The following is a 512,935-nucleotide window of genomic DNA, read 5'->3' on the forward strand; positions in this document are numbered from 1 at the left end:
AATACTGCTACAGCTGCCAAGATTAAACACCCTTCACATGACTTTTTTTTTTTTAGACTACCAGATCCAAAGATACTGATCCCATTACCACCTGCAGAAGCAAGCCCAGGCTGAGATAACCATGTTGGTCCTAAAATAGATTCACAATTCTGTAAGAGTGGGATGAACTTGGTGACTTGCTAACAAATATAATATGGGTAAGTGTGATGGGGTGTGACTTCTAAGATTAGACCAGGGGTGGGCAAACTTTTTGACTCGAGGGCCACAATGGGTTCTTAAACTGGACCGGAGGGCCAGAACAAAAGCATGGATGGAGTGTTTGTGTGAACTAATATAAATTCAAAGTAAACATCATTACATAAAAGGGTACCGTCTTTTTTTTTTTTTTTTTTTTTTTTTTAGTTTTATTCATTTCAAACGGGCCGGATCCGGCCCGCGGGCCGTAGTTTGCCCATGGCTGGATTAGACCATAAAAGGCATTGTGGCTTCTTTCCACTCTCTCCTTGAATTACTTTCTGAGAGAAGCCAGTTGCCATGTTGTGAGGACACTCACACAGCCCTATCTGTATAAAGCCCCACATGGCAAGGAACTACCCCCTACCAGTGAGGAACTGAGGCTTCCGGCCAACAGCCAGGTGAGTGAGCCATGTTAGACATGGATCCTCCAACCCAAGTCAAGTCCTCAGATGATTGCAACCTGAGACCTCAAGCTCAAGTCACCCACTAAGTTGCTCCTGAATTCCTGACACCCAAGCACTACGAGATAATGTTTGATGGTTAATGCTGGTGTTTTGGGATAATACACAAGGGTATAACTCACCTGTTCGAGGCCACCAGTGTGTCCCACCTGATTTAGATGGTTCCTCAGTAGCTGTCCAGGGTCACTGGATGTGTCCCGAGCAAACAGAAGCACAGAGAAAAATGGTACGTCCTCTCCCTTCTCTTTATCATCATATAGTTCAATGGCTCTGTGTAACATTAAAAATTTTACAGCTTCATAAAGGCTATATTCTTCCTCTTCATTTGTGAACAGTTCATCACAAGCTTTCTGCCTTGCTTCAGCAGTTCTCAGTTCAGCCAAGCCTGCCCACTGCAATAAAAAAGTTACATAATAATTACATTTTTGCTCTAAAAGTCCCTGGTATACTTCCATACTTTGAGCACAAAATCATTTTCAAAAGTAGGCAACCGTGGGTCACAACATTCAAGTTTCCAGCTCAAACAATGGCACTACTCTTTAGGCCACACAAAATCCTTATTCAGTTTCTGCCCCATTAATTTGAAACAAAAGTACAACGCACTAAGGAGAAGCACTGGGACTGTAGAATGGCAATTTGGAACCCTAACTTCAGGCAATGAGACTCAATCAATCAAATATTTATGGAAGACCTAACGTGCATGTGTGAGTCCTGGGTGTGAAGCTGTGAAGAAGAGCTAAAATTACTCCTCTCTATAAGGGGGCTTACAGTTATCCAGAAACCTTCAAAAATGAAGATGGGCAAGGACGATTAGGGGATCTCCTAAATATTAGTTTACTAAATTTAACCTTCTAACCTCTTAGAAGTATACGTGAGTTTCAAATGAATAAATCCATTCAGGAAATTCTAATTGACTCCTGATTAAGAATAGAGCAGTGTCAGGTATTCAGCTAAAATAGACACATTCTTTATGTGAACAAGAAAACCCCATAAATACATGTACTTTTAAGTTAAAGTAAATTAGAATAAAAGATGCCAATATAAAACTAGTCCTTAGGAATCACCAGAAACTACCGCCCCCTGAAAACCCAGTAAAATTTTAAATACAAGAGTAAATTTTAATGGTAATGACTGCACCACAGGACTCTCTAACAAGTGGGCTGAAAGCTGGAACACCTCATTTTCCAGAAGTAGACAAGTTGCCAGTCAAGAGCATAGCTCTAGAGTCCGGATGGAATGAAGGCCTCACCCAAGCAGCTGATGGCTTTTACAGGGCATTCACCAATTGCGGGGCCTTAGTTTTCTCAGCTGTTAATATGGGGTGACCATAGCAACACCACCTTGGTAGTTGCAAGAATTAAATACAACCTTTAGTGTACGGCCTGGCCCATAGAAAGTGCTGGGAATGCAGCTCAGATTATTAATAATTTTCACATTACTGTAAATTGGAATCACTTAAACATTCCCCAAAACGAGGATCCAGTCACTCTAGACCAGTGATGGCGAACCTATGACACGCGTGTCAGAGGTGACACATGAACTCATTTTTTTGGTTGATTTTTCTTTGTTAAATGGCATTTAAATATATAAAATAAATATCAAAAATATAAGTGTTTTACTATGGTTGCAAATATAAAAAAATTTCTATATGTGACACGGCACCAGAGTTAGGGTTTTTCAAAATGCTGACACACCGAGCTCAAAAGGTTCGCCATCACTGCTCTAGACAAACCTAAAAAAAGCAAAAACTGCAATTTCACAAGAACTTAAAAGAGATAAAAATGAAATCACAAGTGACTGAACTGAAGAGCCTTCTCACTCCCACAGGGCCAGAGTCCTGCCCTCAACCCTCCACTGACCCGGGAACTGGGCAGCACAGGTCTCCAACCCCCACAAATCCTGTGCTCTGCTTAACAGGCAAGAACAACAGAATCCCTCTGTCTTTCTTGTCCTCCCATTTCATCACTGGTGTTCCTGTGACAGTGTGTTTTGCAGTAAATACTTCTATGATTGGAAACCCAAACTAGGTTCCAGGAAGTCAGGTCCTCAGTCCATCCATCAACAAGGTATTTACCGAATGCCTATTATGTGTCAGGCTCAGGTCTAGGCACTGGGTATAAAGAAATGACATCTTTCATGAAGTCGAAAGTCTAATGGGACATGAATTCGTATCACTGATATTACGATAAGAAATTTGGACTGTCCCTAGCCAGTGTGGCTCAGCTGGTTGAGCGTCATCTTGTGCACCACTGAAAGGTCACCAGTTCGGTTCCCAGTCAGGGCACATGCCCAGGTTGTGGACTTGATCCCTGGTTGGGTGCATGTAGAAGGCAGCCAAACCATGTTTCTCTCATACTGATGTTTCTCTGTCTTTTTCTTCCTTTCCCTTCCTCTCTCTCAATTCAATAAAAACATTAAAAAAAGAAAAATATGGACTAAATGTATCACTGAAACTTGTCAGTATGACTTAGCACAAAGACTATATTTGTTATGGTTTCCTTTTAAGATAGTTAAACAATTCATTAAACATATCATCTCCTCCAAAAATACTTGATGTTGATATTTCTCAATTTTACCAAAGACCTCACAGGAAGGGTTTGTGTTCATACAAAATTATTTTGCCTAAAAACCAGCCAAGAACATCTGGTAATCCACTAAGTGAGAACTAAGAAGTGGTCTGCTGAGGGGGATAAATGGTGATGGAAGGAGACTTGACTTGAGTGGTGAACACATAATACAATATATAGATGATGTATTATAGAATTGTATACCTGAATCCTATATAATTTTATTAACCAATGTCACCCCAATAAATTCAAGAGAAAAAAATGGTCTGCTGGGGCAATTAGGAGCAGGAGCTTTTGCACTTCACAGAAAAAGAAAATTACATGTTCCAAACCTTCTTTCTTAGTAAAGTGAGGGACTCCTTAATTTTATCAACCAGGTCCTCGCTCTTCCCCTCAAATTTCAATCCAAGCTTCCACTGCTTGATCCAGCTGTATTTGCTTATGAGTTTTTCTGGTAACTGGAGTATGAAGAAACAGAGAGACAAAGAACATTAACCCTCCAAAAAGCCCATCACATGAACCAAGCTGTAAGAAACCACAAAGCCCTTTGTCCTTCTCTTTCTCCCATTTCATTATCACTAGAGTTCCTACCTTCGTTTCCAGAATTAATCCCTGCAAACCTGTCGTGTGGGTTTAGGCTGGATCACCTAAACCTGGAAGTCAGGAACTCAGAAAGTACTGCCCTAAGGAGGACTGCTAGAGTGAAATGAAGGTTTGGGTTGAGATACAGGAGCTCAATATAGCCTGCACAACCACCCCAGCCAGGAACCCTGCACAGCACTTTGTGAGTGCACGTGAAGGAGCCTCTTCACAAAAGCCTCCAGTAGCTGCTGGGCCTTTGGCAGCCTCCCTGGCGCTCCATGCTGCCTGACTCTGGAAGGGGCTCCAGGACTTGTGAGATGGTCCAGGATAAAGTAAAAAACCTGCTCCCTTCCTGATTGGGAAAACAAAACCTAATTTTGATATTAACACATATACTCAAAGTTTTAATATTCAATGAAGCAATATTGTATCTAATTCCATTGCTTAGTATAGTAAAATAAAAAACAGCACTGAGAATAAGAAGTAGGGGTTAAGGGAGCTGTGATGGCCTAGCTCAGTGGTCGGCAAACTGCGGCCCCTTGAGTGCGGCTCTTTCACAAAATACCACGTGCGGGCGAGCATGTACAGTGTGATTGAAACTTCGTGGCCACACTGAAGGGGCCAAAGAGCCGCATGTGGCTCGTGAGCTGCGGTTTGCGGACCACAGGCCTAACTCATTAAAGAAGTGACAGCTGAACTCATACTTTGCCTGCTTCTCTTTTGTTATTTCCCCCCAATCATCAGTGGAATCTGGAGTCTGAAAGGCAAGATGGGACACAACTTGATGGATGACAGCATGGGAACTCACTCTCCCAACAGTCTCTGGCGTGCCAGGAGAAAAATCCATATTATTAGGTTGGGCACAGGCATGTCGTGTCACTGCTATAAAATTTAGAGAGGAAAAAAAAAGTTCACCTCCATGTCAAAAGATCATTAAAGAATAATTATTTCCTACAACATCCTATGTGGACCCTGAGCTTATTTAACAGTTACAAATAGGTTTTTTAAAATATATATTTTTATTGATTTCAGAGAAGGGAGAGGGAGAGAGAGATAGAAACATCAATGATGAGAATGAATCATTGATTGGCTGCCTCCTGCATACCCCCTACTGGGGATCGAGCCTACAACCCGGGCATGTGCCCTTGACAGGAATTGAACTCGGGACCTTTTAGTCCAAAGTCTGACGCTCTATCCACTGAGCCAAACCGGCTAGGGCATAAATAGTTTTAAATGAGACCATATGTTCAGTTCTTCCGGAATTTAAGACCCTGCCTACCCTTTCATAATGGTAATTCCAGTTTTACCTTCTCAGTCTATACCAGCCGTGGGCAAACTACGGCCCGCGGGCCGGATCCGGCCCGTTTGAAATGAATAAAACTAAAAAAAAAAAAAAAAAGACTGTACCCTTTTATGTAATGATGTTTACTTTGAATTTATATTAGTTCACACAAACACTCCATCCATGCTTTTGTTCCGGCCCTCCGGTCCAGTTTAAGAACCCATTGTGGCCCTCGAGTCAAAAAGTTTGCCCACCCCTGGTCTATACCAATCATGTAAAACAAAGGTGGTTTCATCGCTACAAAAAACTAAACCACCACTGGGATATAAATTCCTCTTGCAGTTCCCACAGTGATACTCATCCACACTCACTCATAAGGGGGAAGGGGCTTATCATAATGACAAATGACCACCCACCCAACTTCATGTCCCCACAGTCCTGCTTTTGGCAGCATGTGGGCAGCTCTGCTGCAAACCTTCAATTAGGTTCTGTTTCATCCAGAACCTAAAATGCCCTCAAGTGGCAACAAGCTGAAATCACAACTGGGCACAGAGAAGTGCAAGTGAGCAGAAAATCTTGGCTACACAGATGTGAGCTGGGAACCGAGTAAAGCCCATAAGCCCATCTGAGCATCACAGGACACTGTGCAGGTATCTAAAAAGCAGGCACAACACTCAACTGAATTACCCGGGAGACCCCAAAGACCTAACTACGTGGACAGAAACCAAATAAAAGTCCGTCTCCTCGATCCTTCCATGTATTGCTCAGTGTTGCTAGAGCAATCCTCCAACACAGGGTGTATAGTTCTGGGAGACAGTGGAGCAAGTCCAAAAAATAAGGTGTGAAAAAGAAAATACAAAGAAAAAAAATAACTGAGTTGGAATTATTTATTCAGAAGAAAAAAGTGAATATAATTTAAGTGCTCTCAGGGCTCATAATACATAGAACACATAAATAGCCATTCTTTTCTTCTGCACCTTAAGAGACTGGACTTCTGTTATAAATTTGAGCAAGAAACAAGACTTAAGAAATAATGCTGGGAAATATTTAAGAATAAAATGGTAATCAGCTTAAGTATAATTCAATTTGTGACTAAATTATAAAAACACCCTGTTTTCTCTAACAAGTCTATAATTCTTGAAACTAACACCATGATTAAAGGGGTAGCAAATAAAAATGTGTCATCCCTAAAACTAACTCATAAAATAAGTTTTGATATACCGTAGAGTCTAACCCACTCTAAGCAAACACTGCCACAGGTCCCACCCACTCAGAGACATTCTAAAGCTAGGAAAACTTGGAAAGCAAAGGACTACCCTAAGGACACCACCTCTCAGGGACCCAGGCCCTGTTCCAAGTTTAAGAACAGCCACACCAAGCACCTCCAAGGTTGTTAGGTAATCTGACTGCAGTCAAATACCAAAACTGGGATCCGACAGATGCAGAAACAACACATAGGGAGCTCAGGCAAGGACAGGAGGCGAGGGACAGCTGAACTGTCCAAGGGGCAGTGAGGACAAAGCTCAACCTTTCAGGCGGGGAAGGACAGAGGCCAGAGGAGCTGAGCACAGGCAGAAAGGCAAGTCCAGGCGCTCTCCATTGAGATCAGACTAAGGGGAGGGGCTCTCAGCCTAGCTCTCCCGGATCCCTTCCATGTCCTGTTCTAGGAGAGAGGGAAGAGGGCAAAATGCAACAGGGAACACTTTCAATACAACTAGCGAAAGGGTACGTGTTCCTTGGTAACAAAAGACAGCTTCCCTGGGCTCACACAGTCTTGATGGAATGTACACTAAGGTCAAGGGATGTTTGGCACAGCACAGCCGTGGGCTGAGGCTGGTTCTGGGTTCACACAAAAACTTAGGTGTCCCAGGACCTGTCTGACCCCAAAAGCTGAAGAAGTGGGTTACTTAAGCCAGTGCAGTTCAGGAGACTCTGATAACGCTGTCTGACCCCAAAAGCTGAAAGGTGAGTTACTTAAGCCAGTGCAGTGCAGGAGACCCTAATAACGCTGACACCAGATTCCCTCTAACCTGCCTGCCGGGGCAGCCTTTCTGTGTCCCCACAAGTGGCCAGGACTTTTAAAAGGCCAATGGACACACAATAACCAGAGGTGTTGTGCCATGAACTGGCCAGCCCATAGGACTGTCACTGGACACAGGGTAGTGGTCAAAAGAGGCCCTTGGTATTTCAGAAAGACCAAGGATCAGGGTAAACTGAGAGAGATCCATTGTCAGAGACTTATTGTGGGCGTGGTCCAAGTAATTAATATACCAAGCCGACCCAATTTTAACACAAATAATTTATACCAAGTTCTAACAACAAGCAGAGTATTACTTAATGTGACACAATACAAGTTATTCTGCTCTATCAGGAAGATGGGGAGGAAATGGTCACACTCACTTTCATACCAAAACCTCTGTAAGATTTTGTTTTGTAGCCAGAGAATTATTTAAGTTTCACTTGATCTGCTTGTCTTAAGCATCTGTGTTAACAAATAAATATTAAGATGTTTACTTATTACAGAGTTACACAAGTAGTGCCTAGAGATGGAGAGACCCCATTTCTGGAGCAAGGTGATCCAGGTACCCCAACACCCTAGAGTGCACTGCCAGCCCCCTAGAGTGCACTGCCAGCCGCAGAAGGCCTCACCACCCCTCCGTCTATGCACTTAGTTCCACCCCAACATCTTCTGGTCACGCTGCGCCACCCACTCCCTCACTCAACCTGGCCCTTGTCGGTGAGAACAGGAGTGCAATGGCATCCTCGGAGAGCACGAGGGGCAACTGGGAGGTGCTTAGAAAATAGCTTGGTCAAGTGCAACAACCAAGTCTGGTACCCGTTCCTGCTCTGGCACCTCAAATATGAAGCATGTGGTGCATCTGTCACCTGCTCAAGCAATCAGCAAAACTGACCCTGTAAAAAAAGTGCTCAAACCAAGGAAAGTTGCTGGGGGTTGGGAAGCCAGAAGGAGAACAAGTCTTCTAGTTAGAGGAGAACAAGAAAAGAATAGTCATTTCTTTAGCTGGCATTAACAGAACGAAAGTTTAATAAACTGAAATACTAAAGTCACAGGCAGGCATGAGGCGCTTCTTCTGTGGCACAGGCCTCTTGGCATTCAGTAAAGGTTACATGACAAAAATAATGCCAATAATACCACTGTGACCAACTAATCAGATTATGCTCCAAGAAAGAAATTGTATTTGCTGGCTGATGTTCACAGAAAAGGAAAGAAATTGGGAAGAGCACTTGAGAATTTAAAAACTATTTCCACATGACTCAAATGCAATCAGGAAAACCATCTTAAAGCCACATTGCTCATTCACGCAACATATTCTAATGGTGATCAGAAAGCAAGCACAATCCACCTTGACTGCTTTTACTACCTATAGGCTTCCTGTCAATAAAGTAAAAGGGACACTATGCTTTACTTTCACGGGGCATATTCTATATGTTTAATTATACAGCACACTATTGTACCAGAGCTTCTTGGGAAATATAAAAATTCAAATTCATTATGTCAATTAAATCCATACATTTAAACAGCCCCTAAAAGAAAAAGGCTCAGCCTAAAACAAGGAGGATTTTATATCACAATCTATTAAATTATGACAATCAAACACTGAAGTTAAAGCAAAAAAGAGTGAAATCACTCACATTTGCTTCCCTAAGTGTCTTATAGCCAGCCGCAGGCATGCTTTGCCAAGTAATCAGCAATTCTGAAATTTTTCACTACCTATAAATGTCATGATTTGCAAAGGACAAAATAGCCTTGTGGATCAACTGCTTTTGTTTCTATATTTTTAAAAAAATCAATAAGCTAGTACTGAGTAACCTGCTTAAGATAACATATCTTTGCTTAGAAAAAAAATAGCTTTCACAGTTTACACAGGTGTGCTGATATATATCGGTTTATAAAACAGATAATCACAGGATGGACAGGTAGTATTCTCCACCCACTGGTCCTGGTTTTGCCCACTGAGGGCATGTGATCGTTCATTCGCCTAACAGACCTCTAATTAGCTCAGCTGGCAGCTAAAAATCCTCTTTCTTCTAGGCCCCTTCAACTTCAAGTACCCCAGCTCCTTCACTGTTCCCAAAACGAGATGAATCGTCGTGGTCACACTCCCATCTGCTCTGAGGAACGGCACAGAGCTGCACTTGCTCCTTGAGATGGGAGCTGACCAGCGCAGTCCAAGACGGGCTGTCGCTGTTGGAAGCGCACCCTTAAAGCAGGGCTCCCCTACCACCGCCGGCCATCACGTCACTCAGGCTTCTGTGGGGCTTGCAATCAATTAAGATCCTCATGTCCTTTTCCCCCTCGTAAGTTGCCAGCAAAGTGGATGTCCCACAGCTAGCACTTTGGGTTTTGTTTTCGCTTTTTAAAAAATATAAGCAACAAGACTTCCAATTTTCTTCTAATTATGCCCTATTGTCAGCTTTGCTCAATCATTCCCACCCACCAAACTCTTTTGGGGTATTCTATTACCCAACCTATGATGGGACCTCATCTGATGTGTGTGGACACACGACACAATGAGACATGATTTCCTGGGTGTCACTACCACATCTCAGGTTTAAACCACTGGCAAAGGCCTAGCATGGGACACAGCCCGACCTTCACCTCCCCAGGAAGCCCCTCCCAGGGTAACATCAATCACCCGCTTCTAGTGCTGCTGCTCAACCACCTACGAAGCCAATCCTCCTAACACTGCACAGAGGGTGCTAGTTTCTTGAACTGGAGCTGAAATTACAGGAATGTGCACCCTAAAACCCCAGCAGGTTCTCAGAAAGACCAATACATACTCCATTTAATTCAGCAAAAGCACAGAAGCCAAACTGCTCCTTTACAAACTCTTAACGCCTGCTCACTAATTCAGCTCAACTGTTCAAATAAACTTTATCATTTTTCTCTTCTGGGAAATACTATTTTTGTTCGCTTTTACTATGCAAAACCATCCCAACCACACAAAACCCAATGAACCCACATGCTGACGTCATATTGCATACAGGGCTAGCACAGAGCACGGGCAAAAAAGGGAAGTCTTTCTCACAGAAATGATTGGAAACATTACGGACGCAAACCTGCAGCAGCAGCGTACCAGCGTGAGCTCCGGGTCCTGCAGCCAGGAGGGCAGCCCCGCTGGCTGGCTCATGGCCTGGAACAGTGTGGCCCTCAGCGCACAGTAGTTATCTCCACGGACTCGCCTTATGGAGGTGAATTTCTGAGATACCTCTTCGTAGCCCTGGGTGAAAGCATCAAAGAATTCAAAATGGTTGTTAGTAACTTCAGGGAGAGTTTTATTCCTATGGAAAAATGTGCCCCTGAAAGACTGTAAACAAGACTGGTTGAGTCCTTCATGTAAAACATTCTAATTCCTTATTAATCAAAAGATATTAACAAATGTTAGTACTGTACAAAATATTAGCATGGTAACAGATGCAATACACTATAACATAAATAATACACCAAGTATTATTAAAACACTAACCACTCCCAAAGCTGGAGTTATATATGTCCCTTCCTAAGCAATTGTTGTATTGATAACCGAATGTATGGATAATTGTAATTATGTATTGACTAGAGCAGCAGTTCTCAACCTGTGGGTCGCACGACCCTTTCACAGGGGTCGCCTAAGACCATCGGAAAACACATATATAATTACATATTGTTTTTGTGATTAATCACTATGCTTTATGTTCAATCTGTAACAATGAAAATACATCCTGCATATCAGATATTTACATTACAATTCATAATAGTAGAAAAATTACAATTATGAAATAGCAACGAAAATAATTTTATGGTTGGGGGTCACCACAACATGAGGAACTGTATTAAAGGGTCACGGCATTAGGAAGGTTGAAAACCACTGGACTAGAGGCACAGTGCACGAAATTCATGCATGGTGTGTGTGTGTGGGGGGGGGGGTCTCTTAGCCCAGCCTACACCCTCTCACAATTCAGGACCCCTCGAGCGGGTTCTGGCCCGATCCCGCAATCTGGAAGTGAAAGGAGGAAATGAAAATGTTCAGTGACATGCTCTCAAAAACAGCATTCAAATGGAACATTTTGAAGCATACTCTAAAAAGGACATCATAAAATCCTAGTGACCAGTCCACAGGCCTTTGATGATCTGATCTCCCTGGCTGGGCACTTGCATCAACCTCAGTGCTCCCCCAACTCGCTCACTTCCAATCTGTCCGTCCTTTCACTTGGCCTGCTCTTCCTCGACAGTCTCTGGAGACCACTTCCTACCCTGCACTCACTCAAAGAAAGGAGTCTCGCTCTCACCACAAAGACAGCTATCCTGTGTCCAAGTGCTGCACCCTCATCACGAGCTGTTTTCAAGGTCCAAGTCACAGGACAGTGTTCTTAGTGGGTATGAAAGTTCTTCTTTAAAACAAAATGTTGAGAGTCCCATTTTTATGTAGTGGTCCAATCACTGTGACAGACTCACATCCACTAATGTGCATCTCTTCCCTATGGTGGGCCCTCAATTACCTTGAATATTCACAATGGCTTGTTCAACAGCAACTGCACCTCTCCAAATGCGTACATTACTTGTGCTATTTCAGAGGTGAGTCAAACTTTTAAAATTAAATTTGGATTTATACACATCTCCAAAAGAATACCCAAACAGACAAACAAGGACTAAAGAAAGAACCGAGACCCAAGCTGCTCTCAGGCCTGAGGTGCTCTAATTACTGTCACGAGTCCTGATGTGATGACATTTTTCTAACTAAGGTGCCTTTGATTAAATTTTGGTCCCTGAATAGCCCAACTACAGGGTCAAATCTTTTTCTTGAAATAAAATGACAGAGATGATTTCAGCATGAGTTCCAAAATATGGAATATTTGGATAACTTAGGGGTCATCTTCAATTATGGACTTTCAGGTGCCAGTTGTTAGAAAAATCCTTTAAAGAGAATGAGATCACATAATTTCAAGTCAGTGAAGATATTTCTGGGGAAGATGAAAAAATATGGGCATACCTAGGAGATATTATGGGTTCAGTTCCAGACCACCGCAATAAAGTGAATATCTCAATAAAGCAAGTCACCTGAGTTTTTTGGTTTCCCAATGCATATACAAGTTATGTTTACACTCCACTGTAGTCTATTAAGTGTGCAATAATATTATGCCTAAAAAAGCAATGTATATATCTTAATTAAAAAAAACACAATTGGTAGTTATAAAATAGTCATAGGGATATAAAGTACAGCATAGGGAATATAGTCAATAATTTTGTAATAACTATGTATGTGCCAGCTGGATACTCGATATATCAGGGGAACACTTGTAAAGCATATGATTGTGAAACAACTATGCTGTACACCTGACACCAATACAAAATAATACTGAATGTAAACTGAAAAAATAAAATTAAAAAAAAACCCACTTTATTGCTAAAAAAATGCTAACAATCACCTGAGCCTGCTGGAAAAATGGCATCAATACACCTGCTCAACACAGGGTTGCAACAAACCTTCAATTTGTAAAAAAAGGCAACAAAGCAAAGCACAATAAAATGAGCTGTGCCTGTGTAGTTTAGATACTGGTCTACTGGTTATCTAGTCTGATACCAGGTGAAGGTTGTTAGAAAATCTATGAGTGGCTGATATGCACATTCAGCAGATGGCCTCACAAATCTAGATGTTCTTCACCGCTGGCAGGAACTGAGAGTCCCTGGTATTTCCTGATTGAGTTCTCTCACAAGGGACTGAGCCTACAGTCCACACCTGCAGGGGGCAGAACTGACATTTGCTCTCAGAGCTTGAAAAGTGACAGCTACACTCTGAGTTAAGATCAGCTGATTTCCGGACAGGCCTGGGCAGCTGATGTACCTGCTGAAAGATGTGCAATACTGTCTACAAAAACAAGCTCTGAGAAAAAGACCAAATGTATTCAAATATTTAAACATTTTAAATCCTAAATAGTTACAAATAAAAAAATATACTAGGAAAATATCTACCAAGTATAATAGATCAATATCTCTAGTATACAAGTGAATTCAAATTCATAACGTAAATAAACCCAAGAGAAAATGAGCAAGAGACATGACCCAGATGTTACAAGAAGTGGTTGAAGAGTTAGACTGAAACATTTTTGCAGCTCACAATGGTCAAATAGTAGCAATTTTGCATGGTTCACACTAGTAAGGAATGTTGGATTCAGGACACGTTCAAGGGAAAGTAATGGTGTCTGTTCAGCTGGCTGTCCAGTAGGAGTGAGTCAGGGGATCTGACCTGAGCAACGAGCCAGCCCAGTCACAACAGGACCATGCATGGGACTCCCTGATGTCCCACAGCCTTGGAGACTACCTTAGGGTCACCAATCTGTGCAATGGTGTTGGGAGGGGACAACTCCTGGGACGCCCTAAATGAGGGGAGGAGTTCCAGATCCCTGTGCATAAGGAGTGCAGGAGGGCCCAGCCCCTAAGACTGGAGGGCATGAAACCAAACCCAGGTGGGGACAGTAGGGGATAGGACATCTTTTACCTCACCAGGCCAGAAGGGCATTCCCAAATGACTCCAAGAGGACAAGCAATGGCTGGCCCAACTCTAAACAGCAGAGTCATTTCTGTGTTTTTCAAGGAAATCATGTTACTAAAAAACTGATGCTTCTATTTTAATACTGGGACTCGGAAAAAAGTCCCTTATCTTTGGCGTCTGTTCCTTATCTCTAAAATCAGAACACTAGTATTTACATAGTGTAATAGCAGTTGTCATAATTAATGTCTAACAATATAAAAGAACACACTAAATAATTACTATGACAGACTATTTGAAAGACTTGAAATATGTGCATGTAGGTGTCATACCTTTTTCATGCATGTAGCTTTTTGCGTATTTCCTCTCCATTCCTTTTTGCAGTAGTCCATGATATCCATTTCAGGAGCTACACTTAATTTAGGTTCTGTTAAAGAGTCAAACAGAAGCAGAGAGGGGGAAATAATGAAAAAAAAAAAAAAAAGCATAATCAGAACAACGTACTACTTTATGCAGGGACTACTTCTTCTCATTTCATTCCAAAAAATCTGGGATCTCACCATTGCCTACCACCTGATCCAAACCACTATCCCCTCGCTCCTACATAATGACCGAGGTCTCCCAATAGGTTTTCTTTATCACACACCCCACTAGCCATTCTCCCAATGGCAGCCAGAATGATGCACTTGAACGATATCCATCACTCCTGGGTCCTGAGAGCTCCTAGGACCTCCCATCTCAGTTGGAGTGGAATTGATGTCCTTACTGCCTACAAGGGCCCCTGCCCTGGCCTAACTGCCTTTCTGGACTCGGCTCTCACCACTCCCGTCACTGACAACTCCTGCTCCACCTGCAGCTGCCCCTGTATTCCTCCAACACACTGGCTCTTCCCCAGGCACCTGCTCCCACATTCCATGCAGGCCTCTGCTCACCTCTGAGATCCCTATATCATAATGTCGCACACCTTCACTTACAGTCTTCTTACACTTTGGTTTTTCTTCTTGGCAATGATCAACACCCAACATATTTCTTTTTCTGTATCCGCCTCCCACCCCGCCCCACTCCACACCCACACACAAATACAGTAAAACACAGCTCCTTGAGGGCAGGGGCTTATTTTATTTCCTGGCTATGTCCCCAGAACCTGCAGCTGCTCAGACACAGGAGTCTGCAAATACTGTCCCAATCAATTAAACATGCAACAGTCTGAGCTATGAGAAAATACATCTAATTACTTGTAATAAGTTTTTCTCATCCATTATACAAAGAGATAACACTTCAGTAATAAAACACGTATTCGTTTTTATTAATTTATATCCTGCCCTGATCCCCAAAGACTACAATAATTGATAATAAGTCAGAAACTAAAAGGGCTCTCAATGTTAGCTGAACCACAGACCTCATTTTACTCTAATAAAACAAAATTAAAAATACAACTTATGATCAAATGATATAGTAAGAAAATGGCCTTTAGTTTTCCTTATTGTTTGGGGTTTGATTTTGTGGTCTACACATACACACTCACATGCGTATATCTATGTGTATGTTTTAGGGAAAAGGGAAGTACATTCTCAGGCATATCTTGACTTCCTTTTAAAATTATTGAAGAAGTAAATGTTAGCAAAGAAATTAGGATATAAACACAGAAGAACCTTACAATGTATCCACTCCAGAGGAAGTTGACATAAAAAAAAATACTATATTCAGCTCAATTCAACAAATATTTACTGAGTGTCTAATACACATCAAGCATTGAGCTAGGAATATGAAGGTTTACAACCCAGATTTTGTCCTGAATGGGTTTAAAGACTACTGAAGACGACAAGACAACAGGCATTCACAAGTAAGGCTGCGATGGATGCTGAGATGACTAACGAGCACAAAAAGGAGCCTCTAAGCCAGCGGTTCTCAACCTGTGGGTCGCGACCCCTTTGGTGGTCAAATGATCCTTTCACAGGGGTCGCCTAAGACCATCCTGCATATCAGATATTTACATGATTCATAACAGTAGCAACATTACAGTTATGAAATAGCAACGAAAATAATTTGATGGTTGGGTCACAACATGAGGAACTGTATTTAAAGGGCCAAAAGGTTGAGAACCACTGAGTCTAAGCCCTTCCTGCAGTTCAGGTAAATCAATTTTTTAATATAAAACATTAAGAACTGTCTATTTTTTTAAATCTCATGGTGAATCCACTTATAAAGAAAATAAGCCTTGTATGAAAAGGGGAATAGCACATAGAGAGACAACATAGATACATAGCTGTGGCATAAGTCAGGATTGGCTTAAAGGTGAAACAGGCCCCTAATCATTATACAGAGACCACAAATACCAATGCTGCACAGCCAATCTTCAAATAAAGACCTATCACTTGAAATTCAAGAAACATTTTTTGAGTATCTATTTAGTAGAGGAAAGAGTTGCCTTGTATCTGCCTTTCCACTCACCTCCCCACAAACCACGAGGCACTGCTAATGTCTAGAGTCAAGGACATTTACTGGGCCGTGTCCTCCCACCAGGCAGAGCACGCTTCCTGCTCAGGAGAGGCCTCCGGAAAGAAAGTCCAGCCTTCCTCCTCTCCTCGCTTGCAGTCCTCATTCCTGCACATGCCAAAATGACACCTGCCTCCTGGGCAGGGCACAGCAGGCAGACCTACCCCTCAGGCCTGACGGGAAGAAGTAGGGCGCCTCACCTGGCCAAGAAGCCAGGCCCAGGCCACAATCCTGTGCTGAGTCAGATGTGCATATGAGGCAGTGAGGGTCAGGACACAGGGTACCTGCACAGCTACTAGATCAACATGGTACTTTAATTCCCATCCTGCTGCTGTTTTTTGAGAGGCAGGCTCTACATGAATGCCAACCTCTAGGCCAGGGGCTGGAGGTGCAGGACAGGCAGTGCCTGACCCCAAGCAGCTTAGAGTGTACAACAGCTCCTTTCTTTCATTGCAAACCACATAGACTCTGACTATGAGGAAGAACATTTCTAATGGGAAAAGGGGGAGAGGGCTGAAAAACAGAAGGTAACTAGGAGATGAAACAAACAAAAGGTCTGGTTCTTAACAACCATGTGGTGACAAAGTCAAAGGTCAGACCCTTGGGAGATGGGAAATTACAGATGAACCCCTCCAGAAAGCTGAGACTCAACAACAAGCTATCAAAAAAGACCCGGCAAATTTGGGGGGGAGAGGGCAAGAATCACACATCCTATCTAATAAAAGAGAAACATGGTAATTAGCATACGACTGCTACCCTTCCCATTGGCTAATCAGGGCAATATGCAAATTAACTGCCAGCCAAGATGGCGGCTGGCAGCCAGGCAGCTTGAAACTAACATGAGGCTTGCTTGCTTCAGTGACGGAGGACTCCAACGTTCCCTGCCTGCCGCTGCTGGCCTCTGAGCTGCAACTCTAAGCAACTATGTAACAAATATAGAAGCTAAACAAAACCCCAGAAACCTGCTTTAGTCCACCGGGCTTCAGCCAGCAGGATCGCAACATTATAAGCAAAGGCCAGAAACCTACTTTCAGCAGCGGAGGCCTAAGAGCTGGAGCCAAGCCTCAAAGCTAAAGCTGGCCCAGAATAAAAAAGAAAAAAAGGAGCGGTTGGAGCTTCAGTCACCCCCAGCCTGAAAACAGTCCTCAGCCCCTCACCCAGACTGGCCAGGCAACCCAGTGGGGAACCCCACCCTGAAGGGTGTGTGACCAGCTGCAAACAGTCATTATCCCCCACCCAGGCTGGCCAGGCACCCCAGTGGGGACCCCCACCCTGAAGGGTGTGTGACCAGCTGCAAACAGCCATCATCCCCTCACCCAGGCTGGCCAGGCACCCCAGTGGGGACCCCCACCCTGATCCAGGACACCCTTCAGGGCAAACCAGCTGGCACCCACCCGTGCACCAGGCCTCTACCCTATATAGTAAAAGGGTAATATGCCTCCCAGCACCAGGATCAGCGGAGCCGCAAGGCCTCCCGGCACCGGGATCAGCATGACAGGGGGCAGCGCCCAAACCCCCTGATCACCCTGCGGCTCTGTGTGTGACAGGGGGCGGGGCCACAACCTCTCTATCCACCCTGCTCTGTTCGTGACAGGGGAAGGCGCCCCAACCCCCTGATCAGCCCTGCTCTGTGCCTGATAGGGGGGAGCTCCCCAACCCCCTGGTCGCCCTGCGGCTCTGTGTGTGACAGGGTGCGGCGCCCCAACCCTCTGATTGGCCCTGCTCTGTGCGTGACGGGGTGGCGCCGCAACCTCCCTATCGACCCTGCCTTGAGTGTGACAGGGGACGGTGCCCCAATCGGCCCTACCCTGAGCGTGACTGAGGGTGGCATCACAACCTCCCGATCGCCCTGCTCTGTGCATGACATGGGGCGGCGCCCCAACTCCCCATTCAGCCCTGCTCTGAGCCCAACCAGGGGCTGCACCTAGGGATTGGGCCTGCCCTCTGCCACCTGGGAGCAGGCCTAAGCCAGCAGGTCGTTATCTCCCAAGAGGTCCTAGACTGCGAGAGGGCACAGGCCGGGCTGAGGGACCCCCCTCCCCCCCGAGTGCACAAATTTTTGTGCACCGGGCCTCTAGTCTTTTCTATAATGAACCAGACAGTAAATAACATGGGCTCTGGGAGCCATAAAGTTCTGTCACAAATACTCCACTTTACCATGCATGAAAGCCACCACTGACAATATGTAACTGAGAAGTTCTAATGACATTTTATCTACAAAACCAGGTAGCACATCAAGTTTGGCTAGGGAGCCATAGTATGCTGATCCCTGGAGAAGGTGCAAGAAACCTTTTCACAAACAAAGAGAGAACGGAAGAAAACCTTGTTGACCTGAGCTCTGACTTGAGGATTCATAACCACAGGCCAGCTCTCATACAGGGACAGGGTGTAAACTCAGATTAGCCACGAGACCCTGGAAAGACAAGTCTAGAAATTCATATAAAGTGGCCCAAGGGAGGTGACACCCTGGGTGCCTGGCAGAAACAAGACCAAATTTTCTCACACTCAAGCCAAGTTGCATGAACTCTACACAGATACACAAGAGCTGAGCTTATAATTCAAACTTTAAAGAAAGAAGAAATAAGCAAAATAGCAAATGGCATAATTATATCTATCAGGATTTTTAAAAAATGAAATTATCAGACCCAGAAGAGTATGTTTAAAATGCTTTAAAAAAAAAAAAAGAAATTAAAAACATGAGCAAAGAACAATAAACTATCAAAAACAACCAGGCAAATGGGGGTGGGGAGCAAGAAACAGAACTTTTCCAAAAAAGAAAATAGATCTGAATAAACCATCTAGAGTGCAACAGAGGCTACAAGATTAAAAACATATATGAAAGCATGTGTAATTGGGAGCCTCGGATGACTGAATGGGCTAGCAAATATCTAATTAAGAGTTCCGGAAGGAATACAGAGAACTGGAAAAGGCAATATTCCTAAAGATAATAGCTGAGAATTCTCCCTAATTGATGGAAATTAGGCACCCAGGAATGCAAACAAAAAAAAATATCAAGCAACACATTAAAAAAAAAAAAATCCACACTTCAGACTTATCAAGGAGAAACACCTAAGACAAAAAGAAAAAGGCAGATTATCTACCAAGGATTAGTCTGACCGCAGTGTTTTAACTAACAACAGACCAGAAAACAACGCAATAAAATCTTCAAAAAGATTATAGGCAACAACTATTCATCGGGAGTTACTCAAGAAAAAAAGTGAATTAAAATTTTCAAACATACAGAGCTTCCCACCAACAGACCCTTACAGAGGCCCTTCCAAAGATTGTTATTTCAGGAGAGCAATGAATAAACCCAGAAGGCTGAGATGAAAGAAAGAATATAAAGGGGTCCATTTTAATCTCAGACTAACGCTGGAAGTGGCAAGGCCCACTGCAAAGCTAAACTGCCTGCATTAGGGCTGTACTGGCAGGCAAAAAAGAGCCTTGAGAGTGAAGGAGAAAGTGAGGTCTCTGCAAATGTAGCAGGAATGCACAATAGCCAAAGAATGACTTCCTCCTCAAGAATCCTATATAATAAAAGGCTAATATGCAAATTCACCGAACTGCGGAACCAGTCGCTATGACATGCACTGACCACCAGGGGGCAGATGCTCAACGCAGGAGCTGCCCCCTGGTGGTCAGTGCACTCCCATAGGGGGAGCGCCACTCAGCCAGAAGCCGGGCTCACGGGGAGTGGGCCTAAGCTGTCAGATGGACATCCCTTGAGGGCTCCTGAACTGCAAGAGGGTGCAGGCCGGGCTGAGGAATTTCATGCACTGGGCCTCTCATATGACGAATAAGAAATCTGCATCAGAAGTGAATTCTGTGCAACTACAGCAATAGAAAGCAAGCGTCCTCAGCAATTTCATGGAGGACCAGAACAGTGTGGCCCAAGAATACATCAGACTAGGTCCCTACAAAGAACATCTCCTATGGCCACCAGTGAGGAGTTCCATCAATTCCTTGTTGAGGAAGACTCAAAAACCATCAACAAAACCCCACTTTGTATCATTTCTTCCTAATTACACATATGGTAATACTTTTGTTAACCATAAAATAAACAGAAGCTAGTTCTCAAAACAAACCACTAGAACACACACATTACACTGGGAATAAGAGAGAAAATGCCACTTGTGCCTCATCTATGACAAATCCCCAATTGGAGTATTCCCCCTCGGCTCCTGCACAAGTAAGGAGGTACTTCACATACAGCCCTTCTGGCTGTGCCCACGGTGGAGGAGGCCAGGATGTAATGCCTCACTCTAGCAGCAATGATGGGTCAAAGGGCCCTGGTTGGAGTGAGAAGAGCAGGCATGACTGAGCAGAAACATGGACACAAAATCATGAAACGAGAGAATTAGTGCTACCAATCCCATGATCATTCTTTCTTACAAGTCAGTGAATCCACATGGCCATCTGATGCAAAGACACAGTTCTCTATTAGTCTTCCCATGTGAAATGAAAACTGCATTGCAAATCCAAACTCCCCCTCCAAGAATGTAAGGAAATCAAGAACTAAGAGAGGGTGGTGTCAAGAGATTCAATAAATCCTGACGGGTGCAAAAATGGCATGAAAAGAATACTTTCAATAAAATGTTAAAACCTCAGGAAACAATACTCACCAGACTTTAGCGAAATGAATAATTGCACGCATCTAAGACCATATGCATATCTCCTGGGAAGTACATCTTAATATTTTATGAACATGGATATACGGATTTAACAGCATTTTCTACTATAAACAGTAGAACAATTAAAACAATAAATAAAACAATCCCAAACATACCTGATAACCCTCTTTCATGTATAAGTAACTCTTTCTCCTTTTCTATTTCATCCGCAGCACGATACATGTCCTCCTCGCTGAAATCACACCAAATGAAACATTTCAAAGTTGTTGCACTGACAGTTTCCCTCTTATCACAAATGCAGGTGCTTAAAAAATTGATAAGACATTTAAAGTTTAATTTTTTTCATATTAATGACAATCTGATAAAATATGGGTCTTTCATCTTAGATACTCGTGTTTCTATCATTCCACTTCAGAGTTTCTTACTTCAAATGAGACATTTTACATCACTCCATTTGCCACCTAGCTCTGAGGCCATTTTAATTACAAGTCTATTAATGCCTCATCTACACATGTAAGCATCTTAGCATGTGTCTTATCAATGAAGCACTGTCATAGTCTATCAAGTTTCAATAATAAATATAGTGCTATTAAAAGTGTTCATATAGGAATGCAGACCGACGGCCCACCTTAATGTCACAGGCAAACTTTACAATAGTTACTCTAATAACAATAGACGAGCATCAATTATTACAAGTCACCAGAGCTAAAAAAGAAAAAAGAAAAAACCCTCCCAAGGCTTCCCCTGCTCTCTGACCCTCATATTCATGTTCCGCTGAGCATACCCTACTGTCCCACATACTCTTATGCTGCCACTGCTACTGACTTGGTACTTATATAATAGCTTCCTAAAGAGTCTCTAGTCTCACTTACTGAACTAACAAGAACCTACTAAGTACTAGAAAGGGAGACAAGGGTGCTAGACAAGGATGAAGTATGGGACTTCTGGTTTTAGGATGCCTTCTCTCCCCTTTAACTCACACCACAACATAACAATGATGGGAAACAGAAACACTACCTTTGCTGAAACCACAAGACATGTGAAAGTCCAAAAGTGGACGAAGGAGTACATGACAAAGGACAGGGAGCCTCGCTGCCTGTGGAAGGGCATCTGCCGAAGAGAAGACCAGTAAACCCTGCAGAACCCCAGAAAGGCCAAGTACTTCCGAAGGTACAGGAGACACCGAGAGCTGAGAACAAGGAAACTGGCTGATGTTCACACAAGGAGTGATCAGACCCTCAATTCCTTATACTCCTTCCTGATGACAGCACACCCCCATCCTCACACAAGACAGGAGGCTCCAGGCACAATGGCACACAGGAAGGAGGAGTTAATAGGTCAATAAACAGTAAGGAATTAAGTGAACGACTGAAATACTCCCATCTCCAATTCCCTTAGTTCCCCCTGCTCCTTCTCCATGGCCTAGTACCGCTGGAAGAAAGAGGAAGGGGTGAGGGGAGAAGAGACAGGTGAAGATGTGCTGAGAGAGGTGGGGAATCTAATCTATCTGCCTCCCCACCTGAAGCTCTTCAATGGCTCCCAAATAAGCAGAAAAGTCTAAAATGTGGACCTAACCTACCAGTCTAGCCAGTATTCCGTGATTCCCTACACACACCCACACCAGTCCAAGGTTTCCCAGCCAAGCATTTTCACCACCTGTGATTGGCTCTGCCCATTCCCTCTGCCTGATGGGCACTGGGCCTACCCAGCAGGACATGTACTATGTGGGGACCCTGCTGTAGAGTGGTATGGCTGGAGTGGGAACCCAGAGTTAGAAGGTCCTCACTGCAGCCCTTATCAGCCGTATGTATGACTGTGGAACTAAAGTAACTACACCTCTCAGCACCTAAATGTAACCAGGACAGTAAGAGTACCACCTCAAAGGATTGTTATGGGAAGACACAATGTAAAATATTCAGCATTCAAAAAAGTTAGCTATTCCAATTAATCCTCATACTATATCCATTGGTGCAAAGTATTAATAAACAATAATCATTTCTCATTCCCTTTTTCTCTCTAAAATAAAGGTGATGGGATATGTGTGGGCCGATTTTTTTAATGTTCTGGGGTTGAGGGGTCATATTAGGGAAAAGGTACTTTCCACATACTCTGGCTCCAGTCAGATTTCAAGTAAAAGGTGTGATGTCACCCATGGAGCCTGTGCCAGAGTTTAAAAACAGAAACCAGATTCCCAGAGCCTATAGATCAAACACCTAAAATAAAAAGTGACTAAATGTGTTAGTTCTTCTTTCGCTAATTTAATGTCTTTCGGGCCACGTTCCGAGCTTTATCAAATGTGAAAAATTCTGATCCTGCCCTAACCGGTTTGGCTCAGTGGATAGAGCGTCGGCCTGAAGGGTCCCAGTTTCAATTCCGGTCAAGGGCATGTACCTTGGTTGCGGGCACATCCCCAGTGGGAGGTGTGCAGGAGGCAGCTGATAGATGTTTCTCTCTCATCGATGTTTCTAGCTCTCTACCCCTCTCCCTTCCTCTCTGTAAAAATCAATAAAATATATAATTTAAAAAAAAAAATTCTGATCCTATAACACAAGCACTCAAGTTAATCACTTTCAAAATATTATCAGAAGCATGTCTTTGGGCAAGCACTTCCCTAATCTTGTCCTCAGTTCTCTCATCTTCATAATGAGAAGACTGGCTAACATCTAAATGACCTACATCATCTCATGGTACTCATAAACGAATTAGTAAAATTCTGTAGCACACCAAAAAATGTACTTTTGGCCAATCTGACAAAAAAATACATAATTATAATTGTGATTGTTTCACACTGGGCAGCTACTCTTGTGTTGGCTGTTGTCAGTTTTTTAATTGATAATCTAAGGGAGAAGAGGTCAGTGCCCTTGACAAAATAGGTATCACATGTTTTAAAATTCCTGCAGCATGCAGGTTGAAAATCGCTGATCTACACGGTTCCTCTTCCAGTTCTTACTTTTAACAGACCAGGAATCAATTAGTCATTAAACATTCTACCTCCAGGTATATTCTGTAGCTGTGCTACATGCACCTTTGGCTATACTTTGTCCTCTTCCTTTTCAATCTACAAAGTAACCAAAGTGCAATCGCAACACCAGTGCCCAGATGGATTTCTCTGAACAAACATTTCTCAATACAGTCAAATACAAATTCCCACAAAGGCCAACAGGACAGGGACGGGAAGAAATCAAAGGGAAGACAGAAACAGAAAGTGAGATTATCTATATAATAAAAGTCCAGCGACCGTTACAGCAGAACGACCAGAACAACCGGTCACTATGACATGCACTGACCACCAGGGGCCATGAGCTGCCCCCTGGTGGTCAGTGCACTCCCACAGCTGGAGCACCACTCAGCCAAAAGCCAGGCTCACGGCTGACAAGCACAGAGGCAGTGTCAGGAGCCTCTCCCGCCTCTGCAGCAGCGCTAAAGAGCAGCAAGTCAAGCAATAAGGAGCAATGAGCAGGCGGGCGGTAAGGAGCAAGGGGTCCCAGACTGCGAGAGGGCGCAGGCTGGGCTGAGGGGACCCCCCCCACACACATGAATTTCGTGCACCAGGCCTCTAGTTGGAAAAAAAAATTTTTTAAAAGGCAGTGTTTCGGGATATACAAAAGAAACAAAGCAGAAATTGATGAACAGGGCCCAGAGTATATTCAAATTACTTTAGCCACAAGTAGATTTCATTCAGATCTTGTGCACAAATGTTTGCTAACTTGCATGGCCACCAAGGACACTTGCTAGTTTTCTAAGGTCACCAAAAAAATTGTATTATGGTCTTTAAAGGCTACCTTAAAAATTATCCTGAAGCTGTATTTCCTTGTAGAGAAGGTAATTTTTAAGTTTAAGCAATAAAGTTCAATCAATATGGTTAAAAAAAAAAAGAAGAAGACATTTAATAGCCAAAGTGAGATCTTTATTCAACATAAGGACTACCAACTAGAAAGAGAGAGATGTGTGAGAGCAAGAAAAACTAATTTTATTTAAGAAAATACTTCACTCAATAAACTTTTGCTTTAAATTTTTTAAGTATCAAAATATTAAAGCTGAAAATAACAAAATGAAATTTTATTTAAAGCTGTGAATCTAAAATAGCTAGAGGTTTAAATTTTTGTTATGGGAAAGGAAAACAGTGAAACAATAATAGGAAAAGGATATTAAATGATAAATAAAATGTTACCATTTCAGAAACGGGCCAATCTTTTGTAAGTGCTGAATTGGGGGGGGGGGGGGAGGGGGGTCTACCATTTGGCACAAGAGAGACCACTGAAGCCCACAGACTTAAATGATTACCACAGCAAAGTTCCCTCTGGAAAACATACAGATACCCAGAAAAGTAGTAAAGAAAAGTAAGACAAAGTCATAAATGCGACTTGATTTCCTGGGGACCATGGCATGCAAATCACCCTGAACTATACAGTTGAATTAAATTTTAAAACCAAACTGTTAGCAACTCCTCCTCAGAAAATGTTTAGTTTAGCTCTGTAATGTTAAAGTGTGTATATTCAAGTTCCCATTTTCTCTTATGCTAGAGGTAACATATACTATCTAATAAAAGTGTAATATGCAAATTAACCATCACTCCATCACAAAGATGTCGGTGCCCAGTCCTCTCAGCCCGCTGGAGTCCGGGACTGGGGGGGGGGGGGGGGACGGCTGCTGAGAGTGGGCAGCGTGAGTGGCCTGGTGGAATGCTTGCTTCATCACTGTGGCGACGAGGCAAGCATTCCACCCCGGCCGCGGAGGGCCTCTGGGCAGCGGGCACAGAGCGGCCAGGGGGGTACGGAGGAGGGGGGGAATGCTTGCCTCGTCGCCCCGGCGACGAGGCAAGTGTTCTATGCCCAGCCGCAGAGGGCCTCTGGCCAGGCTGGGTGTGGAACGCTTGCATCATTGCAGACCAGGCTGAGGGATCTCCGCCCCCCCCCCGCCCCGCCCCATGCACGAATTTCGTGCACTGGGCCTCTAGTTTTATTAATATTAAGGCAACATACACCATTGAGAAAGTTACATGACGTTGCATTCTAAATATAAACTTCCTCTTGCTGTTCAAAGACGTACATAACAATACATTTTTGAAAACTTAATTTAAAAATGCTTACTACACAGAAACAAAATTACACTATTGCTAAGAACATAAGCTATAAGCTAAAAACACAGAGCTCAGTAAAGCAGAGCACATTTCTGTGAAGCCAATTTTTCAATTTCTGATGCAAGTAAAGATCTAAAATGAAAAAAGTCAATGCTGACATATGCAAAGCTAAAAGAGCATTTTAATCCCTCACCATTATGAACACTTGCACCAACTTCCCCTTGTCTGAAAAAGCTAAGCTGAAGATGATTTTGTTCAGCTCTCTGAACTTGAACACTGCAGTTCACGCTTAACTTGGCCTGTCCTGGGAGACTAGTGGCCCAGGCAGTGTTGGGGAGACAGTGTCAACCACTGTAACACCAATGCATCTTCCCACACAGAAAAAGCAAAGACCATTCAACCGAGCCTTTCTCCACTGCTTACCGGTTATAGAGATGGGTGAACAACACCTCAAATGCAGGAAAGTACCAGCACCCAGGCCAAAATTCCACTCCCTTCTGCAACTGGACTTTCCATGACTGGCTCATGATACTCCACGTGACTTCCAGAGGTATATGGGGACAACCCTGAACCCTCAACAGTGAGGCTTCATTCTCAGAGATATCTAAGCTCTAAACTCTGAAGCTGGCTCTACATCCAGGCAAGGGAGGGGCAGGAGGGCATAGCTGATATCCCATCAAATATAGCCCCTAGAAGCTCTGGAGGTGCGAGCTGGGTGGGAAACACACTGGCACAGTAGTATATTTAGCAACACCCACGAACAATGTTTTAACAGTTTGTTTTTATTCACAGATCTTTTGAGAAGCCACAACTTTCATCAGAATCTCAGCCCAGAAACACATAAAGTGTTGCCTTCAATTTCAGAGGAGTTCACAGACATGCTCCCACTACCCACCCACAGCCAGCCTGTGGACCGCAGATTCAAACCCTGTCCCACCATCAGGGAGATGGGCAGAGAAGAGCCACGGAGCAGTCTTGCTTCTCACTTCCCTAAGCAAAGACATGGACATGGCATAAGTTTCAAATATAGGAGTGGGGTGAGCAGGAGATGAAGCATAAGAGACCTGCTGATACAAGCAATGAAGAAGCGTCCAAAAAAAAAGCAGCCAACTGAATCTGATCTGACCTATGAGGTATTTAAATGGGGCTCATCTCAGGAGCCATCCTCAGGGCTTAAGGAGGGTAGGGGAGGATGCCAGTCAACCACAGCTCTCAAAAGAGCTAGAAGGAAAGAAAAGAAGGAAGAGAAGGATGGAGGGGAAAAAGATTTAGAAAGTAGCTTATCCATATGGTTTTTATGTCATTCTTTGTACTTCTCTCCCTTATGAAATGCAGTGAACTTAGTCTAAAGCAGCGATTTTCAACTAATGGCACACAAAACTAATTACAGTGGGGCCTTGATTTACGAGTATCCCGACTAACGAGTTTTTCAAGATACGAGCCATCTCTCGGTTGATTTTTTGCTTTGAGTTGCGAGCTAAAATTCAGGTTACGAGCCAGCTTCAGATACCCCACCGCTAGTTGGCGCAGCGAACGTCACAGTGAACGCCACATCATCAGCCCAGCATCACGTGTCTCACTCGTTCACTTCTTGATTTGACATACGAGTAATTTGAGTTACGAGCTCCATCACGGAACGAATTAAACTCGTAAATCAAGGCCCCACTGTACTAAAATTCTTCAGTACACAAAAAATATATTTTGCCGATCTGACAAAAAAAATAGGTATAATTTTTCTTCATCACATTGGATGCTATTGTTGTATTGGCTGCTATTTTTTTTTCTTTAATCCTCACCTGAGGATATGCTTATTGATTTTAGAGAGAGGAAAAGGGAGAAAGGGAGGGAGAGGGGAGAGGGGGTAGAGAGAAAGAGAGAGAGCAAGAAAGAGAGAAACATCGATGTGAGAGAGAATATTGATTGGTTGCCTCTGTACCCGAAACCTAGGTATACAGGATGATGTTTCAACCAATTGAGGCACACCCGCCAGGGTGGCTGTTGTCATTTTTTCATTTGATAATCTAAGGGAAAAGAGGTCAGTGCTCTTGACTCAATAGTCAGATACTGCATGTTTTAAAAATTCTTCCAGCCCACCCGTTGAAAATCGCTGGTCTAAAGGAATCAGTATCTTATAGCACTGCCTAGGTCAGCGGTTCGCAACCTGTGGGTCGCGACCCCTTTGGCGGTCGAATGACCCTTTCACAGGGGTCGCCTAAGACCATCCTGCATATCAGATATTTACATGACGATTCATAACAGTAGCAACATTACAGTTATGAAGTAGCAACGAAAATAATTTTATGGTTGGGTCACCACATGAGGAACTGTATTTAAAGGGCCAGAAGGTTGAGAACCACTGGCCTAGGTAATGATCCATCCCTCCCCATATGTATCACTGCACCCTTCAAAGAGACACATCTGAAATGATTGATGGCTATAAAGTTGGGCTATGGTTTGTACTCATAATTACTGTCTATTGAATGCATTAAAAATGACTGCAGGGTATCTCAAAATATCTGCTGTTTTATGCTATCTAAATATTCAAGTGTAAATATTTCATTCAAATTCCTGTGCAGGGCAAACCCAATTCTTTGGGTGAGAAGAACAGACTTGGCTCCAATGACAGAAAAACAGAATTTAAAAGTATTTTAGGTTGTAATTCAGGCATTACACTATTTATTTAAATCTATACCCAACTATTAGGTTGCATATTTCATCATATAAGAACTGATGTGCACACATTATATTGCAAACTATAAAAGAAGCAGTTTATAGGATGCAGTTTCTCTAGCCCTTAAGAAAATATCACAGAGCAAACATAATAGCCTCACTGCCTCTATAACAGGCAAGAAAGCGCAACAATGTAAGATGTGATGTTCGACAGCTGGAGACATCATAAGTCATCTTCACCTCCTTTCCCTTGCTCCCTCTTGTTCTCTTATGAGTTAGAGTATCATCAATGACAACAAAAGCAGGAAGAAGAAAAAATTAAGCTCTAAATAAACTGCAAAATGAAACATCTAGTCCAGGAAAACAAGTCTGAAGTTTGCTGTCATAATTCATGTCCCTCTGCCTGCTTTGCTGAGGAAGCCAGAAAGAGCCCGGAGGAGGTTCCCACCCAGGCATCAGGGAACGTGGCCTTGAAACCTACTCCCTGTGTCTCCCTGGGCAAGTTGTACCTTTCGATCGGCAACTCAGTTTCCTAATGTGTACAATGACAAACCCAGGCTGAGCTTTTTAGATTCCTTTCAGCTCTACATCTATAATTCTACTGGCAGAAGACAGAAGAGGCCACAAAACCTTTTCATCAGGAAGGGGTGCTGCTTCCACAACAGGACCCATTTCCCCGGGTACTCAGACTCTGGAAACCACACGCAGCAGGAAAAGCTGCCAAATAACTCTGTATCCTTTCGGGAACATAATGCTCACTGCATCATCTCTGCATCACCCAAGGGGCACGAAACTGCTCGGCAGAGGCTGAGGAGCAGCATGAGTGCCAAGGCCATTAGATGGGGGCAGAAGTGAGGTGGTAGCTGTTAGGCACCGGCATGGGCTGGGGGGTCCGAGGGGTGGGTGCACAGAGGCAGAAGACGCTATTTTACAGGCTGCAGAGTCTGAGGTAGGTCTCCAACTCAAGAAGCAAAACTGAAGCCACAGGGCACATCAGCAGCTTACACATGGGCGTTACTGGTTTCAATTAATATATATATATGTGTGTGTGTGTGTGTGTGTGTGTGTGTGTGTGTGTGTGTGTGTGTATTAGAGGCCTGGTGCATGAAATTCATGCACGGGGGTGGGGGGGTGTGTCCCTCAGCCCAGCCTGCCCCCTCTCACAGTCCAGGAGCCCTCAGGAGATGTCCAATTGATGGCTTAAGGTTCCCGCCACCTCCACTGCGCTCACCAGCCCAGCTTCTGGCTGAGCGGTGCTCCCCCTGTGGGAGTGCACTGACCACCAGGGGGAAGCTCCTGCATTAAGCATCTGCCCCCTGGTGGTCAGTGCACATCATAGCGACAGGTCATTCTGCTGTTTGATTTGCATATTAGCCTTTTATTATAAAGGCTATACACACACACACACACACACACACACACACACACACACACACATAATGCTACTATTTTAAAGTCAGGACATTTCATACAAAAGTCCGAATATCTGTTTGTTTTTTAATATAGAAAAGCCAACTACTATAGGCTGAAACTTAGACTACCCCCAGCAGAGAACACCTACCTGGCCAGCTTTACCAAGGTTACCCCCTCACTCCTGGGGGCCAGAGTTTGAAACCTCCTACTCTAAATACTTGCCAGTGGCCCCTCATTAAGTGTGGATAATTACAGCGCAAAGGGTTTGGGTGCTCAATAAATGAGAATGTCATCGCCCACGGTAAAGAACCCGCAAAGGAGAGTATTACAATACACTAGCTGCATAACAATCCTGCAAAGGACCCCTCTTTAGGAAATGCAAAACTTTATTTAAAAAAAAAAAAAGCATTTAAACACACCTTCCAAATTCAGCTTTCCTGCCAATGGAGTTATCTGTCAAACCGGTTATCTGAATGCTTTCCTCAATTTGGGAATTCAAAGGCATTTCTATGTGCCGAGAGCTTGGAAAGTGGAGAAAAGTCTCAGCCTTCAACTGTGGATTCTGCTCCCACCCCCATCCCCGGGCAGAACCTATAAACGCTTCTGGTTGCTGCCGCTGTGTCACAGCCCCGCGAGGCACGGGTCGACCCCGCACTCCCTTCCGTTAACAAGCAGCCCGACTGGATCGGACTCCGCGCCGAAACCAGCAACAGGTGGGACGCTCATCAGGCGGCGACTCGCCTTCCAGAACACACCTGCCGCGTGGCTCCATTTTCCTCCCAGGTCGGAGGGAAAACCCGCTGGTGTTAGCGATAATGCAACGCGCTTCCCGGGTTTGTTTCCCAAGTTTCTGGCGCCTTCTTAAACTTCAGAGTTACGCAGACAGACAATGGGGGAGGGGGGGAGGCACCAGGGGGCCGTACCTGGGAGAGGGTCCCTCCGGAAAACCCTGGTACTCGGACACTGGTTCCAAGTGTCTCCGAACGCCTCTGCCCCGACCCCCTGACTTAGAACCGAGGGTCCGCGGGGCCCTCCGCCCGCCCAGCCTCCCGGAGGGGACCGAGCCCGGCACCCCCTCCCACCTCGCCGCGCCCTGCGACTTACTGCTCGGCCGGGCACCGCACCACGGCCCGCGGCTGCCCGCCGGCCGCCGCCTTCCCGCTCTCCCGCGCGGCGGCTCTGCCGGGGCCCGGAGACACGGCCCCCGCCTCCCGCGCCAGCTTCTCGGCGCAGCTCGCGCCCAACCAGGCTCCCGGCTGGGGCATGGTCCCCCGACTCATGGGGCCGCCGAGGACGGCGGCGGGGCCGCAGGGGGTCAGCGCCTCCGAGCGATCCGGGGCCCCTCCCGTCGGGGCGCCCGGCCGTGGCCGCCGCCGCTCTGCTGCCCGCCGGCTTCCGTGGCTGCCCGCGGCGCTTCCGCGCGCGTCACCGCCGCCCGCCCCGCGGCCTCTGACCCTCGCCGAGGGGGCGCGGCCCGTGAGGGCGGAGAGTCCAGGGGGCGGGGCCTGCGCCTGCGCCTGCGCGGCGGAGCGCGACGTGGAGGCGTCCGAACCCCCATCGCCACTGCGCATGCTCCGCCCCCACAGCTTGTGGGGCGCCTATCTTTTCTTGAGGGTCGTGGGCAGCCCTAGGCTAAAGAAGAGGGGGAGGACTGGGAGCCCAGCGGGACGCGCGCTCGGTGAGGAGGAGGAGGGAACCGGCCCGAGGTGTGGAGGGCGCTGACGTGTTTGCTCCGGCACCTCGCAGTGTCACTCCGGACTTCCGAGTGTCGCCCTGCGCCCACCCGGTTTCCTCCACGGTAAAGACGGGCATGTGGGCAGACCTGCTGGCGCTCCCTGAGTGCTGCCGGCACGACCCGCCCCCAGGCCGCAGGACCTGGGCCGTCCGTCGGCGTCGGCTCGCGGTCCCCAGGCTTGGCGTTCCGGTCCCTCCCCTGCCTGAGGGCGCGAAGGGCGAACCCGGTCCACTGGGCAGTGGGGTGAGCGCGGCCCGGGTGTTCTTGGATTGTATTCTTTCAAGTAGAAAATTTGAGTTTAGAGGAACAAGAGCAAAAGGAAAATATTAACAGGACTTCAGAGGTCAACTAGAGAAATGCCTGCAGTTTTAAGATCGCCCATGCTAGCAAAGCAGAAGTTGAATCTGACTTTTTTCCCTTGGTTTTGTCACCCTCTTGCTGTTCAGCATATTTTAACATCTGATGGGCCTTTTTTCCTTTAGGCTTGAGGATCCTTTTGAATGCACTGGATGATCTATTTTTTTAAAATTCTTAAGTTAACTATGTTATTTGTATATGTTGACTACAATCCAAAAGAGTAAACAACTATTTTTTACCCAGTTCTTTTTTAAAGTCAGCTTCATTCTTGTTTAAACACCAAGAAGTTCACTCATTTTAAATGTGCGCTGCAACGAGTTTTAATAAACATGCAGAGATGTACAACCATCACCACCACCTAATTTTAGACTCTTTCCATCACTCCAAAAACATCTCTCATGACTATTTGTGACCAGTCTTCATTCTCGCCACATAACCTCAGACAACAACCACTACTACTTTCCTTTCTGTCTCAATAGATTAGAGATAGCCTCTAAACATGAGTAGCAGTCATGGCTGCAAGCGGCATTATCAAGCAAACGGTGCAGAACCAGGATGCAGAAGGAGGAAATGGCATGGCAATTGAGAAACCTGCAAGTATTCTGGGGCAAAACAGGTAGGTAGCAGGGGATTTTACTGAGACTAGGGGCCCAGTGCACAAATTTGTGCACCTTGAAAGGAATTGTGGGCCGGGAGGCTGCGGTGGGCACAGGGACGGGTCTCAGCTCATCCTCCATGCCCCCACCTAGTCCCTCCTGCTGTGGCCCCTGGTCCCGTCTGCCAGCAGCCCTGCTCCCGCCGCTGCTGCTCCCGGAGCGATGGGGGCCTGCGCTGTCAGCGGGTGCAAGCGGTGGCTGCCAGCCCTGATGGCCCCTCGGGAGCAGGGGGAGGTGGAGAAGCCCTCAGGGGCGATCAGGGCCAGCAGCCACTGTTCGCACCCACCCACAGCAATTGGGACAGGTACCGGCAGCAGGTGCGAGTGCCAAGAAGGGCTGCGGCGCACGGGAGCAAAGAATTTTCAGTAACCACCAGAGGCTCGCCCTGATGACAGCGACTGGAGCCCTGCCTTGGCCTGGTGCCCCTGCTCACCTGCTCCACCATTCTGCCGCAGCTGACACCCACCATGTTCTACACATGTCCCCTGGTGGTCAGCGCATATCATAGCGACCGGTTGTTCAGTTGTTCCACCGTTTGATCTATTTGCATGTTAGGGCTTTATATATATGGATGAAACTGGAAGAAGGATGCTGGAAACCAGATCATGAAAAGCCACCTTAGGCTAACCAGAGAGCCTGTGCTTGATCCTTGTTGAAAGACAGGAAGGATTATTTTGGAAGATCACTTTGTTTGCAGTTAGAGAAAAGATTGGAAACAGGCAAGACTGGGAGACCAGCATAGAGAGACTACATGGTAGTGTGCACCAAAGGGAAAAACTGGATGGAAAGAATATTTGCATTTTAAGGCAAAGAATTGTGGGGTTTTTTCCCCCTTTTAATTTTATTTTAAATAGTAACAAATACATATGCTCAAAAATCACAGCAAGTAAAAAGAATATATGAATTATATATTTTATGGGAAGTAAAAGTATAGGATTATATAGGGTTGAATATTGTCGCCCAAAATTCATGTCCATCTGGAACCTCAATGTCACTTTATTTGGAAATAGGGTCCTGCAGATTTAACCCATTAAGATGATGTGATGCTGGATCACTAGGCCCTAAATCTACTGACTGCTGTCCTTATATGATGAGAGGATGAAGAGATACATAGACAGAGGAAGAAGGACATGTGAAGATGGAAGCAGAGATTGCAGTGAAGTAGCCATAAGCCAAGAACCGGTGGGAGCCAGTAGGAGCTAGGGAAAGGCAAGGAAAGTTTATTCCAAAGAGCCTTTAAGAAGCATAGCCCTGCTGGCAACTTGATTTCACATATCTAGCCTCGAGAACTGGGAGAGAATAAATTTCTGTTGTTTTAAGCCACTCAGTTTGTGGTACTTTGCTGTAGCATCTCTAGGAATACAACAAAGGGATCAAGATCAAAAATTATAAAGTGCTACCAGATTGAATTTATTGGTATGGGCCCACTAAGATATTCTACTTTTTTAAATTAACTTTTAAAAAAATATATTTTTTATTGACTTTAGAGAGGAAGGAAGAGGGAGATATAGAAACATCAATGATGAGAGCAAATCATTGATCGGCTGCTTTCTGCCTGCCCCTCACTGGGGATCGAGCCCGTAATCTGGGCATAACCAGGAATCAAACCGTGACCTCCTGCTTCATAAGTCAGTGCTAACTACTGAGCCAGGCTGGCTGGACTAATATATTCTAGATACAACATTTTTAGAAAAGCTTAACTGTTTGATTGGTTGTTTTTTCCTATCATGAATGATATGAAACTGGGAAGTTAACACAAGATGGCTTTGGGGACCCACTGTGATGTCCTGGTTGCGATCCTGGAACCAAAAAAGACATAAGGTTAAAGGAAATCTGAATAAACCATTGACTTTAGTTAATAATAATGACTCAATATTGGCTATTAAGTATAAAAATTGTACCATATTAATATAAGACATTAATAATGGGGGAAACTAAGTGCAAGGTATATAGGGACTCTGTACTATCTCCTCCATTTTTTCTGTAAGTCTAAAACTATTAAAGAAAAATAAAGCCTAGTAGGAAAAAAAAATCAAACTCAAATGGCTATGTTACAGTGTTAAACCAAGACTTTCCACAATAATGAATATCTGGTTGTACTGTTCTTATTTTGAACTTCAGTGGAAAATTTTAAATTTAAATGTTAATTATTCCATCTTTAATCTTTTAAAAATGTCCATTGTGTATATGTTTTATAGCATACATAATACATTAACACACAGGTACATGTGTGTGTTTTAATATGTATGTATATTGGGATATGCTAAAATTTTTTATTAACATTATGGAAATAAATTATTAGCAAGTATATTGAACTAAATAAGTCAAAAACTAAATTAGAGTTTCTTAGAAGAAATTGTGAGAAGCCCATTGCTGGGGCTGACCGGCAGACCCTGAACGATGGATGAATGATTACTCCGATGCACGTTTCTATGAAAGAGAGGACTAAGGGACTACTTGGCTATCGCCATCAAATAGCCCTGTTCACCTGCCTCCTTTGGCTTTTATTGTAACAACAGCTTGAACTAAAATTGACTATCAGATACTATCAGCAGGGTAAGCATCCTTGAGAAAACACATGCGTCCTTTAAGCAAGGATGTTTTGAAATCTAAACATTAAGATTCTAGTAAAATACCCAGGGGGTCAGACTTGTTTGGAAAAGTCAAGGTAGGGGCTGCCGCCTTCGGCAAGGTCCCCCGAGAGGCCCCCGACCTTTCAAAGAATCCTCCGTACAGACTTTGCAACCAAGTCCCATGCTTTTCCACAGCCCATGAACTGTAATATAATTACAACAATTAGCCTATTATGTCAGGATGAATAAGTAATAACAAAATATCTATAAGCTTAAGTAAACGCCTATATAATAGCATTACTAGAGATAATTCCATTTCGTTTCTAGTTTCCCCTTAGAATCAAACATTCCTAATTTAGATAACTAAAAGTTATATGATGATATTATAATTTGTAAGTCCTTAGACTTGGTAGCTTACATTTTGAATCATCTCAAGTTACTAGCTACTTCAGTGGCCTTGCCTAGAATAGATAGAGCATGAAAGACTGAGTTCCTCTTCTTTGAACTCCACCCTTACAATAACTTCATGAAGAACACTGTTGAACCATTAGAGTGTTTAGTTTGTTTGATTGATTTTTAATTCTGTATAAGGATCTTAGTACAAGTTGGATGCATGTCTCCATTTTCAGTACCATAAATATCACATTTTACAACAAAGTCAAAACACTCTAAAATTTTATGGAATTTCCCACTCTCACAGCAATAAAAAATAGATTTCAAGTGTACACCAATTTTAAGATATTTACAGGAAAGGTACTTTTTTAGTTTATTCTAGTTTCACAGGTTCATTCATGTACTGCACTCAAGCTTGGAAGGAAGTATTGCTAGTTTCACATAGAAATTAATCTAGAAATACCCAGATATTTATTTAAAAGACCCTCTTTTCCTCTTGACTGTGGAATGCTCATTATTTTTAAACAGGATGGGTGGGAAGACCTACTCTGTCCTTGCAGTTCTGCGACAAGAAGAAATAATTTTGTAGAGAAAAAAATAGGAGAAATAGTTAATTTGAAAAAGTATCTTGCAGTAATATTAGTTTACCTGGAAACCCCCAAAACTGTCCCCATGAGCTTTTCTTGGGAGAAGTATGGGTCATAATGAAATTTATTTTATCATGAAAATGAAACTGTTTCATACATTAGGAGATGTCAGAGAATGATGTTATACAAATCCTTGGAATTCTGGAAAATACTAAACTAGTCATTGGCTTCAGCTAAGTGGAATTTCATCCTAAGGAAATCATCCAAGCAGATGATAACCTTAATTTATTTAGAGAGCATCTGAAATGGAATTCCGTACTCTTAAGTACTTTAATATTTGCTCTGAACTGAATTGTATCCCCCCCCCCAAATTCATTATGTTAAAGCCCTAACCCCTAATTCAATTATATTCAGTGTGTGGAATGAATGTGTCCTCTCCCCCAATTTATATGTTGAAATCCTACTCCCTAGTGGAATGGTATTAGGAGGTAAGGCCTTTGGGGAGTAATTAGTATTAAACTAGTAGCCCAGTGCACAGATTCATGCACATTGAAAGTAAATTATATTTAGAAATATTTTATATTTAGAAATATTTTAATATTGCTATTCGCCCTTTCTCTATAATGGAAGTTTCAGAGATGAAAGAAAATTAGTAAAATGTATATGACAATAATATATAAATTGATTAATAAATAATAACATGCAATAACAACAAAGACATGATATAAAAACATATAAAACAACAAAAACAAAAACAACATTGATAAAAACAATGACTGATAAATTGATCAAACTTATTCTAATACTAGGGGCCCGATGCACGAAATTCGTGCACTGGGTGTGTGTGTGGGGGGGTGTCCCTCAGCCCAGCCTGCCCCCTCTCACATACTGGGAGCCCTCAGGCATTGACCCCCATCACCCTCCAATCGCAGGATTGGCCCCTTGCCCAGGCCTGACACCTCTGGCCTAGGCGTCTGGCCCAGGCAGCGGGGACCCGCAGCTGCAGCGGCCCCACGATCGTGGGCTTCGCTTTAGGCCCAGGCAAGGGACCCCTAGCTCCTGGGACTGCCAGCTTCGACCGTGCCCAGCTCCCATCGCTGGCTCCACCCCTACTTCCTGCTATCACTGGCCAGGGCGGAAAAGGCACCTGATTCTCCGATCATGGCTGGGGGGCAGGGCAAAGGCGGCCCTGGGGCCGCCTTTGCCCTGCCCCCCAGCTCTTAGCTCCCCCCTGGGTTTCCGATCACTGTCAGTGGCAGGGGGCTTCTTCCTGCTTTCCCTTTCGCCTCCCTGCATTGTGCCTACATATGCAAATTAACCACCATCTTGTTGGCAGTTAACTGCCAATCTTAGTTGGCAGTTAATTTGCATATAGCCCTGATTAGCCAATGAAAAGGGAAGCTCGTACGCCAATTACCATTTTTCTCTTTTATTAGTGTTGATCTCCCTGTATACCACATTAAGAGTAAAAACACTTTCAGAGTGCTTGACTAATTCCCTTGTGATGAAGTATTTCCAACTTTAACTTTAACGTCACACGCTCTTCGAATTTGAGAGAAAGCAACATATAACTGACCATGTCCAAAAACGGGTTCAGGTAGGAATATTCCTACTCTGTTTAGATTGGTGCCAGCAAGAGCTTTATATGTATCAAGCATGCGTGAGTCAATGTTTATTTTTAAATTGCCAGTGCGAATCATATGTACCAGATGGTTGGAACGACATACGGTTGGTCACTTAGCCTTTTATATATATAGATTGGTGAAGAGGGTGGAGCCCCATGAATGAGATTAGTGCCCTTATAAGAGTCAGGAGAAAGCTTGCTTCCCCTCTCCACTTTGCACCAGGTGAAGATACAAGAAATCGGGAGTCTGCAAACCAGAAGAGAACCTTACCAGAACTTGACCATATTGGCACCCTAACCTAAGACTTCCAGCCTCCAGAACTGGAAAACAATAAATTTTTGTTGTTTGAGCCACCCAGTCTGTGGTACTTTGTTCTAGTAGCCTGAACTAAGACATCTGGAGATAGGACCTGTGAGGAGGTGATAAAGATTAAATGAGGTAGTAAGGGTGGGGCCCTAATCTGATAGGACTGGTGTCCTTATGTGGTTCTCAACCTTCCTAATGCAGCAACCCTTTAATACAGTTCCTCATGTTGTGGTGACCCCCAACCATAAAATGATTTTCATTGCTACTTCATAACTATAATTTTTCTACTGTTATGAATTGTAATGTAAATATCTGATATGCAGGATGCATTTTCATTGTTTGCGACCCACAGGTTGAGAACCGCTGAAAGGCACCAGATACTCACTTTCCACCATCCTGAGGGTATAAAAGGCAACCAATTGTAAGCCAGGAAGAAAGCTCTCACCAGAAACCCAAGTCAGCTGGACTTCCCAGCCCCAGAAATGTGAGAAATAAATTTATGTTGTTTTAAGCATCCAGTTTATAGAATTTTTTCAGGGATGCCCAGGCGGACTACGACAGTATCAAAAAGTACTTTTAAAAAACTTGCCTTTTAGGACAAGTATCTGGGTTCTTTTGGAAAGGAATCCCACTACTCATACTGCACCCTGAAACTTAGAGATAGAGGGACAAATTATAGACGTTTCCTAAGAAAATAAAAGTAAAACAGAGATTCTTTGTCAAGTCTATACCATAATATAGGAAAACTTCACCTCCCTAAGTCATCTGATGTTAGGTTGATAATTTTTATGTAATCCCATGTTGTCTCCCATCAGAGTCAGAGGGGAAAGCATCACCTTTCTATTACTGAAAGCTCTCTCCTTGTGATAAGGTTGTCAATCTTCTCTTCAAAAATCATATCAATATATTGCTAACAGAGTAACAAGGGCTTTCTGGGTCTTCTGCTAATCTTTTGTGTCATGAATTTTTCTTTTCACTTGGTCCAGAATTTTACAAGGATAATTGACTAGGTCTTCTTCAGAAGACAAGAATGTATAATTTCATTGTTATTGCATCATTGCCAAAGATCTTGGCAGCCAGAATCCACCTTAAAATTAAAAATGGTCTTCACGCTGAGGTGGCTCTGTCTCTCAGGGTACATTAGGGCCACTGTATACAGCTGTGCAGTGAGGCCCTGGGGTAAAAGATGCATTTTACAGCTGTATGAGGGCATGGATAGCAGGCCTGTTCTCCTTTCCGACCACTGCCTTCATCTTCATCATATTCTTATTTCACAAAAGCAAAAGTCTTATCTGGCATCCATTCTAAATGTCATTATACAGTGTGTGCGTCAAGGGTGGTGGTATCCAATATTGAGCACCTGAAATGTAGCTGGTCAGAATTTAGATTAGCTGTTTGTGTAAAATACTACAGGATTTCAAGGACTTAGTACCAAAAAATAAAAAGAATATTAAATATCTCATTTAAAAATTTTTTGATATTGATTGAATATTGAAATGATAACATTTAGAAATATCACATATATAATATTAATTTTACCTATTTCTGTTAGCTTTTTAAAATATAATACTAGAAAATGTGATATTACCTATGTGGCTTACCTTATATTTCTATTGGATGGTGCTGTTCTAGAGCCTCAAAACAAAGGAACAATTTGAATCTTGCTTTCAGAGAAGCCTCCAACATAAGGGACCAAAAACTGGCACCCCGACCGGAGATCTAAACTGCAACCCCAGCACATGGGGACAACTAACTGAGCTACCCAGCCAGGGCTTTTTTCCTTCTCTTACGAGAGGAAATTTTTGTATTTAAATTTTGTGGCCAATGTGTAAATTCAGATATATTCAGAGTTGGGTTATATGAGTGATAATTTCACTCAAAGAAAGCACCATCCCACTGAGTCAAGATTTGAATGCCTTAGATACTTCTGGTGCCAAGCCCAGCATTAGTCTCACTATTCAAAGTGATCCAAGACCTTGCAGAAAGTGTTCATTTTAAGATGACCATGGGTGCCACTAGGTCATAATTTCTGTTTTGTGAAATGAAGTAATTGACTGGATTGGTCTAACCCTCAAGGCAATCAAGAGGCCAGGTTAAGAAATCTACCTGGTAGGGAAAGAAAACCATTAGGTGCTTTAATAGCTATTCTCTTGCAAAATTAAGCAGTTACTCGCAATTCCCTTAAATTACTTTTCAGAATATTTATAGCCAAAGCTTTGTGGGTAAGTCCAGTCATGGACACTAGGTGGCATCATAAGAACCTCTCCTGGACCAGTTCCTGACAGCCATCAGCTCTTCCTCACCATGTGCAGCCTGAAGATTTTCAGCACAGTCTGAGACAAAGAAAACTTAGAGAAATGCTCTTCCTTTTCTGTGTAGAGTCTGTAAGTTTTCTTTCTAAGAGGTTGATCTTCTGTGAGTAGTACACAGAAGAGCAAGGCCCTCGCAGCAAATGCAGCAAGGAAACTTGACCCGAGTCCTAATGCTGGCGACAAACAATGGTTTTCTTGGCGAAAATCGATTTCCCTTCCTGGTTGCATCTCACCGGATTCCTGGGAGGACCATACGGAGTCATGTATGAGAACTGCCATGTGCTACCTAAAAACCAAGGTTCTTCCCCCTCTACAGCCCTCCTCTCCCTCAGAGGCTCCAACCTTGCACCAGCTCAGGGCCTCTGCTAACCCAGCCCCTGCCCACTCTTTGCCAACTCCAAGACCACTCTCAATATTTATAAAGGATTCTGACACCAGATCTGTTCATTTCAACATTCACTCAAACTACTGAAACTCACAGTCTGTGTCCTCCACTCCAAAGGTGTTCACCTCCTCTTCAACTTAGTCCAATGACTACACCCCCGGCCTTGTCGTCATCGGGAATTAAACCCCCTGGAAACCATCAGCTTTATGTCCCACTCTGTGTCAGAAGTCAGCTCTTCTGCCCCTCTCCCTCTTGCTCCTCAAGTCCATTGGGACCCCCAGCTCCTTCACTTCTCCTTCTCTCCTGCTCATCAGCCCCCACTTCTCTCTACACAGAGCCCCTGTTCTTGCCTGTGCTGTTAACAGTAAGCAGCTACTCTCTCATCAACACCCACAACTCCCTCCTGGCCTAGTCCTCCGGGGAGACCAACCCCCTGACCCCCCAGAGACCAGTGCAGCCCTCTGAGGCAATGCTGAGGGGGAGGAGCACAGGCACAGAACTGAATGAGACCCTCTGAGCACCAGGCTTAGGTAGTTAGGTTGCTGCAAACATCTACTCATAGGAGAATTAAGAGGTAATGGGTGAAATGAGACTTTTTAAAATATATGTTTATCTTTCACATCTTCCACATCTATGACCTTTCCCTGTGACCCAGAGGTATCTGACTAAAGGACAAGCAGATGAATGGGTAGACTACAATTATTAGAGTAAAAATGTAAATAGAAGTATGCAGTTTACTTCTAAAATAGGTAACTGAGACTCAAAGCTATAGGCCTGAGAAAAGTAGGACTTAGAGATTATGCCAAAATATAGTCTGGAAAGATAATAGGAGAGAGCCAGGTATACCTGCCCCTTATTTACCCTCCACCACCAGCGAGGATCAGGAGGGCCACAGGAGAGGGTGCTGAGCAGGGCATGCCCTCAAAGGAAATGAGGAGGAGTGCAGAGAAGCTGGGCTTGTCCCTTTTCAAATTCAACACCTACCAAAGCATGAAACCACAAAACCAAGGTGGGGCCCTCAACCCCCAGCAGAGGGGGTGTGGAAAGAAAATGCGTAGCATATATTCGTCACTTAATATATTCCTCAAATAACTCCACAAAACCTTTATTACCCACATTAAAACAACACCACAAACTATAATCGGTCCCATTTTACTGAATAGGAAAGTATAGTAAGTGACAGAGTCAGGAATCTAACTCAGGCCAGCTGGCTCAAAAGGCCCTTCTCTTAACCATCCTACACACAGTCTTTCAATAAACATCCTACCCTCCCCCCAACCCTTCCTCTGTTAAATGCCAGGTTAAGAAGCATATTTAGAAAAGTTAGGCTGCCGTGTGTTTTGTGCTTACTATTTAAGGTTTAAATCGGGCCTTCGGTTCTGCTCCATCACCTGTTGGTTGTCGGTCCACTCCCTTCCCCAATTCCTGCAAAGGACCTCCGAAACCTTCATCAGTCCCCACCTAACTCACTTTTAGCAACAAACTTGCCTGTGATTCATATAGAGAGAATCAGTGTCACCAAGGATGGACTTTCTCAGCTCCTCTCCTTCTCCCAGGTAACTTATCTTCATGGGCACCCTCTCATCTTCCTTTCCAACCAGTTTCAGAGGAAGAGATGTCTGTCTGTACATCCCCCTGTTTCAGACCATTCCCTCCCTTGCCCTTTCACCGCCTCCAGGATATCCGTTGAGTGCCTCTTTCCAATATCTTCAACCCCACCGTCACCACCACTCTGCTGGGTTCTTTCAGCATATAGGCAAAGTAAGATCTTACCTTCCCTTCACATCGTTTCCATCCATAGTTGTCCTAGACATCAGAAATTTCCAAGCGCCAGTCCTAGACTCTTCCTAAGAAGTGACAAAATTTCTACTTCTTTAAAATATGAGAAAAATAAGGATAACATGGGGAGTTTCTCATTCAACGAATTAAATTTAAACAATTTTCTTTTCTTCTATTACAATACAGCCTTTAAGAAATGTTCAGATATCCTCTGTATGCTGCCTTTCAGAAGCATGAAGACTTTGCATGAACAAGAAAAAGACCTTATTGAACTGTTAAGTTATTGAGATTTGGAGCTGCTTTGTTATTTACATAACCTAGCCCAGAAGTTCTCAAGCTTTTTGGTCTCTGAAAAACCTCTACACTCTTTACACTCTTAAAAACTATTAAGGACCTGTACTAACTATATTTTCTCACGTTCTGTATTCTCAGTGAATACCCCTTCAAGAGCCAGCTAATTCCTGGAGATAACTATTTCCCGGAGATAACTATTTCCCTGTGAGCGCACCTTCGTATGCATACTAACCTCTCTTCTAGAGATCACAGTTGCATCAAAAATAGAATACAGGTCTTATGATTCCCACTACATAGGAATTATTTGTATAAAATATAAAAAGTACTTTAGATGACCCTAACTCTTATGACTTTAAGATACAAGGATGAAACACATTGAAAGCTATATAAATTAGGTGGGAATTTCAGCTATTGGTAAATGAAACTATTATATCTCTCTCATTTCTGTCCAACAAAATAAGCATTAAAAATAAATATTAATAATGTCATCTACCATTAATAAATAAAGTGTTTGAATGGTTTTCCAGTTATATTGATAGCCATTAGTGATTTTAGCAGGAGAAAGAGCATTCCCATAACTTAATTAAGCACATAGTGGAAAACTGCAAATATAGGGGAGATGTATTTTTAGCCCAAGACCCTGAGAGTTAGAAGATATTTTTTCAATTCACTTCAGGTGTTATAAAAATCTGTATTTGGAACTTTTTTTAAAAAAGAGAATAAAACTGATCTCAGTTAACTCGCTAGATTCTTTTCTTTACTGTGCTTGTCACCAAGGGGAAAAAACACTCTTGCAGAAGGTAATACTTTCCAATTAAAAAATAGTTCAATCTCTTTCTGATTGTATAAAAGGGATTATTTTCTTGCCAAGGAACAGAATTTAAAAACAGGAGCTTAGGGGGTATTAGGATAAAAAGTAGTTCTGTGCTTCCATTTACTTTTTTGTGGCTATCATTTTCAAGCAGTATAATGAGAAAAGTACAGCCACGGAGGCATACTTTTTCTGCAGGGGGACAGATGTCACATATTCTGCATCATTCAGTTTCACAAACAAGTCTATTACCAGAGAACCACTAAAATTTTTCTTTCACATGATATTTTCCAATGATTATATTATAAATGAGTCCCCTACTTCATAATCAGCTACTCAGAGATAGATATTGGAATTCTTATTACATTCTATTAACAAAACCTTGGAAAGTTGCTGAGGGAAGGATTGGAAAGAATCACAGAAAGATCACTGTTTTGAAAATAGTCCTTTACATCATCAAGAAAGTGAAAAGACAACCCAGAGAGTGACAGAAAATATTTGTAAATGATATATTTGATGAGGGATTTGCATCTGGAACGCAAAAAGAATACTTTTACCATAACAATAAAGAGAAAAATCACCCAACTTTTAAAAAATGGGCAAAAGATTTAAGTAGACCTTTTTCCAAAAAAGACAACAAATGGCCAATAAGTACATGAAAGGATGCTCAGCATCATTAGGCATTACGGAAATGCTAGTGCAGATCAAACCACAAGATACAATTTCACACACACTATGGTGACTAAAATCCAGAAGACAAGACAATAAAAAATGTTGACAAGGATGTGGAGAAATTTGAATCCTCATACATTGCTGGTGGAAATGCAAAATAGTGTACCTGCTTTGGGAAAATATTTAGCACATCCTCAAATATTAAAAAAGATTATTTAACCCAGCAATTCTACTCCTAGGCATATGCCAAAGGGAATTGAAAGCAAATGTCCACAAGAAAAAAACTGCATATGGATGTTCCTAGCAGCATAGTCCAAAAGTAGAAAGAATATAAATGTTCATCGACTGATGAATTAAAGAACGAAATGTGGTATATCCATAAAATGGAGTATTGTTTGCCAATGAAAAGTAATAAAGTGCTGATACATATTACAACATGGGTAATTCTCAAAACATTGTGCTACATGAAAGAAGCCATTCCCCAAAGGCCACATATTGTATGGTTCCATTTATATGCAAGTCCAGAGTTGGAAAGTCTGGTTGCCAGAGGTTGAGGGGATGGGTTTCACTTTTCAGTAATAAAAACGTTCTAGAACTAAATAGTGGTAATAATTCCACAATTTTATGACTATACTAAAATCTGCTGAATTGTATACTTTTAAAAGGTAAATACAATGGTATGTCAATAATAATAGCTATAATTTAAAATATAGCTCTTAAAATGTTTGCAAAGGATTTTTTTATAAATATAGCTTTTATTAATAATATTGTCATTGGCAATAGAAGTCTAGAAGAAAATATGTGCAAAAATTGAAAGCCATCTGCTGACCTTTTCACATGGCAGGTTCAGCACCAGGGACAGCTCCCCCGGCACATGCCCTCTTTTCAAAAGCAAACACACCAAGACTACCCAGGCCCTACAACAATGACCTTTCTAGTATACACTTTATTTTCAACACTGCCATATACAATGGCAGTCATGATTGTATATTTTTGAGAAATTGACCAGGAGACAAAAGATCTGCTACATTAATCTATTTAGCAAATTATATGGATTGATTGTTAGGTGTCAAGCATGAGATCTTACATAAATCACTTCTTTTAGCTTTATTTCCTTATCCCAAATGTGTGCATAATTTGCATGCATGATAAACTAAGATAATAATTGTGAAATGACTCATGACTTGCATTCATGAAAGGTATTATTGAATTCTTAATAATACTAAGAATTGGTAATAGAAGCCTAGACGAAAATATGTGCAAAAATTGGTGAAGGCAATCCTCTGAACTATTCGCAGCCAAGTTCAGTACCAGAACAGCTGAAGTTACCCATTACATTATCAAGCAACTTATTTTTTTACAGGACACATGATACCTTTTGAAACCTAGATTGGATATACTTAGGTTTAATATTAATTCTGTTAAGAATCTTCAAGGAAAGAATCATCTTCTTAAGCATGCTTCTGATAAACTTCTAAGATACAACTCTGGATCTGGCCTGATAATGGGCCCATTTCTAAGGATGAGGAAAGTACTACAAATTATTTATCAAGCCCTGGCTGGGTGTCTTAGTTGGTTGGAGTGTAATTCCATAAATCAAAAGGTGGCAGGTTCGATTCCCAGTCAGGACACATACGTGGGTTGTGGGTTCGATCTCCTTTCAGGGCACAAAGGGGAGACAACTGATTGATGTTTTTCTCTCACAGCGATGTTTCCTTCTCTCCCTTCTTCTCTCTCTAAAAGTCAATAAAAATATATCCTCAGATGAATATTTTTTTAAAAGAAAAAATGATCCAATCCTTTATCTACATTTAGTAAATAAAAAATTCAAGATGAACTTCAGTTGATGCATGACCCTACAGATATTTCTATATGATGAGTCCTGTCATAACAGAATTTACCTGTAAGGTAGATGTTGATTCCAACCTCATTTACACTTTTATAAAGGAATTCTATAATATTTAACACTTTAAAAATAAGAAATTATATAGAAAAGTCCCACAAATGTTTGAACAAAATTGTGTCATATCATGTAACCTCATGAGTTTATCTGTATGACATGATGGGGAGGTAGACCAGATGATTGAACTAAATATAATGGTTTAGTTTCACTGTTTTTCATTACTCTCATAACTACTCAAGTGGTTCAACTTTAATTGTCACCAATCTTATATTTAAATATCAAAATAACTAGTATAGGATGCTCTGAACTCTGCCAAATTCCACAAAGCCAGATGCCATTTCCTTAAGAAGAAAAAGAACCATAAAAAATAATTATTGATTTTTAAAGGGAGCCAAGTAGAAGGCAGCCCTTTGATCTCTAGATGTTCATTATTTCCTTTGCTCTAGCTTAAGTAAAAATGTTGTGTAAGAGTTCAGAGTACATTTCCGTAGGAACCCTGGGGTTCATTAACACAAAGTCGTAAATAGTGCTTCTCTTCCTGAGGAAAGTGCATCATTTTGAGCGGGCACAAACAGGACTCTCTAACATTCTGAGAAGTTGGGAGAAGGATCTAGAGTCCAAATATTTCAATAAGCAAAAGCTTCCCATTTTCATTCCATAATGATGCTTTTCAAAAAATATATTTTTATTGATTTTAGAGAGGAAGGGAGAGGAAGAGAGAGAAACATTAATTATGAGAGAGAAATATTGATTGGCTGCCTCCTGCCCACAACCTGGACCAGGAATTGAACCATGACCTCCTAGTTCATAGGTCAATGCTTAACCACTGAGCCATGCTGGCTGGTCTCATAATGAGGTTTTCATTTAATCTTTACCGTTTCCTTCAGTGAATAATTGCTTTCTGCAGTGATAAGCGCATCTGAAAGATAGCTATTCTCCTTTTTGGTGCACAGAATCTCAGTAGTCTGCTTCTTTGCCTTAATGACCACCCCCCCATCCCATATCATTTCATATCACTCAGCAACACTTATTATGCTTAGAATATCTTATTTCCCAAAGTCATTAATGGATTTTCTTTCTGATCAGTTTTAGAGCTCCACCCCATAATAATTAATACACACTTATGGGAACACTTGAGGTAAGAAAACTGAAAATAAAGTTTGTATTGAAAAAACTTCCACCATGAAATTCCCTATCAATAAGCCATCAACACAAACTATATCGATTTCCTTCAGGCTGGAAGCAAGCCATATCATATCTATCATGTTGGGTTTAGAACCATAAATTCAATTTCCACATATTTATAGCACAAAAGCATTAGCACACCTTGCCCTCCTCAGTGTGGACCCCACACTCAGGAATGCAGCTGGATGATGTGTTACAGGTGGATCTGTATTCTGGGGGGTACACTGCCCTGTGCACACTTCTCGCTGTGGTTCCTCTTCCATTTCCAGCACCAAGAAATGTGTGTTTGGCTTCCTGATGTCCATCAATCCTTCCTAAGAACACCCTGAATTTTTGGGAAGTAGCCCTTCCTCTTTATGTGCATGCCACCTGGGTGGAACCGTGATAACAGGAAGCAGCCCTCCTGCTACTGAGATGCTCGGGGGTCCTGAGCACCTCCCAGTGGGTCCTGGTGTATCCAGAGAGGGGTGTAATGAGTCAGGTGCTCTCTTCAAGGACTTAGACACTTGAACAGTGACGTAGGTTTGAAGTAAGATTGGGATTCATTGATTCCAGTGCACACCTAACCAGACTCTCTGGCTATGGACCATCCCTGGAGTTGTGCTTCCTCCCTGCTGGAGCTGCCTCGATTCCAGGACTAATTTTCTGGACTTCCCAATAATGCTCTTCCCTTTAAGTCAGCCAAAGTCAGTTGCTGCTACTTGCAACCAAAGAACCTTGGCCCTCTTATTTTTAACTTCCAGTTGGGTTTCTTGTCATGCTTTCTTAGAACAATAGTCAGTGTTGTGTGCTATTACCAAATAAGATGCTAAAGTATTTCCACGCTGAACTGTCTTCAGAGAAATATTGCACAAAATGTCTTTGCTTTCCCTCCACAAAACAAGAGATTCATAGAACACTATAATACACTATATAAAAGGAAAATATCAAAATTGTCATAGATTCTATTTAACACTTCTGTTAACATTTTCTCATGCACATATTTCCATTTTGCCAGTCTCCTGTTCCCTGTTTTTCGTCGCCCCTCCCTCCTACTACCCATAAATAAACAAATGTTAACACATTGCGGACGGATCACGAGACTTCTCGTTTTTCTGTTCTAAGGCTTGTGGCCAATCATGAGAATTTTTTAAAAAGATATTAGCTTGTAATAAATGTAATAAATAACTTCAAAATGCAATGGGAATTTAATTTTAAAGCGTGGCTTTAACATTTATGTAAAACATTTCTTGTACCCTTTCAATAGAAACTTATCTAGCCACTTGGTAAAGCTAGCAATAAAACTACTGGTCCACAACAGCCCAATATTTATTCTTCCACACTTTCTCCATCCTCATGCTATCATGTATGTATGTATATATCAAGAAATAGACGGAGAGAGGTTTTAGTTGCTGCTTCCTATCCACTGAATCAAATTGAATCATACTCTATTACAACTTTGCATGTTGCAGTTTCAACTTCACAATACACCATGAAATTCCACTCATCAACAGGATCTGATTCACTCTTTTAAATTGGAGGGTTTATAACCATTTACATTTAATAGTTGGGATTAAGTCTACCATATTGCTGTTTGTTCTCTATTCATCCCATCTGTTCTCTGCTTATTTTCCCCCTTATTTCCTGTAATTGGTTTGTTAGCCATACCTCTACATTTTAGTTTTTAGTGGTTGTTAATGTTTATTATATCCTGAACTCACTAGGTCTACTTTGAATAATAATATTGAAAGTTTATAATAACCTTCTAACAGTACTACTTCCATTTTCTCCTTCCATCCTTGTTACTAACGTTGTCATATACTTTATTTCTGCATAAGTTATGAGCCCAAAACATGTTTGTTATTTTTGCTTTATATAGGTAATTGTTTTAGAAGAAATTTTAAAATACTTTCATATTTACCTACATATTTACCATTTCTGGTGTTCTTCATTACTTTGTGTAGATCCAAGTTTCCACCTGTGATAAAAAGGCAAATTCTCTTGGCTTTTGTTTGTATTTAAAAGCCTTTATTTTACCTTAATTTTTAAAGCAGATTTTTGCTGGGTGTAGAATTCTCTGTTGACAGTACATGTTGTGATTTTTGTTGTTGTTGTTATTTTTATTCTGCAACTAAAGATTCCATACCATCATTTCTGAAAATAAACCTGCCTCTCTATGTTACAAATTGAAGTTTGTATTTGCTGCATCTTCAAACTAACTGATCCTTTTTCTTTCCAAGTCTGAGCTGCAGTTAATTCCATCCAATGTATTTTTTCATGTCAGATATTTTCATTTTCATTTCTAGAAATTCTATTTGGTTCTTTTTTATATCTTCACTATCGCTCCTGATTTTATTCATATTATTTAAAGACCTGTAAAGATATTATGCATGTTTATAGTAGCTATTTCAAAGACTTGTATACTAATCATATCATCTCTGTCATTGGTGGTCCTTTCTCTATTACTTTTCTTTTCCCTCTGTGTTATGGGTCACCTTTTCCTGATTCTTGGCATGCCTAGTAATTTTTTATTGGATGATGAACATCTAGTTAGGTTACTGAGCATCCAAACTTTGCTATCTTCCTTTAAAGAGCACTGGCTTTGTTCTAGAAGGCATTATGTTACTGGAAGATCCAATTGGTTTGATTCTTTCATAGCTTCTTTTTAAATTGCTTAAGGTTTGGTCTGAGTAGCCTCTATTCTGGGCTAGTTTTGCCCTAATACTAAGGTGTGACCCCCTGGGTCTCTTGCATAGTCACTTTGGAAACTGGTTCTCTTAAAGGCATAATGTGGAAGATGCCTGACTTGACCTTGGCAAGAGATTCGTAAAATCCTCTCTCCATGATGAAGTTTGAGACCCAAGTTGTGGTGAGGGTGCATGGAATGTGAGGTTGGCTGCAGCTGTGCAGAAGGAGCAACTATATGGCTGATGCCGAGAAACAGAATGCTCCTGTAAAGAAAAGCAGCTGTCAGACAGTCCTGTCAGTCATCACAAGGCCCGTAACTCCTGTGATACTTGATTCTCTGTATATATCAGGACTTGACAGCTTTCCAGCCTGCCACGTAAGTGATGCTGAACTTCCTGGCTCTGTTGGGATGCAATGGCTCTCAGGAGTGCATTAATCTGACTGCATCTCCTTGGGAGCCATCAGCCCACAAATAGGAACTCTGACGTACTGTTATACTTCTAAGGAGGGTTTCCCTTGTCAAGTGTCTTTGCATACCTTCCTTTACTTTGTAAACCTCTTTAAATAGTTTTATGGAGAAACATTCCTTTCTAGTTATTTTAAAATAAACTATTTTTCCCCACCTATTTGAAAATATCTTTGGTTACAATCTTTCATCACTGCTCCTTGTTCAACACGATAACTGACTTTAAAATCTCATCTGGAGGTTCAGGTGTAAAGTGAGGGAGATGGCTTTGGAACCATTTGAAATTACATCACTCTATTTGTTTACTTTTTTCCTGAGTTGGAGTAAGTAACTATGGGTACAGCACCAACGATACTTATTTTACAAGACACTTGCTTTCCCCCCACATGGATATTTAACGGAGGTTAGAGTGGTGAAGCTGTAAGTCTGATTGACTTGTTATTGTGGTTTTTATAGCATTGTTTGATACATTTACCCACTTACTAGGTCTTTCTGATCATTAGCTTGTTCGAAATATTTTCTCTTCTCTGTATTTATAAGCCAAAACAGCCCTTGGCTTAGCTTAATTGCATTGATAACCTTTGAAATCTAGGAGTTTAATGTCTCCAACACTGGTTGGTCCAGAGATAGAGTGTATTATTAATCTACTAGAGGCCCAGTGCACGAATTCGTGCACCGATGGGGTCCAGCCAGCCCGCCCTGATCAGGGCCAATTGGGGCTGGACTGGCCGGGGGGAGGGGATGGGGGAGTTTGGCCGGCCAGCCCCGCCCCTGACTGGGGTGTTGTGGGCCGATTGGGGGCAGGGCCAGGCGGGGGTGTGGGGCTGAGGGAGGTTGGCTGGCCGGCCCTGCCCCTGATTGGGCCAGTTGGCTGGCCGCAGTGAGCATCATAGTGACCGGTCGTTCAGGTCACTTGGCTTTTATACATATAGATAATATCAAACTATCTTTTCTAATATCCATGAGGTCTTCCAAATATTTCCCATTGTTTTATTTCCTCAATGTCTAGAAAACTGCAAATGCAATCTGGCCAGTGATAACAACCACCAGGTTTAACCTTCTAAGGGTGTGAGTACTCTACTCTGTTCCCTGGCCCACTGTATTTTAACAAATATCCAGTAGAAATCATAATAGGCATAGAGAAAACAATATCTCATTACAGTAAATATAAAACTAACCTGTAATGAAGCTGTGGGGAATTCTGGGCAGGAGGTTCCAGACAATCAGATTTGACCTTTGTGCTTATTATGCTTCAGAATGGAGGAGCCAATTTCCACCGCTGGTCAGAATTTACTACCCATGGCACAAAGGGAACAACAAATTAAGGAAGTTGTCATGGAACCTGGAGGAAGCAGACAACACCAAACCCACCTTTGCCACAGGAAGTTCAAGTACTGGAGCCAGAATGCTTTTCAGAGCTGACGAGCTGCAGGCCAGAAATGTGGCTGAAAATGCACATAAGAAGGGTAAGAGGAGAAAGAACTGTAATTCACTTTCTATCAAAACGCTGCAGGAGCCCGGCCAGCAGGACTCAGTGGTTGAGCGTTGACCTGTGAAAAAGGAGGTCTAGGCACATGCCCTTGGTTGTGGGCTCAATCCCCAGTGGGGGGCATGCAGGAGGCAGCCAATGATTCTCTCTCATCATTGATGTTTCTCTCTCTCTCTCCTCTCCCTTCCTCTCTGAAATAAATAAAAATATATTTTAAAAAACACACAAATGTGCAGGAAAGCTCATAGAACTCTGGTCTGCATTGTAAAAACAGCATAGGTGTTTTGGCTATTCAGTCGATCAACAGCCACAAACCTGCACACAAAGGGAATTAATCTGGACACCTGTAACTTCTTTTTCTTTCTATCTTCCACCCCGACCACTGAGAAAAGCACTTCATGTGGGCAACCTGGTGTGACTGCACCCTAAGTGCCACCTCACATATGCCTTTGTTCTTCTCCAATAAACTCATAAACATTCCTATCAGTGAGGATGATAATTGGATGATTACCAACCTTACTTGTAAACTAGATTCTTCATCCATCGCTGAAGGTCACTTGTGTGTGCACTTTAGCTGTAAAAATCTCCACGTGTATTATATGTGTTTTGAAGCACACCTTGCTCATGCCTGCTCCCCAGAAACTTTAAATCTGTGCTGCAGGCCCCCAGGCCTGACCACAGATGATTGGATAGAGTTTAGTACGTAGTTCAAGGGCCATAGGCAGGCTGAGCCAATCAGTCTACTGTCAGGAATCTGAGCTGGTGCACTCAGATGCAGTTTCCCCTCAATGGTAGGAGCTACCGTGTGTGCCAGGAGGATGAGTAGGGACTAGAGGTGGAGAGAGACAAAGAGAGGAAAGGAGAGGGAGAACATGTACAGAGTGAGGCAGGGAACTGAGCGATGAGACCATCCCCCACATGAACCATCTGAGACACAGCTGAAAACCCTAATTCTTGGCTCTCTAGATCCCAGGCAACTTCCAGCACTGGCTGTCCTTTCCACCCTGTCACTCTGTGGGAGTCTCCCTAGCAAACTCACTTAAGTGGTTTTCTCTCCTCACAACTTAAAACTGCTTGAACAGACCCCAAAGTATGTTAGGAACTCTTATTTCTTGCATTTCTGGCAAGACTGACTTAAACTCAGGCAATATTTCATACTAATCATAAAACAGCAACTTAAGCTTGTAAACATTTGTCATTCACAATAAAACCCACACAGAACTGGGATTCATGGATTTGCTCCAAGGTCTTCCTGGCTGTAGACATTTAACCTGTGCCCCGTCTTCAGCCCTGCATCTGTGAGGCTTGAAAAGGCCACACACAACATTTGTCTCAAAGGCGTGAAGACCGACAGGAACCACGGCGTGACGGATGTGCCTGGGTTAATGGTCTGGTGGAGAAGAGGCCATCACAGGCCTCCTGTTGTTTAAGAACTCCCTCCTGTCCTACTTGCTGCCAAAAGGTATTTTCCTTTGTGTTGGTGATAAGCTTATCTGGGATTTCACTCTTCCTGATTTCAGCTGTGCACCTTGGGTGTGTCCTTCTGTTTCTGACTTTGATAAATATCTGAGGTGGACTCCTGTGTTTTTGCCATGGCTTTTCCGATTCAAGGTGCCATGCCCTTGCTTCCTGTTTGCCACACCAGCCTAACCCCACATTGCTGTCTCCAACCTGGGACCTGCAAGGAGGCTGTGTGGCATCCAGACCAGGGTCAGGCCTTTTCCATGGGCTGTGGACATGGCACGTGTGTTCCCTAATCATCTTAAGGTTCATTCTTAAAAATCCACGACTCCATAAACAGCATTTTTTTTTCATGAGCCTTGTTTGTTTAAGAACCTGTTTCTGGGTGAACTCAATGTCCTTAGTTAATCTTAACCTCACCAGAGATACAATGTTAGCAAAACTTGGTTTGACCTCTAACATTTGGTGTGGACATTCCAGAGGTCACACTGACTTGATGAATGTCAGGGTATTACGAATTTCAGGAAGCTCCTCTCCTAGGGGGTACATCTAAAAACTTGCTCTCTTCAAGTCCTAGATCAATAAAAATAATTTTCAGGAGAAAATAATCACATTATTAGGTTCTCTGTTTCTTTAAGAAGTAATAGCTGAACTTGGCTCTTATTATAAACTTAACAGTTCAGAACTCAATTGATATGTGTATGAACACTGTTATCACCAAAATGATATAAGCCTTACGACAGGAGCTTGAAATCCAGTAAAGAAATAACCTGATTATTTTTGTTAAACACAAAGAACTAACATAAAAATGAGACTCTTGCTGATTTTTGCTAAGGGAATGTAGAAATCTAGGAAAGCCTTCTCAAATAAGTACCATCCTACTGTAAGCTGACCCAAGGACCTCTGCCAAGCAGGCCTTGTATGCAAGTGTTGATCTTCAACAAATAAACAGCCAGATATTTCTCCAGTAAAATGAATTCATTGGGAAACAACAAAGAAATACAATTCAGGACATCTGATGGTGAACCATGTGCAAGTCCAGACAGACAAAGGAGAGGAACACTCTTTTTTTGACTTGGGAGGGGCTGATGTAATTGAAGGCCTACTGAAGGGCACTGTAGGCTGGAGTCATAGTGACTTTTCATTGGCTGAGTTATGGAGGTCTCCCAGTGGCTGAGCTGTTACTGGGTCAGGAGGAATCTCTTCTTCCTCCTGCAGAGGTAGTAATGTAGTGTCACTTCCTGTTTGAGATGCAAGGTACCTCCCTCACTTCCTGTTGGGGTCTGGTGGTACGCATTGAGTGATGTGTACGTGAGAGTTCTCTCTTCTGGCCTCCTGACTCCATTTTAAATGAGGTTTCTGTTTATTAATTTTCATGCAAGTTAGGAAAAAGGTGCCCCTAGTGGTACAGGACTTGGTCAGTGAAGTGATCCTTGTTGGTAGAAAAAGACACTGTCCTCTGAGGCAATGGCATCCCTTTCCTCAAGGGCCATTGCTTGAAGGGCAGATTCCAGAACCACTCACTTCCTCAGTCAGGTGCCCTAAGCAAAGCACACACTGCACAGCTCCATGCAGAGAAAGGGAGGAAGAGAGGGAGGGAGGGAAGGAAAGGAGCCCACAACCTTGGTGTATAGGAATGACACTCTAACCAACTGAATACCCAGCCAGGGCTATCCAGCATGTTTAATTATAGCAGTGGTTCTCAACCTTCCTAATGCTGCAACTCTTTAATACAGTTCCTCATGTTGTGGTGACCCCCAATTTCATTGTTACAAATTGAACATAATTAAAGCATAGTGATTAATCACAAAAATAATATCCTATCTAATAATAGACAAACATGGTAATTAACCGTACCTCTGACATGCTTCCCATTTGCTAATCAGGGCGATATGCAAATTAACTGCCAACCAAGATGGCGGCCAGCAGCCAGGCAGCTGAAGCGAACAGGAGGCTTGCTTGCTCCAGTGATGGAGGAAGCCAAGGTTCCCCGACTGCTGCTGCCGTCCTCTGAGCTGCACTCTAAGAAACAATGTTGCAATTATAGAAGCTAAAGAAACCCCAGAAACCTGCTTTCAGCCAGCGGGGCCTCAGAGCTGGAGTTGCAACAGTGTTACAATTATAGAACCCAAACAAACCCAGATACCTGCTTTCAGCAGCCGAGGTCTCAGAGCTGGAGCCGAGCCTCAGAGCTAAAGCCGGCTCTCAGCTCCAGTGACAGCCATAGAAGGTAAATAAATCCCAGAATAAAAAAAGAAAAAGAAAAAAAGGAGAGGTTGGGAGCTTCAGTCACCCGCCAGCCTGAAAATGGCCCTCAGCCCCTCACCCAGACTGGCCAGGCACCCCAGAGGGGACCCCCAGCCTGAAGGGGGTGTGACCAGCTGCAAACAGCCATCATCCCCTCATCCAGGCTGGCCAGGCACCCAAGCGGGACCCCCACCCTGATCTGGGACACCCTTCAGGGCAAACCAGCTGGCCCCCACCTGTGCACCAGGCCTCTATCCTATATAGTAAAAGGGTAATATGCAAACTGACCCTAACAGCAGAACCACTGGGAATGACTGGTCACTATGACACACACTGACCACCAAGGGGCAGACGCTCAATGCAGGAGCTGCCCTCTGGTGGTCAGGGCGCTCTCACATGGGAGGAGCTCTGCTCAGCCACAAGCCAGGGTGATGGCTGCCAGTACAGCGGTGGTGGTGGGAGCCTCTCCTGCCTCCTAAAAGTGCTAAGGATGTCCAACTGCAGTTTAGACCTGCTCCCTGCTGGCAAGTGGACATCCCCCGAGGGCTGCCAGAGGGATGTCTGATTGCCATTTTAGGCCCAATCCCCCCAGGGAGCGGGCCTAAGCCAGCAGGTGCTCATCTCCTGAGGGGTCCCAGACTGCAAGAGGGCACAGGCCTGGCTGAGGGACCCCTCCTCCCCTGAGTGCACAAATTTTTGTGCACCAGGCCTCTACTGTAATTATATATGTGTTTTCCGATGGTCTTAGGCGACCCCTGTGAAAGGGTCGTTTGACCCCCAAAGGGGTCACGACCCACAGGTTGAGAACCGCTGAATTATAGCTAAAGGTAGCTTCTGATAAGAGAGATATAAGTGTTTATCTTTCCTCTTTATCTACAATGATGTGAATATTTTATAACAAACATCAATTTCAACGTGCATCCTTTTTTAAGGGAGTCATAAATGTGTCTACTTAGAATCACATAGTATAAGTTCCAGAACATTCAAGCAGCCTTTCAGGTCTCCACCCCAGTTGATACTCTGCACCAGCTGCTTCTCTTCACCCATCTTGGGCCCTTCCTATGAAGTTCAGTCCCACAGATAAGCCGGACCCGAGGAAGTCTGTATACAGTGGACAAAAGCCGAGACTTGACGGGTACTGGACATAGTTCCCAAGTTGCTTCTCTGATTTTGTCTTTGGGGATGGCAGTGATAACAAGAAACAGGGCCAGAAAAGTCTCAGACTTCTGTGCTTGTCCTTATAAATGTGTTGCCGTATAATAAGCGCAATGCAGGAAAGTTATACACTGTCCATGAAACATTCTGATGTTACTGAGTTGACCCTCACGCTGCCTTTTCAAACTTGAGGGTGAGCAAAACAAAACTGTAAATTGCTCTGCAGAAAGTTTCAATTACTGTCCTTTATCTGGTTCCATCTAGATATTCTGCCTGAGGTTTTATAAGTTAGGAGCAAGTAAATATTCTTTGTTTACAAATAGGCTATTCCATTGGGAAAATATTTCTGTACTTCAGGAATGCTTCTTACAACACAGTCCTGATTTAAATACACTACTTGTTCAACCTATATAGACTGAAAATACTCAAAGCAAGCTTTTTTTAAATTTTATGTTAGAAAGTTCTCTTGACTAAACTTTCCAAGAATTATTACAAATAAGTGACACTGGTGGCATGAAAATGACTTAAACAGCAATCTAAGACCTGATGACATTGACTATAAAGACCAACAGAGCAATTATATACAGAGAATTGTTTTTTTTAAACAGAGGATGGTATTTTTCCAGAGACACCAGCTAGGAATGTAACTTGAACCTCCCACATGTAGCCCGTCGTCCACATGGCTGGGGCCGCACTCATCAGAGCTCTCACTTCCTCACTCGTACTCTGTGATCTTCACATGAAGACACATGGCGTAACTTCTGGCTGTGCTCCTGAGCACTTTGGTCTAGGGGTTGCTGAATATGTGAGTGAGTGGTTTTTCCATTATTTATAAACCATGTTGACATTAATATCAATCCACACAAGCTTTCATTTTCTTGGACTACAGGAGTTTGTCAGGAATGAAGCCGACATGAACTTAAGGACGACCCAACTATTTGAACAAATAACATAGAAGTGACTGTACAATTTGGACCCACTTATTCTGTGTCTGACTATAATAACATTTAAAGAAAACTATATGGCTATAGATAAAATATACTTAAAAATAGTCAATAATATGATACTGCAACAGTATTCAACTTGTGACAAGCAACCCAATAGACTGTTAAACTTTTAGATCCACAAAAAGATTTTATTTTAAAATTTTACACAGCAACAAGTCTTTTTTTCCCCCCAACGAATCTTAAGCAGTGTGAAACTCATTCTTGTAAAAAGAATGACACAGCTTTAGGAACTTGCTATTTAAAAGAAAACTAAGAAGAATGAATTAGCCAGAACCGGTTTGGCTCAGTGGATAGAGCGTCGGCCTGCGGACTCAAGGGTCCCGGGTTCGATTCCGGTCAAGGGCATGTACCTTGGTTGCGGGCACATCTCCAGTGAGGGGCGTGCAGGAGGCAGCTGATCGATGTTTCTCTCTCATCGATGTTTCTGGCTCTCTATCCCTCTCCCTTCCTCTCTGTAAAAAATCAATAAAATATATTTTAAAAAAAAAAGAATGAATTAATCATCTCTTTACTCAAATTTGTATAGGTTTTCACATATCAGGTTAGTTATCAATCTAAAAATAGTTACCTTCTTTAATATAGAATTCACAACATTTTCAGAGTACTCAGAAGTTAGTTTCTTCCCCAAGACCAACCAACTTAGACAAAATTAAATTGGTCTTTCTCTGATCTCACTACAATATGAGAAAATCATCTGATATATAACAAATATTTCCATCCAAAATTCATTTGCAGGAAGGTCCTTGGAAACAATGCATGAATGCCCCCTAGTCCGAGCTGTTCCTGCACTAGCCTGGTCTTGGGTTCTCCACGCACTAGAGAAGGTCCTGGGCTTTTCCCTGGCTCTCCCATGGGTGGACATGACTTTCAGTCAAGCTGTGAAGATCCACATCCAAGAAATTCCAGATACTGGGATGGCCCTGAGCTAACACAGTTTCTTGGGAAAAGCTTTCAAATGATAGTATTTCTAGGATGAAACCAGAAGCCACCTGTGATTATTTCTTTACTTTGGAGATAAAGTAAAACATGATTAGCCTCATCTATTTGATCACCTGAAAGAAATACTCAGAATTAGAAGGGGGGGTTATAAAGATAATGTGAAGAGTTAAAAAAGAAAAAGTTCAGCTCCGCCCTGGCCACACTGTTGCTCTCAGGCACCAAGGCTCACGGGTTCAATTCACAGGTTGGGATGCATAAGGGAGGCAACCAATCAATGTGTCTCTCTCACATCGATGTTTCTTTCTTTCTCTCTCTCTGTCTCTCTCTCTCTCTCTGTCTCTCTTTCTCTCTCTCTTCCCTCCCTCCCCCTCCCCTTCCTCTCTAAAATAAAATTTTTTAAAGAAAAAACAACAACAAAACAACAGGTACCAGGTAGGAGAATTAAACTTGCCTCCTATCAAAAAAGTCAGTCTTGAAGATGACAAAAGTTCTGAGGATGGGTGATGATGATGGTTGCATGACAACGAGGAGGTACTTAATGCCACTAAACTGTATATTTAAAAATGGTTAAAATGGTGAATTGTATGTACTAATGGTAAATTGTACTAATATTCATACAACCCCTCAGTATGGACACACATGCCCAACACTTAAGAGAAACACCTAAAATCAGAAAAGACAATGGCATATGTTTTCATTTTTGCTATAATTCATCATTTAAAACAAATAATGTTAGAAAGACACTAAATGTTGGCATCACACAGGCAATTCACCTCCAATTAATTGCTGGCATTTAACAGTGGTGCTAATTTATATGCAGTTCCTTCTAGTTAGTTTGTTACATTCAATATACAACTGAATTAAAAATAAAACCATAAAATACCTCCTCCCTTAAAATCCTCTGTGTTGATGCCTTCCCCCAAATAACAACTATTTAAAGGTCTCCTTTACTTTTTCCTTTCATTGTACCGAAATGTCCTGTTTTCACAATTTGGTCTTGCCCCTCTCTTTAAAGAATTCTTGCCCCACTCTGCCCTGTGCCCCAGCGCACAGTGAAGGATAGACATAGTGGGCCGCCATGTCACAGAGCCACAGGCTGCCAATCCCCGTGAAAGGGTTTTCTCTTTCAGTCCTGGATGGATGAGGAAATAATGACACTGGATAAGGGGTTGCAAGGAGAGTGGCAATATACAGATGCGAGGTGGGTGCCACTGGAGCCAGAAGTCAGAAGCAGCAATCCTAGGAGTGCTAGTCACAGCCCACGCAGGCTCTAGTCCGCTCTGCTTGTCAACACAAAGGGAAGAGTTCATTTTTCCAGGTCCCTGTAATGCATCAGGGGGTAACCTCCCACAGTGTCAATTACATGACAGGGCTTGTGCAAAAGCACAGACACTTCCAGGCGGGAAAGGACTGTAGAGGTCAACCAAGAGGGCCCGTTTTGTTTGCGTGGCTCTCAAAGTAATGCAAAGTGGTCTGAGCTATTTACTCTCCAACCAGAAAACAAAATGACAGCAGGCAGAACACAACGTACGATTAGGCATCTGGCTTATGTAGGACACACCGGTGATTATTCAAGAGTCAATGTTATTTTCATACACCACAGCATTTACCATACCTCTTTTTTTATTTATAGTAGAAACAATATGAAAATGCGAGAAAACGTCAGCCTCAAACACATCAAGGAGGCCAGTATATGGTTAGCCAAGATTTGAAGTATTTTGTATTTATTGAAATTCACGACAGACTAGCATAGTACCACCAAAATAAAAATTACCAAAATAAACTAGAAAAGTATTTCCAAAATTAGTTAGCCCAAGAACTGTCTATTGTTGCTATAACACATTTCTGGAAATAGCTACTGAAACAGCACAAATGTATTATCTTACAGTTCTGGAGGTCAGAGGTCCGGCCCAGGTGTCACTGGGCTAAACTCATGGCTCTGGCAGGGCCGTGTTCCCTCCTGGATGCTCCAGGGTAGGCCACTCCCTTGCCTTTTCCAGCTCCCGGAGGCTGCACGCATCCCTTGGCTTGTGGCTCCTCCCCCATCTTCTACACCAGCATGTCGCATCTCTCCCTACTGTCCTTCGGATTTCTCACTTCCCTCTGACTCTGACACTCCTCCAATCCCCTCTTCCACTTGTCAGGACTCTTGTGATTATATTGGATTCCCCTGGAGAACCCAGACTAATCTCCCTCTAACCAGGTCAGCAGACTAGTACCTTCATTCCACCTGCAACTTTACTCTCCTCTGCGTTTAACCCAACGTATTCACAGGTTCTGGGATTAGGATTTAACATCTTTCTGGGAAAGCAGAGAAAGGGGGCATGATTCTATCTACCACGCATTCAATACACATGTCAATACACCACAGTTTAATATTTTCCTGACAGCTTAATAACTGTCATTCAGTTCCTTAATCTACAGAATTTATCATTTTTTTCTATATAAAACATATTAAACTGGCCAGATGTAACAATAAAAAATGCAAAAAGATATAAAACAAATTGTACAACATTACAAAGTAGTGGTCATTTGTGTGTATATGTATAGATATAAAACTATACATGTATACATATGGGTATGTGTGTGTGTATACCCATAATTTTACAGTTAATCAAGTGGTTCTAGAAAATCAATATACCATAGATTCCTGGGAAGCTAATGCTTATAAAATAAGGCCATGTTTATGAGGATCCAAAATCAACCAAAGACAAGATTCTTAATGAAGTACGTAAAAGTCAGAAACAAATTCATTCTTTCTAGGTTAGTAGGAAAACCTACTCATTTTCTTTGCTCCCGTTGTTGGTCTTGTCCAAAAGAAACGTTCTCGTGCTTGTCTAGGCCCACCATGTGTGAAGTGACCACAGCCCTCACGAATGAGGTCAAACCACGACCCACAATGAATTAGTGCAGCTGCTTTGGAGGAAATCACTGGAAAACAGAGAAAAGCCACCTGTGCACTGCTGCGTCCCATGTACCTGTAACTCCAGGGAAGGGCCTCATTCCTTCGGTGGCTACAACACTAGTTTCTGTTTTCCAGGAACACTTTACTGGCAGGTGTGACCACTGTCATCTGCAGGCGCCCGGTCCCCGCCAGACTTAAAAGACAGGTACGTGGTAGTGACGGTCATTCTCGGTCAGCAGGGAGATCTGCGGCCACTCCCTGAGTGGCTCCTCTGGGTAGCAGACTTCAAAGTCCCTGGAGTTAAACTTGAACAGTCTGAACACTTTTATCTTGACCTCAAGGGCATATCCAAGTATAAACATATCAATCTGGGGAAGAGACGAAAGAGAGGTCACAGATACACATTTCCAGAATCCTGCCCTCCCACCAGCGGGGGAGCACGCTCTTCAGCAGCTTGTGACATGGCGTGCTTATTGACAGACCCACGCACGAACCACTGCGTGGGCACGGGGTTAGGGGCAAATGCAGGGGACAAGCGGAGGAGCATCTCTCTAGACTAGCATGAAGAAATCACAGGGAGAGCTGTTTGGGGAAAATCTAATAAAAAATAAGGGAATGCTCGTAATAAAAATTACACTGTTTTCCCACCAGTGTTACATCATTTTAAATCAATTTGTGTAAAAAGTGCAGATGATTTTGTGCACCTTCTGGGAAAGCAAAGCAAAACAATACAAAACAAAAAATCCTTTTCTATGGGGACATAAAAGCATTCTTTGGATTTAGAAAAAAATTCAATAATTTCTATTTATCTGCAGTAAGTAACCGAATGCTTTCCCAAACCTTATCTCATTTTCCGACTGGAATTTCTCCTGGTTCACCTCCGTTGTGGGAGAACCTGTTATCAACTGAGAGGCAGCACGCAAGCTCAGAAAGGCTCCCCGGCACCCTGCTGGAAGGGCACACGGCAACCAGCTCAGAGCAGTGAGGCTCGTTACTCTTCTTTTCCGCCCTTCAGGGGCAATAATGCCAACCGACCACTCTGCGCAGCTGGTCTTATCACTGCTGAAAGCAAACACCAAACCTATGTGTTCAAGTATTGCCACTATCCTCCTTGATCAAACACACACAGTTCTGCCCCACGTACCTGCTCTAGTCCACAGGTGTCGCCGACAGAATTTAGGTGATTCATCATGAAGCTCAAAGGATCGGATGACGTTTCCCGGGAAAACAGGAGTCTGAAAAGACTGGGAATGACCTTTTTCATCTTCATTTGTTCATAAACTTCAGTGACCTGATACAGCATGATGAACTTTAAAGCTTCATACAGTTTATATTCCAGAATGGCATCAGAGAAAAGGATGTTGCACATGCTTCCTCTCTTGTGATAATCTCTAATTCCACTGAATTCAGTCCACTAAAAACAGCCGCAAAAGTGAAACTTAGAAGGGTAAGGCTGAATGTACACAACACTGCATAACCTTTTTTTTTTATTATCCTCACCCTAGGATATTTTTTCCATTGATTTTTTTTTAGAGAGAGTGGGGCGGGCGGGGAGAGAAACATCAATGTAAGAGAGACACATGCACTGGTTGGATCGAGCCTGCAACCGAGGTACATGCCCTTGACTGAGAATTGAACCTGAGACCCTTCAGTCCTTCAGCTGACACCCTAACCACCAAATAAACCATCCAGGCAAAACACCGCATAACTTGTAAAGTACTTATAAAATAAAACTAATAGAGGGGAGTGGAACTTTAAATTTTCATTTTATATCTTTTGATATGGATTTTTTTTAAACCATAAGCATTTATTAGTTTTACAATAACAAACTAGTTTCAATGAAATAGTTTTTCACAAAAGCACCACCCAGTAGGTAAAATACTAAGCAAGTCAGTTTCCTAAAACTGCTTACGATGGCTGGGTTAGGCAAAGGCTATTCCAGCGGCCAACAGTGATACACCAACAGTGCTTTAAACCCACCTCTGCCAGGCACAGCTGAAGTCACTCTACGTGTGTTGTCTCATTGAATCCTCACCAGAACCGTACACGGTAGATACTATTTACAATTCACTTTTACAGATAAGAACACTGTGACCCAGAAAGGTTATGGTGTTTCCCAAGGAGGACTCATTCCAACAACCCCAAATCTGTTTTTATTAACCAGTTAACTGCCATGATATTTTGAATTTAATTAAAAAAGGTCTGCCACTTGCATCTATAGACACTTATGGCGTACAAATGGTTAAAAGGCAGGAAAAACTCCGACTCAAATGATAACATCTTTGTCCTCGCCCAGTAATGAATAGGGCGCATTCCAGAAGGGCCTTTCTGAGCGTCCTGTCTGGAGCTTCACCTTATATTTCTGGGGACACAAAGGCCCATGACCGTTCAGGTTTCTGGCCAGCCCACAAAGGGCTCCGTAGCCCGTAACGGGCCTAACTATCATGTAGAACAGCAACACTGCTCTCTCTCGTTTGTCACTTGAAAGAGAATGAAGATCAAGAAGAAACCATCAGTTACCTGAAGCAGCTTGCTGCCTGCATCTCCCACTTAGCTGACAGAAAATGATATGCCTGACATCAGAGAAAAGTGGCCCCATTTGGGGCAGATGCTTTCATCCCTAGCCTTTTACCCCAGCCGCCACTCACTCACCTGTGTTTTCAATAATTCCACACATTTACGCAATTTCCCAAACACATTCGAACCCGTATAGTTCTCAGGACCAAAGCTGTATTGCTGGATCCAATTACAACCTTGTGAAAAGAGCAGTTTTTCAGGAAGCTTAAAAAAAAAAAATGCCAAAAATGATTAGTATCTCCATGTTTATTATACACAGTTTGGAATATGTCATAGCACATAATCTTATTTAGCAATCTTCATCTAGAAAGGCTATGACTACAGTTAAGGAGAACTATATAGTCATTTTCTTTTAGATTTGTGGATTCTGTGATATGGATCATATTCTTAATTCACAATTTCACAACTGATGAAAATTTAAATATAAGATTATGCCTAAAATAAATAAATAAATAAATAAATAAATAAATACATAGAAATGTATCTATGACCATACTAGTTAAAACAAAACAAAAAAAACAAACAAAAAAATTAAATCTACAGAAACGAACTTTTTGAATAAAACATTTCCAAAACTACCTAGATATAACCCTTTAGAACTTATATTTAACCAATGTTAGAGCAACATAGTATATCTGGGAAGATGTGGATTTTAGAATGATGCACGTTGGTGTTCAAACCCAGCCCTGCAACTCGCCAGCTGGGAGGTGACTCAACCAGCAGATTATTTAACTGCTCAGCCTCATCCTCCACTGTAAATCAAGGACAATTTTACAGGATTCTTGTTGGGATGAAGTAAGATTATGGGACATGTAGGAATCTGATCCATCGTAGGCATCCCATGCATCTCCCACCCGCTCAGCTTGTGCAGCAGGCTAGCACACCGCATACACCTGTCAAGTATTTGCTAGATAAAATGAAACTAATAAAAACAATTCAAAATTAAAAACGTTAAGGAACTAGAACGTGTGTAGCTATATATATATATATATATATATATATATATATATATATATATATATATATATTATATTTCTTTGCTCCTCCGACTTAAATGTATATCCTAGATTAAGCATACTGCATTCAAAATAAAAATTCAGGTTATCACCAAGAAGGCACTATCTTCTGCTGTTAAGAAAATGAAAAAATAAGGCACAGTCTGGGAGAAAATATCTACAAATCACATATATGATAAAGCACTTGCATTCCAAATATATAAAGGATTCTCAAAACTCAATCAATTAAAAGATGATTTTAATAAATGGGCAAAAGATTTGAACAGACATTTTTCCAAGAAGATAATATGGATGGCAAATGAGCACAGGAAAAGACGCTCAACCTCATAACTCATCAGGGAAAGGCAAACTAAAAGTAGAATGACACTAGCACATACCGATTATAAGCTAGTGTCAGTGAAACTAGCTGAAACACAAATGAAATAAACAAAAACCCTGACACTACCAAGTGCTGGTGAGAACGTGGAGCAACTGGCACCCTGACACATTCGTGATGGGAGTGCATCATGGCGGCACCACTCGGAAAAGGTGGGTGGGCAGGTTCTTATAAAGTAAGCACACCCCTAACATAAGACCCAACAATGCCTGCCGGAAGCCGGTCCATCCTTGCTGCTTGACAGCAAGGGGAAGAAACATATGTTTCAAGGGACCTGGCATATATGGCATACTGTTCTTAATATGTTTGTTCCCTTTCTTGGCACTATGTGTTTTATTCAAGGTCACCTCTCCGAGAAAGGTTGTTTCCCCAGGTAGGGATTTTCCCCTGAAGTTAGGGAGGGAATAAAACCTCTTAACTAAGTGCCAGGCGGGTAATTAATCACTTTAACTACGAACAATCATGCTTAAGCTACATAATCTTTACTCCCTGGAACGGAGATAAGAAACACCCTAACCTTTGGAATGGAAATTGACAGGATTAAAATCAACTGGTATAAATACAGATGTAACAAGACAATAAAACACAGAACCTGGCTGGAGATCCTGGAGGGAGAACCTCGCTATGCTGATCAACTGAACACTGCTTCCGTGTCATTCCTTCTTCGCCGACTCTGTCCCCACCTATGGGAACCCCTGGACCTGCTGGGGATGGGCCCCAGCAAATGCCCCCCAAAAGGAATGAAAACTTATGTTCATAAAGATTTTGTGGGAATATTTATACCAGCTTTATTCACAGTATTAAACACTGGAAACAATCCAGATGTCTTTCAGCTGGTGAATGGATAAACTGTCACATTCTTGTCAAGGAACATCACTCAACAATAAAAAGGAACCAACAGCACATTCGTGGAACCATCTGGGTGAATTGCACATGCATTATGCTAAGTAAAAGACCTTGATGCAAAAGGCCACCTACTGGATGATTCCATTTATATGACATTCTAGAAAAGGTAAAACCACAGGGACAGAAGACAAATCAGTGGTTGCCAGGGGTTGGGAGTGAGAGGCCTGGCTATGAAGGGAAACGAGGGAACGTCTGGGGTAGTAGTTACACACTGTATGTATTTGTCAAAAGTTAACTATAGTAAAAGAGTAAATTTTAGTAGCCCATGTTACTTATAAAGGACAGCTGCCTCTCTCGATGGCAGTTAAAAACAAAACTGAGTATAATTACCTTTCTGAGATGGTCTATTACAGTGGTCAGCAAACTCATTAGTCAACAGAGCCAAATATCAACAGTACAACGATTGAAATTTCATTTGAGAGCCAAATTTTTTAAACTGAAACTATATAGGTAGGTACATTGTTATTAACTTAATTGGGGTACTTCTAAGGCTTAGGAAGAGCCACACTCAAGGGGCCAAAAAGCCGCATGTGGCTTGCAAGCCGCAGTTTGCCGGCCACTGGTCTATTAGCAAACGGACATGAGAGACAGGGGACCTGGTCAAAGGATCTCCCAGAGTTCCTTCGATCTCAGGCCACCCTGCACACCTGGCCGCCGCCCACAGGAGGCCCGGAGTGGCTGTGGTACAGTCACCGTCAAGGTGAGTCTCACGTGTTTCCCATGTGAGGACATACCTTAACGATGTCTTTTTCTTTCATCCAGGATGGAAAAGAAAGGCCCTGGCTGAATATCTGAAATAACACCGATCTCAGTGCGTCGTAGTTATCTCTCTTTACTTGTCGAACACATTTAATGTGATGCCGCCAAAACAGCTCCTCGTACGCCTAGTGGCACAAAAAGAGGAAGTTCTTTTATAAAGTCCACGGGATAAGAAGTTCAGGAAAGTGAGTGCAATACATTTTCAGTGAACCGTACTCCTAAATAAAGCAGACAATACAAATAAAAACAATTACAAGTGATGCACTGGACCACATGTCATTTCAAAGTGACCTGTGTGTAGAGAGACGGTGCCATGCTCGATAGCACGTTCCTGGAAGCCCCGGGCCAGGGAACATCACTGTGGGGAAGTCATGGACAGCCTGATCACAGTGGAAAACGCTGCACACTTTAAAACCATGCTAAGAGCTATTTTAAATGCACCACCTTTTTTTTCTTCTTCTTCTTCTCCTTTTTCTTTTTTTGCTAGTGACAAGGCTAGGCAGCACTGCTGGGGATGTTTACCAAAACTGATCCAATGGAAAATTCTAAAAATCCTCTAAATACTTTTGCTAAGCGGACTGATCCCTACAACAACAGAAATCTCCCCTCCTGTGCAGAGGTTTCACAGGCCTGGCCAGGAGAGCCGAAAAGAGCCGATTTTGAGATTTCTGAAATCACAGACTGAGTTCACCCCCGTTCTCGAAGGCATTGGCTGTAGGTAAAAGGCCCAAAGCCAATGGCCTAGCAACTGTTTAGCTTTTAAATTAGAGCCATCGTTGTCCCTTGTGCCACTTTTGGTATCACTGGATCCATAAAGCAGAATGGAATGTTTGTTCTCTGACTTTTTCACACACACATTCTCCATCTTCCATGACCTTGACAAACAGACACACCTTCCTCATCAGCTTGGCTCGGGGCGTGTCCCCTTTCCATTCTCTTGCACAATAGCTGAGTAAATCAACTTCCGCCTCCACGCTGAGGTTCCCTGAACCAAAGGAAAAATAAAAGGCAGTTAATTTTCCCTTTCCTCTTCCTTCTTGAAACCTCTCTGCGCCTTAAAAATAAGGAAAGATACGCATGAAAACACTTACTTTTGAATTTTCTTTGCAGATATCCACTCCACCTAAAAGACAAAGAAAATAATAATTCCAAAATTGGGACAAGAATATTTTAGAAATCTAAAGATGCTACAACCACCTACCATTTCAGCCGGTGCCCTAAATGGAAGTGCAGCCTTCGGAAGTAGCAGAGGGTGGCCACCAGCAAGGAAACCGCCAACATCACGGACCCCTTTGCTATTCCCCATGCGGTGTCTAAGGCGTGGCTTGTGACTAGTGCCCAGGAGTGAACTTGGCCATTTCCTACAAAAATTTAATTGGAAAAAAAAAAAAAAATCACATCACAATTCCATAAGTTCGCTTTGTTCAAGGGGGAAAAAAGACACATTGGATAATTTTACCTGCAGTGTCTATGATTGATTTATATAAACACTGCTTACAACATTCAAAAATTCAATCTGGCCGAAACCGGTTTGGCTCAGTGGCTAGAGCGTCGGCCTGTGGACTGAAGGGTCCCAGGTTCGATTCCGGTCAAGGGCATGTACCTGGGTTGCGGGCACATCCCCCATGGAGGGCGTGTAGGAGGCAGCTGATCGATGTTTCTCTCTCATCGATGTTTCTAACTCTCTATCTCTCCCCCTTCCTCTCTGTAAAAAATCAATAAACTATATTTTAAAAAAAATTCAATCTGAAAAATTAAAGAAACGCCTTGTTCTCCTATATAATCAGTGTCATATACAAGAATATCTTTGTTCCCAAAATTCAAGAGGAAGAGTGCAAACAGGAGTGTGGGTTCCGGAATGCCTCAAACCTGAGCCCAAAGCCTGCTTCTCCTCCTAACCTCGCTGTGTGCCTGCGGGAAGCCTGGCTTGTCTTCATTGTGAAAGAGGGGTACACCACTGGCCTCCCTGGGGAAAGACGGAATGAAATGACCTGGGACCCAGCACAGGGCGCCGTGCTGGGTGCTGAACATCCAGCACATGGGGGAGGGGGACGATCACAGCAGGGGCCTCTGGTGATGCCGCCACCATCCACTTATTCTTAACCCTTTGCGGTCCAATTTTATTTTTGGAATTCAAACAGTCTGGTCCAAATTAATTGACGGGATTGAATGTTGAACTTTTTAATGTTCTTATTTTAAAGTTTAAACCAAAAATTCACTGGTTATATTATTAAGTATGTTCAATCAAAGAGTTGATTCTTTAAAACATTTCATAGTGTAGTATCTTTTGAAACATTTCCCCACACGCAACCCAGCGCCTTACTGACAATGCAGATAATCGCAGCGGTTTGCGGTGTCAACCTCAGCTCCACCTTGGACTTGCTCCTAGCGCCTGGTCTGTCGAGTCAGTCTGGACGTTGGACCGAAAAGGGTTAAACAGTACAGGCCATATCATGGCATCACCGTATGCACGGAATGGGTGACTCAAACAGCCGGCGCACAGACATCACTGCGGGCGAGCGGCCCTGAGGAGTCTTGGAGACAGATGTGCTGCTGGGTCCACACTCCCACCCTGATTTGACAAGGGGGGCGCCGGACAGGCCTGGAGAGCTCAAACGGGGCACTTGCTGTATTGCGCTAAGCGGGGAGATTCCTAATGATTCTATGTTTGCGCATGTAAAATGCTGAAGCCCAAATGAGGAAGAGGACTTCTGAACGGTGGCCAAACCTCCTGGGGTTCATTGTGAAACAGTTTCTTCCGCAGTACGAGGTTTAGGAAAATTCCAGTGATTAACGGAGTAAAAGCTTCCTCAGTCTGGAGTCTCCACTTTTAGCATTTTTGATCATCCTTGATGGGCATTTACACTCTCAATAAAGAATTTACCAGGAGATAAAGAAATGGAAAAAATTACCAGCAAATAAAAATACTATTATTTTTATATTATTACTGAACGGGTGATTATTGTTTAGAATTGATTAAATATTCATTATAGACTTACTCCTACCTAGAAATTTAGTAAAACTTTTTTTTTTTTTTAGTAAAACTTTTTATGAATTGTTTAAAAGTGTAGAGCCATACTGCTTTACATGTGTAATTTAAACTTTTGCTAATTCAGTCTGATTTCTCAACTTTGAAAATTCTGGTATGTGCAAATATTTTTAGTAAGTCCTTAAATTCACATAAGAACTAGAATATTGTCTGTGATGCATAATTTCTCCTATTGTGGTCATAAACATTTTCTAGAAAAATGAAATGTTGCACAAGATTTTAGTTTGTTTTTTCTCTTCATATCAACACCATAACAAGTTGAACAACTTTTTATGTCACTACATAGATATACATTATTCTCTTTTTTAAATTCTCACCCTGAGGATATGTTTTTCATTGATGAGAAAGAGAGAGAGAGAGAGAGAGAGAGAGAGAGAGAGAGAGAGAGAGAGAGAGAGAAACATTGATCGGTTGCCTCCTGTACACTTCCCGACTGGGGATTGAGCCCACAACCTAGGCATGTGTCCTGACCAGGAATCGAACTCTCATGGGATGACACTCCAACCAACAGATCCACACTGGCCAGGGCTACAATATTCTTTTTAAAGAATGCATAACATTGCAGTCTAAAGACAGACCATCACCTCCCTAGCCATTGCCTAATTGATAAACACTTTCTTGTTTCCATTATCTACTTACAAACATTGCTGAGACAAACATTCCCCAACAGCCCTTGTGGCTCATGACAGCTCTTAGGATAATTTCAAGAAGAGGAAACTCTGGGTCAAAGGGTGTGCACATTTTTAGTTTTGACAGATGTTGCCAAAGTGCCTTCCAAAGCAACACTGCCAATTAACACTCCCACCCCGGCCCGGGAGCGCCCGTTTCCCTGAGTCCCACACCAGCTATGAATTATCGCTGCAATCTACATTTCTCCTTTTGGGAAGAGCCTTTCACAGCACTGCCTGCCTCCCACTGGGCGGTCTCATCTGTCCATGGACTTGGAGAGCCCGCGGCCTCTCAGGTGGGGCTTGGCTGAGCCCTCGGAGCGGCTCTGCTCCCACGTGTCACAGACTCCATCTGACCTGCTGCATGCCTCAAGTCACCATCTGGCCACTAGGGTATTTGATTTGAGACCCCACACGGGGGCCTTCTGAGCATGAGGCCTGTGATGCAGCTGCCCAGGCCTCCAGCAGGACTCACTGCAAGCCATGGTTCTCCCTGTTCCTACACACACACACATACACTTCTCTGGCCTCCGGTCCTTATCCTCAAAGTGAAACCCTGCCTCCAACCCAAGAAAGGGTGATAGCATCAACTTATCAGAAAAACACATGAGGCTCAATCCCGCCTTCTCAGGCACGCCTAGAACAGAAGCCTGAACTCCCGCTGCCCTCTACCTGGTGTGCCGGCCGTTTTTTGGTCGAATGACCCAAACCAGGTTATCTTGCCTTTGAGTTACGTAGCTGAGGAATCTTCCAATCAGCTTGGCCACTGCAAATAAAGCCTTTAAAGAGAGAATTAAAAAAAAAAAATTCCTGCATGTGTCAATAACTGGATGACCACTCAAAACAGCAGACAGGGAACACCGTAAGTTAGGGGCCTTGCAAACACTATCTATCGTGAGCCCAACTTTTTTTTTTTTTTTTCGTGAGCCCAACTTTGATGATGCCCCGAGTCAAATCTCATTTCCTCAAGCAGAGCTGAGAGCGAATCAAATTCTCTGTGTCAGAGTCTTCACCGGGGTCCCCATTCTGCGGGCCTGCCACGGAGAACTCAGCAACTGTCTGCCCACCACCCCTTCCCCCTGGGCCCCCCACCCTGGGAAAGTCCTCTCCCTAACACGGAACTGGCCTCGTGGGATCTGACACTAGTGGGAAGGGAGAGAAGGTCCCACCACCAGGGATTCAGTCATCCGACATAATAAACAGAGCAGCCAGAGCAAGGGCAAGAAGCGAAGGGAGCGTGGGTGGCAGGAGGCTTTGGAGAATCGCCAGGTAGTGAGGGTGGCAAGGAGACGCAGGAAACAGAAGCATTGCCAGGAATTACAGATCTGATCCTCTTTAACGCTTGTCAAGTGACAAAAATGGACATTTCTTTTTAATACTTTTGGACTGGACCACTTGGGTGGTGGCTGAAATGAGGTGCAATATACAAGCCCCAGGTGTTTCTATCATATTAGAAAGCAGATTAACTAGTTCTCATACGTTGCCCCCGTCATCAGTACTCAAACACGCCCAGAGACCCCAACCCACACTATCAGAAGCTACACTTAGTAAAGACACCCCTGAGTAATTCCCAGAACCTCCTGAAATCAACAACGTGGCTGAGACTAAAATCTCATCTGTGATCTCAGACTATATATGGCAGATGAGACCACAGACTAAAACTGGGGGGGAAAATGCCACCGTTTCTTGTGGTAAAATTCTACTTAGAATTTTTTTCCGTTCTCTAAAATGTACCAAAGCTGAAATAATTCAAACAGGAAACCAAAAGAAAAAAAGAAAGAAAGAAAAACACCTGAAAACAAAACTAAAAGACACTGAAGAGCCGGAAACCGGGTGAGCGTGCAGAGACCCCCGGGAGCCCCAGGCTCGCTCTCACGGAAACTCCTCAATGTCTGGTTGGCCTGGAGCTTCCACGCTGCTCCAGGCCCTTTCCTACTTCCCCTTCCCTGGCCTGCCACTGTCCCTGCTTCTCCTCCCCATCTCCGCCTGCAGCACAGCGGGGCCTGGGGCCCTCTGTGCACTAAACTCCCAGCCCCGGGACTTGCACCTGAAGCAGAGATGGTGGGTCAAGGGCTACCAAGTGGGCCACGGAGGGGAAAATTAGGCCTGAGCTAAAAGGCAGCTTCAGTGCAATGTTTGAGACAGCAGCGGGGATGAAGATACATACATACATTAAAATCATCTTGCTAAAAAAATGGAGGGTAAGAAATGCTAAATTTAATTTAATAAATACACCAGATATTTCTGTCTGCTGCAATGCCATGTTATGGTTAATCACCAGGAGATGGAAGAAAGAGTGGCCAAGAGAGACGGGTGGGTTAGGAAGCAAAGGGGGTGGGGAGGCGGCACTCCCAGGCAGCTGTAACTCCCCCTGTGGCAAAGCAGTGGGGGGTGGGGGCGGAGTGCAGAAGGGAGGAGACACACACACACACACACACACACTCACACTCACACGCACATCAGAGGTGTTGGGTAAATTTTCCACACTTTTCTGAGCTGTGTCATGGAACACTAATCCCTTTGAAAAACACGACTCCTTCTGGGTGAGTCTGATCAAGGGAGGGAGGTGCCGCAGAGAGGAGTACACTGGGCCAAGTGGGCAGGGAAGGGCCTGGAAAGACCTTCTTCCCCCTGCCCCTCACCCTTTGCTTATCCATGTGGACTGGGCGCTGGGCTGGCAGGCAGTGAAGTGACATGAAAGATACACAGCCTGTTCGGCCGGGTGGCTCAGTTGGTTGGAGCATCATCAGTAAGAATATGAGGATTAAGTGTGGGGGGTGGGGGTGGGGGCGAGAAATATATACAGCCTGCCCCAGGGAGCTCATGATCTGGTGGTGTGATGTCTTCCTGTCAGGAAAGGCTCCTGGTCAGCTTGTCCAGGCCCACAGTGCCACTACCCACGCTCCCCGGGGTCAGCGCATCCTGGTGTGGGGGACTGGCCAGGACACAGAATAACACAAGCCCTGGGATGCCCAGGCGGCAGCAGACCTCCATTCCCCAGTGGGCCAGCTCTCTCAGGTCAGTGTGAGAAACTCAGAGGCTCGAGAATAAAGCATTCGTCCAAGCAAACTCAGCAATATGGGAACAGAATGATGGACATGCAGAACAAATCCTGATAGGCCATCAAGGTTTCTAATAATTGGGAGCACTGGGAGACTATGAGAGATTTTCCAAGGGTCAGCACGGCCGTGTGAAAAACTGAGTTTAAATGGTCTTGGCTCTTGTAAAACCATAGGACGGTTGTTTTTATATCAGTCAGGGGAGAAATATTCAGAAAAAAAAATCCTCTTAGTAAACCTCTGAAATGGTGAAGTCAAAAGACTTTCTATATGCTTTTGCATTTCAGGTATTAGTTCTGCTCAATTAAGAAACGACAGTTTTCCACTTAGTGAAGTGCTATGACCAACAACTACAAGATCCGTATCACTGCGCAGGAGAAGCACCCAGTGAAAGGCTTGTATCTTGAAAGTCATGGTCAGCAAGACATTCCGTGGCAGCCCTGTCGTGCAACCTACTTCAGCGTTTAGCACAACCCCCACAGGACTGGGCTTGTTTTACCAGGGCTCCGGCGAAACTAGGAGTGTCGGTAATACAACAGGAAACTGCTCCTTGCCAAACACTGAGAAGTGTGTGTGTGTGTGTGTGTGTGTGTGTGTGTGTGTGTGTGTGTGTGATACCATCAGAGCTCAGATGTGTTTATTTATTTATTTATCGGGCACATCTTTAGGAGTGTTAAATGCAACCCGTCATAGTAAAAGGTCTAAGTTTATTTGTCTAACCATGGAGGGGTTTTAAAAACCACCCAACTACTAAGTCACAAAGCTGCAGGTGGGATAAGCTTCAGGTGAAGAGCAAGGTCATCCTTCCCAGGAAATCCCAGAACTCCAGGGTCACTTCAGCCAGCCAGCAGGCTCCCTGGCTGGGTACAAGCAATGGGTTTGGCAAAACAGGCCCGGGACTCTGCCGCTTTGTAGCTGGGGGACCTCAGCTAAATTACTCCGCCTCTGTGATCCCCAAGAGTCTCCCAACGGCAGAGACCAGCAGTGACGACTGAGAACTGGAACACACTCAGCCATGAGAGTGCCCGTAACCACAGGCACTAACCACGTAGATGCAGACTCTCCAGTCCCTGATACAGTCTCCCCGCCATCTCCTCTTGGACAGTGTTATATCCCTCTCCGCATGGGCACTCACTCCCTTCCGTGGGAGTCCACTTCCTTTTCTGGAATGTTTCTCTTCCTGGTCAAAACCTATCATTACTCTATGAATATAGATTAAGCTCCTCTTGCAGGCCAAGAGTTGATGCTACAGTTGTGAACACAACAGACTATTGTAGGGGCGATTCTCAGATGGACCCTCCAGGTGTGTTTGGAGCACAACCACGGCCAGGGCCCAGAGGAAAGGAAGGTGGCTCTGTCAACAGAGGTAACATGGGAACCGACCTAGACCTGTGTCGGATGAGGGGCAGAGCTGAGACCCTGAGGATGCACCAGAGTTCCTGGGGCCAGGAAAGGGAGGGGAGGCCGGCCAGGCTCAGGTCAGCAGGGCCTTTAGATGCGGTGAGAGACACTGGCGTTTAACTGAAGAGCAAGGAAAGCGCCCTAAGGGTTTGAAGCAAAAGGCTGATGTGATCAGATCTGTAACCACAATTTAAGTCGTTATTGCTTGGGGTCATGAGACACGTCTGATTCCTGTCTGATTCCTCTTCTGTATGACAAGCTTTCAAATCTTTCACAGAATCACAGAATGCTTTGCGCTGAAGGCACTGGGATGCCACTGGCTCTCCGAGGCCTGATTCCCTCCCCCAGGTGCTCCCTCTGTGCTCCACCCACCCACACGGTAGGCAGGCCCACACTGTAGGCAGGCATATTCATGACGCGTCCCCCACTGGCCTGAAGGCACCTCTAAGGTGGAAGCTGACTCTTCATTCACTGTGCACCTGGTCACCTGAGGAGCTGTCGCACGCACCTTTGAGGTGAAGACACTGAAGCCCAGAGAAAGCAAGAAGTCTGAACTTGAACCCATGTGTTCTGACTCAAGGTCAGGGTGCCCTCTGAGCTAAACTACATACATGCTGCCTCCACTGAGTGATTCTCTCCCAAGAATTCAAACAATGAACACGCATGGACTTAGAAGGCAGCTATCACTTCCACTAGATTAAACCTTCTCTGAACCAGTTCTCACACGCCATGGTTTGCACTGTCCCCGCCACTCTTCACTGTCTCTTCCTTGTCCTAGCCACTGGTCTCTGAACCCAGGAACCATCCCCGGCAACCAGACGAGACGTCGGGATGGGCCCACCACGGATGGAAGCACACGGCAGAAGCTCCCTGTCCCTCCTCAAGTCTTTACCTCTCTCCTCTCACGAGCCCATCTACCTTTACGTGCTCCTTCAGGGCTGTGCTCCTAAAGAGAAGCCGGTGGCCTCAACACCGTCACATCACACACGAGAGCTCTGTACTCCAAGTCTATGGCGCAGGAACATCCATACCACCTGGGCACTGAGAACCACAGTCCAGGGCGCCTGCGTCTACAAGACCCCACGCCTCCCCCACACACGGAGTCTGAGGCGCCTGAGATTCTCTGAGGAGCAGAGAATCACCCGGCCTGGCTGTCCTGGGCATTTTCCCATTAACTGGGCTGGGGCCCAGGTACCCATCCTTTTTGAAGTTCCCAGGTGATTCCAATGTATTGCCGGTGCTGAGAGACAGAGTGGTGGGGTAAGGCTGCCTCCACCCTTGGCTGTTGCTGTTATCTCCAATGTATCATCACATGCCAATTCATTTCCAAAATTATGGTTAAGAGAAACCATGCAGATCAAGAAAAGTCTCACTGGTCGTGTCATCCAACTGCGTGCAAGTGCGGCCTGTGCTTTGCGCCTCTTCTGTTGGCCCATGTGAGGGACGGCGTTTACTAGTCAGCTGTTGTTTTTCTATGGCTGGGAGCCACCTTACCTACAAAGGAACTTTCCTGAAGTTAATAATAAAAGAGCCCAACTATTAATGTGACCTCCAGGGAGGTGACCAACTCATCCTGGCTGGCCTGGGACTCTCCTGGTTTTAGCACTGAAAGCTCCATGTCCCAGGACATCCCTCAGTCCCAGGCAAACTGGGACAGTGGTCACCAGTCTGGGGTCCTCGGGGTCTGACCCGGGACCCTCTTCCTAGCCACCTCCCACCCCTCATTTTCTGTCTCTCAGCTCAAGTGTCACTTCCGTGGGCAAAGCTTCTCTGCCTGTTCCCAACCCACAGGCTTGGTCAGATCCCTGCTACCTTCTCCCACAGCACACGGGGTCCCTTTCCCCCACAGCTCTGGCCCCAGTTTATACCAGTGTGTTTGTGTTTGATTGGCGTCTGTCTCCCTGTGTAGGCAAACGGCTTAAGGACTGCAACTGTGTCTGCTTTCTCTCTGCTTTCTTGGTGCTGAGCAACACTATGGGCCGTCAATAAATATTTGCTGAATAAATAAAATGGATCCAGGTAATCCAGATCTAGTCCATACGTCTCCAATACAGAAATGCCAGTGTCCTCTCTCTCTCTCTGGTATGTACCCACTCAGAATAAAGTACGTTCCATCCTCCGTAGGTGCTGGATGTAGCCGTGTGAGTGAATGCTCAGTGTTGTGTGCAATTTTCAGAAGGCTCTGTTGAGAGGGGTGTGTTTCTTGCCCTTGCTCCTCCAGACTAGCTAGAATGTAAGTGTGATGATGGGTGTTCAGCAGCCATTCTGGACCAGAGTAACTGTGGGCGTGGAAGCTATGCATGGTAGAAACAAAGTGGAAAGAGTCTGGCCTCTGACACCACGGAGCCCATTCCAGCCCCGGAGAGCCACCTGGAAGCTCTGACATGGGAGAAATTGATTCATTTGTTTGGAATTGTTCCGTTATTCCACCATACCTAATTCCACCCAGGAGCCTTGATCTTGGTGGTCCCTTCCGACTTTTACCACGTATGTCAGAAACAGGGAGCCGCCAGTGTGTTTTCTCTTCCCTTAACTACACTCACGACAATGGGAAGCAGGAAGTGAGAATGTGAAGTGGTCACCTAGTGGGATGGCTGGAAGGTAGTGGAACGAGCAGGCACCAGGCAGTCGGGAACTCAGGGTCTCATCCTGGAGAACTGGGCGGCTCTGGACCTCAGCTTCCTCCCCTCTGAGCAGACACCAGGGGGCCAAGCCATTAACCACTATTTCCTTTCATCCTCTAAAGGCCTCTTTATGTTAATGTGCTTCAGAGTTCTGTCGGAGGTAGACACATCGGGGCACCAGGCACAGGATTTTAAGTATTTGTGATGCAACTGAAGGTCAACTAAACTCAAAATACTCCTCAGAACTCGCACCACAGGAAATATGCCCTGAGCATGTACAGTAGACACTTGAGAGCTTGACAAATACTAGCAAGTACTCCAACCTTCAGAGGTTGACCTGAACCATAGTTTTGATAAAGAGCCTTCCATGGAGGTGACCGGTTTCCAAAAAATAGCAAGAAAAAAAGGAAGATAGAAAAGACTGGGACAGAGGCGAGAGGGGGTCACGTGTTGTAGCCTCCACATTTTGAATGAATCAATCAACGAGGTATAAATGGGAGAAGACACTGGAACATTAAAGCATGACAAAATGACATTCAGGCAGGTCAGCAAGCATTGGCTGTACAAGGTCTATCATGACAATCAGCTAAGTACCCAGAACTGAATATTGAGATATATCATGGAGAAAACCGATCTAATAAACTCTCTCTCAGTTCAGATGATTCTTCTCTCTGTTTCAGATGCAAAACTGAGACCCAATGTTTATACTAATAATTCCATTGGCTACGTTTGCATTTTAAAGTGAGCAGCCAAACTAATCCTTAGCTACAAACTGAACTCCGTGTTCATTTTTTAAATGCCAAGTACAGTGACAAAGATCTGATCTTGTCCATGGACATCAGTGCCATCCAGCCCCTCATGCCTAGATAGGGACTGATTACATTCAGCCCACGCAGGCACTGGCTTGCCATCTCTTCCACTTCTCCTTCCCTATCAGCCCTTCTGCTTCCTTCACGGCCTTTCGACCTGTCCTAGCAGAGCATTGAGTTCTCATGGCACTTTAGCGATCACACAGGAAAGCCGAGGCCTTCTTGCCACAGGTCAACAAATACATACACCTATGATTTGCCAGGCGTTATTCTAAGACTTAAGGAAAGATTCTCTCTTTACCAGGTAAGAAAGAATTCTGTTCACTTCTCTTAGTCTTAGGAGATTAAATGCTCCGAGGAACACTCCCTGCCCTGGCTTAGAGGAGACACAAATTGTTCCAAGCATGTGCCTTGATGAACTCCCTCCACCAGCACCCAGCCCACCTCGGTCCTGAGCCACGCAGGAGCTGGTCTGTATGCTGAGGCTGTCCCAACCTGGAGAGCAGGGAGCTCACGTCCACTGTAATGGGGACCAGAGCGGGCAGCCTTGCTTCTCTTTTTCTGACAGTCAACCCTTGACGCTGAATGAGATTCTGCTTCTCTCTGAATGGGGCCAGGTCTCCCTTAAGAAACTGACTTCCAATTACTTTATTACTCCCCCTCTTAGAAGACTAACCCTATTATTCATTAAAAAAAAACAATAACAGGGCAGCCCTCGCTGGTTTGGCTCAATGAATAGAGCATCGGACTGTGGACTGAAGGGTCCCAGGTTCAATTCTGAATGAGGGCACATGCCGGGGTTGTGGGCTCGATCCCCAGTAGGGGGCATGCAGAAGGCAGCCAATCAATGATTCTCTCTCATCACTGATGTTTCTCTCTCTCTCCTCCCTTCCTCCCTGAAGTCAATAAAAATATTTTTTTACAAAACAGTAACAGGGCAAGCAAAGAAAGACTTAATAAGTTATTTTAAATTACCGTGTATCTATCATCCAACAATTCTGCATAGACTGAAAGTGAGAGTCACCTGGTTAAATCAACAACGAAAGACTTAAATTCTCAATTCAGAGTTTAGCAAGCATAGCATTTTATGTGCTACAATTTCTGTGATTTGGGTTTATTACCTGGGAATACCAGCGACAGCACTAACAGTACTCTTGATGTCCTAGAAATGTTCCTATAACATGTTTCTATATTCTTATTTTAAACATGATACCACCTGTCTATTCTGGCTCCAATTGAATGAAAAAGTAGAAAAATGGAGCATGACTAGAACAAAAGATTACTGGCAAAATGAGTGTGTAAACAAAAACTTTTCTCTGTTGGTTTATTGTGACGTGACATCTAAATATTCTTCCATTAAAATAATTACAAATCAATAAATGTGTATGGTATACAACCTTGATTTTCAAAAATGGATTGTCCCAAGCAACTGAACCGGAGGATTCAAGTGGACAGGAGAGAAAGGCCAAATACAACTGGTCCGATAACTCCTCCGAGTTCCAGAGACTCCAATAGCCATGTGTGAGGAGCTGTGCCTGCAGGAAATTTTAGCGGCTGACGATAACTTTTCATAATCTCTCTTCTCCTGTACCTCAGACCTGAGAGATACCTGGAGCAACAACAATGGTATAAAGATGATAACCCAACTTTACTTTAGAACCGCGTAAGTGTGATGCCGTAACCTTGGAAACTAGAGTGCTCTCGGGTATAAGCCTGCAGAGTTTCAGGAGACAGAAGCAGACGGTGGTTACGAGTCTGTTGTGGGTGGAGTCACGCCACCAGGGTTTGAATCCTGGCCACTTACTAGCTGGAAACTTTGAGCAAATTCCATAATCATTCTGAGCGTCACAAAGTGGCACTTAGAAAGGTTACATAAGACTACCCGTGGGCATGGTTTCCGCATCCAGCACCAAGAAGAGAAGGAAAATGTCCAACGTTATTGTGACGGGGACAGCACTGGGTGCTACAGGTACATAGGACAGTACTCACCCGCTCCAGGGAGCCAGGTGAAGAAAGGTCACTGTCAATTTAATAATTGTGCAGTCAAGAATGTCCACTTAGCTAAAACACCTGGTACCAAAAGTTACATTTTATTTGGCACTTAATTTAACAGAAAGGTTGAGAGTAGAAGTATAAAGTGGGGCAAACAGGCTGCAAAAACAACTATGGACCACTGGCTTTAAGCATCCTGTTGTGTGTGTGTGTGTGTGTGTGTGTGTGTATGTGTGTGTTTAATTGCAGTGTTTGTTTTTTTCCTAAGCCCTCTAACCATTTTTCAAGTATATTCCAAGTATATTTCAGAGAGGAAGGCAGAGGGAGAGAGAGAGAGAAACATCAATGATGAGAGAGAATCAATGATCGGCTGCCTCCTGCATGCCCCCTATAGAGGATAGAGCCTGCAACCCAGGCATGTGCCCTTGACTGAAATCAAACCCAGGACTCTTCAGTCCGCAGGCCGATGCTCTATCCACTGAGCCAAACAATCTAGGGCTCAAACTATTTTTTAAGGAAGGAAAATATTTCTCCTTAAGGTTATGACTAGCACACCAAGTACCACAGCTACTCACCCCCTCCCCCTTGGCACACACTGCCCACTGCCAGTGCCCCTCCTGCTCCCGGTTCCACTCCTTGAGAGCGAGGCTTTGAGGGCACTGGAATAAGGTTCTAGAATAAGGGCACAATTCTAAGCACAGACTTGTATTGAGAAGGGAAAGTCTGTACCACAATCCTCATCTCGGCTTGCCGCCGACCAGCCAGTGGGTTCCAATCTGCCCTCTCTCTTTAACACAGGAGTGCTCACCAGGTAACCTCACCTGCCTGCCTAGTGTGGCACCTGTGGTCCCCATGGGAACAGGCCAGACTGCTTGCTTGTGGCAGGTCGGAAACATCTGCTTCATACATAGAGCCAGCCACCCTTGAATGGCTTTGGAATAAAAGAATCCAAGACATTAAGAAGGACACGTTCCACCCTAGTCAGTTTGGCTCAGTAGTTAGAGTGTCTGCCTGTGAACTGAAGGGTCCCGGGTTGGATTCCAGTCAAGGGCACCTACGTGGGTTGCAGGCTCAATCCTTGGTCCCGGTCAGGGCACGTTCGGGAGGCAACTAATCGATATTTCTCTCTCTCTGTCTCTCCCTGTCCCCTTCCACTCTCTCGGAAAAATCTTCAGGTGAGGATTAACAACAACAACAAAAAGAAATACACTTTTTAATTAGCAGAAAAGTCTAGGTGAGAAGGGGGGGGTCTCGTACCAGTTTGCATGTGATTCAATTTCCTAAATGGGGATTAAAATGAACAACCACCTCATGCATAAGGTAATGATAGTAATAGCAGCAGCTACTCTGTGAGTACTTACTGTAGGCCACGCACGGTTCTAAGCACTTTATAGGCAATAAATGAGCTAACACACAAGCAGCACTCAAACACATTAGCCATGACCTTTATTTCTAAACTTTTGTTTAGCATTAGACTCTTCACTCCAAACCAAATCTTATACCCAGAACAGCATATAAACCAGGATGGTGGCAGTACAGCTGCTCCATATATAGCTGGAGGGAGGGGGGGGGGAATCCGGCTGATGGTCCCCCATTCCACACTGGGCAATCCTGCTCCCCGCTCTCCCAGCCAGGCCAGCCCCAAGGGACCACCATGGAGTTCCAAGGCTCCTGAGAACACCAACTGAAAGCTCTGAGCCTCAGGTCTTCCCTCACGATTCTCCTAAACGAATGGATGAATAGTGGTGAAGAAGAGCCACCACTCACTTAAAAAGAAACAGTAAAGATGGCTACCAAATCCCCCTGCCCACTTTGTGAGTTTTCTGCTATTGCCCGTTTGCTTTCTATTGTTAAGTATCCCTTGTTATCCTTTGCTATTATCTCAGAAGCAAACCTTGGTCCCTCTCTCTTAGGGGTAGGTTAAAGAGTGGTGGCATCCTAGCTTTGACAAGTGATTTTAAACTTTGTTTTTTCCAAACAGCCCCGACAAAGAAGCGAAACTATGCTCCTACGTCCTCGGAGGTTATGTTTGGGAGAGAAAAGTTTTCCATAACCTGATCCTTGAATCGCATTCTTCCACCACCACGCACCAACTGCAGGCCCCACAGGCTGGAGCAGGGGAAAGAATTCCTGCTGGGCCCACGGTGCTGGCACACCTTGAACGTGGTGCATTGGAAGGAAACATTCCTGGCGATTACGTTAAGCCCAGAGTAGGCACCTTTCCGCCTCTCAAGGCAGCTTTTTCCAGCTGTGACCCTACCTCTATTTCCAACATTGCTTTCTCTGCCAAGATAAGGCAGGGAGAAGGGAAGAAAATAACATAATGAAAAGTTTGAACGAATACACCCACAGGAAATATTTGGCTAATTCTATAATAATCCAAGGTGCAGAAAGGTTGGAAAATGAGTTTATTCTCCAAACTTTTGAGAGTGGGAGGTAAGTCGATCACAGAACTCTGGACTGGGAGGGCCCTGGGGGGTCCAGCTGGCCCAACGCCCTTGTTTTATAGGTGAGGACAGGGAAGCCCAGAGTGGTTATGGCTTCTAGGCACAGTCCTGGGCAAAATGATGCCTAAAACTCACGTCCTGCCTCCCAGAATGGTGCTGTTTCCACTGCACCCAACAGCAAAAGCCCCAGCTGTTGGCTGTGTGAATCAAAAGCTCCTTCCTGCTGGGACCAAGAGCAGCAATCAATACGCAGACCTGGCACCTGCCAACTTCCCATAAACGCTGCAGAACCTGGAGCCCAAATGCAGGGAACAGGCAGGCTCCCCAAATTCAGCGGTGGGCTCACACCCCTGGGATGGTCACCAGAGAGCTACAGAAGGGGAAGGTGCTCAGAGTGGAGAAGCAGTCGTGCCCACCTTCTCGGAGGAGACCAGAAGGATGGCCTGGAAAAAACCCTTCACGTCTAAGGTGAGGACCCCGCTGCCAACGCAGAGGGCGGGGACCCCGAGGCCCAGGCGCGCCCCAGACCTCAGCGACCTGGGCCACACGGCGCTGCGGCTCTGGTCCCTGGTGACACTGTTGTTAAAAAGCCAGTTTTCTGTTGTTTCGCGAGTCTCGCTCGCAGAAAAGGTGTGGGCCACATCCTCTGCCAGCAACGCGCGAAACCCATCAACTTCCCTCCGACGACAATCACGATCTCAGAGGGGACGCCGAGGGGGACCCCGCCGCTCCCCGGAACCCCCACCCGCCCCGCCCCGCCCCGCAAGGCGGCTTCTCCCCCGGGCACCTGCCCTCCCCGCCGAGGCCGGTCGCTGGCTGCCTGGACCCAAACAGCTCAGCCTCCTGAGGACGCAGCTCCTAATCCGATGCAACCCGGTCCCCGACGGCGGCCCAGTCCTGCAGGGTGTGGGGGTGCACACCGTCTCCGCCCCGGTCAGGGCCCCCAGTCTGCCACCCCTCCGAGCGCGGGACTCGTACCCCAAACCCGGGACTGGCCGGCGGGCGAGAGGGCGCCCCACGCTGCCCGGGGTCCCCCCACCCGGCCCGGGACCCACCTGAGGCCAGGGCGCCAGGCCGGTCCCGCTCCCGCTCCCGCGCCCGCGGGGGACTCCTCTGCGCCGCCATGCGGGCCGCGCGCTGCGGACGGGCGCCGAGCCTCGCCGGTGGGTCAGTAGCCGCGCCGGCCGCCGCCAGGCCCGGGATCGCTTCCCAGCGGCGGGCGGGGTGGGAGGCGCGGGGCCGGGGAGGGCGGTCGGTGCTCCCCACCAGGCGCCAGGCGGCCGACGGACGCGCCGTTCCACCAATGACAGGCCGCGGCGGGCCTGTGGGCGGGGCCTCGAGGCTGGAGCGGGGCGGGGATAGGCGGGACCCCAGTTGGGGGGCGTGGGATGCTCCAGAGTGGCGCGGAGGCTGCTCCCGGGACCCAGGCGCTGCTCCAAGGGAAACAGCCCAGGATTTCCACCTGGACGGACCCGGGATCTCCCTGGCACTTTACCCCGATGCCCACGGAGTGGGTCGGGAAGGAAGACACCTGGAGGCTGGGTGGTGGGGAGAGGGACCAGTGCCCTTTTCTCTCCACCTGCACAGTGTCACGATTCCCCTTTCTTAGGTCCCGCCGCTGGTGGGTCAGAGCCTAGGAGGGCGAGCCTGGAAGCCAGATACAGCTTTTCCCCAGGGCCTGCTCCGCGACGTTGGGCATGTTTTCTGATCTTTATTCGCCTCTGGGTCAGCAGGACGGGGTTATGCTTACTTGGAACTCGCAGGTTACTTGAGGAGCGGGAATGTGTGCGTTATTGGCAGAATGAATCCTCTGATAAAATGCTTTGAAAAGGAAAAAATGTGGAGTAGCAAACGGTAAAAATAAACAGCCCAACAATGAAAAGACGCTCACAACAGGTTCTTTTGCCCCCAATTTCATAGTCAGATGGACACCCCCCGACTTTTTTTTAATTTTTTTCAGAAAACAAATAGAACTCCAGTGAACACTTCCTCTTTTTCCAATATACACAATTCCAGAGAAAGATTTTCTTGTGCATGTTTTGGCACCTTTTGAAACAAATTTCACAACTAAAACAAGGTGTGGAAAATACCCTGCTCCCTAGCCGGTTTGCTCAATGGATAGAGCGTTGGCCCTCGGACTGAAGGGCCCCGGGTTGGATTCCCGTCAAGGGCACACACCTGGCCCAGGGTGTGCAGGAGGCAACCAACTGATGTGCCTCTCTCACCTTGGTGTTTCTCTGTCTCTCCCTCTCCTTTCCACTCTTTGAAAATTAATGGGAAAATATCCTCGGGTGAGGATTAACAAAAAACAACAGACAAACAATAAAACACCTTGCTATTTTATGTGGCTCCAGGACAATGTCTACAAGTAACAGAATCACTTTTCCCCTTTTCAAGAGCAAATAATTAGCAGATCACAGGTTTTTGGCGAATCCAATAAATTTCTGAATCAGAGCAACAGCAATTAATATAATGTTGGACATTTACTGACAGCTGATAAGATATCAGGCCAGGCACTTGGGTAATCCTTTTACCTATTATTTTACACCTTATTTCACTTAATCCTCACGCTTGCTCATGAGGTAAGTACTGTTATAATCTCCAGTTTATAGATAAGAAAACCAAGGCTCAATAAATGTGAGTGGAGCGTTTGAACCTAGATTTGGTCTCTCAACCACCCTACCATTCTGCAACCATGACTCATGGAAGATAATAAAAATGTTTCCAAACTCTGCTGCCTGTTTAGAAAAAAAAAATCCCTTTTATCCTAATCAGATTTTAACATAGAGGGAAGTTTTCTATAGCCATAAACTAACTTTCATGTTAGAGCCATGTTACTCATACAAAACAAATAACTTTACATTGCTGTGTTAAACAGGGTTATGAACAGTGATGAGTACAATTGTCTATTTAAAAATTTTTTTTTATTGATTTCAGGGAGGACAGGAGAGGGAGAGAGAGATAGAAACATCAATGATGAGAGAGAATCATTGATCGGCTGCCTCCTGCACGCCCCCTACTGGGGATAGAGCCTGAAACCTGGGCATGTGCCCCTGACCAGAATTGAACCCGGCACCCCTCAGTCCACAGGCCGACATTCTATCCACTGAGCCAAAACCAGCTAGGGCTACAATTTTCTATTTTAGAAGCTGAAAATACTAGGACTACATTATTGTGGTATAATAAAATAAAATTTACCTAAGTCTTTAAACCACATAACAAATTAGCCAGTAAATTCCTCCTCCTCCCACAAGATAACATTTATGAACCCTGTTGTTTGGACTCAGTCTAAAATAATCTTTTCAATTAATTCATGCTCAGGATCTCATGGGTGCTGTTCACTGTCACTCCCAAAGCTGAGTGGGAGGCCTCTTAGTGTGGTACTTACAGACCTGGACCTTGAAGCCAGACTACCTGGCTTGGCTGCATATTAGACACCATCTTATGCAACGCTTTAACCTTTTGTGCCTCAGTTTTCTCATCTGTGAAATGGGTCTCATAAGACTTTTTCCCTCATGGGGTTGTTATAGGCATAAAGTGGTTAAATATGTGCAAAATCCTTAGAGTAATGCTTGGCACATAATAAACACCGTACAAATATTAGCCAAATAAAGAGGATGTGACTACATGTAGACTTTGTGATTGACTTTTTGAGCAACCCACGTGTGATGTTCCAAATGCCTTAATAATTACGAGGTTGTTGATTTTTAATAAAATATCTAGATTGTGAGCTTTTTGAGGGCAAGAACTCTGGCCTAGTGTCTAGATTAGAGCTAGAATATTGGTGAATAAGTTCATTGAGAGGCCAGCTAAAGGTGGCCTCACACTCCACAGTGATCTCAGCTAAAATGTTGACACAAATAACTGCACTCACCAAAATATTGACTTCAGACCAATTGAAAAAAAGTCAGTGCCCAGCATTGTGCCTGGAAGCCACTTGACTGTGATGCTGAAGAGTTCAGCATGTGTGGCCCGTGCGATGGCCACTTAAGTTAGTCACATGAAGGATCCTGATATGGCCCAAATCAGAATAAAGAAAGAAAGCGGGGAGGGGAAACAAAAAAATAAACAAACAAACAGCCTGCTCAACAGCTCTTTGCAAACATTTTCTTAGGCTTTTTGTTTTCACAAAGTTTTGGCCGTTTGAACTCTGAAATTGGAATGCCAACCTCCAGAGCCTTTGAAGACATTGCAAAATGTACTTTCCATTGCTAAGCCAAATCTCTCATTTTACTCAAGGGTCACTCATTTACATCTGGGTCAGCCTCGAGAGCTGGGATACATTGACCTGGGAAACCAACTATACTTTGGGCAGTAATTGCAATCTTCATTTCTATTGAGAATTTCCTTGGTTGACTGACCTCCACTTAAACATCCTCCTCTAGTAGGGAGGTTGCAAAGGAAGTTGCTGGTCAGTTGCTACAATTCCTGTACCAAGAATGCTGCCTGGCACGTGGAAGGTACTTACTCAACATTCATTGAATGAAAATATGAACGAATGGGTGAATGAAGGTAATGGCTAAACTTGCTACTAAGAATCAGGGAAATTTACCCACCTGCCCTCACTTCCAATTGTCATCCAAAATCATTGTCTGTGTGTATGTGTGTGTGTGTGTGTGTGTGTGTGTGTGTGTGTGTGTAGTAGTAGTAGTAGTAGTAGTAAAATATATTTAAAATTTACCATTTCTAAGTGTACAGTTTAGTGGCACTAAGTACATTCATACTATTGTCACGATCACCAGCCATCCAGCTCCAGAACTTTTTCCATCTCCCCAAATGGAAACTCTGTACCTATTAGACCCTAACTCCATTTCTCCCCTCACACTCAGCCCCTAGCAACCATCATTCTGCTTTCTTTCTTTGACTACTTTCTGAATTTGACTACTCTGGGTATCGCATGTAAGTGGAATCATACAGTATTTGTCACTTGTCATTTTGTGACTGGCTTAGTTCACTTGGCATAATAATGTTTTCAAGATTATTCCGTGTTGTGGCATGTGTCAGAATTTCCTGCCTTTGTAAGGCTGAGAGTATTCTATTGTATGTATAACACATTTGGTTTATCCATTCAGACCTCAGTGAGCACTTGGGTTGTTTCCACCTTTTGGCTACTGTAGACGCTGCTACAAACAGAGGTGTTCAAACATTTGAGTCTCTGCTTTCAGTGCTTTTGGGTATAAACCCAGGACTGCTGGATGGGTCCTCCAAGCTGTTCAAGCTGGGGCCTCATGCTACCATTCCAAATGTGTTTCTTGGTCTGGGATTTAGTCTAATAGCCATCATCTAAGTGACAACACTATCCTATTAGTCACTGGCACCTTAGGGCCAGCAGGCCTGGGCTCTTCCTAAGAGCAGATGTTCAGAAGGAGAGGCAAAAAGAACTCAAGTGCTGGCGAGAGAGATACAGGAGGTCAGCTGAGAGCCCTAAAGGGAACTGAAAGGTGCGGGGGTGGTGTGTGTGGAAAAGAACTTCACATTTTGTGTAAGTCCAGACCAGCACTTAGCATTTCCTTAATTAAAAAAAGAAAAGTAGACAGCTTCACTGTTCCCCAGATTCCTGATATCTGTCCTGCCTGCAGTTTGCATAGAGTGGTGCTCACTCACTGTCTCTGGCCTTTGACCTTGATGTTTGCACTCCCTGGGCCCTGGCGGACTCCCGTGGTTTTTCCAGACTCTGCTCAGGCCTACTCTCCTCTGGGAAGCATTTCTGGACCACCCACGACGAGTTAGGAACCGGGCCCCACCACCCTCCTAAGCATCCCCCTGTTCCCACTGCATGCGCCCAGTATGCTGGGAGCCTCTTGTCCAGTTCCTCGTCTCTCCCACACGTGACTGCGAGCTCCCGAGGCCAGCGACAAAGGTCTCTGTTTCTCCTGAGTGTCCTGCTCTATGTCTGGTGGGACTGAACGAGCGCGTGCAGGGTACAGCATGTACCCATTATGCCTCTCTTCAAGGCCTTACTGTCCGCTTTGCTCCTCATCACCAGGTTCAATGAGTCTGCAGGTGGGTCCCTTCCCTTTCTCGACAAATGGGCTCTGAGTACTTCAGATGTCCTTGTCCGCGAGTTCTCTTTCCGAAGGATGGCACTTCCTCCTTCCTGCCTGGTCAGCTTTTCAGATTGCAGGGACAGCAGGAGCCTTGCCACATGAAATATACAAGTGAAAAAACAAGTTTGCGGTCTAATCAGACAATCAAATAAAAATACGTGGGCAGCTACAATCTCTGAAACTTTGAGGCACTTCACTGGGCTTGCAGCTCTGATTAACCAGCACAGCGTTGCTTTCTGTATTTAGTCAAAGAGGAACAAACAAACGGCAGCCGTTGTGGCTTTGTCTACCCCCACCCCATCCCATTTTCAGAAGCAAATCCAAGAGTAGGAAAACCAGATTGCTCTCTTTTTTTTGACTCACTTATTTCTCAGACTCCCCAGGCAGGCACACTCAGTTAGTTGACTGCTTGCATAGCCTGAACTTTTGCTGCAGGGTTGAAAATTTAAGAGAGTACAGCTGGAAGAAGAAAGTGAATCTTGGAATCATCTCGATCTGGCTCCCCACCATCAATACTTGAATAATAATGAGAAATCACTTATCCTTTTTGGGCCTCAGTTTCCTTTACAGAAAGGAATAGAAGGTACTGGTTGATTTCAAAACCCATCTAAATCCTGTAATCATGATTCTGAGATAAAAATCTCCTCAAAAAGATCAGTTTAAGAACTTGTGGTACATCTAAATAATTCTATACCATGCAGCAAATAAAACTCATACTGTCAAAAATATTGGCTGACACTGGAAAGACTCATTTTGGGGAGTCAGGGGAGGTAGAATTTCTTTCCTCCTGTAGGGATTGCTGCTGTGTGAATGGGGACTTCGGCAGCCCTTTTGTCACTATAAGGAAAGGGACTGCCTGATGTTGGCACGTGTATGAAGGAAGTGAAAGAGCCCTAGGACATTGTGTGAGCTCCTGGATTCAGCCATACCTGAAGCAGTAATATTCCTATGTCTTTCAGTTAGATAAGCCAAAAACTGTTCCTATTTTTTTATTTAGCTTAAGCCTATTGAAGATCAATTTCCTATTAATTGAAATAATATTAATATAGTGTATGCAGCCAAATTATGTAGAAAAAATATTTATGTACAGAAAAATACTGGAAGAATAAGCCCCAAAATAGTAATGGTTGTTAGCATGGGTGATAATATTAACAGCTATTTTTATTTTCTTCTGCATACTTTTCAGTATTTTCCAAAATATATATCACTGGTATACATTTTTAATGTTATTGTAACACACAATTCCCTATGATACTGGGAGAGATTTCACATATATATATATATATATAATTGATTTTTTACAGCGAGGAAGGGAGAGGGATAGAGAGTCAGAAACATCGATGAGAGAGAAGCATCGATCAGCTGCCTCCTGCACACCCACTACTGGGGACGTGCCCGCAACCAAGGTACATGCCCTTGGCCGTAATCGAACCTGGGACCCCTCAGTCCGCAGGCCGACGCTCCATCCAGTGAGCCAAACCAGCTGGGGCAGGCCCGAAATTCTATAGGGGTGGCAAACGTCCTGTAAAGAGCCAAATAGTAAATATTTGAGGCTCTGTGGGCCATGCAACTACTCAGTGCTGCCTCTAGGGCACGAAAGTAGTCCTAGATAATTTGTAAATGAATGAGCATGGCTGTATTCCCATAAAACATTACTTAGGAATACCATAGTTCAAGTTTCATATGATATTCACATGTCACAAAATATCCTTCTTGTTTTGATTACTTTTCAAGCATTTATAAACGTAAAAACCCAACTAGCTCACAAGTTATACGAGGGCAGGTCCACATTTGGACCGAGGAATGAGGTTGGTTGACCTCTGCTCTGCTAACACTAGGATGTCTGTCATCACCTTCGCTTTGGGTGCAACTAGGATTTCTGTGACTTTCTGGTTGAGTTTCCCTCAGGAATGATCATCCCACAACGCCTGGCATGGCTTTAGCAAGCCTCTCGGGTTTGGTATTGTGGATGTTTATGTCTCCACAGGCATCTGTGTTCTTCCCTTTCACTGAGATGTCTTCTTCCTTTTCCACTTTTCACATTAGAGGCAGTGTCCCCACACCTCTGCTCAAGAGAGTGGCCACAAGGCAGTTCTAGGGGTTCTCAAGCCGTATTTTGGAATCTGAGTTGAAGCTAATTGACCTAAAAGGATTTTTTTTTCTTACATGCTGCCAGATTGGCTTTCTACTCCATAATGATCCCTTAGTGGGATAAGTTTACTGCTCTGCCAAACACCTATACAGTGGGGCCTTGACTTACAAGTTTAATTCGTTCCGAGACCGAGCTCGTTAAGGAGCTCGTTAACTCAAATTACTCTATCAACTCAATGCAAAAAATCGGCCAAGAGACAGCTGGTATCTCAAAAAACTCGTTAGTCGGGACACTCATAAGTCAAGGCCCCACTGTATATATGAAAGGCTAATATGCAAAGTGTCCCTTCGGGAGTTTGACAAGGAGACCAGGAGTTCAATTGCTTGCTATGATGTGCGCTGACCACTAGGGGGCGGTGTGGAATGAAGGAAGCTGGGGAAGGAAGCCTGGCAGCTGGCAGCCAGGAAAGGAAGGCTCTGGCCGGCAGCTTGAAGGCCCCGATCGGCCCTGATTGCCGGCCAGGCCTGGGATCCTACCTGTGCACGAATTTTGTGCACCAGGCCTCTAGTATTAAATAAGTGATCAGTCAGTGGCAATTTAAATCTTGTAAAGAATTTCAATTTGGGAACACTTTTGAAATTTCATTTTAAGAAGGAAGAGAAAAATAAAAGGGGTTGCATTGATGGCTACCTTGATGTGACAGTTAAGGCCATTTCCAGCTATGACTAACAACAAACCTAAATGATAGTGGATACAAAGAAGAACAGTCTCAGGTCACAGGAAGCCCAGAGGCAAGTATTATTGGTGTTGGTCCCGCTTCTCTAACCTGTGACTCTCTTGGTCCTTCTGATATGAAGGCTGTTGTAGCTCTAAGCACTGTTTTCAAATTCAGGGAAGGAAGAAGGAGGAGGAAAGAAGAAGGAAGCACCAGATACATGTATCCTTCCCAGAAGCCCTGGTAGATAATAGCTCATAATTAACACTGACAGAATGGCATCATGTGACTACCTCGACTGCAAGGGAAGCTGGGACGGCAAGATCTAGCTTTTTCAATCTCTGTGGTGGGGGGTGGCAAAAGAGAAGTGAGTTAGGAAGAGCTGTTGGGTTGCATAACGTTTATGTGATAGTTAATAAGTCCCCATGGCAGGCAATGCTGTTTTACCCTACACCAGTGGAATGGCCACTCGAGGAAGCATAGACTTCGTCTGTCTTGTGCAATGAGGAATCCTCCCTACCACATTGCAGTCACTCAGTAAATATTTGCAGAGTGAATGAATGCCTGAGTCAATGACGAGAACTCTTGGAAACTCGTTGTTATGATCTATCCTCTTTTGGACAAGACACCAACAAAGAATCCTTTGGTTCCCTCATGCCCCTCTGACCTTCAGACATAGTTCAAAGCTGTGCTATGTGACAGAAGGACCCCGCTCACAGCTTGGTCAGCTGTCTCTGTCCACAATTTAAGCCTGCTGAGGTCCTACCTGTTCACAGATGTCTTTCTTGACTGGTAAGGGGAAATGCAATGTTTCCACCATCTTGCCCAGTTCAGAATGAAGCTTATTTAGTGGCTGCCTGGAGCTAGAAATCATAATATATTAAGACAAAGAAGATAAAGATAAAGGGGGAAGGGGGGTAGGAATTAAATTCTCTTTGGCCTGACTTTAAAAAAAAAACACAATAAAGGCGGGGAAGTACCACAAATATTCATTTAACCCTTCCTATGTTACAGACACAATGCTGGAGATTTTACATATGATTATTGACACTTTACTGATGAGTAACAGAAAGTTCACACAATTAAGCATGAGCCTTTGTGAAACATCATGGATTAAATAAAACAAGATAAAAAAGGGAAAAATTAAAATTACCAAATGCCAAAAATTGGTAAATAGTGCTTTAACAGGGACAGCTTAGCTGAGTATTTTAACAACCGCTTCTACCTTAAAATGATCAGAGAAATTAAAAGAGAAGGATACAGAAAATCAAAGAAGAAACACCAGTGGACAAAAACGTTATCACATTTTTGGAGGAGAAGTAGGTGGAGAAGTGTGCCTGAGTCAGCAGAGAGAGAAAGCTGCCCCCTAAGATGCCCACTGTCCCTTTGAAAAGGAAATTCATATGTATAAGTATATAAAGCCAACAAGGAGAATAGCTAGTAATAATCTTTATAATATGTAATGAATGATGATTATATTCCTGGTACTTCTCAGTGCTTTACATCTGTCATCTCATTTAATCCTCACCAAGACCTCACACGCAGGTAAGATTATTACCCATTTTACAGATGAGGAAATGGAGGCACAGAGATGTAACAAGGCGCTCTGAAATTGGATCAGAGGACAAGAAAGAATTCTTGGAAATGAAAAATGTGATAATCCAAATAAAGCATTTAACAATGCCTCACCCATAGTAAAAGCTTCATCAATGTTGGTTATTGTTTTGGATCTCTTACTTTCTGGTTCCACTTTCTTTTCCATTATTGTTTAGTGATGTACACCTAGGCCTACGTCGGAGCACCCTTTATGTTACAAGCTCTTGTTGAACAGAGGGTAAGGTTTTAGAATCTTGCATTATATCACAAACTCTAGTCTAGATCCTTCCTTTGAAGGGAATGGACACTGAGGTGAAGAGACGCCATGAAAAAGGTCAGTAACCATTATGGGTGCAACCAAGCGTAGAGCCCTGGCCCCCTGGCTCCCGAGTTACTGCCCCTCCAGGGAATGCCTTTTCTTGGTTCAGCCCAGCAGTGGACATGCAGGCATGTCAGCTCAGCCCCCTTCTTTCAGGAAACACCCACCACTCCCTGGTTCCGTGATGTCTTAAAGGGGATGCCAACCACAGGTGCCATTAGAGCATCCTCATTGCTTCTGGTCAAGGGGCCAGTGACCCACAAAGAGGCAACAGGGGCCTTTCCCAGGTTTGGGATATAGACATTAAAATAAAGAAGTCACTTTTCACTCGGGCTGGTAGTACAGAAAAGGGAAAGTAATCTTTTTCCTTTACTCATCTTAGGTTCCCTAGCTGGGTCCTCTAAATCAGACAGGCCAAAGATGGATTAGCAGGAGGACAAACAAGTGTATTAACAAGTGCATTACCCATATACATGGGAGTACCCAGCAATGAGTGACCCAGGGAGGTGGCTAGAAATGGGGATTATATATTCTCTGAGGCTAAACAAAGAAAGGGGTTTGGGCCAAGGAGGCAAGCTACAGGAAGGTGACCAGGAAAAGAATAGTAAACAGAGTTGTTTCGTAAGGCTGTCATGCAGACGTAGGTCCCTGCCTTCTCCATTGATAGAGCTGTTAAGAGTCCTTCCCTTCCCGGTGCAGAGGGAGGCATCCTGACAAATGGAAATTTATAAATATGAATTTCCTTTTCAAAAGGACAACTTGTGTCTAGCGATCAATCAGTCCAGTTGGGACAGGAAGCCAGGGGATTCCGGAAGGGAGGGCTCCAGGGAGAAAAATGGAATTGGTTATGTACTAATGGGAAATAATGTGGTAGGCACCTGATAAAGCTGACGGCACACTTGGAAAAAATTTAAATATGGGTACCTAGAAAACGAAGCACGTGAACAAAAGGGAGGCAATTAACTCCAGGAAGAATGAACGGCTGTACAAGAAGGGAATTGACACCGTTTTAATAAGGTTAGAAAATGGTGCCATACCCACCATATCGGTAGGATAAAAATGAGGAGATAAATATGAGGGAAAGAACTCTGACCATTCACAACAACATGGGTGGACATGGAGAGCATTATGCTAAGCAAAATAAGCCAATCAGAGGAAGATAAATATCACATGATCTCACTCATTTGTGGAATATAATGAACAACATAAACTGATGAACAAAAATAGATACAGAGACAGAGAAGCATCGATCAGACCATCAAACTTCAGAGGGAGCTCTGGCTGGTTTGGCTCAGTGGATAGAGTGTTGGCCTGTGGACTGAAGGGACCCAGGTTCAATTCCAGCCAAGGGCACATGCCTGGGTTGCGGACTCATCTCCAGTAGAGGGCATGCAGGAGGCAGCTGATCAATGATTCTTTCTCATCATTGATGTTTCTATCTCTCTATCCCTCTCCCTTCCTCTCTGAAGTTGATAAAAATATATTTTTAAAAAAAACTTCAGAGGGAAGGCAGGGGAGGGTGGTGGTGGTGGGGGTTAAGAGGTCAATCAAAGGACTTGTATGCATGCATATAAGCATAATCAATGAACACAAACAATAGGGCGGTGAGGGAATGTGCTGGGAGGTGGGGGTGGCTGGGGAGAGATCAATGGGGGGGAAAGGAGACGTATGTAATACTATGTGTACTACTTTAAACTATAAAGAATTTTTTAAAAAGAAGAAAAATGAGGGAAAGAGTGAGAGACAAATTTTAATCTTGTAACAGGAAGTCAAAAGATAATGTCTAAAATGATAAGGAATAAAAAAGGCATATCATTTAGATATATGAAAAGAAAATAATTACCAGATGAATTAGGAAAAGAGCTGAAATTTTAGAGCAAAAAGCTTAGGGGTTCTGCTGCTGTTTAAAAGCAAAACTATGTCGCTCTTAAGACCATAAGTAGTTACTATTTTAAATATATATAGTATCTGTAAATAGTAAATATACAAAACCATATATACTATTATTTTATACTAGAGGCCTGGTGCACGAATTTGTGCATGGGTGGGAGGGACCGTGGGAAGTTGGCCCACCACAGGAGGTTGGCTGTGGGAGCACACTGACCACCAGGGGAAGCTCCTGCATTGAGCATATGCCCCCTGGAAGTCAGTGCTAGTCATAGCAACTGGTCGACTGGTCATTCAGTTTTTCAAGTCGCTTAGGCTTTTATATACAGGTATAGCAAATATGTACATATATATTCATGTTATATATTTCAAAAATGTACATATTTCATTTTATTTATTTTATTTTTTACATTTTTTTTTCAATCCTCACCTGAGGATAATTTTTATTGATTTTTAAAGAGTGAAAGAGAGAGGGAAAGACAGAGAGAAATATGGATGCGAAAGAAACACATTGATTGGTTGCCTCTTGCACATGCCCTGACCAGGGCCCAGGGCCCAGGCCGGGGAGGAGCCTGTAACCAAGGTACATGCCCTTGACCGGAATCCAACCTGGGACCCTTTGGTCCGCAGGCTGATGCTCTATCCACTGAGCCATACTGGCTAGGGCCAAAATGTACATATTTCAAAAAAAAGTATGTATTAAAATATAAGATAATCAATAGTCCCCAGAAGCCATAAATGTGGGTTGTATATCATGACCTTAAAAATAAATCAATTATCTTACTCCATTAAAATGAGGCAGTAAATATAAACACAAGAAACCAAGAACTATGTCTCCTTTAAACACCAGTCTCTGTGAACACAATGAAATTTAGTGATATAGAAAGAAGAAAAGGCAAGAAGAAAAGGAGTTTTCATTAAAAGCAACCTCTCTACTACTAAATGGCCCAGAAATACAAGGAGAGTCTTTATCTTGATGGTGGCCCTGAATCCAGCGAAGGGGGCGTAGCCTGTGAGCAGGCAGGAGCCAGGTTCCAGCCCCATGCCCTTTAGAACATCATGCTCAAGGGCAGAGCTGAGATTTCAGTACATAAAAGATCAAACCTCGTCAAAATAATAGCTATGACGGTGTGTGCATGCATCTGTGCCAGAGAAAAATGAAGAGTTTCCATTTTTCAGGAACTCGACATTCTCAAGTCTTCTTCCCTGGGCACAATTACCCTGTCCCTGTGACCCCAGCCCGCTCTGTCCTGCCAGCAAGCGTGGGACATGTGTGATGCTACCAGTTCTGCCCTGGAGGCTAAGAGAAGACCCCAGAGAGCACTGCTTGGTGACCCTCTGCCCAGCTGACCTCCAGAGTCATGAGGGGCTGATTTAGCCCGCCCCCCCCCCCCCCCCGCCACGCCTACATCCCATCCCCGGCCTAGAGTACCGCTCTAACCTCATGGCGGGCGGGGGGGGGGGGGGCCTGGGGGGGAGGGGCGAGGAGCTTTCCCACCAGGAGACCATGTGAGGGCAAAAGATCTGAATGAGAATGACGGATCCATCCTGTGGGAGTTGCCCATGCACAAATACCAGAAAATCGGGATCTAGTGGTTATAAGGGACAGAATCCCAGTCAGAACCAGCACAGGTTAAAGATGGAACTCATCCACTCTATTAACCAGGGAAGTCCAAGGGGTAGCTCTGGCTCCACGCATAACTGTTTCCCGCTGTCATTACTCTCTTGGTCTCTGCCTCAGTCTCCACCTCTCAGTCTCCAAGGCGCATGGGATCCCTACTTAGCACACAGTCCCAAAGAAGTCCTCTCTTCCCCAGCAGCCTCAGGAATCTTAGAGGATGGTGTGGTCTCCAGGAGACTCCACACACAGGCACACACACATGTACATGCATGCACACATACACACTTCTGGAACAATCACGGCATGACTCATGGCATGGACTCAGCCTGGATCATGAGCCCAGAGGCGCGGTGGTGGGCACTTGGTTTAACAGCCCCACCAGGTAGGGCACAAACAGTTCCCAAAGCAGACAGGCCTGTCTGTTACCAGAGAAGGGAGAAGGAATCACGGGCAGGCAAAAACGACAGAAATCCATATTCCTAAAAAAATATAACTTAAGCATAACTATGACATAAGCATAATCACATACTTCACGGAATGTTATTCTTTCAGTAAGTAATTATCACCACTACCAGGAAATTGGTGAATTCCAGGAATAAGCCAGGAATAAGCCGCTATCCTGGGCCTTTTCAGATTTCCTCCTTTTGTCGTTCTAACCCGGCCGTGTTTGTTAATTCCCTGTTCATTCTCATAAAATCAGATTCCCAGTCATTGTCAGAGCTCTTTCCAGGGAATACTGCAGCCGGGGGTTTCTCCTTCTCCCAGTCGGCGATTGCTTAGAGTACATAGTTGAGCCTCACGGACCGCATTTCGCGAACTCTTGCTCTGCCTACTCCTGTGGGATTTCACAAAGACACCTGCAGATGCTGGAACTCAGGGAGTCAGCTTGTCTTCAAAGGTTTGCCTGTTTGTTTTTATACTGAGGTCATTGGTTTTCTGATAAGGCAGGTAGAGCCTGCGATTTCCCATTTATGTTCTTGGACTCATGATGGCAGGTTTCCAGTGCTGGCCGCATGCTATCTCCCACCCCGGAGACATTCTACCATGCCACCTTGCCACCCTCCCATCAAGAGGTGGAGTCCTACCTCTTCTTTGAACCTGGGCGTCTCGTGACTTGGTTGGCAGCACCCAGCACCGAGGAAGTGATGCTGTGTGCCATGGGTGGGGATGCTGCCTCCCCCTCGTCCTCTGGAATACTCGCACGTGGGCCACCCAGCTGTCCTGCAGGGATTGTAAGCGGCTGGGGCTGCCATGCTGGGAGAAGTCCTGTTACATGGAGAGGCCCGTGTGCGCACTCTGGTTGGCAGGCCTTGGTCTCTGCGGCTCCCGGCCCGTGCCAGGCACCAGAATGAGAGTGAGCACACCTCAAGATGATGTCAGCTCCCAGCTGTCAGCCACACCCAGCCTTTGAGCCTTCCCAGCTGAGGCCTCATACGTCACAGGGCAGAGAAACGTCCCTGCTGTGCCTTTTCCAAATTCCTGGCTCACAGAATCCATGCAGGTAATAAACAGTGGGGGTGCCTGAAGCAGCAGAAGTAACTGTAACCACTGCCTGCACAAACCTTTCTGGGGGCAGACCGGGAACTCAGAGCACCATGAAACTGGCCCACGGTTCTGTGACCCCCAGAAGGAAGCCTGTGCAGAGTTACCGAATTCACAGACGGTGAACGCGCAGAGCACACAGCTCTGGAGTAGGTCTCACTCTACACGCAAAGACACTGAGTCTGTGACCTTTGAAGTGAAATCAAACAACAGTCCTTTCCTTCAGGGACCGGAGCAGAGCCTAGGAGCTACATGTCAGTCTGGGTTGGCTGGGATTATATGATTTAGAGGCAGATGCATCGGGCCTCTAGTAATAATATGATATGACATAATACTATGTGGTTGATATAACCATGTTCTCATATAAATCGTAAAAGTGTCACGGCTAAGAGAGGTAGGCTTTGGATCCAGAGCACCTGGGTTCAAAGGCTGATTACCACTTGGTAGCTAGGTGACCTTGGCTAATTCACTTAACCTCTTTATTGCCTCAGTTTCTAACTCTGCAAAATGGGGATAATAGCAGGACCTACTCAAAGGGTTGTTGGGAGTTAACTTACATAAAGCCTGGAGCCCATGCCTGACACATAGTAGTCACCCAATAAGTTTTTTTTCTTTTACTAAAGTATTTTTACTATAAACATATCCTTTGTTTTATATTTTGAAGCCTTTCCAGAGTCTACTAGCTAGGATGTTGCTGTTAGATCTAAAGGAACTGGCTTAAACTTAAGGCCAAAGGTTAGGGTGGTGATGGTGTGGCACTGGCTTCCATCCTCTGGGCCTGGCATCATGAGGCTTCAGAAACACTGACTAAATCTGCAAGTCTCATGCTAGGCTCCATTATGAGCATCATTGCTGACTTAAAAATCACACACCTTTTCATTCAATAGTCTAAAAAAGCCCACAGGTGCGCATAAGCAATCACAATATTTAAAATGGCTCCACATAATACAAAGCCAGGCTCACAGAAGTCCAGAACCCTGATCCTTTAGGAAGGTGAGCACCCACAATCGATCCCCTGCCTTTCCCCATCTCTTCCCATCTCCCTCTTGTTTCCTTCATCTTTATAGAGACACAACTGTAAATGTAAGGTGTTGATTTGATACACTTACCTATTGCAAAATGATTACTACTATAGGTTAGTGAACACCTCCATCACGTTGCATAATTACCATTTCTTTTGTGTGGTAAGAACACCATCTCCTCTCTTTGCTGGCATAATTGATACCCTGGCCCTACTCCCTTTCAACCTTCCACATTTCTTTCTCCCTGAGAACTAGAGAGAACATGTAAGTAAGATCATCGCTTTCCTGACCCATTTAGAGGTTGGGGTAGGTCTCACCATCTCACATTTCAGGTCAGGAGGGAAGAGTCAGTCCCAAAGAGAGAGGTGGAGAGCTGCTGGCAATGCCCTCCTGAATGACTTCTGAATGAAGGGGGTGTAGACCCCCAGGCTTCCTGTGGTTTTTACTCCCAGGTTGGCCGCTCGAACTTGCACCTCCTGGTAAGCACGCCCACGCCCATTCCGGGTTCACCCTCATCTGCTCTATTGCTCTGGCTCCCACCATCTGTCCTTTGCCCAGAGAGCCACTTGGGCAAACAGAACGGTGGGCAGGTGGGGCAGGAAAGAGCCCTAATTACCCCAACAGAAAACACAAGGCGAAGATGAAGGGCCTCGGGCTGGTTTACAACCGGGTAGGAGCAGGGGGCAGGAGCCTCACCCTGCAGGGCCCACAGGAAGCCGGGGAGAAACTGAGTTCGCCACACTAGGCATGTCATTGGCTCTGACTGGTGTGCTTTGAAGCAGTCTCATAACACATTTCAGCAGCCACTCAGAGAAGCAATAACATCAAGTGCGGAATCAGTGTAACTCTGTCCTGTGCTAGATGGCCTTATAGTGAAACGTGGAGATTTTTCTTTTTTCTTTCTTTGCCTCCTAAGAATAAAATAAAATAACAGCCCTAGCTGGTTTGGCTCAGTGGATAGAGCATCAGCCTGTGAAATAATGGGTCCTGGGTTTGATTCTGGTCAAGGGCACATGCCAGTAGGGGCCGTGCAGGAGGCAGCCAATCAATGATTCTCTCTTATCATTGATGTTTCTCTTTCTCCCTCTCCCTTCCTCTCTGAAATCAATAAAAATATATTTAAAAAAATAACAGTAGTCAATGACCACAGAAATACAGCTTTGCTTTTGTGGGTTGATTTGAGGCTTATAATGGCCAATCGGGCTCAGTCCCTCGGCTCCCTCTCCTGATCCCCGCCTCCTGCGGCTGCCCGTGGCCAGCGAGCCTCTGCATAGACAAAACCAAACCAACAACGGGCACGGGACAAAGGCACTCACTCGGATGCCTCTTCTTTTTGAAGACTTTTACCTCTGCAAGCGAAAGGCGTGGACTTTAGAGTGACGGTGCTCGTACTAACTACAAATGGCAGATTTTCTGGTGGCATTTGCTTATGTGACCTGAGAGGTCAGCGGCCAGTGGGCGGTGTCTGTGGTTTGCAGACATCTTCAGCGCAACCTGGAGAGTCTGAGAATCACCAGAATGCCGAGTGGAACTCCAACACGTCACGTTGTGTGCTTAAATGACGAGGGGACGTGATTTAATCCAGATCTTTCCCTTTCAAGCAGTGATCAAAAGTAGATTTTATGTGAAGCTTCAAAAATTGTACATAGTAAAGAACCACCACTGTGACCCTGTCCTGCTCTGGACTCCCCTTAGCCCATGAGAAGCCCTGGCTCAGACCCATGGAGCCTGAGCTGTCTCCCCAGACTCTCTAGGTTGTTCCCTACCCCCCGCCTCTGGCAAGAGTCCCACAAAAGAAAATTGAGAAGTAATTATGGAACACTGTCTGTCGAATTTCCTCTTTGAGGGGCTGCCTGTTGGTAAGCGGTTAGGAAACCAGATGGAGTTCCGGGCACCGTGGAGGGCTTTTCCAGTGTCCCACCCTAACTCCAGAGCCCCGAGAGGCTCACCTGGCTCAGATCGGCATGGCTATTATGCCATAAAACGTCTGGAAAAGAGGGCAGAATATTCTATTCCCTGCTATGAGAAAGCATCCTGGGTGAGCTATAGTTTAAATATGGTCCAATGATTCCCTTGTGATGGGCAAAATGCATTTGTCATTTTATAGAATACTAGAGACCCGGTGCATGGATTTGTGCACCACTGGGGTTCCTCAGCCTGGCCTGCACCCTCTCACAATCCAGGAACCCTGGGGGATGTCAGATTGCTGGTTTTGGCCTGAGCCCTGCAGGCCAGGCAGAGGGACCCCACTGGTGCACGTTCGGGGCTAGGGAGGGACCACGGGAAGGCTCCAGAGCATGTCCGGCCTGTCTTGTCCAGTCCCAATGGGCGGGACCCCAGCAGCAAGCTAACCTACCAGTCGGAGCATCTGCCCCCTGGTGATCAGTGCACATCATAGCAACTGGTAGAATGGTCAAACAAACGGTTGAACACTTAGCATATTAGGCTTTTACTAGCATTATATAGGATTGTAGTCCACAAAATACTAGTCATGTGGCAATGAAAGCTGACATTCTTGAGAAGATGCTTCACAGTGTGACCCAGGATGTCACACAGATCTGCCAATTTCCACACCAGTATTCAGGGGAACGAGGCCATGCAAGGCCAGGTGGAGTGGGGCATGGAAGTACGGGCTGCACTGACACAGAGCCTGTCTTCTTCTGGGCACCCCGGTTGCCAGCAGACCTCCCGTACCTGACCTGCGCACATTACCGTTTATGTTTGCATCACACATCTGGACAATTGTGAGTGACAGAGACATAACTCAGGCTGCCAGAAACAAAAAAGGGAATTCATGGTGGATGTTACTAACACGTCCGGGTTGCTTTGGGCTTTAGACATGGCTGGACCTGCTGTTTAAACCGTGTCATCATCAGCCAGCCCACCACAGGAAATGTAAGGAGACATTTAAATACCCACTGGGACAGAGGAGATTCCCAGCCCACAGCCTTTCCAGAGCTGGGTGTCTGGCAGGCGGAGCACATTTTAACAGAGGAATAAAGTTGTGAACAGCAATCAGGTCCCAGGCTGCCCACGGTGGCCTACTTAGCCCAGCGGGGGCTGAGCCGGGCGATGGGGAGTCCTTGCCATGGAGAAGAGCAGTAAAGAAACAGGAGAGCAAAAAGCCAGGGGTTCCCACCTTTGTTGCTGCCTCTAGAACACACATAAAGAACAGTGGGCTGAATGACGGGGGAGACAGGAAGTAGGTGGTGAAATAGTCTCCTTCTGTCTTTATAATTCTGAAGGGAACTCATGGCCCTGTCAAGGACTTGAGTAACCACAGCACCAATTCTGTGCAAAGTCCACTCTCACCTGAAGGCGTGGGTGTGGAGGGTGGGGCTCGCTGTGCGGATATGTATGGAGGTGCGTGAAATGCATGCAGTTAGCTGCTCCACCACACCCTGCACATAAACGGCACCTTCTTCATTTTTTAGAACACACACCTAATTGGTTGCTGCTCTAAGAGAAATGATAAGAACATCTGTCTCAGGTATGTGGGCGGGGGAAGTCCCTTCACTCCCCGTGTTATGCAGAAATTCCCTGAACGAATGCTGTCTAAGAATCAGGGGCAGAGCTTCTGGTGTTCCCTGCAAATAGCAACAGTCCTACCAACTGCCTGGCACTCTTCTGGAGACTGTGTATGTGATGACTCATTTCATTCTCACAACAGCCTCGGGGTGAGGACTGTTAACATATCCCCGGCTCACAGGACCTCTGCTAACAGGTGGCCCTTACCCCCCATGGCTGCCTCCTAGCCCCCGGCCCTCCACCTGGTGCGTGGGTAGCGTGGGACTGCCTGTGCTCCCAGGCCCTGCAGGGCCTGCAGGTCAGGAGCCGCTCCCCAGCCACAGGCCCTGCTCTGCACCGCAGGAGGCTCAGGTGTGTGTGGAGGGTGGGGTGGGACTGGCCGGGGAGGAGGGATAACTGGCCCCCGCCGTGAGCAAGGCCCACGCAGTAGAATATAGGAGAATGGTGACCTTCAGCTACAGGTGTTTTTTTACCTACATTTAGGAATTGAGGACACACAAAACTGAATTCATAAACCAACACAGAACCTGCACTAGGTGAAGGGTCAGAGGTCACCTATTATAATGAGAATAAAAAAGTTGAAACTTGCAAAGTAATAGATAAGCACCCTAAAGTAGCCTGGAGGGTCAACACTGAACTGACAGGATGAATACAAGCACCCAGGGTGTCAGGGGCCCCAGAAAAATGTGCTGTGGGTGGAGCCCTAGAAAGAAGGTCCCAAGGACTTGCCTACAGACCCCCGCTGGAGCTGCCTTGAGTTCAAGCAACTCTCCATCCGTCTCCAGGTGAGCCGTCTCCCCGGCTGCCAGGCGCCCGAGGCTGCTGGGCCACATTCCCAGACACGTGCACCCACACTCAAAGCCCCCGTGGCTGGAGGACATGCCAGTGAAACTCTGTTCTTTGCCTTGGAAAGCGTGGGGTTCGCACAATCCTACACTGCGCCTTTGCTCCGACGGGAGGGACCACGGGTCAGACCATCCCGCCAGTTTGCCCGCAGCTCATTCTGTCCTTCGTGGGAGAGTCCCAACCTGCATTTGAGACCACCACCTGCAGCGCAGGGTCTGACGTTCTGGGCTTTGTTTTGGTTTTAATGTGGGGTGAGGAGGAAGAATTACATCTAAACTATAAGGGCATTATGGAAGCCAGGGGAATGTTCCAGGGATTGCCTTAATTAAAAACAGGAAGCATTTTCAAGGATTTTTCAAGAAGCCTTTTCTGGATAAAAGCGGGGTTTTAAAAACACCACCCTGAGGAAGAGTTCCCCTCAGGGACTAGTGGACCCCAGTTTGGGAAGTGACTCCCCTGCCCTTTTCTCCTCCAGAGCGTGGGTTTGGACCCACAGTGTGGACTTACAGATTCAGACCTGAGCAGCCCTGGCAGTGTCTGCTGCTGGGTGTCCGGAACCTGCCGGAGCTGTCTGCACAGAGCCCATCAGTCCCCATTACAGGTTAGTGGGTGACCATTGTCCTGGCTTACCCTGGACTAAGGGGTTCCCCAGGGTGCCCAAACTGGCAAAGTCCCAGGCAAACCAGGATGCATGGCCACCCTAACGTGACACTGAGACAGAAATGACTCCTCCATCCGCTCCTGTCCACCCCACCCCCTGGGCCCCCCAATAGGACTCCATTAAGAACTCTGCGGTCTTAGTTCTTTGACTGTCTCAGCTCCAACGAACTTCCTGGGACTTCCTCTGCCAAATTACTGCTGGTGGGACCTCTGACCAAAGAAGAACAGAAAGCTCAAGTCCTAATTTGATCAAACATTTAATTGCAATTTTATTACCAATTCAGCAGAGAAGGGCTACAGGGAAGGGGTGGCGAGCCTTTGGCGATGTGGTGGGATGTGAATGCCCTTTTTTCTCATTCCCAAGGCCCCAGCTGTCTGTATAGTCTGGTAACATATTTCTTGAGAGTCTGGTCCCTGGCCAAAGGCCTTGATTTCCTTCCAAGTTGCTGCTGTAATTTATAGATTAACAACTCTTTCCTCTTGCGGGACATTGTTTGATGAGCTGTGTACAGTGCTCCGTGTTGTTTATCAGGCAAGACTAACAAAGCCTGGCATGTTTACCTTGCTTGAGGAACCATGGCTGTGCAGAGACAAAGGCCCGCCTGACTCATCGCTGCTCCCACGCGGACTGCTCTCCTCCTGACCCTGTCCCCAAACCCCCGCCTACTTATCTGGGGGAATAAACGCTGGGGATGCCGTGTCCTTCCCAGCTGACTTTCCACTTTCATCTTTGTCGTTTAAAAAATCTGCATGGACGAGTGAAAGCCAAGATTTCATCTCTGTGTCTGTTTTTGATGACACCGGCTTGACTCTCGGGAGTCTCAGTCAGCGAAGCCACGGGAAGGCCACCGACAGTGCCTTCCACGCCCCCGGGGCCTGCTCAGGCCTCTGGGCGTGCGCTGCCTGAGCAGCCTGTTCTCAGGCAGATTCCGGTCCAGTCGGTCTGGGATGGGGCCTGACGTGCTGCATTTTTTTTCCAGGCAGAAATATATTTATTTAATTCTGTATTCATTATAGATATGTCTGGAAAGCAGCACTAGGCATGAATGAAGTAATGAAAAGTCACGCGGTAGTGAGACTTAAGGTTAGTCTGTTTTTTAGGTGGGCCTCTTCATGATTTCTGCCTCTATAGGTTCACAGGCTTTGGTGCAGCGATGCATGGCGGGTCGTGTGCAGTGTGCAATCCTAAAGTCTTTTTCACCACGTGGATTTTTACAGTGACCACTAAGCTGTATACGTGCGTTCCACAGGTTAAAGACAGCACGAGTGATGCGCTTTGCTTTTGGCCGAAAGGACAGATCGGCTGGAGTGAACACTCCAGGTAGGCAATGGCGTGCTGCATTTCTGATCGCTCCTCGGCGACGTCGATGCTGCTGGCCCAGGGGCCACGTGTTGAGCACGGACAGAGTGGAGATGCCCAGCACTGAGGCTCACAATCAAAGTCTTCATAAGACACCCTTTCAGCGTTCTCTAGACCACGGACCCTACAACTCGAGAGCTTCTGTTTCTTCACCAGTTAATAGAGTTAATTAAATGTGGTTATGGTCATTAACTAAAAATTTAATCTTCACAACAGCCCTATTTAAGTATTGCTTAATACTTTTTAAGTTTCTCAACAACATTGTGTAGTTTTCAGTGAGGAGGTCTTACACAGCTTCTGTGAGATTTTTCCTGGCTTTTTATTTTAAAAATCATTAGCTATGAGCCAGTTTATATACATAAAGGACCTTGGCTACTCACTACCCGCCAAAGTCTTGTGTTCATGACTTTCACTTACATTTGCTTGAAAGATTATTTTTAAATTCAGCTGAGCAATGGCTTCCTGGTTTGGGGCTTATCACCTTCCCTGGAACACGAATGCCTTGGGGACATTGGGAATCATTGAAAGAAAAGATAAAATTTCACAGTAATTCTCCACTATTGACAATTAGCTGCCTGAGGAATCAAAGTGCCCAGAGGGGGAAAAAGACAGAGCTATGGAAGAGATCACATTTGTGGGAGATGAAGCTGGGGCCCCTGCCAATGGGCAGACACAATGATCGCATCACCCTGGCCCTCCCTCTCAGCTTCTCAGGTGCTTCTTAGCTACAAACATCCCTAGGTTTGCCTGCTATCCAAACCTGGGAGCACTTTAGGATGTGAGGTGCAAGCAGTTAATCAATGGTGAGGACTGGACATTCTTGTCTAAAGGTAGGACTTTAGTACCACTTTGCTCAACGTCAACTTCTGCCATGGAGCAGAGCTGAGAGTAATGGCTGCTGGGTGACCGAGCAAAGAAAGACCAGCGGCGAGACCAGGCTGAGTGGCCAGCAGATGTGATGCCCATTCTCATTTACATTTCCTATTTTGCCCACTCAAAATAAAATTAAACAAGAAAACAAACGCTGAGTTCTTCCCGCCTCTGGTGAGTGTAGCACGGGAGGCACTTTTCCTGTTTGCAAAAAAGATTGATGCTTTGCATCGCTTCTCTTTCCATGTGAGAATTTGAACATAAATATGAAAACCAGGTCATTACCGTATCTTAACAATCCAGCTGTGTGGGCAGTTCTCAAATAACCAATAGGGTGTGTCTCAAAAATCTGTTTTTATGTCACTTGTCCGGCATATTCTTTCCTGCATGAGCACATTCACAGGAGATAAACTTAGTCATGAAGAAAGGGATGGGTACGGTAACACTGAATAAAAGGGGTCTTTTCTGGACATTCCATGTTATTTTACATTAGTTTCAGGTGCACAGCATATATTAGACATTTATAGAACTTATGAAGTGATCCCGTCCGCCAACGTCCCAATATGTCTAGTACCTACCTGGCACCATCCATACAGTACAAGAGGGTTTAAACTTAAAAAAAACGAAGCAGAGATGCATGTTTTCTATAAGCAGTAACTGCAGAAGAGGCAACTAGTTTTAAAATCTTAATTTTTGCTGGATCTTCGTAAGAGACTGCCTTGCAAACCCTTGCCTCTCCTATTCCATGGGAGAAGGCAGGAAAATGCCCCTTAAATGAGGCAGTCCCAAAGGGGGGCCTCTGAGCTGGGATTTCAATAGAATGAGAGCCCCGGCCCAGGATAACCAGCCCCCTAACAGTTTTTTGAATTGTAAATAAGAAGTGGCCGATGGAAGAAAGAGATCTGAGGAAGCAAACGCTCTGTCTCCTCAGGTTACACCAGAATCCCCCTCCCCTCCCAGGGACCGACCGGGAAGAGGCCCAGCTCAGTGAGTGTCCAGTGTCCGGCCCTGGCTTAGGTCTCAGGGCCAGTGCCGTCCGTTCACGCCTCTTACCTTCAGGACTTGAGCAGCAGGTGAAAATGTGAGCCCTGTTCTTCCAGGCCCCAGGACAAGGTGGCGGCCATGCGGGGTGAAGTGGGGGTCTTGGCAGGTGCAGGGCCCTTGGTTTGCTGGGAGCACTGGTGCTTGAACCCAAGTGCTTCGTTTTCATCAGCTCATGGACAGCGTCGATTTTAGGTGCAACAGCTCTTCCCTCTGCTCTGAGTCTGCATCCACTGAGAAACGGGGAACCTCAGATGTTCTAACCAAGACAAGGCGTAGCCCACCTGAAGAGTTGACATTCTGGCTTATACATTGAGTTTGGGTTCTGAGCACCATCTGCAGGAGCCTCACCAGCTCCCAGTTCTGGCATGTTCAGCAGACTCCTAATCCAGAATACCCCCTGCTGCCCCTCCCTGACCGACGAGTGGCCAGTCCAACCCAGAATACCCCCTGCTGCCCCTCCCTGACCCACGAGTGGCCAGTCCAACCCAGAATACCCCCTGCTGCCCCTCCCTGACCCACGAATGGCCAGTCCAACCCAGTATACCCCCTGCTGCCCCTCCCTGACCCACGAATGGCCAGTCCAACCCAGAATGCCCCCCTGCTGCCCCTCCCTGACCCACGAGTGGCCAGTCCAACCCAGAATACCCCCCTGCTGCCCCTCCCTGACCCATGAGTGGCCAGTCCAACCCAGAATGCCCCCTGCTGCCCCTCCCTGACCCACGAGTGGCCAGTACAATCTAGAATACCCCCTGCTGCCCCTCCCTGACCCACGAGTGGCCAGTCCAACCCAGAATACTCCCTGCTGCCCCTCCCTGACCCACAAGTGGCCAGTCCAACCCAGAATGCCCTCCTGCTGCCCCTCCCTGACCCACAAGTGGCCAGTTCAACCCAGAATGCCCCCCTGCTGCCCCTCCCTGACCCACGAGTGGCCAGTCCAACCCAGAATACCCCCCTGCTGCCCCTCCCTGACCCATGAGTGGCCAGTCCAACCCAGAATGCCCCCTGCTGCCCCTCCCTGACCCACGAGTGGCCAGTACAATCTAGAATACCCCCTGCTGCCCCTCCCTGACCCACGAGTGGCCAGTCCAACCCAGAATACTCCCTGCTGCCCCTCCCTGACCCACAAGTGGCCAGTCCAACCCAGAATGCCCCCCTGCTGCCCCTCCCTGACCCACGAGTGGCCAGTCCAACCCAGAATACCCCCCTGCTGCCCCTCCCTGACCCACGAGTGGCCAGTACAATCTAGAATACCCCGCTGGGCCCTCCTTGACCCACGAGTGGCCAGTACAATCTAGAATACCCCGCTGGGCCCTCCTTGACCCAATCTTCAGTCTCTCTCTCAGAAGCCAACCTCTCTTTTTGATTCAATAGTGACCCATTTAAATAAAAGGCCTAACACAAAAAACTCAGGCAAATATGTTTAATTTTTTAAAATAACTGATGGCAAAATAAAATATTTACATCACATCATACTGTGTAAACATGTAAGGTCTCTGTACAAAGAAATATACATGCAAAATAATGTAAAAATTTAACTGAAATAATAGAAGAAACAATACGCAAATAAAAGTTGTGAGGTTACGAATACACATCCAGTTCTGAATCCAATTTATTTTAAAAAGTTTCTGTACAATTTTACAAGAAACAAAACCCAAAAGAATAAATAAAATATATTGGAAGCTGCAAAGCTTAGCTACGCCACTTTATGGCTCAAGACCCAGGTGTCTGGCTGGCTCGGGAAGCGGGCTGGCCTCTGTTTTAGTGTATTTCACACAACAAAGATAAAAAGACATCCAGAAAAATTCAAGCGTGCCCAGAACCCCAGCGTCTTTTGTTGAAGGCCTCCCCACACCAGCGCTAACTCTGCCCAGTGACAGGCAGGGGGCGCCAGCTCAAGGCTGCGAGTGCTTAATTGGCTTGTATTTCTTACCAAAAGCTCCAAGTCCAGCCAATTTGTGTACAGAAAGTTGAATGTCAAAAAGTCTAAAAAGTAGTAAATGTCCAGACTGATTTTGGGGAAAAAAATAATACTTTGGCATTCTGAATAATAGCATAATACATTTTAAAACATTACCCTGTTATCCAGTTTTATATTCAGAGTATGAAATCACTTTTTACAGTCCTCAAAACTGACAAGTTTCACGAAGAGTCAAGTCTCCTGAACGGATGGCACAGGGCTGCGACCCCCCCTCCCCCCCGCCCCACCCGACACACGCACAAAACCATAAAGCTCACTGTACGAAGTATGTGCTTTTTCTATATATTTATTACAGGTACAACAGAGGTCTTCATAAATAGTTGCATAAAATGTTAAAGCCACAACATTGCACATGATATGAAATAAAACCAAAAAAACCCCAATGAGTGCATTTACAGTATTTTCATCTGACTGTATACTGCTCAACAATCTGATTGACGGCTTGGGGGCGGGGCAATGGGGTAGGGCCCAACCTGATGTCCTCAGTGGATGGGCAGAACCTTCTGGCCCCCAGAGGAAGCCCAGGCAGGAGTGGGAGAAAGGCCGGTGCAGGGGAGGGGGGTTTGACGGGGAGGGGGGGCGGATAAGGGCAGACTGAAGGCAGGACCAGTCTTATATACAAGTAAGGCCTACATTTCATCAGAGCAAAACAATTCATTCTATTTTTATGCAAAAGTTTGAGGTTGAATGCACATTTCAGAAGCCCAGTCTGGCGTCCCTGAGAGACGCACGCAGACCAGGTGGCTGGGAAGCTCGGAGCCCGGTGGACGCCAAGCTCCGCAGCAGGTGCGGGGACGGCCGCCGCTGGGGTGCGTCTTCCCCAGAGGCGGCAGTGTCTCTGTTTTGTTCGTTAACACCAGTGGTTGAACATAGGCATTTCGTTTCCTTGAATAAGTCTTGTAAAATGTTAAATTTGCAAAATTCTATGTGTGTTCGTTTAAAAAAGTTTCTTTTTTTTATTTTTTGCAGAAACCTGAATAAAAGACTGTGACACAGCAATGCTGTCTCGGCTCTCAGAGCGAGAGAAGGTCCTCCACCCAGCAGGCTGGCAGCCGCCCGCACCCGAGCCAGCTCGCTCGGAGTGCGGGCTCCACGCGGTGCACTACGGCAGCGGAGCAGTTATGTTGGCTCGTGTTTCTCTCCGAAATTCAAATTAACAGCTGATTGGCAGGTGAAAGAGAATGAGAAAGAACTTCAAGACAGGTCAGACCCGAGGCAGAAGCCTGCTCTGCAGGAAGTTTTTAACGCTACGGATAGGTCGAACGTCGTTCTGGTGTTTGCGCCGCTCAATGAAGGAGGTCAGTCTGGACGTGTCGAGGACGCCCGTGCCTTTGCCGTGGCCGTGGCCCGCCTGCAGCCACTGCTCCTGCAGGGCCAGCGCAGCCGAGGGACGCCTGGCGGGGTCCTCCTGCAGGAGGAAGCACACGAAGTCCTTGGCCTTCTGGCTCACTCCTTTAAAGTAGTCATCTGGGAAGCTAAAGTCTAGCCGGCAAATGTTCAGGCAGGTCTCTTCCACGCTGTCGTCCAGGAAGGGGGACACGCCGCTGAGAAGGACGTAGGTGAGCACTCCGACGCTCCACGTGTCCGAGGTCAGGGAGACCGGGTTCCCCAGGATGATTTCGGGGGCTGCGAACTCGGGGTTCCCCAGTAACGGGTGGATGTAGTAGGTGGTATTGAGCTGGACAGCATCTCCAAAGTCGGCCAGCTTAATCGTCGGCGTGGCTGCACTCTGACCCACCAGGATGTTTTCGGGCTGGAAGATAGGATAAGGCAACCGTCATTTCCCCCAACAGCAATCGTTAGCCGAGGCATGATGCTCACCAGGACCTGTGACGTCGACAGGAACAAGCTGTTCACGTGCAAAACGAGGTGAAACTCTCGGCAGGCGCTGAGGGAGGAAAGGGCAGCAGCACGGGAGACCCGCCCGGCGCGGCTTGGACCAGCCTCCCTGGAGGTCGGTGTGAGGCAGCGCGTGCAATATGCCGGTGTAGGAAGCTGGGTGGTCCTTCCCCTCCCAGCATGAGAGCAATCCTCTCCCTTCCTTACTCCTCACTGAACCAGCCCACACCAGCCCAGCAAAACGGCCAGACTTTCCAAAATCCCATGAAACGTGTAAGAGCTCAGATCACCGTAAGCAAACTCTTAAGCACAGAGTGGAAATCAGTGTCCCCAGTCCCCCTGGGGCACCTGGCCTGGCTTCAGAGGACCAGCGGAGAGGCTCCCATACGCATGGCCGAGCCGCGGTCAGACACGCTGCCATTCCGAGAGCCACACTCACCTTGAGGTCCAGGTGTGCGATCCTGCAGTTGTGAAGGTATCGGACGGCCTCCAGCACCTCCCCCAGGTACGCCCTGATCTTCCCTTCGGTGAGGTTTCCCCATCGCACCACGCAGTCCAGGAGTCGGCCCTGGTCAGCCCTGAGGAGGCAGGAAGGGGTGTGGCCGTCAGCATGGGGCTGCTGTACTTTGAAGACCTTTCTGGTCTAATACGAAACAAACACAGCATCTGTCCCCTCTGTCAATGTGCTGTCGGAGTTTCAGGTTCTACCTCCACCCGAAAGCACGGCTGGATCAGGAGGTGATTTCATGTTAACGTCACTGTGGAGATGCATGTGGGGGACAGGCAGCTCCACCCTTGGAGGGAACTGGGAGGCTCCTGCCCAGCGGTCTCCACTCAGACCCTGCCTCCTGGATGTGAGGAAACAACGTGGGCCTCTGCTGAATGAGGAATGAGGTGCGTCCTCCCCAAGCCTTGGTTTTGTCATCTGTAAAATGGGTGATGGGAAGTCTCTACAGATGATGTAAGCAGGTACTGAGGCAATATAGTAAGTGCTGCAGGATGGTCTCAAAAGTCTTCCTACTGTGAATTTACTTTTAAAAATTACAAAACACATATACAAAAACAAAAAACAAAAAAACGTTTCTACAGTGCTGCTCATGTGCAGGGGACTAAGTACCTTCGACCAATTCATTTAATCCGCTGAGAGAGTGTTTTATTGTCCCCATTTTATGGATGAGGAAACTGAGGCACAGGAAGGTATGTAACTTCCCAAGGCCACACAGCTCGTAAGTGAAGGCGGGAATTGCGATGTGGTGGTCTGGCCCCGGCCTTTCTGAACATTGGTCTATGGTGCCCACTCTGTTTGCAAAACAGAAACTTATAGGAAGCTCAACACTTGTCTGGTAATGGAGAGTAATCACGGAGAATTTGCTAGTAATTTGTTATGAGAATAAGTCCTATTAACCCTAATGCCCAAACATTTTGTTTCCCAGTGAAAAGAAATGGCAGCTGAATGCACTGAAACTCCTAGACCCAAAGTGGAGGGCTGGCCGATTTCTGATGAGGACCGATGGGCGGTTCTTGCCCAGGAAGACAGGCAGTTCTGAGTCTTCAGCGTCTAGAGCTAGAAAGGACCCAGCCAGGCGACCAAAGGGGCCAGGACTCTGCTTAGACATTGTTTAGCCTTAGCGACCGTCTGAAGTAGCTGAGATTTAAAAGATGCCCAGGCCCCACATGATGGAGATGCCCTTTGCACGTGATGACAGCCTCGGGGGTGGGGGGGGGTCTGCTCTCCTCCCTCCGCCATCTGACAGGTTTGCTGCCCCTGAGCGCAGCTGAGCGGGCCCATGACGGGCCGGCCAGCGCGGTTTCAGCGGTGCAGCCCTGGGCAGAGAGACCCTCCGGAAACGCCCCGTCCCCAGGCTGGTGCCGCTCAGTCCCGCGGCAGCCTTGCCTCTGAAGGCTGTGGGGTGGAGGCATGAACCGATTCTTCAAAAAATAGGAATATGAGAAACAGAAACGAACGCCCCATAAAAAGGAGGAATCGGAACTTAAACAAGGCTGAATGCCGTGATGTTTCACAGAGCCCAGGATGCTCTGGGGCAGGGCTTCCCGATGCCGGCATTGCTGACAGTTGGGGTGTCCTGTCACCCCCACCCTGAGTATGACACCAAGAAGGTCCCCAGACACCACCCAACGCCCCCTGAGGGACAAAACTGCCCCGTGGAGGGCCCCTGTGCCCGGGTCATACGCCTCCTTTTGAAACGACTGAACCGTTTACTGAGATGCCCGCAGGGGACCAAGGGGACTGCTCTGGTGGGAGGCTCCCTCCAGGGGTGACCTTGTGGTGAGGAGCCCTTCTCACCCTGACTTCTCATTGGCCCTCAGTGGGGATGGGCAGGAGCTGAAGGGCAGGACTGGCCCCGGGCTGAGCTTAATGCCTGAACCTTCCGACAGAGCAGGTGGTGAGCCCCTCCCCAGGCGTGTGTCGTCAGAGGCCTGGGGTCCTTTGGGGACTAGGGAGCACCCCAGGTTGGCTGAGACCACGCAGGAGCCTGGACGGGGCTGGCTTGCCGCTTCCTGTGGGACGGCGCATACGAGAGTGGTCTTTCCATGGTTACTGGAAAGCTCTAAAACTGCGGTCTGAGAGCAGGCATGTTTTTTAGAAGTTCTGTGAATGCTGAAATACCGATTTTTACTCGAAACAGCGCTTGAAGTTGAGGTGGAGGGCCACAGAGAGAGAGCGCCCGGGGTACGCACATTTCCAGAACCAGGACGTAGCTGGTGGGGGTCTCGAAGGTGTCGAGGAGGCTGACGAGGAGCGGGTGCTGGACGTTCCGCAGGACGCCGAGCTCGTGGGTGACCTGGTCGCGCTTCATCAGCTTCTTGTTCACAAACTTGGTGGCCACTGTTTGCTTGGTTCCTTTCTGATCACATTTCTTAACGACAGAGAATCTGCCCCTGGAAAACAGGTGGAGAACAGCTTTCAGGACACCGAGTGAGCCCTGGAGAGAAGGCGGGATGCTTCCCACACCTGTGCCCACGCCTGAGCCCCTCTCTGCTGACACCTTCTCCTGGTCTGGGCAGGAGTCCCCTGCTACCCGCCTACGGCTCCTTGTACAGCTGGAACCCGAGGGACACATTCAGCCTTTCTCAACCTGGACTCCACGGGAGAACCAAGTCCTACAAGAAATGGTATGGATGACGCCTCCCAGATTTCCCCAAGCATGGGACGCGGCTGGTGGTCCCCGAGGTGCAGGGCAGCAGTCACCCACTGCATCCATGGGAGGCTTACAGCAGCGGGCCGTCATTCTCTCTGGAACCTGAGCTGAAAACATCCTGTTACTTCCAACGTTTAGTACTGAACGGTGACCACAGGTTGCTTTGCAAATGTAACACCTCTAACTCCCAACTGGCACACACACCGTGTACCTTCACTGTCTACTGCCAGCGAGCTGCGCCCTACCCGCTGCTCTCCCGAAAGGGGCTCGGGTCGTACCTGCCCAGCTCGGCCACTTCGCTGTAGAAGGAGTCGAAGTTGTCCTTCCAGGTCACCAGGATCCCGTCACTCCCTGGACCTGCAAGGAGAGCATCACCTGCCTGAGCCTGGTTTGTGCGGCGGGCGCGTCTGGGGAGGCAGCCTGCAGACCTGTGCTGCCCCACGCGCAGGCACACCTGGCTGCCCAGTGTGGGCGCTTGCCGGGAGCCGGTCCATCCTTGCTGTTTCAAGGGACCTGGCATATATGGCATACGGTTCTTAATATGTTTGTTCACCTTCTTGGCGCTGTGTTTTAACCAAGGTCACCTCTCCAAGAAAGGTTGAATCCCCAGGTAGGGATTTTCCCCTGAAGTTAGGGAGGGAATAAAACCCCTCAACTAAGTGCCAGGCGGGTAATTAATCCCTTTAAACTACGAACAATCATGCTTAAACTACATAATCTTTTCTCCCTGGAATGGAGATAAGAAACGCCCTAACCTTTGTAATAGAGATTGATAGGATTGAATCAACTGGTATAAATACAGTTGTAACAAGACAGAAACTCTCAGAACTTAGAACAGAATCAAGAAGACAGAACCTACACGGAGCCTAGAGACAGAAGAACTTCGCTGGAGAGAGCATGCCGGAGGATCCTGGAGAGGGACTGGCCTCGGAGCCTAGAGACAGAGCCTAGCGGGAGAACATGGCAAGGGATCCTGGACTGAACCTGACTACAGAGATTGGCAGGAGAACCTGACTGGAACCTGGACACTGAACCTGACTGGAGAGCCTGGACAGAACCTGGCTGGAGAACCTAGCGAGGAACATGGCTACAGAACCTCGCTGGAGATCCGAAGCAGAACCTCTCTGGAGATCCAGACCAGAACTTGGCTGGAGATCCTGGCTAGGCTGCTGATCAACTGAACGCTGCCTCTGTGTCATTCCTTCTTCGCCGACTCCGTCCACACCTTTGGGGGCCCCTGGACCCGCTGGGGCTAGACCCCGGCAGGCGCTCACCGCCAGGAAGGGGCGCTGGGCTCAGCATGAAGAAAGACGGACTATGCGCAGAGATAAACACACACTTCCTCCTCCATGACTGCCCGCTCCCCCTTCGTCTGAACTCTCCCTTAACTCCCTTAGCTTTCACTCTTGACTCTTATTTTTAAAAAAGCCACTGCATAATTTGTGACATTTTTTAAAAATGAGAATGTCGGTAGTTCTTTATTCTCAAATTCAAGGCTTCCTTTCTTGTGCCATGATCCCTAAATCATGTTACTGCCTTTCTTTGACTTAACGAAGTTAAAATACTTAGCGTTAATATATGTGGGATAAAAGTTCTAAGACAATTCTGTTTATTGTCTATACACAGGGAGCTCCGGACTCAATGCACCTTTTAGTTCAGATTTTTATTTTCGCTCTTGGATGCGACTTCCGATACCTGGCGCAGCTACAGGATCAGCGAGAACCCACATTAGCCCTACCACACATTGGCCACGGGCAACGTGACAGCTGGAGGCCAATCAATACTCACTGAGCATCTCCATATGCCAAGTGCTCGTGCGGGGAATCTGAGAGGCTTACGATATGGGTTCTGCCTTACCGCTTAGGGGAGGAGCGGGAAGGGGCCTTGCCGGGCAGTAGAGAGAGCAAGGGCTTAGACCAGAGACACGGGTTCCACCAAGGGTGCCTGGAGCGCGTGGAGGGGACAGGAGGACACGCCCACCAGAAGGCCTGTGAGGTCTGAGGCAGGCACACAGCCTGCACAGGGCCAACCACCTTCCCTCCTTTCCTGCTCACTCACATCCCATTCGACCAAGTTAGATTAGACTCTTAGAGCCAAAGCGTCAACTGAGTGATTGGATTAAAGAGAAACTGGGTCCTAGCCAGTTTGGCTCAGTGGATAGAGTGTCGGCCTGTGGACTGAAGGGTCCCAGATTCGATTCCAGTCAAGGGCACATGCCTCCATTGCAGGCTCCTCTCCAACCTGGGCCCTGGTCCGGGTGCGTGCAGGAGGCAACTAATCCATGTGTTTCTCTCACATTGGTATTTCTCTCTGTCTTTCCCTCTCATCCACTCTCTCTAAAAATCAGTGGAAAAATATCCTTGGGTGAGGGTTAAAAAAATATAAGAGAGAGAGACAGAGAGAAAGAGAGAAACTGGTACAAGAATGTGTTTTGAAAACTTGAGCATAGAACACACCTAGTTCCAGTTGAGAGGTTGGCTCCAGTACCTAGTGGCCAGAGTCAGAGGCCTGACCTTGTGAGTGGTGCCTAGAGGTCAACCACCCAGGAAGCCCCAGAGCCCAGGTCTGCCACTCGCCGCTCCTGTTAAGACCTATTTTCATGTTTCCCGCCGTGACGGGGGTGGGGGCGCTGGGCTTGAGCCTCCAGCGCAGGGGTGCAGCTCACCTAGAACCCTCAGGCTGGCCGAGCAGGAGGCCGATCCCATGTCGTTCACAGCGATGCACGTGTAGATGCCGTCGTCGTCGGTGGTCACGCCCACGATCTTCAGAGAGGCCTCTCCCAAGTCACTGCCGCACAGAGAGAACACACCTCGCGTCAGAGAGGCCCAGACCCCACTGGCAGCCCCCACCTCTCTCCTTTGGGGTCCAGAAAAGAAGGAGCTCGAGGGCTGACGAGGAATCTCAGCGGAGGTTTAATTTTAGTTGCACACCCAGGTACGGAATGTCCCCTCGGGGGAAGTGTCCCAGTGTGAAGGCGACCATGGGCTCAGCGATGTCAGTCCCAGGGGAACCTGCCTGCGAAACCGAGCACAGGTGAGCTGCCCTCACCTGTAGGAGATGCTGTAGTGGCCGTCGTTGTTCAAGGTGTTGTGCTCAGGGCCCTTCCAGGTGATGGAGGCCTTTGGGCGTCCACAAACGCGACATCTGAGAACAACGGTCTCCCCTGCCTCACACGTGACCTCACTCAAGGGAATGACGAATTCTGGGGGAACTGCAGGAGAAAGGAGTCAGTACCGCCGGTCCTCTGGGCCCCCTCCCTCGCCCACCAGCACTTTCCTAACAAACAAATGGGACTCAGTTGCTGCCTGAGCCCAGCGCTCCTTGGAAAACCCGTCTCCCTAGGCTACACGTGTGTGTCCTGAGACCTGTCCCCGGACCCGCAGCCTGCAAGACCAGCAGAAACGGTAATGGCACTCACCGTCATAAATGTAGTTGGGACTGAGAAGCTGAAAGGAAAAAGCACACAGGCATTAACCAAACGCGGCCGACTGCGAGGCGTATCGCTTTCCCTCCAAGGAGACCCTAACCCATGAAAGAGGAAAGAACACGTCTGGGTTTCATTCACAATCACCCACATGTTCACTTCCTTTCAATGCACTTGAGCTTCCTGTCATAAGAATTTGGGTGGATTTGAAACACAAAAGCGCTGCTTAAACGTGGAGACGTCTGTCTTCCCCATCCTACAAGCTGAGTCCAGCTGTCCCTGGACCTTTACCTTCTGCAGAATGGCCGTGTCCTCACCCAGGGTCCCCAGATTCCCAGGCAAACCCCCGGGTTAAGGCAATCTGATTATCAAGAGCGAAGCTGACTGGAGCCTGGAAATTTCTAGAGCCATGACCTGCACCTCAGCATCTGGTCACTCCCCGTGGCCCGAGGAGGCCCGAGCCACAGTGGCTTTGCTCTATCCGCTTCTGAGAATCTCACCTCCGCTCCTTCCGGGAACCTAACAGCGTTCTTTGTAAAAGGCAGGCGTGCACCTGGGAGTGTCCACGTGTCTACCTGGCTCCTTAGAACACATCGCGTACCCGTGCGAGCCAGCACTGCCCCCGAGAGCCTCTGCAAAGCCCACGGGGTCTGCTGGCGGGGCTGAGAGAGGTGGCGTGTGGTTGGCACGTGGCTGCCAAGCAAGCCCGGCCCGGCCCAGCCCAGAGTGCACGGCCCTCCACGATGCCCCGGGCCTGCGCCAGCCCCTCCTGCCACGGGGGTCGACACGGGTCCTGACACTGGTTCACGGGACACTCGGTCTCACCTTCACAGATACCTTGTTGCCGAGTCCTTCCCGGGACTTCCGATAACCGTTCTCTAACTTGCCTTCCCGTTTGCCGTCTTTATCTTTTTTCTCAGATTTTTTTCTTAAACGGAGTGCTGTGTGCCAAGATGTTGATTTCCTAGGGGAGAGAGGACACTGTTTAGTGCTCTGCCTGCCCAGTGTTCGGCGAGGATCCGGGAAGCGCTGGAGAAAAGCCGACTGCTCCACGCGTGCAGACACCGGGCGGCGGCGAAGGCCAAGAGCACGCTCGCAACCGGGATATAAAACCACCACTTTCTTAGGTCAAACAGGAAGGACTGACATACAAAGGTGCCTGCGATGGTGCCTTTACGCATCAACTGACTGGGCCCTGGCTGCTCTGCAGTTTGGCCAATTATCCTGGGTGTTTCTGCATGAGATTAACTTAACTGGTAAAGCTGGTAACTCTTCATGCAGTGGTGGGCCTCATCCCTCAGGTTAAGGTACGACTAGGACGAAAAGGCCGTCCGCTTTGAGCAAGAGGGAACATTCTCCAGCAGAACGCCTTCAGATCTCATCTGCACCACAGGCCCCCTGGGCCTCCAGCCGCTGGCCCCCACTGCAGATTTGGACTGGCTGGCCTCCCAAATTGCACGAGCCAAATCCTTATACTACCCGCCCCCCCCCCCCCCGCCCCACCCCTCTCTCTATACATTCTCTCTCTCTATTCTATTTCTCTGGAAAACCCTAAGACAGTGCCAAGGATATTTTTGGAAGAAACAAAGTATGAAATTGGAATACTTGAACAATGTACTAGAATTAAATATTTCTGTGTATCAAGGAGAAACAGGACAAGAGATTGTCATGGGAGACAGGCTTTCTGCAGCCTGAACTCAAGCCCGGCCTCCCTGGGGGGTGGGAGGGGCACGCGCCGAGCCCAGAGGCGCAGCTTGGGGCTGGGATGTCGCACAGCCTGTGCTGCTCACCCAGCCAAGGGCACAGCCGAGCTGGGACGGGGCCATGACCACCGTCGGCGCCTTTGGGGCTGGGTTTCTGGGCTGAAGCCTCTGGAGACCTCACATGTCCCCAAGTCCTGCCATGCATCCCAGAGGCCAGGCCGGCCTCGGCCATAGCCGGAGGGGTTCAGGAGAGGGAATTTTTGAATCCAGCACCTGACTTTAGGTTGTTTGTTTGTTTTTTTAAATAATATTTAATGCAGTAAAATTGTTTTCTAGTTTCCTAACTGATTTAGCCTTTCTGTATATATAAAGGCAAGGTACCATCCATCTTCACCCGCAGCTTCCAGAATGAGTATCCTCACTGACGGACGCCAATGAGTCAGCGGTCCCTGGAAAGTCCCCTTCCCCAGACATCCCGGGACTGAAATAATATCACGGTCTGTCTAGTGCAGGGATGGCGAACCTTCTGAGCTCGGCGTGTCAGCATTTTGAAAAACCCTAACGTAACTCTGGTGCCGTGTCATATATAGAAATTTTTTGATATTTGCAACCATAGTAACAAAGGCTTACATTTTTGATATTTATTTTATATATTTAAATGCCATTTAACAAAGAAAAATCAACCAAAAAAATGAGTTCGCGTGTCACCTCTGACGCGCGTGTCAGAGGTTCGCCATCACTGGTTTAGTGGCTTGAAAAAGCCGTGCGTGTACCAGTGCAGGTCGTGAGAACCTGGGGAACAAGTCTGAGAGACAGAACGCCATCTTCACTCGGGCCCACGCTGCCGGCGAGGAGCTGGAGCGGACAGAGCAGGGCTGCTCCCCCAGTGGCTTCGCCCCGGGACCCTCCCCGCTGCCCCCACACTCACTTGAGGGTCCCGTCGGGGCTCTCCATGATGACTGCGCTAGTGTGGCCCAGGACGACGCCCGGAATCCAGCCCTCGGCCGCGGGGCACTGGTCGGTGGCGGCGCGGAACACCAGAAACATGTTCTGCTGGTTGCTGGCCAGAACCTGAACGACCTCTCCTTGGTAGACGTTGATCTCATCCTCCTTCACTGCCGTGTAATCGTGTGTCACCAACATGGTGGAGATGTTGCTACTGCTGCTGCTTTCACTCTGGAGGGGCGGAGACGGAGAGAGAAAGGCAGAGGGACCTGAAACGAGGCCCACCCACGCACGTGTCAGTGTGCGTCGCGACAGGACCACTCGGGGCTCGCTCCCCAGAGTCTCTCTAGAAAGCAACTGAGGAACAATCCGGAAAATATACCAGTGACGTGACGACACTTTACATGGGGAAGCTTTTATTCCAGGGCCACGATTTCAGCCCCACCTCCTGGCGCCTTTGGAGTGCGGCTCAGGTCTCCTGTTCATGCCATGTGGGGTTGTACCCATGTCACAGCAATGCCACTGCGACTACCACGCTCCTTTAAACAGTGTTATTACGTGGAAGAGCTGCCAGCAGTAGCCCTTCCGCTCACTGAAGGATTGGAGGGTGGAGGAGCCCCCAAATCCGCCAGGAAAAGTTCATGAGAACGCACATTCCAGGGTCCGGCCACGTCGCTGGCAGGCCTGTCACTCCCACCTTTTCCCCTTCTAGAATGCAGAACACCTAAAAGTAAATCGACTGCTACTCTGCTCTGAGGGAGACCGCTCCGCCTTCTTGACGTGTCCCATGGTGGGTGGCCCGCAGTGTCCAGCAGTGACCGACATGCAGCTGGCACTCAATACGTGTTCAGCCACTCAGTCAGCGAGGCAAGATTGCAAACGCAAAACAAGGGTCATTGCTTAAGCTCACCTCCGGGGCCCACAAGCTGAGTGGTATTGGCTGGCAAGTGGAAGCAACACAGAAGGCGGCATTTGTCCCAACCTGTCAAATGGGTGACCTTTGGTTCCGGGGGAGGAGGAAGAGGAAGCTGAGACCACTGCCGAATCCTGAGCTACATCCTGGCCAATCCCTTCTATTGAGTCGGGACATAGGGGATGGCGTCCAGTGCCCTGTTCCCATGAGCCTGTTCTCAGAGGTGGGCCTCATCCAATCAGTTGAAGGCACCAGCAGTGTGGCCTACATGCGTGGATCCCGGAGCCTCTGATGGCTAGCCTCTGCCTGGCCCCCGGACGCCCGGGACAGGTCCTGGGTCCGGGTGGATGTGACTGTGTGACAACCCTGCCACATGCCGGTCACCCCGGCTCCTGGCCTGGTGTCAGGACGGCTGGGGCAGGCGGCAGACTGCTGTCAACAAGCCAGCGCGCTGGGAATCGGCTCTGAATCCAGACCCCCAGAGGTGTTTAAAGGAAACACAGGGGAGGGCCGCGCTGCCGTTCTGTCTCACCAAGGAGATTGCTGCGTTCCCGCCCGCAGAAAGAAGCCCGTGCGGTCGGCGGTGAGCGCTGGCCTGTGCATAGTCATTTTGCAGTTTTATCCTTTCAGTGAGCATTTTAGTGTTCTGGCTTATATAGCAACAGCCAATAGTTTTGTGATTACAAGGCCAAGTTTGCTAGAAAAAGAGCGAGCTCTGTGGAACAGCCGCTTTGGGTGACATCGCATGCCCGGCTTTGTCTCATCGTTGGAGTGTTTTTCCACAATCATGATAGCTATTGGTGGTTTCTGAACACGTCCTATGTACCAGGGTAAGTACAGGCCTCTACAATCTACCTGAATGCTCACCACCACCGTGCCAGTGGGCAGGACCGTTCCCCCCGATGGCGTGGGAGGCGAGGGGTTCGCCCTGGACACCTGGCCCGAGAGGAAGGCAGGGCTGCCGTTACTGCTGCCCAGGTGGATGTGTGCAGGGAGGTTGTGCATCACACTTGGGGGCTGCACAGTTTGGCTGATCCACATCCACTCCACTCTTGTTCTCTGTGGAACTTTCCAGAAGGTGCCCATATAAAGGAGGAAGAAGAACCTGGGACGTGGGTCAGGCACAGCTGCCTGCCTGCCTGCGACCGCAGACAGTTCCCCGGAAGCGGTCAAGAGGAAGGAGGCCACTGCCGACGGCCGGGGGTAAGGTGGCCTAAGCAGGTGGGCAGAGGGCAGGGCGGCGGTAACTTTTAACTGAAATACTCGAGTCTAGAGGCCAAACCCCCATCTGAGCCTCTAGCGGTCTCCCCAGGCCTCTAGGCATTTCTGTAAGGACTCAGCAACTCACCCACATCACTGGCAAGTTCCCCATTGCCTGCCACATAAGAAAAAGTGACCGACAGAAGTAAGAGGCAACTTTTGCAACCAACGACTTGCTGGATTATGTGCCACACGTGGCCGTGCCTCTGCCTGAGAGGGAACATCCTGGGAGGCAGCCAGGGGGTGGCTGTTATGGGTGGGCACCTGCGCTGGAGCGCCTGGTTGCTCATTCTGAAGCACAGACTCTGAGAACTCCTGGGTGCTCAGGGGATGAGCCTACGTGATGCTCCCTGGCTCATTTCGTAGGGGGCGCAGCTGCGAGAGAAGCCTGCATCAGAGTGTCCATGAGGTGCGTCGCTGGGCCCCCTGCGTCTCCTCCTGTGGCTGAAGTCGGGTTCTGACCCTCACTGCTCACCGAGCACTGCAGACCCATCACCGGGCCAAGCCGCCCTGCAGCTCATGGAAAGGCACCGGAACACGGATACTGGTGATGGCCATGCAGAGGGCGCCTGCTCGGCCACGCGAGTTTGAGAATAAGACTCAGGGTAAATACATGTACCAAGACCCACTTCCTAACTCCTTCCTCAATTAAATATGGAGTTTAACAAGGTACATAACAAAAAAGAGGAGGACAGGATAAGGCCACGCCAACCCGAACAAGGAATTAATAGAAGTCCAGAGGAGAGACATGCATAAGCCAGATGTTTATATATACATATATATATAAAGAGAGACACACACCCTTTTAGGGAAATGTATTTAAAAATGTATAAAGCAATCAAACATACACCCATTGGAACAGTTGTATTCCCTCACGCATGCCTTCAGGAAGGTGTTACGGGCCAGGCCATCTACCGTGTAGGAAACAGTTGGGGAGGAGAGTGAGGAGGCCACAAAATGGGGGGGAAATCCACCACAGCAACCTTTCTGCTTGAGATTACAACATAGGCGACAGGCAAAATGCGGGTGAGGATTCCTGGGGCGCCGCAGCCCGCACTGCGCCCCCTGCTGGACAGATGCAGACACGCTCCCACTCCAGCCTCCGCCTCTGCTCCCAGCGCTGGCAGGAGCCCCAAAGCAGTCTCTCTCTTCCAGAGTGAAACTGTGGCGGGAGCAAAACTTCCACTGCAGAGATTCCTTCCCCCCATTTTGTCAGCTTAGTTTGCTCTGAGTAGCTGTTGGAAGTTTTCTTGAGGTTTTTTTTTCAGGTTTTATTATTTTTCCCCCCAGCAGATGAGTCAAAAATGCTGTAAAGATAATTTAAGGCATAAAAGAGCACAACCAAGCGATGAGCAAAAAGCGTATAAAGTGTAGGTTTCAAATTAAATAGGAGGCAGGCAGCAGGGACACTGACCCTCTAAAAAATGAGTGAGGAAGGCGGGACACAAAGGAAGTTCCAAGAGTCTGCTGGCTGGAAAACGGAAAAGACGTACAGACGCCGCGTTCAGAAGGTTAATGACGGGTTTTCCCACATTAAGGAAACACAAACAAAGCAGAGAGCGAGTTAGTAGAGATGAGAGCAGCGCTGTCCCCGGAGCAGGGGGGTTAGGAGGCGTTTGTGTGGGCTCGGCTGTGGCCCGTCCTGCAGACGGCGGACACGCACGTGGAGCTACATGTGTCTACGTGGTCAGGGCACAGAGCGGACCGGAGGAGTTGATGACTGCAGGCGGCACGGAGAGCCAGGAGTTAGTACGGAGAGCGCAGCGCCGAGGTTTAGAAGAGCTGGCGGGACAGAGGCAGTGGGGCGGGCGGGCGGAGGCTGCCAGGCGTTCTTACCCCATTGCTCTGGGTGGACTGCACGGACTGCTCGCTGGCCGAGGAGCACGTGCTCATGCGGTCCGTGTCTTTGCCGGGGGCCGAGTGGCGGTGCGCCTGCCGCTGGAGGGAGTCACTGTCCCCCGGGAAGGTGAAGGAGCCCGGCCGGCTGGCGGGGGAGGCGGGGATGGAGCTCCAGAAGGAGCCCCCCTTCTGCAGGGGGCTGCTGGGCGGGAAGGGCTCCTTGCCCAGCGGAGAAGGGAACACGGTGGCGGTGGCGAGAGGCGAGTTCAGCGGCGAGATGGCCCCGGGCCGGGCTTTTCCCAGGGGCAGGGAGCCCAGGCCGCTCCGCGGGCGGCCGTCCTCCGGGTGGGCCCGCGCCTCCTTGGCCTCCTTGGCATTTCCGTCCTGGCTGGCCCCTGCAGCGCTCCCGGCCGACTTCCTGGGGCTCTCGATCACCTTCATCTTGGGGATCTGCTCCGCTTCTCTCTCGGGACCTTCAGCCGGGCCGCTGGGGGGGAGCCTGCCGGGCTGGCTGGGGGTGGCCTCCAGGCTGAGGCTGCTGCTGGGAGGAGGCAGTGAAGGGCCGGGAGTGGACATACCTGACATCTTGTCTGCCTCTGCCTGGCTGGAGGCTGCAGAGGAGACCAGCACGGGGGAGTGGTGTCGGACGGGCTGGGGGATCCGGGAGGGCCTGCTTCTGCTCGAGCTGGGGAGGCCACTGCTGTGGTTGCTGCCACCACCACCGCTGCTGCCGGGGGCCCCGCCCCCACTGCCCCCGCCCCCGCTGCCCCCGCTGTGGTTCCTCTGATACTCGATGGGTGATGTCAAGGCTGTAAAACATGCAAGACAGTAGAAAGGCATCAGGGAGGGCATTGAGAGAAGTTCCACCATGGGGCAAAGGAGGAGGAACACGGTGTGATCCAGAGGGAGTGCTGGGCTGACCCCCAGCCGCAGGTCACTGTCATGGCCGTCCTGGAGGCAGCAGAGGACACCGGACACCCCCCACCCTCAGGCCCCGTACAGGAAAAGGTCTCAGTGCAGTCCTGTCCATGAACAAGGTCAATGGACTCGATGGAGGGGCGGGCCTGCTGAGTGGCTGGGGCAGGAGCCCAGGAGCAGGAGGGCAGAGTGAATGAGGACCCGGGTGCGGGGGACCCGCTGCCCGGGAGCAGCAAGCAGAGCCTGGGCCTCCCTGCCAAGAGGAAAGGAGTCGTTGGCCAGAGGATCCCGGGCACAGTGCCAGTGTCAGCAGGAGCCTCGCGCCGCCTGGGGCTCCCCAGCACCAGCTGCTCCCGCGGGGGCGGGGGTTAGGCCAGCTGCCGCCCGGGACCTGCGGGGAGCGGAGTCCCTTGGTCACCAGGAGGAGGCGGGAATGGACACCTGTGCTGCAGGTCTGACATGAGAGACAAGGGATGGAAACGAGCTCCGTGCACTCCCTTCTGGGCCAGGAAGCTGTCTCCTCTACCAGCTACAGGATTTCGTTTGTTCCTAATCATCTGCAGGAAACTCAGGAGACACTAACACACATTCTTCAAGTGTAAAACCTTTGAGAAGTACAACCACCACAGATAGGCCCCTCCGGCCTGGGGGGCACAGGCATGTGTGAAAAGCACTCTGGAGCCACATGACATTTCACAAACTCCGTCGGCCATGCATTTGCTCAGGTCAGAGTGAAACGCTTTTCTGCATGCACAAGGAGCCGTCGACCCTGACCCTACACATCCGATTCTAACTGCAACGTAAAAGGTGCCTGGCTACAATCTGGACGGGAGCGTGGAGTTAATGCCCAGGCAGCTCATTACCACGTCGCCCAAAGTGCCACACGCCCTTGGCTTCTCCCTGAGTGCCTGTGTCCTGGCTCTTGAAGGTCATGCAAGGTGTGAAGGGGGTGTGGTGGCAACAGAGAAATTACGGCGTCCTATCGGACTGGGACACAGACACTGACCATGAACATAGAGGAAAAGACAAAGAAAAGACATTAAGTATTCAGCTTTGACTGAACTCCTGAAGGTCTTCCGTGATCCCCGAATTAAAAGCAGAGACCAAGAGAAGCAAGCTGTTTCAGGTCACGGACATGGTCAGTGCTCATCTCCAATGGAAGGGCAGTTGCTCCCCTGTAATCACTCACTCATGTCATGGAAACTGGAAGGGCAAAAAATGTCTGGTTTTTGAATGGAGGAGAGAGGTGCAATGCAATTGAACACAACTGTTGAAGTTGCCCCGGAGAAAGTCCCCAATTCCACGTGCTGCCGCGGTTCCCCTCACACAGTCCCATCCCAGGACAGGGCTCTGGCACACACAGTGGAGACCAGGTGGGACAGGAGGGAACAGAACAGCAGTGAAGGGCACGTGCCTGAGAGCCGGTCTGCTCAGAATCCTGACTCTGCCACCAACCATTTGGGGGGCTTTGGGTAAATTACTGTTCCATTCCCTGCCTCAGTTTCCTCATTGGTAAAATGGGAATAGGAGTACTTGGCACACAGAGTGGCTATGAAGAAGGAATGAAGCCATACATGGACGGTGCTGAGGACAGTGTCTGACCCACAGCGAGGGCCACACTAGTCCTGTCATTACCATTCGTATGTGGCAGGAGAGAGGAAACAGGAGCGTGCACATTAGAGAAGGAAAACGTGCCAGAAATAGAGCACACATTACCATTTAAAAAATTGCGCTGGTTTTCTAAAATTTGGTTGATTTCATGGATCCACGTCTGCCGGACACTTGGACTGGATGAATGCAAAATGAAGGTCTCCACCACGTCACCCGTCCTCGAAGTCAGAGCAAATTTACAGGGGTCGTTTTCCACACTTTCCTCCAGGCAAAGGCAACTCACCTGGAAAGTGTTAGAGCGTTATTCCCAACGGCCAAAAGGTGGAAGCAACCCAGGTGCCCATCACAGATGAATGTTGATGAACACGGTGTGGCCCATCCACACAATGGAACATTCGTCAGCCTTAAAAAGCAAGGCCGTGCTAAAGGCCATGCTGACGCATGCCACCACACGGATGAACCCGGAGGACACTGTGCTCAGTGAAAGAAGCCAGATAGAGACGAACACCGCTACGATTCCGTTAGACCAGGTCCCTGGAGTTGTGAAATCCAGTAGGAGAAGCTGCCTGGTCTGGGGAGATGGAACGGGAGTCAGTGTTTAATGAGTGTGGTGGTGATGGCTGCACAACATGGGTATGTGCTGAAAGCCACTGAGCTATACACTTCAACATGGCTGATATGGTACGTTTTTGTTATGTGTGTTTACAATGAAAAAAAAAAAAGCACATTTATTCTTACTGGCCTGGTGCAAAGTAAAATGGAAACAATCACACTTCGGTGCCGTACCAGGAGTTCAACTAGTAGTTTGAACAATGAACCAGAAATGTAGGCCTGGGATTATCTGTTTTCAAAACGCCTATACAATGACCCAGTGTTTATCACTTCCCCAGGAAGAAAATGACATCATTGGAAAATCTTGATCAATATAACATGTGCTATAAAGTTATGTGTGACATGGCAGGTAAATATGTAAAACAATTTTCCTGAAGCAGAATATGTAAATTAGCATATAAAGAGAAGTTCTATGGTGACGGAGTCATTTTCTGCCAAGAGACTTATGGAAAGAAAGGGTGAGCGGTGCAGGTGGACAATGATGGCCATGGAGGGGCCTCAGGCCGGTGGGAGGGGCGGGAGGGGGTGTGAGACAGGAGAGGGCCTGCAGCCCAGCTTCATGCCTCCCTGTTGAGTGGGCAGAAGACCTTCCCCAGCCCGAAGGGAAGGACACAGGGGGGCTGGAGGAAGAGGGTGTGGTGTCCCAGTTGTGTGCTGAGGCTTCAGAGGGTCTAAAGGTTCCCTGTCCCTAAGAGGGACCCTGTCCGTTTGGGGCAGCAGCCCCTAACGTAAGGAAGAATATCTGCCTTCTGACCTCAGGACCCCCACAGCTGCAGAGGCAGAAAGAACTGGGGGTGCAGTGGGGGTGGTGTCTGGCTGTATTTCCCATTTTCTGGGATCCCAGGCCTCCTCCTCTGCTTTTCTCTATCTCAGCCTTGGTTCCTGGGTTTGTCCCCTGTATAGGACTCAGGGCCATGAGCAGTTCTTTTGTCTTTCTCTACTATCAGGGAGCAAGCCGCCCCAGGGCACAGGCTGCCCTGCAGGCCAGCTGAGCACTGAGCACAGAGCACTTGCTGAGTGCAGGAAAGAGCGGCACAGGGTCAGCTCTCCGCTCTGGTCACAGAGCCACATCCCAAGCCTGCCTCTGAGTTCACGGAAGCTGTACCGCTCCTAGGGCAGGGGCAGTGCAGAACCCGCCACGGAAGGAGCCAGCCCGGCGGGCGATGGGCACCGCACCTTGATGCTGTTCTTGAACAGGAAGCCCGGCGTGGAGAAGCCCTTCCTCTTGTCCAGCGGCTCGCTGAAGATGACGGTCTGCTCGAAGAGGAACACCCGCCGCTCTCGGCAGCGAGGCAGGAGCCCCGCGTCCTGGTCTGTGACCAAGAACGTGTCCTGCAGGAGCAGCTTGCCCTGGGCGACAATTTTACCCTAAAATGAGGACACGGGGCCAAGGAAGAGAGGAAAACATTGCAGTCTAAGTGAGGGTCCAGGAAGCTGTTTTCATTAGATTCCCTCCCACAAAATCCGATCTATTTCTTCTACTCATTTATGGAGCTTAAAATTTTCTTTCATTACCATGAGACCTTAGCCCCAAAGAGAAAAGTTATCTAAATAAAACACTTGCCAACATCTGCATAAGCCCCTGGCCTCAGTTACAGTCACAGAACGTGGGTCTCAAGTGTCCAGCTCCCGGCAACAGAGGTCACTAAGACGCGGTCCCCGCACCCTGGGCACCAGCATCCGTGCCGCCGGTGCCCACGCAGGCCCAGGGAGCGATGCACGCAGCCTGCTTTCAGAAGGCTCTGCATGTGCCTTTTTGAGAACCACAGCAAAAGAACTGTAAGTCCAAATCTCGAGCAAATCAGTAGGTCAGAAAAATGTTCCCTCTCCTTACTCAACACATTTAAAAAGCTGCTGGTTCTGAACTACCTTGAGGATGCTAACAGGTAATATGCAATGTGAGTCACCCGGCAGCACAGAGGAAAGCCTATCAGACTAAGATGGGACCCTGCGGCCAAGCTCTGGATGATGGACCAGCAGGCCTCTGCCGCCCCCGTCCTGCCGGGAGGGAAACTCCGCTCTACAGAGCAGAGTCCTGCCTGTTACCCTCACGAGGCGCTGGGCCAGGGGTCCTCAAACTTTTTAAACAGGGGCCAGTTCACTGTCCCTCAGACCGTTAGAGGGCCGGACTATAGTTTTTAAAAAAAACTATGAACAAATTCCTATGCACACTGCACATATCTTATTTTGAAGTAAAAAAACAAAATGGGAACAAATACAATATTTGTATTTGCATGTGGCCCGCGGGCCGTAGTTTGAGGACCCCTGTGCTGGGCTCTGAGCAGAGGAAGGTCCCCCCCGCCCCCCGAGAAAGCAAGTCAAATGCTCCAAAAAGGAGTGAAGGGAAATATGAATCAGAGTGAAGTACAGTGTCAGAAGACAGAAAACCAAGCAGACAGGACCAGCTCCCACACATGCGGTAACCAGGCCGGCCCGGGAGGGGATGGAAGCCAGAGGGCAGGTTAAGGAAGGACAGCGCATTACGTCGAATCCCTGCAGCCGCCCGACGTTCATCATGTCGTTGCACCGCTTCGGCACGATGCACATGACCTCCACGGCTCTCTGGGGGCGGGGACACAGCAGAGTCGGCCGTCAACTTCCAGGGAAAAGCTGCAGTGCCAACCCCGCCCACACCTCCGAGTCCAGGTCCGCCCCCTCCAGCCCTCCGGTGGGTGGGCAGGGGGCCCAGGGGGTGGCGAGACCCACCCCGCCAGGGACAGGGACGGGCTGCTTGGGAGGCACGTGGGGACAGCCCGGGGTAAGTACCTCCAGTTCCGACGTGTCCAGGCTGGCTTTCTTGGAGTACTTGAGGAAGTCCTGCAAGGGGAGTGCAGAGGACTGAGCAGGTGCTGTGGCGGCGGCAGCTAGCCTTTGGATCGTCCTGACATGCCAGGCTCTGGCATAAGCGCTTCAGTTCTGTTCCTCCTGTTTCCCTCCCAGTAACACCAGGGAAAGTTCCCCTTACGTGGACTTCAAGCTGCAGCCAAGCCAGACCAGCCCTGTCCGAGCAGGTAAGGGCTCCTGCTTCAGCGCAAGCCCAGCTCTGGCCCCTTTATACCCCGTTTCTAACTTTTACAGGAGAAAGAAATCTCAGCACATTGAACTGTCACGTGTATCGTGGAAACGGTGACGATGCTGAGGAATTTAAATCCATCAAGGGCTGTGGCTGAGCCAACAGAGAGGAACAGGCAGGGATTAAGCATTTAATTTTATCCAAGGCTCAGAGAAGATGAGAAAATATGTAAGGTCAACAGAGCGGAAGAAAAATCATTAGTATTCAAAGCTCTGTGGTGGGGAAAAAGTTTACTTCAATCGACATTTTTAGTCAGAATTTGATATAAACGAAAAATTGAGAAAACAGTGTAAGGTGCCTTATTCCATTTTTAAAAGCCTATTCTGAAATATTTAAAATCAGAAATAACAAGACTGCTTCATGTTTTGTTTACAGAAAAGAACTCACTCACCTCCCGACCCTCCTTCTCCCTCACCTCCCGACCCTCCTTCTCCCCCACCTCCCGACCCTCCTTCTCCCCCACCTCCCGACCCTCCTTCTCCCCCACCTCCCGACCCTCCTTCTCCCCCACCCCCGACCCTCCTTCTCCCTCACCTCCCGACCCTCCTTCGCCCTCACTGTGTCTTGCTTCACCAAATTCCCAACGCCAGAATGAGCACCTGGCGAGCCCTTACCTTCAGTAACAGCTGGTATTTCATAATTCTCTGCACCGGTTTGATTAACAAATCTGTGAGTTGCAACCTATGGCCAAGGCGCTGCTTTAAGTCCTGTGGTTTTAAAAGAGGGGAAAAAAAAGTATTTTCTTTTTTTTTTTAAAGGGCATTTTTTCAGTCCTTGCACACTTGTCAGAAATGCTCATTACACCAGAATAAAAGTACTGAGAAAAGAGGCCACGCTGCACAAAAACCAACTAGTGCATACTATTTCTCAGAATGTCCAAAGTTTATACTTTAACCTTCTTGAGCTGTTTTTCAAAACAGTCTTTGCTGTGATGCTTGTTTAAAGACTTTCTTTCAATTGCCTTTTTATTCACATACATATTTTAGTTTTAGGCTAAAAATTTAGGTCATGAATTATTCTGAATGTGTAATGAGCCTTAAGTTGAAAACAGATTTAAAATAAAACAAAACCCCTATTTTCACAATGACCCCGTCTTCTGAATGCTAAGGGATGCGACCGCAGACTGAATCCCAAGAACCAAACACAGGTCCAGAACTCTTAGAATTGAGGCTAGTTTCCTGGGTGACCATTAATACTTAAAGTTTTGAGAAGCTTAAATTATCACAAAAGATTCAGAAAAACTTTGTTTCTATCTTAGATCTTACCTCAAAAAAGGTGTCAATGTATTCTGAGACAATGTGCTCAGACTTCGGTTTATTCTGACAGTAAACTATGTACATGTGCAACCTTCTCTCCTGGGGATGACAAAGGCAGACAGACAGGTTATAACAACAGGAAGCTCATCTAAACTAATAAAAGAGAAAAATGGTAATTGGCGTACGACGATACCCTTTTCATTGGCTAATCAGGGCTATATGCAAATTAACTGCCAACTATGATTGGCAGTTAACTGACAACTAAGATTGGCAGTTAACTGCCAACAAGATGGCGGTTAATTTGCATATGTAGGCACAATGCAGGGAGGCGAAAGGGAAAGCAGGAAGAAGCCCCCTGCCACTGACAGTGATCGGAAACCCAGGGGGGAGCTAAGAGCTGGGGGGCAGGGCAAAGGCGGCCCTGGGGCCGCCTTTGCCCTGCCCCCCAGCCATGATCGGAGAATCAGGCGCCTTTGCCGCCCTGGCCAGTGATAGCAGGAAGTAGGGGTGGAGCCAGCGATGGGAGCTGGGCACTGTCGAAGCTGGCAGTCCCGGGAGCTAGGGGTCCCTTGCCTGGGCCTAAAGCGGAGCCCACGATCGCGGGGCTGCTGCAGCTGCGGGTCCCCGCTGCCCGAGCCGGATGCCTCAGGCCTGGTCAAGGGGCCGATCCGGTGATTGGTGATCGGAGGGTGATGAGGGTCAACTCCTCTGGCCGAGGCATCAGGCCTGGGCGGGGGGCTGAGCCGGGGATTGGGGGGATATGATGGTCCCCTTGCCCAGACCTGAAGCCAGGGTCAGAGGCGTCAGGCTTGGGCGGGGGGGTGGAGCAAGCGATCAGAGGGAGATGGGGGTCCCCTGCCCAGGCATGATTCCTGGGCCAGAGGCCTCAGGCCTGGGCGGGGGCCAGAGCCAGTGATCGGGGGTGATGGGGGTCCCCTGTCCAAGCCTGACACCTCTGGCGGAGGCGTCAGGCCTGGGCAAGGGGCCGATCAGGCGATCAGAGGGTGATGGGGGTCTACGCCTCTGGCTGAGGCATCAGGCCTGGGCAAGGGGCAGAGCCAGCAATCGGAGGGGTCTGGGGGTCCCCTGCCCAGGCCTGATGCCTGGGCCAGAGGCATCAGGCCTGGGCTGGGGGCAGAACCAGTGATGGGGGGAAATGAGGGTCCCCTGCCCAGGCCTGACACCTCTGTCAGAGGCGTCAGGCCTGGGCAAGGGGCCGATCCTGCGATTGGAGGGTGATGGGGGTCAACGCCTGAGGGCTCCCAGTATGTGAGAGGGGGCAGGCTGGGCTGAGGGACACTCCCCGCCCCCCCCCACACCCAGTGCACGAATTTCGTGCACCGGGCCCCTAGTTAGAATATAAGAGCACATGCACATTTCAGTACCTTCAGAAAGGAAATTTCCTAAAACAAAACTGCATGGTTTAGGCTTGGGAGCACATTCCGGATTCCTGACATAGACCAGCCCACTCCTTTGTGGCTCCAGAAACAGACCTCCTTTATCACTCCCTCGGATATGTCACCCCCCCCCCGCCCCCCCCCCCCCCCACTCTACCTGGCAAAGACGAGACAGCAAAGGAACACAGTTCTCATTAAAGGAAGAAACACTCCCACCCTTCAACCCTCAGTGGCCCTAGGAAGCCTGGCAGTTTTTATTGGGAAGAAACAGCTCTTTTGTTTCAAATATGAAGGCAGGGCAAGCGGACTGCGAGCCATCCTTCGCCTGGCGAAGCTCCAGGTGTGGTGTACACCCCTGCGGTCCCTCAAAACTATTTCCCAAATGCTAAGTGTCACCAGCCCTCTGCTCGGCGCTACCAGGTGCACCGAGGCGCAGAGCCAACGGTGGGGAACTGCCGGCATCTCAGCAAATGTTCATCACCAGCACATTCGCAGTAAAAGATGCCAGCTTCGCCCCAGAATGTCGCTATGAAGTAATAGAAACACGCTGTGTTAGACTCAGCCACGGACAGGAAGCCCTTTAACACTCTCTGACACAGGGAGGCCCTCCTGCACGCTGCACTGGCTGCCTCGGGGCGCCCTCGTGTGGGAGCTTTGACCCGACTCTGGCACTGAGCCGTTCAGCTTACTCTTCACACAAACACGTGCGTAAACTGTGAGCTCGCCTTCAGTCTGACAAACCAATCACTAAACAGGACAGTATCAGAACGGCACATAAGCAACAGTATCACACTCACATGTTTCACAAAGAGGGATCCGAGCTTTTCTGGGTCTTCAAGGCACTTCTCCAGCTCCCCTAAAAAAAAGCTGAGACAAGAGGAGTATGACAACCACAGAAACGAAATGGCTGTGGACATTCCTTGTTGGGACGGCAGCTGTGTGTGGTCTATGTCCAAGTTATCATCCCTTTCATGTGTCCACATTTATGCTTGTTATTTTATTAACCTGAAAGCCAATCAGTCTGTATTGAACTTGTGCAGCCTCTGGGTTAAAATATCCCCCAGGTCTGCAGCTGTTGTGGGAGACACAACCTCGGGTGCCAATATCGCTGTCTCGTCAGCAGGACCAGTTATTTCCCCCTTCCCTGTCACGCTGGGCGTAGAAGTCTGGGTAATAGGACCAAATATCTCTTTATAAAGTCTACAGGCTATAGAGCCGTGAGTTATAGCTGCTCCGAAAGCTGACCGAGCATTCATCCGAGTCCGACTGGATTAGGTATTATAGGAGATATAACAACTAAGACCTGGGCTCAAAAGTCCTACATTCCCTTAGGGGAGAGAGATACTGAAATAATACAACCCCACTTGAGACACACCATGGCAATCCTCCTTGTATCTGTAGGGTGTGTCCAGTTTCCAATGCTCCCTTGCATGTGTCATCTGCCTGGAGGGAGCATTCCTGCCTAGAGTGGTCAGGGCTCACAGGGAAGCGAGCACTTGACTGGGTTTAGAAGTGATGATAGGTGCTGTAGGCTCGGGACGCGACGCACACACAGACAGGAAGGCAGGAGCTGCCCACACGACGGGGAATGGACAGTGCAGCTGAACTGCCCACAACAGCACCAGCAGCTGACATAGAGCAATCCCTGGATGAAGGATTTTTAAAGTCAGCAGCAAGGTGACCTGAGGGATGGATGTGCAGTGACCAGCTCTGCAGGCCAGGCGGCTGCTGTAGCATCAGCCCCGACCCGGATCTCGTTAGGGCAGGCGTGGCAATGTATTGCGACCAAATCTGACTACCATGAGCAATCATGCCCACGCTTTCCATTAAAACTGAGTTGGAAGATGAGCATCTTCAAGACCCTCTGAGTGTAATCGGTATTTATTCAGGAGGTGGCTGCAATTCTTTAGAAATATGTATCGAGACTTACTCTATGCAGATGATATTTTAAGTGCTTCATGTGTATTAACTCGGTTCCTGTTCACAGAAATCCCATGAGGGCGGTCACACTATGACCCAGGCGTGCAGCTGAAGACGGTGGCACAGAGAGGGGATGTCAAGGACTCAAGGTCAGGCCTGGGCTATGGACCAGGTGGTGAGGCTCGGCACCCTGAGGTGGGGCCTCGGGATGGACCAGCACGAAGGAGATAAGACTCTTGCGCGGGCCATGAAGTGCTACCACAAAACTCCTCGGCCCACCAATACTTCCTGTGCACCAGCTGCCTCCCCCAGCTGCACAGGCAAGGAAATGCAATGACCCAATGCCTATCCATCCCCATTCGCTGACATGTGGGGGTCTGACCGGGACGTGGTGTGCACACCACCCAGCGTGACGTGGACTTTACGTACTCTCTGTGCCAGTCATAAATCTGATGGATGTTGCCAAATACAATCTTGTCTTTTCCTTTCATGTCATCAGGAACACCATCTTCTTTCATAAGTGCCATGTAGCCCTATAATGAAATATTAAAAAACATGTTTATTACATCGAACATGTTTGTACCAAGTGATGGTTTAGTAATAAGGGACAAAACAGACACATACCATGTCTTGTAACCAATTCTTTATTTAAAAACAAATACAAATCCTATATGGAAAGGTCCTTAACTGGCACTTGAACAACACAGGGGTTTAGGGGTGCCAACCCCAGTGCCCTCAAAAACACACAGATAACTAGACTCCTCAAAACTTAACTTCCAACTAGCCTACTGCTGACCAGAAGCCTACTGACAACAAAGTCAATTAATGCATCTTTTCTATGTTGTGTGTATTACATACTGTATTCTTACAATAACGTAAGCTAGAGAAAAGAATGTTATTAAGAAAATCGTGAGAGAGAAAACACATTTACAGTATTTAATGAAAAAAAAATCCACATGTAAGTGGACTAAGCAGTTCAAACCCTTGATGTTCAAGGACCAGTGTGTACATGTAAGCAGAATGGACACTGTCATATTCATTGCCATGGTTTTCTCTCCATGTGTCATCACAGTCCTTCTAAGGGACTGAAGAAGCTTAAATAAATGTAAATGGTTCCATAAAACAAATCATCTTATAAATATTAACTATTTGCCCAGAAACATTTCCTCTGTTCTCAGCATTTCTCATATAAACAGATTTTCTTTTCTTTTTGAATTATTTCCATAATTTGTTAAAGCAGTATTTAACTATACTCTTTTCATAGATTGATTTTTTTTAACAATGGCTGATTAAATATGTTGCTAAATGTGGTTAAAACTTTTATTTAACACACCTGGAATTCAGCCTGTACCAGAACCTCTTAAGTATTCAAGTGACTTCTTTTGCTGTTAACGATGACTGTAGTCAAAGCAAATATGGTAACTCTTTTTGTTACACATTTAACTTACTAGCCATTACTTTAATAGAATATAGACCCCAAAAGCATTGTCCCACACAAAGTTGAAGGAAGAGGTGATAAGATTTTATGCTATAAAAATAGCTCTATGAGCTGAGTTTATGGAGATGATCATGCTCTGAGCTTAAAGGCAGGGAAAAGCCTAGAGGCGCTCCTTGACCTCAGCAGTGGTTTCTGATGGCTACGCAGGGCATAGCAACCTCCGGGCAATGAAAATGGTGAGATATGCGTCCGGGAAAACGATAAGCAAATGGTCTGGTGCATCCACTGACCATTCTCTGAAGCCAGGCAGAATCAGATGGAACTGAATCCACAGCTGGGCACAGACTCTGTTAACCAGTGATGTTTGCATTTCTGTGGTGATACCTACTCTTGTACAATAATTAAAGGCAAGACTCCCATATAAGTTACAATGGTTAGATATCATAATTTTAAAACTTAATTATTAAAAAATGAACATGTCAGGTACATCAGGCAGAAAGAGGCCTTTAAAAGTCTATACTGATTGTTAAGATAATTGGCTCAACTTTATTTTTCAGTAATGCTTTTTTTTTTTGTCAAAAATGTCTTTAAAGCTTTGCAGAAAGTCTCAGTGTTAAAATGTAACACGATACCTCTCTGTGGACTTTAGGGACCGATACAGGTTATTAAATCTCTGAAAACATACCTCTACCACATAGCCGAGGTCCCGCACGTAGTCACGCTCTGTCTCCACTAATTCTTGCAAAACGTAGCTAGAAAGAGAGAGAAAAAGTGTTTATAATCTAGACTCTTCATTTTCTAAAGGAATTCTTCCGCACGTTTGCTTTTGTCGGGGCAGACTCCCCCAGGAATGCGAACATGTCAGATTTACACCACAGAGTCTCCAATCCTGAGTGTCCCAAATCCAGGGAGGTGCACCTGGGTGACCCGAGGGCTGTGGAGGTCACAAGACACTTCCCACTCAGGGCGAACTCCCACCATCAGACCCGATTATGATCAGTAAAGGAACAACCAAGAGAAGCACAGACATAACTTTGTTATAACGCATGACATTGCAGGAAGCAGGCTTTTGTTTTTTAATGATTAAGTCATTGTAAACTTCTCTGAACATACAGGAAAAAAACTTAATACAGAAGTGTTTCTTTTTGTAAGGTTCAGTAACTGCCTAAGGTCACTCAGATAATAGAAGACAATTACTTATCAGCAGAGCACATCCTTACCCAGTTATCTAAAGTCGTTCCTTCCCTGGTTGGTTGGTTGGTTGGTTGGTTATTTCATTCATTCATTCACTCATTCATTCATTCATTCATTCAACCAGCCCACGCTGACTAAGCACCTCCCACGTGCGCACCATCATCTAGGTGCCCGGACACAGCCCCTATGCAGCTCACCAGTGTTCTTTCCCTCAAAGGCAAGTTTAACCCAATATTTATCAGGGCTCATTCTTCTTCTTTCACTATAAGATACTTTACTGGAACAGAGAAACCTACCACTAATATATATTCAGAAAATATTACGGTTTTGGGGACTGAATTTAATTTTACGTTACCTTCTTTTTCTTTCACAACTGTGCATACAATAGAAAGTATGGGAGTTTATCACCACAAATTTGAGGGGATATTCTTGTCTAGAATTTATGAATAAATAAGAATAATTTGTGCCCTGGCTGGTGTGGGTCAGTGGCTGAGTGTTGTCCCACGCACCAAAAGGTCATGATCAGGACACATGCCTGGGGGGGTTGCAGCTTGATCCCCAGTAGGGGGTATGCAGGAGGCAGCCAATCAATGTTTCTTTCTCATCTTTGATGTTTCTTTCTCTCCCTCTCCTTCCTCTCTCTAAAAATCAATAAAAACATATTAAAAATTAAGTTGTGTAATATACAAATGAAACAGTAAAAACTGCAGCGATGGCTGACTGAGCCCTTCGGGGGCCTGAGGGCTTTTCAAGCATACATGCAGTTACTCAGAGCCCCTGGGTCTCCTCATGGCACTCAGTCAGGCATGAGACCCAGCTCCAGTTCTGAAGGTGACAGTGTCGGGAGGAAAGCCACCCAAACAATGACAGTGCAAACGTGTGTCTTACTGCCGCCTCTTTAGGGAGCTGGACTTCCTTTCTTCCATCTCGTCGATGGGCGAGGAGGAGGAGAGAAGCGAGTTGTCTGAAGGGTTGAAGGAGGGGCTGCTGCTGTCTCCCTGGTCAACGAGGAGGGAGCTGGGACGATCCTCCAGCGCCTGAAAGAAATGACATCCCCAGTCCGATTCTGCCCAGAGTCATCGGGGCTGAAATCAGGGTAAGAAAATCTCACACTCAGGAGATACAGTAGAGCTGATCGCAAAATCAGAAAATCTATTTTTGTGAAATTATACAGTACTTAATAACAATCCTCGCAACTTTATTAAAAAACTAAGTAAGAGGAGCTGGATAAAAGAGGAACATTAGAATTAAAAAAAAGCAAGTTTATAGCCACTGAGATAGTCTATTCCTTATTACAAATAATTAGAAAAATATACATGTTTACACCAGAGCACTGCACCCACTTCAAATCCAGAAACTGTCTTTTCAATTATATTCCTGCCTTCTGAAAGCATGATCTGTTCAGAAATGATTGCCCAGTTTACCCCATATGCCCACCCACGTGCTTATTGTGGTCTATGTGGCAGCATCCGCAAACTGTATTTTAATTTAAACAAACTTGGTTTTTTCTGGATGATCTATGAAGCCTTGATGCATACTCTGGTGCACACAGCTCACTCAGCTAACCATGATGCCGGTCTTAGGGGCACTTGCACTTCCTGTCTGTCTCTTCTGGAGGAAGCAGGCATGCTGGCCTCAATTACTGATCCAACCTGCCCCCCACCCCACCCCTGGGATGTTAGTTTCTGCAGGTGATGGTTTTTGTTGTTGTATCTACTGTAGAACCGCAAGCAAAGCTTTGCAGGTGATTTAATCTGGGAGTTAAATATTGGTGACTGCTCTCTCTGGATTAACGTGACAATGATTTGCAGCTGATTGCTTTCTAATTGGTACATATTACTTTTCTTTCTTAGCCTGAATTCACAAAGCATAGGTTATAGTTTGAAAGTTTCCGAAGCAGCCCCGCTGGACGTTCAGAGATGACCGAGAAGTATTTAGCGACTGAACCGGGAAAATGTGCTTGACTTATCTTCAAACAAAAAGCCCAACACAAACTGCAAGAACACAGTATTTCCTACCAAATTAAAGCCTCAATGTGTGTCCTGTTTTCTCCCCTTCAGAGAACAATGCTGACGCCATCACGAAGCACAGCTTGGAGGACACAAAGTCTGTGCATGAAATCGTGCTCATCACACCCACGGAGCTGCGGAAACACACCAACTGCTGCTCTGACTTGCGAAACACAGTTGGGGAACAGGGTTTAATGAGAGAAGAGCACTCGAAGTTTCAAATAGATAGCTATCGACCTTAACTGGCAGCGAGTGATTTGCAGTGAGAGCAGAGGCTGGCCGCCCGCTGGTTCTGGAGGTCCTGGCAGGAGGCGAGTCTGAAGAATGAGGGGAGGAAGCTATGCTCTGCCTCCTGTCCAGACTCCTAGCAGCTGAAGCTCAGAATTAACTCTGCCCACTTGAATGGTGAGAAAGAAAAGGGAGAAATGCCCGAGGTGCCCTCGCCCAGGAGCGAGTGAGGTGAAGTCCTGGACTTTAGTGATGTCCGCGAGGCAGTTTCTGTAGTGGCTGGAAAGGCTGTCTGGACCGAGACATGGCTGGTCCAGACGTGGGGGGGCATCCAGCGAGACCTGGGTGCACACACCGACAGGGTGCAGTCAGGGCTGCGTGTTCTCGTCACATTTATGCCGTCCACTCCCTCAATGCTGCCCACTGCCTCTTCCACGAGCAGCGTGCGAGGGGGAGGCTGCCACAGCCACCGCTGCCTCGGACCCAGGATGGCGATTCGGATGAATTACTTGTGGATCCTCTGCACTTGGCGGTGTTGTGGCGGGTAGGTTCTTGTCAACTTTCTTTCTTAGACGAAGAAAGGTCTTGTAGCGATTCTCTCTTCTGAGGTTGGTTTTGGTAAATTATATCTTAAAAGCTGCAGATTTCATGCAGGTTTTCAAATGTACTTTTAAAGAGTTGAACAAAGTAATGTTATGACTGTTTCAATTTCCTGTTTGCTGCTCCCCTATAATGTCTTATTTTGTGAATTTGTGCTTCGTTTCTTTTTTTTTTTTTCAGGTTACCTGATATCTATATTTTTTGAAAGAACCAATTTTTGGTTTTATATATTCTACTATTTTTCTCTTTTCCAGCTCAATAATTTCTGTTTTTCTCTCTATAAACTCATTCCTTCTGCTTTGGTTTATTTCTTTGTTCTTCTACTATCTTGAGTTAGATGTTTACTTCATTAATCCCCATTCTTTCTTGTATCTCATTTTATACTTAGAACAACGAAGGGAAGAAAACCCCAAAGTCAAATCCCAGCAGCCACTATAGCTGTCCGTTGCTGCTGCCGCATAGCTGACGCTCAGGGAAGATACACAGAAGATACACAATCTCTCAGGAACGTAGACAGGAGAGAGGAGCAAACCCAGGAAGTTTTCTGTTGGTTCTGACTTTTCAGATAGGACGCTCAGGTTTTCGGGTCAGGAGGTTGTTCCTTGAATACTTCTGCATAGGAGTCGAGCACCTTCTCCCCAATCCAATCCATGAATACCTCGCTTCTGATGCATAAACCACTCAGGGTTCAAATCCTATCGTGAAGGTGCCTGAGCCTAAGAGATCATCACCCACACGGAAATGAACATGATGCACGTGGTGGGATGGGCAGGAGCAACTCAGAGTCCCAGGGGCCAGGATAAGGGTGAAGAATATTTAAAAGAGTCACTAGGGTTTTTACCCACAAAGTAGTTCCTGTTCGTCATGGAAGGATCAGTGACAGGAAATCAATGCAGTTATGTTTCTCTTGGACCAGGAAAAAAGGCAGAATCTAGATCATGTTCCCTGGAGGATGGAGAGGGGTGAGTCCATCAGAAAAAGAATAAGTGTGGTTTTCCCACTGGGAAAGAGAGGCATCAGTGAATGTCCACACCACGAACGCTTGCTAGGAGCTTAACAAACCGCACTGCATTCACGGTCCCAGCTCACAGCTGAGAGACAGTAAGTAGGAGAGTTTCAACCCACATCTACCCGACCCCCAAACCTACGCCCTTCCCGCAATGCCAACAACTTTCTGCCTGTTAGCTTCAGAGAGACGTGAGGGTGTAAAGCTGCAAAGGAGGAATAAACCAGTAAAAGGTGAAAGAGACAGCAATAGAACCCCTCTCCATTTAGCGGTCACCTAAGTGACTCACAGCGAACCTCAGCCCACTTAGAGTGGAATGCAATGTAAATACCTGCAGACTACTGACTGGCAGGTTGACAGTGTTGCCTTATAGAATTTCTTGGGGAAACTATTTAAATTCACAGACAAGGATGATTTTCATGGTCATATAACTGATGTGTATGAAAGGCTGTTTTTAAACTGTTTAAGGATGCTTGAAACTCACTGACTGAAATGTAAGCATCCTTTGTTGGCACCATTCATCAGCTGTCTCTCAAAGAGACAGCCAGGCTGAGGTTTAACTCGGTTCCTACGGACACGATCTGTAATTCTTGATCAGTGGCATCCAGTTCTTTCTTGAGTTATCTGCCAACTCCTAGCAGCCTTCCCTGTCTAACTTCCTAACTTTCTGTCTGACTTTGAAGCCTAAGGCATCTCTACCCTGCTGGTTTTAATCTGTGTCTCTTCACAGTAAGGCTCTGCAATGGTGGCTGTTCTACGTTCTGTGAGCCCTTCCAGTGAACTACTGAACCCGAGGATGGTCTTGGGGACCCGACTCTTGCAGCTGGTAGAAGTGAGGGTGGCCTTGGGAATGCCCACTGTGCAAGACGTCACAGATACATTCTGCAGCCCTCATGACCAGGGCACAAGAGCAGTACACGGACAAGGCCCCTGCACTGCAGCGGCACCTCTTCCTCAGAAAGCCTTACCATCTTGCTTTTCACGAGTTCCTCAATTGCACTGACAAGCTCGGCTGCACTCGGCGTTTCGGAGCTGGTGGGGCGGACTAACAACCGAGAAGAGGCCTATGGAAGAAGTTAAGAAAAAGAAAGGGGGGAGGGGAATGCCTTATGTTAGTCACTGGACAGACAGGAAATCCTCCTGCAAGCTCAAGCTCTTCTTAAAAGTAATTCCAGACAAAAAGACCACAAGTTTGTCTTTGTTTGCATTTATTTAAAGTCATCCCTCTAAATTTACAATATTCTGACATGAAGTATTAAATAAAACCTGTCTGGGATACATGTGGAAAGCAGACAGTGTCTGTTTTCAATCCGCAGTCATGTAACATCATAACGCTTTTCAGAGAGGTGCCTGGGCACGGGAGGATCCTAACTGTAACTTTTGCAACTGCTGGCTGGGCTATTGGCGAAGGAGAAAAAAATACAGACTCTGATCAATGGAAGAATGAAAGGCTTACGGTCTAATGAGTGAATCCTTAAATAATCAGGAAACAAAACAAGATACTAAAAATGCCTATGGGTTTAAAAGAAAGAAACGAGGAGGAAAAGGAACCAGGGCAGGCTGAGCAGACAGGGAGGAGGGGGACGAGCTCACCATTTCCTGTGCCATCCACTTCCCCAATCATTAGTGCAGAGTACAGAAGATCTGTGGCCTCACAAGCTATCAGGCGCCGTGTACGGCGAGAGTCAGGGTGCACAGGGTGACACTTAAGGAATTTGGGGGAAGGGCTACTGCGTTCAAGTTCAGTAATTAGCAAACACCGTGTGTTTGCGGATTACTTGCGCTGTTCATCGATTGGAAACTAGAAGGGGGCGTAATATGAGCCTCGCTTCATAGTAAGGGCAGCGGAGATGCATGCGACACACAGCTAGCTGTCCTAGCGATGCACTTCTCACAGCAGACAGTACGGATCTATACATTCACAACGAGGCTTCTACATGTGTGGATTCAGGTATGCACTTTGCAAAACAAATGTTGGCTTGGTCTAATGAAATCTGGAATATGAGGTGAAGAAAACAAGGGAAACAATTCAAATGGAGAGGTAAGGAAACTGAGCCAAAACAGACACAGAACACAAATCAACATAATGCTGCCGTGAAAGTTTACAAAAAGAGAAAACAGAACAAAACAAAATATTAGTCACAAGAAATATACTCTCTGGGAACATCACTATAGACTTTTATAAATGAAGAACTGCTGCTGATAATAATACCCAATGAGGTAACACAATAACCAATAAACCATTTTAGGAAACAGAAGAATATCATGCAACCCACTGTTTAAGTGGAGAAGAAATACTCTTACTTGGTAAATAACCAGGCCTAGCACCTCTCTTTTGGCTGACCATGCAGATTTAAGACATTTCAGTTTTCTGCTTTTAAGAATGGTATAGCTTAGAATACTACGAAACAGCGTAGGGATTGTTAGAGAAATGACGCACCCCATTTCCTGATGAGTCCGCTCTGTGCAGAGGGGTGAGGTCCTCTTTCATCTCTGCTCCCTCCCACCCCCGACAGTGTAGGGTGTGCACCTCAGTCACCCCAAACTCCAGACTCAAACCCAAGCTACATCCTCCAGCCAAGACCCGCAGCTCCCTGACTGCGCGCTGACTGCCAGAAGGGGAGAAGGAGGAGGTCAGTTCTGCAGAGAAGGGGCTGGAGAAACGTCTGCCTCAGGTCAAGATTCCTGTGCGACCTGGCTGGGCAGCGGTTCATCACTGGCCCCGGCTGCCCCCTCCCCCTGTCAGAAAACAGGAGATTCAGGAAGTGATCGTGATAGCACTGAGGATGGAGTCAGGCGAGGAAAAAAGGGAAGAATGGGGAAAACTGGTATGTTTTATTCCTAAAACTTAGCTATTGCAAAAAAACACAAAAAAACCACAAAAAAAAAAAAACCACCAGTGCTGACTTCACAGCACGGTTTTCAGCACCTGACAATTTGGAGGAGCACAGTGGGCCAGGATGTGAGAGGACACGTAAGCCAGCCATCAGGATTCCTGTTTGATATTTTGGGATCTACAATTGGGGTATATAAAATAATTCTCAATTACATAAGAACTCAAAAAACACAGAAACCGATGGACTTGGCTTGGCGCCTCCGCACGTCTCCAAGGAGGAGTTTCGTGGCTCTGAACCTGGACACCTGTCCCCACACTCCAGTGTGATCCTCCTGATTTGTGGCATGCTGGGAAGAGGAACTGGACAGCAACGATCTCATCTGAACACCCTGTGCAAAAGCACCTCACAGAGAGAACAGGCCGCCTGTGCTGGACGAGGAGGCGGGCGCGCAGACAGCTCGGGGCGCCTGTGGCTGCTCTCAGGGCCCCGTCGGGACAGTTAAAGAGGGAGCCTTACTTTAAAAGTGGCAACTGCTGAAGCACCATTAAAAATGCACCGAACATATTATACAAATGCATGTGTGTGAGAAACAGCACATGCCGGCCTGCTACTTAGTCTAACTGGACTTTGTCATCCAAAAGCTTTTGGGATGAAAACTGGCGGAATCTGCCTGAAAAGCAGAATGTTTCCCAGACGCCCTTGGACGGCCCGGGAGTCACCTATCTCCTACAATGAGGCTGGAGCTTGGCAGCTACTGAGGGCGCCCCCGTCACACGGGCGGCCCGGGCCCCTACCTTGTCGTCCTGCGAGTCCGGCTGGAGCAGGCTGTGCTGCTGGATGGCCATGGGCGGGGGCAGGGGCACGGCGTCGGCGCCCTCCTCCCCTTCTTCCTCTCCGCAGCTCTGCATGCCCGAGGAGGAGGACTTGGAGAGCGTGCCGCTGCTCAGGCCCTCGTTCCGGCCTCTCTGAAATGGAACCAACACTCGCTCATTACGTTGTGGGTCCCCACTGTCAACGTCAGTTCACAGAAACGAGCCCTAAGGGGTTAACCAGAAAACTACATGCTGGACAGAAGCTCAGATGGCAGATGGAGAACAATCTTCCCAGCCCTGACGGTAACTTCTCATTCCTTCCTGCAACCCAAGCGCCCTGCTTGCCAACTTGGACGAGAGAAGGGCCATCGAGTTTAGAAAGAACTGCCAATGGTATCTGTTAGGCTCTGAATACATCTCAACTTCGAGAGGAAAAAAACAATCACGTTCAGAAGTTTGAGCCCTAACTAACCCTGATGGTGTCCAGGTCCTCTGGCCCATGTTAAGCTTCCCTTTTGGCACCTCGCTAGTATAAAATTCATGGGCATAATAACGGTGTAAAGAAAAATGCAATCCAAGGTGCATTTTAAGAATCGGAATTATCCCATTAATATCCCTCTATTCTTACTTTTGGAAAAAAATTCAGTTTATTTCTACTAAGAGGATACAGATTTAGAAGAAAGCTGCGAATGCAGTGAACCACACACTCCAGCACAGCCCGCGGCAAAGCGTACGGTGTGTGTGTGTGTGGGGGGGGGGGGGGGGGGGCGCAGCAGCAGGACGCCCAAATCCACAAATAAATTAAACGACACAGAGCTTGTCCTTTCTCTCCCTCTGTCCTTTTCTTTCCAAGCCTAAGAGGGATCTGGGTGGGTCTAGCTAAAGCCTCTGCAGGCCCCTCAGGGACACCACCAGTGCTTCCAGCCCAACTTGGGGATCATGAAAGAATTTTGAATAAAGTATAATTAACCCCACTGAGCCCCCCACAAAAGGAAATGAAAAAAATTCCTGGCTGACCTACCTATATTTATCTTTGATGACAGGGAAATAATCCAGTGTTTACTACTCAGGACAGAGGTAAGTGTGAAAATGGGGGGAGAAACATTTCTCCAGCCTCAGGGGCTGCTGAGACGGGGCAGCTCAGACCAGCACTCCTGGCCTTGGCCCTGGGTGAATGAGGGGGAGAAGCTGAAGCACAGGGCACCCACTTGCTCTAGGGCAGGCCCAGGGTGCCCTGCCCTGGGGTGGGGGTGTGGGTGGGGGTGGGGGTGGGAGGAAAGCTCCCAGGCCTCAGATTGGTTGCAGAAGCCGCATGCAGGTCCTGACCCTGCTAACCTGGAGCAGCTCCTCCCAGGCCTGTCCCCACTGAGTCTAGCAGTCCGCTCCCAGGGGTTCAGTGGGCCCCCCACACTCCTAGGCACCACAGAGCACAGGACCGAGTGAGAACAGTCAGACCAGCAACCATGCCCACAACCCGGAGAGGACGTGCTGGAGGGCTCTGGGGTGCCCGGCTCGGGCTGAGCGGCACTGACCTCTTCCACGGTCTCGTCCTGCGGGGTGGCCGCGCTGTCGTCCGAGTCCTTCTGCGAGCCGGCGTCGGCGCTCTTGCGGACCTCCCTGCTCTTCTTGTGCTTGTGCGCCAGCTTCTTCACGTGCCCGTCGGCCTTGCCGCTGCTCAGCCGCCGCACCGGGCTCGTCAGCCACTTGCGCAGCGTGTTGCCTGGGCGCTTGGGGCCTGGGGAGCTCTGGGCCCCCATCATGTGGGGTTGAAGGGAGGCCACGGAGGCAGGCGGGCTGGCATCGTTACTGGAGACGGACAGCGAGTCTGCAGGGACCAGAGAGAGACAACGTGTGACCGTGTGGCCCCAGTCTGCCCAGTGTCCCAGTCGGGCCATTTACCAAGGAGCCCCAGCGCCGCCCAGTGTGTGCCTCCCCCAACGAGTAGAAACGCCACAGAGCAGGCCCATCCCCCACACACGCTTTTCAAATGTTTCACACACTTGAGTTACACTAGAGACGATTTTTCTCAGGATGTACTGCCCCCTCCAAAAAATCCCAAGTCTCCAAATCAGTATCACTGTCACAGTTTTAAAATGTCATTGTCACGTACAAGGTCACAGGCACTGTAGGATGGGATGTTTAAGTTATTTTCACTCATTTTCTTGATAAACAAAACCCAATAAAGAATGGTTTAAAGAAGAATTTACAGGAAATTAAAAACTCATCCCGTTGGATAAGTGTATTGGTCTGACTCACTCCCAGTGAAGTACATCTCAGTAAAGAAACATGTGTGCATGCGTGTGCGGACTCTGTGACAAACAGCAGCTCCGGAACGTGCAGTGTCGGTGACCAGTGGCCGGGGCCAGGCTGGCGGGAGTGCTGGGCGGCCCACCGTGCCCCTTGCTCACAGCCAGACTTTGGAACTACACAGGCGTGCGCTTCTTTGCTCTCAGTCTCAGCCAAGCTGCCTCCCACGGTGGAGTCCATACCAGCAACAATGAACTAAACAACACATTTTTTAAAGAAATATGTGAGGAGGAGGAGTTCTTCCTCAAATAACCAAAACACTTACAGAAACTATGTCCAAACTTCTCGGATCTCAAACATTAAATGTAGTCAGCTCCGAGTGGATGGTTTTTCAGGAGAACAAAGGAGATGTAAAAAAACGTAGGTAACGGCTGACACTCAACAGACGCTGGGTTATGTGTGAGGCGTTCCCGTACAAACGGAAAACCAGTGACCATGGACGCCGGCCTTCTCCCGAGTCCTCGAACCCGGGCCCTGCCACAGGGGATGGCAGGAGGAAGAGCATTCACTATGCGTATTTTCTGAAATCGTTTGAAGTCTCAACAATAAATGAAACTAAGCCATTGGAGAGGTTCTTCCAGACAGACACCTGCCTTTGCTGTATTTACCTCTGTGGCCTGCAGGCCATTATGTGAGACACTTAAAAAGGTAGGGAGTCACTTCCTCCCAACCTGTGATTAGTGAGAGGCCACAGCCGTTGCCACTCAAGCTCCAGACGCCTGGACGAGACAGCGGGGCCCCGACTAATGGCTGTCCCATTCCTCCCCTGGCCCAAGCCGCCCATGGCAGAGGGTGCAATCGTCCATAAACTGATGAGGCATTTCAAGGAGGGTGTCTCATTCTTAAAAATCTAGATCTTCTCAGAGGCCGACTGTGGTTCCGAACGAATCAAAATAGCATTCTGCTCAAGAGTAATCCCCTCTCCCCCTCCATATGTCTGGTATATGTGTGTGTAGGAACACATTTAACCATACAGGTTTTTTATTTTATTTATTTTTAAATGAGTGACTGAAACACTTCCACATCAGCTTTATTTTCCGCAGGTGCCATCTGGAGGAGGCAGGGGGGAATGACACCATTAAGCTGACATTCAGGAAGCGAGACTACTGAGGGGCTTTCTCAGGGTCTCATAAAGGTCACAGGAAGGAGATGTGCCTCAGGAACCCTCAGTGAGAACAGGAGGGACCAGGAAGTAGAGGGTGTGGATAATCCACATGCCAGGTGATAATTTATTCAACCAAGTACTAACTATTAGAAAGACATGGTGACATATTTCAGTCATTTAATGTGCTGACTCAGAGTCAGGCCCTGTACTTGCCACCTGATGGAGATGAATGATACCCACTTCCTCCCCCCATGGGCTGACCACAGTGTTTCCTGGAGTCACACAGCCTTTGTACAGGCAAGAATGGACACATGCTATAAGTGAGTCTCAGCCTGTTAGAGGTTGAGAAGAAATGGAACCAGGTGGAGTGATCCTGGAGGGCTCCATGGAGGAGGCAGCACTGAAGCCAGCCTTTGAAGGAGTCAGGGCTAACACCCATGTACTAGAGAATGTAAGCTCCATGAGGGCAAGGGCTCATCTGTCTTGTGACTTGTTGTACTCCTAGGGCCTTGCATACAGTAGGTGCTTATTAAGTGCCAAATGGAAACATCAGAAATCTCCAGCCTAAAGAAATCCGCCAAGCTGACTCACAATCCATATGTTACCAGTAAGAACAGTCATTTCTTCAATGTATATGCCCTCCGTTGAATAACTGCCCAAGACAAATACCTATGAAGGTGGTGCACCGGTGGAGGTGGGGGCGACACCCTGGACAGGCCTGGATGGGGCGAGGTGTCACTGATGGAGAGCTGCTGTGATTTTTATGAAACAGGAGGCAGGCAAAGGCCCGAGGCCCATATGCACTCTAGGTCTTTACACTCATAAGCAGATACTCAGACATCAGAATAATGGGGAACACCACCTATGTGAACAAATGAACTGCACATGTATTTCTGTGCCTAAAAATGAGGACTGCGGGCATTGGCATGGGAGCAATGAAGCAGACAACATGAATCCTAAGTGGAAAGAGGATGCCTTCTAGGAATCCTCAGTCTCCTTGTCCACCCAAACTCGCAGGGTTACAGAAAAGTGAGAGAGCTCTTGGCCGGGGTGAGCAGCGAGGGCAGGGCCTGAGCCTGAAGATAGGGACCCGGCGGGCATCCGTGGGAGAGCAGGACCTGCGGTCCATCACTAACAGTTTGGGGACCCACTTAAGAAGGAAGGGAAAAGGGTCCATATCCTGCCAGCTGCAGACAAAGAAGGATCACATTTCATTTTAACCCTCTCCTTGCTTTCAGAACGGGAAAGTCTAAAGATGCCTCTTCGTGTTTACAGTGAACACTGGATTGCTGAGCAGGACTGCCTTTAGGTCAGCGGTTCTCAACCTGTGGGTCGCGACCCCTTTGGCGGCCGAACGACCCTTTCACAGGGGTCGCCTAAGACCATCCTGCATGTCAGATATTTACATGACGATTCATAACAGTAGCAGCATTACAGTTATGAAGTAGCAACGAAAGTAATTTTATGGTTGGGTCACAACATGAGGAACTGTATTTAAAGGGCCAGAAGGTTGAGAACCACTGCTTTAGGTGGATGATGCTCAGGGCGTTCTAGCCTTACATGGGAAAGGAGCTGGTAGTTGTACAAATTGGTTCAAAAGAAAAAGAAATTAGAGACGTCGTGTTCTAGCTTCTCTCTGTGGGCTCAGCCGCATAGGGTTTGGTCCTCTGCACTTCGGAAAGCAGGTTCTTCTCAAAGGAGATCTCCCCTCACCTGGCAGGTTGAGCACTAAACACGGCCGTGGCCTGGATGGACCGTCCTGGACCAGGAAGGGCGGAGCGCCAGGCCACGCTCGGAGTGCTGTGGACCGATGTTCTGCAGGGAACAGCAGGGCTTCCTGAACAGCTCTGCACCAGATCACTTGCCTGACATTACTTCACTCTGCTGGAATATTTATTACTTAGAAAAATGCTAGCAGCAAAGATAAACCAAGAAGGGAATTTTTGTCCATTTTTATTTATTTTTAAAAATTATGTTTTCATTGATTTCAGAGAGAGGAAGAGAGAAACATCAATGATGGGAGAGAATCATAGATCGGCTGTCTCCTGTATGTGCCCTGTTGGGAATCGAGCCTACAACCCAGGTATGTACCCTGACCAGGAATCGAACCGTGACCTCCTGGTTCATGCGTTGATGCTCAATTGCTGAACCTAGCATGCTCAGACATTCTCAAAATCATTTTTAGGTGAAGGATGAATGAAACAACCTACTGAATTACTTTATTCTGTTTGTAATTAAAAAAATAACTTGTCCCTTATTAAGGGGACAAAGGAAACATCAGCATAAAGAGATAGATCAGAACATCAAAGTCATTTAAAAAAATGCTCAAGTGTGTATGAGAAAGCCACTTGTGAGCTGCCTGAAGCCCCGAGAGAGAGAAATCAATTAAAGTAGATTTTGCCTTATTTTGAGGGGAAAACAACCCCAAGGAGACGGCTTCTTGGCTGAAGTTGGAGTTCACACAAAGTCCATGCTAGATTTCTTCTTAAAATAATGAAAAAGCCAAAGAAAGGAGGGCAAAGCTGAGCCCTGACCCTCAGCCCCACAAAGGAAGGAATTCCGCCATGTGAACACACACACACACACACACACACACACACACACACACACACACACACACACACACTCCCCTGAAACTGCTGGGAGAAATCGTCTTCTAGTCCCAGACTGTAAATTTGAGACATCTGTGATTAATAAAGCACTTTAAAAAAAACACGTAAGAAGAAAAGGAAAGGGTCCATATCCTGCTAGCTGCAGAAGAAGTATCACATTTCATTTTAACCCTCTCCTCGCTTTCAGAAGAGAAAAATCTAAAGATGCTTCTGAGTGTTTGCAGTGAAAACTGGACTGCTGAGCAGGACTGAGCCCTGAATACAAACTCCGGCCTCTGACTGACTGTCCCCAGATCTGCCCACTTCCTTGCAGGGCTCAGCGTGTCTCCTCCACTGTCTCCACCGCACATGGCAGGGGCAGAGATGTTTGCTGCTGTGTTTATGCTGCGCTTTAGAGTTTAAAGCCTGCCTTTCCCTTACAGTGCTCACTTCACAGACCAATGGGCATTCAGAAGCAAGGGGCTGAGGATCGAGGCCCCTGGTGGGTCTGCACTGGGCCTGGGTATCTCTCTCAAGGCCCCCATGTCCTGGTTGTGAAATGCCTGGCTCCTCACCCGGCTGCTGGGGGAAAGGAACAAAAATGTCTTTGTAAACTGAGAGCCTAACACGCGGATGAAGCAATACTCACATTTTTGCATAGAAAAAGCAATCGCAAAAGAGGAGGAAGAAAGCAGGACAGAGTGGAGCTGGGACATGTGGAAGGCAGACAAGCCCCCTGGGCAGCAGCAGCAGGAAGACCGGGCGAAGCTTGCGCCCTTGGACGGCTGGTGTCACAGGGCTTCACTGTCCCTGCACGTCTGCTGTGACAGGCCTCCCGCGCTCCACACACCGTCCGCTCAACGCGCACAAGGGACCCACGCTGACCGCCGCCAGTCATGCCTGATGAGGCGCGGCCTCCACACAGATGCACGCGTTCAACACCGGGAGGCTTCCCAATAAAGGGCTGTCTTGCATTTCTAATTCTCCTCCAGCCTCTCCCGGAACAATTTTAACTGGCTCGTTTTAAAGAAAGGCATGCCCATCTTTCTGTCCACGGGCGGTGTTCAACCCTATCTGCCCAGGTAACAACGCCAGGATGTCGGGCACATCCGCTCTGACCTGGATTAGCCCAACTCAGGGCTCGGCACACGTCCAATGCAAAGTGCTGATTACATTCTGGTCGTAAAGACTTAGAGAAATGTTTATTTATCAGTGACTGCGATGTGCCAGAGAAAGATAACTCAGTCTGTGTTCCAACAGACCAGGCAGGGTTTAGTGAGGGGCACTTAGTCTACTAAACCTTTGTCTTGTCAAGAATTCAATTCAGCAAACCCATGTTTTTATTTAGAAAACTCTTCTACCACACCAGGAAGGCTGACATACACATATGAAAATCAGATCTGTAAGTGACTTATAAAGCAAAGAGCAAGTGACTGTTAGCTTAGGGCTGCTGCCTGGGTTGGTCCAGATATTCTAGAGCAAATTTTTCTGTGTAAATGACTCATCTTTATGATTTTCAAACTGGATTTTAATTCGCCTGCTTTTGGGATCAAGGTAACCATTTTTTTTGGAATAAACACAAACAAACAAAATAGACCATAACACACTAGAAATCCTTACATAAAAAGTAAGGTGATCTGTAAATTATTCTGGAAGCTGCAGTTCCAGGAATCGTCTCTCAATCTTAACAGTGATCACTTCGTCTCCATATGCGAGTGCTAGGTGTAGTGGCTGACAAGGTTTGAGGAGTAAGTCGAAGCTGGGGTATTACTTGGGGAATTTTAGGAAACTGACCTGTCCAGATACGGTCACACTTTTGGTGATTCAGAATATAGAATTAGGTCTTTCTAGAATACTTTTTCAAATTTAAATCTATACCCTATTTGTGAATGAGTGTCTGAAAACTTGATTGCTTTCTAGTTTTTCATTTTAGGTATTACTTTACTCTTTCCTATGTGCCGGCCCTCTTCCAGGTGCGAGTCGGCCCTCTTCCAGGTGCGAGTCAGCGATCCTTACTTTGCTCCAGTGCAGACTAAAAACGCATCAGGGGCTGAAATGCAGACTCGGACTGGGCACTGCATCCTCACCGAGTCGCCGCTTCTCTGCACACACCTGCGTCCAGGTGTTCTAGGCTCCGCTCTGGGCTGTGAGTCTCACATAAACTCATGTTAACTCGGGGAAGACTCTTTTAAAAAAGTTAGAGGCTGTCCAGAGGCACTGGACACTAGTTTTGCAGGATGAGCATGGCTGAAAATGAGGCAAGGGAACATTGGGTGAGCATTTTACATTAATTCACAATTTGGTGAAATATTTCACTGTGGGTCCTTGATGTGAAAATGTGAATTCTGTGCTTGCTTTCTAATATGATGTGAAAACAGAAAACATGAAGGAGAATAAATTTCCCCAGCTTTCTTAAAAAAAAAAAAATCCCTAGATTCAACCAGAGGTCCAGCACAGCAGGGCCCACGCTCACGCTGTAATGAAGAACACATGGTCCTTGCTGCCTGCACACAAATGACCAACACACTCACTCCCTGTGCGCCCCGCCCAACTCACAGGGGAGCCCTCACTTGCAGCTCACCTCCTGGACCCCTGAATGAAAGAACACAATATACTGCAATCACGGGTATTAATGAAAACAGACTCAACAAGAAACAACTGGACTCAATTAGAAACAATTGCTCTACCTTCTTGTGGAGGCTGAAAGCAAGGAGTGTGGGTGCATGCACACAGCAGTTTCCCTGTTTTGTGCTCTAGTCCTAGGGGCCACGTTATGAACAGAAAACAGCCTCCTCAACACCACCTGACCAGGAGCAGAGAAACGAGGTCTGTGACATCCATCTAACCTAACAGAACATGCAATCTCGATCTTCTACTCTCAGAGAACCTAAAGGCTATTCTCAGGGTGGTTTCTGAAGAGTTAAAACATTACATAATTGTTGGAAAATATGCTTATGCCAACCACCAAATGCAAAACTCCAAGCATCACTTTTCCTCTCAAACTCATGCTTGTGAGGGGAAGGCTGCCAGAATTTCTAGTCAGGAAACGGTCGCAGTTTGTTTATTTAATCCTCACCCTAGTATATGTTTTCCATTGAGAGAGAGGAGAGAGAGAGAGAGAGAGAGAGAGAGAGAGAGAGAGAGAGAGAGAGAGAGAGAGAGAGACACTAATGTGAGAGAATCACATCAATTGGTTGTCTCCTGCACAAGCCCAACTAGGGCTGGGGATCGAACCTGCAACCCAGGTACCTTCCCTTGACTGGAAATTGAACCTGCACCCCTTTCATTGCTCAGGTGGATGCTCTAACCATTGAGAACACCAGCCAAGACAGAAACCATCTCATTTAAAGGTCTTTCTCCATTTGAATCTCATCACTTGCATTTCCAATAAAGAAATGTAGAGAAATTAAATAAAAAAATGAAAGAAGACGGTGTAATCCTCTGCTTGGCCAATCAGATAAACAGCACATGGCATGTTGCCGAAGTGTGGATCTGAAAGCACTTCAGAAATGAAGTAATGAGGAAAGAGGCATTATTGATAGTGACCCACAGGAAGAATGGACTAGTTTTGACCAATGTAAGGGCTTTAGTAGGATCTACTGCAATGAATCATGCAGGCCCTGAACACACAGGCCCTGGCTCATCGCTGGGCAGGATCGCTCAGTGCCGTGATCTGTGGCTGGGCCAGGTTAGCACCAGGCGGCTGGTTTCCAGAGCATGATGAGCGTGGTGGCTGTGACAACATCCTCCTGGCACTGTGGAGGTGGGGGGTGCCTACCTGACACGCCTTCTGGGGGGGAGGGGGGGGCACGGGGAACCAGGCACAGATAGTCACACACTGCTGAACCACATGGTTACAAAACACTTCTGTTATCAGACGTTCTCCTCTTTTTAATCTCTGCTTTATGTTGGAGCTTACTTTTTTTAAAAAAATATTTTTATTGATTTTAGAGAGAGGAAGGGAGAGGGATAGAGAGAAACATTGATGAGAGAGAAACATTGATCAGCTGACTCCTGCACGACCCCTACTGGGGATTGAGCCTGCAACCAAGGTACATGTCCTTGACCAGAATCGAACCCGGGACCTTTCAGTCCTCAGACTGAGGCTCTATCCACTCAGCCAGACCAGTTAGGGCTAGTGCTTACTTTCGGATGCAGCCCTTCTCCCCCCGAGTGCAAACACTGGCTTTGTTCAAGGGGAGTTTCTAGCCTTTGGCCCTATCTTCTTGGAATGACAGGGCCATTCTCTCTGCTTTTTATGGGAGCCAGCCCTTGAAATATATTTTCGGGAGATGAAGAGCAGGCTTTTTCTGCAACCAAAAGTCTAAGCTGTCACAAAAAGAAAAGAAATTCCCAAGGGAGTCAGATTCCGGACTTTTACCCAAGGACAAAAGCAGATGTTTCAAGATATCCTTGCTGGATGAAAGAAAGACAACTTTCCAAAAGATTACATAAAAATGAGAAACACACGCTCAGATCCTGCACGCTGCAGGCACTGATGTCCACCTCCCGGCCCTCACATTCCGGATGGGGGAGCCACAGGGCCCTCGGTGTCACCAGCTGGGGGATCAGACCGGGGAAGGGAGGTTTCCCATCAGCCCGCACATCAGCCCAGCCAGGACGTGGCCCTCCTGCCCACACGGAGCCCACGCGGTACTGCTTGGCAGCGTAAAGCTTGGCAGCCAGAGGGGCGGCCTGACACCCATGAGGGCAGAGGGGGAAGAGGCCTCGACTTCTCACCCGGGTCCACCTTCCCTCCTACAGGAGGAAACAAAGGCGTAAGCCCACGTCCAGGCTGCTTCCCGGCACTCTGCAGGGGAGGGCGCTGCGTGGGACGGACGGCATGGCCACCGGCCCGCCAGGCAGGCAGTTAATGACATCCTGCGGCATGCTGATCTTGGCCCCGGTCTGCTGCGGGCGCAGAAACCAGGAAAACCCCCGAATGTCCCTCTGCTCAGTAGGCTTTTTCAGGGGCTGAGACCCTCTGTGTTCCCGAGAAGCCAGATGACGAACGCCACTTACACAAAGAAAGATTATGGAAACACAAAGTCTGTGTGTTTACCAGATTACTTAGCATTTAGTATCCTCTGACTTAGGGATAAGGAGGCTGCTCTGTGCTAACAGTGTGTTCTGGATTCTTCATTGGGAAGTCACTCTCAAGGCAATAAAGTATTTACTCTTGTCCTGAATAGATGATCGTCCTTTAAAAGAACAGAAAGTTAACTTGAAGGGAATAAGCCCCCACAGCACTCGCTCTGTCTGATTCTGCCGTAGCAGAGGTCCTAACACTGCTAAGAACATGGGTGTTTAACTCTGGGCATACTTATTCCTGATATTAAACACAAAGTGTTAGTCATGAAAGTGCTCTCTTAATTGAAGGAGGCCGACATTTGTAACAACATTCTTCCTGATGAATATGGATGCTTTTGGTTGATGTCTTCTTATTACTCATTGAAAACAAACAAAAAAACCCCACGAAATAACTTAGGCTGCCTTCTTCAAGAAGAAACCAAGGATTTTTTTAAGGGGGTGATTTGTAGATTTTTAAAGTTGGAAGTGTCTTTAAATGAAGACAAAGACATCCCATGCAAGATGGTTTAAAAGAACATTCTGCAGTTACCAGTTTAAACTATGTGACTGATTTATTTCAGGTGGTGACAGCTCTCTCTTCATTCATATAGAAGTTTATTATTTTAAATTAAGACCAGATTCAGAATGCCAACATGCCAAAGTCTTTCCCCTACATTCTAGAAAATGCATGAACTGCCTAAGACCGCGCCTACCCCAAATATGCTATAAACCATGCAAACTTGAAACTGTTTTCATAAAGCCACATATCTCATTTCATAGAGCCGTATACTCGTTCTATATAGCATTAAGTAAAAACAAAATCGGCCTTGGAATGTTCTGCAGTGAGCCTGCCAAGCCGCATCACTCTTCACATCATCTGCCCGCAGGTTAGCTGGAGTTTCAGGCTCCAGGGACGGAATATTAGTTTAGAAAGAGTTACAGCTGTGGAGAATCAGGAAATAGACGATCTCCCCCCACCTCAAACCACAAAGCAAAGATCTAGTACTATATTCTAGGGTCCCCGGTGGTTTGGTTCAAAAACAAAGAAACGAAAAGCCCCAACCAATTAGGAATTCTTTTCACAATTGTATTTTAGTAGCACCTCTACCAAAAGCAAAACGCTGTCCTAATTAAAGCTAAGTCGTCGAAAGCGGGTCACCACACAGGTGAGAAGGCAGAGCCCACTGTGTCCACGTCCCAGAACACAGGGACTAAGGGTTGCAGTGCCATAACCTCAGCTACACGTGACTGATGACACCCTGCCCGCCACTATCCTCCAAGAATTGAATGGCACTGAACTTTATTTTTTATTTTTTAAATATATTTTATTGATTTTTCCACAGAGAGGAGGGAAGAGGGATAGAGAGTTAGAAACATGGATGAGAGAGAAACATCGATCAGCTGCCTCCTGCATGCCCCCTACTGAGGATGTGCCCGCAACCAAGGTACATGCCCTTGACCGGAATCGAACCTGGGACCCTTCAGTCCGCAGGCCGACGCTCTATCCACTGAGCCAAACCGGTTAAGGCTGAACTTTAGTTCTCAGCTTGTGATTCTGTAATTTTTCAAGGACTGCCCACACTCCTTCCAGGAGATCACATACTGAAACGACAATAGCAAAAAATGGCAGAAATAAAAGAGGGCTGGCGCAACTGCTTCTGGCTATTCACGCATCCAGCATGGGATCTGAGATCCTATGTATAACGAAGGCGTTTGGGAGGAGTGACCGAGCCCAGGACAAGGTGGCTCTAAGATGCCCCCACTCCTCCACCCATACGTCAGGCTTTTAGGAGCTGTCACCAGCCGTGCTGTTCAGGCAGCTGAGGAACCAACTGCAGAGAGAAGGAAGGAGGGCAGGAAGGCCTGGAGCTGTTCCAGGAAGGAACAAAGAGGCACAGAGACAAAGGGAATGAAGAGAACGCCTCTGCTAGGAACGCCAATTACTGCACAAACCCTGCCTGTGGCTTTAATTAGTGCCCGGTGTGTCGGAGTGGCACTGCCCGGCAGGGAGGGCAGGAGGGAGCCATGTAGGAAATAGGCAGCAGCCTCCGCCGGGAGCGGGGGCGGAGGATGGCTGGGGTGAGCGCTGTGCGTTGGCTTTCTTTCCAGCTGGAGAAAGACAAAGGGGAAACGTCCGGTGTTTAGCTCGACGTCATAAATAAGCACATTCCCTTCTTGTTACTGAAGACTCCTTTCTCCACCTCGCATGGGCGGCGGGGCCTTTGGCCACTTCTTCCAGCCACCCACCAGCTTTCAGAGATAAAAGGGAAAGAGGCGTTTCCTAGGGCTGTCCACTGTGTTCCAGAAGTCCTTCTGCGGCTGTAGCCTTGGACGTGAGAATGAATACCTCTAGTCTCCATGCTGATACAGTACAGGTCCATTTCCTGACAATGTGAATTGGTATTAATTTAATTTTATTAAAAAAATTTTTAATATATATTTTTATTGATTTCAGAGAGGAGGGGGGGAGGGAGGGAGGGAGGGAGGGAGGGAGGGAGGGAGAGAGAGAGAGAGAGAGAGAGAGAGAGAGAGAGAGAGAGAGAGAGAAACATCAATGAGAGAAAATCATTGATAGGCTGCTTTTGCACGCTCCCTACTAGGATCGAGCCTGCAACCCAGGCATGTGCCCTTGGCCAGAATCGAACCTGGACCCTTTGGTCCACAGGCTGATGCTCTACTCTAGCCGTGGGCAAACTACGGCCCGCGGGCCGGATCCAGCCCGTTTGAAATGAATAAAACTATTGAAAAAAAAGACCATACCCTTTTATGTAATGATGTTTACTTTGAATTTATATTAGTTCACACAAACACTCCATCCATGCTTTTGTTCCGGCCCTCTGGTCCAGTTTAAGAACCCATTGTGGCCCTCGAGTCAAAAAGTTTGCCCACCCCTGCTATTCACTGAACCAAACCAGCTAAGGCAAATCGGTATTAATGTTAACACGATGTCACAATAGAAACCTTCTTCAACAGTGTACTTGAGAAAATGGACAATAGAAAGGATTGGGATGTATTCCTTCAGTCAGATTTTAAAAATGTAAGAAAAGATGCGTCACTGTACATAGAAGAAAACGGGGCCAGCTTACCAGTGGTTGCCTATGGCATTATTTCCCTCTCTGCTGCTCCATGTGTCTGTGAATTTTTCAATCTTTTTTTTATAATTAGCATATAGTCTCAGAGAAACTACCTATTTTGCGAGACGCGCTTTGTTAAGGTTTGGATGGTTTTGTGTGAGCATGTGTGTCGGTGTCCTCTCCACCCTATCCCCCAGTCCTGGAAGCCAGGAAGAGGAAATGAGGGAGGCCCCCCAACTCCAGGCTCATTACCCAGGCCCCCAGGCCCCCAGACCCCCAGGCTCCCAGGCAGGCTACAGGGTTTATGGACTTGCTCACTCACCCCCCCAGGCCAACTGCCAGCACCTGGAGGAAATTCTTCAGAGGAAAAAGCCATAAATTCCTGTTCCCCTGAAGCCGCGCTAAAGGGAAATACTTAGAAAGGCCACATTCCAGAGAGAGATGACAGCTGAGAGAAGGAACTCCAGAGCCAGGGAAGGCCATTTCCTCGGGGGCGCCTCACCTTCGACCCCGGTTTCTAGAGCACTGTGAGGGAACCGTTCAGTCTATTTTTAAATGTGCACTTTAAAAAGTTTTAATATTTCAAATTTTTATATTCGCCCTAAGTAAGGCCAAATAATGGTAAGTTTCTTTGCTTTTTGGCTGGAAATGTATATAAATTCATCAGTGGGCAAAATGGCCGTCCCCCCAAATTGTCATCCTAAGCTCAGAGTGACAATTATATACAGCTTTGATCAGTGAAAACTGAGACAATAAATTATTTTAAAATTTTAGTTTGCTTAAAAGGAAAGCAATAAGCTTCCATGTAGCTTTCGGAGAACATACCCATAGCAGGCATACTTTTATTTTTATTTTTTGCAGGTGAGGAAACTGCAGTGGAGTGACATTAACAAAGACTCTGTCAAGGTCACACTGGCAAGGTGAGCCAGGCAAGGGCCCTGGTTGTCTGACTTCTACAGCACCATCCTGTCTGCACTTTATTACACACACTGTGTCTTAAACTCTGACTCATTAGAAAATACTGAAAGAGCAAGAACTATGAGACAGACTTCAGTTTGCACAGTAAGTTGTGTGAAACAACCAGCCTTCATGGCTGAAACAATACGGCACTGTGCTGGGCACTGCGTGGCTTTCGCTCACTCACAGGAGGCAGCGTCCTGCGTGGGGCGCCCTCAGTGTGCGGGGGGCCTTGCTGCTGGCCGGCTGCCTGCTTCCAGAGTGGGCTCGGACTCTGTTTCAGCAAAGGAACGTCTTTCTTACATTTAGTCTTTGAAATGCTTTCCTTTAGTTTATAAAAACAAAAAGTGCATTGCTGAGAATCCACACTCCTCTTCGAAAAGCAAAAACCAGAGACCCGAAGACGGCTCAGGAGCCATAAGGCACGCAGTTCACCCTGAACATGGACCTGCTTCGTGTTAAAGAAGGCCACTCGGGAGACCAGGTCCAGCACCGAACGCATTCCATGTGTCCCATAAAAGGGTACATTTATTTCAGAATGGGAACAAATGCAAGAGTTCCCCTATCTTGTTGAGAGAGCTGGGCTCTCCCAGAGGAACCCTCTTAAAAGGTAATTTACAGTTCTTCCTGACCTTCCCGCCTCTCAGCAGTAAAACTCCCGGGCTGAGGGCTGTGTAAGTTACTGGTAATGGCAACATCTGCAAATAAAAACACGCTTCCACGCAGATCGTCCCAAGCAAGACTAATTCACATTTGGACAAGGAGGACGCCCGGATGAATATGTCAGAAAGAAAAACTATCTGTTCCCAAGGTACTCCAAAGAACAAACCCCCGGGTTGCTTGTGAGTTTAAAGAAAGGGTTTACAATCCCTCTCTAGGATTTACTGGGCATTTTAAAGTTACTTTAGGATTTATTTCTGGAATATTACTCAAAGTCATTTTTTCCGTTTTCAATTGGATGCATATATATTTTCCCATTATCAATTTAATACAGGGAATCACACTGCATTAAATTATCACTCATGTAACATGGCATTTAGGAAATGGTTTTGGAATTACTATGAAGGTTTGGGGGAAAAATGGGCATATTCCTCCAGGAGAAAAAAAAAGTCAAACTAGTTTTGCTTACTCTCATCTGTCCTTTACTGTAAAGAGATTAGTTTTTTTCTCCCATGAAAATTCCATTGGACATCAATTTCTTTCCAAATCTGTGTTAGCTTAATTAAGATTTTGGTGGTGACAGCTTGGATAACATCACCTGGAGTTTCCATTATAGTTTGAGAATTGCCAGAGCAAAAATATATCTAGGGAAAACCAAAAATATATTTGCAAGCTATCCTCCTGTCCTCGTTCAATAGTGCCCCTCCAGAAGAATGCCCAGGAAGCCGAAACACTGCTGTGATTCAAAACTCCCTCTGTTAGAAGAAGGCTGTTTCCTTAAAATCCATTACTTCTTAGCAAAACTGCTTATTAAAACATTTCAGCCCAACCCTGGCTGGGCAGCTCAGTTGGTTAGAGCGCTGTCTCAATACGCCAAGGTTGCAGGTTCGATCCCCAGTCAGGGCACATACAAGAATCAACCAATGAATGCAGAAATAAGTGGAACAACAAATCAGTCTGTCTGTCTCTCTCTCTCCCCCTCACTCTTCCTTCCATCCCTCCATCCCTCCCTCCCGCCCTCTTTCTTTCTAGAATCAGTAAAATGAATAAATAAATAAATAAAAATTTGGCCTAAACTTTGGGATGTTTATGATACGTTGAGAGGATGCTCTATTGTCATTCCCATCCTGCAGATGAAGAAATGAAGTTTAGAGAGATAATTTACTAGAGACCTGAAACCACTGACATGGAATCAGACTTTTGATGGTATCAGTTGTTTTCGTCACTGCACAGACAGTATTATTTTCAGTAAAGAGGCCACAGGGTCACCTGCTTTCACACGCCCAGTGCAGAATTCCTGGTCACAGTGTCACTAGGGGCCCGCCCAGCCTGACACCTCCACAGAGGGAGGCCATTCTTAAACACTGTAATTAGCATAAACATAAAACATGTTATGGTCAGTGACTTAAAAAAGTGTTTTGATAGCTTGATGAACAAAAAAATACAAGAAATAGTATCCAGAACAATGTTTCTACCGACAAATTCAATATTCACACAGCCAACACTTACTCCCTCCGGCCCGTTTGTTGTTTGCCTCTGGTATTTCACACACACACACACGTCAACAGTGCCAGGCCCCTTCACATCTGGAAGCACATCTTCTGAGGCTCCCTTTTCTTCGGAGCCCTTCTTTGCTGGGTCGCTCCCCCAACCCTTCTCTACTGAGCTCACAATGACCAGAGCCCAGGGCTCCCTCCTGTGCCCCCCCGAAGCACCTGTGAATATGCTGGCAGAGGGGAGGCAAACACACTGCAAGGGCCCAGGTCAGGAATGAAACCCTGTGGACGCCATGCCTGCTGGGATGCGGGAGACAGCCCTATGCAGGGGTCAGCCCATGAGGACTCATTCTAACGACTACACGGCTTGGACAGATGTCAACGGTGGCCAGCCTCCCCCGCAGCACTGCAGTTCTGTGGGGACCCACAGACCTAATTCCTCCCTTCACTTCATTCTTTTACATCCTCTGGCCTTTTCTCAAGTGGAGGGAAGCTGATTTACTTGGCAGGAGTCGTGTTTGCTGGTCTTGACTCTAGTTCTATGTATAAAGCCAGAGCCCGGTATATACCCACACGCCCCTGCAATGCCCTGGGGGTTACCGGGAGATCCCCTGCCCCCATATGACTTTATATCATCTTATCACATGGCCGCAGTTCTTCAGAGAAGGGACCGGGCAATCTACATGTAAACATGGGACACTGCCCCTTCTTTGCTGGGTTGCCGAAAAATCCCAAATGAATTAAACCTGAAACAGACATATGACAAACTAAAATCATAAGAAGGCAACTGGCAGCTTAGATTACGTTCCTGCTTACATGCCATTTATGAGAAAAAAGGGATCATCAAAAGCAGTCCCCAGACAGTAAGAGTGCCTTACACCCCAGCAATCAGCCTGTGGCTGCACAGAGCACAGTCCCATTCTGAGAGGTCCCCACAAACCACCCCACACAGCCCCCTCTCACACAGCCGACAGCAGATAACACACTTCAGGGCGAAAACACCTCAGAGGGGCACACGCAATCGTCCCGCACCACCTGGAAGGCAGCCAGGTGCAGGGGCGGGGAGCACGGGTACCTAGGTCGAGGATCCAGTACTTGCAGGCGCCGGGCTGCGTGCTGCTGCGGTAGGCTGAGCCCACGGGAGAAAGCGAGTCCAGTGGATCAACCGGCTTAATTCCATTTGGCATGGTGCGCGCTGAGCTGGCTGGAGGCTGAAGGCGCCGATCCCCACCCGATCTGTCCCGAGGAGCAGCCAGCGTAACCCACTCGTCAGAATCAGGTTCAACAGGCACAGCAGCCGCGGGGGCGGCCACGGGGGCAGGCACACTGGCTGGCCGTGTGGCCTGGGGCCCCGCCACGGGCGATCTGCAGCTCCTCCCCGGGACAGCCTCTCGCTGCGCCTGCCTCTCAGCTCTGCTGTGCAGTGGGTTTCACATGTGGGAACATCCAGCCGCCCTGGATTACATTCTACCACAGTGACTCTAATTGGAGCTCAAGGAAATTCTGAGGGCGCAGTGAGACCAGATGTTTCTCCTCCCCTCCACCAGCCAGAGCTGCGATTTCCTTGCTCAGTGAAATGTCAGGGGACCCGTCCGCGCCAGGCTTGCTGACTGGGGCTCTGTGAGCGTTCGGACGGACGGCGGTCTTCTCTGAGATATACAACCGACTGCCTCCTGGTGCGACTTGATAGCAAGAAGAAACAGTGACATCACTGTGCTGCCATGTCGCTCCTCACTTATTAGAAACACATCTCCCTCCGTCCTCCCAGCAGCAGCCACGCACGTGGAGAGAAAGGCCCTTCCTTGTGACTTGCAAAGGCGTTTTCAGGAGGGCATCTTGGACAGGCTCATCTGTGTCCTTTTTGGAAACTGGACATTTTCTTTAGCCAACACAAATCCTGCTCTTTATTGGAAAGTTCCCCTCCTTGTCTCACACTGCACAATGGCCGGGAGGGAATGTCCATTGTTTAACCATCAAGAAGGCTGACTTCAGGAGGGCATGCGCTCTCCTGTTTCTCATGAATTCAAGGAGCTCACGAGCGCTGTCCACGCTAACGCTAGACTGCGATGGCCGTATGGGGGTGCAGACTATCACGCGGCCCCCAGTGACTTAGACATTTCCGGAGGGGGAGTTATTTGCTGAAGCCTACACATACCTTAACAGAATCAGGTGCTCCCTTCTTGAGTTCAATTTCTGAGTAATTCTTCTCATTTCTGCTTTATCTAACCTGATAGTATACTTTTATTTGTGTTGTATTATTGCTTTGAAGAAACATGTTCTTTTTTAGCTCCTTAGTTTTTATTTATTTATTTTTATTTTTTTTAAAATATATTTTTATTGACTTTTTACAGAGAGGAAGGGAGAGAGATAGAGAGTCAGAAACATCGATGAGAGAGAAACATCGATCAGCCGCCTCCTGCACATCCCCCACTGGGGATGTGCCCGCAAGCCAGGTACATGCCCCTGACCGGAATCGAACCTGGAACCCTTCAGTCCGCAGGCCGAAGCTCTATCCACTGAGCCAAACCGGTTTCGGCAACTCCTTAGTTTTTAAAAATGGTTAAACTTGGGTTCTCCCACCACCCTTCTTTGCAAAGTATATTTTAAAAATTGTCAAACTAAAAAAATGTGAAAACTGCATGGACTTCTGATTCTTTCTCAGTTTAAGACAATAAACAACCATAAAAAAGAAGAGGATACACTCAGGGCGTCCGAGAAAGCCGTGTCAGGCACTGTGTACCTCCCTCAGGCAAACAGCCAGAAGTGGGAGCGGGCATTTCCAGGCCCCCGTTAGGCCCCATATGCTTTTTTTTTTTTAAGTTAAAAAAGAACTCAATATATTTAATAAAGCTTGCTATTACCAAAATCCACGTACAAACATCAAGTCACACGCCCACACAACAGAGTTCCATTTATAAAACGTCCCTGGGAGGCCCCTGCCAAGACCCCACCCGCCTGCAGTCCAGGGGACAGGGAGGCCAGCATGGGGGCGGAGGGGGCGTGGAGGAAGGTGAAGACTAAAATCAGTCCGTGTAAAAGCTCAAAAAGAGCTAGCCGTGGTATTATCACAATGATACCGGTACAAATAAACCCGGTACCCATCTGCTTCTTAAAGGACCAAGAGCAAAGCACGAGGTTGCTTCTCCCTATACACGGTCCCGTGGCAGATCCAGACGATGCCCTTATGCCAGAGCCAACCAAGAGGCAGAATTCTGCACAGAGCACTTTTTATGCAAGAAAAAAACAACCCAAAACTTTACAACCAAATAAATAATCTTCTTTCTTGTTGGAAAGAAAAAAAAAAAGGCAGTAAAAATTATGTCCTAAAGGAAAATCAAGTTAATTGACATTCTAAGGTTTCATTTACTACAACCTTTATTAAATATTTTACTTTGTCCCTTTCCAAAAACACAGACTGCCAAGCCAGGACTATTAATTAAAAAATAAAAAAAGAGCTGTCAGGGAAATTAATTACTTTATGTGTAATATATGTTCTCTACTAAAGAGGAAGGGAATGATGCTTAAAAAAATGAATAAGATATTTCGGCTAAGCTATATGGGAAATTTCCCCAGTGACTGCTCTCTTTCAATTTCAAGTTCACATCTGTCAGAAACGCAGCACAGCGGGAGGATGCTTTTCTCATCCCTTCTTTCTGTTCATGAAGTGTGAGGTCACAGGGTGCTGACTATGTAATAAGGCACTTTATAAAGCAAGTAACGATAAACGGCATCAAGTGCAGGTACCCCCTGATCCCAACCTGGAGGGAGTGATAATCTAACCCGCTGGACCAACAACCTGGAACAGCAGAGGGCTGATGCTGGCTAAGTGATGATGCTAACCCACAGTCCGCTGAGGCAAAAGGGAAGACGGAGAAAGTTCCAACAGGCAGGAAAGCTTCCCTGGGCGGTGTGACTGGGAATCTGTTGGATGAATCCGAACCAAGTTCAAGCGAGAGAGACCCAAGGTGGCCTCGCAGCCTGTGGGAAGGAGAGCTTGGTGGGAGCCGTGGCAGGAGGGGAAGGAGAAGGTGGGAGCTGAGGCTGGTGGCTACAGTGAGCTGGAAGAAGTTCTAGGGAAATAATAATGTGCCATAACCAGGCAGAAGATCGAAGTGACGAGAAGCTCGGGAATGAGGAGGATGAGTGTGTCTGCAGGTGAGAATATCCTGCAGGTAGGAAAGGTGGCCAGGAAGCAATGACAACCGTCTGAGATGTAGGTGGCCAGGGCCTCGGAAACGCCTGGACCGGGCAGATCAATCCAGCACATAGGGAGTGAGCCCTGCAATGAAGGAAGACGCCCAAACTGACTAAATGCGGTGGGTTAAGGACAAACACGTTAGGCATTTGGCAGGAGACACACAATGTAGAAACTAAAAAGTAGAGTTTGTGCAGGAACACAAGAAATTCTGTTTTTCGGTATTTTTTAAATATGTTTTTTGAAATTTTCATTTGATGGCTGGACATAGACTTAATAATGTCACAAAGAAAACAGAAGAGCCACTGCCGAAGACTGTACTTTTAAAGATATTATACAACGTGCGTCTGTGAGGACCAGAGGCAAGGGGTGCTGGGAAGAAAAAATGAAAGATATTTATATGTAAGGAAATTGAGTGTTGGTTCATGGAGCCATGCTTATGTTCACATACACCCCAAAATAATCATCAAAATCAATCAGGATGTGGGCTGTGTGTGGTGAAAATGGAAGGTAAACACCGTAACAAACAAACCCAGGAAAACCATGGCCACGCCAGAGAGGGTGCGGGAGGTAGGGGCTCACCTAAGTGACTTTCAAAAACAGTATCTTGATGGGACCCTGTAAAACCAAAGACAAAAAGAACTGTAAGCCCGTGTCTCACAGGGTCAGGTCAGCAGTAAGAGGAGGTGGAGGTGAGTCTTCACAGTCAAGTCATTTTAGGTAAAAAATATTCAATTTCCAAAGAGGAAAAAGTGGGCTTCCGGACTAGGGTTGAACAAATACGTAAGTATATTTGGGTGATGAGATGCAGGCATCTCGCTGTCAGAGACAAAGGTTACATGAGGAAGGCAGAGAGCTAGAACAAAGCCCATGTAGTTGGACAGAAGTTGGAGGTTCAGTGTGATAGGAACGCATGTGTCGTACATATATATGCATACAGTCAGAGAGACAGAGGGGGAGAATATGAATGTAGACATGTGTGTACATACATGTCCACAGAAAAGACCCATAAGTCATGGCACCACGTAGCAGTGAGCAGAACTAGCACCCAGGTTCTGGTTCTTAATACTATTCTCCCATGAAAGGAACCAAAGTTAAAAAAAATCCAGTAAAACAGGTCCATATACAAATGATGCTTTTTAAAGCAGGAGTAAAAATATACTTAAAAGAAAACTATCTGTAAAATGAAAACTCAGATGAGCCAAAGGATGCAAAGTCTTTCTATTCAGATTATAGCACTTTTGAAGCAGAAACAAACACTAATATTCAGGCCATTAATGTTAGGATGAAAAGGTCCCCAAAATCTTACAAACACAAGACAGATATAAAACAGTATCAGCTGCATTTAAGATTAAAAGTCAAATGGCATAATGATTAGGAATATTATTTACTAGAGGCCCGGTGCACAAAAATTTGTGCACTCGGGGGCGTCCCTCAGCCCGGCCTATGCCCTCTAGCAGTCTGGGACCCCACGGAGGATGTCCACCTGCTGGCTTAGGCCTGCTCCCTGGAGGACTAGACCCAAGCTGGCAGTCAGACATCCCTCTGGCAGCCTGGCAGCCCTTGGGGGATGTCCACTTGCCAGCGGGGAGCAGGCCTAAGCTGCAGTTGGACATCCTTAGTGCTGCTGAGGCAGGAGAGGCTCCCGCCACCACTGCTGTGCTGGCAGCCATCAGCCTGGCTTGTGGCTGAGCAGAGCACCCCCTGTGGGAGTGCACTGACCACCAGGGGGCAGCTCCTGCATTGAGCATCTGCCCCTGGTGGTCAGTTTGTGTCATAGTGACCAGTCATTCCCAGTCATTCTGCTGTTAGGGTCAGTTTGCATATTACCCTTTTATTATATAGACTAGAAGCTTGGTGCATGGGTGGGGGTTGACTGGTTCGCCCTGAAGGGTGTCCTGGATCAGGGTGGGGGTCCCGCTGGGGTGCCTGGCCAGCCTGGGTGAGGGGCTGATGGCTGTTTGCAGGCTGGTTAAGCCCCCCAGTGGGGACCCTCACCCCATGGGGGTTTGGCCAGCCTGGGTGAGGGGCTAGTGGCTGTTTTTAGGCTGGCCATAGCCCCTGCAGGGTAGGGGTCCCCTCTGGGGTGCCTGGCCAGCCTGGGTGAGGGGCTGAGGGCCATTTTCAGGCTGCCCAAACCCCCTTCAGGGTGGGGTCCCCACTGGGGTGCCTGGCCAGCCTGGGTGAGGAGCTGAGGGCTGTTTTCAGGCTGCCCACACCCCCTTCAGGGTGGAGGTCCCTACTGGGGTGCCTGACCAGCCTGGGTGAGGGGCTGATGGCTGTTTTCAGACTGACCAAGCCCCCCAGCGACCGAAGCTCCCAGCCTTTCCTTTTTTTTTTTTTAATTCACTCCAGCTTTGTGGCCATGGCGACTGGAAGCAGGTATCTGGGGTTTATTTACCTTCTATAATTGAAACTTTGTTGCTTTGAGTGGAGCTCAGAGCCGGCAGGGAAGCTTGGCTTCCTCCATCATTGGGGCAACCAAGCCTATTGCTCGCTCCAGCTCCGTGGCTGCTGGCTGCCATCTTGGTTGGGTTAATTTGCATATAGTCGCTCTGATTGGCTATTGGGTGTGGCTTAAGGCATAGCAAAAGTACGGTCAATTTGCATGTTTGTCTATTATTAGGTAAGATAACTTCCTTTAACAATCAGTAATGTTTAGTTGAGACTAGAACATTAATACTGATAAGCCTTCAGTGGTCTGTCTTCATGCTGGTCCTGACGCCTGGTTATTTACAGTGGAGCGTGGTTCTGCAGTTGGGGTTGGGGGTTTGGGAGGGGATGGGGGCTTGGGAGGGAATGGGGGCTTTGGGGAACCACGTGGCTTCATTAGCACAGGGCTCCAGGTGGTTTCTGTCCAGCCTCCCCAGCCCTGTTGTCTCCCCTGCGTTTCCTCTCTGCCCTGCGTGCCCACAGCACTGGCCTCAGCACAGCTGCACCAGCGGGACCCCGTCTCTCAGGTTCCACGCACAAAGATACTCCTGTTTAGAGGGCATTTGTATAATGGTTCCTTACTCCACAGATAAGCCTCCGTGGGGGAGGGAAGGGACTGCATGGCTAAATCCTGCTTCTTAGGGCTCCATTCACACATTATTTCCTGCTGCTCCCAGCACAGCGGCCGACCCACAAAAGCACCTTTATTGGGCATCCACCCACTCCATCGAGTGCCAAAAACCCGAGAGGCTCCTTTTCATTGCTTTACTTTCTATCTTTTCACAAGGGATGATGTGAGTTTTTCTTTCTTTAACAAAAGAAACATTCAAATGCACCTTTTTAACACTGCATTTTAATTCGCTGTGTGACATTCTCTGTTTGCATCAGCACTGTGGGCTGTTTGCAGAGTGGCAATATGAGATGATAACCTCTCAAATGTGTTCTCTAAAACAAATAACAAAAGCAATCGTGTTAAAAAAATTAGAGCAATGTCACCATAACTGGAGAGTCCCGATTCTGTTAAACTTCAGAGTGGGTGATGTGGGGCACAGGCCACTCAGGGAGGGCCTGGAGAGAGAACACCTGATCTAGCCTAGTTCCCAAGTCTTTTGGGGAAGCGCTGGCTGACCAGGCAGCTGATTTTGATTAATTTTTAGTTGGGAGCTGGGTGGGGAGGATATGGGTTGTGGAGCAAAACACTTCTGCTCCAGGATGCAAATGGATTGAAAAAAAAAATGTTTTTACTTTGGGGATTGGTTCTCCCATTCATTGGCTCACAACAGGCCCACTGTGACTGCATTCTGGGCTGCACTAGGGGAGCGGGGGAGGGGGGGTGAGGCCTACAGGAAGGAGGGAGAAGAGCAGGTTTCCATGGGGGTGAAGGTAACTGAAATCATAACCCATGTGGGAAGAGCTCAGGAGATTTATCTCAGTGCAGTGGCGGATGCAATGGCGTGAGTGCACTCCACCTATACAAGCTTCCTCGGCACACCGGGAAGTGGCAGCGCCCGCCTGAGTAAGCCCCCTAGAGCCCCTACATAGTACCCTGATCTTTCCTACCATTGGTTGCCCTAAGGATGGTGTAAACTTCTGATTGGTCTGGAATGTTATATATGTTGCTGCACTTACACAATAAACTCAGACCTGCGTCTTTGAACCTGGTCTCCGGAGTCGGGCATGCTTCGTTAGGACTCGGTCGGCCTCACCCCGGTGGGACCCCCTGCCTCATTCCATCAGAAAGCTGAAAGTGGGTCCCTCTCAGAGCAAGGTTCTGCTGGAGGCTGAGGCCTCTCGGGGACGGACGCAGCTCTAGGAAAGCAAGGTCTTGCGTGCAGTGGGCTGGAGACCGGCCTCTGGAACCGGCTGCTCCACCAATGATGGGGCCTGAGCCGCTGGGCTTCTCCCGAGGCTGCAGCTTGCTCCCTGAATCCAGGTCCCTCAGTGTGCATGGGGAGCAGGGCTCAGTGGTTAAGAAATCAAGCCCGGAGTCTGACTGCTCTTTTAAAATCCATCTCCATCACCTACTAGGCTTGGACAGGTTCATTTCTGTGACCTCCACTTCTCATAAAATGGGAGTGTTCCGGGAGCCGATCCATCCTTGCTGTTTCAAGGGACCTGGCATATATGGCATACAGTTCTTAATATGTTTGCTCACCTTCTTGGCGCTGTGTTTTAACCAAGGTCACCTCTCAGAGAAAGGTTGAATCCCCAGGTAGGGGATTTTCCCCTGAAGTTAGGGAGGGAATAAAACCCCTCAACTAAGTGCCAGGCGGGTAATTAATCCCTTTAACTACGAACAATCATGCTTAAACTACATAATCTTTTCTCCCTGGAATGGAGATAAGAAACGCCCTAACCTTTGTAATAGAGATTGATAGGATTGAATCAACTGGTATAAATACAGTTGTAACAAGACAGAAACACTCAGAACTTAGAACAGAATCAAGAAGACAGAACCTACACGGAGCCTAGAGACAGAAGAACTTCGCTGGAGAGAGCATGCCGGAGGATCCTGGAGAGGGACTGGCCTCAGAGCCTAGAGACAGAGCCTAGCGGGAGAACATGGCAAGGGATCCTGGACTGAACCTGACTACAGAGATTGGCAGGAGAACCTGACTGGAACCTGGACACTGAACCTGACTGGAGAGCCTGGACAGAACCTGGCTGGAGAACCTAGCGAGGGAACATGGCTACAGAACCTCGCTGGAAATCCGAAGCAGAACCTCTCTGGAGATCCGGGCTAGAGATCCTGGCTAGGTTGCTGATCAACTGAACGCTGTCTCCGTGACATTCCTTCTTCGCCGACTCCGTCCACACCTTTGGGGACCCCTGGACCCGCTGGGGTTAGACCCCGGCATATGGCGCCCGAACAGGGACCCCTTAGGTAAGCCCCCCACACTCGGGACGGATTGGACTCCACCGTAGGAAGAGGGTGGATAGTCTTCGCCGACTCTGTCCACACCTTTGGGAACCCCTGGACCCGCTGGGGTTGGACCCCGGCAGGAGTGATTAACGGTATATACCGCATGGGAGTACCCTGAGGATTAAAATGTAGAGAAAAGCATCCCTGTGCCTGGCTCCCTGCAAGCCCTCCACACACCCTGTCTGTTATTACTATTAAGTTTCTAAGGCTCAACAGTCCCCTAGTTATGGGCTGACTATGTCCCCCCCAAATCTGTATGTTGAAGTCCTAAGGCCCAGCATGTCAGAAGGTAGCTGTATAGGGTCTTTAAGAAGGTGATTAAGTTAAAATGAAGCTGTCGGGGTGGGTCCTAATCTAATAGGACTGGCTGTGTCCTTAAGAAACACCAGGGGTGTGCACATAGACAAAAGGCCACGTGAGGACACAGCAAGAAGGTGGCCATCTGTAAGCCAAGGAGAGGGGCCTCAGAAGAAACCAACCCTACCAGCACCTCATCTTGGACTTCCAGCCTCCAGATCTATGAGAAAACAAAATTTCTGCTGCTGAAGCCATGCAGGTATGGCAGCCCAAGCTGACAAACACACCCTTTCCCTCCTCTGGTAACAGTCTGTACCATAATCCAGGGCTGAAACGGTCTAATTATTTTTGAGACAGCAGGAACCTAATCCATCTCTAAGAACAGACCTTTAATAGTCTCCCTTCTAGTAATTGCAAAGTTCTGCTGACTCTGGGGAGGGGTGGGGGCGGGGAAGGATGGACTCGGACACCAAGGGCTGCACTGCAATTAACAATAACGTGGACCTCAGAGCTGCCTCGCGAGGCAGTCGTGGCAGTGAGCTTGTTTACTGTCCTCTCCGAGGTTTGAAAGGCCCTTCCAATAATAAGCACTCTGGGTCCCTGTCCTGTGCTTGGCTAGAAAAGATCTGGGAAAATGATGATCCCCTGGAACAGCAGCCTGTGGAATGACCAAGCTGTCCAGAGTACTCCCCCTGCTGCTGGTCAGACCACACCAGGCGCCCTGACACTCAGGCGCTTAAGTCTCAGAGGGGCGGCTGCTCTGATCCACACCGACAGGGGAGCCAGGATCCTTCTCCCACACAAAGCTGGCTGTGGGGTGAGAGTTCAAAGGTCAGCCTCCTTACTTAACCCTCCAAAGCCCTTCCCCTCTCTCTTTTGGCCCCTCCAAAATCTTTCCATAGTGTCAGTAAAGAAGGAAGTTAGATTGGGGAGGGTTTGGGAAAGAGTATTTTTTAAAATTCAGTGTGAAATGTTACCATAAGAAAACGAATCCTTCAGAAAGCACTCAGATTATATGGAGATGTACAGGCCCATTACAAAACCAGAGGCAGCACCGCCTCGCGAATGTGTTTCTCACGGAGATGCTGTGATGGGACCCACAACCAGCTCTGCACAGATGGAAGGCAAACACAGGGGCCCCACTAGGAGCCACTGATATGTACACACTGAGCAAGTGACTGGTTCTCTGGAACCATCACACTCAGTGGCAAACTCCTCCTCAGCAGCCCTCTGATGGGATCTATAATGAAAGTGCAGACACTGGTGAAAATGATCTATATTCCCACCTCCTTGCACACTCTGCACAGTCCTGCAGGACAATGTCCCTCAGAACCTCACCCCAGTCACACAGAAACTCATGGTTTCATTTAGATGAGTGGTTCTCAACCTGTGGGTCACGACCCCCTTGGGGGTCGAACGACCCTTTCACAGGGGTCGCCTAAGACCATCGGAAAACACATATATAACTACATATTGTTTTTGTGATTAATCACTATGCTTTAATTATGTTCAATTTGTAACAATGAAAATACATCCTGCATATCAGATATTTACATTACGATTCATAACAGTAGCAACATTACAGTTATGAAGTAGCAACGAAAATAATTTTATGGTTGGGGGTCACCACAACATGAGGCACTGTATTAAAGGGCCGCGGCATTAGGAAGGTTGAGAACCACTGATTTAGATGAATAATTGTAAAGAGTAACCTTACTCAAAGGGGGCAGTTTTTTTCTAGGTGGGTAAAATGAAATTAGAGAATTCAAGGGGTTTGGAACAGCTCAAACATCATTAAAATATATAAATAAAAATGTCATTATTTAGTAAGTTTACTGTGTTTTTTCCTGCTATAGTTAATTTATGATTCAGGTGATTCTTCTTCAAAAGTTTGTTTTCCATAAATGCATGTATCCTTCATCCCATAACCCCACTTCTTGAATTCCATTTTATAGATACAGCTGAACACAGAACGCAAATGTGGTATCTGTGTCCAGTGACACACTGTGTGTTACTTACATGCAGTGAATAGCCTCTGCTACGTACACACGTGAAGGCCTGTCCATAAAAAGGAATGAAGCAGGTCTCTGTTCTGGTATGGAGACCTTTCTAAAAGGTGTGACCAAGTGAAAAAAAGGCCAGGGCAAAATATACCGCCTTTTATGTAAGAAAACGAAGGGAGGAATGAGTACGTTTGTATTGGCCTAACAAAGTACTGAGATAGAAGTCAGAAATGAAAAAAAAAAAAAAGTTAACTATACATGGCAAATGGGATTGTGGAAATAGGTCCTCTCAGTTTATGCCTTTTCATGGCTTTATTTCTGAACGATGTAAAACGTCTGTATAAAGTGTTGATATTTGGGTTTTCTTCACTGAAGTCATATGCAGAAGTTTTGAACTCTGTGTTTTTCTGGGAATAGGACCCATGGCTTTCATCACATCTGATCGGGGTACGTGATTCAAAACCCTCAGGGCCCCCTGCTTTGGCCTTAGCCAGAGTCTGGGCCGGCGTTCTCCCTTCTCGTCAGATTTTCTGCCTAGCTCTCAGGGTCTACAGTCAAATGGATCACAACACTAGCTCTTTATGGGAAAGTCTGCTCTGGGAACACAAAGTAATCACATCATGATCTTGTGCTTCTCTGAGAGGAGAAGGGACACAGAGGCAAGAGCTGAAAGGCACCTTGGTGTGTCTGGCTCACACATCTCAGGCGCTATTGCACCAGGTGTTAAGAGCCACAGTCGCTACATCACAACACATGGCCACACGGACTTGGATGGAACACACAATGGCTTCCCTCCGTGTACGGCACTGATTCATTTTCAAAATACTTAACGAAAACCAGTACCCTGTGCTTTTAAACATCTTATGAAACTCATCATCTCTTTGTAATTGTTCACAGCTTTGTTTAGTGTCTAATTCCGCAGACGCTAAATTAGAGTGAATCCATTTAAAAAGAGAACCCCCAGTTTGTCTAGTAAGTTGCAAAGTCTGACAAACCCAAATGTTGGAAAGGAGGCAGTTAAAAAAGGAAAGTCCATGGAGAGGTCGGAAGGGGACACCCGTCCCATACCAGCACCAGCTCTGCTCGGCCATGAGCCACCCCGCCAGGGCACGCTTCTGCTGTCCCTGCGGATGTCTTCCCTGAACGTAGATCTTCCTAAACACCTTGTCGTGGCCATTTCAAGCCAAGCGTGGGAAGGCAGTTTCCTCACTGTTTATGACTTTGCTATCTATATAATTTTGTGATCATCTAATATGGACACTGTCAATACCTGCTCATGCTTTTTTCCTGTTTTAATAAACACTTAAATGTAAAGTTGGAACAGGAAAATGCCTCCACCATGAAGCTTTCAGCAGAGTAATGGCCCACTTGTGCGGCCCCGTAATTACACGCTGCACAGAGAGCGTTCTGTAATCACAGGTCCGGGCGGATCACGTAGCCCTGGATACGCGGGGCTCAGGGGGGACACGGTCTTTGTTCTGGGTGTGACTCCGTGTCTCTCTGTGGCTTCCCACAGGGATTTACATTAGCACCTGCTCAAGCACACTGAAAACTACTCTGTCCGCGCTACTTTAAAGAAAAGTCTCCAGGTCTTCCATTACATGCGAGCACACGCAGGTCTACCGAACTGTCTATGCTCAGGTGTGCCTGGGTGTGTTTTCTGATGAAGAGGAGGCAGTCTGGCATTAAGCAAATGTCCAAATACACTGGAACCACAATATAGTCAACGAAATCTTCTAACATCACCTAAGTCTTGTCAATGCCCTGCATTTTTTGAAAACTGCTTAGGTCACTTAAAAGTCCCCAGCTATAAGAGGTAGGAGACTTGATTTACCTTTGGGGCAGAGTGGTTCATGGTCTGGGAAAGACGACATTTGCCTTGAACACACTTAAACTCAGTCATCCCAATGCACTTCAGGGAAATACAGGAGGCCCTGGACCAGGGAACTCCGCTTTCGGTCTCATAGGCTTTGGGAGAAGGTAGAGTGTCTCAGTGTCCCAAGCTGCTGCTTTTCGGGGGGGTGGGGACGTGGAGGGTGGGAATAGAGCTGTGGGGGTGGGGATGTGGGGGGTGGGGACAGAGCTGTGGAGGTGGGGATGTGGGGGGTGGGGACAGAGCTGTGGAGGTGGGGATGTGGGGTGGAGATGAGGAGCACAGGATGGGGAGAGGAGAGGCTGGCCCTCTGGCACTGGGCTGCTGCTGTCCCGGGCACTGGGAAGGTGGCGTGGACAGGAGCAAGGAGTCTTAGCAACTGCATGTACTCTGGAGGGAACAGCTTTGATGGACCCTCTGAGCTGGGGGCCAGCTGGACAGGAACAGGCTGGGAACCCAGTGGAAGGCCCAGGCCTGGGGCTCCTGGGAGAGGACACAGTGCCCTCTGCGTCTATCCCTCCCGCCACCTGAGAACCTCTGGTACAGTCCTGTCACCTGGCCTCATCTGTATGATGTGGAGACCGAGCCCCGCGAGCTGAGGGAGAGACCTGGCCAACTCCAGGCCCAAGGAGCGGCAGTGCCGGGCGGCCACCAGCACACAGGGCCTCAGTGGTCAGACAGAGAGGCTGAGGAAAGGGTGGGCGGAAACAGGGGCTCACAGGGAACCATGTCCTCACACTCTCATAGGGGTTGTGCCAGTGGCTACCCCGAGAACAGACATGGAGCCTATGGCCTCCATGCATGGGGTCTGGGCTCTTCCATTCATTTTACAAAACGGTAATTAATGGAGCCAGGGTACTTATCTATATAAACTGTGTATCTTTAAAGTGCATCAGAACAGAACTTGGCAACGTGGATTACAGTGCACTGGACTCATCTGCCCCCAGCACCCGGCTGAGATAGTATTCCAGCTGAGGAGCCCCCCACCCCCAGCCCCTCTGGGCCCCCTTCATTCTCTCGGTTTCTCTCTCAGGGCTGGTGCATGAGGCGCTCTGCCCCCTCATCGATCCTGTTGTTTAAACCTGAGGCAATGGTGGCCCTGGAGAAGAGAGGACGTTTGCATTTCATCTCTCGCATTTACAAGCCTGCACTGTATCTGCACCCATCACTCCTTTGGTGTCCCTGGAGCTCATCTCCCTGGGACTGGCCTCCTCCGGTTACACTGGTGTTAGCGGTGAAACAGCCATTATCTGCACCAAGATTTATTCTGTTCCCCTTACCACCATGGACCCACTGGACAACCGTATTGTGTTTCCTTTACGATTGTTCATTTATTTAGTGCAAATGGACAGAGAAGGCCCGGTAGGGTGAGGGACTAAGAAAAAACCCTGTTATCTGCGCAAGGGGTGAGAGAGGGTGTGCATACACATTGTTCATGTGCATGGGTGGACCTGTGCACACACGTGAGATCCAGGCCTTGTAAGACATGCCAGGAAACAAGAATTTAATTTCATAACAACAACTCACTGAAGGAACTTAAGCAGGAGCTCGTATAATTGGATTTGTGTTGTAGTCTCAGCAAGAGAGGGTGAGAAGTGAGACTGGGAAACCTGGTGGGCAAGAGGTAATGGTGGCGTCACACAGTCACACGGCGTGAGCCCGAAAGAAGGCCACTTGCAGACTAATGATGGGTCCCTGTCTGAGCCTTTAAAACGGCGAATGCAGTCTACAATCTGGCAGCAGATTATTTTGTATATTGTAAAAACAAATAAAAAATAGCGAAAGCAGTCAAAGGACTGCCTCTATGCGTGTGCCCTGCAATCACTGACACAGACAACCCCACTGTCACTGAGCATCTCCCCTCCCAATCACCAGCCACTCTGGGCACAGCTGCCCATCCAGTGCCCCCTACGCTGCTCTAGGTGAGCCTGTTGGGTTAGCATCTGAACCCTGAAGTGAAACTTTCAAACACTATCACACATGGTAGTTTTGGTTGTGAAGAAAGAGAAAAGCTGAACTACTCAGTCTCGAATAGCATAAAAGAGGCGATGTTCTAAATTGGCTTCGTCGGAACTACAAACACTTCGGAAGTTCCTGTTTACCTTCTGTGACCAAGACTAAATAAATAGAGGAAAGTGACAAGTTACACAAGCTGAGACACTAAAGAAGGAAAATCCCTCGGATTTAATAAGAGATTAAAGATAATGATGTGGTACCCATTCCCGGAGTCAGTCCATGCCTCGCACACAGGGGCTGCGGAGATCAGAGCGTCTCAGCCGGATGCGGGTCAGACTCCCCGGGACAGACACAAACTCTCCCGTCTCGGCCCCGACCCCAGAGGCTCTGATGTAACGGTAGGTGGTATAAACCACAAACACAAATAAGACTGGACGAGCACAAGGATTTGCTGAATCCTTATTCCATTTTAATGGGCTCGGTCTCCGTGTCGTTTGTGACTAAGATGCTATAGGGAGAGTGGCAGCAGGAGCAAGACAAAAGCGAAAAGCCCAGCCCGCCTGTCTACAGAGACCGTCCCTCCGGCAATCTTCCGAGGCTGGCCTTTTCCACAAGTGGAAAGTGTTTTTTTCGCTATAATGTTCACACTGGAGTCTAGTTTCAGACATGAAAATAACTTCTTAAAAAGCAAATCGTACAATTACATTTCTTGTTCATTTGAAAGAAGTTATATTTGTGTCCTCTCCCCACATCACCCAGGAATAGACAGCAGATAAGAGAAAAGTAGCGCTCGTAAACTCCACATGTTTACTGTCCACAGATGTCCAAGTCTAGCCACGCTGCACAAACACACCAGAACCTGGGCACACTCCCTGTGAGTACGGGGTGCTTCTTGGCTGATTGGAGTATTATATTCATAGTCACATTACAATTCTTAAACTATCTATCCACAATCAAAGAAATAGACATTTGACCTTAACAGCCATGTTTTTTATATTTGAAACTTATGGAAATATAAGTTGTTTGGACCAGGGTGTTGTAAGAAAATACTGAGGCAATAAGGCTGAGAAAATCCTGGAACTGGAGACAGTGTATGTGCTCCTTCTTCCGGCCTGGAAGGTCAGAGCAGAACCAAACACATTTAAGAAATTATCTTTAGAGATTATCAGCGGGTGACTAGAAACAAGTACATAATGACAGTTCCCTAACGTACAGGAGTCTTATTTATTTATTTAGAGAATAGTTTATTGATTTTTAGAGAGGAAGGGAGAAGAGAGAAACATCAAAGTAAGAGCATAACATCGATCGGCTGCCTCCTGCACGCTCCCTACGGGGGATCGAGTCTGCAACCCGGGCGTGTGCCCTGACCAGGAATACAACCAGCAACCTTTAGGTGTACAGGACGCTGCCCAACCAACTGAGCCACCCCAGCCAGGGCTGTACATGAGTTTCGAAGTGTGTGAAAGGCAAGCCCACTTGCTTGTCGGACACAGGAGACCTATAGGGTGATGAACGTCAAGTCCTGTGAGAGAAGGGGCACATTTAACTCCTTACAGCAGTATCCTCATGCCCAGCGTGGCTCCCCCAATGAATAGGGGCTCAAAACGAGATGCTGGGTAAGCAGCCCCATGTGAGTGACAGGCACCAGCGGCCTAGCACACACACATCTAGGAAGTCATTCTGGCCTGCACCCCTTCCCACACGAGAGCAGGAAGAAAGGCTGTGGGCTGAGCAGAAGCAAATTCAGATCCCCTGTGTCCCAGTGGCAATGGCCTCTGCTCCCAGAACCCCTGTGGCTTCCTTTGGACTTTATTCCTAGATCCTCATCCCTTGCTGCCCGGACTATCTGACGAAGGCCTCATCTCCTGGACGGGCACCTCGTCACTGCCTTCCGGGACTGACCATGGGCAGCAGGATCTGGCAGGGCTTGTCAGAGAGCCCCATGGAGGCCTTCTCTCCCCAAGCCTAGTGCCTACGTCCCAGCACTGGAGGGGAAGGCCGGAGAGTCGTGCTTCCTGGCATTATGGGGAAATAATGGGGGAAAGAAGGAAAGAACTGGTAAGGAATGATCCCCACCTACTGACTGGCTGTTCTTCCCAACAGGTTGTACTCCATGAAGGAACACCTTCCTGGGAAGACAGAAGTTTGTGGGTTCGTGAGGGTAAAGGAGGAACTTTCCAAGACGGGCCCAGAATATCAGAGGAAAGGGCTCCGGGAACTGGCACCTGAACTCAAAACAAGCAAAACACCCCACCTCCATAAGGAGCTTGCAGGACAAAGCCCAGTGAGAGAAATACAGGTCTTTCCTCCCGCTGGCCTGCAGCTGGGAGCCCCAGGAAGTGAAGGGCGCACCGGGGAAGGCCCCGCGAGAGGCATCTTCCTGAGCCCGTGCTCTTTGCAGCACGTGCAGTGCTCCAGGCTCCTCTGCAGGACTGATCAGCTTCGAAAGAAAAGCTGGGCTTTATTTCCAACTCAGGTCCCAGGATCTGAATGTGTTATGCAACCTGGGAGACATCTGGCAGTGGGCTAGTGGGCTGCCCAGCCCAGATCTGTACTTGACCTCCTGTCCTTCTCTAGACTCATGGACAGCTTCGCCGGAAAGGAAAGCAGACGCCTTGGCGTCCGGTCAGACTCTGAACGTTCCGTCTTTTCCATTGGGTCCCTGAAGAAATAAAGACTGAATTCTTCTTGTTTCTTCCCGAGGTGACAGGAAGGTCCTCTGCAGGCCCGAGGGTTCGGAACAGGACTGGGCCTGTCACTCCAGAGGCAGCTGGTCAGCAGCTCCATGTCGCTCAAGGCCATGACCGACCTCCATGGCCAGAGGATGGACCAGGGCGGGTCAGGATGTGTGGGAAGAGGACACAGATGACACACGGAGGAAGCACCGGGAATGCTCCAACATTAGCAGAGCGGGAACTGTAGGGTGGACTGCAATGATCTCCTCTTAGGAAGGGGAAACAAACTGCGTTGCCTCCAAATCTAGAAAAATCGGCCATTTGCCAATATTGCAGGAAAGTGAAGACGGTGGCATAATATGGGTCAAAGCAAACAAACTCCACCCATTCTGCACTATTTTAGAAGCTACAGACCGACGTTTCTTAAAAAGGGCTTGAAGTCTCAAATTAGCTTTTCACTAAGATGAAAGGTTAAACCAGCACGGTCCAACAGAAATACAGTGCAAGTTCCTACATAGTTTTAATTTTTCTAGTAGCCGTAACGTAAATGAAAAAAGAGACAGGTGGAATTAATTTGAATACCACATTCTGTTTAACCCGCTCTATGATACATTATCATTTCAACATGTAATGGATATAAAATAGTTACACATTCTTTTCTCAGACTGCGTTTGGAACCCGGTGTGTATTTTTCACCTGCGAATCACCTCAATCCAGAGCAGCTCTACCGCCACACTTTCCAGCACAATGGAAGGACCACCTGCAGACTAATAATGGGTCCCTGCCTGACCCTTAAAAACAGCAAATGCAGTCAAGGGACTGCCTCCATGCGTGTGCCCTGCCGAAAACAGGTGATGCTACTGCCGGGGTCACCTACACAGACAAGCCCACTGTTACTGAGGATCTCCCCTTCCGATCACCACCAACTCTCCTGCCTGGACGCACAAGAGAAGCAGACCCCCTCCCTGGAAGCCCATTTCTGATCCATCGAGACCCCCGTGGAAAAGCAGTCCTGCTAGCTACCTGCTAGTTACTACAGGAGCCCCCGCAGGTGCACCTGACACTAATACAAAGTAATACTGAACGTCGACTCTAATTGAAAAATAAATACAGGAGCCACTGAATAATGTGAAATGCTATTTTGTCCAAATGCTCTGTTATTCGGTTTAAAAGTGCTCCTTTTGCCCTGCCAGCGTGGCTCAGTGGTTGAGCGTTGGTCGACCTGTGAACCAAGAGGTCATGGTTCGATTTCCTGGGTTGCTGGCTTGAACCCCAGTGTGGGGCATGCAGGAGGCAGCCGATCAATGATTTTTTCTCATCATTGATGTTTCTATCTCTCTCCCTACCTCTCTGAAATAAATAAAAATATATTTAAAAAAATAAAAAATGAAAGTGCCCCTTTCCAAAGCTGCGTCCTCACTCGTCACTGTCGCAGCCTCAGAGTTCTCACAGCAAGCTCTGCCCCACTCGCCAGCCTCTCTCGGGGCCAGCTCCACGCCCGCTCTGTGCAGGGAGCTGTGTGTGTGTGTGTGTGTGTGTGTGTGTTGGGGGGGGGGGGGGGCGGGCGGCGGGGTGGTTGGGGCTGTCCTGAGACACTTTGCAAAGCTATAAAGAAGGCACGGTTAACCTCTCAGGGCCTGCATGCTTGACTTTCTGGGATTTCACACGAACAAAATAAAGAGCCCAGAGCGTGAAAACCTGATAAGGAGACGCTGTTTCACATCGCCTGTCTGAGAACAGTGCCTTCTCTGTGCTCCCCATTTACAGGTGACACTGGCCTCAAAGGAACGCCCCGCCTCCTTCCCTAAACTGGTATCTTATTACACGGCCGTGGGAAAGGAGGCGATCGTTCATTACTTCTGAATAACAGGTGCAATCGTCATTTCCACCGCAGCTCCTGATGGAGTGAAATGGCCCAGAGACCCAGCGATGATGGCCTGAAGCACGACACAGGGAGTCCTACCTACTACTCGGCTGCACAGAAGTGGGGACAGAAGCGCCGGTGTCACGCCCATGGGCACCGCCATCCGGCCGCGGGTCCTACCTTTGTGGTTGAAGATGCCCTCCATCTCCATGCTGCTCCGTGAGTGCGCGATGCACAGCGAGCCGCAGGGCACCAGGCCTTCCGCCGCGGGGGACCGGTCGGTGGTCCGCACCAGGCACCAGTCGGGCTTGTCATGGGGCCGCTCCAGCACCTCCACGGTCTGGCCGCGGCGGATGGTCAGCTCAGTGCTGTTGCAGGCGGTGAAGTCGTGGATCACCACCGTCAGCTCGCAGCCGCCGGAGAGCTGGGGAGGAGAGGGGACCGGTCAGCGAGCCGGGACACTGACTCTGCACAGGCTGTGAACCTGCGGGAACTCGACTCCCCCCACCCCTGGGTCAGCAACAGCAGGAACCACCCGAGGGGCAGCTCTCCTTCTTCACGGTCCCTAATCCTCCCTCAGACCCACATGACGGTCATTCACTGTGTCTCGTTCTCACGTATGATCATGGTTTTGAGTGTTTCCCTGTAAGAATCTGACCTGATGTTTCACGCGCATCCAAACCTTGTGTCTGAGACATTATTATTCTCAGTAAGTGCTATACAGTGGGGCCTTGACTTAAGAGTGTCCCGACTAATGAGTTTTTCGAGATATGAGCCGTCTCTTGGTCGATTTTTTGCTTTGAGTTGCGAGCTAAAATTCGGGTTACAAGCCAGCTTCAGATACCCCACCGCTAGCTGGCACAGCGAATGTCACAGTGAATGCCACAACATCAGCCCAGCATCACTTGTCTCACTCGTTCACTTTATGATTTGACATATGAGTAATTTGAGTTACGAGCTCCGTCACTGAACGAATTAAACTCGTAAGTCAAGGCCCCACTATATACTGATTTTTAGCTTTGGGCAAACTAATCAACATTGTGTCTGAAGGTCACTGGGAGGATTATTGTGACATGTGGTGGTAAAATGGGAAGTTTGTTCCTAATTTGTACATGAGTGCCTGGGCGCTCCCGGTCCTGTCAGCCTACGGGCTCCCCTACACGTGGTGGCAGGGTGACCGGAAGGGGATGTGGGGTTCAAGATCCCAAACACAGGGCAGGGCAGCCTTTCTCTCTTCAAAACCCTCTGGACACTCCTAGTGGGCATTCCGGACCCTCTGCCGCCGGCCCCCAACCCTTTGCAGGCCCTCTTCCCACCGCAAGCCTCCATGTGCTCTGGGGGCGCTGGCTCACTGCCCACATGCCACGCATTTTCTTCTGAAATTCCTTCCCTTCGTCTCTCCTCTCACTGAGCTCACTCCCATTTGCTGACTGACTCCCAGGCCCTGCGAAGCACAACACACACTCCATCACGACACCACCACCAGGACCTCACGTGGGAAGCAGGTGCGTGGCCTTCCCATGACCCTTCACCTCCTGTGGCCTCTGCCCCATGTCTCCTTGGAGACAGCTCACCTCCAGGCTCACTAACGCCCCTCCCACCGTGACCAGTTCCCATCCTTGGACTGTCCCCTCTGGGCCTTAACCCGGTCCGGAGGTCACGCCTGTCTGTTCACTATTCACCTGGGTGGGTTCCTGAACCCCGCTCTACGCCGATCACTCCTGAGCAGGCACCCCACCTGTTTCCCCCTCCCTCTAAAACACGTGGTCTAGGGCATTATTCCCCACCCCACCCCCAGCCTGCTTCTCTCCAGTGTTCCCTTTGAGTCGCGGTCTCGCCATCAGTCACCCGAGCTGAGGTCTCACGCTCTTTCCCTCTCCAGGTGCCATCAGGACTCCAGGACGGCTTTCTGCTGCCTCCTTCCTCTGCCCGCCCAAACCGCTCACTCGCTGGCCCCTGCAGTGCCTCCCAGGTGGGCCCTAGGCTCGCCTGCTCGGCCATCCCAGCACAGCTGCCAGGTCCCACTTTAACACGCGAGCCCCCCACTCAAACATGCCTCCTTATGCACGAGCCGTGGCTCACATTCCCCAGCACGGGATCAGGTTCCCGCCCAGCCCAGCCCACCTGGCGCAGGTCAGCGGTGTCCCCTCACGCCCTCCCAGCCCAGCGACCGTGTCCTCCTTGAGAGGAGCCCCACGTTCACTGAGCCCCCACTACCCCTTCTGCTTGGCGCTTCCCATCAGTCTCTGAGACGTCACTTCTGTATCTACCATCCTTAGCATTGTTTAAATAAGCAAATTATGACTCGATTCTGAAACGAGTCATGTCTTGGGTTATATGTGTGTCACTCTTCTGTGTACTTTCCATGTTCTGCCCGTGGCTGGGAGACTGGGCCTGTCTCTGCCACTGCTGGGTCCCCCCAGCCAACAACGGCAGGCACAGGGTTTGTGCAAGGAAGCAGTCGGTGCGTCTCCTAAGGCCTGCCTGCACAGCGCCCTGCCGCCAGCAAGCAGTCACACATGTGCTGACGTGGTGGGTGGGTGGAGACCAACCGAGGAACTTGTATGCATATATGCATAACCCATGGACACAGCCTACAGTGTGGTGAAGGCCTGGGGTGGGGGGCGGGGGCGGGCTAGAAGGGGTCAAGGGGTGGGCGGAGGGGAGAAGGCGGCACAGCATTTGGAAAACCAAAACGAAGCACAGCTTTCCTCTGTGACTTTAACCCGAGACCTGCCCAGTCTCCCCAAGGACGTCGCACAGAGAAGGCGAAGGACAGAAGAGGAGACGCTGGGCGGTAGGAGTGGAGCAAGGAATGGGGGGCCCCCTGTGGGGGACATGCTTGTCCAGGAGGCCACCCGGCAGTCCACTGGCAGAGCACTGGGAACCGACCCCGGCTCAGGCTCACAGCCGGCAGGGTCCTGGGCCCCGGCCACGCCGAAGCCTGCGCCTGCCAGCCCGTCCTGCCCCACGCCCTTCATTCCCTTCTGGTCGAACAGCCTGTCGTTCAAGAGCAAGTTTAGATATTTAGAATAAGAAACACATGGCCATTGGACAACCACAGAAACCAGCGCAAAACAAACCCTTCCTAATAAAGCACAGATATGGACACAATGAATCGCCTTTGCTAGGCCACAAAGGGAGTTTTCCACAAATGTTTAATCGCCTTCTACATGTTGCAAATTGCTCTGTGGGAAAACCGCGCAGACCTGACACATTTCTCTGCGAACAACCAAGGACCTAATGGTAGAAGGGCAAGGCGGAGGACGGTCCGGAGAAGTGATTTCCTGCAAAAGCCCACGTGCTGGAAGTGGTTAATCCCTGTAGCGAAAAGGAGGAATGTTCCCAGTTCCAGGGGAAGCGTGAGCCTTGAACTAGCCGGATGGATATGGGGTCCGCTTGCCGAGGCCCCACAGGACCTGCACGTCCCACGGACCTGCCTGCCTGCGGTGCCTGTCACCCCTGCCCAGAGCCCCTCAGACAGGCCTGTCACGCTGTCCTGTCACTGGTCCACCCCCAGCCCTGGGAAACGCCACATGGAGACACAGCACCTCATCACCCGTCCCGGGCCTGTTTCACTCGGAGTCTTATTAATTTTTCAGAGTGCTCAAAGCCACATGGAGCAATCAGCGGGTGGGGGAAGGGTGGGAAGGGAGAAGGGGGCTGCCCAAGGAAAATTAAGCTAAACCTTATTTCTGGCACTGGTTTTTTTAGCCCCTCACAGAGTAATCAAAAACTATTGGAAACATCTGTGTACTTGACAGAGCATGAGAAATAAAAGTCAAGCCTGTTCCGACGAAGAATTGCACACTGAGTTAAAATTCCTTTTCAAAGGCTTTAGGGAACTTATGAACAAAATTTAGTACCAGAAGACTGTTTCCAAACAGTGCTAAAATCATCATTAAATATACACATATATCTTCTCGGCTTTACCCCTCTGAACCAATGGGCTTTTCCATAAGAATCCTGCATGAATCTTTAAGGGGAGGATTAAGTGGATGTTTTCTAGTTCAGAGAAAAGACATCTGTGGATTTCTGTCTCAATGCTCACATTTGAACATTTTAAACTTCTGAATATAAAACCTTTCTTTAAAACCAGGTTTGCAGTTTAAAAAAAAAAAACACTTTTTTTTTTTTTTTGTATAAAAGACCTAAAGTAACTCTTTGGAGGAAATGAGTTAGAAAAAGGTCAGATAATATATTCTACATCAGAAAGTTTGGCTGAGGTCTTATTTGCTTTCAATGACATTCCTACCCTCAGTGACCCAACTTCATTGCTATGCTGAGTTGCCATTCCATTTATCTAGTTAAAATTCACTTTTCCTTTCCAACCATGCCTTGTGAAAATTTTTAAAGTATCTTCTTTACTTCTGTGTATTTTATGGACTTCTATCATGGGCTCCCAACCACATACACACATTTAGTTTAGGATTGTAAGTTAGGAAAATCTCAATTTCCATGACTCACATTATCTCCTGTGAAATTCACACCAGAAGACAGATTTTGAAAATAAAAAAATCTTTCTGCTTTCACCTTTAAAAAAATAAATGTGGTGACTACAATGTACAAAGTAAAATGGACTTAACTGGACCAGGGACAGCACCAAAGCTCCTCTAGCGACCGTGCCCCCCCCCCCCCCCCCCCCCCCCCGCCCCGTGCCCCTTTATACGGGCTGCCACGGGGAACGCAGAATCACACCAGGGGCCCTTTGCCTGAATCGCCTCAGAATGACTGAAAGTGAAAAAGTTTCTGTGTTTCACACAAAAGAATGAAATACTCATCTTTGGCCGCAGGCACGTGCCTTCAACAATCAACACAAAAGAGAGCTCTGCCTGAACCCAGTCAATGGCAGTGACTCGAACAGGCCCTGGGGGGCGGGTTCTGACCCCATCGCTCCTCGCTCCTTGGAGAGCCCCTCCCTGGCGCACTACCATGAGGCAGCTTTACGGTACAAGAACATATTGTTCTCAGGAGACAACGGCAAACACCTGGTTGGAATGGCCAAGCCCAGGAGCTCTGGGGCCAGTTCTGCCAGAGGAAGAAGGGCTTTCTGACGCCTGGCGATGCCGCAGCCCGCTCTGCAAGCGATCTACTCCAGGAACCCCAGGTCGACCGCAGGTGGGTATCTGGCCAATTTTCTGAGAGCAATTCTAAAGGAAAGGAGGAATGTGGTCTAATAAAAGCCATTTTCCCTAAAGAACAAAGTGCATCAACTCTGTGAACAATCACATCTTACAGCCCAATACAGCCAGTCCTTCAGAAGCCCCACAGAGGCCTGCGGTTTCGTGGGGGTTTCACACTGTGCAGAAGGCGGGAGAGTGCTGTGTGGTTGAGGGGATTAGGGAGACAGCTCCATTACCGGCGACGGTGACCAGGGAAAGGCAACCACTGGGGCCAGCACGACACTCCCCGCCGCCCCCCTCGTTTCGCCCGCCTGTGCTCTCATTGGGCAACATCATGGAGGCTCGGGCTTAATGGCAGCCCTGTGCTCCCCCAACCCCAAGGCCAGGTTCACAGAAATGTTCACCAAAATCTGTCACTGTGTTTCAGAGGTGATTTTGATCATCTCTCACATATTGGAGGTACATAAAGAAATCTGTGAGAAGTGAAAAACAGTAAAGGTGATACATTTTATATGTTTTTTTAATACCAACCCCCCAAAAAAAATCTGGAGTAAGATGTTTTCAAAAGCAAAAACTTACCATACCCAATATTTTATCCAGAAAATAAGTAGTGAGTATGGCATTTAGGGACATTAATCCTCTATTTTACCAAGGCGATCGATCGATCACACATTGGTTTTCTGACATGAAAACAATTCTTGGAAGGCTTTCTTGACTGTGATACACAGGAGGTGGAATGGAAAATGAGATGCAGGACATTAAACTGAAAAGATACAACTAAAAAGGCAAACTTCAAATGTGAAAAGTTAAGTGAATCAGAGAGCTTGGCCATTATGCACCAGGCTTCGAGGGCTCACGGCAGGGGACGTGGCTGCACGTTCCTCACTCTGAACACATGAGAGAGAAGCGCCAGCCCGTGCCAGCAGGTACTCAGGCTCTTCTGCAGAAAAGGGACGAGGGCCAGGAAGGAGGAGGCAGGTGAACCCCCACCCCCACCCCACCCTCCATGGCACCAGGCCCTGGAAAACAAAGAACTCCTTACGACAATTTACCCCAAGGAAACCCGTTTACCGCATTTCCTGACTGAGCACGGCAACCTTCTACCCAGAGGAGTTAACCTGAAATGTCTTTCTGTCTGTAACAAAGGGACACCGACCCGAAGAATTGAGTTTTGAGAGCCAGTTAACCAGCAGACCGGGCCCTCGCAACGAGGAAGGACAGCAGAATAAACTACTGGCCTCAAGTCTGAATCACCAGTAACTCTGGTCAGTGGTATAAAATTTTCATTCAAAAGAGTCTCAGTGTGCCAGTATTGTTATAAACACGTTGTTACATGTCTGCCCAACCTTTATATTTAAAAATAATCTTCTTTTTTTAATTGAGGCATTCTGCTTTAGCATGAGGGATTTTGTTTTTCTGATGGAGTACCTATGATTATCAAAGATTACATTCATTTTGTGGTTTTATGAGAGCACTTAAAAACCAGTTAAAATTACAAAAACCCCAGTCACTTAGAAAAACAAAGATTAGCCAAAGGAGAAAGCAAACACCAGGCGCAGTCCATCACCTGGCTGCCAGGGGCAGAGGGGCTGTCTCCTGTTCATTCTTGCGCTGGAGCTCAGGTCTTATGCTGGAGCATCTATCCTGGCTGGAGCACCTGTCCTGGCTGGAGCACCTGTCCTGTGCTAGAGCACCTGTCCTGGCTGGAGCACCTGTCCTGTCCTGGAGCACCTGTCCTGCGCTGGAGCACCTGTCCTGCGCTGGAGCACCTGTCCTGGCTGGAGCACCTGTCCTGTCCTGGAGCACCTGTCCTGGCTGGAGCACCTGTCCTGTGCTGGATCATCTGTTCTGGCTGGAGCACCTGTCCTGGCTGGCACATGTGATGATCCACAGGAATTTATGAATGAATGCAGCTACCTTGTGAACAGTACGAAGTCATTTTACATGCATGTGCCACAATGCAGCTGATTCGGCAGGATCAAAGGAGTAGCTTAAAAAATGTTTTAATCAAACATTTGCTTCAAGTTTTAATCTCTTCTTCAGTGACTGCCCTTTCAATAAATACGTGGCCAGTATTTTGTTGCTGAGGCACCAAAATGAGGAAGTGCAGGCACTGAGGCTGAGCAGTTCACCCTTAGGTCAGCTTCAAGCTCCTAACGAACAAAACCGGCTTCCGAATCCACGGTCATCAGGAGGGCCCAAATAAGAGGAGAGAGGCCGGTACGGACAGTAGTCGGCAAAGCCAGTACTGACGCCAACAGCCCATGGAGAGGGAGGAGGGAGCGGTTTTTAAAGTGAAGACACAGCAACTGCTAATATTTATTCAGTGCCCGGTACTTGCTGGACGAGATTCTAAACCCATTACACACTTCTAATGCCCACAGCCTGTGAGGTAACATCATCCCCATTTACAGACGAGGAGACGAGGCACAGAGAGGTGGAGGGGCTTGCCCAAGGCCATCAGCTGCTGAGAAGCCGAGGCCGAGCTGGCGAGTGCTTCCTGTTCTTGGCCACCAGCTACTGGACGTTCAGTGCTCTGAGGGGGACAGTAAGGCCTCAGTTGACTTGCTGACAGGCTCTGTGACTTTAAGTGACACGAGGTACAATGAGACCACGTTTACCACAGGCTAACAGTGATAAACAAGAGCGAGGCGCCTGCGCTATCCCATCAACCTTATAACTGAACGATGTGGTCGATTCCAGTCAAGGGCACATGCCGGGGTGTGGGCTTCATCCCCAGTGAGGGGCTTGCGGGAGGCAGCCGATCAATGATCCTCTCTCATCATTGATGTTTCTATCTCTCTCCCTCTCCCTTCCTCTCTGAAATCAATAAAAATATATATTAAAAAAAAAGAATGATGTTGAAAGAAATGGCGTTATGCAGGACCTGTTTGCTGGTACCCTGTTACACTCTGAGCAGAGGAGGCTAATGGTATCTGGAGTATTCTCCCTGAGGAGATTAAAACTATGTGTCATCCTATAGAAAGGCTCTGAATTTAATGACTCAATTTCATGTCTGCATGGGGCAACCCTACATGGGGTCCTGGGAGGCCGGGTGCCCTGGCAAGGCTGGCAGTGAGTTGAGTGCCTCCTCTGGGCAAAGGTGCCCTTGCTTCTGGCACCGTCGGCCAGAGGAGAGAGGGCCCAGCAAAGAACCAGGGCTCCCTGCGCTCCTGTCTGTGCCCTGTGCTCGGGATGGAGGCTGGGTGCCGGAGGGCGGCAGTCCCTGTGGAAGACAAGTTTCCTTCCTCAGACACGTGAATCAGCCACATGCGAAGATGGACTGGCATTAACCGCTTTATACACTCTCTCAACACGGCACTTTCCGTAAACCCAGCCCAGTTCCTGTGGTGTAGAAGGTCACTTCACAGAGAACGGTGGTTGATTTTTTAAGCCACATGAAACCTCAGGTCCCCAGCACAGTGCGATGGCTGTGGTAGGAGGGACTGAAACCATTATACTTCCAGATACGTGGGTTCCCATATTCCTGTTATAAAAGCTCCGGCAGTTCATGCCAAGGCTCAGCCTCACTGCATGTCTCAGGCACCCAGTGAGAACAGGCCCCTCAGGCCCAGCAGAGCTCACCCCCACCCCTGCTGGCTCGGGCAGCTCCCCGTACACACCTCATCTTGATTTATTTCCATCTTGACCCCAAGATGCTCTGTTCTATAGCAGCCTGTGTTTGGGTCCATGTTTTCTAAAAAGTTTTCAAATGCTGCTTTTTATACTAAAAAATAGTTCCTTCATATTCGGCTCCAGTGTGAAATAAAGAGGCCTTGATACCGACGGGTAATTAAACCCACATTCCGTTTCTGGCGTTAGCGCTCTAGCGCTGGGTGGCCGGCGGGTCAGCTGGCCTCTGCCACTTCCTCACCCCAGGCTGGCTCGGCACGCTCCTCCCTACCTCTCGGGACACGCTCGGGACCAATGAGATAAGGGTCTGGCAGGCACTTGATTTCTTTGGAAGCGAAATTATATTTTCATAAGATCATTTTTATCAGCATAATACTATGAATATGGGCAAGCATCAGTGCCAAACTCACTGTGGGACAGAGATGGCATCTTTTAAAACTGGTGTTTCCAGAGAAGGGAATGTGCCCGTGGGGGCAGGTGGTTTGTATCTCTGAGCGGCCCACTCAGCGATTCTGACAGCGCTCCTTGGGAAGAGGGTGTCTCCGGGCGCCCCCCTTTAACAGACTCCTCCCAAAGCCTCCTGCGCCCCATTGGAGGATTACACAGCCCTGGCAGGTAACGTTTACTTACGAATTCTCCAAGAGCCTGAGTCAAAAAGAGCCCCCCACCCAGTTTCTGAAATGGAACCAAATTCCATGATAACAACTAACTCACAACAGACATGATAAATTAAATCAGAGACGGAATATGGTTAAGTAATTTCCCTTGTTGGAGCTGTCTACCCGGGTCCTCAGAGGCTGTTTAAACTTGAAAAATGGATGGTGGAAAGGACCTTGAGACATATGAAAAGTTACTGCCCTGGAGGGAGGGGGGGTGGGGTTCTGGTGCAGCCAAGTTCAGGGAAACTGCACATTTTGCAAAATGACTCGGGAAAGAAAGCAGTTTCCTACTTTTCAGAATGTTTTCTCCTGAATCATCTGCTGACCCGAAATGCTCTGCCAGAGGTGTAAGAGGGGGACGGCGGCAAGAAAGCCCCCAGCAGAGGACACAAAAGCGGGCGTGTGGAGGGAACACGGGCTTCTTTCTAAGGCCTCGTGGGTGTGTCCTCTCCAAACCCCAAAGTCTGACTTTAGGCCTCACGTGCTGTTTATGCGCGTCCCACGTGCAGATCCAAGAACTGAAGAAGGAACCCGCTGCAATTCTACGACCTGGGGAAGCCCTTTCATCCTTCCTCACCCTTTCGAGCCCATGAAGGACCTGTGGTCTCGTGAGGGGTATCAGGAACTAGTGCCACGCCCACTTACAACACCTCAGTCCTGAGTGGCATTCCTTCAGGATGGGTAGGAATCAGGGGAGTGTTTAGCTGGGTGCTGCTGAGTGACAGGCTGTCACAGCTTCCCCGGGCCGGGGCCGGGGTGGGGGGCGTGGCTGCCTTCACAGAAGTGGGCCTGTCGGGGTCACAGAGCTACACAATGAAGTTCAGAGGAAGCACATTAGATGAGAAAAACAGAAACTGGTGAATTACCTAAAATATTTAATAGGCAGTTCTTTAAAAATTCTAATCCAGGTAGAATGATCAATTTCTGCAAACCTACACTTTTCTCACAGTGATTTATTCTTCCTCTTTCATTGGTTACAAATAGAATTTGCTGTTAGTGGCATCAGCCCTTAGGATGATGCCTGCTTTTTCTACTCGAGTTGTGCAGGCTCGGTTCCAAGTTCACATAAGCCTATTTATTAAGCCATAACAGATCCGAAGCAGAGCTAGTAATGCGATTCCTAACTCCAGGACAGAACCTTATTTCTGTGTGTACCCTCATGTGGACTTGTTGGCCATGCCTCTGGGGACCAGGAATGTACTGGGATGCTAGCACCCTAATTCTTTATGGTGGGAAGCCACCTCGGGAGCCCTTACTACATCCAGGGAGCATTTCCAGACTCCCACCACACCCATCTATAATCATAAAAAGGTAGTATGCTAATTAGACCGACATCATTTCAGACATCCTTCCTGACGAAGCCGGGGCAGAGGGAAGCCAGCCCAGGTCCCAGGTGCCTTCGGGCGGCCCGAGGGAAGCCAGCTCCGGTCCTGGGTACCTGCTTGGCAGCCGGAGGAGGGAAGCAGCCTGGTCCCGGGTGCCTGCCAATGGCCGGTGGAGGGAAGCAGCCTAGGTCATGGGTGCCTGCTGGCGGCCGGAGAAGGGAAGCCGGGGTTCGGGTCCCGGAGGGAAGCTGGTGCCGGCAGCCGGGGGAAGGAAGGCCTACTCTTGCACGAATTTTCGTGCATTGGGCCTCTAGTTTATACATAAACCCCATGAAGAGACAAAGTCAGCCTTTCTTCTTGGACCAACCTCCAGAAAAGTCTTAACACACCTTCCAAAAGGCAGAACTTTTTGCATTTATTTATCTCTTTGGCAATGTCATCCAAAAAACTTAAAAAACAACTTTAAACTCACTTCTGATAAACCCAGGCCAGATCCATGAGAATATATGTGGTAAGAAGGTGAATTTGGGGCCAGATGGGCCTAGTGCTGGAGGGGTGATTCTCACCAAGGCGAGGCTGTGAGACAGTCTGAATGAAGAGGCTTTTGCCCTTAACTTGAGCATCTATTAGCTCCCATAACTATTAAGAATTATTACTATAATTCTTATGTAAACAGAGTACTTAAATTACTCAATCACTTCAATTACTATCTTTTAAAAAAGAAAATAATCAGAATTACTCTAATGAAATGATTCCAGGCTCAAACTTCATTTTCTTAACTCAGCGGCTCTGGGGTGGGGCCGCAGGGAGAGATGCCATTAAGCACTACAAGCCTGAACACGTAATTTATCTTATTCCTCATTATTCCTACTGGCAAGCAATATGTGCTGAATTCTCATACACTGAGCTCTGAGCAAAATAAAACCAGACATTGTTTTTATGCTTCAGTCCTCATATTCTAAGCATTTGAAGTTCCAGGACTTACTATTAAGAGAACTCAAAAAGAAGAAAAAGAAACAACTAATTCCTCAAACTAGAAGCATTTTGAAAATGAAATCATTGTAGAAAAGCTGTATTTTAGAATATACTTACTTGTGTCTTGGGAATGACATTTAAATACCATGAATTCTTCTGTAAAACTTAGTGAGAAAAGACCGAGGTCTGGGACTGTAAGGATTGCCACCTGAAGTACCCCGCTGTGGGACTCCCTCTCTGCCGCCAACCACCCCCAAATGCAGTGAGGTCAGGGCACTTCCTTCCTGCGCGTGAGCGGGCCCTGGAAGGTGTTACCAAGAGCTCCTGCATCTCACGACCCAGACGAAGGTCTCACACGAGGAAGCACAGCTCGCACCAGGCAGAGAGAACCCAGGACTTCTGAACCCCTACTCTCTGTCAAATAATTTTTGTTTTAAAATCTGGTTCATGTCTAGGAAGGAGCAGGCAGTTGCTCATCCCAGTTGGAACAGACGTGGTGGAGATGAATGTCCCCCACGGGCTTTCCGAGGACATCTGGGCATCGTGTAAGCCCAGGAGCCCAGCTTCTCCTGCCCACTTATTCTGCAGGCATTTTGACTCCACAAGACAGGATCCTGGGACACTGCAGGCCACCGCTGTGGACTCTGACACAAATCAGATCTAGCTTACTGGTGGTCGGCGCAGCCGCGGGCCCAGTCCAGGCGCACTTCCTGTGTCTGGAAGGCGCCTCAGGGCCAAGTGGAGGGAGTCGTGTCCCTGCTTCAACCAGAATAGCTCCACTTTTATGCACCAGGGCTCTCTGTCATATTGTTTTAAAATAACAGGTTCTTCTGCTTAATAGAAAATGAAAAAGCTAAACACCCTGCTGGGGACACCTGATAGAACAGGCACAGCACTGGGAAGGGCAAGTGGTTTGTTTGAATCTTCAGGGTAAACGTCTTCTAACCCTGAAGCCCCCAGTCTCCGCCCTGGCACCGGTGCTGGCACCGCTCTCAGCACAGAGCAGCTGTTTGAAATGTTGATGACAACTGTCACTTACAGATAGAACGAGACTACTTCCCGTCAGACCAGACCGGCTGCACTTGTGTCCCAGTGCAGGCTGGCTGCAGCGTACCTTATCACTGTCCAGTGTGTTCTGCGACGTCCGGGAGGCGATCGAGATTGTGTCGGGCTGGCTGCTGCCGTCGCCTTGGCTGTCCAGATCCTCTCCGTCCCTGGAGACACAGGACATTTTTAATTCCTGACTCTGCTGGCTTTTTATTCTAGACTGGTCAGGCTCGTTCACCGGTCATTGGAGAAAGAATGGCTGCGTTTCAAGGGGTGCAAGTCAGTCTTTGTGACAGCTGCTACCTCCCCTGTGTTAACGCGGATTTGACTGCTAAGCACAGGCTTTCTGCAGGCATTGGGCTAAGTATCTAACATAGATCATTCCATTTAATTCACATAATAAAAAATAGAGTTGACATGATTATTTCCAGAAACGCATAGATCTGCACATGTGCCCGGATGGACTCACCACTGGGTGGGAAAGGCAAAATGGCCAGAGATTCGCACACAGCCCTGCACTTTAAGCGGAAGCAGGGTCTTGTCTTGACGAAGCAATTTCATTGCTAAGAATAAACTATGTTTAAAAACCATATTCCTCCAAATGTCAGAAAAACGACTTTTGAAAAATATTACGTTAACACTGCCTTGTTCCTTCCCCATTAAATAAACAAGCTTAGCCACACCTCCTGCGCACACTCACCGCCTGCCCTTGTGCCGCGCGGCCGGGGCCGTCTTGGGGATGTGAATGGGCTCCTTCAGGGCGCCTTTCAGGTGGATGGTCCTCTCCTGGATCACCTCCCGGATGTGCTTTATCCAGTCCTGCTTGTTCTCGATGCTGGAAGCCTGAATCGGTGCGAGAACCCGTCAGATCCTGCCCCAACCACGCAGGCCTCGCATCGCTGGAGCTTCCCATTTTAAACATCACTTTCCAGCAGAAAAGCAGCCCATCCTATGTTTAATATGCCACCAAATAAATGACCCTAATTTTGGACATTTTTAAATCAAAACCATCTTTATTTTATAGCACTTATGTTGTTCCACATCAATGGATATTCTAATCACTGATCATTCCCTGGCCCCGGGAAGACATGAAAACACAGCCAGCCCAAACCAAAGCTGCTCTGAGGCAACTCAGGTCAAGAGGAATGGTCAGTGGCTGGCAAAGTGTCCATGGACCCTGAACCTCTGGTCATGCTGCCCGTCACAGGACTCATCGGACAGCAGCTGCAGCCGCCACATTTCCACAAGCACGAGTGTCCTCGGGCTCCCTTACCCTCGTGTGAAAAGAGGAACTGTGGCGTGGACACAGAGAATGCCAGTCCCACCGCCAGCAGGTGAGGCTGCAGTTCCCAGTGCACAGGACAGAGCCTGCCCCAGCTCTGCACTCACCGACCCCTAGCTGTAAATGGGAATAAACCGCTAAATAAACGAGTGTATCCCACTGCCAGTTCCACGTGGTGGATTGCCCTTTATTATACCCGTGGAGAAAGGTTCTCTGGACGTGGCACGGGGTAGGCCCTCAGCACGCATTTGTTGAATGAACACACATGGCGTGACTCCGCCCAGGTTTTTCTCTCACTGCCTCAAAGGGGCGCTTTGTGTTCCCTTTTACACGCCCTGGGCCTTAGTAACAGTTTTAATTTCCTTATGGAAAACATCAGCCTCCTATGATATAAACATGATTCCCTGTAAATGATTAAAACAATCGTCAGTGGGATTGTAGATGAGATCACAAAGGGAGGGGAACCCACCATGTCCTCATGGTGGGCCTTGTTTTGAAACTAGAAAGCCAAAGCCCATGGTGGGAAAGGAAATTAAAATTGAGAACTCTCTAAATAAAATGCTTTAACTGGAGGATATGGCTTTAAAGTTATTGAGGGACAGTAATGGGCAAATATACGATAAAAGGGGCCTCTTGCTCCCATTCCGGAATCTGATGCCAGGAGAGCAGTCACGCCGACTTTGGGGTCGGAGCAGCGTGATTAGAGAGCAGGGGAGTTTGTGCATGAAATAAGCATCTCAGGGTGGAAAACTTGAACACACAGACCTACTGGAATTTAAATGCCTGGTACAAATGTTCAGAGGCTACACAAAGAGAAGTATCTGAGGAAGAACATCTGGCCAAGTTTGGAGACAAATCAGGAAAACCGTTACTATGGTTCAGAAATAAAGAAAATTCTCATGATATAAAGCGAATTTATCATTACATTTATAGAGGATAACCTTCCTAGTAGTCTCAATCCATTTAAGAAAGGATTTAGAAATAGAATTCTCCCTTGCAGACTATCAAAGTAAAAAAAGACCACATTTTGTTTTACAACTACCAGGCCATCAGCATCATTGCCATGACAACTATGACAGTGACCACCTCCATCACCACCACATTCCACTACCACCACCACCAAAACATTTTCTCAACTATCACATCACTTACACTCATCTCTACCACCATTTACCATCACCATCTCCACCGCTGCCACCACTACCATCTCCTCCACCACCACCACCTCACCATCTCTACTACTGCCACCACCACCTTCACTACCATCACCACCACCACTGCCACCATCAATGCTACCATCTCCACCACCATCTCCTCCACCACCACCTTCACCACCACCATCTCCACCACCACCACTGCCACCACCTCGATATCCACTGTCATCACCATTCACACCAGTGTCATCACCACAAAGCAATCTCTAAAATGAATGAGAACATCATTTTGTTTAATCTCTTCTTGGAAGTGAGAAAAATATTACTCAAAACTCCCTAGAAAACTGTCATCTGGTAAAGCCCACAGGAAGTCTTTTGTTCAACTGCATCATGAGTACTTTATTATGTCCCAAATGAAAGTAATCCATAACTGGCTAAAATATCTGGCACTATTTCTTAGATACACCCTTTGGCATATGTCACTGCAGCTAATCTGGATAAACACTTAATATAAGTTGGAAGTTTTAACGTCTTAAAATTTTATGCCTTAGTATATAAGCATAACCAATGGACATAAGACACTGGGGGGTAGGGGAGGTCAGGGGATTGTCAAGGGCGGGGAAAAAAGGAGACATATGTAATACTCTTTGTAATACTTTAAGCAATAAAACAATTAAAAATTTTTTTATGCCTTAGTAAAGTTCAGTTATCTAATATTTAGCTAACAGTGCAATTTATGTTTTATAGGGCTTTCTGCCAGTACTAACAAGAACACACTGGGTTGGTAATCATATATTCATTGCAAAACAATTCCTCATTTCTATGTGAGTAAACATCTTAAAACGCAATGGTGTAACCGTCAGCGGCTCTATGAGTGACACGCTGCTGAATAACCTGGGGCTGCTGGGAATACCATAGAGATTCAAAGGAATGCAAGGCAAAATCGCTGACATGAAAGTTCACACACCAGAGGCCCATTAAGCTTTTGGCTCGTCTCCCAATATCCTACAAATCGTTGTCTACATCTTCCCCAGAACATCCTTAAGTCAATTATGGTCTTTCCAGACAGCTCCAACAGACAGTTCCATCTGTATTTTCTCAAACACAGAAGGAGGGGAGTACATTAAGACACCCTTAGAGCCCTTTGCCATTCTTAGGAGAGGGTAGTGTATTCAAGACAGAGTTCAAATCAAATATTCAAAGATACTTTCCTCCCCCAAAGACTAGATACCTCAAAGTACCCTTAGTGTCTTTTAAACACTTGAAATCAAAACATTACATAAAACCCATGTAGCTGATCACTATCCACCCTTTTCCTCTGCCCCCAAACTGGAAAGCCAAAGAGCCCAGGACCCCATGGAGACGGCTGGCATGTTCAGCCTTGAAACTGTCCAAGGCATCACACTCCACCAGGTGCCCCCTGTCCTCTAAAACCACAGGTCAAGTGTGCATGGAAGCTGTGGGCCCATCTCTCTGTCCTCCTGGACCTGAACTTCCTGCATCTCTCAGGGAATGAACAATTCTTTTCAAGACTGGAAGTACGGGAAAAGTTTGAAGACTTGCTCCATTTGATTTGAGTAAGCCAGCAAAAGTTTAGCTCACGTTATTTCACCCCTGGAATACCAAACTGAATTTATTCTACTGTTCTTGTGGTAATCACTAATCCCAACAGAACATAAAAGTAACACATAAAGTGATATGAAAACCCACAGTTTCAACCACAGGAAAAAATAAAGCATTCATTGCCACAATAAACATGTCACAGAGCATAGCCCCAAGCTCCCCATGGACGTACCTTAAGGACAATTTTATTATCTGAAGTTGGCGTCCTCCCGACCCACAGTGCAAATTTGCAGGGATCTCCTTCAACATGTTCTGTGACACCCAACTCTGAGGTCTGCGTAAAAGACAATGATATAATTAGATGAGAGTACAATTCAGAGACCATGTGGTCATGCTAGGTTATAACAACGTAGTTTGTTAACTTTAATAAGTAATCCTTAGCCCTCACTTTAGTGAAAATAAGGAAATTTTGTTCTTAGGCTACAAACGACTGGTTCCATCTTTTTCACATCCTGTGAGCACTGTTACTGGAGATTCTGATGCAAGTCCACAAGCAAGTACAGAGGGGAAAAAGCAAAGTATCTGAAACCTTATTATCTGGAAGATTAAGAGTTGACCCATTTCAACCTTATAAATAACAAAATGCGTTTTTCTGGTTGTGAAAGAGCTGCCACTCCCATTTTCCGCATGAATGAAGTACCTTCATGGAGGGCAAAATGGTGTTTTAACAGCTCAGTTATTTTCCAATTTCTTTATCAATAGCATAAACTTTTAGTATTTCACCAATAATTTTAAGGGCTAAGGACAAAATTGCTCTCTGTAATATATGTAGGTGTAATATGCGGAACACGGAAGAGTGCAGATGAAGGTCAACACCTTCAACCCCACCACATCATGTTCCCCCCAACTCATTCTTCCGCCTCCAGCGAAGGAAGTGATTCATAACCCAGAGCGATGCATAGCGCAGAGGGGCCTCTGAGGGAACCTCAACTTTTAAAAGATAAATTAAGTGAAGATGTATCAGCTTCTAAAACAGACTAGCTTGGTCTCTGAGGCTAGATTAGAGCCAGCTAGTGAGATTACTAGCCAGCAATGCTGCATTTTTTCTTTCCAGTTAGAATATGATCTAAAATGATGTAAGGTGGCTGTGATCCAAAAGACAATCTCAAACAGGATGTCAGCCAAAGGAAAGGGTATGAAAACCATTAGCTTGAACTTGCAAATTCCAGATTATTATTCAGATGCTCTCTACACTTGGTAGTATTTTATTACTTTGGGAATTTGATTAACATATGGATACCATAAAAACATGTAACGAATACAATATAAATTATCCAAATTCCAAATATCTATCAATATTTATAAGCAATCTGCCATACCTTGTATAAATAAACCAAATTCTAATGCATTTTCTATTCTTTCTCTGATGGTGATTTTTCCTTAGTTTTGCCCAATCCTCCCACTGCCTGAGCCTGCCCAGAAATTTTTTGATGACAGTCCTCTGAGATATTGCTACTAAGGGAAGAAGGAAATATAGTGGACCCTGGGGACGACATGTGCCTGAGACTTTTCTGAGTTGACATGTGATTTTATAGAGAGACTGGTTGGATGTGCTCCGAATGGAAAAAAGGCACCAGGTGTGTTTCTCTTGCCAGGAAGTACAATGACAAGTAAGAATTCAAATGCATCACTGTATCTGCCAAGCACTCAAGGGCAGCTGTCTCTAAACAGGTGGGATTGTGGGTCTTTAAAACGATTTTTGCTTACATATATTTTTTTCCAATAATCATCTTTTGCTATTGTAAAACCCATATATTTATTTATTTTAAATTTATTTTTAATGAAAATATATCAAATTTTGTCACTAAGATCCCACAGTGAGCCACCCTGTAAGGCTGCATAAGTATGTTCCAATGATGGTGAATAAAAAATTAATTACAATGATATGAGTACTGCACAAAATCATAGTGAGATACAATCATTTTGTGTATTTATAAAACTAGTTAAGGTACACGAAAGGCAAATGATTTAAATTCACTTACAAAATGTGTTTTATCCTGTAGTTAGAGTCTACGGAATTTAGAAAAAGCAAGTCTCCTAAGTCTAAGAAAACGCAAACTCAGGAGCGCCCTCTAGTGGACTCATAGCTGTCAAAGAATTTCACTGAAGAAATGACAATTTTGGACTTTCAACATTTTAGGATAACCTGAAGGCAACAAAGAGTAATTTTTCCCTACCTACAAAAATGTTGCAATTGTGTTACCTTTAAACTTAAAATTCCGAATGCCAATACTTACAAACAATTTGCTTTTATAAAGGTACTTGCTTCTCCCACTGGAATCTTTCACTTCTTTACTAAATACTAAGGACATTTCAAAAAGGAAGAGATGCCGTTCTCGACCCTTTCGAATTAAGGTTTTTGGGTCCCACACTTGGAAGGATTCCTGCAGAATGAGTTCTCCCTGAGACTCGATATTTTCATCAAACCCTACAACATAAAAAAGGAGGCACAATCAATTTAAAATAAAAAGGATAGCATTATGATTAATAAAAATTTGTAAAATGCCCATCAATTAAATCTCAGATTAGCATTTCCATTTGGGCCCGACTCCTGCCTCCCCAGCACTGGCCCATCCGAGAAAGGCTAATTCTTCCTGAAACAAGACTTTAATATATTTTTCGTGTGTTTTTTTTGTTTGTTTGTTTTTTATTTTTTTAAAGCAGGATTCCTCTTGGCTTTATTCCGTATGTTCTAGCTCCTTAGGGTGGCATTCTCACCAGCTGAGAATGCCATGCCTCGTCACCTGCACTCCCAACACTCCTCGTACGGACCTCCTCCGCCCAGAATGATTCCCGGACGTTCTGCTTCCTGGGCCTAGAACACCCTTCCAGGACATTCCTCAGCAGTCCCGGCCTTTCCACAAGGCCATCTAGCCTTCCTTCTGGGTACTCATCTCTCTGGAGTTTGCCATCTGCATGCAAACTTCTTCATGCGAATCAGCCATGCTCTGGCCACTGGCTGGCTCTCACTAATGAATGCTCATCTCTTCACGGAAGGGACCAGTTGCCTGGACTCTAAGATTCCTGGGGCAGGTGGGGACTAATTGTCTCCCAACTTCCACTTGCCCCTCTTCCCTAATAGCAGAAGCCCCCGCCACGCCGCTCAAATGAGCACTCTATTTCCCAGCATCCTCTGCAGCTTGGGGAGCCCCACACCTACAGGCCGCATGGGGAGAGTCACATGTATGACGTCTAGCTGCTCCCTGCCCAACCCCACCCCCCACTTCCTGCCCGATGCAAGGTTAACACAGTCTAGACACATCCTGAGCTGAGCCAGCCAGGCACATCCGAGGCGTGGAGAGAAACGAGCAGGAGCAGAGCCCGAGTCCTGGCGTCAGGAAGGGCTGCCACGCCAGCTCCGCGTTTTACACCAGAGAAAGAAAGCCATGCCGCGTGGCCTTGACTGTTGGTCTCTGTGATCAAGAGCAGCATCTCTGCCCTAACTAGTGTGCTGCTCAGTGCTGCCAGCAATAATGACAGGCACAGGCCGGCAGCGCTTCTTGTAACTGTGTGTAACCTGAGAGTAAGAGTTAAGCTCCGGAACACAGAATCGCCTTCTTAAGCAGAAGCATTCACAGAAATTATAATGGCAACATTTTAAAGTGTATTTATCTGATTCTTTACCGTGTTATATACCACATTCATCTGCATAAGCAGTTGTGTGGTACTCGCTACGTGTTCCAGGCTCAGGCATGTGATGCAATGGATGCAGAGATGGGGAAGCAACAAGCCCCTTTAAGGATTTTCTCATCTTAGGGGACTGATCTATCCTAACCCATCACCTAACAGAGACCAGGCAGGTGAAGGCCAGCGATACGAAGCTCAGAGTGGGGAGAGGCCATTCCCAGTAATGGGACAGGGACAGGTGGTTAGGTGGAAGCATTTCACGTGATCTTAAGGGAAGCAATGAAACCAATTCTTTAAAAAAGAAGACATTCACATCTAGACTCTTACTCCTAAGTAAACACAGAGGCATGAAGCCAAGGTTTTCAGGGAAAGGGAAATCCATTCACAGATGTCAGCAGGAAGCGCATACAGGTGTGGGGCGTCCGGTACCTTCCAGCATGCTGAGGTGCATGGCGTCGTTGGCTCGCTTGGGCACGCTGAGCATCACCTCCAGGCCGTCTTTGATCTCCCCTTTGCCTTCCTCACAGCACGTGAGGAGCTCCTGCAGAAGACCAAGACCATGAACTAGCGAAGACTGCGACATGCTCTACCACCAAGATCTTTGCAGAAATGAAAGAGCTTTGATTTTTAAAATAAAAAGACAGACTGTGGTCTCCTGGGCATATAGTCTCACAGGAAACAAATTACTGTCTTTGTGTCCAATGGACAGACAGGTCTGTCCTGCTCAATCAGGACATTTCTTCACATCAGAGAAACCAGGGGAAGTCATAAGTTAAGATAAAATTGGTGTACATGTCAACTACCAAGCCCCAAAAATGACAAATAAAAATATTTAATTAGGAGAGCAGAGCAGTCAGCTACTGGTGTGGCTGAAGGTCATGCCAGGGTCCTGCCAGTACCACTGAGCTTTCACAGGGCCCAGCATGACTCTGAGCCTCTGGTGCCATGAACGCAGGGCCATCGAACCTGGAACTGCACAGTGTGCGGCAGGAGCAGTGACGCTGTAGGAACACTGATGGTGCAACACCCTCTGCCTGTAGGATGTTTAGAAGCTCCCATGATTGCATCACACTCCCTGGGAGTGATTACGTCGCAGATCTCAGGGTCACCATCATTGATGAATGATAGCAAGGACAGCAAGTTCTGACTCCTCTGGGCTCCAAGACACCTCACCTGTACACCAATGACTACTGGTCAGGCAGTGCCACAGCAACAGCGCTCTGGGTCCCAGGACTCAACAGAGGGACATGACAGTGAGGTCAGCTCTGGCCTCACACCCAAAGGTCTGGAGCAACTGAGCTACGGACAAGCACCTTCACTCACGACCAGATGGCATTTACCTATGATTCTGAGCAGCATGGCACAGCGGGCTTCCACGCACGGAGGCCAGCTGCACTGGCAGGAGCTCCTGGCTGGGGATCAACACCGCTTACTCCTGTTCTCCAGGACCCTCCTCAGAATCAAGGGAGGGTTATGAGTTCCAGCCCCAGCCAGCGAGTGACCAGACATGAGGTCACTGAGGAACAGCCTGTAGAGAGCCATGGGCTAAAACAAAGTCCTTCAATCCTGAGGGCGCCAGAGGTGAACTGCCTTTACGGAATTAGGAAGCGAAGAGCAAATGTTAAGATAAACAGCTTAGCCTCCCGGCTTCCAGTGTGCAGTTTCAGCCCACAAGTCTCTGCAGGGACAGGACAGTCAGACAGTCCCTCAGGGAGATCCTGATGCTGAGGGGCAGGGGAGCTGCTCCGACAGAAAGTTCCAGAAGGGAACCACAAGGAAGGCAGCCACTTCCTAACTATTTCTCCATTTTTTCTTACCAATAAAGAGAGTACAGAAGAGTTTCAGGTATTCATAAATCCCTCTTCTGAATGTCATTATTGCCTCCTATTATTGTGCTAGGACTGAACTGGGGACACAGGTTCATAAGATACTGTTCCTGGGATGAATGCCTGGTACATTCTAATGTTTAATTACTAACATTCACCAGCCAATGAAATGGCAGGGTAAACACCATTAGATGGAGGCTGTAGATTATTTTTCTTGTAGTCAAGAAAATATGTGTCAATTACATATAGAATGCACTCTAAGACATTCTTACCACAAATTCTAAGTTTTCTTTACCACCCAATTGCCAAGACTAATAGTTATTAGAATTTTTACAAGTGTGACTTTAGTTATAATCATTCGTAACCAAGAAAAAGCAGGTCAGTGTGACTCAAATACTTGTGATTTGATTTGTACGAACAAACTGTATACATTTGTGCGCAACAAATGACGAGACCAGAGGGTAGTGCTTCTAGGTTCAGGGGAAACCTGGGCACCAGCCTGGCCTGAGTGCAGAGCCACCCTCCGGTGGTGGGGACCAGTGATGACTGGGGGCACGCCCCACCCTAAGGCCAGGCCCCACCTTGCAGACAGCACTGTGTGAGGTTGGCTTCATCTATGCAAAGTGTACAGCACAGTGCCTGGTCCGTAGTCAGCAGCCATACTAGGAGCCATGGTATAAAGTTCCAGGACAGATAATTTCTCTTTTCTTTCTCATTCTGTGTTACTGACGAGGGTTGGTCAGTGACGTTTAGGGGGCATAATTGAGGCATATACTCTTATTTACCTGCTGCACTAAGAGATTGGTCAGGGAAAGAAATGGCAATGAATTAAAACAAAACAAAACATGCTAGGTGTCATTTTTAAAATTCAGGGAACTTTACAGATAAAGAAAAAAGTCACAATAGCAATGTACCAATCATACACTTTGCAGGCTGAGGATGCGTCATACGTACTTTTAGAAGGAGCTGGTACTTGGTTATGCGCTGCACTGGCTTAATAAGGTAGGAGGAGATGGAATTGGCTAACCCGTGCCGCTGCTGGATCTCCTGAATTCAAGAAAAGTTATATAAATAAGTAAATACAAACAGCACTGGGCAAGTTAGACAGCATCGACTCAGTTTACATTTCTGTATCCCCACCATGAATATACACACATTATTTTTCTATAATGTAAAGCAGAAATCACTGATTATTCTTCTAATATGGTCAACCTACACGTAGTGAATGTGTCATCACTTGGAACCCCGAAGATGGCAGCGTTGACTCTGCCTCTCTGGCTCTCAGATCAAACAGGCAGAGTCAACGACCCCCAGCGCTGTCCCCAGGGACCGGATGGGCGCCCTCGGAGCCGTCACGCCTGAGTCAGGGACCGACCACCCTCCCTCCCACCAGCTCCTGAAGCTTCGGCCACGTGTGCCCGAGTCACCGACCACAGCCCTCCCCACAGACACTTCCTTCTCCCCCACTAACAAGGCTACACACCGTCAAGGAATTCTGTTCCCCTATTCAGTCTCACGACTCAGCTGCTTTAGCTCAGAATTCCCACACCAATCTGCTGTGGCTGCCTTTTCTCAGTTCTCAGCGTTCTCAGAATTTATCAAGAACGGCTGTCACCCGGAAGGCCACGCTGCAAAATGGACGTAAAAGCCACCACATCGCTGTGCCCTCCATCTGTTTGTCATTGGGACCCGGCTTGCCAGAAAAAGCAGACCAGAGGAGCCCTGAGAAGTGCCGGCCGCACGAATCACCAAATGACTTGCTCCTCAGGCATCTAGCAGAGTAAATTAAAAACTGACAACTCCTCCTCTGGCTTCCAGATCATAAACGTAGTTTCCAAGGTTTCTTTTCAATTTGCCATGGTTTAAAACGTGGGATTCGGGATGTAACGATGATACACACGTTTGCGCATCTAAAGGATTTCTTTCACATACTGTAAGATTCAAAATCTTAAGGGCAGGTCAGTGAGTTCCGACCAATGTTCTGACCACTTATAAGCAACTCCCAAACTAAGATACGGAACATTCCCCATCACGAAGTCCTCTCGCCCCTTCCACTCTGCTCCCCCACCCGTGCTCCCACCGCCACCAGAGGCAACCCTGCTCCGATTCCTATCACCACAGATGGATTGTGCATGTCCTGGAGGTTCACATAAAGGGACTCATGCAGCACGTGTCTCTATAGCCAGCTTCTTCCAGCCCACGCTTTGGAGGCCAATCCACGCTGCCATGTATCCCGGCTCACCCCTCCGCACACCTGAGCAGAACGCACCACAATGTGCTGGGAATGCTTAGTAGTATTTAACACTCCTGGTTCTAATAACATTTTCAGAAATGCATCTCCAATTTTTGTTGGCATCCTTATTACCTATCATCGTATTATACGATTCAAACATGGTTACAAGATCACAGGAGTCTTTCATAATACCTCACAAGATTTAATCCTGCTGAAATAAAAGTATTCCCTTTTCTAAAGTTTCTTTACTTATAAATTTTGGATGGGAGGGGGCAGAGAGTTGGGGTAAAGCAGGACCCAGCTCCCTGGTCAGTGGCATATCTGATGCCACGACTGATTCTTCCTGTGCATTTCAGTCGTTTCCATGCAATAAAGTCCTTGCTGTTTGCACCTGTCTCTGTGGAGGGGACGCCCTCTGTGGATATCCACTCTCTGCCCAGCACCTGTGCTGCCACCGCGAGCTAACAGCCCTGACAGATGCGCAGCTGTACGAGGAAAACGACGGCAAGTAACCTGGGAGATCTCTACGTCAGACAAACATGATTTCCTGTTTTCTTGAAGGTTTTTAGGGCAAAACATTGTTTTTCTAATGGCCTTATGATTCCAAACATTCATCGTGCCACATGCTCTCAATGCTTGAGCCTTATATAATTCTAACTCCGCATGTGGCCGCTCGGTGTGGGGTTTCTCCTAGCGGCAATGACCTAGGGCCGTGGTCGGCAAACTCATTAGTCAACAGAGCCAAATATCAACAGTACAACGATTGAAATTTCTTTGGAGAGCCCAATTTTTTAAACTTAAACTATATAGGTAGGTACATTGTTATTAACTTAACTAGGGGCCCGGTGCACGAAATTCGTGCACTGGGTGTGTGTGGGGGGGGGGGGGGCGTGTCCCTCAGCCCAGCCTGCCCCCTCTCACATACTGGGAGCCCTCAGGCGTTGACCCCCATCACCCTCCAATCACAGGATCGGCCCCTTGCCCAGGCCTGATGCCTCTGGCCTAGGCGTCCGGCCCGGGCAGCGGGGACCTGCAGTTGCAGCGGCCCCATGATCGTGGGCTCCGCTTTAGGCCCAGGCAAGGGACCCCTAGCTCCTGGGACTGCCAGCTTCGACCGTGCCCAGCTCCCATCACTGGCTCCACCCCTACTTCCTGCTATCACTGGCCAGGGCGGAAAAGGCACCTGATTCTCCGATCATGGCTGGGGGGCAGGGCAAAGGCGGCCCTGGCCGCCTTTGCCCTGCCCCCCAGCTCTTAGCTCCCCCCCTGGGTTTCCGATCACTGTCAGTGGCAGGGGGCTTCTTCCTGCTTTCCCTTTCGCCTCCCTGCATTGTGCCTACATATGCAAATTAACCGCCATCTTGTTGTCAGTTAACTGCCAATCTTAGTTGTCAGTTAATTTGCATATAGCCCTGATTAGCCAATGAAAAGGGTAGCTCGTACGCCAATTACCATTTTTCTCTTTTATTAGTGTTGATTAGGGTACTCCTAAGGCTTACCAAGAGCCGCACCCAAGGGGCCGAAGAGCCACACCCAAGGGGCCGAAGAGCCGCATGTGGCTTGCGAGCCGCGGTTTGCCAGCCACTGATAGGGTCTATGAAAGACTGAGAAGAAAAGCACCTGGGCTGGGAGCAGGCGTAGTTACAAAGGCGGGGAGGTGCACTGCTGGCCAGGAGAATGGCAGGACACAGGGTCATCTGCAGCCAGGGCTTCTCTCAAAGAGAGAAGCTGAATGTATTCAGTCCTCAGACTTGCAGAGAGGGGCACGCACAAGCATACATGCCTTCAAAAGCACCCCTGTTTTCGATCAGAATTTATATGGCACACTTGTGACTACGTCCTACAAACCCAAAAAGCATTCTGCATGTTATAGCATGAGACTGCTTTCCTTTTTGTACTAAATGGTCACCTTGCAATATATTTTTTAAAAAGGATGAGCTACATCTATGTTTACACCAATGAGAATATAATTCATAAAACTCCTAATGGGCCTAGTGGGTACAGTGCTATTTGTAAAAGTTTACTGGTAGGCCACTTTTGGAAAATAACAACATGAAATTAAAATGGGAAAAAGAAATGATTTAAAAAGATTCAAAGTTACTTATTATTAAGAGAGAAAAAAGATTAATTTAATAGTTTACATCTTCTGTACATGTAAACATTTATGATTATATAAAGATAGTAATGACGTACACACATACACACGCATATTAAGGCCTGAATTTCGTACAGATATATAGCTTGAGAAGGAGCATTTGAAAACAGAAGAAAATATAAGTCTATCCCACCATATATGTGATAGATAAAAATGAAAATATTGTCCCATCCATCAGGTGAAAGTTATGAAATAACTTAGGAAACCTGTTTCCTCAGTAACCCATGACTTACATCAAAGTAGGACCCTGCGTGCTCTAATATCAGCTGAGTGGAATCAGGCTTATTTTTGCAGTAAGTGACGTACATCTGAAACTTGTCTGCCTATAAACAAAAAAGCATGAGAAGATCACTTTCGAATGGCAGTAAGTCAAAATATGATCAACTTTTATATAGAAAAGAAGCGGTGTGGACAAAGGCTATTTAAGGCCCAAATTAAAGAAGCCCTATGTTATAAATAAATCTACTAAACTGAGAAACACACCTCCAGCAGCCTCCCCTGACCCAGCACGCTGGGGTTGGGCACGTGCTCTCCTCCCCCACAATGGTGTGTGGAAACCCGGGCAGTGCGCTTAGATGGCACGATCACAGGTCACGTGTCTGCCCCCTCTGGTCGGGGAGACCCCCCACCCCCACCCTGGCAGGGCTGGGCACTCATGTTTAGCTGGGAATCCCCGGGGCCACGCAGGGGTCTGGCACACTAAATGGTCTCTTTTAAATCACTGCTACTGCTAATAATAAGCTCATTCTGCATCAGTAACTAGCTGGGGAATATAATTCTCTGAGACAAAGCCCATTTCTCTGTCTGCAGATTCCAGTAGAGTACGGTGACAGAAAAGAAATGGACAATGTTCCTCCTAACTCCCTTCAAAGCCACCTAGTAACTATGAACAAGAAGCTGAGGTTTCATTACCCAAGTAACAAAGCAATGCCCCACGTCCTCCGGCAACTGCTCGTATTTTTCCAGCTCCTTCAGGAATATGCTGCAGAGAATGAAAACGTTATCCTACTATGATGATGTTTTAAAACATTTCAGTAGTGAAATATGCCAGAAATTAGACCAAGCATACCGTGACCTCAGGCAATGCCCGAGTTTCATCATTTTAATCAAATGCAGTGAAAAATCTGTGCCCTCAAGATTCTGAGGTTTAGCAGAATGTGCAGCTCTTAACTCGGATCAGTTACTGTGACATTCAGCTCACTGGCTTAGCATTTAAACCTTTCTAATAGAAACTCTAACCTAGTGGCTCACTTTCGGGAAAGTGCTGTTTAGTAGTTAGAGGCATAATGTAGGGATGGAAATATTCAATTAGAAGAACCCCTTTACCCTGGCCCGTGTGGCTCAATGGTTGTTCATCCACCCATTCACCAGGAGGTCGCCAGTTCGATTCCTGGTCAGGGCACATGCCCGGGTTGTGGGCTCCATCCCTAGTAAGGGCCGTACAGGAGGCAGCCAATTGATGTTTCTCTACTTTTTTTATAAATATATTTTTATTAATTTCAGAGAGGAAGGGAAAGGGAGAAACATCAATGATGAGAGAGAATCACTGACCAGCTGCCTCCTGCATGCCCCACACTGGCGAGCCTGCAATCCAGGCATGTGCCCCAACTGGGAATCGAACCGTGACCTCCTGGTTCATAGGTCGATGCTCAACCATGAACCACACCGGCTGGGTGAGCTTCTACTGCTTTTAAAAAATTTCTTAGACATGAACCTGTGTCCTCCTCTGGCCAGTGAAAAGTGCACCTCATTCTGGACAGACTGCACATCTGTTCCGTCCTCCATTCCCACTTCCTTCTTATCCAAAAAGACCGAACATTGCTCTAGCCAGTTTGCTCAGTTTTTAGAGCCCCCACCTGCAGACTGAAGGGTCTCAAATTCGATTCTGGTCAAGGGCACGTGCCTCTACCTCTACTAATCAATGTCCCCCTCTCTCTTTCTCTCTCTCTCCCCCTCCCTTCCAGTCTCTCTAAAAACCAATGGAAAAATAGCCTCGGGTGAGGGTTAAAAAATAAATAAATAAATAAATAAATAAATAAAAAGATTGAACATCGCCTGTAATCGGAAACCTCTTCTTTCTTTTAACCCTAAGAAGTAACTTATGCAGCAGCCAATGACACAGCTCGAGAGGAGTTAGGGTCCATGAAAACAGTTTTCCGCACCTCATTTCTACCAAAAGTGAGCATAAATATAAAGTTGAGCCTGTATTAAAATTGTGTTTGGAATGTCAGTCCTGCTGAAGAAAGCCTGGCAGGTTTCATTCAAATTTCGCTGAAACCTGTACTTGCTGCCGTGGGAAACCTTGATTGTCCGTCAGGGACGGTCGGCGCTGCCCCCGGCTCTCCAGGGCAACCGGCTGTGGCTCCCCAGACAGCGCACTCACTTGTTGTGGAACTCGTAGATCTCCTGCATGTTCCCGAAGATGATGAGCTCCTTGTTCACGATGCCAGGCGGGATCTCCTCCACTCCGCTGGTCATTTCCCACAGGTAGGTCTGGCGGGAGGGAACGGGGTTAGACAAAACTGACACCACACTTTCCAGACACCGGTATTTCTGACCTCCGTAGGATTGGACCCAAGTTCATGTATACCCGAGAATATGTCTTAAGAATAGAATCTTTTAGGAAAGCACGAACAACTGGAAAAACAACAACACACACACACACAAAACCCCTCAGTTGCTATAGTACTTGAGAACACTTCCTATACTTTTGGACTCTAAACTTATTCTGAGGTTTGGATTTTGGAATTAGGCTACTCCACAAGGTGCAGCAAACATTCATAGAACTACTGAGTATTAGTTGCCAATCATCATCAGTAGGTGCATCTCTCTGCAGCTGCTGTGAATTCTATACAAAGGGCTCAGCGGCCCGGCCGTCATGTGACACACGGAGCGAGAGGGTTAACGCTGCATCAGCCCGTAATGAGCAGAAATCGAGCCAGAACGTCACAGAGGTGCAACGTGAAACTGGATGCCTACGACACTTTAAATCTCAGAGCCCTTGACCGGAATCGAATCTGAGACCCTTCAGTCCGTAGGTGGAGGCTCTAAAAAGTGTGATTATTTTAAGAATTGCTAATAGGTAAGAATAAATGCAAGATATAACACAATCTAAGTAAACAAGCAAAAAAAACTTACTTACATCCATACACTCCCGGAGGTCCCTGACATAAGCCTTTTCAGTTTGAATTAGCTCAGCCATTATGAACCTGAAACAGAGGAAGACAGCAAACAGCTAGTGCACAGCCAGGACACACTACCCACTTCTATGGCTTATGGAATAATAAAGTGGTTCAGAAATCATTAGTCAGTCATGTATTTTGGAGAATTCAGTCGAGAATAGATAGAATGAGAGTATCTAGCCACCAAGTTGAAGGAAGAAACAATTTGGGACAAATTCTGTCGAGCTTCCCAGAGATCGGGGTTTCTCAGCTCAGCACTCGACACTCGGGGCGGATAATGCTTTGCTGGGTGCCGTGCCTTGTAGATAGATGTTCAGCAGCCTCCCTGTCTCCACCCACCAGATGCCACAACCAAAAACACCTCCACACGCTGCCAATGTCCCCCAGAGCACAAACTGCCTGACTGAGAATCACGGACTCAGAGCAATCTTTTGTCTTATTAGTATCCAGGACCGTTCACTACCGTTTAAACACCCCCCTTTGTTGGTCACTTCTTCTCCTGAGTATCCCATCCTGGTCCACTGAGGACAAATGACACTAACTCGATGTGCCAGCCCCTACGAGACGGAGTGCAGGGACAGGTAACGAGTGACTGCTGCTGAGGCAGGTGATGAGGGGGCAGTGCACGCCGTGGAGTCTGAGCTGCACAAACTAAGCATATTCCGACCAAGCAGATGTCACAACGCCATTTAACCTGAAAGCACCCACAGATGCCTGTTTGTCCCACTGACATTCTCTTCCCTTTTTTAAGGGACCTGGCAGGTTCTGAACGTCCGGCTTACTCTTTCCTGCGGGCAGACTTCCGTTTCTCCTCGTTAAGCTCGTGCGCGGCGTCGCGCAGCTTCACCTCCGACCCCGGGATGCTGGCTGGGATGATGTCCAGCTGAAGGCTCTTACTCTGTGGAATAAGACAGCGATGAGTTCGGCGGCCTGAAGCGCAGGCAGGACACGCAGAGCACCCTGACTGGTTCCGTTTGCACAGAGCCATTTACCGATTTGTTGGAATCTGAAGAAATCCCCAGGGCTTTCTCCAAAGAGGTCCTGTACTTCTCCATCCGCAGAGAGAAGTCTCTGTACCGCTTATCCACGGCAGTGACACATTTCTTTATCTCTGCCGCATGGGCATGGCCCTTTTCACAAAAGCCGTCAGCCAGCTGGATCAACAGCTTCACCCTCTCTTTGGTTTGCTGCAAGAAACACACACAACAGGAAAGTATTGGGAGGCAAATGAACCCAACTGCAGAAACCAGCAACTGGGGCAACCTGCCTACAGCTCAGCGCTGAACAGGAAACAAAGTGCTGGTGATAGAAGCTCAGACGAACGCCCCGCGTCCATCCAATTCGTCTCCCTGGACCTAGACGAGCTACCTATCCTCAGCTCTTCGGCAATGAATGGCATTATGAAACCCGTGGATAAAAACAATCTAGACTTTCTGTCAACGTCTTCATCTGCTGGATGCTCAGCAGAAATCTGTAAATGCATAAGCACGCGTTCCCTTGGGACGCCCTCTGGATTCTGACTGTCCTTGAATGCGAGTGTGTTGGGCACGAAGACCTTCCCTGCTTTACACATGTTTACTCTGCACCCGTCAGAGCAAAAGCTCCCCGCAAGGGCTTCCTTCAACGTCCCCACGGGCAATGCCAACGCGTACAGTGACTCTTCAGCTGTGAGAAGCTTTAACTAGAAAACATTTATGACTAATGTTTAGGAAATTGATTTTTTAAATCCCTGAAAGAAAGGTCAGAGTTCAGAACCCAAATAGATTATCCTGGTCTGTCCAATACAAGTTCTGAGCCAGAAGCCACCAGGCAACTGCCCAGTCAGAGCTAAAGATGCTCAGACTGCACATGAACCTGCAACCTGGGGCGGGTGAGCACTCAGCACCCCGCCCCAGGCGGGCTCTTGCCTTTGGTTCTCTGCACAGGTGCGCTGCTGCCTACAGTGCTAGCCTCCTCCGTGGTCGGCAAACTGGGGCTCGTGAGCCACATGCGGCTCTTTGGCCCCTTGAGTGTGGCTCTTCCTAAGCCTTAGGAGTACCCTAATTAAGTTAATAACAATGTACCTACCTATATAGTTTAAGTTTAAAAAATTTGGCTGTCAAAAGAAATTTCAATCGTTGTACTGTTGATATTTGGCTCTGTTGACTGATGAGCTTGCCGACCACTGGCCTAGATGTCCTCGGGGCTCCTGCAAGTCCTTGCTCCACCAAAGACCACCTTCTCCACACTCCGCCCTGCCCAGCCACCCTCCCCACTGCGCTGCTGGTTCTGGCGGCTGCAGCACCTTCTCGCAGGCTGCACTGTACTGATGACACTGCTGTCTGTCCCTCTTCTGTTAGAAGGTATCCGCCACGGGCCGGGGTGCTTGTTCTGCTTGCTAATATCTCCTGCACCTCCCTATGTCTGGCACATAGTGGACAGTCACACAATATTTACTAAGAAAAATAGTAGGTTCCTTATGCAAGTGTGTACATGCCTATAACTTTAATGGGCATGGTAGCTACTCTTAAGAGCATGTATACATATACTTCAAAAATATATGAAAATAAGCCCTGGCCAGTGTTTCTCAGTGGTTAGTGCATCAGCCTGTGGACTGAAGGGTCTCAGGTTCAATTTCCAGTCAAGGGCATATACCTGGGTTGCAAGTTCCATCCCAGCCTAGATCAGGGCACATATGGGAGGCAACCAATCGATATGTCTCTCTCACATCAATGTTTCTCTCTCTCTCTCTCTCTCTCTCTCTCTCTCTCTCTCTCCCCTTCCCTCCTCCCTTTTTCTCCCCCCACCAAAAAAAAAAAAAAAAAAAAAATCAATGGAAAATATATCCTCCTGTGAGGATTAACAAAAAAAAAAAAAAAAAAAAAAAAGAAAAAAAAGAAAGAAAGAAAAAGAAAATTCAAGGAACATTAATTATCTCTGTGAAAAAAACCAATATTGTGAATTCATAAGCTGTTTATTGAAAAAGTCAGCAAGTTGCTAAGGCTTTCATCCTGTGAGAATGGACTCCAGCAGAGTGGACTGAAAGGAGAGGATCTGCTAAAGCAGCCTCTGGCTTGTCGCCAGCAGGAGACCTTTCTGAAGATGTGAGACAAGCCTAGTTATAAACCAAGGAAATAAGAAGTTCAAGTTTCTGATATGGAAGCGTAAATTCCAAAAGGAATTAAATTAGGAGCACTAAAAAATTTAATATCACAGAGGATTAATATGGCTAATGCAGGATTTCCAAAAATTAGGTTGCCTCGGTCAGATTTCACTGCCAAGGGCCAAGATGTTAACCTGCTGAAAAGCACAGAAGAGTGGTGCTGTCCCACCATTTAGGCATGAACCATGGAGGGGTTAAGAAAACTATGTCGAGTTCTGAGAGCCGGGGACAGAGAAGTGGAGATAAAACAGACAATGCATTAAAACAAAACACAGCAAGAAATTTCAGGAAGATTTATGTACATGTCTACACACATCACAGAACAGACCCACAGCCAGCACGCAACACCGATAGGCTGATCCTGACTCTAAGAACGTGTTTTAAATGCTGAGTTACGTTGCAAATGATCAGAGTTGCGTCTCAGTGAAATGAACGGAGGCTTTGTGTCCATTGACACCCAGCCTTACAGTGCTAATCACTGTAACAACTGGGCTGGAAGGCTGCCTGTCACAGGAAGGATTCTCTAAATAACAGAAGAAAAACGATTTCTTGGAAGACATGCGACAGGGTGACAGAAGGTACAAGAATGTAGCCTAGTGTCAACAGGAGAAGCTAAAGGACACCTCCAAGCACCAAAGCAGGCAGTTTCTGATGAAATGAAAGGAAAGCAGAAACTGAAGGGAAAAAGCTGCTAAGAAAAAAAAAGTGACAGATGGTTTTTCAAAACAGACCAGTTCCTCTCATCAATACATCCAATGAAAGAAACAGCTTCTGCATATTTGCAAAACAGAAAGGTCAGATGTCACTTATGATTTTAGATGCTTGAAAAAAAAATACAGGGGCAAAAAAAAAAAAAAAGCCTGTTATTGTTACTGCTCATTCTTCTAATGATCATACTCCAAATTTGAGGAAAAGGAAAGTTAGGAACAATGGAAAAATCCTCTTACACTCCATTGGTGGAACTAAGCTGCCAGGCTCCTCAGCTCCCGACGGGACACTCACCCTGTCCTGTGCACGGCGCCCCCGGGGGTGTGCGAACGGCCTGCAGAGGGGAGCGCTGCTGAAACGCTCAGCCAGAGAAAAGGAACAAACTCACATCTACCGCTCGGTGCTATCTTAAGTATTTCCTACAGACCTTTATTCATAACCAAAGGATATTCAGAGAAACAAATAAAGGTCGTGTAGCGTGCATAAATAACTAATTTTCTATCCAACTCCTAATGCAAATGAGGATTTCACAGCTGGAGGTGCGCTGTACCTGGAGGAAGAAAGACTCGGTCCTTACCTGCAGAAGCAGGCCCGGCCGGCTCTCCTCTTGGTGCCCAAGGCCTGGCTGTCATGGTGAGGCTATCCTTGCCTGAGCCTGCCCTCCCCAATGCTCACGGTGCACAGAGCACCCGGCCTCTTCACCAGCCCTGCCGTGGTCGGTTCTGTGGCTCCACTAGACTAGATGCTTCTCCAGAACAGAGACCAGGGCTCCCAGCACCCCGATGCTGCGTGAAAGGACATAACTTAGAGCTCGGGCCCAGGAAGGGAGGGTGGGCTGGGAGCAGAAGACTGGGAAGAATAGGAGGAGGAGTCGAAATCGTTACAGAAAACGCAAAAAAGTACAAATAAACATAATACAAAGTAGCTGCCTTCACCACAAATGATTAAACAATACCTCTCTGATATGTCTTTAAAGCCAAGTGAAGGGTCACACACACAACGAAATCAATCTTTTTACTTTACAGGGATAGGTCTTTTTAACCAAAAATATTATTTAGGTTGATCATCTATTTTCTGCTCTTGAATTTTTAGTTTTTTTCTAAAAAGTCAAAATGTATCATCAAAATGTATCAGCACTCCTGAAGGTATTATAATAAAGGTATATTCAAAAACTCTGAAAAACAGAAGGAAAACCACCACCAGTTAAGAAGGAAACTCAGAGTCTCAGAGCGTTCTGAGGCCTCTGCAGGCCAATGTGTAGACTCATATATTTGCTTAAAAATTAACCTGTACTGCAGCAGCCATAAAGGTATATTTAATTGTATTTTGATTTTTGGGAGAAAACTGAAAATGCACCCCCCACCCCCTCAGTTTTATAAAACCTACGGACAACCTACTGGGACACAGGCTGAGCAGACAATGCTACTGTAACAGTTTTCACCAGCTCGGGCGGAAGGAAAACACCCACAGCACACACCAAGTCTAGCTGGCACACCAAACAGTGCTTCACAAAACAGCAACTACTCAGAATACCCGCCCGAGGAAAGAACTCAAAGAGAAATGGAAAGGAAGGGGACAGGAAGTACTTGCAGAAATCAGAGGACCAGCAGCCACAGATAATGAGGGGAAACTGAGGGGCCCGTGTGAACGGCGATAGGAAGTATCACAAACTCATGTCCAACGATCCATGTGGGTCACCCTCTTCTCGCTTCATCGTGTGTTTCAAATGATCTATTTGAGAACTCCCTCATTTACCCAGAGTACCCTGCTCGAGGTGATTCTGGAAAAACCCCGGCAGACGTGCAGGCCGCTGACAGGCGCGCACAGCAGGTCTGCACGCACCTTGGCGGTTATCTGGAACTCCTCGTGCTCCTTCAGCAGCTCCTGGGTGTGCTGGATGCTCGAGCCCGTGGAGGTGTGCGTGGACAGGTAGAACTCCCCGTTGTCATGGATCCATTCTAGAGCCTGGACAGAGAGGGAATGGGAAATGTTTACAGCTGAGCAGTCCCAGTTCCTCAGTATCTCATCTAACTGTGAAGTCTCAGGCCTCGGCCAGCCCACATCAGGGAGCAGCCCCTCAAAAACAGACCAATTCCTGAAATAAGGGTAATTCTAAAACTGGGAGGTGGGGGGGGGGGGGCGACTGACATGCTAGAAAGTTGTAATTGTGTCACAATGAAAAGGTCAAGAGTTTCTTATAACCAGGAACCTAAAGTCACAATAAAAGCGTAAGAAAAGAAACCACACGCACTGCGAAGGTGTGGGTGAGGGGTGGGCTGAGACCCTCACGCTGTTAAATGTGGGGACGTTCATGTCATGGGAACTTCACAACCCCACGGGGAGTCTGACCAGAACAGGAGCACAGATGCAAACTCCCAGCTTTCCATACACAACTTAACCCTTTCTTCCTGTTCCTGGATCCGGTGAGTGCCCAGAGGGGCACCCACTTCACTGGTTTGGGGGCCTCCGCGTTGTACCTGAGTGCCATGCTGCCCGCCCTCCAGTCGGGAGCGGCGACCGCGCCTGGAGAGCAGGGGCCAGCCAGGCTCAGGCTGCCACAGAACGACAAACTCCTCTGCTCTTTCCTGGCTTAAGATGGAAGCCAGTGTTTTCCTGCCGTTTTCATAGGCCTGACGTGCGATCAGACTTATTTAAACACACACATCTGAAAGAGCGAGCTGTGTGCGGAAAAGAAGCATGACAGATCGAAGCTTTTACATGTGCCCTCTACTCCCCAAGTCATCCACTGCTGGCTGGTATGGGCACAGAAACACCCTGCCTCTGCTGGGCACATTGCCAGCGTTTTAGAAGAAAAATAAGAAGAAAACCATGCAGCTCCCTGGCTGGGATGTACTTTTGGTGTGCCCAAGGTCCTATCCCATCTCGGCAACAAGGTTAACCGGACTCTGAATGGAGGCAAAAAGCCACTTCTGCCCATTTTTTCAAAGGCCCTTGGTTTCTCCATTCACACAGCTAATCGTCCCGAGTGCCTACGATGGAATCGGTGCAGGGAGGCACCAGGGAATGAGAAGCTTGGGCTCTGCAGCTGCAGACCGACCGGAAGGGGAGAGAGAGGAGGAAAGATACCAGAAGACAAAGGCGGGAGTGGGAGGCATTGCTCAGAAGGCAGTCAGCAGGGGAGGTGGTATCAATGCTGGGACCTGAGGCTGAAAGGGATGGGCCCAGGAGGGATGGGGGGAGGGGGGAGGAGTACACACAATGGTCCCAAGCTGAGGGAGCTGGTCCCCCACAGGGAGAGGCTGGAGTGAGGGGGCTGGTCCCCCACAGGGAGAGGCTGGGGGTGAGGGAGCTGGTCCCCCACAGGGAGAGGCTGGAGTGAGGGAGCTGGTCCTCCACGGGGAGAAGCTGGGGGTGAGGGAGCCGGTCCCTCATGGGGAGAGGCTGGGGGTGAGGGAGCTGGTCCCCCACGAGAGAGGCTGGAGTGAGGGAGCTGGTCCCCCACAGGGAGAGGCTGGAGTGAGGGAGCTGGTCCCCCACAGGGAGAGGCTGGAGTGAGGGGGCTGGTCCCCCACGAGAGAGGCTGGGGGTGAGGGGGCTGGTCCCCCACGAGAGAGACTGGGGGTGAGGGAGCCGGTCCCACATGGGGAGAGGCTGGGGGTGAGGGAGCTGGTCCCCCACGAGAGAGGCTGGAGTGAGGGAGCTGGTCCTCCATGGGGAGAGGCTGGGGGTGAGGGGGCTGGTCCTCCATGGGGAGAGGCTGGAGTGAGGGAGAGGGGGCTGGTCCCTCATGGGGAGAGGCTGGGGGTGAGGGGGCTGGTCCCCCACGAGAGAGGCTGGAGTGAGGGAGCTGGTCCCCCACAGGGAGAGGCTGGAGTGAGGGAGCTGGTCCTCCATGGGGAGAGGCTGGGGGTGAGGGGGCTGGTCCCCCACGGGAGAAGCTGGGGGTGAGGGAGCTGGTCCCTCATGGGGAGAGGCTGGGGGTGAGGGGGCTGGTCCCCCACGAGAGAGGCTGGGGGTGAGGGGGCTGGTCCCCCACGGGAGAAGCTGGGGGTGAGGGTGAGGGGGCTGGTCCCTCATGGGGAGAGGCTGGGGGTGAGGGGGCTGGTCCCCCACAGGGAGAAGCTGGGGGTGAGGGAGCTGGTCCCCCACGGGAGAAGCTGGGGGTGAGGGAGCTGGTCCTCCATGGGGAGAGGCTGGGGGTGAGGGGGCTGGTCCCCCACAGGGAGAGGCTGGGGGTGAGGGGGCTGGTCCCTCATGGGGAGAGGCTGGGGGTGAGGGAGCTGGTCCCCCACAGGGAGAGGCTGGGGGTGAGGGGGCTGGTCCCCCACGAGAGAGGCTGGAGTGAGGGGGCTGGTCCCCCACAGGGAGAAGCTGGGGGTGAGGGAGCTGGTCCCCCACGGGAGAAGCTGGGGGTGAGGGAGCTGGTCCTCCATGGGGAGAGGCTGGGGGTGAGGGGGCTGGTCCCCCACAGGGAGAGGCTGGGGGTGAGGGGGCTGGTCCCTCATGGGGAGAGGCTGGGGGTGAGGGAGCTGGTCCCCCACAGGGAGAGGCTGGGGGTGAGGGGGCTGGTCCCCCACGAGAGAGGCTGGAGTGAGGGGGCTGGTCCCTCATGGGGAGAGGCTGGGGGTGAGGGGGCTGGTCCCCCACAGGGAGAAGCTGGGGGTGAGGGAGCTGGTCCCCCACGGGAGAAGCTGGGGGTGAGGGAGCTGGTCCTCCATGGGGAGAGGCTGGAGTGAGGGAGAGGGGGCTGGTCCTCCATGGGGAGAGGCTGGAGTGAGGGAGAGGGGGCTGGTCCCCCACAGGAGAGGCTGGGGGTGAGGGGGCTGGTCCCTCATGGGGAGAGGCTGGGGGTGAGGGAGCTGGTCCCCCACAGGGAGAGGCTGGGGGTGAGGGGGCTGGTCCCCCACGAGAGAGGCTGGAGTGAGGGGGCTGGTCCCTCATGGGGAGAGGCTGGGGGTGAGGGGGCTGGTCCCCCACAGGGAGAAGCTGGGGGTGAGGGAGCTGGTCCCCCACGGGAGAAGCTGGGGGTGAGGGAGCTGGTCCTCCATGGGGAGAGGCTGGAGTGAGGGAGAGGGGGCTGGTCCTCCATGGGGAGAGGCTGGAGTGAGGGAGAGGGGGCTGGTCCCCCACAGGAGAGGCTGGGGGTGAGGGGGCTGGTCCCTCATGGGGAGAGGCTGGGGGTGAGGGAGCTGGTCCTCCATGGGGAGAAGCTGGGAGTGAGGGAGCTGGTCCTCCATGGGGAGAGGCTGGGGGTGAGGGAACTGGTCCCTCATGGGGAGAGGCTGGAGTGAGGGAGAGGGGGCTGGTCCCCCACAGGAGAGGCTGGAGTGAGGGAGCTGGTCCCCCACAGGAGAGGCTGGAGTGAGGGAGAGGGGGCTGGTCCCCCACAGGAGAGGCTGGAGTGAGGGAGAGGAGGCTGGTCCCCCACGGGAGAGGCTGGAGTGAGGGAGAGGGGGCTGGTCCCCCACGGGGAGCGGCTGGGGGTGAGGCTGTGGAGGGCAGGGGCTGCTGTGTGGAAAGGGATGGAGTGAGTGGAAGGAACAACACCAATTAGCAAACTGGTTCAGAGGTTTTGACAGGCTATGGCATGACGGCTCTGCTAGGAGCAAAGGGCAGATCTGACACGCACAGGAGGATTGCACCCACAAGACTGATGAAGGGTGAAGGTGGGGCGATGAGGGGAAGACAGGAATCAGGAACCACACACCCTGTAAGATGAGGGGGGCGTGGGGGACAGTTCTGCCAAGGAGGAGGAGGCTGGGGGGACCGAAGAGAAGAGAAGAGAAGAGAAGAGAAGAGAAGAGAAGAGAAGAGAAGAGAAGAGAAGAGAAGAGAAGAGAAGAGAAGAGAGAGAGAAACAAGAGCAAATCCCAACTGAGCCCTGGGGAAAGTCAGCCTTCAGAGGTGGGCTGAGGAGGAGGGGCAGTGAGCCTGGGGCAGTGGTGGGCAGGATGCTGGGGGAAGGGTAGGGCGGTCACCTCTCCACCACCCTCCAGTGAGGCGCCACCCAGTGACCCTCAGGGCGCCATCCTGAGACCTGATCCAGCAGGGGCCTCAGGACAGGTTCTCCAGAAGCATGGATACCTACTATGCACCTGCGATCGGCACAGAACCCGACAGGTCCGCGGTGCCTGTGGGTTGGCACTGCTCAGGGCCTAACCTTAGTGATTTTATAATTGGCAAACAAGCTGGGCTTTAGGAAAAAGCAAGACCATTTCTCTGTCAAGGGAATTATTTACAATTTTGTTCTGTGTAGCGGAGTGATTCCTTGTCTTTCAACAGAGAAATAATAACGAGATGTGGGAAAGAATTATGAAACAATCTCTAATTAGGAACAAAACCAGGCTGCCGTAAGTCTCAAACATGGCTGAACTGTTTGCAAATACAATGGTAAGCAAACATAATTTAACCATTAAAGACATTACTGCTTCCCGCCTCTGTTGGGAACATGACGACGACACCTGCACAGTCAGCCGAGAGGAGAACAGGCCGAGTCAGGATGCCAGGTGCGCGGACCGCGCCCCCCAGCTCCTCCGGCTCTGGGACCAGGCCACCCACTGCGAGGCGAACATTTACCCACAGGGAACAAACGTGCTCCCGAAGAGGAAGCCTGTGCGAGGAAGACACCATCTTTCTCAGTCTGTAAGAGTTCACTAAATGCCTGGCCTGCGACAGCACACAGTAGGCGGACAGGTGGGTTCAGAAAGCGCCTTGGTCCGGGTCTGACCTGGAGCATGTGAGCGGCCTGTGGGTTCTTATGCTACCGCGAAGGCCCAAGAGGAGTGACAGGGATCCTGTGTCCGAGTTAGGGGTGCGACAGGCTTTCACCTAAAACGACCTTCCATGACTGAAGTTCAGGCAGAAGTACTTTACCCAAACGGACTTCAGAGAGGGGGACACTTCCCACGTGCCCTCCAGGTGACTCCGCATGAGCCAAGTGTAGGAACGTGGTTGGCTACACTGAATTGTTAGACATTCTGTCACATTTCTTACGTCATTTTTGCTCGATTTATCTGAAGAACGAACTCTTATCTTGCACACATAAATACAGGGATAGAAAAAGGCACCCGCCACAGTATTTACACAAACACAGAGCCTAGATTCCATGACGATTTTTAAATCATCTTTTCTCACTTGTATTTGCTGTCTGAACCAATGGAGACAAGCTGAGGGCCACACTCACCAAGAGACATGCCTTATGAGGCTGTGGGGGTTTCTCTTCAGAACAAACTGTTCATGACAAGGCCCAATTGTTTGGATCATTAGCAAGTGGTTGTGAACCTGCTGAATGGAGGTCTGAATACAGGGTGGAGGGCAGGGCGCTCAGGGCTACTGACCTGCTTGGCACTTCGTTCAAAGACCACGTACTGCTGGCACTGGTCCAGCCGCCTCTTCCTCATGGTCCAGTAATGCAATACCCTGTTCTCCCGCTGGAAGAGTTCATTCAAGATATCTGAGAGAGTTCAGAGGAAAGCATACAATCAATGAAACCTGCAGATAATTCTCGTTTGCATTTTTTCCTGATTTATAATAGTTTTACTTACTTTAACAAAACAGTCAATGCCAATATATATCACACCTTTTCTCCCTGTGTATATTCTTCAACTTTATTGAATAAACTAGAGGTCCCTCGGCCTAGCCTGAGGGGATCAGGCTGAAACCGGCCTGGTGTATGGATTCGTTCGGGGTGTGTCCGGCTTTTCTCGCCCAGTCCCAATAGGCTGGCCCCAGCAGCAAGCTAACCTACTGGTTAGAGCATCTGCCCCCTATTGGTCAGTGCACATCACAGCAACTGGTCGAATGGTTGGTCAAATGGTAGAACAAACAGTCGAACCAACAGTTGGGCACTTAGCATATTAGGCTTTTATTACATAGGATTACCAATCTGTATATTTAATATTTTGTTACTAAGCTAAGATAATGAGTCAGAGCTTTAATACTGTGAAATGGACCTTAAAGTGAAGCCCGGGATAGGGTTTCCAGGCAATGTCGTCCAGCCCCTCCCCTCGCTGTCACGCGTGCCTCCAGGCTGACTCACTTTTCACTTGCTGTTCCGGGGCCTTGACGTGCGTCACCATGCCCGGCATGCTCACGCTGTTCCTGTGCAGGTACTTCAGGAAGACGTCCGCGTTCCTCCTGGCGAGTGTGCAAGCCTAGGCACAAGGGAGCATGTGCTGTGGATCCGACTCACGCAGACATGTCGAGTCCATATGGACGACAACATCAGGTGGCGCTCACACACGTCTTTACTGGAAATGTTCACCTGGCCAACGTGTGTTCATAAACAGAAGGGACCAAAATTCTGCGACCCTCAAGATGCTTTTTTGGGATACTGATGTGAGGCTGATTATTATTATTATTATTGTTTTTAATATATTTTTATTGATTTCAGAGAGGAAGGGAGAGGGAGAGAGAAAGAAACATCAAAGATGAGAGAAAATCATCAATTGGCTGCCTTCTGTACGCCCACTACTGGGGATCAAGCCCACAACCCAGGCATGTGTCCTTGACCGGAATCGAACCTGGGACCCTTCAGTATGCAGGCTGACGCTCTATCCACTGAGCCAAGTCGGCCAGGGCATGAGGCTGATTATTAAGAAACAAAAGACTCAGGAAGAGCCTTTGACCCCCCCTACCCCTTTCCTGCCCAAGAGATCCAGACAGAGAAACCTGCTTCAGGAGGAGATCTTGGGACGCTCCCCGCTTGGCCGAATCTGAAGGAAATATGGCAAACAAGAGGGCCGAGTCCCCAGCAAAGACCTGCCTGCCGGGTTATTCTGCTCTTCCTCAACTACCTACACATCGCCCAGTCTCACTTCTGAAAGCTAATACCCCATTCTCCCCTCTTGCTCTTCTGTCCAAAAATATCTTATCTATCCAACGCTGCCTCACTCGCTTTGAAATTTTCATGGATTTTATCCTGCCTATGTGAATTCCTCATGCACACATATTAAATTTTTATTTCTCCCTGTTAATCTGTCTCTGTTAATTTGGTTATGAGCCCAGCCAGAAATACTTAGAAGATGGCAGAAAAAGTATTATTACTTGTTTTAGCCCCCACAAAACCAAGTAAGTAATTTCATTAATGTATTAAAAAACAAGAGTGCCATGGCTGGCTTTGCTCAGTGGTTAGAATGTCGGCCCACAGACCAAAGGGTCGCAGGTTCAATTCCCTGTCAAGGGCACATACCTCAGTTGCAGATTCAATCCCCAGCTTGGGTTGGAGCATCAGTGGCACCAATCGATGTGTCTTTTTCACATCAATGTTTCTTTCTCTCTCTGTCTCTCTCTCTTTCTCTCTCCCCCCTCCTCCCTCCCTTCCAATCTGTCTAAAAATCAATGGAAAAAATATCCTCAGGTGAGGAATAAAAAAGAAGAAAAAAAGAGTTAAGTAAGGGGAAAAGGATATAAATATAAAATCAAAGCAGTTAAGAAAAACCCCCACATTAATTATATTTGAAGAGGAAATATCTTGCACAGTTCCTGTCCCAGATCTGAAATTAATCTTTTCTTCCAAGAGCTCGGCCTCCTTCTGTGTTAAATGGTACTGAGACCACAATCTGGGCGTGAGGAGTGCACAACATCATTGGGCTGGTCATTGTGTCTAGGCCTTTCCTGGAGATGGGAGCTAGCGCAATTTTTTTTTTTTAATTAAGAAATATACCATGAGTCTCTACTGAGAGTCTAAAGTAAGCTGTCATACCAAATACCAAGGAAGCTGCTGAAACTGCTGGAGTCACGGCAAAGGACATCTGCACCACCTGGCCTGAAGGGGCTCCCCCTAGGGGACAACTTGAATATAAAAACATAAATGACTCCAATGGATTGCAGCATACCAGATACATTACAATCCATGATGATGGTAAAAAAAAGTAACAAAACAACAAGAAAAAACAAATTAAGTGTATGTAGAAGCTGCTAAGGGCACAGCTCATTATTCTGAAAATGGCAAGCAAAGGGAAAGAGTCAAGCATTTACCATGCCTTCTCTGCACGGACTCTATTTTAGATTAACAAAATAGCTCAGGGGTACTTACTAATTCTAGCTAGTTGAAGAGAAGGAATGACAGAATACCACTGTTCTACAACTGCTAATGAGCAATATTACCACTGGTACTAAACCCATGAGGTGAGAGGCTGTTGGGGAAGAGCAGAATGGATGAGCTGGAGGCACCGTGTTTGAAGCACTGACAAATTCTCATATTGCAGAGACAGGAAGAAGTGGACCTTATGTGGCTCCTGATGTAACACATGGGAAGTGCAAGCACCACCCACTGGGTGTGCCAAGCACACTCACGCATGCACACACTCATACTTGAAGCTGACCAGGGCTCTCAACATAACTAACAGAAATTCAGAGCATCCAGGATGGTGCTAAATGACTCCACAGGACACAATGACCAAATCTGGAAAGCGGGAAACACCACAGTATGAATAACTTATTTCTTCAATTAATAAATGGTAATGAAAGGAAGGGTGGTATTTAGATGAAGAGACATACAAATCAAACCAATATTTGGACTTGTTTGGATCTTAATGAAAAGGTATTTGTAAGACAATCAGAGAAATCTGAATGCTTTGATTCTACATGAAATAAGTTACCATTAATTTTTAAGATTTGATCATGGTATTGTGGTTGTTTTAGAAAAGTACAATTTAATGTGTCGATACTTACTAAACTATTTGCAGATAAAATGATGTAATATCTGGAATTTAAAACAATCCAGTGAAGATGGGCACTGCCCATAGGCTGATAATCACTGAACCTGGGTGAGATGCATATGATTCGTTCTTTATTTTGTACACATCTTTATACTTACACCACAAAATGTTTAAAGACATCCAATGAAAAACACTACAGAATTCTAGTGAACAAAGGAATCCGAACAGGCCTCTGTTTTACCATTTCACCTAAATATCTTTCTTAATTAAAATAATTAAGTAGACCAAGATGGCGGGATAGGTAATCACCTATACCTGCTGCCTCTCACAACCACATCAAAATTACAAGTAAACGGCAGAACAACGACCACCCAGAACCACAGGAAAGCTGGCTGGGTGGAAGTTCCACAAATAGAGAGGTGAAGAAGGCGCACTGAGACCGGTAAGAGGTGCGGAGGCGCGGAAGGTGCTGGCACCTGGATGGGCTGTTCTTTAAACCAGGAGGGAGATACCATCTCCCGCTTGCTCTGAACTCCAGTTCTGGGCAAGATTCTGGGGGACCCAGACACATACGGGGAGAAACTGGACTGTCTGGCATTGGGACAGGAACCTGAGGGCGGCTTACTCTTACTCGCAGCAATCATTGTTCCTGCACAGGTGCACGGGACGTGGAGAACCAGGGACTTCTCTGGTTCAGGGAAGCCATTGCTGTTTGCTCCGGCCTGGTGATTCCCAGAGACCCGCTCCACCCAATTTACAACCCCACCCAAGCTGTGTGCATTGGCTTTTGCATATGAATGGCCTGTCCTTTCACCTAAAACAAACTGCAGCTGGGTCAGAGAGCCCCAGAGGTTCCAAAAGAAGGCCTACTACCTGGCAGCAGCAGCAGCCTTGCTTCACAGCTGGACCTCATCTGGGCACTTCCAAACCCCATACAAAGAGAAGGAATCTGCAGATGTGTCTGTAGCTCCTGCTGGGCGGCCCCAGACAGTGGCTGACCTTGCACCTCCTTGGAGATGATAATGGATTACAACTTTTCACATCCATCAGAGACACACTCAAGGGGCAGACTCAGTGAGCACCAAAGCCCTACTGAAGCAAGTCCTGCCCCATAAGGGTGTCTCCTGCACAACAGATCTTCCAGTGTAGACACAGCTGGTCACCACAGCCAATTGGCCTGGAGGTCAATTCCTCCCAGTGATACCAAAAGCAATCAAGGAACTACAACAAGACTGTGCAAACATCCCACATAGGGGTGCACCAAGAGCATCCACCTCAGGTGACTGGGGAGGCTGAGCCACTGGGCCCTATAGAACACCAACCATACAAGGCCACACTATCAACTCAAGTAGACTTAGCAGCTACCCAGTACATAGAAACAAACACAGGAAAGCAGCCAAAATGCAGAGACAAAGAAACAAGTCACAAACGAAAGAAATGGATGAAAGCAAAATACTGGATATAGAGTTCAAAATTACGGTTATAAGGTTACTCAAGAATCTTCTAGAAACCTCTGAGAAATTTAGTGGGACCCTCAAGGATATGAAAAGGACCAATCAGAAATTAAGCATACACTGACCGAAATAAAGAATAATATAGAGAGATCCAACAGCAGATGAGAGGATCCCAAGAATCAAGTCAAAGATTTGAAATATGAAGAAGCAAAAAACACCCAACCGGAAAAGCAAAAAGAAAAAAAGAATCCGAAAATATGAATACAGTGTAAGGAGCCTCTGGGACAACTTCAAGCGTACCAACATCCGAATTATGGGGGTGCCAGAAGAAGAGAGAGAGCAAGATATTGAAAACATATTTGAAGAAATATTGACAAAAAACTTCCCCTACCTGGTGAAAGAAATAGACTTACAAGTCCAGGAAGTGCAGAGAACCCCAAACAAGAGGAATCTAAAGAGGACCACACCAAGACACATCATAATTAAAATGCCAAGGGCAAAAGACAAAGAGAGAATCTTAAAAGCATCAAGAGAAAAACAGTTACCTACAAGGGAGTACCCATGCGACTGTCAGCTGATTTCTCAACAGAAACTATGAGGCCAGAAGGGTGTGGCAAGAAATATTCAAAGTGATGAATAGCAAGAACCTACAACCAAGATTACACTACCCAGCAAAGCTATCATTCAGAATTGAAGCTCAGATAAAGAGCTTCACAGACAAGAAAAAGTTAAAGGAGTTCATCACTACCAAACCAGTATTATATGAAATGCTGAAGGGTGTTCTCTAAGAAGAGAAAGAAAAAGGTAAAGATAAAAATTATAAACAACAAAGTGACAACAAATACATATCAATCAACAAGTGAATCTAAAAATCAAGTGAATAAAAAATCTGAAGAACAGAATAAACTGGTGAATATAATAGGCAGGGGCACAGAAAGGGAGTGGACTGACAATTCTCAGGGGGGAAGGAGGTGTGGGGGGTAGAGGAAGAGACTGGACAAAAATCTTACACCTGTGGATGAGGACAATGTGGGGGTGGTAAGGGCATGGGGTGGGGAGGAAACCGGGTGAAGGGGAGCTATGGGGGAAGGGAACAACTGTAATAATCTGAACAATAAATATTTATTCAAAAAAAAATGATATAATTAAGTAGCATTCAATTTTGTTTTATACTAACTGGAGTCCAGAGAAGGGGAGGTAAATTATAATTAAACTCAAAACATCTAACAGGGCTGGCATTTCATAAACTTAAACAGCAGCGACAAGCAGGCACGCAGGCTCTCAGGTCCTGTTTGAAATAGTTACAATTAGTGACTGGGGCGGCTACAACTGTCTCCCACCGATTTGCTTAAATAGAAAGGCAGGTGGAAGCTCAAAGTAAGTACACCAGATAAGAATTTTCAGAGTTACAATTTCTCTCCCAAACAAAACAAAAACTCTCCCTGTCAGGATAGTCCATCACCTTCAGAAATGAAACAAATTATTAAACATAACAGGAAATAGTGTCAGAGGAGTCAGAATGCTGATGCAATGAGAACAACTAAACTAAATAAAGCAACAAGGAAAAGTAAACACCACCCCTATTTCCAACAGGTCTGAGTGGCAACAAGAACCTCAGAAAATCGGGTCTAAGGGTGAAAGAATGCAACGTGGAAACAGTCAATCAGTGTTGCTAAACACTGTGGCCACTGTTTCAAGTTTAATTGTTCTGAAGCACATAAATGACTTTGGTATGAATATAAGACAGTGTAAATAACAAAAACCTTTTTAAGAGTATCTCTGAACAGTGGACTTATTGACGATGGGATGTTGCCCTGATCACTTTCCCACGAGGTGGAAGTGATGACCCAGCGCGCCTGGCCTGCAGGGTGTCTGCGGGTCTCTGACCATAGTCCCACCTCAGGTGACCCTGCAGGATCTGTGTACACTGCTCAGCGAGGCAGCGGCCCCCCAGGAAGAGCTCGTACCTTCAGGAACGCTTCCTTTTGTTCAAGGTGCTTGCTGATCATCGGGGTGACGTGATCTGTCTCGGAATTGGGGCCCAGTTTGTCGGCTCCTCCACACCAGTCCTCTTCTCTCTTGTACTCCTGCTCCAGGCTCTCGAGGACACTGCAGACCTGTGGGCAGGAGACAGTTCCAGCTCAGAGGGACCCCAGCACCGGAGGGCACGGGCTGGCATCTGTGGGGAGCATTTTCAAAGCGTCCCGAGGACCAAACCACTGGAAGGAACCACGGGTCCATCTAACACGAGGATTGCCCATGCAGGCCTTTCCGAACAGGGACAAAACAAAAGCTGGGTTTCCTGTCTCCCTCAGACATGTTTCAGGTCGTATACTTAAGTGATCGGAAAAGGGGTGCTTCTTAGCCACTTCCCAGACAATTACGCTTTGATGCCTACGGTGAGTACAAGTGGTGTCACGTCTAAGAATGCTTCTCTTCTCTGCTGGGCTTGGAATGAGCTGGCTCAATGATGACTGACAAATGAATGATTGAGTTGTCCAATCCAATCGAGCTCAAAATAACATGCCAGTCGGGAGGAGCTGAGGGACTGGGCCCCCTCCCTACCTGCTCCGAGGTTTTGTAGAAGGCGACGGACGCGTTCACGAGCTTCAGGCGGTCTTCCATCTTGAGCATGAGCTGCTGCCAGTGCGAGGCCACCTTCTCGGCGCAGTCCCGGATCATGTCCATGTCGTAGTGGTTGGCCTGCAGCATGGCCTCTGCCTTCTGCTGCACCTGCAGCGCGCTCTGGTGTGTTTTCTAAGGGGAGGAAAGGGAGAGCGCACTTAACAGGGGTGCCACGCACTTACTGGAAAGGCACTGGCAACGCCACGGCCTTCCGTGCCCCTTGCTTTTATAGAAACCGCCTCAGTTAATGCTCATTAGGACACTTCTAAAAACAGCAGATAGTTTAGTTAAAAACATGTTTTCATGCCTAGCAACGCCTGCTTCTATTTAAATGAGCTAATGAAGGATGAAATGCATTAAGACTTTCCAGGCCTCCGTGGTGGGGTCTCGGCCTGAGAAGGAGCAGGAGAAACCTTTAACAGCCAACATTCTAGAAAAGCTGCTGAAATAGTCCAAGTGTATTATTCCTATTGATCCTTCTTATAATAGCAGCTACAGGCAAAGGAACAAGTAGGGAAAAGGTGGCCACAGTGAAGGCTTTTTATTTTCATTTTCAACTTTAACTTTGGACAAGAGTAAAATGTTCTCAAGAACTATTGATTTACAAAAAAAGAAAGAAAAGAACAGCTAAGGCTGAACCAACGGCTTTCCCTGGAGGTCCACGCCATGATGAATCTATGAACATAACACAATGATCCAGGAGACCTCCTGCTCTGTGTCCTCCCTGGAAGGTTGCAGGGGGGTGGGGGGTGGGGGTGGGGGGTGGGGGGGGGTGGGGGGGGGCGCGAGGCCAGGTCTCTCAGTGAAGAAATGACTTCTGGGTAGGGGAGTGCGTGGGTCTCCGTGGACTCAGATTCCTTTCTCTTTTTTCATTTATTAACAATACCAAAATTTTGTATTTCACCTGAAAAGGAGCTAATGATTCCACAGGACACTGTCCCCGATGTAGTCCCAACACCACACAGTGATGCGCTGACAATGTAATTACTGGGAATCACTGGCACAGTGTACAATTTTCAAAAGATGCCCAGAGTCTGGGCTTCCAGAGTGTTGATGTGTGTCCACTGGCACTGAGTGGTTAAAAATAAACCAGTCTAAGGCACAAATTAATGGCCATCTCTGTGGCTCCCTTCTCTGGCTGACAATATGTATGTAAAGAGGGCAGAAAACGCCGAAACCGGTTTGGCTCAGTGGATAGAGCGTCGGCCTGCGGACTGAAGGGTCCCGGGTTCGATTCCGGTCAAGGGCATGTACCTGGGTTGCGGGCATATCCCCAGTGGGGGATGTGCAGGAGGCAGCTGATCGATGTTTCTCTCTCATCGATGTTTCTAACTCTCTATCTCTCTCCCTTCCTCTCTGTAAAAAATCAATAAAATATATTAAAAAAAATAAAATATATTTAAAAAAAAAAAAGAGAGAGCAGAAAACAAGTTCTGTGTAATCAAATGCTCTTTCACCTTTGGCTTTACCTTGAGACCACCTGTCATAATTGTAACTGCTCCTCAAACCTAAAAGTAATCATCGACCTCCTTTGAGGGTGAACTTGGGCAGGCCTGAAGCGGCCCGAGCCGTTCTGCTAACGTCCTGGGTGGCACTGACACTCAAGACTGAGACAATGGCTGAGTAACGCCCTTCCCCAGGGCGCAGGGGTTTGTGGACAGCACTGGGTCACCCACCGGCAACAGTGAAGCGTGATTTGTGCCTGGTCTTGGTGAGCCGCCCAGAGCGCTTTATTTGCTGAGGCTGCTTATATAGTAGGAATGTGCCCATGAGACCAGAAAAATATAAAATGCCTGAGCCGAGATGCCAGCTCGAGGTACCTCGTGCCAGGCATTCCCGACCCAGAAGGTCCACCCCAGTAGGACCCCAGGACGCCCTGGGACCCTCTGCCGTGAGGCTGCCTAACTAGCATGCACAGCCTCGCTCCTCCACAGGGCCAGGCTGAGGCCTTCTCCTGTGACACCCTGTGGGCTTGTAAGCATTGCCGTTTGGGGTCCCGTGGAACCCCATTTTGGCTTCCAGGGTCAGTGCTACGTGAGGGATGAAGCAGGCCTGCCTCCCGGGGGAAAGACCCGCTCGAGGCGCCAGCGCCCTACCTCGATGGCGTGCTGGAACTGCTCGTGCTCCCGCTGCAGCTGCTCCGCCTCCTGCAGCGAGCTGGCCGTGATGAGCCCGGCGTTCAGCATCGACTCGCCGTTGCGGATCCAGCCCAGCACCTGAAACGGTACACAGGTCATCCAAGCGCGGCCCTTCCCGGGGCAGCCCGTGGACCAGCAGTGACGTGATCCAAGCAGCAAGGTGGCTGAGCTGCTCACATCAGCCACATGAAGCTGGTTTCCGTATGACCCTCCTGCCCACAGCCTGAGACCCGTCTGGAGTGTGCGACCCTAAGTGCTGCACTGTTAAGTGGATGCTGTTATTTTTAGTTGCAAACGGGAGCTGAAAGGGTAGAGGGTCCAGAGGATGGTTATTAGTCCACAGGCCAAAACAGGTTGGGGACCACATATCCCAAAACCAACGGCCACAAAGAATTCTCTGCTAATAAAAAAATATATATATATTTTTCATTCTTTCAGTCCTAATGAAAATGCAAACTTGGCAAACTACTTGGTAAGGGAACTGTTTCATCCCAGTAATAAATTTTCCATTTTAGCATCAGTATTAGGTGGCACAATAACTGAAATGTGAACAAAGCTGTACTCTATGCTCAGAGGCAAACCAGGAGATCCTCAACCTCACACACCAAGAGAAGTCGCCTCTGACAGCCGAAGCCAGCGGCTGCGGAAGTCACTCCGGGTAGTTATTTGTGGCAGAGACAGCTCATTCCTAATACCTATTTTCCTTGTCTCCTTTACTCAGAAAACCCCAACTTTTGGGGACAGCTTAAAATAAAGCCACCTCTCAGCCACGATGACAGCTCAGGTACAGCTATGACATAATCCTAGCACTGAGATCAAAGCAGTCGCCTCTGGGGGATTTTGTGAAAATATTTTTCTGGTACATGTTTTGCCTTTTTCTTGTTACATTTTCCCTTCCTGATGCCTGGGCTGTGGAGGTGATGGTTGGGGCTACAACACCGTTTGGACCACAAGCAAAGGGCCACCTACCATCAAGATCTCAGCTAATACACCACGGGCCACCTTCCGACTCGTTACGTGGTTGTGGACTCTGTTACTCATTAGGCAAATGCAGTTCCTAATGAATATGTCCGTCTATCCCTATGTGTTTTAGGTGAATTGTTCTATGTTTGGCAAGAAGAAGAACTTCATTAAGTGGTCTTTAAAAGGCAGCTCACATACTTTATCTCATTACAACAGGTGCTCTTTTAAAGACTTCTGTTTAATAACATGTCTGCTTTAATGCGAGCGCTGCCCACTTGCGCACCACCCCTCGCTCCTGGTCTAGAGCAGGGGCGGGGAACCTTTTTTCTGCCAAGGGCCATTTGGAGATTGATAACAGTATTGGTGGGCCATACAATTTTGTCAACTTAAAATTTGGCCTCTACATTTGGTCAAACATTTAATTAACTCACCCCTAATGCCTTGGCAGGAACAGACCAAATGATTTCATGGGCCTTATACAGCTCGTGGGCGGGACACTCCCCACCCTGGTCTAGAGGCACCTTAAATCCCCTCGGATCAAACTAACACGTGCTTTTCTGTGCATCTACCAGCAAGCCGTACTGTCCCAGCATCATAACAGTGTATTTGGCAGTAAAACCACATGGTCATTTAGACCAGTAAGCAAAGCATACAGGGTTTTAAGCAAGAGAATAGCAATAATAAAACGAACGACATGGATGTTCCTCTCGAAGCCTTTCCCACCACAGCGCGAACACAGCTGTCCAGGCAGTGGCTGAGTTTCTACGCTCGATGTGGCTGCATTAGGGTGGGTGTTAGGTTATGCACCAGGACAGCCGTGCTCTGACCAGGGCCAACCGTTCCCAAGGCATCCAGGACCGAATTACAGGCCCCTCCACGTGCCTGTCCCTGGCTCTGGGCCAGCATGTGCTTACCTGCTTCACCTCCGCCTGCAGGTGGCGCAGCTGCACACACTGCTCCAGGTGCTTCCGATGCTGCTCTGCGGCCAAGTCCAGCTCCTGCTGCTTTTCGTGCAGAAACTCCAACAAGTCCTGGACCCGCGTAGCCATGTCCACGTCTCTGTCGCAAAGCAGCTCCACGCCTGCGGACACCAGAGGGAGACCCTAGAATTCAACTCGCATTTCAATTTGTTCTTAAGGTTGCACGCAGTCGGTCTGTGTGTCACCTCCCAGCTGGGGCCGGGCTGTCATGCTGAAGGCCACATGCAGGGAGGGCCCAGCGCAGGGCAGTGTGACACCTGCCTGGCAGCATGTGAGGAGTCCCAGAGAATGTATCTGACGTGTTAAAGCCCAAGTAATAATGTCCCGCCCACCACACTGAGCCCGTCTCCTGTCAGTCCACTTCTCCTACAATAACCACGAAAATGTGGCATCCTTTATAAATGAGAACTTGGGCTTGGTTTTGTTGTTACCTGCTGGACATCTAGTTTACATTTCAGGAAGCATTTAAGAACATGATTTGTGTAAAATGAGTAATGGCATATTCAGCTTGTTGCTAAGTTTCTTAACACCATAGCCTTCTCTCTACATTTTTGAGCCCATAGTGCCATCTGCTGGTAAAGTATAAATTAAAAAAATATATAAAGAATGGGAAAATATTTTCTAGGGATTTACATTTCACTCAGAGCTACAACAGATCATTTACAAAATTAAAGTTCATGCTGCTTATAATAACATCTAAGAATATTAAGGGTAACTGCACTGACCGTAATGTTAAATGTGATCATATTATGTGTGTGTGTGTGGGGGGGGGGGGGCGGTGGGGGGTGAGAAGCAGAATGTTTTCTTCTAAGGAGCGTCTATAACAGCGGTTCTCAACCTGTGGGTCGCCACCCCTTTGGCGGTCGAACGACCCTTTTACAGGGGTCGCTTAAGACCACCCTGCATATCAGATATTTACATTACGATTCATAACAGTAGCAACATTACAGTTATGAAGTAGCAACAAAAATAATTTTATGGTTGGGTCACAACATGAGGAACTGCATTTAAAGGGCCAGAAGGTTGAGAACCACTGATCTATAACATCTATACTGTAGGGGCGCCCTGAACCCTGCAGGCATCCACTGCGATAACCTGGACGAGCTCCCACGGGGACCCGAGGAGCCACTGCGGACGCAGAGAGAGCGCACTCCTTACCAGAGGCCTGCACTTCATTGACGTACTGCAGGAGGTCCTGCCCCTGGTGGATGACATCGAAGGTCAGGTTGTTCATGGTCAGGGCTTTGTCCGCGTGGTGCTGGAGGCGCTGTTCCGCTATTGTGAGGTCTTCTGTGTCAAAGTCATTCATTTGCTGAGAAAGCTCATCGTTCCAAGACTCAAGGTCTGAGATGATCTGACGGAGGAAAGTCTCTCTTTAGGACCAAGACTTAAAAATAAGAATCTGTTGCAATAGCTTCCGTGCCCGGTAGGGAAGGAAGGGACTCATGGGATCGTGTTAGAAGGACACAAAGGCCAACTGAAGGGGCTCCCACTGTCCAATGATGGGACAATTAGACACTAAACAAATACAAAATGACCACCATTGAACAGAATGTATAAAACACACAAAAATCCATGAACTCCTAGTGATGTTTAAAAAGAAGAGCTAAAAGCCAAAAATTAAACTAAAAACTCTTTGGTTCCGATTAGAGGTAGTCAGGGAACTAATCTTTCTTCTAAAAACTGTGAACCATAGTAGAAAACTATATAAGCATAAAATGGTGCAGGAAAATTCCCCTTTCTGGATAAATCTAGCTATTAAACGTAGAAAGCATAATAACATCAGAACATTTTATTCTAATTATTGTTTAGAGCAGGGGTCCTCAAACTACGGCCCACGGGCCGCATGCGGCCCGCCGAAAACATTTATGCGGCCCGCCCGGTGTTTTTGCCGCTGCTGCCTGTCCTGCTTAGCAGCCGACTCATCCCGGGCCCGCAGTGCGCATGTGTGGAATGTCTGAGGGACAGTGAACTGGCCCCCTGTTTAAAAAGTTTGAGGACCTCTGGTTTAGAGTCTAGTAAACTGGGTAATGATCACCACTGCATAGTAAGCCATGAGGAAGGCTGATGGGGAACGAACACTGGAAGGATCAGGCTGCAGCCTCCTGAGCCCAGAGACCCACCGTAGCTTCCCCAAAGGCGGCCGGACGGACAGCCCTCCGACTGGAGGAGCTGTGATGTGCCACCTGTGCAGCATTCTTGCACAGAAACAATTCCAATGAGGTCTTCACCTCTAACTGCTATGTGTACAGGAAATGCCGGGGAAAGAAAAACAGGTGAACAACTTGGAAGAAATCAAGTGATCAAAGGCAGAAAGCGGGACCTGAGCACTGATGAAGCCATTTCGACAAGTGGTGGTGTGGAGGGAGGAAGGGCGGACGGAGAGGCCACCGTAGATGAACAGACGGAGCGGCCAGGGCGGGAGCGGGCCCCGTGCAGCCCTACTGAGGTGCTGCGGCCTCTGAACAGCCGGGCCTGAGGACAACCAGGGTGACTGCTAGACTGCTGGGGTGTTCAGGGAGTTGTGCTCATGGAAGAAAATGGCCTCGTTTCTTAGGGAAGTCGGCAGGGGTGAAATGACACGCCGACAACATTTTTCTCTAAAATGCTACAGCACAACAAAAACAAAAAAGGGACTGAAGCAAGGAGGGCTGTGCTGTCCTCACCACCTTGGTGCAAACCGTTCATTATATACTCTTTAAAAATTAAGAGTAAAATGATAACATCCAGAAGGGAGGAAAAGCCTTCTTGTGGAAGAGTAGCATACGATACACTTCAATGGAAACACATCTCCCATCGATGCTATTCCTTTCTCCACATGAGCAGTAAGCGAATTAGTGTGAAAATCCGTGAAAGTGTGCACAGACTCCGGCTAGGAGATGGGAAGTAATTAGAAACTTATGGCTTCCCCAAACTCCTTTGCACAAGTCGTCTCAGTTTATTTGTTTATTACAGAGGCCGTATACAACATGCATATTATATTAACCTATTAAGTTATGCTTATTAATACAACAAAAAATTTAAACAATGCCAAATTAGACATAAACCAAAAAGCCACTGGGGGAAAATATTGTTAAAAAGGAAAAAATGGACCATATCTTTAACCTTTACCTCCACTCTAAGGGGATTCTTTCTTAATGTTTGTTTGTTTCCTGGCACTGAGGGAGAAGACACGGCGTGTGGTGAGAGACAGACGCGGGGATGGTCTCACGGAGGAGACACCATCAGGCTCAGACAGCATCAAGCAACGGGCAATAAACACAGATCACTGTGCTCAGACCAGCAGGATTTGAAAACACTCGCTTGGCCTAAAGAACCCTGGCATGGCCGTGATCTAGGGTCATCAGGAAAATCCCGCCCACAGTTTAGCATTCGAGCTGGCCAACCATCCGAGCCAAGAAAAAAACCTGTGCCAAAAACAAAGCTGATGAAAGTGGAAGTCATTTTTGAATATTAATTCTTTGGAGAAATAGCTCTGAAACAACTTTTTTAAGCGTATCGCAGGATTTTTATTAAGTCTAAATTTTCTTCCTAAACATATATATGGTTTAGTTATGACTGTTTCCATACCTAACCTGTCACAGGATACTACAGTAGTTATTTTGTTTTTCAAGCAATAGAGCAGATTTTACTGGTACACCGGAAGCTGAAATCGCAGTAGGCTAAGTAACAGATGAATTTCCACCAACAACATAACTGCATGCTTCCTATGGGTAGTCAGATGAGGCATTTTCCCAGTAAGAGAGAAAATCCCACATGAAACCTAAACTGCTCAGATCTTCACGTTTCAGGGTCATTCGAGAGAAAAAAGGTTCCAAGGACCTGACGTGCTAAAAGGTTTTACACTGTATCCTAGCGCCCTGTGAATGCACTGCAGGCTCCATTCCTGGGCTCAGGCGTCACCTGCCCGGCCTGGCAGCCTGGCCTTACTGAGCCACGTGTAACTCCCGGCTTTAGTGTGGGGAAGTCGCCTGGCGTTCCTGACCTCCATTTATTACACTGGTTCAATGAGAACAGAAATATAATGAGTTATTTCCCCCTTTAAAGACCATTAATACAAGTGAAGTCATTTTCCCCCCCAAATAGCCAAGGTCTTGGAAGGAGAAACTTCAAATAATGCTTCTGACTGCTTTGCGTTGCTTTAACTGAAACTATTTAATCAGCAGCCACATTTACCAAAGCAGTTCCTCTAAAGCAGAGGTCAGAGAGGAAAGCAGGCTGCCTGCGGGGTCCTGCTCGCACAGGCTGCAGGGGCGGGGCCTGACCGCTGAGGCCAGAGCCTTTCTCCACGTGGCTCCAAACCACGTGGCTCCAAATCACGTGGCTCCAAACCATGTGGCTCCGAGTGGGTTTAAGTGTCAAGACTCAGAGAGCAGGCTGTAGTTTTTTCAGGGACATGTGAGAGTTCAATACCTTTCTTGTCATTAACAGATGATGATAATGAACACAGCCAAGGAGGTTGTCCTTTTATGAAACCACTGATGGATGTTTACACAGCAGCCAACCAACGGGCCCCCCAGAAGGCCTGCCCAGGGCCTGGCCCCTGCACCACACGCCCCTCAGAGCAGGGCCCACAGACAGGCCTCGGGAAGCACAGAAGGCCCACTTCAGGCGAAGGTAACCACAGCAGTCGACACTGAGCCCTGCCTCACGCTGCCTTAAGCAGCACTCAGGGTCCACTCCAAGGCCTGCCTCACCCTGCCTTTGGCAGCCCTTAGGGTCTGGCCCACGTGCTCTCACAGCACTGCTCACACCCAGGACAAGGGATCGATATGGGGAGAGCCTCCTCCAGACATCCTGGTGGGCGGTCGGGGACCCCCGGGGCGGCCGTCACTACCACCAGCCCCCGGAAACCAGCCGCCCCAGCTGAGGTGAGCTTCGGTTCCTTTCCTCACGTTTCACAGACACTCGCAGTGTCATCCCACCGCACTTCCTTCTGCCTGCACTCCAAGTTCAAACAAAGCCCTTCCCGGGCACAGAACGGAGAAGCCCCTCCTTCTGGAGAAGAAAAAGGAAAGAAGCCTGAACTTCCTTCTCCCAGTCACACATGAGGCGTAAAAGTCGCATGGTAACTAAGAATGACAGACCATCTGAGACCCTTCTGTGGGGGAATTCCCGAAGAGGCCCTCACCGCAGGCCCAGCGTGTTCGTCTCGGGCAGAGCAGGAGGGGGGCGGGGAGGAAGGAGAGACGACCCCTGCTTGAGCTTGTGCCCCTGCTTCCAGGTCAGGGAGAGCTGCGTGGGACCCAGTGGAGGCGAGAAGCCAAGAGGGCGAGAGGGGCCGGTCCCAGCAGCTCTGCCCTCACCCTCCACACTGGCCTTGCTCTATCCTGTGTGCAACGCGGGCCCTGCAGTGCCCGCTGCCTCCGCCAGTTCCAACTTCAGACAGAGGAGCCGAGTCCCAGCCCCCAGTTCCCTTCCTCTCTCCTCCTGGCAGCGGCCCAGGCCCAGGGAAGGACACAGGGCGGAGCGGGCGGGCACTCACGTCGATGGCGTCCCTCTCGAAGATGCGCAGCTGCAGGAAGAGGTCCAGCTTGATCTTGCGCTCCTGGAACAGCTCCTCCATCTGGGCCTGCGCCTCGTCCAGCTGCTGCAGCACCGTCTCGATGTGGCTGATGGAGCTGTTGTGGGGGGTCTTGTTGTTGGAGATGGCCGAGTCCCTGGGAGGGAGCAGAGAGGGAAACGGGATTTCAAAGAGACAAACAGGAATTGGAGGAGCAAGTCGCACATTGTCAGATCCCAGATCCGGCAGCTCGGGACCTGGGGGGAGAGAGCCGGCAGGAAGCGGCTGCCTGTCTCAGAAAGGACGGCCGCCCCTCCCGCAGAACAACAGCAGCTTCCTCCTCCAGCAGCTCCCAGACCTGAGGGAGCACAGAGCCTCTCCCTCTCCGGCCTCTCCTCGCTCTCACAAGAATCTAACGATCGCGTAAGGCCAGTCAGCAGGGATCACTTCCAGCCGCTTTCTCCTTAAGTAGACGGAAGAGCTGCTACCTGTTCACCATGAACGGTGGTTCTATTAGTCATTGGGGTTAAACTCCAATGCATCAACAAAGCCTCTATCGAGCTACGTTGCCCGACTTCGCAAAGTGAACACCAGGTGAAGGTATCACCAACGATTCATTCTCTGGCCTCCGAGGAGCAGTCGGGAGATTTCATTTACGTAAACGGTCCCTGTGATGCTTCCAGCCCCAGCACTGTCCCGACTTCCTGCCACCAGGTCGCGACGGGCAGGGGTCAGCCGGGCCGGGCCTGCCTGGGCCTCAGCTTTGAGAAGGGGACACCACCACATTCTAGAGACAGGTCACCGGGGCCTGAGGACACGGTCCTGGGAGGTTTAAGTAAAATTTCGTTCATTACTAAGTAAGTGCTAGGAGGGACTATTAGTAAAAGCTGAATTCTGGGTTTATTAGGCAATGCTGTAATGAGAAAACTTACAGAGAAAAAACCGTAAGGGGGAAAAAGAAAAGAGAGAGCTGCTACTCTGCATTACGCTCACAGACACTATTTGTTCTCTACCCCATTGGGCAGAGAATTATAGGCAATTGTTCCCAAAAGCGAGGGGAAGGGGAAACGCTGGCAGGGTTTCAAAGGGCCCGAGCTCAGCGGGAGGCGGGGCGGGCCCACCTCAGCTGCTGGATGAGGTCCTCCCCTTCCTTGATCACGTTGACGGTCACTTGCAGGGTTGTCTGCTGCTGCTGGCCAAACCGCTTGATGAGGTCCTGCACAGCCTCCACCGACTCGGCGTACACGTCGTCCAGCAGCTCCTTCTGCAGCTCCTCCAGCCATGTCCACAGCTGGAGGGAGACAGTGAGGCCGCGTCACCGCCAGGGTAGGCCCCGTGCGAGAGGGCGAGGGGGCGGGAGGGCAGGGGCAGGCTGCCCCGGGGGAGCGGGAGGGAGGAGAAGTACCCCAAACAGTCCGACAGCCAGCAGCAAAGAGGCACAAAAAACGCAGCATGTGACGACTGCGGCTGCGAGGTGAGAAAGTGAACAGGCAGAGAGCCAAAGGGGATGGTCAGAGAAGAGAAAGACAGGACGGGAAGTGGCTCTTCCCGATTCTGCCCAGGCTCCACCTGGGTGCAACAGAATCGGAAAAGACCCTCCAACACCTGCCACACGTGACGGCATTCTCTCACGCAGCCCGGGTGGCTTTTATTTTACTCTTAGCAAGGGCGCTGCAGTCTGTTGTTGATTATTAAACCTCTCCACAGACATGGGTGCTTTCCAGCCCTCAGACAAGAAGGAAGCGTGGAGCGTGGTGGAATGATGCTTCCCCAGGCCCGGCAGGAGACGGAATGTGGCACAGCTAGGTTCCACGCCCGGCCAGGCCAAGGTCACGGTCACAGTCCTTCATGAAGGAGTGGGCATCCCAAAACCCTTGCAAACCCGCACTGCCACTGCCACCGCCTCGAACACTGCGCCCGGGACCTGGGTGGGTAAGACCTCTGGCTTTGGTCTGGTGGGAGCAGAGCCCTCCACCCGCTTCGGGGAGCCGCTCCAGGTCTCGGGGAGCCGTTCAGCGAGCTGGAGAGGCAGTTAATTAAGCCGAATGGGCCCTGGGCGTGGAGGTGGTTTGTGTGGGGAGAAAATGCTCCCTCCTTCCCCAGGGATGGGAGAATCACCTCCAGCACCTGAGAGTGTGGGGCCAGCGGCTGCCTGAGCTACAGGACACACTGCCCAGCCGCACGCGCCAGCCTCGGGGCTGAGTCAGCTCCGGTGCACTTGCCGAAGCAAGAGTGTGCATTTGGCTTCTTGTTTCCAAACCCCTCCTTTTTGAAACTGCTCTGCTGAGGTATGACATGCAGTGAACTGCACGCGTTTCTCGGGGAAATGCGCTCCTGCACCCCCCTCACCCCCCCACCCCCCCTTCTGGCCGTCTCAGTAACTCCTTGAGGACGGTTGACACTGAGGGTCCTTGGTGTAGCAAGGAAATGCAGTGATCTCTTAGGCCTGGAGGCAACACTTTGCTAAAGCCTCTTAAATTCACGGGCTCCCAGCACAGAATGCCTTTCGGCGGCCCTTGGACACAGCCCTCCCACCCGCGGATTCCTGTCCTAGGATGGACACTGATGAAAAAGTGGACCTTTGCAACTGTCTTTTTTTTCCTGCCAAAAAAGAATAAAAGCAACAACAAACCACTTACTTCACTCCCTTCTTTCAAAGTCTCCACTGTGTTCCACCTTAATCCACGTGCTGCCCTACAGCTGCCCCCACCCTCCAGCCACTGTGGGGGAGCCCAGGGACAGAGGGCCCCGCACACCGGCCTGAGACAGCCCGCAACTGAGTGACGGCAGACGACGGAGGACTCTTCGGGAATGAATGGAGGGACACAGCACAGTAAGCTGCAGAGTTTAGGAATAGTGCTCCCTCAGCATACTCTGCTCATCCAGGGGCGCTGAATAATTTAAGCAAATGTATATCCAAAGAGGAGTGCTCTTCTCGCATGTGATCTAACGTCAGTATCAACGAGGAGAAAGGTACAGGAGCCAACGCTGCCCAGCACTGACCGCATCACAGAGGAGGGCCTGGGACACTTCAGACCACACGCTGGAGCCATGTAGCCCCCAGTTTTAGTGACACTGCGCTTTTAAAAGCTAGCATCTCATAACGTTAGTAGAAATGAGGTGCGTTAGTAGAAATGAAATTTGTTGTGCAAACACACGGAAATGCAAGTTTTAAAAGCCCACTAGAACACTGCAATATCAGCAACGCAACATTAATTAAGACAGCTGGCAGGAGTCCGCAGGTCCTGGATGAGACACACCTCCCACACAGCTGTCCCGGGTCCCCTCCCCCATTCAAACAGCTGGGTCAGGTCTCCTCGCTGACCCAGTGTGACCCCGCCTGTGGGACAGGATGCGGGGTGGGGGGAGGTGTCTGCAGAATTCCTCTTCTCCAGCAAATACTACCATTTAACACGACTTCCACTAAATACCATTTAAGTGACAGGACCAGTTGAACAAGTCTTGCTTCTACACACTGTGGAGAGGAGAGGAGTGCAAACCCCGCTTGAGGCACAATGCACCGCCGTGCTTCCACGACTCCACGGCCATCACATACGAGGTCGTCTTTTATCCCCAAGTAATTAAACCGAAACACTTCTCCTGAGAGGGGACACGGAATAACAGTGAAGAGAACCTCAGGTCCGTTCCTCACCTGGATCCAGGTGTCAGTTTATTCTCCTATGAGACGGGCCTGGTAATAATGCCTGGCTCGCAGGCTCCCGGGAAGATGAGGTAGGGTCATGTACCCACGTGGAGAGGTAGGTAAATGTTAACCACTACTATTAGTCTTGTTCTTGCAAGGAAAATTCTTCTAATAATAAGACTCACAATGTTTTAAAAGCCTTCTTTCTCTAGATATTATTCAAAATGTATCCAGGTCCCTACCAATTGTTCAAAATATGTCACAGTCTGGTCAGCTTAACACCATCCCACATTTTAATCTTTCACACCTAAAAATAGGACGGCGTGAGGAAAGTTGCTGGGATGTCTGGGCTTCTATAGAAATCACTTCCCCTGGCTTCCAGGGGACGTGCTGGGAGTGAGGCCTTTTCCTTTCCTCCGGGTAACCTTTAAAGAACTAGCTTATTCCCTCCACATCCTGGACACTTCAACACATGTCCATGGGGGACATGACTGCCCAGTGGAGCGCAGCTGTGCAGGAGCCCGCAGAGACCGGGCTGGGATCAGGCAGGTAAAGAGGGGGAAACCGAGGTCGGAGGAGCGAGGTTACCTCTAAGTCCATGATGTTCATGCCCAAAGGTCCTTTCCCCTTCAGAATGTTTCTGTCTGGTCCCAAGGAAATATTCTCATTCAAAAAGATCTCAGAGAAAAGTGCCCTGGCTGGTTTGGCTCAGTGGATAGAGCATCACCCTGTGAATTGAAGGGCTCCAAGTTCGATTCCTGTCAAGGGCACAAGCCCAGGTTGCAGGCTCAACTCAACTCCAAGTTGGGGGGGGTGGTGCAGGAGGCAGATGATCAATAATTCATGCTCACCACTGATGTTTCTATCTCTCTCTCCTTCTCCCTTACTCTCTGAAATCAATAAAGATATACTTAAAAAAAAGTCTCAGAGAAAAGTATTTCTGATGTCGATTTTAGATGAACTGATGCATTCGTCGTGCAACAGGATTCAGGCAACGCCTATGTTTAAGCTTTGAAAATGCTACCTATGCCTCCTAAAGTAAACTTTGCACAAAGCAATGAGAAAAGGTCTCCAGGAGGCCTGAAAATTTTTACCACAAGCTTCCTGAATGTGAAGAAAGAAACCTGTACTCCTGTGCTAGCTGTTAATTTGCAATAAAAGATAAATCTCTGCTTGACAGCAAGAGTTTCGTTCTAACCAAGTTCTCAGCGGCGTGGACTCTATGAGTAAGAACTGTGCCCACAGCCTCGGCTCCTCAGGCAGCCAGACTTAGGCAATGCTGCCCCCTAGAGGCCCTCTGAGCTGCAGCCAGGCCCACTTCATGGAAGAGAGCTTGAACCCAGCCCTCAGTGGCTGCAGTGCGCACAGGCCTGGGTCACAGAGCAGGCTGGGCTAGGGAGACACAGGGATTTCTGGGGAGAAAACTGAAAAAATCTGGATCCTGTGTCCACCCGAGTCTGACCCAGTTATACCCTTCCCACAAACTGTGCTGGGTGGAACCTAAAGGAGGAACCTCGCTCTGCTGGGAGAAACCCCCGAAAAAGCCCCTTCCTCACTAACTGGGGAGGGGAGACCCCACAGAGAGGACTCCTAAAGGAACTCATGGGGGAGGGGGGTTCCAGGGAAGGACTGAGCTGCCAGCTGATTCTGTGGGTGGTAGAATTGGGACCCCGAGATTTGGGGATTGCTCTAGGGGCAACCACTCTCTAGTGCACAGTCTGCACGCAGGCTATAAACCTGCTCACAACACACCAGCTGTGGGTGGCCTTGAGAAATCCTTTGGTGCTCTCTACCCTCAGTTTTCTCATCTATGAAATGGGCTCATGTTACCATATATGTCTTCCCTAACTGGCAAAGCCAGTTTGAGAGTCAATTACTATAAGCACTTTATAAACAGAAGCTACTGCTGTTGGCATCTACTCTTGTCTGTGACTAAGGTGATCATTCGGGTACCAGTGGGGATGGGTGAGCTGTAAGGTGGTGTGGGAAGCACCAAAGCCACAGCTCCCAGCTGCAAGCCAGGAGCAGAAGTAGGTAGTTTCAATGGCAACTGGCAGGTGGAATTTCAGAAGGCACCATTCTAAACGTAAAATGGGATCCAGTTTCAGGTACGAGAGCAGAAATCAAAGGGGAACTGTTCAGCCATGAGCAACACAGCAACTTCTTTGGCCTGCAACTGCCCATGCACTCCTGGTGCACACGCCCGTGGCCCTGATCAGAGGAGTGAGGGTTCGGCGCACCTGGGCGTTCTCGGTGCAGCGCAGAGCTCGGTGCTCTTGGATGGGTGATCAAAGATCTCTTCATATGATGAAAGGGAATTTATGAAGGACGCATGGGCTGGGCAAATCGAAGTCAGTATCATGAAATAATAGCAAAGCAAATATGCATAAAAGGAGAAAAGGGGAGAAGCCAGGAGCAAACCAGGTGAGGACGGGATAAGAGGCCGCTCCCAGTGCTCTGCACCCCAAGGAGCAAATAGAGCTCCCGTAATCCTCCTCCAACCACAGCGCAAGGTCCGGGAAAGTGAGCACTGGCTGGGCTTAAAGAAAGGAGTCTGCCTGCCCAAGTGGTAGCATGAAAACGGAGCCAGGCTGGTAGGCCAGACAGAACAATCCCCAGGTGGCTGGCAGGCTTTCTTTCCGACTCCTGAACAAAATGAAAGGGTCCGTCCCAGGCATCACCCCAAACAAAGCCCGGTCCCAGTTCAGAGTGTAAGTTTGCAAAAGCAGAGCCCACGGCTCCTTTCCTGAAACCCAGCGAGAATCGCAGCTGATCCAAATGAGAACGACTTTTCCTGGGAAACCACGGCCTCTGGGAGTCAATGAACAGAACCCCACTCAGGGCCCTGAGTCCATTCCAGAGACAAGCCTGGCCGGGACCACCTGGTGGCCTCAAACAACCCACACATTTCCAAGGTAATTATTCATTAACTCCGGACCCACTTTTGAGAAAGAAGGTGAATGAGTACAAATGGATGAAAATAATTGTGCTTTTGCTATATTTGAAAATGGAAACATGTCCTTCTATCATTAAATCTCAGAACATGTGCTAGAAATAGACATCATTATTCCCAGCGACTGAGCTCTGCTAAGCCTGGTACGGAGGCCAGCTGTGGGTACAAGGGTAAGTGAGAGTTCTGGTCTTCAAGGCACTTTACATCCACCAAGAGAAACAAACCAACGTCTGAAATATGTGACACAAAAGTATGTTTTCCACTGTCTTCCCTTGTGCACAACCTGCTGGAACATTGCAGTGGCTCAGGAGACACTTTGGGATGAATAAGTGAGAGAGTGAAGGAATGAGCAGTGGCAAGTGCACTGGAAAGGACAGGACAGGTAACGAAGACTCATCATGGGGGGAATATCATACTCAGAACTGATGTGAATAAAACGCTGCACATAATACGAAAGGGACTAGAGAGATTGAGAGGTGGAAAACAAATGCAGGAGAATAAAAGTTCTCCCAAAATAAAATCCAAAGTTGTATGAGACTAATCAACAGTTCTGTTAAATACTATTTTAAAACGTTTTTGAAAAGGCAGAGCACCAGCCTTCATCTTCTAAGAGGAGGTTAAGCCTCTCGTGAATTCCTTTCACAGAGGGGGGGAAAAAAAGAGGGAGAAAGGGGCCCCAGAATGCTTCCAAATCCAAGTTTACGGGTGAAATTGAGGCTGACGCCTCCATCAACCACCTTCCGCATGCAGCCTCCAGGCATAAAATATCACCATCTCCATGAAAATATCTCCTCTTCTCTCTCCCCAGAAACAAGTAGTATTCTGTGTTCTGTCCTCTAGGGGTGAGAGTAAAGAGCCCCGAGATCTCAACACACAGGACTGGAATGCCTGGTCTGGGACAAGAGTTACAGGCACCAACCTTTTTCCAGGTGTGAGTCTTAAAAAGAATTGCGAATTGCAGAGCTAACACTGAGCAGACATCACCAAAGCCGGTATGGCCTTAATTAATGCTGATGTCTGGTACATTCAGTATTCTGTAAAGTTCACTTTTATTCGTATCTGAGAATGGCCACACAGGCTGATAAAATCAGAAGGCAACTGTGACTTGGGCCACATGACAGGCTAACACAGAAGGGAAACCCAGCAGCTCTGACCACAATGTGTGGGCCGTCTGTTTATGCTAAAACAGGTGCACGCCTGTCTCTCTCCAACTTAAAGGATCTCCTTCAGCTCAGCTCACCTCCTCATCCACACCTCTCCCCAGACGCCCACCCCTCACGGGCCACCCCCAGCAAAGGCTGCCTGTGCTTGTGCTGCAAGGAAGGTCCCGTCCGCACTGACCGCTCCGCTGGAGGGAGCAGGCTGCCATCACCACTGCCCAGCTCTCGTCCACGCTCTCATGTCACGGCTTGTGTCAGAGACCCTCGCAGTCCCGGGTTCTCCTCCCCCTCCCGGTTCTCACCTCTTTCACGTGCGTGTGAAAGGACACTGACATGTCCAGTAGGATCTTCCGTTGCTCAACACGCCGAACAAAGTCCTGGATCCGGTCTTCGAGCTGATGGGCGGCCTGATAAATCTCTTCGGGGTCACATTCCCCCGTCTGCGCCAGCTGCTCCGCGGCCTCTAGCAACTTGTCCGCATTGGTGTATGTGTTCTGCACGAGAGAACAGCCAGAGAAACACACGGTGAACAACACCCACCGGCCAGGCCGGGGCCACGGCACTGCACTCAGTCTGCGCCGCTCCCGATCATTTCCGCGAATCAAACAGAAACGTGACGGAAAAGCTGACTTCCGTTACTACACCCCTATCAGCAGCCTCGTCCAGTCCTGTCTCAGGCAGTCAAACCTCGAACCTCATGACCGGCCCTTCCGCGTCCGGCGGCGAGAGGTATCTGCAGGCCATCGCTGGCCGTCCTGACTCATCCAGGGCTCTGAGCTCTTGCACCTGCACAGCCGGAGACGGCGCGGAGCCACAGGCCCGCTTCACTTCTCTCGTGCTGTGAGGGAGGACAGTTCCAGTTTTGTGCCTTTCACTATGAGAGAGCACGCATGATCATTCCAAGTGCAAGTGACAGGTTAATTCCACAAGAACGTAAGTAAGTCGCTGCCCCTTTTCACATGTTTCTCCTTACTGGCACATTTTCTCAGAAAAAGGAAGTAATAACTATAATGGCTACAAAATAGCCAGAGTTTAAAAGAGTTGGAAGATAAGGGAAACAGGTGTCAAAAATACTCTGAAGCAGAGGTTGCAGATGGGTTCCTCAAATAAGCAGGTAGGCCAGAGCCCGAGACTGTTGACTATCAGTGAGAGGGGACTGGGAGAGGTCGGGGCAGGTGCAGGACTTCCGAGAAGTTCCGGGAACCTTGTGTCTCCCCTTGAAAAATGGGTTGAGCCCTAGCTGGTTTGGCTCAGTGGATAGAGCGTCAGCCTGTGGGCTGAAAGGTCCTGGGTTCGATTCCAGTCAAGGGCACATGCCTGGGTTGTAGGCTCAATCCCTAGTAGGGGGCGTGCAGGAGGCAGCCAATCAATGATTCTCTCTCCCTTCCTCTTGGAAATCAGTAAAAATAAAAATATTTAAAAAAATAAAAGACAAAGAAAAAACAGTTTGAGCCCTTCACCGTTCTCCTCCAATATTTTAGTTCTCCAGCCGAGCAAGGTCAGGATTCATCAGTGAGGGTGGGCAGTGCCCCGAGTGTGGGGAGGGTGTCCCTGTGGGAATCCAAGCCTGATGGGGGCAAGGGCACCCCTGCACTCCCGCTGCGTACGGCCAGGGGCACTAATCTACCGAGGGTGATGAGAGGCAGGTTCCTCACTGTGGGGAACGGAGTTACAGATATAGGAAAGGGGAAAAGCTGTTAACTGCACGGCACTGGAGGAGAACTGGAGGAACCGCAGTGAACAGGAGGAGAGACGGCAGGGTCCCGGGTGGAGCGGACACACTACAAGATGGCCCTGAGACATTTTACGGGGCCAAGAGTATGGAAACCCCAAGAACAGTGTGGACAGGACACAGGAGCTGGCCTGAGGAGGCTCCGCTGGCCAGTCAGGGCGACGAGGTGAGCAGGAACATAACCGATGCAGTGCACTGAATTCGAGGAAGCCGTGAGGCCACTCGGACATAAATAAAACTGGATGAGGGCCAGGCGTCTACAGAACGTCAGAGCACCTCCCACAGTACCCAGGGGTCAGAGTGAACCAGGTGCAGCGGACAAGTTAGAACCGTGTGCCCCGGCGGGTGGGGCCCAGCTGCACTCCGTGATGCCCCGACGAAGATACACAGTAGCCAGAATCTAACCACCAGGAAACATCGGACAAACCCAAAGCGAGGCGCATTCTCCAAAATAACCGCTTGAAACCCCCCAAAGGGTCAGGTCGCAAGGTCAAGGGAGAATGAAGACCCTCCAGGCCCAAGGACCTCAGCATCGTGACAACTGAAGGTCCACACGGACCCCTTCAGCTGTGACAGCCTCGTGGGCTGCGAGGGCTGGAAGGTCATCAGGCATCAGTGTTAACGTCCTGACTTCGATGGTGGAATGGCGGTTGTCCAGCAGAATTTAAAACAGGAAGCACAGAGTAAGTTCTTTATGCTGTACTTCCTGCAAGGTGAAAAATTTAAAACGGATGTAATACACAGCACGACAGGTGTGAGGTGGCCTCCACAGGGACACTGACCCACACATACAGAGCAAGTGCCCCCAGTGCGCCGGGGGTGGGGGGGGGGGTGGGACAGTCATCCTTGTGTGGGCAGCATGGGGATGCGGTGCCAACAGAGTCTACAGCAGTGGTTCTCAACCTTGGCTGCACATTAGAATCACCTGGGAATCTTTTTAAAATCCCGGTTTCTGGGCCTCATCCTCCGGAAATTCTGTTTCTTTCTTATGAGGCGAGGCCACAACATTAGTAACAAAGAAACAGAATTTCCGGAGGATGAGGCCCAGAAATCGGGATTTTAAAAAGATTCCCAGGTGATTCTAATGTGCAGCCAAGGTTGAGAACCACTGGTCTACAGGGACGACAAAGACCAGCTAATGTCGGTCTGCTCCTTTCATCACCATCCCCATGTTGCTTATTGTGCATCAGAAATGAGTGCTCCCCTTGCACGGGCTGTCCAATCCCAACCACAGACTTTCACGGGTAAGGAAACTGGGGCCTGGAGGGAGCCCATGGGCTCACGGACAAAGCGGGCAGGTGGTGAAATCGAGACTCCGGAGTCTATGCATACACCACCCCATGCTGTTCAGCACCTGGCCTCCTCCACGCGTAGCCCAGGTCACGCACTGCTGCGAGGCTGGGCCCACGGTCACCTCCTCCTCCCTGTCCATCTGAGAAACCACCTTCAGGGGGTCTTTCCATGTTCAATACTATCCGAAGTCTCATGGCAACACTCTGTACTGTTAACAAAGGAGCTCTCAGAACGCTTTCTAAATAAAAGATGGAAGAGATGTCGAAGAATCCCTTAAAAGCCACTAATTATGGCCAGACTTGGAGAATGCCTGTGTACATTTCACATGTTCTTTGCAATCAAGTTGTTTGACATAATTTGAAAGCAGCCAGTTCCCAATCTAACTGCAGAACTTTTAAGAGGACTGCTTTATATATATTGAGTTCTATATATACTCAGTGTGACATACTTAGATGCTTAGTTACAATAATTCCTACATAAAGGAGACGCAGTGAAACTGCCCACTTCAAAAGAGCTTTGTAACAACAAAAGCTTGTTTTATAAACGCCCTATGTCCTGCGCAAGCCTTCCTGGCCCTCCACATCCCCGTGGTGCAGTCTGGCAGCCTGCCAACCACGGCTATGACAAGAAGCAGCCTTCCGTGAATGATCACACCTCAGAGCTGCACACCACCTCGGAGCTCACGTAGATGATCAGACCACCTTGAAGCTCACGTGGATGATCAGACCACCTTGGAGCTTCATATGGATGATCAGACCACCTCGGAGCTCACGTGGATGATCACACCACCTCGGAGCTCACGTGGATGATCATACCACCTCGGAGCTCACGTGGATGATCACACCACCTCGGAGCTCACGTGGATGATCACACCACCTCGGAGCTCACGTGGATGATCACACCACCTCAGAGCTCACGTGGATGATCACACCACCTCGGAGCTCACGTGGATGATCACACCACCTCAGAGCTCACGTGGATGATCACACCACCTCGGAGCTCACATGGATGATCACACCACCTCAGAGCTCACGTTGGATGATCACACCACCTCGGAGCTCACGTGGATGATCACGCCACCTCGGAGCTCACGTGGATGATCACGCCACCTTGGAGCTCACGTGGATGATCACACCACCTTGGAGCTCACGTGGATGATCACACCACCTCGGAGCTCACGTGGATGATCATGCCACCTCTAGCTCACGTGGATGATCACACCACCTCTAGCTCACATGGATGATCACACCACCTCTAGCTCACGTGGATGATCACACCACCTCTAGTTCACATAGATGATCACACCACCTCGGAGTTCACGTGGATGATCACACCACCTCGGAGCTGCAGAGGTTGGGAGGAGACTTTCACATTGGGAGGCCCCAGTACCAACTTTGTGACCCTGAGCCTCAGGCTGGAGACCACAGATCACCCGCCTTCTGATGAGTGAGGGGAGAGTCAGTCTAGAAACGAGCACTAGACTAATGCAGCGATGATGAGGGGAAAGGATGACTGCCATTCCCAACGACAATAAGAATAACGACAGAAACTGTGGGAGCCAACAGGAACGTAGGCCCCCTGACAACTAAACAGAATGTGGGGTCCTGGGGTAGGAGGAAACTGAGCAAATCTGACCAAAGTACAGGCTTGGATTAATAACAGTACATCGACATTGGATCATTGATTGTAACAAACACACCATACTAGGAAAGATGGTAATAATCAGGAAAACGGGGGGTGGGTGAAGGGTCTGGGAATGCTCTATGCCATTGTCACAGTTTTTCTGGAAATCTAAAACTGGCCTAAAAAAGCTTATTTAAAAATGTGTGCGTATACACCTAGCCCTTCCCTCCGAGAGGCTAACACTCCAGCCACCAGACGAGGCCTCTGGGGAGGGCAGGCTCTCCCAGTGACATCAGCTAAGGGCATCAGGACTCCTCGGAGGCTCTGCCCACATCTGCCCACAAGGATTCTCTGATCACCAGAGGCGGCACCGTAAAGGGACTTCCGGGATGAAGGGTGATGGAGATCCACGCTTCCCCGAGCGCCCCACCCAGGACCCACGCTCCGTCCACTGGCGGAGGCACGGCTCAGTCTCCTGCTTTATGCTGCACACACATTTTTAAGGAGCTGAACTGTTTTCTTGTTGAACGTCACTACAGCCATGAAGCCGCTTACCTCTCGGGTGGATCTGCAGTGACAGTGACTCCCAACAAGCAAACACTACAGTTCTGGAAGCTTCCCACCCCTTTGCTGGCAGGGGAACGGCATTGCAACAATAAACGTCCCAAAGGAACAAGTGCATTTTACCTGATCTGGGACACTAACCAGCATTCATTTAGTCCCACTTCTCATTTCACACTTGAAGAATGAGCCAGCACTGAGGGCTCAGTGCCTTCCTGGGGCAGCCGGCACGAGGCTGCTGGCGCCCAGGTCAGCACCGGCCTCGCTGACACCCAAGGCTGCTCTTCACATGAACAGGACCACCCCCAATCCTTTTCCCAAGAGATTCCACGCGTCAGTAAGCAGACAGGCCTCAAGTGCCAACTTTGGCGCACTTAGGCTGCGCCCCGCAACAGCCCTGTGACGTGGGCACCATTTCATTCCCATTTCACAAGTGAGGAAACTGAGGCAGAGAGAAGAGAAGTCAATCAGCGGAGCTAAGACTGTTCAAACAACGAATGCGTAGGCCAGGGTTCATCTTACAAGGGAAAAGGCAGTCACTTCCAGTTAGATTTAGAGAGGCGGGTGTCAGGTAGGAAAGCCCATTTCAGAGTCTGAAAGCCTAGACGTCTCTCTCCTACCTGCCGTCCTGCTGCTGGGGGCATCTCTCCAGGCTCGGTTCCTTGTCTGAGGGAGTAACAAGCACTGCGGAGGAGGACTAAGGAGACAGGGCCAGGCCAGCGTGGGGGCCCAAAAGGTTTCCTCTTTTCTTAAGAAGTGAAATAATTGCATAATTGCTAGGAGTCAGGAAATAGGGCTTTTCAAAGGCGGACCAGAACTTCCTCTCTACCATCCTTGGGAGCTAAAGTCCCAAAGAATCTGGTGGGAAAGATGGGTTTTCCTGATCTTAGAAAAATAGGACAGGAGAAAAACATGAGCATTTCAAGGCCTGACTTGAGGCTCTGCTAACAATGTGGAGGAGTTCTGTATGTCCGCCTGCTGACTGCAGAGCATCCTCCTGGCAAAAGCTGAGTGAGCTCAGGACCGGCCTGGGAGTTAGAGAATTGGCCAGGGAGTTGGAGCAGGGACAAGGGAGTTAGCAGGGACCAGGGAGTTGGAGCATGGACCAGGGAGTTAGAGCATCGGCCAGGGAGTTAGAGCAGGGACCAGGGAGTTAGAGCATGGACCTGGGAGTTAGAGCATCGGCCAGGGAGTTGGAGCATGGACCTGGGAGTTAGAGCAGGGACCAGGGAGTTAGAGCATCGGCCAGGGAGTTAGAGCAGGGACCAGGGAGTTAGAGCAGGGACCTGGGAGTTAGAGCAGGGACCTGGGAGTTGGAGCATGGACCTGAGAGTTGGAGCATGGACCTGAGAGTTAGAGCAGGGACCAGGGAGTTGGAGCATGGACCTGAGAGTTAGAGCAGGAACCAGGGAGTTAAAGCAGGGACCTGGGAGTTGAAGCATGGACCAGGGAGTTAGAGCATGGACCTGAGAGTTAGAGCAGGAACCAGGGAGTTAGAGCAGGGACCAGCGAGTTAGAGCAGGGATCTGGGAGTTAGAGCAGGGACCTGGGAGTTAGAGCAGGAACCAGGGAGTTGGAGCAGGGACCAGGGAGTTGGAGCATCACCTACTTATCTTCTGAAAATACAGAGTGAAAGGTAAGGTTCCTGCCTTCTAAATCCCACAGATCTTTCTCCTGGAAGACAAGATAATTCATGGGGCATATAAAATGCTGCTGACAGAAGCGGCTTCATGGAGAATGACCTCCTGACAGGTCCTGTCTTTGGAAGGTAATCTGAATCCCAAGGAACAAGCAGACCAGACAGAACAGCGATGGGAAGATGCTATGCCAGCGATGTACTAATCAATCGTATTAGAGAAATCTGTGACCATAACATCAGCGTCTCCCTTGAGCCAGAGTTTTCTGGGTTTCCTGGCTTTTGTGTTCAGAGCTTTTTCCATCTAAAAGGGAACATCAATGTGGACGACTATTTAGAAGATGGCTGTCAGAGAGCATCTTCCTTTCCACCACTCATCTGCAAAAAGCTTCATGTGGAAAGCGTTCTAAATCTCTTTCTTAAAGCTCCTGCATGAAAATTCAACATGGCTGCATATGCCACACTCTATAAACTCATTCGCACAGACTCTGTCAGTAGGATATAGCTACTCACAATCACTGCAACAAAGAAGGCCTGGACCTTCAGATGCCTGCAGCGGCCCTGGGCTCTGCAAAGCTGCCTGCAAGAACGAGACAAGTGCTTCCTTGTGTGGCCACAGTTGCCTTGGAAACAAAGCCTGAAGCCAGGCCTGCAGGGAAGGCGTGTGCCTTGCAGAAGTGCAGGCTGCACGGCTCTCCACCATGCAAAGAGGAGGTTCCTCTCAGGTTCCTCCTTCCCAGAACACTAGAATTGTTCTAAATAAACCTGTATTTAGCACATCTAAAAGGAATTCAACCATAACACTTTCACCACTTCCTTTCTGAACCTGTTATGTTACTTCATCGTGCCACGACTCACTATTTTGAAGAAGCTGACTATATTACTTATTAAATCAATTACTCATTCAGGGTGTCTACACTAAAAACAATTTAGAATGTGTTTTACCAAGGGTCCTTCAAAACAGCCCCAGGAGACAAGCTAACCAACTTCAAACTTAACTCTGAGAGGACCTTTCTTCTCCCTAAACCCCAAATTTGCTTCACCTTTTGAATATGCTTCAGAAAATGAAATAAGCTCCTTATTAAGGCCTAAAGTACCTGTTTCCATTTTTAAGGTGCCTCCAAAGGCCATCCTGTAAAAAACACACACCCCTAAATCTAAAATATGAACTCATCCCTTCCATTACAATGTGTTTAGACAGAAAGCAGTCAAAGATATGGAGGGCAGAGAAGGGAAGCGGGGGAAGGTAGTAATCCACGTCAGCGGGCCTCATTCTCACTGGGACGAGCTAGGGAGCTGTCAGTGAATGAAACTACTGACACAAGTGTAATGATACTCAGTATTGAGGCCACTGTCTGCCTAAAGCTCCTGCACATGTTCTTAATTAATAAGGCCAGGCTCCTAGTGGAGCCCCTCACAGCCAAGATCTCTCCTGGCTTAAAATGCTGTCCTCCTCCCTCCTACCCCCACCCCATCTTTAGTAGACAAGGGGGAAGGGCCAGAGTGAAGTCCACCCTTACTTTTCCAGGTCTTATGGCCCTCTCCCACCTTACGATGCTGTGACTACTTCCCATTGTAGAGGGCATTCACCTCAGAGGCCCGATGGTGCCCTGAGGCACAGCCAACGCCTAGAACCAGCTGGAAGTAGTTCTAGGGGTGCTCTCTGTGATGTGCCAGGTCTGCACGCCCACTGCTAGAGTCACTATTATTTCCTTCCGTATACTTACTCTGGGTTTTTCTTTTATATATATATATATATATATATATATATATATATATATATATATATATATATATGTTTTCTTTTTTTTTTTTAATTAAATCTTTATTGTTCAGATTATTACATTTGTTCCTCTTTTTCCCCCCCATTACTCCTCTCCTCCCAGTTCCCGCCCCACCCTCCGCCCTCACTCCCCACCCACTGTCCTCATCCATAGGTGCACGAGTTTTGTCCAGTCTCTTCCCGCATCTCCCACACCCCTTTCCCCCCCAAGAATAGTCAGTCCATTCCCTTTCTATGTTCCTGATTCTATTATAATCACCAGTTTATTCTGTCCATCAGATTATTTATTCACTTGTTGATAGATGCATATTTATTGTTCATAATTTGTATCTTTACCTTTCTCTTCTTCTTCCTCTTCTTAAAGGATACCTTTCAGCATTTCATATAATACTGGTTTGGTGGTGATGAATTCCTTTAGCTTTTCCTTATCTGTGAAGCTCTTTATCTGACCTTCAGTTCTGAATGATAGCTTTAGTGGATAAAGTAATCTTGGTTGTAGGTTCTTGGTATTCATCACTTTGAATATTTCTTGCCACTCCCTTCTGGCCTGCAAAGTTTCTGTTGAGAAATCCGCTGACAGTCATATGGGTATTCCCTTGTAGGTAACTGAGTTTCTTTCTCTTGCTGCTTTTAAGATTCTCTCTTTGTCTTTTGCTCTTGGCATTTTAATTATGATGTGTCTTGGTGTGGTCCTCTTTGGATTCCTTTTGTTTGGGGTTCTCTGCGCTTCTTGGACCTGTAAGTCTATTTCTTTCACCAGGTGGGGGAAGTTTTCTGTCATTTCTTCAAATAGGTTTTCAATGTCTTGCTCTCTCTCATCTTCTGGCACCCCTATAATTCTGATGTTGGTACGCTTGAAGCTGTCCCAGAGGCTCCTTACACTATCTTCATATTTTCGGATTCTTTTTTCATTTTGCTTTTCCGGTTGGGTGTTTTTTGCTTCTTCGCATTTCAAATCTTTGACTTGATTCTTGTGCTCCTCTGGTCTGCTGTTGGGAGTCTGTATAATATTCGTTATTTCAGTCCGTGTATGCTTAATTTCTAGTTGGTTCTTTATCACAACATCAAGGGTCTCATTAGATTTCTTGAGGATCTCAATAACTTTATCGGCAGCTTCTAGACAGTTTTTGAGAGACCTTAAAAGTGTGGTTCTGAACTCAATATCCTCCATTGACAGTTTTGTCCTGTTTCTTTGTCTCCGCATTTTTTATGCTTTCTTGGTGCACCCCCTAGTGGTCTTTGTGCGCAGTCTTGTTGTAGTTAAGCCTTGATTGTTGTAGGTAATACTAGAGGGGATTTGAACTTCAGGCCAAGTGGATGTGAGAATCAGCTGTGTCTGCAGTGAGAGAACTTCTGTCCTCTAGGGAGGTGCTAATCTAGCCCTCGCCTGAGGCTATCCGGCAAATGGCTCTGTGCAGGGCTTAGGCGGGGCGGGTCCCAGGGGATCTACAGGGTGGGCCGGAGCGAGCAGTTATGGCTTCGCTTAGTCCCGTCCCGGGGCTCTGCCTCTCAGAGTCCCAGCAAGCGCTGCAAACCTCAGAGAGAAAGCTGCCTTCGAGTTCCGACCGAAGCCAGACAGTCCCGCTTCTCCCTTTTGAGTCTGGGTCCCTAGAGACTCGCCCGGATCTGGAGCTCAGAATCTGAGACTCCCTCCTGATTGGAAAAGACAACCATGCCCTCAGCCGCCAGCCCGCTCCACGCACCTCCGCACCTTAGTATTTGACTTCAGCACTGCACCTCCTCTGAGTCTCGGTATGTTATTCTCTTTCCTCCTAGTTGTAGAACTTCCACTCAGCCAGCCTTCCTGTGGTTCTGGGTGATGTTCGTTCCGTCTTTTAGTTGTATTTTTGAAGTGGTTGTACGAGGCAGCAAACTCCGGCGTTAACCTATGCCGCCATCTTGGTTCCAAGCTATATGTCTCTGGGTTTTTCTTGTTCTATTTCTAGTTATTTTAGTTGCAGGATTAGAGAGCTTATCTTAGATTTTTCTTGTTCCTTGGGGTAAGGTTGTAATGCTGTGAACTTCCCTCTCGAGACTGCTTTCACTGTGTTCCACAGATTTTGGTTGTTTTGTGTTCATTTTCATTTGTTCCCAGGTAATTTCTGATTTCTTCCTTGATCTCATTCCTAAAGCATTCGTTATTTAATAACATGCTATTTAGCCTCCATGTGTTTGAATGTTTTATTGTGGTTGATTTATAGTTTCATGCCCTTGTAATCTAAGAAGATGCTTGATATGATTTCAATCTTCTTGAATTTGTTAAGACTTATTTTATGTTCTAACATGTGATCTATCTTTGAGAATGTTCCATGTGCACTTGAGAAGAATGTGTATTCTGCAGCTTTGGGATGAAATGTTGTGTAAATGTAATGAAATCCATCAAGATCTAGTGTGTCATTAAAGGTCACTGTTTCCTTGTTGATGTTTTTTCTGGAAGATCTACCCAGTGAAGTCAGTGAGGTGTTAAAGTGCCCTACTATGACTGTATTGCAATTGATCTCTTCCTTAAAGTGCACCAAGAGTTTTTTTTTTAATATACTTGGGTGCTCCTATATTGAGTGCATATATGTTTATATTTCTTATTGGATCAATCCCTTTAGTATTATGTAGTGACCTTATTTGTCTTTTTGTTATAGCCTTTGTTTTAAAGCCTATTATGTGAGAAATAAGTATTGCAATCCCAGCTTTTCTTTTTTGTTTTGTTTCCATTTGCATAGAATACTTTTTCTATCCCTTCACTTTCAGTCTATATGAATCTTCGGTTCTGAGGTGGGTCTCCTATTAGAGACAGCATATATATTTGTCGTGTTTTCTCATCCATTCAGCTACCCCATGTCTTTTGATTGGAGCATTTAATCCATTTATATTTAAGGTTATTATTGATAGGTACTTACTTATTGCCACTTATTTCTTTATGCCTATGTTCCTCTCTCTATTTCTTCTTCTTCTTAAAGCGGCCCCTTTAGCATTTCTTGTAATGCTGGTCTGGTAGTATTGAACTTCTTTAGCCTTCTTTTGTCTGGGAAGCTCTTTATTTTGCCTTCAATTTTAAATGATAGCCATGCTGGATAGAATAGTCTTGGTTGCAGGTTCTTGCTTTTCATTACTTTGAATACTTCATGCCAATCCGCTTTGGCCTGAAATGTTTCTGTCGAGAAATCTGCTGACAGCCTATGGGAGCTCCCTTGTAGGTAACTAACTGTCTCTCTCTTGCTGCCCTTAAGATTCTCTCTTTGTCTTTGACCTTGGCTCTGATAGACTTTTAAATGTCTACATTGACCAATGACTATCACTGTGTGCCTACTGCGTGCTGGACTGCTATAACAGTGGTCAATGGGCAGGCAGAGGAAAGTGGCAGAGCACTCTTTCAAAACCAACTAGGCATCTAAAAAAAGGGCCGTATCCAGTGACATTTTCAAGAGTGGGGAAGGTCTAAAAGTATTTAGTGCCAGAGAGAAAAGAACTAAGAGCGGGAGAAGGTGAAGATGTTAGGAAAAGAGGCCATACTGAAGGGCCGGGTCCTGGCAGTGCAGCGGGAAGGAGAGCACAGGCAGAGAGGAAACACCGAGATGTGAGAGAGAAAAGAGGCACGGCCAGGTGTGGGGTGGAAAGCTTGGAGCCCACACCCCACCGTGAGTGTGCAAAGGAGAGAGGCCCACAGAGAGAAGAGGCTAGTCACCTGCACGTAGCTCCCCAGAGCCCACATGGCCACATGGCTCTGCTGCCCAACAGTCCCAGCTGTTGTCCCCCAGGCCTGCCTCTCACATCCTCTTCCTTGTCACCAACTGAAATTGACTCATGAGCAGGTCTTGGCTTAGCCAGCAAGAACTACCAGGGAAAGCCCCCTGACAGGTGGCCATGCCCATTCAGGGGGTCTGGGTCTGGCCTGTGGGCCCACCCTTTACCTCCTCTCCATCCCCTGTGCCTGGCAGAATGTCTGACACATGACAGGTGATTATTTGAAAGCCAGAGGGAGAGAATGTGGGCACAGATGTTTGCAAAGTCTGCAAAAGGTGTTTACATTTAAGGTTTCTTTCCATGAACAGCTCAGATTTAGCCTTAAGCCCTTTCAATTTCAGGAAAGTGTGCCAGGCACCCCTTAGAATCCCAGGGGCAATGAGCAGAGATGACATGAAAGAACTGAAACTCCGATGGGTGGAGGGAGGAGCAGGCAAGCTCCTGCCCATGTCTGAACCAGTGTAAGAAGCAGACCATGGCTCAGGCTCTGCCCTTGGCGTGCTCTGGAAACCTTAAAGCAGAGACATTTCCTACAAAAAAGTGTTCTCGCTCTTGCTGCCCCGAGAACCTGTCTCAACAGCCTCGATGATCGTCTTAGACTGAATAAAACAGGTTTACCAGAAAAACATAGGGCAGGATGGGCCACAGGAGAGATTTCCCTGATTGAGAATGGAAGGAACCACAGGAATGGGAGGGAGGCGGTCCATGGGTGCTGGACATACAGGAGGGCATTAGTAGACCCTCGGCCTCTGTATCTGAGAGTGCTCAGGAAGGGAGGCGGGGCTGGGGAAGGTGCTGCGTGGGGCAGGAGCCTGCATCTCCAGAGCTTGGTTGTTGCCAGTCCCACCTCTTAGGTTCTTTGGTGCCTGAAGTCTTTGCTCACATGATCCAACTTTCACATCCTTCCTAGAACCATACTGGCTATAGCAGTGCCTTATCTTATGGAGAAAATAAAGGGGAGATAAGAGCACATTTTCCACATATTTTTGCTACAAGAGGAAGGCAAATACTTTCCAGCTAGTGCAAGAAGGGAGACCATGTATAATGTAGATAAGGAAAAACCCAGCTGCATCCACCTGTGGCAAGGCAGCCTAACACGATCTTTTCTTGTTTCTTGAGGTTGAGAAGCAGGAAGGTTGGGATTCTCGTTTTCACTTCACATACGAAGACATGTAAAGAAGGTAACGTTGCCCTAGCTGGTTTGGCTCAGTGGATAGAATGTCCGCCTGCAGACTGAAGGGTCCTGGGTTCGAGCCCAGGTTGTGGGTTCGATCCCCAGTTGGGGGTGTGCAGGAGGCAGCCGATCAATGATTCCCTCTCATCATTGATGTTTCTATCTCTCTCCCTCTTCCTTCCTCTCTTAAATCAATAAAAAATATTAAAAAAAAAAAAAAACACAAAAAAGGTCACGTTTTAAAGGCATTTTCACTGAATAGGACTTCAGTGCAGTGTTTTTAGTTTCCATAATTCTAGCCCATATTTAGTTCCTTGAGGTTCCCCTCGTGTAGAACCTATAGACAGAGCAGCCAGGGTTTACTGCTGTTTACCTCTGTTTTATAGACTTTGAGATTATCATGTTAGATGTATATTGACACTTTTCCTTTTATAATTGAACACCCTCTTTATTTCTAATAATGGTTTCATGCTTTTAAGTTTATTAGTTTAATATTCCAATTCTGATACTAGTTTTTGTTTGTTTGTTTGCTATAGTTTCTTGGTAGATCTTTTTCTACTAGTTTATATATTTTTAAACTTCCTGGGTGTTTATGTTTTAGGTGTGTCCTTTGAAAACAATATACAGCATGATTTCTAAAAGGTATTCAATTGGATAAATCTTTGTCTTTTAACAACTATAATCTATTTGTGTTTACTGTAATCACCAATACTTATAGACAAATTATTATATCTTATTTGTGATTTCTATCATGATGTCTGTTCTGATTTCTTTTCTTTCCAACAGATTCATCTAGTGAGTTTTTATTTATCTAATTTTTTGTATTTCTTTTCCCTTTAAACTTACTTGGAAGTGATTTCTATTCCTACACTTACAGTGGTCATTTGAAAATGCTAACACACACTCCTGAATTTGCACATGCAAGAGAAACCACTCCTCCCGTGTCCTCAGAACACCTTCCCCTCTCCAGAGTTGAAGTGGTTGGTGCTCTAGTTCCCTCTATAGCTGAAGTCTGTAACTCCCCATCAAATCGCTGTCTTTCGTTTAAGTGGTCGATCCATTGAGATTTATAGACATATTGACCAACTATTAATCCCAGCCTTTCTTCCTAGATGCACTTCCTCTCTAAGAGCCTATTCTTCAGACAAGAGAGTTAATCTCAGAAACGTTAAGAGACTTTCCAAAGTCACACGGCGAGTGAGCACCGAGGCCAACCCTGAACTCCACGGCTCCCGGGTTCTGGACACACCACAGCCTCCCCGCCTGCTTCCTAAGCACACACATGGAGAAGAACTGGGAAAAGGACAAGAATGCCGGCCCATCATTACAGAAATGCAAGGCCCATTACCCTCTGGGTATGAACGGAACTTTCACAAGCTAATCAACAGACACCTGGCACCATAAATGTGGCAGAACATTCAAGATGTTTTTCTGTTTCAAGAACATCAGTTTTCAAAAGGGTCAACTGACTGCATCATCTTTTGCCTCCGCTGGCCAGGTACCCTCTGAAATCTGAGCATCATCTCTTCTGAGTCACCTTCACACACATGTAGCCAAGGCGAGCTCTCCTCAGCTGTGGTTACAACAGATTCAAAACCAAGCACACAGGCATTTACAGGAGAAAACAGGGAAAGCCACTGTCTTACCTGTGCCACTTCTTCAAAATCTTCGTGCCGTTTCTGCAGAGCTCTGGCCCGATGGAGAGATTTCCCCACACCTGTATGTTTGCTCAGAAATGCTTCCCCATGGTTCTCGATCCAGTCCAGCACCTGCAATGAAAACGAGAGTTTGGCCATAAAAACGACGGCCTGTGTTGCTCAAGGTTTAGGGCTATCTACTGAAGATACATGCTGTTGTCAAAACTCTATTTAAAAAGAAGAAGAAAAAGAAAAGTGAAAGCAATTGTAATCTAACACACTTGAGAATTATATCTTCTATCAGCTTTCCACCACAATTCTAATCAGCTCTTACTTTAAATGTGTAAACCTATGTAGTGATGTTACAGCAAGGATGATTAATTTAAACCTCACCTCACTTCATGACCGAGCCACCAAATCTGACTGCGTGTGATCGGAGTTATCAAGCCACAGAGACCAAAGCGCAAGCTTCACAGCGCAATTCAGGCTTAACTCAGTTAGTGTTTTCCTGTCTCGTCCTTAGAAGACTTGACACATATCAGTAAAACCCAAGAAAACAAAGCCCTTGAACGCCTCTGTCCTGGTCTTTAAGGGCAATTTCTTCTATAAACTAAGCTGTTGTGAAAGCTGAACAGTCTGTGGATTTAATGACTTAAGTTCTTGTTGAAATCCACTCCACTGCAGAGACAGAGGGCAAGTACAGCGTACGCCCGATGTTTCCAGCTCACAATGGGGACCGAGGAGTTCACTGGCTCTCGGAGTGGTGAAAGGCTGACAATAACTAACGAATTATTTACACGACATCAATGGAATGTGCCTCTGGACATGAGGCCAACCTCATGCAAAGACAGGGGTCAAATATTGTAAGACTGAAGAGAATTCAGGGGTATATAAGTAGCACTTAGGCCTCAGTCCTCCTGCCCGTCAGGTCTGCGTGCAGGGCTGGGAGGCATTTTCTACTGTAATTATGGTATATTCTATATATTCCTCAACTGTAAAAAAAAAAAAAAAATGAGGCCATGGGTAAGTAGCAAACCCGATGATTACTGGTGGCTCAATATGGACCTGAAATGTGGCACAATTTCAAAAGGTAAAAGGTGAACATTATTCTTGATAGAAAGGGCTGGGAAAGCAAAATGCAGTATTTAAAAAATAATAACAATCGCTCAGCCAGTTCCATGGTTGAGCGTCAAACCATGAACTAAGAGGTCCCCGGTTACATCCCGGTCAGGCACAAGCCTGGGTTTTGGGCTCAATCCCTGGTATGGGGAGTGCAAGAGGCAGTCGATCAATGACTCTCTGATCAGTGTTTCTTTCTCTCCCTCTCCCTTCCTCTTTGAAATCAATAAAAACATATTTAAGAAGTAATAATAATTTAATAATTTGTTTTTTTAAGCCTAAGAAAGTGTTTCAGGAAGCGTAAATTAGAAATGAAAGCTATTATAAGCCAACTGCTCAGGGTTATCATGGGCATTTTTCTTTCATCAGTGCTTCCTTTAGACAAAATTGTAAATACCAGGTCAAATTATACTTCCAACAAATATGAAAGCAATTCAAAGAAGAGTGTACAAAGTCCAAGCACTTAATTAAAAGGGTAGCAGACAAGTATGAAACCCAGCTCGTGTTCAAAACCAAACCCCCTCCTAGGCTTTCGCATCTTTCACAAGTCGGAGAACTTTTCCCAGATTGCCACGGAATCCTGAATCAATAAACTGGTCCAAGGAGCATTTCACAGACATGCTTGTGGATTCTTCCCACTTAAGACATACATGTATTTGCAAACCAGGGGGCTTCATCAACCTCAGCCAGCCGCCTTCCGACCTGAGCTGTGGAGGCGGCTGCCATCTCTCTGCCTTGTGACCTCGAGCCCAGGAGCAAGGCCCACCAGGATTTGCAGCCTTGCTGCCAGACGCCGGGAGAAGGGCAGAGCCGATCCCTTCGGGCAGCCTACCTGGTTCAGGGCAGAAAGCAAAGCTGGAGGACAACCTCGCCTTCCCTTCCGGTCAGAGGATGTGGGAGGAGATCCTTCCTCTGGATGTCGGTGCCCTCATACGAACTCAGTGACAGCACCAAGGTCAAGCCCGCTCCCAAGTGAGCCCAACACCTATGTCTCTTAGCATCAAATGTCAGATATGCAGGAAATCCTATGGATTGTTTAATTGCAAGTTTGTAATTACAAGATTGACTGTGACAATGGTAAGTATGATTATGCCCATTTCTTAGCTAATAATGAGACTGCTGTCAGCATGCTGTCTAGGACGCTGTTAACACTAGATAAGACCTCTGACACTGAACAATCAGGAACACATTAAGCCAGTCTATTTTTACTGGTAATTCATGACTCAAAGAGTATTCAGAGAAAATATACAAACATCTGTCAATTCCAGTTACTGTTTAAAGAGACACTACACAGCAAATATTTTCTGTTCTAAGTCAGGTTTTATGTGTGTAAAAATAAAAACAATAAGTTCTTCTGATTCTATATTCAGTTAAAATAACTATGATTACATGAAGCAAATTAAAAAACAAAGGTACTTCTCAGATACTCTGCATTGGTTCTTTTTTATATAAAATCAAATTTTTCCAGATGCAAAATAGAAATTCCCTACCAAACAAAAATTGACCTCGTTTTACTTATTTTAGTTACTTCCTTGTTCAACCTTCTGGCTTTTATGTAAATCATTGGAGATACCAATGTAGACAGAAATGGACCTACCATGTTTCTAGCTGTGCTTTTAACTACCTAAGTGCTGCTGAAATCAGAACCTTCTCGATGATCAAATCAACAGCGTGCGCCGAAACCGGTTTGGCTCAGTGGATAGAGCGTCGGCTTGCGGACTGAGGGGTCCCAGGTTCGATTCCGGTCAAGGGCATGTGCCTGGGTTGCAGGCACATCCCCAGTGGGGGATGTGCAGGAGGCAGCTGATCGATGTTTCTCTCTCATCGATGTTTCTAACTCTCTATCTCTCTCCCTTCCTCTCTGTAAAAAATCAATAAAATATATATATATTTAAAAAAAAAAATCAACAGCGTGGTAGTGATTACAACAAAGGACAACTGACCAACTGAACAATGTCATCTCAAATTTACTAAATGTAAACAGGTGACCAAAAAGGAGGCCTTCACTTAGACAATGTCCATTTTCTTAAAGGCTGGTGTTTGGCATTGCTGGAAAGTGATCTACTATTAATATACTATTAATGTCACTTACCCACAACGTTTAAAATCACAATTGAAGAAATACTCTGAGTTTAAATTACCGCCTCCACTCCTCCTCCTATCTTGGGCTGCCTGACACTTCTCCCAAATGCTCCGAGCCTATTTGAGCCCTGAGCCAGTGTCTCCGTCCTGTTCTCTCCTCCCCTGAGGCCAGGCCACCTGCTCCACTGCACGGAGGAGAAAATAAGGCCTGGGCGGCTGGGACCTGCTAGTAGGCGAGTTCTCTCCCTTGCTTTCTCCGGTGCCATGTATCCACTCCTAAGGTGACTGATGAAGCTTCAAAATAATTTTTTTAAAAGTCTCCTTAAGTAGCTACTTTCCTTAACTCTGGTGGGTGGGCAACTGCAGCTTCTGAGAAAGCCCTTTCCCTAGCCAGGGAAGCCTCGTATAAGTATCCCTTCCTTCCTAAGGAGCAGGGCAAGTCAACGTGACTCCTGATTAGCTCCCAAGCGAAGTGCCCCACAGGTCGAGAGCGATGAGGCAGCTAGAAACCCACGAGGCTTCTGGGAGCCTTGGACAAGTCACGACTCTTTTTGAGGCTCCGTTTTATTACCTGGAAAAGGAGGGGCTTGGCCTGATATGATCGCGAGGGCTCCACATTCTACGGTGTGCATGACCTAACTTTTTCAGTACAAAGAAACAGATACAAAACTCAACATGCATCTGTGAGCCTTGGGGACAGAGGGAGGAAGAACTTCTTAGGCCCAGCGCTTCCAGCTGCCAGACAGTAATGCCGGTCTCCCATGCACATCTTTATTTCTCTCCACTGGAGCCAAGACACTCTGTTTCATTCATTATATTTCAAAATAAGTCTGTTCTAAATATATATAATTATTCTTAATATTGAAATATCTATTTTTTAAAGTGGTCTCTAAAACATTCCAAAATAAACTAAGCCCAAATATACTAAGCTCACCTGGAAAAAGAACCTATCAAAAATAACAAACAAACCCCACAAAACCCCAGTCAAATTATACCAGCAAAAGCAGGGTACAGAGCCACAATGCCCTGCGTTGCGAGAGCTACTTTTGTTTACCAATATGCCCTCCTATGAAACGCCACTCCATGCACTTTCCTAGCTGAAAGGAAGTGTGGGTGAAATCAATGAAGAAGGGCTCACAAAGGGGTTACAGGCTTTTAAACTTCTACATCATCCATCCATCCATCCATCCATCCAACCATCCATCCATCTTTAAAAAAAAAAATCACCAGTTCTCCTTGTATTATCCTAGTTTTAATTACAAAAATGACAGGAAATTTCTTTAGAAAGGCAAAGCAACTCAGGAAGAGGGAAGAAGAAAAGTAGGTAGGTTATTATTCATATAGTCTCACCTTAGACATTCCCCCAAAACCCCATCAAACCATCACTCTATCAACACAGGTAAATCCTTTTAGTAATTTTCTAAATGTTTAAAAATTATTTTTCCATTTTCAGATTAGAGATGAACGTAAAATAGTCCAAAGCTGTCCAAGAAAAATCTTCCTATGTCCAGAAACTGTTATCTGGAGAACTAAAGTGCTGGGAGCCGGTCCATCCTTGCTGTTTCAAGGGACCTGGCATATATAGCATACGGTTCTTAATATGTTTGCTCACCTTCTTGGCGCTGTGTTTTAACCAAGGTCACCTCTCCGAGAAAGGTTGAATCCCCAGGTAGGGATTTTCCCCTGAAGTTAGGGAGGGGATGAAACTCCTTAACTAAGTGCCAGGCGGGTAGTTAATCAATTTAACTACAAACAATCATGCTTAAGCTACATAATCTTTACTCCCTGGAATGGAGATAAGAAACGCCCTAACCTTTGTAATAGAAATTGACAGGATTAGAATCAACTGGTATAAATACAGATGCAACAAGACAACAACAGACAGAATTCAGAAGACAGCAAGAGACCGAATTTAGAACACAGAATTCAGGAGACAGAATTTAGAAGAGAGAAGCTACAGACAGAACCTACACAGAACCTACAGACAGAAGGACTTCGCTGGAGAGAACATGGCAAAAGATCCTGGACTGAACCTGACTACAGAAATTGGCAAGAGAACCTGACTAGAACCTGGTGACTGGACCTGGCTGGAGAACCAGCAGAACCTCTCTGGAGATCGAGACCAGAACTTGGCTGGAGATCCTGGATAGGCTGCTGATCAACTGAACGCTGTCTCCGTGTCATTCCTTCTTCGCCGACTCCGTCCACACCTTTGGGGACCCCTGGACCCGCTGGGGTTGGACCCCGGCATATGGCGCCCGAACAGGGACCCCTAGGTAAGCGCCCCACACTCGGGACGGATCGGACTCCACCGTAGGAAGAGGGTGGATAGTCTCCGCCGACTCCGTCCACACCTTTGGGGACCCCTGGACCCGCTGGGGCAGGACCCCAGCACTAAAGTTACTGTGTATAGATAGATTAAGTCCACTTACTGAACTATGTAAATATACACACACACATAGGTATGCATACACACATGCATGCAAACTTCCCTGTCCAGCCTGTCCCGGGCACTTTCCCCTTAGGAGCTCTGGCAATAAAAGGGAGGCCCCAGCTGCCTGGGGTTGCTCTCGGCTCTGCCCACTCCTTATCGTCCTGGATCCGGAGCACCTGCGTCCTCAAGGGCTCGAGGGCCTCAGGTGCCCCCTCACTTCCGATTCCACCAGTCGTCCCCCCCCCCCCCCCCCCGGCTCCAACTTCCAGTTCCACTGCCTACACTGCCAGCTCCCACACTTCCGTTCTTGTATTGTATCCACTTTGGGGCAGAGAGTCATCCATTTCCCCACCTTTTTAACTCCCTCCGGTGAACTTTCAGCTGTGGTTACTAGGATTACTGACAGTCATGTCTCTTCTGGGTTCACTAGGACAAAAGGTAAGTAAAGCTGTAGCTCTACACACCAGGAAGACGATTGGTCAGCCTCTATCTGCTCTCAGCAGGCTACCCATCCCAAACACTTGCCCTCCAGAAACTCTCAGAAAAGATAGCAATCCTCTAAACCAGTGGTTCTCAACCTTCCTAATGCCGTGACCCTTTAATACAGTTCCTCATGTTGTGGTGACCCCCAACCATAAAATGATTTTCATTGCTACTTCATAACTAATTTTGCTACTGTTATGAATCGTAATGTAAATATCTGATACGCAGGATGTATTTTCATTGTTACAAATTGAACATAATTAAAGCATAGTGATTCATCACAAAAAACAATATGTAATTATGTATGTGTTTTCCGATGGTCTTAGGCGACCCCTGTGAAAGGGCCCTTCTACCCCCAAAGGGGTCGCGACCCACAGGCTGAGAACCACTGCTCTAAACCTTTCTTACAAGAGCCACAATCAGAGCTGCGAGCAGGGGCAGGTAAACAGAAGAGAATGTTAAACTGCTAAGGTTATAGAAGGCTTCTGATGAATGGGATACAGAAAACCCACCTTTCTGACTTCATGAGCAAAGGACAAATGAGGTTCAGGAGCCTTCACTTAAGAGCAAGTATGTGGTGCCAACGTAGATATAGCCTTACGTCAGGCATCACGAAGAGATGGCTTTCACTGGCAAAGGTCAGCAGCTGAGGACCCAAGGTGAACCTGTGAGGTTGCTTCTCTGTAGACCTGAAAGCCATTTCTCTGCCTCTTTGGCATTTCCTGACTTCTCTCCCTCTTTTAGAACTTGGCATTTAAGACCCTAATTTTTGCATTCAAGTATCAAAATCTTTAATATTTTTTAAAGATCTCATCACACTCACAAAATTCCCATGAACTAAAACAATCCCTTCCTTTCTCAGCCACCCCTAACTCCCCAACATCCATCAAATCTCCGGTTTCTTCAGGCAGATCTCCTAGTTGGATTACTTGGTTCCAAAATAAATGAAGAAGTGTTTAGCCCCAAAGAATATTTTAGCAAATTCCTTAAATTTCTTCATTAACTCACTCAACAAATACTGAGCATCTACTACCGCAGACACTTGGGAAACACCGGGAATAAAAACACCCAGATCACTGCCTCTGTGGACCTTACATCTCTGCTGGGACTTCTCCATGCCTCGCACGGAGTCTGGGTCATCACACTCAACCGGAGCAACCTTTCTAAGGCAAGTAGCATCCTGCCATCCACCCCCCACTGCCCACAGCACGGAGTCAAAGAGCTCAGCGCGGGCCCTTCACCGTGTGGACTCAACCTGGTGAAATGGGAAAAGTGTTCACTCCTCAGCAGGTTGGCTGTGAGCATCAAGTGAGCATGAGGGAGGAAAGGCACTTACATGCTAGTGAGCACCCAGAGCATTGAGAGGAGCTGGGTGCATACAGAGGTCCCTCACAGCCAGTCACAGGGCACACTAGGCCCTGGCACCACTTCACGGCACTCATCCCCTGGGTCCCTGCAATGGTGTCCTCAGGTCCTGAGCCTTCATGGCGGAGGTCGCCTTTCCCGCACCAGACCCAGCTCATGCCTCCCCACCTCTCCACACAGGGCCACCTGCTGCTCTCTGCTCAGGCCCGGCCTCTGCAATCCTTTACAATTCTCACTGCCGTTCCTCAACCTACTGACCTTTTACCCATCCTTCAAAGATCAGCTCAAACCCTGCCTCTCCCATGAAGACTTTCCTGGTGCCCAGCAACTGCTACTTTCGGAATATTCGTTAATGGCCCAACATGAACCTGGAGGAAGTTCTTCCAGGAGCTAACTCACACACGAAGTCCTGCAAGGAGAGTGAGAGGCTTTTTAGGGGAAGGTCTCCCTTCCTGAGGGGCTTCCCCTAAGAAGGCCAGCCTGCATAGTGTGGGTCACCTCACGCCACCTGCTGGAGTGACTAGATCCCACCCACCCCAGGGGCAGGTGGGCTGGACGAGTGAGTAGGAAAACGGGTTTGACAGCATCCGCTTCCCAACAATCACCCCATTTGAACAAGTATGACACACATACATTATCTCGCTCTAGTGAAATAAAGCATACTCTCAACAAAAACCACTGCTCGGCAGTAGCCCAACCATTCGCAGAGTCAACCAAACACCCAACTGAGGGCTGCTCGAATGTAGAGAGAAGGCAGTGGGAATGCATGCTGTTTGATCATCTGGAATATTGCACAAAGAGTACTGATTCTTTTTTGAAATTCAGGACAAAGGTTAACCTAGGTTAGCAGCTAGCATATGTAGGGGCAAGTCTTCAGCAAGACCTCCCACGCCCCCACCCCATCCTTTGATTTGGACAAATGCTAAGAGTTTACGTAAAGTAGCTTCAAGCCCCCCCCCGTCCCCCCCTCGCCCCCACCACAGCATGACTCCATCCCGAAATACCTTCCACACAGAAATCACAGAATTGCCTTTGCTTGTTATGAAAGAAAATTAACCACTAAAGCAAAATCACTCATGTTTTAAAAATCAAATGCCCCCTGCCATGTTCCCACCGGTCCTGTCCTTGGGGGTGCGCTGTTAACAACAGTCGGGTGTCTATTCTTTGGAGGATTTTTCACAGACACATACTGTCCCAGGTGGAGGCTTGTTTTCATTAAAATGTCATCATTCCACACCTATTGAGGGGTGAGCTGCTTTTCTCTTTGTCTCAGCAGTATTTACAGACGCTCCTCCTCATCCAAAACAAACAAACAGAAACTCACAGGCAGCTCTAGTCGGCTTATATGTTTGTGGGTTTTGATTGTTTTTGTCTTTACAAATTTACCTTCTACTGACAACGTCTTTCTAAAGTACTACATTTTTTCACTTATTCTCAGCTTACCTCTCTTACTCCGTGCTCAGTATGGCAAAAATTTCCATGTGTTATAATGCCTTGAGGTTCAGAAACACAATTTTGGTGCTGATGTCCTATGTACTCCTTCAAGGTAAAAGACTGCTTCGTCTTATCAACTTCGCTCCTGACTTCACAAGTCAAGCCTACACAGCAATTTTCCTGTTTGCATGACAAGTCCAAACCTTTCCCGGACATTTAATCAACGAGACCTTTCGCTTCCAGAGCACTCACCTGCTTCTGATGGAAGACTAGCAGGACCTGCAAGCATTCCGTGTTCTGCAGAACTTTCTCCTGCTGACACCCCACCCAACCGACTGCTCAAGAAAAAAGCTAGCTGAAAGGACTGGCCTCATTGTTGCCATAATTACCTATCGCACACAAAAATTAATGTTTGCCTTTTTCAAATTCAAGCACATTAAGAACTTGGCGCCAAATCAGACTAGACTCTTCCCTATCCCCACGGCCTGCCTTTCCCCTGCCTCCCTGGGACTTAAACAGTCCAGTGGCTTATTCTTATGGGACTGGGGCCCCGGGGAGCCCCAGAGGTAGGACGGAAGGGGGCCTGTTGCTGCTTCAGACACACATTCAGAAAGTGTGTGGGTCCACGGGTGTGTAATGAACACTTGATCCAAGAGCCAGAGAGGTGGGCAGGGAAATCCTTTCATAATTACATTTAAACTATTACCATTTCATTGTCGAACGTTTTCGGACAATTCAAAAAAACTAGCACTCCCGTTTCCAGCTCACCATTTCAGCTCTCACAGGGCCTCCTGCCGCCGGCTCCGCCCCCACTCCCCGTTCTGTGTTGTTCCCGGCAATTATCTTCCTGGACTAACACTGTGTTGTAAGGAAGCATGACTCACATCGACCCATGATTCCCGAGGCACTGTGCATGGGGGACTCCAGAGAGCTCAAAGACCGTAAGCAGAAGCAAAGCATCGTGTGTGAAAATTAAAAATTACAGCACAACGAAAAGAACTGTGAACTCACCCGAATCCCGTCGTGTGAAGAAGGGTGCGGAGTAACGTGGGGAATCTGTGTTCAAAGAACACAGCGCGAGTCTCCGCACTCTCAGCCCATTGGGAGGAAACCCACTCACCTTCAGGTGATCCGCAGGGAGAGTGAAATCTGAGCTCCTGCAAGTCTGAGCACAGCACCGCTCCGGACGCCCAGGGGGAGCTGGTTGGGTCTATCACTGTGGCTTCCTGCCAACTCCCCTGGATGCCTGGGCTTCCCTGCACCCCCCAGAATTCCTCAGCCCAGAGCTGACACCTCATTCACACCCTCTATTTTAGAGCAAGGACACAACTAGTATCTTATTTATCCCTAAAGCTAAGTCATATTTTATAGGCCCCCCATTGTTTTAATCCTCAAAACCCAGGTCACAGGACAGCCTTCCTTATTCCACACTAAGGAGAAAAACAGTATGGGGACTGGGCTTACTCTTATTTTTATAACAACATCAAAGGGGTATCAACTGCTTAGAAATGAGAGTCACAAAAGTCCACTTTTCATTCATTAGGCAGCCATTTATTAAGCACCTACTGTGCCCCACAGGCCCCCAGGTGGGAAAGAAGTGCAACCAGCTTAGAGCTGAAGCAGAGGAAGAGCAGAGAAACCTTACACTGTAACAACACCTGGTATGAGCACCTTTGTGTTATTCTCACAAATAACCTTAACTGTGAATGCCCTGTCTCAAGAACAAAACTCCAAAGAGTCTCCATGAAGGCCCAGCATCATCTCACATGCTCCGCGCACACGTGGGAGTTAGCGGCTGAAAACCACCTGAGCAGGCGATCTCAGAAGCTGCGTGTGTGTGACTGTGAATTTGGTTTCCTCCCATCATCATCTCCTACTCACTCCATCAGCACGTCGCCCAGTACGAGGACCCACTCACCTAACTCTCGGGTCAGCACGACCAGCCCCTACGAGGAGGAACGCCGCGGGCAACTCACCTGCTGGACGTCCTGCTGGAAAACGCACAGCTGCAGCCGCTGGTGGAGCCGCACCTTGCGGTGCTGCCAGATGTTCTCCAGCTGCCGCTGGTGGTGCAGCACCTCGTGGATGACGTCGAGCACGTGGTGCACGGCCTTGGAGTAGTTGGCCGAGGCTGTCAGGGAATCGGAGCTGCCGGGGGTCAGGGGCCGCTGGAGCTTGTCGAGCAGCGACTTCCCATCCTGGCTCACCTGCCCAGAACAGACAGCGATGAGAACCAGTGGCTGCGCGGCACTCGCCGTCATGTGCACACACGCTCCCACGCAAACGTGAGCCACAGTTTTACTCAAAGGCATATTTTATAATGAACAAAATAAAATAAGAACAATTCCATCAGTTATCCAATGGCACTACAGAACCAAATGTGGTAACACACTGAGTTAAAAGAACACCTGTTATCATGAAACATTGTAGACGCTGTTCTTAATGAATACACACAGTATTTTGCCTTGTGACATAAGTCAGCGGATATAAAATTGCATTGCCGGGAAATCCTCAAATTAACATGTAAAAGTAGTAATTGTTAGAGAAAAAACAATCACAAGAGCAAATTTTAATGTTGAATCTTGAAGCCTCAGTTTTTTTAAATCAATAATTTAGCACTAAGCAAGGAATATGTACATAAACTTTCTTACATAGTTCGATAGCAATTTTACTTCACGAAATAGAGAGAAAATTTTAAAATGCCATTTAATTTGCTTCATTTGCTTTAAAAAGTAATGTTAATTAAAATGTCATCAGCTTTGGGAAAAGACTTCTGTGCTGTATTAGCACAGTGAACTACGGAATATACAATGAAATGAAAAGCATTCAGACTAACCAAAGAAGTAAGAAAAGACGAGGGTGGAATATGAAAAGAAAAGCATGATGCGTTTTTCATTTTTAAGTGAGTCTTAAGACTGAGGGATGATTAAGCCAAGCCAGATGTCATAGAAGGAAAACATGTCCGATCAGACAACAAAAACGAGTCATAGAGCAACTGGCTGTGTGACTCAGGGGGCTTCTTAAAGTAAGGCTTCATCTCAGAGCCCTTGGAGCTCAGACACCTCTGAATCTGAAACCTCCCTGGGTCTCTAGGGGGTTGGGAGGGTAGGGGGGAGAGGAGCAAGCAGAGCCTGGTAACAACACAAGAGGGCGAGGAGGAGGGGTGGGTGAATGGGACAGGCTAACACAGGGAGTCTCTAGCAAACAAAATCTAGAGGCCAGTGGAATTTTCTAATCTCTTCTTTTAATCTTTTAAAATGGTAAATCATGTTGGAATGTAACTTTTTTTCCTCATACCAGATTTTGAGATCTTTGTTGGAAGTGCTGACTGTGGCTTATGAAGGCTGCCCGTCATAGGTTAAAATTGATCTAATACATCAAGATGGCAACACTTCAGCGAAAATAAGCCAAGCCGACATAACCAAAGAAAACAGGTAGGAAAAGAACCAACTGAACCACTAGCAGGGTCAGGCATGTGCAAAAGCTAAACAGTGAAAATGAGCGTCTTCTAAAGCAGGGACAGCCCCAGAAGTCGCTGGAGTCTGCACGGGCATTTCTGACAGTGACCGCGAGCAGGGGAGGCCCTGTGAGTGCCGGGTGGGGCTGACTGCCAGGGAGTCAGAGGCAAGGTGTTACTTCAACACGAAGTGTCCTGCTTTTGGTGATCACCTGAGCTAGGCGCTATTTAACATATAAGCATGAAGTTACTGCTCTCTTTTTCTTGTCTCCTCTAACAGCCCCTGATTTCTCTGGGAATGCAGTTACCATGTGAATCAAAGCAAGGCCTGTTTTTCTTTGGAACTTTATGAGTTGCTTACCATTTCAAAATATCAGCAGGTAACAGTAGTCTAGTATTTGAGTCACCAAACCTAATTCATGCCAAGTCTGCATCTGCAGTTGCCATATTCACGATGGCTTTATATTTATGGCCAGAGCACGAATATCTCGGTTTTTTTCTCTTCTATTGTTGCATGTACTTAGGCATTTATAGACTGAAACACATTTTATCACATGTCACCTTTCTTTTGTCTCTAATTTATACCATAGCATATATGAAACATATATATGAACATATATAAACTTTATGTAAAGCTAGATTACTAGCCATACATTTATTTCAGCAGACATCATAGCCATTTGTTAAACATGCTTTGGTGAACATGTCAGATGGACATTGAACCGAAGGTGTGGCAGAAACCGACAGGCCTCCTCAAAGTCACTTCCTCCAGAGCGAAACCCCTACGGTCAGGTACAGCAACACCCTAGCTGTAAAACCATATTTCTCAGCCTTGATTACAGAAGTGGCCAATGTACAGAAGTAAAGCCTGTTGAATGGGACTCCCAGAAAAATGCTGAATAGGAGGCTGAGCATGCTCATTCCCCTTCCTCGTCCTCCTCCCCGATGCCAAGAACGTGGTGGAGATGGCTGGAGCTTCGGCAGCTATTCATGACCTTGAGGTAACCTTCAGGATGACAGCCAACTTGCTAAAAGAGCAAAACAAAAAGCAAACGGGTCCAGAGAGCCTCTTACTAACAGAACCACCACACCAGCCCTGGAATGCCAGCCTTGGGGCTTCTATACGGGCAGAAGGCAAACCTCTATCGTAAGCCTTTGCTTTGGACCTTAAACCAGCAATACAAGATGGTTTTCCTGCCCTCACCAAGTCTCCAAAGATATCCATGTGACACCATTAATATTCCACCACTGAGAGGGAAAGAGTAATCTGAGCAAGAAGATTCCAATGACTGCCACTGCGGGGGTGTCTTTGTAACAGCTTGAGAGCAGACACGATTACTGGGTTGAGAACATCACGCTTGCTCATGGAGGAGGGGTGGTGAGGAATGGCTGAGTGCGGAACACACAAATATCTAAACAAAAGACAACTCACTAAGCAAAGCTTTGCCTTCTAGGAATTCCGAAGCAGGGGTTAAAGTGTCTCTTGGTTCCACTGCTGGCTGTCACTCAGTGGTAGAGATGGCAGCAGAGATGGCAGCAGAAGTAGCAGGAAAGACTCTGGGCAACAAAACCATCTGCATCCGCTAGGACCAGACAGCCTGCAACGTCGAAGGCACGCTCAGGCACCGCATTTCCCCCAAAACCTTTCAGAAGCAATCCTATTTTACCCCATAGATTTGTCAACTTAAAAGGTATTCTTCAAGCACATAAAGGATTTCATATAGTTAGCAAAATATCTTTGTTTTTATAAGAACAACAGTAGTATGTAGGGGAAAATGCTAGAATTTTATGAAGACTAATATCCTATTTTATAGAAAGATTTCTAAATGGCACAGAGTAACCAGAAAATTACTGAAAGAAGAGATTGAAAAGCATATAGAAGCCAACATATTCATATATAATTTAAGTACTAAAACAAATAACACATCTAAGTTTATGGTATGTGATACAGTTTTGATTTCTTAGCTATAGAACCAGATGAATTAATTTGCTTAAGTTACACCTTTTGTCTAAAAATGTGTTTCTAGCCTTTAGTTAGTCAAACCCTATCCCCCAAAGGGACAGTAGCTGCAAAAAAGAAAATCAACCTTTATTATCAAAAATAAAGAACCTGTTTCAGGTTCTGCTCTGTGTTAAACACAGTGCTCAGGGGCTTGAATGGCCACAGAAGTTACATTTTACAAAGATTAACATTTTATAAAGATAGGAACTAATATGCTCAAATACCTAAATGACTTAGGAAAACAGAAGTACTAACTAAAGCGAAAGAAAGGGATTCAAGTTTACAAGTTTACCATATCAAAGGTATGTTTGTTCCTAATATTTAAGTGGAAACTTAACTATTTAAAACACAGAACAAAAGTCTGGTTCTTGAATATTTACAACCGCACCTAAGATTTCTCGCTTGAATTCCTGTGTCACCCTAAAAACAGTCCACCAAACCTCACAGAGACTTCCTATCCTTATTTCTGGTCCTTGGATCAATACGTTTCCCATTAAATCAGACTGGAGCTAAGAGTCTTTGGCAGAAATATTCTTCACTTGCACCAAGTAAGAATGTTGCTCTGAGCTAAGAGAACAGTACTTGGAGATTATTGCTTAAGTTTGCAGAAACACCACCCAAGGACCAACTATGACCTAGAATATGTCAGTCAGGTCCAAATGTAGTGTTTTAGATCTAAAAGTGTAGGAAATGGCCCGGCCAGTGTGGCTCAGTGGTTGAGCGTTGACCTGTGAACTAGGAGGTCAGGGTTCAATTCCTGATCAGGGCACAAGCCCAGGTTGTGGACTCCATCCCCAGGAGGGGGCGTGCAGAAAATAGCCAATCAATGATTCTCTTTCTCATCACTGATGTTTCTCTCTCTCTCTCCCACTCCCTCTCCCTTCCTCTATCTGAAATTAATTTAAAATATATATATATACATATATATATATATATATATATATATATATATATATTTAAAAGTGTAGGAAATATTCTTCCAGAGATATAACCCAGACAGGCAAAATACACAAAGTACATAAAGACTTGGTTAGAAATGACTAGACAAAGCCTGTCATAAAGAAACAGTGGTCCTTCAAAACTTTCATGAAATGAATTGCACTATGTGCATTGACCAAACCAACACCATCTGTTTCGACTCTCTTGCAGGGCTGGCTCGCTGTGGCCTGCGGTGCACAGACCTCCACGCTAAGCCTGGAAATGCTTTCACAGCCACCACTAACCTTTCCAACTCTTAGGTAAATATTCTCCAAAACGGTTTTAGCAGAGCCGGGAAGAGTGATGAAGATGTCAGCGTGTGACTCTCAAGCTTATTTTGTAGCTAAGAGTGACACTCCTCAGCCAAACAAGGGCACACTTCGCCTTTGTGTAAGGAGGTCAAACCTGTCGTAACAGGGCTGCACGAAGAAGCTCCTACCAGTAGCACAGGCCAGTGACCTTCTGGAAGGTCCCATAAGCCAAGGTCTTCTCCCAGCCTCGGGAAGGCCGCCTGAGAGAGGGAAGGCAGCCTGCTCCCCTTCAGAGCTCTCGGCCTCCCTCTGAGACGGTTCTTTCCCAGGTGAGCTCTTACACATCAGCTTGTGGAGGGCTGTCCTATTTCTTTTAGATTATTAGTTTCTTATTCAAAACCAGGTCACTCTAACTGTGTTTCACTCTGATACCTCTACCTGGGATTACCAGAAAGGAAAAACTGAAACAAGACGGAGACCAGAAACTGCTGGGGTAGCCCAGTTAGTAAGTCAGATTCACGCAGAGAACACGTGTGTTCTGTAGATTCGCGTGGGCTTGACCTTTTCCGCTCCTGGATTTCAAGCCCTTGCAAGTTGTTTGGGGGAAGGAGGGAGACTGTGTGCGGCCTGTTGGCTCTGATGCGCTGCCAAAGGTTGACGGCAGCACCTGCACACCTCCAGCGATGCTGCAATACTTAATGAGGCTCAGAATCAACAGCTTCCTGGCGTTCCTCTGGAGCGAGGCAGACGCGCTTCCACACACACCGTGGACACGTGATCTCAGTACGCGTACTAGCCAGGGGACGCACTTTACTGTCTGTTTTCTCCCATGCCAATAACACAAATCACAACACCACCATGTACCCAGGGCCTTCAAAAAGGAGCTCGGCCAGCTGTGCAGGCAGCAAGTCAGCCCCTTCCATGGAGCCTGCCGAAGTGCGCAACAGGTCAGCGTATTTGCTAAATCGAGGAAAAGTGATGCAGAAACTAAACCCTGGAGTCGCACTGGATCGGAGCGGGCCAGACATGTGGCGCTTCACCCTTCTCCTCCAGGAACCGCCGGCCGCGCTGCAGGGCCGGGACCTTCAGCTGGTGCATGGACTCTGTCCACAGTCTCGCCTCAGAATCACATACTTGATGTTCAGGTTTCCAGGACGGCATGGGCATATGAGATAGTCATTTGTATGAATTCAGCTTGTTGAGAAAGTAGTTGATGAGTTTGCTTGCTTAAAATGAAATGTTAAAAATAACCACTCTCTATGCCGTTTCTAAAACTACAGCTTATCCCAGACGTTTCTATGGCTTCACTCTCTTGTGATCAACTCCATCAGATATGAGCCCAAACCTGGCGAGCTGCAGCAAGGGATGTTTACCAGCACAGGTATTCTCCTGTTGCTAAAACACAAACGGAACAACGTGGGGCAGGTCTAATTAAAACACAGAAAAGCAGGCGTTTGTGTCCTGAGGAAAAAGTGGGGGAAAGATTTCCCACTGCAAATTACTATCATCAGATACTGAAAACTATAGACACGGTTGAAAGAGAAAAATTGTGGGATGGAGGGAGAGGACAAGAGAAAAGAAAAAGGAAGAGCAAGCCTTGCTTGTAAAATTCCAACTCTTAATGACCCTGCACCCACAGCAGGCAAAGGAAGCTTTCCGTGGATGGATGTCCACTGAGCAGACCCACCGCCTTTGGAACAGGGAAGGCTGTCTCAGTGTGTGGTCTGTGAAGCATCTGCATCAGTCGTTGAATCACTAAAAGAGCCCATTGAGCATGGAGATTCATGGGGAGAGGGGGGTATGTGTTATGAGAAACTGCACTTTTAACCAGAACACCCAAGTTAGAAAACCACTAATTTAGGAAATAAACAAAACAAAACAAAACAAAAACACTTAAAAAGCATCTTTCTTCCCCGCACCTCCTGGCATGGAGGACATGGTGCCAGGCGTTCTGAGGAAGTGGGTGGGCAGGGTGAGGGGCTCACAGAGGCCAGGCAGAAAGCTTGGGAGGTTGAGCAAATGCACTGAGTAAACAAATGCGTTCATACACTGAGGGAGCCGGTTTCGCTGCTGTCTGGGAGGAATGTATAAACAGATGGGGAAAGCTGGAGAGGACTCTGAGGATTGGATCAGAAATGGAAGCACCAGTAAAAACACATGCAGTTTTAAAGTAGAGATAGACACAGGTAGATGGGGCAGTAGCTGTGGATGTGTGTGGATGGATGGAAGGATGGATGGACAGATGGATGGACGGATGGACATTAACATACATGTTTCCTGACTCTAACTGCTCAGAGGGCCTAGAAGCACTGACACCCACAGGTAGACAAGCCCTCACAAGCACCCAGATCCTAGTTTCTAAATACCACACAACAGCACAGGAATCAGAACTTCTTGGTGAGATGATTGACCTCAGGGACGATGCAGGGAAAGGACAAGATGAGTCGGGAACCATCTTGGTATGCCAAAAAGTAATGCTCAAATAATGATAAGGATGTATCATAAACACAAAAAAGGGACTCCTGCTAGCCAAATGTGGACAATTTAGGCATTAAAATAGAGTATTGGATTATAGCCCATTGAATATAAAAAGGTTTTATAAATCCGTACTGAATGAATGGATGCATGAGAATAAAGCTCTTTCTTACGCAGAAAAGGCCGCCTAGTGAATACAGAGGAGTGATGGAAATAAGTGCCATTGTCAGACAGCCACAGTGGATGTGGGCGGAGGCCATGAGAAGTTCGAACCTGTTACATCAGTATATCTCTTCACAAAATGCTCATCAAGGGCAAACTTTTCTCTTTTTAAAAATATATTTTTACTTATTTCAGAGAGGGAGAGAGATAGAAAATCTTTCCATATACCTGGTTCAAATGACTGTCTCCTGGAGTGTATGGAGCAGCTGCAAACAAGTATTTAGACTAAATCTGTGGTTTAAGACCCCAGCTTGGGAAGCTGTCTACGTGCCATTGAATTATTAGTGCCAACTTGAAATCTAATGAATCGGCACCACAGGTAAACACAGTTCCCATGTCAAGATGCCCTTTTTCATAGAATGTAGTGGTAACAGTGAGAAAACTCTGTGCTTTGCTAGCAGTACCCAGGGCAACAGACAGGCTGAACCAGCAGCTGGGCCAGAGCATGACATGGTCGGGTCACGCAGGCAAAGGCTGCAGCCCAGCTCCTGCCAACCCGGTCCCCTTGTGTGTGAGCTCCTCAGTCCCACGGGGGCAGGAACCTATCACTGAAATCAAAACCAGCTCCTTGGAAGACCCCCTTCCACGGTGGATAACAGGTCATTCACTTTCTATATTCCAGGTTGAAATCAGATGATGCACAGAGACAGTACACGCAGGAAAGAACTTAATGCATTTGACACAAAATCTTCATGAATCAGTGCAATACAAAATTACAGATCTGTTCAATTCTCATTTTTACTATAAAAAGGCTATCACTTATTGATATAGTTCCTAAAAAACTAGATAATCAAACTAGTTAGTAAACACTGGATGTAAAGTTAAGAAGCATATATAGAGGTAACTATTCTTAATTCCATGGACAGCGTAAAATAGTGCTGAGAGATAAAGGGATCTTGTTAAGCACAAAAGGAGCAAGAGAAACAAGCATGTAGATATCAACTTCCAGGGAAAGAAGGTTTGACCACATTCCAAGCAAACATTTTAATTCCTCCTTCTGCACTCGGGGGCCAGGAGACCTGGACCTAGGACAGGAGAGTGCCAGCCTCTTGGGGAAGCAGGAGGTGCCAGACTCAAAACAAAAGGCCAGTTTCTTCCCACGACTTTCACAGTGGATGTGGTTCACATCAAGGAAGACTTGGATTTAAAGATTTACTAAACATCTACTCTGTGGCCCCCTCTGCCCGGACAGTGTGGCTCAGGGGTTGAGCGTTGTCCCATGCACCAGGAGGTCATGGTTTGATTCCCAGTCAAGGCACATGCCTGGGTTGCAGGCTCATCCCCTAGAGGGGGGCGTGCAGGAGGCAATCTATCTTTCTCTTCCTCTCCCTTCCTCTCTCTGAAATCAATAAAAACATAAAAAAACAACCCACAAGTGACACGCCTTGACCCACCTGTAGTTGTCATCATCACTAACATGATATGACAGAAGGCAGCTGAGAAGGTGAAGCCGACCTGTCAGGGCTCACACTCCAGCTCCACCTCCTACAGCTCTTGACCTGTCACTTCCTCGCTAAGCCTCAGTTTCCTCATTTGTAACAGCAGGGATAATACAGTACATGCCCCAGACTAGTGAGCAGTAATATATAAAGTCCTTACAACAAAGCCTGGCACAGAGGAAGGTGGCAGAAATAAACCAGGGTAATGACATGAAATAATTTACCCTAAAATAATAACACTACCCTGAGATTTCTACAACAGCGAGCAGCTTTGCAGATTTGAAAAAAATAGTGTGTGCTTTGCAAGGCAGAGCATGAGGCTGCATCGGGTTTGCCTCTTTTCTAGAAAGCTCACTCAGGGAGGCTAACTGGAGTTTGACCAGTCTGAAGAGCATGCAAACATGTGTTTCCTTAATACCACATTGTATGCGGGAAATGTATTTATACGTTCTACCAGTGTAGTAGAGTGCCGGACACGTATTAATACGTTTTTTATAGACTAGCTGTAGAATGCGGGTAACATATAAATACGTAAACTAAAGTTATCGTAATTTTACTGAACGTTGCCGTTTGCGCAAAAAATTAGCAAAGATGGCCCGCGCCACCTGTTAGCGTGCGATAAAAACTACCCGCAAACAATGTGTTAAGTGGAGACAAGGAGACTGGGATTTCAGAGACTTAGCAGATGAAAATCTGAGCCCTCTAAAGGACACTCACAGTGTCACAGGCCGTGAAAGGTCTGCTCACTGCCAACCACCACCACCCTCTTTTCCTTACTAGCTTTCACCCCCTACTCAAGTTCAAAAGTTACAATAAAACTGAAGTTTCACTCAAAAATCAAAAGGTTTTTTTAGGCCAGCCCAAACTTCCTTTTTCCCTAGCCTTTGTGCTATGACACAAAAATAGCGTTGTTTTGCAAACGTAGTAGAGAGGCCCGCCTACCTCGGAATACGCCAGGGTGATGTGCTCGTATATGCCCTGGTGGTGGTGGATGGCGTCCTCCAGGTCCTGCAGCTCCGAGGGCAGGTCCACCTCTCCGCAGGCCTTGCACCACGAGTCCACGTTGCTCATATACTTGGAAGGTTAAAAAAAAGATGGTATCTATCAATGGCGGTGTATAGTGAGAAGTGGCTATTTTTTAACGTGGTTTTGAAATAAGGGTAGTTGAGACATTCTAAGAACCTGGTTGAATCTCCATCTCAAATGGCTCTGCCATGAGTTCTCAAACTGGATTCCTAGAATCCACCCTGGTTTAGGTTCTGGCAGAGCTGAGGCTGGGCCTGGGAACCTGCACCTGAAATGATGACCTCGGGGGACTCTGGGGCCAGATCCAGGAGCGCACCTCGAGCAGCTCTGCCCTGCATTGCTGTTCTGGGCATGCCGGTTAATCTTCCCACTCAGATGCTAAATTCACATTTCTAACTGCCCTGCTGTGTCAGCCTCCAGCCCCAGCAGGATAGCAGTGCAACTCTCCCAGAGCCATCCAGCCCTCCTGCTTTCCTCTTTCATTCAGTTGCTAATGGTTTCATTACTTTGCATATATCTGTCCAATTTTCCCAACACTACTTACTGAACAACTGTCTTTAGCCCCCTTCTTACACCTTATACAAGAATAAACTCAAAATGGATTAAAGGCTTTAAATGTAAGATTCGAAACTGGGAAACTCCTAGAAGAAAACACAAGCAGCCAATCCCTGACGTCTCTCTGAGCAACATTTTTTTCTGATATATCTCTTCAGGCAAAAGAAACAAACAAACAAAAATTAAACCAACAGGACTACATCAAACTAAAAAGGTTTTGCACAGCAAAGGAAACCATCAACAAAATAAAAAGAAAACCTACTGAATGGGAGAAGATATTCACCAATGACACATTTGAGAGAAAGTTAAAATTGAAAATTTATAAAGACCTCATACAACTCAACAGCTTTAAGAAAATTCCCATTAAAAACTGGGAGAGGACCTGAATAGACATTTCTCCAAAGAGGATACACAGTTGGCCAATAGACATATGAATAGATGCTCAGCATCACTAATCATCAGAGAAATGCAAATTAAAACCACAACAGATATCACCTCACACTTGTCAGAATGGCTACCACCAATCAATCAACAAACAGTGTTGGTGAGGATGTGGAGAACAGGGACCCCTAGTGCACTGTTGGTGGGAATGCAAATTGGTGTCATCACCATGAAAAACAGTGTGACGCTTCCTCAAAAAATTAAAAATGGAACTGCCTTATGACCCAGCCATTCCACTTCTGGGTATATATCTGAAGAAACCCGAAACACCAATTGAAAAGAATATATGTACCCCTGTATCAATTGCCATGTTAATATGGAAGCAGCCGAAGTGGCCATCAATAGTAAAGCAGATAAAAAAGCTGTGGTACACAGAGGGTGGGCAAACGTAGGTTTACCGTTGCTCGTATGGAAAACAATACAACAATTATAAATACTAATTCAAGAATAAACTCTGTGTTTCGTGTACCCATAACTATAAACCTATTTTTGCCCCACCCTGTATATACAAGGGAATATTGGACACAAAAAAAGAATGAAGTCTTACCATTTGAGATAGTATGAACCAAGAGGGTATGAGGGTATTATGATACATGAAATCAGTCAGACAAATATCGTGTTTTCACTTACATGAAATCTAAAGAGCAAAATAAACAAAACAAAACTGAAACAGACTCACAGACACAGAGAACAGATGGCTGCGGGGGGAGGGGAGTGCTGCGGAATAGGTGAAAAAGGTAAAGAGATAAAAAAGCACAAATTGGTAGTTACACACCAGTCATGGGGATGTACAGCACAGCACAGCACAGGGAATATAGTCAATAATCGTGTGATAACTAAGCATGGTGCCAGGTGGGTACTTGAGACCTTGGGGGGAGCACTTTGTCACGAATATGATTGTCTAATACAAAATAATACTGAATGACAATTGTAATTAAAAAATTTAAAATGCTAATGGTGAACATCTGAAATCATTTACCTAACATCAGAAAGAGCAACAGGCCCATTTTTTCTACCTTTTCAAAAGCAAATACACACAGGATTAAAAGACAACCCAGTGAAGGCCTCCAAACTCCTAGGCTGTGTGCCAGAACCTAAGGGTGGGCTGAGGGAGGCGGGGATCACGCCAGCCTCTCCCACTTTGCAAGTTAAACAAGAGTGTCAGTCGCAGGCTGCAGAGCCAGGCTGCTGACTGCCACCCGGGTCTCTCCTCAGTACCCCACCCCTTGGCCCCCTCTCCCCCTGGCCACCCCCACTTCCCCAGAATTCATCAATAGCTGAGAAACCACTGCCAAATGTCCTAGGGACATCCTCTCAGCATGCATCATGTTGAGTGTCAAAGGCAAGCCGGCAGAAGGCCCAGTTAGGGATGCTAACTCAGTTAAGCCAACTAGACATGAACACATTTCCCTGGGCTTCACCTAGTTTACACTGCCTTGCTGCTTGCCAGGGATGCCGACGGTGACTAGTTAAAATGGGGTAACTGACCTGCCCTCCCAAGTACTTAGGACTTTTTAGAAACTTAAAATAGACAAGCCATCCAAATAACAACTGTTTATAAAAATCCCTTTATCATTTATGTATTGGCTCAGAAAAATATCTGCGTGCAAATCTTAGGACTTGAGAGCAATGATAAGGCATTAAGTGTCATCGAATAGCAGGTGGTTTCTGTCGGCTTCAAACATGACTAAACCAACACACCCACAGGGAGCATCTCCTCACCCCCCTGTGCGGCACCTGCCTCACATCCCCAAGGCCATGGAAGTGTTATAACTTACTTTACCGCTCCCCCTCTGCATAGATGCAGGCATGACTCATTAGGCATATTTTTAAGTATTTCTGGGGTGGGGTGTTCTATAAATGTCAATTAGGTCAGGTTGAATGAGTCTAACTATTCCTGATCTCCATTTCACTCTCTCCTCTTTGATTATTGCATTTAACACCAATTATTAAGTTATTATAAACCTTTTTCAATTATGAGTTGACTGAGGTTAACCAGCATCATTAATAAATCACCAGGTTAAGTCACTAATTAATGGCTGCTGCACACGGGTCACTACAGCACACCCCAAACAAAGCAGAGTTACAACATATTCCCAAGAGGCAATGCACCTCCTATGTAACAGGGACAGTTTTAGTTATATAACACTTCACAGTAAGCAGAAGTGTCAGACTAGTGTGTCGGTGTATCCACATGACAACTGAAATACAGTCAACTCCAATTTTGAAGCAACCAATAAAGAGAAACATTCAAGAACTTTTATATATGCCTATAGTAAAAGTAGTTTACTTATAATTTCTTTTTTAAATATTTTTATTGATTTCAGAGAGGAAGAGAGAAAGAGTGATAGATAGATAGAAACATCAATGAATGATGAGAGAGAATCATTGATCAGCTGCCTCCTGCACATCCCCAATGGGGATCGAGCCGCAACCCGGGCATGTGCCCTGACTGGGAATCCAACCATGACCTCCTGATTCATAGGTCAACATTCAACCACTGAACCACACCGGCCAGGCTCCTTCTATAACTTTTAAGAGCTTGTTTCTGAAATCGTGTGCTGTCATCTCAGGAACTAAAAGATTTCCATAATGAAAATTTCAAATAATGAAAGCCCAAGCTTTGAGACCACAGGCAAATCACTCCCCACACAGAACATAAGGACAAGGACAGCAGCCCCATGTACTTCACTGGCCTGACTTAAGGAGGAAATGAGGCTTTGTGTTAAGAGCTGTGAAGTTTGAAGATGGCGGCATAGGTTAACGCCGGAGATTGCTGCCTCGAACAACCACTTTAAAAAATAACTAAAAGACGGAATGGACATCATCCAGAACCACAGGAAGGCTGGCTGAGTGAAATTCTACAACTAGGAGGAAAGAGAATATCATACCCAGACTCAGAGGAGGCGCAGTGCTGAAGTGAAATACTCAGGTGCGGAGTGCACGCGGAGCGGGCTGGAGGTGGAGGGCGTGGTTGTTGTTTTCAATCGGGAGGGAGTTTCACACTCTGAGCTCCAGATCTGGGCGAGTCTCTAGGGACCCAGACTCAAATGGGAGAAGCGGGACTATCTGGCTTCGGTCGGAACTCGAAGGCAGCTTTCTCTCCGAGGTTTGCAGCAGTTGCTGGGACTCTGTGAGGCAGAGCCCCTAGGGACGGAACTGAGAGCAGCCATAACTGCTTGCTCCGGCCCGCCCTGTAGATCCCCGGGGACCCGCCCCACCCAAGCCCTGAGCAGAGCCATTTGCCAGATAGCCTCAGGCAAACGCTAGATTAGCACCGCCCTAGAGATCCAGCAAAGAAGCTCTCCCACTGCAGACACAGCAGACTCTCATAGCCAGTTAGCCTGGAGGTCAAATCACCCCCGGTATTGCGGACAACAATCAAGGCTTAACTACAACAAGACTGAGCACAAAGACCACTAGGGGGTGCACCAAGAAAGCATAAAAAAATGCGGAGACAAAGAAACAAGCCAAAACTGTCAATGGAGGATATTGAGTTCAGAACCACACTTTTAAGGTCTCTTAAGAACTGTCTAGAAGCCGCCGATAAATGTAGTGAAATCCTCAAGAAATCTAATGAGACCCTCGATGTTATGATAAAGAACCAACTAGAAATTAAGCATACACGGACTGAAATAACGAATACTATACAGACTCCCAACAGCAGACCAGAGGAGCGCAAGAATCAAGGCAAAGATTTGAAATGCGAAGAAGCAAAAAACACCCAACAAGAAAAGCAAAATGAAAAAAGAATCCGAAAATACGAAGATAGTGTAAGGAGCCTCTGGGACAGCTTCAAGCGTACCAACATCAGAATTATAGGGATGCCAGAAGATGAGAGAGAGCAAGATATTGAAAACCTATTTGAAGAAATAATGACAGAAAACTTCCCCCACCTGGTGAAAGAAATAGACTTACAGGTCCAGGAAGTGCAGAGAACCCCAAACAAAAGGAATCCAAAGAGGACCACACCAAGACACATCATAATTAAAATGCCAAGAGCAAAAGACAAAGAGAGAATCTTAAAAGCAGCAAGAGAAAGAAACTCAGTTACCTACAAGGGAATACCCGTACGACTGTCAGCGGATTTCTCAACAGAAACTTTGCAGGCCAGAAGGGAGTGGCAAGAAATATTCAAAGTGATGAATACCAAGAACCTACAACCAAGATTACTTTATCCAGCAAAGCTATCATTCAGAACTGAAGGTCAGATAAAGAGCTTCACAGATAAGGAAAAGCTAAAGGAGTTCATCACCACCAAACCAGGATTATATGAAATGCTGAAAAGTATCCTTTAAGAAGAAGAAGAAGAAGAAAAGGGTAAAGATACAAATTATGAACAACAAACATGCATCTATCAACAAGTGAATCTAAGAATCAAAGTGAATAAATAATCTGGTGATCATAATAGAATCAGGGACATAGAAAGGGAATGGACTGACTATTCTTGGGGGGGAAAGGGGTGTGGGAGATGCGGGAAGAGACTGGACCAAAATGGTGCACCTATGGATGAGGACAGTGGGTGGGGAGTGAGGGTGGAGGGTGGGGCAGGAACTGGGAGGAGAGGAGTTATGGGGGGGGAAAAAAGAGGAACAAATGTAATAATCTGAACAATAAAGATTTAATTTAAAAAAAATTTAAAAAAAAAAGCTGTGAAGTTTAAAAAGCCATGCAAATACTGGCTGTTACTTCTTTTTGGCTATTATCAGATCAGCGGCCCTTAAAGTCACAGATAAATAAGGTGATCAGACTTATGGGTCCCTCGGAAGGTCAGCCACATCAGTACTAACAGGTGCTTCTGCAGTGACGGCCCTGTCACCTGCTCCGTCTAGTAAAAGTGGCCACAAGCCCATGGGCTCCTGAGCAACCGCACTGTGCATCCTGCGACTAAGGAAGTGAATTCCATTTCGTTCAGCTTTCAAATTACCTTGCTAATATATTTTAGTGAATGTGAAGGAACTTCAGTAGCCACATGTGCTGACTGGGCTATATACGGACAGTGTGGCTCGAGATCACATTATTTAATAGTAAAAATGGGAGATTTTAAGGTGTAGTAAAACCAAGTCACTTTATTCCTTTATGTTACAAAAATGTAATTCTAATAACATTTGCCTTGGGAGCTCTAAATAGGAAGGGGCTGTCCAGTGGCTCTAACACATGACCAGAAAGTGAAGGCTGGAGCCCTCAGCGCCATCTGCTGGCGAAAGTGCTGACAGAGAGGTCATGCCCCCACACTGACAAACTGATCCTGGAGATGAGGACATGAGACAGAGTGGCCCAGGCATCTTCGGAAAGCAGAACATCTACAAAACATCATTCTCATCTAGGTTCATGTTCATGAACCCACAAGCAAATACCAACACCAGAGCATCCACAGAGAGAGGAGCGAGGCGGGGAGCTCAGCACACACGTGTCCCTCCCTGGCAGCTCTGCCCGAGAGGGAAGGCCTCTTCCTGTCATTTGACCACTCGCACAGGGTCGCATATTTGAGCCCTACGTTCCCCTGAAAAGACTGAAATTCTTAATGAGAATTCTGATGGCGTTCAGAGAGGTGGCTATGATGGCCCTCTAGCCTGTGACGTCCAAAGTTTCTGGTCCTTTCCCTACTGAGGTCAGGAAAACAGCTTAAGCATCACTGGAAGGTAAAGCATCTAAAAAGAAGGGACAAAGCTGGCCTAGTCCTGGAACTGCTCTCCTGGGAGAGGAAAGCCATGTTAGTAAATGTGACCTTCTTCTCCGCATCAGAATTTCAAGGATCGTACTGTTATTCAGTGAAGGGAAGATACACACTGCATTTTCGCTTGAGGGAAGGAAATACTTTCTGAGGACATCATCAAGGTTCATCCACAATGCCCGCCCCTGCCTCACCTGCCACTCCGTCCCTACGCTCGGATTTGACTTCTTCTTTGGCCACTTGATCTGCATGGAGACCGCAAGCATTGCTATTGCTTATCCACTTGATCTGCATGGAGACCTCAAGCATTGCTATTGTTTATGCAGGATACCAAGAAATTCTGGTATTCATCTAGTTTAGTTTCCTTCACATCCATAACTTACAGCCACTCATTTTATCCAAGGAAAAACACTCCAGTCTCTTTTAACTTTGCTACAAGGATGAAATGTTTAATAATAAAACATTGCAGAGGAAAATGCCCCATGGCGCTCACACTTCTAGATTATTTTCAGGCAGGTCAGAGCAGCAAGTAATCTTCCGGGTGTATTTACAAGTCTGAATCCCACTATGTTTACGAAAGAGATTTTCCTTATGTGTTATTATGCTTCGGACTCCCTGCCATTCACCCAGACGGCTTGTGCTGCTTCCAGTTTATTCATAGCATCTTGACATACCTTTCTGGGCGCCCACCACCGATTTACATCCCAGCCCCAGTTCCAGGGGTTGCTGCACCTCATGCTAGGTTCCCACTCCAGCTGACACGTAGGTGGGCAGCACACAGCTCATCTGCCCACCCACAATAATGCCCAGCGAACAGCACAATGACAGGGACCGGAACGGGTCAGAGCCCTGCAGACACTGCTAGCTGATCCTGAAGGGGGTTCCTATTACTTCAAAAGAGCTACTTTTGTGGGGAGGGGACTTTACTTATCCTTTAATCATAAAACTAGTTAAATGCATATTAATAAGCAGAAAAATCTTCCTACCAAAACCTGAAAGTTCCTTTTTACAGCTTGGCTTTCACATGAGGCGATCAAGGTTTTTTTCCACCATTTCCTCTCTTGCTTCACATTTTAAAGGTCTCTACAGTTGAGATCACTACTAATTAGTGTCTTGTGCAACATTCTAGCTGCCTTGCCCAAAGCTAGGCAAGCTGGGGCCTCGGTTTTACCTCAACTGACTTCATTCCTCAAGAGAGACCACTTCTAGATGAAAGAGATTCTATTTCCTTCTTATAGTCATCAGTGCAAATCCCTATAAATACAGTTTTCCCAAAAAAAACTCTATCAGTATTTTCCCTTTAAAATAAGGCAACCGTTTGCCTCTTCCCCATCTGCCTTCCCGGTGGCCACAGGTTCCTGTGCTGTCAACACCTGCGAAGGAAGGTCACTGTCCAGCACACCTTCCACGCTGACGTCTCAGTCAGGAACGCATCGCTTTCCTTTTGCTGTCTCCACAGCTGCTTGCTCCAGCTAGTTTGTTTGCGGAAAGGATTGTGGAGGTGTGGGGAGTGGTACAGGCACACCTTACAGATTACCTCTTAAGTAAGATATTTCGACGAGCACATCAGCCAATGAAGCCAATGTGTTAGAATCCATGCAAATCATTAAAAATCATGATCGACACTGAAAGCTGCCTGCCTCAAAGCCATGTCCACCCAGCCCTTGCTGGCAGGGCCTGCCTACAGTGGTGGGGCTAAGAAGCTGGGTCCCCCCTCTCCCCTCCCCGCACCCAGTCCTGGACTACGGAAAGCACTGGGCGGAGGGATCTCCTGACAGTAACGTTTCCCTGATCAAAGTGATGGGCGACAACACGCACTGCCAGCCCTGCACTCCCCAGACACCAAGTGGAGGGCTGGCGCTGGGAGCTGTGGCCTATATCCTGTGACCATGAGCGCAAGGTCGAGCGCCCAGCCCTGGCATCGGGTCTGGCTAGAACTGCCTATACTTTGTCACTTCTTGTTTTGGGAGGAAAGCAAAGCCCTGATGTTTAAGCCTGACAGCCAGGCATTCTGTTACCTGCTGCCACAGCATCCTAATTAGAGTCTTGCAGTGATAACGAGGAGGGGGAGAAAAGGAGGAGGAGAGGGGTAAAGAACAGCACTACCACTTGTTAGTACCCACCGTATGCCAGGCGCTCTCCAGGGCACCTAATATGAATCATCTCATTTTCACAGTAAAACTCCTCTCAAGCCAACTTTGATTTCCACTTTACAAGTGAGAAACGAAGGAACGGAAGGCTAAACCGCCTGCCTCAGGTTGCACAGCGAGGGGTAAGCCAGCTGACCGTTGGCAGAGCTCAGGTGATTCGGTGCCACACAAAGCCCCCCAAAGATCTGGCCGCAGCGGGGAGGTGCTGGGGAGGCAGCGGGCGGCCCCACCCCGTGACGGGCACTGACCTTCTCAGCCTTCTGGTGGAAAATGGAGGACATGTCCAGCAGGGTGCTGCGCTCGTCCAGAGCCGCGGCGAACGCCTTCCACTCCTGCTCCAGCTGGTTGGCGATCTGCTTGATCTGCTGAGAGGCGTAGTGGCCGGACTCCACCAAGCGATTGGCCACCGACATGATCCGGTTTATGTTGACATACACGTTCTGGGGAAGGGGCAGAAAGAGAGGGCTCCTTAGCGGAAGGCAAACAGGAGGCTTCCTTTAAAACACATGCATAGAATTTCCCGAAACATGGCCTATTCGCTTAAAAGTGATATTCTTAACAGCAGAGTCACCTGGTGTAGAATGGTATACCTATTTGCTGTCTGGATTTCTGTGGGCTCTGCGTTTTGGTTCCCCTTTCTGTTTGTCAGGCTGCAAAATTACACATCAACGGGCTGAAAGGCATCTTGTTAGGCCAGAGCAGTCAAAAGCACAAGTGTGTGCACACAAATACTCTATTACTCACTTCCTGGCTCCTGGTCCTGACAAGGGTCCAGATGGCAAGCCGCCTGACGAGCAGTCACCCAGAACTGCAGGACCCCAACCGTTCCGCTTCTAACTAAGACCCAGAAACCACTAAATATGTCCGTAGCCACCCAAGGCTATTTGTGTGAAAACAAGCTCTCCTTTCTCCATAAATCCAAGTCTTCTTTTTTGTGCCAACTGAAAATATTCTCTAAATAGATGCACTTTCTCCAAGGAATATGAATTGGGACACAGAACAATGCTTTGTTCAAATTTTAAATCAAGCTTTTCTACTCTGCTGAGATTCCTATCTTCAGGTCCACCCGTGTCCTGCAAAAATAAGGGAGCGAGGCTTAAAAAAACTGCGTTTACAAAACAAGTTTTCGCTATGATAGTTCCCTTTCCACCTTCCATCTTCTTTGAAGTCCCATTTCAGCCAAGGCTGGGGCGGGGATACACACCTTCAACAAAGCCCAGGCTGTTGTATTCACGTACTTATGATGCTTTGTGATGCATCAGAACATTGTGCTCTCTGTAGTCCCCCCAAATCACAGACACAACTATGGCTCCTCCCAATCTTGCCCCTACATCTCACTACCTTCCCTGTCCAAACTTCTCCACATTTTTCTTCCCTTCCCACACTGGTCCTGTGGGCCAGTCTCCCACGGCCTGGCACCCAGACCTCTGCAAGAGCCTTGTGGTTGTTACCTCGACTGCAGCCCACCCAAAAAAGTGTATCCACTTGCCCGTTCTTCCCCCGTACAGTCTTTTACTCATTTCTGCCCCAAACCTAACTAGGAGGAGTCGCCTATGCCCGGGATCAGCGAGCCACAGACTGCATGCAGCCTCTGAATTACTTTTCTGGGCTGCGTGTGCAAGCTAGACTCAGCTAACAGAGAGGTGTTGACAGTGTCAGGGAGGGAGGGCACTTTGTGAGCTTGTGACAGTCAGTCAAGGCCACAGTCAGCAGGGAACTGGCTTCCCTGGCTCCTGTGGCATTAATGATTATAACTAGTGTCCTTTAAGTCCCTGGCCCCTTCGCATACGCATGCTCTATCTCTAGTGCCAGGTAATGACATCTGCTCATTTTTACTTTCTCTGTCCCCTTAAAGAGGAACAGTTCAAGGAGGTGCCCTCTGTTAGAATCCTGACATGACCTGTCCATGTGGACGGCTCTGCTGTGGGACCCACTGTGGGTACCATTGCCCCTCGAACCCATAGTTTCCTGAATCACTTTCATGTCCTTAAACAGACTGTGCTCACAGAGTGCTGGTCTGCAGAGGGCCTTCTCCACATCCCCATTACTTCTGGCGCAGGTAAGGGAACACGGTGGCACCCAGCAACCTGCAGCTCCAAGGGGCGGAGCACAGGAACGGGCATCCAAACCATCCATGGTGAACTGGCCACGTAGCTGGTGCAAGTTTCACTGGTTAGTTGGTTTGCTTGTTTACATTTTTGTTTGTTGAAAACTGAAAACAAGCTACTTAGACACTGAGAGCACTGAGAACTGGACACTTGGAGGTCAGCTGCTATCATCAAATCAGAAACTCTGAAAGCCCACATGGCCTCTTGGCTGCATGCTGGGATGTGATCTGTGTGTGTCCCGTTCCCTAAAATCCCTTCCCTCACACAATAAAACTATCCCGACAGTCTTACCATACAGTTCATAGCAAAGTGGTTGTGCTGCGTCTGAAGCTCCATAGCGTGAGGGTGGCTGGTCCCAATCTCCGTGTAGCTGTTCAGAAACAGGCCCTTGTTGTGTGTGATCCAGTCAAACATCTACCGGAACGAAAAAGACAACCTGAATCACTCCAGGAAAAAGAAATGAACTGACACGAACCCGGGAATAGGGCCAAACGCAGAAGAGGCAACGTTCTTCCTTGATAACCTCTCAGCATTTGGGTCCAGGATTCTTGACGTCTCAGAAGGTAGCACAGTTCTGAACCTGCAGGACCTGTAAGAAAATCTTATCTAACAGATGGTTCCTTTGACTGATGAGGATGGATGGAGCAAAGATATTCAAGTCCCCAGGCTAATGACAAACTCATCTTTTGACTCTCAACCCAGGCCCCAAGCTATACTGAACTACTTAATGGCCCCAAACTACTCTTCAACTAAAGACCTGTTAGGTATTAGGGATTTATCATCTCTGGGTGGGTTTTGGTGACAGCAATGCCAAAGACTATAAGATAATGTTCTTGAATGTAAGAAGTAAAAAACAACAACAACAACAAAAAACCTGGGCAAATGCAGACAATAAAATTTACTGTGAAAATAAAAAGGATTGGGAAAAGATTGAACAAAGACATATCTCTTAAGGTTCAATGGAGAGACTACCTGGACAAGGATGTAGATTACATTGTTCACAAGGAAAGCATTTAAAGAAAAACTAGAGGCCTGGTGCACGACATTCGTGCACAGATGGGGGGCCCCCTTCCCTTCAGGGGATGTCCGACTGACGGCTTAGGCCTGCTCCCCACAGTCGGACATCCTTAGTGCTGCCGCAGAGGTGGGCCACTGCACTTCCCAGCCGTCAGCCCAGCTTCTGGCTGAGCGGCACTCCCCCTGTGAGAGCGCATTGACCACCAAGGTGCAGCTCCTGCATTGAGCGTCTGCCCCCCTGGTGGTCAGTGCGCATCATAGCAACTGGTCATTCCTCAGTTCAGTCGATTTGCATATTACCCTTTTATTATATAGGATAAACGCCTATCAGTTAGCACTGATACTGTGCCTTGAAGCAGAATCCGAGATGGCCACCTGTTTGGTGGGGTTTTTTAATAATTAGAAGGAAGATTCTCCAGTGTCTTTGACAAAGCAGCACCTAAAACCTAAGTGCACTGACAGGTATGTGAAAAGCTTACCAAAGAACAGTACTGGAGGGTCACCTTTTGAAAGGTCCTTTATTTCTAATGTAGTTTTTTTATTTGTTTGTTTGTTTTACTTTACAAAACTGTCCATGAAAAACAGTCCATAAGATCAAATGAAGAGTGACCAATTCACCCACACCCATGGCTTGCACCACATTCTCATAAAGAAGTGCACTGCTTTCCCATGGCTAAGACTGAATTAGCCGGTAACTGGCAAGAATTCTCGCTGAGTAGTTGGTTTATCTGGAGCACAAGAATAGATATGAGACCATAAATTATTATTGCCTATATTTCCCAGAAACTATTAATTTAAACTAATTATTCACCCTTTTTAAAAATAGATCTGAATGGTGTACTGTCACTGGCTTTGTATGTGTAGAAGAGCAGAAGTTAGCAAATGACATACATATAGGGTGTCCCCTCAAAAATGTATACACACACTTTGAGTAATTATAAGGCAGTGTTTATTAAAATACATTTAATTTTCAAAATTGAGCTATAAGCTGTTAAAGTGTATATACATTTTTGGGGACACCCTGTACATAACTATTGCTTTCAATAATATAATGCTATAAAACATTCACTCTTTTAGCCAAAGATATCATTCTTGTCTATCTTACAGGCATTCGAAACTATCAGTAATTAACAACTCAAAGTTTCTAAAATAGCACTGCACTGCACAGGGAATGACCATGGGAAGCAGATTTAGGGGCGGTCCCGGAACTGACACTCTCCATCTCTAGTCTCTAACCGACACCGTGAGAGCCGCTTACTCTGCCCCTGCCCTTTCTCTAGACCAGTGGTTCTCAACCTTCTGGCCCTTTAAATACAGTTCCTCATGTTGTGACCCAACCATAAAATTATTTTCGTTGCTACTTCATAACTGTAATGTTGCTACTGTTATGAATCGTCATGTAAATATCTGACATGCAGGATGGTCTTAGGTGACCCCTGTGAAAGGGTCGTTCGGCTGCCAAAGGGATCGCGACCCACAGGTTGAGAACCGCTGCTCTAGACCAAACGATCCAGAAAGCTTCCCTGTGTACCCCCTTTTAGCATCCCTCTCCCTTCTCCTTTACCTTCTCAGCATCCTGTTCAAACAGCCGCAGCTGAAAGCACTGGTCCAGCTTCAGCTTCCGCACGTGCCACATCTGATGCAGATGCTGCCGCGTGGAGTGCAGCCGGTCCAGCATGGCGGACACCTTGGGTAAGAGGCTCTGCAGGTCCGCGTTGCCTGACCCTGAGTTCTTTTTGGGAAAGCTGTCGCTGCTCTGGATCCTCTGGAGCAGCTTCTGTCCCTCCAAGTCCAAGTCCTCGATGGGGGCCTTAATCACCTTCTTCTTCAGCTGGGAATGCTCCTCGATCATGTTCCGAGCCCCCTCCAAATCCTGAGGCAACTCCTTCTTGGCCAGGATGTCCTGAAGCTCCTCCAGCCGGGACAGCATGTGGGTGGCGTTGCTAATGTAATCTTCAAAAGCAACTCTGATTTCAATCCATTCCTCATGGTTGTACTCCAAGCAGCCGTCAAACTCGGGAGTTAGCTGAGAAGGGTCGACGACTTTGGTAAGGCCTTCTAAAGAGACCATGTTTGTCTTAGGGGGAAAAAACAGGTATGAGAAGATGAACCAACTCTGTATGGTCTTAGTTAGCATAAAGCAGTTTAGGCACAGATCTTCAAACTTAAAGCAGGTCATCTATTTATAGAAAACATACCATACCTTGTTCTGGCCCCATAAATATAAGTAAATGAAGCCTTACAGTATAGTTGGTGAAAATAAACCCATTAGAGCAACACATGTATGTTACTTGGAATATCTAAAATTTTAGACTTATATGTATTTCATGAGAGCTAAAGATATTAGATTTCGCCCTGACCAGTTTGGCTCAGTGGCTAGAGCGTTGGCCTGCGGACTGAAGAGTCCCAGGTTCGATTCTGGTAAAGGGCATGTACCTTGGTTACGGGCACATCCCCAGTAGGGGGTGTGCAGGAGGCAGCTAATCGATGTTTCTCTCTCATCGATGTTTCTAACTCTCTATCCCTCTTCCTTCCTCTCTGTAAAAAATCAATAAAATATATTTTTTTAAAAAGGTATTAGATTTCTTTCCAAGAATGTGGACACTAACCCTCAATTTTAGGCACATTAACCAGGAAATGTGTCAAATTGCCAAGAACAGAGCACGTCTGACATTTCCCTTCTGGCAAGGCAGCCTTCCTCATCCACACCCGTCCACCATCTCACTCCCAGCAGAGAACTCTGCCCAGGCTTCCGTCTCTCTGCAGTCACGCTCGCATCCTGTTCGTGGGCCCCAAAATCCCTCTGGAGCACCACCTCCCACTAAGGACACTTGTGTGGGGGCTGCCTGTTAAGGGACGGACCAGCGCTCCTCCAACCAGACCACCCTCACCATTCCCCTTCCTAAACTCCACCTCCCGTCAGGTAACACCTCAGAGGACATGAATGGCTTTTTAAAATGTGGAAAACATATAAGGGTTAGCCAGAAAGCTGGCAGAAGCTCTTTTCACAAAGGTAAAGACAGAAGGTTTCTTCGCTAGATTCTGAGCAGTACAAGTGTTGCACTGTGATACAGTTTTAGTCAATTACAACCTAAACAGGAAATCCTGGCCTCACCCTACCTGTCAGACCTGCTGCAGGATTAGGTAAGAATTATGCTTCAAGGAAAGCACCAGAGGGCGGGGTGATTAAAGGCAAAGACAAAGGTAAAGGAGGAAGATCCATGGCCTAGAACCAAAAGAGGAAAGAGAAAAAAAAAAGGCGGGTGGAGTCCCACCTGGCACCTCCAGCCTTAGAGAAACCTACGCCTGGACCTCGGTGCCGTTTGGCATAAGAAACCGCGAAGACAGCCAAGCTACAAAGAGGGGCTGCTCCTTAGCAAGCACTTCTGCTGCCATGTGACTGCAGTCACTCCCGTCTCATCTGCCTGGACTTTTAATAATGTCCCTGGAGGCAAACAAGTTCAATGGAAAAACCGGTCTAGGTAACCTCGAAGGCCAAGGGACAGATCAAATTTCAAATAGCAAAACCTTGCGTGCATTATTTTGCCAAACCATTCGTCTGCTTAAAACATGTATCAGTAAATGCAACACACTTTAAATTTGACATCAAGAAAATAGTAAGACCCAATAAATCGTCCTCCAAAATCACTTCTAATTGTATATGAAGATAAAGGCTTACTGGTTTCATGTTTCACCTAAATCTCTTAAACACAACTTCAAATCAAAAGTAAATTCTGATTTCAGATGGAAAATCAGTTCCAGGGAAAGAGATTTAAAAATGGAAGTAACAACACTTTGAAAAGGGTAACATGTCACATAAGGCTTGAGGATTAATACTGGGAGATGTGTTTAATACCATTATTGCTGCTGAGGGGCACCAAAGTTTTGCTGCCTCAAAATATGCCTTTGGGACATTGATTTTAAGCTGGTTATTAAGAAACAATAAGCTCAGAAAGAACTGCTGACCCTTCACTTGCTTCAGAGAGAAAAAGCTGCCTGAAGGAAGAGAGCATCACCTGGCGCCAGGATATAAACTACCGGGAGGGGGGGGGGGGGGCTGGCAGAGCTGCTTGTTGGACTCCCCTCTGCGTCCCACTGGTTCTGGGGGCCCAGCAAGAACTCTTTACATGTTTGCTCTTTCTCAGCGACCTGCAAACCACCTGCTTTCCCTTTGGCATCCCAGACCCCTGCCTCCCCCTTCTTTGTCCAGAATGGCATATAAACCTCAACTGCCCAATGTGTCTGCAGGCCTCATAGCCTCACGGCACTCCTGCATATACATCCGGAATACATTCTGGGCATTTTCTTGTAGTCCTGTCTCCTGTTAGATTATTAGACCAGCTGGAAAATGTAGAATGGCAGGGTAAAAATTATTTTTTGCACCCCCACACTGTTTACCTTAAAATACATGAATATAATCACTGAACCCTAATGTTTAGGGAAAAGTTGCTAAAGAAGCAATCTATTGAACCAAAAGTTATTATAATATATTATTAGAAAATTTTCAAATTTTATTACAGAATATGTGCGGCATGAATCCAGTTTCAAGCTGGCCAGGCACTTTCTTCCGACAATCAGCTCATTAAACTGCCGCACCAAAGCCTGTCAGAGCCTTGGAAACTGAAGGAGTGGTGATGGCAGAAGGAAAACAAATTCATGCTGTACACACTGTCTGCAAGACAGCGTCCTTCCGAGCCACCCAAACCCAGCTTGGGTAAGCGACCCACTAGGATGACACGATAAATGAGCCCACTTTTGTTACTTCATGCCATAACTAATTTCACATATGTACATAAGATACGCAGTTCCCTCTAATATGTGGTTTTAAAAAATCTACTACCAGCCTACAATGAGGAGGGGGGGGAAAAAATCTGGGGGTTTTTTTGGTGTTTTTTTCATTTTTTTCATTAAACCATAGGTATGGTTATAGCTGGGCTGGCCACACACGGAAGTTACCTCAAATTCAAACTTAGAGCTGCCAAAATTAGTCCTCTGTTTCTGCCAGAAGTTGTCCGGCTTGATGATCAGTGCGACGTGGATGCAGCAGGGGAAGGACTCCTGCAGGATCTTCAGCAGAGGCTTGATGGAGTCCCACTTGGACCCGCGCATGTCCACGATCACTGTGAAGCCTCGCTTGCAGACTTCTTCACTAGAGAGAAAGGAAACACGCTCAAGCCGTGCGCCTCTTGCCACTTCTTCCGGGCAGAGTCCCGTGGGGCGGCGCCGGCTCTGCTGCCTTCCTCCTGGTCTGGGAGGGAAACTGCAGGGAAGGGGCGCCCCCTCCACCCACAGCCTGGCTGCGGGTCAGCACTGCGAGGGGGTAGGGAGAGGCATGGAAGGATAGGGAATCGATTCAGAAAGAGCTCAGGTCTTACCCAGGGAACCAGACGCTCTCACCTCCCTTGTCATAGAAGAACAGATTGGCTATGGGTGCGTCAGAGCAATGATGACTGGGGACAGGGTCCAACTCTGAAAACCTTTAAAACTTGATCTTGTATTCACGGTTTCCTGTCCTATCTCCTCTTTAGGAGAAAAACCACCTTTGTGTGTTAACTGACCACACACGCTGCTGCCTCGCAACTATTGCAGCAAAGGTTCTTAGCGAGCACTGGATGGGCCGTCCCTGGCAGCGTGCACAGAACCAGGTGGAGGTGTCACACCATCAACAGCAGCCCCCAGACTCCCCAGCCATAGGCGTGAAAACTACCCCACCAGCATGCTGGCAGCAACGGCTGGGGCTTTTTAATGTCCCACTTTGTCCCCTTTGACTTGTCCCAGGGCCCTGGACTGGGGGTCTGTGGCGCCTTTCTGGCCGAGTCTTCGGGGCCAATCTATTTTCACAGTAAGTATCTGCCTTTCACCAGCTGCACTGATGGGTGAAATGGTGGGAACTGTGCTGGCCCTCAGCACAAAGCAGGGCAGAGCAAGGAGCCACTGTGTTCCTCCTCCCCACGTGCTCACAGCGCAACAAAACAACCAAAGAGCCTGCTCTCTTTAGAGTGACCTCGATGAAGCAACAAAAGTGATTTAGTTAAGTCCCAACCCGAGCACATGGTAAGTATATATAATGCGCTTGTGTAATAACGAAGAAACAACGGGAGTCAGAGTTCTTAGAGACAGGGGGACCCCGGTCTCGTTCGGCTGTAGCGTCAGTGTGACACGGCCGCCCACTGAAGAGTAGCCCTGCCCTCACCGGCGCGTGGTGCACACTCGGTCCACGCAGGCTGCTGCTGCTGGCACAGACCCGAGCCGGGGAGGCTGCCTGGGAGCCCTGCGGAAATCCACGCAAGGCCTCAATCCACCCGGTGGGAATTTTAGGTGTTCACCCAACATGAATGTACTGGGACTATGTAAAGCTTTCTGACATTTTTTCTGCCTCGTGTAATCACCATGAGAAATTAGTCTAAATTAAAAACTCAGAAAATTAATTGCTATCATTAAGTGATGTTAAAAAGCCAAAAAATTAAAACCAATTTTATGCTCTCTTGCATGAGTTCACTCCTCTTCCCTCTCCCTCCCTTCTTTCCATACACACACACACACTTCTTTCCTTACCTTGATTCATACCATGGGAGTAACTGACATCCCCAGTTCTCCAATGTAAAGTTCCTAAGACAACTACCTCAGTATAAAGGCTTGTCACAAAAATATTCTGAAAAAGTCTGTGGGGGCAGATCCCGAGTAGATGGCGCTCACAGTCCGAGGAACACGGTGTTGAAGCCATAAAGAGAAAACGATGGACCCAGCAGCCTAGCTTATCACTCACGTGTGGAGAACTGTAGGAAAGATCTTATTCATCTGTCACCTACGCCTATGACATGAATTGAAGGGAGTTAACACTGGGCTCACGCACGCCTCATGCTATGCTGTCAGCTCTCCGGGTCTCAAGCAGGTCCTGGGCCACAATCCAGGCATCAAAGGCCTCCCTCACAAATCCTAGAGCAGTGGTTCTCAACCTGGGGGTCGCGACCCCTTTGGGGGTCGAACGACCCTTTCACAGGGGTCGCCTAAGACCATCCTGCATATCAGATATTTACATTATGATTCATAACAGTAGCAACATTACAGTGATGAAGTAGCAACGAAAATAATTTTATGGTTGGGGGTCACAACATGAGGAACTGTATTTAAAGGGCCAGAAGGTTGAGAACCACTGTCCTAGAGGCAAGCAGGGCTTCCAGAAATCCTCCCGAGTCGCTGAAATGAAGTCACACTTCATTCCTGGACCTCCCTGAGCTCTAATGGGGTGAGCAGTGCAGGTCCCATTTCGAAGACACGCCAGGGCTCCGGAGGCCCGGGCCAGGCCAGCCTGGGCGGGAGGAAGCCTGACTCGCTGGCGCGTTCTGCTCCAGCTCCCAGCTCTGCTGCCCCACGAGCCCGAGGGAGACTGCAGCCTCCCAGGGTGATTAGCTGCCGCTTGGGAGGCTGCGCTTTAAACATCAGTCGTCACCGTATCCAGACAAACTCTCCGGCAGCCTGGCTTCCTCCTCACATAGCCCCGCACGGTGTGCACACACAACTGCGAAGTCCTCCACTTGAAAGGGGCTTAAAACGAATCCCGAATAACTCCAGGCTTAACAACAGGAACAAGCCGAAGAAGGACCCAACAGAAGGACCCTGAGCCTGCACCGTTTACAGAAGGATTAACCACTCCCCTTCCTCCACAATCAAACTGTTAGCACCCGTGACGTCCCGAGAAATGAAAACTACACAGGAACTGGGCTGGGCGTGCACACCCTTTCAATCCATCTGTCTTTACCAAGTTCAAAGCCAGTCACTATTAGGAAAATCGTGGCTTGCAAACCTTCCCGAACCCAGTTCTGTATGTGAGCAGCTAAGGAACGTGTGCAGTTAGCAACAGGAGATGGGCTCCTGCTACTCCTTCGCCGTGAAGACGTATTAACTAGCACACTGGAAAGTGTGACTTATTTACCAGTTTGGTTGGCAGTTTTATCAAAGAACCTCATTTTATCTATGAAATACAGAAAAGTTAGATAAAACAGAGGTCCCTTCTCAACACACGTCTCTGAAAAAGAGAAACTCTACTTTCTTTAGTTCCTAGATCAGTGGTTCTCAACCTGTGGGTCGCGACCCTTTGGGGGTCGAACGACCCTTTCACAGAGGTCGCCTAAGACCATTGGAAAACACATATATAATTACATATTGTTTTGTGATTAAACGCGATGCTTTAATTATGTTCAATTTGTAACAATGAAATTGGGGGTCACCACAACAGGAGGAACTGTATTAAAGGGTCGCGGCATTAGGAAGGTTGAGAACCACTGTCCTAGATAAAGAAGGTCCCTTCTTGAGGTACCATCTCACACCTGTCAGAATGGCTATCATCAACAAATCAACAAACGACAAGTGCTGGAGAGGATGCGGAGAAAAGGGAACACTCGTGCACTGCTGGTGGGAATGAAGACTGGTGCAGCCACTGTGGAGAACAGTATGGAGTTTCCTCAAAAAGTTAAAAATGGAACTCCCATTTGACCCAGAGATCGCACTTCTAGGACTATATCCCAAGAAACCAGAAACACCAATGAGAAAGGATATATGCACCCCTATGTTCATAGCAGCACAATTCACAATAGCTAAGATTTGGAAACAGCCTAAGTGCCCATCAGCAGATGAGTGGATTAAAACACAGTGGTACATCTACACAATGGAATACTGTGCTGCTATAAAAAAGAAGGAACTTTTACCATTTGCAACAGCATGGATGGAACTGGAGAGCATGATGCTAAGCAAAATAAGCCAGTCAGAGAAAGATAAATATCACATGATCGCACTCATTTGTGTAATATAATGAACAACATAAACTGATGAACAAAAATGGATCCAGAGACAAGGTAACACTGAACAGACTGTCCAACCTCAGAGAGAAGGTGCGGAGCGGGGGGAGTTAGAGATCAACCAAAGGACTTGAATGCATGTATATTAGCATAACTAATGGACACAGACACTGGGGCAGTGGGGGCTTGTCCTGGGGGGTGGGGGTCGCAGGGGGGTCAATGGGGGGGGGGGATGGAGACATATGTAATACTTTAAACAATTAAAAAATAAAGTCCCTTCTTATATGAAAGTTCATGACTGAATTCATTCAAAGTCTCCACATTATTTCATTAGGGACCAAAGAGAGGGGGAGTGTTTTATCCATTTAGCTGCTAAAAATCATTTTAATGTTCTAGAGCATAATTCATATAATTCAAGCAATAAGAACAATGAACACCTAGAGACGTACCAAGTCCACTGTTATTTTCATGGCTGGGCAGGAATCCCCACCACACCAGCAACAAGTTCTGCTGCGACTTGCTTCTCCTGCACTCATTCCATAGGCAGTCTCCTTGCACATGCATTCTTTGAAAATCACTGTTACTCCTTTTTTTTTTTTTTAAAGAAGGGGGAGGGGAATGGAAGGTGATCCAAGTAAGAAACTTCAACTCCTCACCTCTCCCAGATCACATTACATTTAACTCTGGGGGCCACGCTCTGAGAGGCACAGACAACCTAGAGACGGTGCAGGAGAAAAACGGGCTGATCTGGCTCAGAACACATCAAAGGGAAAATAACGGAAGGAACGGAGGAGAGCGGATGCGAAAGATGGAAATTAGTGTGCTACTTCTGAGGCAGCTACGGGACCTGAGGCCCTGCGCTGGGCGTGTGCGTGAATAATCTTACAGAAGTATAGATTAACATCACATTCTGTAGATCGGAAGACGGATAAAAGTAATTAGTAGCTTGTGCCAGGGCACAATCAGTCTAACTGCCTGTGCGCTCCAGGATGGCACACTTCTCCACATCCTGGAGGGCACATCTCAGGACTATCTGGCTGAGGGACAGCCAGGGGCCACCTTCATATTGCAGGAAATTTCGGGAGTAACTGATGGGGGAAGAAATCTCACAGGCCCTCAAGACTGCTTACACCACTCTGAGACTACAAGCAAACCCACAAGTCCCAAAGAATTCACACACCATGGCCCTGGCCAGAGTTCCTCAGTGATGAGAACGTCAGCCCGTGCACCAAGGGGTTGCGGGTTCGATTCCCAGTCAAGGGCATGTACCTGGGTTGCAGATTCGATCCCCAGCCCCGGGCCAGGTGTGTGCAGGAGGCAACTGATTGATGTGTTTCCCTCACATCAGTGTTTCTCTCTCTCCCTCTCCCTCCCTCCCTACTTTCCATTCTCTCAAAAATAATGGAAAAAAATATCCAAAGGTAAAGATTAACTAAAAATACAAAAAACACTACCTCTATCACTATTCAAAGTGTGTGTATATATTTCAAAAGTAAAACGAAATTCCCACACCATTAATTTGATGATGATTTTTATCAATCCTACTGTTTGATTAAAACAAAGCCGCGCTCACTAGGGGCCGCACAGTTCTTTTCGGTCAGTGTGGGACCAGGGGTGGACCCAGAGGGGACTCCCTGTGAAATCCCCCTCCATTATCACTTGGCAGATGCATCACTGACATGCTATTCCCACCTCTCTATTTGCTCATTAACCAACAGACAAGCAAAATGGCATTTCCTGTCACTTGGAACTGTAAATACAAAAGCAAATCTAGGCATGAAATGAAGTGACTGCCTCAGCAGCTGGAGGGTCACCCTACACACGTAAGTGTTGATGAGTGAAATAACAGAATGCTTGGGATTTGTTACAAGATATTCCAGGGGCAACATCAGAGTAAAACAAGATTAGCAAAACCTGCTAATCGCTGAAGCTAGGTGGCAGGAATGTGATGTTTGCTACACTCTTCTGCCTGCTTTTGTGTATGCTCATAATTTTCCAGTGAAAAGGTTTTTTGTGTTTTTTAATGTGGGTCATCAGGTAAATGCAAAAATACCTGACTCAATTTTTTTATAATATGTATACTCCTTTGTCTGCTGAGAATCCAGGCTGGGTTTCAATGTTGTCTAGAGAGCACAGTGCCATATATTGAAACAGTGAGAAACCCCAAACCACCAGAATGTAATGTGGATGAAAAGTAATTTTCACATTCATAATCAAAACAGGTTTCAAAACCAGAAAGCAAATGGCCAAAGTTACATACACCAATTCAATTACGTAATTTTAAAAAATCACCTGGATAATACCAACTCAACTTGTTTTTCATTAAACTACATGACGACTCTCATTTTGCTAAGTACTTTTTTTTTACTTTGTCCTTTGTATTGCTCTATCTCTTTTTCCATCATCAGCACAGTACCTGGCACATAAGAACTCAGTAAGTGGCAGTAATAACAATATCAACTATATTGTTATTTAGAAATGATAGTGAGTAGCATATAATTTCTAAAACTCTTTCCAGCTCTTTGATTTCAACGGTTCACCAGTTCAAGAGGAAAGGGAACTCGTAAAAGGAAAGGGAAAACTTTTCCGCATGTGCTCTCCCTTTGTCGCTGATGAACAACGTGCAGTTCTCCCGTAAGGATCCCCAAACAGAAACCCAACACCTTCCTCCGCTACATCAGCCCTGACAGCGAGGATGGGTTACGAGCGGGCACAGCTGTCCTCCCCGGCTGGTGCCCCAAACCCTGTGCTGGGAGGATCTATACATTCACCCACCTTTACAGCCCATTACCCTGCCCTGACCATCCTCCATTGTTCTCTTATGTTCCTTAAAGTTACTGTCTCCTTGAGCTTATGTTATGACCAAGTTCTGTTCTCATTACACGTCCTAATGTAGTCTCTTCGGAAATGCCCTCCCTCTGCATGTGCCTTTCTAGAATAAAGATTTCCTTTCTTCAGAGGGAAGCACCCCTCCAACCTCAACACATTAACAGCCCCTTGTTGCAGGCATGGCTTTATCCTGGGATGTAGTATTCCATTTTCCAAAAAGCAACCTGAACAATTAAATGGAGATATTAATGGGGGGGGGGGGGGGTGGCGTGATTTCTTCACTGGCTATCAGCTAGCGCTGTAAGTAAAACCTCAATGAGAGCAGAAACAAAGACACGGGCCAATTGATAGTCACCGTTCCTCTCCGCAGGCCGGTCTGGAAAATGAAGCTTTGCCTATTCTTGGTGTTCTTCAGCATCCACACTAAAAACCTCCCTGACCGCCACTGATGGCGTCCCGGATTGAGTGGGGGCTCCCAAACCTGACGTCCTGTCGTATTAGCTGGGAAGGATTTTTAATGCCCCACAAACTTCCTGCTCCAAATCAACAGGATGCTTGCAGGGAACCCCAGCTCGGCGGGAAGACAGCAGTGTCATATCAGAAGCAGCTGCTCCTTCCCGGCTTCCAGGTCTCTGCGTCGTGGGATCGGAACCATCAACCCCAACTCTTCATTTCTACCTCCGGCACCGTCCTGACACCCCAGCCGGTGGGCATGCCAACCCCGCTGTCATCACACAAAGCACTTCACTCAAAATACGACCTCTCATCCCCGCACCAGAACGGTCACCAGGTGAAGTGAGGAGAAAGAACATACTTTTAAGTTTACACCACCTGTCTGCTGGGAACTCGGGCTGGGGCTGAGCTGTTTTCTAGAGAGCTCGGTGCCACATCCTAGAACAGTGCCAACAGTGAGGAGCCCAAACCACCAGAACTCACCTGGGGATGCAGGCCAGGTAGGAAATGAGCCTCCGGAGGTCCTCCTGTCGTATTCTGTCATGATTGCTGCGGGCCGGGAACGTGAGGATGGGGCCTCCGCGCTTATCTCTGCCACCTGAAACGCACATGGGAGCACACTGAGACACAAACAGGAGCGGACGGACGCTAACAAGCCACTGGAGGCCCAACGGCGTCACCATCCACTCCCACAGAGCTGTCCTCTATCAACCGCAGGGCCAGAAAGGACGGGCAAAAGGCCACAGTCCGTTTCAGCGGGCACACGGCCAGCCTAGCTCACCCGAGTTCTGCACACCACCTGGAAGACAGTCCAGGAGGCCTGCCCCTTCCTTCCAACGTGTCCACCTTTCCTCAGTTTCGTGTTTGGAGAAAGAAAGTTTTCCCGTACGTGTGCTCATTCGCCTTGAACAACCAACCACCGGTTCCCACCGCCCCCGTCTCTCTCATTCTCCTCCACACTGTCCTCTCTCCTCTCCCAGCCCTGCATTCTCAGCTCTCCCCCTGCTACCAAACAAACTGGGATTTAAGTCTTGAAAGGAAAAAAGACAGGGGTGCTCTTCAAACAGCCTTCCCAAGTGGAACCTCCATTTAGCTTTTCAACTCTGGGCATCTCTCTTCGGAAGCTGATGACTTCTATAATCTGGATCTAAGGTGTCTTCCTCTCTCAAGGGCAGTGCCCGACCCCCCTGGCCAAGTTTTACCAATCTCTCACAAAAAGCCACTATATATACAAGTAAAAGGGGTGGGGGAGCTTTGCATGCAAGAATTGTAAAGCAGAACTAATTTAGTTAAGGACTTTAGAAAAATTACATCAGATAAGTACAAATCTCAGATGATGACTGGTCTTTGATAGACAGGCAGCCATATTTCTCATTAACATAGACACAATTCCAATGAAGTCTGCTGGTACCTCTGACCATTTTTGGTGAAAGTGTCACATATATTTTATTACTTCCATCGGGGTTCTCAGGAAGGAAAACAGCCTTCCCAAGTGGAACCTCCATTTAGTTTTTCAACTCTGGGCATCTCTCTTCGGAAGCACAGCACGAAGATCTCAAAATTCAAGTAACAATATGCAATTCTACATTATTTTCTCATCTTAATTACTTACCTCAGCAGCACAGGTAAAATTAAAAACCAAGCAAATAACAACAGAAAGCCAGATTCTTTGCTTTTAAAAAGGCCAAGGAAGTATCCAGCAGATGTTATTTTAAAAATACATGTTACCAATATGGGGATTTACAATTTCCTGGAATGATTAACACTGTTTCTGAACAGAAATAAAACTTAATTCTGAACATTTAAAATGATCCACGTGTAGTCACACCATCTAGAAAAGTGTTAAATTACTTATAAGCCCAGTAATTCTGGTATCAAGTGGGAGTAATACTAACCCATAGCTACCAATGCATGCTATGCATGGTGTCCAGAGGTTGACACACACGTTCTGATTTGATCACCACAATGACCCTGTTAAGAGTTTTATGACTGAAGTATAATTGAAGATAACTGACGCTCAACGAGCTTAAATAAAGACAAAAGGACTCTGCCAGCACGCGCCAGCTGGGTCCTGCCCCCTGACGAGAACTTATATGATTTTTCAAACCAGTGGCTTCAGTTCTTTCTAAAATAGTAGAAACACCAGAAGGACAACTAAACAATGAGTTCCTAGGCCTTTGTAAATGAATAAAAAGTACTATTAACCCTGGCCAGTGTGGCTCACTTGGTTGAGCATCGTCCCATGCACGGAAAGGTCACTTGTTCAATTCCCAGTTAGGCACATGCCTGGGTTTCGGGCTCCATCCCCAATAGGAGGCAGTCAGTGGATGTTTCTCTCTCTACCTCTCAAATTCAATAAAAACATTTTTTTAAAAAAAGTGAGAAGCAATGCTATTATAATGAATGAAATGTCATTACCAAGTAATTGTCTAAAATATCAGATAGTGTTATTAGGGAATATCAATGACTCTAGGTTTTGGATTACCTCTTGTCTCCAATATAAGACAGAAAACATTTTGCTATTTTAATTCCCCAACATCTTACATTCTTTTCAAAAAGGAATCCATAACCTTGATCAAAAGTATTCCAGCTCAACACATATTATAGAAACTTGAACTTTTAAAGATACAGTATGAAATTTAGATAAAAACATTCGCCTGACTCTTGGTAAAGAGAATCATATCTAATATGTTTCTGGATTCCCATCCTAAATTTTTAAAATGAAACATAATGTTTGAATCAGTAAGGAGATGAAATGCCAATGACCTGTGTTCAGCTCTCCTATAATCGTGTCTCTTAATGCAAGCAAGACAGGCTCTGCCGAAACAGAATCCAAAATCTGCCCATCGAAGCGTCACGTGGGGCGGCAACAGGTGTGCACAGTGCGCACGGCCACCTGTTCACTCCAGAAGCGAGAGCTCAATGAGTGAGTCAGTGACGTGACTGGTTCCGTTGTACTGCTTCACCTTTCACCTACAGACATTTCCCCAGCTGGTACCACTGACTAGGAGTCCCCTGAGACGTTCTGGCAAGCTCACTCTCCAAATAGGCTCCCACTCATGTCCTAAAAAAAAGCTAATTTAAAACTAAACTTGAATTTCAAAGTAGAGGGAAAGAATTCAATTTGTCTTTTTCTAGAATAGAGCTTCAGAAAACTCTCTAGGGTCATTTTAAAACTTCATCAAAAATCACTCATGAAATAAAAATGGCATATTCTCTATTTAAATAATTTAGCATTTTCTTTTCACTGGCTAACCTCCCTGCACTGGGTGCACCTTCCAATCTGTGGTGTGTTACAGTCAGTGATGGACAGGCGCCATCTGCTGACCCCTCCCATGGGGTTAAAAAAATCAACCTATTAGAATCAATGAAATGCAGTGTTAGTTCAGAGGCACATGGTCTCTGAGCCTAAAGGAGCTTGAAAGCAATGCCACAGATGTCTGTTAGGTTGTATGCCCCATATGTATGCCCCAGAACATATGAAAATACTGTCTGCGTTAGGAAGCAGAAGAGTTACAGCTTTGAAGTTCTTGTTCCTGAACTAATATATAGAGTAACCCTGCAGCTTATAGAAGCATCGCCTACTAGATAGGCTAACATGTTGTCTGCTGTCAACCCACAGCCTCACGGTGAGGCCGGCAGGACAGATGTCAGTCCCATTTTATAGACAGGAAACTCAGCACCTTAGTTGGGACAATAAAAAGAAAAGGGCAGGAAATCCATTTCCTGCACCTACCAACGTCACAGGATGTCCATGGAGGAGAGTTCACAGTGTCTGGGCCTCCCTTGTGTCTGTAATCAAACACCCAGAGCTCAAGGGGGAGTATCTGCCTCTCCAAATGCATGTTCGTCAAAAACAAGAGAAAACAAAAAGGACAGTTTTTGTTCATAATGACACTCCTTTTTAATTCTATAAAAACCGCTTCCTCTCTACCTTCCTCTCCCCACCCTTTATTTCTATAAGACACCTATGGCCTAGTCAACTGTATAACTTACACATTTCTGTCTGTCGGTCCCCCCAACCAGAATGGAAGCCCTACGGAGGCAGGCATCTGTTCACTCACTGATACCAGTATGTGCTCTCAATGCCCAGTGAGAGATGGGCACATAGAAAAGGGGACTCAGTAAATGTCTGCTGTATGAATGGATTCTTCTTCTACATTCCACACAAAGTTAAATAAAAATACCTACCATCAGGTATCAGGAAGTTAAAAATGGGAATGCCTGAACATTCCTGTAGGAAACACGATGCTAACTAAATGAACTGGGGTCTGTTTTAATATTAAAAAGAAGGCTGAGAAGATTCCACATTTTAGCTACAAACGTCTGCGTGACAATTATTTCCTTAAACCCAGTGATGGCTCATTTCCTTCTTGGTCTCTTGAGCAGGATGTCCCAGAATGACCAGAAACAGCAAGACTCAGAATTGCCTTTTTTAAATCGGAAGATAAGTTTTTATTGATTTTAGAGAGAGAGGAAGGGAGAGAGGGAGAGAGAGAAATATCAATGTGAGAAACATCAATTGATTGCCTCCCAAAGGTGCCCCGACCACATATCAAACCCACAACCTAGGAATGTCCCCCCCACCGGGAATCCAACTTGCAACCTTTTGGTGTTCAGGACGATGCTTTAACCAACTGAGCAACCCAGGGCAGAGTTGCCCCTTTATCTTTAAATAAATTAAGAACTCATCTTTCAACCAATGAGAATGAACTTCTCTTGGAAGGCATACTTAGTGTGAGAAGTAGAATGTAAATGCCAATGAACCAACTGCATTCTCCACTGGGTTGCCGGGAGCCGGTCCATCCTTGCTGTTTCAAGGGACCTGGCATATATGGCATACTGTTCTTTATATGTTTGCTCACCTTCTTGGCGCTGTGTTTTAACCAAGGTCACCTCTCAGAGAAAGGTTGAATCCCCAGGTAGGGATTTTCCCCTGAAGTTAGGGAGGGAATAAAACCCCTCAACTAAGTGCCAGGCGGGTAATTAATCCCTTTAACTATGAACAATCATGCTTAAGCTACATAATCTTTTCTCCCTGGAATGGAGATAAGAAACGCCCTAACCTTTGTAATAGAGATTGATAGGATTGAATCAACTGGTATAAATACAGTTGTAACAAGACAGAAACACTCAGAACTTAGAACAGAATCAAGAAGACAGAATCTACACGGAGCCTAGAGACAGAAGAACTGTGCTGGAGAGACCATGCCGGAGGATCCTGGAGAGGGACTGGCCTTGGAGCCTAGAGACAGAGCCTAGCGGGAGAACATGGCAAGGGATCCTGGACTGAACCTGACTACAGAGATTGGCAGGAGAACCTGACTGGAACCTGGACACTGAACCTGACTGGAGAGCCTGGACAGAACCTGGCTGGAGAACCTAGCGAGGGAACATGGCTACAGAACCTCTCTGGAGATCCGGGCTAGAGATCCTGGCTAGGTTGCTGATCAACTGAACGCTGTCTCCGTGTCATTCCTTCTTCGCCGACTCCGTCCACACCTTTGGGGACCCCTGGACCCGCTGGGGTTGGACCCCGGCACTGGGTGGCCCTTTTTTGAATTTCTGGATTAGGACACCACTGAAAACTATTCTTTACACACACACACACACACACACACACGCCGCCCTGAGGAACAGTCTAGCTCATGACCGTGAAAAGCTCTGAGAAGATGTGGTTTGTAAAAGAGAAATTATGGCCCCAGCCCATTTGGCTCAGCAGATAGAGCATCAGCCTGTGGACTGAAGAGTCCCAGGTTCAATACCAGTCAAGGGCACACGCATAGGTTGTGGGCTCGATCCCTGGTTGGGGGCGTGCAGGAGGCAGCCGATCAATGATTTTCTCTCATCATTGATGTTTCTATCTCTCTCTCTCCTTCTCCCTTTCTCTCTGAAATCAATAAAAATATATTTTTTTTAAAAAAAAGAGAGAGAAATTATGGTTACAATCTGTAAGTCTATTAGGTAACAACCTCTGTTAAAAGGTTGTCTACTGGGCCCCTGTCCCAGGAGCAGCCAAGGCCAACAGCTCACCAGCCCCGTACCTTCTCAGGTTCGGCTCCTCCTGCCTAGTCCTGAGAGTCAGACACTGGCTTACAGACTCTTTCTAATGACCACGCTAGGACTCTAGAGTCCTGGGAAGGCCTCTGGTGGCAGCTGGCCCTCCAGTCAGTCACTGGACTCAGGCTATACTAGATGCTAACAAGAATATACGAGAAGGAAGGGAGATACATCCTCTTGCCTTTCCATGAAATGCAGAACTACGCAAAACTGGAACAGGTACTCTCATATCGCAGATCCAAACTTTAAGATAAAAACTGATGAGTATTCGGGGTCAGGTTTCTTTAAGCCAGTGGTTCTCAACCTGTGGGTCGCGACCCCTTTGGTGGTCGAACGACCCTTTCACAGGGGTGGCCTAAGACCATTGGAAAACACATATATAATTACATATTGTTTTTTGTGATTAATCACTATGCTCTAATTATGTTCAATTTGTAACAATGAAAATACATTCTGCCTATCAGATATTTACATTACGATTCATAACAGTAGCAAAATTACAGTTATGAAGTAGCAACGAAAATAATTTTATGGTTGGGGGTCACCACAACATGAGGAACTGTATTAAAGGGTCGCGGCATTAGGAAGGTTGAGAACCACTGCGTTAAGCCCTTCTTACAGATGCCTCTTATATTTATGAGTGGAGTCTTTTCATTCTGCTAACTTTAAATCCATCTGTAAACTACAAAGTCAGGAGTTCGCAATACTGGCCTGCGTCCATACCAGGCAGTTTGTCAGTAACTGATTAGAAAAAAGCAAAGGCTACTTTTAACAGTGGATTACGAGCTAAGAGTTGTTTGATTTTTCATTCTTTAACCATGTGTTCCCATCGATCTAAAGCACCTTCTTGTTTCCCTGAACTTTGTATAATCTTCTGTTTACCTTCCAAATGCATTATGCATTAGATTCACTTCAACAACACCATCAAGCAGTGTCTGATGGGGGCTAAGAAATACTGTTCGACAGAGAGCAAGGTAAGAAGAGTAACAAAAATACCACAGGAGGCTGCATCCTAAATATATACCATTCCCATGGGCCAAAAAGACAGCCAAACCATGTAAAAGCAGCTAGCAAGGTTATAAATTCAAACTACCATGTGTTCGCGAGGAGAGAGCAGGTCAGCATGGCATGCCTGTTTGAGAAAGATGAACAGTTATTGAGGGAACCATATCTAGGAAGACTGTCTAAATGCATGTAACCATCTACAGATTCACCTCCTCGTAAACAGAGCAGAAAAATCTTGCAAACCTTTGTTTTGTAACAAGTAAACTGGTGCCAAAAAGGTGGAATACCCAATGGCTGACAAAGCCCTACAGCTGGTCCTCTACGTGCAGAGGGGAGGGCAGTCAAGTGCCCCAAAGCCGGGAGGACTGTTGCGGACTGTCACCCACTACAGGGGGTCAGGAGCCCCCCAGATGGCTTTACAGTTCTACAGGCAAATGGAGGACCCGGCTGGTAAAGACCATCGGAGCTTTCACGGCCCACGACAAGGGTTCTAGAAACACCAGAACCAGAGGCCCAGGGAAGAGTGGCCATGGATACAAGGGCATCCTCACCTCCCCAAAGAGGAGGCAACAGGGAGCCACAAAATACAAGAAGCCAAGGTAAAAGAAATCAGGACGCATGCATATATGATCACATTCCCACCACTTTTGTGGAGGACAAACTTTTAAAGTAATCAGTTGCTTTACCTAATTGATCAGGGCAAAAGAGCCAAATGTTTGTGGAATGACAGGCACAAACATTTCAATCACCAGTGTTATCTGACTTACAATGTGCCTACCAGAAGGAAGATGTATGGGCACTAATATCTCAGGAAAATGCTACAAGAATAAAGCACCTAAAAATCTACCGAAATACAAATGCTCCTGGGCGTGTGGCAGGTGAGCTAGTTCAGTGTTTGAAGCTTTGTCTGACACTGTCCGAAGTAGTCCGAGAATCAATAAAGCAGATGATAAAGTTAAACTTTACCTGAAAGGTATGCAACTTTTTCCTTTAAAATTGGCAGAACATCCATAGCTTTCATTTCATCGTTTTTTCGAAACCCTGAAATAAAGAAGAAAATAAAATCACTAGGTTGCTTGAGTGACATTTAATTTTTTAATCATTCTATCCAGTGCCAGCTTTCTTTACACCATTAAATCAACTCTAGAAGTATCATCATTCAAAAACACTTGAATTCTGTGAAGGAAAGTCTCTGATCACAGAATTAGCTTCTATTTTAATGCCAAGCAATGATTTGCCCACAGACGCAGAGGCAAATGTACTAAGCAGGCTCTCAGCCATTACTAACCACAAAAATCTGCTCCCCCAAATCAGTCCACATCATTTCAAAAATCTTCATTTTAATCTTGTAGATTCATGTAAATACTGGCAAATAACATGGCTACACTGTTTTCTAAAAACTGCTGTTTTGGCACACTAAATCCTCTAGGGGGAGCCCAAAGACTCATCTATCAGACTGGAGTCACAAACAGTGGCAGGGAGGAGAGAAGGGATTATAAATAGCTGGGGACTGGCTGCAGCTCCCAGTGGGCTCTGCCCTCCCTGGCTTTCTGGGTCATGCTCCCCTGGAGGAATGTCACTGGCTCATGGGGTAAGATGGCCCAATGCCACCTGCTTCAGAGGGTGGCCAAGGCCCTTTTCTCACTGCAAACCAACTCTCCTCACACCCCCGTCTCTTAGACGGCCAAGTGGAATCTTGGGGAGAAGAAGCATGCGGCAGGCAAGTTGGGCCAAGCCAACATCCATCTACGCAGAAGGAATTCTTGCAGCCCAAACATGTCCAGTCCAGCTCCCCAGGGTGAATGCCCACATGGAAGTTTGAGGTCAAAATGCTCATACTCATAATAACGCCTCGGGCTGTTTCTCTTGGAGGTCTCTAACAGAGGCCATCTAGGTTCATCAAAACTAGCAACTATGGTTATTGGCAGAGAACTCTCTAGAAAAAAAATAAAAGACTGCTGCCCCATCCCTATTTTCCTGTATGTTTTTGCCAAAATAGTACAAGAAAAGCATTCAAAATGTAAGCTTTGGTAGCACAACCAGTGCCAACATGGAAACCTGGAATTAGAAAGTAAACAAACGGAGCTTCCACTTCAGGTCTGTTTGAGGGGCTCCGATTGGACCAGGCCTGCCACCAATTAAATCTACAAAACGCAACTATTTCAAGGCACTGGAGAGTGGCCAAAGCAGGGAGAGGCTCTTGGGAAAAGGAAACGACACTGGGTGCACCTCCCTATTAGGGCTTTTAGCCAGAGGACAGGGCCCCATCTAAGCCAAATGGAGCGGCTAAAACAAGAATTAGGACCCGCTCAGGGTGACCTCAGCAGCTGAAAGTGAGAGGAGAAGTTGTGGGAAGGAGAAAGGGGAGCCTCAAATTCAGAGCATAAACTTGGCCCAGATCTCTGGCTGTCCTCCGAGCATGTGCTGGGCAAGCTCCAAGCAGCCTAAGCTCTATGCTAAAGAGGAAAGATCTCATCAAGGTTCGAGTTGTTGCCCCTACAGAGTTTGTAGCTTGGCTCCTGCCAAGTTAGTAGCCTGCTGAAGCAAGCAAGCAGACAACAAAAGCAGCACCTTTGGGAGGAATATAACCAAATCCAGTCCCTACAATACCATTCATAGGAGCAAAGAATGACTAAATTAATGGGGTGGTTTGGTGTTTTTTTTAAAGTAAATCTTTCCTGCCCATAAAATGTATATACTGACAACCCAGTTTAACAGGATTAACAATGACACTGAGAATCACCAGAGACTTTGCACAAAGACGGCCACAACAAATGGTGATGAGGACCCTGGGGTCCAGGAGGCTTGGTGTACCTACTACCTAGCTGGTCATGAAAAGGCTCGGCACAACTTGGACCTCCAGATCACCAGGCCATTTTGCTTTCCAACATACCACGCTTGGTGCTGGCAACCTACCAAGCTTGTAAAACTGACTATTTATAAAACGCAAAACAAGAGCCAAGAATTCTGCAATTTCATCCTTAAGATTCCTTCAAAACTCTTGAATGGATGCAATCTAGTCTCAGCAATTCGTTGCCAGTCTTTGGGTAATTCACTGAATGTGTCTGCAAGATTGATTACATCCGATTCCATTTGAGATGGAACCAGGTGGAAGTAGGGCAAATGCAAGGAGAAATGAGGCACCACCTCAGGCCTCAAGGAGCCAGGTTTATATATACTCATAGAACAAGGCACAGGATGACAAGTTCCATAAGCAGCACAAAATGCTAGGATGCCCGGAGAAATGTGGAAGCAGACCAAATCATAGAAATACTAGAAAGAATTAAGCCTCAGCTATAGATCCCAATCTACAGGGATTTGAAAAGGATCCCCCTTCTAGTGCTACCAGGTAAGACAAGGCATGCTTCCTACCACTCCCACAGAGCCCATGCCCACAGATGCCCTGGCCAGGACACAGCAAAGCCCTCTGGGAGGTGCCACCACAAACTGCAGTCCTGGACTCCCACAGTCCAGAAATGGGAGCCCCACGTGTGGTTCTGGCTCCCTCTCACACAACCCTCCACCAGGAGAATGTCCTAATCCCAGTGCTGGTGCCTCAGAAGAGGACTGTGGGGCTTCTAATACTTGCAAAGCATCCCTGACAATTCCTGCTGACTCTGAACCACATCTACTTATCATACCCTGGATGGAGTGAATGACAGAAGTTAGCGCTGCCATCTTTCAGGCCCCCCCACAGGAAGAATATCATATGGATGTAAAAAGAAAACAAAATTTAACAATGAAAATCGCAACTTCCTATGTCCTACTATAAGCCACAAGCTCATTCCCATGTAGCTTCAGTTTTTTAAAACTGCAGTTACATTAGCCCATCACAGTTCCTGAGTTTCTCGCCTAAATAAAACTCAGTCTTTCTAGAGGAGGAAAGGCACAGAATCGACGGCTGAACTGGTGTTGAAATGTGTTATACATGCATTGTGATATATGTCCATGTCCAAACACAGACTAGAATACAAATTTGAAACAGCTTTATCACTATGTTTTTGTTGAATGTGTCACAGGAAAAGAGATGTTAATTTTATTAAAACTGTCAATTAAAACTTTTTAAACAGAAAAGAAAATAGGAGGGGGTGGGGGGAACAGAAATATAAAACTAATCACACAAAGAAATTGAGTGTGTGGCTATTATGGTGGTCACCTAAAGCATTATTTTTTATCTCGTTTCCATTTTTTAAAAAAAAAAAATCCAAGAAGCAAAAGACTGAGAAAGTATGTATACATATTAAAGCCAGATTAAGTACATCACGTAACTTTTAATTAGAAGCAGGAGGAACTCAGCCATGAAATATCCTTAGATCAAAAAGGCAGATTCTGTTCCATGCCCTGAGGAGCCATTTATGAAAACAGAGTATGTGACTATAAAAACAAATTACAAAGAAATGGCTTCTGTGCCATTCCACTGATTCTAGATTACACTACAGACAAGACAACTGCCTCTGTCTTCTTTCCTCATGCATTACAGGACCTTGCTGTGGTTCCTAAACTTTAGGAACAAAGGGCTACGCTCAGTGACTATCCCGGGAAGCACACACCTTTCCTCCCACACGCACGAAGAGGGAAAGGAACAGCACAGGCCACCTGGAGCCATACTTCTGAGATCACAAACCTCATCTTTGGGCCACAGACCAGGAGTCAGCATCAGTTTTACTTCTAAGTGTCACCAAGGGAGTTTGAAAATGCTAATAATAGGTGGAAGAGGGTACCACAAAGATAATTTTAATTAAAAAAAAAACAACAACAACTAGAAGAGATAGGGCAGACAAAAGAAGAGCAACTTGAAAGAGGTAAGTGGGCAAAGTCAGAGGGCACTTAGTTGTACTCATCTTGTGTACAGCATATACCTTTTTCTAAATGCATAGAACTTACACTGACGTGCGCAGAAAGATGGATGGGTTCTTGTTACAATTTAAAGGACATTTTGCTACCTGACACAGAGGCCCATGTGGGTTTTAATGAAATGCTAGCTCCAGGAGACAGAACAGGGCCCAGACTGCAGTCAGCCCGGGCTCATCCGCTGGGGCAGAGATGTTTCCTGGGGACGTCCTAAACCATGCAAACAAGTGCTCCTTCAATCCAAGTCTGCGAGGAAGCTGGTCAGAATGCTCACATAACATGTGGCATTACTCTCAGATCCTGAGATTTAATAGTTGCTGACTACCATTGGGGGAAAAGGGTTTGGGTAAAAAATCAGATTTTATCGGTGTTAATATAAACGTGCAGGTAGCGCTTGACGATTTTCTTTCCTCTTTCCAGTTTCAAGTCAATACAAATGACCCCTCTTCCTAAAACAAATGAATTTGAATATTTAGAGGTTTGAACATACTCTTTAAAAAGATCGTAACTCCCAGGTTCTGCATGGTATAACTTGCCAAAAGTGACTGTTACCAACTTTTAAACTGCTTTTAGGTTCAGCAGCAGGTCAATCTGAGATACATTTTAAACTCCTGCTCATAAATTACTCATATTTCCCTTAAATCCACCTGCTAGCCAGAGCATGGCTGCTTTGTTCCCTGCTGCATCCCAGACACCAGGACAGGGCCAGGCACAGCATGGTCAATAAACATGGATGGGTGAATGAATGAATGAATGAATGAACAAATGAACATACTTCCCCAGCTTCTCACTCCTGAACCCCCATGCAAGCACCCCAATGCTCCTCAGCACTTTCTATGTTAGGTTGTGAAATATAAGCTCAGTGTTTTCAGATGGCCACTCCTATAGCATGATTTATAAGAAGGAACATTAACCTCTCTGCCCTAGGAGGAAATATTCCACAAGTTATCATTCAACAACGGAAAATCTTTTAGCCGAATCGATGGTCTGAAACTTCAACTATCTAATACCTCACTGGTCAAATCAATTTCTCAATTTTATCCTGAGGCTCTGCAAGGAGGTGCTGTATTACTATTGTTGACAAATACCTTTTGAAGCGAGTCACTGCTGACCAGAATGCTCGCTCACTTGGTCACCTCCGTGGTATTAGATTTTTTTTAAAGACAAATAGAAAAGGAACAACAACCCCCCACACATTTTTTTTTTAATTTAAGAAGGGCAAAAAAAGCACTATGGAAATATGTTCACAATGAGTAGAAGCTTTTATGTACCACATTATTCTAAAAGTGTGCGGTTTTGTTGTTTTTCTTACAGTGTGGTTAAAAAAGTTAAGATGAAATAAATGAGTTAAAAAATGAATCAAATTTTTAAAGACAATCTTAAACTAAAACACAGGTTAATTTATTTTTATTTGTTTTTCATTTTTAAAATCTTTATTGTTGAAAATATTACATATGTCTCCCCCTTTCCCCCCCCCATTGACCTCTTCCAGCCTGCCCCTGTCCCCCAGCCCAGGCCTTCACCCCCCTATTGTCTGTGTCCATTGGTTATGCTTATATGCATGCAAGTACACTGGTTGATTTCTACACCCCCGCCCCCGACCCCTGCCTTCCCTCTGAGGTTTGACAATCAGATGCCAGTAACCTGATCATATAAGCTGAACGAATGAACCGTTCCCTTGTTCTGAACTGCCTGCCTGCCTCCTGCACTGGGGTTTGTCCTTAGACGACAACCCACAAGACCAGCTGTGCTCCTCATCCGTTTCAGAGACCCTGTCAGCTATACCGTAGCATTTACTAAATGGTTAAATGGAAAGTGACAGAAATTGAAAAGCAAAACAAACAAAAACCACCTTATCCTTTAAGAACACAGATGCTCGCAATAATAAAAGTGTGCTGCTAAATAAAGCAGCATTTTAAAACATCAACCAAAAGGAACATTACATAGTGAGCTGGAAGATTGCCATCAGTATCAAGTCTTGGTGGTAATTACTGAATTTCACTCATTAGTTTATCTGGGGGAAACGCGGGCGCCACACACCCCTAAACACAAAGAGCAGGGTGACAAATCCCTGCATCAGGGGCGCTGCGCATGCGCAGGCACACATGGAGGTGACGTCACCCTTCCAGGCAGGCGGTCCGCAGTTCCGACTGGGACGGAACATTCTCTGCAGTGCCCGCAGGATTAGTCACGGATCACAGGGAGCCGCGGTGCGGGAGGCAGTGTTTGTGCTATCAGGGTTTCGATGGGCAAGCATTTAGCCCAGTGTTGCATAGGAAGGAAGCACTGAACTATGCTGGATCCTCTACGAAAATGTTTAAGGGGGCAGATACAAGGTTATAAATCAAATGGTTTAAATGTCTTTTTTACTAACATGTAAGAAATTAAAACATATAATGCAATGCTTATATTATTTTTACATAAATTATAATCTACACATACACAATATTCATAAAATGGATCTAAAGTGAATTAAGTACTTAGATCAAGAGCATGCACAAGTTCACAGACCACTACAGGAATATGAATGGAGTTTCATAGTGCAGACAAAATCATTTTTACTTAGAACCTTTATGGTTTAACAACTGTTAGGCTAGTTGATTTATTCCTTCGCAAAATTTGAGAAGCAATAGCCTATAACATCATAACTTTAAGGAAGGAAAAAGCAACATAAGTGTGGTTGATTCAAGGGAGTTAAGGGCATTTCAACTTAAAATAGCTCTGGTTTTTAATGTCTTAAGTATAAAACACAGAGGACGAACCAAAATAACCAAAAAGACCATAACAAAAAAGTCTTAAATTATAACATATACTTTAATATGAGACAATCTGTAGAATTTTTAACTTTTAATGGTTTAATTACATTAACTATGCATTAGAAGTTAATTAAAAAGCGTAACTCAAACCAATGAAAGGGAATAGTTCAACAGCCAAAAAAAAAAAGTAGTATTATAAAAGGGGATTCTACCATCTTACAGTCTCATAAAACAAGAAAGAATCAGTGCCCAGATGTGCTCTTCATCTTTGCTTCCCCAGGGACCAGCACAGGGCTAAGCACAGAGAAAACGTATGGTGCCAAAAGAATGTCTGACAGTGAAGCTTGTCAGGAGGTGCCTCTGGGGGAAGCTCACCCAGCCTCTACTCTGGGACCCCAGACATCCCATCCTAAGCTACACACACACACACGCACACACACTCTGGGACCCCAGTAACCCCATCCTAAGCTACACACACACACACACACACACACACACACACACGCGGACCCCAGTAACCCCATCCTAAGCTACACACACACATGCACACACACTCACATGCACACACGAACGCATGCATACTTATGGTGCTGATGCTGACCTATTCCAAAGAAGATTCAGCTTTACATAAGAAGCAGCTTCTCAGGAAAGCTGTTTAGAAACTAAATTTGTATCAAATGAACCACAGGGATACAACTAATGCAACCATATGGTCTGATCTGATTGCTAGCAAATCAACCAAGCTTCCCTGCTAAAAGAAACCTTGTTTCATCATTACACCCAACATTTCATACATGCTGGCACCCTTGTCCTCTAGCAAATAAGAAAAGGAATTCTAATGTCCACATGTAATTTAATGCAGATCACAATCATATTCTGTAAAGTGAAGCTATGTTATACCTCCTTTCCTTTAGATAAATACTTTTCCATTATTATATAAGTGCAGAAATGTTTTCAAGTACAGACCAGAAGTAAAAATTAATGACAGTAAAACGCCTCTCTATGTACACAGACTTGCCCTGCATCGGGTGGCATGAACATAAAATATAACCTAGGGCCCTTGCTGAACTCATTCTATTTGGGAAAGCAACAAAGGCGCAATGGTCAGTTCTGTGGTACCGGCACTTGGGACAGAAAAACCAGGGCCAGAGGGATCAGAATAGGAGGCTATGTCCTAGAAGACAAAATCTGTGGGGCGGGGACGATTACGGTGGGTCTTGGCTGTCATCACCAGAAAAAAGAGACATTGCGAAGAAGAGGGCACCTGCATCCTATGGTATAGCCAACTCCACCTATGTGTCTAACCCTGCGTGCACCCATGTAACCCAACCCACTCCCCACTGTGTGTGTCCCGGCGCAGCACCTGGCCCTACACACCGTCCACCCCATAGCCAAACCAGGAGCCGGCTCCTCCCTGATCTTCTATGATGTAGCTGGCACGCCACCTCTGCCTGTCTCTGGCCAGCACCTCCCCTGCGTGGGTTGCTCCAGCAATCTCCTAACGGATGCTCATTCAGAGCTCCCTCTGATCCATTCAGCTACTCCCCTAAACATACATTCCCATCATCTGACTCCCCTAACATTCTTCAAATAAAGCCCAAACTCCCTGACCTGGCACAGAGTCCCTCATGAACTGACCCCTGCTTACCTCTGCATCCTCACTAGTTCCCTCTCATTACCCTCTCCCCACACCCATACCAGGAATTCCAATCACCCGCAGGTAACACGCCCTTGCTCACCACTGAACTTACTCACACACAGCCCTAAAACACATCCTCACCTCCCAACATGCATGTGCACACACTAACACCCCCCCACATCTCCCAACATGCATGTGTGCACACTAACACACACCCTAACCTCCCAACATACATGTGCACACACTAACACACACCCTAACCTCCCAACATACATGTGCACACACTAACACACACCCTAACCTCCCAACATACATGTGCACACGTTTACACACACCCCCTAACCTCCCAACATGCATGTGCGCACACTAACACACACACACACCCTAACCTCCCAACATGCATGTGCGCACACTAACACACACACCCTAACCTCCCAACATGCATGTGCACACACTCACATTCACACACTCTTCACCTTCACAACTCCTGAAAGTCTGACAAGACCCACCCCTTCTGTGACACTCCACTGCTGGATCAGATCCCTCATCCCCACTCCCTAGGCACCCAAATCCTTATCCCACGGCACAGTAATTACCTAAATACACATCAGTACCCTCCCCCAACAGCTGAGCTCCTGGAGGAAGGGGTCTCTCTCTCTCTCTCTCTGTCAAAAATAAAAAACATCTCCTTGGGTGAGGATTAAAAATAATTGTTACCTTTGCATTGCAATTTTGTATCAATCACTGGCACTAAAGCTGAGTCCTTGAACTCAGTCCTTGACACAGAAAAGGGTGTTCCAAACCATTTTGAAAGGGCTGAAAACCCTGGCTGTAGAAGTTAAGCCACAAAGCACAGAAGTGAATAATAACATAAATAATATGTTCAAAGATTAACACTGTGATGTTTAATCATTAGAAACCCACTTGAGAGCTTACATATAGCTGCTCCGCCTGTTGTTCAGCTAACCTACTTTGCTTTGACAATTTTCTTCTCCCTGGTTTTCTGATAAACCAGGAATACATCTGAAATACACTGTGACACAGCCGATGCCTGGGGATGTGAGCAGGAGCAAGCTCAGTCCTGTCCTTCCTTCAGGTGTGTACTGACCCACAGGAGACAGAGCGGGGAACAGGACTCAGATCCTCGGAGGAGCAATTCTGCCAACCCTAGTAAGGACGCCCGCCCCCACCCCCCCCCCCCACCCCCACACACACACACACACAAAGTGGGGCTTCGTAACTGGTTTGTTTTGGGCTGAATTCTGAGGGCAACGTACAGTTTCCGCTGAAGTTCTCTTCCAGATTCTCTGTTTGGCATTACAAGTTCTGAGGCCGTGCTGCTGCTGGGAGAAGGGCCAGCACGACTTTGGCCGCAGGTAATGTGACCTGGTTTAAGATTACACCAGTGAGGGCAGCCTCAGCCGTTAGGACTCTGTGGCTGGCAGTTAAGGTTTAAGCAGCTTCCTTTGTTGCTGCCAACTCGGGTTACTGGTGTCCTGCCTTACCCTCATTTCCTGCCGGGGAAAATATTCTAGCGAAAAGGGCCCTATCACTTACCTTCCTATTGAATTCCTAATAAGAAATTTAAGAAAACTACAAAAAGGGTTGAGAAAAGTAATGCATCTGCTAATGTGAAAAACAAAAAGAAGTTCATTTCCATTCTCTCTACCTCTCATCTCACCTCAAATTCCCTTCTGCACACACAGGGAAGTAGATTTCTAAATTCTGGTTATAAAGGTATTTATTAAGCCAAATAACTTAGATATACTGATGGGAAAACAAATTTCAACATAAAAATTGATTTAATGTGAACTGACTCCTCACATTCTTGGTATTTTTATGCATATTCATTGATGAACAGAAAAAGATGCAAATTCACAAGGTAATGAGGACGGAAGTGCCCTGGGGGGCGGGAACCCTCTGGGAGGGGCAGGGGAGCCAGCTGGGAAGGAAGCCACGGCTGGGGACCTGCTGACCTTGAGGAGATGACCAGCCGCAGGGTCTCCTCCCTTAACTCAAGGTCAAAGCGGGAGCTCAAGGAGCAGAGGCCAGCAGGGCTCAGGGGCACGTGCCACAAGTGCTCAGGCAAGGCTGTGACCCTCACAGCAGGGGAAGCAGCTCCAACTGTGTGCCCACAAAACGCACCATCCCAGCTGGAACACCGCTGGTGCCAGGGGCTGGGTGACCGTGTCACCTGGGCCTGTGCTGAGGTCACAAGGCCTCCTGCTTGCTCTGGGGTTCCTGCAATAAATAACCCGGGAGGAGGAAGGGAGAGGGGCAGGAGGGGCGAGATCACACTCTTCACGGGTTGACTTCTGCAGACTTGCCCTGCTGCACCCACGCTGAGTGCCTGAGACCCACGGCTGTATTTTTTGGACGATGGGGAATCTGTTTCCCTTTTTCCAATCCCCTAATTCAGGGGTCCTCAAACTACGGCCTGCAGGCCACATGCAAATACAAATATTGTATTTGTTCCCGTTTTGTTTTTTTACTTCAAAATAAGATATTTGCAGTGTGCACAGGAATTTGTTCATAGTTTTTTTTTTAAAACTATAGTCCGGCCCTCCAACGGTCTGAGGGACAGTGAACTGGCCCCCTGTTAAAAAAGTTTGAGGACCCCTGCCCTAATTGCTACATCAGTATCTTATCTACTAGGAATCCCAGGGAACACCCCTGCCCCCGTTAGCTCAGTATACAAACACAAATGCGTTGCAAGAAGAACATGCAAAATAAGGTGTGGGGCCTCATTCTCCAGCTCCCCCACCTGCAGGACCTCTGAAGTACCTGAACACAGACCTAAATTCACCTGTCACCCAGGTGCTTAGGACATGCAGGAGATGACCCAGTTACAGACACGCTCCTTCCAGGGAGACAGGGCACAGACACAGAGGTGAGGACCGGAATTCGCACCTCACTTCCACCAGCAATACCTTATACAGACACCACCCGCAAGCGATAGTGCCCCGACTCAAATCAAACTCAGTCCAGGTACAAGGGTGTCTGCGCGGAGCCAGGGCCGGGCCCTCCCGGCCGGGAAACCATGGGTGGGCACTGAAGCTCCAGGCACCTTGGTTTCCTCATCTGTGAAATGGGATCCCAATACCCTCACCTCTCAGAACTGACTAATAAACAGCGCCTAGAACAGGAACGATTATTACTGCTGCCATCTGAGGAAGCAGTTTATTCTCAGATGCATGCATTTGACAGGGGCTTTAATAGATGAATGTGGGGAGATTTTGCCCATTTACCTGCAATTACTGCATTCTACAAGGAGATGCATTTTGACTCAGAAAGAAAAAAAAAGAATATAACTGAGACATGCAGTCATTGTCAAAGGCCACAAAAAATACTTTTAAAAATCAGCACAGTCATGGCAGATTAACCTTGGCAACTTCCTTCTCCCGGGACTGACTATAAATAATTTAAGGAACCAAAGACTTCTCTTCAGAAATCAGAACACTCGTCTGCCTGAGAGGCCCCACAGTGTATCCCCAGCCGTGTCACACTCGCACAGGGCACCCACCCGCACCCGAGCACCAGGCCCTGCTGGCCTGCTCCCACCCAGGGAAAGGGGCAAGTCAGAATACAATTAATTAGAAAAGGCACGGAGAAGCCAAAAGCCACCTGAAGGGAACGGATCTTTTTGGAAGGGATCCCAGCTCGTCTCACTAAAATGGTGGCAACAGAACCTTCAGTAACCTCAGAAGGGCTCCCTTCCTGACATCCTTCCACCTCGCGCCCCTCGGTTGTCAGCAGCCTGTCCACTGGTGTAAGAATCCGCTCCTCCTGCCCTGAGGAGCATTTCAGCCACAATATTCCTGGCCGCGTTCCCAGCCAGGACTGGAGTTTGCTCTTGACCCCAGGATCTGGTGGCGATGCCAGGACGGGCTGGTTTGCTGCCCGGAGGGAAAAGGGCAGCTGGCTCCGGGGCCAGGCCCTCCACCTGCACGTACCCTGTGTCCAGGAAGTCTAACTCCAGGAGGAGGTCACACTCTGCCTCTATGACGCTACCTGGCTCAGGCCCGAGACCAGAAGGCACAGACAGCCCACACGGTCCTCCATCCTTATCTCTCATTCAGTCGCTGTCTTTAATATACGATCATCTCTCATTTTAATAGATGAACAAGAGCAAACAGGATTTTCCTACTCTGACTAGACACGTGGTACACACTGAAATGTTCAAAAAGATGCTGGCTATGCCCTGGCCGGTGTTGGTCAGTAGTTAGAGAGTTGGCCCATGCACCAAAGGGTTGGAGGTTCAATTCCAGGTCAAGGGCACACACTTAGGTTGCAGGTTTGATCTCCGGTCTGGTCGGGGATCCTGCAGGAGGCAACCAATCTATGTGTCTCTCTCACATCAATGTCTCAATGTCTCTACCCTCCTCCCCCTTACACTCTCTCTAAAAAAGCAATGGAAAAAATATACTCGAATGAGGATTAAAATAAAAAGATGCTGGCCTTTGTACATACAGGGTTCCAAGTTGCCACACCCTCAGCCCACTCTGGTGAAGGCAGAATTCATTCGCAAATAAGTTTTTTAAACCACACTGTCTTCCTTCTTCGTTTCTGTGACAACAAGCCCAGATGGTCCTGTGGAAGCTCACAGCATGATATCAGTCCCTCTGCAATGGCAGCAGCTCAAAACCTTCGAGCAGGAGGACAGGTGGGTGCTATTATAGTAAATAACTTCTAAGAGCCCTGGTGGCTTTAAAAATTCAATGATTCACTTTATGGTAAAATAAGAAGGCTTTTAAATCAATTTTTCTAATTCTCTCAGCTACTAAAGGACAGCCCAAGCAAAAGAGACTTAGAAGGGAACGTGGCTGTCCTGCACGAAGGAGCGGTGTGTGCATGACATGCGCGTGTCTGAAACCAGCATCCGATTTCAGGACCAGAACACTGCCAGCACCCCAGCAGCCTTCTCCACACCCCTGATGGTACCCACCTCCAGCTCCAGACATAACCCCAGGCTGACTTTCAGAACAACCATTTGCTTGCTTTTTTTGTTAATATATTTCTATTGATTTCAGAGAGAAAGGGAGAGGGAGAGAGAGAGAGAAACATCAATGATGAGAGAGAATCATTGATCGGCTACCTCCTGCATGCCCCCTACTGGAGATCGAGCCTGCAACCCGGGCATGTGCCCTTGACCGGACCCTTCAGTCCACAGGCCGGCGCTCTTTCCACTGAGCCAAACTGGCCAGAGCTGCTTGCTTTTCTTTATAGTTGTGCCATTTATGACTCTACTAATACACAATACTACTTCATTTGTCTTTAGCTTCAGAGGAATGTAATATACTACAGCATTCTCTCTGACGTGCATCTGGTTGGATGGTTAATCTACACTGATGGGCATGCTGAGCGGTATTTAATGCTCTGCTCTATGGCTCTTCCACAAACCTGTTCGTGCAATCTTGCTAACGGACATTTGCTAATTATAAGTGATGCTGCCGTGACCAGCCTTGTCCACGTATCGCAGAGCACACTTCCAGGGCCTTCCCAGCCTGGGTCGGAGTGTATGCACCTCCAAGTTTACGAGGTGAGACCGCATGGCTTTCCCAAACCCTCCCTGGAGCCTGCATGGCTGTCAGATGAGTCTAGGTCGGTGGTCGGCAAACCACGGCTCGCGAGCCACATACGGTTCTTTGGCCCCTTGAGTGTGGCTCTTCCACAAGATACCACGTGCAGGCGCACACGTACAGTGCGATTGAAACTTCGTGACCCATGCACAGAAATTGGTATTTTGTGGAAGAGCCACACTCGAGAGGCCAAAGAGCCGCATGTGGCTCGCGAGCCACGGTTTCCAGAGCCACAGTTTGCCGACCACTGGCTAGGTATTTAAGGAGGCAACCGTTCGGTAAGTTTTACCAAAATGAGTTGAAGAAGAAAACAAAAACAAGCATATCAATGGGCAAGAGATTAGTCTGAGATTAATTTGGAGTTCTAACCTCTGAGCTAACAGAACAATACACCAGATCCTCACATTTCACCCTGAAGCTCTGACCCTGAGAGAACAGGATACCCCAGATGTTTCCCCTGCTATTTCTATCTCAACTGAGTTCCCCTAAGAGTTCCTCCTATTTAAAACTCCACACGCGCAACTGCCAGAAAGGAACTGCTCGGAGACCTGGGCAGAAACGCCATCTCTAACCTCCGAATGGCCTGCGCTCTAAAGCTCTGTTAGTAAATCCTCCATTACTCAAGTTCAGGAATGGGTCTCCCCAAAGACATCATGCTATAGACCAATCTTAGGGTCTCAGGGGTTCCCTCAAAAGCCTATTTAATACACAATAACTCGTCTCTGCTACTAGCGTGGGTTGGAGCAGAGACAGGGAGGAGGAGAAGGGGAGGCCAAAGGCACCCACCTTCCTGCCATTAGGGAGGATGGGCCCAGGCAAAAGACAGAGGCCGGCTCAGGCCTCCTGCCCAGGCTCCTCCCCTCAGCCCACCAGGCGCTAGCACAGCAAGCAGGGCACAAGGCTCTGGTCTCCAGACCCCCCCGACACGCTTAAAACTGAGTATCCAAAGAGCTGTGGTTTTGTGGGTCCTTCCTCTCCCCTACTGATTCTATCTGTATGAGACTTAGATACCTAATATGGATACTGACCACATTACAATGAAAACTGAAAACGTTTAAAATAATAATTTCTTTAAAGGTAATGATATACCCATTACACGTTAACAGTAATACTTTCTATTTAAAATATCAGTATTTTCAAAACTAATCAGGAAGAAGGCTGGCCCGTTTCCCATTGGGAGACTGGCTCTGACGGGATTCTCACATCCGCTCGGTCGTGATGTCACAGGCCACCCAGCCGTGAGAAGACGTCACTCCGCACAGTGGGAAGAATGAGGGTGAGAAAAGCGAAGACTATACAGCAGCTCCCTGAATAACATAATTGGTTCAACATCGTTTGGTTACATCACTGATGGCACACCTTAGGAACTTAACTCTTTTCTATCAATTACCCGACAGTAAAATTGGCTTCGTTGTACTAGTACATTGTTTTGCTTAAAGTCCCAAACCTATCCACATTAACTGAGGACGCAGTGTATTTACCTCCTGTGGAAACAGCTCTAATTCAGTTCTTGAGGAGCAAACAGGTCCTGGAACCACACTTTGAGAACCACTGCCCTAAAGCAATACCCTCAAATGATTTTGCTCGAGAATCCCATCACCAAAGAATTTTACTACATGCCGTCAATTATGCTTTAGATATACTATTGTTCTAGCATATTACATATCCCCAAATAGACACCTGGAAATGATAAGCTATAAATAAAAAGCTGTAAGAAGCTTCTGACATTTTCTTTCACCCCCTGCTTTGGCGAATGCAGAGCTCATCCTCCCTGGAATCAGCATTTCCTTTTCTTCAGCCAAGTCCTTCTGAGCTGCCACGGGAAAGGCCGTGATATGACAGGGCAGTGTGCACCATTCACTAAAAATCGTGCTGATACAGAAAGTGTGTCCTTGATCAAATAAATGCTACTCCTGATTTGGGGGCCAGGCTCTGCAGTGAGAGAAATGGGACAGTGTATATGGCTGAACCCCAAGCCGAAGAGCCCCGAGTGTGCAGGCCAGTCTTGCAGGAGTCTGCCCAGGTCAGCTCCCCCACTCTGCACCTGCTCCCCCCTCCCCAGGAGCCTGGAGGGAACAGGGAAGGCTGCACACCTGTCCAGGGGCAGAACCTCTTCCCTCTGCTCCCCTGGCAACGCGACAGGGGCATCCGCCTGGCTTACAAAGTAAACAAAGTAAAACCTCTACTGGTTTATATTCAGCAACCCAATCGGAGCGGAGTAATCCAGATCTGGAAGGAAGCTTTAGCAGTGGTTCTTAACCTTCTGGCCCTTTAAATACAGTTCCTCATGTTGTGACCCAACCATAAAATTATTTTTGTTGCTACTTCATCACTGTAATGTTGCTACTGTTATGAATCATAATGTAAATATCTGATATGCAGGATGGTCTTAGGCGACCCGTGTGAAAGGCTCGTTCGACCGCCAAAGGGGTCACAACCCACAGGTTGAGAACCCCTGCTTTAGAGTCATGTTGAAGGAATGGTTCCATCAATCCTTGCGCGCTCCTGTCATCTTCTGTTATTCCTGTGAGCGATGACAACAGAAAGCGCAGGTGTCCCTGAGAGCTGCACCTTGGAACAGGCCCTACGTCAAGAGCAGAGGTGAGTCCCTCAGGGACACAGGTGAGGCCACCTGAAGAAGCCCGCCAGCAGCAGGCTAATGATGAATAAGCCAGTCTGCTTAAGTCTGGGCGGAGAAGGTGGGCTGAGGGCAGGCAGTCGGTGAGGCAGCCCGGCTCGGGCTTACGCAGTGGCGGGTGGAGTGGTGAGAAGGGACCAGAAGGGAATGACCACAAACGGAAAAGCAATTAGATCTGTCAACTGACGTGATGGAAAAGCAACGGCCCTGACATACTGGAAACGTCTCCACAGACTCTGGCGCAAAAGATGCTTAATTTTTAATGAGACAAAATCTTGAACAAGACACAAAATTACCACAACTGAGTATTCAGTCAGAAAGTGACCTTCTCCTTTCGTAAACAAGTATAAGCAAAGCCAAACTGGTGTTTATTTATATCTCAATGTCTCATTGCACAGGATCTGGCTAAAGCTAAAGGCGCGATGGCTCAGGAAGGGCATCTTCCCAGGGTGGCTCCTTCAGAAGCCTGTGCTAAGGCCGCACTGTCATCTCACAGATGGGCCAATGAAATCCAGGGCCAGGTGCCCCATCCCCATAACCAGGACCACACACCCAGTGGACAGTGGCTTGGCCACTGTGCCTGTTCCCAAGTGCCCTGCTCGCCTCAAGTCCTGGACCTCAGCCCACCCTCTCACCCAACCGGCACTTCTCTTTGCCAAGAAAAGCCAAGTTGTACGCTAGATTTTCTTCCCTTCCACGCCCAACCAGCTCTACTGCTAACTTCCCTGCTGATTTCCGAGAAGAAAGAGACTCAGTCTTTCCTCGAATAATTTCCCTCGGATCCCTTGGCTTCTGTTGGCACCTGCTTCATTTATTGATTAGATCACTCCCACCCCAACCCCTCACCCCTGCAGATGGATTCAAGGCCCCAGCTGTCCAGTGCAGGGACCATCCCCACCTCCCAGCTGCTGCAAGGTTTCAGAGGTGACACCAACAGAACACGAAAATCTGCTTAGTAATGGTGCTCTGTGCACGTCAGCTCAACAAATCAGAGGGCCCCGCACCTCTGCTCCCTGCGGCCAGTCCTGAGCCTGCACTGCCTACAGGGAGTGACGCCGCCAGGCTCGGGTGCAGCCCTTGGCCACACATCCCAGGTGTGACGAGAGCGGCACAGACCAGTGCTCCTCTCAATCTCCCATCACCTCCATCTCCAAATTCTCCAAGTGATAAGGCACTTCCAGAATCCGGGATTAAGGTGCTCTGATTTTTAGTTATACCGGAATTAAGCTCTGTCCCTTTAAGTGCAATCCATAAATGCTGGTCTAAATTAGTGCTGACAGAGCTTAACAACAGGTTCCCAGAGGCATGGGGCCCCCTCGATCAAGGAAACCTTGTAAGTCCTTAAATAGCACAGGTCTCAGCACCTCACCACTGCAATGACATCACCCAGAAAGCCAGGCACACGGTGCAAAGCTGTCTCAGTGTCATTAAGCCTGAATGGCTGGGGACCCGCACACCCAGGGACTCTTAACCACTGGTGAAAGAATCACTGGGCCTGCTTGAGGAGAAGAAAGGCTCCAAACCGAATCTTTTGTTTAAATAATTTTTTTTTTTTAATCCCTGGGGTCAAATGCAACACGCTGCCCTAGCCTGGCTCTCTCTTCACAACAGCCCACATCCCTGGCCGTGGGTGCTGGGTTTCAGAAACTGTGGGTGAATCTAAGGAGCCAATGCAGGAAAGCGTTTCACCCAGAGCTCAAGAAATGGGGGTGCCGTCCACTGCAGTGACTGCACAGCTGCTACTGCCCTAAGTCAACAGGATGGAGTGACAACCACAGCGGAAGGGCAGCCAAAGGCAGCTCGTGCGGTTAAAGATGTCCTTCCACGCATACGCAGCTGAGCACCGCAGCTTTCCTGTTCAGCGCTCTGTGTACAGGCTCAGCGAGCTGCTGCCAGAACTCAGAGAAAGCCGTGGAGGAAAGGGAAAGCCAGAGCTGTGAGCTTTCACCCTCTAATAAATAGGTAAGTGGTTGCTAATGGCAACAGTCTCCCTCCCCCAATTTTAAGTCTGTGCACACACAGCCTCCATGGCCCTCCACAACATGCTACGCTGGTCATGTTTCTGTAAAAAAAAAAAAGTCACCCATGGAACATGCAGGCACACGTGTGTATAAAGAGGTGTGTGCACAGCCTTGCAGGGAGGAGTGAGGCACTGCAAAAGGAATGCGATTTAATTCCAAATGCACAGTCCTTCCAAGCTGATAAGGAGCTGGCAGCGCAGAGGTATCCGTGTGAAGACAGTGACGGCATGCTTATGCCACGTGGCTGCGGTGGAAAAGATTACATCATCTCCTTTGTGCAAAGATGAGCTGCGGGGGAAGCAACTGCTCGCTAGTTTAAGCGCCACACGGGGCTGCGCTACAGTTGGCTGCAGTTTCTGAGTGACAATCGCCCTTATTTCTCCTTTGTGTCAAAAATAAAACATGCCCCAAAGACGATAAAATCATGTAGCATGGATTCTCTAACAAATTCATAGTCACCGTTTCCCTGCGCTTTCTGAAGCACACAGTTTCTTAACAGGAAAATTCCAAAAACTGGGAAGGGAAAATAGACCTTTTTATGAACTAGGTAAGAAAATCGGCAGAACATTCATTCATTCATTCCAGACCCACTCGGTGCAAGGTGGCATATTACGGACTTACACCTGGTCGCCACATTCTCTCCCACCCTGAGCTGGAGCTGCTCTGGGCGTCAGGGAACTCTGTTCTCCACTCCTTTTAAAATGATCCTATTAAACAGGCCAGCCAGGAGTCCGCTCAGAATGGCATTATTGCCCAGAACCCTGCTCAACAAATGTGTCCTGTGAGCAAACGTCTGTCCTTCTTCACCTTCCCTGAACCTCATCCTCAGCTTTGCAACAAAGTACTGTGGCAAGGGTCTGTCCAGCTGTTGACCTCGACACATGCAAATTCAACTTACACAAAGGAACAAATGAAAGCCCCAACCACATGAACACACTCTCCACCCATAAGTCCCTCCTCTAAAGCCCAGACAGTTCAGCTGTTTTTCAAGCCAAAGTAATAATGAAGGTGTCCTCCTCACCCCAGCCCACCCCCACCCCCACCCCGCCCCCGCCTTTGTAAATGGTCTTGGCCAGAGTGATGGGCAGTCAGCACAGGGGCCAGCCTCTCTGAGGGCTGCCTGTGATCAGCTTCAGAGGGATGGCTCTAGGACCCAGAAACCCGCTGAGCCAGAAGTCTTTTCCCACCTTTCCACTTGCAGGTCTGCTTTACCAGCAAGACCATTTCCACGTCTCTGCCCATGTCCACTGCCTTCTTCCATGCAGAAGCCACACACCCACCTCTGAGAAACACCACACAGCTCAACCTGCAGAATACATGTTTGTGGGTGTGCGTCCCATAAAAACTCCACCAGGAAATCCAGTGAATTTCCCAAAACCATTTTCAAATTATCAAGAATTTTTTCAATAACTTTAATTTCTAAGTTACCCTATAAGAATGAACTCCTTTAAAGACTTTAATTTTGTGCTCGCTTCGGCAGCACATATACTAAAATTGGAACGATACAGAGAAGATTAGCATGGCCCCTGTATAAGGATGACTCGCAAATTCGTGAAGCATTCCATATTAAAAAAAAAAACCAGACTTTAATTTTTTTATCATAACAGGGTACACCCAAATAAAACTGTTCACTTAAATTTGAAAACAACTAAATTGCATAGTATTAGAATTTTTCATAATTCAGACTGATCTTCCCTAGAATTCCCAGGTTTATATCCACATACAAAACAAAGGATGAAGGCAGCAGAGCCCAAATCCCTACTGTGACAGTCACGGGACATTCCCGCGTCCTGAACTTGGCTCAGACTGGGGCAGAGGGGGAAGTGCCCCTGCATCCTAACAACAGACGGCAGGCACAACTGCAAGGCCTCCGGGGAGGCCTCCAGCCCAGCGCGCCCCGGTGCTGCTCCCAGCTCTGCGGGCCAGGGAAAGAGAGAGGGCTGCAAAGACAGTAGCCGGCTCTTTCCAGTTTGGGAGGGCACACGTACGCTGGTGTGGCCAAAGGGACCCAGGAGAGAGGCAGGAAGACAGCCCGACAGGCCAGAGGGCCCCGCAGAGGGCCGGAGTGGGGTGCACCCCCAGGGGGAGGTCTGGAGGGACATGTGAAAAGGTCACCAGGATGTGCAGGGACAGACGCAGGGAGAGGAAAGCTAAATTTAAGTTTTAAATTTAAGAGAAGTAAGGTATCAAAACTTTAATACTGTTGATCCTGAAACTAAGTTACATTTTATTTTTCTGTTTTAAAAAGGCGTCCTGTTTGTTTTGAACTTTTGCCTTCTGATTTAAATTGTTTCAAAGACAATTTATAAATAAAAGAAATGGTTTAAGTTGAGAGGAGAAGTAAAATTTACAAGGGATTTAAGCAAATCAAGGGGCTGGATAATGTTTTCCTCCATTATATCATTAACTAAGTTACTTTCCAGAAAGATCAAGCCATATTTAATGCACACTCTAGACCAGCGGTTCTCAACCTGTGGATCGCGACCCCTTTGGGGGTCAAACGACCCTTTCACAGGGGTCGCCTAAGACCATCGGAAAACACATATATAATTACATATTGTTTTTTGTGATTAATCACTATGCTTTAATTATGTTCAATTTGTAACAATGAAAATACATCCTGCATATCAGATATTTACATGACGATTCATAACAGCAGCAAAATTACAGTTATGAAGTAGCAACGAAAATAATTTTATGGTTGGGGGTCACCACAACATGAGGAACTGTATTAAAGGGTCGCGGCATTGGGAAGGTTGAGAACCACTGCTCTAGACCTAAGTAGCTTCAATCTTTACCTGTTTGGAATGTAGGCACCATATCCTCAAAACTCAAAATAAGCCATCTAATCCCACAGCCTCATTGAACTGAAATGGCGACCATTTGACTAATGGGCTTTAGGGAGGTCAACCCGCTGGATGGCAGGGTGACAACAAAACCACGGGCCACCAGTAGGCTGGATTCTGAAGCACCAGCTCGCTCTTCGGCACTCGCTCTGCTCAATGACTTCTGTGTGCATGGGGGTGGGGGGGGGGGGTGGGGGGGGGAGTGGGGGGGTCTGCCACAGAGGCTGCGGACCCGCACAGAGAAGCCCTTCCACGAGGCATCGCCCATTCACGGCGGCAGAGTTGTCACCAGCTTGGCCCTATGTACGCCATCATTAAGCAGTGACAAGCACGGCTCTTAAGAAAACAAGATTTTTGTTAGCAGCTGCCTCAAAAATAATCTAAGCCTTTCTTTTCTTAATCTAAAGGTGGAGGAGGGGAGGGAAGGAACGGCAAACACAGCCCTGATTAAGAAGTTGTCATTGCAGAAAAGACCGAGCCATTTGAAAACTGTACACTGACCCTATCATACACATTCAAAAAGAATGTTCCAGCTGAAATAAGACCCTTCGGTGAAAGGAGGGCTCAGAGATCTGGGATGCACTCATGTAGAAATTATGCCAGCATTTGACAGGTGCAAAGGAGCTTTCACAATAACCTAAGTGCCCTGGACAACTGGACACACCACAGAACTGCGACGTTAAAAGTTGAGAAGGGTAGAACGATTACAAGGGAAAACATTAGGCATGCTTCATCACAACACGTGCTCTCTTTTCACTCACCCCAAAGACTCACTAGCTTTTTCAAACTTTCTGTCAGCTATACTTTAGCGTTTGCTGCAGGGAATTTTGTACATGTAGCTCTCCACGTTAACATAACACATGCCCAAACCTCATCCGCCCTGTGCTCCCTGCAACCTCACTATGCGAGCAGGACCCCACCCGCACCCACCAGGAATCTCCCCTCCCTGCACTGACAGAGGGAGCAGTGCAGTCCCGGCTACTGCTCAGGGTGCTTGGTGAGCTTCGCTGGGGGACAGTGTGGCCCCAGGGGCCATCGGGACTTCGGGTCTATCTAAGGATTACTGCTTCTTTTCTCTGACGTTGTTAACATTATAATTCAGCGAAATGACAGGGTAAGTCGATTTCTAGGGCCTGGCCTTTTCTACGAGGTTTGCCCCGTTTAGGGCAGACACAGCCAAACCCTAAGTCAGAACTCCTGTTCATTTCTATCCCGAATGCTGCGAATTCAGAAGGAAATCTCAACTTCAGTGTCTTCCCGAAACGCAACTTCAAATGCAAAACAGCCATCTTTACAAAAAACAGGTTGTCTTTTTTACAGTATTAGGATCTACTTACATGAAAGCAACATCCACCCCCATGTTACCAAAGCATTCTATTCAAAGACCTTAAAGTTTTTCCATGATGTTTATTTTCCTTATTGTAACTAAGGGACCAAAAGTATAAAATGCCAATCAACTCACGTCCATCAGGTAGTGGCTGAGCAGCAGCCAACCAGACCCCGTGCAGGATCTGAGGCACCCCTCCCTAAGAGGGACCCTCTGCACCCCCTGCCCAGCTGCACATGGGGTGTCAGTGTTAGCATGCTAGCTGGATTGCTGAACAGCAAGCGGAAAGCTCAGATGAGGCCTTTGCTATTTTTCTAGAAAATAGCCTCTATTTGATGAATTAGGAAGCTCGAGGCTCCTGGCACGCCCATACCGAAAACTGATCAAACAAGAAAAAAAACTAATGAAAAATATACACAATTAAGGGAAAAAACTGCCAGCCTACAAAAGTCAATGTGGTCTTTTAATGCACTTAATTATTTTCACGGCACGTTTTCCTTATTCAATGTATGAGAAAAGCAAATACTGGGGGGAAAAGACTTGGCTGATAGCCTCCTTCTGAATCATTTAAAAAAAAAAAAAAAACTTAGGCCCTAACCGGTTTGGCTCAGTGGATAGAGTGTCGGTCTGCGGACTGGAAGGTCCCAGGTTCGATTCCGGTCAAGGGCATGTACCTTGGTTGCAGAACAGCTGATCGATGTTTCTAACTCTCTATCCCTCTCCCTTCTTCTCTCTAAAAATTCAATAAAATATATTTAAAAAATTCAGAGAACTACATTCATTACATACCTACATATATACATATACATACATACATACATATATATATACATATACATATACATATATATATGCCTAAGCGACCGTCCGACCAGTAGCTATGACACACAATGACCACCAGGGAGCAGATGCTCAGCGCAGGAACTGCCGAGCTGCAGTGACTAGGCAGCTGTGATTCTTGGGTGATGCACCCGAAACCAGAGAGGAGGGAGCCTGATTCTGGGGTGTGTCACCCGAGAACCACCCTTTCGCAATCCAGGACCCCTCGGGGGATGTCAGCGAGCCGGTTTCGGCCCGATCCCCGCAGGCCAGGCCTCTAGTAAGATATAATGTTTTCTCGTTATCATCTCTATTTGAAGTATATCTTCCCAAAAATCATTTTCTAACTTAAGAGACTCTCATAATAAAAGTGGCTATACGAACAGGCAGGTTCGTGGAAACTTTTTAAAATCGAATCCCACAAAGAAAAATCAACCAAGGACACTATAAGCTAAAAACAACTCGGTAGGAGTGAGGGAAAAGTTTACTAGCATTAGGGAATATAAACTTAAATCAAAATTAAATTAAACTTTAAAAAAAAAAAAAACCACTCCATTCCTCAGCTATGGGCTGAACATTGAGAGCAGGAGGATACATGGGAATGAAGAGGAAAGGGAGAATGACAGCAAAACATGAAGGAAGACAGAGGAGCCCGAAGAGCCTGAAGTAAGACCCCTCAGGAAGAAGGGCGTGGGGGCGCCCATCACCCCACCCCACCCTCCCCGCTCCTCCTGAGCCCCTCAGCTGGGGGTGGGGGAAGAGTCTCCACCCCAGACCTGCTGGCTTGCCCACGTGGCCGAGTGGGGGGCTCCCCCGCTTGCTCACCACTGCTGTGTCTGTTCGGAAAGTCTCCGCTGCTGGGACTTACTGGCAGCATGTAATTCACCTCCCCCAGCAGAGAGGGAACTTAGAGGGGGTGGGGCCGGTGTTTCCCATTTCTGCTTTATTTTCCAACAATCAATACACTCCATGGTGGGAATTCAAGGGATCAAAGAGCAGATAAAACAAGTATCCACTTGGGAAAGAGTGTGGATACAAAACCAGAAACCGCTCTATGCCTCTTGTGAAGATTCCCCTTATGGGAATCTCTATCACCTTTAATAATATTTTTAATTACAAAAATGAGAAAACTTTAGGTTTGCACAGGATGGTCTCTTTTGTGTTTTATGTTTGACAACTTTATTCGATGTACAAGTTTTACTACATACATGATACATATATTCACATTCTAAGCCCATAGTAATGTAACGGAGAAAAGAACTCGCTACGGGTCAGCTGAAAACACCAATGAGAACAGCAGCATGTGGTGAAGACCAAGGAGTAAGACCACACTGCCTGAGTTCCAAACCTGCCTTTGCCCTTTAGGAGCTGCGTGGCCTGCGGTGAGTCATTTAACTCCTCTGCATCTCCGTTTCCGTATCTCTAAAACACTGCGTCCACCTTGTAGTGCTGTAGTGGCCGTCAGAGTTCATACAAGTCAAGGTTTAAACCAATGCCTGGTATACACTAAGACCCGTAAGTGACCATGGTTGTTGTGGTGGTTGTTATTTAGAATGCTGTTAAAATAATATTTTCTTTTCATTTTAGTAAAAATTATAACACCCAAATATATTGCTACAAAAACTGTTCCAAGCTACCCATAAAAATATAGTGTGTCCAATGTTCGGCAGTGACAGGCTACACGGCTGATACAACTGGACTATCTAATGTGTAAAACTAGAAGCCAGTATGATTAGAGAGAGTGTCTGGGGAGGGAGTGAAGAAGACAGACCTAAAGGAGCAAATGGTGTTTCAGGTCATAAAGTACTGCTTTGCCTCCTTTAAACTGTGTTATTTAAAATGAAATAAAATGTGAAGAACGCTACAGAGTTTTAGAGCTGAAAGTGTCTCTGTATCCACAACAATATAAATAGGTTACAATAGGAATGGAGTTCCAATTGCATTAGAAGCTCTCATGACTTTTTTGAAGTGCACAGTCTTAGTTAGTGACCGCTCGCAGGTTCTATCTACCCTCCTAGGCTGCTCCCATGGTGTCCGGTAAAGAAAACCCTAATTGAGTTATTGGTTTTACGAGGCAGATTTTATGAGCACACTAAACGATCCCTAAAAAAATTACAAAATCTTCTGCCTGCTCTGTAATTCTACTGCTTTCCCAAAATCAATATCATTTGATTCCCTATCGTGACATAAGGCAAATTTATGGTGTTCAAAGGATAATTACCTAACTATGAATTTGAATATGTATGAGAAAGCCCCCCCAAAAGGCCTACATTTGCAGTTAAAATGAGAGAAAGGTATTTGGAAAATACTCTTCTTTAAATAAAACCCCCAAATTGTTTCAGAGATATTCACCAAAAAAAAAAACAACAAAAAACAATCAAAGTGGCATTTCTGTTTCTTTCAGCGTATTCAATGCACTGCTATTACCTTAAGAAATTATCATTGGTATTTTTTAAAATATATTTTAATGATTTCAGAGAGGGAGAGGAAGAGGGAGAGGGAGAGGGAGAGGGGAGAGAGGGAGAGGGGAGAGAGGGAGAGGGGAGAGAGGGAGAGGGGAGAGAGGGAGAGGGGAGAGAGGGAGAGGGGAGAGAGGGAGAGGGGAGAGAGGGAGAGGGGAGAGAGGGAGAGGGGAGAGAGGGAGAGGGGAGAGAGGGAGAGGGGAGAGAGGGAGAGGGGAGAGAGGGAGAGGGGAGAGAGGGAGAGGGAGAGGGAGAGGGAGAGGGAGAGGGAGAGGGAGAGGGGAGAGAGGGAGAGGGGAGAGAGGGAGAGGGGGGAGAGGGAGAGGAGGGAGAGGGAGAGGGAGAGGGAGAGGGAGAGGGAGAGGGAGAGGGAGAGGGAGAGGGAGAGGGAGAGGGAGAGGGAGAGGGAGAGGGAGAGGGAGAGGGAGAGGGAGATAGAAACATCAATGCTAAGAGAGAATCACTGACCAGCTGCCTCCTGCACGCCCCCTACTGGGGATCGAGTCTGCAACCCAGGCATGTGCCCTGACTGGGCATCAAACCGTGACCTCCTGGTCCCTAGGTCAACACTCAACCACTGAGCCATGCGAGCTAGACTATCATTGGTATTTTAATCACTCAGGCACTCTATGGACCAAAGGACTATTGTTAAAAACTTGTTTCACAATACATGAGAAATATTATAAATTTCAAACCTTTATCTATTATATTAAAAAATAGGTTTTGTCAACAGCTTTAATGAAGAAATCCCATCTTGCCCCGGCCAGTTCGATTTGGGTCAGGGCACATGCCTGGTTTGTGGGCTCAATCCCTAGTAGGGGGTGTGCAGGAGTCAGGCTACAGTCGTTTCCCTCTCACATCACATGATCTCTCTCTCTCTCTCTCTCTCTCTCTCTCTCTCTCTCTCCCTCTCTCTCTCTCTCTCTCTCTCTCTCTCTCTCTCTCTAAAATGCAATAAAAATATTTTTTAAAGGGAAAAACAAGAAATCCCATCTTGATAATAAAAATAAAAAAGAAAGTAGGTAGAAAAATTGAAGCTTAATATCCTTTCAAATTCAAACCAATTGGTAGATCTGCAGAATTTTATCAGATAATGATGACTGGGGTCCTGTTGTCTATGACTTCGTATAACATGGACTTTTCCGCCTTCAGTAAACTGTCAGTAGTCTTTCCTGTCTGAAAGGCCTCCCTTCCCCAGGGAAGGCATGCAGGCTGCCTCCTGTGTCAGAGCACGTGGCAGGCAAGCCCCCTCCGTACAGCTGAAAGGGTTTTGGAAAATGTCTGGCTGGTTAACAGATGCTTGGCTTGGATTTCCTCCCAAATATGTTTTTAATGCTGATAATGCTTAAATGCAACTGTTCACAGCAAGGGAAAGAGTGAGGGGAACGAAAACCTGCTGTTATGTACAAAAAGGGGGACAGCCTCAAGATACCAGCTTGGCTAACACTGTACAGTGATTTTCACACACAGAATCCATCAGTCGTTCCCAATCATCTTGTCACCGGAACGCCTTTGTCTTCGATTGTCCCCACTGAGCTCATGATTTGAAAGTCTCCCTACTGGACTGCATGGAGTAGAAATAACTGACCCCATTTTTATAAATCACTTATCAGCTAGAATAAACCAATGTAACCACACTGTATTCATAACAGCAAGTACACTTCAGGCTTTACTTAGTTACCAAAGCCTTCTTCCAAAAACCTGTATGATTCCCATTAATTTTATTATTATTTGAAAACTTATTACTCACAGACTAAAGACAAAATCCTGCAAAATAGCAAAATACAGGCTGCAAAGTAAGGAAAGAAGGTACAGCTGGAGAGACAGGAAAACCTAAAGAACATTTTAGATGGAAGATGGAGTCCTCGGGATCAATTTATAAATTATGTGTCAATTCCTTCAAAATCAAGAAAACACTCCTGCTCCCATCATGGTCCCCTTCCCCGAACCCCCACCCCCTGAAGCATACTTCTTTTTTAAAATATATATATTTTATTGATTTTTTACAGAGAGGAAGGGAGAGGGAGAGAGTTAGAAACATCGATGAGAGAGAAACATCAATCAGCTGCCTCCTGCACACCCCCTACTAGGGATGTGCCCGCAACTAAGATACATGCCCTTGACCGGAATCGAACCTGGGACCCTTCAGTCCGCAGGCCGACGCTCTATTCACTGAGCCAAACCGGTTAGGGCTGGAACATGCTTCTTTTAAGGCCAGTTCATGAAGCCTTTCCTAGAGATGGGGGGAATGCTGTTCCCTTAGACCCCATACAGTTCCCTATCCATCTTTAGTGGTTGCTGAACTGAACTTTGTATTTCCATTATGAAGTCCACAGTCACTTATGTTCCTGTACTGTCCCCTCCACACAATACGAAGGCAGACAATGATGGGAAGAATGTGTGTTTGCACAGTTGGCTCAGCCTGATCAGAATTCAGTTCTGCACCTGGGTGGCCTTTGGTCTCCGAGTCTGTGAAATGGGTGATGGCACCTGATGAAGTCAGTGAAGATTCAATAGGAAGTCAATGACCAATCAAACTCCCAGTTAATGGAAGTCAGTTATGTGCTTACTGATTATGTGAACAACATCTCAACATATCCAAGGATCTGGGGGGAGTAGGTTAGGGGGTGGGGTGGGATGACTATTTCTCCCATGTCATTGTGCCTAAGACCCAAACTTTTGGACCCAGGAAAGCTGTCATTGTAGATTGAATCACTGCATATAATTCTTATTCTGTACATTTCAACTAAGTATAGGAGGAGGAGGAGGAGGAGGTACATTTTGAAAGACACCCACAAAAGCACCAGGAAAGGCTGGGGCACGTGGGTTGGAAGAAGTCTAAATTGCTAACCAGAATAGAAAGCTACAAAGTAACTGTTAGACTTTCTATCAAAAACAAATATGTAAGCATAATGTCAGAATGCCATTTATATATTCTGGGACTATCCCCGTTAATTTAATATTTCAATTCTTATTATTTTTTAAATTTGATTATATAGCCACCATGGGCATTCTGCTCTATACTTCAAGCCCATGCCCAACAATGTCAGATTACATGTGACCTCCTACCATCCTGTATGAAAATACGGCCCAAATGTAGCATTATCACCGGCATCACCATGAACTGGCAACTCTCCTAATTCTACGAAGCGCATGTTTTTATACCCACCTTCCACGATAACGGAGGTTTTCAGGGGCTCATTAACTAGCAGAGGTGCCAGAGCTGGAGGACATGAGACCAGGGACCTCTCCGCATTATGCAGCCCCGTGCAGACAGAGCGGAAAATATCAGGGTCGTGCCCCAGTCTCATTACAAAACTACACCCAAGACTTCACTTTAGGGACCACTTTATGAATCAAAGGAAAAAAGAAGCACAAAAAGGTAAAGAAAATGGACAAAGACTGAATTCTGTTTTTAACACAGTCCTGATGATATGCACTTGGAGCATCAAGGAGGCAGGGCGCCTGCACCTAGGCCACGTGGTGACAGAGCTGCCGCCAGGAACCAGTCACAAACATGGTAGGACAACGTGGCTTCCAGTTTACTCTGCACTGCAACAGGGAAGGGACCCTGTCGCGGACATTATAAATGTCTTCCAGTATTGAGCAGGATAGTTTAAAAGCTCAAATTGGCATTAAAGAAAACACTGAAATGTTTTGGTTTTTTTAAAATATATTTTATTGATTCTTTACAGAGAGGAAGGGAGAGGGACAGAGAGCCAGAAACATCCATCAGCTTCCTCCTGCACAACTCCAACTGGGGATGTGCCCGCAACCAAGGTACATGCCCCTGACCAGAATCGAAGCTGGGACCCTTTAGTCTGCAGGCCGACGCTCCATCCACTGAGCCAAACCGGTCAGGGCTGAAATGTTTTTCATCACCTAGTTACTTCTTACTCACAGAGTCCTCCCAGGCATGCAGGGAGCCAGTTCATCCACAAAACCTGCCGTACCCTCCAGAAACAGGAGCACTGTGCATTTTTCCAGCTTCTACTTCTATTTACATCAACATCTATTAACAACAAATCTGACCCAAAATCAACTTCCTCACATGTAAATCACTCCATATCTCTAACTTAATCGGAGCATTATAGTCACTTTTAAATTCATAGAAAATAAAAAGGGAAACGTATCTTACTTAGCTCTTCTCCATGCCCAGTTTTCTGTAGTCAGGCAGGATAGGGGCAGCGGCTATTTTAATACTCGGGGTAACATCTTTAACGGTAATCTTCCCCAATAAATAATAACAGCACTAATGCTAAGAAAGAAGAAAAACAGTTGGCTCTTAACTCTACTTCAGATAGTAGCTACCTCTCATTGAAAACTAGGTGTTGGCTCAGTTTGTAAGCTGCCTCCCTTTCAATACCTGGCTAGCAAGTCCGAACCACTACTGGAGGCCAATGAATTATTTATCAGCCAGAGAGCCAAGGTGGGTGCGGATGAAGTGGCCAAGTTCAGGCGTCAGCCAGGCATTTGAAGCACCAGGCTGGCCAGTGACTTCGGTGACTGCGCAGAGGGTCTGATGTCTCAGATTCCACGGTGTCACCTCCATCTGTGTCAAGGCTACAAATGTTGTTGGTTTCCACCCAGCAACTGCTGGCAGCAGCAGGTGCGCGCACCATGTGCACACAGGCATCTCCAGCGTGTGCCACGTCAGCCCCCCGGCCCCCAGCTCCAATTCTCTGACATCCACAGCAGCATGCAAGCCACTTGCTACCAACCCTACATCACACACCACCCCTACAGCAGCGTTACAATTCCACTGTACCCCCTGCTTCTTAATCACTGTATCAACAACCACGTCAGTACCAACGGAAAGTAACTCTGTGACGCTGACGAGCAGCAGGAGGTGCCATTCCTCTCTCAGCATCTTAGAAAGGCGCACCAAGCTCACACAGGACAACACGCAGACGCCCAGAAACTTCTGGAGAACACCTCTCTCCAGTTATGAAAACAGGCTGTTTTATGGGCAAATCCACAAAGAAAGAAAGTAGCTTAGCAGAAGCCTAGGACTAGAAGGGATGATAAGGTTGGGGGTGGAGGGGGATGAAGGTTAAGGAGAGTGGGATTTCTTTGATGTGAAAAGCAGTGGTTCTCAACCTTCCTAATGCCGTGACCCTTTAATACAGTTCCTCATGTTGTGGTGACCCCCAATTTCATTGTTACAAATTGAACATAATTAAAGCATAGTGATTAGTCACAAAAACAATATGTAATTATGTATGTGTTTTCCGATGGTCTTAGGCGATGACCCCTGTGAAAGGGTCATTCGACCCCCAAAGGGGTCGCGACCCACAGGTTGAGAACCGCTGTGTTAAAGAAATCCTAAAATTGACTGTAAGGTTGGGTGTTCAACTCTGAAGATACTAAAAAGCCACTGAATCATACATTTTAAATGGGTGATTTTAGTGCCATGACAGATGCACGTCAGTAAAACTGCGGAACAAAAAAGGTTTGGAAATGTTACAAAAACATTCTACATAAAACATTGTTCTGTAGCTGATTAAAAATATACAAACAGAATGGAGGAGAGGTCATTTTGAGTAGACACAGTATAATTATTCCTTCTCTCCTAAAAACACACAAAATTTTGGTATATTTAATAACTAAATAGTGATAAAATTTAATGCCTTGGCCAAATACTCCTCTGGAGAAATAAATGAATATATTCTAAGCAAACGATTTCTGAAATCAACAGTTCTGTTTGGGGCACTTAATAGAAAGAGGACTGCTTATGTATTCATTACCTTTGCTTGGCCAAGTAGTTTAGTAAAAAAACTAAGACCTGAAGAATAAACATGTGGATTTTATAAGTAAGACTTTTTCCTTAAACTGTTTTTTTTTATGTATTAATAAAGGTGAACATTTTTAAGATTTTGAATCTTGAATTAAAGAAACTACCTTTAAGCCGATCGGTGTGGCTCAGTGGTTGAGCATGGGCCTATGAACCAGGAGGTCAGAGTTTGATTTCCAATCAGGGCATATGCCTAGGTTGCAGGCTCAATCCCCAGTGTGGGGCATGCAGAAGGAAGCTGATCAATGATTCTCTCTCATCATTGATGTTTCTATCTCTCTCTCCCGCTCTGAAATCAATAAAAAATACTTTTAAAAAAAGAAACTACCTTTAATCACCAGTAATTTTTTAGTCTTTGGGGACCTTTGATGTTCTGGGAAAACAGCTTTATTAAACTGCCCTGTGAAGGACCAAACCACCACAGTTCCGTATCATTTGAACTTTCATTCTGAGAAATCAACAGCTCAATAAAATTAGCATGGCCCCTACCATGAATAAAGTATTTGTTAAATAGGTGATCTAACTTACCAGGCCAGTGGGTAGAATCTATGGTCGTAAGTTTTACGTTTTGTCAAAAATGTATTGTTTCATCAGCGAAACCACAAAAAGCAAACGTCCCCTCCCTTCACAAAAGCTTTTGATAACTTTCCCATGAACGCATTCCATAAATACATGCTTGTAGATTAGAATGAGTATATACATAAGTGCTGAAATTTCATTATGGTTTTCACATCTGCGGTTTGGAAAGGGAAAAATTTTTCATTTCTCTAGATTTCCAGTTTTTGTAAATTAAACCACATTTGGACCTAGCCAAATTATCACTGGCCAATATTCTCACCTTTAAACTGTTAAAACCATTAATATTTTACATAGTCCTTTACAGTTTTCAAAGCATTTCCCAAACCAATTAGCTCACCCAATGACTAAACCCAGCCTGTAAGATAAATACATCTGTGGTCTACACTTTGGAGAGCAGACACTCTGGGGTCACAGATGAGACATCACCATTTACTGGAGCTAAGGCGGCCAGGAAGCCATAGCCAAAACCTGACAGGTCTCCCCCCCCCAAGTCCCCCCCTCCCCCGTACTCAACCCAGAGCCTGAATTGTATTTTTGATCTGATCTATTTCTAGAATTTGTTAGCTTGCATAAATAAATTAGATTGCATCATCAGATGCTTAAAATATACTTTTAAAGTATCAAAATAGGGTCTGAAATGAAATGTGCTACAAGTAGCAAACTATACCTCCTCGGTTTGCCTTATATTCTGAACATGCTATGCGAGAATGGATAATACTTTGTTTGGTTTTGGTTTGTTTTTCAGAGATACCATTTTCCCCCTTAATTCCTTACTAGATCAGAGACCTCAAAAAGAACAAGTGTTCTTCATTCAAGTCTATACTAATACTTTACTCAAATTTTCCAAATTACTGAAATATAATTTCGGGCAAAGTAAAATCCCTTTCTTTTATATACTTTTTAGAAAATAATATTTTAAAAGAAACATAATGCATTTTAACCCAAAGCAAACTAATCTTCTTTTATGAACACGCTGCATTATCGACATTCCTTGAAAATAATCTAGGTTTTTATGTGAACTCAAAAACAATTTTAATAGTCATTTCAGACCTTTTCACAAATAAAGCACTTTTCGGTGCCCCACACCTCTGTGAAATGACCTGATGACAATTCGTACTTTCCTCTTAATGGAATGCTGAGTCTGATTCTACGAAATAGGATAAACACATTTTGTATCATAATCTGCAATCCTTACAATGCTTCCCTTTGTCACAGTTCGAACAGAAACCATTTCAATATTGCACTCCCGACACTACACCAAATATGACTTCTTAACATTGATTCTCTAAACACAGCTCTCAAAACATGTCCCTCAACGCCACCATGTTGTAAACTTTCCCTCAAATAGGGAGATGCTGAGAATGCAGAACTGCCTTGTGGGGGCTGTGCCTCTGTCAGGCAGCGGCTTCGCCTCAGCGTCTCTGGCAGCCTCTCGCAGCACCACCCACCCACAGGCCAGCCAGTGAATAAGCACATCCCATGCACTGGTCTGGCCACCGGCTTTGAAGGTCACAACTGCCTGCTCCCCCTGTCCATTGCCCAGCTCACCCAAATGTCTCTACTGAGCTGAACTGTTTCATCCTCTGCCATTCATTCATTCTACCTCTGACACTGCCAGTACTTCCCTATGGGCTTAAAGTAGACGAGGCATCATGCTGTGATACATTCTTTGTATAGCGACTTCATCAGCATTTTCAATTGCAACAAGGAGGAGTGCATTTTTGAGGAGTCTAAAAAAAATCTAAAATGATCTCATTAAAAATGTAACCAAGATCTTAAGAAGGGATAGAATACATTGTACTATTTCTACTAAAGGATAAGAGGGGGCAGTTACCTGCTTCCTCAAGAACTCAACAACCAGTCATTCCAGGATGGTGCAATCTTCCACGTGGAACTGGTGTAGGACCTCATTCCTTCCCGATGGCTCTTTTTTCCCCACCACGGCCCGGTGAACCTTTCTGCTCAGTGGCTCACCTGTCCCTGCATGAGCCCGGCACTTCCCACTCTTGACCACTGGACTCTGAGCAGCCCCACAGTCCCAGCCCACCTGTCACTTCCTTCTCCCACAAAGCCTCTCCAGCCCCAGCTACAAGTGCAGTAGGTGCAGTTACACAAACTGATCCCCTGACATACAGAAATATATATTAGAAGCTCCATGCTTTTTAAAACATCATCTTTTTTAAAGTTCCAGTTTTGTGAAATTTTGCAATAGACAGCATATAGTAAGTAAACAAACACAGATGTTGTTTAGTTTCACTGACTTAGTGTAATTTTTCAAAGTGTGATGCCCACGGCCCGAAGAATGCACACCTCTTTCTGGGGGCATCTCTTACTTTCTAGTCTGTGTGCCAGTAGCACAGGACATTGTAGGCAAAAGTATGAACATTCACTCACTCGTTTAATAAATATTTCTTGGACATCCTCCATGCTAGGCAGTTTCCGCCCCCTGGAGCTGACTCAGGAAGGCAGATACACATAAAATAACTAATACCATAAATCAGTGGTTCTCAACCTTCCTAATGCCACGACCCTTTAATACAGTTCCTCATGTTGTGGTGACCCCCAACCATAAAATTATTTTTGTTGCTACTTCATAACTGTAATTTTGCTACTGTTATGAATCCTCATGTAAATATCTGATATGCAGGATGTATTTTCATTGTTACAAATTGAACATAATTAAAGCATAGTGATTCATCACAAAAACAATATATAATTATATATGTGTTTTCCGATGGTCTTAGGCGACCCCTGTGAAAGGGTCGTTCGACCCCCAAAGGGGTCTCGACCCACAGGTTGAGAACCGCTGCCATAAATGCAATCAAGTATAAAGCTGGGGATTACAGGCAGTTAAGGGAACATACAGCAGGGGTTGGGTAGGGTCACAAGTTCATTCGGGAGAGCAGGAAAAGCCTGCAACAGGCAACACTAACAGGTAAGATGAACTTGAATGATGGTTAGAATGTAACCAACCTGGGAGGGAGGCAGGGGTAGGGAGGATGTGTCCATTGAAGGCAGAAGAAACAGAAGCCAGAGGCAGAGAAGGAGGCTTGCCTGGCTGTCATTCAAGGGCCTGAAAGAAGCCCAGTGTGGCGGGAATATGCAATCAAGGACGGTGGCAAAAACACACACTGTGCCCCTACCAGCCCTGTGACCTTGCAACCACTCAGCATCTCTCATCTTTGGTCTCAAGCACTCTAAAATGAGGCAAACAAGACCCCTTCTGACAGGACTGTGGTAAGGATTAGATGAGATAACTTCTGTACCTCTCATCACAGGGGCTGGTGGTGACTGCTGCTACTGCTGTTATAATTAAGTCCTTACTTTCTTAACTAGACTTTAATACCTGAGGCCAAAATCTTCACCTGAATGACCTTGTACATGCATGTTCTCAACAAGTATCTGCTCCCAACCCGCATGAACTATGGCAATATGAGTATATAACCAGAAGGAAAAAACCTAAGGCACCGGTTTAAGTCCAAAGGAGTACAAGTCCCCAGGATCAGCAAGGATCCCCAACTGAGTCTACAATAAAGTAACTTTCTGTAACGTTGCATATTGAAAGTTTTACATAAGTGCGCCATAACGAAACATTTTCTTGCATACGCTCTGTCCTAACCGTACTATTAAATTAAAGCCACAAGGGGGGAGAAGGAAATTGGCACACAGCGCAGACCTGGACTGCAGAGAGGGCCGAAGAGGGCAAGGCAGGCCCGGGAAGAGGTGTTAACACACTTTCAGATTAACCCCAAAGAAAGGTTTTCTCCCCCTCACGGACAGCCTGGAGGGCCTGAGAGCAAAATGAGTTACCCCCTGGTTTGCGAAAATTAACTAGCGATTATGACTCATTCCTGCTCAACTGTGAAATCCATAAAAGTCAACTGAAAATAGCCAACCCTGGTTCATAAACTATAACCTTGACTCCTGTTTCAAACAGAACAGTAGTAACACCACTCCCCCTTCCAACATGCACTTTAATGCTCATAGTCACACATCACCCAAGAGTCTGGGTGGGGTGGGAAGGGTATTATTAAAAAATGGGCTTGTTCGTCAATACTGAGTATAACGGGTCATGGATGAGGGACAGAGTTGTTGAAGCAAAACACATATCCTAACTGTTGGACTATTAACATACCAAATGAGTAAACATGAAAAACAACTGTGTGTTCCCCTTCTTTGTAACGTGCACCACTAAGCAAGTACTTCAAACGCACCATCTTGCAAATGTCACCCTCAAGCAACCTCACATGAAAGGTACTAGTGTTTGTACAATTATGTTATGCATTGAGCCTTAACTCCACCACTTTCTTTCCAGCTTACCAAGAAAAAAAAATCAATAGAGGAGTGAGTGATATTGGAAAAAGTACACTGCAAATTTCAGTGCTTTAATTATTACTGGGAATAAATTATTCTCAACAACCTAAGAAATGATAAAACTCTCCAGTATGTTGGAACATGAACATACAAAACTTTAACCGAAAGGATGATTCAAAAGATAAATGACCAAGGAAATGGGGTAATGCCAGGGAGGGTGGGAGGCATAGGGAAAAGACAGAAAAGTAGAACACAAGAAAGGGAGAAAAGCGACCAAAGAACAACAGCTCAGAAGCTGAGGGGAGGCTGCGTTTCTCACCTCGCAGGCCATCTGCACAGCGAAGTGCTGATCCAGACACTCGGCCTTGTGAACACACTCCTCATGGATTCTCGCCTCCACGGGCCTTTGTTCTGTTTTCTATTTGGAAATCTATTGGCGGCATCTGTAATGGTCACAATGATGGGGGACACCCCTGGCATGTAGAGGAGGAGAGCCAGGAATGCTGGACAGACCCCTCTCACACACACACACACACACACTCATCTCTCTCTCTCTCTCTCTCTCTCTCTCTCTCTCTCTCTCTCTCTCTCTCTCTCTCTCTCTCGGAGGCAGCCTTCACTAAGCATCTTGCCAGACTTTCCAATTTCTTTTGCCAGATATTCAATGAAATGAAAATCCTGAGCTTAGACCCCAACTGCATTTTGTGCATAAACAGAAACAATGTGGGGCACAGTTACCATACACTACATTTTCCGGGAGCGCAGGTCTCCTGCGAATGGCAGAAATGTCTCCGGTACTTGGTTCGGAAACGTACCAAGAGCTGTTCACTTCAGAAAACCCAGTCACCAGCAGCAATGTGGCTCCCGGCCGAGTCCCAACTCCTTGGCAGCAGTGGGCCTCCGTGGACGTCCCATCCGTGGAGCGTCTGGTGTGGCTGCAAACACTATTCCACCTGCTGGAGCTGTGCTTCCGAAGGTGAGGCCTGGCTGCAAGGCCACAGCTCATTAGCGCCTCTCTGCCCCGAGATAAGCAGTGTCTCTCTTGGGCTGACTTTATTTTTCCTCAGCAAGACTTAACAAAGAGAGCTGCGAGGCCATGTAGATTTACATCCATACAGCAGATGGGCACCTCCAGCACCTCGGTCCCAGTACAGTCATACCTGAGCACGTACAGACTTAAGTCAATGTTTGCCGGTATCATGTATTTCATTGCTTCTTGATTAGTTAAAGCAGAGCTGATTTCTGAATTATGTGTTAATTACACTTCAGGATAGCACGGGAACTATGCTACCAAGGGGACTGGGTGTGGCAGAGCTGGGCACCAGTGCTGTGAAGGGGGGGAGCCTCCTGGGGACCCAGCCTTGAGCACTGTCTTCCTACATACACTGGAGACCTATCAAGGGGGCACGGTTACCTGGACTGTTCCAACCTGGTGAAAATTACACCACCCAACCCTGAGTGAAACTCCTGGCCCAGGCTCCAGAGACGGCCGCTGATATCTTACAGCTTCACTGCTCTCCAAAGTATTCGAGAGGAAAAGGGAGGCTGCCTCTCCTCCCCAGCCACGCTGCAGGCAGGGACAGGCAGGGACAGGCAGGCACGGCCTCGGGCCAGGCCTGTTCTCCACCATCCTGCTTCCCACCTACAGCCGTGGGCTGAGCAGCTGCGACGGAGACCACATGCGCCCAAAAACTTTAAAATACTATCTGGCACATCCCAAAACGTGCCAACTCCTCTTCTATCTTAAATCTACTTTAAATATATAAATTTACATCAATCAATATTATAAATTTAAACACTATGGGGGATGTCTGGGATAAGCAGAATGGTTTGAACTTCCTTAAATATGGCTGAATTTTAGTCTTTCACTTTCTGGATGTAGATCTAAAATGTCCTGTCCAGATTTTTGCTTTGTTGCAGCCTACAACTAGAATGGTCTGACCCCATCGATTATCATTTGATATATTCAAACCCCATTATTACAGAGAAAACCTTTCTCTAGGAAGTAAATTCTTCTCAAGTCCAACAGTTCTATAAGTACAAGGGGCGATGAAGGAGTTATAATTCCATTCTAAAGAGCGCATTCAAAATGGCGTGATCTGTGCCGTGTGAATTATCCGCAGTGAAATTCACAGGCCACTCCCTGAAGCTCAGGTGACTGCGGAAACCCGAGGGGGTATGGGGAGGGTTTTCTCCGCCCCAGAAGCGGCTGAGCTCAGGAGTTTGCGGGTGTGTGCGGAGGTATATGCTGCTGTGGTCACACAGCCCTTCTCCCCTACACCCCCGGGCCATTGTCGTCTGGTTCCCAGAACACCGAAGCTCCTGGTGCACTAATAGGCTCCCAGCTGCAGGTCATGTGTCCCCTCAAAAACTCACCACTCACCACTTCCCAGCGTGGACCTGGGGAAGGCCACGTGGGAGAGAAGACTGTCACGGCTAACAAGAAGGATTTCTGTCTCTGACACAACACACAAAACATACCGGAACTGAAACTCCAGGTGCAGACAATGTAATAAAACAGACACAATTTCCCCCAAAACCTAACCAGGTAATGATGAAAACAAATACTTTCTTATTTTTCCCTCATTGGGGGGCAAGGTTTCTTCCGTTTGGAAATTAGCCATCCGGAACCCTGCCTCCCTAGCCTCCCCTCACACTATGAGAGCTGGGGGTGGCAGAGCTGGCCATCAGCACTACGAAGGGGAGCGCCCCACGCCCTCCCTCCAACCTGCTGGAGAGTCGGATACAAACCCTTAGGGGCCTGGCCTCTCTCCTGGAACACTCCACTGGACATTAACACCAACTGTCCTCACTGCAAGTTTCAAAGACATCAAATACAGTATTAGCAAAAGACTCCTAAGACTTTTCCCATCCCATAGAAAAACCAACTTGATTCTTATACCATAATCTCTTCATTGAGACTGAAGAAGATTACGTTGTTTCCCTAAATTTCATTTCTAAATGTTAGACTCCTTCTCATATGACCTAAAACAAACCCTCCCGGTAAGAATTATATTCTGCACAACATAATTCGCCTACTTGTCATTGGGGAAAGCCACGTGGGGCGCTATGTGTCCCTTTCACACAGGTCTTGCGTCCCAACCTAACCCCTCCAGGTGCTGCCTGCTAGTGCCATTTCCTAGGGAGCTGAGGGGACAGTCCTGAGAACCCAATCGATACTGAGGACGTGCTCCCCAGCTGACTGCATGACACAAAAGCCAGTGTGCCACTTCGTCAAGCGAGTCTGCAGTTTCCAGAACCACAAATGAGGAAGCCCAGCAGGCACCTCAGGTCACCCAGCAACCAATGGCCTACCAGAAGGTTCAGTTACACACAGCACCAATGGCCTATCAGAGGGCTCAGCTTCACACAGCACCAATGGCCTATCAGAGGGCTCAGCTTCACACAGCACCAATGGCCTATCAGAGGGCTCAGCTTCACACAGCACCAATGGCCTATCAGATGGCTGTTTCACACAGCACCAATGGCCTATCAGAGGGCTGTTTCACACAGCACCAATGGCCTATCAGAGGGCTGTTTCACACAGCACCAATGGCCTATCAGAGGGCTCAGCTTCACACAGCACCAATGGCCTATCAGAGGGCTCAGCTTCACACAGCACCAATGGCCTATCAGATGGCTGTTTCACACAGCACCAATGGCCTATCAGAGGGCTGTTTCACACAGCACCAATGGCCTATCAGAGGGCTGTTTCACACAGCACCAATGGCCTATCAGAGGGCTCAGCTTCACACAGCACCAATGGCCTATCAGAGGGCTGTTTCACACAGCACCAATGGCCTATCAGAGGGCTGTTTCACACAGCACCAATGGCCTATCAGAGGGCTGTTTCACACAGCACCAAAGGATGGAGGTCCCTGTCCTGTTCTTGGCTGTCGAGTGGGCTGTGCCTGGATTTTCCCCTCGTGCAGTGATCTGCACAAAACAAACTCATTTTAACTTTCGGAGCGGTGATCTCAGAGCCCGTCTCCCTCACTTTTCTGACACAGTATGAGCTGCTGACATCAACACACTTCCTGAAAGATACAAAGGGGGATTGGCCAAAACGCTTGACATTCCCCCAGGACTGAGGGATATCTAATAAAACAAGCCTGGCCTGCTGACTGAGGGCTGCACGTGACACAGTATATCCTATCTCCCCGTTTTCTGCAGGCCAGCTCCCGTGCCTCCACTATGGACATCCAGTAGCTGTGAGTCTACTGCAGTTCCCCGTTTTGAGGAAGCGGCTACAGGGGCACGAGCCTTGGCCCTGCCACTGAGGAACTCGAGGTTGAGTTTTCATTTATTACTAGCCCCTCCCTTTCACTCACCAGTCCAACCACATGCATGGAGCACTGTGGCGGCAGAACTGGAAGAGGGCCCACGACACCCTCCCAGCGTTGTGCCCCTTGTACAGTCCCCTTCCCTTGAGTGTGGGTGGGACCAGTTAATGGGAGATGTCACTCCTGGGATACGGTCTTGGTTCACCAAAAGGGAGATCATCCTGGGTGCACCGGACCAATCACTGAGGACTTAGAGGAGGTGATGTGTCAGAGGTTGACTCCCTGGCCTACAATGCAAACTGCCCCATGGTGCAGCCGGTCACTGGACGAGGACCTAAGAGTGGCCTTGGTGATGAGAGTGGCCTGTGGCCAACAGCCAGCAGGGACAATGGGACCGCAGTTCTCCAACCACAATGATTTGAATTCTGCCAACAGCCTGAATGAACTCTGAAGAGAGTGCAGTCTGGCCCTGACCTCAGCCTGTGAGACTCTGAGCAGAGAACCCAGTTATGCTGTGTCCAGAGCTGGACCTACCAGAGGTGTGAGACAATAAATGTGTTCTTTTAAGGAGTGATTTGTTAGGCAGCAACAGAAACTAAGATGGGCACCCAGATCAGCTTTGGGTTCCACAGACTTTAATTCCATCCAAGTTTTCTTCTTTTCTCAGGAAGTGTGCCAAATCTCCCCCTCCTGTCTGCCCCACCCACATCACCCACATCCACAAAACAGCCAATCAATGTTGCTGATCAGAGTGTTCAAGCCAACAACTCCACACTGACTCTCTAAAATTCAAGTCAAACTTGAGGAAACTCCATGCTTCGGGTAGCCTGCGGGTTCTCATGACAGAGAAGCATGTAACTTCCTGGCTTTCAAAAATGATGAAAACCGCTCAGGACTTCTGCACTGGATACAGTGACATAGCACAACCCCGTTGGTTCTTGGAAATGAAGAAGCTAAGGTTCAAAAAGTGTGAACACTGAAAGACCAATAGTTTTTACACAGATATTAAAAATGCACAGTATGTCTTTAATATAATGTCATCTACCTAAACCTATGTACATGTTTAACATTCTGGTACCCTACCTTTTTCTCTTTCATTTAAAAACTGGTTGCATGTTCTAGTCCTCAGTTCCTTATTATCTTCCATATTTTTAATTTCTACACCCATGCCTACAGCATTAGGGTCGAGACTTCAGAAAACAATGCAAAGACCATCACTTTTGTCAGTCGAAATATAGTCTAGCTACTGCATCCTTCCACTCTGCTTCTGTGCTTGTATTGCATTGCCTGCCAGCAACTTATAACTCATCCACAAAAGCAAGCACCCATCCACCCTTCCAAAGTCACCCTATCCTTTAAAACCAGTATAAAGTCAAAACGTTTCAGACGGTGCTGACATTAGAGACCGCATCATCTTCAGAGTAACCTCAGCCTCTTCCTCACTGTATTCTGTCTCACTGAAAAGCCGTAGGTGAACTTAGCTCTGTGCCTTAGCAAACAGTTCTTCCTTACTCTGGAAGCCTAAACCGTAAAATGGCTGATAATGGATCAGCTCTGCTTCTTTTTTAAAAAAAAAAAAAATATTTTAAACGACAAGTCCTAGAATTTCTACTTAAAACAAATAATATATACAGTTGTCTGTATGGAAATGATGTGCATGGTAGGGTTATTACAATAGTTTTATTAACTCTGTTTTGCATACTCACACCTGTAAACCTACTTTTGCCCATCCCTGCATAAGGTTAACCTGAAGATGATGTAGGGTTTTGGCTTCACATACTTTCTGAAAATGAAAAAAGTAATGATGTTTCTTCCATTAAAAAAATCAAGAAATGGAAAATGGATTAACATTAAGCAAAACTAAACATATAAATTCTCAAAGTGTACGTTCAATTTAGTGGGATATCAAAGAAAGATTGCTACAGGCTTGTTTGAAAACATTTACCCCTATACTAGCAGATACTACTGTCAAGCCAAATAAAGGCTGTCTCAATGTATGTACTCTCCAGGATATCAAACTGAGGAATAACAAATTTAATCACTGGCAGAAACCAAGGTTTGGATATATTAAGTGCTTAATGATTGTAAAATAGTATTTTAAGAGGACATATATCTCTATAATCCAACTTAGAATTAAGACTAAAATTTAAATTGGAATTTAAGCATAAAATGTTACAACTTTTAAGAAAGGACGACCGCGTGCCAGAGAGACAGGAAGAGATGATAATCTGCAAATTAAAAACAAAGGGCCTGTTTAGGATCACAAAGTGCACAGCTACACAGCGCCAACCTCGCTTCCGGGACGCATGACCATTTCCTCTTGTTCACACGAGTCCCGCTGGATATAACGTCCCACCTACACACTGTCAGAAGCAGGGGCCTCATTCTCCCTTTCTCTACGTAAAGGGACAAACCTGAGGCTGTGCAGCCTCAGCGTGGCCTAGCCCAGGTGCACCGTGCCTTGTCCCGCGCCTGAGGGACAGGAGGCCAGGGAAACGGCTGTGAGTCTGTGCATCCCTCTCCTGCTGGACAGCAGGGCTTGTCCTCAGGGGGAGCTCTGGGAGCAGAGAGTCTGACCTGGGGGCTGCAGGGCCTGTATGATTGTTTCTGTTCACATCATTCTCCCTGACGGGTTCAAAACAAGCGCACACATCTCGTTCAGCCACCGGGGTTCTGTGTCAGGGTCAGGGACAGGCAGTATTACTTTTTCTTTTACTTTTTAAAAATATATTTTTATTATTTCAGAGAGAAAAGGAGGAGAGATAGAAACATCAATGATGAGAGAGAATCATCAGCTGCCTCTTGCATGCCCCACGCTGGGGACCGAGCCCGTAACCCGGGAATCAAACCGTGACCTCCTGGTTGATGCTCAACCACTGAGCCACGCTGGCTGGGCTGGCTGGTTTTAATATGTCTCTTGGGGAGGGGGAAGACTGTCAAACCGGTTGGGTTGTAAAAGGTAGCTTTTGTAAAGTCAGTAGAGACATCCACCAGGACAGGTTTTCTCCCCATCACACTCAGTCCTGTGTGTGGACACTTTGTCAACACACAGCAACCGGACCCCGCTGGACCTGAGGCACCCACATCTCTGTGATAGGCTCAGGACTCCCCACTTTACCAAGTGCTCTATGTGAAAACTAGTGAGGAACTATCTCTGGAAGAAAGAGAATAGATGGGTATTTTTCAAGCCATAGATTGTTACCAGCATTAAAAAAATAAATAAATAAAACTTAGACTAGAATAATACAGAAAAACAGCAGTTAATTGCACATACCAAAAGTTATTTTGTGAGACTGAAGTCAGTATGTGTGCCTCCTGTGTTCACGCATTGGGTTGCGTTGTAAAATGTATGGCGTACCGTGGGTCAAGGCCAGTAAAGGCTGAAGGCCACCAGAAGAGCCGCCTCTGAGCTCCTTCTCCTCAGTGTCTTTTTGTATTGTTTGCAACCCTTAGCCTACACACCTGCCAGTAAATCATCTACTTTGTGACGAACATCAATAATGAAAGATGCCGGGAAGCCTTTAATCTGGGCTTGGCTGTGGATCTCACACTTGGCGTGCACTGGAATCTCCCCGGGAGCCTCGCAAAGTGCAGCCTGCTCCCCATCTCCTGCCTCAGGACCCAGGGGCGGGCGTAGGACCCTGCATGTTAGCCAAGTGTCCGTGTGACCCTGTGGCACGTGTTTGTGGGATCCCCTTTCCGGAAACACTGCCCATGTTCTATGCTAAGCCTTGGAACAATATTGTGAGGTGACACTCCATCCCCATCGAACAAGTGAGGACCCGGCAGCCACACTGATTCCATCTGGGGACTTCCACGGCACCCCACAGACCGCTAAGGGCAGCCCTCCCTCTTCGGAGGGAATTAGGTGACACAAGATGTGAAAGATGAATGGTGCTGATTGAGGGAAAAAGACACAGGATTGTTATAAAATGACCATTTTCAGAGAGAAGATGGCATGAAGCATTTTGCCTTGGAAGTAGGAATTGTTACTGGGGGTCCCAGGGCGGCCTTTTAGACCTCTGTCCTTTGTGATCCGAGCTGGGGAGATGAGACGCGAGAGCACAGAGGGATGGACCACGGGGTGGGCTGACTGCGCGGTGCCCGGAGTCACGGCTCCAGACCTCAGTCCAGCTCTGGATCCTGGGCGGTTCACATCTGGCTGCGGCATCCCTTGTAAAACCAGGTGTTGTGTGACAGCACCTCACCCTGAGAGCTCTTCCAGGCTTCAGAGCCCGTGACATTTATCTTTTGAAAAGTACTATTGCCCGGCCAGTGTGGCTCCGTGGTTGAGCATCAAACTAGGTACCAGGGAGTCACGGTTCAATTCCTAGTCAGGGCATATGCCTGGGATGTGGGCTCAATCCCTAGTTGGGGGTGTGCAGGAGGCAGCCGATCAGTGATTCTCCCTCATCATTAATGTTTCTCTCTCTCCATCTCCCTTCCTCCCTAAAATCAAACAAAAAATATTTTTTTAAAAAAATCAGCTAATTAAAGCCAACTTTTTTCCTTTAATAAAAAAAGCAAAGTATTGTTTCTAAAAGTAATTGAATATTTTTAAATGTTTGATTTCAAACTTATAAAAGTCACTCAATATTTTCCCCAAACCGTAGACTCTCAGATACTTAGCATTAGTAACATAAAAGACAGGAACGCTCAGACTACCTTTCACAGGCTCTCTCCACGGTAAGGGCATGGATGTGACCAGGTGCCCCGTGGACTTGCCCGCTGGCTGGCCCTCCCAGCACCGTGTCCGCACGGTGCACCCACTTGTGGAATGTTACCCACATCTGAAATAGCTGCTCACGGTTTACCTTTTCAGTTTTCTCATTAACTGTTCATGTGTGCCCTTGTCACTGTTGAGAAAAGACAATTTTCCTATAAATCATAAATCTGATTTGAACACCTGAGAAAGTCCGTGACTGAGCAGACCGAGGTCAGCTGACTGGAGGAAGCCACCAGAATCCTCATTCCCAACCTCTGAACACTTTATACTTGGGGTGTGGGGGAGGGGAAGGGGTGACAATGATGATGGTGATGTACGAAATGTGGACATTTAAATAAAATACTCTCTCGCCTCTTGAGGAGACAGGGAGAGGAAAGATGACTATAAATGCCCTGATTAACAATAAGAAAGAGATCCCCAAAAGGGACCTCGGGTGTAGAGATAGTGTCCTTTCTGTGACCTCTGCCGCAGTCTGTGACAGGACAGCTAGGATGCCTGAGAGAGTGCGCTCTGGGTGGCCGGGCACAACGATCACATACCGCATGGTGGCTGGGTTTGTTGGTTTTTAACTCCTGGCTCTCGGTAATCTTAATAGCAAGTAGCAAGTCAAAAAGGGAGGGATGAAGTATGTAAAATACACAGAACAGCTGCACCCCCCCCGACCCCCCCCCCTCTCCCGTAACTCTCCATCTACATCACCTCATGCCTGGTGCACCTGCTGGAGCAGAATTCACGACCTGGTCCCCGGCCCACCGTCCAGGCTTTGAGGTCCTGCTCTAAGAAGCCAGTTCCCAGCAGGCTCCTCATCACGCAGGCGATTTCTGATGGCATCTGTGGGTCTGGGGAGAGGTGCAGAGCAGGTAAGAAGGCCAGCTCCCCTTCCCAGCCACGGGACCTCGGGCTGCCTACCACACCAGGGTATTATAAGGGTTTAAGTTAGCAAGACAACAAGGCCAGTGATGAGAAAAGAGGAAAAACAAATGCACTGGCCACAACACGCTCAGGTAATTTCCCCAAAATCACTGAATCATGTTAACAGTAAACACGCCTGTAACTCCCATACCAGCACAGGCCACACAGAATATACACACAATTAGTAGTATACTATGTGATATACAAGGTCTTTAAAATCCAACAGGTATGGCTGAAATCCACCGTAAAAAAGTTTTCACTATGATTGGAAGAAAAGTCCCTTCATCATGAAGATACCTCAGTATTGCTAATATCAGGAGAGCATGGGGTACCGGTTATTTCTGGAAAAAACATTAATACTCCAGTGACCACTCAGGTCTCTCTTAATGGCTGGGGTAGGTGACACTAACCCCAGCAGTCCACAAAAGGTGAAGCAAATCCAAGAAAGAAAATAAAAATAATCTTGTTGGTGGTGCATCACTTCTTTTCAATAATCATATTAATAAATGCACAGGCAACAATAACAATAATGATGGGGCCAGCGTGAGCCTATGGCTGGCAGCAGACAGGGGCAGGTGTGGGGGCTCCACGCCCCGTCATGAACTCTGGGAGAGCACACCGCATCTGAAGTGTTCCGCAGTCAAACCAGATCCTGGGGCTAGTGCTGAGGGCAGGTCCCCAGCCTGCCCAGCTCTCAGGCGGAAAGACGTCTGCAGGCTTGCAGGAGCAGTGAAAGGACAGTCATGAGGACAATCCACAGCCAGCCTCTGTCAGCTCTCGCTATGTGCCCCGCTCTGTGCATATTATCTCACTGCGCCCTTGTGGTAACAGCAATGGACACCAGTGCTGCTCCTGATTTACAGAGAAAGCTGAAGCACAGCGAAGGTGAACTGCATGCCTGAGATCAAACAGCTATTGAGTGGGGGAGGGGAGGGATGGGTTCGACGCTGACTCCAGAACACAAATTCTTAATGATAAGTTAAAAATAATCAAATCAGAGTAAATCAATGACCAGTTCTCAAATCTAGCTTCTATTCTCAAAACTCTACAAAGAACAAGACCAGTGATTTGGTTTCTCAATTTCCACACACTTTGCAGTAGCAGAAGCAGAACTTCACCGATGCCACTGGTGAAACCGCAAATTAAGACCTGGCGCACAAGTGAGATTACGCACATCACGGGATGACGGGCCTCAGAGCTCGAGAGACCTGAGGAGTCATTTAGGACAGCCTTCCCTTTACCGATGAAGAACAGACGCGCAGAGAGCTGACTGATGTTCTCAAGGTCACACACAAAGAACGCAGGTCTAAATAAAGACAAAGGGAGGGGGAAACTCACATTTTTATCACTAGCACATTCACTAGTAAAATATAAAAGCATAGTAAAGTATGGCAGGCTTCTAGATCACCATCGAATCTGTCATCACCACCAATAAGCATTGACAGTGAGCAGCAGCAAACATAACGACAAATCCACACAGAAGAATGTCCCTCAAGGAAGTGGGGCAGAAACAAACATTACAGTTCAGCACTCTCCTAATTAGCATCACATAAATACCGTGCACGCTTTTGAAGTAAGTTTGTTACAGTATCTCTTAAATTAATATAGTTATAAATAAGATCCAAGGACCCCAAAATTAAAAGCCAGAAAGACAAACTCCAAATCATCTTTCTTAATAAAAGAAGAGCAGAAAATCTAGGCCATTTTTACTTATGGAAATTCATTTCTCCAATCTTACTATTGAACTGAACATTCACCTTCTTTCTTTAATCTCATAGGGTCAAAAGCAAATACATAAAAGATTAATTTTTTTACCAAAAATAAATTTCTCATCATTTTACTTTCTTCCAAGTTGTTTTTAAGTCACTATAACATTAATTTTTTTAACATAAAAGAAATAAAAATCACCATAACTGCTGCTTTGAAACCAGAGGGTGAGGCAAAATGATCTAAAACAGGATGTGTCGTTACCTAAGGAGTTTCCTTCACCTTGGTCAGAAACAGAGCACACTCTTGTCTATACATGGACACCAACTGATGTCACAGACAAATCAATGAGGTCCTCTATCATCAACCTGAAATATAACACTCAGGTGTATCCACCTGTTAAAAAATAATTAGAGGAAATAAAGTGGCAATGGGATTGATTACTGGTTTGTATGACAACAGGTTTTCATTCCATCTGTTGTCCTCTTCCAAACTTTCTGGGGAGCTATGGCCGATGTAAACGTTAAATAATAGATTTGTCCTAATCTTTTCAAGTGAACCTGTGTTTCCAAACTGAGATCACCCTATGCCCTTTCAGGAAACAGGAGGTAGGGAAACCCCTGTGGAGTGGCAAGCGTAGAGCCTGTGGTGTTTAGCGTGGCCAAGCACCTGTGAGACCTGGACAAAGCCTCGGTCCCTGCCTGTGAATGAGGCAGAGGACCCACATCCTCCGGGGCCCTGCTAGGTGGCCAGCATCCCCTTCCTGGAGGCCTGCAGGTTCACTGATCAGCAGTCCCGAGGCGTACTGGTCAGCCCGGTCAGCTAGGGACAACTAAGGCCAACAGGTCATTTTCAGCCTCGGTGATGACCAGTCCCCCAGTCCTCTGGTTCCTACACAAGTGTATTGAAAGGGAAGGAAATGAACCACTGTCCAGTGGGAACGCACTGTCCACCGGGACTGCCCACGCGGTGACGGAGCCCATGCCCCTGGCTGGTCTGTGCAGAAGCCTCCTTCTCAGTGTGATCACTAATGATTGGTCAGTTAATTTTTAACTAAGTTCGTTACAGTGGAAAGCCATTAAAAGACACAAAGATTCTGGTTTTTTCCTCCTCCCATTCAGTATGGACACAACACCGAGTCCAGTTAAGAGCCTTGCCCCTTGCTGCCACCTTCAGACCTGGGCGAAGGTCTTTCCTTTGAGCATGAGATGCGGGTGTGACCTCTTCTCTGACTTACTGGCATAAACCCTACTGTGCCGGTTCTGGTATTCACTCTTAAATGAAGCTAGACTACAGAGCTGCTCCAGAAGAAATCTCAGGACAGGATGCTCATAGATATGTACAGAATTTCCCTTCCTACCACTGTCTCTCCCACACTTCATTTGTCCGTTTATTCTAAACTAGTGGCCTGGTGCACAGATTCGTGCACATTGAAAGGGAATCTGGTGCAGGCAAACCAGATTTGGGGCCGACAGGGCCTCAACAGCAAGCTAACCCACGGCCAATTCCACAAGGAATCAGGCTCACTACTCCCTCCTCTCTGGTCCGGGGTGAGGGTGAACCAGATTTGGAGCTGACAGGGCCCCAGCAGCAACCTAACCTACTGGTCGGAGGGTCTGCCCCCTGGTGGTCATTGCGCGTCATAGCTACCAGTCGAAAGGTCGAACGGTCGCTTAGGCTTTTATATACAGAGAGATGTTCTGCCTTTAGGAAGCCTCCCCCAATCATTCTTTAGCTTTTACAAAAATGTTTTCTTTTCCCACTAATGTCTTAAACCTTGGTAATGTTTAATTAAATTATATGCTGATTATGAAAGGAGACCTAGCATACACAAGTTTGGAAACAACATGGCTAACTTCTTCGTCGTGTTCTATTAAACTGGTGAGAGCTGAGTGCCCAAGCCTGCTGGAGTGGTGTGCTCTCTTCGGTGAGCAGCTAGACCTAATTACCAGGTTAAGGTTTATTTTTAAAAAGGGGAGGAGGAGGAGGAGGAGGAGGAGGAGAAAGGAGGGAGGAGGGGAAAAAATGAATATTCCTGCCCCTTCTTTCCACTCACAGGAGTCCTGCTCCAACTGAAACCACTGGCATTTACAAGTACAAAGCAGCCTTGTTTCCCTCTCACCCTTATCAGTGCCTGTACGGTTATTTGTACAAAACACACAAAGCTCTGGGAGGAAGGACCTCTCACCTGCTCTGAATCCCTCGCACAGACATTGTCAGTGGGGCTCAATGGCACTCAAGCCTTTCTTAGGTCACGGTCACAGCACAAATTCTAACTCAGCGGATAAGGCCACTGGTCTCAACTTCGTCACTAACTGTACCCTGCTTTCCTCATCCAAACATGGAGAAAACACAGCTTGTCCTATTTGGTTTTTTGACTGCTAGAAAGTAAATGAACCAGGATGAGCCCTGCACAAATAAAAATCTTGAGAATTGTTTTCTCAAATGTTTTGACCCAAATCAAATACAATCTGTAAATTTAAAAAACAGAGCAATGGGGTACCAAACCCCATCTTCCTGGCTACACTCGCAGACTTTAGGTACCCTGGTTGGAAGAGAGTCATTTGCTTTGTTCTCCCAATCTTCCAGGAAATTAAAAGATTAGCTCCTTTTTCTTCAATAGTGCCAACAGTTCGGACCCACTGTCCCAGCCCTTCCTGGCACTCCTGCCATTGTAACTGGCCCGGGCCAGCAGGAAGGGCTTGGTGAAACACCCGCGTGCCTGAGACTGAGTTCAGTGGCAGTGGTGCGCATGCCTGGACAGGAGGAGAAGCTAGGCCTGGGCCTCCCTGCGTCAGTGCTGGCACACTTGTCCTGTGCGACGCTCACAGCCCTGACAGCCTCATAACGTCGCTCCCCTTTCAACAGGAAGGTAGGAGGGGAGAGACCAAGAATTTTTAAAAACAATTTAAAGAATGGATGTCACTTTTATATTCACATGGAAAGAGGTATTATAGGCACACTAAAATCAGAGTATGTGCATCAAGCAAAACATTATTGTAAAACAAGCAATTCAGAACTGTTTTTCAACTATTCACAAATTAAATATTCTATTTTAATATCAATCTTTTATCTCCAAAAATCAGTTTGTTCCTCGTCTAGGAGTCATTGATTTCTGTGCACTCCATGTTCAAATACGGGATTATGTCAGAGAGAATACATTTAGAGGAATAAATGTTGTAGCCAATTAAGGAGAAAGGTCTTTTATCCTTTTTTTCCTGGTCACGGATTAAAGGCTGTACTGATAATATCAAGCTACTTTTTATAAAAATAATACTCCATTATAAAGCATCTGTTTGACAGTAGAGAAAAATATCAAAAACCCCTTGTGTTTCATAATTCTATTTACTTCCAGGAATCATGTATCAGTCCTCTTTGTGCAACATCCTCCCACCCCCACACCTAGCTTTCAATAAGTAATGTACTGACTCAGAACCTTTTAAGTGAAAACGACATCCAAGGGTGAAGCCGGCACCACTCCGGCCTTCTCAGAATTTGGTACATCAGGGCACGGGGAACTCACAGCAGGCCTGAGAGGCTGGCTGGAGGTGCAGCAGAAGCTGGTCCCGGGCTGGGGTGTGACTCTTCTGAAGGAACCAAGGCCCATGTACCAGTCATCTGGGGCTCTGGGCCAACCTGGGGGAGCAGGAACCTTCCAGGCCCTTAGAAACCTGCCTGTGGTCCTCGAAGGGATGGGGCTGGTCCACATCCCTATTTCTAATTCCTTCCTTTCTGCGCATTCTACAGGAGCATACACAATACATCTTAGCAACTACTTTACTTTTATGTGACACTCCTCTTTATACTTTTTTAATCCATTGAGAAATTTTCCTTCACAGCACTGATCTGATCAGAATACTAAAAATAAATAAGTAAAGAATCCCCATATATAACAAAAACATGTTCTTACTAATTTCTAAAGAACGGGTCTTAAATTTACATACAAAAAGAAGCATAACCAAGTGTGCACAGAAACGCTCTACATACTTCAGCTGATAAATGCTTGTTTAATATTTTACACTTTCAGTCACACATGGCAAAATATTCCATTGTTTCATATTTTAATTTACTATTATGTCCTATTGTAGATTAATTCAGAGCCAGGGCAAGTTTATAACAGTAATGACTACTTATGTTAGTACATTTCAAGTTAGTAATAGCAAACCATTACAGAATATGGGCTTTACACCAGGTCTGCTTACAAATAACTCTAAATTACTCAGTATTCACTGTATTGCGTGCTAACAACTGAACTTTCTGCCTTAAATTTTTGAGATGATTCTTTTGAGATACTAAATGTCAACCTCTTCAATCTTCCCTTTTGAGGAAATGATTTTGGTAAGTCTTATAAATATAAATCATTGGTCTAACTACAACCTATAGCTCTCATTGGAAAGGTGGAAGAAGATAAAACCAAGAGGTCAGAAAACAACATTAATATGATCCCCTCACCACCCCCAGTTATAAGGAATCCTCAAAAGCTCTACCTATTCCCTTGTTGGCATGGCTACAAGTGGCCACCAGTAAATTGAGCAATTCCTAAAAATGTCAAGGAAACAGACCCAAGGTTTGGCCTAAGGGCTCATGACAGACTTATAAGGGTAGGAGTGGAGAGGGTAGCAGAAGAGACAGGAGAAAGAAAAGAGATAAGGGAGCCAGGAAAAGGGTTACGGAAGGCGTTACTGCCAGAACACAGAGCACGCACACTTCTGGTGCACAGATCACTCTTCCATGACCACTTCATTTTGGCTGGCTTCAAAGTTTCCTTTTAATCTAACTTCAAACTACTGGACAATAAGTGAGGCTAAACTGAGGAGGGTGACACTTTAAAACCATACCATCATAATAACTGGTGACAAAAATGGGGTGATATCTATGATTCATACTGAAACAAAAACGTGACTACCTCCTTCCCCTTCTGTGGTTTCACCCCAAACAACTAGGGAAATAGTAAACATTATTTCAAAAAAGTGTCTGAAAAGAGATTTAGAAGAAGAAAAAAATATTGTGAAATGGCCTCCTCTCAACTGTCTCCAGTAGCCTGGGAAAATGAGACCACTCAGTGGCTCAGGTAATGCTGCCTGAGTTAAAGGAAGTCTGGACACAGGCTCGGGGGCTAAGCATCCAGGGGCCACCAAGGAGTCCACAGCAAGGGGTAGGGGCCTGGGGAAACCAGGACACACAGGTTCTGGTCAGAGGTCCCTCCACAATCCAGTATGTGGCCTCAGGCAAGCCACAGCCTCTCTAGACTCAGTTTCTCCACCTGGAAATGTGGAAGTCACAACATACTGCCCTTAGAAGTGATAGGCGGTTTCTTTAAATGGCAGGCCCGCTCACACTTTCAACCGTCTACACAGAACTGCCCCCATCATCTCACTTGTGGTTTTCCTTCAAAACTCAGGGACCACCAGTTCCTCCAGGGAGCGCGCACCCTCATCCCAGGTCCCCACATCCCCCACACTGGGTCCTAGCACCTCTGAAAATCTGCCCCCTCTCCTCTCTGGACTCACTACCACCCTGGGCCCCCAGGGCAAGATGCCCACATAAGGTGCTCCGTCGCAGGGCAGGAGGGACCTGGGGCACTGCCAGATTCTGCACCCCAGCCCCACCCTCCCTCAACTCTGAACCTGAGAAAACTTCCAGACAACCAAAAGACTAATTTTTAATACTATCTTGAAGGCTGACAAGTTTTGTGGTTTTTTTGTTGTTTTTTTAGGACCTTGGCTATGAAACTTACAGCTTTGCTCATAAGACATTTAAAGTACTCACACTTAAGCAAAAAAAAAGGTGGCGGGGGGGGGGGGGGGTGGGGGTGGACATGACTACCAATAATCTCTTTGTTTCTAAGTAACAAACTATAAGCAAAAGAACCAGTTGGGCTGTTTCATTCTGCACATGTTCTTGCACACGCACAAGCAGCTGAGGGCAATTTCTGTGACTCCTGTTAAGCCTTTTCTTCTTAGAGCACACTCTCACTCCTTCTTCCCAACTAGACAGGTCTTCTAGGCCGTGGAGTTCAACAGAAAGACGGCTGCTCTGGGGAACAGCACAAAGAAGTCTCTGAGGGAGCCTGGTACGGCAGCATCCACCGGAGCAGCATGCAAGAATCCCCCGAAATGACCCACAAGCAATGACTGGCTTAACACACGATTGTACAGCAACGGAACAGTAAGCGATTGCTGACACATATTACACTAAAGAATTTACGGGAGAAATGATACAATGGCTGGGACTTGCTTCAAAGTAATCCAGGGAGTAGGGCACGGAGCTGAACCAAGACAGACTGTGAAGGGATCACTGTAGCTACATGATGAGTATGTGGGTGGTCAAGACCAAATTCTAGTTCGGTAAAAGTGTAAAATGTCCCAACATAACTTTTAAGAAATGATACAACTGTGGTACAGCTACACAATGAAATACTACGCTGCTGTAAAAAGGAAGGTACTCCTACCATTTGCAACAGCATAGATGGAACTGGAGAACATTATGCTAAGCGAAATAAGCCAGTCAGAGAAAGATAAACATCACATGATCTCACTCATTTGTGGAATATAATGAACATAAACTGATGAACAAAAATAGATCCAGAGACAGAGAAACATCGATCAGACCTCAGAGGGAAGGCAGGGGAGAGTGAGGGTAAGGTGGAGAGATCAACCAAAGGACTTGTATGCATGCATATAAGCCTAACCAATGGACACAGACACCAGGGGGGTGAGGGCATGAGCAGCAGGGGTGGGGGGGAAGCACGCAATGGGGAGATAAGGACACATATGTAATACCTTAATCAATAAAGAAAATAAAAAAGAAATGATACAAATATAGTTCCTGACATAGAAAGATGTTCATGATGCAGTTCTTTAAAACATGCCTTGGGGTATTTCAATAAAGTAAAATTCATGTATCATAAAACTCATGAGCACCTGAAGGTGGCCAACTGGTCTACCAGTTGCCGGTTCTGAGACCTGAACGTCACGTAACATCACCGGTCCTCGGCGTCCTCTTCTGGAAAACAGGTATATCATCTATCTCTTAGAATCAATATTAAATAGCAAACGGCAATGGGTTCTGTACATGGCAACCTGTCAAATAAAATTTGATTGCACTACCATTTAAGATTTACCCACTTTAAGTAGGCTGTTCAGTGAGTTTTAGTAAACTCACAGTTGTGCTTGCACCGCTCCAAAATAGCCTCTCGTGCCTCTCTGCAGGCAATCCTCTCCCACGCCTGGGCCAAGGCAACCTCTGACCTGCTTCCTGTCTCTGCATTGAGGCTGTTTTGCCCTGGCCATTCGGAGTAATGGTGCTGAACATGTGTATAAAGTCTGCGTGGATGGATGTTTTCATTTCTCTTGAGACAGACAGCTGGAAGTGGGATTGCTGGTTCATATGGTAAGCGTATGTTTAACATTTTAAGAAACTGCCAACATCCTCATCAGGCTGGTAGGGGCACCGTCAGGCTTTCCTGTTACAGCCACTTTAGTAAGTGGGCACTAGTGCCTCACTGGTTTAAATGCGCACTTGCCCAGTGACTAACGATACTAGACATCTTCCCATGTGATTATCTGCCCTCGGATGTCTTTGTTGAAGTGTCTATGCAAATCTTGTTGTTTTCAATTTGGTTGTTTGTCCAATTACTATTGCTGTAAAAGATCTTCATATAATCAGGTGCTTTAGGGGATGTATGATTTACAAGTACTTTCTCCTGGTTGGTGGCTTATATTTTCATTTTCTTAATGGCATATTTTTAAAAGCAAAATTTTAAAATGTTGACATTCAGTTTATCAGCTTCTCCTTTTGCTGACCATGCATTTTGTATCTTACCTAAGAAATCTTTGCTTAACGTAGATCACAAAGATTTTTCTGTCTTATACTTTCTCCTGGAAGTCTTACCATTTTACATTTCGGTGGAGATAAAACTAGAGACAAAACTACTGAAAAAATGATCCCTTTAAGACATGTAAAGTATAATTATATGTGCTTACATACAGTTACATACTTACAAACATAAACTGAGAGAGAATAGCCTAAATGGATATACACCAAAACAGCAGAAAGGAACTTATATTTTAGAGAGTTTTATTTTCTTCTTTTTCGTCAGTGAACATGTATAACATATAATAAAGTGGTTTGAAAATGCTACACTACAAACTGCAGGCTCATCTCACCCAAACAATGAATATGTACATGATACACAAATATATCAAAACAGAATGACAAATTTCAGGAGCAAGGCAGCCAACTGTCAGGCCAGAGCAGAAGGGACACCAGAGACACCCTGGAGGGCAGGCCAGTAGGGAACAGGGCTGCTGGGACCTCGGAGAGCCTCATGGGAAGAGACTGAGTGGAGTCACACTCCTGAGGATGACCAACATCCCCAAAGGCTGGCTGCAAGCTGGACGCAGGTTGCACACTTCTCAAGGCTGAAGCAAGAATCTAGATGAATTGAGCAACATGTTCAATAATTTAAAAAGAAGCGTCTTTTTCTAAAGAATAGATTTTTAAAGGGAAATATTGCTATGTTCTGAAATACCAGTAATTCTTTGTGTTACATTTTTAACAACATAGTGGCCAGATGATAAAAATTAATGAGTCATTCTGGAGTGTGATAGGCAGCTTTCCATGAAGTAAATTTAATGACAGATACAACTGGAGGATTCCTATTTTTGCCAGGAGCTTTTATCCTTTATCTTTGGCTGATGAACAACAGATACGAGATAGGTCTTCATTGTGAACCAAGTGTAATGAGCAGCATATTTAACCATGAGGTTACTGTAAACGCAGAGGCACTACTGTTCACTGCCATGGATACTTTGAATGAAACAGCTGGCTACTTCACTATGCTGATTAATTTTTAATTCCTGTTTCTCTCAATCACATGTCCTCTTTTCCAAAGAATTTCCAATCCACAAAAGATACTGCCAAGGCAGCCTGAGATGGACGTGCTCAGCCAAGCCCACCTACTCAGAGCTCAGCCCCCAGAGCAGGCGATTCCTGCAGCTGCGGCTTGTGCAACGATGCTGTTTGGGTAATTCCGGCAATAACTGATGATTTAGGACAGGGGTCCTCAAACTACGGCCCGCGGGCCACATGCAAATACAAATATTGTATTTGTTCCCGTTTTGTTTGTTTACTTCAAAATAAGATATGTGCAGTGTGCATAGGAATTTGTTCATCGTTTTTTTTTAAACTATAGTCCGGCCCTCCAACGGTCTGAGGGACAGTGAACTGGCCCCCTGCTTAAAAAGTTTGAGGACCCCTGATTTAGGACAACAAAATTCTGTACTGTCCCCAATCCACGGGCAAGTCCCTTTGCACCACATATACTTACCGGAAGAAAAACCTAGAAGTGCATTTTTTTTTTTAACCCTCACCCGAGGATATTTTTTCCATTGATTTTCAGACAGAGTGGGAGGGAGGAGGGGAGTAGAGAGAGAAACATCGACGTGAGAGAAACATATCAACTGGTTGACCTACACACACGCCCCAACTGCAGTCGGAATTGCATCCGCAACTGAGGTATGTGCCCTTGACTGGAAATCTGAGGGCTGATGCTCTAACCACTGAGTAAATATGCCATCACTCCATAAAATTACTGATTTGAGATAAAAGGGGGAATGGGACGGGCAAGGAACAGAAAAAAGAGATGGTAATGAGATACTGCATAATGCCACAGCCCCCACAAATGTCTCAGATATTCTCTCCACAAAGTCCAGTCAATAGAAAGACAGCGGAGCAGAAAAAATCCCTAATAACAACAGCCTCTTCCTCGTTAAAGAAGCTGGAACTTTGACTCTTTGAAGGCAGCACATCATTATAAATTTCCAAGAACAAATAGGCTTAAATCATTCAACAAAGAATAATATTTTCTTGAAAGCAAGATAAGACAGCTTTGTGCCTTTCAAAAGAAAGACACCATTCAAAAGAATATTTAGCAATACTGCCTTAATCCAAATCTCATAGTACCAATTCTTTTATTAAATCAAGGCAAATTCTATTTATATAAATACCTCATAAGTGTCTTTAATGGAACCTAGAAATATGAATATTCAACACCTTGAGTTGCAGATTGGGGGGGGGGGGTCCTTTTCAAGAAAAGATTATTCAATCGTTTTTAATAAATCGAGAGAAGTACATGTCTGGAAATGATCTATCTTGCTATTATTCACAAAGATTTGAGTCTGATTGAAAGAATAATTTTTAAAACTAACTCCTGCATGGGCAAGTCTCTCCCAAGGCTCTGTGTCACTTCACCCCTGACCACCAGTCGGATCCAAGGGGCTCTGAGTCTACAGGTGGGTGTAAGCACAAGTGGTCCTTGGAGCATCTGTGGGCTTGACTGGGCAAGATAAGGGGGTCAAGAGGTTCTAAGAGCCAGCCCCCAGGCTTATACAACCTAGTCAGAACCTCATGCAAAGGCCCTTGTACCTGTAGTTTATGTCCGGAGTAGAATAACCCACCAACCTCCCACAGTGCCCCGAATTCCCACCATTGTAATTCCACATTAAAATTGTGTTGTTGCTTCCAAAAGGTCTCAGTGAAACATAATTAAGTTAAATGAGAACATTAACACCTTAACAGATTGGACCAAATGATCAGAAATTTCTGAATCTCTAAAACTCTGATTCTATACTAGGTATAACTGAGTGCCAGGCTAGGCCCAAGGGACTGGAGACGGGCAGATGCTTCACCACGCCAGGAAGAGCCTCGGCGGGAGGGCGGGGGAGCAGGCATAATACAGTGTTGGCTGCAGAAATCAAGTCAGGAAAAGAGATGCTATATACAACATGGAGATAAAACACTGAAAGTATATAGTATTTTAAAACTTTAACCATGATTACCTTACAACGGAAAGATTACAGTGACTTTTTTATTGTCTTTTAAATTTCCACAATGCACATTGTTGCTAGATAATTTTCCAGGCGCCTCACGATTCTACACATCATGCCAGCAGAGGCACTGTCTTTGTTCCAGACCATCATTACAAGAATATTACTACAATGAACAAACTTAAAAGACAGAGATCGTGTCTCCTTCCCAAGCAAAGGGCAGCCAGGCTTATAGTGTAAGAGACTTGGATACCGTTAAGTTCTGGGTTCTTCTCCTGTAACGCAACCCACTAGTGGACAAGTGCCAACTGGCCTTCTGAACATCACCCTTTGGGAATTAGTGCTTGCAGAAGTGGCGCCAAAAAAATAGAAATAAAAATGCTGATACCATGACTACTGTTACTACGGTAATAAAAGTCCTTTATCTCAGACCCAGGAGTCTCATATCTTCTGCCAGCATCTATCGAACTGTGATAGGCAAACTTCTTAGCTTGCAAGTCTAGTGAAAAACTCAGCCCCTTCCAAAGTTCTTTACAAATATGTACTATTATTACCATCTGAGATGCTTAGGCTAGAGACGTTTTCTACTGCTTGGAACCAAAAGCCCTGACTAGTAATTGCTTTAGGAATCAGATCTTCAAATGTTCTTTTTAAAAAAAAAAAAAATAAGGGGGGTGGGGTAAGAATCAAGAGAAACCCCACCTCTGCAAGACAGCACTCAGGGACAGGACGAAGGGCGTTCTCATTTCTACTGCAGGCCTACGTGGAAGACACTGTGCCTGGAGCTAAGGACAGAGCTGGGAACAGGACGGACAGGAGCACCCCCATGCATGTGTGTGACTGCCATCATGGTTAAGTAGGAAGAGCCAGGACCAGGTGCTCTGAGAGGGTAGGAGAGGGGGATCAGAGCGAGTCGGGGCACCAGGAAAGGCTTCCCTGACATTCTATAGATGTCACTTAACGGTGCACACGCAGACCTCCTTCTCCTGGCAGGCATGTCTTCATTCCAGAGTTTACAGATTTAAGCTATTGGCACAAATTTACCAGGCCCCTATTCTTCCAACCCCAGCATGTTCTCACAATTGTAGACTAACCGTGTAGTGTAATTACAAGGTGAGCAGCAAGCAGTAGCCTGGTCAGCATTTCACGATGACAGTCTGCCAAGAAACCAATTTAGAGTCCCTTGAAGTTATCCATCAGTAACCACAGCCAAATGGGCTGTGATGACTTTTATATATAAAGCTTTGGAATATTATCCAATGAATGGCACATGCAAATTTAGGCTTAGGGCTCTTTAACAGTTCATATAGTACTTTGTAGTTAGAAGGGAGTTGAAACACAAACACACAGTGTTAAGGGTTTCCTAAGGCTACTGGACTCAGAGCCAGATCATCAAAGTTACTTGATTTAGCCCTAACCGGTTTGGCTCAGTGGACACAGCATCGGCCTGAGGACTGAAGGGTCCCAGGTTCGATTCCGGTCAATGGCATGTACCTTGGTTGCAGGTACATCCCCAGTTAGGGGGTGTGCAGGAGGCAGCTGATCGATGTTTCTAACTCTCTAACCTTCTCCCTTCCTCTGTGTAAAAAAGCAATAAAATATATATTTTTTTTAAGTTACTTGATTTACTCTGACTTTGGTAAGTCACTTACCCTCCCGGGCACCAGGTACCACCATAAGAAAGAACTAGAGGATAGATTATTGTGACTTCTTAACTTTTAAAGGTAGAGCAATTATTTCAACTCCTTAGACTAGCTATGGGTGCAGGGCTCTATTTTATGCTGGAAGGCCTGGTGGAAATTACCTTCCCCAATTACATGGCCACCTACCTGGTTACAAAGCACTTTTTAAATGACATGGAGTGATTTTTCTCTTGTTTTTGACAATGAGAATGAGGTGTTAATGAATTACTCCATCATTTGAAAATATTTTCTTGGACATGAAGAACTAGCCAGCTTCAGAATACAGGACACTACTTTTATAAAGGAAAAAGGTTAATTTTTAGGTTTTCCTATTTTAAAGGTACACATGAACAGAAAACCTGGTCAATGTATCACCCGCTAGAACAGCAGTTCTCAACCTGTGGGTCGCGACCCCTTTGGCGGTCGAATGACCCTTTCACAGGGGTCGCCTAAGACCATCTGCATATCAGATATTTATATTACGATTCATAACAGTAGCAACAAAAATAATTTTATGGTTGGGTCACAACATGAGAAAGTGTATTTAAAGGGCCAGATGGTTGAGAACCACTGCGCTAGAAGAAAGCATTTAAAGTCCACTAATCCTCAAATAAGCAGTTAAATTTAGTAACATATCTTTGCACTATTCTGTCTAGATGTGCCCAAGGATATATTTTTTCCTGAAACAAAAATGGAAGCAAATAACAATACTGCTTTGTAAATTGCTTGATGTTCTTATTAATAGTGAACATCCTTCTGTGTCATAATTTATTATTATTATTATGATTATTATTCTATTACTACTACCTACATCATTTTTTATGGCTGCATGCAAAATAATAGTAAATGTAAACTGTAATTTAAAATTTTTTTTAATGTATTCATCAAAAATAGGTATGAGAAAATAAACATAAATTCGAAATTGTTCCTAATAGACGTTGCATGGAAATACAGTTTTGCAGATAAAATTTCCAAGTTTAAACTGTTGTAACGAGAGCAACTGACACAGATTTCTGAGTTACTTCCCAGCAGGGCCTCCACTTCATTCCTAGCATGGGCAGAAAGCTTTCTAAAACATCCAGAGTTCTCCAAATCTCATAAGCTGTTAAGAACAATGCCATATATGGCACTTTTCCTTAACTATAATCACTCTCTTGCCTACAAAGTAAACTATGTCTTGCAAAGTAATCACTTCTAACTTGTAAGCCATCATAAACATAAATCAATACTGCACTCGAGATTTAAACTTTGATTTTAAGGGCCATCCAAACTCAGCTCTGAGGCTAGGTAATGTCTATAGAGAATTTCGTTCAATCAGTGCAGTAGCAAACCAGGTAAAGCCAGTGAGCTGACGTTCTCCTTCTGTTAAGCAGACCCCCCTCCCAGTTCTGACCTGGAAATGTTCATGGAAGGGCCAACGTTATCTGTTTAATGATTAAGTAAGTCCTGTTATTAGATCTTTCATTAATGCCTTACTTGCCATTCTGATTTACACCTGTTGTCCCAGCAGAGTTATGAATAACACAACCTTTCTTTCTTAAAATACTCTGGTTTGTACAACAGATTATTTGGTAACCTCCAAGACATTACTCAGGGCACTTCCTTTACATTAGAATGAGGTCGGGTATGTATCACTGAGTAAGTGAAAGCACTCTTTATTGCTGTCACCATCACTGTCATTACGATTACTATGAATGCTACACATGTTCCTCTTCTTTAAATACAACCACATTATCTCCGAAAATCAGGTGCATCATTCTTTCTGAATTCCTTTCATTTTTTTCACATTAGGATGCATTAACTCCTGATTCTAGTCTCTATCCCTCTTCCTAAGTTCCTCCTATATTTTTTCACATTTCTGATACGTCATCATCCTCTAATATGTTTGGGGTGTGTGTGTGTGTGTGTGTGTGTGTGTGTGTGAGAGAGAGAGAGAGAGAGAGAGAGAGAGAGAGAGAGAGAGAGAGAGAAACAGAGACAGAACACATGAAACAATAAATGCGCTCTATTTAATGCTGTTATTGAATTCAAAGAGTTTACTCAACAAAACCCAGAATTCACGAAGAAGCAGAGCTACTGGCGAATGGAAGACATGTTGAGAACCACACAGATTCTGTATGATAACTGCCCCTTCCAGTCTGCAACTGGAGACTGTGGCTTCCTTCTCCAATCCCAATTACTGTCTCCTTTATTATCAGAATGAGCTTCCCTACTCAGTCCACCTATGATTTAATCATCCACCCAAGAAAACATTATAAATTACACTCTGTGAGTTAGTGATGGAAAAAACGGGCAGGTTGCTGTGGCCAGTCTCAGAACACTGGTAAAAGAATATGCACCCTGCAGGACCAGCAGGGGATTTGTGGTTAGTAACTTCTCAGTGACTTCTAGAAAAACCATCTCAATGTTTATGGATGCAGAGTGCAACATACATAGATGCCAAGTAGGTCAAATTGGCTTTTATAATAAATATTAGGAGAACCTGAATATCCCAGTCTCACCCCACGAGGTGAGCAGCTGGTCACCAAGTTGCAGTGAGGGCCTCCTGGTGGGGGGAGGGGCGCGGGGGAGGCCACCTGCCACTGCCCCCTTTCCAGACCTGGCTGGGCTAGTTAGTTAATTGTATATGTATCAATCTCAGGGGAAAGGTACTGTTACCTAATTCAGAAGGGAAATCCGAGAAGCGCTTGTGTGGCTACAAACTGATTGAATTACTATGCAGCCTTATCTGGCTTTCTCTCTAAAAGCCACAGGTGTCAAATGAAGGGTGTGTATGTAAATTTGTCCTGAAATCCCTCCACGCAGAGGAGGCCAGCCATTTATTTCTTGAGAAGGAAATTTTTAAAATCTGGTGAGTTCTTCGAAAATGGGGGAGCCAAGTATATGCAAAGGATTAGAAGTTCCACAAATCGCCGCTCCAGGCATCTGAGTTGGTCTTCAAGTGAATAAATAAGGGGAGACAGAGAAGGCGAATTAAAGAAATATTTAAACAGAAGCCGCGTGTGCCTGGATGGTTTAAGCGGCAGGCGCTGAGGGAAGGCAGTCCCGGGCCCACAGGGAGCATGTGTCTGCAGGAAGGCCAGGCAGGAGGCCTCAGGGAACCAACGCCCATCTCCCCTCCAACTGACGCAGATTTCTTACAGGAAGAGACATATTTTGAACACACATATTTTTTAAACGATCTCTTATGAACAAAGAGGTTCACCAATACTGATTTTTAAATATTTGTATAAGTGGTTGATTTTGTGAAAGATGTTTCTTTTTCTTTACAGACTGTTTATTACCTTTGTCACCCACCAGGCTTCCTCACACAACAGAGCCGTTTTCCCACTTGCCAGGGGTCTGCCCGGGCACCAGCAGGGCCAGAGGCTTCGCCATGGCCACTGGGGATGAAGGAAGCCATCCCTTCCAATAGAGTGTTTTCCTTCTATTCAAAGCGAGTAGCCTCGGTCAGACAAAGCCTGTAAGCTCTCTCTTCACAGGCCCATCCATTAACACTGTGTAAACTGGCTCTGCTGACCCAAGAAGGCCATGCCAGGGACGAACGAACTTCTGAAGGCGGTGAGAACGGCAGCACCGTGGCTCTCCGCAATCCCAAAGAACGGCAGACCCTAACGCCAGGCGGCAGAGACAGGCAAAACACACTCCTGAGAGCGGGAACATGGACTGCGCTCATACGTGAATTTATACCGTACACAGCCTAAGATGGGAATTCTCCAGGCCACACCTGACTTATGATAAAGAGAAACTGCCACTTTTGTGTTTTTCAGGATTCACCCTTTCCTGGCCTCTTCAATACAATTCTACAGAAATACTGGGTGTTTGGGAAACGATAAAAGTTTCAAAAACATCCCATTTGTCGTTGGTGTAGGACTTTTAGTCCAAATTTGATCATAACTACAGCACTAGGGGTACTGGTGCTTCATCAGACAACGGGCGCAGGTGTGCCAGCCTCCACGGGTAGGCAGAGGGAGGCCAGTGCTCCGAGCCTGTGTGGCCTCACTGATGCTCAGGCTCAATGGAGAACAGGTTTACACACAGACACATTTTTTAAATATATTTTTATTGGTTTCCGAGAGGAAGGGAGGGTGGGAGAGAGAGGGCGAGAGAAACATCAATGATGAGAGAGAATCACTGATCAACTGCCTCCTGCATGCCCCGCATTGGGGATTGAGCCAACAACCCAGCATGTGGCCTGACTGAGAATCGAACCATGACCTCCTGGCTCATATGTAGATACTCAACCACTGGGCCATGCCCAGCCAGGCCAGACACATTTTTAAAATCCTACTACAACAGAAAAAAACACAAAAAACAACTTTAATACTAACAATAGAAATAAACAGAATCCAAACGTCACATGACTCTGTAACTCTTATACCAAACGGACCATTTTTATACGTTTTTCTAGGGGAGCCAGAGCTAAACTTGTAACATCAGCAGTAAAACTCCAAGACCAACATTAAAGAATTATTCACGGAAAAACATTTTCACTACCATGAGCCAAAGCTCAACTGCTAAAAATATATTTAATGCGCACACAAGTGCATGGGTTTATGGAAGTATTCATTTCACAGTATTTCCACTTGAACTCCATCATCAGATTCCCCCCACCCAAATGTTCCCAGGCAACATGGGATTGGATCCACAGGACAAACCTGGAAACTAGTGAGAATTACAGCAGAAGGGCTGAAAAGCATCAACGGGTAATAAGGAGGAAAGCTGTACCCTTATGTGCAGGTTATCAGCAGTGGCGCAGTGGAAAACGAGGGCAGAAAAGTGACCCAAAAATAGGAAACAGCTTTCATAACATGAGACTCTGTGTAAGGCATGGACAACAATGGGTCTGATTTATGTCACATTAAAAAAAAAACAAATTGATTAACTTATATCATGTCTACTCAATGATTTAGTTTAAAACAGTTATATAGCTAAGTGGTTATGAGCATGGACCAGGGCCTAGGTTCAAACCACCTTTTCTCTCACTCTCTGACACCTGGGGCTCACTTTACTCTGTGCCTCAGTTTCCCCATCTGTGGAGTGGGATAAGAGTATACTTATTACTAAGTAATGAAGGCAAGGAGAACGGCCCTGAGACGAGCAGATGGCACGGTGCCAGCACCCACAAGGGGCAGTGGCGTCATGACTAGTGTAAGATCACCTGACACGGTATCACAAAATATTTACTCAGCTCCACCAAGCACACTGTTGTTGTTCTCGCCAAAACGTTTTTTAAACTCTTGTTTTTTTCTGTGAACCTGGCAAATGTCACAAATAAAACAGCAATGACTCTGTAAAATGTACATTCACAAATCTGAAGTTACAGTCCATCCTGATCATGGTCCAGTGTAACTTCTTGGTGGGCGAGGGGAAAGTGAGATTATCATGAAAAAAGCAAAGACAGATTCAAGCTTCCAACCAGCAAAAAAGAACAGCCTGTCCTCCCCCCCACACACACACCCCAAACCCCCCCTCCGCACCCCCCCACACACACACAACCTCTCAGCCAGGACTTGCTCCCAGCAGAACAAATGAAAACTTCAATGATAAAACACATTATCCCTACTATTCTAATAATTCCTTCCTTCTCCCCTTCCCCTGTGTCTCATTCTGCAGTTGTTTTATATGCAAATACATCATTTTACTAATCAGGAAACCCCAGAAAACATTAACATCTAAATAACAATATCCCTTAAAGCACCGTGGACCACTGGTGGTCCGTGAGGTCTGAAAGGTTAGTGACCACTGCCTTAAAGCATTTCCTATAAAACAAACATTTGTATCACCTTTTACTCAATCGAAGTTCTACATGGAATTGATTTAAAATAAAAATTCAAATGTTAAATCCCATTACAAATGTTCATTATTGTTCATAAATTTAAAACTTCCAACAACAAAAACATCATTTGTTCAGATTAAATAGGATTGACCGGGACTGCTCTGCACACTCCTTGGTACAACGATTTTCAAAAACACATTCAAAGGTTCCCTCTGACCGAGATGCCGGATATTGTGCTAAGGACTGCAGGCAATAAAACCGACTCAAACAAAGCCCAGGACACAAATGTTTACAAGTTCATGGTAACACAGAGGGGTGGAAATTCTCTATGTACCTTTCAGCCTCAACCACCAACAAAACAAAACAAAACACAACACAACACAACAACCGTGTGACGCTTGCTTTTTCTTAAATATCTTTAATGCCCCTATTACCTGGGCATCAGCTTTGCAGCTCTTGCTAATATCAGTACCAGGGTGCAGGAAATGGCATACAATACATTCCAGTACTTACCAACTTATTGCATTTGACGCCATAATCAGGCATAAGACAGACCAAAACTGACGTGCCATAAAACACCATCACGTTCTCATTCATGGCTATCGGCTGCTCTGGTCAAATAACTTTTTCATCTCATGCCTTTCCCACACTGACAGGACTTGGTATTACCAAGCACTTATGCTCTGTCTAATCTGCCCAAATATCACTAAACATTAACATAAAACTTTACAAAAACATGGGTTTACCCACCATGAAAACAGTGTGTGGGCTCTCACTGGCATGACAAAACCCTGAGGCTTCAGGTCCAAGCAACTCAAGGCGGAAACTGGCTCCTGATGTCAGAATGGGAGGCGTCACTTCAGAAGTGAACGCCAGCAAACCAAGTGCCTCGGTCCAGGTGAGCTGACCTGCCCGCCCTAATCTCACTCACAAAAGCACCGACCAGAATGTTCCCTGGGGGCAGCAAGGGTACAGCCTTCCCTTCCCTTCCATTTCAAATGAGTCCAAATTTAGACTGTGCTCTGGAACAATGTGAAAAAACGATCTTGAACTGTTTTTATAGTTCTTTAATATCCACTGGATGACTCACGGTTATGTAGCCCAGAGGCCAGGTACTTTTATTCCTAAAAAAGGAATCTGTTGGAGTCTTGGGGAGGCTGGCCCAGGACCATAGGGCTGACGACCAGGCAGAAAAAAACAAGGGAGAGGCTAGGTCATCTCTCGATCCGATCCGGAAAAGGGATTTTAAGGACCGAAGACCCATTTCAAATATCACACTCAACTCAAATTTGCCATTTATTTTCCAGCATAGCCTCATGAATCCAGTCAACATTTAAACACTACTCAGTAGTGCTAATTGCGTCTACCTCTTAAAAGGTTGTTTAACAAGCTCTTCAAAACGCCCTGGTCCCAAGCTGCCTAAAAAATACTGTGAAGCCGTTTACTAGGGCACAGCTAGGAATGAGTCTTTGCAGCAGCTCTTCCCAGACTGTGGCACTCAAAACGGCAACCGTCTTTTCCGGTTGGAAGAAAAGCCTCCCCGTCCCCGCCCCCCAGCCCTCACTCCATGTCCACCTCCCAAAAGGCATCTATCTGTTCATTAGGGACGGTTTGCAAAGCTTCAAGGAATCACCAAGCAAGGAAGTAACCGTTGTCTATTCCATTTTGCAAACGAGAGAAATCAGCCCATGTGTAAAGGCAGCAAGAAAAACCCATTGCAGTTGGATTTTCTAAGGTTATGTACTCAGATGATGGAATTATCCCCCCACTGTCCGGGGCCTGATTTATTCCAAATGTGTGTGCCAGATATAAATGCAACACCAGCTCGCTCTCTCTAAATCAAATCCCCTGTAGCAGAAAGCGAAGTAAAGAGTAACTGTGGACAGGCCCTATCAGCCATGAAATAAACATCGGAGACAATTACATCCCCTGTTAAAGGTTCTATTACTGGCCACAAACTGGTTAACATACTCATAATTTCAGGGAAAGCAACATAAAATGTTAGTGATGTTATACATGGCTTCAAAACTTACCTGGGAAAAGTGAAAACTAAATAAATAGGCAAATGCCTTTTTTTTTAATCAATTGGCAATAAAAAAAAAGGCTTAATTAAAATTTGTTATGGAAAAAAAACACGTCTTGAATTAGCCAAATTCAAGCAAGCCTACTTCTCATCAATCAAATCAGCTTCAAAATATGTTGAGATTTTTTCCAAGTGCCCAAGAAGTCACTGACCTACCACCTTCCCACCAATTTGGTCTTTTCCTCTCTGTTTTCTCCATCATTATTTCCATTTATTTTTTGGCCCCTCCTCACCATTTCCTTGGTGTTTGGCCTGAGAACAGTAATCCTCCCAATTCTTCTCCCTGCTCCTCGGCCTGAAAGACACCTCTGCATCTGCACACGAGGCAGGTGCTCAGGGGGAAAGCTGCACCTGGGTCAGGTGAGCATGGGAATGCACAGGGTGTCAGTACACACGGGGGTGGGTGCGCACATGCAGGTGTGCACGTGGGCAGGTATGCACGGTCAGTGAGCTCGTTTTGGCAGCCAATCTGGGCTTGGGCGCCTGCCCAGAGCCAGCACACCTGTTTTCACCATCATGCTTAGTAATTTTATGCTGGTCATGTCTTTCTTTCACCTGTTGGTCAGAGCAGGCCCACGATGAGCAGCATGTCCAGCCCACTTAGAAGTGGGAAGGAGATTACTGCCAATGTTTTATGTATTTACTTTTCAGTGGATGCTAATAGTTTTGGGGATACAATTTGGATGGAAACAAAAGGACCAAGCTCTCTGTAATCCTCCATAACTTTGTTTCATTTTGGGCTTTATTAAGGGGAAGGAAGAAAAGGAGAGGAAAAAAAGAGAGGCGGAAAGGGGGTGGGGCGGGTCACTAATTTTATTGGAAAAAGTGAAAAGATCCAGGAATTCTGTATTCAGTCACTAAACATGAGTCAAATGCCTTTGAGATGTGACAGTCACTTACAGTTTAGGGAAATGCAGTCATGTACACATGTACACACACACACACACAATCTCACTTATGCCTACACTGTCCCACACCAGGATCATTGGTCTGAGAATCACTTCCAAGGCTGGTTAAGCAAACTGCTCCATTTTCCACTAAAGCATATCAGCAAATCATTTGTTTTTTCCTTTACTCAGTATGCTACAGATAAGACACACTAAAGGTTTTACTGGCAGCTTTTTTTTTGGGGGGGGGGGGTAACACGTTAAATAAATATCTCAGTTGTATGGTGCACAAAGATTTCATAGTTACAGTTATCTATAGTTACTCGTCCCTCAGATACGGTTACAGATAGATACTTGACTCATAAAAGCATTGATCAATTTTCAGACTAAGTTTTACAAACACTGGAATTAATAGCAATGATCCAATGACTAGGGCCCTAAGATTCTAAATCTAAACTATAGGAATCCTGGGTGTAAAAATCCGATGAACTGAACATTGAATAAAACTTTTTAAGTACATGGGTTAGAAGAAGCTCAGAACTTTTAAATCATAACTAAAATCATGGCAACTTCTACTACAAATAATTAGCACTAATGGTTTTAAATAAATGGTCTTTTCCTTTTTCAAATTACCGTTATCTCTTTTTGTCACTTTACTATACTCATCAACAGGGCAAACTTCTTTGCAATTACACTCAAAAAAAGCAAGACAACAGTCAACAACAAAAAATGATACAATATTTTAAATTACAAACAAGGTTAACGACATAAAAAATGTTCAACAACAATGGCCACTGAGTCCATTCATACAAACATTAAAATGTACACTACTCAACATCTCGGTCCATTTACAGCTGGCCCTGTCCGTCAGCCACTAGGGGCTGGGATGGATCTTGCACTCAAGGTGCTGGCCACCCTGCCGGGCCTGGCTCAGGGGTCACACTGAGTACGTGGCTCAGCAGGCTGCTCGCAGGAGGTCCGTCCGATCTTTAGTTGGGATCCAGAGCAGCCAAACTGAGTAAGCGACAAGATGACCACTGGTGTAGAAAAGCAGGGAAAACAGAGCAATGTGCTCAGGATGCCGAAATGCAGGGTGAAGACAACCCACAAAGTGTCTGCCTCACTCCCACTAACCTAAACTTTTTTAAAATTTTCCTGAAACACCAAGAACTTTCCACATAGAGAATGTACTACCAGTAAAAAGAAACATGAGAGAATATCTTACAATGGAAGTTCATTTCAGGAGCATTTAAAAGATGTTAAAATGCCATCTTTCCTCTGAAAGTACATGTGTTAATCATACGCGGACATGAACAGTTAGCAAGGCAAATGAGACTCTGCCAAACCAATGAAGTCCTGAATTATACAGAGCGCTCCTTTCACGCAAAGGCAAACACATCCCAGCACACAGAGCCTTAGAACTGTCTCAATGTGACAAACATGGAAAGTTCAAAGCCTCAGCAACATTGTCAAGTGCCTTTGGTGGATCCCAGGACGGTGAAGGCACCTTGCAGAGTAGATGCAAGGTGGCCTGGCAGCCACAGGACACAGAGGCCATGGAGCAGGGGGGCCTGGCAGCCACAGGACACAGAGGCCATGGAGCAGGGGGGCCTGGCAGCCACAGGACACAGCGTCTCCAGCAGCTGCCAGTTGTCTTCTTGCCGAGAGCATATTCCCTTCGGTTCTCCAAACACTGCTGCAGCGGCTGCTGCTGCTAAGGTGAGCAGCAAAGCTCTTCTAACAAAAACATATCAAAATCCCCACAGGATGAAGTCTGGGAGGCATTCCGCTAGCAACCGGCTGGATTTTCAGTAGCCACGGGATCCGGCTCGCTGAAGGAGGAGCTGCGCTGGGAAACTGCTCCTCGGGCTTAGAGCTCTGAAGTCAAGGCCAGCGAGAAGTCTCCTGTGCTGAGCCATGAGCACAAGGAGCCGGCCGGGGCTCAGGGAAAACCTGACACAGCCCAGGGGCTGGGGGGAGGAGCATAAGTGCCTCTGCTTGCCTTCCTTGAAGGAGTTAATGGCAACGAGGAGATTCTCAATAGGATTTTTCCCATTTTTTTATTTTTTCAATTTATTGATTTTAGAGAGAAGGAAGGATGAGAGGTAAACATCACTTGCTGCTCCACCCATCCATGCACTCACTGGTTGACTCCTGGATGTGCCCTGACCGGGGACCAAACCCACAACTTTGGCACATGGGGACAACACTCCAAACAACTGAGCTACCCGGCCAGAGCTGTTCCCATTTTCCTTATTAATCCTCTAGAAAACCAGCAAAGGATTTAAAAAATCATCAGAATTCCAAACTCACACCTAGGGAGCCGTTCACTTGTCAGGAGAAATTAAGTGAATTCTTAAATGCTATTGCACTTTCCAACAGGTGGCTTCTTAGAAAGGAAAACAAAATGTCGAAAAATCGGAGGATTAATCATAGAGAAAAAGAACATAAAATAGAACGCTGTCCTTTTTTATCAGTGATATTTTCCCGCAGATCAAGCCTCTACATGTAAATGACTCACTGATTCTTACACTTCAATCCTTAACAAAATTAAGCCACAGAACTTATACCATCATTTTATCGTGTTCCTATTATTACAAGGGAGAGTTTTAGCGGATAAGAGTAAAGGACACTCTGAAACAATGACTGTCTCCTCGCTTTGACAACGTCACTATTCCACTCACGCTCGGACAGCGATCAGACAGAAGTTTATCCTGAGGTTCAAGTTCCTCCAGCAGGCGGTCCAGAAGCAGCCCTCACCCGCTCACAGGCAGGCCCACAGCCACTCGCAAACCTGGCAGGAGGGTCAGCATAGATGCTCAGATTGGACAAATCACAGGACGACCATGAGTGCCATGGCCAGTGCCAGGATCTCTGGCCCCCACGGACAGCTGATGGGCACCGATACCAGCTCCCAGACTCCTCTGTGCTCGAGTGAAGCAGCCCACCCGCTGCCTTGCCATGTCCACAAGCACTGACTGCAGCTCCAACTTCAGTTTCGACAAATGCCGAACCCGTTAGAGAGGCACTCACACAACGCCCACCGGGCCGACATCCGTACGGACTTGCCTTCTCAGCGTTCCCTACCACATTGTAAGGCGTTTAAGAACAATATGGCATCTGTAGAAAATACCAAGTCATTCTATACCCCTTCAATGAGATGTCTTTCTTGTAATGTAGAAAAGGGTGTCATGTTAGCTGCACGTCCTACAAAAAGATAGAGGCTGGGACACAGAGCGGATAGAAGAATCAACCCGCACCCGCATTGTGAGGTTCCACTGCTGGTTACTGTATACAGTCCATGGAGCGGAACCACGGAAAATGCTAGAAGTGAATGTGTATGACTGCCATTTTCCCAGATGCTCTTTACACCTTGGCTTTTTTATGAGGAATTTCATTGGACAAAATTAAATATTTTCACAGATGTAGACAAATAAGACAACTGCAATAATAAATTTCCAAAGAAAATTAAAACAATCTACCTGTATTCTCATATTCAAAGCTCAGACAGTTCTAACGCGTGTCCTACTTCTGTGATTTTTTTTTAAGCTAAAAATGAGATTCCTACAAAGGCCCAGCTTAGGTAACAGTTTTTTAAAGCGAGCAAGCCTATTTATTTAAGGATACTGACAGCCGCCATTCACCTCCATGCTCGCAGCACCGCAGAGGAAGCAGAGTGGGAACGCCAGTCCTCCCCCTTCGCCCCTCCTCTTCAAAATAACCTGCTTTAATCCAATGAGGACAGAGAGCTCCAGGCAGCATGTTATGATCAGTCTGGAAATTCAGGCCACACAGACTGAAAATATCACCACGTAACTGGCTCTTTATCTAGGTTATTGCAAGAGGCTGGGCCAAAAAATGAGGGACTCTAAGGCAGTGGTCTGACTATATCAGCATCACAGTTAGCTGGTACTTTACCCAACATGCCTCAGAAAACCTAGTGGATGTAAAATATACAGGGGTCCCTAAAAATGCATACATACTTTAACAGCTGATACCTCAATTTTAAAAATGAAATGTTTATAATAAACAATGCCTTTATAATTATTCAAAGTGTGTGTATACATTTTTGGGGGGACACTCTATATATACCAGTGATGGCGAACCTTTTGAGCTCGACATGTCAGCATTTTGAAAAACCCTAACTTAGCTCTGGTGTCGTGTCACATATAGAAATTTTTTGATATTTGCAAACATAGTAAAACAAAGACTTATATTTTTGATATTTATTTTATATATTTAAATGCCATTTAACAAAGAAAAATCAACCAAAAAAATGAGTTCGCGTGTCACCTCTGACACACGTGTCATAGGTTCGCCATCACTGATATATACAATATATATACAATTCCAGGTTGTAAGAAATAGATGTTTTAACACATTACTTTTGATTTGTTTTTTTAAAAGCTTACACTACTGAGCATTCTGAGGGCAGAAAATGTTAAAAGTTAAAAGAATATATTTTATTATAAGATGGTTTTAAAGCTGCATTTAAAAGTGCATTTTAGCCTAGCATCACAGAACAATTAAAAACAAATACAGCCCAATTCCTCTAACATACAGGGACGGTGCCAGGGGTTTTATTTGGGGAATCTAAGTACACAAGAACATTTTTTCCTCATCCTGGGACAACTCAGGGGGGCTGGAGGGTGGGGACGGGGGAACTGAGCGAGACGCTGGCAGGGAGCAGAAGAGGATTCTGACCAAAATAACTCTTTACTCACTCAGAACAAGCCCGAAGCTAAAACGCCTTTTTCACCCCCTTCTTCTGTGACTGGGGAGGGAGGGGAAGCACAAAGGCCCCCTCTGAGTTCTTGTGAAGAAGGTCCTGAGTGCTGACAAACCCCGATTCAAGGCTCAAGTCACACTTAGCGCACACAGAACGGGTGATTCAACCTCTCGGGAGGGGCGAGGGCAGCCTGCATGTACTCCAGGTCTGTTCCCACAGACCACCATTGACAGGAGCCCTGACTCAGCGGCATCTCTTCTGACCACTCTTCTCGGCCAATGGTCAATGCCTTTATGTGTCCAACACTGAGTCTAACGTCATTTTACCCGAGTTCGGGGTAAGCACAACACACTCATCGCTGGGAGTCGTGAATATCATAGCATGACTCCCATCCTCTGCATGTGGAAATTCTAAAACTGTGCTAAGTCAGGTGACCATCCACCCTGGTTGGACAGGGACAGTTCCAGTGGACACCTATTGTTCCAGACAAATGATCAGTAACCCCTGCTTCCACTCTCACATTCATCTCTGTTAAGACCATAAATTGTATGGTCAGGCCCTAACCGGTTTGGGTAGAGTGTTGGCCTGTGGCCTGAGGGTTCAGAGTTTGATTCTAATCTAGCGCATCAAGGGCACATACCTTGGTTGCAGGCTCCATCCCCGGGCCGGGTTGTGTGTGGGAGGCAACTAATCGACGTGTCTCTCTCACATCGATGTGTCTCTCCCTCTCCCTTCCCCCTCTCTAAAAAGCAATGGACAAATATCCTCAGCGGGGTAAATAATTAATTAATTGTATGGTCAGCCTGTCCGTAAAGATGTCAAGCTAAGCAACACCTGTCCTTTTAAACAGCAAGTAAGGGGCGGACTGGGCTTTTAATGATGCCACAGAGCACAGGATGCAACCCTGGGCTTCTCAGGTTGAACCTACGCAGTAACTCCGCATCAGTCCACTGGAACATTGCTCATTTCCTCTCTGCCTTCTTAAGCTGCAGCATCCCTGTGCTGACAACCATCACCTTCGCTGCCCTCCCTTTGATCTCTGGGACCAAGGGAGAGCCTTTGCTGTGTGGTCCTAACACACACTGGGGGCTGCTTCTGCTCCGCACATGCAAGCATAAGGGCCCAATGAGATCTCCAGCCTTTGTAGTTTTAGGGAAGAATGGTTAAAAGAGGAGGAAAATGAAGAATTACTTCATGAATTAGGAAAATCATTGGGTAGGAGTATTTGTAAATTTATAAAAATTAAAAGCATACACATACACAATAAATAGTACCTATGATATTAAATGATGAGTATAAAATAGATAAATAAAACGGAAAAGTAAGCATTGGTAAAATCCTCGCAGGGGGCTAGGCAGAGCCACGGTATAGGACAGCCAGGGCAGATTTGTGTAAAGTGCAATAGTGGGCCTGTGGCAATTCCGGGGAAAGTTTTATGTTTACATACAGATGCAAAGCAGCCGAAACATTCAGAGGAATAAAGCAGCAATCAATCAAGAGGAAGGAGGAGGACTCTGAGGTGCCTCCCGGGGGAGGAGAGAAGCAGGAGCTCCAGGCAGAGGGAAGCTAATCTTGTTCTCCAAGGGCCTGGGGTCTGGGATCCCAGCAGACCCAGCAAAGCCAGTTAGTCCAGAAATACTGACCTTCTTTCTTCCTCTCTCCTCCTCCTCTTCTCCCCATCAGCTACCTTTTCCATTTTTATTTGTGAATGTCTTATTTGCTAATAAGCCATAGGCAGCCAGAAGCCTCGATTTCTAACCCTCTGGGTCTCAGGAAAGGAACTCCAGCAAGGAGGGGGCATGCTGAGGGGGCCCGTTGCAGGGCAGCCTGACACCCAGAACCAACATGGAATTCACACAACAGAAGTGAAGCCAGAAATGCCTGGTGTTAAAAAGACCTCTGTGTTTGAAATTTTCCACAATAAAAATGTCATAGTCCAGGAAAAATAAATAAAAATATATCAAAGGGTGACTTTTAAACTTGGAAACCTTTAAACTTGTGAAATATAAGCCACTGAAAACTAAATGTAAATGGGGTGATTTATTTATAAAAGTTTTAAATAGATGAACATTAATTTGTTTTCAACATTGCAAATTCTTTTGTCAAGGCCAGATTTAACTAATGGTCAATGTTTCAGAAGACACTGCATTTGTGAAATAAATACACCTGACATCACCACTGTGAGTATGTGTATCAGTTATCCAACAGCCGTAAGGATGGGACTTAAAACGCAATTTCCAAGGGACTATGCCTTAAATGTTTTGGGCTATCTCCACTTAATTGACATTAAGTAAAAACATTATTTTTAAAAGTTTCAATATATTCAAATTTTAAAATTATCTTTAAAAGCACAAATTGGAATTTTTAAAAATTGACATAGAATGTATTTTTAAATAAGAACTAGTCTTGATATTTATTATTCCAAAATGCATTAACCTCCAGGTATTCTTCACAAATCAGTATTTCCAATGCAAAGAGAGACCCACTTTTACTTTAATGTGACATTATGTGAATTTGTCTTTTTCTTAAGTTCTGTCTCCCCCAATACAGCAGTCTCTGTTTCTATGTATCCCATATGTTTTCATGACTCAGAAACTGTGCTGAGCTCGTAGACAACAGATTGATAGTCCTACACAAGAGAGGCTGCCTTATCATACAAGGAGTTTCCAATACAGTCATGTAATGTGATAAAACTGGTATTATTTTAAATGCCCATGTAATAAATAGAAATAAATAAAAATCTTAAAAAATAAAATGCCCAGGTAGATTTAAGTGACTTGAGCTTGAGTCACACCTAACCTTCAGAAACAGAGGCTCGTACTGCACATCTTGCTTCCAAATTTTGATCTAGTTTTATCCTCAGGTAGCTCTGAATTTTAATACTATAATAATCTAGAGTCTTCAGCTCCGAGGAATATATAACTTATGCAAAGGACAAACAAACGAAAAAGTCCATTACTACACCTTAGAAGGTAAAAGGAGGTAAGAACTGGAAAGGGAGAAAGAAGTTCGAAGTAAAAGATGGGGAAAATTGGAAACTCCAAGAAAACATTTGAATCCTGACAGCCTTTAGGAGAAAATCATAGTCTCAATCCCAACTAGCAATTTTTCAGGAGTAGTGTATACCTAATTAGTGACAGTCTAATAAAACTTAATGGACCTCCTCTCAGAGGTCCAATTTCCTGTTTTTAAATGTGTAAAAATATATATAGAAGCTTATATAGAAAACCAATTATATTTTAAAGTTATCAAAAGATTTTAATGTATTATGTGCTTCTTCACATAAATTAAAAGGTCTAGCAATCAGTGTAGTAACGACTGTGATTTTGAGGTAGTGATGAGCATAGATGATATTTTGAGAGACCTGCAATAACTAACTGTAATGTAATTTGAAAACATCTGTGACATCCACTGGTGACAAGTCACAGGTACTGCTAAAACTACTGTATTACATTAATAATCGAAAGAAATACTGTATTCAGTTGGAGAGCTGTGAAGACAGAGATGTAATTAATTTCTTTCCCATCCAAGTTCAAGGCTCTTGACTCCAGACCAAAATCTCTTACTCGAAACACTTTGTTACTCATTTGGCTTTTACTCTCTACCTTTGGAAACAATGTCTTGGAAAGTCACCTAAGAACAGGTTCTTAACCAGGGACCATATGCTCCACAGCACCTTCTTCTCTTCCCTCGGGCCAGGGCTCAGGTGGCAGCCATGTGTGCCAGGTATGCCCCTGGCCATAGCTGACCAACTTCACGGAGTTGCTAGTCAATCCCCTCTTCAACTATGAAAATGAGGTCAAGTTGGCTGGGGAGTCAGACAAACAGGTAAAGTAGACCAAAGAGGAACAGGAAACAGACAAACTTAGAAGCAGCTATTTCCAAGCTCGCCAGCTCCCACTCCAGCAGCTCCTCTGGGGGAGGTGAGGCCACAACACCAACCTACCTCCTGAGCTGACTGAGAGGCTCCCATACACTTATGATCAATTCCCTGTTTTGCTCCAAAAACCAAAAGAAGCTTAACTGCCCGGCCCATGTTGCTCAGTGGTTGAGCATCGACCTATGAACCAGGAGGTCACTGTTGGATTCCAGGAGCATGCAGGAGGCAGCAGATCAATGCTTATCTCTTGTGGCTGATGTTTCTATCTCTCCCTCTCCCTTCTGCTCTGAAATCAATCTATAGTAATAAAAGAGTAATAAGCTAATTAGACCAGATGACCTTCTGGACGAAGCCAGGGCTGCAAGGGAAGCCTGGGTAGGTCCCAGGTGCCTGCCTGCGGCTGGAGGGAAGCCCAGGTCCCGGGTGCTAGAGGGAAGCTGGTGCTGGCAGCCAGGGGAAGGAAGGCCTATTCTTGCACGAATTTCGTGCATCGGGCCTCTAGTAAAAATATATTTAAAAATAAAAAGAGCCTTAACTAAGTCAGGCCCTGAAAGTACATGCCAAACTGTGCATGTACCTACTCACATGTAAAATACTAAAAATCAGTCACAGAGTGTTAACTCAGTACAAATGGATGGCAACTACAGCGAATTCTCCCATAAATCAGCAACATTACCAAGTAGATCTTTCTAAAAACCACATGATGACTCTATTCTATTCCTAAGTGATGCTGAAGTGTCCACGGACATACTCCTCTGCTTCGCTTCCTGCAGTAGCCTTACCTAAGCCTCCCTGTGGTCCTTAGCGTTCACCACTGGTGATTTTGGTAGCATCATTACTATCTTTGCAGACAGCATGTGGCTCTGTATCTATGTTAACCACTACAGGAGGGCACAAGTCCTAGAGACAGACGCTGTTCATCTACACTAATAAAAGAGAAACATACAAATTGGTGTCACTCCGCTACACCCACCAGCCAATCACAGTGACTATGCAAATTAGCCCAACAAAGATGGCGGTTAATTTGCATACACGGGCACAGAGCGAAGACTGAAGGCTCCGGCAGAAGTGAGGACTGAAGACTGAAGACTGAAGAGGCTTGGCTTCTCCGCTGCGGCCGGACCAAAGGCCTGGGTCCTGGGTGCCAGAGGAAAACTGGTGCTAGCAGCCAGGGGAAGGAAGGCCTATTGCACGAATCTTCATGCAAAAAGGCTTCTAGTTTATTATGTGGGGAAAAAACAACCACCAGCAAACCTCTGTGTCTTGATGAGGTGTTTTAATTTTTAATTAGCAACCAACTAATTTCCTTTTGCTCTCTAACATAAGTCCAAGGAAAAAGTTTGAGACTAAGAAATAATGCCGGAACAGCAATGAGCTGGTCCTTGAACCTGGTCCGGTTTCAGATAAACTTATGGTCTACTGAAAACTTAGTCTGATGCAACCTCTCTATCTCTGTGGGTGGTTTCTGTCTGCACTCTACCAAGTGATAAGACAGACATAACAGCTATTGTCGAAACCATGCTTTTGTCCTCCATTATCACAAATAATTTAGATTATCTCATTTTGACCTAGGGCTCTTTGACTAATGGCTTACATTCAAATGTCACAAAATTTAGCTAGGCAACACTACCTTAAATGGTGCAATTTTAGAGTCTTTCAAAATACTAAAAAATTTAGATTCGCATTCCTGTAATTTGAGTCAAAAGTTCAAATACTACAGTGACCAATGAGACTTCTCCAGCGGGCTTTTCTTATAAGGGCACTGTATTTTTGGCAAACTATTATAAAATATTTTGTTTCTTTTACAAGAGTATAATAATTTTCTGTGTGTACAGTTTTTGCTAAACATAAGTTCTTTTATTGTGGTCATGCAAATTGAAGTAGTAACAAGCCAGATGTCTTATTTACTCATTTTCTTGGGCAAATCAGGCTTAGTTGGGTCTTTTGGACTTTTTATTTTATTACTCTATCACTCTAGGATTTTAAGAATCTCCAATCGTCCCCCAAATATCTCAAGATATTTGATTTTAGGACAATGCTGGATAGAATTTAAGAACTGGAATGCTGAAATAGGGCCAAGTTTCAATAATTTCTTATTATTATAAGTTGCTAACCCTGGCCAGTGTAGCTCAGTTCATTGGAGCATCATCCAGTGCACTGAAAGGGTGCGGGTTTGATTCCCAGTCAGGGCACATACCTAGGTTGTGGGTTCCAACCCTTGTTGGGACATGTGTGGGAGGCAACCAATCAATGTTTCTCACATCAATGAATCTTCCTTTCTTTATTCCTTTCTTTCTTCCTTTCTCTCTTTCTCTCCCTCTCCCTCCCTCCCTCCTCTCTCCTTTTTAAATAAATATATTTTTATTAATTTCAGAAAGGAATGGAGGAAGAGAGAGAGAGCAACATCAATGATAAGAGAGAATCATTGACTGGCTGCCCCCTGCTGGCCCCCTACTAGGGATGTAGACTTGGAATCAAACTGTGACCTCCTCTCCTGGTTCATAGGTCAATGCTCAAACACTGAGCCACACAGACAGACTGGACCCCTTTCCTCTCTCTTAAAAAAATTTTCTAATATTCCATTTTCATTTCATCAGATGCTGAAATTGTATATCAGTTAAAAACTGGTAGGTATTTACATTTTATTTTAATATTTTTAATGAAAATGGTTGAAAGGTGATTATAAAGATAATTCTGCTTCAATAACTTCAAATTAATTTCAAGGAAAGTTTTACACTTCCTGACTGCTTAGCACAGAGCAGATGCTCAATAAATGATGCACGAATATATAAACGAACATTAATGATTGTTTTAAATAATGGTTAAACTGAACGGTGAAGGGTTTGTCAATAAGCTGAAGATTACCGAAAATATACATATCAAATTTTTAAATATAACCAAAGCTTTCTAACCACAGTATACATAAACTACTACTGCATGTGTTTTTATTTAAAAAGGAAACAGCTAAATATTATCTACATTATAAAGACACCATAAAGAACTTTTTTATTATCCTCTCTCTTGTATGGCAAATATGAAATTTAAAAAAAAAAAAAAAAAACTTCCAAAAACATGTTATAACAGGAATGCTTGGTTTGGGTAGAACACAGAAAATGTATCCAGGGGCAGAGATGAGTTCTGTAAGGCATTTCCCTAAGTCCCTAACACATGGCCTGATTCCCCATCCTCCCAACTCCTGCTCCCTGTCTTCAGCTTCATCTGCTTCCCATTCAATCACCTGGAACCCTGCTTTTCTCAACTACTTTCTCGCCTATCAAAACAACTGTCATGTATCTGCCCTAGCCGGTTTGGCTCAGTGGATAGAGCATCATCCTGTAGACCGAAGGTTGCAGGCTCCTCTCCAGCCAGGGCCCTGGTCAGGGCGCGTGCAGGAGGCAAACCAATGGATGTGTTTCTCTCACATCGATATTTCTCTGTCTTTCCCTCTCTCTAAAAATCAATGGAAAAATATCCTCGGATGAGGATCAAAAAAAAACCAAAACAAACAACAACAAAGCTATCATTTGTTTTTAATCATAAGCCCTTTCTAAAATAGTTTGTCTAATTACCAATTCACTGTACAGCTGGTGACAACACAATTGTATGACCTAAGTACTATCAATTTACAGATATTTTCAAGCTAATTCTAAAATGCCATTAAGTACTTATCACTTTTAATTTTCCAAAGGTAGATTTAAAGCTACAGGGTGGGTGATCCTTTTTCTAAGCACTCACTGTGAATCCAATATGCGAAATCATAACTAAGAAGTTTAAAAATCAATTTTATTACCAGCATTACACAGAATAAACAAGTTACACTGTGTTTCACGGATGTGCATGTAATGATAACTCAAACACTCCAGCTGAATAAAACAAAGAAAGAACATGATAGACTTGATAAGCCAGCATATAAAACATTTATGAAACAAGAGCAAGTTTTCCTGGGACTCAGTGGTAAAATCAGAGCAGTAATCCAAATTTTTCACGTTTGAAATAAAATCACTCATTTTAGTCACTATAAATAACATGGGGAGTTAAAGGGAGATATTCAGACACACCAATTTAGTGATCATCAGAAATGACATCGTCCTGTGTAAGTAAAGGACAGGAAATTGTGGGGACACTTTCTTAAAAATACAACTCGTACACTGTCAAGTAAAACTGTGTGTGAAGAACATGATGTGAAAATAAAAATGGGACCTTCCCAGCTATGGAAGAAAAAAAGGATGAGAAAAGGCAGTCAAACCCATTAAGAATATAACAGAGGTAATGAACAAAGGCAGACCAGGAGGTCTTAAATTTCCCTTTAACTCTGTCCTACACAAAGAAAAGGAACTTAAGTCCATGCATTCACCTCAAATAACCTCATTAAAATTTAAAAATCAAACAGTGGGAGTCAAAAATCTCAGCCTCTAAGAGAGGCCTTGAGTCCAGTGACTGCAGAGGTCACCTGGAGACCATGGGCACTGGAGGTCAGTTCTGGGTGGGAAACGAGGCCTCCTGCCCTGCTCCCAAGCTCTCCCCACCCTGGGGACAAAGGCCATGGCCTGCCCCGGGAGAGGCACTCCAGAGAGACTTGGTTTCCTGGTGACACTTCCAATAAAAAAGTTGCATTTCAACACAGGTTGTTCCAAATGTCAAGCTGTGGCATAAACCAGTAATTAAAATGAAAAAGCTAGACACATAATAACATGAACGCAAGCATTTCTACTGCAAATGGTGAGCCCTGGCACCACCACCAAGTCAAAGAAGCCAAATACATCAAAACACTGAAGGCTCGCTCAAAAGGCAGCATTCCAAATCAGAAGGGTCAGAGGTAGGCACTCCCCAGCACTCCCGATGCTAGAAAACTACCCAAAGCCACACAGAAGCAGGATACTCTACTACGATATATTGGAAGCCAACCCTCGTGAAAATCAACTACAAGGGAGAAATGAACAAATTTATACCAGGCTGTGTAAGTCACATTCTGTTGCCAAATATTCAGATTCTTGGGGAAATCTCCTATTTCAAAAATAGAATGAATAACTTATTTGGAGGAGAGTCCCTACCTAGTTCACCAATGTTGGGACCACCCTATTAAAGGGACATCTCTTGCATTAGGCCATGTTAACAGCACAGAAAACTTAATCATGAATTAAACACATGGCACATGCACTCTTCACGGATGATAAGGGCCATGGAATCAGCAAGAAGGCGTTTCCCTGATTTCAGGATGACATCTTGGGTGTGAGACTGTGAATGCTGGCACCTGTGACACACACAGACAGTTCTCAAAGCCTGTCGGGCTTTTCCATTTCATAATCGTAATACAGAGTCCTGGCACCTTTTCCAAGGATCATGCCAGAAATGATCACCATTCTTTTAGGGTATCTACTCCCAGGCAAATGTGAAGAACTGCATGGCCAATCCCACATAGTTTAGTTTCTTCTCTTCCTGGTTTGCTGTGGTTTGGAGACCTTCTCCATATCATCACACTCTCATCCACTGATTCTAATATATAAGTAAAAAGCACAGTCATCAATCATCAAAAAGAACTTAGGGAGATTTAAGTAGCTCACTATGAAGTAAGAAATAAATGTTCTGTAGTTAGGCTTAGGGGAGAGATTTAATAGCTCACTATGAAGAAATAAATGTTCTGTAGTTCGGCAAAGCAACACTATCTGTTCGGCTGCAAAGGAACTAGTGACCCTCCTCGGGTGGAATGCTGCTGAATGGCTGGCTCCTCGGGGCACTTTCAGAACCAAGGTGCTTCTCCAGGCCCAGGGCTCCTTACAGGTCTGCCCATGGCCTTTCTCTGACACCTATCCCTGACCTCATACCTCGTCTGGCCCACAGCAGGCTCTCCCTGAATCACTCATCGTCCAAGACCGGCCCAGAAATCAGCATCTGGCAGTGCACAATTCTCAGGCCCTGCCAAAGGCTAAGCTGGTCATCTTCCTTAAAAGGCCTTTTTCTTTAAAGAATAGGGTGTTTCTGAAACCCTACTTTTGGAGAAACATCTTGGCCTATTTATGAAAAACTGGGTTGGCCTCATATTGATGTGTTTAATTTTAAAAGGCCCTGTGGCCTGCTTTCGGATTCATGTAAACAAAGCTTTAAAGGGGGCGGGGGGGGGGGGGAAGTCCCAGAAATGGAAGAGATGTAGGGGGGAAAGGGAAGACCAAGAAAGGCCTGGAACATTCCTAACGGGCCGTGGAAAGCTCTCCTGTACAAACATCCCCAAGAGAAAATCTGACCACACACGGTCTTTCCCCGGTGTGGCCCCTCCACAATCTGCTCATTGGGAAACTACCTCATCACAGATACAAACATTCACGGCTCAAAGGAAACTTGATAAAAGATGCTTCCTCACCCTTCACTGTGACTGATCAAACCCAGCATTCAGTCAGCAAATATCGATTAGGGCCTGCGGTGAGCTTGGCCAGAGAAGAGACAAGGATTTCATAGGAGTCACAAGGCCAAGCGCAAGAGGTCTGGGTCTTGAGGATTAATTATTAACAGTAAACAGCAGTCAGCGGATCAATGGCAGTGACGTGAACACAGTCAAACAACAAGGGACGGTGACTTCGACCTCCCTCCTCCAGGGCTGCCTCTGCCCACACTCCACGTGCACACTGCACACCCACAATTTTCTATGGGAGAGGATGTAATACCATAAAGAGGTCTGGGCCTCTTGCCCATGTTTGCAACCTCCCGCCACAGTGTATGGGGATGCATTTCATCATGCATCTGGCAAGCATTTAGTAAGCACCAACTGTGTGCGGGACACTGGGGATACACATATGAGCTAAGATTTAACCTCAATGTAAATTACAGCTTAGAAAAGAAAATATCAAGAAGAAATTATATGGTAGCTGTGAGTCAAAAGGAATTACAAGAATATGCCATAGTTTAGGGATAGAGATTAAATGACCCCCAAAATAAAAACCATTAGGTTTATGTGCTAAAGCAAGTTTATTAGAATCATCATAAAATTCAAATTTTACATTTGATAAAATGTGGGTAAGGGAAGGGGGAAGTCAAGCAGAAAGAGAATCAGTCAGGCACAGGTGTAGGGACAGAAGGGGACACACATGTCTCAGGCTGAAGGGGCCACAGGACAGAAGAGAAGGGGGGCCTCTGAGGACAGTGGATGTAGGTGCCAGTGCAGAGCCCTGACTCTCCAGAACCCCTACTCCAGAAATCACACTCTCACCTCTGCCTCCAGCACACTGCGGATGGCGTGAGAGGCACTGTCTCTCTGACGTGATCAAAAAAAGACAAGACAAACAACGAAAAGGCGGGAAATGGGGGAGGGGGGATTAAGGACCCACATTTAAGGACCCACATAAAAAAAAAGGTGTTTGTCAATTCAACAAATCTGGACTGCCCCTAGCAGCCACCAACCATCCCATTCTAGCTGATTCTATCACCTGTGAGAGCTGGAAAAATCAGAGACACGGGGTTAGGAATGATACTGCTACGTGGAGGCACTGGTGGCAAGGTCCAGGGGCCTTTCTGAAAAGCTTGTTTCTGGGTGGAGGGAGCTCTGACTGGGAAGGGCTGAGGCTGTGAGAATGACCTCTGGTGAGTCACTCGCTTAAACAGAGGAAGGACCCCTGAAGGGCACAGGAGACACAGAGCCTCAGGAGAGAAATGGTGGTCAACGGGAAGGATAAATAAAACACAGCCATGAGGGAGTTTAAAGGGAGCAGGGAGAGGGTGGCTTTCATTCACTCATTTTTCCGGAGCACCCTTCCTCTACTGAGGGATGGCTAGCTCCACAACCACAGTGCACCCAGGGGCCACGTGGGAAGGGGTCTCCACCCTTACATACCCTCAGTGTTTCTAACCAGGAATTCAATAGGCAAAATGACTGACACTTCAGGGCACAGGGTCTGCATGTGAAAAGCTGGATTTGGATCAAACGCGCAGGACACTCCAATAAGGAAATTCCTCCTGCAGAGGTAACTGACAACCAAGAAAAAAACTTTAGGGGATTATTATGAGGAAAGAGACAATCACATCAACACCAGTGAGTTAGCTGAGAGGAACAAACACGATTCATTCCAATTCTGACCAAAGGCAAAAGATTAGACTTCCCCACTAATGAGCTATAAACTCATGGACAACTATCCTGTGACTCAATAAATCCAGTTGGCTGGCAAGTGGTCATGCAGATCTTCCCAAAACAATCTGAGAAAAACAAGATCCCGGGCTTGAACACCTTTCTTCCCTTGATGCAAATCAGATCCTGGGCAGACTCTACTTTCAGTCTCACCTCATTATCATGACAGGTGGTTTTACAGAGCCAGCTAACCTCCCCTCAAGCCATGCTTTTTAATAATTGGGTAATTTGATCCCAATTCATTCCAGCCAGTGCTAACAGAACAGGGTTGTTCCCAGGAGGTTGAACCAACCTTGCCAAACGGTATCTATGCTTATCAAAGAGATTAGGGCTTAATCACACATTTTTCCCCTCACTCCTATAATGGCTCTTGGCCCTCTAATAAGATTGTTTTTCAGATTTTTTTTTCTTTTTTTTTTTTATTGCTTAAAGTATTACAAAGGGTATTACATATGTGTTCTTTTTCTTTCCCCCCGCCCTTGACAGTCCCCTAGCCTCCCCTACCCCCCCGTGTCTTATGTCCATTGGTTATGCTTATATGCATGCATACAAGTCCTTCGGTTGATCTCTTACCCCCCTCCCTCCTGCCCCCCAAACCTCCCCGGCCTTCCCGCTGCAGTTTGACAATCTGTTTGAGGCAGCTCTGCCTCTGTATCTATTATTGTTCAAAAGTTTATAATGGTCTCTATTATCCATGAATGAGTGAGATCATGTGGTATTTTTCCTTCATTGACTGGCTTATTTCACTTAGCATAATGCTCTCCAGCTCCATCCATGTCAGGTTTTTTTGGGTTTTTTTAAATATAATTACCACGCACTTTTTAAAATTTTTTCTAGCACTGACACAGAAGTGTCAACGGACCTAAGTCATCTCAATGATTCATCCAGAAGGAGGAATGACTATTCCAAGGGAGTCAGGTTCACAACTGACCTATGGGCTCCTCCCCTGAGTGGCAACAGAAGCCACCATCAATACAAGCAGCAGACAGCAGTGCAAAGGGCTCATGGAGGCAAAGAAGGATCCAGGAGAAGGGCCCTAGCATTTAATGTTGGGACTCAACTTAAAACACACATTCACTTACAAGCAACTCAGGAATTGTCTGGAGACTGGAAAACTTGCTTCTTAATTTCCTTTGCAAGTAACTGTTAAAATATGTCACATGAGAAATGAGTCATGAAAATGTACAAAGGAACAACCTGTTAAGATTTCTGAATACTTTAAGAATGTGATCATTCAAAAAATATAAAAATTAGCTTAAACACATGTTTACTACAGGTACCTAAAAAACAAGGTAAGTTTTACTGAATTTTTAAATTACACTACTAGAATTATCATTTCCTCAATTTGAAGTGGTTTAGCTATATATCCACGCTGGTCATTTACACATGTAAATTATAAGCAACTCCGAGTGTGTGCATGTGTGTATATGTATACATGTGTGTGCACGCATATATGTGCATGTGAGTGTGGGTGTGTGCGTGTGTGTGCACGCATGTGTGTTTGAATGCGCCAGAACTCCAACAAGTTGCAGTTTCCTGCAAGAAGCAAAGAACAATTGTCCTTAACAAGAGATAAAATCTTTAAGAGTTGCACATCAGTCCACAGACTAGAACAGGAAAAATCACAATGTGGTCCTCTTGAAGGAAATCCCCTTCCCATGGTTGATCACATATAAGGTATCTTGAAAGTGAGCATGGTGTCTGAATCTACATGATCTTGTAGTTCCTTCACGAGCAAAGCTCTGAGACCACGTCTCAATTACTATCAAGCCAGGAGATAAAAATTATCCCAGACTGGTGCTATCAAAAAAATAAGGGGGAATATGAATTCTATAAGTGGAACTTACAGAATATGTGGGTTCTAAAAGCAGAGGGATAGAGACCACTCCTAAAATGCTTTAAATAGTCGCTCAAATTGACATCCCTGCCATTGTACACTGTGCCTATGGCATATGTAATACCCATTTAGAACCTTATATGAACTCTGGCATTTTTTCAGGTGAAAGAACGAAGAACAGATATTTTAAAATGTTCTCAAGTATCAGGACAAAGAATATGGACTAGGAAAGTGTTAAATTACAAGCCATCTGTCCTGATAATTTACAATGTGATTTCTCTCATCTCCTTCAACACTGCATAACATCTCTATGGCAACACGGAGACTTCAACTGCGAGCCTGGAGGCCAATTGTGCTTCAGTCTGTTCACATAGAGCAGTGGTTCTCAACCTTCTGGCCCTTTAAATACAGTTCCTCATGTTGTGACCCACCATAAAATTATTTTCGTTGCTACTTCATCACTGTAATGTTGCTACTGTTATGCATCATAATGATATGCAGGATGGTCTTAGGCGACCCCTGTGAAAGGGTCGTTCGACCACCCAAGGGGTCGTGACCCACAGGTTGAGAACCGCTGACATGGAGCAAGCCCAAGTGGTCGGTGAGCTCCCCGACGAGCAGGTCTTCTCCTGCAGACGGATGTCCCTGTCATAAAGGGACTGAGTTCACTTCTGATTCCCTCCAGTTACGTCAAGGAGATGATTCTGCAAACAGCACATATCATGCCTTACAAACTGGCCGAGTCCCGTAACCCACCCCCAATACATGTACCTTAACATAACGCAGTGGGTCCCTAAACCCAGCTGTGCCGCTGAACTCCCAGTAGGGCTTTTGCAAAATACAGATTCTGGGGTCCTTTCTGGCTACTAAATCAGAATCTCTAGGGATTCTGTAATTTTTTAAAACTTTCCAGGCAAATCTGACATGGTCTGGGTTAAGGAACCCACAAGAGTACATCACAAGACTACTTGGGGCCTGCCCTGGGCTAGTGGCTCCATACTCCACCCTCCCAAGGAACAACCACAACCCAAAGGAACCAGAACCAGGAGGGTCTCCACAGGGTGCCATGCCAATGCTGACGGCCAGTGGCCAGGACAGGCAAGGGCAGTTCCCCAAAGGAAGTGATGCCTGAGCTGAGTCAGTTAGAAAAACCAAGAACAGGAGGGAACACCCAACACCAAGGCAGGTTCCAGAGCACGTACACAGAGCTGGGTGTGTAATGGGGGCCTGCGAGGCTGACAGGGGCAAGAAGTCTAGAAGCTTCCCTCAGCTGAAGTCAGCCCAGTCAAGGTGGATCAACTGACCAGGTCTGAAACTCAAAAATCCCCCTTTGTGACTCAGAGCTGGCCTTGGTTACAAAGCATCCTCAAAAGGAAAAGAGGATCTGGGGGCAGTAGAAAGAGAATAGAAAATAATTCTGCCCTTATCTTCACCAAAATTCTCATCTGTGACGCTGGAAAAATATAACACACATCAATAAATGTGCGGTAAATGAGGATTAATACACTGTGTCTTTCTGAGAGCATCTCAGATTTTATTTTCACCTTGAGAACAACTTCAATTAGGTAGACTTGAGCTAGCCGCTCACCTCTTATCATTTTAATTTCTACATGATTCCCAGCACATTTGTAAAAGAGGCCAAAAGAGAGAATCTGCTTCATCATCTTGTCTCTTCAGAATATACACTCCCACTGGCCAGATATTATTTTTGTCTTCTCCAGCTGTACAGCACCTGGCACACTGACGCTGCTCACAGGGTAAACAGCTCATCCATTACACAGTGCCATGTATATTAAATAATGCCCATAAAGTCCTTTGAAGATGAAAACCACTTCAAGTGCTACGTAATTCTGAGCTGGGCATCTGAAACCGAGAAACAAAGCTGACAGACCAAGCATCATAAAAAGGTCACCGCCCAGCGGGGAGGCTCTTGTTCGGCCAGACCTCTGGTCCCTCTGCAGGCAAGCTCCACAGCAGACCAACCCCAACCTGCTTTACGTGCTTTTAAAATATATAATCGGGGGGGGGGGGGGGGAGCTTTCAAAGTACTACAAAGAACAAAAGTCTTCAGTGGATCCTTTCTTTCAGGGACCATTCCCAAAAGTCATTTCAAAGAAACACAAATTCCTCTTCTTTCTGAGACGTCTCCTTTTCAGTGAAGCTAAAATACTCTGTAGGAAGCATCAACTTGATTCTAAAACAGGCACAATGAAAATTCCTGCAACAGAGCATATGTGATTTTATGCAAATCAATACAGCTTCTATGCAAATCGATACAGTTTCTGTCCTAGAGTCTAACTCGTACTCTAGGTCTCGGTCACGTGTGAGCAGAGCTGATTCCAAAGTTCCAGAACACAGAGCTCACACCAGCAGGACAACCCTGGCTGTGAGACTTCACGTTAGGACTATCTGCACTTTCAGGAGGAGGACGGCACCAAGTTGCCTCTCCTTCACCTGTCCCACCAGAGTAGCATCCGCCTCAGGGGTGCACTTGCTGTCCCCAGTGCCCCACCTATTGGGAAGCAAAGTCTGTCTTCTTCTCTTTGAGATGGAGACTCCCTGAAATTTTCCATGGGATAGGTAGTTAATACGAAGTTTTCTAAGAAATTGCCAAATATACCATCAGATCGCCACTGAGCCCCAATGAGATCTTACCCACAACCTCTTTCAAGCTCCCTAAACGCAGTCAAATACCTTGGCGTGATGTGCATGGCAGGACAGGAGGCAGACAAAGTCTCATTTCCACCCAGGACACCCCTTTTGGGGAGAAACCCTCTGTGCACGTGGCATCCTCGCGTCTGTCCCTAATGGCTACTGATCTGCAGCAAGTTCTAAAAACCCTCTCTGCACTCCCTTCCTCGCGTGTAACATTGGATGTCACTGCCCATCTTCCTTGCAGGGAGCTATGAAAATTAGTAGCTGGTGTATAGTAAGCGCTCAATAAATAAAGCTGTTTAAGAATCTGGAGTATGTTGGCGATTTTGCCATGACCTTTTTTCTTTTTTGACTGACATATAACACATACTGTGAAACTCACTCTTTTAAAGTGTACAATTCAGTGGTTTTTCATATATTCACAAGGTTGTGTAACTATCGCCACTAGCTAATCGGGAACATCAATCCCAGCACAATTATAGCCAAAAGGCTATGGCTGTAAGCTTGACCTTATAGTCTGACCCTGCAGTCCTAGGTAGCTAAGGGATGTGGGCTGCGAAGGGTGCAGCAAGTGCTGCCAAAACAAAGCTTGATAGAGAGCAGAGAATGGCAACAACAGGAAAAAAGCAGATTTGAAATTCGTAAGAACATTGTAAACATCTTGCCCTTGTTTTGCTTTGTGTGATCTGACTATAAAATAAAGCTTCAGCTTGCAGGATGTGTCACTGTGTCCTCATCCAGGCACAGTGATTCACTGGGTCCCAACTGTATTCTCTTGTTTGTTTCCTTTAATCCTTCACCGCCCCTCCTCAGGGTCAGCCCTGGCCGTGCTGGATGTGGTTCATTTCCCCAGAATGCTTGACCCCTTAGCAGTTTTTCCCACTCTCCCCCCACCCCCCACCCCCGACCTTTTACTCTGCAAATTTTCCAAATATCACGGAAGCCTTTCCCCTTTAAAATATGAGTAAGAAAATTCTGACTCTTCTTTCTTGCTCGAATGTCTAGTCAGAGGAAGGGCTTCTAGAACTAGAGGACGAATTTCCCAGAACACAGTCTAACAAGCATGAGGACGTTTATGGAAAATACAGAACACGATCTATGGCATTGAGCCGTTCTCCCAAAATCAAGGGCCTATGTTCTAAGTCATCGTTTCGCACAGACAAACACAGAGCAGCAAACACTCTGTCACGTGAGATCTGCACCCACCGTTCCATGACTTCTGGAACTGGGTGCACATCCTTCCCCCAAACCCCGCTGGTTAAATTCACTGCAGGTGGTTTCCGGGAAGAAACACTTAGTCAATGAGCAGCAGCAAGAGTCTCTCCAGCCGTGACTCACGGCTGACTCCAACCCAAGCCCGGCTCCTGCTCTCCCCACGGAGTGTGATGGATTCCTGAGAAAGGCAGCCCCACCCATCCTGGTCCCGCCACACACCAACCCCCTCACCCCATCACTCGGTCTTACCACCTCAGCCCTCGCCTCCTCGTCCTCTCTTCCAGAGTCAGTACGTGCAGTGAACACGATAAACTTTCCCACTACAGGTGTCATCTTGACAAAGTTTGTACTTATTAGAAACTAATCTTTCTCTTTTGGCAACTCCTCCTTTTTCAAATGTGAGCTTCTACATCACCAGCAAGTGAGCTGCTGATGGAGTCTGGCAGCTCTTCTCTCCAACACGCCTCCGGGGAGTCCGGCGCATTACCTCATCTGTTTTCCTTGGATGACTAACTGACAGCCCTAGGCTGAACAGAAGCTGACCACTAACTGCCGATCTGAACAGTTGAAACTGGAAGAGGGAGGTTCGTTTATCGCAATGGTATGGGTTAGCATTTTGAAATGACTTTCTGCATAGACTAGGATTGATTAAATCCATAACGATACTGAGGATAAAGGGAGCCTTCGCCATCAGAAAAGTGAATTACAAATATGGAAAAGGGAAGACTAAAATGCATCCTGTAGTGTTGGAATTGAAGGCATGAGTATAAGCTCATGGGTTTGATTATAAATACATAAAGGCATACAAATGTACACATGTGTATATACACACGTCACACTCCCTAGCTCTGTCCACTGAGAGGTTCTAGAAACAATGACACCTCTGTAGCATGAGCTCACACAGTGTTTCTAAATGCTGTGCTGTGCTAATGAACCAGGGCTCCTTGGAGAAATGGCTAATTCCAGGGCTAGAACAAGGAAAGTGCAGCATAAGCCTAAAACATCTTATGTGTCAGAAAATAAGAAAGTTCTCAAAAAATAATAGGACCCCGACTGACATGGCTCAGTGGTTAGAGCACCTGCCCCACGTACCAAAGGGCCGTGGGCTCACTTCCTAGTCAAGGGCATGTACCTGCGTTGCAGGTTTGATCCCCAACCTTGTCAGGGAGGGGGTGACAGGAGGCAACCAATCAATGTGTCTCTCTCACAGCGATGTTTATCTCTCTTCTTTCTCTCCTCTCCCCACTCCCTTCCACTCTGAAAAATCAATGGAAAAAATATCCTCGGGTGAGAATTCAAAAAATGATGGGGACAGGTCACAAAAGATAAAGGAGTGCGACTGAAAGGACTCCCCCTGGCTCAAGCCTGGACAATTTGAACATCAAACCAAATAATATTAGCAAAGAATCATAGCCCATTGAGTAAAAGAAGAATCCATAGGGATGTAACAGTAAGCACATGGGGCACACGGAAAAGCTCTTCCTTATGGTAGAAAGCCAGCAAAACACAGAAGAAATGATGAAGTTAGAACAGTCACATCGTCAGAGTCATCACTGATTCAGGCAAAAATCATCAATGGATTCTACATCCAGCAAATAAAAGTCAGGAAACATAGTCTCAAATTTTCTCCTCACAAAACGCCAACTAATTACAGGGGGAAACCACAGGAGAAACCTGGTCGTCACCACCTGAACCAAATGACTGAAGTGACCATCCCACGTGGGACAGCTGGGTCCCGACAGGGTGTCGGGGGAGGACGAAGCCCTCTGGCGGAAATGCACAGCCTGAATCTCACCGTGAGGAATAACCCAACCCACACTGAGGGATGATCTTCAAAAGAACTGACTGTAATCTTCAAAAATATTAACGTACCAACACTGACAGACTGGGAAAATGTTCCAAATTAAAGAAAACCAGAGACAGCAACTAAAGGCAATACTGGTCCTAAACACAATCCTGGACCACCCATATCAAATGCCAAAATAGATGTTTCTGGAACAACTGGTAAAGCTGTAGCTAATTCAGTAGATTTAGATAATAATATCGTACCAAAATTAATTTCCTGATTTGGATCATTATTGACCGAGAATGAATGCCCTTGCTCCTAGAAAATATTATCAAGCCACCATTTAGATCTAAGGGCACCATCACCTCTGCAACTTACTCCCAAATGGTTCAGACACAAAACAGTATGTAAACCATATATACTACACACATATATGTACACATGTACGTGTGTGTATGCATGCCAGTATATGGGGGGAGGGGAGGTTGTCACCACTGTGGTGAAACAGTAACAACTGGGGAATCTGAGTCTGAGTTCCCACTTCTTTGACCATGAGTTGTGACTTCTCAAAACAAACTTACCTCCCCCCGCCCACACACACACACACAAGCAAACTACCTAATCAACAATGAAGACCTGAATCAATGCAACAGCCAAACGTAATACTGTGAAATCTCAGTTATTCTCAGCTGATATGAATTAGAGTTTTGTGCCTCCTTTACAGTTTAAAATCAAAGATAACTGCCCTGGCCTGGTGGCTAGGCTGCTTAGAGCATGGTCATGATACTCCCAGGTCCAATCGTGCTCTGACTGAAATATTAGAAGTCCAAGGTGGACGTGAGCAGGCCATGTTCGCAGTGTGGAATGATGCTGGGTGGTCCAGATGGGCATAAGCCTGCGCCAGCATCCCATAAATCAGGCGCCCGTGGAGAGGGGGGCCGGACGAGCTATGACTGACGAAAATGCACCCCACTACAGGAAAAGCCTAGGACACATGTCCAAGGTATCTCACTGAAGAGGACAGTGAAACGAACCCCATTTCCCATGGCCACACACCGTCATCAACGTTTCTATGAACAACAGCAAAGAAATGAGTGGCTGCAACAAAACAGCTATAAAGAGAGAACCTGGAGCGACCACACCCACCTTATAAAACTGTCCCCGAAAGAGCAGCTTAGCAGCCTCCAGCCACCCCCCGCCACACCCCCCCCCCCTTCCCTTCCTAAGTGAGAAAGGAAGTCCTGGCAATCCTTATAAATGTGTCACACACAGCGCAGGCTGAAAAACTTCCCTCCCTGCCTGGCCCCTCCCGCCCATCCTCCCCAAATTTCCCACCCCAACCCTGCGGCCACGGAGGCTGCCTATCCAGCGCTGCAGCCCCTGCACAGCCAGGGAGGCGGCACCCACACTCCCTCCAGGACTCCTCTAGAGAGTGGGGCGTGGGGTGCCGGGAAAGTTCACCCAGCCACAAGCCTCAAATAGAGAGCTGGGGTTACCAGGGCTATTTTGGTAAAAAGGAACATCAGTTTTAATTAGTTGAAAAGAGGAAAGGCATAGAAACGAAATTATAGGGCCTGGACCAACATGAGAAAAAGGCTGCTGCACCCTGGAATCTTCCACTCAACTTCTGTTTGGTGTGCGACTTGTAAATTACAGCTTCGCTCCTCCACACACAGAGAGATACCCGTCCACTTTTAAGATTTGAAAATTACAGCGCAGGAGCCCGTGGGATGCTGAGGGTCATTCCCCCTCTCCCTCCGGGAGGGAAGGGAGGGCATGGGCGCTCTGCGGTCGGGCAGCCATGGGTTTAAATTCCACTCTGGCCCTCACAACAGTGCGGCCTGGGCAGGTCCTTCTGCCTATCAGAGGCTGAGCTCTTCAGCCTAATTCACAGCAGTGTGACCCCTGCTGGAAGCGGGGACTTGATTCTATAGGAGGAAACGCATATGAAACGCCTGCACATCATCTAGGGTCACAGGCACTCAGACGGTAGCCAGTGGTGGCACTGGCAGGGGTAAGAGTTAAAACAGGCTTGATCAGGTTTCCTTAGAGGGCAGAATTGGTATTAATGGCATTCGGAGAAAATAAACATATTTGATATGCCATCCTATGACCTCACAAGGGGTTACTGCTTTCTGGATGCACTTAATTTACTCTCTTCTGCAGCATAATTCCAAAGGAGCTCTCTGACCCCTGGTGACCGGGTCCTGGCCTCTCACAGGAGTCCGGAGAGCATGCGAGACCAGCTGGCCACTGCAAGGCTGCCCATCAAAAATAGCCCCGTGTCCACCCTGCAAACTGTCACAGGAAACTTAGTGATCCCCTGTGAATCCTGCATACGGTTACAGTCAGAGGTTTCATTTGGTTCCAGGGACAGGTCCCATCTCACGTACAGGCTGAACCCTTCACTGAGTTAGGCAACCAGCAGAGCTGTGAGGCAGGTCCTAAAACACAATGCCTTCAGAGGAGAGACATGCCTGACCATGAGTCCTGCAGATTTTGCTTCTCAGCACTGCAGTTCAATAGTGGGAAAGACAGAGGTACGCAGACCAGCTAACAAACCACTGAAAGGGAACCACTCTCCCATAAAGCCCCTCCCAGGAGAAGCTGGCCCTGCACAGGCAGCCTATCAGGGGGCATCTGCACTGAACTGTCACAGAAGAAAAGGTATGGCCTGGAAACCGTCGTCGCATCCGCACCGTTCTCAAGGCTCCGGAGAGGACAAGAGCAGCAAAATGCAGAGGGAGGTGAAATCTCTAGCATTCAAGTGTGAAGTGTACTCTGCCTCTACGCAGTGCGTTTATTTGAGCTAGTAATGGGCCCCTGCATGCCATCCAGCATCGCTGCGGTACTAGTCAGGGCAATGAGGGATGGAAAGAATTTCTCATCATTATGAATTTAAAAAAAAGAAAAAAAGCTACCTACGAACAAGAAACAGCTATTAGCCTGAGACTAATGATCCAGTTATTTGGATGCCAAGATATTGAACAATTTCGACTTTAGAGATTTTATTGTGTGGGACTAGTTAGGTAGAAATATTTATAACAACATGCTAATCAAACTATTGTTTCCCAGTTCAGAATAAATAATAGAGGAAGTGTACTTTCTGGCCCTTATCATTTGAAAGTTAAACTGATAAAGTTATCCAAACACTAATAAAACTTATATGTTTTTCCTGCGGATCCTAGCACCTGTTATGCAGAACGAGAGTTAACACAAGTAAGGAAACGTACAACTTTCAGAATCCAAACTGCCTAGGAGTGCAGCAGTGGGATTGAAAACAGGAGCAAGAAAGGAATTCTTGAAGACGGGAATCAGTGTAAGAAGAGGAAGTGAAGCACAAGAAATAAAAGATGGAAAATGATTTTTTATATATACTATCTTGACCAACCTCTTACAGACATTTCATATGCATTATATCCAATTTAAAAGTAAAATATTTTGCCTGAAAGCTTCTTGCAGTCATTTATACTGTCACTTCATATAAACTAGGAGACATGGCTCCTTTAAAAGAAGTTTCAAATATTAGTCTCTGATATATTCATTCATTCCATCTTGCACTGAAACCACCCATTCCACAGAATTCCAAAGTGGGGTATTTTGTGACTTTTCTGAGATCTATACAGGTACCTATGCATACATGGGGGCAGTGGGGGGAGACAGCAAGGAACACTATCCTACATAATAAAAGGCTAATATGCAAATAGACCGAACAGTGGCACAACCAACCAACCAAACAACCAGTCGCTATGACGTGCACTGACCACCAGGGGCATGTGCAGAACATGGCGTGCATAGGCCTTTGCGGGATGGTGGGGCAGGTGAGCAGGGGCACCAGACCAAGGCGGGGCGCCAGTCAGTGTCATCTGGGCAAGCCTCTGGTGGCTACTGAAAATTCTTTGCTCCCGCATGCCATGGCCCCACCCAGCGCTCACACCTGCTGCCAGCGCCAGCCCCACTCGCACCACTGCCAGTGCCCAGCACCAGTCCCGATCACTCAGCATCATCAGCGGGTGCGAGTGGCAGCTGCCAGCCCTGATCACCCGAGGGCTTCTCCACCTCCCCCTGCTCCTGAGGGGCAATCGGGGCAGCAGCCATGGCTCGCACCTGCTGCTGGAGCCGGCCCCAATCGCTCCACGCTGTCAGCGGGTGCGAGTGGGGCCAGCGCCGTCAGCACATGGGAGCAGCGGTTGCCAGCAGACAGGGGACCAGAGGCCGCAGCGGGAGAGGCCAGGCGGGGGCGTGGAGGATGGGCTGAGACCCACCCCTGTGCCTACCGCAGCCTCTTGGCCCCAGTTCCTTTCAAGGTGCACGAATTCATACACTGGGCCCCTACTCTAAAAATATTCAAGGATTATACTTGTAAATTTGAGTTGTGTTTTTCTCAAGTTCAAGACTACCTTTATTTTATGGTTATGAATGTTAAGTGAGGGAGCTAACAGTTTATAAATTCGTTCATTAACCATCAATACTGGGAAACAGGTAGCTGCAAAGTCAAGTATACATCTGAAGGTCCAAGTGCAGAGGACAAATAGATACTCACAGAGATGTTAATGCAGGAACAACCCCACTCCCCCAAAGGAAACCTACCCCTAGAAATTCCTTCTTCACACCAGGAATGTTGAGACCCTGCAGACCATCCTAAATGTACTGTTCTTTTCCTATCGTTTTCTATCTGGACAGCAGCAAAACTCACCTGAGTGGAAACACTGAAGGAGGAAAAATGGTGACTGTTTACATCTAAAGATAGTTTTGAAGTCTGGAGACTTGACTTACATGCTGTACGGATTCCCGAAGTTAATGCTTCTTATAGAACCCAAGAAAAGTTATTTCCTTGTAACTATCTTTAAAGTTTCCCTACCCCTAGAAATTACAGGAAGTTTGGTCCCACATAGGGCAGACTGAGTGACTCTTGTTATTTTTTGAATCGACAGAAAACCTTTCCAAAATAATTCGGTTTTGCTCCTGTTTACCTAGAGAAATGACTTACAATGGATCTGGTTTCTGTTGGTATCACACGGTTTTTATTTGTGTTTCTTTGGTTGCTAGTCAGGCTGAATACTTACTTGTTGGCCACCTGTACTTCTTTGAATTGTCTGTGTGCCTATTTCTCTTTTGCATTGTCTTATTGATTTGAGGAAGCCCTTTTATTTTTATTTTTATTTTTATTTTTATTTTTGTTAATCCTCACCTGAGGATATTTTTTCCATTGGTTATTAGAGAGTGGATGGGAGGTGGGGAGAGAGAGAGAGAAACATCAATGTCGGGGAGGCAACCCATCGAAGAGAGGCACTTCAATAGGTTGCCTCCGCCATGCACCCCAATAGGGACTGGGGATAGAGCCTGCAATCAAGGTACATGCCCTTGACCAGAATCAAACCTGGGATTCTTTGGGGTCCAACCATTGAGTCAAACCTGCTAGAGCAAGAAAGCCCTTTTTTATTTCTTTGTATGATTTTTAGTAAATATTTACTCCCAGTTTGTTCTTAGACTTTTTTAATGTTATGTTTTAATTAACATACAATAAAACTGGATCTTTGGGGTGGGAGGTGTAAAGTTCTATGAATCTTGAGACCTATAATCACCACAACCAGTATAATAAAATAAAAAATAAAAAACAGCTCCATCATCTCCCCAAGTGCCCCTCATACTGCCCCTGGGTGTTCACACCCTCACCACCCCTAACTCCTGGCAACCGACCAGCCTGGCCTCTCACTGCAGGTCTCTTTCTGAGAATGTCACCTGTGTGGAATCACACAGTGTGAGGCTTTGGAGACTGCCTACCTTCACTCAGCAGTGAGTGGATACAAGTTTCTCTCTCTGTTCACACTACACTCTTTCAATGCTAACAGCAGCACCAGAAAGGAAAGGACCCCGAGCCCTTCCCAGCAGTAGGACAGGAAAGGACCTTTTTCCTGGAACTGAAGGGTCCACATGGCTGCCCAAACCCTGCAGAAACCCCTCCTAACGAGAAACCAAGTGCACTCCATCACTGTCCATAACAGGACCATGCGCCTGAGTAACTCACAGGGACACCACTAACCCAAAGTATCCTAGACCTGGAGTCTATTCTTTGTGTTGACTGACGTTTTGACGTTTTCAATAAAGCTCTCCGTCCATGTAACTGCTAAAAATGTACTCATTTAAGATAAAGCTCAAGTAGGGTGATCCTTCCAAAATATAAGATTTGTTCTATGGATTCTTCACAATCTTTCCCAACCACACAGGAGTGGATATGTGGTTCATCAAAACAGTAAGCTATAAACTCAAGTATATTTTTCAACAAAATGAGGTTACATCTTTGCACAGCACACCTGGCACTGGACCAAATATTCTGTCACTATGAAGAAACCCCCTCCTCCAGCTCAGCACCCTGGGCCTCTTGGTTAAGAGTCTGTGCCTTTCACTCTCTTGCCCCGTCATATAACCTTTCCCAGAGGGCAGGTGATTCATAATTTGGGTTTCAAGGGGCTTCCTTACGTGGAGAGGGAATACAAAAGAGGAAATTCGGTAACGACGATTCAGTAAGCAAATGCAGTGTTTCCATTAGTGAATGAGAAGTGAAAAGGAGTACTTATGCACCCGCTAATCATTAAACGTGAGAACATGATTTCCCATAAACGAGAATGTCTGTCTGAATGTAAGGCTTAATAATGTCAGAAGTTTGGGAGACTACACTGGAAACTTGAGCCAGATGTCTGTTTCCTCTTTATAAACTGGCAGAGGTGGCGGAAACTCAGGGCCTGGTAGGGGCTGGGCACCTCGATGAGCAAGCAGGCAAAGGCCCTGAGGGGCAGCACCTCCACGGTGGGCACAGGGGGCACAGGAGGGAAGGGAGCGAGCAGAGGGAAAGGCCACGGAAAGCAATGCCCTGCAGGACCTCGTCTCATTCCTGCCTCTCTTCTCCTTTTTGCTTCTTTGCTCTCGGTGCAGCGGTACAGCAATAGGAATTCCAGATGATTCCAGCTGAACCATCACCAGCCAAGGGACACTGAGAAGACACCAGGTCCTTGCTCCCACCCTTGCTCTCTGTTCCGCTGAACACTCATCAACAGATATTAGAGTAGGGCACGAGTGACAACTGTGCCCTGCCCCACCTAATCCCGCTTACCCCTTTCTCCAACCTTAGGCCCATCCTGTTCACTGCCCTCAGCTTAGGCAGGGCTGGGGAGCATGGAGAAGATGTGAAAGACAGCATCTCCAGCCACAAGACAAAGAATGCAGCCAGTCCCCTGAGTCCACTTAGCTAAACACGCGGGGAAGAAGGAAATCAGAAAGGACATCAGAGCGTGTCTCTACCTTCACCAGAACAGCAGGATTCTCACTCCAATGCATCCCTTCACTGTCCACGGAGGAGCAGCTGTTCCTGCCAGTGGTGTTACCAAAACTTTGACAAGGCAACGCACTCAAGGAAATAAAAACCAATTCATTACAGAACTGGGGAGGAATGAAGGGGGATGTTGAAGACTGCTTTTTATAGTAAAGCACAATTCATCCCTATCAGCGTAAGTGATTTTATTAGGCATAAAGTGTGGCTATTGATTAAGAATTTGACTTTTCTCTGGAATTCTGCCAAGGATATGAGATAAAATTTTATTTTCTCAGTAGGGGAGTGAAGTACATAAACTTAAAATAAATACTATCAGATACTGCTGATTTAGATGACAGCTTCAAACATATCTTTCATTTTCAGTTAAAAACAAACCCCAAATTTGTCATAGCATTCAGAAGGTCTAAAAAGACGAGCTCAAACACCTATTTTAACATACATTTGAAGAACATATTCAAACCACATGCTTCATTTTCAACAGAATCTTTGTTTTTGCTTAAACCTTGGTCAATCATTTAAATGGTTAAAATGTGTTCATTGAAATCTTCATTTGAATCTAGGATGGTTAAACTGCAACAGGAAAGATACAGTCTCACAGTCCATAAGTCAGTTTACAAGGTCTCAGTGAAAAGTTTCTGTCAAAGACTGTTTTACTGCTCTTTGATTTCTTGAAAGTCACTTCTAAGAGTATTTTTTAGCTATCTCTTTGCTCTCCTCTAAAACTGTGCCACTGAAAAAGAGAAACCAACACTTACTATCAAATTACATTTTCTTCAGATTCCCTTTTCAAAATATTGCGGGTAAGAAGGACGGACTTGGTAATGCAATAATCATTACTGGTGCTCACAAAGACCAAAGCTGCCAGGCTCTGAACACACACAGAGGAAACCTGACCAGCTTGGGGGCCTGCTACTTACGTGGTGTTGGGAGCGTAAATATGAAAAAATGCTCCATGAGGAAGTCATCATATCAAAACATGGAAAGGTATGCATGTGGCTCCCACCCTAAGTACCAGATTGATTTCCTTCACATAACCCATAGGAAAGAGAAGGGCTGCTGCCAAGAGTCCAGAATAAGATTTTATTTAAAAAACAAACAAACGAAAAACAGCACGATGGGCCATGATGCTTAGGAAAAACCGCAAACCTTTTTCTTTGCACATTCATTCAATGCCAACCTAAAACATGCCAGGCAGGTTAAAAATAATGCGTTTATGTAAGCACCCGCCGCCCCCCCCCCCCCCGCCGCCACACACACACACACACACACACACTTGCAAGGTTAAATAGAGAGCTCTGAAAGAATGATTTATTGCCACAAGAACAGAGCCCCAAAATAGATTGGCAATAAAAGTGATTGGTCCCAGTGGGGTTGAGAACTAATGTAAGCAAAGTCCTTGCCATGAGAGGCATCCCGGAAAGAGTACCGAAGCCAGGGGCGCTGCCCAGCCCTGACCCCCACCTCTACCAGAGTTCCACTCTGAGCAAGTCGCTTAACCTCCCTAAAAGCCTAGATAAAAAGTAATAATAAATTAAGTAATTAAAAAATTGTACTGGCTCACCTCTGTGATGCTTTGACGCTGGCTATGTCTCTTTTGATGCTGAGCTCTGTGCAAAAGAGGACAGTGAGGTCTGAAATTCACGAACACTTGTGGAAAAATCTCAGCTGCTCTTTAACACACCATAACCACATTTTTTTGACTCAATGCAATTTAACACTAATTGAACTTCCTGCTAGTGCCAGATCTATATACAAGGGGGACCAGGATTGTCCAAATGAATAGGAAGTTTCTAAGCCAAGGACCTGAGTGGAGAATGAAATGACAGGCTATGAGGTGAGACCTTGAGCAAGGTGGACACTGGGTGCCACAAAGCGGGCGGGAAAGGCAGTCATTGCCTGAAGACCTAAACTACCCACGGAAACGTGGAGGGACCCACAGAATCTGACAGAGTGAAACAGCCCCTGAGCCCTCTTCCCAGACCCCTTTCCAAGGCAGGAGTCCTGTCCCCAGCACCCAACTCCCAACCTTGGCAGGTGGCACACCCCTGCTTCCACACTTCCAGTCAAGAGAAATCACACGGCAGCCCATTCTACGTTTTTTGTTTTGTTTTGTTTTTTGTTTTAATCCTCACCCAAGGATATTTTTCCATTGGAGAGTGAAAGAGAGAGGAAAAGACAGAGAGAAACATCAATGTGAGAGGACATCGACTGGTTGCCTCTTGCATGAGCCCCAACTAGGGCCCGGGCCGGGGAGGAGCCTACAACCAAGGTAGGTGGCCTTAACCAGAATCGAACCCAGGACCCTCGGGTCTGCAGGCTTACGCTCTATCCACTGACCCAAACCGGCTAGGGCCACTCTACTTTGTTTAAAAGTCCTACTGAACTAATTTCCCCTTCTTTCATCCAACCCTGGGTACCAGTTCTCAATGTGTGTTCACAAAGATAAATTGTAAAGCAGCACAGATAAGGAATAAGAAGAAGAAAAGAAAAGAAGGTGGCCAAGCAAACAGTTTAAGGCTGAGACATGAAAAGCAACGAGGAGAAGCACCATGTCTAGGTCCCGTTGGCAATCTTAACACAGCCTGGAGAAATGTTCACACCTAGACTCATCCACCCCTGCCAATGACTACAGAGTCTCTGTCTTTCTACATCTTAGGGAAGAATGTCGCATTTTACTAACAGACTGACCTCTCCCTTCAGCCATTCACATGCAATCAACACTGCCCAGGGGGCCCTGCCTGAGCCTTCCACCAGCTGAGCTCCCCACCCAGGGTCCTCTGGCTTTGTCCTGACTGTCCAAACCCCTCCGCCCAAGCCCCACCAACCCACCTGCATGGTCCCTCTCTAGCCTCTGCTGGACATCACTGCCCTAGATGCTGGAGCCAAGATCTAGGTCAGGAATTCGGAGCTGCCCAAAGGGGGGAGAGCACTTTTAAAAGACCTTCCGGATTACCCTTGGGGCAGGACAGCGCAACTGCTGCCGATTTATAATCTGCTCTGGCTCCTGATCCCGCCTCAAACAACTAAAGAGATGATTTGTCAGATCGTTTTTTGGAGGATGAAAGAAAAGAGCAAACCAGTGAGCAGCACTGTCTGGTTCTGCCCCAAAATGAGCATGAGCAGGGGCTTGGGAGCAAGCATGGGCCTCGGCATGGTCCCCAACAGATTTCTCTCCCCAGCTAAGTCCCCGAGGAGCGCCACAGTGACTCCGAGCAAGTTTTCTGTGCGCATCCTGTCAGCCCTGATGTCTTTGGGGGCTTATGAGCATAAGAGTAATGTTTCTAATAGGTATAATAAAGGTGAGAACGTCTGGTCTCACAAACACCCTAAATTCCATCCGCAGAGCACCGGAGCCTTTCTAACTGAGGAGCTGAATTCTGCACAGAATCTATTATTTTGTGACAGGTGGTAGCGTCAAGAGAGAAGACAGGCTAGACTTTAGCTTCAGGGCATGAAGGGAAGACGACCCAGTTCTGCTATTAGGAAGGGAGACGGGACTGCTCAATCGCGCTAGGTGCTCACAGAAAGGCTTTCATTGCGAGTTCATGTTTTCATAAACCTTTGCTTTCTGCAGGGACCTCACACGGAAAGAGGGAGCACCACCCGGGAGTATATTAACCCCAAGCTGACACTGCAGAGTCGGCAAATGTCACTCCCCGCCACAATCAATCTGTTAAACTGACTCAAAAATAACCCCGCCTGGCAAAGATCGAGAAGTGGAGTGGAAGACAGCACCCAACCGGGTTCTCTACGGACACTGCTAACTTGTGCCTCCGACCATCGCCCTCCCGGTGCAAACTGCTTCTTGTGACCAGTATGAATTGCCAAACTGATCTCACCGAATCTGGGGGCTGTATTTTGAAAGAGAATATGGAGAAGCTGAGCCTCCGACCTCCCCGCACGCGCCCCATGACCCGCAGCTCCCCCAGCCTACCTGGCCCGCCACCCTCCCAGGGGCCGCCACAAGCACCCCGCACACGCCCCGCGCACGCCGTCCGACCCGGCCCGCCTCCTCGCCTCCTCCGCTCTACAGCCCCGAGGCTGCACCCTCCCCGCACCGCGCCGGGCCCGCGGGACGCTGCGCTCCAGGATCCGGGCCCGCGGCCGCGGCCGCCAGCACCTCTGCAGCCGCCCGCACGCGCCAGCAGACGGGCATGGGCGCGGGGACGTGGGCCCGGCTCGCGCGGGATCTGGACCGGGCCGGGGGAGGCATGGCCTCTTGGGGCCCAGGGACCTCTAGTGGGGACCTCCAGTCACGCCCCCCGCGCCTCCACCGGATCGCAAAGCTCGCCTCTCCCGCGACCACCCCCTCCGCGCCGGAGAGACACCTGGCGCTGCCTCCACCTCCTAGCCACCCAGGCAGCGCCCCGGGAGCTCCCGCCCCGCGCCTCTCCCCACAGCCACCACGTTCCCAGCTGTCCCTCCCGGGCCGCCCCCGGAGACAATGGCTCAGCCGCCTCCAGGCCGGCCACCTCCCCCCTCCAACCCCCGGGCAGCGGGTGCCGCGGCTGCCCCGTGTCACAGAAGTGTGGACCGAGGCCGGGGAGGTGACAGGCGGGAGGGCCGAGCTAAGAAACCTGCCTGGCCCGGGGGTCGAGGCAGGACCAGGTATAAATCGGCCACCGACACCGGCCCAACTGGGCGCCCGCTTTCCGGGGCCCGGCCCCGCCGCCCCCGTCCGGCCCCCAGGACTGGAGCCTCCGCCCTCGTCTCCCCGCCGCCCCCTCTTCGGCACTCCCGCGACAGACAAAGAGCCGGCGCCCCAACCCATGGAACTGCGGCCGCCGGGGTCGGGAGCCGGGGAGGCTGCACCCTGGGCCGAGGGGCGGGCGCGGGGAAGGACGGGTCGGCGGTGGCCGGGCCGAGAGCGGCGCGCAGGGCAGCGCGGGCAGGGGACCCGCCGCGGTGCAGGTCCGGGAGCCGGGTGCGGGCGCAGTGGGTCGGCGAGAGCGCCGGGCCCGACGTGCGGGTGAGCACGGGGCGCGCCGGGTCCCAGAACCGCGCCTCTCGGCGGTGTCGGCCAGCGCACGGGCGGCGCCGCAATTGCACTCACCGGATCGGAAGAAGGCCGCGATGTCGGCCAGGTCCTTGGCCGCCTCCTCGGTCCCCTCGCCGGCGCCGCCCCCGCAGCCCGAGCCCGCCGCGCTGGCCGTGGCGGCGGGGCCGGAGGACGCGGCGGGGGCGGCGGCGCCGCCGCTGCTGCCGCTCATGGCTGCGGCGGCGCCCGCGGCCGCGCCCGGCTCGGGCCCCGCGCCCCTAGCGCCACGCGCCGCCCGCCCCGCGCCGGGCCTGGCGGAGCCGAGCGCCCAGCTGCCCGCGCCCGGCGCGCGGACGCCTAGCCCCGGGGCGGCGGCGGGCGGCGGCGGCGGCGGCTCGGCCCGAGGAGCGCGCCCACATAGACGAGGACTCCGCCCGGGAGCCGCAAGCTGCCCGCGGGGCGGGGGCGCGGGGCACAGCCTCGGCGGCGCCGGCAGGAGCTCGGGCAGCGGCGCGCGCCGCGGGGACAAGCGATCTCAAGGGCTGGGCCCGGGGCCGGCGGGGTCTCCGCGATCACGGGCGCCGGCGGCAGCCGCGAGCCTCCATCTTGATTTCCAATGGGGAAGGAAGGAGGGGGCGGGGGGAAATCACAGCCGAGGGAACCCGGGTGAAAGGAAAAGGGAGAGCAGGGAAAGGAGAGGAAGGAAAAAAAGAGGGGCTTCGGCAATTTCCGGCAAACATCGTCAGGGGCCCGAGCTGGGCTCGGAGGGAGGCGGGGCCTGGAGGTGGGCGGGGTCTTGGAGGGGCGGGGCCGCTCGGTAGCCCGGCGCCCAGAGAGCAGGCGGGTGGCTGCCGGAGCGTTCAGCCGAGTCCTGGTCCTCCTCCCGGCAGCTCGGGCCTCGGAAGGAGCAAGAACGCGCTGACGAGCCGGTGGGGCGGACCTTTCCAGGCCTGGCGTTGTGTCCCCGTTGTGCGCTCGCTCCTGCGCCGCCAGCACGGAGATGTTTATTACTGATCTCGCCGGCGGGGCGGGGCGGGGACTCGGGCCAGGGCCGGCACTGGCATATATAGATGCCCCGTAATAGTTGATGAATGAAGAGACATCGTGAAAACAGGTTAGCTACTCCAGTCCCGGGTGAGGCAAGCCTCTGAACTCCTAGGGGAAGTCTCCTCGTCTATAAAATGAGATTCTGGACTCACTCCACCAAACTGCAGAGAATGGGGAACGTGGTGAGACTGGGGAAACCAAAGGGAATGGGTAGGTGACATCCAGGTTTAGGGAAGATCCGAGTCAAACCAGCACTTGACAAATATTCACGTATAAAACCTCAAAGATGTGGCTACAAGAGAAATGATCAAAAGGATTGCTGTCAGAGGCTAGACTATCCAACGTTGCAGAAAACAAGGAAAGACAGAAACAAAATTAATATTTTTAAAATTGGATGCTGAAACCACTATACATGTATACTGAAAATGAACAAATGAATGAATAGTGTACCTGGTTTTTCACTGTTGGAGAGGGAGGTAACAGATAAGCAAGGGGGGGGGGAGCTCAGTGATCCATGTGGATTAAGTTTGGAGACATCAGTATGAGTTTATGTTTAGCTTAATATAGATACAGATGGATACGTAAAAAGATGTACAGATGTGCATATATACATGGGTTAGAATACATACATAGATTTCCTTGCTCTGTCAGCTAAGTGGTCTTAGAAATAACACTCCAGTAGCAATGAGCATGCCTGGCACTCACACGATCTCCAATGAAAGGAGCAAGGCCTCATGGAAAAACGGCTGGTTCTAGGACTGGGACAAGAAATATACAAGACCAGCCTGGAGCATGTTCTGCCTGAAGGTAAGGAAGTATTCAAAAAAAACAAGATTTTTTTTTTTTAACCAATAACAAAAACAAGGAAGGTGGTATGTCAAAGGGATACAGGAGGCAACTGAAAGAGCTCCCAGTGGCCAAAGCTCAAACAATTTGAGCAAGAAAATAAAGAAAGCAATACTTGATTATAACCCAAAGTATAAAATAAATATCCATGAGTCTATACTGATATAAAGAAATGAGTTAATAAGTAAATGGAGAGAAGACGCATATCCCGTGCAGAGGGATTCTGAATCCTTTATGCAGGTCCTCCATCCTCAATGAGATGGGATCGAACTCCCTTCTCCTTCACTATAGGCTGCACTTCCAACAATTACAAAATGGAAAGGGGGTGGGGAATAACCTTACTAGGGAGAAACCTAACAAAACACTACTTCGGCCAGGCGATCAACATCACATTAGCATCAACAGTAATAAGTCATGTGGACGGTATATACCCTTCCTATGACATGAGAATGCCACCTCCCTCTATGGTCCTCTTCCCCCAAGCACATAACCCCAGTCTCATCATGAGAAAAACATCAGACAAATCCCAAATGAGGGACATTCTATAAAGTACCTAACCAGTACTCCCCAAAACTCTCAAGGTCACCAAAAATAAGGAAATCAGAAAAACTGTCACAGCCAAGAAGAGTCCAAGAAAACATGACAACTAAACATAATGGGAACCAATAAAGGAAATTCGGTAAAAACTAAGAAAATCTGAATAATGTAGGCACCTTGATTGGTAATAATGTACCAATACCAATTCATTAATTGTGAGGAATGTGAGGAAACTGGGTGTAGGGTATATAGGAATGAACCATTTTCACAACTTTCCTGGAAATCTAAATCTATAAAATAAAAAAGTGTATTTAAACATTATTTAATTGTGTGCTATCTCACAATAAAAAAGATGCAGGAGGTCCAAATTTCACAGGCCATTAGCTCAGGTGTGCTGACAATGTTTCTTTTCCTTATTTTTCTGTTGGGTAATTTCTTATCTCCAGCTCCCATTCCTCCTCATGGCAGAAAGCTTAATCCTAGTTGAGGAAAGACTCAGTCTCCAGGACTTTTCTTCGTCAGTTGAGTGCTTTCCCCTCCTGCCTTCTTCCCAAGGTTGCAGCCAAGCTCCCGGAGGCATTGGCGAGATCACAGTGTGGGCTGGGAACGGAGAGGTTGTACGTGGCCCTTGGTCATCATGGGCTCATGCTGGCACCAGTGCGGCTGTGTGGCTCATGTCTGTCCCCTCCCTGACATACCTTGCTGCCCTCTGTGGCGTGTCGTCCTCACCCAACCGCTTGACCTCTCCAGGTCTGCTGGCAGTCAGAGCGATTCTCAACCACTCCGCACAACATTCAGCTGCTTACAGGGCTGCTGAGTCCCCCTTCCCACCCACTCCAGAGGATGAGGCCAAGTTCTCTCTGCTCCCTGATCCCTCAAGCCCACCTGGGCACAGGCTTCCTTTCTCAGAAACTCATGTCAGGGCCTAATGCTATCCATTGCCTCACCCCCACATTGCAGAATTATTCCCCCTGCAAGAAGAAAATCTCTCTCGTTTCATCAGGCTTTCTTCCAAATTTATTGTTTTGGGCATAGCCTTTGTGTTCTTAGGAGACTCAGTTTTAGTATTCAGAACTTTTTCTCTCTTATTCCCTCCACCGTGAGTTCCAAGAGCATTTTGAAACTCAGAAGTCAAGTGCTGAGTTCTTGCTTTCGCTTTGCATTCCTCCCATAGTAATCCTACTCTGCAGGCAGTAAATGCTGAGGCCCTCACTGCTACCAAAACAGTAAAGAAAAGTCAAGAACTTGAAAAATAAAAACTTCCGGGGGGGGCGGGCAGGTTGTATATCATGCAGCCGCAGAAAGATTCATAATACCGTATTAGTGGTACTTGGGAAATGGCAACTGGAAAAGGTCCTCTGGGGTGGGAGGGTTCTCAGGTGAGAGCAACTTCTGGGTATTGGGAGTTGGCTGGAAAGAGAATGTGACTGAGAGGTAATTAGACTGCTAAGGGTGTTGAGGATCAAGGTGGGCACGGAATACATGTATTTGGGTGTGAGGCACTCTCTAGGGTCGAGACCCAGACATTGACCAATTCTTCTATCTCAACTAGAGTCAATTCCAAGAAAGAGATGTATGTAGAAGATTTGGGTCTGAGTGTGGAACATGCATGAAGGCTCACCCAGACTAGAATAAGAGAAAGGACTGCACCCAGGTTGCTGTGTTGTTCCTTCTGCCACCTGAGCAGTGGAGAGGAATCTAAACAGGGTTTCATGACAGCTGCTGTTGGTCTGTCAATCCTACCCAACCTTCAAAATTCAGCTCAGATTTCATCCCCTTTCATGGTGCTCCTGCATAACTCAAATTGACCTGCTCCCTTCTCTGCATTCTGCAGCACCAGTCGTTCTGGCATTTGAGCATTACTGCATTCCATTGTGTATGTCATTTGTGTTTAATGTCCTGCCTACAAGATGAGGAGATCCTTTGCAATCAGTACACAAGCATTAGCAAGTCTCCTGTGTGTGCCTAGAACTGTAACAGGCCGGAAGATCCGAAGCAAAAGAAACAGCAAAAGACAGCTGGGACAGACACTGCAAGTTGTCTGCTCAATATCCTTTCTCTCCTTCCTAGCAGAACCCATGCCTGGCTAAAACATTCCATTTCCCAGCTATGGTGGCCATGTGACTTCGCGCTGGCAGATGAGATGTAAGTGGAAGGGACTGAGCAGGGCTCACAAGAAAATCTTCAGACTCAGCATGTGCATGCCCTTTACCCTCTACCCTTTGTCCTCTCTTCTCCAAAACATAGACAAAATGCTCGAGGTAAAGAGGCCACTGTGTGACTATAAGAGGCTGAACATGAGGACAGAAGCACATGGAACAGATGATTGAGTGAGCTGCCCAGCTCCGGACTTCTTATTCCATACAAGACAAAGACCTGGCTTTAGTGGCGTGGCTATAAGCTGTGCGGCCAAAACAGCTCCTAACGGATAGACCAGCCATGGTTTTCTATAAGTGTTTTTCAAACTTTCCCACCAAAAAACCTTGAAGATGGAGGAGGGTGACGAGACAAGGGGAAGTTGTATCCTTGGAGGCTTGGGAAGGAAACCCAAACAGACACCACAAGACGAACATGTCTTTAAAGTTGCTGGCTTTTTCTTAGAAATGCATGTGAATTTTTCCTTTTCCTTAAACACCTGCATTTATTTTAACAAATAATGTCTTAACTAGGAGTTGCTTTGGGTTGGATCGTGTCCTCTTCCCTGCCTCCTAAAAAAGATACATTGAAGGGTTAACCCCCAGCACCGTAAAAGATGAGCTTATTTGGAAGTAGGGTCCTTTTGCAGATATAATTAGTGAAGAGGTGGTCATACTGGAGTAGGTTGAGCTCCTAATCCAATGTGACCGTGTCCGTATAAGAATATGGGCCTGCCCTAACTGGTTTGGCTCAGTGGATAGAGCGTCGGCCTGCGGACTGAAGGGTCCCAGGTTCGATTCCAGTCAAGGGCATGTACCTTGGTTGCAGGCACATCCCCAGTGGGGGGTGTGCAGGAGGCAGCTGATCGATGTTTCTCTCTCATTGATGCTTTTAACTCTCTATCCCTCTCCCTTCCTCTCTGCAAAAAATCAATAATAAAATATATATATATATATATATATATATATATATATATATTTTTTTTTTTTTTTTTTTTTTTTTTTTAAAGAAGATGGGCCTATGAAACAGAAACTCCCAGGGAGAATGCCACATGGAAGTGGAGGATTGCAGTGAAGCGTCTACGGCCAAAGGATGCCAAAGATTGCTGGCAAACCAGATTCTAGGAGGTAGGCAAGGAAGGCTTTCCTGGCAGGCTTCAGAGGGAGCATGGCCCTGTTGGCACTTTGATCTCAGACTTCCAACCTCCAGAACGGAGGCAGTAGATTTCAACTGTCCTAAGTAACTACTGTTGGGGTAGCTTAGGAATTCACAAGCTAATCTTGTCCTCCAAATTTTTGAGTGAAAACTGTCATTCTAGAAAGAGAAAGTTATATATTGATCTTCTAGATCAGAGGTTCTCAACGACCCTTTCACAGGGTCGTCTAAGACCATCCTGCATATCAGATATTTACATTACTATTTATAACAGTAGCAAAATTACAGTTACAAAGTAGCAACGAAAATAATTTTATGGTTGGGGTCACAACATGAGGAACTGTATTTAAAGGTCCAAAAGGTTGAGAACCACTGTTCTAGATGATATTTGATGGGTGCTTATGATAAAGGAAAGGAAAGAATCCAGAGGACCATGGGGAGTTGCAACTTAGGGCTACCAGAGTAAATTAGTGTTAAGACATGCTATAGAAATGTCCACATGAAAACTTGAGCTATGGGCTGGACCTCTGGCCAGAGTTCGAACTCGAACTCTAAATTTGAGCTAAAGGGCATGAAGAAACCTGGAGCTTCTAGGCTTGACTAGTCTACCAAGGAGATGAGTGTGAAAGATGAGTATGGCATGGGGTGGGCTGGGTTGTGGTACCACACAGTGGGGGGCTCTGGTTAGTGGTGTGACTTAAAGTTCACTGAGTGTCCCCAGTTGGCCCTGGAGCAGATTAAGAAGCATGGGGAGCCCGGCTGGCATGGTTCAGTGCTTGAGCACCAACCTATGAACCAGGAGATCGTGGTTCAATTCCTGGTCAGGGCACATGCCGGGGTTGCAGGCTCAGTCCCCAGTGTGGGACGTGCAGAAGGCAGCTGATCAATGATTCTCTCTCATCATCAATGTTTCTATCTCTCTCTCCCTCTCCCTTCCTCTCTGAAGTCACTAAGGAAGAAAGAGAAGGAGGAGAAGGGGGAGGAGGAGCAGGAGCAGGAGCAGGAGCACGTGGAAGAAGAAGAGAAGACCCACAGGGCCCAGGACATCTCATTCAGCCAGGACACACTAAATCTACTCACAAATGACTCCAAGTGAACCCAGCTTCTTGGATCCCTTTGACTTGGGGTGACCTCTACTAAGCCACAAAGCCAGAAAGGTCCAGGCCAGGGCCCTGCTTGGCCTGCCTCTTTGACATATTCGCAGGCACGGGCCTTGGGAATGACTGACTGGCCTTGAGGGTGGAGTAGGAAGGGTTTGTTGAGCCCCTTCACATTAGTACTTTTTCCAGTCATTGAGGTACCTCTGAATATACAAATCAAGCAGAGGCCCTGGTGGTAGGGAGAAGGGGAATTACGTGAAATGATCCTGGAAAAGGACCAGGGCATTTGAAGTGCATGGGGGCGAAATGTGTGTGTGTGTGTGTACATACTAGTACACATGTGTGTCTGCACACACGGTTATGCCTGCCTGCACTTGGGTTAGCAGTTAATAAAGATCTTGATCTGGTAGCAGGGAAACCCAACAATACAGGAAGAAAATAGAAAGGCAGACGTGGCTTTGAAATGAGCTCACATTTGGAGGAGGCAAGGTTTTACTATTGCTGGTAAGTGAATGAGAAGAGTGTCTAGAAGAAATGACAATATTTCTATTTGTTGCTTTGGCTTCAAATTGATCAATGTTACAGGCTTATTGCTTACTAACTGCTGACTTTCTGTTCCTGGCCAGTAACTCAGAGTTCCAAATTGAACCCCCAGCCCAAAACGTGCAGAATCTGAAATTCTACCAGGTGAGATTTATCCATTCTGATCCTGGCCAACTTTTGGTCTTCAAGATTTCTTTTTAAAGGATAAGTACTCCCAGGAGTACTAACACCTTAAACCTTCCTTTATCGCCTAATGCATTCTAGAGAGGATTAGTGGACTAGCCCAGGGTTGGCCTGGAGTAAAGAGAGATGAAAGAAGGAAAAGAGAGATGGAAGGCACCAATACAAAAGAAAGAACCCACTTTTCCCTGGCCTGCTGACTCAGTTAGTTGGAGTGCCATCCTGTATACCAAAATGTTGTGGGTTCAATTCCAGCTCAGAGCACATACCTAGGTAGCAGGTTTGAGCCCAAGTTGGGACTCCTATAAAAGCCAACCCCAATCCATGTTTCTCTCTCACATGATGTTTCTCCTTCTCCCCCTCCTCCTCCTCCACCACCTCCTCCTCCTCCTCCTCTTCCTTCTCCTCCTCCTTCCTCTCTCTCTCTCTTTCCCTCCCTCCCTTTCTCTCTAAAATCAATAAACCATATCCTCAGGTGAGGATAAAAAAAAAATGCACCCACTTTGCCTTGAACAACAGCTGGTTTTACTGCTTCTGTCAAGTGTAGGCCCTGAGAAAGGCCTGCCCCTGTTTTGTTGTTGTTGTTGTCTGCAGGAAGAGGGAAGATTTTATATTTCAGGGTGATTGGGCACTGACTGAAGGCTTCCCATCACACACAGGAAGCCATGTAAAGACTCCGTGTCCAGTTTTTGGGACTTTTCTAGGAATCTTGATTTATTTATGCAGTAAACATTTATTGAGCCCCTGCTATGCAGCAGACACTCTTAAAAACCACAGTAACCAAAACAAGCAAAAATGCTTGCCCCCACAGAGCAAACTTTCTAGTAGGGTGGAGAGAAAAACAATAAACCAGTAAAATGCATAGTGGTCCAATGACAATATGTACAAGGGAGAAGAGTTTGGTGGAAACATGAGAAGGTCGGGGTGAGGAGTGGTGGGCAACATTAGATGTGACATTTGAGCAAAGATCAGAATGAGAGAATGAACCAAGTGGATATCTGCGGGACAGGAGAGGAAACAGCACGTGCAAAGGCCCTGAGGCAACACAGTATGCACACCTTTGGGAGGAACATAGGGGAGGACACTGTGGTACCGAGTGGAGAAAACAGGAGAAGCAACAGGTGAAATGCAGGAACCTCATCACGTAAAAATCTTTTAGGTGCAATTATAGGGACTCTTTTCCTGAGGTCACAAGGGTGGAGGAAGGGCAGGGATGGGGAAGGTGGGTGTCTCTAGCTAAAAGCACCTCACTAGAAAGGAAATCAGTTCCAGCTCTTCACAACCTCTGAGAAGCAAGGGAAGGAACTAATATCTATTGCTTGAAATATATTATCTGGATTTTTCCAAGGTGGTGGGGCTGGCATTTGAAACATTTAAAAGCCATGCTCTTTCATTTGCTCACTCTCCTCACCCCAGTCCCCACCTTGGTGACATCTCAGATCCCTGGTCTTCTTGTCTTCCTGTCTCTTCCACTCTCTCTGACATGATCTAATTGGTGTCCCTGTATATTTATCTTGCCTGAGATAGAATGAAGGAGAAGCCATGACATGTGTAGGTGAGGCTATATTGAACAGCAGGGGAGCAGTAAGTCACATGTCCCCGATCCAGAACTTGCAGAACTTTCACCCTAGACAGAAGATGGCCAGATTATTTTAACCTGGAGCCCTACCAAAATCATAAAGATCTTACATTATGTGCTCTGCCTTTAAGGAGACTCATCTGCATTTGAAGATGCTGGCCGCGTGGTATTTAATTTCCCTTTAATAAATAAAGACCTACGTGTGAGCTGTTTTAGAATTTGGCAGTAGGAAAGCTGGTCTCCTACAGAGGGCTGTGCTTCCTTTTATGAGCTAATGCAAACGATGGAAAGCGTGTTTCTTTTTATTTCTTGGAAGTCAAGATGCTCAGAATTAGGTTATGTGCTGACTTGAGACCCTGCGTTATAGTGGTGAGTTAACAAGCCAGGGAAAGTTGAATATTCTCGATAATGGGATGTTATTTGTCTCTGCAGGTGCCTGAAGCCAGGGAAATCAGGGAGCCACAAAGGGGTTCAACAACTGGCGATTCAACAACTGAGGAGGGGCGTCTGCCTCAGAAAGGGCCCTGCCTCTGGACCTTCTCCATTTCGGCGTCACCCCAACCATTGCTCCTTTGACCATAATCCCGGGGACCTTCCCGAAGCAGGGGTGGGTTGTGCCTCTCCTCACAAGTCTTTGGTTCACTCCCTGCCCTTCAGAGTGCTCTTCAGACCCTTTGCATGACATTAAAGAACCACCTTGTTGGTGTCCCAAACCTCAGAATCTCTTGGAGTCTTTTTTAAAAATTGATTTCAAAGAGGAAGGGAGAGGGAGAGAGATAGAAACATCAATGATGAGAGAGAATCATTGACCAGTTGCCCCCTGCACACCCCACACTGGGGATCAAGCCCACAACCAGGGCATGTGCCCTGACCGGGAATCGAACTGTGACCTCCTGGTTCATAGGTCGATGCTCAACCACTGAGCCATGCTGGCCAGGCCCTGGAGCCTTTATTTTAAAACCCCATTTTGGAGCCTGCTCCAAGCACAATGTTCTGGGGTGTCCCAGGGGTCCCACCATTCCAAGGCCCTGAGGTCCATACCTGGTGTAGGAGCTGGACTGCAAGGCCCTGGAATGCGATGGCTTATTCAGACCAGGACCTCAGCCACTTATACATATGGGCCTGGTGGGGTACAGCCAGAGAGCACCCACTGTTCCAGAGTCTTCCACCACACCTGTGCTCCCCAGGGGGCCTCTGCTCTTGATCGCCTGATGTGAGCACCTCACCCACCAATTCTGCACCATCTCACTGCTTTTCCGAATCATTTCCCCTTGTAATCCAGTGGGGCTTTTAATGACTGTCTTTCCCACTAGTTCCTGGAGAGCGGAGACCAGCCCATTTGTTTGTTGTGTCCTTCATGGTTTTTCCTACACTGCTTCACAGGTTTAGAGAAGGTTCAAAACACAACTGCTGAAATAACAAGTTTCAAAAGCTGCTTTTCATCTCTTATTTTTAAGTAAGGATGTTAGTCAAGCGATTGCCTCCCACAAGACAATTTAAACCTTTTCTCCAATTACTTTTCTCCAATTATGCAACTGAATGTTTTACAGAAGTTTTCCCCATTAGCAGGCGCTGAGGAGGTGTGGGGAACCTTGGGGGCCCTTTCCAGAACCCTGGGAATCACACCAGCGTCCTCGAACACCCCTGCATGCCACCGTCCTTTCCTAATGCTCTCCTTGGAAAAGAAAGAAAAGGGCAAAGTAAAATCTACCAAACTAAGACTTTGGAGTGACTAGTTTTAACCCAGCCCAACCACTCTGCTTTTCTTAGCATCTCTTTTCCTTGCCCCTGATTATGGCCTCCAAACCAACAGGCAAAAATATAGGATGTGGGAAAACTTGAGTAAGAGAACAAAACCAGAATGTTTTCAGCTTGGGGGAAGAAAAATACCTTTTTGGGGGGTTGGTGTTGCTGTTACCTTTTTTCTTAAATTTTAAGACTTATTAGGCATCATCTAAATTGATCAATAGATATTGGTTGACCCTATTCTGTGCTAGGTATTGTGTCACATGCTGTGGATCATAATTTCTGCTTCAATGGTGTTTATTTCTTTAATTTAAACATCTGTGTCTGTTAAAAAAACAAAACACTTTTCTTCAAGATGAGTGAAGAATCGCCTTACTTATGTGAGATTTTCATTCTGTGTTGGATTCTGCAGGAGCTTACCATGTCAGTTTCTCTCTTCTTCAAAGGCTCACAGACTACAATTCCCAGACTTCCTTGCAGTTAGATGGAGCCATGTGATTATATTCTGTCCAATGGGATATGTTTATGAACCTCTATTTTCCACTCTCCATCCTAATCAGTCTTGGAGGCCACGTGTCCTAGATGGTGAAGGTACAAGATGAAGCAGAGCTACCAACCTGTGGTAGACTAGGATGTGAATGAATTATACTCTCACTTTTGTTAAGCCTCTGAAACATGGGGGCCTATTTATTAGCAAAGTTTTTTTTTTGAGTAATATATATTCTTTCTTTAATTTAGTGGCGGGGGGGGGGGGTTTGGTTGGTTTAAATTCTTTCTAATGAGCTCTGTACCCTTTTTCTCCATTTTATGAATCTAGCCAGTGAATAATCTTGAGAAGAAATACACATGCCCTGGGCACTGATGCTCTTTCCCACCTTTCCATCAGCTTCCCATGACCTGACCCCAGGTGGTTTCCTTGTGAGTCTATTGGTCACAACACACATTTTCATGGTTGACTTTTTATATCTTTCTCTAGGAAGTTTAGCAAGACCTATTACAGCTCCTCAAGCCAGAGTTACCCTAAAATACACTTATGAAGTTAAATTACTCTGCAGACACTAGTTCTACCTACTGGAGTAGTCATTCTAACAAAACTGGAAAAAGTTGTGGAGCTTGGTTGCTTTCACTCCCTCACCTCCTGTTCTCTCCCTAGCCTGTGGCAGTCTGGCTTCCTCGCCACCACCCCACGGAACCCACTATCACCCAACAGACACCTTCCAGTCCTCCATTGTATGGGTGTGTGTGGGAGGGGCGAGAGTAGGCTTGTTCCCAGTCCCAGTGTTTTCTCCCATGTGGGTTGACCTACCTGACAGGTGACTTTGGGAGGGGGGACAGGGCAGGTCCAATCTTGCTATTCCTTGCTTTCCTCTTGGGAGCAGCTGCTGCAGGGAGCTCCCATCCTGTCTTGCTCCTCGTCATGCCTCTGAGTGGGGAGGCCCACAGTGGTCCAGCACTGCCGTGCCTGGGTGAGTAAAGAGGCCAGGATTCAGCACTGGATGGTGCGTTACAGCCACACACGTTAGCCACAGGGTGGCTGTCAGCTTTATCAATAATGACAGTGGTAGTCAGTTCTCCAACTACTCCCTTCTGTATCTCTTAACCAGCTCAGAAAGCATTTAGGGAAAACAGGAAATCTTTATAAACCCCCATAACTCCCGATATAGTTAGCCAATCTCTCAGATGTCCACACAGAGCCCTTTATTTAACTCTATCTTATTTCATCTCAGTGTATTGTAATTTCCTATGTACTTCCGTATATCTCCCAACTGAACTGTATAATTGTGGTGGGTTCTGTGTTGCACCATCCAGATCTCCCTTCAATGAAAGACACGTTGCCCCAGCTGCTGGGAACACTGTCAGCAGACAGCTTCCAGCTGTCACCCACTTCAGGGAGTGTCTCAACTGTATAAAACAGTCTTGCCCAAGGTCATGCCCATTCCCTGGGCAGCCCATGTATCCAGATTGAATCATGGGTAGAAGGGCCTAGTCATCTCAGCCAAACTCAGGACAACTCTGGCAGGCTATTCTAAGTCCTTGGAGTTGGCTGAGACTGTCACTGGGCCTGCTCTGTAGCTGACAGGTATCTGACAGTCTTTTGTGTAACTCAGAAATGCACAGGGCCATCCGCTCAGACCTGAAAGGTCATTCTCTCTGGATGTGAGACATGAAGGTAGAAATGAAGAAACTAGTGGTGTTGCAATAACCATCATGCAATCCTCAAATGAGGTGAAATGAAGTCTGTCCTGAGCAATGTCCTTGTGAGATAATACAAATCTCTTCTCCCATCTTGCATTGAGGTGGCTTCAGGGCAAGGGGAGTTTCTGCTCCAAGTCTTCTATTGTGGCATGTGTCTCTGTGACTGGTCTAGAGCCAAGTAAATTCCATTTTCCTTAAGTATTGAAACTGACTTTGGTATGCTCTACATTTCAAAGATCTGTAGGTACGGATTATGTTCAAAGCACTGTAATTTAATGAAATAACAGATGTTGACTGCTGGGGTCCTGCCCCAGCGGGTCCAGGGGTCCCCAAAGGCGTAGACGGAGTCGGCGAAGAAGGAATGACACGGAGACAGTGTTCAGTTGATCAGCAGCCTAGCCAGGATCTCTAGCCCAGATCTCCAGCCAAGTTCTGGTCTGGAACTCCAGAGAGGTTCTGCTGAGGTTCTCCAGTCAGGTTCAGTGTCCAGGTTCCAGTCAGGCTCTCCTGCCAATCTCCGCAGTCAGGTTCAGTCCAGGATCCCCTGCCATGCTCTCTCGCCAGGCTCTGCCTCCAGGCTCCGAGGCCAGTCCCTGTCCAGGATCCTCCGGCATGCTCTCGCCAGCGAAGTTCTTCTGTCTCTAGGCTCCGTGTAGGTTCTGTCTTCTTGATTCTGTTCTAAGTTCTGAGTGTTTCTGTCTTGTTACAACTGTATTTATACCAGTTGATTCAATCCTATCAATCTCTATTACAAAGGTTAGGGCGTTTCTTATCTCCATTCCAGGGAGAAAAGATTATGTAGTTTAAGCATGATTGTTCGTAGTTAAAGGGATTAATTACCCGCCTGGCACTTAGTTGAGGGGTTTTATTCCCTCCCTAACTTCAGGGGAAAATCCCTACCTGGGGATTCAACCTTTCTCAGAGAGGTGACTTTGGTTAAAACACAGCGCCAAGAAGGTGAGCAAACATATTAAGAACCGTATGCCATATATGCCAGGTCCCTTGAAACAGCAAGGATGGACCGGCTCCCGGCAGTTGACATACTGAACAATCATTTGATTTGAATTCGGGTCTTTTAAAACAAGTAACCAGTTCCTATCAAATGGAAGAGAAAGCAAATGGAAAAAAAAAAAAAAAAAAAAGGAATGACTATCTGAAAACTGGAAAACAAGGTTATGCTAAGGGCTTCCTTCGAATTCTGTAATTAAAGACACATTCTGAGACCCTCCAGTCTGATGTAAATACTTCAGCGGGCAACATTTCTGCTTATTGTCTTATTGTCGGAAGAAAGAAAATAATGGTAGAAATGCAGGGCTTTCAATAACAGATAATTCCAATCCGATGGGTGTGGAAGAGGCCCACTCAGCTCCTAGGAAAACTTTTCACTTCCAATGTGGGCTTCCAGGGGGGGCCCACGTGGTGTCCTGCTTTACAGGAAGTCAGCATAAAGCAGAAAGATACACATTCCTGCCAGGCTAGGCTTCTGCATACAACACGGCCAGGGGCTTCCTCTGGCCATAACCATGTCTCATATTCCTGAAGTGTGTCACTTCCTTACTTACAGTCCTAGATGCTCAGCCTTTTCATGTGAACCCCTGCAGGTCAAGAACCAGTTCTGCAGCCCCACACACATTCACTCCTCATTCAGCTGCTATTCAGCATGTGTTGTGCCGTGTGTAACCCGTGTAGGATGCAAAAAGAGAGAAAGAGACAGTTTCTTTCTTTCTGTCAACTGAAATGAGCATCTCCTATGTTGTGTGCAATATGTATGGGAAGCAAAAAAAAAAAAGAGTAAATATCATTCATAGATCCTCATTTAAACGAGATTAGAGTCTGGTGGAGAAAAATATATATGTACCTACCAATAATAGGCTATACGAAGAAAGTGGTAGTTGACCAAGTTAAGCAATTTGGAGGAAATAGAGGTGACACCAGTGGCACCTCTTTTCTTGAGCAGGTGAGTGGGGCGTGGCCAGATCACATCTGGAGAAGGAGCCTCCCTGACACATGGGGAGATGGACTTCTCTCTGAAGGATGACAACTGACTTTCTCTTCAAAGCACATGCTCTTTATGCCATCATACTGCTCCCAAACCTTTTTTCTCCCCAACCTGATAGCTGTCTGCCCATTGCAGAGGAGACAGAATGAGGTGGAGTGAGGAAGATGGGCTTTTTAGTTAGACAGACCTGGCTTCCAATTTTATGCCTGCCACCTTCTAGCTTCTAGTTCCCTGAGTAAATTATCTGACTTTTCTAAGCCCTCAGTTTTCTTATCTGTGAAAGGGGTCATAAACCAGTGCTCAGAGCCCAGGAGGATTCCCTGGAAAGCATGCAGCCTGGAGCTTGGCACATCCGTATGGAAACATGGTTTTTTCAATACTTTCTTTCATCAGAAAAACCCAGTTGAGCAAGTTCCCAGTGCTACTGTCTGGTCCCTTCCTGACTAGGGGACATACAGGGACCGGGTTTGGGTGTGGCTGTTGCTGGGAACTGGCTGGTGCAGCTACAGGCTGGCAGATGCCAGGTCGGTCCCTGGCGATGCCCACCCTTGGTATTCAGCACTGGGAGGGTTGAGGTGGGGGTGGTGGAAGAGGAGGACAGCAGGAGGAGCACTGTAATAGATATAAGCACATTACAGCATCCTTTCTATATATCAGCCTTATATCAGGACACCTGCCAAGACTCTTCCAATAAGTGTCTTTGTGCCTTTGAATTGACAATTCACTGCATTGTCAATGCCCACCTCTGGCCCTCAGCCCTCATGGTGCACACCAGCTTCCGGCCTTGGGGCCGCCACCAGGAATGAGCCTCTTTCTCTTTGCGATGGTCTGCAGCCTGCAAGCCGGACTCTCTCATCACAGCATCTTCCAGGTGTTTCTTTAAGTGTGCTACCTTAGAGGAGCTGTTAGTCCCAGAATTCCACCCGGGGGGTCATAGGAGAGGTTTGTTTGTTCATTTTTGTTTTAACCTGATTTCCCTTGCCTCTTTACAGGAGCTGTATTTTTAGGAACTGCCCCCTCCCCCAGCCCCAAGTAAAAATAAAAAGCATTAGGCCAAGCCCATTAAGCATGAGGTCATTCCCAGTTTTAATCCTGGATAGTGCTACCTGGACCCCCGTCTGTGCCAACAGCCAGGCCTGACCCTTTGCCCTCCCAGTCCATGTCAGACACCATCGCACTTGTCACGTGAAGGTTTTGATGAGCTGCAGAAACTGCTCAGAGAAAGCTGCAGACAGCAGCGCGGAGATAATTCCTCTTTACGAATGCTCTTCGGATGCCCTTGCTTGCTTTGTTCCTCTCTACCTACCACGTGCTGCTTTATTCACCCAGAGGGTTCTGCATATCAATGTCAAAAGTCTGCCAGCGGCGGTGGCAGTGTCCAGTGAGGGCCCTGAAAGAGGGCATCCGATTTTAAACAGTTCCTACGCTTTTAAAACTTGTTCTTCTTTTTCTAGGCTTTGCCCAGTGGTGGGGTTGGGGAGTGGATAGAAGTCAGACTTTTTGCTTATTCATCCAGCCAGGAGTGTATCCAGGTGGCTGCTGGACAGTTTTCGCTACAATTTACTACAGTTTGCGGGGAGGGAGCTCTAGACTGGAGAGTGTGGGACCTGCAGTAAATGCCAACTCTGGGAGGGAGAAGCCACGGAGAGCCAATGGCCCATTGTCCGGCCTGTCCCGTGGTCTCCTGGGGGCCACGTCCTCTCTAGACTGAGCCCTGGCTCTTGGCAGCAATCCCTCAGCCGCGCTGTCAGCCCCGGCTGGGGACACAGGCGCTTCTGTGTCCCTCCCCACTGTACCTCTGCCACCGGCCAAGAGACTGACCCCAGAATCAGCAGCAGCTTTCAACTTGAGCCTTTTGTGATGAACAATGGTTAGCTATGGCTCTCCGAGGACCTCAGGGGCAGCGCCTTTCACAGTGGGATTTCCCCGGCTGTCTTTGTCTTCCGTCATGTCTAACAGATGTCTGTGGCCTTGGAGAGCCGTCTGAAAGCACCAGTGACAACTAGACTTGGGGCCCTTCCGGGGAAACAGCAGCAAGGGCCCTTCCAGGGTCAGCTGAGGCCTCGGCAAGAACAACATCGGCCCACGGCAGGCCGCCACTTGCCTCTCCCCGCCCGTGCCCTCCTCCTCCCAAGGTAGCAGAGCACTTGGGGACAGCGAGGGGACGGCTGCTGGTGCAGTTGCATGCAGATTACAATCAGATTCCGAGCATTCCTCTTCTGGAGGCCTCCTGCAAATTTATAAAGAACCCCTCAAGCATGGGAAATATGAAACCGCGGGGCAAGCCTATTGGTTTTTTAAGCAACACTAGGAACCTGATGGATCCCAAACAGTCAGCAGCGAAACCAGCAGACTCATTTCAGTTATGGTTTCACACGGAATTGGAATTCCTCTTTTGTAATTGTTTTCTGAATTAATCACTTCAGTAATTAATAGTGAAAACATGGCCAATACCCCACAGAACTAATAATAGAGAAGTAAAGGATAGCATATTATATACTCATTAAAATATTATTTGTATAGACCGTGGGACTATACTTATCCTATCTAATAAAAGAGAAAAATGGTAATTGGCGTACGACGATACCCTTTTCATTGGCTAATCAGGGCTATATGCAAATTAACTGCCAACTAAGATTGGCAGTTAACTGCCAACAAGATGGTGGTTAATTTGCATATGTAGGCACAATGCAGGGAGGCGAAAGGGAAAGCAGGAAGAAGCCCCCTGCCACTGACAGTGATTGGAAACCCAGGGGGGAGCTAAGAGCTGGGGGGCAGGGCAAAGGCGGCCCCTTGACCAGGCCTGAGGCCTCCAGCAGAGGTGTCAGGCCTGGGCAGGGGACCCCCAACTCCCCGCGGTTGCAGGCTCTGCCCCTGCCCAGGCCTAACGCCTCTGGCTGAGGCACGGTCGAAGCTGGCAGTCCCGGGAGCTAGGGGTCCCTTGCCTGGGCCTAAAGCGGAGCCCACGATCGCGGGGCCGCTGCAGCTGCGGGTCCCCGCTGCCCGAGCCGGACGCCTCAGCCAGAGGCGTTAGGCCTGGGCAGGGGCGGAGCCTGCAACCGCGGGGAGCTGGGGGTCCCCTGCCCAGGCCTGACACCTCTGCCGGAGGCCTCAGGCCTGGTCAAGGGGCCGATCCGGTGATTGGTGATCGGAGGGTGATGAGGGTCAACTCCTCTGGCCGAGGCATCAGGCCTGGGTGGGGGGCGGAGCTGGGGATTGGGGGGATATGATGGTCCCCTTGCCCAGGCCTGAAGCCTGGGTCAGAGGCGTCAGGCTTGGGCGGGGGGTGGAGCAAGCAATCAGAGGGAGATGGGGGTCCCCTGCCCAGGCATGATTCCTGGACCAGAGGCCTCAGGCCTGGCGGGGGCCAGAGCCAGTGATCAGGGGGAGATGGGGGTCCCCTGTCCAAGCCTGACACCTCTGGCGGAGGCGTCAGGCCTGGGCAAGGGGCCGATCAGGCGATCGGAGGGTGTTGGGCGTCTACGCCTCTGGCCGAGGCATCAGGCCTGGGCTGGAGGCAGAACCAGTGATGGGGGGAAATGAGGGTCCCCTGCCCAGGCCTGACGCCTCTGTCAGAGGCGTCAGGCCTGGGCAAGGGGCCGATCCTGCGATTGGAGGGTGATGGGGGTCAACGCCTGAGGGCTCCCAGTATGTGAGAGGGGGCAGGCTGGGCTGAGGGACACTCCCCCCACCCCCACACACACACCCAGTGCACGAATTTCGTGCACCGGGCCCCTAGTGGTAAAATAAAAGGTGAGAAAGGAATATATAAAATACATAAGTTACTTCAAATATATTTTTAAAAAATAAAGTAGAAAAAAATAAAGTTGACACAAGGATAAGACAGAAAGAAAATCCCCCCAAATGATAATAGTAGTTGGGTTAAGTCAGTGGAATTATAGGTGACTCATTCATATTTTTCCAATTTTCCAAGTTTTCAGCAGTATGAGTATATACCTGTGTAATAAAAAATGTATAATTTTTTAAGTCCTATGGAAATTATTTCCTGGGACTGATAAATTTAATAAGCTTAGGAGAAAAATCAGTCTTATTTATTTAAAATGGCAATTACTTTGGGTAAAAATTGCTATTATGCAGCTAATTGCATCTTCTCTGATTTCTAAACGTCAAACCTGCTCTAAAAAGTGGTGAAATTTGCCACCACTGACTATTTCCATGAGAGCACAGATTTTTGTCTATTTTGTTTAGTGATGTATTCCCAGGCCCTAGCTTGGCAATTGGCACATAGTAAGACTCAGAGAGTTTTTGCTGGATGAATGAGCAGGCTGCAGGTTGTAAAGGAGCTGGAACGCAGGGCAGAGAATGGGGGCTATAGTGTGAAAAGGCCAATCAAAGACAAGAGGTGCAAGGACTGCTTTGTGGAAGACACTATGCCCCACACTCACCCAGGTCCCCTAGGTCCCCTCCAGGTGCTGCTTGTCCCTCCCAGCTCCAAGGGCTTTGGCTCCTCAAGGCCCACATCTGCCCCTTCTTGGAGGACAGCCCTTGGGCTATGGATTTGCCTGTCGATCCACTGCCTGCAGGGGATTCTTCCCCAGGAAACCCATACCCTTGGTGACATGGGCGCCCCGCATTCCTGATTCCCCTGAAGGATTAGGCTGAAGCTGCCCTCCCTGTGACTTTGCCTAAATCAGACCTTTCCTTGTCTCACTCTGCTTCTGAGAAAAGATGACCCAAGACAACAATCATTCAACAACGAGAAGAAAACGTAACATTCATGGGCCGCTTGTCATGTACCAGGCACAGCTGTAACGGGCAGGGATTAGTGTTATCCCCATGTTTCCCTTGAGGACACGGGAACACAGAATGAGTGGCTACATAACCCGAGTTTGTACATTGGAAGACAGTCCTACCTTGAACTGGGTGTTTCTCACTGTCTTCCCTGAGGGGCCTGGGACTCCTTTTGCTGTTCCTTCTCCTGGTCTCAAGAATGACCTATAAGAACGTAGCAATGGCAAACCCAGGGAGTGGAGCAGGTCAGGAGCCACGCGTCCCTGACCTGCGGAGATGGAGCAAAAGCAGCATCAGGAAGGGTCAGCAAGGAAGTCCCCACAGATGTGAACGTGGGGGAAACCTTTGAAAGCCACTTCGGGGTCTGGCTGCCAAGGGCATACTGAGTAGAAGAAAACCAGGACCCTCCTGTGGAAGCAACTTCTAGGCCTTTGTGGACAGCCCTGGGTCCAGCTCCAGCTCCAGTAGGCAATTCTTTGGGTCTTCAAGGAGCTGGAATTGGAGTGACATTAACGCCTACTTCCTTTGGTAAGACAATTGTGCTTGCAGAAGAGGAACAATTCAATGTAAATCCAGAGCTACGAGAAAACATTCTTTCAGTTTAGCACGAGGACTATGCCCAGTCAATATTGTTGGAACAGTAAGTGGACGGATGCATGAATGTGAACGAACAGAGTTCCCTGAGGGCGAATGAGCTCCTTTAGAGGCCTGGACAGTTAGAGACAATGACAGTAAGATGAGAACGACATTCCTGGAAGTGCAATCCAATCCATCACCTGTGGTGATGTGCGGAGTTGTGTAGGGCATGGATGCAAAGGTGTGGGGAGGGGATGAGACAAGCCCAAACAGGACTGTGACTCCCAGGAGACGAGGTCAGTGGTGGCAGGCAAGAGGCACAGGGGTACCAAGAAGAGCAGGGTTACACCCATCTGGCAGGGAAATCAGGGAGGTCAATGCAGAGGGAGTGCTATTTGAATGTGCCATGAAAGAAGTGATATTTCAATAAGAGGGGATGTGGGGTGGATTCTGAGACGATGGTGAATGTAAAACAAACAGAGGTTAGGGGATGGGAGAAGAGAAAGCAGAGCAAACCCAACCCGGCAACATGTGGTGAGAAGTCTGGTGTGATTGGGACATGGATGCTGGAGAGAAACACTGGAACATAAGGTCTGAAAGAGAGGTTGATTGTGAACGTAATAAAAAGGGTTTCCATTATTGTGATGGACTTGAACTGATCTATGTACATGTTCTTGCCTGGTTCTCGCTGAGAGGCTGGGAAGCTCCGGGGGTACACAGGACTATTGTGAACGTAAAATAAACAGGGGTGGCTTCACCCATGCCCTGGACCCCTCATCACTCCTACCCTGGGACCTAACCATGTGTTTGAATTAGAATAGCCTTAGAAGGTATAAACGGGTATGAACTACTGACAGTGAAGGCCAGAAACGTAACCTTGGCAACAGTTAAAAAAAATAAATGGACTATTACTCTGTGCCCAATTAAACGCAGAGTTTAACAGTGTGGAAATGGAAATTTATCTGCAGCTGGATAGCTTCACTGCAGGTTATGACAAAGCTGAGTGCGTTGGATCATATTTTCCAAAAATGGCTGCAACAACAGCTTCCATCCCACATGCTTTTCAGCAACACGACCTTCCTGCTCCCCATTAGGAGGGGCGATGTATTTCTCCACACCCTGGAACCTGGGCGGGCCCCACGATGGCTTTCATCAATCGGATACTGTGGAAATAACGATGGCACAGATCTGAGTAAAGCCCTTAGCTGGCCTGGGGGCCTCTGCTTCCTGCCCTTTGAAACACTGGCTCCTGGAATGCTTCTCTGGAAACCTAGCCACCATGCTGCGAGGAGCCCAAGTCACAGGGAGAGGCTCACATGGGTCAGCAGCCCCCGCTGAGCCGTCCTCCCTGTGGCCATGGGAGTGGACCGTAGGGGAAGTCCAGCACAGGGGCTCTTTAGGTGACATGATAATAGGCTGCAGCTACATGAGAGGCTTTGAGCAAGAACCACTCTGCTGAGCCCAGTCAACTCACAGAACTGTGAGAGATGATGATGATAAATGGTCATTTAAGCTGTTATGTTTTGGAGTGGTTTGTTACTCAACAGTCTATTTCTGGAACACCAGGATTAGGAGAGCTATAGATGCAGGCCTGTGGTCGTGAAGGAGGTGGGGAGTGGAATGGGAGTGGTCAGAGGATATCTGACCCCACAAAGAACAAGGCAGACCAGCGAAATGCCCATGGTGTGGGGATGAGTGAGTGGGACAAGGCTGGATTGTGGCTGTCACCTTGAGCCCCAGCTTTCTCAGTCATAAAGTGGAAATAAATCCTCACCAGGTGTTATGAGGATTAAGCAAGAAGGCATAAATAAAGGTACTTTATATGCTATGAGCCTTCCCCAGAAGGTACCGTTATGATTTCCTGCAGATGGTCGATGTTGATGATTTGTTAGTATCTGAAAGTGGTGCATCATGAATGAGTTTCTCCTTGGAATGGTCCGCTAATAGCAACTCCAAGAAGCACCTCTTAAATCATAATCATAAAGCTCCCTCCCCCAGGAGCCCTGTAAAGTTCTCCACACTCATTTATTCAGTCATTTCCTCATACATTCAATAATTGTTTGGGTGTCAATTACATGCCAAACAATGTTGTAGGCACAGGGCCTAGAACAGTGAACATTCCTCAAACACCCCTTCCCTCATGGAGCCTGCAGTTTAGTATTAGGGTTTATGGTAACACGTTGCCAACAGTCTTAAACTATTGGGAGCATGATGATTGGTAGTTATGAGTTCTAAGGTCAGAGAGAATTGGGTTCATCCTGATTCCACCATTTAACAACTGTGAGACTTTGGGCAACTCACTTTAGCTTTCTGTGCCTCAATGTCTTAATCTGTAAAGTAAGCATCATCATCACCATCATAATTATTATTATTAACTAGAGGCCTGATGCACAAATTAGAGCACGGGGGGGGGGGGGGCGGGGCGGTGAGGGAAGGGGGTAGTTCCTTAGCCTGGCCTGCACCCTCTCACAATCCGGGACCGCTGGCTCCTAACCCCTTGCCTGCCTGCCTCATCACCCCTAACCACTTTTCTGACTGCCTGTCTCATTGTCCCTAACCACTTGTCTGCCTGCCTGATTGTCCCTAACCACTTGTCTGCCTGCCTGATTGTCCCTAACTGCCTCTGCCTCAGCCCCTGCCACCGCGGCTTCATTCATAAGGACATCCAGAATGATGTCTGGAAGGTCATTCAGCTGTCTAGTCTAATTAGCATATTACATTTTTATTATAGATATTTATTTCACAGAGCTGTTATAAGGACCAAAGGAGTTAATGCATGTGATCTGTTACAGAAAAAGCTATCACAGTAAATATTAGTAATGATTATTATTATTATTTTGTTTCTGTTAAGTATTTCCTATCTCTTCCTATTTTATGATCAGTGTCACGCTATTCCATTCAATGTAGTAACTTTTCTTTCTTTTCTTTTTGCTGTGGAAAGAAGTATGATAAATGATTCCTGATATTTGTTTACCTGCCAAAATTATCCAGGCCTTGCAAGTTTGAGAAATCTCATCTAAATTAGCCCCTGGTGAGATTATAAAGCCACAGATTGTATTAGCCCTTGTTTGGTCAATACTTGAATCTAAAATCACCAAATACTTATTTCCCTGAGGATGTAACCCCAAGAAGATCGAAAGGTAAGCAGGGGATTCCATGAAAGCAGGGGCAGTGAGGACCCCGGGTCCAGTGGATCCTGCCCACACTGCAGTCGATGTGAGAGGTATCCCCTCGCCCACAACACATATGGTTCCTCTGGAGTTATGTGACATGGAGGCCTTAGAGCATTTATTCTATAAAGTCAAGGAAAGCAGTGCTGACTGTACTTCCCAGAGAAACAAAGGCAGTTTTACAGAGAAAGTAAGGAGACTCGCGCTCTAAAGGCCATCAAGTTGGCTGTACTAGTGACTAAATAATGAAAAACTCAAGTAGGAGGCTTCTGTTCCATAAAAGAAATCCCAAGGCAGGCAGTTCAGGGTCAGTGTGACATCGACATGGTCATGAGACATGAATGTCCCTTGCATTTTTCTCCCACCACCCTCAGGGTGGCCTCCCTTTCTCAGGGTCTACCTCCAGACACAAAATGACGACGAGAACTCCAGCTGTCATGTCTCCATGCCAGGCAGGAAGGAGGCGGCCTGGGGGAACAGCACAAGAGGCTCCCTTCCTAGCTGAGGCAGCCCTTTTAGAGACCTGTCCAGGGGCTCTGCTCAACAAGTTCCATTCACATCTCACTGACCATGTCAGAGTGGAGGGTCGTCCCTGGGCTGCTGCCTAATGTTGGAAAGGCCTGTGCTGAGCCTTCACTGATGAGGCAGAATGCTCCGGGGGCTGCAGTGCAAGCTCTGCCCCTACTGACACTTTGTCCTCTGAGCTCCTTTGAAGTCAAAACCCACCAGATAGAATAGGAAATATGTGAAGTCCTTAAGTATCATGACACGTCAAGTCTTGAAAGTAGGGACTCTTTCTCCGATTTCAAATAAAAATCATAAATATTTAAAGACTTTGTCTTCTTCCCCCATTTCTAATTCCCTCCCCCCTATCCTCCTACCTCATCCTGAAACCTGAATTCCTGGATTAATTTTTAATAACAATAGTTCAGGGAAGAATTATTGCTTCCACAATTTTTTTTTTAAGTTGCTATATTCCTTGGTGGGTTGCTTCACACATTCCACCCCAGGAATTTCATGTGTGAATGTGATGTCATGAAGCCTGAACAATTAGCGTTTCATCTGAATGAGCACAGGACTCCCAGGTTCTAGTCTCGTGATGTCAATCACTTTATTTAGTTAATTAGAGTTTACATAAATTTATTCCCAAGAGACTTTAGGTAATTTATAAAATTAGGCATGATTAAAAATAAAAGTGTTAGAGATAGAAACAAAACAGATAGCCTTAAAAAGGCAATTATTATTCTGTTCTCTGACTTATAAAAAGGACATCACAGCGTGATGAAACGCAATGAATATTTTCCAGGTGCTTTGAGATTCCGCCCTGGAAGGTGTTATAAGCTTCCAGCACCACTATTATTAAGCACTGTCATTTGAACATAGCTTTAAGCATGTACATCCTACCTCTGATGTAATGTGAACTGTAGGCACACTCTTTTGGTTCAAGGGATAAATAACTTCCCAATATAATAACACATCCTGGCTCTTACTCCACCCAATAAATAATTACAGGAGAAATGACTAGACTGTGTGCTGACACATACGATAGCCACTAAGGATGGATTTTGCTTTCTTTCTTAATGATTTTTCTTATAAGCACTTCTATTTTGTTTTTCTTGACTCCTTTTTAAAATTTCAATTACACTTTACATTCAATATTATTTTGTATTAGTTTCAGGTATACTGCATAGCGATTAAGCAATCGTATACTTTACAAAGTGATTCCCCTGTTATTTCCAGTACCCACCTGCCACCATACTTAGCCATAAAAAAGAACGAAATCGTATAAGTGCTTTTTAAAAGGTGGTAGTATGACAGCATCCTTAAGAAGCTGAAAGCCTGGTGGGCTTCTTAGAGAGGTTGCTTGAGCCAATCTGGTGTTTGCATTGCCTTATTAGTATGTCTTTAAAGAACTTGGGGGCAAAGGAGATCCTTTTAAGATATCATCTCTTGCTGACACTGCAAGAGAGTAATAAGTGGTGTGTATAGATGAACAGCATCATATAGGGAACAGGTCCAAAGGGTTGGATTCTAGACTATTTCCTCACTAACTGGCCGTGGTCTCTTGAAAAAGTCACTTTGATCTCCTTGGACCTTAACTTTTCTCATGTATGAAATGCAATGATCCCTTCCAGCTTCATTAATTTATAAACTTGTAAGACATTGAACTTGATGAACTCCTGTGAGATCCATCTGCCCCCACCGTGTGAGACAATGTTAGGTGGGTGGGGATGTGACATGGTTTGTGTACTGCATGATGACTGTTCACTTCTGCTGTGTGATCAGCAGGAACCAATGAATAACACGTGAGTCAAGCTGAATCCTCTTGTATCTTATCTAGTACATAAAAAATAACTTTTTGGGGGGTAAATAGTTACAAAACATATTTTAAAAATCTAAATGGAGAGAAGATGTGTGTGGAGATGGAAAAGAAGTGGGCAGAACAGAATTAAATGTTTTATTTTTATTTCAACTCATCTCTGCATATGAAAGGCAAGACAATCAACTTTGCATTAGTGGTCCCTGATTCACCAACACAGACACAACATTCAACCTGTGAGCACATTTCATTGCTTTATAAAAAATGAGGATGCAAATGGAGGGAGGTCCTTCAGATGTAACTTTAAAAAATGAACTAGTTGTGTTTTAAATCATTAAGACTAAAAACGGCCAAATGGTTTCGTCTTTGTTATTAGGGCTCAAAGGACTGTGCTTTGGTTGGTGGAGGTTACTCATAGCTCGTGAGTGATTTGAGGAAGGAGATAGTTGAACTGTTGCTTATTTATTTGTTTAATTCCTGACAGTTTTCTGTAAACATATGGCTTCTTTGAAATCTCCAGGGCTACAGAGAAAGCACTGAACTAGTGGGAGATTATGGGCACACCTCCCCCTACCGGGCATAATTTGCAACTGCTTACTTGACTGGACCTTGCTGACAAAGGTGGGTGGATGGTAGAGGGTTGGTTACCCTAGAAATAGAAAACTTGGGATTCTCATTCTTGTTCAGGAGGGAGGGAAGAATCAAAGGGGTGTGTGTGTGGGGTGTGTGGTGTGTGTGTGTGTGTGCGCGCGTCTATCAGACAGAAAAAAAAACATTGTAGATAAAGGCATGGAAGTCAGCAAGTAGATTCCAGTTTAACTGGAGAAGACACATTATGAGTGAAAAATCACGAGGAAGCAGCTGGAAATCTAGGTTGGAGCCAGTTGTGAAAGATTTTGAACAACAAGCTGTAAAATGAGGAGCCACTGAAGCAAGTTTTTTTTTTTTTTTTTTAACTAAAGCTAATTTTGAATAGAGATATTCACTTGTCTATTTTTAAAATCTTCTCATCAGGCATTTGTTGAGTACATGCCATAAAGTCAGTTACTTGTTAGATGCCCTGCATGGAGAAGATAAATCTCTCTGGATCCTGACCTCAAGCAGCTTAGAGTCTAGTAGTTGAAATCAGGTAGGTACCTACGTAACTATAACACAAAGCAGAAAGTGGTGCACCAGATGAAGTAAAACTAGGAAGTAAAAAGGGTTACTTTCAGCAGTGGACTAGGCCAAAGTTTAAGAGAAGATCGTCATGGTGAAGGGCAAGTTGATCTTGGCAGGTAGAATGTCCTGGAGACGAGAGGGAGAGAAGCCAGTTAGAGGCTACCAAAAGTTTTGTATATCATGTCTTATATTGAACATATACAATTTCATAATATTACAATTTAGAAATTGTTTGTATTCAATATAAGTATGGGTGGAATGAATGTGGGTACACAAATTATGGTATCTATCTATTTAAAAGCCTACGCGACCGTTACAACGGAACAACCGGAATGACTGGTCGCTATGATGCGCACTGACCACCAAGGGGTCAGTTGCTCAACACAGGAGCTGCCCCCAGTCTGCAGGCCCCGATTGCCAATGGGGCCTGCCGGCCAACCTCCTGGTTCCTCCCTCGAGCCTGTAGGCCCCAGGCTGGGACAGGGAACTGGGGGGTGGGTGACGGCAGATGCAGGCAGCGAGGGAAGGAGAAGCGGGGGAGGTGGGGAACCGTATGGTGGCAGTGCATGGGCAGGAGGGAAGGAGGAGGTGGGGGTGGGGAGGCAAGAGACTGCATGGTGGCGGTGCACAGATGGTGAGGGAAGGAGGAGGTGAGGAGGCAGGGAGGCAAGGATGCAGGGAGGAAGGGAGACAGGGAACCTAATCAGCCCTGATCGCTGGCCATGCCTAGGGACCCCACCTGTGCACGAATTTCGTGCACTGGGCCTCTAGTATTTATACAATGGAATACTGTTCAAACTATACAAAGAAACAAACTACTGTACTGAGTCTTGCAACAATAGGAATAAGTCTCCAGACATTATTCTGAATGAGAGAAACTGAACACAAAAGTGCGAAGACTGCATGATTCTGTTTATGTGATGAAATTCTAGATTAGACAAAAGGAATCTATATGGATAGAAATCAGATCAGTGATTGACTAGGGTGTGGTGGTGAGGTGTTGATTGAGTACAAATGAACTCAAGGAAACTTTCTGGGAAGATATTCTGTATCTTAAATAGGGGCAGTGGTTACATGGATAAATACATTTGTCAGGCTTCATCCATTTCCACGTAGAATATGTGAATTTTATTGTGTAAAAATTATACCACAAGAAAGTTTACTTAAAAACCAGGAAATGGCGAAGCATAAGAAGTTACTATGATCAGCAAGGTACTTAATTTCTAACTGGTCATTTTTAAATTATGCTAATTAGTCATTAAAATGTAGTTTAATAAAGAAAGTAAACCCACTTAATAAAAAATTGTGAATTTACTCAAAACAAAGCAAAAGACATGGTGGAGAGAGTAAGTCACTCTCACATATTTTCTGAAGGGTGAATGGATACAAGAGAGTAAAGGGAATAGTCAAAGAAATGATGACTGTAGAATTTTCCAAGTATGGATAAATAAAACTGTGTATCTTCAGTCATAGATTTAATCTACTGCAGAAAAATAAAGAACACTAGGGATTTTAGTGGAAATAGAAAAGAAAAACTGACAAAACTAGATGAACCAAGGCAGCCGAGTGGCAATCAAAAGATTTGCAAAGATTGATCCATCATTGCTCGAATTAAACCTTTCCAATGCTTTCTAAATCTGCCCAAGTTTTCACATTCTTGGTACTTTTATTTGAAAACCAGTCAGGTTTTCTCTGGTATCTCAAGTAACTTTTTCAAAGGAAGTTAGAATGAGACCTGTGAATATTTAAAGGGAGTTACAGTAGGTGTGAGGAGCAGTTTGATTTGCTCTTTCAGTAAAATTTGAAAGAAAATTCCTTGATAGGCAAAATTTCCCATACAATCTCGCTATAGAAATGAGTCCAGTGGAAATTTCTTTCCTGCGGTATTCAGGCAAGCTCTCCATACACCAGGAAAAATGTTATAAAAATGAAATTGAGATAAAAGACCACAAATATGTTTGTAGGTGCTTAAAAATAGAACAGGGAATCTTGCCATGTGTTAGTGGTAATGGAAGTCATTTACTTTGGACATCTGATTTTATTATTCTGTAATCATTTACATAACTATCTGCTTAAGCCATGCATTTGTACATATTCCTCTCATGCATCCAGATTTAAGGAATAATTTTGTTTTCTATAAATAGATAAGAGGGGCTAGGAGATAGAGATAAAGAGAGAGAGAGAGAGCGCAATGAATTCGGGTGCAAAGAATTTTTCTTTATCCCTTCCTGTGTCTAGTCCCTTGTCCTTATTTATTTCTGCCACTGGCAGAGAGCCCAGAGACCATAGGTTCATCTATTAAGCAGATTCCTTACTGATGACTCTAAGAAGGGATGTTGGTGATGTCTAATCTGGGAGAAATGTGGTAATTTCCATTCATGTGTTCAAAAGCCCCACTGAGGTTAGAGTGCTGATCAAGGTCATTCAGCATTCTAAGAGGGAGTCACTTGCCTCCTTTTCTCTAAAACATTAGAGTTTCAGGACACTACCTGACTTTGAATTGATCTTTCCATAAAAGCGCCTGGAGGTAATAGCTTTTTGTTTGTTTTCTTTTTAATAATTTTTATTGTTCAATTGCAGTTGATGTACAATATTAGGTTAGTTTCAGATGTACAACCCAGTGATTAGAATTTATATAACTTATGAAGTGAGCACCCCGATAAATCTAGTACCCATCTGATACCATGTACAGTTATTACAATTTTATTGGCTATGTCCCCTATGATGCACTTTACATCTCATGACTATTCTGTAACCACTTATTGTACTTCTTGATCCCTTTACCTGTCTCACCCATTCCCCCAAATCCTCTCTCACCTGGCAACAATCAGAATGTTCTCTGTATCTATGGGTCTTTTCTGTTCTGCTAGATTCCACATTTAAATGAAATCATACAGCATTTGTCTTTCTCTGGCTGACTTATGTCACTTAGCACAATGCCCTCCAGGTAAATCCATGTTGTTGCAGATGTCAAGATTTCATTCTTTTGTATGACTGAGTCATACTCCAGTGTACATACGCACCACTTCTTTATCCATTCATTGATGGACCCTTAGATTGCTTCCCTATCTTGACTATTGTAAATAATGCCGCAATGAACATCTGAATGATAAATATGTACTTATTGCCAAACCAGTATTACAAGATATGCTAAAGGGTCTTCTTTAGGAAGAAGAAAATAAAAGACAAAAAATATGAATAATAAAGTGGCAAGAGGTACTGAGCATGCCGAGGCTAGATGCTACTTGTTTGTGATTTGTGAAACTTTGAGAGATTTGGGGAAGGTCTGAAGCATGAGCCAAGAGGATGGTCTGGATGGAAAAGCCACGGAAACAGCTTGGGTGAGTGAGGCAGGGTCTCATGGAACCATCAGGGTGGGGCAAACAGTGCAAGCCAGGCTGATGGTGACTCAGATATGGCTCCTGCCTGCCGACTCTATAGGGTGAGGGTTCAGCAAAGGAACAATAGCCTCTGCCAGTGCTTTTGTCTTGGAGAAAGCTGACCCTACAGCCCTCATCCTGAATCCTGACAATTCAGTGCCTCCCCATGTGCCTGATACCTTTAAAGCTGCTGCCCCAGCACTGGAGCTCAAAGCATCTGACTAAGTTCATGCGTGGGCCCTTTAAGAGAAATGCCTGGGACTTCACTCAACCACAATCCCTGCTGATTTTCACAGCCAGAAGTTTTGGGGACCTCTCTTCCTAGCACTAGAAACCTGGGGTGAAGGGACTGGGACTCCTTGTTCCTCAGGAGGACTTCTGCAGCTGAGATATCCTTCCCAATTATTTTTTTTAAAGTTTTTAATTGATTTTAGAGGGAGAGGAAGGGAGAGGGTGAGAGAAAGAGACCAATACATCAATGTGAGAAACATCAATTGGTTGACTCCCATATGCACCCTAACCAGGAGTCAAACCCACAACCCAGGCATGTGCCCTGGCCTGGAGTTGAACCGGTGCATGGGACAATGCTCAACAAACTGAGCTATAGTGGCCAGGGCCCCTCCCGATTTTTAACCACCACATGTGGGTGTGGGACCAGCCCCTTCTGTGTCCCTGCCCCTCCTATCAGTCTCTTCTTTATATCCTTAGTTATAGGACATTTGTTCAGCTAGATTTTTGGAAGTTTTGAATGATGATTGTTTCACAGCTGAGTTTTAATTTTGATGTGGTTGTGGACGGTTCTGAATATCGCATTTACCTAACACCCCCATCCTGACCAGAAGCCTGGAGTTATTTTCTTTCCCCTGAAAAATGTAGCCTGTCTCCAGAGATGTGATGTGTACCAAAGGGAGCACAAGCTCACATAGATGCCATTCCATCACAGTTCGTCAGTTTTCTTTACTTCCTGTTCAAAATTCCACTTCCATTGCTCATCAGTCATTGTGAGGAATTTACCTAATTATATCCCCTTGGTGGCAAGGAAGAAGTGAGTCAACAGTGAATAAACAGTAATATTCCTCTTAAAGATAAACCCTTAGAAATCTGTACTTTTCTAGCTACTATAAAGAGATCCTTCAATTTATTGGGGCCTTGGACCAAACTTTTGGGAAGCATGTGCTCACAAATTGTTTTTCATATTTTCAGTGTTTGGGTTGTCCATTGTCCACTTGCATCAATAAATGTGACCAACTCGCTTCTTATTTTTTTAATGCATTAAGTGACTATTTTTAGTGTAACATTTTAATTCTTGTAATGATTTTGTTAAAGTATATTTTTGAGGGGTTTTGGTGGTTTATTCAGAGCTTGCCATATACATCTTAATTTATCAGAATCTGCTTCAGATTTATACCAAGATAATTCCAGTTAGATATAGAAATGTTACATTTCACACTAATAGATTCATATAACTTGTGATCATTTATGACAGGCTTTTTTTCACTTGCCATAATGTTTTCAAACTTCATATTGTAGCATGTGTCAGTACTTCATTCTTTTTTTTATTACTGAATAATATGTCATTTAAAAACAGATTCACATTTTTAATCTATTCATCAATAGGTGGCATTTGGATTATTAGCACTTTTTGGATATTATGAATAATCCTGCCATAAGCATCTGTGTTTAAATTTTTGTATGAATATATGTTTTCAATCCCTTTGGGTATATACTTAAGAATGGAACTGCTGAGTTATATGATAACTCTATGTTTAGCATTTTGAAGGGTTGCCAAAGTATTTTCCAAAGCAGGTGCATCATTTTACATTCCCACCAGCAATGAATGAGGGCTCTAATTTTTCACATATTCATAAGTGCCTGTTATTGTCATCCCTTTTATTTTAGCCATCCTAGTGGGTGTGACGAAGTATCTCATTATGGTTTGATTTGCATTATCCTTATAACTAATTACATGGAACATCTTTTCATGTGTTTTTTGGCCATTTATATATTTTCTTTGGAGAAATGTGCATTCAAATCTTTGCCCATTTTTAAATTGATTTATTTGTCTTTTTGTTGTTAATTTCTAGAAGATCTTTATGTATTTTCAATATAAATTCCATGTCAAATATATCATTTGCAAAAACCTTTCTAATTCTGTAGACTTTCTTTTCACTTTCTTGTAGTGCTCATTGAAGCATAAAAATTTTTAATTTTAATGTAGTCCCATTTGTCCATATTTTTTCTTTTCTTTCTTGTGCTTTTGATTTTTATCTAAGAAATCATTGCCTAATCCATGGCCACAAAGATTTTCTTTTAGAAGTCTTATAGTTTTAGCTCTTTTATTTTGTTCTATGATTAATTTTTAAAAATATATATATATTTTATTAATTTTAGAGAGGAAGGGAGAGGGAGAGAGAGATAGAAACATCAATGATGAGACAGAATCATTGACTGGCTGCCTCCTGCATGCCCCCTACTGAGGATCAAGTTCGCAATCCAGGCATGTGCCCTTGACCGGAATCGAACCTGGGACATTTCAGTCCACAGGCCAATGCTCTATCCACTGAGCCAAACCAGCTAGAGCAGATCTATGATTAATTTTGAATTACTTTTTATGTATACTGTGAGGTAGAAGTTTAACTCCTTTTTTTTTTTTTTTTTTTGGCATGTGAGCATCCTGTTGTCCCAGAACCATTGTTGAATAGTCTGTTCTTCCCCATTGAATTGTCTTGGAGTCCTTATTGAAAATCAATTAACCATAAACGTAAGGTTTTATTTCTGGACTCCAATTCTATTCCTTTGATTTGTATGTCAGTCTTTATGCCAGTGCCACAGTGTCTTGGTCACTGCAGCTTTGTTGTAAGCCTTCAACTTGGGAAGTGCGTGTCCTCCAGCTTTGTTCTTTTCCAGAATTGTTTGGCTATTCTGGATTCCTTGCATTTTCATATGAATTTTATGATCATTTTGAAAAAGATCCACCTGGGATTTTGAAAGAGATTGCATTGAATCTGTAGATCAGCTTGGAAGATATTGCCATCTTAGCTGTATTAGGTCTTTTGACCCATGAACATAGGATGTCTTTCCATTATATGAGATCATCTTTAATTTCTTCCAGCAATGTTTTATAGCTTTCGGAGTACAAATTTTATACTTGTTTTGTTAAGTTTATTCCCAAATATTTTTTAAAATATATTTTTATTGATTTCAGAGAGGAAGGGAGAGGGAGAGAGCGATAGAAATATCAATGATGAGAATCATTGATCGGCTGCCTCCTGCATGCTCTACTGGGGATTGAGCCCTCAACCTGGGCATGTGCCCTTGACCAGAACTGAACCTGGGACTCTTCAGTCTGGAGGCCAACACCGCCTCTGTCCACTGAGCCAAACCAGCTAGGGCCCAAATATTCTGGTTTTTGTTTTTTGCTATAGTAAATAGAATTGTTTTCTTAATCTGTTTTTGGATTGTTCCTTGCTAATGTACAAAAAATAGAATTGATTTTTGTATATTGATGTTGTATCTTCACTTTGCTGAACTTATTAGTGCAAATCATTGTTTAGTGAATTCTTTTGGATTTTGTATATGTAAGATCATGTCATCTGATAAAAGATAATTTTGCTTCTTTCTTTCCAATGTGGATAACCTTTTATTTCTTTTTCTTTCCTAAGTGTTCTGGGTAGGACCCCCATTACAGTGTTGAATAGAAGTAATGATGGTGGACATCTTTGTCTCCTTCCTGGTCTTAGGAGGAAACCTTCAGTTTGTCTTCATTAAATCTGATGCTAGCTGTGGGTTTTCCATAGATAACTTTTATCAACTGGAAGTTCCCTTCTATTCCTAGCTTATTGCCAAAGTACTATTTAAATACTCTTTGTATAGCAAAGAAGCTGAGTCAGTTTTCATTTTTAAAAATTTCCCTTCTTCCCTCACCATTTTCTATTCAATGTTTAATTTGCTCAGAAAATGTTTATTTGACCTATCTATAGTAATAAAAGCATAATATGTTAACTAGACCAGATGTCCTTCCAGACAAAGCCAGGGCTGCGAGGGAAGCTCGGGTCCCAACCTGGATTCCGGGTGTCAGAGGGAAGCCGGTGCTGGCAGCTGGGGGAAGGAAGGCCTACTCTTGCATGAATTTCGTGCAAGTCGGGCCTCTAGTATTCAATAATAAAGTAATTTGAAGAAATTACTCAAGAAATTGATTGTCTAGTATGGTATTCTCTTTCCCCACCCTCTGCAGGCACCAAAATTTCTCTCTTTTTGCCCCCCTTCTTTCTCAGTATATGATAAGTTACTAATAATTTATACTTAATGTAGAGCTAACTCAAGGTATCATTGGCTGAGGGAGATTGCATTTTAAACCTTTCTCTAATTGATGTATGAAAGACATTATCCAGTTAGGGAATTTCAGACATCAGTAATGATCACTTAGGCTGTCACCTACTCTGGTAAAAAAAAAAAAAAGAAAGAAAAAGAAAAAGAAAAAAAAAAGCTGACATTTGATCTGCAGTCGTCTTTAGGAAAATACTATTACAGACGCTCATTCCGAGTTGCATAGAGTAATTCAAGCACTTCAATCTGAGGGTCAGTTTCCTATCTGTCTATCTGTTCGTGGCAGCCAGTTTTTGAAACTAACCTCCTGAACTCTGAGTTTGGATGACGTGCAGCCTGGTAACTAAATAAGCAGTGGCATGAATGAGGTGGGCAAACCAGCTCTGTTGCTTTAGAGAGCTGCTTTATTTACTTATGTCCAACCTTCTTTCAGAAAGGATTTAATACCACTTATGTTAAGTGCTGCGGAAATTGGGATGCTGGGAGTGTGGGAGCAGGAGAGATAAGCTGCACCAGATCTATTCGGGTGTGAGAACTCCCTGCCGGGGTTATTGGAAGAGTCTACCTCACCCTGGAAATGCATGTTGCTGCCCCGCTAGCCAGGGAATATGGAAGGTGATGGAATCCCCTCTTCAATTAATCCAGATGAGGCTCTGGTCGGGTAGCTCAGTTGGTTAGAAAATCTTTCCCATACACCAAGGTTCTGGGTTCCATCCTGGTCAGGTCACAAACAAGGAGCAACCAGTGAATGCATCAATAAGTGGAACAACAAATCTCTTCCTCTCTCTTCCCCCCCTTCCTCTCTCTCTCAAACCAACCATGTGGTTTAGTGGTTGAGTATCTACCAATGAACCAGGAGATCTCAGATAGACTCCTGGTTGGGGCACGTGCCCCTGGGGTTGGGGGCTCCATTCCTGGTGGGGGCACATGGGAGGCAGCTGATCAGTGCCTCTCTCCCTCTCTCTCTCCATCGATGTTTCTATCTCCCTCACCCTCTCCCTTCCTCACTGAAATCAATAAAATATGTTTTTAAAATTTTTTTAAAAAATTAAAAAAATTAATCCAGATGATGTGATGCTGGTTTGAATCTCCTGGTACAGAGCCGGTGGCACACAAGAGCAAGCACACACCCTCCAGAACCCTGAGGAGCCAGATGGTGAGGGAGAAGATCCACACAGCTCACCCTCCACCCTCCAACTCTGTGCCTCCTTTCCCATCCCAGGCATCTATCCGTCTCTTAAGGTCATTTCAAAGTCACTGCCAGCTAGAGCCAATGAGTGTGAAGGGATTTTAGGGGGAGAAAACTATAAAAACACACTGTCCAATGTGTGTCTGGGATTTAAGTGGCAGAAGTGGTGTAAGACTGCTCGCTTCCAGTCCTGGCTCTGCCCTCACAGCCTGCTCCTGGTACAGAGGAAGTGCCTGAAAAATACCACCTGTTCTCAGGACTGAGGTTCACCCCTTTAAACGAGTGGGGTGCAATGCCTCACTTTAAAATCCTAATTCAAAATGGGAAAATACTAGTAAATGTTAAAAATGTTAAGAATAGGTCCTTACACCTTACAATAGCATAACATCTATCAATACATGTAAAAGGCAAATTTATTGCAGTGCTAAAATGTCTACCAGTTCTTAGTTCATGAATATTCATTTTCAGGTAACAATGGTTTAACACAGTGAGAGTATTATGTATGCAGGCCTGGTTCTGTATGACATATGTGACTACCGTCTCATACTTTGTTATTTATCAACCATAACAGATTATTTCCACTGAAATGATGAATTTATGCTACCAATTGGTTTGGAACTAGGAACCCAAATTCCAGATGGCATCATGGATTCTTCTTCTTAGACAAGTTTTCATGACTTCGTTGATGTCAAAAAAACTCTGCGATCAATCTGCACAACATTAGTTCCGCTGGTTTGTTGACGAGTTTTTTTCTAATACATTGTACAGTGTTGTGGGATGACTTAAGCGTTTTCTGAGTTTTTAATGAGACCATGTCTTGCTTCATGATGTCGCCTTCAGATGGGCTCTTGTTGCCTCGTCACCTCTGATATTACGGTTCACATCTCATTTAAAACTTCTGCATTTGTTAAATATGATTCTACTGTAGTGGTTGTAAAATCAAGTCCTGGCTTCCTTTCTTGTAAAAACAAAAATAAGAATGACCTGTATCTTACTAGAAAAAAAACGGGAGGCCACGTAATAGGAGCAGAGCTTTGTTATTAAGCCAGCCTTACAGCTATTACTCCTCTTTGTTTATCTGTTTCTCATCTAAGATGCTTCCAGCACATGCTGCAGAGACAAATTGGGAATGGGAAGCAGAGCACCCAGCCTCTTTGAAACCTCCTCAGGCCCTGGTCGATTCTTTTGCTTCAGTCTCTGGAGCAAAGGATCCCTTTTTCTCCAGCTAAGAGGCAGAAAAACATACACTTTTCATGAGAGCGCAAGAGTCTATGCCATCCACCGAAGTTTCATTCTTATAAAATTAGGTCAGATATCGACTTTATTTATTTTTCATAAGTCAGTGGGAGGTTCTTTGCATTCTGTTATTTTAGAAGGAGTGTTTGTTTTCTCACCCTTTATTTCACATTCTCTTTGTTTTCTCTCTTTAACAAGAATATGAAACAAAAAAGAGCATTTTTTTTTTTAATCTTTGCAGACAATATCACCAGGGCTATCTTTAACTTCAGTTTCTGCAAATATTCTGCCTCCTTTTCACAGGGAGGGAAACAAAATCATTTTTTATACTAGAAAATAAGGTTGTGTTGTAGGGAGTTCACCTTCACGTGTATTAGAGATTTTAAAGGAGACAAAACCCCAAAATCTCCTAGTATTTGGTTTCCCATACCATGCCTATATGCAATAGCATATCACTGACTGAGCGTTGCTCCATTTTTACTTTTTCTTTACTTCCCCCCTCCTCTTCCTGCCCCCCTGCCTCTTTATCTCATTTTGCATGGACATTTAGAACACTCTCCCAAAATAATGAGCGGTGGCTATTTCTTTTACCAGAAATTTGTAACTTTGCTGGATGATGCTGGCACTGTTGTGCAGCTCAATGATGGTGACAGTCAGGGGCCAATGCTGTGCAACACTTCTAGGCACTTTTTTGTTACGCGATTTGGTATTGAGGTACATGTAACAAACAAAAAGAGAAAGAAAGAAAGAAAGCCCTTTTTTGCTGAAAACAAATTCCTTTGTTATTGTGAGAGAAAATGTTCCCAAATATTTTAGCAAAAATATAGGAATATTTGTAGTAATTGGGAAAAACTAGCATATGAAACTTTTCTTTAGAATTAAATCAAACATTTGCTTTGGGTTTAAATTTTGAAGACAGGTGTAATTTTTCATCTTGGGTTTGGAGTAAGACTAAAATCAGAGAATCAAAATATCCTAAGAAACCTATGCTTGGACGAGTAAAAACCCTTGCTAGGAAATTTGCTCCAGTGTTTACAAGATTGATTTTTCTCTCTGACATTAGAGACTGGTGATTATTCAAGCACTGCCTCTACTTCATACCACTGTGAATATTGAATATTTCTGATGATTATTGAAGTTGAAAAACGGTAGTATCATTTAACCAGGCTGGTAAACAGAAAGGTTAATTAAATATGCCATGATTACCAATTACTAAAACATGGAAGATAAAACCTGTTTGCAATTTTTGCTGTAATCAATTTTTAATTTTATGACTTAGAAAGTATCTTGGGAGTTTTCAGGGTCATGAATTATCATTATAAATGGCAAGGCTATTAATATTAGAAAATGCTTTTTCATACAGGTGTGATGGGAGGCACCACAACAACTTGGTTGGTTGAGCATCCTTGCTCCAACTCTTATTATCTGCATGGTTTCAGACAGGTTAGCTCTATCAGTTACTCATTGCCACCATAGTGCTATGTAACCAATGATTTTAAAACTCAGTAACATCAAATAACATGAGTCCGTGGGTTTGCTTGGCATTGGCTGATCTAGCCTGGGCTCACCTGGGCTTGTCTTGAAGCTATAACTTAAGTTCACGACTATTTCTTATCCTCCTTGGACCTGTGACACATATCCAAGATATGGTTTTCTTACAGTGATGACAGAAGCACAAAAATGCAAGCCCCAATCACATTTATCCAATACCATCTCTTCATTCAAAGTAAATTCCACGGCCCAAGCCCAACAAATATGGGGTAGGGAACATATATACTTTGCTCATCAAGGTTGGGTGTGCGTGTGTGTGAACATTGACTGACTAGCCATTTCATTTAATATATTTAACCTTTCTAAACCTCCATTTTTCTTATCAGTAAAAATCCGACAAAACTAATTGCCTCACTATAACGTGGTGAATATTAAATGAGACATTGTGAAGTACCTAAGTCAGAGATGGTAGCCAATAGGATTTCCTGAGATGGCAGATATTATCGTCATCAAAAGGAACATGGTGGGCTTATTGGAGCAATGTGACGGGGGTGGGGGGTAGGCCAAGGCATCATCTGGTATTGAAATGGACAGAAGAGCTGCATGCACTTCACTCAGATTCACCAATCGCCGACTTTTGACGACATTTGCTTTTCCTGAACCGTTTGAGAGTTAGTTGCAGATATTACACTTGTTTCTCCCTAAATGCTTTAATCTGTATTTCCTAAGAACACTCTGTTATACAGCCACAGTACAAATATCAAATTCAGAAACTGTAACATTGATTCAATTTTATTATCTACGTATGGGCCATATTCAGTTTCAGGAGTTGTATGGCAATCTCTGTCCCCGCCCCTGATTTTGGAATGCAGAGCCTATTCCAAAATCACACCTTGTACACATTGTATTTAGTCAGGTTTTGTTGTTGTTGTGTTTGCCTTTTTTTTTTTTTTTTTAACTTACCTTTAATCTGAAACAGTTCTTCAAACTTTTTAAATCTTTCATGGATTGCTTTTAAAAAGATTATAGGTCAATTATTTTGTAGGCTGTCCCTCAGTTTGGTTCTGTGGGATGTTTATCATCAGTACACATCAGGGGCAAATACTTCACAAATGATGTGTTCTTCTCAGTGTGTCTCATCAGGAGACACATGGTGCCCGCTTGTCTGTCCCGTTGCTGGTGATACTAACTTTGATCCCTTCATTAAGGTGGTGCCTGTCAGTATTCTCTCCTTTATAATTCATACGCAATCTATTGTAAAATACTTTGAGATTAAGCAAATATCCTGTTGTTCTTCATACATTCACCTTTTTGCAGCCATTGAGAATTTTTCCTTGAATCAGTTATTACTGTCTTGGTCATACAAGGGCGATTTGTTGTTTTCTGCTTTTACTACTTAGCATTATGCTACGAGGAATCACTTTCCCTTCTCCCCATTTACTTATTGAATCAGTATGAACTTTCAGTGAATTTTTACTCTGTTCCATGGATTAGAGGATACAGCATGTTCAGATTGTCCCATATTTGCCAGTTTAGAGTCCCTTCAGACTGGCTCCTATGTCCTTTTGATCATATTCTCACTTTGGAGCATGACAAGATGTCCCAGGCTCATGTACTTTCTTACTCCAGTCCTGGAATTTGCCATTTCTCCAAAGAGCCCTAGTTTAATAGGATCTTTTGCCTTCAGGCTGAATTATATGAATTCAGGTGAAAATGTAGCCCATAAGCTCAGTAACTTAGGTTTAATAACATTGCCATCAGCACCCTGAGGAACTATTCACTCCAACATGTTTTACTGACTTTTACATAAGAATTTCAAGTTGATGAAGACATTATAAAATGTCATAATTTGGCAAATTGACTAATGCACAAAAATTTGGCAAATTAATTATCACACCCAGTTTATTTAAATATTATTCAATATAACATGAAAGATGTGACCTTGCAGATTCTATACTAAACAAAATAGCTAACATGCTATCATATAATAGACATTCAATACTGGAATTTTAGGTGTGGTTTTGTTTTTTCAGGGAGAAAACTGTAAATCAATGGTGAGACACAGACATCATTGATTCTTGTGTTTGACGTTACGTATGTACATTAGAGTTTCCAAAGTCCCTGTCAGTAGTCTTTTTGTTTAATCACAAAGAATCAAATACAGTGAAGAACCTGGACATTGTCTTGACTGTTGTAGGAGAAAGCTGTCATCTGTCTGAATGTAACATGTACACTCGAGTGAACGTATTAGCAGCAATAACTCCTACAGCAGCCTTAGTTAGAAACACAGTTGGTATGCCTGCTCTCTTAAACCTTTCATCATGCCATTCAGGTAGGCAGTGGGTTAGCTATTTTCAAATGGATTTCTTTCTACCTCCTGCTACTGGCCCTCTCTTTGAGATTAGCATTCTGTTTACATTCCCATGAATGTCAAATATAGCACCCCTCTTGTCTCACATTCCTGAGGGTGCTGGCTTCTCTAACTGGTAGCAACTCATACCCTCTCCTTGTGACTCTGGAGCTATCAAGACAGAAGTGTTTGGAAGGAGCCAGAAGCTTCTGCAGAGAATTCCAGCCCTGCCTCAGCTGAGGGGTGGCCCAGGGGCATCATTCTACCAGCCTCCAGTGAGGTGGGTGGGACTTGAACTTGCCCTCAGGCTGTGGCTAACGGAATAGAGTGAGAGTGTGCAGACATGACCACAACCCTGTACTGTGCCCCCCAAAGCCCTTAAAATACCATCTGGTAGTCCTAAACTGTGGAGACTCTTCCTCCTGGGCACATTTTTATTAATGGTACTTTGTCTGCAATTGTCATAATATGGTTACTTTATGTTGTTATTTGAGTACTTATCTTCCTGCTTTCGGAGTGTTTATGGCAGCGCCTCGACATCAGAAATGTCTCCAGCTGATCTATACACACATCTTACAGTCATTACATGACGAAAGGGCTTAATAAATACTATTTCTTGACCTGAAATTTGATTATACTTTTTATCCCCAATATGTAATTATGCAATGTATTCATCCACAGGAGTTATTTTTTTTTTCTAAAAATATTTCACTTCTACACTGGCAACGCTCCAATTTAGGCGCTCATCACTCATGACTAATTGCATTGCTTTAAGAATGGCGATCAGGCACCAGGGTTTGTTTGAACGAGAGGGAGTGATGGCGGCCGGGCTCTGGCTGTGCAGATCCGAGCTGCCACCACTATTGGTCATCTGCTCGCTGGGAGTTGGAAGGTTCCACAGAGGTTCACAGATACCACCTTTCTGAATTAAATGCCTCATTTGCGGTTCTAAAATAGCAGCATATTTATTTATATCTGTTTGATTAACTTCATGAAGTCTTTAATCCCCAAAGCATAAGTGCTTAATACATGCTTAATCATTTAAATGAGTGATTAAAATAGGGATTGGAGTTTTTCTTAAAAAGAAATAACAGTTGGACAGTGCCTTTGGCAGTCCCAGATCTGTCTCTCCCTTTCACAGTGTTTGGATGGAACAGACCCAGGGACGCCCCTTCTTCCAGCCTCCGAGCCCCCTCCAGCATCTTATCGTCACCACCTCCAAGACCAGCCAACACACTTTTTTTTTTTTTTTAACCTTACCCCCTTATTGCCGAACAACCATGAGCTCCCAAATCCGTCAGAATTATTCCACCAGGTGGAGGCTGTGGTCAACCGCCTGGCCAACCTGCGTCTGCGGGCCCCACACCTACCTCTCTCTGGGCTTCTGTTTCCACCTGACCGTGTGGCTCTGGAGGGCGTGGGCCCCTCTTCCGAGAGCTGGCGGAGAAGAAGCCGAGGGCGCTGAGCATCTTAAAGATGCAAAACCAGCGCGGCGGCCGCCTTCTCTCCCAGGACGTGCTGGAGCCTCCCAGGATGTCCGGGAGGCCGCCCTGGCCGTGGAGAGGAACCTGAACCAGGTCCTCTTGGAGCTGCAGGCCTGGTTCTCCCCGCAGACCCTCCTCCCTGTGACTTCCTGCAGAACCACGTCCGGGGTGAGAGGTGAAAGCTGTCAAGAAGATGGGCCACACCTGCCTCACCTCCGCAGGCTGCCGGCCCCCAGGCTGGGCTGGGCGAGGATCTCTTCGAAAGGCTCACCCTCAAGCACAGCCAGGAGCCTTTGGAGCCCAGAGGCCTTTGAGGGGCCCCTCAGCATCCCCTGGTGTCTGGCTTTTACCTGACCCTCTCCCCCAAACCACTAGCCATTCTTCTAACCACCCTGGAGCCCTCTCCCATGCATTGGACCAAATGAAACAAAAAAGCTTTTTGCAGGAAAGAAAGAAAGAAAAAGAAATAACAGTTGAGCATAAACCAGAAATAAGAATTCTTTGTGCTGTGGCCTCATCGTCCTTGAACTTGGGCCAGCTTTGGCACCCAGGCTCTGGAGAGCGAACTTCCTGTGTGGATTCCCAGCCCTGCCACTTTCTGAACAAGGTTCTCAACCTCCCTCTGCCTCCATTTCTTCATCTTTAAAACGGGCATTATAACAGTTCATCTACTGCTCTTACCATTGTCGTGAGGCTTACGTAACTAAACATGGACTGCAAGCTCACCATCGAGCTTGGCACATGTGAAGCACCAGTAACTGTGAGCTGTTTGGTGAGAATGGGAGGTGTTCTGGGAACATACACGTGGTACATGTGCGTGCCTACATGCCAAGGCTCTCCCAGGGGTGCTCTGCTATTTGGTGCTTCTCCTAATATTAAAAACAGCTGAAGGCTCTGCTGATTGTTGAGGCTGGGGAGGGCTAAATGAGTCTTTTGGGGCTTGGAAATATTTCAGGGCTGAGGTTATAGGTTTATGGAATGGAGTTCCAACCCCTTGGGCCCCTGAAACCCTGAGAATCTTGGGAATTCTAGCTGCTGCCCCACGGGTGAGCAAGCTGGCTTCTGAGGACACAGAAGTATGGGGAGCCAGGCCCAGTGATATGAGGATCAGGGGACTCATGAGGAGGAAAGCCATTGGGAGGACAATGAGGAGGATGGAGGACCAAGGTACCAAAGGTAAGGCCTTTAGCAGGGGTGGAAAGGTGCTATGGATGATGGTCATTAGGAGCTGGAGCTTGTAAAGACTCACTCCCCAGGCTGAAGTGTACATTAGGCAGATGCTGGGTTTTACTCTGCAAGGGCGGTGAGTCTCGGGGATGCTCTAAAAGCTCTCTCTCTTTTTAAAAATATTTTTAAAATTGATTTTTACAGAGAGAGAGAGAGAGAGAGAGAGAGAGAGAGAGAGAGAGAGAGAGAAACATCCATGTGAGAGTGAAACATGGATCAGCTGCCTCCTATATTCCTCCTGCTGGGGATGGAGCCTGACACCTGGGCATGTGCCCTGAGCAGGAATAGAATGGGCAACCTTTTGGTGCATGGGACGATGCCCTACCAACTGAGCCACACAAGCCAGGGCTGTAAAAGTTCTTTTAAAGGAGCCTCTCCACCCACTAACGTTCTGCATCCACTAACCTTCTGCAATCTCTCCTTGGAGAGCTCAGGACATCTTTCCCTGTGCTCTCCAAATGTAGGCTCACCTGATGTCTCTTCGCAGGTTCCGGGCAGCCAGATGCAAACGCTTAAACCCAAGGACCGTGAGAAGGAGTATGGTCCACAGTATGGCCAGGGGTAGCCGTCTGGCCACTGGCCCAGCTCTTTTTGTTTCTCTTGTGTATTTCCTTGGGGTTAGGATGCTTGGCAACCTATGACCTTCCTGCCCGCCTAAGGAGACTGCTCCATGGATATTCAGATACCTGAAGAATCCTGAACGCAGGTTTTGATGTTCAGGCAATTCTGCAATAAGTGAGTGGCACAGGTTATGTTTGGTCATTCTCCGCTTTCGTTTCATGCTTATACAGGATTTGTTTGCTTCTCTTGGAGCTGTTACGCTTCAATGTATTTTGTTTTAGGTACTTGACTTCCTTGACATCTCAAACACTGTATCAGTAATTAAAATCAAATATTGTCTCTCTTCTGTAAGAAAAAGGTACCTGCATGTTTTGCCAAGCAAATGGCTGCCACGTTTACCTTGCCGCCGCCTGCATTTTCCAGCACCCATTTCCTTTGCCTCCTGTAACAGCAAGGGAAACGCACGCTTAGAATCCTAGAGCGGATTTGTGGAAACGGTTCCTAACTCCGCAATGCTGAATGGTTAAAACGGCGTGGTGTGTGAGCGAGCTCATGTCACTAATACAAAATGAAAATCCCGCAGGCGATTGCTTTTCTTAATTCGGTTTGATTTTCTGAGAGCAGATACCATTATTCAAAGCACATACGAAATCAGGCACCTGGGCATTTAAATCTGGGACTGACTCTCCCGCAGAACCTGAGCTTGAGAAAAGGCTGCAGGGAATTCGCCCTTCCCAGCATCAGATTTAAGAACCCTGAGAAGGAGTTTGTGAACCCTGCTGTCCACCATGGAGCTGAGTTGTTTTAAAGGGCACTGCAAGGGAAATAGAGTCCATTAAGGGGATTGCTATTCCAGCGACAAGGTCTTCGCAAAGTGTAATAGGCATGAAAAACGAAGCATGTGTGCTATGAGATGATTTGTAAGGTGTCTGTTAAGTTTCTCTGCTGGTTTATGCTAGCTGGCAGTGCACATTAGCAGTGCCACAAAGTATCCTAGACAGTGGTCTGCTTTGGAAAAATAAAACGCCATCTGTGTGAAATCCACAAAAGAAAGCTTCTTCCTACCATCATTCTGCTCTTTCTCATGCATCATTCATTCATTCATTCATTCTTCATTTGGATTTCCTTGTTGCTTTCTATGTTAGGTGCAACATTCATGGCCCACGATGGCTCTTGTGAGAATTTGGAAGGACACACAGCATCTTCCTCTTGTATTTGCTTTCCTTGTCATTCTGGAACCATATGCCTATGTGCCCATGTATTTGTAGAATCCATATCCTAGTAGGTATAAAAGAGTATTTTGGTGTGCCGGGCTACAGAAGCACCGGATGGAGGTGGGGGGACTGCAACTGAGCCATGACACAGAACACTGCCATCTAGCTGTGATTCCAAAGAGGACAAGATTGTCATTCCTTCAGGACACTTTGACCCGATTTTCAGCTATTAAAGGGGCATAATCAGTAGAGCTCCTGGGTTTTCTAGAATGATTGCCTCAATTGTTCACTTTGAATTGCCACTGTAAACGTTAGCTGTGTACCTTTTACATACATTTTTACTTATAATCACCCACCCATTGACTCAGCAAGTATTTACTGAGTATCTACCATGTGTCAGGCTGTTCTAGGTGCTGGTGATAAAAGACTGGAAGAACAGTCATAGACATGGTCCTCATCACCACACTACAGAGATGCTGGTTTAGTGGGAAGACATTAAATAAAGAGCAACACAAATATACAATTATGGACCATGGGAACAGGGCGACTCTTTGAGAAGAAAAACTTAGTGTGTATTCAGTGACTCTGGCAGGGGAGTTGTTCTAGAATGGTGGGGTTCAGGGAAGCCTTTTCTAGAACTGAATTTGTGGACAGAGACCTAAAGAATGATTGGGTGTTAGGCAGGGAAAGAGTTGGGCACAAGAAGGTTCCAGGTAGAAGGAACAGCATGTGGGAAGATCCTGACTTGGGGCAAATGAAGGCCAGTTTGAGGGGAGAATAGCAAAGGTAGCAGATGCTATTGCTGGCCCCTCCATCCTCCATGGCATCCACCATCCCAGCGCATGCAGTGGCTTCCTACAGCAAGCTTCTGCCATTCTCCATCGGAGAGCTTCTCTGGTGCACTCATGCTGTGCAAGCAGAGCAGACAGGAAGTCCTGGGTAGAGAAGGTCCCTGCAAGTAGCCATTAGCCAATGCTGACCAGAGTTGGAGGACAAATGCCCCAGCTTCCTCAGACCTCAAGTGGCCTCACTCTGAGACAAGCTCTACCCTACCTCCTAACAGTCCCCAGCAGGACTGAGCCTCAGTTGTCCACAGAGATAACCTGCTTGTGAACATCTGGGTGAGCCAATATTTCCCAAATGATCAATGCATGATGGCTCACAATCATGTATGAGTAAAAGCCCCATTCAAAGGGCAAGATAGTTGAATGGGTTTTGAGGCAATGGAAATGAAAAGGTCACTGATATGATTTCACATTCCACACTGGGACTGTTAAGAAATGGCCACATGCTGAGGTTTGGTGTAGTATCAGAAAAAGAATGTCCACAGTGATCTGAAATGCCTATTAAAATACTTCTTTCTTTTCCAACTGCCTGTTTGTGTAAGTCCTAGTTGTCTTCAGACTTATCAACATAATATATCACAACAGATTGAATGCAGATGTCAGAATCCAGATGTCTTCAGTTGTCAGGCACTGGAGAGATTTGCAAAAATGTAAAACAATGTCTTTTTTTTTTTACTAAAAATTGTTTGTTCTGGAAAATAGAACCAGTCTTTACAAGCTTGTGTTTTCTTTCTGTTAATCAGACATGTCACTTATATTAATTATTCTAATATGTAATGGTTTCATTATCATTATTTAAAAATCCATTCATAACTAAAAATAACAGTTTCTGAGTTTAAATGTCTAATAGGGTTAAGTGTTGATAGAGATGGCCCACATACACAAAAACGCTTCAAGGTTCTTTATACCTTTTACAGGTACAATGGGGTTCCGAGATTTAGAAGTTTGAGACCCGCTGATATAGAGCCTGCTGGTTGTAGGATTGTGGCTATTCTCACCAATTTGGTGGTGGGCCCCTGAAGAGTTTTAAGCAGGTAAGTTCTGAGTTGGAGCAGGTCTTAAAAGTCATTAACCTTGCATGTGTGTTTGTGTGCATGATTACAATATGTGAACAACTTCTGCAGCGATGGGAGGCAAACAGATCCTAATGGGGCATTTACAATCTGCTCCATCAAGCCCTGCTAGAGAGGGACACCTTCCCAGCTGCTGTCTCCAGCTGAGGCTCAGGGGTCGAGCTCCCTGATATCAGTGAGGTTTCTGATCTCGGTCTTCAATTAACTGCCTGCACGCCATCCGAGGCCTGCAGAAAGCAGTTAGTCACAAACCACTTAACAAATACTCAGAAGGCACATTGCGGTGTATGAGCTGATGGAAGGCACCTGGAAAAGATGAGGCACAGTCCTCATCCTTGAGAAGTCTGGGGTCTGGGAGGGGAGGGCGGAATCTGCTTTCTCCAGGTGAATGATCACCACCCTTCCCTCCCAGGCTCGCTGTGACTGCAGGGTACTCTTCTCTTCTTGTCTCCCCCCCACCTCCCCCCACCTTCCTATTTGCTCTGGAGGGCGGAGTCCAGTTGAGCCAAAGAAGGGTGAGAAGGAAGATTGAAGCAGGAAGCCATAAAGAGAAAGAAAAGAAAGAGGGAGAAAGGCATTCCAGCTGAGACATCATTTTCAGTGTGTTGAGAGCACATTATTCAAGCTCCCTCTTGCCCAGCGGCTCTGACTCCAGGGGTTCCGTGTGAGTTTAGAAAACAATGTTTAATGGGGTGAGTGGGGAAGTGAGCATTTGTCTCGCTGAGCCGAGGTCAGCCCCCTGCGATTGCTGCAGGCTGGAGTGGGAAGTAGAAGGAACCATTGTAATATGGCCAGTGTCATGCCGAAGTGAATGCAGAATTTTGGGATGACAGCGTGACCAGTGACAAAGAATGCACGTGCCAGCCTGAACCGCCACACACGGAGCTGAGCTCTCCAACTCAGACCCAACCCGGCCTCTGCTGTGCCTCCTGCCCTGAGGCTTTGTGCCTGGAAGGCATCCTCCGTCTCCCTTCCTTTCAGGGGGCCTCTCCCTCTCGTGTAACAGCCCATCCCTTTCAGGGTTGTGTTCAAGAATCCTTTCAGCGATAGGCAACAGGCTGTTTCTCTCTGAGCATGCTAGTAGAATGGGAGGCAAATAGGAGTACCTGCTCCCCAGGCAGGGATGTGCAAACGGGGCAGGAACGGTGGGCTCCTTCCTCCTGGAGGGCATTCATCTCGAAGGGCATCCTCTGGTCCTGGAGGTTTTTGCCCAGAGCACAGAACGAACACACAGGGATGTCCGGATGTCGCCACCTCCAGCTGGGCTCAGCCTGGAGCTTTAGTCCATCTCTCTCCCAGGAGCAGTGCCTTGCAGAGCTGGCATCAGAGTGGAAAGAAGAGTTTCTTTTTCTGAAACTCGTTCCTTTCTCAGGATCCCTTTACGAAAGGGGGAAAGTCCCCACACTGATATTTCTGGTTTGAGTTTGCGCCTTCATCACCTTTCCAGGCTTCATTCATGACCGAAAAGGTTTCATTAGCACTGGTTGCAGCCACACTATGGACACTACAAGCAAAATGCTGTTGCATTGTGAAGCCTCGCAAAGTTTCTCCAAAGCAGAAGGTATTCCTTTGGCTCAAGCTCTTTAACATCCTGCTGGGGGAGTGGAGAGGCAGAGCTGGACAGAGGGGCGGTGTCTGGGCTCCTGCCTGGGTAACCAGGGCCCAGGGCCTGTGCCTCTACAGAGCCAGCAGGAGCTAGAAGTAATGAAGAGGGCGCCCAGGGTTTGTGATTCATATAACGGGGCTGGATGGGGAGGATCAGAATGTCCTGAGCGGTGCGGGGCATGGTGGGTTGTTAGGGCCTGAAGGAGAGTGTGGTGATTTGGGGTGCAGGGACAATCTCATCACCTGTGGAAGTCTATGCATGAGACCTGGTGTTAGCCTTTAGGGGTTGCAGGGAGGGAGCTGCGTCAGGCTGTCCTGCTGCAGATTGCATAGCAAACCCAGGCCCCTCTTCAGGCTGGAATCAGAATCCAAGTGCCCTTGGATTACATTTTTATTTACCGCTTGACTCAGATACTAACGTCCAATTCTTGGTGGAAATATTCACCCCTCGTCAGAGGCATAGCAAATGCCTTTGGGGGACCCCTCACTCAAACCTCTGTGCCCTCCCAGGATTCCTAGAAAAGTGGAAAGACAGAAGTGTTGTGACTTCAAGGAACAGAAGAATTTGTTTCAGAGTCAGACAATGGGCCATTCCTACAGGCCCGGCAGAGTTAGCTCATGTCTGGCTTTGATCACTAACCCAAAACTCTCAATGACCCAGCCATTTCCTGTGCACCAAAAATCGCAGCTGCTCTGAAGAATGCTGGCTCTCCAAAACACAGTGTGATGTAGAACCCTGAGCCCAGTGTGTGAAGTCAGGCAACACCAGGAGGGAATCCCAGCTCGCCCATTCCCTGTGTTACGTGGCTCTTCCACTTGTTCATCTTATAGCATCTGCTCTGCAGGTGGCAGTAAGGAGGGAAGGAGGCAATAGGCAGGCAGCCCCCAGCATCGGTTCACACTGATGCCTGGTCGCCTTTACATGTATAGGAAGGATGGGTTTTGAGGTTTAACTATAGAATTTATTAACCAAACCAAGACGTTGTTGAGGGTGAAAGGAAAGAAAGGGGGCGCTCTTAAAAAGTGTACCAGACAGCAGCAGGCATGCTGGAGCACTGAACCGGCAGACCAGGACGGTGGTCTCTCCAGTTATAAAGAGACTCCCATCAGAGGAGGCCGGGCTGTGGCCCCCGATTGTTGTGGGAGCCATCAAGTAGTCCTGGGTGGCCAATGAGCAGTGCGAGAAATGGGAGACACCAATGAAGGCAGTGACAGGGCATCAGGGGGCACCTGGGCGAAGTACTTATGATTGAATCCAGGATGAAGGAGGTTCTATCAGTTATGGAGGTACCAAAATGAGGACACCTTGCCCTGGCCAGAGTGGCCCACTTGGTTGGAGGGTCATCCCATACCCCCAAACTGAGGAGATGCGCTTAAACTGCAAAATGTGAGGCTTATGACAGACCCAAGAATTTCCTGGTGCTGAGAAGGCATTTCCGAGGCCAGGGGTGTGAGTGCCTGCAGGGGACTGACTGTAAAAGCAGCATGAGTTCACTTCTTACAAGGCCAAGACCTACCTGCCTCAAGGAAGCAAGATCAATGAGCAGATGTCTGAGCCCCTTCCCTCTAGATCTGGAGATAAAACGAACTATTGGTTGTAGGAAATGTTCCAAAGATGGAAAAAAAGTTTAAGCCAGATTTACGGAAAAGAATGGTTAAAAAGTAAAGCACAAAGTGTGAAGAAAATAAAGGGAAAACCCCAACATACATTTTGATGACTATTGGTTCTGCAGAAAGTAATGATTCTCATATTTTATTTACGTGGGCTTCAAGAAGAATTACTGCGAGAAAGAATCTTTCTCAGCAGCTTTTCCTCCACAAATGTTGTTAAAAACAACTCCAGTTTTGCTTCAATATGTATCTAAAGGAGATAATGCTATTTCATGTATTACATTAAACCAAATGTTTTCAGCTATAAATTACTTTCTATTGGAAAATAATACCAAAGCAAGCATCTGTATTATGCATCATCATATTCAACAGACATTTATTTTTCTGGACTTTCTCTTTAAATCGTCTTAGCTTTTCATCATTTAAAAAAAGGTATTTTGAGTATTCATCAAACCAAAATGGGCAAGATAAATTCAGCCAATTAACAAGTGAGTGAAAGTCAACCTGGCTGACTGGAGGCTGGGACTCCAGTTCCAGTTTTGGTCACACTAACAGTGGGATATAGAGCAAAGCGATCAGCCTCTTGGGGTTTTGGTATCAGGCTCTTTTCTCCTGTAAGCGATAGAAACAGGAATCAAAGTGATTTAAGCAATAAGGACATCTGCCATCTCACACTGGAGGGTGGCTGGAGCCACAGAGGCTCTAGGGAGAGTTGATGCAGAATCCTCAAGGCCAGGTTCTCTCTGTCTGAGCTCTGCTGTCCGTCCCGTGTCATCATCATGCTCAGGCTGGTGTGGGAACAAGAAGGCTGTGGCAGTTCCAGGTGTGCCACCCAGACATGATAACATCCAGTGCAGGCAGGACAAGAGATTCTTTCTTCCTGTGTTTTTTCTTGAATCACCTTTAAGAAGTTTCTTCACTTCTCATTGGTTAGGCTGTTCACATGCTCATTTCTGAATCATTCGCTGGCCTAAGGAATGGGTTTTCTCTGATGAACTCAGATAAAGCATCTGGGATGGAATCAATGATGTCAAGTCAACAACGCTGTCCACTGGATGGTGGTGCCTGAGAGGGTTGGGAAATCACCAGGGGATGGATACTTGGTAACTGTTAATACAATCTAAACAGAAATTTATACCTCAAGGTCACAAAGATTTTCTCCTATTTTTTTCTCTAGGTATTTTATTTTTCTCTCTAGGTATTTTATAGTTTTAGCTTTTACATTTAGGTTTATGATCCATTCTGAGTTTTTGTGAATAGTATGAGGTAAGGATAGAAGTTCATTTTTTTCTTTATGGATATCCAGGTGTTGAAGCAACATTTGTTGAAAGGGCTATTCTTTCTTCACCAAATCACCTTGGCATCTTTGTTAAATATTAATTGACCATAAGTGTGGGTCTATTTCTGGACTCTCTCTTCTTTTCCACCCACATAATGACTGTCCTTTGCCAATACCACACTGTTGATTATTGTAGCATTATAATATGCCACAACATTTCCCAGTCTCCTTTGCTACAAGGATGCAGACATGTGACTTAGAGTCCACCAATCAGATGCACCAGCTGGGATTTTGATTCCCAGAGGAACAGTGTGAGTATAGAGGAGGACGGGACATTTCTGTCTTGCATGGGCAGCATCCTTCTGGGGTCTCCTTGCCACGTTCACCAAGGAGTTGTTCCTCAAAACTCAGCCAAGAACTTGGTCCATTCCTCCTTCCAAAGACTCTCTTAGGCAGCTCATACCTAATATAATACTCATTCTTTCTGTTATAATATTCACATTTTCCAACCAACTAGAGCAGATTTTATTGCTACAATTCAAAACCTAGAAGCAATACACACTAAGTACCATGTGCCCTGCCCTGACTGCCTTCTCTCATCACCATTGCCAATCATTTACCAAGTCTTACTGATTCTGCCCCTGTCCCTCCAAGCCTCATCTGAGTCTACTTCTCTCCTTCTCCACTCTCCTAGCCCTGCTCAAACACCATCATTTCTCATCTGGGCCCTGGCAATCGCCTCTAATGGGTCTCTCCTTCCATTCTTAGTCCCCAACTTCCAATCTTGTTTTCACACTGTCTCCAGAGTCATTTTTTGAAAGAAAGCAAATATAATATTATCATGTTTTTGCTTAAGACCCTTCAAGGGCTCATTATTGCTCTTGGTGTAAAGTTCAAACTGGGTTCCCCAGCTCTGCGTAATCTGCCTCCTGCCTCTCTGATCAGATCCACCAGGCACCACTCCCTCCTCCCTCTGTCTCCCGCTGCACTGGCTTCCTCACTGTTCCTCCAATGGACCAGCTTATCCCCATCTCTAGCCCTCCCTCATTCACTGTTCTTGCACCTGGAATTTGCCCCATTTCCACCCCGACAGCCCATCTTCACCCTTCAGATCCTGGCCTCAGCTTTATACCTCAGTGAAGCACTGCACATTCTACTTCAGGGCACTTCTTGTAGCTGGAATGTAATCACCCTGAATCTGATCCGGGAGGTTGTAGAGCATACAAAGTATGGGTTTTATAGCATACTGTATTATAGTTCTATTTCCTACATGTGTGGCTTCAAACAAGTTCCTTTGTCATTCTGTGCCTCGGTTTCCTTTTCTGCAAAATGGGTGTAAGAAGAGTACTATACCTGCATCTAAGGTTTGTTGTGTTTAGGCCAGTGGTTGGCATATTTTCCTGTAAAGGGCTGGGTAGTAAAAACTTTAGGTGCATGGTCTGTGTCTCATTTACTCATCTCTGCTGCTGTAGTGCAAAAACAGCAATAGACAATAATCCCTAATGAATAAGCATGGCTGTATTCCAATAAAACTTTATTTACAAAACAGGCAGTGGGCCAGATTTGGCCCGTGGATTGTAGTTTGCCACAAAGCACATGCACAGTGTTAGCTGTTACTAATTTTTTCTTTCCTGTTAGTATATAAGCTTCATGACGGCAGGGACTGTGTCTCTCTTTGGCACCGTATCTTTGGTGGTACATAGTAGAGGCTCAATAAATGCACAGTTGATGAATGAGTATGTCAAGACCTTAACCCAGTACCCAAGGCAGAGCTGGTGCTCCAAAATTGTTAATTTTTTCATCTCCTTCTTGTTTAAGAATAGTACTATTAACTCAGTCATTTTTTTAAAAAAATTTTTTTTATTGATTTCAGAGAGAAAGGGAGAGGGAGTGATAGAAACATCAATGGAGATAATCATTAAAAAAGTTGCCCCCTAATTCATTTGGCAAAACACCATTACCATGTAAAATGGTGCAACTTTTTACCATTTCCGCCCCCAGCAGCAGTGGTTTCTCAATAAGTTACAAATATGATTACCATAAACCCCAGCAAACAAGTAAAAAATGCTCATAGCAGCATTATTCACAACAGCCAAAGAGTGGAAACAACCCAATGTCCATCAACAGATGAATGGAAAATGAAATGAGGTTTATCCATAGAATGGAATATTATTTGGCCATAAGAAGGAATAAAGCTCTGATACATGCTCCAACATGGAGGGACTTGGAAAACATGCCAAGTGAAAGATGCCAGACATGTTAGGCACATATTGTATGATTCCATGTACTGTATATAAATAGCCAGAATAGGCAAATCCATAGAGAGAGAAAATGGATTAAAGGTAGCTAGAAGCTGGCGGGAGGAGGGGAAAGTGGGCATGACTGCTAATAGGGTTTTTTGCGGTGTAAACGTGTCCTGGAATTGCCAGCGATGATGGCTGCACAACACGATGAATGCAGTCATGAACTGTAGACTTTAAAATGGTCCATTTTATGTTCTCTGTGTATTTTACCATATTTAAACATGTCCATAACAAGTTTGGAATATGATAAGGAAATAATTTTCTTGAAATGTTAACATCTAGGTACTTCCACACCCTTCCTTCCTACTGACCACCCTCCCCTTTTCCTCCAGAGACATGGTAGCTTTCTCCCACTTATGCTCGGGTCCAAAAGGCCTCCAACCTCTGCGGGCTGAGCCGTCTTCAGCCTCCTCGGGACCTGAGAATGTGTGTGCTGCTTATCTCAGCAACATCTGACTTAGTCTCGTCCGTCCTAAGTAGATTTGCTGAGTTCCATCAGCGCGAACCAGGCTTTGTGCTGACACAGGAGGCTGCTGGGGACCACAGGACTTCTCTCTGAAGCCCCGGGGGCCTCTTGCTCAGTTTCCCCCCAGCGGCGGAGGGAGAGGACAGAATTCCCTGGCTGCTTCTGAGTCTGTGTCAACTCCAGGACAATCTTTTTTTCCCAACCTGCAGAGTTTCCTTGGCAACCAAGCGAATAGTCAGTCACTCACTGCTTTCAACTCCTCAACTTATTAATGCTTGTTCAGTTTTGAACAGTTTGTCTCACTTGAAAAGAAACTGCATAAGCTGCACTTTTGTTGTTGCTATTTTTTTTTAAACCTGGGTTCCTGCCAGGCTTTTTAAAGGGCCCATACAGATTTTCCCTAAGATCGCTTGAAAACACGGTTAATGAACACAACAAATTTTACCTACTATGCATCAGCCTCCCCGCATAATCGCTCATTTCACCTGTACGACAATCCATGAGGGAGGTACGATTGCTATTGCCATTGTACAGATGCAGAAACTGAGGCACAAGGAGGTCAAGGACCTTGCCCAAGTCACCAGGCAGTACCATTTTTAGACTATATTGTGGGGGTAATTTCTTCAAACCTGTCTGGGTTTGCATTTTATGGGAGGGCCCTGGAGAGGGATGTCTCAGCATGAAGGGAGGGGCTTTTTGTGATGAAGTGGCAGGCACTGTTGCAGGTGACAGGGGAGACATTTGGGGGCAGGGGGCCTTTCAGCAACACCCCACATAGCCCAGCCTATGGGCATTCCAACTAGCACAAGTAGAATGTTTCTATTTGGACCGACCTTGGCACATGACAGAGGGGTTTACAAAGCACAGACTCTGGGGTCAGGCAGAGCTGGGAACACATCCTGCCTCTATCACTTAGTCACTCGGCAAATGACCTTGGAAATTCTTAAGCTGAGGCTGGTCGAGCCAGGAGGGAGTTTTTTTCTGAGGACGTGCGTGTCTAGATAGGATTTTGGATTTGGCTAGGATTTCTCAACCTTGACCTTTGGGCCACATACTTCTTTGTTGGGAGGGGCTGCCCCGTGCATGGTAGGTTGTCGAGCAGCATCCCTGGCCTCCAATCACTGGTTGCCAGTAGCATCTCCCTCGTTGTGACAATCCAGGGTGTCTCCAGCTTAGGCCAAATGCCCCCTGGGGGACAAAATTGTCCCTAGTTGAGAAACACTAGATTAGACAACCCAAAGCCTCTTCCCATTTGGAGATTATTTTATGATTCTATTGTATTAGCTCGACATGTAGAGCTGTTTTATGTAACTTCACTTCGTTAGCAGAGAGTGAGATCAGACTTCAGAGTCACCGTTCAGATATGCAGGAGGGTAACCAGACTTCTGGAATTTGTTATGAGTGGCCTTTTCCTCCCAGTGGGAACAATATCCAGAACAATTTTGCTCCATTTCCACTCAGAAAAGCAATCATGCGAGGTCATTCTGTATTTCCTGCTTAAAAACTAAAGCCTTTTCTCAAAGTTCAGAATTCCTACCTGGCCTTTTCCCACCTGCATAATTACCCCCCCCCCCTCCCTGGGGCAGGGAGAAGCTTCTGGAACATTGGAGCATGGGGCAGGCACTGGTTCTCTGAGCTGGCTTTGGAGGAGATGTGTGAATTCCGGCTTGGTCTTTGGATGGGACTCCATCTTATTTTCTGTGCACACCGATTGCTGCAGGGGAGCTCAGGGTACAACCCCCTGCTGCTGGGCCCCCAGCCACAGCCTCCTCTGGCTCCCAGGTCTGGCCAGTCATTCCTGGCCTCTCTGCCTTCTTGCTCCAATCCAGATGACCCTGGCAGGCACCCTGATGAAACTCTCAGTTACTGCCTGACCCCTCCAGGGCTATGGGAATGTCCTTGGATCGCCATTGTGCTGGGTGGGGTGTGGGTGACTCTCTCAGGCCATTTTCTCTCCAGATCTACATTGTTACCATTCCTGCACTTCAGTCTGTTCTCCCCCCACCTCCCACACTCATGGTCCAAGGCTGCCTCCTGCCTGGGTTCCAGGAGGGGAGGGTGGCACAGCTCACCGTGCCTTCCTTCGGAGCCTCAGTCTTGCAATTGTAACTCTGGAGAAAAATGGCAACACAGCTATTTCAGTATTTATCTTGCAAAACGCTAATTTGAAAGTATTTGGAATCGACTTTATAATTCTGTCTAATGCCCCTCCCCAACAACCCTTCAAGCCCACAGGGACCACAACCCACTGAATTTACCACCAGGAATTTATTTTATTCCTCTTGGGCCCTCACTTTCCTCCTTTTCCAGCTGAAAGTTCACCCTCAGTCAGCTGTAAACACTTTAGTCCCTTCTCTGCTGTCACTTCATTGAGCTCAATTGATGTGGTAGTCAGGGTTCTCCAGAGAAACAGCACCAACAAGTGTGTGTATACATATAGAGATTTATTTCAGGAAATTGGCTCACATGGTAAGTCCCAAATCTGCAAGGTGGCTTGGCTAAAGTTGCAGTTCAAGCACAAAGGCCATTTGCTGGAGAATTCTGTCTTGCTCAGGGGAAGTCAGACTTGTTCTACTAAGGCCTTCAACTAATTAGATGGGGCCCACCCACATTATGAAGGGCAATCTTCTTTACCAAAGTCCACCAATTTAAATGTAAATTTCATCCAAAAACACTCTCACAAAACCATCCAAAATAATGTTTGACCAAATATCTGGGAATTGGGGCCCAGCTAAGTTGACATATAAAGTTTATCATTATGGTTGGCTAAACCACAATCCTGGTAAAACCCACTTGCTACCTGCTCTGACCCTGTCCCCACATAGCTGGAGGCGATGGCAGCAAGATGCCCATGATTTCTCACTAGAAATGAATGATCAGTTCAGTTGCCCACAATGCAGTCAAGCAGTTCTACTGCTTTCCCTGGTCCAGGCACTCTCCCACTCCCAGACAACTATTTCAAACCTCCTCCCCAGTTCCTAGTCTTAGGAGATGACCTTGCTCCTCATGTCCCAGAGGGGAACTTTGCAGGTCTTCACCTTCACATCTGTCTACCATAGGCTGAATCTGTACTCACATACTCTCCCTCCTTCCCTCTTTCAGGGAATGAAAATGCCTAGGCTAATGACAAAGGCCAACCCTGCCTTACCCCTCTCCTCTGCTCATGGTCATTCTCTAACAATTCCTTCCCCCCTCTCTCCTGCATTATTCATTTTGTCTTTCCTCACTCATTCCCATTAGTGCACAAACTTTTCTTGACCTCTCTTAGAACACCTATTCTATTTCTGTTTTATAGTACCACTTCCATTTTTGCTGTCTTCAATTTCTCTCTTCCCATTCTATTAACAATTTTTTATTGTGGTAAAATACACAAAATTTAATACTAATTATTTTAAAGTGTATAATTCAGCGGCATTAAATACATCTATGATGTTGTGCAATCATCACCACTCTCTAGTTTTAGAACTTTCTCATTACTCCAAATGGAATTCTTGTACCCATTAAGCACTGATTCCCAATTTTACCCTCCACCCCCCAACCAGGTTCCTGGCAACCATGAATATACTTGCTTCTTTTGGATATTTGATATAAATGTAACCATGCAATATATAGTCTTTGTGATTGGCTTCTTTCACTCACCATCATGCTTTTAAGACTCATCTATGCTGTAGCATGCATCAGTACTTCATTCCTTTTAATGGATGAGTTGTATTCCATTGTGTGGATATGCCGCATTTTGTTTATCCATTCATCCATTGATGAACACTTGAGCTGCTTCCACCTTTTGCTATTGTGAATAATGCCACAGTGAACATAAGTGTACAGATATCTCTTTGAACTACAGTGCCTGTCCTTAATGTGTTGATTTGTTGGTTGTGGAGGAAACTCTAAAAGGCATAGTGTAAACCACAGTCTTATCCAAGATCGTGGGATCAGGTGTGTTTCAGAATTCAGATTTTTTTAATCCTAGAAAGATAATTTAGTTTGTATGTGGTACATGGTACATTATGTAATACCTAAAGCATCATTCTAAACATACTAGAAATAGCCCCATATTAGTTTTAGGTTTGGTTTGCAACTAAATCTATTTGCCACAAATTTACTTCAAATTTTTTAGACCTTTGTAGATTTCAGAATTGTGGATAAGGGATTGTAAACATTTATCAAAGGTTATAAGTTTGGAGAGATAAGAAAAAATAAACATCTTCTCTTCTAATCCATTACTGTCCCCTTTCTATGGTTTACTTCTGTATGCAGTTTGGTAGAATTAATTGGTCAATTCAGGGAAGAAAACTGATTGAATTGAAACAACCCATGCAGTATTTGGTAACTCCATCAGTCCATACTGAAGGCCAAAGGACCTTATGCGTGCTCTCAAGTCAACAGGAGCTGTGGAGAGGGTGGCATTTGGAAAAAAGTTATAGGGAGGCAATGAAACAGGCCATGCCAACCATTTGAAAATCATGATTCAAAGATGAGGTCAGACATGTATTTATAGCATTTACTAAAGAAAGTTCAGAAGAATTTAACTAATAGCCTTAGATGGATGAGAAAATACATTTGTTTTGGATTTAACTACCTTGTTGGGATGGTTGCATCATTTTTGAGAACTTATGCTATGTGAAGCTTTGTGTTACACACTTTAAATACATCTCCTTATTTAATACTTATGCGTAAATCTCGGAAGTGTGTGTTTTCCTGTTCCCAAGACAGACTATGTAATTTGAGGGACTCAGTGAAAAATGAAAATGAAGGACTCCTTGTTCAAAAAGTATTAAGAGCCCTAGCCAGTTTGGCTCAGTGGATAGAACATCAGCCTGCAGACTGAAGGGTCCTGGGTTCGATTCCAATCAAGGGCACATGTCTGATTACAGGTTTGGTGCAGGAGGCAGCTGATCAATGATTTCTGAAGTCAATTCCTCTCTGAAATCAATATATATATATATATATATATATATATATATATATATATATATATATATAAAATTAAGAATTTCAAGATAATTTCAGGGCATTATATCAAGTGGAGGGCCATTCTAAATGTGGCAGCACAGGCTGAAGGCCCTGAAGCTAGATGGTACTGTCCCCTTGCTTCATAAGAGAATACTGAGGAGGAGGAACTATATCTTGCTCAGGGTCAGACAGCTCTGACACTGAGGGCCAGAGGTCATGGCGGGCCCTATTGGTCATTGTACCCCCAGTTCAGCTCAGGGAAGATGCTCAATTAGTATTATAGGAGAGCAAATCAAGACAATCCAGCAATGCTAAGGAGCGCCTAGAACTTTAGTTGGTGTAGTTGGGAGCACAAGAGAGAGCAAGCTAAACTCTGACAACATACTTTAATAGTTCATGCTAGTAAATCACTATAAATATGTAGGAAACACTGTCCTGACTCTCCCACCAGGCTTTTCTGTTTAATTCCTCTGGGGTGGTAATGTGAGCCATCTAACTTGTGAAGATTTCTCATTAAACAACTATTTGCCTAATTGGGGTAAATCAAACTAAATGCTAATTAGTATCTTCCAAAGAGTAAAAATAGATCTCTAATCACTCACATTATTGCCTAGCATAGAGAGCAGCAGGGGACTGTGTTTTCAGAATCTCAGTCTTATTTAACGTTTTACCAATTTCATGCAAACCCCGCATGTCAGTTGCATGGCAGCAGCTCATACACAGCTGAGATGCTCGAGCGTGGTTGATTTCCAGAGGCTGTTGTCATGAGAAACTCGGTGGCTATAACTGTGCTTGTGCAATTAGTTCTGACAAGGAATTTCGTCCGCAACTATGTGGCTAGAATTATGCTAGCGAAATTCAAGTGACAGCTGAAGATAGCAAGATGGAATGAGAATGGCCAAAGGTATGACAAATACTCACATTCACCGCATATTGTGACTTGGGGAATGGCTTTGGCAGATGATGGCACATTTGGACTTCTGTGTTCTCCTTCTGCTGGATTCCGGCGAGATGGTTCTGTGACAGCTGACACTACCAGCTGACCTTGTGTCTGAGACTCCTGGCTTCCCTGGTCTAAAATTAACTTGCTTCTTTTGCCTATCACTGATATGGACCATCTTGGGGATCACTTAGAATGTTCCAATAAAGTTGGCCTAAACAATGGATTAGGGTTCTATCCACTCCATCTAACAAGAATGGAGGCAAGGAGCAGGTCGGTGTTCAATATCTTGGGGATATTGAACCCCGAGCTGTTCTCATATTTCAATTCTACCCTCCTCAGCACACTGGCTTCCCCCCTCAATTTTGTCTTCTCCATGTATAAGAAGTCATTTCCCTAAAAAACTATGTCCAGGTATAGGAAGGGGAAACTTATTCTGAGTTCCCCCCAAAGCAGAGCCTGATATCCTTTACTTGGGAACTGATCTAGGAAGCAGGAGTGAGGGATTGGGGAGCATGAGACAGGAAAGGAGGAAAGGCCAACAGGACGTGTCATTGAGCTGCTGTGGGTGCCGGGGGCTAAGTTCTGCCAGATCCCCTGGGAAGGATGCAGAGTGTGGTCAGGGTTGTCCACCTGGAAGACAAGGCTCCTCCAGTGCTCCTGTCCCCATGGCTAGGAGGGTGAGCACAGTGTAGGGAGTGTCAGGGAGCACCATAGGAGACTCAAAGGCAAAGAGGTTCAGTGGGTGGGTTTGAGGTCAGATGCAGTCAGCTCAGGGTGAAGAAGAGCTCTTAAGAATGCCCACCATTGTGATGGAAGGCCTGAAATGAAGGGTCCGTGGTATGTGCTGCCTCCATGTCTGAAACTTGGAGGGCAAGCTCTCCTCCTCACTCTGCTCCCACGGAGGTAGTCCCCTAGCCAAACCCCCCTTTTTGTCCCAGGACCAGGCACTCTTCCTGCTCATCCCTGAATGTGGGCTTCAGTTTCCTACCAGCCCATAGAATTACTCAAACAAGCCCATCACATCCTCCTTCAGGGGCGCCCCGCCCTCTTGTTAGTACATAGCCTGCTTCCCACGGCCCACTTGCTCCCTCTGTTCTCTAGTGCAGCTCCCACGTGACATGCATGGTATGCAGTGATCTCTTCTGGGGGTGAGTATATGTGACTAATGCACTGCTGTTGGTCTCATATGTCTAGTGTCGAGTGTTGTGTGTTCAACCCAAAGGTGGGAATCTCTCCCTCCCCAAAGGGTAAAGAGGAAGGAGATAATCAAAACAACCATTGCTAAGAACCATGGTTGTGGCTGAGATCAAGGCTGGCTTAGGGGTGTGCTGTGGGGAACCAGAGGCATCAGCTACAATGGAAAGTGGAGAACTTTTCCTTTCTTGTCTCTTTTTATCAGAGTTGAAAATCTTTCCCCAAAGGCCCAGGAGTTGTCTCTAATGTTTTACTGGACAGAACTAGGCCACAGAACTGGGCCACCTACCTCCCTCTGAACCAATCAAAGGCAAACAGCAATGATATTATCATGACTGAGTGGGGACCCATCATAACTAGTCCTCTGTGGTGATGATGGTGTGGCCCACTGTGCATGAACACATTTTTGTTCAATGCCTGAATAAGATCAGGGTTCTATTAGAACAAAATGATAGAAAAATGGCTGTTGAGTAGTTGATCAACTGTACCTATTCTCTAGAAAGATAATGAAGAAACTATTCAAGGGTTGAGTGCCAGAAACAGTGCCATCTCTACTACATGTTAACTCTAGTGACAGTATGTAAAAGAGAATAGAGAGGCAAGAAACTGGGGAAGGCCATTCAAGTAGGGGGCAATTGCATGAACTGAGGACAATGATCCTAGCAACTAGCACATAGTGTGAGATGTTGACCACAACTGAGGAGGCAAAAATCCCAGCGGTCACCATTATAAGAGACAGAGTTCATTGGTTTTCAAATGCTAGTGTTCTCAGCAATCACCTTGGCCCCTGCCAGAGATTCTGATTCATAAGGTTGGGAGTGAGGCCCAAGAATGTGCCATTTCAGTTAACACCCCCAGGTGACTCTGAAGTAGGTGGTTGAGTATCACTTTCCCACTGCGTTAAAATCCTGGGCCGAATAGAGGCAAACACAGCAGCACTCCAGTAGGTGTGGGAAGCAGGCTTAACCCTTCCTAAAGTTTCTTGGTCCAGCCCTACTGCAGAATCCACACCACTGCAGACCAGGGTTCCATCTCCCTGAGCTCCTCCATCAGGAATCCCCATCATCACAGGCTCTGTGGTGCCAATGACAAGCCTCTTGCTCAAGCTGAGTGAAGCTCTCCTCATTTTGTCCTGGTGCCTCCTATATAGGCAGTGTGACCTGGGGTCCACCTGATATTCGTACCTGACTTTCATATACTGGATTGTGATTGCTGAGACTCCATATTGAAATGGTTAGTGGCTGACTTGGCTTGAGCCCAACCTCATCCCACGCACACGCTGCCTTCTTCCATTCTATAGGTATTTATTGAGTAGCCATGTGCCAGGTATTGTTCTAGAACAGTGGTTCTCAACCTTCCTAATGCCGCGACCCTTTAATACAGTTCCTCATGTTGTGGTGACCCCCAACCATAAAATTATTTTCATTGCTACTTCATAACTGTAATTTTGCTACTGTTATGAATTGTAATGGAAATATCTGATATGCAGGATGTATTTTCATTGTTACAAATTGAACATAATTAAAGCATAGTGATTAATCACAAAAACAATATGTAATTATATATGTGTTTTCGTTCGATCCCCAAAAGGGTCGCGGCCCATAGGTTGAGAACCGCTGTTCTAGACTATATGGAGCCAACATGGAAACAAGTGGGCAAAGTCCCTACTCTCATGCCACTTACACAACATGAGTCCCATAATGAAGGAATAGAGACATAGTCTGATGGGTTCAATTGTGTCCCCCTCAAATTATGTCTAATTTTTAACCCTGTTACCTGTATATGGGATCTTCTTTGGAAATAGGGTCTTTACACATGAGGATGAGGCTGCCTCTGCCAGACCTTCTGGTTTCTTGAGAGAAGATAAGGTTTCTGATTTTTTTTTTTTACATTTACTTTAAAAATGGAGGTGAAATTGTCACAGCGTAAAATTGTCCATTTTAAAATGGACAGTTCAGTGCCATACTATGTAACCATCACCTTTATCTAATTCCAAAACATTTTTATCCTCCGTAAAGGAAACCTCATACCCATGAAGTTGTCACATATCATTTCCCCTATGCCCAGTGCCTGCTAACCTTTTTTTTTTTTTGAGAGGTTTTTAAATGGGTAACTTTATTCATTTTTATTGAGTATCTCTATAGGGAAAAAAATCAAAGATTCTAGCATATTTTCCCCAAGAAATATAGAATACTGGCAGCATTAAATCTAGATTTGTTCTCCAAAGAGACCTGCAGGCCAATATTTCTCTAACTCACATCGCTGTTGTTATGGATGACCAAATTTGGCATAGTTATTCTGGAAACAGATCTTGGGAGAAGTTATAATCCAAAAACCACGAGAAAATTGGAAATAAAATCTCCTAATTTAAATGCAAGCTGAAAGTTCACTCTTTTAGGCCACTTATCCTCACTCTTGCTGGCCATGTGCAATTTTTTATTTTTAAATTAGAGTTGACACTCAAGGGTATAGTGGTTAGACATTTATAGAACTTAAGAAGTGATTCCCCGGGAAAGGCTGGTACCCAGCTAACACCACAGATAGTGATGACAATGTTACTGGCTATACTTTGCAGTCCATCGCCTTAACCACTCGGCCACCTCATCCCAGTTACTGGCTATACTTTGAATCCCCTTGACTATTTTGTCACTACCAGTTTGTACTTCTGAATCCCTTCACCTTTTCCATCCAGCCAGGCATTCTGTCTCTGACCTCTGCTTGGCCGTGGACAGGTGGCCCCACATTTCAAAGTGATGAGTTGACTTGGCAGCTGTCTCTGTGGCCGGTCAGGACACCGATAGCGCCAGGCAGGGGAGTGCCTGGGAAGGTCTGCTCTGGGTAAGTGGTTTTGGTGGCTGTGCTCCAATTCTGATCTTCTCCCCATGAGGAAGCAGGGCTGTGACCACAGGCGTGGGAACAGCAGCCCCTCCCTGAAGACACAGGGTCCCAGGGGTCTAGAAAGGGTGTTCCTGTCCTCTGGATGGTCCAGGCTAACGTGCTACTCGGTGAGAGAGTGCTCAGAATGGCATCCAAACAGGAGCGTGGGCTCCTCTCATAGCCACAGTGGTCCACGTGTTCAAGGTTTGCCCTTTCCAGCCCGCCATTCCGCTCTGGAGAGCCAGCTGTGTACTCCGAAGGGGAGGGGAGGCCACACCCTTCCTTTCCATTTAGAGCAAGGGAAACAGCAGACGAAGGCTGTGTTCTTTCTCTCCCAGAGCCATTCATTCCTGTAGTGCAGGGGTGGGGAACCTTTTGTCTGCCAAGGGCCATTTGGCTATTTATAACACCATCCAAAGGCCATACAAAATTACTAACTTAAAATTTAGCCTGCTACCCTTGGTCAAATATTTAATTAACTCACCCCTTGGCAGGTCCAGACCAAATGATTTCGGGGGCCTTATATGGCCCCCGGGCTGGACGTTCCCCACCCCAGCTTCAGGGAGTGGTTATTGAGCACCTGCCAGGTCCCTAGTGGGATAAGGATACATCACCTGTCAGCCCTCAGGTTTATTAGTAGAGGGCGACAGAAAATGTTATAAAAAAAATCCATGTTACCACATGCCAGCAACAAGGAAGCATGGGTGAAAGTAGCAAAGGTCTATTTTACTAGGAAAAGGGGAGAGGGAGGCATAAAAAGTTGTATTTACTTCTCAGGACACTGCACATGGTCCTGGAATTCGGTCTGTGCCCAGGAGCAGGGCTGGGAGTGGGTGGATGGGAGCTTGGAGTGGAGGCAGCAGGAGCAAGTGCGGCTAACCCGGGTACTCAGCTCACCCAGCTCTGCACACAGGCTCTGGGCAGCTTCTGCCATGAGAGCTTCTTTCCTAATCCCCTCGCCCAGGGGCCACCTTTTTAGAATGTGCACCAAGGCACCGTTACAAGTCAGGCTCCTGGGTCAGCACAGTTCTGCTCTTTAGTTTGTCCTTCGGGGTTCCATTGTGCAACGCCCTTGCTGTTGATTTTGGAATATAGGTATATATAGGAATGGCATTTATTATCGTTGTAAAGGATTCTTCTCTGACCAGCTTTTTAAAAACATGACTCCATCTCCTCTGGCTGGAGTCGGCTAGGTGTGGCGCTGCCTCCAGCAAAGTGAAGGGCACCATGACTCACTTAGGTTCTTTTCCAATGTCTAATTCAATGAATTGGGTTTTCTTTAGAGCCATGAGTCATTTTCCCTGCTCGGTGACTTGCATGGCAGGGTGGTGAGATAACCAAGAGCTCAGGGAGCCAACTGGTAGGTTTTGTCAAGGATTGTTAACACACAAAAAGTAGGCTTTCAAAGGCCTGGGGGGAATCCAGAAGGGTGGAAAATGTCGTTATTTAAGAATACATTCCCAAAACAAGGAAAAACATCTTCCAAGAGCCCCCGAATTTTTCACTTTCTCACATTTCCCTTTTGTCTAAGGAGGAAGCCTGACATCACCAGCATGCTTTGCCGGGTCAGGAATACTGCGGGTGCCTCTGCAGACAGCTGCAGCCCCCGCCTGTGCCCGGCTGGTTGCACAGTCTGGGTAACTGTTCTGTCCATTGAGGTTAGAGCCAGTCCCTCCCCGCTGGGCTACTCTGCATTCCTGGCTGACACTGTAAGACGGATCTTCTAGAAAATACCATTTCCAGTGCGGCAGCATCAGGAGGTAAACCTGAATAACGTGTGAGAAAATAGCTTGCATCTCTGGCTGTTAGTAAACGTGTGTGAGGGCAGTGGAGAAAACAGATGCTATCTGTTGTTTCTATTTCACATTTGAGTTGAACAGAGAAAAAACTCTTGGGTGCATAAAATGGAAACAGCAAAAATTTCAAAAGAATGTCTGTCCTATATGTCATAGGCTGTGCTCTCAGACAGTTTTTGTTTTTTTTTAAATCAGTGTTTGATAAATTTCAAAGGAAAAGTTATTTTGTGCCTTTCAAATAAGTTCATTGAAAGGCTATTTGTCTGAAATTCACATTTGCCAGATCATTTGTGTGTGAGGGTGAAATTGCCATAAAAACACGAAAGGGCTTGTTTGTTTCATTAGGATTATTTATTAGCCTGGCCCTTGACTAATAATAAGACTGCCACCATGAAGAGAAGAAAACTGCAAAATGCACTTGTGGCATATCCTAGTTATCTTTTGCTGTGTACCCCAACACTTACTGGCTTCCCTAAAACCATACCCTTTTTTTTTGTTGTTGTTGTTGTTGTTAATCCTCACCTGAGGATATTTGTCCATTGACTTTTAGAGAGAGTGGAGTGGGAGAGACCGAGAGAGAAACATTGATGTGAGAGAGACACATCAATTGGTTGCTTCCTCCATGTGACCGGACCAGGGCCAGGAATAGAGCCTGCAACCAAGGTATGTGCCCTTGACTGGAATCAAACCCGGGCCCCTTCAGTCTGAAAGCCGATGCTCTATTCACTGAGCCAAACAGACTAGGGCCGTGGTTGGCAAACCGCGGCTCGTGAGCCATGTGCGGCTCTTTGGCCCCTTGAGTGTGGCTCTTCCACAAAATACCACATGTGGGCACGCACATACAGTGCAATTGAAACTTCGTGGCCCATGTGCAGAAGTCGGTATTTTGTGGAATAGCCACATTCAAGGGGCCGAAGAGCCGCATGTGGCTCACGAGCCACAGTCTGCCGACCACTGGGCTAGGGCATGATAGCCATTTTTATTATGCCTCATGATTCTGTGGGTGAGGAATTCGGACAGGGCCCAGCGGCTCAGTTATTCTGCTCTGTGGCTTTGACTGAGGCCACTCGGTGGTATTCACTGGCAGATGGGCTTGTCCGGAGGGTTCAAGCTGGGGCCGGCTGGAGGGCCGCCTCAGGACCGTAGTAACAATGTGTGACCCTCTGGCATGGCTGCTCAGGCCAGCTGTTAGAGCCCACCTCCAGAAGTCAAGCAGCATCGCTCTCCTACTCTCCTGTCCAGATCCGAGGGAAGTGGAAATAGCTCCCCTTTCTCAATGGGAGGAGGGCCAAAGCAGCTTTGGCCATCTTTAGCCCACCACATCATATAAGAGATAGACTTTCAGCAGGCTCTCAGGAATGCGTGGAAATTCTTATGCTTTACACAGATTGGATCCTTTGGTGACCACCAAAGCAACTATTTGAAACCTTTTCCACTTCCTTCTCTCAAGCCTTCAGTCTAGCACCTTCTGACTAGGGCATGTCTTTATTCCCATGTTCCTGAAAAAGCATGGGCCATTAGGCATAAATCCATGATATAAGGAAAAGCATGGGTTCTTGAGTCAAAGAACTCACATTCCAGAGTCATTGAGACCATCCTTGAGACTTTGAGCAAGTTCCTCAACCTCTCTGCCTCAGTTGCCTTGTCTGCAGAAAGGGACTAATAATACCCAAATCACTGGGTGTTATTGATGAGATGTGCACAAAAGCGCTTTATATAAACCTTCGGAAATGTAACTTAAATGTGGTTAACTTTGAGCCACATTCTGTCCAAACCTGCCTTAACTTGGGCTATTTTTCTGACACTGATCTTTATTAGAACAAGTCACTAAAACTCTGAGAATTTTAATTATTTACCATGTTGAAGAGATGATTAAATAAAAGTATGCCCATGAAAGTCTCTGTAGTTGTCAAGTGCATTATAATGATGAGTAACATATCCACATAGTCGGCTCATAATTGCTTTGTGTTCTACAAGGTCAGACGTGATGGCCCATTTCTCTGCTCACTGCTTATTTTCACGGTCCCCTGATGTTGGAGACACTATGGAATGAGGAATAGAGGAAAGAAACTCTTCAAGGGTGGGGACAGACAACCAACTACATCTACAATAATTTATGTAGTTTAAGTATATGTGCATAATTCACTATTATAATGTAATAAAACCCAACCAAGTTGAAATGACACATCTACTGATATACATAATCCTTGCTTTTACTGCATGGTAATTAGGCATAAGAAGTAAAATTTCACATAAATAACTGTAATTAGTATCACTGAATGCCACCAAAGCAGATTTGTAATCTATTCTACCTTTTTTCTTGTATCCATAATTAGCCACAATGCTAACAGTTCTTTCCTGATTACCTGTACAGTTTAGTTCTTTTCATTAATTCATTCATTCATTCACTCACTCATTCATCACTCACTCATTCATTCCTCAAATATTTATTGGGTGCCTACTGTATGCCAGGTATGGTGCTGTCCTGTAGATACAGCTGGTAATGGGTAGACAGACAAGGCAAAGAGGGTCACTTCAACACAGCATTAACCCTCCTGCAGTAGGCTAGTTCAGCATTATAAGAGCATGTAAAAGGCATATAATCTAGTTTTGGGGTTCCAGTGAGGGCTCCCTGGGGAAGATGAGCCCTAAAATAATTTAGCCAGGACAAGGGATTTGATGAGGAGGAGAACTGCAAGAGAGAGCACAAAACTGGCCTTAGAGATGAAATGGGCATGGCCAGGGAGGGGCCAGATCCGGACCCACTCTACTGGCCAAGTTAAATGGCATGATCCTAGGAATGGAAACATTTAGGAGGTAGACTTGGTGACTTGCTGCATGTGGAGCCAAGGGAGAAGGGGAGCCAAAAAGGACACCCACAGTTTGGGTGGTGAAAAAAGCATGTTTTCTGAGAGAGGAGGAGGAGCGGCTTTGAGGGGAAGATACTTGTGGGAACATGTTGAGTGAGTTTGAGTCTTTTATGCAGTATCCAGGAGGAACTGGCCTGCAGGCAGTTAATACATCCATCTAGAGCTGCATGTCCAAGATGGTAGCCATTAGCTACTATTTAACTCTAAATCAATTAAAAGGAAATAAAAGTTTAAATGCAGTTCTTCAGTCATACTAGGCACATTCCAAGTGCTCAGTAGCCATGTAAGGCTAGTGGATACCATACTGGACAGTGCAGCTGGAGATGCTTCCTATCGTCTCCGTATAGGGCTGATGTAACAAATGACCACAGAATGGGTGGGCTAAAGCAAAGGAAATTCCTTTCCAAGATCTGTGGGGAGCCCTGGGGAAGTCTGAAATCACAGTGTCAGCAGGGCCCTGGACACTCTGAGAAAGAAGCTGTTCCATGACAGGCTCTGAGCTCCTGGTGTTGCCAGAATACCTTGGAGGCCTGCCCTGTAATGCATCACTCTGTTCTCTGCTTCTGTCTTCACACACTGTTCTTCCCCAGGTACGTACCTCCAAATCCTTCTCTTTTCTAAGTCCACTAGTCACCAGATTTAAGGGCCCACCCTCATCCAATATGATCTTATCTTATCTTGATGACATGTGCAAATACTGTGTTTCCAAATAGGGTCCCATGCACACCTATAGAGGGTTGGGTCTTGAACACATCTTTTTGGGGAATACAATTCAACCCATAACAACTGCAAAAACAAAGGGAAATTGAAGTGATGGGAACACATGGGACCATGCAAGGAGTAAGTGGAGAAAGAGAAGGAAAGGTCTAATATTTTGGGGATGAGCAATGGAAGAGAAACTCATAAGAGGATTGGGAAGGAGAAGGCCAGAGAGGTAGGTATGCAGTAGGACACTGCTAACTATTATTGATATTAATATACATTAGTAATTACTACACATTAATTATGTACGCAATATAATGCACATTCATATCACGTACATTCATGTAGGTATACAATGATAATAATAGTGAACACTTACATAGGAGTTATGTGCCAGGCATGGCCTTAAATTCTTTACCCAGATAAATGAAACCAATGAAAGTTTTACAATTGCTCTATAAGACAGGTAATCTTATTACCCCAATTTTATAGATGTTGAAACTGAAGCACAGAGAGGTTGTTAGCACTTGCCCGAGGCTGCATGGCTGGTAAGGGGTGGTGTCAGGACTCAAGTCCCTGACCATGCATTGGCCTATTTATCCTATAAGAGGTGGAGGGCTGATCCTCAGTGGTGTTCAGGACTCTTCCCTGAGAGAAACCAGAAGCAGAGAGGGTGACCTGAGCCAGAGCAGAGAAAGGGATTTTGAGCTGAAGGAAGGGATGCTGATGGAGGCTGCCGCTCCATAGTGTTCCTTTTCACTGAAGGTGAATCCACTGTGGGGAGAGATGGGGGTAGGGATGGAGGTGGGGAGCTGAGAGACGTGGCGAAGGCTGGTAGCAGCTGCAGAAAGGGGTGGGAAGGAAATCATGTAGTGATTAGGAAAATGATTGTCAAGAAGCATTCAGAACCCAGCTGTGAGATGGGAAACATAAATCTGTAGTGCAACCACTCAGCTCAGTTAAAATTTTTTTGCCATCAGCATTTAGACAGTTACAAAGCAGAATCTGTTGTCTTGACCTCTACCCTTCAATCTACTTATTATTGCCCTAGTAAGTCCTCTGGCATACACTCCCCTTCCTTCCTTCTAATAAGCCTGTGCCCAGTTCTCTGCTTCTGCCCTAAAGACTTGAGGCAAAGTTTAGGAGGTGAATTCCCCACTTAAGACCTCATCACGTGGGGAGCCCTGAGCAAATGTGATGGCTCTGGAGAACCACGAGCCCAGAAAGAATGGCGTTAGGAAGCAGAGAGGATGAGAGGAAGGAGGAAAAAGGAAGCCCATACTACACCCAATCGTGTCCTCTATCCCAAGTACTAGAAGGCAACCCAAGCAGTTACTATCCAAGCTCAATTCTGTTAGTGTTTTTCCAAGAACCTCTGAAAGGAGGCACCAAACACAGATTCCGAGGCAGGTTGAACTAAATCACTCTTCTTGCCCAATGAGAGAATATTACAGGCTTCAACATGGGGTAGAATGCAGAATCTCCAAGGACAGATGGGAGTGCTGTTGCCACTCATGGTCCAGCCTGTGCCTACAGACAAACAGAAGCCATTGGGGGCCAGTAAGAAAATTTCCATAGATCTTTTAGGGGTTTATATTATTTTAGACATGCCGCTGATTAAGTCCTGGAGGATAAGTAATGTTTGAGGAGAGGATGAGAAATTTCTGCAAATAATAGGGACTCTGCCACCAGAAAGTGACATCTGAGAACTGACCAGACTGAGGCAAGAGAGCTATGGGATGCCCAGAAACACCTGCTAGCAGCAACATGAATCAGGACAATGAAAAATCTGGCTGGGTCAGCACGGAAAACATTTTCTTACCTCACATTGTTCCCGGTGGGGAAGTCAGAAATTACTAACTCTAGTTCATTTCCTCCTACTCTATATCATTATCATTTGGGGTGTATAATTATTCTTAAGTCAACTATATTGTAAACTACATTTAGTTTTCATCCATGGCATGAATTCAGTCATTCTTACCAAGTCCATAAGTATTGTTATGGATAATTTTCTGAACTGGGTGGCTCACTCCTATAAAATTCATATCTCTAATTCCCAGGATGGGCAAAACAAGGACATTTGTTGCCTTTACAAATGCTGCTAGTATGAGGTAGATTTCATCATGTTAATATTTACATTCAAGAGCGTGTCTAATTAATTTGACCTTAAGTCACTTGAAACATTACCTTCTCTCTATTTTACAGCTTTATTGATATTTATATTTCATGTACCATGAAATCCACCCACTTAAAGTATTCAGTTCGATGATTTTTAGTATATTCATGGGGTTGTATAGCTATTACCAAAATTTAATTTTAGAATGTTTTCAACACTCCAGAAAGACAACTCTTCCTATTAGGAGTCATTCTCCATTCCCTCTCTTCCTCCCCAGCTAGATAATCAGCTTTCTGTCTCTATGGATTTGCCTATTCTGGACATTTCACAAAAATGAAGTCATATGATCTTTTGTCTATTGTGATTGGCTTCTTATATTTATCATTATATTTTCAAGGTTCATCCATAGTTTAATATCTACCAGTACTTCATTCCTATTTAATGCCAAATAATATTCCATTGTGTGTATATACTGTACTTTGTTTTCCGTTCATCATTTGGATGGATAATGTGGTATTTCCATACAATGGAATGTCATTCAGCAGTTGAGGTTTTTTGCACAGTTGCCTATTATGAATAATGCTGCTATGAACATTTGGGTTCATGCTTTAATTTGAGCATATCTTTTCATTCTCTTGGGTTCATGCTTAAGAGTAGAATAGCTGGGTCATATGTTACGTCTATGTTTAGCATTTTGACCTACCAGACTGGTACTTAAAGTAGTTGCACCATTTTACATTCCCATCAGCAATGAACGAGAGTTCTAATTTCTCCACATCCTTCCCAATACTTGTTGTTATATGTCTTTTTTATTTTACTTTAGTCATCCTAATGTGAAGTGCTGCCTTATTGTAGTTTTGACTTGCCTTTAATTAGTGACTAATGATGTTGAGCATCTTTTCATATGTCCTCTCTGTCTCTTTATCTTCCCTCTTCTTACACATGTGTTTTGGGAGAGCCTTCAATGTACAATGCATGAAGACAAAATATGTTCTCTATGATTTTACAATCTTATCAAGAAGACAAAAAAGGGGACAGATGTAATACTTTCAACAATAGAGAACCAAGATGGCGGCATAGGTTAATGCTGGAGTTTGCTGCTTTGAACAACTACTTCAAAAGTGAAACTAAAACACGGAACGGACATCACCCAGAACCACAGGAACGCTGGCTGAGTGGAAGTCCTACAACTAGGAGGAAAGAGAAACGCATACCGACACTCAGAGGAGGCGCAGTGCTGAAGTCAAATTCTGAGGTGCGGAGTGCGCGGAGCGGGCTGGCGGCGGAGGGCGCGGTTGTTGTTTTCAATCGGGAGGGAGTCGCAGACTCTGAGCTCCAGATACAGGCGAGTCTTTAGGGACCCAGACTCAAACGGGAGAAGCGGACTGTCTGGCTTCGGTCAGAGCGAGTGCAGCTTTCTCTCAGAGCCTTCCAGCGGGTGCTGGGACTCAGAGAGGCAGAGCCCCTGGGGACAGGACTGAGAGCCGCCATAACTGCTCTCTCCGGCCCACCCTGTTGATCCTGTGCGACCCGCCCCGCCCAAGCCCTGCACAGAGGCATTTACCGGATAGCCTCAGGCAAAGGCTAGATTAGCACCTCCCTAGAGGACAGAAGTTCTCTCACTGCTGACACAGCTGATTCTCATAGCCACTTGGCCTGGAGGTCAAACCCTCCCTGGAATTAGCTACAACAATCAAGATTTATCTATAAGACTGCGAACAAAGACCACTAGGGGGTGCACCAAGGAAGCATAACAAAATGCGGAGACAAAGAAACAGGACAAAATTGTCAATGGAAGAAATAGAGTTCAGAACCACACTTTTAAGGTCTCTCAAGAACTGTTTAGAAGCTGCCGATAGACTTAATGAGATCTACACGAAAACTAATAAGACCCTCGATCTTATATTGGGGAACCAACTAGAAATTAAGCACACACGGTCTGAAATAACGAATATTAAACAGACGCCCGACAGCAGACCAGAGGAGCGCAAGAATCAAGTCAATGATTTGAATTGCGAGGAAGCAAAAAACATCCAACGGGAAAAGCAAAATGAAAAAAGAATCCAAAAATGCGAGGATAGTGTAAGGAGCCTCTGGGACAGCTTCAAGCGTACCAACATCAGAATTATAGGGGTGCCAGAAGATGAGAGAGAGCAAGATATTGAAAACCTATTTGAAGAAATAATGACAGAAAACTTCCCCCACCTGGTGAAAGAAATGGACTTACAGGTCCAAGAAGCGCGGAGAACCCCAAACAAAAGGAATCCAAAGAGGACCACACCAAGACACATCATAATTAAAATGCCAAGAGCAAAAGATAAAGAGAGAATCTTAAAAACAGCAAGAGAAAGTAACTCAGTTACCTACAAGGGAATACCCATACGACTGTCAGCTGATTTCTCAACAGAAACTTTGCAGGCCAGAAGGGAGTGGCAAGAAATATTCAAAGTGATGAATACCAAGAAACTACAACCAAGATTACTTTATCCAGCAAAGCTATCATTCAGAATTGAAGGTCAGATAAAGAGCTTCACAGATAAGGAAAAGCTAAAGGAGTTCATCACCACCAAACCAGGATTATATGAAATGCTGAAAGGTATCCTTTAAGAAGAGGAAGAGGAAGAAAAAGGTAAAGATACAAATTATGAACAACAAATATGCATCTATCAACAAGTGAATCTAAGAATCAAGTGAATAAATAATCTGATGAACAGAATGAACTGTTGATTATAATAGAATCAGGGACATAGAAAGGGAATGGACTGACTATTCTTGGGGGGGAAAGGGGTGTGGGAGATGTGGGAAGAGACTGGACAAAAATCGTGCACCTATGGATGAGGACAGTGGGTGGGGAGTGAGGGCGGAGGGTGGGGCGGGAACTGGGAGGAGGGGAGTTATGGGGGAAAAAAAAAAAAGGAACAAATGTAATAATCTGAACAATAAAGATTTAATTTAAAAAAAAAAAAAACAATAAAGATAAAAATATAAGCACTGAAAAATAAAAAAGACCAAAAAGTGGCCAAATGAGAGTACCAGGCAGTAAGGGGGCTAGAAGTTCAGAAACCGTGGTGAGACACACAGAAACAAAAGGGCTGACAAAAATGATGGGCCTAAAGGATTGTGGGAGGATGTAGATAGAGAATGAAATAATTCCTCTTATTTTATATCAGATGCAGTAATTTCTGTTCTGACGCTGGGAACCAAAATCTCCATGCCTGGGTCATTGAAAAAGAACATAGAGCGGGAGGTTACTCCAGTAAATGAACCTAAAATGGGAGGAACAGCATCCCATGTGCTATAAAGTAGAATTGACTCATTTGTTCATGTGTTTAGTCATTCATTGTATAATGTACTGCCTACCCATCCACAGTAACACAATTTCCTCCCAACAGATACACATGTTCCAACATTATCTACAGTCACATAGATGTGTTCATAATAACTGGTCATTTGCAAATGTTCTTTTCACTATTTTCCTTGATCCATACACCTTGCACATACATACTGCTATTATTTAAGAGTTTCACTATATTATATTTATTAGTTGACTATTGGGTTTTAGAGAGTAGAAGCCATATGTGTCTTACTGGCCTTATAAACCATTGCCTACACATTTTAGTTTCTGATGTGTAATAGGTGTCCAAAAGAATTCTGGAGCCAGGGACTCATGGACAGTACTCTGTTCAGAAGTTAAGAAAGAATAATTTTCTTTTGAAAGGCATCTCCTAGAAAATAGAAAATAGAAGAATTTTGACAGTAAATTTTGTTTACTTAACTTTTTAGGCTCAGAAACATACATGCAAACCATTGTGTAGTTCCAAAGTTCTTCTGTTGCAGACATACTAAGGCCCAATCCCTCAAGTGCCTGAAGGAGCAAGGGAGGATCCTTGCCTTAGGGCAGTGATGGCCACCCTTTTGAGCTCGGCTTGTCAGCATTTTGAAAAACCGTAACTTAAACTCTGGTGCCGTGTCACATATAGGAATTTTTGATATTTGCAACCATAGTAAAACAAAGACCTATATTTTTGATATTTATTTTATATATTTAAATGCCATTTAACAAAGAAAAATCAACCAAAAAAATGAGTTCGCGTGTCACCTCTGACATGCGTGTCATAGGTTCGCCATCACTGCCTTAGGGACTGCACAAAACAAGATAATGCACTCAGTGGAGTAGAGAGAAAGCCCCTGTCTAGAACAAGGGTGGAGATTGAGCAGGGTGAGGGTAAGTGTTGGCCTGGAGCTCCTTCTAGTTCTCCTAGTGATTTCAAGGTCTGGAAAGGGCTGAACCTACAGATGGGCTGTACCCATAGAGTGAGAGTGTAATAGACAAGATGTAAAAAGGAGGTAGAATGTCTAGAAAGGAGAGAAGGTAATTGGGCAACCCAACTGCAAGGAGCTGGTCATGGTTTTATTGACTAATTATCATATTGCCAGACCCAATGTGGAAGGGGCTATTGATTCTGACCCTAATTTCAGTGTGTTGACACCCCTCCCCACGCCCCTACCCCCCACCCACCAGGCAATTCTCTGACACCAGTTGGGTATCCTACAATTCAACTCAACCCTAACTCTACCTAGAGATAGTGTCAAATCCCACAGGTTAAGGTCTCAGTCCCAACAAGACTACTCCCCACCTCAGCACCCCACTCCTTAGATGCCAATTGGAAGTTCAACTTATAGCCTGTGCTTCTGACCCATTGGCTATAGATTGGGGGTTCCAAAGACCCTCTTCCTGGGGTTGATTAATTTGCTAAAGCAGCTCACAGAACTCAGAGAAACATTTTACTTACTATATTACTAGTTTATTATAAAAACATATAACTCAGGGATAGCCAGGTAGAAGAGCTACATAGGGCAAGGTATGGGGAAAGGGCAAGAAACTTCCATGCCCTCTCCAGAAGCATTATTCTCCCCAAATTTCTACATGGTCACAAACCAGGTAGCTTTTCAAACCCCATCCTTTTGGGTTTTGATGAAGGCTTCATTAATAGGGGTGGTTGATTAAGTCCTTGGCCATTGGTGATTGAACTCATTCTCTAGTCTGTCTCCCCTCCCTGGAGGTCATGGGTTGGGACTGAAAATCCCAACCCTCTGGTCACATGGTTGGTTCTCCTGGAAACCAGTCTTCATCCTTAGAAGTTTTCCCAAAATTATCGCAATAACCTATCAAAGACACCTATATTGCTCTAATCACAGAAAAATCCTCAAATTTTAGAAATGAATTCCAAATATCTATTTTTTTTATAAACCACAATATCATAAAGAATCTTGGAAAGACCTCTAACATGAGTGGGGAGATGCTACTGGATTTCTCACACCATAGACTATTAAACTCTGCCAAAAGGAAAGAAAGTTGAGAGGGTGAGTCTTTCATAAAATGGATTGATGTATTATTGAACTGTAATATCATCACCATTAAGTTCTTGTTGCACAATAACCAAAACAACAACACAGTGAATGCTAATCTAAGTGGTATTTGATGTTTGTAATTGGGCTTAGCGTTCATGTGTGATCTTCCATCCATCACAATTCTTGCGCTTGATCAACCATCTGTGCTTCTCAGAATGTTAAATCACATGGAGTTAAAATATGCACACTCAAAGTAGCTTGAGCATTAAATTTCCTTTTTTGGCACAACCTTTTACACAAACTGAAATAATGCTGTAGTAAATTGAGAAGCTGGTATGCACATTCTAGAACCTTCTGCCTGTAGAATTTTGGAAATAGGTCTTGCCACATTTTAAGGGAGATATGCCTTTTAGGTTAATGAAATTGTTATTGGCAGACACAGAGACATGTTTCTTAGAACAAAAAACTCTTTAAAAATCCATTTAATGAAAGCTAGTTTTAAAAAGAGTGACATAATCACGGAACTTCTATAATGAATCTGAAAATGGAGGATTCTTTATTTAACTTGAACCAGGTCGATATCTTCCCCAGGATTTTGACTCTCACTATTTATGATACATGTAAAATATGCACAGCCACATTAGTGATGGTTTAGAGGAAAATGAATGAACATTATGAAAGAGTGAAAACTAAAAAGAGCATTGTATGCTTACTCCCTACAATAAATTTTCCCAAATATTGGCTTCATTCAATAAATGATTGTTTTGAGAAATTATAAAGGGGGTTATATATATTTATGACATTAAGAAATAAAAAGGAGCCCTAACTGGTTTGGCTCAGTAGATAGAGCGTCAGCCTGCAGACTGAAAGGTCCCAGGTTCGATTCTGGTCAAGGGCATGTACCTTGGTTGCGGGCACATCCCCAGTAGGGGGTGTGCAGGAGGCAGCTGATTGATGTTTCTAATACTCTATCCCTCTCCCTTCCTCTCTGTAAAAAAATCAATAAAATATATTTTTTAAAAAGAAATAAAAAAAGGAAATAAATAGGATAAATTAAAAATAAAAAGGAAAAAATGTTTAGCTACCCTTTTTTCAACACTACCAAGGAGAGATGTGGTTGAGATGAAACTGGGATGGAGTTGAACATGTTAATTGGTGCTTGGCTGGCCTATTTCTCCTTTCAGCTGCTTAAACATTTCAAGCACAAACAAGGTCTTGGTTGATTGAATTTAACCTTCTTAAACCTGCCCTAATGGTAAGCTAGGGGTTAACAAGAGGGAAGAATTTTATTGCACTTTTTTCATTGTTTGGTCGCTTACAGAATTTCTATTCCAACATTTATTTATTTAAATTGTGCTTGAGATATCTTTTTAGGTAGTGGTCAAGAGCTCCTAGAATTCCTTAGGACTAACTCTAACTTTCCCTCTGTGGTCTTTGTAAACGTTAGCTTTTCTACATTTTTGAGTTATGCTCCTCCTTTATTCGAATGCTCTTGGACCCCAGGTCTAGAGCACCTCACCAGCTCCTGGCCCTGTCCTGGCCCACTCAGCTGGGTACTCCGTCCTCACTCCTGTCCAATTACTGGGAAGGGAAAGGACAATTCAGATAAGGAAAAATGGAGAGAGATTGCCAAATATATTCTCTCTCTCTCTCTCTGTCTCTCTCTCTCTCTCTCTCTCTCTCACACACACACACACACACACACACACACACACACACACGCACATCTATTTCTCACTAATTCAGACAAAAGAATGAAAGTGAGCATGTAAAAAAAAAAGAAGTACAACGTTGATTACTTTTAAATATATACAGCAATTAGGCTCAGGATAGCAAAGCATTTCTTAGCAGAAGTCCCGAGGGAATCATATTTGACAAATATATAAGAATGCTTTCCAATTAACGTATCAATATTTATGAATACATAGTTCTCTGGAGTGCTTGCAAATATTTGCAAACAGTAATTACTTACAGAAGGATTCAACAGGCTAAACTGTTCCCGCCTCAGGTAAATTTCGTGTACAAATTCATTTACTGAGCAAATTCCTTCTTTACAAATAATAAAAAGACACACCGTAGCCTAGCCCTTGTTTGTGTTATTACAAACCTCCAGCTTTGTGGAGTCTGAATTAGGTATGAGACTTTGTATGTCTAGTGTCTTGAGGGGGGTCTGTTCCCATGTTTACCTACGCTCGGTGGGTTTCCCTAAAATCTCATCATTCTTGCCCTAGTGAGCAAAACTCAAAAGGCTAACCAGTGGTTTTCCCAATAGTTGTAATGACAAGTGGCCTAAGATTTGGTTCATTTAAGTTTTTAAAATTACACTAAAGTGAAACATTATTTTTGTTTAAGTCTTTATATATTGCTTAAGTCTTTCTCTTGAGGTCTAACTTTGTAATTGAATTACTGTTAAAAAAGTTTTTTTGCACCGCCAGCGGGTAGCCTGGGCCTCCCGCTTTGGGGCGATCGATAGCGCCCTGCAGAGGGAGGCCCCGCCCACCCACTGCCGCCCGCCACTGGTTGGTGGCCTGGGCCTCCCTCTGTGGGGTGATAATGGGGTGATGGTTGGGCCCCCTATCAATCGCATTGCACCCGCCTTGGCTGGCCTGGTGCCAGTGGGTGTCATAGCGTGGTCATGCGGACGGTCGTTCTGCTGTTCAGCCATTCAGTCGCTTTGTGTATTATGCTTTTATTATTATAGATAATTCAAAAATTGAAAAGCATGATTCTTATCCTATATAATAAAAGGCTAATATGCAAATTGTCCCCTCAGGAGTTTGACAGGTAGACCAGTAGATCAATCATTCATTATTATGTGCGCTGACCACCAGGGGGCGTTGCGGAACATGGTGGGTGACCAGCAGCAGCGGTGGGGTGCTGAGGGAAAGAGGGATGGGGGAAGGAGGAGGAGGGGAGGCCGGGAGGCGGGGAACCTGATTGGCCCTGATCACTGGCCAGGCCTAGGGACCCTACCAGTGCACAAATTGCATGCACCGAGCCTCTAGTATACATATAAAACAGGATGTGTCAATTGGAATTTAATTCATTCACGAGAGAGCCAGCTAGTTTAAAATGTTAGAAAATGCTAAGTATCATGCATGGAAGATGGCTGAGTTAAGAATGCAAAGTCAGATACAAAACTGGCCAATGTTCTACGTGACAATAAAATGGTAACTTCTCCCAGACAGAAGTCATTTCACTTTCACTAGACAGAAATCTACTAGTTAAACTGTAACTTCTGAGTCTGCACTTTTAATCAATGGTAATAATTCAAACACAGGTGCATTTCCTGAAGAATTAAACAATCTCTGAGCAGCCGTTATTAAATGATTCTTCACTCAAAGATGGAAAGGTTACACGGGCTGCTTTCTTTTTTATTTCCAGTTTTCAAAAAATGTTCTTAACAGTTCCTTTTTTCTTCTTTCTATAAATATCTCTAGCAGAAGGGATACTTTTGAATTGGCTGGCTCTGCTCCTGTGGAAAATTTGAAATACAACTTTGACACATGCTCTCTGCAATTTGGTTGAGAATATGCTTTAACAATTTAATGTTAAAAATTATTAGTAAGGTCATCCAAGTGCCAGAAAGCAGCTGTTTCTTTGATAGAGTATTGCATTTGGTTTTGATCATCGGAGCCCATACCTGAAGGTCTAAAATGAAATACACAATGTAGAAGCAATTTAAATAACAAGGAACCCTTCATGCATTTATACCATTTTTATTTCTCATCATTATTTTTTTCAAATATTCAATGAATTGGCCATATGTTTTAAGCTATTGGTAGAAAATGTTGTTTTGATAAAAATGTAAACCGTTTTTGTGAAGTCTTATTATGTTATTACTAGGGGCCAGGTGCACGAAATTCGTGCACTGGGTGTGGGGGGGGGGGGGAGTGTCCCTCAGCCCAGCCTGCCCCCTCTCACATACTGGGAGCCCTCAGGCGTTGACCCCCATCACCCTCCAATCGCAGGATCGGCCCCTTGCCCAGGCCTGACGCCTCTGACAGAGGCGTCAGGCCTGGGCAGGGGACCCTCATTTCCCCCCATCACTGGTTCTGCCCCCCGCCCAAGCCTGACACCTCTGGCCCAGGCATCAGGCCTGGGCAGGGGACCCCCAGACCCCTCTGATGGCTGGCTCTGCCCCTTGCCCAGGCCTGATGCCTCGGCCAGAGGCGTAGACCCCCATCACCCTCCGATCACTGTCTCTGGCCCCCGCCCAGGCCTGAGGCCTCTGGCCCAGGAATCATGCCTGGGCAGGGGACCCCCATCTCCCTCTGATCGCTTGCTCCACCCCCCGCCCAAGCCTGACGCCTCTGACCCAGGCTTCAGGCCTGGGCAAGGGGACCATCATATCCCCCCAATCCCCGGCTCCGCCCCACGCCCAGGCCTGATGCCTCGGCCAGAGGAGTTGACCCTCATCACCCTCCGATCACCAATCACCGGATCGGCCCCTTGACCAGGCCTGAGGCCTCCGGCAGAGGTGTCAGGCCTGGGCAGGGGACCCCCAGCTCCTCGCGGTTGCAGGTTCCACCCCTGCCCAGGCCTAACGCCTCTGGCTGAGGTGTCCGGCTCGGGCAGCGGGGACCCACAGCTGCAGCGGCCCCGCGATCGTGGGCTCCGCTTTAGGCCCAGGCAAGGGACCCCTAGCTCCCGGGACTGCCAGCTTCGACCGTGCCCAGCTCCCATCGCTGGCTCCACCCCTACTTCCTGCTATCACTGGCCAGGGTGGCAAAGGCTCCTGATTCTCCGATCATGGCTGGGGGGCAGGGCAAAGGCGGCCCCAGGGCCGCCTTTGCCCTGCCCCCCAGCTCTTAGCTCCCCCCTGGGTTTCTGATCACTGTCAGTGGCAGGGGGCTTCTTCCTGCTTTCCCTTTCGCCTCCCTGCATTGTGCCTACATATGCAAATTAACCGCCATCTTGTTGGCAGTTAACTGCCAATCTTAGTTGGCAGTTAACTGCCAATCATAGTTGGCAGTTAACTGCCAATCATAGTTGGCAGTTAATTTGCATATAGCCCTGATTAGCCAATGAAAAGGGTATCGTCGTACGCCAATTACCATTTTTCTCTTTTATTAGTGTTGATAACATTGTATGTTGGCAAAAAATAAATGTAGTCTTCATATATATATATATTTAAATGCTAGCATTTAACACTTATTGTAATTGCACACCCTAAGTTACCTGTTACATTTTAGTAGTATTAGATATTGAGGTCTATACACTCTTTGCAGGTAGTACCCTATATTTTCCATTCTTAGATAGAAATACAGGGTGGAGCAAAAGTAGGTTTTCAGTTGTGAGTACACAAAACAGACTTTATTCTTGCATTATTACTTATTTATTGTTGTATTATTTTCCATATGAACAACAGCAAACCTACTTTTGTCCCACCCTATATTTTGGTGAACTGTGATTCTATAAAGTACAACGGAAATGTCTTTTTTGTTTATTTTTTAGTACACACAATTTTATTTGATCCTTTTGTGGCAATCTGATATTTTCTCAAATGGATTAAAAAAAAGCATTCATCCTGTGTGCTGAGCTTTCTATGTTATAAAATTTTATTTTTGGTGTAAAGTCTAAGTGTTAATTATAAAAATATTTGTATTTCTAAAATTTTGCAAATAATGGCACTCTGGTGTTCATTTGCATCAAATTGCTGCTGAGTAACTGGTAATGGTTGAAAGGCCTTAAGAGTGAAACTGAGGTTTCCTGAGGAAGAAGAAATTCTGCCTGTGGCTGCGGCTTCAGCTCCTGCCCAGGCGTTTCCAACTTGTCTCCTGACAATCTGCCCTAAGGATTTCAGACCTGCCAGCCCCACAGTGCTGAAGCCAGTTCCTTGAAATAGGCCCCTCTCTTTCTCTACACACACACACACACACACACACACACACACCCTACTGGTTGCGTTTCTCTAGTAGAACTCTGACTGCTACACCTCTGAAACTAGTCAACAAGGCAAGGAAGCAGCACTCAGCTCTCCCTTCCCTATGAAAAACCTCCTTTTGAAGAACTTACTTTTTAAAATTGGGCACCCACTATGCTACTTTTAATCTCTCCTTCCTTTCTCATGTAATTCCTCTATTTATTAGCATTTCCAAATTTAATGAGGTACAGCCTCATGTTAATGTTTTTTAGGCGACATAAAGAATGGGGCAGTATCGAATGTATACCCTCACCCTTCCTCAAACCCCCCCAAAAAAGGAAAAGTAAAAGAATGTTTGGAAAGGCTATAGGGCAGCTCAGAATTGCTGAGAATGTTGGACAGTGAGGCTTGGAAAATGGCCAGGAGGATCTATCAGCAGCAGCCAGGCCAGGAACGGGTCAGACACCTGCCACAAAAGCAGCCTGTTTGGGATGCTGCTGCCTCCAGGGCTAACTGCCGAACGGATGCGCACAGCGTAGGAGGCCTTTGCAGCCATGACTGCCTGGGAAACTCAGTGCAGGGTCGCTGCTGCCACCCTCTGCCAGAGTGTATTCTCTACGGCCCGGGTTCAAGTCCAAGGTGGGTGCATTTGATTGGTCACATCTGAGGCACATGCCGGTGCCCTAGCAGTAAAGGGGTCTGGGAGAATATTTGGTACTTTTGTTTCTACAGCAGAAGGAAGGCTCTGCTGGGTGGGAAATCCTCCAACGATAGGAAGGGGATTTTGATAGGGTCACTCCAAAAGGACAAAGGTCCACTAAGTGCCTTCTGTGCCACCCCTCTGTGGAAGCCAGCATGACGGTGGCAGCCTAGATGCCAAGGAGCAGTCATGCTGGAACACCTGGCTGATACCAGGGGGGAAGAGCTGAGGGAGACCAGGAGGGGCAGGCAGAGAAGGGTCTGGGGGGGTCGACCCCTAACACTTAGGCCTCATGGAACATGGAGGGACAGAGGGAAAAAGGGCATCTACCCAGAGTGGCCTGGTCTACACCCACCACGGATCCTTAAAAGAGCATCTCTGAATGATGCCTGTGGAGAGGAGCCATGCCTGCAGCCCTTCTCATTACCATGAGACAAAAGCAGCCCAAGGCTGGCTGCCTGCCAGGCACCTGTTCAGCCTCCAGCAAGACGGACATCCACCTGTGCCTGGAGGCTTTGCTCAGATCATCTTACTCCATGGGATAGATATTCCTGTTCAGCATCCGAGGGCATGTAATCCTTCTCATCCCCTGCCTCTAAAGCAGCGGTTCTCAACCTGTGGGTCGCAACCCCTTGGGGGTCAAACGACCCTTTCACAGGGGTCGTCTAAGACCATCGAAAACACATATATAATTACATATTGTTTTGTGATTAATCACTATGTTTTAATTATGTTCAATTTGTTTTTTTTTTAATATATTTTATTGATTTTCCACAGAGAGGAAAGGAGAGAGATAGTTAGAAACATCGATGAGAGAGGAACATCAATCAGCTGCCTCCTGCACATCCCCTACTGGGGACGTGCCCGCAACCCAGGTACATGCCCTTGACAGGAATCAAACCCGGGACCCTTCAGTCCGCAGGCTGACACTCTATCCACTGAGCCAAACCGGTTTCGGCTATGTTCAATTTGTAACAATGAAAATACATCCTGCATATCAGATATTTACATGATGATTCATAACAGTAGCAACATTACAGTTATGAAGTAGCAACGAAAATAATTGTATGGTTGGGGGTCACCACAACATGAGGAACTGTATTAAAGGGTAGCGGCATTAGGAAGGTTGAGAACCACTGTTCTAAAGAGAGAGTGGGATTCTGGACACCCAGGGGGACGGTGGCAGTCATGGCGGAGAAGAGATGCCATCCACCCAGTGTCTGTACATGGGAGGAGTTGAACAAAACCTACTGGAGGTCTTACTCATGGGTTGTTTGACCCCTGCCACCCCTCCTCCCTTCGGGTTGGGATGGTTGTGAGTTACCTCTACTTTCTGGCGGTCCAATTTATAACTAGTGTTTTTCTAAAATAAAATCAACCTACAAAAACCCTAATGGCTGGCGGTTTCCATGTTATTTAACCATGCTTTCAGTCGTAGGGATCAGAAAGCAAAGTCTACAAATCTTTAAACAAACAGGGGTCTAATTTTCCATATAACAAGGTTTGGGAGTGGCAGTTGCTATTGTTGTTTCTGAGACGCAAAGATATTAAAGCAGTGGTTCTCAACCTGTGGGTCGCGACCCCTGTGGGGGTCCAATGACCCTTTCACAGGGGTCACCTAAGACCATCAGAAAACACATATATAATTACATATTGTTTTTGTGATTAATCACTATGCTTTAATTATGTTCAATTTGTAACAATGAAATTGGGGGTCATCACAACATGAGGAACTGTATTAAAGGGTCGTGGCATTAGGAAGATTGAGAACCACTGTATTAAAGCTATTATTTTCATAATTCAAGGGGCTTTTCCCTCATGGTCATTACAATGAACTGAGTATTTGTCCCCCCCCCCCCCCACACGCCCCCCCCTCCAAATTCAAATGTTGAAACTCTAATTCCAGTGCAATGGTGTTAAGAGATGGGGCCTTTGGGAGGGTCATGAGGGTGGAGCCCTTATAAATGGGATTAGTGCCTTTATTTATTTAAAAAATTCTATATTGTTGAAAGTATTACATATGTCTCCCTTTTTCCCCCATTGACACCCTCCAGACTGCCCCCACCTCCTGCCCCAGGACCTCACCACCCCATTGTCTGTGTTCATGGGCCATGCATATATGAATACAAGGTCCTTGGTTGATTACCTCCTACCCCCCCCCCCCAACCTCCTCCCTCCAAGATTCCGCACTCTGTTCCATGCTTCCAGTCTCTTCTCTGGATTCACTCTGTTCATCACTTTATTTTGTTACTTAGATTCCACTTATGAGTGAGATCATGTGATGCTTGTCTTTCTCTGACTGACTTATTTCACTAGCATGATACTCTCTAGGTCCTTCCATGCTGTCTTGAAGAGTAAGAGATTCTTCTTTTTTACTGCTGCATAATATTCCATGGTATAAATGTACCATGGCTTTTTTTATCCACTCATCTACTGATGGGCACTTGGGCTGTATCCAGATCTTAGCTATTATAAATAGTGCTGCTATGAGCATAGGGATGCATTATATTCTTTCTGATTTGTATTTCGGGTTTCTTAGGATATATTCCTAGAAGTGGGATCACTGGGTCAAATGGGAGTTCCATATTTAATTTTTTGAGGACACTTCATACTGTTTTCCATAATGGCTGCACCAGTCTGCATCCTCGCCAGCACTTGTCATTTGTTGATTTGTTGATGGTAGCCATTCTGATAGGTGTGAGGTGATACCTCATTGTCATTTTAATTTACATCTCTCTGATGATCAGTGACTTTGAGCATTTTTTTCATATGACTCTTGGCCATCTGTATGTCCTCTTTGGAGAAGTGTCTATTTAGGTCGTTTGCCCATTTTTAAAATTGGATTGTCTTCCTTTTGTTAAGTTGCTTGATTCCCTTATATATTTTGGATATTAACCCTTTATCAGATGTATCATTGCCAAATATGTTCTCCCATCAGTCAGCTGGGGAGGCAGCAGCATCCTCAATCAGGCTGCTTTTGTGGCAGGTGTCTAAGCCGTCCCTGGCCTGGCTGGTGCTGATAGATCCTCCTGGCCATTTTCTAAGCCTCACTGTCCAACATTCTCAGCTATTCTGAGCTACCCTAATAGCCTTTCAATACATTCTTTTTCTTTCCCTTTTTTTTTTGGGGGGGGGGGTGGCGGGAGGGAGCATACATTTGATATTGCCCCATTCTTTAAGTTGCCTAAAAAACGTTAACACGAGGCTGTGCCTTATTAAATTTGGAAATGCTAATAAATTGAGGAATTACATGAGAAAGGAAGGAGAGATTAAAAGTAGCATAGTGGGTGCCCAATTTTAAAAAGTTAAGCTCTTTCAAAGGAGGTTTTTCATTCCACTGTGATCTGAGAAGATGCTTAATATAATTTCAATCTCCTTGAACTTGTAGAGACTTGTTTTGTGTCCTAACATGTGGTCTATCTCTGTGAATGATCCATGTGCACTTGAGAAGAATGTATATTCTGCATTTTTTGGGTGAATTGTTCTATAAATGTCAACTAAATCCATCTGATATAGTGTGTCCTTTAAGAATCACTGTTTCCTGGTTAAGTTTTTGTCTGGAAGATCTATCCAGAGAAGTCAGCAGATAGAACTGCTGTTTTTTTTCTTTTTGGTTCTCTGATTGAGTGATATTTTCAACTCTGTATTCTAATTCACTGATTCTATCTTCGGCTTCCCCTAATCTGCTGTGTATTCCTTCCAATGTGTTCTTTATTTGTGCTATGTCATTCTTTATTTCTGTTTTCATATTTACTATATCTTTTTTCATGCTGTTGAGCATCTTTACCATCATTATTCTGAACTCCGTATCAAATAAATTTCTTGTCTCCATTTCATTTATCTCTTCTTCTGGACAATTCTCTTGTTCTTTCATTTGGGGGTTGTTTCTTTGCCTCCTCATTTGGGCTGCCTGTTTGGGTTTGTGATTATGTATTAGGTAGATCTGCTATGCCTCTCAAGCTCTGTTTCTGACTAGTTAGATCAGGCAAAGATTCAAACCCTCCAGAGACTGCCTCTATCTACAGACCCATAGGATTTTGTCTTGAGTTACCCTCAGGCAATCGTCCACAGGTGTGGCAAGAGTTCTTTTCAACAGGGTGGAGCTATTACTTTTGCCTGGAGGCTAATTGTTATTCTCAGTCTCTTAATGGGCTTAAGGTGTTTTCCAATAGAGCGGAGCAGCTGTCTTACCCCCAGGCAAAACTGCCTTTTTAGCTAATGCCTCTGTGAGGAAGATGGCCTCCCCAGCATGAAGGAATGTCTCAGCACAGGAAACCGGGTGTCTGCCTTCTGAGCTCTAACTCCTGAGCCCCCGATCCTGGCTTCTGCTCACTCAGCTCCAGTCTACTCTGCCCTCCCTCTGCTGAAGCACAAGGTGGGTGGCTTGACAGGGAATTTTGTGCATTGGTCCTTGAAGAGGGTGCCTGAATTTCCAGCTTCCTCTCCCTGCCAACAGCAACTCTGCTGCTTTTCACAGTCAGGTGTTATAGGGGTACCCTTCTCAGTTCTGGTGCTCACTGCTGGGGGGCCCAGCGTGGGGATTAGACTTCTGGGTTCTCAGTGGGAACCCCTCCCAGCTGATCTCTCCGGAACTTCAGTTGCTGTCTATCACAGCCCAGCCAGCCCTTTTGTGTCTCGACCCCTCCTACCGGTCTCTATGCGATCTCCACTTTTGGTCCTCGGTTACCAGGGTTCTCTCTACTGAATCTTCTGTTCATTATTCAGGAAGGTTTCCTGTATTTTAGTTCTAATTCCAGTTTTGGTCCTAGGAGCATGTCTATGCAGCATCCACTTACTCCACAGCCATTTTTAATCCTTCCCGCTACTCCCGGGATTAGTGCCCTGATAGAAGAGGCCAGGAAGCTAGGTAGATCTCTTGCCCATTGGATGAGGTAGTGAGTAGTCAGCCATCTGTAACTTGGAAGAGAGCCCTCACCGGAGTGAGATTATGCTGGCGCCTGATCTCGGACTTCCAGCCTCTAG

At 46.4% G+C, this 512,935-nt stretch overlaps 3 protein-coding genes, 1 long non-coding RNA gene and 1 other non-coding gene across 15 annotated transcripts in view; 2 read left to right on the forward strand and 3 right to left on the reverse strand.

The window, feature by feature from the left end:
- Positions 1–31,352, reverse strand: part of OTULIN (OTU deubiquitinase with linear linkage specificity) — a 35,877-nt gene extending 4,525 nt beyond the window's left edge. Inside the window, exons 1-6 of one of the 3 annotated variants that reach the window (XM_059694763.1) lie at positions 31,013–31,348; positions 20,901–20,977; positions 13,951–14,045; positions 10,229–10,459; positions 3,598–3,723; positions 821–1,090 (exon numbers count right to left, since the gene is read on the reverse strand). In XM_059694763.1, coding sequence (XP_059550746.1) covers positions 821–1,090; positions 3,598–3,723; positions 10,229–10,459; positions 13,951–14,045; positions 20,901–20,977; positions 31,013–31,188 — 975 coding nt within the window. In that variant the 5' untranslated portion in view covers positions 31,189–31,348. Of the gene's footprint in view, positions 1–820; positions 1,091–3,597; positions 3,724–10,228; positions 10,460–13,950; positions 14,046–20,900; positions 20,978–31,012 lie in introns of all 3 variants that reach the window. The other 2 variants (XM_059694764.1, XM_059694765.1) reach the window with 2 other exon arrangements.
- A 132-nt stretch (positions 31,353–31,484) lies between these two features.
- LOC132233679 (uncharacterized) lies at positions 31,485–38,146 on the forward strand. 2 transcript variants are annotated; one of them, XR_009452692.1, is made up of 3 exons: positions 31,485–31,706; positions 32,480–32,616; positions 33,667–34,615. It is a non-coding gene; the product is annotated as an uncharacterized LOC132233679 (long non-coding RNA). The 2 variants fall into 2 exon arrangements; XR_009452693.1 differs by lacking the exon at positions 33,667–34,615 and adding an exon at positions 38,057–38,146 and having other exon boundaries at positions 31,493–31,706.
- A 22,371-nt stretch (positions 38,147–60,517) lies between these two features.
- Positions 60,518–84,761, reverse strand: OTULINL (OTU deubiquitinase with linear linkage specificity like). The gene is made up of 8 exons (XM_059694766.1): positions 84,556–84,761; positions 68,653–68,812; positions 68,543–68,574; positions 68,345–68,436; positions 67,427–67,576; positions 64,470–64,598; positions 62,962–63,231; positions 60,518–62,185 (listed from the first exon to the last, which is right to left on the reverse strand). Exons 1-8 carry the CDS (start codon positions 84,623–84,625, stop codon positions 62,012–62,014), a joined length of 1,077 nt encoding a protein of 358 aa, XP_059550749.1. The 5' UTR covers positions 84,626–84,761; the 3' UTR covers positions 60,518–62,011.
- Positions 84,762–110,054: 25,293 nt separating this feature from the next.
- On the reverse strand, positions 110,055–424,613 carry TRIO (trio Rho guanine nucleotide exchange factor). Of its 8 annotated transcripts, none has more exons than XM_059694767.1 (57): positions 423,976–424,611; positions 317,834–317,908; positions 310,286–310,400; positions 302,682–302,874; positions 299,290–299,802; positions 297,000–297,122; positions 294,849–295,040; positions 285,697–285,828; positions 275,907–276,137; positions 265,023–265,145; positions 250,139–250,330; positions 243,202–243,371; positions 242,063–242,237; positions 237,736–237,931; positions 236,512–236,678; positions 234,593–234,712; positions 232,437–232,628; positions 231,839–231,988; positions 225,795–225,909; positions 225,094–225,209; positions 219,638–219,760; positions 214,938–215,132; positions 214,728–214,843; positions 213,906–213,972; positions 213,147–213,256; positions 211,676–211,745; positions 210,997–211,086; positions 207,330–207,422; positions 204,979–205,090; positions 203,160–203,350; positions 201,095–201,196; positions 197,564–197,706; positions 196,931–197,030; positions 184,282–184,525; positions 148,155–148,447; positions 146,605–146,775; positions 143,942–144,037; positions 140,019–140,167; positions 138,622–138,688; positions 136,928–137,031; positions 135,376–135,445; positions 133,191–133,280; positions 132,540–132,632; positions 131,619–131,669; positions 131,337–131,414; positions 130,029–130,220; positions 128,346–128,523; positions 125,709–126,520; positions 121,683–121,930; positions 119,877–120,015; positions 119,046–119,073; positions 118,676–118,838; positions 118,293–118,414; positions 115,906–115,984; positions 115,167–115,367; positions 112,906–113,044; positions 110,055–112,380 (listed from the first exon to the last, which is right to left on the reverse strand). In XM_059694767.1, the coding sequence occupies exons 1-57, from the start codon at positions 424,130–424,132 to the stop codon at positions 111,832–111,834; spliced, it is 9,315 nt and encodes a 3,104-aa protein (XP_059550750.1). In that variant the 5' UTR covers positions 424,133–424,611; the 3' UTR covers positions 110,055–111,831. The 8 variants fall into 8 exon arrangements, with proteins under 8 accessions (XP_059550750.1, XP_059550753.1, XP_059550751.1 ...); XM_059694770.1 differs by lacking the exon at positions 423,976–424,611 and adding an exon at positions 385,161–385,185; XM_059694768.1 differs by lacking the exon at positions 143,942–144,037.
- On the forward strand, positions 337,816–337,922 carry LOC132233886 (U6 spliceosomal RNA). The gene has a single exon (XR_009452740.1). It is a non-coding gene; the product is annotated as a U6 spliceosomal RNA (small nuclear RNA).
- Positions 424,614–512,935: the final 88,322 nt, after the last annotated feature.

The sequence above is a fragment of the Myotis daubentonii genome, chromosome 4 (assembly GCF_963259705.1).
Source record: "Myotis daubentonii chromosome 4, mMyoDau2.1, whole genome shotgun sequence".
In the NCBI taxonomy this organism is placed as follows: domain Eukaryota; kingdom Metazoa; phylum Chordata; class Mammalia; order Chiroptera; family Vespertilionidae; genus Myotis; species Myotis daubentonii.

What these genes read in the sequence shown, in the direction of transcription:
- OTULINL (XM_059694766.1), bottom strand. Translation starts at nt 84,625, where the DNA reads ATGGCGGCGCAGAGGAGTCCCCCGCGGGCGCGGGAGCGGGAGCGGGAC. An exon ending in GCCTGGCGCCCTGGCCTCAG is followed by an intron (nt 68,813 to 84,555) that starts GTGGGTCCCGGG and finishes AAATTTTTGTAG; the next exon opens with GAAATGGCCAAGTTCACTCC. An exon ending in GAGCCAAGCTGATGAGGAAG is followed by an intron (nt 67,577 to 68,344) that starts GTGTGTCTGTTT and finishes TTGTGCCACTAG; the next exon opens with GCGTACGAGGAGCTGTTTTG.
- TRIO (XM_059694767.1), bottom strand. Translation starts at nt 424,132, where the DNA reads ATGAGCGGCAGCAGCGGCGGCGCCGCCGCCCCCGCCGCGTCCTCCGGC. An exon ending in TGTTCAAGAACAGCATCAAG is followed by an intron (nt 128,524 to 130,028) that starts GTGCGGTGCCCA and finishes AACACTTTCCAG; the next exon opens with GTGAGTTGCCTTTGCCTGGA. An exon ending in CACTACAGCATCTCCTACAG is followed by an intron (nt 118,415 to 118,675) that starts GTGAGGGCAGCT and finishes TCTGTGCGGCAG; the next exon opens with TGACTTGGGAGAGGCCTCTC.